The following is a 544,445-nucleotide window of genomic DNA, read 5'->3' on the forward strand; positions in this document are numbered from 1 at the left end:
GGCTGTTATCTACATGGAGTACCTCCTATCCGAGGACAGGCTGAGAAAGTTGGGGTTGTTCAGTCTGGAGAAGAGGAGGCTACGAAGAGACCTTATAGTGACTTTCCAGTACCTGAAGGGGCTACAAGAAAGGTGGGGAGGGACTGTTTACAAAGGCTTGTGATGACAGGACTGGGGGCAATGGGTATAAACCAGAGAGGGGCAGATTTAGCTGAAACATTGGGAAGAAATTCTTCACCATGAGAGTGCTGAGGCACTGGCACAGGTTGCCCAGGGAAGCTGTGGATGCCCCATCTCTGGAGGTATTCAAGGCCAGGTTGGATGGGGCCTTGGGCAGCCTGATCCAGTGGGAGGTGTCCCTGCCCATGGCAGGGGAGTTGGAACTGGATGATCTTTAAGGTCCCTTCCAACCCAAACTATTTTATGATTCTACGTGCTTCAGCATGGGTGCAGTGGGCTGGCCTTGATGCATTCTTGCCCTTTCTCCTCTTCCCTTACCTACTCAGCAAGGATGTCCTCTCAGCCCCTCCTGGGGTGTGTGAGGAAGGTTTGTCAGGCCCTGAGGCAGAGGAACTGAAGTGATTTTTCCTCTCAGTGGACTTTGTCCTCAGTGGCTGAAGATATTTTTCCCCAAACATCCCCAGTGAAACTGGAGGGGGTTTGTAAATTCATTACATCACTGAGGTATCTGTTTAATCAGCTGCCTTTCCCTGGAGGTGCTTTGCACTTAATGAGAGACATGATGGAAGGAATCAAAATTGGTTTACAAGAGTTTAGCCTCAAAGCCCCCAGCTGATGTATTACCGAGTGCGCCGTAATTTAGAGGATCAAACTGAGCAGCTCTCACCCTGTCTGCGCAGGTCTGTAAGAGAGGCAAGATGTGAAGCCTTGAGCTCTGTACTGCGTCATTCCTTTTCTAGGTGTTACCACAATGAGTGACAAGTCTCCATGTTACAAGGAGCCTGATCCATGCTCCTGGTGCAACTTGGCAAGCACTCTAATTCCCCAAAGCATTTTTCTAGTTACACAGTAAAGCACATCCTAATGTAGCTCATTTATATATGAATATACTAGTTCAAAAAGCAGACAAATGAGAAACCTTGCATGTATGTGAGAAGGAATTTTGTGAACTAGATAAATAGTAGGACCACAGAGCTACAATATGGAGTAGTTTCAACTTTAGGTTCAAGAAGTGTTAAAAAAAAAACTCTGCGTGTGAATTTAACACAGAAAGAAAGGGCACTCGGTGGTTTGCTTGCTCGCTTTCCCCAGTTGCCCATGCTAGTCCTGGTCCTTTCAATTAACTTGTACTCTGCCTTCTTAGCATGATGGGACAGACCAATGTTGCAGCAGCTTCCCACTACCGAGCTGTACAGGTGCAAGATCCTCAGGAAATCTCACTCTGAAGGGTTCTCTGGGGACCTGTGCACGATGTTGTGCCCTCAGAAACTTTAAGTATTTTATTACTGGCATGTTTTTACATAATGTTTTACAGTATCTCATTAGCCTTTTAGACTTCAATATTTTATTTTCTGAGTAAATAAAGACTAAATTATTTGGAACTGGGTTTTCCTGCAGTGTAATTGCTGTGCTAGCAACAGCCAAGCATATTCTACGGAGCAGGGGATCAGCATGCTCTGCCATGTGGGGAGGGTGTTCAGTCCTCTTGAGCTCGCTGCAGAGGCAGGCTCTTAGTGACACCACCCTGAGAGGGCACCAGCACGCATTGCCCATCAAGAGGCTTTCAAAGAGATAGCCAAAAGGGAAAACCTTTAAGCTGGCTGACTCCTTTTTTGACCCACTCTGGGACCCAGTGGCTTTAAAAGTGAGCTGTAGTATATCATGAAGATACTGTCACACCACGGTCATGTTTTCTCATAAAGATGAGGTGTAACGGATACTAAAGTAGATGTACATTCATCACATTTATTTTACTTTCAGCTGTTATAATTGATAGTCTATATAATGTACGAATGAGAGTTTTTAATATAAATACGGATTTGTGAGAGTGCCACTTACCATCAGTCTGCAACGCGTTATTTAGAGAATATTTATGGGCTGTTGGTATCTTTCCCACCTCTTTTTTTTTTTTTTTTTTTTTTTTTTTTTAGTTTGAAAGGTCTGAAGGGGAAAACATAATTTAGCATGGAATTGATTTTACATCAGCTGGTTTTACATGAAGTAATATTACAGTATTAAAGAACTGAATTATCTCTTGCTGTGAAGTTGCATTATGTTCTGTAGCCTTGGCTCACTTATTAATCCTTCAGTAGTGCGCACTTAATTGCTCATCAAATGACACAACATGTGTAGAAATAATATGTATGATGTGATTTATACCTCTTCTGGCAAAGACACTGAGAACTGGATCCATGTGCCTTTGCTTGTTACACTGCAACATAGAAACAGCCACAGGATCTGAAATCAGTGGTGAGCTGGGGCACACCAAGAATGCATAATCTGGAAACAAAAGGTGTGTCTGCTCTAGAGGTCAGGCTCAAGTTTGAATTGCTCTTAAAACTGAACTAGAAGTTGGCAAATGTTACGCCCATTTACAAGAAAGGTTGAAGGGAGGATCCAAGGAACCACAGACCTGTCAGTCTGACCTTGGTGCCAGGGAAGGTCACAGAGCAGGTCATCTTGAGTGCTATCACACAGCACGCACAAGACAAATGAGTGATCAAACCCAGTCAACATGGGTTTATGAAAGGCAGTCCTGCCAAATTAACGTGATCTCCTTCTCTGACAAGGCCACCCACTTAGTGGATGAGGGAAAGGCTGTGAATGTAGTGTACCTGGACGTAAGTAAAGCCTTTGACACCGATTCCCACAGTACTGCGCTTGAGAAGCTGGCTGCTGTTGTCCTGGACAGGTGCACCCTCTGCTGGGTTAAAAACTGGTTGGCTGGCTGGGCCCAAAGTGTAATGGTAAATGGAGTTAAATCCAGTTGGAGGCCCATCACAAGTGGTGTCCCCCAGGGATCTGTGCTGGGTCCAGCTCTGTTCAACTTTATCAGTGACCTGGATGAAGAGATTGAATGCACCCTTAGTAAATTCGCAGATGACACTAAACCTGGAGGAAGTGTCGATCTGCTGATGGGTAGGGAAGCTCTACAGAGGGATCTGAGCAGGCTGGATCAATGGGATGAGACCAATGGGATGAGGTTTAACAAGGCCGAGTGTAGAGTCCTACGCTAGGGACACAACAACCCCATGCAGCTCTACAGGCTTAGGGAAGAATGGCTGGAAAGCTGCCTGGCAGGGAAGGACCTGGGGGTGTTGGTTGACAGCTGACTGAACATGAGCCAGTAGTGTGCTCAGGTGGCCAAGAGGGACAATGACGTCTTGTCCTGTATCAGAAACAGTGTGGCCAGCTGGACCAGGGAGGTGATTGTGGCCTGTACTTGGCATTGGTGATGCCACAGCTCAAACACTGTGTTCGGTTTTGGGCCCCTCACTAAAAAAGGTCATTGAGGTGGTGCAGTGCTTCCAGAGAAGGGCAGCAAAGGCGGTGAAGGGCAGCTGAAGGAACTGTGGTTGTTTAGCCTAGAGAAGAAGAGGCTAAGGGGAGACCTTATCACTGTCTACAACTACCCAAAAGGAGGTTGTAGAGAGGTGGGTGTCGGTCTCTTCTCCCAAGTGATCGGACAAGAGGAAACATCCTCAAGTTGCACCATGGGAGGTTCAGGTCAGAGATTAGGAAAAATTTTTTCATTGAAAAGGGTTATCAGGCACTGGCAGAGGCTGCCGAGGGAGGTGGTTGTGTCACCATCCCTGGAGGTTTGAAGGATGGGTAGGTGAAGTGCTCAGAGATATGGTTTAGTGGTGGACAGGTACAGTTGGAACTGATGATCTCAAAGGTCTCCTCCAACCAAATGATTCTATGATTCTAAAGATATGTGATGTACTAACATACACATTCTGCCATGGAGAGGACCTTTGAGGCTCTGAGCTTGTGTATGCTGGGCAGGTCAAGCACAATGTGATCACCAGAGCCCAGCTTGGTTGCTCTACAATCGCTATAGGGAGTAGAGGTGTGCAGCCAAATAAATACAGTCTGGTTTCAGTGGGATAGAGATACTTTAGCAGGCCTTCCAGGGGAAGAGGGAGTGGGAGGGTAGGCAGAGAGAAATGATTTTTATAGCTAGTGAGGTTTCCCGCTATGAGTCTACCTGGAGCAGTGAATCCACCTGCCAACACAAGCATTGGCTCTCTTCTAGAAAGTTGCTAGAAGTGGTGGACAACAGAGTATACTAGAAGTAGTTTTTAACAGTTAGCAAAAAGATTGCATCCCATCCAATCCGAAGTTTGATATGTCAGACTTTGAGTCTCCCAAAATATCATATGTGTTAAAGATCAGCTGCTGCAAAGATCAAGTAAAAAAACAGACGTATATAGACAGTGTGGCTCATTATGATTATATCTCCTTGTGTCTTGCTCTCTACCTTGAAGAGCAAAGATCTTCTGTCGTGATCTGCTATGGAGGGTAGCAGTTCAGTCTGTTCTCCTTCAGCCTCTAGAAATAGCTGAAGAGCAGTAACGTGGTCTCCACCACGTTCTGTGGTGCATGGATCACTTTTTTAATTAGTTCAAAGTCACTGTATTTATTTTTCCTTCAACTCCACCACATCCATTTCTCTTGCCTTTTCCCATACTAATTAATTTTAAAACAAACATGTTTTTAGCAAAAATGAAGTTAGACGATAAATGTATTGAAAATAGAGCTGTTTTCTTTCCTCATAAGCAAAATAGGCTCCCATGTGTGCCCCTACACATTTCCCAGGATCAAAGTTTTAATGATGTTGCATATTAGCATTTTGCATTTGTGGTGCTTTGACTTGCCATATCTTTCATGTTTACTCAATTTTTTTTCTGTTCTGTGCAATTTTTTTTCCTATTTCTTTCTACTTCCGGTCTTTTTATTTTGTCAGGAAGAATATAAACACACTCTATAGGCCAAATTGAAATATCAGTTGGGTATATCATAGATTGCGTTAAGTGCTATGCCTGCAGGGTGAAAATTGTTAAGGAAATGGTAGCCTGGTTCAGCCAAGTTGCTAAGTGATAGGGTCCTCGTGCACAGTATACCTCAACTATCTGCAAGAGGGCTCTTAAATTCATTACCAAGTTCAAATCTTGTGTGCCACCTAAACAGCTTACGGAACCTACGCTGCATGGCCATAGGTTAGGTTCTGGAGACCTCCGAAGGGAAAACTCCAGGCATGCTCGCTTCCTTAATGTGTGTCCAAGGTCATCTGGGTGACCTGGGTGTGGGCAGACTGTATTTCAGCATGCTAGCGCGTGCGGCAAGGCTTGCACTTCATCTATACAGTGTGGATGGTCTGAAGTGCTCACAAGATAAACAGTGAAGTTAAAAGATGACAGTACAGAAGGAAGGTTGAAGGCACGGTTCGCAGAACTTACTATGCTCTCCATATCATGATGCTTTTGGGCATAGCATGGCTTTAAAACTTTTCCATGTTCCAGTTTGGGAGATTCTCCAAATCCTACTGAGAATCCTTTAGGCTGATGATTTTGTTGATTTATCTGCTCAGGTCCTAGAAGTTCTAAAATATCGAGCTGCATGTTTACGAAGAAGCAACATAGCAAGGGTCTCTTGCTTAATGGGACTCGGGTACACGACTGCATTGTACTTGCATTTCTGTGGGAAGCAAAAGTGGCAAAACCTTTGCTTACAAAATGGTGGAAAAACAGAACCTAAGAAGCATGAGGAAATGTCTGGGAACTGCTGGCAATACAGTTCAGGAGGGAAAGCACAGGGCGTTATGCAACTCCTGTGCATGGTCATCTGTTGTACAAACTATAAACCCTGTGGACCTTAAAGACATCTTTTTTTGAGTTCTAAAACCCTGTAACTAATCTGAGTCATTTGCACAGCTGAACAGGCTCAAGATCTCTTAAGTAAATTGGAAATACCTATAATTCTGCAGGAAATTAGGGAACAGTTAGGTAATCCCATAGCAGAGGAAGAAATAAAAAGAAGTCATAAAACCTCTGGTCTCTGGGAAAGCTCTGGGTGAAGATGACTTTCTAATAGAATTTTCTAAACTCTTTCAGTCTCGCTTGGCTCCTGTCATATGGAAAAAAATTTTTAAGTCCAAAGCAAAAGGGTTCCATTTCAGCATTAATTGCAGCATTGGGTTTTCTTAACTCTCTTTCTGAGGAAATAACTCACTGATGCACCATTTGCAATAATTAAATTACAAGCCAATTCTTTTGACTAATGTGGCTCAGAAGACACAGGTTAAAATAGCATCTAGAAAATGTCTGAGCAGCGTACCTTATGGACAAAAACTTGATGTATGTCTTGAGATTCACATTAATCAGAAAGCTGCTACAGAGTCTATAGGCCTGCTATTATAATTTGCTATTTTTAAGATTCTCTGAAGTAATCACAAAAATCAACCAGCTCAACATCCCTAAAGAGAGCTGTTTCCCACCCACCAGCAGTGGCTGACTTCACTATTGACATAAAAACCATGAAGATGTCAGTCTAGTGTTCTACTATGTAATTGTATCCTTAATTTTGGCCTTGTTGAAAGTCTGCTGGAAAACTGAGCTTGTGTGTCCTCATTAGAAGCAATTCATATGTAAATCATTTAAGTTTTTGTGGGCTTTTTGTTTATTATTTCGAGGGTTTTTTAACTTAAAGAAAGGAAGCGTCCCAGTGACTCAAATATTCTCCAGGCTTTTGCTCCTTTTGTGGCTCCCATGTGGCCGTGACTCCTGGCAAATCCGATGCAGAGTGAGAGGGTTGCTGGCTGCACTCTTGGCTTCTCTTGCTTTAACTGCTGGAGAAAGCACCTGTCACCATACTTTACCTTTTACCAACCTTGGTTTAGTGTTTGAAAGGATGAGAGATCAAACCATGCTATCTTCTACACTTGTGCCTGATGCATGCTTATAGGAGGTGCTTCCCTCCCTGCAATCAATAGTAACCATCTAGTTATCAATTTTTCTGCATATTGAAAAGCTTAGTTTTTGCTCGTTTATGTGCAAAAATAAGCTGAAGTGGCAGCTTAGCGGTAGTGGAGTGACATCCTAGTGTTAAAATAGAATGACATTGAAAAGACGTTAAATAAGCAACAGTCAGATGAGTTCTCTGGACCTCTATCAATAAAACTGATGAAGAAGCATGTGAGGTAACAGCCAAGTGCTTGTCTAAGAGGACAACTTTGATAAAGTTTGGGCACCTATTTCTTCTGAGTATTTCTAGAGTTGGAAATGGAAGCTACCAAAAGCATGTTATTGAAAGTGTTGACAGTGATCTGAAGGTGTAAAGGAATATCACGTCTTTACCACAGTTTCTGTGCTTTTGAGTTGGATGAGCAGAGTCCCTTCACACTCTTAACTGTTCCTGAAATACGTCTGAGGTATTTGTCTCTAAGAAAGCTGAGTCTTTGTTGCTCATGAATAAATCTTAAACTATCGTGGAAGGTGTTCGGAGCTTCCCTTTGGCACTTTCTTAGTATAGATACATAAAAATGTAGACAAGTGGGACTCAGTAGCAGATGATGAAAGGAAGCAGATGATGAAGTTGATTAAAAACTGTTTGTGAAAACCCTGTTTTTTCTTTTATAAGGAAATCTACATGGAAAGGTAACAGAGGGGAAAAAAAGAGACCAAGAAGTAGAGGTAGAGATCAAGATAATCGGGAGGCAGGTAATTGTTTACTGTTTACTGTTCATGAATTTTCCAGTGCATTGCAAAGAAAAAGGAAATATAGAATCACAGAATAGTTTCGCTTGGAAGGGACCTTAAAGATCATCCAGTTCCACCCTCCTTGCCATGGGCAGGGACACCTCCCACTAGATCAGGCTGCCCAAGTCCCCATCCAACCTGGCCTTGAACACCCCGAAGGATGGGGCATCCACAGCTTCCCTGGGCAACTTGTGCCAGTGCCTCACCACTCTCATAGTGAAGAATTCCTTTCTAATGTCTAATCTAAATCTTGCCTCTTCCAATCTAAAGCCATCCCCCATTGTCCTGTCACTTCATGCCCTTGTAAAAAGTCCCTCCCCAGCTTTCCTGCAGGCTCCCTTCAGGTACCGGAAGGTCGCTGTAAGGTGTCCCCGGAGCCTTCTCTTCTCCAGACCGAACAACCCCAACTCTCTCAGCCTGTCCTCATAGCAGAAGTGCTCCAGCCTTCTGATCACATTTATGGCCCTCCTCTGCACCCCTTCCAACAGCTTCATGTCCTTCTTATGTTGAGGATTCCAGAGCTGGACACAATACTCCAGGTGGGGTCTCAAGAGAGTGGGGTAGAGGGGGAGAATCGCCTCCCTCGACCTGCTGGCCATGCTTTGTTTGATGCAGCTCAGGATATGATTGGCCTTCTGAGCTGCGAGCACGCACAGGAAAAATATCCTATAGCTGCTAGAAACCTGTCCTTGTGCCCAGAAAATGTGTAAAAGCACAGCTGGCCCTGTCTAGGCTGGAAATCGGCTTTAAGAATAATGGCAAAGACTTCATTTCAAGAGAGTATTTAGCTCTGAAAAATGAATAGGGGCTGCGTGTTCCAAATGTCATCTGTCAGTTTAACAAATGGCAACTATATACACATCTTAACGCCAGATTGCTGTTTCATTAGGCACCTTGTGGGTTATTCCTTCTCGGTGGCTGGCATTATTCTAGCTAGAGCAGCAGGAGGGCAGAGGCTCCTTTCCACTGCTGTTTCTCACCTATGCTGCACAGTTCCTCACTGTGTTTGGGGGTCAGCAAGAGAGAAAAGAGGTTGCAAAATGAAAAATGCTGTTTGAGATCAGTAGGGAGGCATGTTCCTGGGTACAGGAGGGTTGAGCTCAGTAGAGCCGGGTTGACACCAAGATATTTTGGAGTTATGTTTAAAACTACAGACTTGGCTACATAGGCAAGTGCTGATGGCTGCTGAATAGTGCCGCCTGATGGTGGTCTGAGATCTGAGATGGACAGGCAAGTGGGTCCAAGGGGGAGCGCTCTGTACTTCTGCCACAGGGTATGAAGGAGGATTAAAGACTTGCCCTATCTTGACCAAGACCTGCAGGAACAAACTGAATAAACATTCAATAAAACACAGTGAAGTAAGTGGGCACAGCCACAGCACACGGTTAAGGTAAAGATAAGTAAGAGATGGGTCAGAGCTGCTTCACTTGGCCCAGCTCCAATCCATTGCAGTGCTATTCCCTCACTGCCCTCTGTGGCACTGCAGCACTGTCAGGACTCTGCACATCACAGGCTGAACCTCCTTGACCTGCAGCTGCCCACAGTGAAGTAGCCAGCTTTTCTCTGTGGTGGAAATGCTACTGAAGTGCCCTACATTGTAACTAATCAAGGTTTTGTTGTGTCCATGGCTGAGAGCCTTCAGCCCTCCCCACTGTCACTGGCGGCTCGAGCATCCTGATGGAGCTTCCTGATGGGATAAACACACTTACATATTAAAAAGTGCACTAAACAGGTACAGTTTTGAATGATTCATTCAGGCTGGCGCTGCCAATACAACTGCTGCACAGCATGACTGGAAAGAAGTTACAGAGGATAAGAAAATTAATTTCTTTTAAAAAAATCAAGTACTTGCTGTCTCCAGGGTCAGATTTAATAATAACAGGCAGTCCAACATACAAGCTGAGGCTTTCCTTGCTGGGGAGCTCTGAGTATTTGGGTGAGGCCAGAGCACAGCAGGGCAGCTAGGCAATTTTGTTCCCAGGCTAAACTGACTTCATTTGCTTGTACCATGGCACTGGGAGGAGTTCATGCTCTCATCTGTAAACCACAGGTAACGTGAACTAGTGTCCCAGCTACTTACTCCACAGAAGTCCCATTAGGAAGCTGATTCCTGGGAGTCTCCCTGCTTGAAGGCAAGGGGCTCAGTAAATGAGCGACCACATTCAGCACCTTGCCGGGAGGCTTTGGGGAAGGGAAAATTGTTTCGGGTCCTCACAAAGTGCTTGCACACACGCCGATGTCTGTGTGGAGGCAGCAAAGGGGGTCTTGCTGGGGAGTTAAGAGCAGAATTTATCACAAGTCCAGTCTCCTTCGACACCTTTTCCTGCTCAAATTTGTTAAGATTTTTTTTTTTTCCCCCAAGAGAAGCATGGTTTGTGGGGAGATGATATATACAACAGGTACTGACTTATTTTCATTTCACTTCCATTAGGTGTGTGGAAAAAGCTAGTAAGCTTTTGAGCATGGTGTCCCTACAGCTGGTTGCTGAAAAGCTTGCCTGCTTTTCCTGACTGTCATTTGGCTTAATAAAATATATTGGCTCTCCCTGCAAATCTTGTTTCTCTTATACAATATGGCTGCAGAGATAATGGCAGTTGTTTATATCCTCACAAATTAATGTGGCTGCAGTGGTTACCTCCCTCCCAGACTTCAAAAGAGAAAGTAGGAATGAAAGTCATGAGAAGTGTCAATTTTTATTACACTGCTCTCTTGCATGCAGAAAAAGCTCCAAAGGGTAGAGAAGTGCCACTATGAGCCTTCCCTTGTACGTTAATGTGAAAACCCGACACCATGAAAATTGGTGCCCAGGCAATTTCCCATCCAAGAGTTCTAGGATCTGAGTCACTTCCTAATTTCAGAAGTTCTCCTTGCTTTATCCAGCAACACGGGCAGCCCCCACGAGTGCCACAGTAACTGAGGTCAGTGCGTTGCTCTTCAGCCAGAAAGCAGCAACAAGCCCAAGGCACTGCCCCTCGGAAGGGCAGAGTTAATTTTACCACACTAAACATTCATGTCTACAGACCCCTTCATTTTTTTTCTTTTAAAATCACTTGTTTCTTTTAAAAAGACAAAAGGAAGTCACCATGTGAAAACATCACTATGGAAACATCACCGGGCTCACTTGTACTTGCCTGCCAAGTGACTACCTAACTGAAGTTTTACAACCTATTGGATCATTGTTGGCCATCTGCTTCAAACTTCTCCGAACTCCTCATTTCCCTGAAAAGTTCATTTTTAGAAAGGAAGGACGAGGACACAAGGGGAGAATCCAGCATTCTTGGCTAGCACAGAGCTATTGTCAAAAAGGAAGATAAACTCACTTTGGGGCAGCCCCTTAAAAAGACAAAGAGCCGCATTTGCAAAGCAATTTCATAGAAAATACCTCATTTCTAGATGCACTTTAACGATAGCATAATATTGGAAGCCACAAGGCAAAACAAATAAACAGCTGCCTCTAGTACTCTCGCCTTAATTGTCTTCCTCTCCCCTTCTCTCATTTAGTGTCAAATGTATTTTCTTCTAAAATGTAACAGTTACTGCCTACACTGGAGCTGTTGGCTGCAGGCTCCCCAGCCTTGCTCCAAATAAAACACAGAAATAGATTTCCTGCCAAGCACTGGGGAAGTTTGAAGACTTCAGTTTTGAAAAATATAATCTTTTTATCAGCGCCCTAAGCCTGCCAAAGGTAATTATGGGCCACGGCACATTTACATTAATGCATAGGACCTACAGACATTTCAAAAGCTTAATGGAGAAACTCCATAAATGTACACACTGAAAAATAAATTAATTAAATTAAACTGTCATGTAAAGATATCACTTAATTTCGCAGAGCGGAAGGCACTCTTAATGGGAATTGAATGGATCGGTGAGCATTTCAAAACCCAAAGCTATAATTTAAATTCTGGCTCTCCTCTAGTGTGCAAGTCACAAGACATATTTATTATAGCCTTAGATTGTCAATTGTAATCGGTTTAGCAGAGACAACGCTGTGTTGTTTTGCTTCCTTGCCCTCCTAGCTGGTTCAATATATTTTCATGTCAGACTATCGACAAGCAAACCAAAGGCTGAAATAAAATCATGCTTGCCTCTGATGAACTGGCAAAAACACAGTTCAAGGTAAACCTAATGCTAAACTCTATGTATTTATTTACCAAGCAGCAAGACAAAAATGGTGATGTGAAGCATTTAAACTTCTTCAAACAAACCAGTTGACTATATTTATGTTGCCCTTGAGGCCTGCTATGTGGCAACAGAGACACAAATAGCTAAAAATAAATAAAAGCACTGTGAAAAGGAATAGCATAATTTATAAGCCACTGTTCCGAGTTTTCTAGGCAGTAACAATTAAAGTTGTTGCTCTCAACACTCTTGTAGGGCTAGAGCCAAAGTTCTAGACCTAGGTCCCCAGCAAGCAGACATTAATGCTTCTTCCAGCCTGTGCAACCCATCAGCTCTTGATTCACAGGGTGCCTCTGGCATGGTTTGCTGCACGACTTTATTTGGGAGCAAGTTACAAACCAAGCCTATGCCTCCACAGTCATGTCAACTGTCTGCTCCTCGCTCAATAAGCATTCCCAGAACAGTTCAGTTCTTTTTCTCACATTCTTCTTTCTGTATTCTCCAATTCTCTTTCTTGCTAAATTTAATTTATGATCTGGAGCACTGAAATTGGTCGGCTCACTGGGATATAACTGTCCTGGCTGCCCTCCTGCCTTCTTCCAGCCCCTGTGTTGAGTTTAGCAATGGAGATGTTTCTCTGAGCCTGAACTTAAGAGTCCTCTGCCGAGGATCACCGTAATTTCTTGTGGAGCACTCAAGTTTGTGAATCCGACTCTAACCAGCGCTGATGAACTCAAAGTTAGGAACAGCTGCAGCACATCAGACAGGGACAACTGCCCCAGGCGCGCACAGCTCTGAGGGCTCCTGCCGCCAGAGCTGCTTCTACCATGGGGGGAGCCTGGCCATTTGCAGGGAGGGAGGACAGCACTGCCAGGGGGAGAGAAGAGGACATGGCTCCGTGTGTGCCTGCTGTCTAGATGCTGTGCCATGGTTCTGATGAGTGGCTTGTCTCCAAACACAAGTCAATTTCTTTCTTTTATAAAACTACCTGTGTATCCGCATTTGTTCTTACTCACACAAGTAATAGGATTTTAAGGAGAATAGGCTACATCTTCACTTCCAGTGTAATCTTTTAGCAGTTTGTTCCCCAAGCTAATTATTATAATTAAAAAATCCACACATCCACATGCGCCCCTTAATACTAGATGGGTTTTTTTTTGCTCACACATTACACGACATAGTAAACAGAAGCATCTCTTACAATCTTTCTATAACACAATAGTTTTTAGCTTCCTACACTATTCCTCTTTCATGCCCCTTTTCTAAGATGCAGACCATTACCCTTGATCACTCACAAGAGATTTTATTTGTTACCCTCTTCACTCTCCTTTGGCTTTCAGTGGGACTTAAACTGCTTTCTAAGTGGCAGGATACCACCTACTGCTGTTACAAAATATTTCTGTTCCACTTGTAAGGACTGCAGAATTGAACACAGCTTTTAAAAAGTGTTTTGTCCTACTACCAGCAACCTTTCTACTAATTTATGTGGCTCCTACTGTCACACTATCCAAACGCTAACCATGTTCTTTGAAAGAAGGCAGCGGAGAAAGAAAGCATTCCTAGCCACTCTGCAGAAGAAGTGCTGAGAGATTCACATCCTGATCTAAAACAGTGTGCAGGCTCCAAATCCTACTGTCACTGACATCAGGGATGAGCCAGAAGTCCAACATTTCCCTTTAATTTGGACTTCAATGACTTCTTCAAGGTATAAGAAAATTATGGTCCAGTTGAGAACTCAATGTATGTATCTGTATAGATAAATAGCTATCTTATATCACCAGCCAAATACCATAACCACAGGTGTGACTGTTTCTTTCCAATAAAGCCACTGCAGTCACTAAAAATGGTCTTTTCCTAAATAGCTTTTCCAGCTTAGCTGTTTGGTTCACGGACTCTCACAGCTGCAAAGCTGATGAAATCTACCAACACTGTCATAACTTCATTTGCTTATGAAAAAGACTCATAGAGTGCTGTAACAGTCAGGAGAATAGGACAGGTCACAGGCATCAGTTAAACAGCTTAAGTCAAAGAAACACTATTTCTAAACTCTAAAAATAGCTATTATGTTAAAAAAACCCTTATTTCTTATGTCACTTTGTAAACAAAAGGTAAATACTCAAAATACAAATTCTAAGCTATTATAAGTAATGATGACAAAACAATGCTTTTAATGCTCTTTTAAAAAACACTTTTGAAAGTATTTATTTGAAATATCTATAAAGGGTTTAATTGTATTGAGTTTTTATAGTCATAGAGTAGTGATATTAATCACTCTTTTACATTAAAAAAAAAGTTCAGGCATTTCTCAAATTCCTGAATATCAGCCAAATAAAGGACAAACAGTTTTATGCTTAAGGTAAGTATCCACTAAGAGGTATATAATCAAGATTGAATTGTACTTGTGTTCTTAATTCATTAGTGGAACTGTAAGGCCCTCTTCTGGATTATATATTACTGCACAGGCAAGCAAAGTGCAAGGAAATGACAAAGCCAACCCATGCTAAGAAAAGATAAACACCTCAAAGACATTTTCTTCATGCTATTACCAATTTCATTTCCTGGTTTTCACATGCATCTGCCCATCTCAGTTACTATAATTTAGTAGCTGAGAACAATTTCAATTTCTCAGTGGATTGTTAATGATAAAGCATTTCTTATGCTAATAATTCATAAGAGGAGTGGACAGTCAGAAGATCTTTGGGCAGTTTCTCCACAACTTTGTACAAAGATGCTGTGCAGCCAAGTGATGCTGGCTTATGCTTATTAGCAAGAGCACACACATTGGCATGTGATTCTGCACAGATACTTGTCTACACATGTGTGTGACCTTCAGAAGTTACGTCTGAAATTTCAGCTTGTGCTAGAGGGATTGTAAAAAAACAATGAAGAACTGCTACAATGGTCTTAAATCTTCAAAGACTGTACAATTCTTTATGTGCCTTTTGATTAAATATAAACACAAAGACTGTGAAGGCCTTACAAATGTAACCTTCCAAGAGTTTTACTTGGATTTACCTAAGCAACATTTACTATTAAGAAGTATGATTCTTCTCCACAAACAGAAGGAAAGAAAATATTCTAGAATATGCTGTACAGAATGGCATGATTTTAATGGCTGTAAATAAGTGGACTCGAACCATAAATTTTCCTCTTTCTAAAGATTAATTTTCTAAAAATTGATTTTCTAAAGATTACTCTTCTGCTTGGTCACATATGATAACAAGAAATCACATAGACAGAACTGCAGAAAGAGGTATCAAGTATCTTATTAGTAAAACAGAACATTAGACATAATTTAATTGGACTGTACATTTTAAAAAAGGACACTGAAAAAACCTTCACGTATCATTTTTTGGTAAGTTTCTGTCTCTCTTCACCGTGGGGCTAATTACGACGGTCCTTTTTCCGTACTTTTGATTTTGGTGCTGCCAAGAAGAAACAGAAAAGGAGAAAAAACCATCACAAGTGAATTACAGTAATGCCAGTGCCAGCATTCTTTTAAATCAGGTTGGGATCAAAATGGATCCATTAATGTGAAACCTACCATTAGGGTTTTCTTGTCTGTAGAAAGCTTTTAACATTTCCACTGCTTCTTTGGCACGATAGCCAGAAATGCACTGTTCAAATTAGAAAGATGTATATGAGCTCATCTGAGAATAATATATTCTATGCTTCACAATAATGCATTAAGTACAGAATAATTGTAAACAATCATACTGCCTATTCCACTAATTTAACATGTACCTTTAACTATTAAGGGGTGACAATACTTTTTCAGGGTGAATACCTCACGTGTTTGAAAAATACTACGTTGAGGCTTAGTAGAATAAATAATTACCCTAATAACTTAAACAGAACAAACTTTCTTAGTAACTTAAATTAATAAGAAAGAAATTGGAGATTGCACAAAAATTTGACTTGTTTCCATATTACTTCATATACTCTTCAAGCACTTGGAATTGTGAGACATACACCTAGGTATCTGCAGATAAGATGCCTATCAGGCAATGTATGTCCACACACCTCTTCTTCACTCCTACCAGTCACATCTCAGGCCTTTTTCGGTCCTTCCAAGATATTTTTCCAGGCCATGAATATTAATGACAAAGTGTTACATCACTAACAATAAATGAATCACCACCCACACTAGAAAATAATGAATTACACCTATACGTCCCACTGCAGTTGCCTACAGAAACAGAGGAAGGATTTGTAGTAGCAAGAATCTCCTCCTTTCTTTCTTCTGAACACAAAGAAATATCAAAACCCACATGCCAATGTTAGCAAATGAACGCTCTTCCAGTACCAATTATACAAATTATTTCAGATCCCAGTGTCGTAAACACCCTGACAGAAAGATGCTTAATATGTTTACACTGGACTTCCAAACAGTATCGTCTTGCTGACTAAAACTCTTCCTGAGCCTTCAGCTTTTAGTGCTTATTTACAATGCTGAAATATATTACTTATTTTTTACATTCATTAAATCATAAACGTTAAGGGTGGAAAAGGACTCCAAGAACCCTAATTTGTGTAAGGTAGGATCATCTACAACTGCATAAAATATAATAAATATAATGCTATAAACTCTCTCTATCTATTTATATGTACAGGTTTATAGGTATACTTGTATAATGCTGTAAAATGTCTAGATTTATGTATCCTACACTTCCATCGAATGCTTGTCCAGCCTTTCTTAAATGACAAAGATGCCTCGTTCTCCCCAGACATTCTGTTCCAATCCTTCAGTACCTTTCCAGTTCAGAAAGTTTGCGGATATCTAAAGGAAATCTCCTCTGCTACTTTTGCAGTCCATATTTATTTCGGGATTTGAACTATAGGAAGTAGATCTAAACTAATACATTTTACCTCATGTATGGATAGACTGTGAGCAAAAATGCAATCATTTCCAGTGGTTCAGCTAAAAACCAGTACCTTAGTAAGCTGCTGTTACTTGGTCTTTATTATGTGTTCGTAATTCCACAGTTTAAAATAAATTTTCCCTCACCTCTTCCTGCAGCACACACTTACTGTTCTATGTATTACACATCTTTTAGAGATATCTATCACAAATATTCTTTCCTTTCCTTTTTGATGCACCCTCCTAAATATTTGAGACTGTCATCAGGCTTTTCCTCCATTTTCTTTAGGTCTTTTTTTTTTTGTTACATTATTTTCTTGTAAAGTTGAGTTTACTTGACTTCTGACCACCTTTTATCCGAGTTCTGCTAAACTGATGCATAACACTGTCGAAGCATAGTAATGAAGCCAGGCATCATACCCTAGCTGAAAAACAAGGAAAACATTTTATAGCTTACTTCAAATGGTTCTCCTGAGTCTACCATATCATCGGATGAGATGCTCAAAACTGAGCCACAGCCTCCAAATCGTTCATTTCGACAGCCGTATACGACACGTGGAATTTATGAGAATGAGTTAAGGTACTAAGTTAAAGCGAAAAGCAAGAGAGAAGTAAAGTAGCCTGATTTAAGTAGTCATTAAATTGCTCTCAAATGTGCTTGTACTTTTCAAATTAAATTAGTCTGCACTACAATTCCTCCCTTATAAAATCAGAACTTACTTCTCAGTAATGTAAGATTGTTGCTGAAGATACACATCCAGCCTCCCTCAGAAAAGAAGAAGCATGAATGCCAAAGCAGAGGCACACAAAGCCACGGTTTACCCTTTGTTGCAACATTGAAAACTGAACTGAGATTAATTAATTTTACATAATAGCAGATACCTCTAAAATGTGTTTTTACATCACTAAGAGAAACCATTGTTTGTCATAACTGTAGCATTTCTCTTTCATTCTTGAGCTTCTCACTATTCACCATGCGGTAACAGGAGGTGGCTGCAGACTCTCAAAGATGGTGCCTCTATTGGCTTTGCCTGAGGGTGTCAAGACTTTCTCTGTGTGCTCAGTGCCAAAACAGTGACATTTTGACATACGGTTTCCCAGCATGTATAAGCATGAAAGGATACTCATCAAGCGCAAGGCAGCTGCACACATGATACAAGGCTCTACAGTTACATACAATACTGAGTGGGCAAACACTTCTGTATAATCTCTGTTGTGTTGCTTGCACCAGTCAAGGACCTGATCGATTGCCACCATTTCTGCATGTCGAGTAGCCTAGGAGATAAAAAGAAATGTTTTATTAAAGTTTGCATTGGTTCACAGCTTTAAGCTTCTTACTTGTATGGATACAATTGAAATAAAATGCAATGTCATAAAATCATTCTTTCAAGTCAAAGGCACAGTGGCCTGACATCTAATTTATTAATAACACAATTATTTTCACTTCTGTTAAAGTAATGTAATGATTTCTTGAGAAGTCTTTTTTCGGCACACCTCTTTGCTAGTTCAAGTTGCAGAAGAATCTTCATGCAGCTGAAACTGCAGAAGAAATACCCAATCCAAGAAAGAACACATTCAACCTCAATCTCATATGCAGCACCCACAAGATCCACAAGCGCAAGCCAGTTTTTATTTCTACCTGTTCCTAAGCAGAAGAACCTGCTCAGAAGTCCTCCTCTCTCTGCTATGCCAGCATAGTAAGACAAAATGTGAAAGCTCTACTTGGGACTTGAGGCACAAACAAAACCCAACAGAATAAGTGATGTAGCCCACTGTGCCTCCAAGAGCAAGAACGCAGGCCAGGTTAATTTCTCTGGAAATAGTAAGAAACTGCTCCTATCAGGTACCTTTTTGTCCCTCTGACTGTGCTGACATGGCATGAAAATGCTCTCAATATACAACGATTTCAGTGTCTTTCTGGAACTGCTTGGCCTCCTGTGCAGCCACAGTATTTTCAGTTTGAATCACGTTTAATGCTGCCTGGGAATGTGTACATGCACAATAAGTCTCTCAAGTAATAGGCAGGGACTGCAGCATATGTCTGATTACAAAAAGACAGAAAAATATTGATTTCTCTTTTTTTAATCTGAGATGACTGAAAGAGGAGTATATCATTGAGGTCACAGCAATATGTATGGCACAAAAATCTGAACCAATAAGTATTGAATTTAATTGCAAAGAGACAAAAACAATCAGTAATGTCCCAGTACTGCTCTGAATGTCTGCAGCAATATGTTTTGCTAACCAAATGTCACAGCAAAAATATTACAAAGTACTAGTTATAGAAGTACTCTCCACATACAAGCTTGATGTTTATTTGAATTAAGGCTGTTAGTATTTTCCTACTACCATACACGAATTTTCCTACCACAATGGACATGAACACCATATTGGCTTTTCGATTCCTGAGCACAAATCAGAAACGTATAAGCAATAAACCTTCACTACTGGAAGAAAACATGCCTCTAACCTATGACTCTGCTTTATACTGAGGACAGCGAGTCACTTTTAGACCTCTGCTGATCTTGGGACTACAAGTTAAAAAAAGCCATGCAGCTGCTGTAGGTCATACAAGACAGCTACGCAAAAGCACTTACATTAATACAGTATATTACTAGACTCCAGTGTATCCACATCTTAATTAATACATACGTGTTTGGTCATCTCACCTCATGAAGACATGGGAACACTAGGACAAATTTACCACAGGGCAAGAAAGGATTATCCAAGGTACAGAACAGTCTTTGTACAGAGACTAACTAGACTACAGCTTTTAATTCACCATATATAGTCATTATTTTTCCAAGTTAAGATGACTACAGTAGAGGTTTATAAAAAATCAAGAAAAATGTGGAAAAGCAAACAGTAAATTGTGATGTATTATTTCTCATAGAGAGCAGGCACCCAATGAAATTATCAGGCAGCAGATTTAAAACAAACAAAAGGAAGTACTCTTTCACAAAGCACATAATTAAATCGTGGAACTCATTGCCACAGGATGCCATGGAAGCCAAAACCATAAATGAGTTCAAAAAGGGTTTAGACAAATTCACGGAGGATATGTGCACAGACAGCAATCAGAAACAATGATCCAGATATGGTCTTGGGCTCTGGAAATCCCTAAGCTATGCACTTTCAGATGTGGAGAAGATATGCAAGGGGAAAGTTTACACTACTCTCTTGCTGTTTCTTGAGCTCCTTCCAGAAGAATCTGCTAAAGATCCCTCTTAAAGACAAGGTATGGCTGGAAAACCAACTTTCCAGGTCTGTCTTAAGATTTTATTTCATATTGAGCTGTGACTAAATAGTCTTTTATTGACTCAGTGTGTGTAAATTACAAAAAACGATTATTTTCATTTTGAGTCACTGACTCAATTCATAAGCCTCTATAAACCCCTATTATTTAAGTTCCCAAATCTTACACATATTTTAAAGTCAAGAAAACAAAAGCATGTAAGAGTAGCAAGGGAAAAAGAGAGTTGTTAGAGAGTGGCAAATAGTGTTCCAAGGAAAAATTATTTGAAGCTGACAGCAGTCAGCAAAAAAGCCTTGCCAAATTCTTAAAATAGTGCCCCAAACTGTGGCAAATGTTTTATAAACAAATAAAGATAACATCACTGTGTTGAAAAGCTCACCTTCTAAATCTCAGACCAGAATTAACAAGTGAGAGTAAAGGTGATCACAGCTCAATGTCCTACCTTACCTTGTGGCTTGCAAGATGATCTGGGCAAAAATACGTGCTACAATGACCCAACAAAGGAGATAACAAAGAGGAGAAGTCTGCATGTATTAACAAAGGATCTAAGACAGAGAGCATTTTAGCGGCAAGTGAATGATTGCACCACACATAGGAATAAGATGCCAAAATAAAGGTTTCTATTTGAGAAGGGTCACATATAATGAAGAAAATTTTCAGGCTGGTGTGAGGTAAGACTGTGAACAAGCAAGCATGGGAGCTGCCGGAGGGAATACAGTACTGGCACAAGCTTGTGAACGTACCACCAGGCTGTTGAAAACAAATGCCTGTTTTACACAAACATTGGTTGCACTATTGCTCAATGAATACAAGTAATGACATGTCTAGCTATTTTGAAATACTGATGCCACAACCATGTTCCTAAGACAAACCTCAAATAAAACAAATACAGCTGAATATAAGCCTCCTTCTTCCATAGCAACTTTTCCACAATAATGTGATGATGATCAATAATTTTGCATATAACTTCCGCAGAGTAAATGGTAGCATCTCTGATATTAATGTGTTCTCCTATGGGCACACAGGGCAGAAAAAAAGTATGCAGGGTGGCTGGAGACAGACTGCAAAAATGGGAAAGGTCTCAGCAAGTAAATTGATTTTCCAAAATTACATTTTAGGACCAGAATGAAAGAGAACATAAAGATGACACTACCTGCTCCTAACACCCATCAGTTAGATCAGAAGATGCAAGGACTTACTTAAGGAGAAGATGGAATTTATTTCACATAAAGCCTAGTGACAAGGGCAGAATTGTAGGGAAGGGCTGCATATCAAATTGGATAAATGATCATATTTTAAAAGCAAAAGGAAAGTTCTGAAGGAGTAGAAAAAGCCATTATATTATAAAGCTACACTTTGGAGGTCAGAAAGTGAAGGCTTTTTTCTAGCAAGCTTGCAAAACAAATTGTATAAACAGTAAAAATACCTTGAGACAAAACACATGAAAAAGGGGATAAAACTACTACAGCTACCTTGGACTGAGATGAGGCTGAAATATAATTACAGCACTATGCCAAACCAGAATTAACATTTTTCCTTGTCAATAAAGATGATGTGGAGAATGTAGCCAAAAGGCAGAATAAGAGTATGAAAGGCATAAATTATAGCATACGATATACAGAATTAGGACTTTCAAATTATGAAATTGCCTAGGGCATAGGAGAGGGGTGAGGGGCAAAACTTCTAAGTTTACAGATCATCTCCATCAGAAAAATACTAAAGAACTTCTGCATGAGGCTACCAATCTCACAGCAATGCTTTTAATACATCAAGGAGGAGTACCACACAACTGAAATTTGTCAGAGCAAACACAGTCACTGTAATGAAAAACAGGAAGGACATAACAATCCTGACGTCTACAGATCCAGGACAGTCCAGATCCAATAGCAAAACAGGCCACAAAATAAACTTTGAAGGTAATATTATAAGGACTAGTTTATACAAGGAAAAATAAGACAAAATACAATGTGTATTTACATAAGATAATTGACACTAAAATAACTTGGTAACTTTCTTTGACAAATGTTTTTTCTAGGCAAGAGAAACACCAGTCTCATCTCTCTGGACTTCTACAATGTATCTGGCACAGTCCAACATGTGAAATTATTGTCAGTCTATGGAAAACAGTATAGCACGAGAATGTAAGGTCAGCAAGCAAAGAAGAGAAGTTGCATTGAAAGGGGAAACATAACCACAGAACGGTTTGGGATGCAAGGAACATTGAAGATCATCCAGTTCCAACTACCCTGCCATGAGCAGGGACACCTCCCACCAGACCAGTCAGCTCAAGGCCCCATCCAGCCTAGTGTTGAACACTTCAGGGATGGGGCATCCACTACTTCCCTGGGCAACCCGTGCCAGTGCCTCACCACCCTCATCGTGAAGAATCTCTTCCTAAGATCTAATCTAAAGCTACTCTCTTTCAATTTAAAGTCATCACCCCTTTTCGTATCACCACGTCCTTGTAAAAAGTCCCTTTCCAAGTTTCTTGTAGGCCCCCTTCAGGTACCAGAAGGTCGCTATAAGGCGTCCCTGGGCCTTCTCTTCTCCAGGGTGAATAACCTCAGCTCTCTTAGCCTCTCCTCACAGGAGAAGTGCTCCAGCCCTCTAATCGTCTTCATTATTTGTCCAGAGGGAACAAAGGAAAAAAGATGCTCAAAGATGATTTTGCTTAAATGTTTTCAGTTGTGACATTGTCATTAACTGGAGAAACATCTACAGAAAACAGTTAAATATGTGATGACTTTCATCACGGGGAAGAAATCATCAGAAGAGACTAAGTCAGAGAGTCACTCAGAGGTGGATGGCCCTAGAGATCGGAGTAAAAAAAAATCAAAACAAGAAATGAAGAATAATAACACAGCATTAAAGACCAAAGAAGCTCCAGAAAACAGGTGGACTTACTTCCAGGGAGAATAAGCAGTATTATTATTATCAAACAAGGCACAAGAAAAAGCCCATCTCAAATAAAGTATACAGTTCTGGTTAAGTGAATTCAAGAAAGATGAATCCAAGCTGGAAAGAATATATACAACAATAATTAGAATGAAAACGGAAAGAAAGCCTGTCTTCTGACAGAAGACTAAACAGTTGGCTTGAGGAAAATGGGAAAAAACAAAAGCCAAAAGGGAATATGGCTTAAAATACATCCAAGCTATGTAAAATAATGGGCGATGCTGGTGTAAAAACAGAAAGATATAAACAGACCATAAAAAGTTTAAAGCTGGATATAAGATGTTTTCTAGCCGTCTGAGGAATGATGTTCTGGAGAAGTCCTCCAATATGAAGTGGGACAAGAAATTAATTTTAAAACAGATGTTGACAAATTTATGATGTCTGCTGGAACTGCCTCAATGGTTCAAGTGGTTTGTGTTTTTTTCTCCCCAAGATTGTCCCTAAATAATGCCAGAAATTGTTAGAAGAAAACTAAAAACAATTTCCTGCATTCACATTTTCCAGTAAGTGCCTCTTTCAGGCTCACATTTTCTTTTAGACTATACAGATCAATTAAACATCTGATACAAAATTTAGAAGCACTAAGTACCCAGCATTTCCAATTATTATAATATAAGCAATTACGAAAACTGAGTCACAAAACAACTGAAACTTGAGCTAAACAGAAAATGTAAAAATGCTTGGCTTTCAAAGATATTAACAGTTTACTGTTTGCAAAATGCAACAGAATTTTTAAAATCAGGCTGCTTGGATTAAAGTTCATACCTCCAGACAACCCTGATGTTAACACCAAAAGCAAAAGCTTCCAAAAAAACTGATTCTGATTTTGTTACATTCTGCCTGTTTGTTAATGTGTGAATTTTACACAGAAAGAATACCTCTAGCATAATTTTCCCTGTTTCCTTCGAAAGAGTGTTTACTTGGTTTAACTTGAGATGCCTAGCTTCTGTCATCTGGATTTCTTGAGTTGTATTAATTATCTTAATACACTATCAATTGTCCTGTACCACAAATTTGTATAATGATTCATCTTTTCTGTTACATTTTTGAGCTTAAAGAAATCATTTTCACTGTTTATAATATTCTTAGATTTGAGACATCTAATATAAGTTACAGCCAGATCCTGCAATCAGATCCATTTGTGCAAAACTTCCAGTTGCACAAAATCCTTTGTGGCTTTAACAGATCTCTCAGCAGGGGCAAGATCTAATTTGATGGATAAAATTGCAAGCATCAGGTCTAAAATTTACAGGCAATTGTTCAAAGGAACAATTTTTTAAACTAGATGTGAGATTTTGTTAACCTAGATATTCTCTAACTCAGTATGACTTCCCAGCTCCTTGCCTTCCCCCTGCCTCTTCCAAAATGAACTCACGTTTTTTGTCTCGTTGACCTCGTTCCTTCCCCTCCCAATGACTTCGCCGTGGTGAACCAGGAGGCAGCCGACAGGAACCTCCCCCTTCTCCAGGGCCTCTTTAGCCTGCGGGAGAAACGCAGACAAAACAGAAGGGACAGGGCGACATGAACACGAGCCAGTGGTGTGCCCTGGGGTGCATCCAGCATGGCATCACCCCCCGAGGCAGGAGGGGATTGCCCTGCTCTTATACCAAGATTTGAGACCCCTCTTGGAGTACTGTGTCCGGTTCTGGAATCCTCAACATAAGAAAGATGTGGAGCTGTTGGAACAGGTCCAGAGAACTACAAAGATGATCAGAGGGCTGGAGCACTTCCCATATGAGGACAGGCTGAGAGAGTTGGGGTTGTTCAGCCTGGAGAAAAGAAGGCTCTGAGGAGATCGTATAGCGACCTTCCAGTACCTGAAGGGGCTACAGGAAAGCTGGGGAGGGACTGTTCACAAAGTCTTGTAGCGATAGGACATGGGGCAATGGGTATAAACCAGAGAGGGGCAGATTTAGACTAGCCATAAGGAAGAACTTTTTACCATGAGAGTGGTGAGGCACTGGCACAGGTTGCCCAGGGAAGCTGTGGGTGCCCCATCCCTGGAGGTGTTCAAGGCCAGGTTGGATGGGGCCTTGGGCAGCCTGATCGAGTGGGAGGTGTCCCCGCCCATGGCAGGGGGGTTGGAATTGGATGATCTTTAGGGTACCTTCCAAGCCAAACTATTCTATGATTCTCTGCTTCACACTGGTGCAGCCCCACCGTGAGTGCTGGGTGCAGTTCTGGATGCCGCAGTGTAAAAAGGAAGTAAAGCTACTGGAGAGCGTCCAGAGGAGGGACACAGGTTGTTGAAGAGCCTAGAAGGGAAGTCCTATGAGGAGCGGCTGAAGTCACTCGGTCTGTCCGGCCTGGAGGAGGCTGAGCAGGGACCTCATAGCAGTCACTGCTTCCTCGCAAGGGGAGGAGAAGCAGGCGCTGATCCCTTCTGTCTGGTGACCAACGACAGGACCCGAGGGAATGGCAGGAAGATATGCCGGGGGGGTTAGGCTGGATGTGAGGAAAAGGTTCTTCCCTCCGAGGGTGGCACAACGCTGGAACAGCTGTCCAGGGAAGCAGCGATGATGCTAAGCCTGGCAATGTCCAAAGAGGCGTTTGGACACCGCCCCCAGACACACGGGGTGAACGCTGGGGCTGTCCCAGGCAGGGGCAGGAGCTGGACTCCATAATCCCAGTGGGTCTCTTCCAGCTCGGGTCGTTCTGTGCTTCTACATTTCTGTGAAAACGTCTCCTGCGGGAGGCCTGAGCCAGGCTTTGGCAACCTCCCCCTCCCCCACGGGCCATCCCGCACCACACCGGGCCGGGAGGGGCAGAGTAAGCCCCCTCCCGCCCGCACTGACCATGTCCATGGCCTGGTCCATCCACGCCAACACCTCCTCCTCCCCTGCCGCCTCCATGCCGGGCCCGGCGGCGCGCGGGCGATGTTTCCGGGGGGACGCGGGCACCGAGGGGCACGGTGTCTTGCGCGCAAAGGGTATTTCCGCGTTGGGGCGGGCACTGAGTAGCACCGCGTCCTGCGCGCGGGAGGGTGTTTCCGGGGGTGGGGCGGGGCGCGGGCAATGTTTCCGGTGGGGCGGGGCCGCTGCCACCGCCCCTTCCGGCGGCGCGGGGAGGAAGGGGCGGCTGGGCTGTTCGCGCAGGATGCTCCGGTCCCTCTGGAGCTTCCTCAAGCGGCACAAGAAGAAATGCCTCGCACTCGGAACCTTCCTGGGCGGTGAGTGCCCGGCAGCCGGGGCGGGAGGGGCCGAGGCCTCCCTGGTGCCGCTCAGGAGCTCCCGGGCTCTGCCGGGGGGGCAAGACCGGTGCCGGCCGCTGGCTTGACGAGTGCCGCGGGCCCTTCGTGGCCTGGCGCGGCCCCTCCGCCCGGCCGGTGGCACAGGACGCTCCCGCAGCCCGCGGCTGGGAGAGCTGAGGCGGCGCCGGGGCCAGGGGGGCTCCTAGGAAGGAAAATCTGCGCGTCGTCCTGTAAGTTGTGAAAGACGGTGGTTCAAGTTGACCGGGGCTCCTTGTGGCAGGATTGTGTGTTGGTTTGAAGAAACGTTTAATCGCGCAAAGCGCCGGCGATGTTTGTGCTATTATTTTTAGGACAGACCGTGAAAGGCTGCATTTTTCAAAGTGACTTGTGCGTTAAGGTGAATCGTCTGATGTAAACCAACACTAGACCCAGAACTTGACCGAAGAGGAGGATTTACATTAATTATTCGTAGACTCATAGAATAGCTAGGGTTGGAAAGGACCTTAGAAATCATCTAGTTCTATGCCCCCTGCAATGGGCAGGGACATCCCACTAGACCAGGCTGCTCGAGGCCCCATCCAACCTGGCCTTGAACACTTCCAGGGATGGGGCATCCACAGCTTCCCTGGGCAACCTGTGCCAATGTCACCACTCTCATGGTGAAGAAATTTCTCCTATGTCAAGCCTAAATCTGCCCCTCTCCAGTTTATAGCCATTGCTCCTCGTCCTATCACTACAATCCTGTGTAAACAGTCCTTCGCCAACTTTCTTGTAGGCCCCTTTCAGGTACTGAAAGTTTGCTTCAAGCCATTCCTTCTCCCTTAAGGTTCTTTTGTTTAACTTGTCGGGTGGTTGCAGTCTGGTAAACTTCTTTCTTTGCAATTATTACAGGGTTATCATTAGTTGGAATTGGACTTAAAAGAACGCCTTGGTTCTATCTCTCTGTTTAAGAATAAAGTGCATATCTGTGCAGCTGGAGATTAGATACCCCTGAAAAGGTACAGCCATGTCTTTGCATGCTTGGTCATCAGCTCTACTTGTATCTTATTCAGATGAGGGAACTAAATGTTACAAAGTTACTAAGGAAAGTTTGTGTTTGTATATACCCACTGTAACTTACCTGAGTGGTGAGGGCTACTGAGGTTTTGCTGTAGGTTTTGTCTTGTAGTCAGGTGAGGTCTTTTGAGAGAGTGAATTGTAAAAACTTATGACTTGTCTTGGTTGGTATGTCCTCTGCATCCTTTCAGCCTGAATTTCTTCTACAGTTTTCCAGACTTCCTGTTAGCGTATGACAATAGGTTAGATGGTGGTTACTGAAGTACTTGTCAGACCACTTTTCCAGTTCTTCCCCTCACCTGCAGGTTTTTTGACTCCGCAATTGCAGCAGAATGTTATGTTTACCGGTTTCTGAGCCACCACACTTAGAGCCCACCATCTTAAGTAAACAGATTTATTTTAATATACCAGTCTGTAACTTGCTGGCTGTTCCCTCTCTCATTCAGCTGTCTTTGTGAGAGTTGTGGGCAGACAAATGGGAAAAGTAATAAAAATGTCAATTGTCCCAGTTTCAGCTAGTAAACATGGATCTATGTCCAAGTGAGAAAGGAGATATTTGTGAGCTTGTGGCTCCTAGCAGTCCTCATAGCCCGAAATCCTGAATTCAACCAGTATGAAGAGCCCTCTGCCAGCCTGCAAATCCTCCAAATATCACTGAATTTGCAGCTTTTCCTTATGGTTGGTTGTTTATGTACAGTTCAATGTCACTTTCACTAAAATGCTACTGACTGGATGAAGTACACTAAAACAAAAAAAGTGACTAAAATGAAGTCACTTAAGGTATGCTCAATCTCAAAAAAAAAAACCCAAGAACACCCTGATCTAGTGGGAGGTGTCCCTGCGCATGGCAGGGGGTTGGAACTAGATTAGTTCCTTCCAGCCCAAACTATTCTATAATTCTATGCATCTCTTATAACAAGTATTTCAACTTCTGACTGAAAATACTGAACTACGCTGTTGTTGCCTGCAGGGTGGATGAAGTACCTGTGTTGTATTTGAGGATTCGCTAGCAAATTATCTGCAACCAGGAGAACATCATTAGCTGCCCCCAGCTGCAACTCGCACCATGGTACTTTAGGGCGTCCTGGAAGATGGAGGGATTTACTGTGGGTTGCTGAGCTACAGTTGTTCAGCAGCTGAATCATGAGTGTTTGAACCATCTACATATGAGTTACGGATCAGACCTTAATATAGCTCCAGCAGCTATGGTAGTGCAACCACCAATAGATTGGAACTCGGAGATCCCCTGCAAACTCCTCTAAAAAATACTGCCTGACAATGAAAAGTAGAATGCAACTTTAACATCGCTGCTTTTATTTGAAATCAGAATATTTGGAAGTGTCTGAATGACTTAAGGAAGGCATCAAAATCTGCTGATTTAATAGCAGAGACTGGAATCTGTATCTTGTGTGTGTGTGTTTGAAGAGCTATAGGTGTGTTTTCTGGGAAGGAGGATATAACAAGGAAAATGGGACATCATGGGGTTTAATGATTTCATCTCTGATCATGTGCCAGTTAATGTGACCATTTGATGGCTGGTTAGATGGTACAAAAGAATCTTTACGTTATTACCGATACAATATTTTATCAATGTTGTGTTTTGAAAGAATTATTGCATTGAAGTCTGAGTCAGTTTGTAGCCTTTCCTCTGTTTACTGAGATTGACAGAAATTAGATTACGCATGACAGTCAGTGATAACATACAAGGAATCAATCTCAACACTGCAACAGATTTTCCTGCATATGAAGATACAAAAGTCGTAAAATAAGAACTCAAATTGAGGGAAAAGCACCTGAAGAAGGTGTAATTTCCCCTCAAACATAAAGCAGGGTTAACATCATCTCAACTTAGCAAAGAACCTGTACAAACCCTTTCTTCATAAGTCTGGGTTTTTGTAGGAAAGTAAACTGCATACTGAAAAGACTTCTGTCTCTTCAAGCAAGCAAAATCTAGTGTTCTAGGGTTAAACCCACTTGAAATATTTAAGTAGAGCAAGAGCTGGCATGTTGTATCTGCAAGGATGTGTTGTTTGCATTTTCATATTGAATAGGTAGATTTACCCTAAAGTGCTTTCTGTCTCAACATTCACTGTTCGAGGCAGATTTCAATGGCTGTTGCAAAATGATTCACTGTTGAAATTATCTTGTTGTAGCAGAAGAGCAAGTTCAGAGTGTGTCTGCAATGTATGGTTCTGATTTCAGTGGTGAATGAGTTATTGCTCAGTTTCACCTGTTGCAACCTTTGGCTTGGAGAAAGAACATTTCAGTTCAGCAGTCTGTCTGCTTAGCAACACAAATTGTTTTGGTTTGTGAGTGAGTACAGAACTGTTAAGTAGGTTTTGGTGGAAATCGTGGTGCAAAGAGAAGTAAGCCTTTATTGTCTTCTTAGTTTGTGTTTATTTCAAAAAAAGTCAGTGGATGCATGACTTGCTTGTACATAAGGGCAAGTCACAACTTATGGAGCTGTCAATGTATCTTTGTCTCACCAGAATTTCTACATAATGACATTCTTAAAATTGAAAGTTTTCCTGTAGCTTTTTTTTTTATTATTATGAGGCAAGTATGTGAATGAGTGTAAAGGTTACATGGGGTTGTAAAGAGGTTTCCTGAAAACTTGATGCCTCCTAGTTGTCTGTCCCACCCTTCTGCTCATCTCTCCATTCCACCTGTGAAAAAAGCAAAGGTTTGAGGGAGAGGTAAGCCATCATTTATGTGATGTGAGAAATATCCTACCTGTTTGAAGCCACTGGCATGAATATGTAAAAGCCTGCAGGTTTTCTAAACTACGTACACTTAGATGGGAAGAGACTGTATAGTGCTACACGTGGAGAGGGCTACACAGACAAATTAGAGCAAATTCATCCCAATTCACTGCTAACAAATTAATCAAGGTGTTGCTTCCATAGGATATGGGTGTTGTAGACCCTTGGTGTTCCGCTGAGGTTGTTGTTTAACGCTGGCCAACAACTAAGCACCACACAGTGTTCAAAACTTATTTGCTAATACTAAAAAAAAGTTATTCTTTCAGTATGTTAGCTGCAAAAAAAACCCCAGCACCAATACTCCGACAGTTTTGTTCTAGATATATATTCTTGGTAGGAATTTAGAGAAAAAGAATCTAATTTTTATTTATGAAGTCTCATTTTGGTTAACTGTTTATAGTGGTAAAATTGCATTTCTGTGTATATTGAACCATAATATTAAAGTTTGCATCTAATGAGGTAACTCTTCCACATGGCAAATGATCGGTCTGCCTAAAGGCTGAAGCAAGAGAGGGTGACTTCCCTGTTTTTATTTCATGAGGCTCTTGGGAAATAAATGGATGTGACTATCGTTGTTCCAAACTGGTCTGGCTTGTAGTTGCTTATTAGGAAACATAATGCCAATATAAATAGCCAGATTTTTTTGCAATCATAGATAATTGAGGTAGAAAGTTGAAAGCTTTTTGAAATACTGGTGATAGTTTGGAGAATATATTGAAAGGTCTTAGTGACCTGAAAAACGTAGTCAAACTCAAAATCTTGGGGAGTTTTTTTGGGGGTGGGGGTGGATTTGGCTTGTAAACATAGCTTTAAAACTTCCAGCATTCAACAACTGTTAAATGCCTCATTCATTCAGACATTAGCTTTGAAATGTGAAAACTGAACTTCGAAGAAAAACTTTTATCTCTGCATTTACAACTTCTGAAAGTGCTGGGTGGAAAAAGAAAATAAAGTCTTGATACTTGGATTTCCTCTGTGTGCCATTATTGACTTGGCAGAGTTAGAATTGACACTCAGTAAAGGAGTTTCAGTACTTAAGGGATTGCTCACTGGTGGACAGAAGATGAGCAACTTGTACAATAGTGTTTTCTGCTTGGGTTTGTTCCCTTACTTCCCCCCCTCCCCCTGTCAGTTTTTGTGTGAGTGAACATGGGAAGAGGTTGAGCACCTAAATAGGTAACAGCTGGTGCCAGTTTTATTTTTAACTTCTACTAAGTTTAGAAAGGTGTCTTCTAAGAAAAATGAAAATTTCACCAATCTCCAGAACTGTGCCTTTTGGTTTTTTATCTGTTCTTTGGTTTCGTTGCTCTACAATTTTTCTCTTCCCTGTGTTTGTTTCAATCTCTCCAGCACTAGTTGTTTGCATTGCATTGGAACCAAAAATGCCTTCTTTGAAAGGCAAGATCTCTCTTCTCAAGAAGCTTTCTTATGCTGGTCCAAGTCATTACCCTTGACATTTTAATTAATTTCAAAAACTTTATTTCTGAGTATTACTTTGTCAATCAGTTTTAAGATACTTAAGACCCATGTATCCCCAAAATTTGGTTTAAAATCAAAGAAAGGGACTGAAGAGGCCATCCTCATTTTTAAAGCAGCTTGTAACATGAAAATCTCTCTGTAGGAGTCTATTTACTGGGAAAATACGGGCAGAAGAAAATCAGAGAAATCCAAGAACGAGAGGCAGCTGAATACATCGCCCAGGCACGGAGGCAGTATCATTTTGAAAGTAATCAGAGGACGTGCAATATGACAGGTAAGTTGAGGAAATAGCTACTGCTCTTGATAGGTGGAATTATTTGAGGATGGAAGAACAACAAGAAATATAGGTGAATTCCAAATCTTAATACTTGTGCATAAATGGAGTAATTTTGCTTAATAAAAACAGAATCTGAAGAACTGAGAATTGTAGAGATTTGTAGGGATCATCCAATCCCTTGGATTGACTATATCCATCTGTAATGCATACAAATGTACATGCAGGTTACAATTGTTTGCCACTTCAAGACCCTTTGTATACTGCCCTAAACTGCATGGAGTGTTGAGGTGTGAAACAGTGCCCAGATTCAAACAGTAGTGAATTTACAGCAGGATTTTATTTGCTATAGTATGTTGTTAGTAAGCTACACGGAGAGCTTGGTGGGTAATTTTTATTTACAAATAAGTAGTACATCAGCCTGTTAGTTCCCTACATTTTAGCAGTTGAAGGTACCCAACTGGCTGGGAAGCAAGAAGTGGCGGTGTTTGTGTTACAGCATTGGTCTTCGGACTTTTTGCAGAGGAGATGGTACGATAGAATTTAACAAAGTCCTTGTCATTCATGTAAATACGGGCCATTCAAAACTATTTCTATAAAACAAATTGGGCAGCATTTTCTTACCCTGTTAAAATTTGTAATGGCTTCTTGGGTGGCTGCAAATGCTTTCTGTGCACTGCAAATGCTTTCTGTGCACTGTGTTTACCCTGACATGAAATATTCTGTTATTTCATTTTCACCTTTTCCATTTTGTTGTGCTGGGATTGATTTTGCTGCAAGGACTGTTTTTCTTTGCCCTTCATTATACAAAGTAGCTTCTATCTGGCAGCATGCATTCTTGTCAAGGTTTTTCATGCTTTGTTCTTAGCGTTTCCTATGTTTTATGCATGCTTGTTTTCCATTTCCTGTTCCCATCATATAACAGCAGATTGGACACTGAATATTCCAAAAGTAAAGGATTTTTTCCTACCAGCCTTCTTTTGTTTAAAGCATGCCTTTCTCTTGTTTTCTTGTTGGCAAAAAGACAAACCTCAGATCTTTGCATTTCTCCAAATGAGAAAACAGTGTAGATTTTCACCAGATTTTCGTAGGGGAGTTAAAGGCACGTACATGCAGATATGAAGCAGATATGCAGGATGTGAGAACACATCTGCAGCTAGAGCCTACAAAGACATGTAGTCATGTAAGGGTGGCATTGTGCCCAGGCTTCTGAGGGGAAGCAGATGATGGCACTTCTGAGTACCCACAGGATTTTCTACTTTTTTTTGTCCTCCCAGCTTTGCCTGTTGAGCAACGGGCTTTGCATTGTATAACAGCTATTGAGTGAGAGCTTGGGATAGGTTTATGATGGTTTTTTTTCATATTGACAGACTTTTCTTTTCCTTTCAACAACAGTGTTGTCAATGCTTCCAACATTGAGAGATGCCTTAATGCATCAACTAAATTCTGAGAGCCTCACATCCCTTCTTAAAAATAGGTAAGACCGTTTTGCTAACTATGTTGAAGATCACTTGTTTTGATCACAAGATAAGTTGTGGCTCTTTTTCAAGTTATCTCTTCATAATATAGAGACCATAGAGAATTCTAATTCTGTGTCCCATTGAGTCACTATGTATTTTGAAATCACTATGTAAATATTTTGTGATATGTTAGATGTATTTTGATAGATGTGGCTGGCGTTTTCCAAACATTACATGAAATAGTATTCCTTTAAGATGCTGGACCGAGAGCTGGTTTTTGTTGAAGTGCTTGCAAGATAGATGATGTAATTACAGGATCTAGTACTTTCTTAAACAGGACAGGGTATCTTGACTGAGATGTTGATGTTGTGTTTGTAAAATTATTTGTCATCTTATCAAAGTCAGATGTGAATGGTAGTGGAAAATATCCCAGATGAGATTGCGAATGGATGTAAGCTGTGAGAAGTAATTTTTTTCCCCTTTTTTGAAGTAGAACAAATAGGGACATGTCATACATTAAGAGGGATGTTTCCTTGTCAGAAAACACCTTTGGTTGTCTTGTAACTGCAGGAAGAAGTAGCATATTTTTAAATACATAAAGTGCATAATAACATACCTTAAAGGAAAGTAAGCTGCTTGGCATCTGGCACAGAGTAAAATTGTTATGGAGACAGTTAACACAGATTTTCTGACTCACTCTAGAATGCCTTTCTAGTTTACCACCCACAAGCTTATTTATATGGCTATAATTTCAGCTGTCCAGCATTTAATAGATTACCTATCCAGTCACTGTCTTTTTTTCACGTAAAAATCCTCCCATCATAAGGCAACAGAATGTGCTACTTAAAGTGGGAGTTATACGCTGAATGATGTGTTTATAACAGATTATTTGAGAATTTGCAACAGTAATTGAATATTATGTACCCCAAGCAACAAGAAAGTAGGAGAAGTTACTTTTAGTGGAATATTCTATATACTTTGTCATAATAATATTTTTACTCAATGAAAAATTAATCTGAATGAATAAGTGATCTTGTGGATCACCAGATTTGTCTGCTGGACTCTACAGCAACGTAGCCTAAAAAGGCCTGTCATGCTTTGCTCAGTGGTGAAGTCACATAATGCCTTACTTCGTTCTCTGTAGCGTGTGTTCTTTTCTCAAAACGTGTCTGTTGTTTCTAACTTGTGTGACTAGCTGGAACAGTTTATGGGGACAGTGATGTGCCTCTGAATTCCAGTAATCCCAGTTAAAATAGAGACGAAAATTTTGATGTTATTGCTACACGTTTCTGAAAAAAAATATTTTCCTAAATGCTGGGTACATGCAATATCCTGTAAGCTTGGATGTCCCTCTACAGTGTAACTTACAGTGGAGTTTCTGTCTTAATGTTTTTGCCTTATGCTGAGAAAGTTTTAACTAGATGTGCTTGAACTTCTTGAATGGAAAAGGTACACAAGGGGTTGGGAAGACACAGATCATGAATTAGGTCATCAGAGCTCATTCCACTTTGAAGTGAGTCTTTTGGTGAAGCTCTGCGTTCTTGTACTGCACATGGAGGTATAGGTTTGTTTTCTTTCCACTTCGATTTGAGTAGGCAGCTTGACCTTTGAGTGCCATTGTTGTTGAATAAACAAAATAATAGATTTGGAGACTTACCTTTCCTAAGAACCCTGCAGATGTATTCTGTTCCTCGCATAGTCTATGTTTTGACTTAATGTGTTATGGATCTATGTTATCCTATCTTACAGGTGATGTTATGACTTTGGTACTCCTTTAAATTAAAATCTGTTTCCTTAAATTCAAAGCCTTTTTACATTGTCTTAGTACTTTGGGGAGGGGCAGTGGTAGATTGAAGACTTCAGCCAGCTTACACCCTCAGTGTTCCAGAGAAACTTTTAAGGAGGAAGCAGCACACAAGACTGTAGGTGTTCTTGCTGTGTCAGTCCTGCTCTTTTCAAAGCTGTGTGATTGAGATGAGGAGGAATACCTGCTGCTGTAGCCTTGCAGATGTTCCATATCTCCCACTAATTCAGCACTTAGCTTTATTCCAGACCTCTGGGTTTTTTTGTTTGCATTTCTTTTTGCTTCTGTAAGCAGGCAATGGTTTTCCAAATAAATAATAATGAAATAAAAGTTGAGTTTTGAGTAGCAGCTGAGTCTTAGTAAATTATAGCAGATTATGACTGAAAAATCCATTTCCACTGTTAGGCTTAATACTTGCAGACTTAAACTGTTACGTGGCTCTTGCCTTGAGTTGTCAGGAGAAACTTTTTGTAAATGGGAGCTCTATTGTATATGGTAGCTCAAAATGTTTTGACATAATAGGTACAAATGTAGTTGGCTGATGTTGATGTCTTGGCTTCTCTTTCTGTCTTCAGTTGGCATGGAGAACTTACCACTCATAAGTAACAAATATGGGTTTGAGTCCTATTGTGTGTTTTCTCTACGAAAGTATCATTGTGTCTTTTTAACACTTTCCTTTGGTTTACTTTAGAATAGCTTTTAAAAATGTTGATTTAGTTTGCAAAAAGAAATGCATAAACTGGTTTTGTATGTGCCATGGATCCTTTTATCTCTTGCAACTATCCTTTCTTTAATCTGTCTCTGTACCTTTTGGAGTTGTAGACTTAGTAGTTTATTATATCAGTTAATTCACATTATTTGATTGCAGTAGGCTTAAAATTTGACTGTTGTATCACTTACATAAGTAAAATCTAAGGCAAAGTGCATGTGTTGTGCCTATAAATAGAAATTATTTCAGGTAAAAAGTGTATTTTTTTTTTATAAACTAGATTATTGTAAAGGCTAGGCTAATCTGAGCTACCTGCCCGAGATATTTAACAGTTAATTCTGATCCTAATAAATTATCAAATGTTTCTCTTGAGTGACTTTCACGAATTTTTTCTTCCACAATAGATATACAGTAGCAGTGTACATCAGGTTGTTCAGGTGTATCTGGGCAATTTGCTCTTTTGACTTCAGAATATATAAAATTTTAGGAATTGGTCAGGTCAAAAAGGTAAATGGACTTCAACTAAAGAAGAAAGGTCAACTTGGATTTGTGTGGATGGTGCAAGACTTCTTTTCCACAGATGTTCTCTTCATTTCTGGGTGATTAAATCTGAACTTGAAAACCAGGTTAGCCAATGATAAATCTTGCCAGAAAGTAGGATAGAGAAGTTCTGATCCTGTGCTTATTGTGCACAGGTGGATACAGGGAGCCCTACTGAACAGAGGCCTACATTAAATATATGCAGGATCAGGGCCTCCAAAAGACCGCTCAGTGTCATCAGTGGGCTTTTTCTGACTGCTTAGCATAGTAACACAAAATTGATAATATATGTGTGTACTTGACATCACTAAATACTACATTTGTGCATTAAAGTTTAAATATCTTTTCTGTGCCTTCATAGCTTATCGCTTTTATACTGCTTTCCTGAATGAGGCAAATCAATGTAGACATGAATGTGCTTGAATAACTACAGTGCCTGTATGAGCTTGCCATAGAGCATAGCTGTTTCATTTAACATATTTATTAACTGCCAATGAAAATATAATTTTCAATGTTTATTTCCATTTGTTTTTTACAGGCCAGCAAACAAGTTAGAAATATGGGAGGATCTAAAGATAATAAGTAAGTGGAAAAGAAAGATTCCATCTGCATATTTAGCATCAATATAAAATGCCTTTCACACCCTTTAAAATGCACACTTTACACTGGGCTGTTTTTTCAGTAGCTAGGAGGATGGTGTAACACACAATGTGGTGAACCTCATCCCTGCCCAAAAGCTCCTTGTAAAAGAATGTTTTGTAACCCTGGGGGAAGTTAGAAGCTCAGAGACAAAGATGAAAAATTGTATTGTCCTTCATGTTATGCTGACTCAAGAAAACTCTATGAGAACTTTCTGTGCCATCACAGAAAAATTAAGACTAGTTTTTCAGAAAGTTCTATGCTGAACCTAAAAGGAAACATACATCAGAAATATAGGCCAGCCCTTCCATGGTCAGCAACTTCCTCTTTTCAGGCCTGATAGACCCACCACAGCAGTGGTTATGAACCCTTTTGTTCATCTTATTGTTTATTGGCTGATACTAGCAGTGGAAGGGTAGGAAGAACAGTGAAGTTGGGTGATGATGTAGTGAATACTACTGACTTTTTTTCTTTTTTACTGCTTTTGATTCCTTAGTACCATTTTTTTTCTCCTTTTCACAACACCTTTACAGATCCTCCTTCTGATCCAGCTGATCCTGTGTCTTTGCTACTCAGCATTCATCCATATTTATTTATGTTGCTATTTCTAAACATCCTCTGTTGCTGAGTGGCTGGTAGCCGACCCTTATTAAAGTTTATTTCTTTAGATATTAGCTGCTCCTGCCATTGCTAACTTTTTTACCCAAGCTGCTGTTATGTCCTCTGTGTCTTAATAGCATGACGAGGGCTAACATACTGTGTGTTTTTTATGGTCTAATGAAAAAAGATTATTTGATACTACATCCTTTTTCCTTCTGGAGCAACTTGTATAGTTTGGGTTTTTTTTCCCCAAATAACTAGTGTAATGTGCAAAATAATATTAATATAGAACTTGAAATGGGACACTTCAGATGTAGCTCCAGCACGCATTAGACTCATGACTGTTTTGTTTATGTATTGTGAAAATATGTCACGGCAACCAAGAAGAGAAATGTGACTGTACTTAAAAATCAAAACTTTTTGAGTCTTGGAGAGCACTCTTGCTCCTTGGCTCACACTTATTTCTTTGAGTTTGAAGTTATTTTGTTGCCTCTTTTCAAGGTTTCACAAGAAGCATTGTAGCTGTATATAGTACCTGTATGTTAGTGGTTCTTCTGCGAGTCCAGTTAAATATTATTGGCGGTTACATATACCTGGATAATGCTGCACTCGGCAAAAATGGCACAGTAAGTTTCTTGGTTTGCTTCAAAGGTAGAATTTCCACTTTCTTGGAAGCAATGGGATTATTTAGTGAGATATAAAAAGGGCATAGCTTAGGAGTATTAGAATGAAAGCAAGAGTTTGTAAACGAGTGGGAGATACGGAAGTGTTACTGGAAGTAGCGTATGTTGGTGTGTTTTAATAGCCTCTAAATTCAGATGATTTGGTGTTACTGTTGCTTAACAAAGTACTGCCATTATTGAAGGATACAGTTTGTCTGCATCTGTATTCCTTAAAGTCGCTTCATATTGAAACACCAATGTAAAGTAATTTCTTTTTTTTTTCTTTTTTTGTGGTGCAATAAACTGTGTGAATGATCCCAGATACATATGCAAATGTATATAAATTCTTAGGTTTTCCTAGCACATATATTAATTTCCCCAGTTAAATTTTCCTAGGATTAAAGAAAAATGCTGTCTTTGAAATCTAACTCCACAAGGCTATCTACCATAAATGTCTGTTGGTGGGGCCAAGCAAAGTAGAAGACTTGGGTTTTTTTCTTTTTGTCGTATATCTATCACCACTCAATAAAAGCAGATCAAAAGTAAGCAAGTACCCATTGTACGGAGTATGATCTGCAAATAGTTGGACAGCTGATCTAAAAATAATGGAGACAAACTTTGATTAGTTGTCAAATGCCCCTCTGTGATAGGTCCTGCTGAGAGTCAAGGAACAGCATGTCAAGGCAGGTCTGAGAAAAGCTTTCATTAGGGACGCCAGGGTTGACAGAGGTCACTCTTCATTTTGTAAAATATGAAAAAGCTTTTTTAAAAGGGCAAAATGAGTTTGGACTAGAGATGTTTCCTTTCTGTTATTTTTCCAATAGAGAATTGGGTTGACAGGGCCAAGTCTGTGGCACTCTGCTGGAGCAAACTGGGAGCATGTCTCAGTTCCTGAAAGCTTCTTTTCTGACAGATAGACTTTAGTTAGGGTTGAGCATAAGTATCCTAAGTTTACTTTTTCGGGTGATGGAGGGTCTCGTTTCATCCGCAGTGCAGTTTAAGAGACTTTCCTATGTATGAATAAAAAATAAAAGAATTTTTTTCTGTCCCACTGAAGATGGAAGTGAGATCTGTATTGTACTGAATGCCGGAGGACTTATTGAAAGGTCTATGGTTTGATGGCAGGAATGGAGCCAGAAGCTCCAGAGCTGCATGAGAATGAGGGAATCTCCCTGCAGCGGATGTTTATAAAGATGAAGGAAATTGGGTGCAACTGGTTTGAAATTATTTTGCATTGTGCTCTACTGTTGACATGTCATAGAACTCTTGTGTGTTTTCTTTTTTCCCGTAGACACCACTAGCTCCCCCTGAAGTTCAGCAGCAATATTTATCAAGTATTCAGCACCTTTTAGGAGATGGTATGGCGCTTATTATGAGCTACTAACTACACTTGTAACATTCTACTTTTTTTCTAGACTTAAGCAAATCCTTAGAATAATTTTGACAATTTCTTCCTCCTAGGACTGACAGAGTTAATAACTATTGTTAAACAAGCTGTACATAAAGTTTTTGGCAGGTAAGAGTCTTATGTTTCTCTGGTTTGCTTTTGAGTTTCATTGTGATGACTGTTCCCAAAACAATACATTTTATTAGAATTTAAAAAAGGAAAGTGTACCGACTTTTTCCAAACCAACTTTTTATTATAGCAGACTATGTCTAGATCATGTAACTTGTGAAAATGTTATCTGTAGGAGAGCAAAGCATCATTATTTTTTTTGGAATCAACACTATGGTGTTTTTCCTTTCCAGCATTTCCCTTAAGCACACCCTGTCTCTTCTGGAGTTGGAAGAGAAACTTAAAGATATCAGGAAAGTAGTGGAACATAAAGATTCAGATCAAATTGCATCTTGCTCTCCGTTATGTCATTATCTGATGCCAGATGAAGAAAACCCCTTAGCTGCCCAGGTACTTGTTCAAATTTTTCATCTACCCTTTTCATTCTGCATTTTTTGTTTGTTTATTTTGGGGAGGGAAGAGTGCTTAACAGTCCTCTAGTTGTACCATGGTATCTCTGTCTTTAATAAATGGCTATGCTTCTTCCTTCATAACTCAAGTGTCCTTATCTCTTTAATCTTGGCAAAGTGAAGTTGTACTTTTTTCAGATTTGAAAACAAGTGTCATCCTCAGAATGTTAGCTTTGAGCTCAGAAACACAGCCCAATTACTGCTTTTAGCCTGTTGATTTATGCTGTAACACAGTGCAGCTTAACTCAGTCTTAAGCTAAATTGTATTACTTTGCACTTGTGTACTAGCAAACAGCTGTAGCTGTTTGGTTTTTAGCATCTTGGCTGATGCACAAGAAAGTGATAGTGTGCTGGGGTCCTTTGTTGTTCTGGGCTGGAAGATGAACAGGAGTCAAGAGAAAGGGCTATCTAATCTCAGTTGTAATGTTAAATAATTTCCTAAATTTTCTAAAGGCGTTTGTCTCCATCCGCACCACAGGTTGGAGAAAATTCATTCTTGACTTGATATGACTGGTATAAAGAAGAAACTTAGGCTTCAGCATGTGATTATGCGCACTTATTCCTTTAACTTAAGCTGGTATGCAGGATTTATTGCAGTTTTGGAGGTCAGAAGTGAAAAAAAAACGCTTTTCTCAATTAGTCTGGTATTTCCTGCTAATACTGCTTTTAGAAAAAAAAGCAAACAAAAAACAAACTACAGTGAATATTTAAAAGGAAAAGTAGAAAACAAATTATAAAGAATCCAATTTACAGCAATAAATAAACAGATTTGACTTATACATCTTGACTTAATTCTATGCTACAAAATTCTTCTATTTCTACACTTATGATTGCCAATGGATTTCTTACTAAATAGTGTCTATCTTTGCCTTTTCTAGGCCTGTGGACTCACAGAAAGAGACATTGCTACAATTAAATTACTTAATGAAACTAGAGATATGCTAGAAAGGTATAGAGAAATATTCTGTATTCATGTTAAACTCCTGCTCACGTTTATCATTTATGCAAGACAATTACTTCCATATAAAGAGCTGTCAACTTTGATTTGCCAAATGTGACTGCTCTGCTGCATTGAATTTTTATATTCACTAATTGTAGGCTGGGATTTTTAAAACTGAGTGCTCTGAAACTCATTTATTAGAAATAGTTCTGCCTTAACAAGATGTCCAGGATGCCCTTCCCAGTCAGTCCCCTTTATCTCTTCCTCACCTTTTCTGTAGTTATGCAGGAACAGCGGAATACTTCTCTTCTGCTAAAGCAGGGTAAATTGAGAGTAACTTTATTAGATTTACAGGCTTTGATAAAAAGAACACCAGTTCTGACTTACTAGAGTTTATTTTTAATGCATGATTTTGAAAGCGGTTGTATTTGTCCTTCTACCAGAGAGCTACTGAAGTGAGGCTTCTATAATAAACTTTGAGTAGGAGAAAATTGAGCCAAATGCCAAACTCTTCTTATAATTTAGCTGCTAGAGATCTGGGGCATTCTGAGCATAAGTCCCTTCTGTATTATTACTTAGTAAGAAATGGAGAAGTGAGAAGTGCTTTAGCTTTATCTGGTTTCTGGTAAGCTTAGGGTAGAGTGTATGTTGTTGATTGGTTTGCTGTGGAGGTATTGGGGAGCTGGTCTTTCCCGAGGTGGCTATACTAATGGCCTTTTGTCTGCATCATACAGCATCTTTATGGGAGGGACAACAGTAGTATTGAATGCTTGCAGCATTTTCTAGTTGGAAAAAATAAATCCTAGGAATCAAACTCTTTTTTTTTTTTCTTTACCCCAGTCCAGACTTCAGTACAGTTTTGAGCACATGCTTAAATAGAGGATTCAGTCGACTGCTGGACAATATGGCAGAGTTTTTTAGACCTACTGAACAGGACCTCTCTCAGAATGGCTCTGTAAATAGGTAAATATTTTCTTTTGTTATCGCTCTCATGTGAATAATGCTTTGGGTTCATAGTGAATTCCAAAAAAGGCTACTGATTTCCCAGCTTACTTGAAGTTCTTATGCTGGAAAAGGCTGTTTCTTGCTTTTCAATAAACACTGACTTCACCCATCAAATTGCTAGAATTCACTTGAGGTATCTTTGCCACCATTACTTGCAGATCTAAAACCAGAAAGCAGAAGACCTATACTTTGCACTTTTTGCCAAGGCTGCCAAGCAGCCTTTCTAGCTAAGGAGGATTTACCCGACAGGTGGCGACTACTGGAAGATGTACTGTAGTACCTCCCCTGTGAGGAAGACAGTGTTCCCTACAATTAGCAGATAAGCTCTGTATGCCCCAGACTCTGACTTTCAGTTGCTGTAGTGCTCAAGGAAGGTGGGCATTACCATGACTCTCCAAACACATGTAGCCAGCGCACCCACAGAGCTTTAGGTTCTTTGCTGGTATGCTGAAAAAAAATACTTGCATTCAAAATCTTCTGCCTCTCAAAATATTAAAAAATATTCAAAGTATTCAGAAATAGTCTTCATTCTGAAATTTGCTTGGGTTTTGAAGAGTGCAGTGAAAGTGTTACAAATCCAAAAGCTGAGTTCAAATCCTTGAAATGCTATTTCTAAAATATTAAAATTAAAACCTTGAATAGTAACCGGTTTTGTGTGTGTTTATTTTAATAACTGATGGCTCTCAAAGAGTATGTATTTAAATAAAACCAAAATCACTTAAAATATCCCAAAGGCTGTAGTTTGGCTGTCTGTCCTAAGCATGGTTTAGAGATTGATATGGTGTGAGATCATAAACTGGCAATTCTGTTTACCTATACAGACATGTCAAGATTCTGGCTAAGCCATGTTTCTCTTGCATGAGAACCAAGTATGAAGCTGTGTGTAATAGGAATACCAAATGAAATTTGCTTTCTTAATCCTCTTAATTAAAGGCTTGATAGAAACAAACACTTCATCTGTACATTTTAGTTTACAATCTTTTGACTCTTATTTTTGAAACAGTAATTTAGAATTGTAATAATCACAGTTTGGCTTTATTAACGTCATGGCAGGTCTAGGCTAATATTTTTTGTTCTTCTCTAGTCTTTCCAGTGTCAGTCTTCCTTTAGCCAAGATAATTCCAATAATAAATGGACAGATCCATTCAGTCTGCAGTGAAACACCCAGTCACTTTGTTCAGGTAAGAATCTTGCTTATGTAAAATATCCCAAGTAAAATTTTGAAATTAACATCTTATGTTTGATTTTAGTAACACTTCATTCTGTTTAATTTGAGCGGCTTTAAAAAAAAGCAGAAACAATTGGTGTAAGTTAAGCTTTCATAAACTTGTATCTTCCAACAATATGCTGTTTTTCTAGAACCTCCTCCCTCTGCTAACTTGTGCAGAGGCACAAAAATCTCTCTCAATTTCATTCAATTTGCAGTTCTGCCCATAAATCTTCTTGAAGTAAAAAAAAAAATAGAGCTCTGTGGGAATGTCAGGTGCTTTTTCTCCTGATGCATTATGTACTGCAGCAAAACCAGAACATTACAGATGTTTGATTAAGCAAATTTATTCTTTAAATTTCTTCTAGGACCTGTTGATGATGGAACAAGTGAAAGATTTTGCTGCTAATGTTTATGAAGCTTTTAGTACTCCTCAGCAACTAGAGAAATGAACTCTACATTTATAGGAATAGATGGTGTATTTATAATGAATCCTTTGTGACTGCTGATGAGATCTGGGTTAATTTTATAACGGTGTAGGGAGTGGTAGACCAGCAGAAAGAACATTCTGAAAAATGTGGGAGTAAGCCCATATTTATTCTAATAGAATTCTGTTTCAACTACCTATTAAAGATATTCTTGGTGAAAGAATCATTGTATGTAAAGAGTTTTCTATTACAGAAGTGGTGAAGCTCCTTCCATAATTCATGTGATTTTTTTTTTTTTTTTTGCATCTGAAAGGCATGTAGTGGAAGTATTACAGCAAAGTACTAAACCCATTTGTTTGCCTGGGTTGTGCAAGTTCTGGAAAAAACTAATGATAGTGATGTAAATGTAGCACAAAGTAGGAGAATAAAGTAAGACAGCAGCTCCTTCCAAATTTTTCATTTTATAAAGGAAAATTTTTTTTTCCCCCCTTAACTTTACAAATATTTTTCCAAAGAGTCTCTCATTATTCAGAAAGCCTTTGCCAACTGATGCACGTTAAGCTGGGGTGTGCTCTCTGTTACTTAATATTAAAAGAATGTGGATTTTTAGAAGTTCTCTTGTTTATGCTGTTGAAACAGCCACACTGTACACATTAACTTGTAAATATTTTATCTTAATTTGTATTAATTTTGAGCCCAATTGTCTGTATTGTAATAAAATATTTTAATGTAAAATTTGTTCATGTATTAACCTTACTGGCAGGAAAGGCAATACCTTCATTTGGCCCAGCACTTAAAATCTTGACATAGTTGAAAGAATAAGTTTAACTTATATAGTAGCGATTTTGCACTTACTAATATTACTCAGGAAAAATAAACCTTTGATCTCTACACTGAAACAATTAATGGTTTTTGTTGTCCTATGCCTCCCCCACACTGCAGACTTCACAGTGCAGGTCTACCCCTACAGCTCCCATCACATGATGAGTTTGGGAGCTTTTCAAGCTGGATGCAGTCTCTCCTCTGCTTAAAATGTTGTCTCTCTGCCAAAGCTGAGGATCCCTAGCAACTCCCATTATTTCTTCTCCAAAAAAAGTTAAACAAAATATATACTTCAATGACTAACAGGCCACAGAAGGCCCTGGTAACTGTGTAAAAACAATGGCTGGAAAGAAGTCAACTTTAATCATGGAAAATTATTCAAAACAGCAAGAAAAACCCTCCCACTTTAGTTTTATCTCAATAATAGATAAAATTACTCAACAATGGGAACAGGTAAAATTAATGATTTTTATGATGAGAAATGAAGACTTAGTGCCTTCCCCCCACCCTAGTGCAGAGGTCAAGGTAGATGCTCAGTTTTTCACACAAGTTCAAATAAACAAATTATATGCAGAGATTCAACTACCTATTGCTATGTTTCATGTGAGGTTCATTCCATCCTTTAATAACAGCTCATCTTTCAGAAAAAAAAGTGAAATTATTGATGTTCCTCAAGCAATAAGAGTTGGAAATCAGTGTTCCCTGCTGCCCAAAGCTCCAGCAGTGTATGGCTCAGTTTATGCCAGTCAGTTGCAAAGTCCAGCCCCACTGACATGGCAATTGCTTAGGAGTTAATTGAGGTAGAGCTATTACAATTCCCTTTTCTCCCAATGCAACCCATTTCAGCAGTTCCTTGTAGCCAACCAGCTCCACCTGAGATAGAAACACAAACTACAATTAGAAAAGTATCTTTTCAAAGTGCAGATCATTATAAAATTGACAGAAGAAATGTTCCATAGCCACTTCATTATCCACTTATCCTTAAGTGCCACTTATCAACCAAATTATGGATAAATATTTTTTTCTAACTTTAAAGTGGATAACGAAGTAATGAAGCCTGTGATGTTGAGTCCTCGGAAGCAGTTAGGTCTGTAAAAGATACATAAACACTTTCCATAAGTGTTAGGGTCTAAGCAGGAATCCGGGTACCACAGTATGCAGCTTTGTATCACCTGTTTCCTAACATGGAACGTGTAGTCTTAAATGAGCATCAATGTTTCTTAGCAAGTACAGCCAGCTGGCTCAAACAAACCTGGTCTGAAGAACCCCCTCCACTAAAAGACTACGAATAAAAGGTTTTTATGGTGAGATTCTTTTATCAGCTGGTGAAATGCTGGAAAGAGTGGAGCACCTTATGACTGGTCTCTGCTACTGAGGAACATGACTCTTGCGCATGTATAGGCTGGATGCCTCTCCAAAGTTCAAGCTGCATTTACATTATTTTTGAAATTACTCTTTCTTCCTTATCACAGAGCAGCTGTCTCTGCCCTAATTAACTAGATTGCTTTCATATGGGATTAGCATAGAAGGGATAATCCAGAAAGGCACATAATACATTTCAGCTGTTAGTAGACATCCAGCAGTGCATGAGACCAGGGTGGAGCTAACCCAAAGTGAATCCCCACCCTAAATGCACAGTGTTGACATCAAGTCCTGACCATCTGCTGTTCTGCTCTATACCTCTGCTTCCATCCTGTTACACTATTTGCTAGTGCAGACATGGCATAACCATCCTCAACTTCTGAGCACCACTTGCTCTAATGCATATTTAGGGTCACACTAACTTTGATCCCTGGGCAAGGAAAACCTCTGTGCTTCCTTTCCCTTTGTGCAAGGTTTTGACTTGAAGCTACCGCACCATTACAGCAATTACAATACCACAGAAGTCACGAGGATGGATATTTATAGAGAAAGGTCATGCAGAGTTAGAGTTGACACAGGAAACAGGAAGGGCAGCACAGGTTTTTTCTTCCTGCTACTTGGCCTCGTTTTATGATCCTTAGTTTGGAAGCTAGAGCGTATCCCAGCAACAATTCAGTCTAACTTACTTTGTTGGAGACAAAACATCCCACTGGGAGGACTATGGCAAGGAGGTCCCAAAACGAATACAAACATTTTGCTGGGGTTCTTCCAATGTTCTCTGTCCTAAGAGTTATGCATTCCCAAAGAAGCCAGAAACTAAAATAAACACTGAAGGAACATGAAAAATTCTAGAGGTGTTTTTACTTCAGAGTATGTTCACTTTTTGCACTGTGCTAAAAGCCTCCCTGTTCTAAAGGAGGTGCGAGTGCGTGTGTCTTTTACCTGTGTTTCTCCAAGCTTAGCCTGTGGCTCACCAAGTTCCAGAGTCCCAGAAAGTGGCCAGTTAAGGAAGATAGCATTGACTTTGCCTTCTTTAGGGCTGAAAGTGTACCTGGTTGGAAACGCAGAACAGAAATGCATGTCAGTTTTTCCTTGTGGATGTTCTGAAGAGATTTATAGAGTGCTTTCAAGATTGGAAAAATGGATTTGAAAAGTCAGCATTAATTCAATTTTCACACACATAACTATCTTTTCTGACAATTTATACTCTTTAATAAAAAGTGCTGTTTCTTGAAAATACGTTCCAACAAACTAGAGGTAATAAAGACTATTAAAGAACTGAATTTTGAGGTAAACATCTATAGTAACTTTAGCAAGCATATAACTTACTGCTACCCGGTTATGTAGGAAGGAGATACTTGCAGGGCAGGGGAATCATCAACAGATAATTGTGGGCTATATACAGAAAAATATGGTAATTCACATCTATACACAAACATACACACATTCTACTAAAAAAAAAAAAGCAAGCATATGTGCAACAATAAAGCTTTCTCCTTGCATAGCAAGTTTTTAAAAAATTAAGTTCAGCAGACATTATCTACTTATGTCCTTGGAAGTCTCCTGGCATACATTTGAAACATTTTTTCCTCCTTGCTTCATTTAGTTACAATATTTTATTGCTCTTGGAAGTGGTGTCACTAAACAGTCAACAGTTCAGCAGTTCAAGGCTAAAGCCAGATACCAAATCTTCCTGGGAACAGGAGTAAAAAGGCTCACTGAGGCAGAGAAGAGAGTCAAGACCAAACCCCTGATTGACCACTAAGGTGTTACAGCAGCTCTGAAGCACAAAGGCAAGGAGAGTCCAGAGACTGGCAGAATTTAGTGACCAAACAATTGCTGTCACCTACCCACCTGTTTCAACCTTCAGAATATGCTAGGCTGATTTCTAGTTTCTCTCTCTTCCCGTCTTTCTCTCCAAACAGTGACATCAAGTATTGCTTTTTACAGATAAACACTTTGTAGCAGTTTTATATTTCTGGATTTTTAAAATTTTTGTTGTAGCTTCTGTTCCCAGCCACACTAAGAAGCACAACATCACTAAGGAAATGCCTGCAGCCTTCCCTTCAGCCTTGGCATCATCCTAAAACTGTGTTCTCTGACAGCCATTGTCTACTTACAGTTTTATACCCAACTTCACATGCAGTTACTTAAACTGATAAAGAGTTAATTTCTTCACAGCATACAAAGTAAGATGGTGATATCTGTAGCATCATAGAATCATAGAATGGTTTGAGTTGGAAGGGACCTTACATCTAGTTCCAACCCCACTGCCATGGGCAGGGACACCTCCCACCAGCTCAAGGCCCCATCCAACCTGGCCTCAAACACTTCCTGGGATGAGGCATCCACCACTTCCTTGGGCAACCTGTGCCAGTGCCTCACCACCCTCATTGTGAAGACTTCCTTCCTAATGTCTAATCTAAATACAATTTAAAGCCATTCCCCCTCATCCTATCATTACACGTCCTTGTAAAATCTCCCTCCTCAGCTTTCTTGTAGCCCCTTCAGGTACTGGAAGGTTGCTGCAAGGTCTCCCTGGAGCCTTACCTTCTCCAGGCTGAACAACCCCAACTCTCTCAGCCTATCCTCGTAACAGAGGTGTTCTATTCCTCCAATCATCTTTGTAGCCTTCCTCTGGACCTGTTCCAGCAGTTCCATATCCTTCTTACGTTGTTCTTATGTTATCAAGTCACTAAGGATTTCAGAATTTCACATACACTGCCACTGCTTTACACAGCCTACACTTTAATTAAGTAGCCTCACCACACTTCTGGTGTGACTGTGTCGTTCTGTGCTCTCCATGGTTTTGTTCCATAGATCGCTTCTCCGTTGACTTTCAGCCAGGCACCCATCTGCCTCAGGCGTTCCTCAAATATAACAGCGATGCGACCGTCATGAGTGGGCCCAATATTCATCAAGAGATTACCTCCACAAGACACTGTTTCTACAAGTTGCTGAAATGTTTTGAAACACACACAGAGAACATATGGTTACAGCTAATGAAATCATATATTTGAAGTTCCTTCTAAAGCCAGGCATGGTGCCTTCAGAACAATAAACTGAGCAAGTTACGTTACTGCTGCATGTTTAGACCTTGGGGGTCATCCCAACAGTCAATACAAAATTTAAACTTCCTTAAAACAAAGCTCTCCTGTCTATTTTTATGGCAGAAAACGGCCCAAAACACATCTTTGCAAAAATATATCTGACCATCAACATTAGAATCAGATCCTACAACTTTTTAGCATTTTGACTTCTGCAGGAATTTCATGAGGGTTTTACTGACAGAAAGGATATATGATTTCTCTATATGAGAAGAGAATAAGGCTAATAGATGCCACTTCGTTTTCACTGAAGCTGAGAGAAGCAACCTCCTCCTTCTTCCTCTATTTGATGCTCTTATTTTAAAGGGACATCTGTAAAACACTAAGAAGCCTTTTACAGAGTTCATAAACATTCGTGTTCACATCAACACTGCCCTCCAGAGATCACAGCTAAGATGCACAGTTCTGATGAACAAATAATAAGCTACTGAATTCAAATCTGCTGCCTCTGAAAAGAGGTTACTTACCTTAAACTGATCTTTTGCAAGGACAGTCCTAGGAATAGATTTGGATTAAGCAACAGTAACAATCTTCCCCTCACTAGCTGAATTTTGTAATTAAATGCATTTATCTGAAAGACTGACCATTTATCCTTTCATTCAGTTATCCTAAGCTACAAATCTTATTTTCATACCTTAGACTAGCAAAGGGACATTCAGTTATCCTAAGCTACAAATCTTATTTTCATACCTTAGACTAGCAAAGGGAATCAATGTTGTATTAATACTAGCTGTCTGCATCTGCTGCTGCTATCTGCATGTCTGTAGTAAGTGTGTCCAGGTCTCTTCTTTAAATGAAGTGGGAATGAAAGGGAAGTTTCTCACTACAAGGTAGAAAGCTTATTAAGAGTTATAAACTGTTTCTAGCTAGAAGGAGGAAAAGATGCAGCTTTCAATAAAGAGTTCCTAAAAAGGAACTGTGAAACTGCAACTGTTTGCTTCTCGGCAACTTAGGAGTTCAGTTCCTACAAAAACTTAATAGGAAAGGTAATTAGGAGACTCTGCAGATCAGGTTTTGACCAGTTACTCCCATGGGAAATAGCTTTTAAGAAACTGACTGAATTTTTACTAAGTAATTTTTCACTTAGTCGTTTCTATAAGATTAATAACAACTACATGGATATTCCCTCCTGCCAGAGTTAGGCAGCAAATGAACAAAATTATTTATTTATTTCATTGATTTGTATTAAATAAAATAATACATTTTCTAAAAATAGAGACATAATTGAAATGTAATATAGTGCAATAATCAGAAGGAAGAATAGGAAGTTGCAGGCAACTCCTTTGTTCCACTGTACCTTCACTAAGTCCTCAATTGTGAGGTAATCATCAAGCTGTGCGTTCCTCCTGTACCCCCATGACCTCTTGTCAATAGTCATGCAGTTCTCCCACTTGTGACGCAGGAGGTGGCCAGGGTTGTACCTGTCACTACAAGTGTAGAAGCCACCATGTGTACAGATGCTGCCGACTCCCCAGCGGTCATTGGTCACAACTGTGTCCCGGACTGGACTGGAAACAAAGAAATTTCGTTATGTTTATTCTAAAAAAAGCAGTCACCGCCACTAAATCCCTTCCTACACACAAACACACACCCCTCTCCCAGAAACTAACATTTAGGATGACTTCTCTACTATTAATTTATTACAATTAGAATAAGTGCAATTCCAGGAATCCTGTTCTCATTCTTTGCAAGTAAAAGGTCCTAGGGAAATATGCTGCAGATTTCCACAGGAGGTCTGACAGGAATCAGCCTGCACTTCACATCCCCTGCCAGATGTTCGGTCTGCAATGACAACAACATATCCATCCATAGTCTCGAATGATCCTGCTATCCTGTTTGTTTGTGCAGCAGACAATACTTAGGGAAGAACATGATTAGGTAGAATAGCCACTACCATCTTAATTGATTAATTTGCAAATGTGGTTCAAAAAAGAAGTATGAAATAGTCTTTTTCTAAAGTTCTAGCGAAGATCTGGATTCTATATTTCAGGAAAATCAATTTTTAGTTAAGTCCTCTTAAGTAGAGGTAACAGGTTACACCATAAATGAGACAAACTAGACACAGAGCAGAATTCCACATAAGGAGCTAAACCAGCACTATTATGTACCTGTCATTATACAGCCAAGCCAAGAAACCAGTGCTGTTCCAGTAAGTATCTGGTGCATTTCCATTCCCATCAGACCAAATTATTTCTGGTTGGTACTTGGTCACAATTTCATAGAGTTCTGGTAATGATTTACTGATTGGAAACTTCCTTGTCTTAAAGACATTGGTGGCATCCTCAAGGAACAGAGGATTAAACCATTCGAACAGGGAGTGATATAATCCAAAACGCAAGTCAGTCCTTTTTCTAACAGATGTTGCTAGTTCAGCCACAAGATCTCGTTTTGGTCCCACTTCAACAGCATTCCAGTTCCAAGAATATTTGGACCCCCACAAAGTAAAGCCTAAAAAGAGAAAAATCAAAGGATCAGAAAGGGAAGCAAAAGTGGGGCAGTTATAGTTCTTCCTTCTGGAAAGTATTTTGCATGTGGGTTGCAAAAAAACCCAGATATAAAATAATAAAAATCATATATGCAATAATGTTGTTATAATGGTATAAAGTATGCCTGTTTATGCACAATAATAGCAGTCATAACATCAGAACACCATGCCAAATAGATTTATGTATTTTTTTTACACATAAACATACCCATTTTTATTTTTATATGTACAAAAGTCAATTTTCCAGTTCCTTACTGCTTAGGATAATTATTCCTTCTCTTTAATTATTCAATCCATTCATATGTCCCAACAAAATTAACCAATTATACAGCAACTTTTGAGACATCCGCATTTTCACCAAATGTTTCAAATGCAAACTGTAAATGCACATGCAACAACTGAAAGATAAAATGCTTTCTCAGAAGCAGAATGCATAAGCTATCATTTACATTCAGACACTGTTCTCCCTTCTGTTTAGATTTTATGCAAATGTTCACTTTTCATTTGCCTTGACATTTATAACAGCTCAATCAGCTACTCGGAACATGTATGTAAGCAGAGAGCAAAAACTCCTGAAACAGCTTTTAAAATATCAGTGTTAAATTTCAGGAGGGATTTAATGTTTCAGACATCCAGCAATTCAGCACAAGCACTTACATGTTCTGCTACACTGCAGTCTTAGACCACTGGCAGAGGAGTTCCACTCTCGCCTTCAAATTGTTTTATGCTTGCTGCCTAATAAATCTGGCAATATTTTTGTGAACTGGATACAAGTAATTGTATGGACTAGACATTCAAGCTAAAAACTCATGCCCAAGGCTACAGGACAGAATAAATTAATCATGATTCTTTTGAAGTCACTGGGAACTGCACCACAGGCATCATCAGGATCAACATTTTATGTGTGTTAGAGCTGAGATTAAAACCAGAAGTTACTAGTCGCCAGTCTTGAACCCATATCTCCCCAAGCACCAACAACATTCACTAGATGTGCTGTCATATTGCATCTTAATGTTTCATACTTTCTTTGCTACCAGGTTTCCTTCCAACCACTTCCTTTTCCTTTACTTTGCTCTGCAGAGTATCTTACAATTACAGTGCCAAAAATCAATCATGCCTGTAAATTTAGAGACCCGGTTCAAGGTTTTGGCTTCTATGCACTGCATCAGAAAGAGCTATACCCTGTTTCTAACTCTGAAGTTGACTCCTAGAACATATTCCTAAATTCACTAGTGAAACTCAGGGACCTCGTTAACTGCCTGTGCACAGCAGCTCTCCATACATGACGCAGTACAGAATTCACTTTTGTGGTTTCTTGAGCAATAAACTTCACAATAAAAAAGAAACTATGGCTACTGCAGGAAGCTCAGTGGTCCCCACCACTTCAGGCTGTCTAACCTACAGCAAGAGAACAATGGCACAATCTAGCCCTTCTCCTATGCAAGCTTCATGACCACAGCATTTGTAAAAAAGTCAGAAAAATGCACCCACGTTTCTTGGGTGAATTGTTTTCTCTTTGGCTGTCTAGCTTTCTCTGACACTCTCAGCAGGCAGGACAGTCATGTGGATTTTTCTTCTATTGACAGAAATGCAAGAATTACTAACATTCCCAAACCTTCCACTTACCCTCATGATGTTTTGAAGTTAAGACAACATATTTTGCACCTGAAGCCTTCAGAACATCTGCCCACTGGTTGGGGTCAAAGAATTCTGCTGTAAACAGTGGCCCAAAATCTTCATAACTGAACCCAGGTGGGTAATTTGCTTCCATAAATTTCACATATGGCGCTCTCTTTTCCTTCTGCCAGTACCACCTAACAAAACATAACACAGAGCAAAAACATGTCTGCTGGTGTATTTTTAGAGAAAGAAAAGAGAGCTGAAATCCTCAACTCCTTTTTGCATTCAAACTGAGAAGAACATGGCACTGGCAATGGGATAAAACCATTTCAGAACATTACACTATTAATTATCAAAGATTTCCTTTTCTCTGTCCTTTTTCCCTACACTGCTTCTTTCAAGTTCTCCATTTTGGAAAGATCACAGGATTTCATCTGGAGCAATGTCACAAAGCAACTATACTTGGCAGTCTAATTTAGTACCCAAATCCTGAAACCATACTAGGGAACACAGGTACAGAGTCCACGTAAGCAGCTCAGGTGGCACAAAGAATGCACTCTCAAGTCTCACATATCAGCCATCAGGCATCTCAACTCTGCTCCTCACACTGCAACCCACAAACATGTGAGCCTGCAACTTTACCTTTCTGCTGGTCTAGAGTCCTTTATGTCAAATGCAGCTGAGTGACCTGATCTCTGATGTCATGAGAAAGGCCCATGGTCCCAGTGCAGAGAGCTGTGACTGCAGAGCACTGCAGCTGCTGCACACGAGGCTCTGAAGCAAAGGCACCCTGCTAGAAGGCATGTCCTCCAACAACAACCTGCCCCTGCAGGAACCCCACACACTTAAAAATGCACCTCCATTGCAGGCTCTAGCATGCAGGCACACATCTGCCTCAGTCCACTGGTCCAGATTTCGGAATGGGAAGGAAAAATAAGGCCACAACGTCTTTTTGCATCCCATCTAGCAAAGGCAGGAACTGTTTCTGCCCTGTATTTCCCGATCACATTGATTCCTGATCCAGTATTGTCAACTATTCCAACTGGTCTAGTCCACAGCAAGGCTTAAAGCTCCACTTCTGGTCTGAGGGTGGTCTCTCACTCTCGCTTTGGGCAGAGATCAAAGCCCACTACTACAGCACTATCTATTTTCAACCTGCTCCTTCCCTCCCCTACCTCGCAATGAAATAGAAACAGCAAGCAACCGTTCTTTAATGCATAAAAAACTTTATTGCTGGAGACATTTTAACAACAACATATGTTGTGACTGTTAATACTTAAAAGAGAAGGGTCTGAAAGCATTCACCTTTCTATGTATGAAGCCAAGCAGCAAAATTCTTGTTGGCAAATTTAGACATAAATGAAAAACAAATGAAGGAATAAACCAGGACAGAACCTGGATATTTGAAATGTGTTTCTCTCTCCTGACCTGAGCTGGACTCTGGTTCAGTTAAGACCACAGTAACCTATGGATACTGTAACCTTCCCAAACAGACTTCAGCATAAACAAATACAATCTCTAGCATCCAGTGGGAAAAACAAACACACACACCCAAAACCAGAAGAAAGGCTGAGACAGCCTCACTCTGAAAAAAAGAAACCTGAAAAAAGCGCCCTCTGACTTTAAAGTATGTAACTGCATAAAGAAACAAATAATATCCTTGCTTTTCTTCCTTTGTCACGTGGTTTGCTAACAATGTTAGCACTCGACCTCTGGCAGGCCAAGGTTCTAGAAACATTCTGACCAAGGTCATGCAGCTCTGAATGAAGGAGGACAGGCTGGCTGATACCAGAGTTCATGACTTCGCATTTGAAGCTGCTAACACAGGACTTCAGTCACCTGAATGCACACACTGCCAGAAGGCCCTGAAGAAGCTTCACACCCATGTGTATGTAAGGATAGGAGGCAAAAGGGATATAAAAAACAACTTCATCAACTACATTAGAGTGTTCTGGGGCCTTATTAGAACAACAACAAAGAAAGAACGATTGAGCCTGAATTCATGTACCACTATCAGAGCACAGCACTCAGAGTATAGCTTGAATCCAAAGCCAGCTTCCCTCCCATCCTGCCCCAAAAATCATTAATTAGTAAAAGGAGTCCACACTTTAAAAACTCCTGAAACCCTTGAAGATAATTCTGAAAAGAATAGACCAAATATTGCCTTCAGAAAAGAGTGGTTTGTGTATATTGACGTTGGTTTGTTTTAAGACTAAATTCATTTAAGTTTTACCATAGCTCTGCCACAGAACTGCTGTTATTGTCATATTGTAAAGGATAATGTGACTCACCTGAAGTCATAAAGGAAGTATTTGGTAGAGCATGGAAAGAAGATAGCAAAAAAAACGCTTACAGCCAAACAGCCTCAACCAGTGAACACTTACAAACCAAAGGTTTTATTCAGCCTTTGAATCAAAATTATTTGAAAGATCACAGCTTTAGGTTCCTTTAAGCATAAAGCACTCTTTAATGAAAATAATAATTAAAAAAAAAAGAAAAAAACACTAACAGTACAAAATGTCTATAAGAAAACTGGAGTTTGCCAAGCAAAGACACTGATGGAGGGAGGGACTCCCATGCTCCCCACAGACGGTGCCACAGCCCTCCAGCAGGGCTGGTCAAGGCTCTTTTGGGGAGAGTGGGAGGTACCCAAGGCCCAACCTCACAGAGTCTGGGGAGAAGCCCCTTCACCAGTGCCCTGGAAAGCTTTTCCTCTGCCACTTAACCACCTTTGTCATACTGCTGTGGAAACCACATCTCCTCCCAGCTCTGTGAGTGCTCTGCCTAACTTGGCTTACATCAGCCAACGCATGCAGGATTTATAGGGCTGAGCAGACAGAATCACAGAATCATAGAATGATTTGGGTTGGAAGGGACCTTAAAGATCATCTCATTCCAACTCCCCTGCCATGGGCAAAAATACTCAGTCGACGTGAGCTGGCAATGTGCATTCACAGCCCAGAAGGCCAACTGTATCCTGGGCTGCATCAAAAGCAGCATCGCCAGCAGGTCAAGGAGGTGATTCTGCCCCTCTACTCCTCTCCTGTGAGACCTTATCTGGAATATTGTGTCCAGTTCTGGAATCCTCAACGTAAGAAGAATATGGAGCTTTTGGAACGAGTCCAGAGGAGGGCTACAAAGATGACCAGAGCGCTGGTGCACCTTCCATGTGTGGACAGGCTGAGAGAGTTGGGGTTGTTCAGCCTGGAGAAGACTTGGAGGAGAACTTATAGCAACCTTCCAGTACATGAAGGGGCTTACAAGAAAGCTGGGGAGGGACTGTTTACAAAGGCTTGTAGCGATAGGACTGGGGGCAACGGGTATAAACTGGAGAGGGGCAGATTTAGACTAGACATAAGGAAGAATTTCTTCATTATGAGAGTGGTGAGGCCCTGGCACAGGCTGCCCAGGGAAGCTGTGGCTGCCTCATCCCTGGAGGTGTTCAAGGCCAGGTTGGATGGGGCCTTGGGCAGCCTGACGTAATGGGAGCTAGATTATCTTTAAGGTCCCTTCCAAACTATTCTATGATTCTATGCCAGAAGCACATCAAACCGCTTCCTTGTTTAAGAGCGCCACAGTGCCCATAGTCCAAGTGACCAGCCTCAGCTGGAAATAAATCTCTCCCCACACACCCCAGCTCCAGAGTCACTCTGCAGAGGGGCTTAAAACCCTGCCGCGGCTTCGTGGGAGAGACACCAAACCCAGTCCCAGCTGCCCAGGAGCCTCTTTCGAGCAGCCCCTGGGTTCGCTCCTCCCGCAGCAGCTGCCCCGGGGCGCTGCGGAGCTCACCAGAACCACTCGCTGCCGAAGCTGGGCACCGAGAACACGCCCCAGTGGATGAAGACGCCGAACTTCGCCTCGTCAAACCAGGCGGGCAGCGGCCGGGCATCCAGCGAGTCCCAGGTGGGCTCGTAGTGGGGCGGCTGCACGGCCAGGAGTGCGGGCAGCCCCAGCCCCAGCAGCAGCCCCTGCAGCAGCGTGGAGGGGGCGGGCGGCCCCAGCAGCGGCAGCCCCACCGGCGCGGCCATGGCGGCGGAGGGGAGGAGGCGGCGCGGGGCGGGAGTCGCAGCGCTGCGGGGCGGCGCCGGGGGGGGCGGAGGCGCTGGCCGGGTGCGGAGCGGGCTCGGGGATCTGCCCCTCTGTTCCTTCTCTTGTGAGACCTCATCTGGAGTATGGTGTCCAGTTCTGGGATCCTCAACGTAAGAAGGATACGGAGCTGTTGGAACGGGTCCAGAGGAGGGCGACAGAGATGATCAGAGGGCTGGAGCACCTCCCATACGAGGACAGACAGAGAGTTGGGCCTGTTCAGCCTGGAGAAGAGAAGGCTCTGAGGAGATCCTATAGCGACCTTCCAGTACCTGAAGGGGCTACAGGAAGCTGGGGAGGGGCTGTTTACAAAGGCTTGTAGTGATAGGACTGGGGGCAATGGGTATAAACTGGAGAGGGGCAGATTTAGACTAGACATTAGGAAGAATTTCTTCACCATGAGAGTGGTGAGACACTGTCACAGGTTGCCCAGGGAAGCTGTGGCTGCCCCATCCCTGGAGGTGTTCAAGGCCAGGTTGGATGGGGCCTTGGGCAGCCTGATCCAGTGGGAGGTGTCCCTGCCCATGGCAGGGGGGTTGGAATTAGATGGGCTTTAAGGTCCCTTCCAACCTTAACTATTATTTTATGAATTCCAGGAATCCTGTTCTCAACCTTTGCAAGTAAAAGGTCTTAGGGAAGTATGCTGCAGACTTCCACAGGAGGTCTGACAGGAATCAGCCTGCACTTCACATCCCCCACCAGATGTTCAGTCTGCAATGACAACAACGTACCCATATTCTCCAATGATCCTGCTATCCTGTTTGTCTATGCAGTAGACAATACTTAGGGAAGAATATGTTTAGGTAGAATAGCCAATACCATCTTAAATAATTAATTTGCAAACATGTAACCAGTCTGTAGCACCTGTGGGTGAGGGGCTCCGAGTCAGGCCCCCACCAGGCTCATCTCCACTGGGTCCATGTGAGCCGGCAGCACCATGTCCTTGCCCTTCTCAGCACAGAGAAGAAGCACACCAGCCTTTGGGGGGCTGATCCCTGTTAGCGCTGCTTTAGCAGCACAGTTTGCCTGTGCCGGTGTTTCTCCTGTCTTTCCTGATGCCCAATTTGCATATTTTTGCATCAGACCCTATCAGCCATAGGATGGCTTTTGTGAAATACTTTGGTTTAATCAGCACTATGAATGGAAATTTCTTTGGCAATCTTGCCAGAATAGCTAAAAATGAATGAGCAGGCATCTGAATTATTCTCTCTCCACCTGGGAAGGATATATGCTTTACTCTTATTCTATGGAAACAGAATTTCAGTTCCCAGAGCCATTAAGCACAGCTGTTACATTTCATCTAAAATATCTAAAAGACTAGGAAGTGTGTATTTTTTAGTATTTTCTTTTATGTACCTTAATGAGTGTCTTAAGTTACAGGCCAATAAAAAACATTGTAGCTTCCATGGTATCATTCTTTCTGACAGTTCACGTTACTCTGATTTCCAAAAGCATTTTGATATCACAATATCAAAATTGACCCGCTTCATATTTCTTTTACATTCAATGTTGACCTATTTTCCCTATTTTTTTTTTGCCTTCATTCCTTTAGGTGTCATTGTGTTTCTCAAAAGGAATCCTTAAATGTGTTTCACCTCTTCCTATGGTATCTTTCCTAGTTTATCTTTGGATTTCTTCTTGTTCTTTTCTTTTTGATCATCTCAAAGGACAGCAGACACTGAGCAGCTCCTTAATGTGGGAATTTTGAAGCAGACTCTGAAGCTTATTCTATACAGCATAGCAAAGTTACAACTGCTCTGTGGCTCAAAATGCTTTGAAGGAAAACTGGTTTTAAAAAAGCTCAGGATGACCCAAAGCCCACTGACATCAGTGACCTGCCAATGACTTTCGTGAGATTTGGAGCAGGAACAGTGTATTTCAATAATGAACTTGACCACATCCTTTAAATTAAAGAAAAAAAAAGGTAGAAAACAGTTCAGTAAATAGCAAACATGAATACACTTCTGATTAAGGCATAAACAGGTTCAGAAAATGTCACCAGCCTGCATAGGCACAGCTACTGAAATCTCTGGTGAGAGGAAAAGGTCTTCAATGCACAGTCACATCTGTAATGATGCAAGCTGCAAAGGGTAAATAATAAAAATAGTACATTGTAAGATTTTGTGAATAATGCAGAATTAGTGTCTGCAATTGCAGGAAGCTCTCCAAACCTGGGTGAAAGTGCCTGCTTGCATGATGCAGGGGCCACTGAGCCCTCATAGGGTCTGTAAGTGTGGAGCTCACTGTTGCAACCAGTGAGGAGGAGCCCTTGTCTCTCACTCTCACAACTCCGTCTGCCTGGGAAGGTTCTCTGCAGCTGGAGAAAGAGGCTGGTCTGTCAGCAAGGGGAAAGAGGAGTGAAAGAATAAAGGCAGTTCCCTGAGAGATGCTGAGCAGAAAAGATCTTTTGACCTGACTAATGGGTGACACATGAGACTCATGTACTGGATCAATTGCTTGGGCAAAGGCAAAGAGCTGAATGACTGCTGGGAAGACCACAAAACCACTACACCTGGTGAGCTGCACAGGGCTTGGCATTGAAGGGAGGGCACTTGGTTGATTGGTGGGAAGTAGAGGCTAGGAACTGGATTTCACATGGATATGATTTAGACTTCATAGGATTTGAGTCAGATGCAGGGAATGCAGCATGCCAGCAGTGTGCTCAGATGGCCAAGAAGACCGATGGCATCTTGGCTTGTATCAGAAACAGCGTGACCAGCAGGACCAGGGAAGTGATTCTGCCCTGTACTCAGCACTGGTGAGGTTGCACCTCGAATACTGTGTTCAGTTTTGGGTCCCTCACTACAAGAAAGACACTGAGGTGCTGGAGTGTGTCCAGAGAAGGGAAACAAAGCTGGTGGAGGGACTGAAAAACAAGTCTTATGAGGAGCGGCTGAAGGGACTGGTGTTGTTTAGCCTAGAGAAAAGGAGGCTGAGGGGAGACCTTATCACTGACTGCCACTACCTGAAAGGAGGTTGTAGAGAAGTGTGTGTTGGTCTCCTTGCCCAAGTGACAGGTGATAGGACAAGAGGGAATGGCCTCAAGCTGTGCCAAGGGAGGTTCAGGTTGGCCATTAGGAAAAATTTCTTCACCGTAAGGGTCATCAGGCACTGGCACAGGCTGCTCAGGGAGGTGGTTGAGTCTCCATCCATGGAGGTATTTAAAAGATGGGTAGATTAAGTGCTTTGGGATATAATTTAGTAGTGGACAGGTACGGTTGGTCTTGATGATCTCAAAGATCTTTTCCAACCTAGTGATTCTATGATTCTATAATGGTAGTTGCTATCATGTTTTCATACAGATTGAATGAGACTATCTTATTTGATAGCTAGATAATGTGGCACTGGATGTGTTAAAAATGCAGGGTGAAGCCCTGTCTATCTTTGCTATTGAGCCAGTGGCTTCAGGGCAGCAAGGATTTAATTCAAGGCAGAATATAAACCGACTTGCTTGTAAAAAGCAGTGAAGCCATTAAATATCCTTTTAAAGATGAAATGTGTCATAAAAGTGGATCTGTAAAACAAACACCAGAAAATAAAACAACGGGGCTTGATTTTGCTTTTAGCCAAAGTCAGTGTGACTCCCGCCTCTGATCCGAAAGGCATGAGGAGTACCTTCCTCCCCAAACGTTGACTCACACGGTCGTAAAACTGGTTGTGAAAAGCCTCTTGCCTGCAACCCAAACCTTAAGAAAGACGAAGACTCGGAGAGGGCAGGAGATTTGACTCATCGCCCTCCCAGCTCGGCTGCAGGGGTGCGATGCCTTGTGCAACCTTCTGAGTTTGTGGAGGACAGGGGAGGCAAGCGGGGCACCCTGTTGCACAAAACAGAAGTGGTGCTGTGGGTTGCTCGGCTATTTTTTAACCGAGGCTTAGGGGTTTTGTTTGTTTGTTTGTTTGTTTTCCCGGAGAGTTGGAAATGACGGGAGTAGTGAGAAAGGAGACACTCCCGGGGGGGCAGATGCACGGAGTGCACCCCTCCGTGTATCTCCTACACACACGCGCTCCCCTGGCTTTACCCCTGTGTAAACACAACAGTTGGGTTCCGATAGACCCAAAATCCCCGTCGCCGCCCCGGCGGGGCGGTCGGAGGCGAGGGGCGGCTCTTCCTCTGCAAACTTTGCCTTTCCCCTCCCTCGCCGCCTAGCTCTCTCCTCTCCTCCCGCCGGCGATGGCTGAGAGGTCGGGGCTCGCCGCGGGAGCGCAGCCGCCCGCCTGGTTCTTGCCCGGTCCTCGCGGCCGCTCCCAAAGCGACATCTCCTCCTTCTCATCCTCCCGGAGAACCTGCCTGCTCAGGTCCAACGTGGGCGGCTCAGGTAAGGGGAAGGGAGGGAAGGGTGCTCGTGTCCGAGCCTCCTGAGCCCAGCTGAACTGGGGAATTTGGGAAAAGACATTCTCCTTCACACTCTCCTAGACCTCTCTCGGTGGCCAAAGTGTAGGTCCCTGTTTTGCTGTGTGCTTTATCTACCCTGAGTATGATGTTCACCAGGTTCTTGTCTCTTCACACCTGCGTTTTCACGTTTAAATTAATCCCAGTAAAGTTGTGGTACCCACCCGTTTGCCAAAGCATCTCTGACTGCAGAGGCAGAAAAGCCCCAGGAAGGCTTCAGAGTGTATTGCTGGGTCATCAAAACTCCTTATCCTGCTGCTTCACACATTGTGGTTCAATTGCATGTTAGGATTTTGCTTCATGTGTTTATATTGCCTTTCAGTTTTTCATTAACAGTTCAGGCAAAAAACTGTGAGTCAGTATCCCACGGTGGAAGCTGGCCCTTTGGGACAGAGTAGGCTTCCTGCAGGATTTGGAGTAACTTTGCTGCATAAAATGAGAGAAGCTGAGGGTATGAGTTTACAGTGCAGATATTTGGAGGTGACCAAATCAAAATAAATACATATTAAGTTGGTCTGTTCTTTACTCAGGCTATTTCCTCTAGTCAGATATTAAGGAAAATGAAATTCTGGTCTCCACACTGCTGAGCTCATTTTGAAAATGCATGCTTGCCTAGTTGTAAATCAGCCCTGCTCTATGGACCAAAGCAAGACTGTAGGCACATTGATGATGTAGGTATTTTAGATGCAGTCATACACTCCACTGGACAGAGGTACCCATGAACTGCAACGCCATTAGGGAAGCTCCAGAGTGCACTGAGTGACCTTCTGTGCTGCAGCACAAGTAGAACAGTGCAACGAGTGATTTGGTCTGCAATGGATTAGCAGCATCCCCTTATGTTTACTCCTTAGGGAGTGTTGAGATCAAGCAGACTATTTGCTTGGGGAAGCTCAAATATAGAACTATGCCTGCCTGACAAGGAGAGAGGGAGTGAAATCTTTCTCAGTCACATAGGAACCAGTAGATTCAGCTTCTGGGGTCAGAAGCTGCAAGAAAACCAACTCTGCATAATATTCTTTGCATCATTTTCTGCTCTACCTTTTCCCATGTCTACTTGGAAGTTATGTTGGAGGACATTTGGGACAGGGAGGAGGTTCCAGTGGTTTGCCCAGATCAGAAGAGACTACTTTTAGGTACAAGGTGTATTTCAGCACTGTCTAGAAGAGTGCTGCATGAACAATGCCCTGTAACTTGACGTGTACTTAAGATACCTTAACCTCGACACAGAGGGATTGCCACAGAGGTTGTCAAGATTGAGACTATGTCAATGTTAGAGTATACTGGTTGTTACTTTAACTACAAAGACTATTAACTGTGTAGCTGGGTTCATTATGGACAAATCCAGTAGAGGTCAAATTATGGTGTTTTTGAAGTTCTGTTGGTATTTGTAGTTTCGTACACACAAAATCTAGGCCTCTCTGTTGCCCTACTTGAATTTTTTCTTTTAATTTTGAGAATGTGCTTCCTGCCAGCAAGTGAAAAGGTTGCTTTCTCTGGTGTTTGGTTTTTTGGTTTTTTTTTGGCTGCTTGTTGGGCACAACAAAATTACTTGCATGCTGCACACAACTGTTGATTCCCTCTTTGAAAAGCAAAGTATCCATTAAAGATGCAAAGCTGTTTAATTTTTAATGTGGTAGTTAGAGGATTGGTTTTATACTGAGATGCCCTTAAAACAGCCTGCTTTTTCATTCCTCTACTAACTTGGAGAACAATCATAACAGGGACAGAAAGGTAAAGCACTTAGAGACACAATATGAGCCTTATTATTATTTTTGCTTCTACCTATTTCTCCAGCTGTCTCATTTGATTAATTTCAAGTAGGTCAGTCACTTACATTGGATGTTACCTGTGCTTCAGCTGCTCCATCTTGAAAAGAACAATTTGCCTTTCAAATAACCTGCAAAATATTTCCTTACTGTTTGTTCTTGGAGTGATTCACGTGCAACTGCTGAAGTCACAAGTTGCAGTTTCTGTTGCATATTTGTCTTTGTTTTCTAGATCCTGATGCCAGTTGTGCTGAGAAGATGATATTTTCTCCTCACACTCCATCAGTCATGGACTGGTACCCCTACAGACAGTTTGCACTGTCATTTATTTTACAACCTCCTGATCCACCCTTCTCAATGCAGGATCTGTTAAGAGGCAGTGTTTGTAGAGACCTTTCAGGCTAAGGGAACTGTGATAGCCTTTCTAAAAGCAACTTTGGCAGTGGCTCGTAAACTACATCTGTTTGTTTTTCTAGATCAGTATTCTATGCTCCTTGATAGTACAGTGTGGCTGGTCGAGTGGTCCTCATGTTTATGCTGCTTGTGCTTTCTTACCCCCACTCCTTCCTCTGCTGTTATCATATGCGGAAAGTAACAACTTCCTGGTATCACTTTACAGCATCTCACTTCATCAGCTGAGGTCCAGTTTGTAAGAACATTATATTTTCATAATTTTTCTTCTTCTTAAAGCTGGCCTGTTCCTTTAGGGTTAGTTTAGGTAGACAATTACTTAATCTCTCTGGGCTGTCATCTCACCCATTGTTATGTCAGGCCTTTACTTTCCAACTCTTTCTTTAGTTCTGGTAACCCTGGGAGTAATAAAGTGATTCTCATGATGATTTAGGATGGCACAATCTAGACTTTTGATTTAGGCTGTGAAAAAGTGCAGTGTCAGTGCAGTTCAGAGCCTCTGTGGCAGGCAGAGCCTGTGCATCACTTCAGCATTGTGGTATGCCTCATCTGACAGCTGGCTAGTTTGTCAGAGTATATGTAGGAGGCTGGTGAAGAAAAAAAATATCCTCCTAAAATTTCATAGCAGCACCAGAGCCACTCCAAGAATGCTGTTTGAATTATGTACCTTTAAGCAACCTTCCACGTTTAGCCACTAGATTTCAACCCACCTTAAAGGTGAATCAAGTTAGCCAAGTTTCTTGATTTGCTCAGAACAGATGGGGACCAAACTGCATTCGAAACGAGGATTCTCTTCAAATGCTTTCCCAGAGCTTCTCCAAAATATAGATTTTGGGGCTGAGGGCAGCTCTCAGCATGAGCAGTGAGCCCTAGGGGTGCAGGATGGGAGGGAGCCTGCTGTTTCATATCAATTACCTTTGTGCTCTGGTTGCAAAGCCGTGCCGGCAATTCTGTTCATGACAGCTCTCAGACACGAACCTCAGCTAATGTGGTGCCCAATCTTTATCTGCACGTCCATGTAGACAGTTTTCAGTTTGCTCTCTTTTTAGTATTGTGGTTTTTGCTATGCAACCTTGCATTTTATTCTGAAGGTGGTGAGGTTTTGTGGCGAGGCACATCTTGGTGAAAAGGGAACTTTATTGCTCAGACCAGAAGTCAAAAAAACACCCATTTTTGCACTCTGGGATTGACACTGTCACATTGTTGCATTTCCTCTTAAAGTCTTGCTCTTTAGCAAGAAGTAGAAGTTTCAGATATTTTGTTCCACTGCTAAGACATGCACCTTTCAGGTAGAGAGGAGAGCTCCTCATACATGTTTCCATTCCTTTCATGCTTTTTTCTGTGACTTTCTGATAAAGGTGAAAAAAAACCCAAACCTACCTGAGAATTCAGACTGCAATTCATCAATAGCCCAGGCTGTACCCCAGGTGCTGGATTGCGGCAGAGAGTGAAAGGCCTAGTGCAAATGACAATCCTGTCTCAAAACTTGTACATCCTGGGATTATTTTGGGAATTTTGTCTAATAAATTAGTCCTTCACAGGTTACTTTGTTCTAAATGATAATGTCAATTCCATCTGCTGCTGATCCCAGAACAGGGTGGGTGAAAAGATGTCTTAAAATCACTCTCTGAAGTGAAAAGTCGGGGATCCATCAGAGTGGGTGATGTTGGATGGGAAGAAAATCGATGATTTTTGGACTTATTGGAGTTTTCATGATTAGAGGGCTTCATTTTTCAGAATTAACAAATGTCAGATTCTCTTCCTAAAGGACAAACTTTCTGTATGATGCAAAGGAAATAGTGTGTTTTTGGCAGCTGGAGATATTTCAGCACCTAGAAAGAGTTAAACCCCAAAAACTCTTACTCTAGAGATTGACTTGACTATCTTGGGGCTTGGAACTTAGGGGAAAAAAAAATAATTTGCCTAAGTAGGTAGGGACCTGTTAAGGTTTGCCTCTATCTCTTTCTGCACTTTACTTGTATTTGCCAAAATAGCTAGATTCCAGTTTCTTGGATGTGATTTCCATGTACACCAAGGAAGAGTCCTACTAAGGTCTATGGGAGTTGAGTTCAGTGTTTGTGAAGAAGACATAAGATGTGCTTTGGGAGGGAGGTTAGCAAGATGGTGTTTATCAATCATCGTATGGGGGAGCAGCATCTTTGGATGTGGAAGAACACTCATAACTAAAGCAACTGGTTTTGGTAAGTCATATGGATATACAGGAGTTACAGGGAAACATGGTTCTCCATTGTATCAAGCAGGACTTGTTTGCAATGTAAATCAAAGTGCAGAATTTTGCCAGAAGTCCAAGGCAGATAACTTGGTGTAGAAAACTATAAAAGTAAAGACGAATCATCATTGTCAGAGATTTAGAAACTAAACTCAATGTGACTGTCCCTAAGCCCATATTAATATATTTCCATCAGTTTGAAAATTTAAACAATCAGAGGCAGCAACCGCAAACATATAAAATTTGGCATATGCTTATAGAATTGAAGCATCTTGTACTTCATAATAACACGGAAACACACTTAGGCCATCATCCCGTAACATTAAATCTCATTTGAGTCATCTTTACATGTAACTTGTAGTTTGAGAAGTGTACTGCAGACAAATCCAGGAATTGTAGAACATTTTGTACTGCATACATTGAAAAAGTTTCAGTCTGTCTGAAAACTGATTTTGTTTATAAGAGTAGATGAGCATGCGGTGGAGTGTGAGCCAGAATATAGTCAGCCATTTCTAATATGAGTTTACATCATAATAATCACAAAATAAGAATCCGCCTGTTTTATACTGGACTAAAAATTATTATTCCACATCAATTCTTGCAGAATAACTGGGATGGATTCTCTGTATTAGCTCAGCCTTATTAAATGTGAAAGAGGGAACATTGCAAACACTGTGTTTTACAAATATAAACCATGTATACTATTTGTCATTTACACATGACCCAGTTTCTGGAACAACTTCACAATCGAATACTCTTGGGCTCAGGCTTTAAAAAACCCCAAACTCGTATTTTCTATATGTGGTAATAATCTTTGTGGTTGGCTAAGTTGAAATTGGGCTGCAAACAATTGCAGTGTAGGATTTAATACGTATTTTGCAGCAACTAATTGCAGCTGACTGTGGGATCTGTTCACCATTTTGCTACTGTTTGTGTTTTAGTTTCTCAAGGCCTTTTGGCATTTAGTGCTTCCTGCTGATGTGTGGCTTCTAGCAAGTAAACATGTAATACCAGACTGTGTGTCAAGTATGAAGCCTGAACAAGTGATCTAAAGAGTAGCTGAAAAAGACTTTTTACTCCTTCTCTTACTGAAGGGAAATGACTTGTTCCAAAAAAGCATTTGTTTTGGTTTTAAAACCTAAATGTTTAATCAGTCAAATCCATCCTTAGCATAAATAATTTATCTTTCTTCTCCCCCGACCCTACAGGTAAATCTTTGCTGTTATTTTCTGAAAAATTGGACACTATTTAAGGTCAAAAGGTTGGAGATGGTTGGCAGGGTTTTTAAAGATTGGTGAAGTATTTAGATTTTTATTTCTTTTTGCTTTTTGAAGTCAGAATCTTTTCCATGCCAGAAATCCCACAGGATTTCAGTTTTCAATCATAGCAGTATTAGTCTTGCTTCTGAATTTTTAGTGGTTCTCATTGAATATGCTTTAGCATAAGGCAAAGACATTTTCTGTGGTATTATTTTATTTTTTTTCCCTCTATTCCCTCCCCCAGCATTTCACCTAACATGTTGTTATTTTTAACAAATGCAGAAGTTAGCTTTTCTCAGGTACAGACCAAGTGGAACAAAAGGAAAAATATCTAGAAGAGAACAGAAACCCCTGCCTTTAGTGTTTCCAGTTCAATCGCATTTCACTTTATCTTTGAAACTGTCAATCTTAAAGCCCACCACAACAGAGACGCTCCTGCTTTTAATTCATGTGGAAAGCACTGTGATCTCTCTGAAACACAAGCAGAGTTTGTAGTCAGTCAGCACCTTGGTGGAGAGCTGAGAAAACTTGTTCCCCATCACACAGTTTTGATGCAGAACTGGACTTTGAATATGTTGTGTCATATAAATGCCACAAGTGTCTTTAGCATCGTTAGGATTTTTGAGTTTTGAAAGGCTGAAATAGTGAAGTATTAGTAAATTATACCAATATCAAGGAATTAGTATAAGGAGCTCAGAAATGTTGGCACTGCTTTAATATAGCCTGAAGTCTCAAAGCCACTATGCTTTCAAGCCTGCTGTGCTCTCAGTTAGAGGACTTCAAGAGATGCTAAAAAGGAGCTTAAACTTCTTTATGCTTTAGTAGTGAGATACTTTTCCACCTTCTCTCATCTCTCTCATGTTTCTTACTTATTTCTGGTGTATTCTTCATTGCCCTTCCCATTTTTCTTGTTAAAACTGCTTGGCTGTATTCAGCGAACCACAGGACCGAACAGTGGGGGGCTGGGAGGAAAGCGTGGAAGAGGAAGCGTTCTGAGGCAGATAGCAATGTGTTGACTCTTCACATGCTAAAATGCTGTGTGCAGATGGCTTCTCTTTGAAATAATGATGTTTTTCCCCAGAAAATGTAGCATTTAATGATTATTTTTCATTAAATATGTATTTTACAATTCAGCCTGCATTTTTTAACATTAGCACAATTTGCAGCATCCAGAAGAAACACTTATTTGGGGATAGTTGAATCCTATTAAAAGCAGTTACTTTTTCTTTCCATTCAGCTTCAGACATGTCTTCAGTCTTGCACACAGACTGTGTTAGCTGCCATTTGGGTAATTTGCTCAGTTGCACTGTACCACACACTATCTCTGTTAGTTGGATGCATCAGTCAGTAGCTCAGTTTTGATGCCTTTATTCAAGTTGTTCCTATCCAAAGTATACTGGAAATAAAAGGCACTCACATCCTTCTTCCTTTGACCTCCTCCCCACTCTTTCACTCCCCGCTCTCCTACTTAACCTCTTTGCTGCATTTTTCACAGCTTTGAATAAATCTCATTTATATCGTGTCAGTAGCCTACATACAACTTTGGATGATGGTCTGTCTAGGTCTGTCTGGTTATGTGTTAGGTTGTGTCCTGTCCGTTCAAGTCTGATGCACTGCGATGTGAATGGACTAGGAACCTGCAAATATTAAGTTTGTTTTCTGACTGTCACAAGGAAATAAAGGTCAGAGATTATACAGGCAGAGCAGAGATTAATTCAGTTTTAGGAATTTATTTGGAAGGGAAAAGAAGGTCTCCTACTAATCTGGAAAAAAACGGTTGCTGATTGTTATGAACAGAGGAGTGCTTCAGAACACTTTTAAGTTAAAGCTTGGCGTGGTGGCAAGGATCAGGAAAAGGCTGAAGTTTGGCACGATCCGTACAATACTTAAAGTTGTAGAGTAAGCTAAAATTTTTTTGAATACAAATGCATTGTGATGAAATAAGAGCTTTGTAAATATCTGCATTTTTTAGAAGCAATCCTGATTTCAGTCACATTTCTACATTTCCAGGAGAAATATCTGACAAAATTTAGAAGGGTAAATCGTCACTTCAAAAGCTTAGTCTAAGCTTTTTAGAATTATTTGTCATATGAAAGTTTGATATAGGAGTTGGGTTTTTTTCTTCTAGTTCAGGGAACAAGAATGAAGGCAGCAGGGAGGCATTGGAATTTCCCTGGCAGAGAAATGTGATTATTCTAAGGAATCCCATCCACCTATACAGGGCAAATGTAACCACCGCCACTTTACCTTTTTGTGGCTAAATAATTGCATATCCAATTCTTTAAAGGTTCAAATGCCTTCTTGAAGAATAAGGAAGTATAAGGACATTTTTTTATGGAACCAGGCCCTGAAGAGCATGTTTAGCTAATCTCCCCTTCCAGAGCATGTGTGTTTGATTTATCCATTTTTGGGGGAGAATCACAGCTTTTAAATTACATCTGTGACTAATATACACAGTACTCAAGAAAATTAAAGACACCGAGTAGAATTGGTATTGTATCATCTACAAGCACAATAAAGAAGGGGTTGTGGTGCCTTTCAAGTTGAATTTGTCCTAACTGCAGTGTTTCCTTGTGTTCAAGCACAGGCAGCTATATTTAAACTTTGTGAGGGAAAGGATAATTAGCAGTCATCTGCTTACCACTTCTTTATTTATTTCCTGCATTGCTCAGTGTTAAGACTGACAGTTAATGTAATGGTTTAAGCCTTTGAATAAACTGTGAACTTTTTATCTGAAAAAAGTCAGCATGGATAGACAGTTTTGGGGTTTTTTCCTAATTAAAAGCAGTTTTGGCGAACTCGGAAGGGTTGGATTTGAAATAAGTCATTTTACTTGCACAGCCAGAGCAAGTGTGATCCATCAGGAATCAGTGGGCATCCCAAGTCATGTTATGAACTGCTTCACCCCAAGGATGAAGTATGGCATGCTGCTTTCGTTACTTGGGCTATAGGCACCTCTATCTGTTTTTCTGAGTAGGCTCTTAAATCTGTATCCTTAGGAGTTAGGTGAGAGGGAGAGTTACACCTCCCCAGGACCACAGCATCTTTCTTCCAGCCACATGGCTTTTGAGCCCTGAACATTTGGAAAAAGTAACGGTGTCTACCTGTTATGCCTTGCTGCTAACAAAACTGAATGGCAATATTTCACACCGTATTTATTTTAGTGAAGAGCAAATAAAAAAAATATGCTGCCACTCGGCTGTTTAATTCTTCAGAGTCACGTATGCTATGAATTTTGTCGTATACTTTGGAAGTTGAGATAAACAATGGCATTTGATCTGCAAATAGCAAAAATCATTTGTGGAAAGTTTTCCAAAGGATTGATGCAGTAATTTTCAGAGATTGCTTTTATTTGAGATTTGTCTAATGAGATCTTCACATGGCAAACTGGTGAATACATACGCGTTTTCGTAGGTGATTTTGGCTCACAAGCCAACAGCACCCTGTTTACTCTTCAGTAGTGATGATTATCACTGGCCACTCAGTACATGTGTGATTCAGACTACAGCTTGTGCATTTAGTGGGCTATCAGAAGCAATATCTGAAAGCTACACCCTTGCAATGCAGAATCTGCCAGATCTGGAGGGAAACAGCAGAGTGAATGACTTTCTTTCAGCTACAGGAGTGAAAGACTTTGGGGTGTCTTGGGGCTTCAGCGATCATGCCTGTGTTTATCTGGCTCTGTGTCCATGACCTGTCCTAATCATCACCAGACTGTGGGAGAAAATTCCTCCTCTCGCAGATTCTATGGGGACAAATAAAACCTTTCATTCCATGCCTGCTGCTGAGGAGACAGGCAGCTCTGCAGATTTGCCCGTCCTTGAGTGAGGAAAGATAGCACAGTATCTTGAGCAAGGTAATTGCCTAACAGCAAGCATGGCGTTAATTTGAAATCGGTCTTGCCTCAAGATGGGTTAAGTAAAATGCAAACAAAAGCACTATTTTACAGTGTCTAAAATAAAGCAGCTGTCAGTTTTCTAAATAGGGAAAAGAAACATCACTGACAGAGCAAGTGCTGGCGAGATGTCTAGAACCAGTCTGCCAAATTCAGAGGGAGAAGGATCCACTGCACTTAGTCTTGGTGTCAGCAGTTTAAGTAAAGTTTTTTTACACTTTTCTTAAGAACTCTATGATGTTTGTAATTTTATTGTCTGTTTTGGGTGGGTTTACACTTTGGTGGAACTGTTGTAATTTATTAAAATTAGAAATTATCTATTGTAAACAACGCACAAGTTGGCATAACAAATTCCTGGTGAGTGAAAATAACTTGGTGGAGCACAGAGCTTTTGCAACTTTATTGCATTACTATGTAAACTCTGTGGGCAAAAAGATATTTGTTCCACTCATTCTCAGCCAAGATTGGAAAAGTGCTGCAAGCAGAAGTCTCATGAGGAACAGTTGAAGGGACTGGAGTTGTTTAGCTGGGAGGAGAGAAAGCTGAGGGCAGACCTTATCGCTCTCTATAATTACCTGAAAGGAGGTTATAGTGAGGTGGGTGTTGGTCTCTTCTCCCAAGTAACAAGTTATAGTACAAGAGGAAATGGCCTCAAGCTGTGCCAAGGGAGGTTTAGGGTAGATATTAGGAAAAATTACTTCACCGAAACAGTTGTCAAGCATTGAACCAGGCTGTCCAGGAGTCGCCATCCCTGGAGGTATTCAAAAGAGGTGTAGATGTGATGCTTAGTGACATGGTTTAGTGGTGGAGTTGGCAAAGCTAAGTCTGGTTGGACTCACTGATCGTAAGGGACTTTTCCAACCCAAATGACTCTATGGTTCTGATATATGTGAAAAAAAGCTATTTTGCAATGGCAGTGAGCAGGGTCTTTTGCAGCTGTGGGGGAATTTTTTTCAGTTGTTCTGTGTTTAGGCCAAGTCCAGGAATGAGAGTGAGGGACACAGGACTGAGCATACAAGCCACCCACCTGCCCCAGACACACTGGGCTAAGGAGATAAAGATAGACCTTGCTTTTTGGCTGGACAGAAGAGCCACATCTGTGTCTCCCTGTCTGTGGCTGGATGTGTTCTGCACCTCCTTTAAAAGCAGAGGGAAGTGAAAGAAATGGGAAGGTATTCTCCCAAGAAGCAAGAAAATCACTGACAATAAGTGAAATGAAAAGGCATAACCGAAGGGAATTCTCACTCAGAATTTTGAAGAGGAGTTGTATTACACTCTCTTTTAACCTAGGCTTAAGATAAATATATATTTAGATGAGTTTAGGTGAATTTAGTATATTTTCTAGATGAATTCTAGGCAACAGGGTCTTGACAGTGAGAAGTCCATCAAATAAACAATTTTATCTGTTTTCTAAGGCTGGGCAATTACCCAATGTGTTAATGCATCTCGCGTCTGCTTCAGACGTGAATTCAGACGTGACTTCAGAATATCCTGAATCAGGATATGCTTAAGAGGCTGTAAGTAGAAAAAATCCCAACAGTCTGGTCCCAAAGAGACTTCTGTTTTCCAAAGGACTGTGATATTGAACTTCAGGTTACTTTTATCTTTGTAAAGTATTGTGAAGAGGCCTTCCTGGGATAAAAGCTGTGGCAAGGTATTTCAGCCTGAGCCAAAGCCCTTTGAAGTCAATGGCACCATTGCGAGCCACGATTGTACAAAAATCATGAATCACACCTCCAGAAACATGAGGATGACATAGGAAGTGTGTTACAATGTCATTTAAAATAATTCTTGTTTAAAAAAGCAGTAAATGTCTCTGTCCCTTTCTTTCTTCTAATTTCTGAGTGCCTGGGCATGGCAGAATCGTGTTTTCAGAAGTTTTCAACACCGAAGAAGCGTGGCAGCCACTGGAAAAAAAGACCATGAGATCTGTGACAAGTATTATCCCTCAGTGGTCCATACTGGGACCACTACAGTTTAATATTTTCATTGATGATATAGACAGCGAGATCAAGTGTGACCTCAGGAAGTTTGCAGATGACATCAAGCTGAGTGGTGCAGTTGTCACTCTGGAAGGACAGGATGTCATCCAGAAGGACCTGGAGAGCTGGAGAAGTGGGCCTCTGAGAACTTAATGAGGTGCAACAAGACCAAGTGCAAGATCCTACACAGTTTCAATACAGGTTTTAGGGGATGATGTGACTGAGAAGGATTTAAGGGTGTTGGTTGATGAACCAGCCATGTGCGCTCGCAGCCCAGAAGGCCAATTGTATCCTGGGCTGCATCAAGAGAAGAGCGGCCAGCAGGTTGAGGGAGGTGATTCTGCCCCTCTCTTTCTCTCTTGTGAGACCCCACCTGGAAGTAATGTGTCCAGTTCTGGAATCACCAAAATAAGAAGGATATGAAACTGTTGGAATAGATCCAGATTAGGGCCACAAAGATGATCAGAGGAATAGAACACCTCTGCTATGAGGACAGGCTGAGAGAGTTGCGGTTGTTCAGCCTAGGGAAGAGAAGGCTCTAGGGAGATCTTATGGCCTTTTGTCTATCCCCCTTATGGGATGAGAGCTCTGCCTGTGGTCCTTGTTACTTAGGTAGGGACAGGAAGGTGGGAGGAGTGGGAGGGAGGGAGAGAGGAATGTGTTGGCTTTTCTTCTCTGATATGAGAGATATTATCTCCCTCCATGCAGGTAGTCCTTTTATTACGGTATCAAAAGGAGTAGGAAGGGCAAGGGGATATCCGGGAGGAAAAAAGTGCTGACGCAGATAGCAAATGAAGATAGAAAATGAAGAGGGTTTAAAATGCAAAAGATCTCTAACAGGAACAGATGCCATTACTTAATTTCAATTTTGATAGGTTTTTTTGTTAGTCCCACCATTATGTCCACAAACGGAGACCTGGTCTGCCTCTTCCACTCCAACAAAATACCTTTCAGCTGAGCTCCCTTGATTCCTGTTCAGTGGAAAATCTTGATTTTTTTTCTGTTTCTTTTGCACTGCAATGCCCGCCAAGTGTGGGAAAAATGGGGATGCTCTGCATCTCTAGCATCAGTTACTGCCTCTGGTGGCCAGTAGAGCTGACATGCTGGACCTTTACCAGCTCCAGTTCTGTCCTGCTGTGAAGATGAGGAGAATTGTCCATAGGCTGGGATTTTCCAAACAGGTCTATGAAGAAGCCCAAAACCACAGACTATACAAAAGAAAACCAAATGTCTAGGCTGGTGGCTTTAAACAATTTCTTTGCATTATAGTCATTTCTTGGAGAAAGTCTCACTCATGCACAATCTTCCCGACTTCCGACCTCATGTAAGAAATGTATAAGGTAGTGGAACTTAGTTTTGCCTTTGTTCATTATATTTCCTGTCCTTTAAGGCCCAACAGTTTCTGTAGCCTTCCTGCTGCAGAAAGAGAGAAATGGAAAAAAAATGGAAAAGTTAGGCTTTTTGACTTTTGTGGGAATGCTCAGGTTATTCAGCACACAGCTAAAATGGGACATTTTGCCTAGCCATAAAGTAGGATTCACGCCCTTGTAGCTGCTGTTTTTTGTTAGCTGTTACTGTAGTTATTTTTGGTAGCACTTCAGAGCTAAAAGCATCCTTACGATTCTGGCAGCATCTGGCCTTGTCGTCACTAAACCAGCTTCTCCTGAGACCCAGTAATATACCATACAACGTATGCTCCCAAGTGTCCTCACAGTTTTCTGACCCATTTGCTGCACCTCCTTTTGCCTATAATCTCCATGCATTTTTTAGGTGCCTTAACCTCACCAGCTGCCCAGCAGACTGCCAGGGGACTGCTGCCAGAAAAATGCAGTGGGTGAGAGATTTTATGTCTCAGAGAGATGCTGCTGTGTGAGGCTGGTACACTAGGTGGGGTGGTTGTGATGCCAGTCAGCAAAAAAGCATCTCTCCAGTGCTGGATTTCTGCCTGGATTACCTACCTACCTGCAGACAAGAGGATCTGCAATACAGGGTTGTTTGCATGAAGTGACCAGCGCTCCTGCAACAGAGCTGGTAGATTGTCCTGAGCCGGTTTCACCTGGGTTCTACTCCTTCCCAAATAAAGTCACAGCAGAGTCATCGTTAGTTTCAGTGCCTATAAAAGCAGACTTAGCTGTCTTTAAAAGTGCAAAGCTGGCGTGGTGTGGGATGGTGTGGTGGTGTTTTAAATTTCTTGAAGGCCCCCTCTCTATTTCTTAAAAAATCCATAAGAGGTATATTTAAACGATGCAAGATGTTATTAGCAACTATTGCTCTTCCCTCAGCCAAGGCAATGCTGCAAGCTTGACGTAATCGGTTGTACTGGTGAAATTGGATCTCCTTGTAGTATTGATTCTGCTGTACTTTGGTCAGGGCTTGAAGGGTTTGTATTGATTTATCAAAGAAACTGCTGAGGAGCAGGTGAGCAAGATCTGTTGTCTGTGTTGTTTGGGAACTAATAGAAGCTCTTAGTCTTTGCCAGCAGCCTATTGCACACCTGGACATCGATTCATGAGAGAAGTTAGCTTTAATTGGGGCCAGATTCTCCAGTATTTGTACAGAGTCCTTTGATGCTGGTCCACAGCGAGTTCGTAAAGACAGACAGTCAGGCTAAGTTGTTAATTTCTTTTGAAAAATAAACCGTTACTAGAATTGGACTAAAAATTTGGGATGTGCTGAGCTTGCAGTAGTCTTTTCTAAAACAAAACTCCGTGGGATCTATAAAATGCGTGCAGACGTAAACATCTAGATCTCCACTGGCATTGTGCATCGAAGTAGATATTGCTTACACTCATGTTTTCTTGGCCACTAGAGGTTTAGACTTGATGTATGCAGCTCTAAGGGCAGATGCAGAAAACTTTGACTGGTCTGAAAGAGTCTGAAAATGGGAATTCCTCCTCCCAGCCTGAAAAATCCAGCAATAGGAAGGCTTTCTCTAGAAGCCTAAGAAAGAGAGACATCACTCAATCTTTCCAATCTCAAAACAATTTTATGGCAGGAAAAAAACATTTGTTTTCCTTTTCTGTTTCTTTATTCTTAGAGGAGGAGGACTAGGCTGGATTTTTGCTTTTAGACTGCATTTCATTAAAAACACCCCAATAATGTTAGATGGTTCATATTCAATCGGTAAGTATCAAAGATAATATCAACATGTTCATGTATGCTAGTACATGTGCAACAGAGAATTTTTCTATGTGAAATAGTAAAAGTATAGATGCTAGATATACAACTAAAAGTAGGCTAAAGTAGTTTTCCCATGCCATGTCCTCCAAATGAAACAGGAAAAGAACACTCTTACTAAATTATCAAAACATTTCTCAAATGTTTATTCAATACTGCCTGAAATGATCATGAGAAGTAATACATGTCCCATGAAATTATAGTATTATAGTAGTACAAACAAAACCATAGGTCTAATAAATCACAGCTGGTAAGCTCTAGCCACCTCCCACATCGATGTGCAGATGAATATAAGGAGGAGAGGAGGAATGGGCCCTTCCAATAGCACTTACTAGCCTGATCCCAGTGGAGTACTAGCAGTCATACTCTTCCAGCTGCCCCTAAGCAGCCATTGCAGCATCTGGAAGACTAAGGACCCAAAGCTCCCTGAAGTCCACAGCATCCACAGGAAATGTGTGGTGCGTTTCAGCCCCGGTGCCTCAAGAATATCCAGGACTGCTGCAGGCTTACTGTAAGCTTTGGGGTAGGCAGTGTTGCTAGTGCAGCATAGTAGAAGATCTTCATGTCCTGGGCTCTGGGGGAGGCGGCAGCATGAGGAATTATAGTTCCATCCAGATCTCAAAATATGTAGTAGACAATATCCTTATGTCAGGATAAAAAGTGTAGGTGTCTTTTTTTTAACAATTTGAAATTTTACCAAATTGAAAATTACTAACCTATTTGGGAGTCAGATACGACATTGACCTAAAGATTCAGTAAATAAAGTGGCCTTCTTCACTGCTTGTTACAGCCTTAGGACAACATAGTATCTCAGAATCACCGGATCATTTAGGTTGGAAAAGACCTTTAAGATCATTGAGTCCAACCATAAACATAACACTGCCAAGTCCACCACTAAACCATGTCCTTAAGTACCACCTCTACATGTCTTTTAAATACCTCCAGCGATAGTGACTCCACCACTTCCTTGGGAAGCCTGTTCTAATGCTTGACAACCCTTACGGTAAAGTAATTTTTCCTAATATCCAGACTAAACCTTTCCTGGTGCAGCTTCAGGCCATTTCCTCTCATCCCATCAGTTGTTACTTGGGAGAAGAGAACAACATCCACCTCACTACAATCTCCTTTCGGGTAGTTGTAGAGAGTGATAAGGTCTCCCTTCAGCTTGCTTTTCTCCAGAGTAAACAATCCCAGTTCCCTCAACCACTCCTCGTAAGACTTGTGCTCCAGACCCTTCACCAGATTTGTTGTCCTTTGCATGCGCTCCAGCATCTCCCTGTCTTGTAGTGAGGGGCCCAAAACTGAACACAGTACTTGAGGTGTGGCCTCACCATCTGAATGCTTCCTTTTAGGTTAACTGTTGGCAACACTTCCAAAGTGATTTAATTCTTATTTGGACATAAAAGCCTGTGGGAGGTGTACAGGAGAGAATCTGTCTGTTCTACCTGAGCATCTTAGAAGACTTGCCTGTTGCTCTTGACTTTTTTTTCATAAAATAGGAATTTGATAATTAAATCTGTAGTAGGAGAGTCTCTTTGTGGACTGTTATAGTTTAAAAATTGATGTAGTTTGCTTAGTTTTCTTTAAATACTATCATTTTCCAAAAGAAGTTTGGCAAAATTAATACAAAATCACTAAACATCCTAAATTACTAAGATGTTATAGGACTTGAGCAGAGAACAACTGGGCTTCACAGCTGATTTCTCACATGGATGGGCATTGACAGGATTGTTTCTTTAATTTATATGGGCTCATTGAAATATGTGGGGGTAGCGCAATCTTCTTTTTAGATCAACTTCATCTCTGCCATGTCATCTTGTAAACTGCATGGCAGCAGCTTGAGAGTACGTACCTCCTTAGCTGATTTTCATTTGGGCTCATCATAACAACTTCACTTACGCTGTTCTCATGCCCTGTACTTGATGGGCCTTAGCGGATTCCTGTGCTTAGTTTGTATGGTTCCTCTGTCCTCAACAGCCCTCACTCAGCTGAGCAGCTGCCTTGGCCTGGAATGTTCATGCCACATGTGAAAGAAGATCCTTCCTTTTGACATAGGAACATAACCCTTTGTTTGGAGGTCTCTTTGCTGGGGTCACGTGGCAGGGGGTGAAGATGGATTGGCCAGAGGGGATGAGTGAGTGTACTGTGCCATCTCCTATGCCTTCATCCCCGAAAGCCAACCCAACAGGAAAATGAATTACCTGTATCTGCATTACTGTTTTCATGTAGCGCTTCTCAGAGCAATCCATGGTCGTGCTAACAGAGCTACAGCAGAACACCCTGCTGCACACCGGAGGAGTTGAGCTTGCTGCATGGGTCCAGGGCACTTACATTCCTGGATGAACCCTTTTTGGGAGTATGTTTTGCAAATCACTATTGCTTGACAATGTCCTGGTCTCAGGGCAGTGTTTTATAACAGAAGTGTTTTATAACAGTTAGACTAAAATTCATCCCAGGGAGGTTCCACAATGATTTATGTTGAATGACTGACAAGTGCTTAGAACACAACAAAGTCAATAATTCAATGAGAGCAAATGTGTGATAAGTCCATTTGATTTTCTGCTTTTGGAGGGCTAAGTTTCCTAGTGAAGGAAAAAATGAGATGTCTCTTGATTTGGTGTATCTTGATACTGAAAAGGTTTTAAGACTGTTCCACAGGACTGTTTTAGACATAAGCTAAGGAAACATAGTCAGTATATGATCTCCATGAAGTGATAAATTAGTCTCAAAAATATTTATCAGTAGCTTTCTCTCAGACTAAAATGTCACGTCAAGCAGGATCTTGTAGGGGGTAGTCCTTGGCCTAGTTCTACTCAATACTTTAGTTTCGATTTGAATTTAGGATCAAAGAATACCTTTACAAAATTTGCAATTACTAACATGCCAGGCAAGTTTTGTCTGGGAGTCAAAACGGTCTTCATAATTTCAAGCAAATAGGTAATGCAGCTTTCTGTCAACTGGCATGCTCCTATTTTGGTCTGATTTTCACGTAACTACCGCATGCAAAAGAAGAATTATTGAAATCCAGGTAAAATTCCAAAGCACTTGAGAGGTTAATTGCTGTCAAGTAATTTATGCCCAATGCTAAGCTTTTGTAAGGATTTAAAATACAGCTGTCTGAAAAAAAACGCCTTGGAGAAATGCTGAGGCTACCACATAGAAATATATAGTTTCAACTTTTCACCAAGTTGGGGGTTTGGAGTTTAGAGGTTGTAAAACTTGAAAATTGTGGTGTGAGAGGGCAGTAGAGACCAGAAGGCTTGGAAGGTTAAGAATGCATATACTCACGCTTCTAAACTGAGAAGCAAGTTAGAGGAAGAAAAGACAGCATGTCTGTGCTTGAAAATCAAGATGGAAAGTGAATATTGTTTCCTCTTTTATTCTCCATTTTTATGCTATTGTTCATGCTGACTGCAGTAACAAAAGAAAAAGATACTAGCAGTGAAATATTTAGCTATTTCAAATTAATTCCATTTTAATAATGCAAACACTATTAATAATGCAGGTAAAATAATACTTCAAATATATTTTTGTCAAGGTACTTCTATAATATTCTCTTCCTCATTTAAGCAAAGAAGCTTCTACTTCTCACCACCCTGCAATGTAAAGAGAAAGGCAACATAGCTCTAAAATACCTGACTGCCTTTTGTAAAGCTTTGATGAGCTTTTTCATACTGCTCTCAAGAGGGCAGCTTTCCCTGCATTTCTAAATGTGTTCTCTGGGTGAATTCAAGCAATATGTTCCTGATGAAATTTTGATATTTTTAGAAATAAACTAAGCAGGATACATCATTTCCCCTCCTACACCTTTGTTGATGCTTTAACATAAAGACCTATGTTCAGAAGTTAATTACAGCATCCTAGATTGCACACCAAATAGGCACTGCAACTGCAAGTGGGTGCTATTGTAAAGGAAAAGAAAAGGAACAATGCCGTAAAAATGTCCTTTTGGAGTTCTTTTTATGTCTGATTACCACCCCAGGAAAGCAGCGCTGACTTGTTTGCCACAAAAGGGATTAAACTGCTTTGCATGACACCCTGGGAATGATGCCCAGGTGAAAGCCATGTTACAATAAACAGAGTATTTTGGGAAATAACTAAGGAAAAAAAGAAATACTTGTGATAACTTGCCATGAATTTTTACTCAATCTTATATGCTGTTTTGCTTAGGAGGAGAAATTGATTATAGAAACAGGAATGTCTTTGATTTCTTTGTCTGTTTTTACATCAAGTTCTGTTTCCCTGAAGACAGAGGAAATCAAACAGGAAAGCATAATTTTGTTGCCTGCAGCTCAGTGTTTTTCAGCTGGTGTGTGATCCCTAGATTTTTCTTGGGATATTTTTCCAGTATTTGCCTGGCTTCATTGTTGCCTCCTCAGTCAAATTCTCTGGTCTTTTTGCCCTTCTTCCTCAGACATGTATGCTTCTGAGCAAAGCATCCAAGCAATTTGAACCAGATTTATAATGTTGTTGAGTTCATCATAATACACCTCAGCAATGGAAGGTTTTATGTTGCTTTAATAGTAGTTTACCTTTTGGCTCTGTGCTGGAGTGGAACACTGGTAGAGTTTTGACTCAGAATAAAAAGTTCAGGCTGCTGAATTATTAATATTATTATTTGAAATGGCTTTTGGGTTTCATTTTTCTTCTGCTATAACTGGCTGGCTGTGGTCTAATGAGAATACAACCTATAGTGATACATTTGCAACCTAAGCTGGAAAATATTTATCTTGACTCTTCATTCAGCAAAAGCAAACTCTCCCTAATACATATTTTCCCAACACCTGCATATAGCACATCTCCAGCTTGCCAATTTGTCTGATGTGGTTTGCTGATACCAGTTTGGCTCTGTGCTTGACACACACGTTTTGCAGTAAGTCCTGATAAACAAACTCATTATCAAACGAAAATAAAAATAACTAGTGCTGTTGGCTAACCTCTTTCAGGGCAAGTATATATTTTATAAGAATTAAAATATACCTGTCCTTTCAATGATGCGTTTGAACAACTGTTTGGTTGCTGGTTTTAGAAAATCACCAAGCTGTACAACTTAAGGTGATCATGTAAAAGGAACTTAAAGCAGTTAAGGACAAGAGTTTCGCAGAAGCCAAAAAGAACACAGACACTCATGTGACTGACAAATGTACTGAGAGTTAAATTACACATACATCAACAGACAATTCACCACACTTTAGGCACTTGAGAAGTGAAGTCGATCTGTTGACTGTTGGTCATTAAAAAGAAATATCCCTTGGTGCAAGTAGGAAGCACCTTGTACTGGCAGCATCTGGAGCTGTGATTCTGGTCTAGCTGGATCCCTTGAGCTGGCTGATCAAGCAGAGGAAGTTCTCATTCATACGTATCTCACTTTGAATCAGGAAACAGCAAGTGAAGTAGACATAGGGCAAAAAGTGAGTGTTTTGTTTAAGGGGTCTGTGTTGGCAGGACATAGATTGACCATTTAGGCGTTCTGGGCATGCTTCACTGTTACACAGCCCATTCAGCGTAAGCTCCTGCCCATGAAGGAGGAAAGTAATCTTTGCAATTCCATGGAAACTCGGGAGCTGAAATAATAGTAACCCTGAGCTTGAAGAGGTGAGACCTAATTCCATCAGACCTCATACAGATACCAGTTGTTCATATGGACGCCATAAAGTGGAATATACGTAGGTAAAGTGAATCCCTTTTATGATGAATAGAAGTTGCAATTAAGTGAGAATGTAGTCCCAGCACAGTAATACGGAGAGTAAATTCATATATACTTATAGGCAAAAAGATATTTTTAAACTCATTTGGGAGAACCAACTAGATTCTGCTGCCATTCTCCCTTCCAAATACTGCAGAACATCTGGCAGCACCTAACAGTGCTCCTTTATTTAATGGTAACGTTATTTAATGTGCAGTATGGAGTACAAAAACGACAGAGGTTAGCAGTGAGATCTATGAGATAACTAGCAGGACCTACAGGTAAGGGATTAGTAAAGTAACAAGCTGAAGTTATACGTCTTTGTAGTGGATCTTGTGAAGTGTCTCCTCTGGTTGTTTCTAATTTACGTCTGCTCAGATTTCTGTCTCATGATTCAAGTTACAAAACACTAACCACTAAAGTTAGTCAAGTTTGTTTGGCTAACGGAGGAGGAAAGGAACCATCCATCAAGATGGACCTTGACACGGTTTGGGAGGTGAGCCTGTGTGAATCTCATAAAGTTCAACGAGGCCAAGTGCAAGGTCCTGCATCTGGGTTGGGGCAATCTTAGGCACAATTACAGTCTGGGTGGAGAATGGATTGAGAGCAACCCTGAGGAGAAGGACTTGTGGATGTTGGTTGATAAGAAGCTCAATATGACTCAGCAATGTGCACTTGCAGCCCAGAAAGCAAATCATACCCTGAGCTACATCAAAAGAATCCCCCCTCTACTCTACTTATTGTGAGACTCCACTTGTAGTACTGTGTTCAGCTCTGGGATCCCCAACATAAGAAGGACATGGATCTGGTAGAATGAATCCAGCAGAGGGCCACGAAGATGATCAAAGGGCTGAAGCACTTCTCCTGTGAAGTCAGGCTGAGAGAGCTGGGATTGTTCAGCCTGGAGAGAAGGCTCTGGGGACACCTTATAGCAAACTTCTAGTATTTAAAGGGGGCCCACAAGAAAGCTGGAGAGGGACATTTTACAAGGGCATGCAGTGATAGAACAAGGGGTAATGGCTTTAGGCTGAAAGAGGGTAGATATAAGGAAGAAATTATTTATGATTAGGTTGGTGAGACACTGTCACAGGCTGCCTAGAGAAGCTGTGGATGCCCAGTCCCTGATATTGTTCAAGGCCAGGTTGGATGGGGTCTTGAGCAGCCTGGTTTAGTGGAAGGTGTCCCTGCCCATGGAACAAGATGATACTTTAAGTCCCTTCCAACCCAAACCATTCTGTGATTCTGTGATAATATACAGTGTATGACTTCACAGTAGCAGTTGTTCATTAGTCTTCAGGTTTTGAAAGATTTTTTCAGTATTTATATGATCATTTTCCTGTGGGTAGCATTGAACATTGAAGTGATAATTATCTAGTTCTCACTTGCCTAAATGTTACTTCTAACCTGTTGCTTAAATCTTTCTTCATGTATTTTCACTTGTATTACTGAAAAAAATCTGATGTGCCCAGTATTTCCTCTGTCCTTAACATAGGCCTGACCAAATGTTTTATGTCCAGAGATGAAATCCTGGCCCTGCTGAAGTGGAAGTTTTGCTGTTGGCTTCACTGTGAGTGGGATGTCATCTCAGATCCTCAGGCCAGGATGTATTTTCTTTTCTTGGTTTTCCTTCACTAAATTATCTGTTAGCAAATTTTAAGGCAAAACAGAAAATCTTTTGTACCTCTCAGTAAGGTTAAACTCCCTCTCTTTTTACTGAATATTAGATTACAAGAGAGAAATCTTCAGAACCCACAAGAGGAGAAATGGTGGGCAGAAGGTAAGAAAAAGATAGAGATAAGGAGCAGGGTAAAATGTTTTGTAAATCTATTATATGCAGTCATTAAGGCATGATAAAAGTGTGGTATTTCATCTCAACAAAGATAATGAAGACTGGCCTTTTTACGAAGATTCATAGCACTAATGCCAGAGGGTTATTAGGTCTGACTTGTGTGATACAAGCTCTTAATTTACTCTCATTTACCCTTTTGTTGAGCTCAGTAACTTATGTTTGATTGTTCTCATCCAGAAAGACATCCAGTCCTGATGTGATGACCTCCAGAGACAGAAAACCCACTGATAGCCTGGGTAGCTTAATCATACTTGCTGTTGCAATAGATACTTGTTCTTGTTTGAAACTTTCTGTTCTCAGTTTTCAACCAGTATTCCTCACTGTAACTTTCTCTGCTGGACTACAAAGCCTTTTGTTGTACTTGGTGCTTTGTCCCTTATGACTCAAAATGTGTTGCAATAGAAGGCTGAAGCATTTTTGCTCATATGTCAAACAAGTCCTCAAGTCGAACACTGGTGTTGCTGCGCTAGCAACAGTATGACCGAGACAGAGCCAGAGATCCATAACTGGCTGTCCTTGCATCAAGAGCTTCAGTTTTGCCTCTTTATAGAATTTTTTTTCCAAATACTGCATCTAGACAAATATCGTGATGGTTCCTCAACATTCAAAGATGTTTACAGATTTTGCAAGCCAGAACATTTTATAAACAGGCTTTGTCTAGCCCAGGTGTGGGAAACCTGCAGCCTGTAAAATGGGGTTAAAGTCTGGGACTTATTTTCACAATGTATATATGGATACAAATTTTCCATTCCTTCTTATTATCAGATAATGCTGAGGATTATACCAGCCTGCTACCTTACAATTACACTCAATAGTCTTATTTTGCCCTGATTTGCCCTGTTCCCTCTGCCTGATTTAGCCTAACACTCTGGATAGCAAAGGCCATGCTCTGAGGTAAGGTTTCAGTTAGAGCTCATCTCTGTTTCCATAGGAATAGTAACTCATTTCAATGCACTTGTTTGTGATATTTAAGAAGAAAAGGAGAGAGGTTATTTCAGTTTACTTGACAGAATTAACTTGTGTGAGCAATATGTTACGTTAATGCATGAATACTTGTGCCAGGGATTGTAAATGGCTGTGCAGGTCTGGTAGCCTTTCTCCCAGAAAAACACTTAAGTAATTTTCTATGACAGAGAGGGAAATATCTCTTCTGCAGTTTCCCAGATCATATCCTTAATCCCTTTAGTAGTCATTTGCTTTTTCAAGTAATTTCCTATTTTGGGAGACTGCAAAAAGCAAACAGAAGGGCACGTTTTGTTTCTGAGGACACATACATTGTGGTTCATTGGAAGATGTATGGCAGTTTTGGATCCATACCCCTTCTTGCTCTTTCAGCCCCACATGAGTCTGGTACATGACAGGAACTGAGAGTTTACCTTCAAATCAGAGAAGAAAAAGGAGGACTCACTGCAGCCCAGTTTATGTGTGCATGTGTGCCAGTGAGAGATGAGGGAAGAAGGAGCAGCAGTACAAACTGTCAAAGAAAGAGGAGAGCACAGATGAGTCTGAGACTTGTGACATTTTAAGCAGCATGTCAATTAGACCTGACTCTGAGTAGATTTAACTGGACTCTGAAGGCAGCCAATAATTCTGATGTGGTTTAAACAGTAGTAAAAATGCTTGAAGCCATTAGATGTCTTGTTTCTGAGGCTCCCATTGCCAGCTGTGCAGATGTGCTCGTGGTGGCACCAGCAGATATTTCATGTATATTTACTTTTGGTGATATCAGGGCACGGCATAAATCATTCAAGCATATCCAAGTCCAAGATTTCCAGGTCTATGTAGGCAATTAGGCTTGTGCAAAGCTGACTGGCTCCATAGTGGGAACAGTGGGAAAACTAAAGAAGAAAAACAAGTATTCGTTTTTCCAGATGTTTCAAGTGTCCTGTTCATTACAAATAGCTGTTCTCTATGGAAGATTGACATCAAACAAGTCTCATACCTCTGTCTAGATATGTGTTTACTGAAAGCAAGGATTCACAAACAAGTTAGAATTTACTTAGATAATAGAGCACTTAGAGGTGTTTCTTGTCCTTGCTTTTTTCTCCTGCCGAGCACCTTTCCTCATGGTATGCTGAAACCTCCTTCTTGACCTCTCTCCACATCCCTACTTCCCTTCATCCTGCTGCCTCCATGCCTCCTCCCACTCATCCCTGCCACTCTCTCCGCACAATACTCAGCATATGCCCAGCGCCTTCCTGCTCTTTCTGAAAACCCATCTGTGCTGTGAAACTCCCCACCTACAGCAACCACACATTACTGTCTGGATCCCACTCTCTTCTTGTTTTCTATCAGTTTAAATCAGTTGACTTTGGTGGTGTTGTCTTCCCTTGCAGCTTTTGGCAAGAGTCAGAACCTTTGCATCTGGCTGGGCTGTTCAAGGATAAAGTCTTCCCAGGGAACAAAAGGCTCCTGTTGTTTGCTCAGCAAAATAAAGCATCCTCCACTTATAGAGAGATATTAACTATATTTCTGTGTTGAACCATAGCTTCTTTCCAGGCAAAGAACATCCTTCTTACTGTCCTGCTCTCAAACTCTTCTACCTCTGTGAGGTAGGGAAAAGGAGTTTGACATAGCTTTGTTCTGGTGGTGTTAGGAATCGTTGCTGAGGCTTAAGGAAGGCTTCTGCTAGAAGTCAGTCCTGCCGTATGCCAGACTCTCAGCCCTAACCCAGGGAAACCTAATTCCATCCTTATGGTTCAGGACTTCCTCAAGAAGCTTTCCCTTCTGCCTAGTAGTTCTCAAGAATGTGCCAGAGGAGAGACGGTTTTCATACACCTGAAGTGTAAAGAATATGCATCTAAGAACTTTACATTTACGGAAATGTTACTAATCAAGTATTTTGGTGCATTCTATAAGGCATCTGTTTGCAGTAAGTGGCGATCTTCACTGACTGAAAAATTAGCATTTGTCTGTAGCATAGCTTAGATCTTTTGCTGCCATGCCAGTGCCTTCAAAGAATCCTTCCCTCCCTCCCTGTGAAGCAACCGCACCACTGCTGGAGGAATGTGTATTTCGTAGAAAGTAACATCTTTTGAGGGCCATAGATCCCTTGTACTCTGCACAGCCTTTGCCCTGGAACTTGGTGGATACTTAGAAGAATTGCATGAAGCTGTATATTTAGAGTATTTGCGTTGATTATACAAACCCACAGCATCTAAAAACAAGCACAGCTTATCCCAGAGACACCTGCGTGATGGTTTATGTGTGGGAAGAAACAGACACAGTGAAAGGAAAACGAAACATTTTGCCCAAAATGGCATCTTATGGAGTCAGATCTTTGCAGTGACAAATCTGCACTGAGCCAAGCCAGATTTCACATTTTCTAAATGTGTTCTTAGGCATGTCTGTCATGATTGGAAACACCATAGCTGAAGCTGTACATTGATCTGCAGGTTTGTCAACTCAAGCTGGTTTTGATGACTGGATGTTGAGGTCTCTGTTTACCCTGCTTTCTCTATTTGCTTCTTACCTGATCAGATTGCTGTGTCTCTGTGAATCCTCATCGATTTTCCTGGGAGTGAAATGTCATTACTGCAGCAGGCTGTGTACATCGGGTACATTGAAGAACGGGATCATTAGAGTTCTGTGTCATTAGCAGTGCTTCTAATGTACCCCATAATGCTTCCTCCTCTAGGATGTGGCAGTGATTGTCTGAGTTAGCTGCTTTATTGGCTTTTAACACTGTACCACAACCACTGTCCTGTCAGCGTGTTTATCCTGATACAGCTGAGGTGTGGGGAGTGAGCCTGGTACAAGCTGTTTCTGTAGGAGGTCAAATTTTGGAGGAACTTGCACAAAGCCGTTCAGGAAGCCTGTAGCTGAGCAGGGAATTGTATCCAGGTCTTAAGTGCCGATGACCAAAATGAACTGTGAGCCAAGACCACCTTACAGCTGAAGAAAACTGAGATACAGGTTGATGAAGTATAAGACTTTGTGAAAGGGAACGAACTCAGAGCTTTGGACCTGTGCAAACCTGATCTTCTCAATCCTTACTCAAAATTGCACTTATACAGACTGAGGTATTTTGGTGTCAGGCAGCTATGGATTATGATGGGGTCGCTCTGTCCTCACAAATTAAATGAGTTTATGCCTGGTATGTACATATATTTGACTTTTAAATAACAAATGCAGCCAACTGTTCAACTCCACTTAATATCTGTATCGTTCTTCTTGCCCACATGCAGTCATCGCTTTAATCCTGTAATAAAGGCACCTGATCATACGCGTATGTTGATTACCATGCAATAGTCTAATTACCTACAAGAAATAAGAAGTCATTTATTTTGTAAAGTTTTCTTTTTCTGGAAGGATGCTGATGAGATATTGTCTGTTCAAATGGAAGAGATTTAGGTCATTTATCATATTAATTTTCAATTTAGAGTTAACTTTCAAGAGTCATAAATGGCTACCTGTCACACAGCCTTGATGAAGCACCCACACTCAGTGCTTATCAGGCTGCTGTAATTTGTACTTTCCATACTCTAGTTAATGCCTTACAGTCCTGATTGTCACCTGACTGGAGGCTGTGACTGTGTTGGAATTGCATGTCAGAATGGGACCTGGAAACACGTTACCGTCTTCCAGAGCTTCTTTGAAAGGAAACTTGTGCATGCGGGCAGGATGTGTATTGTGGTATGCTCCCATAAGTCTTCTTATCTACTTGGTTGGAGGACCAGCCCCCTGAAGGAGACCGTGAAGCCCATCTGCTCCACAGATGGCGTTCAGCCACAGTATATACACTGAGACCTACCTGCCTCATAGAAATGGTCACCATCTGGAGCTCTTTGTTACCCTGAGGTCTAAGTAGGTGCAATTTCGCATCTTCTCTTGGGCTCTTTGGCATTGCCTGTTGCCCACCTGTAACCCTGCCACAAGGGTCTGTACTGTTTTCCTATAGCTGCACCATGCCCAGTGGTTGCCCACGTGAAACTTGAAGCAAGCAGACTGAAATCAAAACCAATCTCTCTTAGCTTTAATCAACACAAGAGATTTGCTTACTTGCTGGGATTTAATACATGCAAGTCTCCTTCTGCCCTGCAGTGGTTTTGTCACCATCCATCAGTGTTGTTTGGGCTCAGTCAGATGCCTGTAGGTTTGCAGCTTTGCAGAGCACCATCTCCAAAACAGGGAATCTCTGTCTTTTACACAGGCAGCCCTTGGTTGGCTCCATAGTGAAGCAATAGCATCTTGGCACAAAGGCACAATTCTCCACTCTTCTTCTTATCAGCTCTCTTCAGGGCCTGTGGGGCTTTGAAGAACCACCAAGAGTCATCCCTTTCTCTTCTTCAGGAACTCAACACTCTCCAGGCAGCTACCTCCCACAGCCGAGTCAGAGAACACTGCTGGCGTCTATCAGGTGGCCATCTCATGGCCTCCAGGATAGTGCTCCTATGCAACTAGATTTCCTCAGATGCACATTAACCAATTAGCTAAATTGACACATTAATCAACTGTCATTAACCGGTACAGAATATAGCAGATGAATAAGCTCCTTATTGAGCATTTTTAACCCTTAGAATTGGTGTAGTTGTAGCTATCTGTGACGTACTAATGCAACGTGCTTATGAAAACTTCTATTTTATGTAAGCTTTTTATAAGCCACTTATAAATAGAAGCTTAATATGAAGTGTGACAGATTTCTAATCTTTAGTCTCTTCTTAGCCCTCGAAGTGATTCCTTTCTGGAAATACAGAACATATCCAGTATGCCCTAGATACTCTCCATTCTTGCTGATGACTTTAGCTCTCAGCCATTGCTTCTCTCCACTTCTTAATCAGTCTAAATAGTCAGTGCTGCAACTGTATTTTTATTTAACATTTTGAAAGGACAAATAAGATCAAAGGGGCAGTGAAGGGATGATGAATGGAAAATGTATTTTGTTGCTCATGTGATGCTGTGAGGCTGAGGGGGTGTCACGTCAAAATAATACAGACTCAAAAATATGTATTTCTTTCCCATTGCAGTAAAGAGGATTGGAGTAGCTGGGGGAATTATTTTTTATAAAAGGGAAAAATATTGAGAAGATACTGTGTGGCATTTATGTAGTGTCAATTCTTTGTGACGTTCTTCTTCACCAAAAGCAACGTATATAACGGTCTTCCTTTTACCACTGGGCAAATGCTGTGGCACAAAATGCCATGTTTAGGGTTACACAGCAAATTAGTGCCAAAATGTGGGATGGAACCCAAATTTCCTGTTATCCTCCATGTACTGCTGCCTTTCACCTTCTGCAGCCAGGGGTCATATTCTTCTATTTGAAAATAAGATATTTTGTCATTTATAAGAAGGAATGTCTGTAAGTTTAGCGAAGAGAAACGTTCAGGAGTCTATAGTGGTTTTGTATGGTCGGTTACTTCTGGGGGGGGGGAACCTGCACATCAGAGACTCAGGTGGTACGAAAAATCTAGAAGTGATACCTGTTTGTCTCAGCATACACCATTCAGATTTTAAGTCTAATGCCTCCAGCAACCAGTGTCTTTTTACTTCACTTTAGGAGAAGTAAAGCCCTATAGTTACTTTTCACCCTTTCCTTATATTCAGTTATGAGCAGTATAATAATGAATGTCTCCAGGCAATTAATAAACTGACATACATTTGCAGATAAGCACATCTACTGCGTTTCTCACAAACCATAGGGAACATTAGCTGCAGAACTTGTAGGATTTAAAGCGCAGCCAAAGCTAATGGTTGCAGATTGTAGCCTAACCTAACACTTTCTCAGCCATAGATTCCTCCCCCTTTTTTTTCTCCTTAAAACTTTTGCTGTTGCGTCACTGATAAATCACAGCCCTTTGCTCTGTAATATATCCCTTTTTTATTTAAAGTTTTGCCTTCCTACTCATTAAATCTTTCCTCATTAGTGTTACTTTTACTTTCTAGAAACGTATATTCAGTATTGTAAGCTTGGAGTTCTTTTGTTTTCTCCCTGAAGAGGTAAAGCCCTGGGGGATTTAAGTATCTACTTGATAGGCTCGCACAATCTTAATCAGCCTATAATGGAGCTAATGGCTGTTTGTCATCCTTGGAGATATAAATTTCCTGGTGATGTCTACTGCAGTCAGTGCATGAAGTATGCTCTGACTGCCAGCAAGGTCTAATAACCAGGAGAAGGGCAGCCAGCTTCATTAGCGAGAGCGAGACTGAGACTGTACCGACTGCTTTTCTGGGGAGCTCTGCTTTTTTGAGTACCAAGGGGAAAATGGATAATGCTGGTAAGTGAAATAAAACAGATCTTCATTCTTAGTGGAGCTACGGGGTTTTTTTGTATCCTGTCTCACTTGCTGCTGGAGATGTTTCTTTAGCCCTTGTGGCTTCTTTCTTTTTAATGTCCTTTATTAAAGCAAATTTATATGTGTAAAATGTGACACACTTAAGTTGTTAACCCTTTAACTGTCTGTTTTTTTCTGGTTTAAGTCTATGTTTCCAGGAAATGTGAACCTAATCTGTAATGTAGGATCTGCCTTTTTAAGGTTTTTAGTGTTGTTTCGGAAGCTGTATGCAGGAAATGTAGCAGGAAGGGAAAATACATATACTTCAGTAGCAAAATATTTTGCCTAGATTGCAATAAGTGTGGAGAGGTAACAAATAAAGCTCACAAAAAGTAGATAAAACATGTTTCTCGTATGTCTCATTTTAAGCTGTTTCTATTTTCTCAGTATAGTGCCTTGCTCTTTTTTATATTCAGTACATAAAATACTGAATATATTTACACTTTTTATTGTTTTCTTTGATGTTCCAACTTTAGATCATGCATTTTCATACCAAATAATGCACTTCATGGTTTCTAAGGAGGCGCACACAATACCAATGTTGCATCTGTGATTAAATGCTATAATTGCATTTCCTTTTACATTACCTTGTAGCACTAAGCAGAGCAAAAATACAGCTCTTTGGGATCAATATTTTGCATGTTGATTTGGCTGCTGTAAAACTTGAACATGCCATTTTTCTCTCTGATTTATTGTTAGCAGTACATACATACTAGGACATAGAATCTGCAGTGGATCCGATGCCCTTTGAAACTTGCTCAAATCATCAGATTTGTCCAATGTTGACTTTAAAAGTGACCATCACCTCTACACTGTGTGCAAAATTATTCTACAGTGAATTTCAGAGGTGATACTATATTTCTGTGGGGTTTTGTAGGTGGCTGTTTTATTTTAGTAATAATAATAGCAAAAATCTTGCTTATATCTGCTAAACTGTCCGGGTCAATCTCATCTCAAGTGAAAAAATTCAAACGTTGGCACTACAGAAAATTACATTGCCAGTACATTTGAACTTAAAATTTGAACTTAAAAACTGGCATGGTCCTAGTAGAGCGGTCATCTTTGTGAGATAAATAAGATTGGGAATTCTCTTTGCACTTGGTGCTTTGGCCAGTTTTTAAGAAGCCTAAACATAGTAAATGATAATGACGTGTATTTAATATCCCATGACAAGGCAGAATTTTCTGGTTGGAGGCGAAGGATACTTGTTCTCCAGCACAGAATGCCTGTGGGCAAGAGATACTTTGGCAGGCAGAGCTGCTAATTCCTCCAGGTTTTTAAACATCCCAGCATCAACAACTAATACTATTGAAGTCTTGACAGAGCTATCACTTTAATCCAGCTATAAGGCTATGTTCTGGAATGAGTCACATTAATTTTAAAGGCCAGTTTTAGGGGGTGAAGAGGGAAGCTAGTATCCGAAAACCATAGAAACAGATTTTCCTTTGTGTGTGTGTATATATTTTTTTGCCTTGGGAAGTTTGGTTGCTATCTGCAAAATTTAGAAGTCAAAATAAGTAAGGCTTAGCTCTCTGCACAACTTACTAACTACTTTCAAAGCCTCTTATAACAGCAGTTTGCTGAATAACTCCAGATATTTTTTTTCCTGCAGAAACAGGGATTGTTAATCAGTTTAGGAAACAATATGCATGGAGTTGAAATTAGTTAAAATAATCCTTTTGGAAGGACAATTAAAAACTGGCTTTAAAAAGCAAAACCAAACCAATTTAACAAGAGATGGAATTAAGCCTTAGTGAAGATGTCACAGCAGAGGGTCAAGCCATGCTCCAGCTTCCACTGTGGTTACCAGTGAGCTTTTTGCTGCCTGAGGTCAGCCTGGATGAACCCCTAGTGAGCTTCAGTCCCACTTGTGGTATGAGTATGCTCCCTTCTCCAGGCAGCTTTTCCAAAAGTCCATCAATTTCCAAGCTTTGAGCAGTGTAGGGATTACATTCATTTTGAATAAGTCTCCAGGGAGCTGGGCGAACATGACTGGGTGTACAGAGGTATTTTTAGGGTTCTTGATCCATAATTGCAATCAAATGGAGTTGAGTGCCAATGTGGGCACTGTGCAGTTGAATACCTCTGTAGATCTGGCTCGTGCACTCTGGCTCTACAGTGATATGAGACCTTTGAAAATCCACAGAGTGTAATCTGGGCACTTACAAGGTAAAACAGAAAGGAGTAGAATATTTGCGACCATAAAACTAACTGCCTAATTAGTTTGTTCGATAGCAGTTTGCCCATTGAAATGTAAACATGCTAATCTATACAAACTGGATACCTGCCTGAATTCTTCCTAAAGAGATGCTATTTCTGGCAACCCAGAACTGGTGAATATTAGCACAGCTGCGAGTTTCAGTCACCGAGTGTTAGAAATAACAATTTGGTTATCAGTGTCAATGAATCAGGCCTTTGTTATTAAATTCATCATGCTGCCAAAGAGACTTTCAAAGCCAGACCATGGATAACTGTTGGGCAAAACTCCATCTTCTGCTCTGCATAACAGAAATATCTCTGTAATTCATCAGTCATCTTCTGTGCCATTATTAAAATAATTTTCTGGCCAAAACCGTTGTTTAAAAAGATCAGTGTCGCTAACCTGAATGCACCCTTTAGTTGCTTTGGTCCATGCTATTCCATCGTTTTAAGACATAATGTTTTCATTAAAAAAATCCTTTCTTTTAAATGCTAGACTGCTTGTATTTTTAATCTTTAAACTGAGACAGTTCCACATAATCATTGTCTCATGTGTTCTTTTAAAAGTCTTTCCTGGAATAACAATAAAATATTCATCCATCTGTGTATGGCACATCAGGACAATTCTAGCTGTATTTTTTTGCCTGTTTTGGCATCAGCTGTTTCTGATGGGATGGCTGTAGGTACTCAGCCACAAGGCTGCCTGCTGCTATGGGCAAGGGAGGGCAGCCAGCAGCCCCCTGCCTGCCTCCACTGGCAGGTCCTGGGCTCCAGCTTTGCTGCACGCGTCTGCTTTGGTCCAGACACATCAAGCCTGACAAGAGCAACGACGTAATAAAACTGGCTTTAAAAAAACAGGGAAGGGCTGGAAATAACTCATGGGAAAGAAAGTGAATAAAAAAGTAGCAAGAAACTTGTGGTAGCAGGAAGAGAGAAGCTGCGGAAACAGACGTGCTCTCAAGTGGTGTTTTTTGTGGGGGGATTTCCTGTACGGAGGAGTGAGATCAGCATCATTCCTTCCCCCAGTGGTTGTAGTCAGCCATGTGCTGCCCAGGTAGACGTCTCACCTCCAAGCGGAGAAGCCTTACACACTCATTCATACCCAAGAACTGTGCCGATGTTAGGTGCCAAAAGCTGGGGGGGTTCTTATCAGGGTGAGTGTGCTCACTGTATTAGTATCGAAAAAAAAAAAAAAAAGCCAAAACCTGGAAGGCTTTATTTCATGTTTCTTGGGGATTCATATGACTTTTTTGCACTTGAAATGTTATTTTAGCAGTAATGAGCTAGCTGCGGTTAATTGTTACCCTGAATTATGTAGGCTCTATGGCTGTGGCTGCAGGCTATGCCTTCCAGTAAATAATCTCTTTTAAAGGGACTGGAGGTCTTGTGTATTGAATTTTCTATCTCTGAGGGCTATCCAATTGCACATCAAACTCTGTATCTGGCCAGCAGTGAAACTTGGAGCTTTCCATTGGAACAAGAATTTTTAGTTTGAGGCCTGAAATGTTGTGGGACAGGGTGAATAGTAAGTGTCAAATTAACCTCCTTGTGCATGATATCATGTGTGACAGGAAGGTTAGGAGACACAGGAAGCTGTTGGCTGACTGTAATTCCCTTGCTTTTAAAGTAATCTATTAATTTTTCTCTTTCAGTAAGTCAACAGGACTTATTTAACGTCCTTTAAACATAAGAGTGCTGGGATTGTATGCTAGTTAAGGATTTTTTTCTTACAGATACTCTCTAGTCTCTTATCTGAACTTTAGACAAACAAGGTGCATCTTTTTAAAATGTAAGGGAGAAAAAAACGTTCATTTTTTTTGTCTTTAAAGAAAAAAGCTGGGAGGTGGGCTTCAGATTATGGTCCTGGTTTTCTTGTCAACTCACTATGTTCAAAAACCTTGAATGTGGCCCAGCTGACCTGTGTGCAGAATTAGGCTAGATAACAATCTTACAGTGTGGTGCAAGGTTCACTTGTTGCCCATAAAGGGCTCTAAAATTCTTTGGCCATCTAAGGCTTAAGCTTGGCTGAATTGTCCCTATCAATGTGGGAACCTGTCAAAACAAAACCACTTGTGATGGAGACAGTAGCAGGGTAACTGCAGGTTTTTCAGCGCTTGAGACGCAAAGACAACTCCAAACTCCAGTCTCCAAAGCAAAATCAGTAATGTCCTGCTGGCAGCTTCTCTTTTGATCTTTGGTGGTACTTTGCCCATGTTTCCCCAAAAGTGTGAAGATGCTTTTGGAAAGGACAACAGCATCTCCTTTCTCCCATCCCATTTTATGTATACCTCCACTCATTGTCCTTGCAAACTGTGGTTATCAATAATGCCATGCTGACTTTTGCTGGGTTCATATGATATATTTTATAGATTTATTATATATTATACATTGTGCATCTTTATTTGTCTCCTATTTGCACTCATAACCTCAGTTGAAGCAGATGCTATAGTGTGTCACAGGTCACTGTCTGCTAGAAAGTTTGATTTCTTCTTCTTGTAATTCTGGTATAATATTCATAGCTTATGCCCCTTTACCCAGAAGCTAGAACAGCATGTTTATAAAGCCATGATCTTGGAAAACATTTCTGCAAAAATTAAACTTCCTTGTGATGCTGCTGCTTCCAATATTATTTTTGAATCTGTAAACATGTACCCTGGAATAGCTCTACAGGAGCTTGCACTAGAAGTAAGCAAATACAATGTAGGATTAAAATGATGGTACATCTTCTAATGCAGTGACAGTTCACCCACCTTACTTCAAATGACTCTCTAGCTAGAAATGCTGTGGTTGCATTGTGCTGGCACACACTTATGATATTTTAAGCAGCTTTTCCAGTTGCTACAGTACTTCTTATAAAGAAGCACCATGAACTCTGCCTGGTTTGGAGAGGTGGTATAATACAGATTTTATTTTCTTAATTTCTGATTCTGTTTTCTGGTAAAGCCAGCAAGCATCAGACCATCAGTTGCTGAGTTTTTGCCCTGTATTTGTGATTTGTTGGTTGTGTCTTTTCTGGCAAACTGCCCTCAGACCCCTGTTCTGCACTCTGAATCATCCCTGTCTCCTGTGGTGAAGAAGCAAATGTTGTGTACAGAAGTTGAAATCCAAAATTGACAAGTATTGCTTCCCCATACACTTCTAGGAAGGGCCATACCATAGTTCCAGGAGGTAAGCATTTTGACAGCATGAGGGAGCAGTCCAGAAGAGGAAAAGTGGTGTTAAGAGAGGCACTGGTGCAAATTGCTCCAAGAAAAGCAGCCTGCACTCCAGGAGCTTCAAACACCCCGGACTGAGGGGGCTTGAAGTGATCTGCTGGGAGGAATGCAAGATTATATGACCAAAGAGCAGGTGGCTGATAATAAGGATTTAGTCTGCTGCTGTTTAATCATCGTTCATTGTCTCTAACTGTGAGCCTTTTAGGAAATTTGATGCTTAATTATGGGGTGACGTGCAGGGGTATTGCTTTGGGCTCTAAAAGTAGACTGGATGGAATTTTACCAAAAAGTCTTCTTTTTTTTTTTTCTTTCTCTGTTTCGCTATTAAACAAATTTTTTTTAATATATTTTCACATAAAACATTTATGAGACTTCTTCCTAAAGTATAACTGGAAAATATAAGTAGCTTAGGACTGTAAGAATACCTAGCGACCTTCTCCTGGCAGATTGAAGTAAATCCTGAGTAAAGCATCTAAGTTGCTCTCTAATCACTCCCTTTCACAAGTGGGACTCAGCAGCCACTGGATAGGTATGGGGGCATCCCAGGGCAAATGCAAGCAGCCCCCACTGAAGCCTTTTGGAGAGGCAGGTTGTTGAAGGAGATGGGTCACCTGGATTTGTTACCCCACACCCAAGGAGACATGTGTTTGGCTGTGGGGACAGCTTAGCACTAAAAAGGATGTTCCATTTGCTTTTGGAGATGCCAGAATAAATAATTTCCTATATTGATTTGAATAAAACTACCAATTTTTCTGCAGATACTAGGAGGCAGAAGCTATTCTGGTTTGTAGTGATACTGATACAAAAGCATCCTCTCCAACGATCCTGTGTGATCAGTGGTACAGGTGTTAGGACTTCTTGCAGGTAACAGAAGTAGGGATGAGGTTTATCTTTAGCTACTTCCCCCTCAGAGAAAAGTAATTTAATGTGGACTTGTCAGCAATGGGGTATCTGAGTTGCTGGGAACATATGGCTCAAACAACAGACCTGAGTGTAGAATTAGGTTCCCGATCACATCCAATTTTCAAATAAAGCAAAAGACCCGGGAGAAATTAAACTGGCCAGGGCCGAATATTTGCTTAATTGTAGTTTGCTCAGCATGACTGTTCCTGTAGCAAAACAATAAAAAATTACTGTGTTCTCATATTTCAGAACTTATTGTATGCTAAAATCCCTTTCAAGGTATTTCTGAATAGGAACAGCGTATTTAGCAATGACAAAAACAATCCTACATCTCTACAGAGAGGTGGACACAGTGGGAGACAATCCCAGAAACAAATCTTTTTTCATCCATGGCTTGACCATTGCTAGGAGAAGCCTTGCACAATGTGATTCAAACAGAAATGTGACAGCAGCTGTTATTTCCACAGGAAACAAAGTTGTGATTGATTCGTCCTAGCTCCAGCTTGTGCTGACTCACAAGTCCCTTCTGTCTTTCTCACTGGGACTCACGTTGGTCCAAAAAGCAAGGAATATTTCATTATGGAGGCTTGAGTGGAAACCATGTGGAAAGATGAACTGAAAATATGGTGATCTCAAACGAGTAGAAGATGCGTGTTGCTGGGAGCTGCTTATTGACATTTAGACCATAGGCTTTGCTATGGCCTCACTGCCAAGGGAAATGGTTTGTTAATGTTGAAGCCTATGGAGTTCATGTGTGTGGGATGTTCGCAAAAGCAGTCTATATGTTTTAGCTTCTTTGTTTGTAGCAGTTATTATATGTCTCCTTTTTCTTCTCTTTTCTGTTTCTGTTTTTGTTGTTTAATATTATTAAAATAACTAACATGACACATTATTCTGTTTTAATTTCAAGTGAAATTTGGCAGCTTCTGCTGGTGGCATAAGGTTTAATTGCTCTTGGCATTTTAAAAAGAAATGCAAATGACAAAGATAAAGATATTAAACTGACAAATTATGACAGCTCACATAACACTTTCTTTCAACGGATTTTTTCCATGCATTTTTAATACCCAGAATAGTTAGCCTTAATACTACCCTATTTACAGTAAATTGTTATTCTAATGGAGGCATTCTGCTTTGTCAGACAATACACAATCAGCAGTTTTCAATAACGAATATGAAAATTGTTTAACATTAATTCTGTGACACAAACTTAGAAATGCCAGAGAATTTGAAATTGGGGCCAATATGCTGCCCTTAAATTGGGATATTAAGAAATAATTAGAGCACAGTAAGGGCAGGTTGCCAAATGTAACTTTTAAATTCCCTAGTTTGTATCGCTTGGCACAGTGATTGCAATATATTATACGGCTTCTGTAAGGCATAAGCAGGCATTTCCCTTACAACAGCTTCAGGCTCTGAGTGGTGCCCGCAAGAGGTTGAAGTGGCTGTTTACTTTGGCATGTGTGGCTTCAGGAGACATAAAGCATCACAGAATTTAGAAGCAAGGATGTTCTTGCGTTAAAAATGGGAATGAGAAGCGATGGTAGAGTCCACCTTTCCCATTTTTTCCTACAAACCTCAGCAATGGGTTTGTTGTTTGTTTCCCTCTTTCAGCACCCCACGAAGGCCATACCTGCTCTTTGTGACCAGCCCCAAGCCAGATGTCCCTGAGCTAGCTCTGAGCATGTTTATGTAGTGCAGTGCTTTTTGCTTGGCAGGTGTTCATCTGAACAAGTAAATAGCATAGTCACATCAGTACTGGTGGGTGGCTGCACCCAGACTGGTTAGCCAGCTAGGGTTAGGTGTGATGCTGTGTTTTACATCTGCATGGCATCCAGCTCAGGACATGGCTTTTCTACTTCCAGCTGGAGGGTCTTTGACAATTGTGATGTTAATTGATGCAAATAGGCCTCAGACCCCAACCCTACCCATAGTTTTTGAGATGTCTTCCATGCTGATGAGTTACCTGTCTTATTTAAAAGCAGAAGGTTGTACAGTGCTGTGTGAGGGCGTCTTTGCAATTTCTGATGTTAAGATAGTCTAGACATTGGGGGAAAATATGTTCTTACCTATATGTGGGAAGTTCTGGTGCCAAATTAACTGTGATGAAGTCTTGAAAAAGATTTTGTGGTCTTTCAAGGTGAACTATTTTCTTTGTAGCGTCAGCAACATCTGAAGGTGATGATCATTTTATTACTTTATTTTATTGTCCTCCTATTCAAAAGAATGCGATGTCTACTAATGTTCATTGTTTTACCTCTGAATGGTGATTTTTGAATATGAATACTAGAGGTGGTGAAGTAGTTATACACGTAACTATTCATTTTCATACATGTCCCCTTTGTAAACTCTCAAATTCCGTAAGTGTCATGTATATTCTTTAATGCTGTAGTTCAGGAAATTTATCTGCCAGTTAGAGTGGGCAAGTATAAAATTGGCAAAGTAGGCATACTACTCAGCACCATCTAGAGTCTTATTTTGAAATGCTGAAAGAGGAAGAGCAGACAGTGTCATTTCTATCTTCCCACCCAAAAATATTCCCTTCTCCCAGGGAGCAATAAGAAGGACGGTGGTGGTGTCCCCTTCCTCTCGCAGCTGGTAGCCTGCCTGGCTCTTGAGGGAGGGGGCATTTTGTATTGCTACTGTTGGAGAGTACTTTTCTGAGAGCAGTGGGTTTCCCACGCATTAGTAATGCTGTGTGCAGTCATCAGTGAAGTCTTCTTCTCCCTGTGAGTCCTGTTGTCCATTGTGACAGAGAAATGCAGTTAAATATTGTCTACCAGTGACACGAAAAACTCTGCTGAGGTAAAGATTGCCCAGAGATACACTCCCGCATTGCTGCTTGCAATCACAGCTCGATCTCTTTGCATTTTTTTAATCTAAATTTGAAAACTTGAGGGCAAACTTGTTTTTTTTGGCATGTGGTAGAGCAGATGGCTCCCAAGCATTAAAGTTTGTGCACCTCTTCTGGATGCAGATAGGCTTTGCAGCCATTTCAGACTACCCTCGGAGTGAACAGGGTGAAGGCAGGAGCTAGCATCATTCCTATGATTAAGGTTTCGCCATAGTTTTGTGGCATTGCTACCTCTTGTCTGTGATCTCCTTTTCCTTTGCTTTGCCTTTAAGCAATTTCGCAGACCAATAAGTGCTACTTCAAACAGTAGATCAGACTGCTAACGGAGAAAATCACTGTCACCATTGTGATAAATTGCTGATATGTGCTTGACTGAACAAGCAACATGAATAGACTACTCAGCACAGTGCGGATGGGCCTATGTGCTCTCCTTTTCTCTCCTTCTGGCACACCACACTTGCCTCTTGCACCTTTTACAGCTTATTAGGAAGCACCTAAGCATCCCTAGGATGCAAAAGTGGTGTTTGCCACAGTAAAGCATCTGTTGCCTGCTATTATGTTGGATTGGTCATGATAGCTGCTGTGGTCCCCTCGACTTTGATGTTCCCACACTGATCTGCACGTTCAGCGTGAACCTGCACCACTGAGATGTTATTTCTTTCTTTCTTATTTTTTTTTTCATTTCTGCCACCTTTTCACAATCATAGTGTATAATGGGCAGGATGAAAAGGGAAACAAGTATTTTGACAATACTAGTAGCTTGGAAATTGTAAACCTTTCCTGTTTCTTTGCAGAGGAAGTTGAAGTACTTATTATCTGTACTTACCCTGGTTGTGCTATGCACAGGGCACCAGAGCTCCAGTTCTGCATCTGATACCACCGAAGTAGGTTGCTGTGCTCAAATATACTGTTTGCCTGAGTCTTCTGAGTTCAGTTATAGCATTGCTAAGACAGCATATGCATTGCTAGATTAGCCTACTTCCACCATGGGTCATTCTTTGGCTGCCTTATACTATTTGGAAGAGGGAGCGGGTGAAATCTTAACAGCAGTTTGGTTTCTACAAAAACAGAATAAACAAAACTGGTAAAACAATACTTACCTGTATAAAACTGGGCTTCTTCTCAGCTGAGAGAAAAAGTAAAGAAAGTTTTCATGCACTTTATTATTTCCTTCCTTGCCAACTCCCTGGTCACACTAGGTAGACCAGAGTGTTGGAAATTGGAGGTTCTTTACTACTGGTATAAAAGGACTTCCCATAGCTGAGAAGTGTTATTTCGGATGTTGCTGTGTCAAAGATGACTAGGCCAAGGTTTTTGCCATTCTTAAAAAGCACATCAACACTTCCACTTTGCTCCAATTTTTTTCCTCCCATTTCAGCAAACATTACATTAAATCAAATTCTGGTACATGTTCATTTATAGAACAAGCTGTCATCTCTTAAGGCTTGTGGATGGCTGCATCATGTTCTTTGTGCGGTTCAGGAGATATTGCAAACACATGTGAGCAAACACATTTCCCAAGCAAAATATTGCAATCTTCAGCACATGTGGGATTCACCTGTGTGGGTGATACTTAGCCAGAGCACAGAGCCTGTGGAAAGTCTGCCTTGCTTAGGGACCTGTTGGAGTGCTGGGCTGGGTGGACCTTTCCTACGCGTGTAGGAGACATACAAGTAGGGTAAGGAGGCAGAGGTCCTAGCCTGTTGCAAGATGTATTAGTGTATAGTAGTGGCTGGGAGAGTGCTACTAAAGAGCTACAGACAGTTAGCCACAGAAAGGCATCGAGCTGCCACTGTTTTTGTAGCCCAGAGACAGAGCTGGCAGAGCTTTCTGGCCTTCTGTTTGTGAGTTGGGAAGGCAATGAGTTACTTGGGCTCAGAGTCATTCCTCTTCTGATGGTAACCAGGTAGGGCACACAATGTACCCCCTTGATCTCGTTTGTGAGTGAGCTGCGTGCTTCAAAAGAAATTATTAATCTGTGTTGTAACAATTTTTAAAGTACGTGAGGTAGACAAGTAATCATAAAAATATGGAACAGATGACACAGGGACTGAGCCAGAAAGAATGGAGACATTGAATATAAATAATTCAGATTAACATGGGTTGGAGGAAAAACATGTTTGAGGAGGTTATTTCATACATCTATATTGCTCCATTAGAAGATGTTTGGCTTGGTTCTGCTGTGTGGAACCTAAAATGATACAAAATCAATACGTTGTGCATCAAATGGTTTACTCTGTGCCTAAATATCAGGCTTCAAAATACAAGTATATTTTGGGAAACATTGCCACTCATCAGGTGTGATTCTGGAGATATCCAGCAAGAACTGGTTCTTTGTTCCAGGCTGTATGGTGCTACTAGCACTGACTAGCAAGAAAATATAAAACCATTTTTAGATGAGAAACCAATGCGTTCAGTATGGACGATGAAAGACCATATAATCAGAGGGGGAATTAATTAGGTCATAGTTACAGATTGGGAAGCTCAGTGTTGAGAAGCAGTGATTTTGGATGATGCTAGTGTGATAATAGCATCATGTTAGAAGCACATGTTCAGCTGATGAGCTCTGTCCCAGAGAACTAATGCATTCTTTGTATGTGTTTGCAACATTGAAAGTTGTTATCTTACTCTGTTTTGAGCACTAGAGTGACTGCTTCTGGGATAGTAAGTAATCTTTGGCATCCTGTGTCTTCTTTGAAACATGAATATACAGAGAGGGTTCAGGAAAGACTTGTAACTAAGCAATCTGAGTCACTGAAAGACTGATGAAAGCAAATTTCTTAATATTCTGAATGTCCTTTGCACCTCACTCTAAAATCCTTTTGCAGCTTTCTAACTATAATAATCCTACAAAGAAAACTATCTCAATGCTTCTTTCTGGAAAATACTAGCTCAGATCTCTTTGTTCGCATTTATGACTAAATGATCTGTAGAGGTACATTTTTGGGGACTGTAATATATCTATAGGTACATACAGATAAATATATGTGTGTGTATATATATATTACATGAAAATACTGGTAAAGGGTGATTCTGAATATAATTCAGATTAGAAAAAGGAAGGTAACCATTGTCCACCACCAGAGAAAAACAATATTGTACAACTTAAAGCAGACAGACTGCTAAAAATGCTGGAAATCAGGGGTCCCAGGTGTTAGAAAGCCTCTGGCAGCATGCTTCCTAATCAACACCAGAATTCTTCCTTCCAGTTTTAATAAAGGCTGTGTTTCAACTGGAGCTAGCTGCATCTGCCTTAATTGCTGCCTGTTGGACATGAGGGTATGGCAACACTGACACACGCAAGCTTTGACTACCCGGCCTCCTCAGCTGGAGGAAAGTTTTTTGAAATAATGCCCATTATACTGTTTTTCAGCGAACATGTAGTTAAATGAAAGATGCTCAATTCCTTCTCATCATCTCAGAGTCAGGAACCATGGACGATGCATTAACTTGTGTTTCTTTTATGTGGAAAGAACTAGCTAGTGGGGCTGGTGGGGGTAAGCCAGAACTGATTAAGTCATTTATCTTCACTTGCACCAGTGGAAGGCAGATTTTGGTGTTATTACACCATCTCTGAAATCAGGCACTATCCTCATTCCTCAGTGTGGCTGTCAGCCTGAGTGTAGCTAGAATTCCTATGGCGTTGCAGTGAAGACCGTGGTTAAAAACTGCTTCTGTGGTTTGCCCAGTAGGAAGTGTTCGCTGGCTGAATCTGGCTGTTTAATAGGCAAATTACTGATGCTGCTCTTCATACTGCAAGGAAACACTTTTGAGTCTTATTACCATTGCTTTGTGCAGGTGGTGTGGGTTTCTCCCCTGTGCTCTGGTGAGAGGTAGTTTTCTTAAATTTTATTTTTCAAAAAAAAGCAAGAGGAACATTTAAGTCCTCTCCTTCTTCAAGTTTATGATGCCTTTCTCTGGGTGGCACCTGAGAAATGGGGTGCAACACAGGGCGCCCCCTGCCAGGAGAGGTGTCCTGGGACAAAAGAGCTGGATGCAGCAGAACAGGTCTTGGTGAGGATTAACACTGTCAGGGCATGCATTCAGGGTTTCCAAACTCCGTGGTGCCTAAAATAACAAGCAGTTCATTAGGCCTGAAATAGACTACGTGCAGCCTACTCATTAGGGCACTCACCTGTCCTACTCAGTAGCTACTCAAAATGCAGAAGCACTTTTGATTTTTCGGAAGGAGGACTAGAAGCAAGAGCTCAGCCCCATAGCACTGTGTTATAGAGAGGTGCCAACACTGCTGTATTCTCTATGCAAAAGCTCCAGTGTTTCCCCCTAATCCCAGCTGGCAAGACATAAGTCCTCAAATACTTGTACTATACCAGCAAACAGATCTCGGTTTGTCCTTTGGAAGGCAGGAGGAGTAGGAATTAATCCCTTCAGGGAGAAAAGAGGATTGAGTCAGGGCCCTCCAAACTGTTCTGCATCTTGCTGAAAACTGTATGGGCAGAGAAGCTCTCCTCTATCTAAATGTTGGTCTTGTGGGGGATTTGTTCTGGAAAGAGAGCTCTTGTAACACAAATGACGAGGTACCTTGTTGCCCAGTACTGTGTTGTCTAGGCTCATCTCTTGGGAATGGAGACCCTGAGGAGAGAAGATAAGGTGTTTTCCCCAAATATGCATTCTTTTGAAAGTCCAGTATCACCTGAAATTGCACAGGCTTCTCAAAAAGTGAGGTCTTCAGTCTTCTCTCCAGGACTTTTCAAAAGGGACTGGGCACCTTTTATCCAATAGTGTGAGTGCTAACAGGGCATTGCTATGGTGCAGACAGCTGTGGTGGTACACCTAAGCAGACATTTAGTTACTAACGATGAAAGCTTCCATGTACGGGTAATTCTGGTGCCTGTGTGGTTGGGTAGCAATGAAGGAGGGGGCTGAAGGCCGTGGAAATGGGTGCTTGTGAATCCAACCACATTTCTGTAACAGGGAATATTTCTCATGTGGTTATCCTGTTACCCCTAGATTATGCCGGTAGCAGATATGTTTGCTGGGTACTGTGCGGTACTCATATGTCACAACAATGACAAGTCTGACATTTGCTTTACACCATAGCTGATCACCTTCCATCAAGCACACTGTTCCAGCTACTCAGCGTTTTCAGGATAAATGTGCTTTTTCTGTACCTCGTTCTCTTCTTGGCTGCAACAAATGGCAGAAAAGACTTTGACCATAATGGAAATAGCTACCACACATAACGCGGACTTTCTTCATAGCAAAGGAAACAAGAGTCAAGAAGTCAGGCCTGGGTGCAGGCTGTTGTTGTAACCTTTTGCTTACATTCACAAACAATGCCCTATTGTGATGTTGTTTCCTGCAGATTATCCTAATAAGCAGTAAAGCATGAACATGTGTTCAGGTTTCTTAGATTGAATTCTAATGTGATAAAATGTGCCAGTTTTTTAATGCCTACCAAAAATACACAAGAAGGCAAACTGGATAAAACCAAACACACAGAATTTTTCTCTAACCCTCAGAAATTGGAAACTTCCTGGAAGAAAATGATTTTATACCTGAGGACACATGATGCTTGTTTTTTGTTTGTTTTTTTTCCCCAGCTACTTTATTATCTGGCAATTATATCCATAAATTCCTTCTCTAAAGGGGCATAGTCTGTGTTGGTAGTAAAGCTTCCATAAAGGTTTGATTGCAATTATAATGGGGATAGGATTTTTCATGTATGTGAAAAATACACAGCCTGAGGCCTCGAGTGTTGCGTGAGCCGATAGAAATGCTGATCAAGCACTTCACTAGGGAAAACAGGGAGACCTGGAGCTCCTACATGGCCACATCATTGCACATGTACTGAAGTATTGTGGTTATTTACTGCACCAGTGAGTTTGTAGTATGTTAGGTATAAAATGGATTGTCACTGAAATACATTTTAGTGGCTGCAGTGAAACAGCACCAAAGAGGAGGTGAATGACATCTCCTTTTGGTGGTTCAGTATCAGGCTATTAGCAGTAGACTAATGAGGTATGCATGTAAATATTCTGTGTGGAGAAGGTTGGACTCCTTATATCCTGGATTTCTTTTGTCCTTTAGACTGTCTCAGCTTTTAGCAAGCATCAACCCAGGAAGCAGATAATGTCATGTCTCTTAGAAGGGTTTGCAATCAGAAAGGCCTTTCCATTCAGAAAAATTATGTTCAATGTGAAAATTAACACACAGACAAACCTAAAATAACTTCAGAAAGAATATGGATTTTTCTTAATAAGGTGTTATGGTCCATTAGTTAACCAGTGTTACTAGACAACTTACAGAAACAAAAAGTGCCTTGCATGAAATGTGGATCCAGTTACCTTATATTAGCTGAGACAGTTGATGGGGAAAATTATTTATACAATCACTGAATGCTTATTAGATGATAAGGAAATGACAGATTTGTATCAACTGCCTGCACCATAATTTTTCACCTACTACTTTAATAGCAGAATGCCTTGAAATTCAGATATTTTATTTTCTTTATATTACACTGCTAAATAGATGTCTTTGATACATCTTCCTTTCTGTACATCTTCCAGTCCATCAATTTGAACTGCACAGGGTCTCTCTGCAGGAGGTCCTACTCAGACTTCGAAAAATTTTATGGGTTTAATAGGATGTTTTAACATAAGTATCTGAGAATGTTTTCAGTGGTGCTGGCCACAAAAGAAAATTTGTACGTTTTTCCTGGGTCAACATTCAACTAACTTGCCTCAGTTTAGCACATCTGTATATGGATAGGCATAAGTCTAAATACATTCACTTTATAGATGATTTTAGTTAAACTGATCCAGCCCTTGTCCATAGACATGGCCTGCCTCATGAAGTCAGGAATTAGTAAAGGGATATGCCTCTACACCTTTGAAAAAATTAGCTTTGATTAGCTTGTGCTGCAGGGGTCTGACCTGTGACAATGTAATGTGATTTTAACCACACTTTGTCTTGAACTGAATGGAAGTCTGCCTGGATCCAGATGTAATACCTCATGCTGAGACATTCGGCTTTTGCATTTGGCCATGCAAAATGAAGGTGGCCCTGTTTTGTCTCTTAACTGAAAGGAGACCTCTCTTAAGGGCTGCTTTAGAAAGAAATTAGTATTTTCTCTGTATACATTAGGAAAAAAAAAAAAAAAAGGCTGCTCTGTGTTTTCCTCAAATGCTAATTCTGCATACAGCACTCTGCGTTTTGTACAGCATGTCAGGATAATGGGGATAGAAAGCACAGGACATAATTTGCGGTCACATAAATACGTTGTAAAACATTCTGAAAGTTTGCAGCATGTCTCTAGCAACAGGTCATGAAGCAAGAGGAATAAACAAAGAAGGGACCATCAACCTGACCTTCGCATAATGTACTTCATGACTGCCAACTGCATCCATAAATTTACAGGTGCTGGGTTTTATCACCATGTGTGAATCAAGGTTGCCGTTCATATTCACTGTGCAGTTCATAGGAAAACATAGACTTTGACATCTTGTGTTGTATTTTAGTGGTTGAAGTGAGTAGGTTCTGTGCTTGAGAATGCTTAGGACTCCTTCCTGGTACATCATGTGTGTAGGTGAGACTTTATATAGACTTTTGCTTACTGTTTCGGCAGAAAACAACTATTTACTGTGGTACACAGCTAACGTGCAAAGAACTGTCTGAGCTTTTCTTGAAAGGATAACTGTTTAAAAAGAGAAATTGAGTGGGTGTGGTTGTCATATGTAGGGTAACTTTTTTTCTCTTCTTACCATTATTAAGATCTATCAAATAAGCAGGCCAGCATTTGCATACCCCAGTGCTAGAAAGTCCTACAGCAGACAGCACAGTTCTCTAAGTGACTTTACAGAAAATACTGAAGCGTAATGCCAAGCTGGATTTTTATGGATCGTACTACACAACCAAAACCATCTGCTTTGCAGCCAGTGAGCCCAGCAGATACTGTTTACAGAGCCCAGAGAGCCCTTGCTGCCTCCTCTGCAGGTCATGTTTTCAGAAATGTGTATTTTCTTCCTTTGGCAATAGGTCTTCTAGGGTTAATTTTTTTCTACACTTAAATACTTATAATAAGCACTGTAAAATTAAGTCCTTTTTCTCCCAGTAAGTAACGTATCAGTAAAAGTCTTAATACTGGCTCTCCCACATCAGCTTTGTGGCTTCTATACAGGAATGTAATTCAGCGAGCTGTAGAACGATGAAAATATCTGAAGTACTATTTCTTTTAAATGGATTTACAGACAAGTTATCTTCCTGGGCCTTTCTGTGAAAGCTTCTGTCAGCCCAATTTAATTGGATTGTAGCTGAAAACAATAATATATTTACATTAGCTTTAAAAATTTCTGCATTCTTTCCCCTGCAGCCCATCTGGCTTTAATGTTGCTGAATTTTAATCTAATGAAACTTGTTCATTTTAACTAACTGCATGTGCCGCATTAGTGATTTGCTTTATTAAGCAGGTAGTTAGAAAAAATGTAATATTCATCCTCAGTCTTGGTAAAAGCACTAGGTTAAAGCACACTGGTTCCCCTGGCCACCAGCAAACAAATGGATGGCGCAGGAGAATTTAAAAGGCAAAACAAGACTCACAGACTTATACTCGATATAAACTATCACCATGTAGAGACCTAATGCCATGCGTATGGGAGGAGCTTGAGGCAAAGCTTGCCAGGCTTTCTGTCTCATTCAAAGCAGCCTTCTCCAGGGAAAAGTCATCAGGTTACTAGATCAGAAGTCCCCTCCGTCATGCCAGCAAAGGTGCAAGACCTGACCTTTTATAACCCTTCACATCCACATCAGTGCAGTTGGTAAGATGAAAGTTAGACAGGGATTATATGTGTCCCAGTATCAAGAATGCTTTTAGAAAGGATGCAATGTAAAAGCAATTAGGAATAAAGCTACATCCATTTTGAAGCATGAAAGACCACAGCTGATTCTGAAGGCTCAAAACAAAACCTTCAAATGACTTGGGGTTGAAGCGGAGGGAGGAAAGAGGTTGGCATGTATATAAGCATGAAATTGGAGCTACTTGTGTCTTTGAATCAGTCATACCTTTTCAACAATACATCTAAAGGACAGGTCCCAGTCACCAAACCCATCTGTGTTCATGAGCTTTTGTGACCCTCAGGACTGGCTGCTCTTCCCTGGCAGAGCTTTGCATGCTTTGCAATGCTTTGCTTGCCTGCCTGTGGCTGCTGTTTGAGAGCCCTGCAGACCTTACCACCCAAATGACCCCTTGGCCCTTACAAGGAGACACAGCTTGGATGAACAGTGCAAAGTTGATCTGTGCCAGGCTGCCTTTGTGGTACATTTCTGGGAGGAAAAAGCTGGTGGGCCCAGTGCTCGGAGACCCAAGGGGTGACTTTCTCTTCTATCCCCAATTTCCCACTCCCTGGTGATTCAGGGAACAGCCATTATCTGTCCCCCAAGAGAGCTGGGGAGCAGTTGGTCATTCCTGGCTGAGCCTGAGTGCTTCTCAGGACCAGCAGGCTGGTGCAGCCACAAACAAATGCTTGGAGGTGCCAAGCAGAGGTTTTGGTCTGCCTTCCCAAGGGAAATGGTCTTGTACAGTAATGCTCTAGTACAGTGGCCTCTAATGACAACTCTTGAGCCCTCTGGGGAGCCGGGGCCAGACCTGGCAGGGGACAATAATCCTGAGTCGGTGCTCTCCAACCGCTCATGCGTATCTATGGCTATCGATGGCTACAGGTTGTTCAGAAGGGACAGACAGGGAAAGAGGGGTGGAGGCGTTGCCCTCTATCTCAGGAAAGGGATAGAATGTGAAAAGATGTTGTTGAAGGGTAGCCACAAACAGGCTGAAAGCTTGTGGGTCAAAATTAAAGATGGAAGAAACAATGAGAACGTTGTGGTTGGTGTATACTACAGGCCACCCAATCAAGGAAAGACAACTGACGAAGTCTTCTTTCTTGAGCTACAGGAGGCTTCATGCTCGCAAGCTCTCATCCTACTTGGGGACTTCAAATACTCTGACATATGCTGGAAAAGTAGCACAGCAAGCTGTAGGCAATCCAGGAGACTCCTGAAGTGCATTGAGGATAGTTTCTTAGTCCAGGTGATAGACTCCCACCCGAGAAGACGCAATACTGGACCTTATGGTCACCAATACAAGCAAACTCATCAGTGACATTAGGATCGGTGGCATCCTGGGCTGCAGTGATCATGCACTGATGGACTTCAAGGTACATAGGGATATGGAACAGGTGAGGCGTATAGTCAGGACACTAAATTTCAGGAAAGCAGACTTACAGCTCTTCAGGAAATTACTCGGTAGGACCCCCTGGGACATGGTCCTCCAAGACAAGGGAGTGGAACAGAGCTGGAAAATATTAAGGATGCTTTCCATAAAGTGCAAGAGCGCTCAGTCCCCATGTGTAGAAAATCAGGCAGGGAAGGGAAGAGACTGGCATGGCTGAGTCGAGACCTGCTGGTTAAACAAAAAAAGAAGAGGGAACTGCACAGGCAGTGTAAGCAGGGACAGGGAACCTGGGAAGTGTATAGAGATGCTGCCCAGTTGGGTAGGGATGAAGTCAGAAAGGCCAAGGCACAGCTGGAGCTAACTTGGCAAGGGAAGTAAAGACTAACAAGAAGAGCTTTTACAGGTACGTCAATCAAAAGAGGAAGATCAAAGAGAACGTACCCCCACTGATGATTGGAAATGGTGATCACATAGCAACAGATGAGGAGAAGGCTGAGGTATTTAACAACATTTTTGCCTCAGTCTTCACCGATAACTGCTCTCCTCAGTCTCTAACCCCCTCCCACAGTAGAGGAAGATCAGGTTTGTGACCACCTGAGGAACCTGAACATATATAAGTCTATGGGACCTGATGAGATGCATCCCAGATTCCTGAGGGAACTGGCAGATGTGGTTGCCAAGCCACTCTCCATAATATTTGAAAAGTCACGGCATTTAGGAGAAGTCCCTGGTGACTGGAAGAAGGCTAATGTGCCCATTTTTAAAAAGGGTGGAAAAGCTATGCTAAAGCACATGGAGGACATAGAGGTGATTAACGGCAGCCAGTATGGCTTCACCAGGGGCAAGTCCTGTATGACCAACTTAGTGGCTTTCTGTGATAGGGTAACCGCATCAGTGGACACAGGTAAACCAACAGATGTGATCTACCTACGACTTCTGTAAAGCCTTTGACATGGTCCCCCACAACATCCTTCTTTCTAAATTGGAGGGATATGGATTTGATGGGTGGACGGTAAGGTGGATAAGAAACTGGTTGGATGGTCGTATTCAAAGATTAGTGGTCAATGGCTCAAAGTCCAGATGGAGATCCGTGACAAGAGGTGTCCCTCAGGGGTCTGTACTGGGACCGGTGCTGTTTAGTATCTTTATCAATTATATTGACAGCGAGATTGAGTGCACCCTTAGCAAGTCTGCAGATGTCACCAAGCTGAGTGGTGTAGTTGCCACACCGGAAGGATGGGATGTCATCCAGAGGGACCTGGACAGATGGAGAAGTGGGCCTGTGAGAACCTCATGAGGTTCAACAAGGCCAAGTATAAGGTCCAACACCTGGGTCGGGGCAATCCCCATTTTCAGTACATGATGGGAGATGATGTGATTCACAGCTGCCCTGTAGAGAAGGACTTGGGGGTGCTGGTCAATGAGAAGCTTGACATGAGTCAGCAATGTGCGCTCGCAGCCCAGAAGGCCAACCATATCCTGGGCTGCATCAAAAGAAGCGTGGCCAGCAAGTTGAGGGAGGTGATTCTGCGCCTCTATTCCTCTCTTGTGAGAACTCATCTGGAATACTGTGTCCAGTATTGGAATCCTCAACATAAGAAGGATATGGAGCTGTTGGAACCTGTCCAGAGGAGGGCTAGAAAGATGATCGGAGGGTTGGAGCACCTCCCATATGAGGACAGGCTGAGCAAGTTGGGTTTGTTCAGCCTGGAGAAGAGAAGGCTCAGAGGAGATCTTATAGTGACTTCCCAGTACCTGACGGGGCTACAGGAAAGCTGGAGAGGGGCTATTCATAAGGGCTTGTGGTGATAGGACGAAGGGGAATGGGTATGAACTGAAGAGAGGCAGATTAGACTAGACATTAGGAAGAATGAGAGTGGTGAGGCACTGGAACAGGTTGCCCAGGGAAGTTGTGGATGCCCCATCCCTGGAGGTATTCAAGGCCGGGTTGGATGGGGCCTTGGGCAGCCTAATTTAGTGGGATGTCCCTGCCCATGGCAGGAGGGTTGGAACTAGATGATCTTTAAGGTCCCTTCCAACCGTAACTGTTCTATGATTCTATGATTCTATGATTCTATCTGCAGACAGACTAGGACCCTGACAGAGCCAGCAGGGAGAGGATGTTACTCACCTGTTAAACCTTTGAAGAATTCAAGTAGCAGAGGAGGATGCTCCACCAGTCCCACTCCTGGAGATACTTTCAGTCGGTGTTCACATTTTATTGCAGAAATAAAATGTGAGCCAAAGCCACAAAGCTGCAGAAAAGTTAGGCTGCACAAAAGCATAAAATTCATTTTATACTCTTGATTACGACACTTTTAGCTGGTTGTGGGCTTTTCTAATGAATCAGCAAAGATGCAGGCTAAGCACCATAGCTGTAATCTTGGTAGGTGCAAAAAGGGTTTTTTACATGATAGAAAACTGCCCAAGGCCAGGCCAACTGCCTTGGAGCAGTTGGAAGAAGCAGACCAAAGACAGCAGGAACAGTGTGCCAGCGAGGAGTGCAGCTGAACGGCATGGCCTCGTGCCTTTTGTAGTACCTCTGCCTTCCCTCATCACTCCATAAGAAATGTGGCAATCCTACTTGAGGGATAATAACATTTCCTCAGGAACATGAGGGGTGCTCACACACTGTAATAATAAATGCTGTTTAAGTGCTGCAGATGGAAAGTGGATATTGGCTCAATATTTGCAAAATGGGAATAATAAGCCTGGCCTTGCAGAAGACTGTTCAGGGAGTGTGTGGTACAGGAAAGAACCTAACCCAAGGAAAGGAAAGCACTTCTACCACCACCCTTTTATTCTGTTACTCTGCTGACATAGATGAATTAAATGTATACTGTCGTGCTATGCTGAGTAAGTGGAACAGACACGGGGAGATGTCTGACATATATTTTGAGGTGTATTTAATATTGTAGTGCTTCCTGATTCCACCAGCATGTTCAGAGTTTTGGCCTCAAACCAATGTTTGCACCAGTACCATGTGTCTCTGGAACAGCAGTGCTTACTTTTGAGCTGGCTATGAAAATAGTTTCCATTATAACCTCTTGTTTTCACATGCTTCTTATATTTAATTTTATTTTGAAAATCCTCTTTTGAGACAAAAATTTCCATTCTGTATCTTTGCCAAAAGGTGAAGTTTTTCCCTCCTCTTTTTCTTGAGCTTGGAGGAAGAATCTTTCAGATGTTTTTGAGTCATGGGAGAGTGGAAAAAATGCATTTTCCCGGTAGGGTTAAAAAAAGGTCTACATTTTCACAGCAGTAGAAATGTGGGGGTAAATGAAACCGAAGGCTGAAACTTGTACTTTGATTTAGAGATTTCTGAAGTAAGTCAGCATCGTAGGGAATGACTTTGATTGCCAAAGACAGAGTTTATTCTGATTTTTTGCATTTAATCAGGCAGAAGTCTAGGTTTCAAACTTTGCTGGTTTGCATTCAGGACATCATTTAAGATAGTGTCTTTACAGCCGCCCATTTTAAAGAGGAAAGAATGAGTCCCTTGTGCTTCTCTGTCCTGCAGAGCTAATTATAGTCCAACGATACATTTAAATTCATTCTAGAATCTGATTGAATGGAGAGGAACTAGAGGAACAGTTGCACCAAACACTTTCAAAACGTCTCCTCAATTCTCATATAAGTCAGCAAGAGCAAATGAAAGCATTGGAGTCATGGACATGATGAGACACTTTGAAGAGGCCAAAGTCCATGACAGGGCACGTACACATGGTTGGCACAAGCAACTGAGAAACTTCATACAGTATGCCTGCCAAATTTTTTGTTGATGTCTTTCCCACTTTACACAGGCTAGGAGGCATCAGTGTAAAAAACTGCTGTGCAACGTGTAGTTACCAAAACAGTTAGTAAACAGAAGAGGAAGGAAAGAGGTAGGCATCTAACGGTCATGCTGATAAGTGGTCCTGCACCCCGTGCTTCTTTCTATTACTGTTTTTTCCTGGTAAGAGCTGTAGCTGATACCCTAGTGCTATTCCCCTCCATGTGTTCTAGAAAATATGAAAAATATGAACAACTGTTGGGCTAACAGGGCTGTTGTGACCTTCACATTCACTTTTTATGGCTTTTTCTCAACTTTTAGCTATGCAGCCTGAAAATTTCATTAAACCTTTCGCTTTCTGTCATTCAAAACCTGCTCTAAGTGTACATACGCTTGGCAAAGGCATCCAAAATTATGTGTTTATTTTGCCTCAGTGCCAAAAAGCAGTGATTCATTAAGGAACTTGGAGCTGTAGAGGGAAAGCTGCAGCCAGCAACCACCATACATACCCTGAAGAGGAGAAAGCTGTGTTTTTGTAAGAAAAATGGTTAGTGCAGCTGGACTAGCATTGTGGCTGACATCTCTAAAGTGAGGAGGCACTGCTGGATGGGCTGAAGAGCGCAGAAGTTCTCCCAGATGATTGGGCTTTGCTGCAGCAGCAACAGCCAGGAGGCATCCAGAGCCTGCCATTAAACTCAGACAGGAGAGAGAAAAAATGCCTAAAGGGAGCCAGTCTAGCCAGTAAGAGCCTTTCCTTGAAATGATGAATTAGGGGGCTCCAGTATTGTGATTCTGGTGAATGCCACAAGAGGAGCAACATGCCTTGAGAGAAAAGGTGGAGGAGGGAAAATGGTGTCCCACAGTAAAGTCCAGCTGCTTTTAGCTGAACTACTTAATTTCTGTGCTGGGGACGTGCCAGCTTGTATGAGTAAAGGGGCCCATCCGCTCTGTTTATTGTAACTACTGATACAAACTTGCTTTGGCTAAAGCCTTTGAAAACCTGGCAGAATCCAGACTCTTGAGGAAGTCTACACTCTGGCATGTTGGTTTTATACCATCGTTTTCTTCTTCCCTGGTGGCTTGAACTAGGACAGGCTGAATGCTATTTATAATTTATAATGCAGTCCTTTTTGTCTTTCATCATAAATCTGGAACCCTGGACAAAATTGATATCTGGTGAGAAATACATGCTTGATTAGAAAATTTCTGATGGTTATTTTCTGCCAGGGAAGGAAATGCTGTTCTGTACTGTCACAGCGCTGCCACAGCATGGCAAAACGTAACAGGAGGTGTTAGGATCAAGGAGTCAGTACAAGATACAAAGGAAAAGATCACATATGAACAACATTAATATAAAGAGTTATTATTAACAGTAACAGAAATTTAGAAGGGCTTTTGAAAATTTAAACTTTAAAATTTATACTAGGACTGTAGCATTTGAATTGTTAAGAAGAATCATAGAATGGTTTGGATTGGAAGGGACCATGGCGGTCATGTAGTCCAAGTATTATGGAGCTTACAGACTTTGGATAATATGATATGTCATCTGCTGGGGGGTTCTTCAACTTTTCTCAGGCACATCTGAGCTAGGGTCAGGGACAAAATAGGATCTATTATGTTAGTTCCCCTTGTGCTTTGAACAAAGATAGAAGGTAGCGTTTTTCCAGTATTAACTACTTGGCTCTTTTTGAAAGAAGACAATATCTGTGCCTGGAAGAACACACATTTCTTATAGCATATTACTTTTCAGTAAGTTCAAATGAAAAAATCCCAACACTGTTTATGTCAGAAGGGTCAGGTTAATCAAGGTCCAGATCTTTCATCTGCTCACCTCTCATAATCTTGCACAGGAAATTCTCTGAAACCTGAGTGACATCACTTCTGCTACTAAGTCTTAAGGCAGCTGGTAACTTTTAAAACAGTAGATGTGAAAGTAATAATACCCCAAATAATTAGTGAAATAATGTGGGTCTGTGAGAAAAAGAAGGTTCCTGAATAGAACAGGCTTTCTGAAGCAAAGCGAGGCAACTGGCTCAAGATCTTTGCAAACAAAGTAAAAAACATTAGCAGCAAGCCTGGGATGGAGAAAAAGTCAAAGAACTCAGAGGGATATAAAGTTTTAGAATTTGCTTTTACAAAACATTAGGGAAGGAAAATACTTTTTCAAAGATATTGTCGAATAGAACTGCGATGGAGAAGCATGTAGAAATTGAAATGTTAGAAGAAAGCACCGTGAGGGAGCAGGGCAGTTCATAGAATCATAGAATGACACAAGGATCATGAAGTCCAGCTCCTGTTCCTGCACAGGACAGCCCCAAAATTCACACCATGTGTCTGAGGGTGCTATCATGCTTCTTGAATATTGTGAGGTTTGGTGCCATGACTGCTCTCCTGGGGATCCTGTTCCAATGCTCCACTACCCTCTGTGTGAAGAACCTTTTCCTAATATTCATCTTAAAGCTCCCCTGGCACATCTTCCAGCCATTCCCTCAGGTCCTATCACTGGTCACTAAAGAGAAGAGATCAGTGTCTGCTCCTCCTCCTTCCCCTGTGAGGAAGCAGTGAACTGTGATGAGGTCTTCCCTCTGTCTCCTCCAGGCTGAACAGACCAAGTGACTTCAGTTTCCAAAGCTGAGGAGCACACAGAGGAGATGAGTAGACCTGTTCTCTGTGACTCCAAAAATGTTTGGGACCGTTTTCTTTGTATTTCTGCCTTTTGACCACATACATTACCTTAGCTAGTACAGTACCACAAGAAACTACAAACTGTTATTAAAATGAAAATGGGAATTTTTCAACATCCTTGCAATGGTCAAATCTGTAGAAGTCTCTCCTAGAACAACTTACCAAGCAATTGCTTAAGATATGCAAGAGTAACATAAGTTAAAGTGTACAACAAAAGTCATAGATCAGATGATAAAACCCCATGAGTAGATCTGTAAGCATTCATCGCTAACCATTTAAAACCATATTGATGCAGCTATTGTGAAGGTTTCCACTAGGTGTACATAGCACCACCAAGTCAGAGAGCCCAAAAAGAGCCTCATGACTGTGGGTACATAGCACACAACTGGTGTGATAAATTATTGAACTGTGGTTGCCATGAATTGTTTACTTGCTTCCCAGTGTCCAGAACTGGCTTACAAATTGTTATGGTGAATAATTTACAGTAGCAAACAAGTTTGCAAGTGTATAACCTATTTGCAGATAATTTGTGAGCAGAAAGAACCTCTCTGTGCCAAATCACCATGAGTGAATTTGCCCAGCTGTGCTCTTCCCCCACCTGTGATGGCAGAGATCTGGTAAGGATAAATAAGAACAGACATTGAAGCAGGAGTTGAAATCACTTGAATACTAAACAACTCTGAGCTCCTTAGATCTTCCACAGGTAAGGGTCTCACTACCTGTCTTTTAGTGCAGTTTCAATCTGAACAAGCAAATCTCATCCAAGAAATGTCTGCTATTTATTTTAATCAGAATAGTCCTTATTACATATTAGCTCTTCTAGTCCAAGGCTTCGAATGCCTAACTTCCAAACAGAGAGCAAACTGCAGAAGCCCCTCTCAGACAGTTATTCTGTATAGATGCCTTCCATTCTACTTCCATTCATACAGAAAATATGTGCAGTGGGGTTTTTTTGAAGGGGGCAGGGAATACCAAAGACTTGTCATGATCACTCACAAAGACAACAGTCTCTTTTAAAAGATGATTCAAATTCCTTTTTTTCTTTCTATATTTGTGCATTGGAAATGGAAGGCGATACTGGCAAGAGCATAGCATTGTTAAGCAATTAGAAGTGAAAAAAGGGCACATAAAAATATTTTAAAATACTTCCAAATCAGAGAATAATCTATGGTTATTATAAAAGTCCCTGATTATTAAAGGGACATGGCCCAAACTCCCAATACAACACCAGTATAATTAATGAATATGGCCTGTAATTTTATTTTGACGGTGCCTGTTTAGGAACTGCATTCAGTTTCCCAGAAAACAGAATTAGCTTTTCACTCAACCACAGCTGATGTTCTGTTCTTAAGCAAACTAATTTTGGTGGTACCCTCCCCAAATTCTTGCCCTTTGTAATGGCAAGTTCTCGACAAGCAGGTGCAAATTAGCTTCTTGCTCATGTTTGCTGGTGTCATAATGTTTGCTTAGATCATTGCATTTGTAAATGTAAGTGTGTGTATTTTGTGTAGATGGCTGTATGAGAATGTCAATAGGATCCCTTCTGTGATGAGGCAATTACGTAAATATAGCTCTGCAGAGGAGAAATGTAATATATCTTTGCTTTCAACAGTCCAATTTCTCTCATAGGTCATATTGGAAGATGTCTTCTCATACAGCGTTGAGGATTCAGGGTTCATTCCTTCCCACTGATGAGTCACAAGCTGAATTCTTAAATTGAATGGCTTAAAAAGGCAGAAAAGTGCTATTTTTTTCTAATTTGATGATCATTAATGACTGTGAGCAGCATAAGATATGTATATTGCCCCTTTACATCTTTAGGCAGGACATAAAGCAGAAAGAGACAGAACAGTTGAATGACCCGGTCCTGTTTTATGTGTTCAACTAATATTCCGTTTCTGGAATCTAGAGAAAGTATTTATTTTTGCCCACTTTACAAAAGCTGAATAAAGAATGTATGGTGATAGTACTGGATGTTCCCAGTATCTTGTCCATCAAGAATAAAAATATCCTTAATAAGACTTTTAAACTTTCTAATTCAAATAAATTATTTATTGTTTACAAGTTGCCCTTTTGGGTAAACTTTTATAACTAGAAGCTTCATTTTCTTATTCTATGCCATTTTTTTTATTGTATGCTATATGATGCCTACAATCTGCTAGTACTGTAAATTAACATTTATCTTCCGTAAACTAAAATTGACATCCCTACTTTTTAATGTAGTAATATTTTTCTGCAATATATAGCTAAGCATTGCTGAGGTATGAAGACAGGACCCTTAAAAATTAGGTGGCTGCAAAGAAAACATATAAAAGACAATGGCCACCATCAGTTAATCTATGAAAAAAAACCCAACAACCCCCAAACAAAAACACAACAACAATCAAACCAAAAGAAATTGGCAACTAGTTCACCTGCACTGGAGGATGTGGTAACTGCCCATTTTATTGGCTTAGGAATTGATCTTGTGGAGTTTACTACCTTCACAGGAACTGCTGCAGACAGATGATACACACTTCTGCATTGTAAACTGGGCTTTTACATAGCAGGGGAGCACAAACTCCTTTGATAAAATTAATGAGATTCACCAGAGGCAGACTGGAACACTTTTGTGTTCCTGTTTGCGAATGATTCCAAAGAGGCAACTCAAGTTTCTCAAAACAAAAGCTTTTAAAATCATTTTTCCCGGTAAGAAAAAGAAATGTGGGAAATCATTGCAAAAAAAACTTGCCTGTGAAATAAGTGACAGGAGTTGGTTGTTCAACAAGCTGCCCCTCTGAAAGCCTTTCCTCGAGTGGACGAAGGGACAACCAGGCCACCTACCTTCCCCTTAGCTGCTGCTATGTAATTCAGCCTGGTGCCTCTGTACTTGCCTCACTCACCGGTCTTCAACTCTGTACTTTGTACAGGTCCGGGATTTAGAGGCATCAGGCAAAAAGCCTTGCCTTCAGTGTTTCAACATCCAGAAGTGCTGCAATGCTATTCTTTCCTTGCAAAGATGCTGTTATGTTAAAATGTCTTTCAGTGAGTCTTTCCTGAACACGTCTGCACCAGCCTTCTCCAAGCTGTTAGTCGGAGAGCACTTCATGAACTTTCCATCTTATCTTGTGGATCTCTTGAGCTCTCTCCCATCATTCAAAAATTTTTAAGGGGCAGAAAACAATGCTGGACGTGGGGCAGCACTCTCTGTCTGATAAAAAGCACAATGGCGTAACAGGAGTTCTGCCTACCCCTTTCCTATTTGCACACCCATATGCGAATATCAGCTTCCTTTTGTACCAGCACTAGCTCACTCGGAGCTTGTGTTGAATTTCTCCGAGCCCCTGCATGGAGCAGCTTTCTAACACACCTTCCTTGACCCTGTAGGATGCATTGCTCCATCCTGCAAGTCTGACTTTTTCTTCTTTTGGCCCTATTAAAACAAGTTTACTTGTTTGAAAGAGCTGAGCTTATTAAATAATCCAGATATCTCTGTGACTAGCTTGTCCTCATTTTCACCCTGGTAATATTTGCTCCATCTGAAATTGCTGCCAGTGGTTATTTATGTAGTCTTTTAAAGCTGTTTGAAATAATCAGTCTCTAGATTGCTGATGAAAATACTGAAGACCCTCCCTGCAGCTCCCCAACAGAAACACCATCATTAAATGTTAGGGCTCCTTGAACAATCAGTCTTTTTATTTAGTTCTTCATCTGTTTGTGTTTTATTAGTTTTGTGTTACCCTCACTTTTTTCTCTCTTACTAAATCAAGTGCCTAGCAGAAGTCTATTACATTCAAGCCCATACCTCTGGCAATTTAACACGTAATCATATAAAATGAGGAAATAAAAGACCTGTTTAACAAGACCTATTTTCTATAAAAAATGTGAAGACTAGTATTGGTTGTACTCCTCTCTGCTTGCTGTGAATTTACTGATGACCACATCTCTTCTGCTTATGAGTGATGTCAGGCTACCTACACAGTAGGTACTAGTACGTACTATCTACTAGACAGTAGCTACCTGTGGTACTCCATTTGCTTCCTGAATATGGGCCACACACAAACACTATTCTCCACCTCCTGAAACATCACCCCAGGTGACAACATACACAAAGATCAGCAGGTCAGAAACCTCTTCAGCCAACCCCTCTAGGACTTCAGACCACTTAAAAATGTAGTGATTTCACCGTATGTCTCACTGATAGATGTTCTTTAGCATGTTTTTCAGACAAGCTTTGAGTGTCCTCATGTGATGCATTTGTATCTCCCTGCTTGTTTATAGATACTGCATGGTGATAGCCGTTAGAAACCTGACCTTTTTTTTTTTTACCTGTTTGCTCTAGGATTAAGCTTGTATCACAGTTTAGATTGTGGTTATGCATTAAGAAAACAAATAAAACCTTTGTTTCTTTTGCCCTTGTGCTATGCACAATCTCTATTCCTCCCCATCTTCCCCATCGCTATATCCAATTGATTATGTCCCATCTTGGCACTCGTTAGGGCAAAGCGCTGTCTGGATGCTGCTGTTTTAGACTACCTACTTTCTTTGGAAATTGGAAGTGGGCCTGTCCTTGATTATGAACCGGAGAAGGGTTGGCCACTGTTTTAGACCCCTGTCACCGTGAAAGAAGGGCTCATAAAGACCCCACCAGCTGCCCTGCCCAGGCATTCCCACACCCTCAATACTGTGTTCAGTTCTGGGCCCCTCGCTACAAGAAGGATGTTGAGGCTCTGGAGCGTGTCCAGAGAAGAGCAACGAAGCTGGTGAGGGGGCTGGAGAACAAGTCTTACGAGGAGCGGCTGAGAGAGCTGGGGTTGCTTAGCCTGGAGAAGAGGAGGCTGAGGGGAGACCTTATTGCTCTCTACAACTACCTGAAAGGAGGTTGTGGAGAGGAGGGAGCTGGCCTCCTGTCTTCATAGTCTCCCAAGTGACAGGGGACAGGACAAGGGGGAATAGCCTTAAGCTGCACCAGGGGAGGTTCAGGCTGGACATCAGGAAAAAAATTTTCACCGAAAGGGTCATTGGGCACTGGCAGAGACTTCGCAGGGAGGTGGCTGAGTCACCGTCGCTGGAGGTGTTTAAAAGACGAGGTGCTCAGGGGCATGGTTTAGTGGTTGTTAGGAGTGGTTGGACTCAATGATCCTGGAGGTCTTTTCCAACCTAGTGATTCTGTGATTATTGGCAGATAAGAATGGTTGGACTCAATGATCCAAGAGGTCTTTCCCTACTTGGTGATTCTATGATTCTATGAAAGTGCTCCCAGAAGAGAGAGCAAGGTGATGGGATCTTTCTCTTGCAGCTATCACACCTTTTCTCCGCACCTTTGGAGGAGGGGTGGAAAAATGTTATGTGTGGACCAATGTTTTGGACTTGGGGGAAGAGAGCAGGGGTTCGGCTGGGGTTTGGGACGTTCGCAGTGTGAGACTCGCCAATTAACCGCCGTCTTTCCCAAGCTCCGTATAATTAAGGGTGTTTTTCCTTTCTTTCCTTTTTTTTTTCGAATCTATTAAAGACTTTTACGATGCCTCCCGTGGGCCTGCCCCGCCGCAGGGACGCGGGCAGGGAGCAGCCGGAGCGCTTCCCTCCGTTTCCCCGCGAGGGCGAGGCGGGGCCGGAGGGGGCCGGGGCGGCGCCGGGGCTGCGGGTCGGGGCCGCGATGACCGGCAGCCGCCCGCCCGCCGCCGCCGGAGTAGCCGTGTCCCGCCGCGGAGCGGGATGGCCCCTCGGAAACAGCCGGGGCGGCGGGCGGCGTGAGCGCCTCCCGGACGAGCCATGGGACAGACCTCGGTCTCCACGCTGACCCAGCCGGCAGGCGGTGAGTGCCGGGGGGCGCGGCGGGGGGGCAGCGAGGAGCGGGGATGGGGGCAGCGAGGGTAGGGGGCGTCTGGCTCCGGGTAGCGGAGCTGGGGGACAGCGGGGGGGGGGGAGCAGCGAGGAGTGGAGCTGGGGGGCAGCGGGGAGGGGGGGTAGCGAGGAGTGGGGCTGGGGGGCAGCGGGGGTGGGGGGTGGGGGGAGGAAGGCCGCCAGGGAGCGGAGGTGGGGGGCAGCGAGGACGGGAGGCGTCGAGGGCGGTGGGCGTCGAGGAGCTGGGCAGGAGCGCAGCGAAGATGGGGAGTGTCCGGCACCGGGGAGCAAGGCCGGGGTGCAGCGAGGGCGGGGGGCGTCGAGGAAGGGGTCTGGGATGCAGCGAGGACGAGGGATGAGCGGCGTCGGGGAGCGTGGTTGGGTGGCAGCGAGGATGGGGGACACTCGGCGGCGGGGACCAGGGAGGGTGGGGGGCGTCCAGTAACGGGACGGGAACCGGGGTGAAGCGAGGGCGAGGGGCGGCGAGGAGCGGGGAGCGAGGCTGGGGTGCAGCGAGGAGCGGGGCTGGGGCGCAGGGAAGACGAAGGGTGTCCGGCACCGGGGCTGGGGTGCAGCGAGGGCGGGGGGCGTCGAGGAGCGGGGCAGGAGCGCCGCGAGGACGAAGGGTGTCGGGGAGCGGGGCTGAGGGGCAGCGAGGACGGGGGCAGCCGGCGGCGAGGATCAGGGAGGGCAGGGAGCGTTCGGCAGCGGGACAGGGCCCGGGGTGCAGCGAGGACGGGGGTTGTCCGGCCACGGGGAGCGAGGCCGGGGGAGCGGAACAGCCCCTGGTCCCGGGGCGCTGCCGCCCGGCTGTTCCCTCCGAGCGCGACTGCCCTGTGTCGTCGTCCCCCCACCCCTGGGGGCTCGGGGCTCCTTCCCCCCCCTCCTTTAATGAATAAGTACGAAGCGGGAGGAAAAGGGGGAAGGAAAGGAGCTCTGGCGCCTCGCCCAGCAGCACGGCTAGTAACCCGCCCATGTGGTTTTTTTGGCTCTGGGACATTTTACGTGCAAGCGGACTGTTGAAAATAAATAAGTAACGTGTGAGTGAAACAATCCCCCCCCCCCCCCCCCCCCCCCCCCACCTGCCCTCTGTACAGCAGCCTTAGCTGTTTGCGAGTTTTTAAATATAATAATGCACTACTTGGGAATACTGTTTGGAGACAAGTTAGCATAACCCCGTGTGTTGTAGTTGCTGAAAAACAGAGCAGGTTTCTTCCCACAATAACGGGATGTAGAATCGAAATTAACTCCAGTGAGGTTGGAAGTTTCCTGCGAAAATGTCACTGCACGCATGTTTTTCCTCAGCGCCTGCTTCCTTTGCATCCATTTAAAAAGAAAAAAGAGCAAATCCTGTTGTAGACTTCAATTCTGGAGGCTGAACTGTATTCTTAATTTGCTTATAGTTGTTAATGCAGGAATGTTTTGTCAAATAGGAGACACTGAAACAAACTTTCTGCCCCCCCCTTTTTTTTTTCTTCACGGGTGTTTCAAAGAATAGTTTCAGTAATAACACGTTTCTAGAAAAGTTCCATTATGTTGCTGGTGGTACAGCTTTCCAGTCATACCATCCTAGTCAAATCTTGGGTGAGTTCTTCTCCTTTCATGCATTGCATGAAAGAGAAATTTGACCATTTCCAAAAAATTTCATCACCCTGTTGAAGGTTTCAGTCAGCAGATTAGAATTATATCAAGGTAGGCATTGGGAAACAGATGTAAGGAAACAGATGCACCTATTCAAAGCTTTTGTTCAACTTCCTGTACAAAAAAGTGTCCGAATTCTTATGTGCAAAAGTCTATTGTGAGGGTATTTTGCTTGGGATAGGTGCTGAGTCTTGACTAACTGATATCTGTGTTGCCTGTTTTCCCTCAGCAGAATCATGATGGATGATAATTGGACTGGATTTCCAGTTTTAGTTAAAGAAAAAAAATTACCCTTAAATTCTTTCCTAACTGAAACTAAGGACCATTAAGAGACAGTTCTCTGAAGATGTAAATTATGGGATTGCTACCTCAATACTGCCAAATAAATCCTAGTTATCACCATTTTAAGAGTTATCACCGTTGTGATGAGACACTGGTAGTAGTGCATCTGGTGGGTTTCACAGAAGAGCAGTCCCATGGCACTTTCAGTCTTGTTGAAAATGTATCCTCAACAAGAAACCATGGGGGCAGGTAGGTTTCTGGGTGGCGTGAGTTGATGGGGTTTGGTTATTTATTTTCTCTAGTCTGCTGCAGAGGTATGGTCTGGATGCTTAAAACATTGCAAAGTTTGAGAGACTCTGTCTCACTCTGATCAGGGCAGGAAAACGGCTTCCATTGGTTCCTCCAGTTCAGATGGGTTGCCCCTTAGGCAAGCAGCCCTAAAGTCTTCATTGATTTTGCGTGCCGGCCAATTACAAGTCATTTCGGTCTTTGACAGCTGCTAGAGATTAGAGTAGAAGGAGATCCCTGTCTTGCACACACAGGGGCTACAAATCTGTTTTAGTGCTATGGAATCAATAGTGCATTCAGATCCCCAGTGAGCCACACAAAAGCAGCTGTGAGAAGTCACTTGCCTCTTTGCTCCCTTTTTTTTCCCCAGCCATGCCAGCCTGCAAGGGCTCAGATCGTGCCCCCTGGTCCTCGCTTTGCCCATGCTGAGTGCAGGGGGGGGCATCACTAGTAAATTTCTGTGTGGCTTTCAGGTGGACTGAGAAGGTAAACATGATTTCATGTAGAAAACTGAAATAAAAGATTTTCCTGAAAGTCAGTGTTAGAAAAGATAAAATACATACACAATATGATACATAGTATGAACCCCAGCTAATGTCCTCTGTGTTTTTTTAAATTTTACTTTAAATGAAAGGCTTTACTCTTGGAAAGAGAGATATATACTGAAGTACTTAAACAGACCAGAGTCCTAGTGGTGATTTCCCATTAGGTTAAGTGCAAGACTGAAGTCTAGCCATAAAACTCAATAGTCCTTCTCGACTGGGCAAATATATGCTCATACCAGGAAGATTATAGTGCCTGTAAAGAGGAAGAATTAGATTTTCATGCATGATGGTAGTTTAGTAGCAATGCTCTCTATCTAGAGTTTGCCATCAGCTGTTGGTGAGCGGATGTTGAAGTATTGTGGACAGGAGGATCAGGGCTTTAGTCACTTCTCATAATTGTGAGTGGTAGATGGGGGGAGCAAAGCTGGTCTTTGCTGCCTTTGGACACCCAGCAGGCAATCCTTTGCTCTTTCTCTTCTGTTCCAGCTTTTTAGTGTTTTAGATTACTTTTCTAGAGCTTGCTTGTTACTTGTAATGTTTAGGAAATATGAACAAACAGTGATTGCAAGAGGGTCTTGGGAAAAAATTGTAGGCAATACTGATACATGGAAAAAGAGGAGTGTGTTCTGTCCTTGTTCATCTTCCTTCCTCTTCTGTGATTTTCCCATGCCTTGCAGGACTTGATTAGCGTGCTTTCTTCCCATTTTTTGGCTGGAGTTTAGTGCTTTTGGGGGTTATCAGCTGTCATATGCAGAGGTTATCACTTCTGCTTTCTGGTCTACAGCTTATCAAAAGGCAGCAGAGCTGTGCACTTTTTTCACTCTTTGGGTTTTTTTTGTTTGGTTGTTTGGTTGTTTGCGTTGGTTTTTTTTTAATCTGTTCTTTGGTAGTTTAGCACCAGTACTAGCCACAGTACTGGGAAACAGCCAAGTCCTCAAGTGCAAGCATGATCAGCATATAGGGAAGATAACTTGGTCTTCTTTTGAGTGCTAGGTGGCAGAAGATTTTTGTTGTTCCTCAAGTAGCGATACTTTGTCGAAAATTAAACTTGTGGTAAAAACAGACCCACCAGCGTTTTTAGGAACAGCTCAGGCTGCTTGGTGTGGAGTCTGTGGAACACAGCAGGGTATGTGTGGAAGGGAGGGACAAGCTGCACAGGGAAGGTCCCATGAACCTCTTGCCTGGGACACTCAGCAGGGCAGACTGGGGTCAGAGCACTGTGCTGACTGCAGCACCAAGTACATGATCCATGGGCCTGTTTACACTGTGATGGGCAGTAGTTCCTCTTGTCGTATACATTTTACAGAAACAGAGCACAGATTGTCAGACTTGTGTTTCATCCTGTTACAGACCCAAAGTTTTTTCAAGGACATGAAAATGTACTTTGACAACACAGGAAAAGCATTTCCCACCCAGCTCCCGCTATGAGATGAAAGCAGTCACTGGTAGGATCCTGTTGTTTGTTGAACTTGGCACTCAGTGAGATGATTATCATAGGTCAGAAGTAAGCATGTTTCTCAGACTGCTCTTTTTCATTTCTCTTGGCTTTAGGGGATTTCCTGTTCATTGACAAGAAAACGGCACCTTCACCTGTGTCTCTGTGGAGGAATTGTAATTGCCTTAAATGGGCCACCTTATCTTAATCCTGAAATTAAGTGAAAAGCTAATATTTGTTTCAGTAGCTGATAAACAAACTAATTGGTTATGAGCACAGTAATTTCAGGACTTGTCTAGGAAGGGAAGTTATTCCAGTAGGGCTCTTTGGTGGTAGCTACTTGTGACCCTTACTAGGGGTGCAGTTCTGGAGCGGGCAGTTCTGTTACTGAGGGAGCTGGACATGGAGATACTGAGCTACTAAATTCTCATCCTGACTCAGTCCGCTATGATTCTGAATGTGCAGACAAGCCCTTACAGTAACGATTCTTAATGAGAAAAAAAAAAATGAAGTTGGTTTTTCTCCTCCAGCTTCTCTTGCTTTCAAAAGTGGAAGAACTTTGACATCTCAGGAGGGCATCTTAATGCTTCTACAGGTGTGGTGAGCTACTCGCAACACACCTGTTAGCTGGTAATTTCAGTTATTTGTGCACTTGAAAGAGTGAAAAGATATTGAGCTGAAAGAGATATTGAGCTGAAATGTCAAGTCCCATTTGAAGTGAAGCGCTAAATTACTTGTCTACAGCTGTGAATGAAGTTCTGGGCAGAGAGCCTTATCTTCCTTATTTTTTCCTGAGGTTTAAATTGCTTGGGTGCTTTGAGGCTGAACCCTTGTTCCCTGCATTGGAAATCCCATTCCGTTTTTTCCCCTTCTTTATGCTTTTGTAAGTTATGGAAGAGTTATAAGAAGGGAACTCTGTTTTCAGTTGCTGCTAAATTTACATCCAAAACTTTTCAGTTTTTGTGGATCTTCAGCATATGAAACTTTTTCCTCATCCTACCAGTGTTGTCATATGGGGCTGCAATTGTGACAGCTCCAGAATTTGAATTAGTTAAGTAGACAGTTTGCCCTAGACTTTGAGCCGATTGAGTGGCTATTTTTGATACCTAGTCAAAAGCATAAAAATCAAATGTTTTCAGGCAGAATGGGTAGCCACAAATTTGTCTGCTGCTAATGGGAACTGTAAAAGCTCTTTTAAAAGAAGTTGGTTCTTGTGTGTCTTGAGCTGAAATATCAAAAGTAATAGCAGCTACTGAAAATGTAGGTTTCTGCACCCAAAACTGTGATTCTGATTTGTACTGTTGGTGAGAGTCCAAGTGTGAGCATGTGGAATAAATCAGTATTTACAGAGAAAAAATTGTACACACTTTAAAATATAACACATTTATCAAATATAAAAATGTATTTCTTTGTTCATGGGTGCTGTGTATACTCTATGATTTGCCAGAGCAGAACTGCACCCCAGATGCCTTACCAGTTGCTGCCATTTGGCCCAGACTGAGCTCCTCAGCTGCAGCAGTAACTCACTGCAGTGGGAGCTGCAATCTGAGCCTTCACTAAGGGCATGGCCAAGACCAGAGAGCTTGTAAGGACATGAAGGGCCTGCCACACCACAGGAAGACGTGTGTGTAAATGAAGGCCTCATTTACAAATACTCAACAGGTCCCAGGTCAGTGTCTCACAACTTCTCACTGTGAGAATGACCAGGAATTCTCCTTGTTTAGCTGCCAGGGTATGTGACCTTTCATTTCAGGTATGCTGGCTGAGATGCCTTCACACACTGATGTTTGGTAGCCACTAATCACCTGTTCCCAGCGTTAATCATCAGCTTCCTCATGTGCCATGAGGAGAACAGGAGCTGGCTTCGGGGAGGTCAGTGTGGGCTGAGTTTCTGTAGGATTGTCTTCTCAGATGACCACTGTGATACTTCCCTCAGATGAAAAGCTTATGGGAGATCTCATTTCCTCCTGAGCCCCCTGTGCTAAGCCCCAGTGACAACTGACTCCACTCTGCTGGATCTCAGCCACCCCTTGGATCAGTTGTCCTTTCCTAGATCCTCATCTTCAGCTTTCCTACTGCTCTTGGGTAATATCGCCTTGTCCTTAAGCAGACTGTTCTGTGACAGATTTCAAAACACTTTCCTTTTTATAATATTCCTTGATTTAAATGGGAAAACTGAGCACAAGGATATGGGACAGCACCTAAGACATAGGCAAGAGGAAACCAAAGAGCTCCCAAGTCCTCATTAGTGTTCGAGCCACATCACAGTCTCACCTACTAAAAGCAGACAGGACTTGGATATTTATATTTGTCTTTATATATTTTTGCCTACTTAAAGTTGTCCTTTATTCATTTTGGGTGCTGGTGCTTTTTGAGACTTAAAAAAGGAACAAACAGTGACATTGCTGAAAAAAGTATTTCTGAATCAGTGCTGGGTTGGGATTTATTTATAACTTCATTGTTTTGAAACATAATTTTGATGATTAAAAAATAGAGTGTACTTAATGCCTTGGCTCAATCACTGGTGGGTCTTTAAAAAATACTTTGACAAACAGCCTGCTTCCAGAACTTATTTCTGCCCATTGTACTTAGATTGTAACAGTGGTAAGAAAGATATTTCTGATCCACAGCATGCCCCAAACAGCTGCCATTCAGTCCCATACGGAGAAGTAATTTCTGATGTGTCCATTTGCTGCCCTCTCTAATTGACATAAGGGGGATTCATGATCCTGTGTTTTTCGTGATGGGGATCACGAGTGTGCAGCAGAGGGATTTTCATTCGAGTAGCTCTGGGCAGAGCCAGTATTAGGCACAGGAAAAAAGAGAGGGAGGCTGTTTACTGGTGACAATAAAATGGCTCTAGTAACAGACAGTGGTGGCTCTGGTCTGTTTTGCTCTGGCAGATCCTGGAGAGCTATGCTGGCTCCAGCTGGGACAGCAGCCAGAGCATAGATATGTATTGGGGAAGACGCAGTTCAGTTTTGTCTGTGACCCTGAGTCAACGGACTTCAGTTTTGTTAATGTTGCTGCATAGCCATCGGCCAGGTCTAGGTTCAAGGTGCATAAAGATATTGATGTGAAAAATATGTGCAAAACTGAAGAAGAAAATATGTGTACAAACCACCAAAAGGGAAGGTGGGCAGACCCTGAGGTTTGGTTTTTTTTATTTTATTTTACACCTCATAGACAAAATCAAAGGCAAAAAACCAAACCAAGTCATTTATATCCCCTCTTAGGTGAACTCTCCACCCCTAGACTGTCAAATGTTATTTTTGGGCAAATGCAAAATTGCAACGAGTCTCCAGAGTGTGTTATTTCCTACAATGTTGGATGATAGAAATAAGTCAGTAGGAACTAGGTAGGAAGGTCAGTGTGAACATCAAGGTGGTGTATGAACTGTTGTCTGAAGAGGGACTGTTTTCTATTGTCTCTGACCATAATCATTTGGTTAACAGTACTGAGAGGAAGTGTCAATCTGCTTGAGGGTAGGGTGGCTCTACAGATGGATCTGAACAGGCTGAATCAATGGGCTGAGACCAATGGGATGAGGTTCAGCAAGGCCAAGTGCAGAGTCCTGCACTTGGGACACCACAGCCCTGTGCAGTGCAACAGGCTTGGGGAATAGTGGAAAGCTGCCTGGCAGAGAAGGACCTGAGGGGGATTTGGTTGACAGCCAGCTGAACATGAGCCAGCAGTGTGCCCAGGTGGCCAAGAGGGCCAACAGCATCTCAGCCTGTATCAGAAACAGCATGGCCAGCAGGACCAGGGAGGTGATTCTGCCCCTGTCTCAGCACTGGTGAGGCTGCACCTCAAATTCTGTGCTCAGTTTTGGGTCCCTCACACCAAGAAAGACATTGAAGTACTGGAGTGTGTCCAGAGAAGGGCAGTGAGGCTGGTAAAAGGGCTGGAGAAGAAGTTTTATGAGGAGCAGCTGAGGGAACTGGGGTTGTTTAGCCTGGAGAAAAGGAGGCTGTCGGGAGACCTTGTCACTGACTGCAGCTACCTGAAAGGAGGTTGTAGAGAGGTGGGTGTTGGTCTGTTCTCCCAAATGACAGATGGCAGGACAAGAGGGAATGGCCTGGAGTTGTGCCAGGGGAGGTTCAGATTAGACATCTTGAAAAATTTCTTCACCACAGGGTTCTTAGGTACTAGCAGGGGCTGCCCAGGGAGGGGGTGGGGTCACCATCCCTCTCAGTGTTTAAGAGATGGGTAGATGAAATGCTCACAGATGTGGTTTAGTAGTCGACAGGTTGGACTTGATGATCTCAAAGGTCTTTTCCAACCAAACAATTCTATGATTCTGAGTGTCCTCTCTTTCAGGTTTGTTTTTTCTCCCCGTTTTGTTTTGGATTGTAATATGTGAACTTTGTCATGAAAAGTACAGACGATCTCTTAATGTTTATTGATGTAAGCTAAATAGGTATTGTGCACAATTAGGATGACTGATATGCTGTGAAACTTGATTTTTTTCACAGAGATTGTATAATTTACATTCCCAGCATAAGCCATTGCTGACAAGACTTGGAAGTTGCACAGGTTCTCTGTTTCAGGCTTAAGACTTTTTCTTTATTGCTTGAAGCTTCAGCTCAGGAAATTAACTCTTGACTGAGGATTTGTAGCCCCTGGTGGTATTTCTGTGGTTTGCAACCCAGAACTTTGTTGATGCACTCTAAAAATATTGTTGTTTTGCTTGACTGTTTCTGCTGAAGAACACAGTGCTCTTCTTGCTTTCTGCCTATGTGGCTGCAAACTGAAGGCAGGCAACAGAAAGTGATTCGGACTCCAACTTCTGTTTGGTAACCACCTGAGCTAAGTAAAATAGCACTTCTCATGGGTGAAACTTGGTCTGAATGCCCAGGGAACTTCATGGGAGGCCACCGTAGAGGATGGCACGTTAAAGGAACAGCAGTAAGAGCCAGGCTCTGCGCTCCAGCTCAGCCAGCTGCAGTTGGATTCATCAGGGATCTTCCTTCTCAAACCAGGAGCTGGAAAGCCAGAGCCATGTGCCAGTGTCTGCATCTGCACCCTCAGCAAACTGGCCTCTGCTGATGTGTCCCAGATACTAATATAAATCAGTGTGTGCTGCTGCCCGAATTCCAAAAGGCATAGCGGTTCATGGAAGAGTCCCAGTGTTGTAGCCCTAGGTTATACCCACCTGTGCCTCAAATGAGTTTTTGCAGATACTGTAGGGAGCCTGAGATGATTACTTCCAACCAGTGTTTGTCCACGAGGCCCTGGTAAGCCTCAGTTTGGCTTGTTGATCTCCCACCTCTACTAAGGGCTGCACAGAGATTTCTAGTGCTTGGGCACCAAACCAGTGATATTCACCAATCCAACAGCGCCCTGATTTACAAACATGATGTGACCATGAGTAGTGAGGGATGGTCCATTTTGTGACTTTTCTCCCAGTTGCTTTCCTTGCTTATAACCCCAGAGATCAACTCACCTGAAGCATTTATGTCATAAAAAACAGTATAAAGTTACCCAGGCTGATAGGTAATCTCCTGCAGGCGGTTTTTTTTTCCTTTTTTTCCCCTGGTCCTGCATGAATCAACAAAGAAATGACACTTCCATCGCATGCTTATGAAACAGATTGAATAGGATACAGTCAAGTAGTTGGACTCATGTTACCACCTAAAGTTGTAAGCCAGTGGGAAATGATTTTTAGATACTGGCTGTCTTTACAAGGAGAAAAAAAAAAACCGAGGTGTTCACTGCCAAGAAATTTGACATGTTTAAATTATACATATGTAATGTGTTATAGTTTATTTAATTGGTAATAGTTCAAAACTGGCTGTGCATTTCCTTTCCTGTAAATTCATTCAATGTGTCTGAAGATTACTGGTTTGTTTCTTGGAGTTTTATAGATTTATTGCATTTCTGAGGGGAAGGAAGTGTTGGTTTTGGCACAGATACTAAGAATATTCATGTTCTGAAAATGTGAAGCAGTGTTGTAGTGCACTTCTAATCTGGCCTCTTTTATGTTGAAACAGAGAAGGGTGTAGTGGTTTGCTTGTGCTATACATTATAGAACCATGCATGATTCTCCTCTTCTCATGATTGGTTCTCCTCTTCTGATGATTGGTTCTCCTCTTCAAGTGACTGGTAAAAAGAAGGGAAAAAATAGTATTAATAATTAGTATTAAAAATCCATTTAAAACAATCGTGCTAGTTGCAGAGTAGTTCCTGTGCTTAAATTCTTGAAATGAAGTTTTGGAAGACGGCAGATTTGATTTCTTGAGAGGGAGATGCTATTGTTATTTCTTACTTGAGTATCGCTGCTTTTGAGACATGGAAATAAGAGTATGAAAAAAATATCTAATGCCCAATGGTGAGATATGAAAGAGTGTCTGTGTGAGACAGTAAACAATGGAATGGTCAAATAAAGATTGTGGATAAAGCCAGTTTGTCAAGAGCTGGACAAGGACCAAGCGGAAATGAAAAATGGTCTACACTTTAGCTGGAGGACAAAGTCATAGAGAGTAGTGGTACATGAGCCAGCAGGAGAAAGAGAGAGATGTCAACTACAAAGCATTGCAGAAACTACGTGACCGTGATGCTTGGCTTTTAAAGCCTCCTTTTGTTGGCCAATACTATCGTGTTGCATAATAAAGAATAAAGGCCAAGCTTATCACCCTGGCATGATCTGGGAGGGTTTGTGTCTCCCAACTCCGAACTCCTCTGTGAACATTAATCAGTCCTGAGGATGGTCGTGTGTGATTAGTTACATATTGTGATGCCCTCACCTCGGGAATGACAATGATGGAGCATGCCAGACCTGAAAGCCATACACCAAATAACTAAGTGGGCACAAATGAATAAAGTCAGGCCTTGGATTTTCTGTTTTTATTTTTCAGCCAGCCTTAAGAGATTGGTTTGTAGAGAAAACATTTCTTTCTCACTTTTCCTCAACCACAGAAGACAAACATCCCTAGAAGGTGAAATGAACAAAAAAAAACCCAATCCCAAATTATGTCCTTTGTTGAGTTCACTGTGGTGGAGGCATACAGCTGGTGGGTTAACCCGGTGCTGTGGCTAACTACTCATTTTGTTTATTGAGGGGAACAGCCTCCTCGGACCCTGCTTGTCTGTGGTTTAGCAGATAGCATTGTTACAACCTGACAGTCCTGGGATGGGAATACTACCCTTTAGCATATTTGGCAACCTGGCTTTTCCCCAAGGGATTGTTTCAGGGGGATGTGTAACAGCAAAGCAGAACTGAGTGCCAGTATCTTTTCATCAGCACAGAAGTATCTGATAGCACAGATCGATTTTTTTAACCCCTTAAGAATTGATACACCGTCTGTATATATGAGGCCAGAGGTTTCTTTCTTCCAGTTTAACTTTTTTTACTTCTTTATGCAGTAAATTCTATGTGAGAGTGAGGGAAGGGTGGAGGAAGAACAGAAGCAGCAGAGCCAATTAAATTAGCTATTTCTTAAAAACAAATAAATACCAGGCAGTTCAATCTCATAAAAAAAAAAAAAAATACCAGCATGGAGACCATTCTTTGTTGTTTAAGGAATTACTTACATACCCAGATGTCAATGTGGGGAAACCTGGCAAACCTAGAGAGGTTTGTTTCATCTTACTCTGTGTATTTCTTTAAAATTCTGTCTTTGTGCCTGCCATTTTTGGCTTTTTTTTTTTTTTGCATATGGGGTTGTGGCAGAAGTTTGGAAACAAACACAAAAATAACATTTTTGAGGGATGAAAATAAAAGTGTGTTTGGGGTGAGAGAGAAGGGAGGCAAGTTCAAATAATGCTGTGGGTGGTACAAGAGGTGATCCTTCAAGGACACGGGTAGCAAAGTTAAGAGTCTTTATAAGGACTTGCAGCAGCCCTTTCTAGACAGCAGCTTGCTGTGATGTTATGTGAGAAGGCCAACTATCAGTATATCTCAATGCAGTTATTGTTGGGATCATATTGATTCTTTTTTCTGACATATTTACAGGAACATTATTTTCTAACCCAAGAATTATGACTGAAGTCCCACTGAGAGATACGCATATGTGTACAGTCACATATACTTGCAAAAATTTTTAGCATCACATCATTGTTTACATTGTATTTTGCTGTAAATTTCTGTAGTGCAATTTTCAAGAAAGCTGTGATGATTTCGCATCTCTTTTCTGTTAAAATAGAGAAGCCAGAGCTCTGGTAGCGGTAACCAGGCTTAGACATAGAGAACTGTTTGCAGTTCGAGGATGGATACATGAAGTCAGCGGACATGAGAGAAGCTGAAAGATGGAGCAATGCTCACCAGAGCTCCCCAGTTGTAGAATAAGTTAGGCTTTAGCATAAGAGTTAAGAGCCCCATCAGTAGCAGGGATTTGCTCTGGTCTCCCCAGTTCAGGGTAGGTGCCATAAGAAGTAAATGGAATGTTTCATGTTTGTGAATACAGTTTACTTTCCTCCTGTGTTGCTATAATATCATGAAAAGAAAGCCACCTATATTAAAGTGCATGTTAGTGAGATTATTGAGGAGAACTTTCCTTATGCAAAAATGGCTACTAATGTTTTTTAGTTATTGTTCTTCCAGCATTTTCTCTGATTACTCACCTGTTCCTACTGGCAAGTAGTTTTGTCCTTATGCCCAAAAAAGTACTTTGACTTCGTATAAAAATATAATTGTGTTCTTTTCAACAGCCTGACCAAAGCACACAAAAGACAGTATTCTGCCATTGTATATTTAGCTTATATTGTGCCACTATATGTTTAGCTCTGGATTTAAGCTCTATATTGTTTTAGTTGTGACAGGGGTAGGCTTGTCAAAATATTATGTGGAGGCAAAGATCCTTTCCGAAAGCCAGCGTGTAGAACTGCATGCTCCAGAGTAATTACGGTAACGAGGAGCTTTCATCTGCACAAATAGCAAGAGGCATGTTATATTTCGTATTTTGTTTTCCCGTGCTTGGCCATCTCCCCAGGGAGCAGCAGAGAGAAATGCACATCCCTATTAGCAGCGACTGGGTCTCACTCTGCAGCCCTATTGGTGGGCAGTCCTGGCTACCTGCGCCTGTGCTTCCTTCCTCCTGCCCTTGCTGCTGTGCTAGTCTACATAAAAGTGTGCAGTATTAGTGATAAACCACAGTATTCCTAACACTTGTGTAAATTAAGATGTAGTCTTTTGTCTGCCTCTGAGTGTGATGAAAATGCATGTGATATAGTAATGCTTTTTTTCTATGTATTATAATTGTAGTATAGCTATATATTATTTTTCCTCCTTAATTTTTCTCAAAGATAAACATCCCCCCGAAATGCAGTTATGCCTTAAAATTCTTTGTGTTGGGATGAAAGATAATTAAAAATCCACTCAAACCTTTGATTCCCAAGTGATTTAAAAGACAGGTGTTTAATGTTAGCATAGGGGCAGACTGGAGCAGGAAGGCAGCGTCGGTGGTGGCACTCAGTGGGAAGAAGGCTGTTTGGATTGGGAGCTTTGAGGTGACGCTTGACGGTTCTTCATCCTCTTCAGAGCTGGTGTTGCCTGCAATAGGATCCTGTTTTCCCTGGGACCCCGACACAATCCCTAAACCCCCTATCCTATAGTAGGCTGCTCCACTGTCACTGAGCTGCTCTGGCAGGGGCTAATTTATGGTGGATTATTGGCTGGGTGCTCAGCCAGGCTGCTCTTCCTCGTGCCAACACCTGTCCAAAGGCTACAGAGCAGCCTTTAAAATGCGGAGACAACACATGGCCCTGTGGATATGGGCCATATACATGTTCACAGACATGAAACTGAAGAGTTTTAGTTTAAGCAGAAATTCTTATAGAACTGGTTCCCTGTGACCGCTATTCATAAAAGCATCAAATGTCCTAAGGTTTGCCAAACAACCTTTGAGTTAGTTACATCATGCATACCTCTGCTATTCCTTAGTATATTATTCCTGATCTTACACAGGAGTTTGAGCCAGTTAACAACTGGTTTTAATTTAGTTTTATTCCTTCTAGGACAGTAAATTATTGAGTTAAAGTTAATGATGCTTTTCTAGCAATTTTTTCTAACCTGGGTAAGCTGTGCTGTTGTGCTTACCTACATCCCTTGTATTATATATCGGTATTGATATAGAGAAAATCTCCTATCACATGTGGAAATCTTCACTTTTACTTATAGTAAAGTACTTTACTTTACTATATGTTTTAATCATGGTTTCAGGCTTTTACCTGGAATACATTAGGTGATGTGAGCACCATGTATGAAAGGTTCGTTGTGAGTACCCAGCAACGTCCTTCTGTACTTTGTGCATGTGAGGGAGAAGGGAGGTCTGCTACATCGGGCTGCCGTTCGTTCATATGGGTAGTGCCTGCATGGGCAGGAGCTGTGCTGTGTGATGCCCTCCGTCTGTTTTAGGGTCCCAGCTAGGATGAAAATTGCAGTTCCTCCCAGGAGCTCAGCATCCAGCTAGGGTGAAAAGTGAGTGCAGGGTCTAGAAACGTTGGATATGTGTCCCGAGTACTTGAATGTTCACAAGAGTGGGAAGGGAGGTTTAGGGGAAATTATAAACCTTTTTCAAGTCAAGAAAAGTGACTAAATCCTTTATCGCTTCTTTTCACTTCCAAAATGTCACAGCCACTCCTCTAAGCTCAGGAAAGTTGCCTTCATTTGTTTGTAAGCTGCTTCAAAGTGCTCTTCAAAAGAATAATAATTAACCTCTTTCTATTTCAAAACCTGCTCTTATCCAAAGCATGTTTTGCTGGAGATGTAGTTATGTGGGAGCTTCGTTCAATAAGGCAAAGAACATTTTCTGGGAGGTTTTTTCTGAGGGAGGTAAATTGCTGGGGGCTGCAGGAAGGCCCTCTGCTCCTTTGGTTGAGGCTGGAGCTGAACGTGTTTCAAACCAAATAGTTGGAGCAGCACTCAGAGGATGACTGTGAAGACATCGTGCCTTGCAGAAGTGCTAGGTTTGACCCCTGGTTGCCTGCCTAGAGCTGCAGCCGACCAGCCCAGGGGCGAGTGCACCCATCATTAGGAAAAATTTCTTCACAGAAAGGGGTATGAAGCACTGGAACAGCTGCCCAGGGAAGTGGTTGAGTCGCCATCCCTGGAGGTGTTTAAAGGGTGGGTAGATGAGGTGCTTAGAGACATGATTTAGTAGTAGACAGGTACAGTTGGAGTTGATGATCTCAAAGGTCTTTTCCATCTGTGGGCTTTCTACTTTACTGCAGCAATGCCATTTGGGGGGCTGCTGAGCCAGGGACCTAAGCAAGCCCTGGCTGCCGGGATGAGCTGCTCACCTCTGGGCAGACCTTTGGAGAAAGACCCTCACGGAGAGACCACCAGTGGAAACTCAGCGTTTGCTCATTTCTCTGTGGGAGACTCTATCCACATATTGCTTCATTAATAAATGTGTGGATAAATAGCCCTTTCTCTCTCTTGTTGGGTGCATCAGCTATTGGGTGAGTTGTGGAAAGCCCAGGATGAGAGCACAAGAAACAGTCAGGACAGGCGAAAACGAGCAGCAGGAATTTCTGAAGTATTCCTGCAGGCTTCCCTAAGGGGGTGGCTTACTTTCCCAGGGACTGCTGGAAACAGGCGAGCCCTCTGTCACATAATGTTCCCTCTCTAGGAAAACATTTGGTAGTATTTTCAAAAAGAAAACTTTATAGAGCTTAAATAAAGCCCAAGATTAATTTGTTGAACCCTGATGCTGTACATACTTTACTTAGGAGGATTTTGAGTTTCTAGTGCTGCTTGGAGGAGTTAGTAGGTGCAAGGCTTGCCACTCATATTCGAGCTTTTTGCATCACTTTGTTTTTTCTAATCAAGTTCTTACTATGGCACTTTTAAGCACGTGGCTAACCACAGGCTTTGTGTTCAGTTCATCTCCATCAGCATGGTTGCACACTCACAAAGATACCGCAGAATCTGAGTAATTATAGAATTTTTTAAGCAAACCATTTTGGTGTTTTCATTTGTATTCTGGCTTGTAATTAGTCAGGGGTCATTTAGCCTGGTTGACTTCTGCAGTCATAAATAATAGATTTTTAAAATCTTTTCAAGGATAACTGTGGGGTTTTAGAGTTTAAAGAGAGTCGTAAGATAATATTAAGTACAGTGCGTCATTCCATACAGTGGGAGTGACCTTTGTCAGCATTAGTCTGGCTAAAGCAGGCTAAACTATTCTTGATGTCTGTGCAGCATTTTGTACAAAGTAAATAAATCAATATATTATCTGATTTGGGACAAGCTTGAATACATCTTAATGGTAACTGGAAGACTTCAAATTTCTCATTGGGCTACAATGACTGCTAACTTCTAACTGTGCCTAATTCAGTAGGAAAAGGAAAAGTGTTCCCAGTGATCCCCCCTGTTCGGCAAACAAGCATCACTGCTGGCACCATTTGAAGCTCTTACTAATGATGCACATGGAAGCTAAGTACTGAATGAATGTTGTTAGGCTCTGTGATATTATAAAGCTGAAATGCATTGGCAGGGGGAAGATGGGGTGTGGTATTTCTTTGGTGAGTAGTTGCTTTCAGACTCGAGGGATGCTCATCTAGCTAAAACCATTCCCTTTAATCTGGCACTTAGGAGTTCAAATTGGCATTTTATTTTAGCATACAGATGACAAAGATGTGTTTTATGATTGCTCAGTGCCAGTGGCTGAATGAGAGGTGTTAGAAAAGGATATGCTGCAAAGAAAAGGATATGCTGCAAAGAAAAGGATACGCTGCAAAGAAAACCATATGGACTTTTGGGTAGCTAAAAACTTTTGAAAATGCAACAGCTGAGCAGGTGGCAATGTAAAATAGGGAGTCTGTTGTTCAAGCTTTTCTGTTTTGTACTCAGAGCTGGAGCAAGAGTGGTCTTTATGGGTTTTGTTTGTACAGCTCTTGTCACAAAGAGGTCTTGATCTATGACTAGCCCTCTTAAGCACTGCGATAATAGTCATTCATTATTAACGGAGAACAGAGGAGAAGTGAGGACCTCAAATACAGCACAAGACAAGCAAATGGAAATGCAGGGATAAATTATGTATCTGCCACGTTGATGATGCTCTTACGGAGTAGTTGTTTTCCCTTAAGGGAGGAATCTGCTGGAAGAGCCAAGCATATTCTCAGTGCTTTCTCTGACAAGATGACGTCTCCCCATCTGAGACCTCGCCAAGCTCTTTTCTTTAGTCCTTTTCTCTCCCAGGACAACTTGATGTTTTGGTTAGTCCTGGGCTGGAGGCTGGGCCTAAAATGAGAGCACTGCTGGCTCTCCCATAGGGAAGTGGTATCCTGGTTTCCTCCCCCACCTCTGTGAGCTTCTGCACCCTGGGATTCACTGCAAACAGGGTATTCCCCCAGCATGGCATCCTGGTACACTGAGCTGAAGGGGAGCAGCTTGCCCTTTTATAATTTGTTCCAATGAAAGCTTTTTTTCAGTTAACCATGCCTTATCTTCATAAACACTAATTCCAAAAAAATTGAAGTCCAAAGTATGTTTGAATACAGCGTTCAAATATACACAAAGATAGTACTATAATTCCACTGGAGTTTGTTGTAGTGATTTACAGTGCCACCAGCATGCTTGATGGAATTACTATTTTTTAGTCCCTAGGAAAGGGAACACATGCACACAGAACTGTCCTTTTACATGAACATACTTCTGAGCATCCAGATTTAAAGTAGCAAAGGAAGAGCAACTGGGCTGACAGATATATCAGCTTGTGTCTGATTTTCCCCACCCTGGCCCTAATAAAGAAGAAGATACAGGGAATAAAACAGCTGTTTGCTCTGTGGCCAGGGATGGAGAGAGTAGTGAAACATGATGCGGAATAAAAGTCAGCTGCAGCTTGGCAACTCCCATTTCCTCATAGCAAAGAAGATGACTTAGCCCATATTCAGAACTGTGATATGATAGGTACAGAGTGATATGAATAGTCTTTACTGGCTGTGGTTTTAGAGTTGACAAACTGTCATTTTGACTGAGAGGAATTGTGTTTAATCATTAATAGTTTCTTCTGAGGGTGTTAGTGTTTTATTATTATTGTTTATGCAAGCTGCTATCTAGCAACAAGGACAAACATTTTAAAGGCAGCTAAAAGCCGAACCTAAAAAGAAACACAGTTTTCTCTAGAAAGACTGCAAAGCTAATAGCTTGTACAAACATTTGCAGTGACAGCAACACTCAGTAATTTGCTGGTTGGATATAAAAGTGTCCTTGACCACCCCAGTGGGATTCCGAGGCCAGCGGGGTCACAAAAAAACTGTTTTCTTCGTGTTTGACTTACATACATTTGGACAAGTGCAATGTGCTGTTTCCTATAGTAGAAAAAAGGTGTTGAAGTGGTGCCAGTATGAAAGAAAATGTCGCTTTTAAAAGGCAGCACTGCAAGCTCTGGACTGTCCCATGTTGGGGATTTAATTACGTGACTGATCAAGTTGCTCCTAAGGCTTTCTGTACATAAATGTTCTGTTATTTGTAGATCAAGAGCTCCTTGTTTTAGTACTTAAGTGCAAGGAAGCACTGGAATGAGAGCCCACAAAACCAAACCTGCTCTCAGATGTATAAACATGCTAATTATGAAAGATTTGGTTAAAGATAGTAGTAATAAAGGGAAACGTACACGTATAATGTTCATACAGAATTGTCTTTAGCAAGAGTGCTGGGTGATCTGGAATGAGTTGGAGTGGGATGGAATTGGATGGGGTGGACTGAGGTGGGATGGGAAGGAGAGATACGTAACTTGTTGCCAGGTTCCTTCATGCGGAGACCAAAAATAGCTAATGGTGTGAGCACTTCAGGTGGTCATTGCTTCAGCATTGGATGTGGTGAAGGGGTCAGAGCTGGCTGCTGTGAGGAGCAGCTCTCACACCTACTGGCAGTGAGCTCAGGTGCTGACTTGATGACAGAAGTCTTCCATCTCTTCCCAAACTTCTCCCCCTTCACCTTCTGTTCTGTCCCTGCCCCAGCTCCATGGCATGCCAGCCAGCTCTGGGTGATCAGGAAAACTATTTGCCTGACCTTCCTGTGTCAGTAGTAGCAACTGATTTGATTTTAAAAGCCTAGGCAAAAGATTATTTTTCTTCTTGCTCAGTGTTGTGCTGAAGTGCAGCCTGACCTGGATGGTCCCTGGCACGGTTGGTGGTTCAGCTGATGTTCCCACCATGGTGGTGTGAAAATAAAAGCTGAGATGACGAGGAACCCGCTTGTGCGGACAGCATCTCTGTCAAGCCAAACCTGCGTGCTGTGTCCACTGACAACAGCAATGGCTTGTAAGGACACATCCAGCGAGTTGTGAGGAAACGCCTCTGTCTTTCCAGGTGCACTGAGGGAATAGCTGAAAGGTGTTAGAGAGGCATCAGCAGCAGGGTCCTTTAGCTGGTGCTACAGGGTAGTAAGTTGTTAGTAGAGTAAAACCCTCCCTCAGGATGATATATGCTTCCAGAGGAACCAGCCAGCAGAGATTTGAAGCATCCCCAAGCTTGCATTTGCTTAGGTATGGAGAGGAGAGAAGCTAGAAAGGAGAGAAGCTAGAAACAGCCCAGAGTAACTCTGGTCATGCTTTGACCTTTTTGCTAGGTTTTTGACTCTTCGGATAGTGGGTAAGCAAGGACTATCTGGGAGTGTGCCAGTTCACTCTCAAAAGGCAAACAGGCTCCTAAGAGGGAGCCGTAGGTAAGCACCTAGACCTGCCTGGGAGTTAGCAGCCTGACAGAGCAGGGGCAGAGTTTGCACTGGGTGACAAGTTTTGCAGTTCCCTCTCCCCAAGTTCCTGTGGACTGTGTTTCTCATCTTGGCAAGTTCCTAGGAACACTGGGGGTGGGATGTTCCAGTGGGGCAGTGACATGGCATACCTTTCACCTTGGCTCTTTTCTTGGGATGAGCCAGCATCAGGAACCTTCCCCCACCTTCGCTTTCCTCCACAGGTGTTGCTGCTGCTTGGACAGGGTATCCAAGGGCTTTCTGTCCTGTTTGGGGCAGAGGAAGTGTAATTTTGCTGCTAGCTGAACAAGTGAGATTAGAGCCAAAGGCTTCCCTGTGATATGCTTGGCCGAGTTTTATCTCAGCAACAGTATTATATACCTATTAATTAGCTAAAAAATGTTTTCTTTTAATTCTTGACATTTCTAGCCGCTATCTGCTGGAAAGTTTTACTGCTTGCGTGTAGGTAAAAATATTTATTGTAAACTTATTAGGTTATTTTTCTCCCCTATATCAAGGCTATACCAAGAAAAGTCAGTGAGTAGGTATTTCCAGTTCTGCAGTTCTGGTTTTCAAATGTGACATTTTAAAAATATCATTACAGGATTTAAGAAGATGAGTATATGTAGCTTACTTCTAGGTAGAATTACAAGATTATCCAAACTGGGTTTTTAACCTATAGATAGAAATCTATACCATTGTACTCCAAGGAGATGTATCCCTTAATATTCTGACACAAGAAGCAGTAATTTTCAGTCCTCAGCTGTTCAGAGTAGTTTGGATGCTCATCTGTGTACACTGCCCTTAGTTGTTTGTTCTGTCCTCCCACATCTCTGTTACTGGGTCTGGTTTTTTTTCTCCCATCTTTTTGTGGAGAAGCTGCTTGGATTCAGAATTTGACCTTTGACCTGAGGTTTCATATAGCTAGAAAATGTAACTGTCTGGCAATTTTCCATTTGCTGCTTTGTGCTCAAGTATTGGGGTTGAAGAAAAAAATGAATAATCAGCCTGCATTATTCCTACAAGCCCTTTCGTTCTGGTCCGAGACATCTGTGTTTAGGTGAGAGAGGAGCTAGCAAGGTTTTTCGGCCAGATCACTTCCAAACCTGTACAACGGCATTGCTGAGCATTCATTTATTCCTTTCTTAGGAAGCCAAAGGGATAGAAGTTAAACATTTGGTTGAAGAGGAGGAAGTAGTGCAGGTGTTCTGGTAAGATTGCATGATGCCAAAATGTAAATATAAATTTGCAAACACACACTCATGGGCATATTGCAACCATAAGGTCAGGTCCTTATTTTTATTCAGACCTTAAGCAAACCCTAGTGTATTTTGACACAAGAAACAGGTGAGAAGTGGTGTGATCATAAAGGTATAATTGCGGTGTTTAGTGCGCTGTAGAGCTACCCTAGCTCCCGTGCCAGCACAGGTGTAGCAGACAAAGAGCTCTGCACAGGTTCCTGCACAAGAGGTGTAATTTAGTTGGAGAGGTCTAATTTAGTTGAGCTGGGTAGCCCTGACTAGCTGTATTGTATGTAGTATTTCCAGTGTCTCTACGGAGTACCCTACAACCATAACTTTGCTTTTTTTCTTTCTGTAGAATTAAGCCAATGGGAGTGAAAACTATGCTGTGAAGTAACTCTGAAGCTACACATTACAAGTGCATTATCTGCATTTGGGTTGCATTCACAAGAGACAACTTCCAGTAATTAATGTGATAATGTGATAGTCTGTAGTGTGACAGAACAACCAACAGCACTTAAATTGATGTGGTTATTGTGACCAGAAGAAAAAAGAGCAACACTTATGGTAACTCTAAAGCAAAGAGGTTCTTTGTGCTTTACCCCAGTGAAGCAGCAAGCATATCTGAAGTTTAGCAGTTTTTTTTACTGTTTCTTGTGTAAGGTAGTAGGAACCCAAGGTATAGTCCCCTCCATGCTTGCTAGGAACCACTGTCTTGTGGGATGAGGCCTGCCGTCCCAAGAGACAGATAGCTAAACAAGCTCTTGCAGGCTCTGAGCAAGTTAATACCAGGTGTACAGGTGAGGGAGTGAGGACTAGGTTAAATGCATGTGGGAGCACCACTACTGCTTGGGACTTCGCTGATGTTCCTCTTCTGAGCACTATAGAAGAGGACAGTGTGGCTGGGCATCCCTCTGACCCATGTTCTCTGAAATGTGGAGCCCTGGGCATGTGTGATATCACTTTCAAGGGAAACATAGGCTCCCCTTGTTCACTTGTAAGTAGCTGTGTAGCAGCCCCTGTAGTTTTTGCAGAGCTTAGGCAAGAACTGATCACAGGGATGGAACAGAGAGTGGCCTTTTGTTTCCAGATGTTAGAAAGTTGAATTTTCCACCCCTTGCAGTGTTTGGCTTTCTGCAGCGAGGTAAGGTTTGGCTTCTGGTGAGATGGGAGTTACAGAGTTCAGCCTCCTGAAGCCATTTCTGGACTTTGGCCCTGCTGGTCCATGTATGACTCCAACAACCGCAAAGGTGTTTACATATGCATTTTTGTAGAAACATAGAGGCATTCAGGCAGTGTATCCATTCCTGCTGTGGTTAACCTAAGAGCATCCCCTTTGGCTCTCAGCATCCCTCTGAAGTAGCCGCTACCTAGCCTGTTTAGCTCATTGCCAGCAGGAGGTCCAATTAACATTTTGCAACATTGGCAGTTCCATATGGAAACTACCATTCAGCCGCCTACATCTGAACTTCAGCTTTTTCCTTTCATTTAATTAAAACGCAATCAAGTCAATTAGCTCATGACAGAGTTTCCCCAAAGTTAAACTCCAGATGTATGGCAAGGCAAAAGCATTCAGATGCCAATTCATTGTGCTGCTTGGAGGCAGATTATAGCTCTCCCATTTGTCAGTTTATCCACCGGGGATTAGTTGCATTTTTTCTTTTCCAAGTAGAAAATAAAATAGGAGAAAGAAGAAAGACCCGTCTTTCCATCTGGTTCTGGTCAAGGAAAATCAATATAAGGTTACAGAATTTGAGAGATTTATTGAAAATTACATTGATTGTGTCAGAATGACTTCTGTGCTTTAATGACCATGTCAAACATTTTACCATGCTGTGTCTTGATTTTTTTCCACTAAGCTCCAAGAATAAGCAGCTTACCATACTCTATAGCAAGTCGATGAGTTATTGTTCTTGTCACTAAATGGTGATAATATGCAGCTGCATAAACATGTTGATTTTGCTGGCATAAAACCCATGACTTCCAACTCTGTGCCCTTTGCCAAGACTGTATGGAAAATCATAATGCTGTCAGAAGAAGTTTTGAGGTCTCAATAAGCTAAGATGACTTTTGCAGCACATCCATGCAGGGCAGATGGGGGCAATGAGAGGAGGAGAAAAAATAGCTGTACTAGCTAACCGGTAGTTAATAAGCATAGAATTCATCCAGACCCAATTTCACACACATAGTAGCTTTGAACTGAAGTAATTGCATCCTCTGTTGTGTTTCTTAGTTAATTTATGGTTAGATGTGGCAGTAACATGAGTCACTTGTATTACAACAAAAAGGTAATCCTTACACACTTTAAAGGTGATGTAGTGATACTGTGGTAATACTACAAGATACCCGGTGCTAGTGAAAATATTAGATGCCAGTACTACCTTAGTACCTTCGTATCATTTGAGCCTTTTCCCCCCTTGGTTGTGTTCCCCAGCAGTGGGGAGAAGGAGAGGCTAGTGGCAGACCATTCCTTCGTTTGGCCACTCTGTGCCTTGCTTTTCTTGACAAGGATCCAGAACAGAACTGCGATGCAGGTGGATGAGTCTTGGGAAGCAAGTGAGTAGAAGAGGTTGCAGTATGAAAGGTGCAGTGCCCAGAGGGATGGAGAAAGAAGAGAATTTTCCACTCTGCTGCTGCCATCTTGTACTTAACAGCACTGATGTGAGAAAGCATCTCTCTCCAGCAAGGTTGGATGAGTTGTGGAAAACGGTGCTGGTGGAGGGAGCAGAGAAATAGTGGAAAAGCAAAACACTTCTAACTGCTTTGCAATCCTGTAATACTTTGTTTTTTTTCCTTAGTATGAGAATGATTCAAGTGATATTGTACATTCTTATCTAAAGTACAGGCCCTGTTTCTCTTGGCTCATGCACATTGTGTCACCCATGATGTATATGAATTCCCATATCTTTGTAAATGAGTGAACTTAGCTAAGTGAGTATATCATCAAATTCCTCCTAAGATTCTCTCTTGTGCTTGTGGCTGCATGGCCCCAAAACTACTTTCTGCAGAGGACCATAAGTCTCACTCCTGGTTAGGGTGTTCTTTGGGAAAGAAAGAACAGTGGATTTCAATGCTATTTGTTTGGGAAGGGGGAGGAACCCAAGTCTTCTACCTCCACTATGAATGCTCTAGGCAAAACCATGCTTATTTCATGGACTTGACCCAGGTTCAGGCGTGTGATATGTGCCAGGCTGTGTAGCACTGTCAGGTTTGTGGCTGAAGTGTTTTGGTATCCTGGCTGCAACTGTGAAGCTGATTTATGCTGCCTGCTCGCCCAGTCACCAGCTCCTGCCCCATGCCACAGCCCACTCCTCACCCAGCCCTGACACTTCAAGTGTTTGTAGGATTGTGGTGAAGACTAAATCACTGACATGGCCCAGATTAAAAATAACATTTTAAAAAAGGAAAGAGGGCAGAAAGGGGGAGACTATTTTGATTGGGATCATTCAGAGATCTACTTGCAATGAAGCCAAATGAACCCGTTGTATTTTTACAACCAAAGGGATTTTTTAGGGTCAAGAATGAGCAGGTGAAAGTTTAGAGAAGAAACTTCCCAGGCTGATTTCAAAGCCACTCTGCTGTGGAACTTAAGTCTGGGATGCTGCTTTATGTACAGAGAAGCAGAGGTTTCACATAGTTTTAGTGTTGTGAATTATGGCATCTGTACCTTAGGGGTCAGGGAGTATCTGATCAGAGTTTCTCGGGCTCCCAATAGCGCAACTTTTGACATACACACCTAAATTCTGCCTTATTTCTTTTCTTGGATGTCACCCTAATTGCTTTTTACTCCAGGATCTCAAGAACCTTTGTGACAAGAATAAACGTATTAAACCTCACTTACTAGCATTGATTCCAGTGTACTTGTTATCAAATTGGAGTCTCTGTAAGATTAAATTTAAATGATTCATGGGTTTTGTATCGTGGTGTTGTTGGCTACACAACATAAAACACCATTCCAAACACCGATCATGTAGGAATTATTAACAGCAATTTTATAAGACATACCCTACTAAATTGCAACAAAGTCTGTGTAATAAACTTATTCTCGTTGGGACTAAATGTGTATGCGGACTAATGTGAGAATTTTAAACTATCCAGATTGAGTAAAGGAGTCTTCTACAGGAAAAACTTTTGAGTATACCCCTACTATAGTTAGCTACTTAATTACTCAGGTTTGACCTTTTTTAAATCACCAGTGACTCAAATTAGTGGCAAACTACAAGCAAGGAATTTTGATCTGTTAACCATTAAAATATGGTTCTACTAGGAAAAGAATAGCATAAGGACATCCTGGTGTGAGATTTTATTCCCATATATCTTGTATTACTCCTAGTATTCAGTCATGAGGTTAGGTTCTTCTACTGGTTTTCCACTTTCACTGCCAAGAGTGAAAATATACAGAAGTAAAAATACAGAACAAATTATGGCATAAATGTAGCGCTTTCTTTCTGATCATAAATTTTCTTTAAGTCAAAGCTTTTAAATGATCTTGCTGTGTTCCAGATTGAAAGGCCTGGAACGAGCAGAATCACATCTGTTTGCTTCAGAGGAATTTACATTAGATTTGCTTGAAATGATCTGATGGATAGTTTTCTATTGGATTTTGGTTTTGTAAAGTTAGTTCTCAGTTCGAAGGTGTTAGTGTGTGTCAGTGCTGACATGAACAGTGATGAAGTGGACCACGCCCCAGGAAAACTGATGAATTCACCCACCTGCTTCAGCTGCACAACATTTCTAGAGATAGGCACAGCAGAAATGTGCCTCCTAAGCAGTTACTTGCTTATTTGAAGTATCCTTCCAAGGATAAGACATATTCAGGCATTTCCAACTTTAGGTGTTCATAGGAAAGTTGGGGTCATCCATAAAGTAATCTAATCTTTGCAGACTGCGCACAAGCTTAGGGACAGGCTGTCCTTTTTGTATTCTTCATCTGATTCATGGCTCATACCAGCATGATGTGGCTTCGCAGTGTCTCAGTTAGCATTGTTGTTCTTTTAGAAGAAGATCTCATCTTTGTATGACATCAGCTTGCATAGTTCATTTACTTACTTATTATGCTTCTTATGTACACTTTATATCCTTCCAGTTTAAAGCCTACACTGAGGGTAAAGGACAGGAATGTAACTATACCAATAGTATAGTCAGAAGTCCTGATGTCACACTTATTACTGATGTTTATTGGAGGCAATGAAGTGACTCGCTGGCTTTTTGAAGATGGTAGGAAGAAGGCAGGACTTCAAGACACTGTACAAATAAAAGAATAACACAAGTTACCAGAATCTTCTAATCTTGGAAAGCCAAGATGTTTCCTTTCTTGTAGAATGTTTACAGTGATTAACAGAAGGTACATAAGCAGTCTGGGGTGAAAAATACACTGCTTTATTCTTTAAAAAGTGCATGACCTATAAAACAGACAGTGTAAATCTTAAACATCAATTTCCTGCTGAGTGTTTCAAAGATGAGGAATAGTACCTTTTGAAAAATGCTCTGGAATGTCATTGCTGGTTTTAGTTTGGTGTTTGTTTTGTTGGTTTTTTTTTTTCAAATGAAGGAACTAGTACGAGGTCAGTGGTTTAATAAATTCCCAATTATGGGCACTTGTTGTGAACTCATTTGATAAGTCAACTCATCTTTTATTGTCAGAAGGAGTTAGTGTTGAATCCTGTTTTCAAAAGTTGCAGTCTTCCCGAACAGAATTATTCACCAGTAAATGGATCCCGTTTTTCATGTATTAGCTCATTTCAAAGAGACAGATTTCTTTAGCTAGTAGTAATATCACTATTTCAGACAAATATTTTCAGCAGAGGGCAGAGCAGGGACTGATGCAAATCCATGTTTCTCTGTGGGGAGCTGTTGGAGCCATAATCTTACTCCATTCTTGCTGGTAGACACTGGAGGAAAAAATTTAGATGAGGCTTTCATGAAATTGTTTTCCTGCAGTAGGCTAGACTCCTATGACCCAGGAGAATTTGAAAAGATCTATGTTTATAAAGACTGTGCTGTCTGTCACCACGGTGCAGACTCTTCACATCAATAAACCAGCCTTTCTAAGCCAGTGGAGACAAGAACATGGGTTTTGTCCCCCTGCCTCCAAGGAGCAGTCAGCTTTTCCTTCTAATGAGCTGATGGACTGCCTCTGCCAATGAGATAATGCTTGGCTCGTGTCCCAGGACAAAACTGTTCAGCCACCAGATCCTGGTCTCTTTTCTTTAGCATTTCAGTTCTGATTCTTTGGATTTACTAGCACAGATTTCACAGAGCAACTGTGTCTTTCCACATGCATCAGCACCGTTGGAATCATGGCTGTAAGGAACCGTGGGAGTTCACTTTGTCCAGTCTGCCACTTGGAGTAGGACTATTACCAACAGTAGGCAAGGTCAGCCCTGGCTTGTCTGGCTGAGCCCCTAAAACCTCCCAAGACCTGCTCCAGTGCCTTGACACCCGCCTCCTGAAAGTGTTTTCCTTTCGTCTAAGCTGACTCCCCCCAGCCTCAAGCTGTGGCCCTTGCCACTTCTTCTATCAGCTTGACTTGCCAAGATCAATTCAGCCCTCTAGTCTTTATAATTACCCTCCAAATAAGCGTACTTCTCCTTAGATCCACAGTTTCCAGCAGAGGCTTCTGTATTCCATAGGGAATTGTACAACATAGGCAGTGACTGTAAGCCTAGACAGAAGTGCGATCCCTAATTCCAGGTGAGGCACCTCCACAGAGTTCCTTCTGCTGTCCCATGCCTCTCCCTTTCTTCAGAGCTGCTCACTGCCTTTGTTGTTCTCATCCTCATCTCTCACGCAGCTCCTCGAAGTCTTTAGGATGTCAACTGTTTGTTTCAAGAGAGTCTCAGCTTAAACATCCCTGTAGGTCATCCTGTTACGTGCTCGAGGATGCACAAGTGGGGTTCTGTACTTGTGCAAGGGGCAGACATATCTGGATCCTTATCAAAGTCTTGGCTTTTTATATTTAAAGCCCGTTTGCATGCCTTTCTTCCATCTTCTCTCTATGTTGTAGTTGGCAAAGTACCCAAGGAAAATCCTTAAAGAAAGATTTAAATTCCCATGCATCTGAATAACAGTGATTTATCTTGGAGAAGTTTTCCATATCTCCTTTCTGTCTCTCTTACAGTACAGAAGTTATTGCATTTTATGGCATAACACACTCAGATATATTGATTTTAATGCAATAGTTTTCATACAGATTTATCTCTGGTTTTAACTTCATAAACTTCAATGAAGTTATACAATGGATCTTTTTTCCCAGTACTTTAATTCAACACATTGAAAATTAAGATTTTTTTTTTTTTTTAGCATCTTGGATCTGTCTAAAGCCTAGGACAAATATAGGACTCATTATTTGCCATTTGTCTGAGAAACAGAATAATAAGATTGCACCATGATGTTATGTGACTAAATATATATCTTTTTAGCAGCTAGGACACAGGACCAGGATTCAGAAAGCCATTTGGCAAATATAAAATTAAGCGCTTAACAATTCTGTGCTTCATATTTTCCATCTGTAAAATGGGGACAGTGATGTTTCCTTCTTTCAATGGCACTTTCTGATTTAATGATCTATGATTATAATTATTACTGTTGACAGTGGCATCAACTCTGTTCCGAGTTGGTTATAGTTAGAATGTTTAGATGAATGAAACCATTACAGAGCCCTTATGCTGCAAACACTTAAGCCTGTGATTAATTTTATGTACGTAAGCGATCACAGTTACTTCAGTGAAGCTGCTCACGTGACTAAAGTTAAGCACATTTGAAGTGTTTGTGGGGCCACAAATGGAAGGCTCTAAGAAATCTCAGTTCTTAAATAGAAATAAATAATAGTATACTTCTCAGGGAAATTTCCAGGAAATTTATTTTAACTGTATGCTGTAGCATGTTGTGGAATGAGTCTTAATTTGGTTCACAAAACTTGATGTTACGGCCATGGATGATAAACATTGGCTTTCATATCACTCAATATGTTTTTGTAGAAAAGTAATCCTTCTTTATGTTTTGGCTACAGTCCAAAAGCTTATTGTTAAATACATTGTGTTAGTAAGAAGCCTGACTCATAGCAGGCTGTGCTGCGAATAACTGATTACCAGGGATATCAACTGGACCTATTTCCATTCCACTGCCAGAACAGTTATTTTTAGAGCTTGTTTAAGAAAAGATTTGTTTTACTCAAAAGAAGTGGTTTATGTTTTTACATTATGAGTGTTTTGTTTTCTATATGATGACAGCCAGTTATTCAGCCTTCGCAAAGATAGGGAAAAATATGTGTTGAAAGAAATTCTCCAGTAGCAATGAAAAAGCACAGAAATGTGCAGATATGCGTTGTGAGAAGCAAGTTCTGGCCTGATGCGGCTGAGGAGCATTGAACCCAGAGCTAACTGAGGTGGAGACTGGCTTGTGACCACAGGCTGTAGTCAAATGCTTTTTGGCTGCCTTCTGGAACAGAAAACATGTGGACCCCCATACAGCCTGTTGCCATCTGATAGTGGAGGAGTTTAGCTGTCGGGTACCATTTTGTTTTCCATCCTTCAGTTACCTTTATTTTTCTTCTTTATACAGTTGATAGTTTGGATAAGGCTTCAATCGCTAACTCGGACGGACCAGCTCCAGGATCCCAAACTCCTCCCTTCAAGAGGAAAGGCAAACTCTCCACTATCGGCAAAATCTTTAAACCTTGGAAATGGCGGAAGAAGAAGACTAGTGACAAATTCAGAGAAACATCCGCAGGTATGTCTGTGGCCCTTTGATGGCAAGTTCTAGAAAACACTGTGATGGCTTTGCAGAGTAATAGTTGAAAAGATACTGGAGCTTAGATGGTAGGGATTATTTAGGCAAAGTATTTGACGTACAGAAAACCAGTTTGATCCTTGGCAGGGAAAAAAATAAACTTGTTCAGCTTCTGTCCTGAACCTATCACCAAAAATATGGGGTTTATTTGTTTACTATACACTAGTATAGTATAGTACAGGAATAAATATGAATATGTTATATTATTTTGATGTTGACATTACTTTTTTTATCCAAGTAACACTAGGCTCTCTTATTACATATCTGCAAATATGTTGGAAATGTCTCTATGTCCTCCTGATACTCAATGACTTGGATTATGAAAAAAACCTTGCCTTCATGGGGACAGAAGTTTGGTCTGTCCAGAGTGGAGAAGCAGATGGGTCTGTGCCCAGCAGAAGAATGAGGATCAGCTCTGCGACCATTGCCTTCATACAGACTGCTCTGCACCTTCAATCTCCTGTTGGCAAGGCTTGAAGAATGGTTTGAAGTAAAATGCTGTGATTGAATTATATTCCTTCTGAAAAAGAGTAAGATTGAGGGCTGGGATTTAGTTAACTAAACACGATTGCTTGGTGCCACCTGAGATGCTCTCCCAGATAATTCTGAATCATATTTACCATCCCTGTGCAGATGTCTCCAAAACCCTGGGGCATCTCAAGTAGCTGGAGATGCCCACGCTTAGGAAGTTGAATGCTACCCTGCATATGTGTGTGCGCATCTCTGTCTGTCAGCTGTAGCTAGGCTTTCTGCAGAAAAATCCCGAATTTCTGGTTTGGGATTCAGACATTTGATGCTGTGGTTTTCTAAACTTGAGCCTAATCAGAGTTCATGGAGCTCTTCAGATTCATTACCACAATGCAAGCTCTCTGTCCACTGTCTTCCATGGCTCTAAGCAATGAAACCAATACTAACCTCCTAGAGAGTCCTCAGTGGGCTCTCCTTAACTCTTAGGAGTACACTGCTTGATGTTTTAAACCCATAGCAACCCTTGACAATTACAGCAAGGAGCAATATGGTTTTGCACTGTAACTGCTAAATTTTTATTTATTTTTTATAGGCTTTATTTACACAAAAGGCAAAAAAAAAAAAAAAAAAGGCTTTATTTACACAAAAGGCAAAAAAAAAAGCCACTTCTTTGGTGCCATGGTCACTGCAGATACCAACTGACATTTTGGACAGTCTTTCCATTTTCCTTTCTCTCCTTTTTTTTTTTTTTGCTTTATTACTTTTGCCGGGTACCCTGCAACAAACCCCCTTTCTTCCGCTACTGCAATAAAAAAAAAATCTTGTCAGTCTGATGTCTCCTTCATTGCTTCCAGTTCCTGTAAGCTTCCCCAGTACTTTTATCATATTGATAGAGCAAAGTTATTTCTGGGGAATGACTCCTGAGTGTTCTGCAGCTACTGTTGGACAAGTGTGTGATTTTTATATGCAGTGAATTCTCCAGAATAGTCACAAATCACACCTTGAATACTGTGTTCAGTTCTGGACCCCTCACCACAAGAATGATGTTGAGGCTCTGGAGGGTGTCCAGAGAAGAGCAACAAAGCTGGTGAGGGGGCTGGAGAACAAGTCTTACGAGGAGCGGCTGAGAGAGCTGGGGTTGTTTAGCCTGGAGAAGAGGAGGCTGAGGGGAGACCTTATTACTCTCTACAACTACCTGAAAGGAGGTTGTGGAGAGGAGGGAGCTGGCCTCTTCTCCCAAGTGACAGGGGACAGGACAAGAGGGAATGGCCTGAAGCTCCGTCAGGGGAGGTTCAGGTTGGATATCAGAAAAAAATGCTTCACAGTAAGAGTCATTAGGCACTGGAACAGGCTGCCCAGGGAGGTGGTCGAGTCGCCTTCCCTGGAGGTGTTTAAGGAACGGGTGGATGAAGTGCTTAGGGACATGGTTTAGGGAGTGTTAGGAATGGTTGGACTCGATGATCCAGTGGGTCCTTTCCAACCTTGTGATTCTGTGATTCTGTGATTCTGTAATTCATAAGCTGCATATGCAGAGATTCCCCAGACTGTCACAACATATTAGTATGTGTTAAACTATTATGCCATTAAATAATAATACGTATCATTTTGCAGTTATTTTTTTACAAATCGATGTCTGGAAAATGAATGTTAAGTACAGTATTTCTTATGTTGTACAATCTGTCCTTAAAGGGCCTCAATACAATCTTACAAGCATGACACATCGGTTCTTATAATACCAAGGCAAAGCATATGTTTCTATTTCTTTTACAAAAGGAGAAAATTGGGCACAAGTAAGTCAAGATCAACGTTTCCAAAACTGCCTCCTGAGTTACTTGCTTGTACTTAATTTGCCTGTCTTTGTCTCTATGATGGTCCCTCAAGTCCTTTCAGAGGTGTGGGGAAGCTACAGTTTCCATTGGCACTGATTTCAGATGGAGTTACTAAAGACAATTTATCTCGAGGTGAGCACCTGAAAAATGGAGATGCCTAGCCATAGGTTTAGTGGACAAAAAAATCTTAATTACAGAACTGTCATGATAATCAAGCTTTAAAATTATGCTGTAGATACAAATAGACAAACTTAGAGCCACAAAATATCTTTTTCAGGTGCCATGGAGATACAGTATTTTGTAATAAGCGTTGTTATTTCACTCCCTAAACATTGCTGCATTCATCTACCTAGACCGTCAGATCTAAGTCACTGGTAACATTACAGGAGAATATGTGTAATGTTTTACATTCCGAGACACTGATTTTGCCACTGTATGTTCTCTATGCATAGCTGCATTTTTTACTTTTAAGAACAAGATGTTTACTGGGAAGCAGTGCCTATCTTAGCTGCCTCAAAACTAATTTTCAAGTGATAGTTTGTCTTCCTAGTTCTCTCAGCTGTGTCTGTTTACTTCCACTGCTTCCTGTGTACTGGCACCAGTTCTGAGCAGATCAGAAACCTTGTCCAGTTAAAAACAAATCCAGAAAAATATAACAAGAAATAGTTTTTTATTCTTCTGCAAAGGTTACCACTTAGATTTGTGTCCTAGCATTGTGATTACTACAAATAAATCATGCTGAAGCAGAGAGTATAAATAAAGCCACTCTTTTGTATTACTTCTTAAAATGTAGACAACCTGATTGTTTTAATTTCACCTGTAGTTTTGTAGCACTAACTTTCAGGCATGGAAACTAGGGGAGTAACATAGACCTCCTTGTCTTTTTTCAAAGTTAAAACTTTATTTTGTGATCAGTCTTTTCTTGAAACTAGAGAGCACCAGTGTGCAAACAGAAATCCATTAAAGTTTGGAGAATTTGCACTACAAATTGGCAGAAGAACAGAGTTGATGGTGGAAGATAAGCGTAGTCCATAGATCATATAAGTGGGAGCTCTTTTGGTCAATTGAATACATGATTATATGTAATTATGTATTGAAAAGTGGAACTTAATTATCAGCACAATGAAGCATCTCTGTAAAGGGTGTAGCGGATGGGGAAAGTTCAGTGCGAGAGGAAGGTAACGCTTAGTTGACTAACTGAAGTACCCACTCTAAGTCCAGTTGCGAGGCTTTAATATTCAATAGTCCTTTGTGGCAAAAATGGAACTGAAGCAATTGATTCACTGAGTGCTTTATGTATCTTGTGTATCTAGAAGTATCATCTTCTCTATAGATGTCCTGATAAACCTTTCCTTTTTAACTTCATTCTTTAGCTGGCATCCTGTAAGATAACCATGCAGTACATACTCAAGGTTTTATACGTTGAAGACTGCTATTATATTGCATAACGTAGCGTGAAACAGCTAATGAAATGCAAAACAATTCTAATGCTCTGAATTATATGCACTGCAGTATTTCAGTGCCTGTATAGTTTATGAAGAGTAAACATACAAAATTCAATGCATGTCTTGGTGAACAGAACTTAAGGTGTTACAGGAGAGGTTTGGGAATTTTTTTATATTTTTCATTATTCAGTAGTTTGATTTTTTTTTCTCTAAGGAGTACATATGCTCTATTTTTAATAAAGTTCTGCTTATCCATACTGCTATACTATAAAATTAATTTTATTTGGTTGGAATTATACAAACATAGTGACACAGGGGAATTAATTTCTGGTTTTCAGATATTTTTTTAGTATTTTGTGCATTTGATATGTTGGCTTGTATTTGTATGTCCCAGTTTGCATGCATTTTGCCAGCCATTGCAATATTGAGGGCTTTTGTTCTTTCCTTAAAAGGAAACTCTGGGAATTCTGTAGTATCTAAAAATCTTGACTTTCACCTCAAAAGTAGCAAGACTGGCTCACTAAGATAGGGAGGAGGAAAGAAAGTAAACTTGGTTGGTATGAATTATAAGAGTTCTAAAAGTAAATAAAAGGGTCCGAAATTATTTTATCCCTAAATTTCATATGAGAGTTTTGCCCCTTGTGACTTTCAAAGATGTAACCTACCAGTTCAGGTGTTTGGCTATATGACAGTGGTACAAACAGTTCTCAGCACCATTACATCAAGAAAGAAGAATGTATCTAAGCACTGATTAGTTTCTACAGAGTGAAGATTTGGAGTACATCTTCAAGACGAATATAGTTCATAGTCTTGCTTAGGTGTTAATGCTGTGTGCTTCCTGTCCTATGCCAGCAGACAGTTGTGGGTTAGGTAGGTCTTTGATTCATGCTGGTTGCCCAGTAGCAGTACTAGTAATACTTGTAGGAGTGGGAACAGAATAAGTAATTGTGTTGACTTCACTGCCCTCCTGCAGTTTTTCCTCTGTCTTGGCCAGAAAAGCAAAACACCTCCCCATGTATTTCTACACAGGGAAAAATTGTACTGTACTGCAACACTAACTGTAAGGGGTTGTGTCTCCAGAAATCCCAGAAACAGGGTGATAGCCCCAGCTGCATCCTGACTAAGCTGTAGCTTTTCGGTGCAAATTGGGTTAGCTTGCAGTGAAAGGATATCTTTGCATGCTGGAGGACTATTTTGCTGTCAGGAAGCCTTAGAGCTATAGGGAGATATTAATTTGCTTTTAAGTTCTGTGTATGTAAGTTATGGAATCACTTCTGGATGAGTCTGGAATTTGAAATGAAACCTAGTTTGTGTTGAATTAGTCCTGCCTCAGGTGGCAGTCTCCAGAGGGAAATAATTTGTAAGTAGTTGTCCCTGTTTTTCTTGAGAAAACAGACCCCGGATCAACAGAGACTGAGAAGATGCATTTACTTGGCAAATTTCCCCTCGCTGCGTGCTAACTGACCCAGCAGAAGAAACTTGCTTATCTACCTTGTGAAAGAGATGGGGAAATGCAATACAAAATAAAAATCCTACAGGAAATCCTCTTCCTCAGATTACTCGATCAGAGATATATTTACATTACAGAACAGGGTATGTGTATGTACGTGTGTGTGCACGTGCATCTTACGTGCAGGAAGCCGGCTACTGGAAAGAGCTTTTATTGCTTTGTCTGGGTTTTCAATAGGCTTTTTGAAATAGGTTCTTGCTACAGACTTGCCAGGACATGTACCACCTAGTATCTCACATGACTCTTTTATGCTAGCAACTGAAAGAAGTTCATAAACAGCAGCTACCACAAACATCAGGTACCACAAACATCAAAAAAGGATGGAGGACTAAATGTGGAAGTATTTGGGCAGATGCAATCTTTTCCTTTAGCAACACATTTTCCAGGCTGTACCTCAGAAAATCTGTTCTCTGGGCACCAATTCTGTGCATTCTGCCTAGAGGCTTTCAAAATTAAGTAAATGCAAATAGAAAATGGCATAATCTCAAGGTTTTGTCCCCTCCATGATGTTTTTATGTGAAGGAAAGGTAGATAGAAGTTTGTGTTTTGCCATGAAGTAGATGATACTTCAAAGCTCCGCTGCAAGAGTATATACAGCCAGGGAGTAGAAGGCAATTTTAGCTCTTACTAGGTCAGAGAAAAATTAGAAATCAGAATTCCCTTGAGCTTCTCTTGTAAGAGCAAAACTGAAGACTGGAGAATATCCAGGATCTCACAGCACTCTTTGAGTCAGAGAATGGTTCTAAGACTGTCTGAGCTTTGTAGCTGCTGAATATCCCTAAGCAGTTTCTTTTGAGCAGGGAGGGGGGGATGGAAACTGTTCTCATAATTTTGTTCTCATAATTAGTGTTACTATTATTTGTAATTGGCTAAAAATATGAATGTTTGTGGGTTTCCTTGGACAAGTATGATTTACTCAAGTAAATGAGGGCTGCATACAGTGTGATAAATTCACACACTTGCTGACAGTTGCACCTGAAGTCAGGGCAAGCATTGCTTTTGACTGCAGTAGGGTAAGGGTTTTGATATGGGTTTTTTTGAGTCTGCTGGAGCATGATATCTGAGGGTGGAGCCCACCTCACCTCTGCCTTCCTCACCAGGCAAGGACTGATAGCCAGTTACACTAACAGTTGGGACTGACTTGTTTGCATAATCACTCTCAGTATGTAAATGCATACAGATGGAGAAATTGTTGTTTCCATTTTATTATTGCTTAATGTTATAGACAGTAAGTTGATGTTAATGTTGAAATGTTATATATATTCATATTTTTGTATATATATGCGTATATCTATATATATCACAGACATTAAGATAGGTATATTCGCAGGTTGTTATATATACATATGACAGAAAAAGATTTTTAGTGATGAGATTAGCTGGTCACTCAGCTTAAGGATGTCTGGGTGGTGGTGGTACAGCTAACAGTATTTGTCATATATTTGTTCCAGTATAGTACTAGTCATCTGTTCCTGAGTGAGGAGTAAGTAGTAGCTTGTGAGATCAGAGATTGCAAAAACCACGATCAGTAGGAATAGAGAGACAAAGGTGTGCTTATAGAAGCAAATGGGTAGGATATTGTGGCAGGTTCTGCTAGAAGAAGGAAGAGAAGAGAGAGAGGTAGTTCTGGAAACCAAAAATATGAAGTTTAAACTTCTTCAAGTGAAGGAGAGAGACCCAGGTGGTGAAGTCGTGACAGAGGTGATGAGAGGAGAGAGTATGCCCAGTGGGACAATGGCAGAAGCACAAAACTACAGTCTTTTCACTGTACTGAATTCAGGAGATTGAACTATTTCTAAGGTAACATATAGTCATGCCTGTCCCAGGTGGTTCAGGTAGATGATAACTGTCTCTACAGTTGTCCGTACCTTTAGCTTAGCAGCAGATGGCCAGTGCTCATAGGCTCACTTCTCTGTTGGCTAGGTATTTCGAACCATAAGTAGGCAATTCAACTAGAACTCCTGTGCTTTGTGTTGTTTGCTTGTTCGTTTGTTTTATTTATCACAGTTTAAATGGGGGAAATTGCAGTCGAAAGGTACCTCAAATAAAACACTTAAATGTCAGCGTATTTGATTTAATCTTTCTGTGCTATAAGCTGCCTATCTATACTGTCACAAATAACACCTTTGCCTATCTCATATGGGCCTCAAGTAGAAAACCACGTTGTCTTTGGTTCACTGAGTTGCTGGGGTGATGTTTGGGAAAACTAAGAGTTTTCTGTCCAAATGAAGGTTTAGGTTGTTCCTCAGATGAGGTCTGGTGTCCAGGTTGAAAGGTAAGGTTAAAAATTCAGGCAAAGAAACTGTTCATTGAACGCAGTGCAGTCTGTATCACACAGGAGGCAGGGATGGCAAAAGTAAAATTATGTAACAAGCAAATAAAAACTGTATCATCTGCACAGTCATCAACCTTCATTCAAACTTTTTGTGACTTTTGAGTGCTTGAGTAACTCTGTTGTAAGAGAGGTTACTGGAATGTAAGAATAGTCAAATGTGATTAGCTCAAATGGGTTATGTGAGACTCTTAAAGTACAACACAGTTGGGCTGTGATAATAAAAATACTTATCTGTGTAAATGTGAAATGCATTGTATAGCTCAAAGTCTGTAATAAACAAAAAATTGTAATGATGAGTTCTCCGTGGCTAAGTGGCACCCAATAGACAGTGTCACAAATAGACCGGTTACTCATTCCTCTTATACAGGGAGACATATTTTTGTTCACTTTGATTTAAATTGAAAGTCTGCCTTTTTTCTTTGTAGGTATTAAAATTATGATAGTCATGATGAATGCTAGCATAATTTGTAGTGTTCTTTCCGTGGGCCAAATAATATTTAAAATAAATTATCTTTTCAAGCTGAATTAACTGAGCTTAATCAGTTTAAATAAAAACACCACTCATGACTAGCATTTTAGATGATGAAGGATTGAGGCTTAAGCTTCTTATCTGTTCATAAATTTTCTGCTCTGTGAAATGGAGATAGTTATGTCTAAAGGATATTATGAAACCTATGTAATGTTAATAAAATGCTTTGAGTTCTTCCAGTAAAAGTGTAAGGAGCTAATGTATTTTGATACAAATTGACATTTTCCATGATAATTAGTTCAATAGAGTTGTTAATAGTGTCATAAAACTGAAAAAATAGATCATCCTGAAAACTAGAGGGAGACATTGATGGGGGAACTGATTCAATGTTCTTGAACTTAATGGAAAGACCATCATTGTTTTCAAGTGATATTGGATTAAGTCCCACAAATAAATGTATGAGAGATCATCTCATTTCTCTGTCCCCAAGGAAATAAATGTTAAAAAGAAACAGAGAGGAAGAATAGTAGAAAGTAAATTATACTTGTAAAGTTGAAATGAGAGGGTATGTATATTAACCTACATGAAAAACTGCAAGAATAGCGCATGCTCCTGTGCTTTGTTTGCCGTACCCATAAAGTGTGTGACACATTTCCAAGGCATGTGCCTTAAAAAGTAATGGGGAAAAACTGAAAGAGCTCCTACATAATTTAGGATCGGGACCCAGGGCAGTCTAACTTGGTCTGAGTTCAGGCTACCACGCTCTCCCCAAGGAGGCTGGCTTACATAGAGAGTCTGCAGCCACGCTCACAGCCTCCTTTATGTTGTCAAATGTGATTTGAAAACACAAAAGGTTTGGCCTTTAACAGACAGATCCCACAAAGTAGCTGAGTGTATAAACACAAACCTAATGCCAGCGTATGTGTTCCTGTGCCATTACTGTTTGTATGTTGATCTCACAGGCATGGCTAGCTTGAGCTGGACCAGTCAAAACAGTTACTGCCTCTGGTTCTTCTGTCAGGAGTTGGTGCTTTTTTGGCAGGGAGGTGCATCCCGTGTGGAGTATTTACTGAATCCCTGCACTTCGGAGTGTCACAAATAAACATAGTGCTGTAAATTTGAGAAGCACAGAATCTGCTTCAACTTCTATTTAACCATCCCTTTCCCTGGTGGAGGAGGGGTGTGGGGAGGCTGTGAGCAGTGATGTCTTCAGGTGTGTGAGTTCAGCCAACCTGGTTGCAAGTCAGCAGCCAGGGTTACCTGCTGTGAGTAGAGGTGTTTATGAGCTGCCACACGTGGAGGGTTAATTTCTCAGCAGCACCGAATTGTGTCTCTCCATATCATCATGGGGGCTGTCATCTCACCGTTGGCTGTTCACTCCAGGTGGACTGGCACAAGTGAGATTGACAGTTCTTCTTGCAATATTTAATCTGTGTACAGCAATTAGGCTGCCTTTAAAGAGTAATTGGATTACTGGAGTGTTTGAATTAGTTGATGAGATAAATAATGCTATCCCATAGCCTTAATAGGATGAAATCCAGCATGGCTGAAGCTTTGCTCAAGCCCTCAGCTTGAGCTTCAAACATCACTTTGGGTTTTGATGTCCATATGTAAAGAGTGAAGACAGGATTTTACAAGTGGTGCTTATATCTTATGCAACGTGCCCAATGGATCATTACAGTGGCCTCCCAGATCACTGACCAAAACAGTATTGGTTTGGCAGTGGGATGCAGTGGGGAGTTATTCTGTTTTGCCATCTCTAAATATTTTTTCCCTATAAAACTATTTAGCATTTTTCCCATGGGAAATAAACATAATAATTAAAGTGCTTCATGTCACAGTCTTTTTCTGTGTGTTGTATATGTCTTTTTTTTAACCTGAAAAACAGGATGTTGCGTTTTTTCCATGAAAGCCAGTCAGCGTGGATGAGGATGTTATTCCCTTTTAGAACAGAACTTTCTAGTTTCTGTTCAAGGTTATTTTTTTCTCCTTTAGAACAGTTTGTATGTTGTAAATGCTACCCTGTGAGTTGCTTGCTCTGAGCAGGATTTGTCTCCCAGCTGAAAACATCTACAAAGCAGATGGGAGATATGTCCAGCTGGGCTAATCACTCCAGTCAGTGGTAACAAGTTGCTTTTACATATTAAATGCCCGAACTAGGATGAGTTCAGTTTCACTCGGGAAGTACCTTTTTCCACTGACTGTAAAGGAAGCCTCACTCATCTGAAGGCATTGGGTCAGATGAGTTTGCCCTTCTGTGCCTGAAATTGTGGGAGGATATTTTCAGCTAGTGTCCATGAAAACCTAGACCACTTCTCCTACGGAATCAGAGGAAACAAGATTTCTCAGGGTTTCTCTAAAATAAAAATATTTTTCTACATTTTTCACAAGCATCAACAGTACGAGAATAAATCTATTCTTAACTGTGCTTTTTCTTTAGTGTTGGAAAGGAAGATTTCGACAAGACAAAGCAGAGAGGAGCTGATAAGAAGGGGAGTGCTGAAGGAAATGCCCGAGCAAGGTGATAACACGTTACCTAGAATTTAGCTCCAAAGTGCTAAACCTGGACAATAAATCTACTATTGTATTGTTTCCATGTAGTATAAATAGGCATGAGGGGACAAAGCCGAGGAGCACGAGAGGTAATTTGGGCCAGTTGACAAAAACCTAAGTTGGAGTTGAGAGATTTGTGTTCTGTTCCTGCCATGGGTACACCATCTGACTTCTGGTTGTATCCTTAAGTATTTTAATGCTCCCTGTAAATAATGTGACTCCTGTGGTTCCTACTTATTGTTTGCCAAAACTTTTTTGAAGTTAGTGCTTCACCTGTTTTTTGAGTCAGTGTCTGGTATCTAAAGCAACTGGAGTATAATATGACATTTTGGCCAAAAAAAATTAGAGGCTTTGGAACCCCCAGGCAAATCAGTAACATCCATTTCAGATGTCACAAAGTGTCAGGGATGGAATGATACAGATCTGTCACACAGACCACTTTCACAAATTGCACAAACATGAAACTGTGAGGAAGACACTACTTGTTTCAAAATGATGTAAGGTTTAGTAACTGGTATTAACCAGAATTTGTATTTTGAAAAGCATGAGTAAACCACACTTAATACCTCTGCTACATCTGATTATGTATTCTTTCTAATATTCTTGATCTTCTATAAATCTAGATCAAATAAAAATCAAGTGAGCAAAATAATTTTCTGTAGCTTAAAATTAAACCATTCATCATTTTATCAAGGAGTCTAAGAACTCCATGATTTCCAAAAGTATTTTCTCCTAGAAATCGTGTTCCTCTGCCTGAGCTGAAGAATCATGAAAGTATTGATGTGTATGGTTAGTATTGTACACATTGATATTTTGAAGTAAAGGGCTTGTTTGTTGATATGTGACATCACTTGTCCTTACAACGTTTTGCTAATTACCAGCTATGACATTCAGCATAGCTGGCTTCTGGACTTGTCTCTGCCATTGTCTTTAACTTAAAACAACAAATGCAAGCTCTCCGTGCCTCAATTTGTCCCTCTGTGAATTTGTTACATTTTTTTTTGCCACATGCTTTACTGGGGACCTGAGTGGCTTTGTCCATTTATGATTGTAAATTGCATTTAGACTGCTGTGACAGTTAATCAAATGTGTTAACATTTCAAGTTGGTTACAAACAGTCTGAACGCAAATATTATCATTTGTGCTGTAAGTGTGTATGCTTTGGTCACAGGTGTCCTTGACCCTCTGTTCTGCTTTTAAAAGGGAATGGGACTTAAGATCCCTTACAGAGACTGAGTGAAGTGAGAAAAGGATGTAAAGTTGAACAATTTTCTCCCCTTCCTCCCATCTTAAGAAGGCCATCAATCCACTCCATGTTGCCCTCATCACGTTGTGCTTCCTGCCTGATGAAAATTACAGTTTTTAAGGAGCAGTTTGAAAGAATACAGGATTGGTTTGAAGATGCTGCAAAATAGAGACACATATAAGACAGTGGCTGAGCAATGTGAGGATAATTAAAAGAAATGACTGTGGAGCTGAAAGCTATAATTGCATAGAGTCTTGAAATGTGAGAGGTAAGAACTGTGAAGAAGTGACTTTCACATGGGATGAAGAAGAAAGAAGTGGAAAGTGCCAAGTGCCACTTATAGGCAGGAGGTGTTTGCAGAACCGTGTCATAGGTAAGAAGTGGGAATGCCACAGGTAGAGGCAGAGAGGAGGTTGTGGTAAGGTAAGAAGAAGCCTTGTGCAAATATAAGCTGTAGTGAATGAGGCAATCTTAAGAAGGTAGAACTTAGTTTTTGCACATCAAGTCAAAGTTAGTGCGTGGGTGAGAATGAAACCATCAGCCTAGCATACGAAGCAGCCCAATGTGGTAATAGAGAGGCTGCGTAATTGTGTTGAAAACAGGGAACTGCCAAACATCCAGGTCGGATAGCACACAGTGAGGAAGGGGGGAGGAAGAGAGTGGAATTACCACAATTAGTGGAGAAACAACGGGAGGAACTAGAAGAAACCCAGGTATTTTTGCATAATTTTTGGATGGACAGCAAGAGAACACTGCAGAAGGAAAGCAATTATCTGCATGAGATGTCATACAGAAGACCTTACCTTGGTTCTTAAGACTGGAGACTTTGTGACCTATTTTACTTGTTAACTGGACACACATATTCTGAGTTCCTGGCTGATTTACCTGATGGGATGCACCACAGTAGTCCTGCTACTCTGCATCTCAGTTGTCCAAATTTGGCATCTGTTGGAACATGTTGCAACTCCATTGTGGTTCCTACAGACATTTCTTTGCTGTGTAAACCAAGATGCAGGGAGGAAGAGGACAGGATGCAAATGTGTACAGATATGAAGCTGGATCTGAAAACCCACAAACACTTCCAAGCCCACCACTGCAGAAGTGTCCACCGAAAGAACGTGGAAGCCTATAGAGTTTCTTTACAGTGTTAGCTTTTCAGAGCAGGTCAGCAGCCTGGTATTTCACATTTCAGTAAGTTTCTCTGCTTTTCTTCCATGGAAGCTTGAAAGCAGAAGGATGCCATGTGCTGTCAATAGGTGCTAAGGAAGCAGCTAAACTAGACAATAGCATTTTAATTTTCATTCCAGATGGTGATGTAACAGTAAATTTTGAAACTTCAAATGGACACACCATAGCCATCGGTGAAGAAACCATACAGGAAGAAAATGTGGTAAAGGCCAGTGGAGATGATGGTACTTTATCAGATAAAGCATCAGCATTGGAAGGAAAAAAAGAAGACCAACAAGGTAAATGAACACATTCTTCACAAATTGTGTTTTGCCTACTTAAAATATCAACATATTCTTAACTAATACATGCTATGAGTTCTGTTCTGCCACAAGGATTCCAGCAGAACCTGCTGAGAAAATAAGACCTGTGAAACATCAGTATTACATTACTGGTAGGTATGCCTTTTACTGTGGATATAATAAGGTCATAAAGAGAAGCATGACAATTTGTGCAGGGATGTTTGATTTCCAGATCCAGTCTCAGTCTTTCCTTGAAGCCATGGGCAAGTTTTAGTTTCAGGTTTTCCATTTGTGAAGGACAACACTAAGTGCATATGCATCACCACCTTGCAGTTCCGTTGTAGCTGTGGCTGATGCCTTGGAAGTTCAGAAGTGTTTAAGACATTTGAAAACCATGTATCATTTTGAAAGTAACTTCAGCAGCTCATTCCTATTGGTTTTCATTAAATGTTAAACTTCGGCAGACCAGCTCTTCAGAAATATCCAAGAGGCTATATCACGACCACAAACTGAACGTGGGTCATTTATGGAACATGTACTGTATGACTATAGGGGTTTCTGTAGGTGAATTGCAGTAAGTACTGCTAAATATTTAGCAGTGCCAAAGTCCATATTAATTTTCTTACCTTTACTCAGATCTACCTTGGTAACAAGAGTTTGTCTGAGTTAGAAAAAAGTAAAGATTAATGCAGAATTACAGGATTTGGAATAGTTTTATTTTCTCTCTCTAGCTTGTTAAATAATGTACTACTTCTTTTCCTTGTCAAAAAGTGTTCTTAAGTACTACTCAGTTTATTTTTTTTCTAGAGGAAAGAGCAAGGATACAAAAGGACAGGAGCTTCATGGCCGGCTGCTGGACTTACCAGCCTTTCCAATGCCTTCTAGTAACCTTTACCTAGTGATGAATGAGCCTCAGGAGGTTGAGAGGGTCAGTTCAGCTAATGCAAAAATGTGAATTTTTCTCTGAGCTATGTAAATGACTATGTAAAAAGTGGCTGGATGTGCAAGGAAAACTGTCTTTCTTATGAGATTTCTAGTATTTCCTGTCTCCCAACAAGACAGAAATACGAGATAAGCCTTTTTCATTACATTTAAATGCGTCTGTCTTTTGGTGCCAACTAGAACCAGATGTGTTTTGGGACGGGGAAAAGAGTTATAAAAATCATGGAACACTCCTTTAGAAAAGTTCAGGTTAACTTTTGGGTTATATCAGACCACTACTTACTTTATGCATCTCTAAATAGAGCCTTTTGGAACTGTCAGTCTTGGCTTTTTTTCCAAAGGTACAGGGTTTTGTTAGAAATACACATTTCTAATTGTGTTGAAATCCCCTCTGTCTGGCTCTGCAGAATGTAGAAATCCTGTGAAGCAGGAAAGGTTCGATATCTATTTCAAATACTTTATTACCCTCTGCACTCCCTATATATTGTGTTGACCTTACAGGGAGAAATTAAAAATTATTGCTGTACAGGAGTAGATTCGGTACAGAACAATACGTAGCTATCGCTATCACAAGAGGGGAAAAAAAGGAGCAAATTTGGTATTCTAGTCCTCACAGAATGTCAGTATGACCACATAGAAGATGTAAAACACTTCAAGTATACTTCCCTCTTACATCTAAATATGAACTTCCATATGTAAACCTCTTGAGTCTCCTGGGAAGAAACAGCTAGTTTTATTGTAGAGAAAAGTCTGCCCCAAAAAAGTCCTAAGAATCAATTCCATACATCAACAGTGGTGTTACACAGTGCAAATCTAATACAGCTCACTGGATACTAATTGTGAATATGCCTCAGTTATTTATTTGCACATTAAACAAGAAGGTGAGGCAGTGCGTTGAACTCAGTGAGAGAGTAAAGCCCACTGCATCTCACAGATGCAACTTACCTGGAAGGTTAATACTCTCTGATTTTTTTGTAGCAGATATAGTAGGTTTGTGTGATACCCACTGGCAGAACAAGGATTTAACAACCACAGAGTGGAGGTTTGCTCATGCTCACAGAGCATCAAAATCGGAGCTGAAGCAGGAATAATACCTAGCTCACTCTTTTCTGCTCAGACCATAAAACATGCTGGTGCATTGGATGTGTATTGGATCACAAACTTCTGTCCTGAGAACTGAGATAGGTGGAGTGAATACTAGCTGGACAATTGGGAATAATGGATTCAAGGAGTTCATCTTTAGTGAGGCTGATATTAGGCTTTTTAGAGTCATGAACTCTTATGTGTAAATCTTGAAGGAAGTTATATACACTTTCGATGTTTATAAGACCTGAAGTCAGGATTAATTCCTGCTGCTTAGTAGCATGATGTGCTGCAGTTCCAACTCCAGCTGAATCAAAATGTTCCAAAAAAAGCACCTCAGCCCCTGAAAGTTATGAGGCTATTTTAAATTGTTTTTATGAAATGCTGGTGGTCTTTACTTGCTTTCTTGTATAAGGGTCTTGAAAATGGCCTTCTCATATAAATATGGTGATAACTGCTGGAGCTGGAAGCTTAAAAAGAACAAATGATACAGGCAAGGCACATTTTGATAATATGGTGAGAATTGGCAGCAATGCATGGTAGAATGTGAAATATGTTAGGAGTTAAAAGAAGTTAAAGGAAAAATGTTGTTTCAGCATGAGCCACAGAAGTGAGTTATCAAGAGGACAAACAATAGGCTTAGCCATGCAATGTTAAAAGAGTTAAGCAGAAGCAAGTGAAGAAGGTGATCCCTGAAAGCTGTTCTCTGTGCTGCCAGGCAGTTCCATAAACCATGTTCCCATCTGCTGCCTGTAAGCTCACAGGTGCCTTTTGCATTTGGTGAAAAAAAAACCCTTGACAATTTAATAGTTTAACTGCTACTGTTTGTAGCAATGATGAGATGTCAATCATCCAAGCAGGGTGTTTAAAGGGAAATATCTCCTTTATGGCAAGATAATGAGAAGCTGGTGACAGTTTTACATAAAACAGGTACTTGATGGATAAAGCTTTGCAGATGAGAAATCAGAGAACTCTTTTTCCTAGATCATTTATTCACATTATGTTTGTACTGGGTTGAGTTCTGAATTCTTTAGTTTTGTTTTGTTTTGACTACGAACAATCACTAGCATCTTTTGAAGAAAATAAAGAGCTAAACCGTAGCCATTCTCTGTGAGCACCTTTGAAGGGATACAGAGCAGTCCGTAGGCAGGCAGCATGTTGAAGTACAACCTGGTTGTCTGGGCAGTAGACCCAGACCATACTATCATGCCAGGGCTGCTGGCCTGTGGCACTTGTCTGCAGTAGCCCCAGCAGACTCCAGCACTCCAGATTCCAGGTGGGACATGAGCATCACGAAGGGGATCTAAGGAGTCTCTACCTCCTACTCTCTACAGAAATATTGGAGAAAACCAAAAGCTACATGAGTAGAATAGGTGTCAAAATTATTGCTGTTTGCCTCCCTAGGTATAGGGACATAGCATGCTGACGCATCATGTGTATTGCACACTCTAAAACCTCCTGGTCAGAGTATACCGCATACTGTAAAACCTCCTCTGACCAGCAGTCAGAGCCGCTTTTCGCCTTTCTACTCTCCCAGGATGTCTCTGGCACATAGGTGTACCAGAGAACACTGAATTTGCATTTGAGTTCAGCTTGTAAACTTAGATCTTACTAATTTTTATCATCGCAAGCTAAATCTTTTCATGATTTTGATAGGTACTTCCACATTTTATTGTTAACTTAGGCTTGAAGAAGTGAAAGGCTCAGTAACCATTAGCAAGATACTGCCTGGAAAAAAGTAATATGAAGTTTCATTTTGCATACCATCACTTGACAGTGTGTTAGGTGCTGTTTAGATAAACAGTTGCCTTTCAGGAAGCCAGAGCTCCATGGGTGTTGTAGGTCATATGGAGCATAAGCTTCTGAAATGTTCCTTTGCCGCATCTAGCACTTTGATCCTCTCAGGTTTACTCATGTCCTTCAGCGAAGGAAGCAGTTTGTAGTCCTGTTTCCAAATGAATTCATAGGGTACGTGCGCATAATATTTTTTTCCCCAGAGGGTAACCATAATATGAGAGCTGGCAAAGGTTCCAGGTTTTAGTATGTTGGGTTCAGAGGTTCTTTCCTCTATACTTTGCCTGCTCTTCCTTAAATCTGCCATTAAATTTAATCTTTTCTTCTTGTGGGTAATAAAAAAAAGAATGTTGGAGGCTCAAGCTCTGGTCTTATGAGCATGCATCATTGCTGAGCAACACTTTAGTTTCTCTACCAAGGAATTTTCTTGAAAGTCAAATTTTCTACGTTCCTTTTCTCAGAGGTCTGTGCTTTATTTCCCCAAAGTAGAACAAACCCTGTTGAATTTAAAATAGTAACCCTCATCCGCCAGGCTCTCAGACAAGAGCCTGCTTTCTCTCAGAAGACTAATTCTGCAAACAACTCACTGTGAGAGACAGGGCTGATTTTCTTCCATCTTGTGTGCCTAGCTGCTAAGCTCTTGTCATCGATATGAGCACCATACAGAAAAAGGTTGGGTTTTTTTTTTTCTGCCTGACTCCCAGAGAATCTCTCACTCTAGCTGAGTTATTTGCTGGCTAAAACGAGTTCTTCTAAGAATAGTATATCTTCAATTCATCACCTGAACTATGTAAATGAGACTGAATCCAAATCTTCTTAAAAGGAAAGCTACTCTAATTAAAGCTGTATTTGGGCAGAGCCTGTCCACTAAGACAGCCAGGCTGGCTCATGCCACTAGGTTGACGCGAGAGGCATAGTCTTCACCCACAAAAGGTGAGTGGCAGAAGAAAGCTCCTGATTTGCAAAGCTGCTATTTTTTTTTTCTTTTATAAGAAATATATTCTACTCTGGCTCCATAAATAAGACGTGATTTTAGTGAACTAACCATTGAATTATTTGAGCATACGTATACAGTAAGTACAAAGGAATATAGAAGCCTGCATGCCTTTCACTTTCCAATTCCGCTATAGACCAAGAAATGGTAAAAGTATGCAGCTGACAGTGAAGATGTTTTAAATATTCTCTCTTGATTTAACTGCTTGCCTTTTACACAGAAGTTGGACAGTTGGCAATGTAAAATTACAGTCAGTGGTTTTTTCTTCCTTTTTTTGTCTTGAAACCATTGCAGGATATCTCAATGTGGTTGCTTTAGGTCAGGTGCTGAACCTTTCCCTTTCTCCCCTCTCCTGTTTTCTATGCTCTCTCTGTTGCAAGATCTCTTTCACGTAAGTGTTGAAACCAAGACTAAGTAAGATGTGGAAATCTGCAGGCATACAGCTCTGCTCAGCCATCTTCAAAAAAGATTAATTCAGAACTATAGGAAGAACTGTGAAGAACATTGTAAGGCACCTGTTCTTGTTCAGCCTAGCAAAACAGAGCTTGAGAGAGCCTCAGCGTGTTCAATGAATGCAACAAGTTGGTATGTAGCCAAGAGAGAGCATGGCTAAAGGACAATACTGGCACAAGTAGAAAGGGATAAACAGTGGCTTGAAATACATTTAGGCTGGATATTAAAGGAAGCTTTTTAACAATTAGAATGGATCTTTTCTTGAACAGCATTTCAGTAGCAAGAGCAGGAACAAAAAACTGAGCTGGTTAAATTTGGAGTTTATGAAAGGATTGGTATGAGTTGACTGCCTGCATCAGTACAGTCAGTGAGTCCAAAAAAGGAACAAAAGACAACTTTTCTTGCCCTGTGTCGCATGCTTATGAATGACAGCTTCCTGGGTTGTGATTAATCAAAACACAGCTCTCAGCATAGGCTGGAAAGGAAACCTGTGATTCTCAAAATTCATTGAGTTTCATTTTGCAGGGAGTCATCCCGTAAAAGACAACAAATCATGCGTTATTCCTAACTTCGATTTTACATAGTGTTTTTCCACTGAGTTGTCTCATTTTCCAGGAGAAGAGCACTTTGCATTTGGTGTAGATTATATGCTTGTGTTGCAGCACTACGGTTTTTCCGTGAGCTACCTTCCTGTCAGTGCTCTGGCTATAGAAACAAAAATACTGATACTGCATAACAGAATTCTGAGATATAAAAGCTTTGACCTTCAGTTCTCAGGAGGTCACAAAAGTAAAGAAAAAAATTCTTGTATGGTGCAACCCAGTTATATATGGCTTCTGAAATTCTGTCAAGGAATTTCATAGGTCATTTTGGTCCAGGGCTCGCAAAAGGTCCCACATTTAGCTTCCAAAATTAAGTCATCTGACTTTCCAGTTAATGTAGAACACTGATATCTCTCTGAAAATCTTTGAGGCTTGGTGAGTCCCTCCAAGAGCTGTTGTATACTGAGCAGTTTGTAACCCTCACCAACCAACCTGTGAGAACACAGCTTTCTGAGGAGTCTGGTCCTAGTCACAGTTTCTGTGAACAAGAAAATCTGGTCTCAAACTGAGCTTTCTTGAAAATCTGGCCTTCAGAAAATTTCTAAACATAAACATATTATTGATCCAAATGCTTAATGAGACATTAACATTTGCTTTGCTTTGCTATTAAAAGACTAATTTATAGGCGGATTGCTTTTACAGCAGATGTCTTGATCAAGACAGCAGTGAATAAAAGGTACTCCTATCTGATGGTCTTTTGGAGACCTTTGTTAAAATGTCAGTTTGTGATGAACAGATGTCTGCATAAGGAAAACAACAGCGATAGAAATGCGTTGTATCTGGTACCAATGTGCCTGGGGGGATTTGCTTGAACAAATACATGGGTCTGATCTGATTCAGGTGCCTCCTTCTTTTGGCAAAATATGCAAAAGAAGGAGCAGGCATGAAGACCAAGGGTCCATATTGAAGCAGAATCCTGTTAGATACAGTTGCAACATACTTGTACCTCAGGCTGTTTACAGACATCAAACTATCCCTGTCAGTGTTCAAGATCAAGCCACTGTTATTAGTTATTTGTATTACTACAGTACTTACACATATAGCTGGATTTTTTTGTACAATGCCTTACATAAATGCAGAAAACACAAAAATGTCCCAACGGACTTGAGTAAAAGAGGGGACTCTGTAGTTGGACACTGAAAAACAACAGGGGAACAGACCAGGATAACAAGCACAATGCCAGTAGCCAAGATATTGTCAGCCTTGGCTTCACAGCAGAGAGGAATCCAGAGGAGGACAGTCAGTGAATGTTCATAAAGCCTGAGGGGCAGCAAAGGAAATGCAATGAAAAGCATCTGCTTCAAAATTCAACTTATACCAGGTGGAAGCTGATACAATGGACTGGTCAGGTAGGAACTGGAAATCAGTGTCTCAAGCATAAATGAGAAATAACAGTTTGGGCAGGATCAGTCTGACATTGAGGGCAGTCAGGTTTATATCTGATAAAACTAACAAAATAAAACCTGACAAAGCTAATAAGATGCCGAGAGGGATTATATGGTCAAAGGCAATCATCTTTACCACAGCTTTTCTCATGGCTGTGAGCAAAAAGAAGATTCATTGGTCAAGGCCAAGAAAAGGCCATGTACATAATCAAGATGCAGCCAAGACTTAATGAAAGCTGTGACTATCTGAGCAGATACGATGTTGCTGTGCAGAAAAAGTCTGCCAAAATTTGGTATGATGTACGTAACAGTATGGAAAGAGCTGTCCTAAATAAAGATGATATCCCAGTCATGGCAAGGGATTTCAGTTAAAAATGAATGTTTTATAAATCTCCAGTTTTAATCACAACTGAGTCTTATAAGCAGGAGCTGTGATGTGAATGAATTTTGCTTTTAATTTACAGCTTTTGGTTATTTTTCTAAAGAAAATTTGAAAGTTATTAATTGGTTGTCACTAAGATGTTTTTATTTGCAACTAAGTAGAACTCTAGCCTTTCGTAGTTTTTTCTGAATCAGAAGATAAATTTTAAGAAAAGTTGAGTGTAGATTTACTGAGATTCTAAATAATTGCACTGTATTACTTTAGAATATGGTGAACGCTGTATTTCTTTTTCCTAGGTTATCTTCTCTTTTTAATGCTTTCTCTACTTATATGACTAGAGACAGAACACAGTAATAGTGTAAAGAAACAAGGTTCAGATTCTTTCGTATTAGTAAATAACATTTTAGGATGCTGGACCCAGAGGTGAAAGGTATGTCAAGAACTGCTTGCACTTAAAATTCTTTCTGATCGTCATGTCCTTCAGTATCTTCAAAATACAAAACCTTATCATGTCTTGCCACATTTGTTATTAGTGGAATTAAAATTTTAAAATGTCCTGCTTTTTCAGAATTAAATCAAGTTTTCAACTTTGAATGAAGGTAGGTAGAATTTCACAAGGAGGTACTTTTTGCTATGAAAGAACAGAGCAAAAGGTAATAAATATGTTTGGTTTTCTCTCCCTCCAAAGTCTTTCTGTGATCCAAAGTTCTTTCTCTGGAAAAAAACAGGTAGTACAAGAATTTGTGCTCAAAAGAATCTGTTTGAAAGCGGTAAAAGCTTGCTATGCAGTGGTTCTTGCACAACACTAGCAAAAGCATATTAGTCTATAATGGTCTGGAAGTAAAGGAGGAATACGCTGGACAGTTGTGCCAATTCCTTCAGTTCATGAAGAAATGTATGTGTGCATGTTGCTTTTAGTAACTGCAGGTGATGCATTAGATTCATGTTAACAAGGCTGAAAAAGCTTTGTTTCTGAGATGAAGAATGTCATTGTTGTCCAACACATTATTTGCTTTTCATCTACTAATCTTAAAATGAAAAGGTGCTGCTTGTCTCTTGGGAATCTTACCTGGAGAGGAAGAGAGTGAGGGAACAGTCAGGAGTTCCAGGAGTGGCTATTTAATGTGCATAACAGACTCTAATAGGAACACAGTGCAAGAACTGAATTACCTTCCTCTTCAGTGGTAGAAGAGACTGTTAGACGTACTTTTAGTATTTGCTTGTCTCCTTTCTCCCTCAGCCACTGTAGTTTTTAGTAACTTGCAAATAAATGTAAATAAACAATATTTTTATTGTATGCACTTGCTTTTATAAAATGCCTTTTCTGGAAGGTCTGAAAAGGCTACCATAAGACGAAATGGGCACAGAGTTTGTGTGATGGAATAGATAAAGATTCCCCATCTGGGAAAAGCTAGTCTTAGGCTCAGAGCAAATATGTTGCAAAAGTTTATGTTGTCTATAAATGGCTCACCTGCATTAGCGTTACTGTCGACATTAGGCTTGCTCTTTCCAGTGAATTTCCTGGTCATCCCCGCTTACCATCCTTTGGTTTGCAGACCAAACAAGCCAGGTTACTTATGGATGAAACCAAACCAAAAGATGCATTCAGGAACTTGTTCTCTCACCACGACTGGGCATGCAGTCTGCAGAACTAGCCTGCAGCTAGTCCAAAGTCGAGTCTCCTCAAATGCACAGTGTGGACAGTGGGACCTCAGTGCTACCTCTTTCACTTTACAGAGCCATTCCTGTTGCACTACCAGGTGTAGATACACTCCAAATTCCCACTGACTGAAGAACTGCTGATTCTTAAATCTGCAGTCTTGTAACAGTACCCAAAGTGCTTGCAGGAGAGAAGATCATTCCTGTGGCAGAAGACAACTTATTTGATTTAGCTTCTTCTCTTGCTGAAAAGTAGAAATACCTTGGGGAAGATACCCAGCTATGAGCAATCAGTCTGCAGCTTAGGGAGATTTGTTGCTTCAGGGGAAAATTTCAGCGACATAGCCATGTTTGAGCCTGTGGCTGGTAGAATGGCCCTGTTCACGTTCAGATTCACACAAATTTGAGTTTTATAGCCTGTTGATCTCAGAGGGCTGGGGAGAAGCCAAGGGAATTTGTTACAGAAGTAAATGGCATTTCCCTTGTTTAGTTTACAGACAGCGGTCTAGCTGTGGATACTGAGAGTTAAGGAAGGTCCTTGGAGGTCTAATATAGATGACACCAAGAGAAGTGTCAGGCAGAAGTTTTCCATGAGAAGGACTTTAAATGACATGAATGGTAATTTCCTTCTGAGATAATACTTAATGAAGATGAATTCATCTCTCCTGATTCCCAAGAGCTCAAGCAGCAAGAAGTAGTCATTGTTGTCAGGCTTGCTGTTGACTGTACGTGGTGTATGTCTGTGTCAGTTGGCTTCTGTTCACTTTCTTATCCATAGAGAGCACTACTGATCACTGCCCAGAAATACCGGCATCCCATGCTCCACCACTACCCAAGCCTAAACCTAAATCTAAAAAAGCTCCGCCGCCACCAAAAAATGCTATTGCTGCTTCCACCACCACCAGCCATAAGAGTAACGAAGCACCTCACGCTAAAAAAAAGGGAAAGGCTCCTGCTAAGCAGCCTCCTCTCCCACCACCCAAGCCAACAAGTCATGGTGCAAATCGAGAAGCTGGTGAGTACTGCACAGGCAGTGCCAGTTACGGTGGGTGCATGTGCGTGGGGTTGCTTGGCTTGGTCTTACAATAACTTCTGCTTTTGTACATAGCAGCGTTACTAAAGAGCATGACACGGATGTTTTTTAGCTTTCCCACTGAGCTCTGGTGCTGCTGTCTGCAAAGACCCTGACAGTAGACAAATCACCTTTCTGTTTAATGAACTTACGCACAACACCAAGCACATCAGAGATGATCTTGAGTTCCCAGTTAAAGTGTGAATGCTGGCAACAAAATGACCAAAAGAACTGCTGAAGAATCAACAGGGAAAAAGGTGACTTCTGCAATCAAACCTATTAGTTGCCTCAAAGTAAAACTGCTTTGGCAGTGATGTAACTTTCTGCTGGAAGTATCTACCATTCCAATTAATTTGACAAGATTACAAGATCTCAGAGAGGTAAAAAATATTACCATGAAGGCACTTTTAAAGACTGTTGAGTAGCAATTGTTTTAGCTGAAAAAGAAAGGAATTAGAACTCATTAGAAACGGCCAGGCTTCCCTGAGCTGGTTGGTGGCCTGCTGTGATTCTAAATACGCACTGGAAATTTATAATGTCCATCAGACAGGGTGCACAGCAGATATGGTTATCACTATTCATTTTAACTAATAGTCAGCAGTGATGCTAGATTAAAGATTATAGGTAACTGTTCTTAGGATACTGATCTTGAGTTTGAGTGATTGAAATTTAGATAATGACCAAAATGAAAGCATACAAATGTAATGTGAACACAAACAGTATTATGATGAATGGGCTCTGTATATGCATTGGCCAACTTATACAAACCTTGTGTTCTCAATCTCTGTCAGTCTTTCAAAGCCCTTCAGTCCCTCCAGTTTTCTCTCCCAAGTAGACCTCTTCATAAGACTGTACATTTTGGCACATTTTGTATTTGAAGCACACAGAAGAGGGCTATTTGAAGACATTGCAAGACTGATAGAGTTACAATAACAACTTCGCCATAAAGTACCCATTAAGTTGGGTTTATCTGTCTCTGCTGCATCATACATACGTTTTGGAAACCCAAAATTGGCTGCCTGTATTTCGTGTTCAGCTGGAAAAATCGGTTCTTACCAGGTGAAGGAACCTTATAACAGCAGACCTTGCAGAAATAAAACAACCCATCAAATAAAGACGTGTTTAGACCAATGGTTAGACTTGATGATCTTAGAGATCTTTTCCAAGTCCTTAATGATTCTATGATTCTATGTTGGTAACAAGCTCACAGGTATCGCAGTTTAAATTAAAATGCGTTCAGATTCCAGATTTGTCTTCTAATAGCTTTCATGAAATTTCATGCAGTGCTCGACACCAAACGGGTATCAAATATATTAATATATCCCTTATATAGAATAGTGCCAACATTAAGTACGTTGTATTCATTTGAAGTATGGCAATGCTTAGTAAGTAGAGCTGATCAGGAGCAGTGTTTAGTACAAGAGGTTAGCAGTTCCTCATGAAAATTAACACGTGGTGCAGTCAGTGATCCAGCCCTATGAAGGAGAGCAGGAATATGAGTAACAATGGAGCCGTGGCTCTCATGAGGGTGCCACAGCAGGTTTTCAAACTGAAATAGTGGAGTTGGGAGAAGATTTAAGCGTAAGCGTGGACATGTGCCAAAAGGCAAATAACAGCCATGAAATGTTTCATTTAACCAAAATCCGTATCTTGTGCAGAAAAAAAGGCATGACAGAAAATTGTCAGCCAGCCCAGTCAAAACCAACAATAGCAATAGCACTTTTGACGCACATGAAAGTGCAGGGGGGAATTTTCCCTGGGAGAAATCCTTTAAGTTTCTGTATCTGATTGCAGGTCTGGAAAGGTTCTGAGAATAATGGAAGGATTTTTTCAATGGAAACTTCTGACATTTTTCCAGCAACAATTATAGTGTGGCTGTATATTTGTATTATGCTGGAGTTCTTAAGTGTAAGCATATAACTGGTTCTGTTGATCTCCAGCCTGTGTTTTAAGTGCTTTGCTGGATCAGAACCAGAGCCCTTTCTCACTACCATCCACTTACTCAGTAAGGCTTCTGGTAAATAATATGGGTGTTGGAACCACCGTCTATTTCCACTGCAGTTAGAAACTGCTGCCTATACCTTTTTTTTTTTTTTTTGCTTCCTTTTGATTTGCTGGTAAGTTAAGTCAGTAAATTGTAGTTTATGTGATTGATTAGTGCTGTATCAATAGGTTCTGTACTCTGCCCTTTACACTTACTTGCAGGACAAAGAGAGATGGTCATTTGCCTGAAGTCATGAGTTTCTGCAGGTTTTTCCAGATGTGCTGAAAGCCTCACAGCATTCTATATGTTTGCAAACCATAGCATTCAGAGAGCACGCAGAAGAGAACGGTATAATGCGTCTTATGAATTGTTTTCCATCTTCTTTGAGACTGAGAACAGTCTCACTGTGAAAGCTAGTTTTATGTCATGAGTTTATTATGGCCAGTATCTATATTTTGGTTCTGTCCTCATCTGCTGGGGTTTTGCTTTTGTTTAAATGCTTATACGTAAAATACGCCTTTCAGCAGATTTCTATTACAGCTTTCTGTTTTACTTAGTAAGCTTAGCCTCAAGGCTGCTGTGTAGCTTTATAATGCTTTCATTTGCTCTCTGGAGGTTAATGCATTTTTACTACAGCAGAAGTGTTTGAGTTGGATGTGTTTTGATGAAAAGGACTGAATCGTAAGATGGTTGTCGTTTTTATTGCTTTTAAAATGAAAGAAGTTTGAAGCTCCCAGTCTAGATGTTGAGTGCATCAACTCATCAATCAGAAATGTGTCTGGAATGCACATGGGCATGCAGACTAGCTGAAATCTTTTGCTAACTTGGACATTATACATATATGCCTCAATATGGTAAGTGTCACAGGATTAAACAGCAGTATCACTGGACAGCTTGTACAGATAGTGTCAAAACATTGTTTCACTACATTTTCGAGATGACCTTTGTTGGTCACTGGTAAAATGAAGACCTCCAGTAAATACAGGAGGCCTTCCGTGCCTCCTCCCTGCTGGAGGGAAATCAGTGGTTTCTGACTCTTTTATGAACATGCCCACATAGGCTTGAAAGTACAGTTGGTTTGCTGTCCCTCTGCTGCTTGCCATTAACTAGGACCATACCACTTGCAATAACATTGTGAAAGGTAATTAACTGATATCTGTAAAGGCCCTGAGGTGTTAATTGAAAAGCATAAGGAAAAACATGGTGTTGTTCTAGACCTCAAAATTTGCGTAATGGAAAAGATGAGGCAGTTTCCTCTGTCTGGTAGCAGTTTTTTTAAATAGGGCGCTAAACATGTTTGGAATAAGTAGTGGACTTTTTAGATGATGTGCAAGCAAATTATAATGGGCCAATGCAGAATGCTAGAATCAAACTCACCTGTTTGTAACGTTAATCCCTTCCATTGTTCTTGGGCAAGTATTCATCATTTCAGTTTTTCCCACCTGAAATGTGAAATTTAACTGCTGCATTTGCTCATCTCAAGCATATGGATGAAGGATTGTAGAAGTATCAAGTGTGGGTTTTTTCACTTCTCAAATATCAGCACGCGTCAATCAATGCAAAATGCACAGTGCAAAAATCATATAGTTGCAAGACAGTAAAATGCTTTTTCTTTTCTTATTTTAGCTAGTTCCTCTCACGTGAAAAAAACACCAGTCTCCAAGTCCTCTTCATCACCATCTCCTTCGTCCACATCATCTCATCCCAAAGCCTCCAAGGAGACTTCCAGCAAATCAGGCACATCAGGGACTCCCAGGGGCAAGAAAAAAACTGGGAAGCAGTCAACCCCACGAACAGCGCTGGATGGGGCTGCTTCTTCCCCCTCAGGTGCCACAGCTAACAGGTTGGAATTGGAGATAGAAAAACCTGAGCCTGAGCAACCTTCCATAGTAATTTCCAAAACAGAAGACACAGATGAAAAAAAACTTGTTGTCCCCCCTCCTCCCACCGCTGCCCCTCCTCCACCTCCACTTCCACCTCCTTTTCCTGCTGCAGCTGATCAGCCCACTGTCTCCTCAAATGCCCAAGATGTGTCAGATGGCTGCGTGGCAGGGCCAGCTGTCCCCGAATCAGAACCTCTTCCCCAGACTGAGCATGGCACAGACGAGAGCCTGAGCAGTACAGTCATAGGCAGTGGTCCAGAAGCTACTGAAGAAGACGCAAAAAGGTAAGATGGTATGGGTGTTATGGGTAAGTAGTAGACCCAACAGCTGAGGAAGCCACATTTCGTCTCACAGGGGACACTGTAGGCACGTGGGGATCTCTTCTGTTTCTTCTGAGTGGTACTAGCTCGTGTTGCATCGCAGCACAGTTTGTTCCTTGCCAATGCCTTTGAGCCATTCACTTGCAGTACTCCATGTTTCTCCAAAAGGTCATTGTTCATAACCTGCCTTCTATGTCATTGAGTGGCTTAATGTGACCACTGCAGTCAGCAGTTGAACTAGTAGCTGATAACACTTCTATTTCTCTCTCAAAGGCAGACAAGAAATTATGCTGAATTACATGGAGGCTTTACTTTTTTGTTGTTGGTGTCATTAAATATCTTGTGGCTAAAGCTCTCAATTCAGTAGCTGAATTTACTTGCACACTTGAAAATGGCAGTTTCAGGCTTTGGTTAGTTGTTGCTTGTCTGAATTTCAGGTACTATAAAATTTACTCAAGAGAAAGGACGTAATTGCAATTTTTAAGCAAAATAGGTGGCTGCCAAAAAAAGGAAACTGCTTTATTAACTGTCTTTTCCCTGCCATGAGAACCGGCACCTTTCATGACAACCCAAGAGGGTTTAGTCTAGATGCCAGTGTCCTAGAGACTTTCCTTCAAATTCTTGCTGATATGTCTTTGCCCACATTATGTTCCTGTGCTTCTCCCCTTGCTCTACTCTTCCTCTACATAAAGATTTTCCCAAGGCAAAGGGCACTCTGCTGCTAATTTCTGTGTTCATCAGCGATGGGCATGAGCATCTGGGACCCAACAGCAGTAAAATTTTATTTATGATAAACAGAGTTAGGCTTCCAGGACAGGAAGCTTTGCACTCCCAACTGCTCACCATCTCACTCCTCTCATCTCCAACTGTATGAGCAGTTTTTATCTTCTCAGTAGGTTTTATGTACTGTTGATCCAATCCCACAAGAAATTAAAAAATAATTAGGATTTTTCTTTATACAGGCATAATTCCAAATTGTTTGCATCTTTTTTCCTAATGTATGTACAGATATTTAGACATATATGTGTACTTTATATATGTTTTATAGATGGAGGGTTTTTTTAGAAAGGGGGAAGCTATTTTGAATAAAAGAACTTTTATTTTCATACTTGCTTAGACAATCTGTCTCCCATTTGTGTTCTGTGCTGCTTGCATTAATGTGGCATCATGTCTGCTCCTGAATTAACAGCATGGCTACCAAAGAAGAAAAAGCAGCAGAGGCACCTGACCAGGCTCTTTCTGAACCAGCGGAGGAGGCTTCTGACACCGCTGGTCCTCCTGAGAGTGAAAGTAGCAGAGAGAGCCACAGCAGCGACTCAGACTCTGATGGGCCAATACTGTATACAGATGATGACGACGACGACGATGATGATGATAATGCAAGTGCTGAAAGTAAGCATCCCACCCATCTCATCTTGTGGGAGTAAAGGGTTGTGGTGGGTGACAGAGGAAGCCCATCAGTTAGCAGCTTCACTCTCTGCAAGTGATTGTTCCTCTTTGCTCAGGATGTTTTAAGCATTGGAGCACCTTGTCAGACAGAACAGTGTATTACGTACAAGTTTACAGCTTTGAAATTTCCTATGGGGTCATGACTATATCATCACCCTAATTAGCCAGAAGTCCTTGCTGCTGCTCAAGGGCGTTGTTCTGCTCACCTTCTGCCTAATCCCTGCTCCCAGCTGTTCATTCTTCCCTTAGACCAGTGCTCATGTTTATTTTTGCAGCTGATTTTCAATAGAATCGGTTCCCTAATCCATCTCACCTAATGACTGCACCTTTGCTGGGGTAAAGGAGAAGGAAGCAACAGGCTGTTGGGATCGAGAGAAGGGCAATGCTACCTCTGCCACCTGCAAAGTAGCCTTATGTCAGAATAAAATGACTGTCGAACCATGGCTTGAAAGCCTTGCCTGCAGGACGAGGTGCTTCACTGTGTATAGTGAAGAAGGCCTGAACATGAAAGTGCTGTGTACCAAAGAGGGGTGAGGGAAAATGAACATTTTTTTCCCCTTGGCCATTAGTGCAGCAGAAGGTGAAGTGCCAGCACTTCTGCATTTGGTTTGAATAAAATCCTGAGTGCTAGCAACCAAGAATTCATGTATTCAGACAGCAGCGTAGTGTCTTATGAGAAGAGAGCTGGGAGCCTGTGGTATTATCAGACTGCCTTATGTGCTGAAAACCTGCTAGCCTAGGAGTTATCTAGCCCCCTCACTGGGAATATCAAGAGACAAGGGAAGAATTAAAGACCATGAAAATTATTATTCTTTCCACAGCTGACTGAAGCTGATGCTGGCAAAATTGCATGGCCCTTGTCCTTGCTGTATCTGTTTTATGGGTAAACAGATTGCTTCAGTGCCTGGGGGTTCCTTCCTAGGTTACTTTACAAGTACTTGGAGCACTTTTCTTAATGGTATTTTTTTGTGTTAATGTACAAATTAGTTAAAGATGAAAAGCACTGCAGAAAAACTAAGTGATATTAGATTGAAAAAATTTGAAATAATGAGGGAAGAGGTGAGAAAACGGGACTAAACTATTTAGGGCTGAAGAAAAAGAGCAGCAGGTTGCTAGATATACTAAGTAGATAAATAAACTAACCTGTAAAGTATTAAACTTCAAAGACACTTAGATGTAGATTTGGCATTTTTGTCCTGTTACTTTACAGATGACAAGTGATGTTTGTAAAACCCCTCTATCAATTTGGCTGGTAGATTTTTCATCTAAGTTTTTCAGCTTTCTATTGTTGTGGACTGAACTAAAACTATTTTTCTCTTAATGTTAATTAGAATTCTACTCCTGGATATGGGAACAAGGCTGCTTTGGGGAGGTATTAAGGTTCTTACTGAGAGTTTGGGTCTCTAACCTAAGCATGAATGAACTAAATCTACCCTTCTCCTCCTTCCCTCAGGCTCTTTGGCAAGTAAGATTCGCCGTAGAGATACTCTTGCTATCAAACTTGGCAACAGACCATCTAAGAAAGAATTAGAAGACAAAAACATCTTGCAGCGTACATCTGAAGAGGAGAGGCAGGAAATCAGACATCAGATTGGAACGAAGCTAGTGAGGTATCCATCGCAGGGTAAATGTGGTTTCACTGGGCAGAGGTGGAGGAAGAGAATCAAGAACACAGTATTCATATTTTAAAAGCAGCCCAATATACGGTGCAGGATCTTCATGGTACAACTGTCTGGAAAACAGTGTTTTTATTTCTGACAAAACTTTTAAAATGTTAATAATGCACTTTTGTTCTGCAAGAAACAAATCTGAGGAACTTCTGGGGGTTTGGGTTGTTAAAAAAAAAATAAGAGGAGAAGAATAAGAGTGACTCCAGAATAATCAGTGCCATGGTTCAAGGTTTCTCTCAAGTTGGTTAGCAAGAACTTTTACTTGTATATCCCCATCTCGGATGGAGTACTGTTTTCTGACACACAAGACATTCCTGTGCATGTTCATCTGGCCTGGCCCTCCTCATCCTCCTCCTGCTCTCTATCTCCTTCATTCTCCATGTGCTGCTTCCAGCAAAAGAAATGGAGGTCAGCATTTAGTGTTTTACTGTGCCTAGCTCTGAGGCACATCGTTCTCATGCTGTTTAACCATTATGAGATCTATGTTACTTTCTCCTCTGGGACTTGAGAACATTGCATATAAAAAGGCTAAGTTTCACTTCCCAATTTTTACAAAAAAAATCCTCAGAAATGTTAATTTTTGGCTTTTGTGGCCTCTGAGAATAGACTACAGCATGTCTGGATTTTCCCAGACCCGTCGTTGTTTCTGTTGTGCTCATAAATATTAACCAGACAGATTTGGAGGAAATCTTGTCTTTGTCGGAGATTTCCAGATACCGGGTAGTCCAGCTGGTAGTGCTCCAGTACACGGTACAGCAGCCCTGCATCAGCATTTAGCACATGATCTGAGTTGCTCTGTGAACCGGGTGGCTGGCTAAGTCCTCGATTTCATCCCTTGACCATAGAAGTCAATACATCTATTGTGTAGAGCCCAATGGTTATTTTCCTTCTGCTAATAAAGCAGTGTGGTTGTTATCACTGCTTTCCTGACTGAATCCCAGCTTCGATGATCACATCCTGCTTGCCGATGCTCCCTAGGAGGCTTGAACAGCATAAGCCGCTCCAGTCCCTGTCCGAAGCTCCTTGTGTAGGGACAGTGCTGGTTCAGCCAGGAAGCTGACACGCTTCCTGCACAGCTCTGCTTTGGTGGCAAGAGGTGATGTCTGTGTGTGTCAGGTCTGTGCTCATGCCTGAAATCACAAGCAGATTTGGCACCAAAAATTCCTGGCATGGTGGTCAGCACCCGGCAGCATCAAGATCTGGTGGGAAACCTGTTGCCATAGTTTGGCGACGGTTGGATCAGGTCCCAGACTGGGACTTCCTACAGCAGGGGTTGATCACCTATTGTAAATCTGCTGGTCCTGCCTACCAAATGTGGAGGTCTGTGTGTGGTTTGAATGAGATGAGTTTCATGAGGCCAAAGATAATCCATAGTGAGCTGTGTGAGGTTTGCTGGGTAGAGAGGCATCTATCTGTTAACACATCTACAAAATAGATTTTACTGCTGAGATTATTCTTGCTCTTTTCTCAAGTGAACAAGTGAATTTGTTTAGTAAGCACAGAGATGATATCAACCATCTTCTCCTCTACAGAAACCAGAAAATTAATATCTTGGTAGTTGGGGTTTTTAATGCCGTTGTTATATATAGGTAACTAAATAAAATTAAGTTTCCATTAAAACTCCCAATTGTATTGTACATACAAATCAGTGAGGAATGTGCAGCTGATGCTGGTTTGTTTGGGTTTTTTTAAAAAAAAAAGAATAGGTTTTGCATTCAAAGTATCTGACAGTAGTCTTATGAGGATCAGCTGAGGGAACTGGGATTGTTTAGCCTGGAAAAGAGGTCTGAGGGGAGACGTTATTGCTCTCTGCAACTACCTGAAAGGAGGTTGTAGAGAGGTGAGTGTTGGTCTCTTCTGCCAAGTGACAGGGGACAGGACAAGAGGCGATGGCTTCAAACCGCCAAGTCAGGGGAGGTTTAGATTGGACATTAAGAAAAATTTCTTCACCAAACGGGTTATCAGGCACTGGCAAAGGCTGCCCAAGGAGGTGGTTGAGTCCCCATCCCTGGAGGTGTTTGAAAGGCAGGTAGATGAGGTGCGTGGGGACATGATTTAGTAGTGGACAGATTCAGTTGGAGTTGATGATCTCAAAGGTCTTTTCCAACCTAGTGGTTCTATGATTCTATGATTGCACAACTTATCATTATTATGGTGCCTGAGGACAAATAAGATTTATAAACTATTTAATGAAATTATACCTGTAATTGAGGAATTCAAATTTGCCAGTACAACTTCTATAATGTTATGCAAGTATCGGCTCTTTATGCGTTCAAGTAGCAATGGTACCTCTTGTAAAACAAATGGCCCCTGGGTACTATGGTTACTGTGTTACTGTCTAATTAGGTGTTGCTGAATACCTCTACTGGCAAGAGTAGCATGGCCCTATGAGAAACACCTTTTAGCAGTATTGCAAATTATAATGTATTATTTGGGTCTGGTTTTAAATCTGTCACTTAACTTTCTTCTCGCAGGAGACTTAGCCAGAGGCCTACAACTGAAGAGCTAGAGCAAAGAAATATCCTGAAGCGTAAGTATTTTATTCAGATTTCAGTTAGTATTTACTTAGAAAGCGAGCATATGTTGGGCTTCTGTGGAAGCCTATCATTGTTGCTCCAGTTTTGGATCCATAACTGGAGAGAAAAGATGTTCTAGAAAATAATTTTATAACACTAGATCTATGTACTAACCTGTAATGGTAGCTCTGAAAGCTGCATACATTCAAGATTCCAAATTTGGCTTGTCAAAGTCTGTATTCCTGAAGCTGGTCCCAAAGACAGGGAATGACTGTAGATCCCGCTTAGAAGTAGTCCTAGGCTGGTTAAACTTCTGCCTAATTTTTCTGAGGAGAAAAAGAAGGGAATATTAGTAGGTGTCAGAGGTGAGATAAAGAGCAGAGGTTGGAAGGTGGAGTGGAAAGAGGAAAGCTGAAGTGTTCAGGGGAAAGTGAATAGGTATGTACCGACTACTTCAGCATCCTGCCCTTCATAGTCACTTCTGACAGAAGTGTCTTCTGTACTGAAAACTTCATGAGACATTCTCACTTAATATCTTCCCATTGATTAAATACTTGCTCAGTATCCCTCTTGAAAAATTTAGGTCTATATTTCATGTAGTCTGGGGCAAAGGAATGAAGTACATTGTATGGCTTGCCCTTTATTCTTCTACTCCATTTACCTGTATTGGTTTTGTTCTTCGACTTGCAAGTGATTCAGAACATAACAGGCATTTTTTACTTCCTTTATAAAACGTTCCATAATATGAATGTTACCTAAATACATACTGTAACAGTTGTCATGCCCAGCTCCTTTAGCCCTGTGTTCCTTCTGCAAGGGTAGGTAATACTTGATTCTTAACTAGAGGGAATAAATGAAGAAAATGTAAGTGGAAGCCTTTCACACATTGCAGCCAATCAAAAAACTCTTCTATTCTTAAGGTATAAGAACTTTCCATACTTGATGTAACTGCAAGAGCAGGTGTAATGCTGTTATTTCCAAAAAAAAGTTCAGAAAAGTTGGAGTTCATCTGTGCAACCCTGTTACACAGTATGCTAATAAAAGAAAAGGAAATGGGCTGTTTACCTGAGAAGTCCATGGACTGATCAATCTGTCTCTTGTTCAGGCAGGCAGGTCAAGGAGACATAGCAATTATTGGCTTTCAGGCAGCTGTCCATGCTAATGAAATCCTACTGCTGTTGGCTAAGCTCTTAAAAGCCAAATAGTGCAGTGTCTTGTAGAAAAGGAAAGCTACAATTCATGCATTATGGTGCACAGGAGATAGTTCAAGGGACTCCTGTCCAATATATAATGTGAACAGGCTTTCTAAGAGTATAATTTCTGAACCTATAGATTGTATAGATAAACAAAGATAAAATTTGAAATATGGGGTTTTTTTACTATGACAAACCGCTCGTGCTGGACTATGTGAGAAAGGTAATTCCAGAACGTTTTTGGTGGGCCAGAATATGGCTACTGAGGTGGGAGCACCAGCTGGGCTTCCTTAATGCCCCCTCTGTTTTGCTAATCTCAAAATAACTAAGTTAGCAGTGAACCAGCGATGTATTTAATATCCCTTTCACCACTGTTTATTCCGTTCACTGATTTTACAATAAGTAGTTCAAGACTGGAAAGCAGTTAGTAGATTTCTTCTCCTGTTTCAGCTTGTTTACTTTAAGCTTTTGGCAGAGTACCAGGCTTTGCACTCAATACCTCTAGCTGTCCTCCCCTGCTACTGCCTGAGGACTGTCTTAAGGAAGCAAGAGAGAGCAAGAAATGAAAGCTGGGAAGCAGCATAATAAATCAGAAAAAAATCGTAGAGTCATTGATGACCACATGGAGAATCTGAGACTGCTTTTTGCTCATCACTGAGGTATAAAATAATTTGAGTCGATCTGTAAAAAGCAAACCAAACCAAAGGAAGCCAAGGTTTGTGGTGGCAATTTGACTCAGAGCCCTTTCAGGGTGCAAGTTCTCTCTTGGCTCTAAAGGACTCGTATTATTTATCAAGATTATTGCATTCCTTTCCTGTGGATCATTCAAAAATGTTTACATCTCCTACATGCCTTTGTTGTTGTAGACAGCTTTTGTGAATGAGTTGGTATTTCCTGCATAAAGCTTCCTTCCTCCTATTTTTAAGTAGTGGATGGGGAGGAGGGGTTATATTATTGCATGTATTTAAACTGCAGCTAAGTATTGTTCTGTGCAATATTTTAAGACTTTAAGACTTTAAAGTTGCATTAAGTGATAAAGATCTAAATGTTTATTTCAGGATTAAGTTCAGCCCAAATAATTTAAGAGGTTCAGAAAAAAGTCTGTATTTTTTTCTCTGTATTTCTAGCTAGTGAAGAAATGTATCTTGCAGGAAGCTTTGTTTCGATAATATTTCGAGATAAACCAGTTACTGAAAATCCTGCAGATTAGGATTGTGAGACATTGCAGGTGGATTTCTATAAAACCAATTTGGATAAAACTATCCAGACTTCTGAGTCTTCCCACACTAAAACAAAGTTACAGGAGTCCGCTTGAAGAAATAGATAAAGCCTTGTGGTTTTAATAAAGACAGCTTTCTTGTGTATGGGCTTTGAGCCAGTAGTATTTATAGTATTGCGTTATGGGACAGAAACTTTTTATTTTGGACTAAGATAACTCTACTTTTTCCTGTACTTGTAAGCTTCTAGTACTCTGCACTTGCATTCCTGCCAGTACTGGCTTTGTAGGAAACAAGGTTTTGGCTCTTTGATGCTGGTTAAGGTATATTAATGATTATCTTTGCTTGTAAAACCAGGAAAGAGAAACACTTTGTGCATTCCAGAGGACTGCAAGAGACAAGCGCTTTGTTTGTCTTGTCTTTCTCTTGCCCTAGCAAGCCCACAGAGAAGTCTAAACATAGCTAATCCCATAGGGAGACAATGGAAAGTTCCGTTTTATGCTCCAGGAGTACTTTCTGGTCAAGAACGGAGCAGTCCTCAGGCAGAACAATTTCTCTCTTCTCTTCTCCCCTTCTGCTACGAAACAAACGTCCTACTGCACAGGTGACCAGATTTAATATGGCAAAAGTTGCAGGAGCAGTAATAAATAGATGCCAGGAAAGCTCTTCTGCTTTGACTGCTGTTTTTTTTAACTTTTAACAACAAACAAAATTGTTTCAATTAGGAGCCAAATCCCAATTTGACTTCCTAGGAGCTGCAGGCAGAGAAGGAAGGAAACCATAGTTTTGCTGGTATCTAACTGGAGACTCCTGCAAGCAAGGGGCATTTGCTCAGCTGATCCTTTGCCAGTACAGCAGCAGCAGGACATCTGAGGAGGGAACTTGCAGCTGGGAATGCTGTGTTTATATTTTTTTTTCTTCACATCACACAGATTAGATCTGCTTTTAAGGTGGAAAGCAGTTAGAAGTGTGCTCCTATGCATTAATTTATTCCTTTTTGGGCAAGTTATTCAATTCATCCCTGCTGCCAAAACATGGCCCTCTGGCTGGACTTTTCCACAACACCTGAAGGAAGCAGGAGCTCCAGACACATTATTTTTAGTACTACACATCTTCTTTATTCACTATGGTAACTTTCAAAACTTTTACCTTAAAAGACCAAAAGAGTAGGTGTTACTATTAGTAGGAATTTGTATCAGGGCAGTGTTTCTGTAGCACCAGGCTTAAAGCAACACTCTTCCCAGCAGGCTGGAGGTGGGAAATAGGTGCTTTAGGTACAAGTCAGTGCTTTAGACAGTAAGCTGTTTGCCAAACAGCAGATTCAATATATTAGCAGCAGCTACTAGATTTCAGTCCCTTTGTTTTAGCTCTTTTATGCATGGAATAAAACTCAAGAGCTAAAGGAAAGGGACTGAAATTCCTTGAATAAAACTCGTCTTGAATGTGTAAACCATGTCTTGCCCCGACCTCTCATGCAGAAGCCTGTTTATCACCCATGACTTTGATCCCCTCGTGTACTGTGTTGGAGTGATGGAAGTTCCTGGTGCTTCCTGTTGGAGTTGTATTCCAAAAGATGGGGTTCCAGCTCTCCTTGACAGCCTACTCCAGCACCTGCCTGGACCCTCTGTCCAGCAGCTAAGATGATGGCCTTGCTCATCACTCATTTCTAGTTGGATTCCCACATCCAGCCACCCAGTCATCTGCACTCTGGGTCTGCAGTCCATAGGGAGGTGGCTTCACAGCTTGGGATAGGCAGCCAGCTTTCAACTTTCCTGAATGTCCAGATCAGCTTTTTCGAGTTAATTTATCCTCCTCCAAACTATAGAAAAGCAGTATTTCGGGTGTTGTTGGTAGTTCTTTCTTAAAGGTACAAATTAAGCAACATGAGCCGTCTTTTCTTAAATCAAGTGTCTTATAGTTCCTTTTTAGGAGATACAGTGGTTTATTTAGCAAAGAAATGTCAAGATATGAATAACGAAGAATGTATTTTACAAACTAAAGTAAGGAAAAGGTGATACAGTTATGTGTATATCCAGCTGCATTTTTCCTGCTGTGTCTGCTGCTGGAGAATTTCTGAGACTTAGCAACTGAGCTCATGAAGGGACAAAATTTTTTATGTCAGATGATTCCCAGGTGAATGGAACCCGAAATTAATAGTTTGTGTTTAATTACCTCAATTACTGTGTCTATTGATTGTAAAGTCAGTATGTTTAAACAAAATCCTACAGTTGATTCACCTGTCCTAAATCAGCTAGAGAGCTTTTGATTTTGTTAGGAGAAGTGAAGATGTTACGTAAAGGTTCTCATTTGAAGTTATAAGTCCTTAAAATCACCCAACATGTTTGTTCATAGGTATATTAATAAAAATATTAAAAATGTAGATCAATCTTTAAGCCTCCATTCTTCAATTTTAGTCAGTTTACAGTTCCCTTATGGGAACAAGCCATCTGTTTCTTACCCATTAAAGAGAAAAGCTATTAATAAACCATAAATTACATTCATGATTCAGTATCCTAGTGAAATCACCATCAACATGAGAAACAACCTAATCCTGGCAACAAGCCTGTGCGATTGCATCTTGCTGATGGCAACCTAGGTTTGGTGGTGGACTCCTGTCACAGGGCATGTCTTGGACTGACATCACCCTTTTTCCTACTGTAACTTTCTTCTTTTTGGTTGGTTTGGTTTTAGTTTTCTTTTTGAATCATTTGTTCCTCTTCCTTTTCCCTTGTATTCTTCTTACATGATAGCCTTTGAGTCAGCAAAGGAAACCTGAAAGTATCACAAGGTGCATTGCTGCTGTAGTGTTGACTCCAGTGTATCAGTTGTGATACAGAAACTCCTCTGCAGCCAGGTTGCCTGTACTGATGCACCAGGCTTGCCGTAGCGGACAGAGAAAATAGGACTATACCAGCATTTAAAACTGCCTTTTCATCTATACAGGTTGGCTGCATGCACAATAGACAATTTAATTCCTTTAAATTTATAGTTGGTCTTGAACTGCAATGTGGAGTCCATAACCCCCAACAGGATCAGAATTTTGCATCTCTGGGATATTTCAGCCACAACAAAGTTAACTTTGTACGTAACCAACAGAGGTGGACTGAAAGAGACAATAAGATTCTTCAAAATGTATATCAATTTAAAAAATGCTGAGTCCTTTTGAACATGCTTTTCTAAGTGTGTTTCTCACTGGCAGTCAGAAAATCAAGTTTGGTAAGCCCAAAAATTTATTAAAAGCGTGTTTCAGTCTTGTGCCCAAATACATTTTAAAAATGCATGTTATTTTCTGCTGCACTTGTTCGGTTGATCTAGCTAGTGGCCCTTAACCAAGGGGGCTTAAGTGCCGAATCATATGCCTGCATTATGAAACCAGAAAAAAACCCTAAAGTAACAAAAACAAGTTGCACTAGCAGATGACAGTGAAACAAATTGTCATCAATTCATTGTGTCCTGTAGCAGTAGAGGACACTAGGCTGATTCGGATACTCGGAGCAAACTTTTTTCTTGACTCTTATGAATAATTAGACTCTTACTCTAAAGACAATGGGTGGCATGTGGGAAGTAAAAGTAACAGTGTTTTTAATGTTAGGACAAGTAATTGAAATACGAGATAGCTCTTTCAAGGCACTCCTTGTTTCCTGTTACACAGAAAAGAAATGATAGACACCTTTGTTACTGATCCACAGTGGTGACTTGAGATGTCTACAGAATTGGGGTATATGAGGACAGGAATAAGAAGTGAGAGCACACAAAATCCAAAAGGAAGACAACATATGCAGGGTCACCCAGAAATATGAGGAAACATGAGCCAGGACTTGAAGTCCTGAAGCTTTCAACCAAAAGAAGTACAGTATTTGCAGTTATAACATTTAAATATTCACTGCTTTTTATCTCTTCTGAAAACAGAGAAGAATGAAGAAGAGGAACAGGAAGCCAAAAGAGAAATAAAACGTAGACTCAGTAGAAAGGTGATGATATGTCTTTTATATTGTGTATTTATGTGCTTAGGATTATTTTTTATAAGATTCTAAAAATCAGTGTGTATACGTTACAGCGAGTGTCCTTCAGTCATGCCCCCAGATTAGAAATCTGTTTAAAAAGCAGTACAAACCAAGTCTGCCTTGATACAAACTCCATCCTGCCCAGTTTCCCATATCTGGAAGAGCATATAGAATCTGTCCATGCTTAATATTTGTCTGTGTAAGCAAGGGAGAGAACTGAACACTTGTTTCCTCTGTGGTCATGACCACTGCTGCCATGTATGCTCAAGGGCAGCCACACCTGTACATTGGTTCTACTCTAGAGCACCGAAGCAGTGTGGGTCCCAAGAAATCCCTTCGCTGTTCTTCTCACCATGTTGGTAGTCTTGGCCACTGCAAGTGGGACTGCACTCATTGTCCCTGGCAATAAAGTAGCTATGGATCTGACTTTGGGAGCTCATTCTGGGAGAGGATGGAGTGAGTTTTCATACATATCTGCCCTTCTCTGCAAAAATACAGTTCCTTTAATATGATTGTCTCTGGTTAATTAAAATGAATATTGTTTAAGGTGGCTGAAACAAATTGTCATCTTAATGACCCCAATTCCATATTATAGTTGAACACAGCAGACTGTGTAATTGTTAATGCAAAGGGACCTACTGCCTAGTGGGGTAAAAGTTGTGACAGTTGCAAAATCACAATTAATATTGCAGGGATAACTGTCATGATTCTCTGTGACCTGCCCAACAAAGGCTATTTTTATAATTGAAGAAATGAGGTTGTTCTGCTTCTCCATTCCTATGCAGCGCTCCCAGGATGGTGCCTTTTTTTAGACACCTGAAAGTGACCCTATTTAGAAATACCATTAGGATTCTCTTGAGATAACATCATACCCTCAGCTTTTATTTTATTTTATTTCATCTTATTAAACATACTATTTTCTGCCTCTCACTTGCAGCTCAGCCTGAGGCCTACAGTTGCTGAACTTCAAGCGAGAAGAATCCTTCGATTTAATGAGTACGTGGAGGTCACAGATTCTCCAGATTACGACCGTCGTGCGGACAAGCCTTGGGCCAGGTTAACTCCCGCAGACAAGGCAAGAGACAGATGTAGATGATAAGAAAATGCTTTCATCTGTCACTTCTAGGGAGGGGCTTTCCTCTGGTTTACATTCTATTCACACTAACATCACAAATGACATCAGCTGGATGCAGCGAGATTGTCATGGTGCTGCTGTGCATTTACTGCTTGCCCCTAAGAAAACCCACTCAGGTGCCTATTAAGAGCATATTTGCCACCTCTGTTACAGCAGCTCAGTCCAAAATTTCTTGCATTTTTAGAGCCTTGCTAAGACAGGTGCACGCTGTTAGCAAAGCTGGCCATGACCCTTTGAAAATCAGGCAAGGCAGAAGCCTACATCACTGCTGCTGACAGTTACTTTTGCAGTTGAAGTCAAAAAAGGTAGAAGCTGCTTCATCCTCCTACAGGTTCTTGGCCATAACTGTAAGTGCAGGAGCTGACCGTATACGTGCAGCATACCTTCTTGGGAAGTTTGCCCTCAACATGCTGCAGCTAATAGTTCCTCTGCCTAACTACAAAGGATGATTAACAGAGATTCTGGGATTCTCTGTTAAGAAAAATAGCAGCCAAAAATTACCATACCATTTTCTTCCTATACCACTTCATAAAAGGAAAGCTGCAGGATTTATGTATCAAGAAGTGCTGTAACTTTTAGCACTGGGTCTGAACCAACTTTTACTGAAATCCTATGAGACGTTCTTGGCATGAAAACTGATATGTGCAAGAACCCACTACCTTTTAGATAAGTACTGTTAAGCACTGATTTTATTTCAGCATGTATTGTAATATTAATGCCAGCTCATCTGACAATAAAAGGAGAATCTCATATCAAGTCATGGTGGAGACTTTAAAACTATATCCGGAAGGGTTTGTAGATGTTGGTTCTGGGAGGTGCTGAGCACTCTCTAGTCCTCAGGTAGTCTGTGGTTAGAGCACCCAGCATGTCCACTTCCACCTAGCTCCAACCAGGGTAAACTGCACTCGAAAAAACAGTGGAGTTCCCTTCGTACTTTAGGGTAGCAGGTTTTAATCTCAATTCATTTTGTAATGAACGGGCGCCCAAGACTGGTTCTGTGATCCCCATGTTTGTTGGCCTCAGCAGAAAGGCAGACCCCAGGGTTGCCTGGGAACTCCCTTGCCGCTTTTTTCCTAGGGAATTAATTTCTCTAATTCCAGTGGGAGCAGAAAATTGAACTGTAACTATATTGTGGAGGTGGAGCTCTAGTTTCTTAGATGCTGATTTGGTGCTCAGCGATAGGTGTCTCTTTCCTAGGTATTAACAGTAGGCTTGTGTAAGCATGCTGTTGTGGCTAAACAGAAACATCCCTTGCTTAAGATGAAGTTTCTCGTTTATAAGACCACAGTCTGGTGATGCTATAATTTCATCATGTAGCTTGTCTGTTCTGCATTGAAAGACATGCGCACCAGATGAGATTTCCTTAGGGATTAATGAAATGATACTGCTTTTATTTAAAATGGTGGAAGAAAAGAGTAAGAATAAACTGTCATTTCATTTCACAGTGAAGACAGGAAAGCATGTGGCATCGAAACAAAAGCACTTGTAGTACGTATTAGAATCTTTCAGAAATTATATTTATGACTAGATGCAGTAAATTCCTTATCATTCTGTTAACATAAGCAACAAGGCATTTACAAAGTGCACTGAATTTCTGCTGTGCTTCAGTATCTGCCAACTGAAAATGCAAGCCTGACATGTCGAAATAGTTTGGTAATTTTATAGAAAACTAATCAAACCAAAGGACTTACACCTTTTAAAAAAATGCTACTACTCATCTTGCATTCCTGAAGTCCTATCTCCAATTGGGAGGTAGAAGGCCCTTGCCCCTGCTTTGTGTACAGTGCTTGTGCAGGCAGCGTGACTCACCAGCTCCTCAGGGGCTCTGCCAGGAGGTATAATCCTCTCACACCTACTTGGCAAGTGGTAGTTGAGGTAATCCAACTCCTTCTGCATTTTTGTCTGTGCCATATTTTGATGTGAAGTCAGTTCACCCATTGTAGTAGGTTTGGTCTTCCTTCGTTTATTGTTGGTGTTTGACGCTTTGAGTTTCTTTGTAGTGTATTAATGTAATTGGAAAAAAAGTAATTTGTGTTGATGATGAGAAATGCATGAAAGCTGTAGATCACAGTAAAGGAGACTGGAAAATAGGAACTGTAAGGGAACCTGCAAGAGTAGGACCAGGTTCCTTTCAGACTCTTTACTCTCCTTGAGAATCTTATTTCTTATGTTTGCATATATCATTATTGTTTATTAGGCAGCAATACGGAAAGAACTGAATGAATTTAAAAGCACAGAAATGGAAGTACATGAGGAAAGTCGGCAGTTTACCAGGTGGGTGAATCCCTCTTCTTGCATAAGTTTGAGAGATGAGTGTGACAGTAACCCTCTGCCTTTCTGCAAGTCCTCTGCAGCTGTGTCATGGCTTGCGTAAATTCCTATCATGAGCCCCCCTTGAATCCTACCTGAGTCCCACCACTGATTCTGTTGGGATTCCCAGTGTTGCTAGTGCCATCTGGGAAGCTGGTTGTTGATACAGCCATGAAGGTGACTGCAGTGGATCAGTTGCCACATGGAAAAAGATTGTTTGGGAAATTTAAAAAATAAACTTATGAAAGGACTCAGCATTTCTTGCAGATTAAGTTATCAGTCCTCAAGCACGAAAAAAAAAGGATGTTCTTCTCTGGCAGCACTCCCTTGCTCATAAAAGTATACATTTTTGTAGATGCATTTGGTAAGTGAAAACTAGATCATGTGTTGAACTTCAGAAAAGCTCAGCAGTGTTTTGGGGAACTTCGTAAGGGTTACCTAGGCCCCTGGCAGCAGTGTCTAGGGAACAAGACAGATTCTAATATGCCGTTTGCTACCTCTAGTGTGTTAATCTGGATTTTTGTTGTCTGCCTTGGGTAGTACCAAGATTTTGTCTGAGGCATTATTATTTAAAGAGCTCTGAAGTGTCCACAGTTTTTAGCAGGACATCAAATTCGGATGAGTTATTCCTAGAGGGAGGATGGCATTTTCTGCCATTCCCACAGCATCTGTTCTTTTTTTTGAATTTACAAGGGGTGAAAATTTCCACCAGCAAGCAAATCTTGCTGCTAGGATTGGCTGACATTGCATGCATAGTTTTATTGTCTTTACTTCCACACAGACGTAAGTCAAATTAAAAAAAATTGCCCAGACTGGGTCGCTTCCTTTTCCTGCTACTGTTTAACCAAACTCAGGATTGGAGCAAGTGCATGTAAAGGCTGTAATTAATGAGAGAGTCACGATGAAAATTCGCAGTGGGAGATGGGTGTTTGGTGATTTCTGCCATCGCCTAGTTCATTGCTTGATTTCACAGCTTCAGTGTTTCTTTGCTCATCAAAACATGGATTTCTTTTAAGGATACTGTAAACTCACCTAAGTGTAGATATCACAGAATCATAGAATCATTAAGTAGGAAAAGACCTTTGAGGGCATCATATAACATGAAAATTAATTTTCAGTAAACCAAACCAGTTTTACAGACAGCAAACTGAAGCCAGGAGATGAACCAGGAAGCAGGGTTTTAATCTAATGTCACAGTCTGACCACAAGTAAATGTCCTTTTCAAACACAGATTTGTGTATTTTAATTTGGCTTCTGATGTCTTTTTCTCTTCAGCTAGTAGGTAGTATATCTTCTTCAGAATATATTTTAAAAAAAAAAAAGCAGACATCCCAAGAGAGAGGAGGAAAATGAGCACAAATAGAAACCTGTCTCTGTGCTGAGAGAGATGAAGTACAAGTCTCTGCTTACATTGTTATGTTTTTTGAGTTGCATTGCAGTATAGAAGCATAAGTACAGGTAGGCATGAGTCATACAAAAAGAATTGGATTTTTTTTTTTTCACAAGAATTGAAAACAGTAGAGACTGATTACAATTGGATTCTTGAAAGCTGAACCAAAAATCTCAGGTATGTAGTGGAGTGACAAACCAGTTTAAAAGTGTACTTTTTTTGAGGGGGGCCTCGGAATATGGAGTAAAAAATAGGCACAGCCAAATTGTGATAAATGCAGGCACTGATTCTATAGGATTTCAACTTGAGGGAAATCAGGAACTGTCTGTTCTCTCTCCACGTTGTCTTTTTCCATTGGTCATGTTGTGGAGCCACAGCACAGAAGTCAGCAGAAAAACACTAAAAAAAGCTAATTATGAACAGAATTGGGTGCAGATGTTTTAACTCCATTGCAGTTTTAAAAAGAGATTCTTATTCTTCTGAGATCTCTCATTAAAAAGTATGTAGTTCAACACTACATTAGGATTGATACAACAGAAGTGATTTGTTTTAAGAAAACTGTAGACAAATGTATGAGTATGAATTACTCATCTTTTAATTTTTTTCAAGGAGATCACTGAGGTAATGCAAACCAAAAGGCACTTGCATTGGCAGCTGGTTAACAAAGGCTTATTTGTGGAGTTCTGTGATAGAATGGGACAACAAGGAAGCTACTTATTAAACAAAAATAGCGTACAGCATATGGCTTCTTACATCACATATTCAATATAAGATGCTTTAATATAATCAGCATTTGCAGTATATTTGAACTGATAAAATTTTGTATTAAACTTAGGAAAGAAAAGAACACTGGTTTTCATTGTTCCTTATTTACTGCAATGACTTTCAGTTAAACTGTTTTTCTACTCCTAGTAATTTATACTGATTCCTTCTGTTATTTTATAACAGAATCCAAGAAACAGAGTTTCTAAATATAGAGAAAGAAATAAAAGTTTGGGAAGAGGATATTAGTAGATGTTTATAAAGTGCTTCTAATGGAAATGCTGTATATAGTCCAATATATTGTTGCTCTGCACAAATAAAAAAGCCTTGTGTTTTTTTTGCAATGCACCGTACCTTCTCTTAGCAAATGAGCTGCATACTTGTGAATGTTAGCTTTTGTGTACACCTCCTTTATTTGAGTAATGCATCCCTGTATTGCACTGTGCCACATCACAGGGGTAAAGTGTGGCTTGTTTTCTTTTCTCTTCTCTGGAACTTTTAAGAGAAAATGCATCAAACAACAGCTTATGTAAATGTACTGTGTTAGGTGCATCATTACCTGTGCTTTTATAAAGTTACTGTATCTTTTACTACTTCATGGATAGATGTATTTTTAAAGCCATTTAAGCAGAGATTTAGAAGTCTGATGATGGATACATTGAACACCTCACATTGGTGCCCTTCTTACCTTCTTTCTTGGATTCATTTCTTGGTGGGAGCAACCTGCCTCTATATCCATCATAAAGGCAATGTGGAGTGATGTACATGCCTTGTGTATACAGTGAAATGTATTTGAGCCCTCCTGTGCCACAGTTGGCTGCTATTAGTAGGAAGAAAACATCTGCAGTGCTATAGTATTTGTTGCTTACTTAAAAACCTTTTCTGATTTACTGACCGTGTCTCCGAACAGTGCATGCAATTGTGGCTACATCTATATTGCCAAACAAAGCAGATGGGAGACTGTTTTCCAGCCCTGATGCCAGCAGGCTTGGCACAGCTTGAATTCATACAGTTAACCTCTTCCCCTGACCTCAAAAAAGGGTGACATCTCCCCATACCCTTTCTGCTTATTGGCCTGTGCTAATCACAGCCATGCGCAGGTAGTGTCTGGAAAAGTCCTGGTTGGCCGGAGCAAAACTGTGCCAGGGACCACAGTAACAGGTAAGTGGTATGGACAGACAGACGTACACCAGTCCTTGAGCCACAGGGTAGCCTTTTGTAGCAGGGAGAGATGGACAGTGGGAGATTACAGGACTGACTCTAATCCTACGCAGATCACGAAAATCAGGAACCATTCTGTTTGGGCAACAAAAGTAAACAGCTGTGAGAGCAGGATGAGGATCAGCATCATTGTTAACTGAAATAATATAATTCTAAGTTTTTTAATGATTTATCATTTCAGGTTTCATCGTCCGTAACTGTTTGGCCACATCCCATATTTCATGTAACAATTTTCTTTGGGGAAATCATTGCGTCCTGAAGACCTAAGATTGCACTGGAACTAAACTGAGTATGACTGTGTGCTACGGCTTACCCTGAGGTTAATGAAGGATGTGGCTCTCGCCTTTGTCAGTGGACAAATGATTCGTCTGGGATGAGAACCCACGTGAAGTGTTTGTCACTGTGAAGACAGACCACGGTTCTGTGGCTAGCGCACATGAACGAGTTGGTGGACTTCATTGGAGCTCCACAAGTCAGGAAATGCTGAAGACAATCGCTTGAGAGCCTGTTACCAGGAACTTCAGACTTCATGGGGTTGTGACGGAGGGTAACTGAGGGGGGTGTGGTGTGTGAAAAGGACTGAGAGCGTGGGGGAAGAGAGACTTCGCTTGTCGGTCCACAAAGTGGAACGTATGGGACTGCTTCATGATGCACTTGGCCAGTGGGAGGAATTACTTTAAAAAAAAAAAAAAAGTGCGTGAGAGCAACTGTGCATGCCTTTTTTTTTTAGTGGTCACAGCTTGTCTTAGAAAGACAGTAAGCCGCAAGTCCTCATGTCATCAGTACTTTAGTGAAGAACTGTGATTTTCTCTGGTGCCAGTAAGTACAGTTGCCAGAAATTAGTCCTAGTATAACTTGGCTGTCTTTTTTAAAATCCCAGTGAGCATGCTTCAAGAAAATACATTGAACATTCGTACAGAACAAATAATATATTTTTTTGGTTTTAATGTTGACATACTGTGGATCCTTAGAAATGCATAAAGAGGATTTGAAGGACAAATAACGTGACACTATGAATGCAATGAAATGCTTCATGTTTAGAAACACTCCTTGCTGTCACTTGCCATTCAAACCAGAGGGATCATTATCATTCCCACCTATGGCAGGAAGCTGTGATAACTTCAACATCACTCTAGTGTGAATCCAAAATCAGAACTGAAATTAGGCACAAAAGTCTTTACTGGTAGGCTTAAACAGTGATTACTAATGTGACTTTTTTATGTTTAAGGACTCTTGCACTGCTTTGAGGAAGAACTCCCAGATGAATCAGTATGTCTTCAGCCAGTGGTCCTGTAAAAGTGAATGGACAATCCTTAGAGTGTCTGCAGCCTGTGTTTGTTGAGTGTGAAGAATGTTTCTTAGATTCATAATTTTTTATACAATCTTGAAATTGTTCATGTGAATACAGTACTATTAAGATTAAGTGGTATGGAGTGTGAAAGACAATACATGGTTTTTCTAAGTTGGCCCAAAGGGCTATTAAAAAGCCTGTGGCATTGTTTACACTAAGAAATTCCCTGTATTATATTAGTACTTATTTATCCTTTGAATTAATCTACAGGCCACTTGGGAGGGGAAGTGTCTGGAATTCACATATGCATACATTTAATGCAGTATTACAATATATTTGCTATTTATCCTTTCTAATGTTTGTACATATTACAATTTCTTTTTGTCTTTTATGTGCCCTGTTTAGTTTTTAATTATGAAGTGTATTTCTTTTTCAGACAATAAAAGGTCTGTGTAGATGTGATTTTTACCTCAGAACCTGCAGTAGATTCTCATGGAATGTTTTTAGTTTAGAAAATTGAAGGTTGTTGTTTTAGATGTCAGCTGAAAGGCAGGAAGGCAGTTTGGTGGCTAAAATTAGATGTTCCTTTTTGCTAATATTTAAAACAAGACCAGGTTTGCATAAAAGGGGTGGATTATTTTAGTAAAGAGCACTTCTAGTAACAGGAGATTGCTTTCCAACAGCTGGAATTCTATTAAAGAGATTGACAAACCTAAAAAAGATAGATTTATAAGACTCTTAGGATCTCTTACATTTTAGTAAAAATCTAATAATGTACAAACCCCAAAATATCAATAACCAAATAAAATAAGTATCTACATGCTTGTAGCAAAAAGAAAGAGCACCTTCCTTTTTTAATGGAATCAATAGGAGCCATTAGGATTGCATTTGCAGAAAACAGTTCAGCTTCTGTGAGGCCCATCATTTTATAAATATAGAAACACCACTTTGACATCAAGGAAGCAGTGAAAATGTATTCTTTGGCACTACACCATGCAAGAATGATCAGAGCACTAGAGTTAAGGTTTGTCAGCAATTATGGTAGAATCCTAACTTTTATTTTTAGAATTTGAAGAGTAAACTTTAAACTTACACTAGCACTTAATAAATAGTTCTCCTACTTGTTGTTGTTGTTGCCAAATCTAGAAATGTGTGTCCAAATGTATAAAGGTCTACTGTGTTGATTTTGAAGCGTAAAACACAGTATTTCACTTCAAAGAAAACAAGTGGAGCAATTAAATAGACCTCACAGTTGCTTTAATCACTTTGAAACGTTTGAAAGCAGCCAGGATTCTCAAGGCAGAAGGGTAGCTGTTGCACAGGCAGAAGAACTTGGGCAAGTGTAAGGTCAGACTATGAACTTTATATATAAAGACAGTGGCTCCACTGACATGTCGGGGTATGTACAGGTTACACAAGCAAACTAAAACTTTTATAAACTCTTAGGATGAAGTGCATGAATTGACTTTTGCAAGAAGACTTTCTTCTATACTAGGCTTGGAGCATGAATGGAAAGACGTGCCACATTCTTGGTTTAGAAGAAAAACATCACAAAGATGTGGATAAAACAACTGGCTCAGACTTCCTCAAGCTGCATTTTGCCATAAGACATGAGGATATGTAGGTGAAGTATCGCTTAGGCTTTCCTTATCCTCTTTTGAAGTATTCACTATAAGCCATTGCTAGAGGCAAAAGACTAGCCGGGATAGAGATGCTGAGCTAATCTTCAATTCCTGTAATTTCTTATTATTTTGATGACAAATAATGAGATTCTTTGGCCCACAATTCACCAAACTACTTATGCAAATCTATGTAACTGGACAAAAAGAGTCGCCTTTATTGGAACTTAGGTAAAAATGTAGTGTACTTTCAGAATTAGAACTGTAGACTGACTATTGTGTACTGTACGCACCTACAGACTCAGAATTGTATATACTATTTTTATATCCTAAATATCAACTGCCAGAAAAATGACAGCTATAAGGTGTTACCCATGCAATAAAAAACAACAAGATTTTGATATATCACTATGTAGAGTGAAGCAAGTTTGCTTTACCTTATTTATTTGCCTGAAGTCAGTTTCTGCTGTATCTCCTCATTCTCTGCACTGATGATTTCAAATGTCTTCAAGTTGCTACGACAGCCCGTTGGAAATAATACATCATGTACCTGCCTATGGTGCTGCATGCCTGTTAGAAGGGAAAAATCAGGGTAAGTCCTGAAAAACTCCTGAGTGAATAATCCTTGAAGAAGGAAAAGCAAAAAGATATTAAAAAGGCAAAGAAAAAAATAACATTTTCCATGCAACACATAGTACAATCTAGCTGGCTAAAATGGGTCAATGTGTCAATTTATTAAGTTGGACAAATCATTTGAATGTCATCCACAATATGTGACAAACCTTACACACATACCTATGTTCCACAGGGTCAAATATGAACTCGGATGTCTTATGTCCACACAAAGAGAAAACTAGCTGCTTGAAGTAGTCATTACCTCACTTGTCACATTTATCTGTAGGATCAAGCATCACAGCATGTGGCAGTAGGCGCAGAAGAATGTTAGCTTAATCAAATCCTAAGTTCTTCACATGACAAATTGAACTGCTTCTGGAATGTCTCTCATTTCTCTTTTCTTTCTGGTAATATATATTTGTTCTTGTAAGTGAAATTATTAGTTTCAAATGAAAAATAGTCTATTTGAATTTCCTTGAATTGTGATACATGTGTTGATTCAAAAATTACCATAAAGAAAATATTTCAGCTGAATGCTAGCCATTAGTTAAGCTAAATACCATTCCAACTGATGACTTAAACAAGGCAGGACAACGAGGAGTGTATCTTTAAAATCACTGGAAGTATTTACAGATATTTATAGGTCTACAAGACTATTTATTTATTTGGTTTAGCATTTACCTACAGCTGTGAGTTTCCCTTGCAGTGGTGGACTTTACCAACCTCTGATGTGGTGTGGGGCTGGGCAGCCCCACCTTCTGCTTTGGCCACACTGAGCAGCTCTCAGAAAGGCACCACAGTCTCAGTGTTGGCATGTAAGAAAGATATCAGATGACCACTTTTTTTTCCTTGAGAACCAAATGAAAGCTGTGAAACAAAGGGATAAAAGTGTTCCTGGTGTTACAGAAATTAGATCCCTCGTTCCAGGTGAGATTAGTGCTTTGTTTCCAGCAAAGATGCTTCAAACCCAGATCCGTGAGTAGTAATACTACAGCTATGTTGGAGAATTTGTTTCAATATTTCTGTCACTTAACCTGAGTATAAATACAGTCTAAGCCACAATTTTGTGTCATCATAAAATGAGAGAGAGACCCAGCTTGCACAGACTTAAAACATCCATCTAGTCTGGCAGCCTGGGAATCAACTGAAACCCTTTCGTGGGCTGCAGCTGGCAGCGGGTTGGAGCCAGGGTAGGGAGAGCCACGCTGTCACCTTGGTACCTGGCAGACTGCACCAGTAGAACAGGGCTGGCTGAGCACTGCTGGGATCCTAAGTGGTGACCAGAATATGATCCCATGTCTTAATGTCTGTTAACACTTCAATGACAAAGTAAAGTAAGCTAAAATCCTACATTTACAGTAAATTGTCAGGTTTACCAGAACTGTGTCCTTTATCACTTTCACATCATCTATTTTTATTAGCATCTCAAGGAATTAAGACCCGTGCCACTGCTGTCAGCTAAAATAAAGACATACTCAGGGTGAAAACCAGAATAAACTTGCCTCCTGCCTTTAGGGGCTCCCACACTTAGCTCCATTATTGTTGCTATCAGTATTCCTATTACACAAAGACGAGCGAAATGTTCAGTGCTGGGACTTGGCCTTTGATGAACCAAAAAAAGCAATTCTGAAAGTTACTATTAGGTTGATGTTAAAATATTTTGAGGATCAAATTAAAAGAAAAGTAAATTGCCCAGAATAGCTTAAAGCTCCTATTTAACATCTGAAAACAAAAATTACATATTGATATAGAGAAAGGGAGAAATGGAGGAAAAATAACATATTTCATTATAAAGTTTTGGCAGATTTCTATTTATTAACTTTAATAAAATCCCATTTCACTTTGTCAGCGTTCCCATCCTATTTCAGGATTTTAATGGAAGTAGAGCTCATATGAATTCGATACTGCATTTCACCAATATTTCATTATTTTCTAGAAGATAAATATTGCATTGGATAAGAACGAAGAAAGTAATGGCATTCTCTGTATCTCCCTGTTCAGTCATTAATTCTTTATATTAAGGAAGTCTTGGAATACTATGTCAAATTGAACCATATTTGAACATTATTATAATACAGTAAAATGTTGTTGAACATATCTTCTCTTCCTTTCACTACTTCGTGTGGTGGTATATTGATTTGTAAACTTGTATAAGTTTTGGAATTAAAGAAATACTGTTTTGGATGATTATTTTAGCTGGTGTGATTTGAAACAAAATGATATCAATGGCTTGTTTGAAGGGGCATCTACCTCTATGAATGGGAAAGGTGTGGAGATAGCACATACTAACTGCCTGCAACCGTTTAAATAGAATCATAGAATCATAGAATAGTTAGAGTTGGAAGGGACCTTAAAGATCATCTAGTTCCAACCCCCAAATAGCTCTTCTAGGACAGATGTAAGAATGCTGCAGACTACATTGCTGTACACTCAGGAACTAACAAGTTTGCATCCCTTCCCAGCATTTTATGGAACAATTGCTCAAACAGTAAATCATGGCAGTGTTAGGATGCTGTGCTTTGTAGACCCAACTGTACCTTAAACATTGGGCCTTCAAGAACATGTGTTTCTCTGCCAGAGCTGCAATACACTGGGGCAAGATACTACTCAGTAGCAGGAATCCTTGTGCACATTCCTCTTCCAATTAAGTCTGCAAGGAAACATCTGAGAGATTACTCCAGTAAGGAGAACTTGATAACCCGTCCACACCAGTGCAGGTGGTTAAGCTCTAGTAGGGTCTTAATGAGGGTTCAGTAAAGCCAAGAGGTTCTCACATGCTGAGTATAGTAGGAGCAGGCCAAAATAATCTGTAATGGAATTTTCACATTAATTCGTTGGAATTAAAATTTTGCAGCATGTAATGGAGAGTGTCACCTATTAATAGGCAGTGGGCCAGTTCTTAGACTTAATTGCTTTTATTAATTTGATTAAAACTAGAAACAAAGTATACTCAAAGTAACTTCCTTTAATTTCACTAAATATTCCTATTGACAAGTAAAATAAGGCAAACAATATTCAAGACTTAGTTCCCCACTATCCATCATGCTGAATAGTTATTGCTAACTATAAAAGGTGTATCTGAAACATTACCAACTTAGAATTGCTGGCATTTTAAAAGGTACTTTCCACATATTTAATGACTCTGAAAAGACATGAGACTGTGGAGAATCAGTACCCAAAACATTTCAGCTTATGCAGTGTGTATTTTACATAACAATTATAAAATCAAAGCATTTACTTATATTTTAGCAGTTTGCTTTAGTGTGACTGAGTATGGTAACTACAAAGAAGTGGCTGGTTTGATACTGCATTTTACACAGGTATATTGATACCTGTGACTGTAAATAACTGGAATTATTACAAATTAATTATATCTGCTTCTTGGGATTTTATGTGTACTGTAGTATATACGTATATATATACACACGCAAAAATATATTCCAATACTGAAAAAATGGAATATGCATAACCTTTTTTTTTATACCGTGCATACACTATGCTTGGTTTATGATCTTTTTATTTAATAAGCAGAACAAATGTATGCTGCCTAGTTGTACAGTACTGTAGGATACTCTGCTGTGCACAGTTCCAAGTGCCTTAGACAACAGTTTAGCTCTTTGAATTATTGATATATATAAAATAAATATATATAAAATATATATTAGTATATGAAATATTAAATGAACAAAATTTCCTCAATAAAATTGTTCAGAAAATCTTTATGGAAAATACTTTGTTCTTGGATCTCTAGCAAGTACGTGGGCATGTATAATAGAGTTAACTTCAGAGTACTAGTATGTGTTGGAAAGCAGCCTGTGGAGTCCGAATTAAAAGTCCCTCTGCATAGAAATGAGATGAAGGAGGGCTCCTGAAAACTTCCTTTGAATTTTGGAAGTCCTTCAAACACACCTGGTAGCTCTCTTCTAGGTGGTGCATGCATGCAGAGGTCTTTTCAAAGAGGTGATAGTTATTTTAAAAATACAAAGTTAGTGTTTTAGCTCAGTGGTTCAGAAACCTAATTTATGCTCCCAGTTTCCCATTTTTTTTTTTTTTTTAACAATAAGAAATGGTTTTCAGCAGTTTCAGTTTCATTGACAGCAGACTTGTGCCAGAATTACACCTACTGCACATGGACAAAACTGGGCTGCACAATTGAGGGTTCAATCTAGTCTGCAGTGTTTCTGCCAGTCTTTTAATGTTATGAAGTGACTGACAGAAACTTTTGCTTTATACATGCTTTGTAAAAACCAAGCAAAACGGTATTAGCCTAAATTTCCTTATATAGAAGGCAAGTTGTTGATTATGTCAAAGAAATGTGTCTCCAGCACCGTATTTTTCAAGAGGCAGACTCAGTAGTAGAACCATTCCAATATTGACCATTCTTCCATAAGCCTCAGAGAAGTGGTTAGTGACCTCAGCACTTTTCCCCTCACTCTCTGTACATGTTCTTTGCCGAGTTTAAACTGCAAAGTGTCTCAGCAGAGAATACAACTAGAGAGTACAGCGGGATAGATGGCCTTGTAAGGCTTAGATGAAATTAGAAGCTGAAGCAGAGTTTCCATCTGAGAGACTCATACACATTTCACATACATGTGATATTAGATTTTGAATTTTGATAGATCAGACATTGATTGGAAGTATCCACATGTGCTAGTACTCACACATAAGTACTAACAAAGGAGGCCATACGACGTTTATTATTGCTAATCTCCCACACTTAAGACTAACCTCCAGATGGATTACTCATTATCAATCTTCTCTGATAAGGGAGCCTGTTGTTTTAATCACAGAGCGAACATATAATATAGGTCCTTCCCCTAAACACTTTGAATTTAATCAAGAAATACAGTGGGGGGATGTGAGTTAATGCAAAACAGAAAAATCTGAGATATAAAATACTGAAGAGGTGAATTGAACTTACACATATGAAACAGGTGATTCACAATAGAGCTGAGAGCTACTTTTTCCCACTTCCAGACTGACATGATACTTCTAGACCAGATTTGGGGGATGCAGAAGGACAGTACTGCTGCTACGAGATAGGGGGTTCACCAAGCATATGGCTCATCAGGTGTAATCCAGTTTAAGAAGTCTAAACGCAAGCACTTTGCACCATGCCATCTTCTAGGGATTAGATGAGTAACCTAATCTAGTTAGGCCACAGAGAAATGTTAAGCAGTTGGGTGGTTCTGCTCTTAGCTTTGAAGCTACCTTGTGAAAAGCTAGCTTTGCTATTCCACCTGTCCCTGGCTTTGCAGTATAGATACACTATAGGAGAGGAGTTGCTCCCATTAGGTGCAGTCCTTAAAATCCCATTTACAGTAGGCAATCAAAGCATTGTTAAACTTCCTGGCTCCTGTGCACTACAACCTTCAGATGGCTGATGGCAACAAGATACCCACCGTGTACTTTTAGGAAGCAAAAGGAAAGGGAGGTCTAGCCTTTTTGTAGATATATGCAGGGATAATTTGAATCCTCTGATTACAGGAGTCATCTCAGCTGATGGAGCAGATCAGATTAATTTGTGCACTTCCATGAGAGTGATGGGATGAAACTTGATGGTGAAAATGCAAGACTTCAGAAAACAATAGCCCGAAGACTGAAAATCTGGACTCTTTTGGAGCTTCAGTGACACCTACTGAAAAACAATGAAATCTACTCAAATCTGATTAAAGCTAATATTTCAATATATACATACGTATATTTAGCTGTGTGCATATACACACATATAATATGTGGATATTTTTTCTTAATTTTCAGTAACAACCTTTCCATGGTTGTTATTGTTTTCATTGTCTACATGCACATGGAAGAAACTGCTCCCTTCTATGCTTTACACTCTCTTTTTTAAATATAACAAAACGGTTTTACAGCATTTTTCTAAAATACCAAGCATACTTTTTTCTTAGCAAGGAGGGTGTACATATCTGTCCATGCATTTGTGCACCAGCACAGTATGTGACAGAGGCATTGTTTATACAGCCAGAGCGTCATATCACAAGGAATAAGAACTCATATATTGCCAAACACTGTTAATATGAATTATTTACACTCGAGTCCGAAAATTCAGCCTGGATATTAGCTTGTGCAGCCACAGACTACAAAGGCTGTGGGTCAGACCCCCTGCAGCACAGCTGGTTGAAGAGGCCCTTTCTGCCAGGCCTGCAGGAGGGTACTTCTGTGCCTCCTGTCTCACATGGGTTCCTTACTAAAGTTCCCTGTATTCTATTGTAGTGCCTGAGAACTCAGTGCGGGTAGTGACACAACCAATGTCTGCCACACAACCTCCTCTCATCTCCACCACGTGGACCAGAGAGACACGCAGCAGCCAGCCCCGCTGCCATGGGGCACTCTGGCGACACTCAGCCTGTGAGGAGCCAGAGGAAGGGTTCTGTGTTGCTGTCAGGAGTGACAGACAAAATCAAATCGGGTGGAAGCGTCAATCTGCTTGAGGGCAAGAAGGCTCTGCAGAGGGATCTGGACATGCTGAATTGACAGGCCAAGGCCAATTCTATGAGATTCAACAAGGCCAGGATCCAGGTCCTGCACTTAGGCCACAACAACCCCATGTGGTGCTTGGAGAAGAGTGGCTGGTGGAAAAAGACCTGGGGGTGCTGGCTGACAGACGGCTGAACATGAGCCAGCAGTGTGCCCGGGCACCCAAGAAGGCCAAGAGTGTTCTGGCTTGTATCAAAAATGGTGTGACCAGCAGGAGCAGGGAAGTGATTGTGCTCCTGTTGCTATTGGTGAGGACACATCTTGAGTACTATGTTCACTTTTGGGTCACTGAGTACAGGGAAGACATTGAATTGCTGGAGCATGACCAAAGAAGGGCAACAAAGCTGGTGAGAGGTTTGGAGAACAAATCTTATGAGGAGCAGCTGAGGCAACTGGGATTGTTTAGCCTAGAGAAGGCTACAACTACCTGGAAAGAGGTTGTAGCTAGTTGGTGCTGGTCTCTTCTCCCACGTAACAAGTGATGGGATGAGAGGGAATGGCCTCAAGTTGCACCAGGGGAGGTTTAGCCTGGATATTAGGAAAAACTTCTTTACTTAAAGAGCGGTGAAGCACTGGAACAGGCTGCCCAGGGAAGCGGTGGAGTCACCATCCCTGGAGGTGTTCAAGAAACGTGTACATCTGGCACTGTGTGACATGATTTAATAGGCACAGTGATGCTGGGCTGGCAGTCAGACTGGATGATCTTAGAGGTTTTTTTCAACCTTAAAAACTCTATGATTCCTCAAACACTGTGTTCAGTTCTGGGCCCCTCACTACAACTAGGATATTGAGGGAGTTGAGTTACCATCCCAGGAGGTATTTAAAAAACGGGATAGACAAGGTAGACGAGGTGCTCATGGTTTAGGGGCAGATAGGAATAGTCGGTCTCGATGATCCAAGAGGTCTTTTCCAATCTGGTGATTCTATGATTCTACAACGGACACGGGGCTCCGCGCTGCCCACCCACGGCTCAAGGCAGCCCCGCCAAGGGCGGCGAGCGGCAGGGTGGCAGACACGGGCAGTCAGAGGTCGAGAAGCGCAGAGACAACCAGCGGATGGCTCCTCATTTTCGGACACCCCCTTTTCCCCACAGTGTCCCGCCCGCCCCACAGCACCACGCGGCTGCCGGCGCGCCACGGCCCTGCCCGCCCAATGAGCAGAGCCCACCAAGCCCCGCCTCCTTCCCAACGAGCCCGCCCCTCCGCCCGCCCACTGCGCACGCGTCTCGCCCTTTGGCCCTGGCATTGCCACCCGCTGGAGGGCGGAACCATTCTCTGCTAGTTTTGGGGGTGGGAGAGGAAGAAGTAGGAAAGTATGCCTGTGAAGGATGAGAGCGATTACCCTGCTTGCGTTTCCGGAGATTCTGTTTTATTAAAATACTATTTCAGTCACCGAAAAAAATCACGTTGTTTTTGTTACTGGGGCAAACAAAAAAGAATCCCTGCGGAGTGGCCTGTCCCTACCCCCCTCCCATATCCCCCCCTCCGCCGCTGGTCATTGGTTTAATCCCAAGATGGAGGTCGTAGCTCGGCGGTGCTGAGGAATCGCGTGAGCGCGAGGGGAAGGGCCCGCCATGGTGAGGGGGAGGAAGATGGGGGGGAGGAGGAGGACGACGACGACGACGACGACGACGAGGACGAGGACGAGGACGAGGACGAGGCTGAGGGGGAGGAGGAGGAGGAGGAGGAGGGGGGCGAGGGGCGAGGGGCGAGGGGGCCGAGGGCTGTCGTGTGCGTGCGTTCTCCGGGAGCTTCACTACCCGGGCATTGGCCTGGCCCGGCCTGTGCCTCCCATCACCAGCAAGTCGCCCAGCTTCCAAAAAAGTAGTCCTTGTGTTGCGTTTTTATGGTTCCTCTAAGGGGTACAGGTTTTAAACTAAAAGAAGAGAAGTTTAGACTAGGTATCGGAAAGAAACTTTTCACGCTGAAGGTGGAGAAACACTGGAACAGGTTGCCCAGAGAGGTGGTAGATGCCTCATCCTTGGAGACGCTTGGGGTCAGGTTGGATGGGGCTCTGAGCAACCTGATCTAGTCAACGGTGTCGGTGCTCACTGCAGAGGGGTTGGACTAGAGGACCACATAGTCCCTTCCAACCCAAACTGTTCTATAATTCTGTGATTTTATATTGCAGTTTGGGAATTTTAACTCAAAACGTGATGGTGGTTGTTGTGCTTTGAACTTTGGTATACTCTAGTGTGTCGTGTTGTGCACTTAAAGTTACTGTGTAAAGCAGATAATGTAAGAGCTGTAGAGTAGCTTCCAAGATTCCAACACTCTTGCTGTGGACAGAGACACCTTCCATTAGATCACGTTGCACAAAAACTCATCAAGCCTGGCCTTGAGCACTTCCAGGAATGGGGCATCCACAGCTTCCCTGGACAGCCTGTTCCAGTGTCTCACCACCCTCATGGTAAAAAATTTCTTCCTAATATCTAATATAAATCTCCTCGCTTTCAGCTTAAAAAACATTACTCTTCACTCTGTCACTACGTCCTGGATAAAGAGGCTCTCCCCAGCTTTCCTGTAGCCCCTTCAGGTACTGAAAGGTCGCTATAAGGTCTCCCTGGAGCTGTCTCTTCTCCAGGCCAAACAACCCCAACTCTCTCAGCCTGTCCTCAGAGCTGAGGTGCTCCAGCCCTCTGATCATCTGTATAGCTCTCCTCTGGACTTACTCTAACAAACCCATGTCCTCTCTGAGTGAAAGTAAAGCTGAAAATTTTGATAAAAGTATTTTCTCAAGTCAGATATGGTAACTCATAGAAAAGGCTTTCTTCCAGAATGTAGGTACATTTTTTATGTGAGAGCTATGTCTGTGTAATGGTGCAGTTGATAGATTTTAAGGATGTTCTTGAATTACTGGTGTAGGAACAGCTGTCTAAACAATTTTCAAGAAGCTAGGTGTGTCTAGATTAATTTCCTTGTGTCAATTTCCTGCGTTTCATGGATGAAATTTGTGTCAGATTTGGTACAGTTTTTGGAAAGTAGTTACTTAAAAATTCCTTTCTAGGGTTGTAAGTTAACGTCTATCTTTTATAATCAAATATTTATTGTACTGTTGTATTGCCGTTTTGCAGCTGAATACATCAACATATACTATTAGAACACATTAAATGGCTGTTGTGCTTGGGGTGAGAAGAGTTAAGCTACCATTAATCTCTTTTTGCTTTGTCTCTAAGTATATGTTTATAAGACATTGTCCTAAAAGGAGTACAGTAACGTTCACCAGGCAAAGGATTTTTTTTAGGTGCATTTAATATTTCATTTTTTATTAATGATTAACCGAATGTTCTTTTTCAGCCTCACAAGAAAAAGAAACCCTTCATAGAGAAGAAAAAGGCAGTAACATTTCATTTGGTGCACAGAAGTCAGAGGGATCCACTTGCCGCTGATGATACTGCACCTCAGAGAGTTCTGCTGCCTACACAGAAAGTAAATACTCGTTTTCAATATGGAGTTCATTCAGATAAGTAACACTGCAGGAGAGAAAAGTGGGTATGCAGTTGTACAGTTCAAAAAAATAGACTGAGACGAAGTGGTTTATAGTCCAGCTTATTATAACGAAGGAAATTTGATAATTGTGAGCTACTACCTGATCTGTTGAAAGATGACTAACTAGCCATCAGGAGATACACGTATTTAAAAAATAGCATAGATTGCCTGGCCCACCTTGGAAAAGACATGCTTTGTTAGGCTGTTTATGGAAAAAGTTGTTTAAGGTCTTTCTTAGGCAGCACCCCAATACTGAACTGATGTTTACAGTGTTCTACTTTGCTGTACATTAGAGTAATGAACGGTGACAGGACTAGAAGGACTTAGAATTCAGCCATTCTCAATAGATGAGTTACTTTTCTTCTCACTAATAAGTTTTAAATCAACTTAAGTAACTAAATATATTTCTGTTTACATTTCCAAGGGCCATGAGGAGCGAAGGAGGGAAGAGCAGCGGAAGTATGGAGTCTTCTTTGATGATGACTATGACTATTTGCAGCATCTAAAAGAAGCCTCTGGTCCCTCTGAGCTTGTCCCTTCTGTGCGTGGACAGCAAAGCAAAATTGTTGTCACAAATGAGGGGCACATAGAGGATGAAATTGAGCGAATTCCAGTAAGTAGTATTTCTGCTAATAATAGTCTAATGCTGTGCTTTGGAATTTAGAGTCCTTTAGACACATTAACCATATTCAACAAGTGCTGTTGTGGCTGTGACACATTATGAGCATGTATGTGTGTCTATATCTATATATACATATATATACGTATATATAGGATCTGCTCAACACCCAGTCAGGCTTTCTTACAAATAAAAAGAGAAACTGACAAGACAAGCTTTTCTTGACATAGATGGCTTACAAAGCTGTTTGTTTGAACAAGTCATGCTCTCCTGGAGTTAGCATTTGGTTTTAAGATTTTTAGAATTTTTGAGTGCTGTATGAGTTGTGCCATGTTGTATTACCAGTGCAGCATGTTTTTAAAGTGAAATATAACGGAACTCAGGGGAAATAAAACCAAACTTTCCAGTTTCTGGCTTAACTTGTGGAATTCAATGATGCTATTGTGTTGGAATGGAAAATCAATAAGTAATTTCAGGCAATGAAGTTGCCAGTCAGTCCATTTTAATCAATGGAGTCTGGTTTGCCCGAATATTGTAATTTTAGTCACCACCGATTTTCTTAGTTATAAATAGCTTTCAGGTGCAGCTTGGTGATACTGCCTAAGATTTAAAGTTATTATAGATGTGCACGTTAGTAAGCTTTTAATAAGGTGTTCAGTAAGGGGGTAATTTCAAATGTGTGTTAGTGATGTCAAAACCAAAAAGTGTTACAAATTCCGTTGTGCTGCTTTACAACCATTCCCTAAAAGCTACAGAAATTAAAAAAATACTTTCTCTTTGCCTGGAGAATGTTATCAGAATTAATGCTGCCAACAGTTTACCTAGCTTTCATTCGTGAGTTTGAAAGTTTGCCGCCGATAAAGTAGCACTTGTCTTAACATTTGAGTGGCTCACCCAGACTTTTCTTTTGTTCATGTGATTATCTGCACATTTTTGTTAATGTGACCTCAGATGAGAAACTGAGAACAAATGTATTATGATATTGTTTTTCTGTTTCTTTTTCTAAGGCTCCATCTATTAAGTTGCCTTCCTCGGTATTTGCCACAGAGTTTGAAGAGGATGTGGGCTTGTTAAATAAAGCTGCTCCTGTTTCAGGTATCTTTGAGTTTTTTACTTTTCTGTAACATGAGCTGCCGTCTAGGAAGTAGATGGTAATTGTGGCTTTGATTACAGTGTTATGTTAGTTTTGTTTTAGAACAGGCTCAGTAGTAGACATAAAGAATGATCTATGAGACCTATGTTTCAATTTGAGACCTATTTCCATGATTCACTAATAATAGCTTTTTAGCTTTGCTGGAGGGGAACAATCCAAGAGCTCTTACTATTGTGTAGCAAATACAAATTAATTACAGGGAAAACCTGTAGATAATACTATTGATCTGTTACTCCATTTGTTTGAATTCAAATCCAGAACTGATTTTTCAGTCTCAAAATTTCTGTTCTTTTCCAGTGCAGAGTGGTGTTTACTTTCCTTGGTTAGTATTATTTCAGTGCTACAGGCTGCACTTTTGTTGTGTATCTGGTTTTTGCACTGAACATTTTCCTTGAAGCTGTCTTAGTATTTTGTAACAGTAATGGTGGTAGTTCTCTCTGTCCTGGCACAAGGATGCTAAATACACTTCTGTTAATTGCAGTGGAGAAACACTTTCTGACCTTTTGTAATGTAGGGAATTTTAGGGTGTGGGAGCTAGGTTTGATTGATATCTAACTTGATATCTTTTCTTCTACAATGTTCTAAGTAAAGTATGTTAAAATACTTTTTTGGAAGCTTAAGACCTCTGGGGAAGTTCTCTCCTGGATGAGGAAATTTGACAAGAGGCTGATGACTTGCTCTGGCTTGTATCAAATCTACAAATATTATTGAGGAATTCTGTGATTTGTAGGCTTAATCTTGCCTTAGCACAAATTAACAGTCTGGTTGGAGTAGTTTTTATCTAGGAAAGTAGCTTCATAATGTCAGAGAAACTTATGTTGGTTTTCTTGTTTAACTTTCTAGGACCACGGCTAGATTTTGACCCTGATATTGTTGCAGCTCTTGATGACGATTTTGACTTTGACAATCCAGAAAACATTCTGGAAGATGATTTTGTTCTACAAGCAAATGAACTACAGAAGGGGTACATAGAGCTTTGTAGTGCATGGCAAATGTGTGCACATTTGTCAAGTGTAACTAAGAATTATGCTATTTGTGATTTCACGTGGTGGTGGTGGTGGTGTAGGAAACAAGAGTGGTTTAAGATTTCAAGTGGAATACTTATATGTCTGTTAAAGGAAAAAAATAATACATTGTGTTATGTGGATGGTAACTTTCAAAATCAAATTTTTGTGTGTTATCCAGGAGATGGGTTTCGTTTATTACTTTGAGGTCGTGGATTATATGTGTTTGTTTACATATGCAGTCTATGGAATAATAAGATTCTTAAACTTTTTAAAACATTACCACCTATCGCATTTAAAATACATCACTAATAATATTGATGAACGCTAACAGGTGCTTCTAGTACCTTTACAAATGCTTTACGTGATATCCCACTGCATATTATTTCTTTAGGTTTTGGTATCATTCTCATCGTTTTATGAACAATGAGAAATTTTGCTAGCTTTAACATTCAAGAATGCAGCTAATGTTTTTTCTTTTTCTGCTTTGATATGTATAGCTGAATGTGAATGTAACCTCACTGTCAGTGCACAGATCTGTGATCCAGAAGTTATAAGAAATACTTCCAGCTTTCAGACAAAAGTAATATTATGCTGACTTTGGCAACACTTTTGCTGCTAAATTTGTATTTCTTTTACTGGCTTGAAAATGGTTTTACTTTTTATCTTTGTCTCTCAAGCTTTAAATCTATTTGCCACATTGTTTCAAATAAACCAACCCTAGTCAAAGCTGTGGAGGGGTTCATGAATTATTCTGAACCTGTTCTGTACTTCTGTTCAGGGGATCAGGTGCTGAGGATGAAGATGAATGGGAAGATGTGGAGGATGATAGTGATGAGAAGGATAGTTGCAGTAATGATGAAGACTATGATTCAGAAGGTCCTTTGTCAGATGATGGGGTTAATGGACACACAAAAGAATTTCTTTTTATGCAAGAAGAAACCAGGAGTCGTTTCACAGAATATTCTATGACGTCTTCGGTGATGAGGAGGAATGAGCAGTTAACACTGTTGGATGACAGATTTGAGAAGGTGAGGCAGCTCAAGAATATGGCTGTTAAACATAAGGGTGTAACGTGGCTTTGTCTTTTGATTGATCTCATAAGGTGGTGTCCTGTAGACCTGTGCAAATTCTTACTGCCTTCAGTAGTCAGGGTGTCAAACATCTGTTCCTTGCACATATTCCTCATTTAATATTGTGTGCATTAATAGGCTCGTGTTAAATAGTTATAGTGTTAATTACTATTAAAAGGCCTAAGACTGATACAGTTAAACAAATTATTCCAGTCACTAAAATGAACATTTGTAGCTGGTGTCCATACCTCTGTCCGAGAAGCTTAGATCAACCCAGCAAATCATGTACAAGTGCTTGTTAAAGACTTGCATCTTTCACCATTTCTCCCCATTGTGCCAGGGGTATGTTCATGAAATTATATCATAGCAATGGAAATATGGTGTAACTTTTGTCCTGAGCAGTGACGGGCTTTTTAATGTTCAAATTGAAATACTGCATCTGAATAAGAAACATTTACCAGAAGCTGATTTATGTATTAGTAAAAGATATCTTTTTGATTCCCATGCTGAAACAACACTGAGATGAAATCCTACTGCAGATGTTTTTAGCAGTTGTTCAGCAAATGGGAGGGGAGAGGAAAAAGGGGCAAACGGAGAGAAATTCATACGTCTTTTAAGCTATCGTAAAGTTATGCAACAAATGCTATCTACGTTATTTATTTTAGTTTTATGAACAATTTGATGAAGATGAAATTGGAGCCTTGGATAATGTGGAGCTAGAAGGCTATATTAACACGGACAATGCTAGGTTGCAGGAAGTCCTGAATGATTACTACAAAGAGAAAGCAAAGAAGTATGTATTCCCAGAAGTTCTACCTCACATAAGTAGTTATATAATCCTGTGTTTATGTTGAAAGTTGGGCATGTTGTTTCCAGTTCATGTACTCAAAGATGACATCCTACAATAAAACTGTCTATATATGAGTATTATGCGGTTTTTTTAAATGTCAGTGAATGTCAGTCTTAACCTATGAGATGATGAAATTAAGTGGAGGCATTTCTTTTTTTGTTTATGTGAGATTATGTGCCTTTTGTATAATTGTATTGAGTTTAGGTTTAAGTAATATCTCGAGGCATTCTTCCTTTCTCATTTTAGTGTAACTTACCTTTCTTCTTATACCTTTACTTTTGTTTGTAGCAAACTCTGTAGCCAAGTATGTTCTGTCCTGCTGGTATGCTGCTGATTCCACTGTATACCTCACTACGTGCTAATAAACTCTCAGTCAAATGTTGCATAGGTACCACTGTTTGGAGCACTGCAAAAGATCAGTGCATATAAAGCAACTGTGTCAATGTAAGACTGCGTTTCTGCAGTATATTCATGTTGTCTTAAAGCAGGTGATATTACCCCAAAGTTAAAGGGCTAAATGTTCTTGGGTTAGTCTTGCATATCCTAATTGAAAGATACAGTATGTGTCCCTTGTAATGAAAGATGACGGGTTAGTAGAAGAGTACATAATAACCTCTAGAGCTGCCTTGCTTCTGGACTAAAAAGTGTATCCTCTTCCTGCCCTCCAGTCACAAATTTTGTATACCGTGTACTTTTGAAACGCAGACATATTTCTCTTATTCAACTATGTCTCTTGTCCTAATGTTGTAGTTTATTTTAGGGATGTTTATTTAAGGAAACTTATTTTTTTGCTGCATGTTTCATTGGGAATATTTTTCTTTGGTTTGGGGTTCTACTGAGCAGAGACTGAGTTTACGTAATTACTCATTTTCAAGAAAAGATAAACCTTATTTTTTTTTCTCTTGTCTGGATTTCAAAGTTGTGTAAAATTGGATGCTCTTGAGCCCTGTGAAGATTTAGATTCTCCTGTGAATGAAGAAAGTGAGGAAGAAAAGGAAGAAATAGTAGCTGTAGTTATTGAGGAACCAAAAGAAAAGTGGGATTGCGAATCCATTTTGAGTAAGTATTTTGGAGTTGGCTTCTTTGTTCCTTGGATTTCAAAGTAAATGATAGGTGATCTCAGAACTTTTCTAACAGTGCTTTAGGTAAAATGGTTTGTGTTTCTTGAGCACAACAACAGGAATTCTTGCTAGGTAAAACTACTGCTTTTGTGTGAATAACTTATTTCTTGCAACTTTGTATGTTCAAAGACTTAGTAGTACGCTTTGTAATAAATTTACCTAATTTCTATTTGCAAGTCTTTCTTCACTGCTTTTTCTCTTTTTTTCTTTGTGACCTAGGTACTTACTCAAACTTATATAATCACCCAACACTTATTAAGGAGCCATCAAAGGTAAAATCATAAAACTTATTCTGCCTAGCCTGGAAAACTTAAGACAAAAGTGATTGCTTTCTCAATGAGTATGGTTTTAGAAGAATGAGGAAGCAGAAAAAAGGTTTAGGGAGGGTGTTAGGTTCTGGTAGTAATTCTTCACTGAAGAAAGGGTTTGACATATTATTTTCTAGTAGAAGGAAGACTGAGTGAATTCATAATCTATGTAATAGCTAGGCAGAAACATAGAGAGCTAAGAATTTAGTTTCTTATCCTATTTCCCTTCTACAGTTTGAAACAGTTGATTCCAGTTCTTTGGCCTTCCCGGCTTTCTCCATCATTAGAGCACAGCTTAATGTTCCAGATGTGTGAGCTTTTGAAAGGAAACCTTTTTCTTGAATGCTTATAAAGGAACATTAAGGCTTGTTTTTCAGCAATATTTAAATAAAAGGAAGAAAGATTTTCTTGATCTGGGAGGCCAGATTCTGCTCACAGGTGTGTTTGATTTCTTACGTAGGGATTAATGTGCATTTTTCTGAGGGAAGAAAGTAGTATAAGGAAACTTAGGTGTTTATTACTGTTAAATCTGAATGTAATTTTTTTTATACTGATTAAGCAGTGCAATGTGCACTCTTTGGAGAGGAAGCTAGGGACCATTAATACATACGTATTCTCTGCTTTAGCCCAAACCAATAAAAATTTCCCAGAAGACTGGAATTCCCCTGCATATCTTGCCTCAGAAAGGTCTTACTGCTAAACAGATTGAACGCATGCAAATGATTAATAGTAGTGACCTGCCAAGAGTATCAACACAGCCCCGTTCCAAAGATGAAAGCAAAGAGGATCGCAAAGCTAGAAAACAGGCAATAAAAGAGGAGCGAAAGGTACGCTTTATTTAAAATAAACCCTTGCAAAACCATGTTATATTATCTGAATTCTGTCTTAAAAACTTTATTTAAAGCTCATTTATTCTTGTGTCTGGAAATTAGTGGGGAAAAACTTGCTGATCTCCAAGGACTAATTATTGCTTCCTTAAAAAAAAATTCTACTGGAAAGAAAGTTAGCCGTATCATTTTGTCATTCTGATTCCCTGTATGAAAATTATGGTCTGTTATTTTGGCCACTGTAACTTATATAACTTGGGAGAGAGCCTTCCTAATTCGTTAGTATCTAGGGGAGCAAAGAAAATTATGGTGTTTCAGATCACACAAAGTAAAAAGTCTCTGAAAGAAACGTGGAAAATCTAATTGGCCACAATGACATACTGGTTGTTTTATTTAGGAACAGAAATTGTTAGAAGCTTCAGCATGTTAGAAGCTTTGGCTAATTAAAGATGATAATCCTGATGGTACACATATCAATTTAAATACTAATAATTAGTGCCATAAATAATAATATTATTCAGATTGTTGCTGTTTTCATGATCCAGAATTGTTAATTAGAATAGTTTCCTTTTACATGTTATGCCTATTTTGTATATTTGTTGTTATTTGTATGCACAGGAACGCAGAATGGAGAAGAAAGCCAATAAGCTAGCCTTCAAGCTGGAGAAAACAAGGCAAGAAAAGGAGTTACTCAATCTGAAACAAAACATTCAAGGACTGAAGCTGTCTTGATGCAGCTGAGGAACTTACTGTGGAAGCATCCTCAAGTTTTCATTTCTATTGAGAAGGACACTGCTAACTCATAGCTTCGCCACTTGTGCACAAAGGAGCTTATTCAGATATTATGGTAACAAGAACCAGTTCTTGTTCTTTCTGAAATGAGGTTATATAGAAGACAATGTGTTAGTGATATGTGTTCTGTCACGAACGTGGCAACTGTTTGTAAGTTTCATTACAGTAGAAATTAAAAATTATTAAAAAAATTCTTTTCTTACAGGCTATTGCTGGGAAAAGTTATATATATATATTTGTTGAATGTATTCAACAAATCAGCAGAATGCTACAGATTTGATCTAATTAGGTTCTTCTATTAAATTATTTCAGCTTATAAAGCAATATTTCCATTTACGTGTCCTCTCCCTTATACTGATGATGAAATATAGTGCCTTGATATAGCATAGTTTTGTAAGTCAAGGGGGTTTCAACCACTACTTATTTTTTTTCTGGGTTGGTTATTTATTGTTCAGATACTATTATGAAAGATGTAAAATAACCTTTTGTAAACAGTGTCTGAGAAGTTGTTGTGTAGGTAGACATCCCTGTTATGTAACATGAGTTTTACATTTCTTAGCAAACAAAATCTGTCACAAGTGTTGCAGTTGCAGTAGTTGGTGACCCTTGCTGTGGCCATTCCGATCAGCTTTGCTGAAAGTACTCAGTCTGAGTAGTATGGCAAGCAAAACAAGCAGATACTTACAAAAATACAGTGTGTTGCAGATAGTATTTCAGGAATATCAAGACAATGGCTGTTCTTCAGGTCTTGCATTCAATTTGGTTTCGTTAAAGAACAAACTTGCAACCCACCACAGTTGTTGCAGAGACTTTCTGAAGACGGATGGGAGCCAATATCTTTAGGCTTGGTGCGATCTTAAATTTCGGTACCATGCATGTAAATTATTCTGATAGTGACCAGTCCATACATGTAAATGAAATGAGTAGGCTTTGTAGTCAATCCTTGTGAATCCTTCTGTATTCATCAGAAACCCTCAGCTTTGCCTGAGCAATCTTCTGCCTTTGGGTGAAAAGTTAACCATTTTACTGGTAAAGAACACAGTAACCAACACATCAGTAGAGTGGCCTGACTGCTACTAAATTCAAAGCATCCTAAATAGTCCTTAAATAGTTCTGTGAATACTAGATAGAGACAAGCTAACAGAAGGATTGATGAGGCTTTTTAAGGTACAGAAACAATTCAAAGTACTTGTTTTTATTGGAAGGAGGCTTTTGTAATGTATTTTAATTGATAAAGTAACAGGGTTTTGGAGAAGGGAATAAACAGACATTTAAGTCTACAAGTCTCTTGATCACTGTTCAGAGAACTGCAATGTCACTACAGTATCATATCTAGATTAAGCATTCCCTTTTCTAAAATTGTTAAATTTTCTAAAATTGTGTTAACCAATTAAGTAGAAATAGTCTATAAGCTTGAAACAAATTTCAGAGCTTTCACTTAGCTGGTATCGTGTGTTTCACCTGCTTAAGCAGGGACTGCCTGTGTCATAATGGTTGCGTAGTTGCTGATGCTTGGTAACTTCAGTTGTGAGCTATTGAGTAGTGCAGACTGATCACTGCAGTGGTAAGGATTCCTGACAGCACCACAGAAGAGAAAACCTGAGAAACCATTTAATGAGTCAGATACCAGGAAGTGGAACAAGTGAGTAACTTGCTGTTCAGTGGTTTTGGTGGAACGTGATTTTGTGATTAACTGGAAAAAAAAAAATCTTTTACTAAAGACGGTGCACGTGTTAGAACTAATCTGCTGTTGTACATGTGTGAAGTAACTAATCTGTGGCAAATTGTTTTCCTGACTTCTCATTGCTGATTCAGTGATACCATTCTTGTTCCTAAATTCCTTTTCCTAAAAAAAAAAAAATAAGCTGTTTCAGCCAATACCTTGAGGCCATGAGAAGAGCATAAAAGAGATGGGGATGGTCAGAGGGAGATGCTTGAAAAGAAGAGTATAGTCCAGACTAAGCACGGACACACACAAAGTTGTTGCATGGGAACAAGAGTGGGAAGGCACTTAGACAGCAGCAAAAGAATAAGAGTAAAAGGGGTTGTAGAACTGCTTTGTTCCTCTACACTTGTAGTCAACAAAGCACTGTAGTAACCTTAACTTTGTGCCTTGGAGTATGGTAAAATCTGAAGGAAAAGCTAAGAAACAAAAGCAGTTACACATCTGCTTCTGCTGAGCAAGAACAGGTAAGGAACACAAATGAGAAGTCTTTCCTCGAGGAGGACTCTTTGTTATTATTAATGATTTGCTAAGAGCTGGTTTTGTTTAATACAAGCAGTATCCCTGCTCTGAAATGACACTGCTCTGAAATGACAATACGTGACTGCCATTGGAATGAGAAAGGCTTTAAGTTACATGGAAAGTAATATTAAAACCTGTTTTTTTCCAAAAAATTATTGATTTAAAAACAAAAATATGTCCATGAATATGACATCTACAAAGGAGGATCATCTTGGAATGCTGTTTAAGCATGTAATGGAAATATTCTCTCTCAAGAGTGAAAGTTGTGTCACAGTGTGGCATCTGCCACTTTCTAGAATAGCAATGGTTTACCCTGAGCGGTTATTTGGCACCTCTGGCTCCTGATGACTTACAAGCAAAATGGAATAAATCTGGGTGCAGATCACCTGCTCCTGCTTTCCACCCCACCTCCCAGAATTTAGGCAGAATGATGTCATTGTGAAAGGACATACCTGCGCAGATATGTGGAAAACAAAAGCTGACCATCATAGTAAAGGAGAGCTTGTGCTTCATAGAAACCAGATAAATGAGGTAGTTATGCAAAAGGGGGCCCTGGCATGTGGCTGCGGGCATCCCCTTCTGACAACGGAATACTGTTTTAGCAAAAGCTTGGTTCAAACGCTGACTCTGCTGTAGTTAAGCCACCCTGTACTGTGTAACTGAGACTCTTGCATGGTTTGAATTTTACACAGCTGCTCAACGTCAAGATCTGGTTCGTTGTACAACTTGTGGAAGAAGTTTTGCACAAGATGTTCTGGTAAAAACAAATTTTTTTTTTTTTAGCTTTAATAGGGTGGTTGATGCATTTAGTTGAAAGGGATAGTGAGCACTGGGGAGGGAGAAGGTGGGTGCTTGTAAAGAAATGGGTTGAACATATGTTCAAAAGAACAAATGATCCAATAACTGCTTTCATTAGTGAACTTGGTTAGAGAATAAATGAACATACATGGAAATATTGTGACCTTATCTACAGTCCTGTGCTAGCTTAATTTACCTGCCTGTCCAAACCCAGATGTTTATTACGTATTTTGTTTGAAGTAACATATTATCTCTTGGTGAGACATAAATTGCTAATCTGAAGCTTCCTTTGTGTTCCAGATTTCTAGGCAGAATTTCTTATTCCAGGCTTCTGGGGAAAAATAGACTAATAAACCTGATAAGTAGTTCCTTTGACAGCATAATGTGGGCACCAGGCTCTGTTCCAAAGCCTGCTGAAGAGAATGAAAAGATTCCCCCTGACCTCCCTAATCCCTGGATTACAAACTAAATGGGTGGCTGCATAGTTTGCCTGACACAACCCAGCTGCAGGGGGTTTCTGCAAGGGAGGGCTCTGCACACACCCATCCCCTCCTCAGTTTGCGTTACTGACTCTGTGACTCTGAGGTAGATCTGACCAGCCCTGTGAGAGAACCAAAAATGGATCCAGCAAAAACAAAAATAATATAGACAAGGAAAATAAGCTGGAAGCTGAGTTACTGTGAGCACTGAGACAAAGGTGTAACTGCTTCATGTTAGTAGTTCCATATTTGGTACCTCAGGTCAGATACATGATCATGTAGGACATGATTATGCAGAATGGGAAAACCAATGGATATGATCTATCTGGACTTCTGTAAAGCCTTTGACATGGTCTACCACAACATCCTTCTCTCTAAATTGGAGAGATATGGATTCAGTGGGTGGACTGTTTGGTGGATAAGGAATTGGTTGGATGGTCACATTCAGAGAATAGTGATCAATGACTCGATGTCCAGATGGATATCTATGACAAGTGGTGTCCCTTAGGAGTCCATACTGGGACCAGTGCCGTTTAGTAGTTTCACCAATGATATAGATGGAGAGATCAAGTGCATCGTCTACGCGTTTGCAGATGACACCAAGCTGAGTGGTGCAGTTGTCACACTGGAGGGATGGGGTATCATCCAGAGGAATCTGGACAAGCTGGAGAAGTGGGCCTGTGTGAACCTTGTAAGGGTCATCAAGGCCAAGTGCAAGGTCCTACATTTGGGTCAGGGAAGTCCATGGTTTCAGTACAGGCTGGGGGATGACATGATTGAGAACTGCCCTGCAGAGAAGAACTTTCGGATGCTCATTGATGAGAAGCTCGACATGAGCTGGCAATGCGCCCTCACAACCCAGAAGGCAAATTGTATCCTGGGCTTCGTCAAAAGTATAGCCAGCAGGTCGAGAAGGGTGATTCTCAATCTCTACTCCATTCTTGTGAGATCCCACCTGGAATTCTGTGTTCAGTTCCAGAATAGCTAACATAAGACCTGCTCGAATGGGTCCAGAGGAGAACCATATGAGGGCAGGCTGAGAGGGTTTGAGAGAGTTGGGTTGTTCAGCCTGGAGAAGGCTCCAGGCAAACCTTATAGCAGCCTTCCATACCTGAAGGGGAGCTACAAGAAAGATGGGAAGAGTGGCTTTGAATTGGAAGGAAGAAGATTTAGAGTAGACATTAGGAAGAAATCATTCATGATGAGGGTGGTGAGACACTGGAAGAGGTTGCCCAGGGAAGTTTTGGATCCCCCCTCTCTGGAAGTGTTCAAGGCCAGGTTGGATGGAACAGCCTGGTCTAATGGCAGAGGGGTTGGAACTGTATGATCTTTAAGGTACCTTCCAACCCAAAACATTCTATGTTTCTGTGATGTTTTAATCTAGTGAAATCATTTGAAAAGACAGCTGTCTGTCATTTTGGGAAGGCAGGAAGTTTCTTGTCAGTGTAACTAGTGAGATATAGGTTCTGTAATGCCTGTTTGTGCCCTGACCGTTCAGGACCAGTGTGAGCTTGGGTAAGCAAGACAGGTGTCTGCTGCCCTCTCAGTCCTGCAGAGGAATCCCCCTCTGAAGTTTGCTGTCAAAAATGTCAGCAAAGGTCAAGATAAAGACCTAAAGCAAATGAGTAGAAAGGTTCGCAGGGAAGCAAAAGTGCAGAAATGTGTGTTGTGGTAGAAGGAGGTGCTTTGGGTCCCAGATGAGCTGTAAGCAAAATGCCTTACTCAGGCAGCTGCTTAACTCTTATGGGAAGAGAGTGGATGGCACAGAGAAATTAATGAGAAGATCAAGAAAAATAACTGAGAGCAGGAAAAGGATAGTAGGCAAAGGAAAATAGGGATGGGCTCTTTAATTAACTAGCTGCAAATGGGCTCAGATAAGTATGATCCACTGCACAAGAGAAAGGAAGTAGCATGGCCCTTGCTTCGACTGTGTTCCTCACAAACGGGACTGGCCACCCTGTTGCAGAAGAGTAAGATTGATGCTAAAATCTGAGATGCTTCTGAATCACGAAGTCTCCTTTGCCACAAGGCATGTGTCTTCCTCAAATACGGCACTGGGTATCTACCCACCTAAAATTTCCCTGTGCTTTCAGTTGCAGGTGGTATCTCTACTTTTTCTTCTGAGTTATCAGGTTATGTGGGCTGGGAAGCAGCTGCTCCCTTTCAGCCTGGGGCTGTTGCTATTTCAGTGGTGTTGATGGGACGAAATGTGCTGCTGTTTGTAAGGGGAGCCCCTTGTCTGGTATACTTATCTAGACTCAAAGAGCTAGTAATGTTAATATTGGCCCCCTAAACCAAGAAAGAAAGAAAACTGGGATGGGAGGTGGGGGAAGGAAGAAGTCCAACAGGACTGTTCCTGTTCACAAATCCAATCTGTTCTTCTCTGCAAGCTGTTATTTGTGCTGACCTCCAGCATGTCACTGAGAAGAACAAAGTAGAAATGGCTTCTCTGTCTTATTTATGTCAAAGTGTAGCTAGACTTGGACAACTTTTTAAGGTTTTGCAGAATTCCTTCAGGAATTAAATCAAACCTGAAATAAATACTGCTTCAGCTCTCTGCTCCTGAGCAGAAATAATTTTAAAGCCTGGGTAAGGAAGCATCATTAACAAAGCCTGACTTCGACCCATAAATTACTATTTTTCTCTGTATCCCAGCTGAGACATGATCCGATATGCAGGAAAATCTTCAACAAGAAGCGCAAGCCCTTCAACTCTTTGAAACAGAGACTGCAGGGAACAGAAATCATGACTGTGAAGAAGCAGCCCCCGCAAAAGGTGTAGTTAAAATTGAAGCGTGTGTGTTATCTTTCATTCAGTAATGCTATTGTTTCCTCTGGGGACAAAGCCTGGATGTTGTGGATGAGTCTCGCATAAATGCTTGACTTGGTGCCAGATTCTTTCCTCCTCCTCCCTGTGCTGCTAGTGTTTGAGAATATTTCTCTGTTCAGAAGCTAAACCTGTAGGTGTCATGACTACTGTGGGCATGTAACTGCCTCTGCTCTTCTAGGAGATATTTGTGTATGTATTTTAATGACTATGTGAATCTCTGACAGCTTTCTCTTCATATAAATCTGAAAGAGAGCCTGATCCAAGGCGACTGGTACATGAATAGCACAGGTGGAACCTGAGAGCTGTCAGTAGCCCCAAATCTTCCACAGGTGAAACTACAGAGATTCACTGTTAGTGAACTCAAGGATTTAAAAATTTATTTATACAGAACTTATTTACAGAGCTGGAGGGGAAGATGCTCAAGCTCTTACTGGAACAAGTTTTTTTCGTGCACTGTTGGGAGGAGTACACTTGGACATGCACGTGCACATTATTACCCAGAGATGCTAAGTCACTATTGATCTGGTATCCATGCAGACTGCCATTATAAAATGTCCTTTAAAATCAGTTGTGGAAAGAAACAGAAGAGCACAAAGTTTTAAAGCAAGAAGAATCTGACAGGTGGAGGAGAAGGGAAGGCATGGGTCATAGCGTCTTTTCTATTCCCCCTTAAACACCCTTTGGTCTGCCATGACTGAAGCGTTTTGTTGGAGGGTATTGTTCTTTTATCCATTTTCTGCTGCTGTCAATAGATGGCAAAGGGCTAAATCAGCATTCCTATGCCTTTCAAAAAAAGCAATTTTCTTTTGTTTGCAACATTCTTCCTTTCTGAGAAATTTGCTTTCTGAGGGAAAGGAAGAACGTTGCAGACAAAAGAAATTTGCTTTTTTCCCTTAGAAAGGAAGAACCGTCACTTTAAAATTTTTCTCTGTCCCTTGCAAGGGGGACATACGGTTTGTCTTCCTTTTTTTTCCATTGCAGAAACAGCCAGTGAAGAAATCTAACTGGAGGCAGCACCATGAGGATCTTATTCATGCTATTCGATCAGCCAGGCAGGTCACAAAAGCTCTGAAGGAGGGCCGCCCTCTTCCACCTCCTCCTCCACCAAGCATCAACCCAGGTTTTTGGTCTATTTTATATTATTAATATTCTTACACTGATCTTTGGTAAAGCCATGACCTCTTATTAGCCACAGCTGGGATTCAGTTTTGCAGCCCTTGGCACAACACAAGGTGGACATTAATTCCTTCCGTACTCTCTAATTTTCAGCTGTATTTCTTGGCTTAGTTTGAGTAGGAATACAATGCAGAGGTGGTGGGAAGGAAGAGAAAACTAACTTCTATAAGTTAGTTTTAAAAACCTTTTAAATTCAAAGGTGGCAAGGTTGGAGTCTGATACTAGGCAGCACTTTAGGAGGAAAGTCGTGATGCCTGTGTTGTAGCACAGGCTGTGTACCACAGTATAAAAAAGGGTGGAATACATCCTCTCACCATCCAAAACAACAGTAGTGTACACAGGCTTCCCGAGTAGTTTTTCCACTGCTCCCTTCTCCTGTGTAATTCGGGGGTCAAAAAAGGACTGTTCTGGTTTACTACTAATACCAGGTGTGATCTCTGCACAGAGCACACCGTGTTAGAAGTTACAGATCCAAAAAAATGCACATACAGCCAGTATTTCTCACAATATGTGATTTATGAAATGTTGGAGCAATCTTGGAAAGGGTCTCAGTGTAGTCCTGCCTGCATTAGGAAGGTGAAAGGAGGGGTAAGAGGGGCTTTCTGGGCTCACTTCCAGAGCAGGAATTCATGACTGATAACAAAACCAGCTGCTGTGATTCCAGCCTTTCTCCTCTTCTAGACGACAGCAATCTGGTATAAGCAGCAGCACGCATCTTCCTTCCCTGATTGGGGTCAAGCTCCTCTCTCAATTCCCACTGTTGAATTCTTTAATGACTCTGTTATTTCTTGTCTGACTTTACCAATTCCAAGAGCAGACCCCTCCTTTTCCTTCTCCCTCTTGGACAAAACATGTGCAAGAGCAGTTAGTTGTGGAGAAAGGAATTGGAGAATGGCCTTTTAGGAAAGACATATTCCTGAGGGGCCTAGTGAGGATGTATACCCTGTTCTACAGGACTGTATACCCTATACTATAGGATTGGAGAGAAAGCAGATGGATTGCAGGGAGGAGAGAGAGATATATATTCCCCCTCTCTTTTCATCCTCCAAATACAGCGCAAAGTTCCCTGTTCTCTCCTGAAGTGCCAGGTCCTCTGAAGCCAGCTGTCTGCTCAGTCTCATCCTCCTCTCCTGTCTTCAGAACCATTTTGGCCACACTGCAGGTCTGGGTCTGGCTTTGGTGGTTACCTGGGCCACATTATCTGGGCTCTTACTGGGAGAATTTATTTGCAGAGATGCTACATCTGTAATGTTATGATACAGATGCTTGGGCTGCTTTTGTAAAAGACACTGGGCAGGGGTGAGGAGAGCAAGGGTAATGCAAGGGCCAAATGTGACTTAGTTGACCCCAAACACCAACCATTCATTGAAAAAGTAAGACTGTGCCAGTGATAAATGTAGCTGAACAACTTTTAGCAGAATTAGGACTACAAGACTGTCAAAAATGACTCTAGGAAGAACTGCTTTGTGTTCTTCAGAATGCTGTTTCATACTCAGAAACCTGGCTTTTGAATGTGCCTCAGCTGGTGAAGCATAACTCCTTAAGCAGTATTTTGTCGATGTCTGAAGGAAATGGGTTTTCCAAAACCAACTAAATCTTAATGAGCAATCTTCAAAAGTATTCTTAAAATCATTGGTTTGAACTACTCAAGGAATTGTTAAATATTGTTTTTTATGCCGATATGTTAATTGTCAAGTTGGGGGTGGAAACAGGACAAAGATAATAAAATCTGCTTTTATTAATCTCCAGGGATTTATTTCTGAAAGCAGTTTCTGTTTGCTGGGTTAATGCCATAAGCATGTATTTTGGGATCCCAAGTGCTTTTCTACAGGAGGTTTTTATACTCCTAAGTTTGTACTTTGGGAGCTCATGGGAACTCACCGTAGGCACCTGCTGATGTTTTGAACTACATCTTGAGTGCTCCAGTGAAGCATGGAAGTTCTTCTCCTGTAGTGTATAAACTGTGACACAAGTTGTTCCTTTCTTATGATCAGACTATATTCAGTGTCCACATTGCTCAAGAAGGTTTAATGAGGCTGCAGCACAGAGACACATAAAGTTTTGTGAAGAACAAGCTGCCCGCCGTGCCTTTGCTGCAAAAGCCACTGGACAGGCTTCGGTAAGCACACACAGTCACGTTTGTCTTGTCCTGAAGGCAGATTGGCCAAACCGTAGTTTATGGTGACTGAAGACCTGTATTAATGTAAAACTGAAGACTCCAGGGAAGATAGTAAATTCTTAAGACAAGATGCATACTGAGCATCAGCTAGGAGTTCCCTGAAACTGGAGTCTTTTGTCTAATATAAAAGGGGACAGAATACAACAGTATGAAAGAGTTGGACAACAATGTCTTCAGACCCTTCTGCAATTGGATTACAGGGTAACAGCTGCAGGGAAGCAGAAATCTGGCAGTTTTTGCAATATATAGAGAAAGCACTTTCTGTTCATTAGAGCTTCCTGCTGTTTGCAGGTTTGGTCTTCCCTGCAAAGGTATGGCTGATTTGCTCCCTCTTCACTAGACACAAGGGCAAAGGGCTTAAGACCCTTTGGGGAATCAGAAAAGTGAAGCTAATTGGAAAAAAAAAAAGTAAACAGCCCTTTGGGAGAGTACTTTTACTCTTTCACCTATTTTGGGCAAGAAAAATGGCTTCCAGGTGGGAGGGGTGCGCTTTTTCTCTCTTCTTTCCTAGCACTGCTTCTACAGTGATGTGGAAAGTTGTCACCAGGCTCCATAAGTTCCTTGCTGGATCTGAGTGTGGATTGTGCTCCATCTTTTACTAGGGCAAGCAACCAGTGACTCAGAGAAAAACTCCAACACTGACGAGTGCTGTGTTCTCTCTTCAGAAGAGAATACAAGAAGGTACCAATACAGGCACACCTAGGCCAGGTAAAGGGTTCTTTTAGCCACATTTATGTTTTTCTTATAACAAACTTGGAGGTAGTGTGACTTTTTTGAAGCGGATCCTAGGCTTTGGAATCCAGTTTTCTGATAGAATAATAAAGTGTGGATATTTTTTGGTTTTGCAAGTCCAGGACTTGACTTGAAATCCTAAACTCATTTCTGTACAGCACTTGCTAGAAATCAGGAGAGTCAAAAATTTTCTGTTGAATGTTATCCTGATCCATATTGCCAAGTGTACACACAGATGTTTTCATGTGGGTTCTCAGCAGGGGCTTCTTAGCCTTTTCAATTATAGTTCTTCAAAGAGAAGTGTCTATATAGATCTAAAATAGGTTGTCTGGGTGTGAGGCTCCTTCTGTCTCATAAAGGACTCCTTAAACTTCAATCTTTGATGTTAGGATATATTCCATCTTCTTTATCTTAAGTCCATTTAGATGAAGCATCAAGCTTTGTATGTTTTTCATCCCATGACTTTCCCCCACCACATCCCTAAAACATTTCCCTCTAAGCAGAATAGTTTATAGTATGTTTGCTAGCGCCCCGTGCTACCAGTAATCATGACCCATACTCAGTCTATGCTTAGATGTTTTATGAAGCTATTTTAGTGGTTATTTGTAGTATAACCTGTGAATGATAAGTCATACTACTCCGTATATCAGATCCCTAAATTTCTGAGGTTTATGTTGAATTTATGTAGGTTATAATTTTTTATGACCGATATTTTTTTTACATAATGATCTGCAGAAAAGTCTGCAGGAGCAGTTCGGAAAACCAGAAAATCGTTGGGTGTACCTCCTGGGAAAAAGGAAGGGTCTGGGTAAGAATTGTTTTTGTTTTTTCATTTCAACAGAATAACAAGAAAGGACCTAATTTGCTTTTGTGTATATACGGTGTCCTGTTGCTGTGTTTGAAGTATGAACTTCTTTTTATTAATTAAAACAATCAAGTACACTAAAAGCTTTTACAGAACCTTTCACATTCTCAGTATAGGCTGCTGAGAAGTTTCATTTCAGTGTTAAATGTTCCTTGTTTTGGAGAAGCTCCATCTTGAGTAGGCAGTGACTGTGTTCTGCTTTAACAGCCCTCTTGAGAGGACTTGCTTCTTGTTAATGTAGACCTCTCTAGCAGGTCTTATGCTCTTCTGTTGTGTTTCTGCTGTGCAAGGAAGATGTCAGCATCTGTTTCAATGATCACTATATCAAGACAATAGTGCGGAGGTTCTTCCTTCCCCTCACTGTTCACTTCACCAGACCACAATGTTTGGTGCTTCTGCTCCTCAGACCATGCAATCAAAGCTGTTCCCACCTCAGGCAATGCAGAGCCATGTCAGAGCAGCGGGAAGGCCTTATGGCCTCTACTTAAAGTGTTTGTGGTGCTGTTGTTCAAGAAAATGGCTCAGATGATCAGCATCTTATACCCCAGGCAGATGTGTGCCACTGCAGAAAATGAGATCCTGGCAGGGAATGTAGCCAAAATGGACTCCCCGTAGCTGGCAAGATATTTTGAGCCTAGGAGATGAGCTTGTAAGAGAGCTTGTAGCATGGAATGACCAGTAATGTCCATAAAACAGTCTGTTGCAGAGACCAACTGCAATATTTTGCAGTCTTTGTAGGGTTCTTCTATGTGGAGTTCTGCTGTTCTTCATTGCTGCTGGTCTGTGGCTACCTATGTTGAATTGTGGGCAGGTCTGCACTGGGCAAGGTGGTATTCAGTCCACGATGCCATCATCAACTCTACCTACCTCCTTGATTTTGCCAGCTACAGGAAAACTGCCAGTGGCACCCAGTGATCTCATCTGGTGTCCTCCTTTCCCTGGATCACCTGTGACTATGTTAACAGTATAGTAACTCTTGTGGTTACTATGCAAGGTCTTGCAGAGCATCAACAGGGATTTATTGATACCATCATCATTCTCAAGATTTAGCCACTGAGTGCTATAACTTGGACCTTGACAGGCCTGAGGAAGAGACACCTCTTTCCCTAGGGACACTGGCAAGCCCAGGTACTGCTGGAGTTGTAATTGCAGCTAGTTTTTAGTGGCTTGGGACAGCCTGTGCCTCCAGCAGGTCCCTGAGGCAGACATCCACATTAATGTCCAGAAGAGAGTCCTGCATGTCCCTGGGAATTGTGGAAGTGACTGGCCTGGGTGTGCTTGTAGGTGCTGAGCTGTTGGCAACTGCTGCATTTTCTGTGAAACTTGAGCTTTACCAAGTGCTTCACGGAGCACTTTGGGCTTATGAGGGATCAGTTTCAGTGCTACCCAAGAGTGCTTTTTAGCTGACAAAGCAAACATGAGAAATTGTCTTCGAGTGATACAAATAAACGTTCTTACCCTTAAAGTGCCTGGAAATGGTTTCCAGGATGAGTTGCTCCATCATCTTCACGGGGATTGAGGTTTAATCTTCTTAGGTAAAATAGAGTAAAATAGAAAAGCTGTTTCCATGCAAATAACAAGTATATTGTTTGTTACTGCTTTCAGACCACAAATGCACAACAGAAGATAGAGTGGCTTGTCAGCCAAGATGTGTTAAGGTTTTCTCCTGAAGCATTAGAAGACCTTAAGCAACACAATTTTCCAGCGTCTCCCACTCCAAGTGCTACAGCTATCACATTCAATAAAATAAGCAAACAGAAGTTCACTGTAGGCTTTTTTTTTCCTCCCCTTTCCCTCCCTAGGCTATGAAGCTTACCATGCTATCCTTTTAAAAGTTGTGAGATTATTTGTCTATCAGTTGCCAAAATTTAATTACCTGATTACCTATGAGGAGGTGAATTTAATTTATGCAGTGGTTTCAAGAAAAGGTAGGGAGATCCAATATTGTGATTTTTTTTCCCCCCTAATGCTTTGCTTTGATATATTGAATGAGACAAATAAGCATTCTGGCATTTCATGTGTATATTTAATGGAATTGCCCACTAAACAATAAATGATAAATGTTAGTGATTGCTAAGTGATAAACGGCTGTCTATGTGCATCAGCTTCAAAGCAGTTCAAGTTCAGACTAACTGAGCCCAAATCTCATTCTCACATTAAAAACTTCAATTGCTTTGCTAGATAAGACAAATGTCGTGGAGACATATGCCTTCTTATTTTTTGGCCTTATTTTTTGGCCTATTACCAGCCTTAGATCATCTTTGCATAAACTTCCAATGTTGCAATATGTTGGGTTGTTTGGGTTTTTTTAAGCCAAACAGTTCCCATAAGGCTTTCAATTAAAATCCCTAAGGATTTTTTTTTTTGCATGTTCAATGTTTATAAAGTAAATAAAGGTGGACAATAGTTGGACACAGCAATAATAAATACCAGACTCTACAGAATTTAATTAAACTCTACTTAGACTCTAGCTAATGATGATTAGATACAGAAAGGATAACACTAAAGCAAGTGTAACTCCTTACAGCTAGACTGCCCAGGAGGAAAGGATGTGGGGAACTCCACACCAGATCTATATTGTGCAATGTTATCACACTTGTTCTCTTTTTACACCTGAATAAATGAGCCCTCAAAAGTTAAAGCAAGTTTTACCATGTTTAGGGTGTTCCCCCTCATCATGGGATGCATCCCTGCCCATGGCAAGGGGGTTGGAACTAGATGATCTTTAAGGTCTCTTCCAACCCAAACTGTTCTATGATGCTATGATTCTATGTTTGTATGATTCTATGATTGTTTCTATGTGTAGATCATTTCCCCATGCCTTACAGAAAAAAACTGGGAATTAAGAGTAACACATTGGTTAAGAAAACAGAATCCCAACAGTTGGTAAATAAAACTGAAGGAAAAAGACATTAACATGGTTTCTGATAGGGGATGGGAACTGAGCACTAGAAATACCTGGTGTTTTTTACATAGAGGATGCAGCCTTTTCTTCCATGTACTATAATTTTAGCTATTTAACATTATTTCAGGTTTACATGGCTTCCTTTTCTTTATGGGTAATTTTTTTTTTTTTATGAAAGCAAATATGTACTAAGTGTCTCAGTTTTTATGGTATCATTTGATTATAGTAATACTGCTCCTTAGTCCTTTAGTCAGCATGCGGAGCTCTGCTTCCACAGCTTTCCAAGCAGAGCTCACTTAAAAAGAGTACTTTTATCTCTACTATGATGTGAGGTAAACATCCTAAGATCTCCCAGAGGGCCAGGATTCAAAGTGGGTCAGGTCTCTATTTTTTCCACCTCTTAGCCGTTATGCCATGGCCTATCCTACCTTCCCCAGGCCACCTCTCTGCCCCTGCATTCTCCTCTCCCAGTGGAGGAAGAACAGGCTGTTGCAGAGAAGAGGAAGTGCTGGCTGCTGGTAGGGCTGCCTTCTTCCTCCACTGTTCTCCACAGTGTTTGTGGGGCTGCCTCTCCCCACACCAGTGCTGTCACTGCCCTTCGTGAGCAAAAGGCAGTGCCATCAGTGATGTCCTGCAGCTCTTGCTAACCATCTCCACTGCCACCGTCTGAAGTGATGCCTGTCAGCCCCATCCTCTTGGACACCACAGGTAAGCCCAGGGAGCTGGTGAGGATTTGCTGCCATATCCCCATACGCTCCCTTTAGCACTGCCTTGCCTGTGACCTGAACCCCGCTGAAACCAAACTACTTCTCTTTCAGAAAGGTGATATTCACGGCTACACCAAACAGGCCTACTGAGCCTGAAGAATTCGTTTAACCAGAATCAAAGCATTCATGAGCTTCAGCTACGGATGGCCTCTCAAAAATGCTCGCACAAGTTACCCTAACAAAAGCTATGATAAAGTCCAGCCCTACACTAAGCATTGGATTACTCGGGATATCTCTTGAATTGTATTTTAAAACAAAACAATTTTTCTGCAGACATGACCTTTGCAAATAGCTTGCCTTCCTTTGTGATGGCACGTCATCAGCTTCCTTTACAATTATGATGTCAAGAATGAGGAAAAAAAGTACTGAATGCACTGAAGGGCAAACCCTGCAGTATAAACATTTAATGTGTATTTTACTTGTAGATGCCATCACAGTGTGCCTTTTTAAGTGTTTTAATATCAAACGTGGTTCTTTTCTTTTTACTTGAATGAGACTCAGTCTTTAACCCATAGTTATGTATGAAAAGCATGCCTGGCCAATGCATTCTTCTGTGTTTCACAAGCAGCTGAGGTCAGGCAGCAGCACCCCTCTTGGCAGCTCAGAGCTCAGGCACCCTGCTACAGTCGAACAGTTCAAAGAACATGGGCGCTCATCTAGATCAGTGTTTGCATAACATTTTCTTCTTAACATCACGCTTTAATTAAAAGATAAGTATTGCAGTAATTAGTTACACCTTTTATAGAAGCATAAACCAAAATGACAAAATGCCTATTCACAGTGTATGATCAGGCAGTGATACAAAATTTGTGGTTTTGTGGTTTTTTTTTTTTTTTTTTACAAGTACATGAGCTTGGATGAAGCCAAGGGAATAAAATTTGCATGAACAAGGAAAACAATGCAGTAAGTGCACATACATACACACCCTTCCAAGGCTGGATGAAAATACGAGCCTGGCTGTGCACATAACATGGTTTGCAACCTCTTCCCTGTTCTGGAACTTGTAATTTAAATAACTGCTACCTGGCCATGACTGTGCAAGCACTTGCTCTTCCTACTGCTGTTGTCGTTACAAGACTGATCTTAAAATTTCTTCTGGTTTGCCTTTTGCCAACAATTTTCATAACAAAAAGATACCCCTCAATGGTGTATGTGAAAGTCTTCTCACATGAACTGCAATAATACAAGTGTTCCTTAACCCAAGTGCTGACAAACTTGTAAGAATGTTTAGATCACTGCAGTTGTACAATGTCACTGTAGTTCATAAACAGCAAAACAGCAATAGTTTAAAAAATATTTTTTATTTGAAGCTGCCCGGAAATATTCCTGTGATTAATGAGGGAGAAGATAACATGCTCACTCAGGGTTTGAGAATTTACTCAGATTCAGAGAGTCAGTGTCTGTTTTAGCTGCAACAGGAGCCATCAGTAATTGCATCATCCACTAAACCCAGGACTTTTTTATAAGCATGGGTTAGCAAAAAAGTAATTTTTGATGAATTCGGATGTTTGGTTTTTTTTTTAATAATGTCATCTACTGGGATCCTAGCAATTTCTGGTAGTTCACACATCCGGTGATAGGACTGTCACACCAACACACCATCAACTGGAAATGTACATGGCTAATTTACCTTAGGAAACAAACAAAAGTCCCTGTCATTCTGGTTTGGAAGAAACAAAGGCTGGAAGTCCAACTGCAGCTGTCCCAACACTACTGAGCAAACCTCTGCTATTAGAATGGTCTTAATCATACCCAGTAATTTCAGGTGACAATTGTGAAGCAGGTTCAGAACCTGGTTTTGAACAGGGTCAACGGTGAGCTCACCACCACAATCCTGCTATGCATGGACCTGCCCCCACAGAGCTCCCAGTGGTCACAGGCTGCCTGGACAAGGTTAGCTTTCCATGAAGGAATCCACATTTCAGATGGCTACAATTAATGGTTATTTCCCAGATTTAACAAAGGCCATTTTTATCAACAAAAGCTGAATAAAGGCCCCTTTAAGTAGGAAGTGTTATTTTTTATTGAGTGTTAAATCAATCAAGCTGTTGACCCAAAGGGATAAAATATGCTTAAATTTAAGCAAATGCTTAAGTGCTTTACTAGAGCGTCAGAGAAAGACCGGTGTCTGACACCTTGCCAGATCCAGCCCTAAGTAAAAATTAATGTTTTGCTCTAATTTTTAAGACAATTCACTTCCCATTCTGAAAACTGGACATATACAAGACATCAGTTCATATACAGTCATTCAGAAGTGGTAGTTATTTCCAGTCCTAGGAAAAAATGCAGGAGATGATGCACACAGCTGAAGTGCACTCCAGAAAACAGAATCTAGTTAAACATAATCAGAATAGTGATCATCTTAGTTTTTAAGCAAGGAGGTAAGATTTACTCGTGGAATGATTCGGATTTAAATTAAAGAGGCATAAAGTTCAGTAATTAAGTTCTTAACGTAAATCTATGTGATGTTGATAAATTGTTCATTACATTTGCCACATGAATAAATTTGCTGTGATTTGTGGCTCATTAAAATTATTTTTCTGTGATTTCCCCCTTCCTCCCATTCATCCTAACCCTATTTCTCCTACCGCAGCAGTCATACTTTTACTGTCCCTGTTATGATGCTTTGCTATCATTGAAGATATTTATTCAGTCGTTTGCGTGAAAGGAATAAAAATATAGAGGGTGTTAAGGGAAATATGTTAGTTCTACTATTGTCATATGCTAAAAATCTAATAGTAGTATGAAAAATAGAGCTTCTTGTTTATTAACATCCTGAATTTAACTACCATGTTCATAACGTGCTTTGAAAACATTTGGGGCAGTTTTTCATAAAAACCAAACCAAAGCAAAACCACCCCATCCTAAAAGATTTAAGTACGAAGCACAGTCTTAAAAAAAGAAGGAGAAAAATCAAAACACGGTGATAGTTATTTGAAGGCATGGTGAAAATGAGGCAACGTTACAGAATTTGTAGTGGATGGAAAGGAGCGAGGAAGATGATGCAGCTGGTTTATGGCCATCCCACCAGCTGCTAGCTGAAGACCTTGCTGCTGGCCGAGGCCGTTCAGCCTGTGTGATGGTTCCTCCGGACCAAATGCCATTGTGATGTCCCCAGTAGTGTTCTGGTTGTCACCTGGTGGGAGCTGCCAGAAACTCATCACATGAGTGAGATCCATGAAAGGCAGGCTCGTAGTTTCAGCTGCCACCTCTGCCTCCTTGTGCACTGGGTACTTGTTAGTATCCCCTACAGGCCCTGAGGAAGCTTCTTCCAGACTGATTTTGTGGAGAGATTGAGGTTCTGGTAATGGCAATTCCTCAAGAAGATGCACGTTGTAACCTTTAACATCCACTTTTATTGGTAGATTCTTAAGGGATCCTGCTGCAAATGAGGTAGAACTAAGGTCATATTTATTAGGTTGATGAAGGTTCAGGCTGGCAGGAACGGCTGTTGAGCATGGTGTGGGATGGACAACTGGGCTGTCTGCACAGCCCATCCTTTGCAAATGAGGAGAAGGTTCAAGAGGAAGAGCAGTTTGTAGACTTGCCTGGGAATGAAGATGTGAAGTGTTGTATTCCTCCGATTCTGAACTATTCAAAATTCCATTCTGCCCAGAGACCCTTTCAGGAAAGGGGGACAATATGCTGGCATCTTCCTTTAGTCTGAATGGCAAAAGCTGGTCAAGGACACCCGCTGAATCACCATTCTGCAACCTGCTCTTCAGCAGTTCTTGAGGATGAGTCTTTCTAGTATGCCGAGTCAAGTGGTCCTTCCGCCCAAACCTCTGGGCACAAAACTGGCAGAGAAAGTCTTTGCAGCCTGTGTGAACTACCATGTGACGCCGCACATCTTTACGGGTATAGAAGTGACGCTCGCAGTGGTCACACTTATGCTTCTTTTCCTTGGTACTGCCAGGTGGTTTCCCTGCATGGCTTTTGAGGTGTTCCAACAAAACTTCAGTACCGCCAAACTCCTGGGCACATACCCTGCAGGTAAGGTCCCCACTGGTGGCTGCATGAAGAGCCAGGTGTCTCTTATAGCCTAGCTTGGTGTTGTACTTCTTGCCACACTCCTCACACTTGAAGGCCATCTTGTTAGGGTCATGAGTCTGAAGGTGATTCTTTAGATGGTCTTTCCTGTGAAAAGTCTTTTCACAGTAGCCACACTGGTGAGATTTCTGTGGAGAATGAGTGGCTGAGTGCCTAAGACAAAAAAAAAAAGAAAAAGTCATTTGCATTTACATTCACTTTAGTACACACTGCAGCTTCAAGACTTGAAAACACCGGCATTCTTGCAGGAAGGCATTTTCAGGAGTTCTCAGATTATTAGTAAAAGCCTAATTTTTTGTGGGGGGAGAAAGTTGTTAATCATAAAGCATGGAGTAGGTTAAAACTGCTAAACATAATCTTTTTGAGTAGCCACTACAATTGAGGGAGAAGAGTTTTCCCCAATTCAACCAAAACAGGAACAGCAAAACCTGGAACTTAGGATTAATTGTCACTAGAACACTCAAGAAGAAAAAGATGTCCTTGTTTTTTCCCCGATGCACCCACCAGAAAAGGAGTGCCTTCATATCTGTACCTGAGCAGTTTATATTTGGAAATGAAGGCTTTTGTGCATCCGTGCTGTGAACACTTGTAGGGGCGATCCCCTTTGTGCGCATAAGTGTGGACTGTGAGCTTGTCAATGGAATCAAATATCTTCCCACAGAGTCGGCAAGGGTAACTGTCTGGCTGCTTCACTTCTCTTCCCTTCAACAGTGAAGACCGGCCATTTCTCCATTTAGGCATAAACCTCACAAGAGCATCACAAGTGCTTCCTGAGCTGGCACAGCTAAGCTTTGTAGCAGAGGAGCAGGAAATGGTCCCGTAGCATTGGGCAATGCTTTTGCCTAATGCTGCTCCTCTCAGTTTCCCTTTGAGTTTGCTTTTTCCTTTTACAGGTCCCAATTTATTTGGTGTTCTGAACCTGGTGGTAAGGACTCGGTCTTTATGGATGCACTGGTGAGATTCTAGAAGAGCAAAAGTTGCAAAAGCGTTTCTACAGCTTGAACATATCCAAGGGTCTACAGGCTCTTTCTGCAATGAGAACAGAAACAGAAATTAGCCATTCTCAGGAAAGGTCATATTTTTCTCACTGACCCTACCTCTTCTCCTGAGCTTTCCAAAAACCTGTCCTTGTCTTTAGCGATATTCACTTCAATGTACTGCCACACAGCTGTTCAGCTGGGAATGGATTCTCTCTAGGAGTCTACAAACTAGCACGAAAAATAATATGGTTGGCTAAATACTGATTTCCATAGTTTTGTTTAGCATTTACTGTAGCAGTCCTGAGTCATCCATCTTAGTTTATCTGTGCTTACTGAATTTCAAAGTCTCTACATCTGTTCCTTTTATGGAATTACTCATAAAAGTGGTTGCAATTGTATTTTATCCTTAGACTGACATAATTATCTGCTACTGCAACCATAGAAAAATTGAGTGTGTTTCTGCACAGAAATGTAGTTTAGCTCTGCAGGGTTTCCTTATGTTTTGCACTGACTCTGTGCTTTACCAGATGGTAATCATCAATGCCTCCAGGACAGACAGACTTCGTCACTTAGCCTGACATTTGGCATTAGACTTTCCTTAAACTCAGTAAGAAACTGAGGTTTGGGGATCTCGAGCCTATTCTGACTTAGAGGCATTATATATAAAAGTTTTTTAGCATGCAATACATTATTTGGAAGTATTATTTCTGTGGAAATAAGAGCTCTACTGGATTCAGTTGAATTAACTTTAAATATTGACACTTTTAAAATTCCAATGAAAACCTATAAAACCCCCCTCAAATGCTGATGAAGTGTACTTCCAATTAATAAAGGACCATGTACTTCCTTAACCAACTTTATATTTTACTTCAGCTTCTCCAAAACTGTCCTTACCTCCTCTTGCTCTTGAACTAGCTTGCTCTGGTGAGCCCTCTTCCACCTTATCCGTGTCTGATGCAGTGGCCCTCCAACCCCTTCTTTCTGGAGTATACTCCAAAGCCCTCACAGGCAAATGCAACAATGTGGTTACTTCTCTTCCTGGAGCACCTCTGAGTTCCGGATTCTATCCTATTCCCTGTTTAACATTTCCTTCTAGTGTAGGTATCAATCTTCCCAAACATGTTTTCAACATTTATGAACTGTTTTGTATCAGTTTCAGGATTCTTACTACCATACAGAGTGGAAGGTAATGGGGTTAGAAGAGAAGGGTTATTGCACAGGAAAGACCGAAATAATCAGTGAATATCCAACCAAGTGGTCAGAGCATAAAAAGGAGGAACTGGTGAAAGAAGTATGAGGCTAGACAGCTTGGTTATCTACAAATTAATACCAGTCTTAAGTCTTTCTAACACATCCCACTGGTGCCACTTACTTCTGGCTATATCTAACGGCTCCACTGGGTTACAATACAAACACAGGAGAAGAGCAGCCTTTCTCCGAGTAGCTGTTTGGTAAAAATTGCTCTTGGTTATGTGTTAACCTACCACTTTATGGTCTGCTCTAGCATCACCAGAGTTACATACACAGAGACAGCATGTAAACTGTGATTTACCATAACTGGTGATGGCTTGAATGTAGATCAGGGGTACATACCGCTACTGGAGGCAAAGAACAGATGTCAGACTCCTCTTTAATGAAGACTGCAGAAGCTTCCATAAATTTGGCATAATCGGCAGCGTACCATACTTTCAGTTCTGTGTGGGGCTCAATTGGCTGTGGATGGAAGAAAATAGCACATGTTTACTTGTGCCAATTTTCCTATACCAAATAATACGGAAGATTGGAATGGGGCGGGGGTGTGCTATTGGTGTTCCTACTCAAGTTGCATTCCATAAATCTGTTTAAATTATTGGTAACTTAGAATCAAGATTCAAGCACTCTTGAGAATTACTGTCCAGAAATGCATTTGTACAAAGATTTTTGGTGGACAGTAGCGGGAGGGATGCCTCAGCCCTTATGACCTTTGCTCAATGAGATCTATTTGCTGTGCACTGAATGCACCACTTCACTTAACTATAGGGTACAGGCAAATGAAAAATGCACCATGAATGCACAAAAGCCTGGATGCCTCCTAGATCTGTTGCACTAACAGAACGTGGGTGCAGAGTTGATCAATACTTGGACTGCAAGTCAAACTTGCATGCTTCTGTGTGCTGGCTCTAATGTGTCAGGCTTACTCTGCACATGTTTAATTTTACCTGTACCCTCCTTTCACTGAAGCCTTCCCCCACAGATCTGAGAAAGCCCATAATCCACAGTCTCCCATCCAGTCATGCCTGCCCAAATCTTCCCTTGGACTGGACTATGACCTCCTCTGACAAATACTTTCAGTCAACAATACATCAAATAGAAAGAGAGGAGTGATTGCACTCACCGGCTAACAATCCATTAGTTATTTAAAAGCAAAGGAGAAAACTAACTTTGAGGTCCTAATTTATATGATTCCCTGGCCCCGTACACAATTTTCTTAATCTATAATAAAAAACAACATTGCTGCAACAGTGGTAGAGACAATCTCCACTCTACTTAACTGAACACGGTAGGTGAAAGACAACTTAGATTGCGAATGCTGACAGGTGACAGGCATTTGTGTGTATAATGTCGAAAACTGAACTTTTGAACTCCTAGGCATAAGCCTGCTTGCTAACTAGGACCAGTAAGGGTTGGTTGTACATTTCGGTAACAACTGGTCTAAAGGTGTATAGTATGTGCTGAATTCTCCACTCAGTAAAGGACACAAGGAAGAGCCACAAACCAGGAGACCAATCAGGCATTGCACTCTTGCATACACTCTATTCAGATGGAGAAAAACAAGCCTAGGGGAGCCCCACAGAGACAAATGCCCGGGGATGCCCTGGGACCTTGGCCAGTGACACCTGAGACCGGTACCCACAAACAGCTGCACAGCATGATACTGTCATGACTTTCTGCCCAAAATTCCTTGACTAGTGGTGATCTCCTCTGTGGGAAGCTGAAAGCTAGTCAATGGGACTTTGGAGGGAGAGCAAAGTACAATGAAGTGTGAAATGGTCAAGTAAGGTAAAACTTCTAAGCTCAGTAAAACTGAGATTAAACACCTGTATCTAAATGCTCTACAAGTAGTCATTTACTCCGTCTCATCTGTGACAACAAGAGAAAGCTATGGCAGCCCTCATGTGAAACTCTTCTGTGATCAGACAGACAGCTATCATGGATGATTTTTACTTCCTCAAAATTCTGTACATTTTTAAAGCATTTATTTCTAGGGACTGCAGTTATTAGGTCAGCAAGTATGTTAATGGTGCTGTTAGCATGACACTTAAACACATGCTCTTGTAGCTGCGGTTTCATGTCACCAAAACCCCATCTTTTTGTAAAAACAGTGGGGAGATGAGTCAATCCTTTTACTCACAATTTAACAGACTTTATTCAAAATACACTGAGAACATATCTTCATAACCAGCTCTATGGCAGCCCCACACTGTGACCAGCAGGGTGTGCCTCAGTGCAGCAAAAGGCTATCACTTTCGCTGACCAGGACAAAATGTGCACGATGCCAAACTACTGTAAATAATTCTGGGACTTAAGAGAAATAATATGAAAGTAATTTCCTATGATACACAGCACAGTAACGGTTCTAAGACACATTCCTCATCCTAAGATACTCTTCATGTCAGTACGTAGGATGCAACTCTTCATTAATGCCAATGGGCAGAGCTGCTGAAGTCAGCAGAGAGCTGCTTCAATAGTACTTAAATTATACTGGAACTTTTAAGTTACCAGTGCATAACTACAGCTTCTTAGAAAAGCATTTGTTCATGCTTCCCAAATATGGTATTATTAATCCTGTCAGTTCTACAAGCATGGCATGCATTTAAAATCAAATTGAAATCTCAAATTGGATAGACTGCATCAGAATCTCCAACACAGCCTAACATTGTCTCACAGTGGCATGTATTGTTTTACATTGATTTTCCTTTTTAAGAATAATAATTTGACTATCAATCCAAAAGCAACCATACTTCATACTATTATAAAAGACTCTGAAGGTGCAAAATGTTATCACTATTAACTTAGGCTCACATCATCACTGGGTGGTAAATATTTTTCTCACTGCGCAGGTGAAGAAAAAAAAATGAAGAATAAAAGTAAACACTACTATCCCACAGAAATGCGCACCAGTCTTGGAAAAGAAACTGAAATGCTGGATTTTAGTCCCGCAGCAACTTATTTTAACTAATATTCCTTTTCTAATACATATTTTAATGTTGCTCAAAATAATATGCAAGCATTAATTTAAGATTTTATTCTTAAGGAAAGCAACAAACGTTCAACATATAGACTTCAGTTTCCCGTAAGCTCTGATTAAAACAAAATTTGCATCAGGGAGTGGCCAAAACAACAAAATCCAAGATTGTATGTTCCAGCATCATCTATAAATACAGAGTATTTATTTTGTTCTCTCTATTCAGGTGAAGACACAGCCCAGAATCTCCAACATAACACTGATCATTTCAGGGCCACATTGCAGTATTCTAAGTTCGGCAGTTAAGTCTTCAGATTCAGTGGAAGTGGAAAACAGTACATAAAGATTATACTTAGCACTCTGTTCCTGAGCAACTGATAATGTGCTCAGAATACAATGTACATCCAGAAGTGTAATAAAGGAAAGTGTTTGTTCCTTTCAGGATGATCTACTGTTCAATGTTAACAATGCCAGATAATCTCACCATGTACCTATCTGGAACTGACGAACTTTGCAACATTCACATTTAAACAGCACCATCATGAATGACATTAACAAAAATGCTCAATTCTCTCTGCTCAATTTCTTCACAGCATCAAATACACACTGCCTTTCTCTGGAAAACCCCATAGACTGCTTGCTTTACTACAGATCGAGCAATATGGAAGGTGTTGTGTAATAAAAATCCAGTTGCCCGAACGCAATCAATCTTTCTTCTGTAAAAGGGTTAGCCTTTCATAACCTTTGCCTATAAATTTCCATTTGGATGACGGGTGAAGAAATGTAGGTTTAACTACCTTAACAGTTGTGAAGTAGACTTCTCCACAGTGCTGATAAGCCACAAGGGTCTGTTCTTCTTGGTTCCGGGCTAGCCGGACAAACATCATCCAGTTTCCACAGTCTTCATTGGGAGTGTCCAGAAAATACTTCCCTCCATCTTTCAATACCTGAAATAAAGGAGGAGGACAGAAGAAGGAACATGATAAAACCAAGTCCTGTGCAGAGGTACATAGTTTTCTTTAACTTGAAATCATGGCTATCAGTTATTTACTCTGTCTTGGTCATGCCTCCTTTGAAATTACGGTTGTTTTGAAATAGGTCACTCTAAAAGAGAGTGAAGAAGGAATAACTGCTGAGGCACCCAGCTCCTAAAATAACTATAGGTCTTTGTATGTATTTCCAGTTTATATTTCATCATTTTTAAGTGATATAAAGATAGTATTATAAGAACTAAGTGCAGGCAGGTAGAAAGATAAGCTTTATGCCTTAATGTACTTCCTGAGTACTTGATAATCTCAAACTTTAGTGCTCTGTTAAAGCTGCATTTTGCATGGCATAACTTGCGTAACAAGTCCAGAGACCTAACATACAATATAATGGCATTTCTTTTTCCCCTTAACAATGCAAAAGTAAATACAAATGGGCAAATGTGCCAGAAAGATCTCTTTCTTTTTGCTTTACATCATTCTTCCAGATCCCTTTCCAAGAGAATGCCTCTACAAGGCACATACTCCAGACTTTGTACAAGACAATTGCTTTTCTTCAATATAGTCTCAAATATGGACAGCTGAAGCTGCACAACAGATGTCAGCATAGCACGTATATGGTCTACTAACCATGTAAGCGAGCAATTAATGGAAAAAAACCGTTGCATTTCCATTCCTTCTGGTAACTATTTTGTCTAACTTCATCATGTTTCTGATGAAAACATCTGCCTGTTGGACAGGTTTGGTCACATACTCAGAATGCTGCCAGGGAGAAGTCAGGGCAGCTATTGCTGTCACGTAGGAAACCTGGGACTCCAGTCTCCTCTTCCGAAAAAACCAGTCCATTCATCATCTAGAGCTCTGCTTATCACCGTACACTTTTAAGCAAACGGGGCTGACTGATAGAGGACAGGGTGTGGCTTACAGTGGCTTGGTGAAGAGGAAGGAACTGAATGCTTAGCTCATCCATGCTCGCAAGCTTGCTAGAGAAGTACATTTTCGGCACTTTTAAGAATTAAAATGTCTCATAAAAAGACAGAAGACATTTAGCTATGGAGAAGAATAAATCCTCTCTGGTGTTAACACGCCATGAAAATCCCACAGAAGGGTAGTGTTACTTTCAAGGCATGACTTCTATGAGCAAATGGAGTTTACAGTGATCACTAGAAGCTATTACTTTTGCTTTCAAGCAGAACTACACAAGTATCAGTATCTATGCCTTCCTCCACAACACACAGTGCTTTCCAGTCCCAAGCTCCTAGAGAAAGCTCAAGTGAAGACAAAAAACATGTCACAGGACAGCTACCACTGGTCCCTCTCTCCTGGGGGTATTAGAGGGCCTGACGTGAAATGCAGGCTCTGGAAGAACTCTGACTTGTCTGAAATCATAGAATCATAGAATTGTTTGAGTTGGAAGGGACCTTAAAGATCATTTAATTCCAACCCCCTGCCATGGGCAGGGACACCTCCCACTAGATCAGGCTGTCCAAGGCCCCATCTAGCCTAGCCTTGCACACCTCCAGGGATGGGGCAGCCACAGCTTCCCTGGGCAATCTGTGCCAGTGCCTTACCACCCTCGTGGTGAAGAATTTTCTCCTTATGTCTAGTCTAAATCTGCCCCTCTTCAGTTTATAGTGATTCCCTCTAGTCCTATCACTACTCGCCTTTTGAAAAAGTCCCTTCTCCAGCTTTCCTGTAGCCCCTTCAGGTACTGGATGGTCGCTATAAGTTCTCCTTGGAGCCTTCTCTTCTCCAGGCTGAACACCACCAAGTCTCTCAGCCTGTTCTTGTATGGCAGGTGCTCTAGCTCTCTGATCATCATCATAGCCCTCCTCTGGACCTGTTCCAACAGCTCCATATCCTTCTTATGTTGAGGATTCCAGAACTGGACACAATACTCCAGATGAGGTCTCACAGAAGAGGAATAGGGGGGAAGAATCACCTCCCTCAACCTGCTGACCACGCTTCTTTTGATGAAGCCCAAGATACGGTTGGCCTTCTGGGCTGCAAGCGCACATTGCTGGCTCATGTCAAGCTTCTTATCAGTCAACATCAAAGTCCCAATGGAGGCTGTGGCTTGACCACAGACTTGCTCTATGATGGACAGTTGAGATTCCATGCAGCAAAATGCAAAGAGTGGGGTGTAAAGGATTATGACCAGCTATCACGTCCATGGAATTCCAGTGGGAAAGGATGTACGCATAGATATATCTAAGCTAGGCTAGTCCCAAGAGGCCACCATTTGTGGTGGGTAAAGTAAAACAATAGTGTCACAGTCCAGATGAGATGATCAGCACATGCAGCAAGGGATGGTACCAGCCCTAAACAACAATCTAACTAAATAACTGAGTTAGTGCAACGTGCATCAAAGTTTATGTATAAACACACCATTAAGAAGTGTTTCCCCATTGCTGCACTGTTCTTGCCTACTAAGCAGCTGCCTTAGCACATATTTCTGTCACTATCACTAATGCAGTGCACAAACTTAACCCTCCCAGTGGAATGTTGTTAAGCACAAATCCTTGTTTCATCTTCGATACTTTCAGTAACCAAAAGCTGTTAGATTGACAGGTAAATCACCCAGAAATGGTGATTTTCTACAAGCAAACTTGTAGAAAACATAATATACAGTTACATTTCAAGTTATGCTGTGCTGTCTAATAGTGTGATCTACATTCATATACACAGATCAGAAGTACAATTAACTAGATGAGATGGCAAATTGACTGGTTAAAACACATGATTACATGCAAACCGTTAAAGACACACATATACTTCATTGTAGGTCACTGGGGTTTTACCTGCAGAACTAGCCTGCTTTCATCATAGCAGGTCAGTTTTGTAGACAGTTGACCAACATAAGGTCCAAACTGTGTTCTCTTCTGTATTACTTTCTTTGCAAATACTCCAAGGACTGTGAATAGAAAAAGACCGGTCTAAGATTAATATAGACATCACAAACGATTTCTTGTGTATCTACAGCTGTGAAAATGGAGATAAATACAATTGCTACAGAACATATGAATTATTCTTCCAGACAAATAACCCAGGTAAATAATTCTAATGGGAAGAATCTAAAAAAGATGTAAATATGTTCAGAGATTTTTTAAAAATAGGTATTACAGAGTACAGAAGCGCCTGAGATCTATGAAAGGATCTTAAACTGAGTTTGCAGAACAAAGGTGTTGATACTCTTCAATCTACAAGCTGATGTTATCATAGCACTTGCTGGTTTGCATCATTTACGAGGTTCTTCTCTCCCAATATGAGTAGAGAGAATCTATAAAGACACAACTTTAGCCATCTTAGTCATTTTATTTATTCACCTGCCTAATACCAACGGTGCAAAAACCAGGCATCTAGTCATTCTCTTTCTGAAATATAACCTAGGAAGGACTAATTCTATGGAGGTAACTGGAAAATTTGCACATTAAAGATATCATTTCTTTGTTCAAGTTTGGGCATTCAAATTGCCCTGCCTCAGAAGGAAACAACAGGCTTTCTGTAATATGAACTGAAGATGCTGCAAAAGGTAAATCAACACCCCGTGTCCTCTCAAGTGTGCAGGGAGTAGATGATGGATGCTATTTACCATTTTATTTCTGACCTCTTATTGAATACCCTTTCCTGTTTCAAATGCTTGGGGAAAAGAAAAAAAAAAGTCATAGTGCATAGCTGTTACTATTAGATACAAATTAAGCATTCATTAAACACATATTGACTGAACAGAGCTAACTGACTGCACACAACTAAATGTCACACCAGCTCTGGCTAATGTCCCGCTGTCAGTCTATGCATCGAAGTTACTAGAATTCAGTCATAAAAAACAATAGCTGAATGCGAACTTCAGCTATGCTCACCTGAAAATAAAGCGGTCTTCAAACTGTTAATAGCCAATGATTACGCCTTGAATTATTCATAAAAACAAGCCAGTGTTAGTACTTTTGCCTCCTCAAACGTGGGAAAAAGAGCTAAAATACTTACTTTGCTGGTTTCCAGCTCGCAGCTCCAACACTCGCAAAGTGAGGTAATGAGGTAGGGTGAGACGGGCTCGGCTAGGAATAACTCTATCTTTAGCCCTGATGAGTGGTCCATGGAGTTTGCATTCTCCTATAAGGCTTTTACCACAATCCTCACACCCTACAAATCCAGAAAAGGGAACCTGTTACTAAAAATTACATACTGCTCTCCAAGTTAGTCTCTTCTAATTTTGTCACCTTCAAAACACATCTTGAATTACCAATGCTTTTCTTTACACCACTACATTATGTAGTGAAAAGATTATCTGCAAGACAAATCTGAACTACAAAGGTTTGAAATAAGATCTCCAGTTTGTGCATTCTCTCCCGTGCAAATTGGTGGGTTCTGATCTCTAAAGATTTATAAATCTCTTCATCTGGAGGTGTCGCAAACCACGCCTTCAAAGACTAGTATGGCAGCATGAGCACCTATAAATCAAAGTGCCTACATTTATAAAGAAATTAGAAGGGCCAAGTTGCTAGTATAACAGAGGTACTTTGTAGAGATAAAAGGAGTACAATAAATATCACTGTGATGTTGTAAGCCTGCATAGACCATTCTCAGTAGAAGACAAGACCCTTGGTGTACCACAAAAAATTAGTATCACAGGTCTTTCACACAAGGTCAGGCTTCTCATTGACCATGCTGCCGGTGAAGTAAGCAAAAGAGGTATGCCCCATCTCCCAGTCATCGGTTCATCATAGCGACATCTGTAGGCTGAACAAATAAACCATCCAGAGAAGTCATTAACGAGAAACACATGTCTGCAAAGTGAGGTATTTTTGGTTCAGCATAGCTCAAACTGGTTGCCAGGGAAACTCACATGGAGCAGTGACAGAACTGAGCACTGCGGCTCTCCAGCAGAAGGTCATCCTGGCACTGGTGTCACGCAGGGCGATGGGAAAAAGAGGACTTCTTGCACAAAACCTTTTTATAGACAGTAGAAACCAAACTAGCGAGCCAACAATGCTTCACAACTGAGTTAAAAGGAAAAGCTGATATTGCTCATCTATGACTAGCTCGTATTGTTTTACTTCTGAAAACTCTGCTGAGTAAGTCTATTCAGTAAGCGACAATAAGGAGCAGAGAAGAGGAGAGAGAAAAGCCACAAGAGCCCAAGGGAGCAATGGGATGCTGTAGCAGAGGTTGGTGCAGGAGAGGTGAGTTTGCACCACAGACAGGGTGTCATAGCCAAAGAGAGGTCAAGAGAAGCATAGGGGCTCTGGAGACAGCACGTGGAGAGACATCAGACATGTTCTTTGAGAAAGGACAGTAGCACCATAAATGCCATATTCAGGGTATCTCAAAAAGATTTTAGTTTGTAAACACAGGTAGGCACTTGACTAAATACACACCTCAAAACCTAGTCCAAAATCTCCCCAAATAAGCCTGACATGTTCCTGCTGAGTTCTCTTGGCTCTCCATCAGACAGAGGTCAGAGGTAGACTTGCATGTTGGTGAGGCTGCAGGCACTGCAGCAGACCATATTTTCCAAAGATTTTGGAATCATGTAATAGTTTTGTTTTGCCATGGCTTCCAGACTGCACATCTGCACTATGAACAGCTGAAATACATGATGTTTTTTTGCTAGTGTTACAAATAAAGAATACCACTCTACAGACATCACTTAAAATGCACCAAAAAAAAAAAAAAAATACAGCTGCAAGGCAGATTTTTCTTGTTACACCCTGTTTTATGCACCTGAAAGTCCTTTACAGCTAGACTGCAAGAAAAAAAATATTTTCTTGTGATTTAACTTAATTGGCTCTTAAATAAATTACCATGAATCTGTTTCTTCTGAGGGCACCAAAACTATGAGGACTTCCTGAGCTTACCTAGAATAATAGTGACTTTGTCTCAAGTCAAACAGCTCCTGCTTGGAGACTCATATGGAAACTGCCGAAAAACATAACCAAAACCAAAACGGAGACAAAGAACTGCTGTTAGAGAGAGGATGTATCTAATCGTAAAGTACACGACCTTATCAATCCATGCCATGCCTCTGTGATTCATCACTACCAAGCTCCTGAGCAAACCTACCAGCCACCCCAGGGGAGTGCCTGCCACGGAGGCCTTGGGGTGAGCAGCTCATGGAAAGCCTGGAAAAAGAAAGCAGGGAAAAAGCGCTTTCTTGGACTGCCCTCCAAATTTGGCACTAGTGCCCCATCAGCTAACCCCTCTCAGTCCTCCAGATCCAAGGCATAAGGTCTGAAATAATACATGTGGTTTGGGTGCTGGGAAGGGACTCCTCCAAAATCAGGGACCACTTTGCATTCAAACAGGTGCCAAACATAGCACCAAGCTTAGCAGCCCTAGGGCAGCTCCCCAGGTGGCACACCTAACTGGTATAACAAAGACATCAGCTAGCACTGAATTAAATTAGCTGCAGGGCTGGAAGCATTTTTTAAACACCTTGGTAGTATGGCTTGGGAATCTGAACTGGCACGGCTGCACAGCACCTTGAAATATCTGGAGCTGCCCAAGGCTTATTCTAGTATTTTCTATTTCAATAACTAGATGACTTAGTCAATTAACAGGCAGTCTGGAATTACATTTGCTACACGGTATTTCTGACCCCACACCAGCATACTAGCACCCTAACTCTGAATTTACTGCACACTAAAAGCTGCCAGGTGTACCAGAAGCACAGGACTGGACCACTGTACATACTTTATGGATTACTCTAGGGATGGGAGATCTGTAATTTCTTCCCCCCAAACTAACAGCGCAAAACCGCCAAGTTCATGTGATTACTCAGAGGTAATTACAGACCAAGGCACGACCCTTTGTATTTCGATGCTAAATTACAGATGCCGCTGGCGAAGGGATGTATGCATTATCACAGCTGCAGCATGGCACCGGTTTGCAAAGCTCACACAGATTTTATGCTGCCTTTTAATTTGACTGCCCAAGTAAAGCAAAACGTAATTTTTTCAGCAACAGCCCCAGAACACTCTAACCTTTTCTAAGGTATCAGGCATCCAGCTACAGAAAACAATACACAATTTGTCATAGTAGTACTAGGAATTAAACACACTTGGTTAGAAAAATCACTTCCTTTGAAGAAGATTCTTCCTGCTTTTTGTTAGGTACTTTAGCTCCTCACTTGATGCTTTTAGTTTCCCTGGTTCCTTAAACTGTATTTACATAAACAAAATTAATGGATTCTGTCGTGTTTTCAGGAATACTTGATAAGGTGCAAGCATGCAAGAAAAACTGCCTCTGTTCCTCTGCTTTGCTGTGATTTAGATGAGTAGGCAACAAAAAGAAATAAACAAGATTCACAGTAGTTAGAAGCTGTTAAAAAACAGATCCTGTCATTCACTGTATCTTTATAGCAACAGTGCTGCATTGTCCCCGAGAGGGTATTTCTTTGCTCTATGTCTTCACAATGAATCTGAAAAAGTTGCAAATAATGCCTTTTTTATCTATCTGTAAATAAAACTACACAAGCTAAAAGTCTTACCACCTACAAGAGCTATTATTTTGCTGAACTCCACTGCAGCAGTGGGGATGCATGCATATGGAAGAGCCCAGCACGGGCGCGGGTACAGATTCCAACCACCTTGCAGGTGTGCAACTACCCAGATGAGGGGCTCATGCCCTGTGAACCGCTGCTGGACAGGCTAAGAGAAGGGTACATCTCCCATACACCCCCAGCCTGGTACCTCCGCGCCTGAAAGCATCTGCTCCCACTTTTGCCCAGCCACAGGGAGGCATGGTCAGCAGCCATAGCTTTGCCTTGCTCTTTGGGTCACTGGAAAGATGACACCGGCTGTCTGCAGGATGCACTCCCACCGCATGGGCTGACCGAAACGCTGGCAGCTGTGTTCCCAGGTAGGAGAATGGGCTGAGCGTGGCTCACCTGCACCGTCCTCACCATGCTGGCGCTTGCCCCCAGTCCAGGTCTAGTTGACAGCTCTCCTTTGACGCTGACTACAGCCTGGCAGCCAGCTTGCCTCGTCCTCCAGACAGCTCTGGGGCCAGCCACGCTGCACAGGGACAAGCTCCCGTGGCCAGCAGTAGCCAAGCTGGCACGGTGGCTCAGGGCAAGCTGGACTCGAGCACAGTTAGCAAACTCAAGTTTCCAAAACAGCAGCACCTTCCAAGTACTGTGCCACCCCCACAGGCACAAGCCCAGCCTTGGGGAGAGCTCATTAGCGTGGGCAAGGAGCCACAGGCTGCGGTTACACAAAGTCCGGCTGCAGAGATAACAGGAGCTATACATAGCCATACTAGGAACTGCAATTACTGTCATGACAGCTCAAACATACCACCAGCTCCTTAACCAATCAGCAGCAGAACACCACATTTTAACCAATTTGCGAAAAACTATATGCCTATCAGGCAGTCCTTCCTGCCTTCTCCAATCTCTACTTTCAAGTAAGACTTCACAGTATATGTAAACTTCGGTGGCCCACAAGATGCCTGCAAAATTATCTATGTGCCATGTGAAGGCAGAGGTAAATAACCCCTTTTAAAATGTCCACTTTGAGCAATAAATTATTGTCCGGCTGAGCAGTGCTCAACACTTACTGTGCTGTTTTGCAGCATTAGAATTAGCTCATGTGCACAGAGGGAACAAAGATCAGTGTACACAGTGGTCCAAATCCTAGCCTAATTACAATCATAAGATTTGCATAGCAAACAACAGTAATTTATCCCAGAGTAAAACTGTACTGCTCCATTAGCCTTGTTCAGCTTTCATGTAGAGGAACGCTACACACATACCTTGTGGACTTAACACTAAGATATACTGCACCTGCAGTATGCCAGCCCTGGCTCCTCCTACACAAAGGTACCCTGTGGTTTGTTCTGCAGCAGTTCTTGCTGGAAAGGCTTGTTCCACAACATAATTTATTTGGCAAAAAGTCAAAGTACTCAATTAACAAACAGTTAATCCCAAGTTATTTTCCCATTATTGTGGGCCACTCCCACACATTTTCTCTGTGAAAGATGTTTATGAAAGAAGTCTTTACATGTCCAAAAATCGATGTGCAAAGTGCATTTACAAAGGAGTTGAAACCCTTAGCTAATTAATAATTCATCCTATTTATAGTATAGTAAAATAGAACTACCAGAATTCAGAAGATTTTTATTCACATCCTAGCACCTTCTGATATTTTGTCATATCAATTTTGCTAAATTTTCTACTAATTTTCTCCTTTTAACTGTAATAACTGTTTCCCTAGTCCAACATGAAAATATGTGAACATTTCTTCAATGTCCCCTTTTCCTACCTCTTCTATCTTGTACAGCAAAACCTTGTAGTAGCAGAGAGTTACAACTGCTCAGCTCTGCATAGAAAAATAAGTAAATAAATAAATCAGTCAGGAAACCTCACTCCTGGCTGATTTTGCAACCGTGATTGCTCACCAGAGCAAAGACTGCAAACTTGCACATTCATGCACCATACAGCATATTATTTGGGAAGCAAGTACTGTCTTTTCCATAACCCTGCACCCAAAATAATAGCTGCCAAAAAAAAGAAAGGGGAAAAAACCCAGAAAGGTGATTTGCTCTTATGTGCCCGAGAGGAAAACTTTCCATAGTTTTCAGGCAGTGAGTTCCCAAGTCTTTGATGCATGGAGACCGTGAAGCCTCACAGTCTCTACTTGGTGGCACCAGCACAGACACTATGGGACATGGTGCTGGGGCAGCATCGTCTTCTCCAGTGAGGCTTTGCCCTGCTGACTGCCATCCTGCAGTTTGTCTGCCAGTGGATGAAAGCCGCTATGATGCTGGTGGAGGGGGAGGAGGAGTCCTGGTCCTGCGTAGGGGTGATCGGCACACTGTGGGTAAATGCTTATGCCTCTGTTGGGGCCCCTCTCCCCAGGAAGGAGAACGGTAGGTGGTTTGCAAACATACCAGCAATCATTACTAACATTAAACATATTCATAGGAATATGACCTCCTCTACTAAAATGCAAAAGTTATTAAAAATTAGCTACTATATCTGGAGACAGAAACAGAGAAATAAAACAACAAACAGGCCTTACTGCTACCTCATACGCTCAGTCAGAACAGCAGGCTGAGCTAAACTAATCTGGGACCCAGCACTGCAGGTGAGCCCAGCCTGTAGGCACCCTGACCCAGACAATGATCTGCAGAGATACTTCTCCTCGCCTCCATCCTCCATGCGCCCCTTCCTTTGTCCCCAGGAGGAAATAAGATCTATAGAGAAGGTACATCCTTGGGTCTCCAGCAGTGGGAGATCATCTATCAAGGCAGCCAGTCCTGCCTGACAGTGGTATGATCCTGTCCAGCACGGCTGTTGTTATAGAAGGATACCTCAGAAGGGAGGCTCAGCACTTATCTGACTGTAAAAAAAATCTTCTAATGCAAAGCACACATGTATTTTCCTGGCAGACATGAGTTTAAGTATGCAAACTCTTTAGAACTCCAAAACTATTTGTTATACAAATGTATATATGATAATAACAACTATGATTCATTATTAGTTCTTAATAGGGAGTAACCATGATGACAGTAGAGCACATCTGGGAACACTAAGTTTTTCATCTGGCGACCGTGAAATACTATGATCACCAGAACCAGAGGGAATTTAACCAGCCTCCCATAAAAAGTCATCCTCCCATCAGCCCCGATGAGGCTTTCTACTGTGCTACTTCTGTCTAGAAATCTTAGAAGCAAAACAGTTACAGAAGCCTCAAGGAGGCCAGCCAGGCTGTGAAATTCAGCACAGTGACTGCACGCAGGAGCTTTTGCAGGATCCCATGAAGCCTGTGCTCTGTATCTTAGAAACTTCATGTCTACAAGGGGAAAAAAAAGAAGTTACCCTCTCTGTTTGATGCCTCAATGGGCAGTAGCTTATAGGACTTCCCTATAAACCTAAAGGAAAAAAAAAAAACCCAACAAAACCACACAGTGGGGAAAGTATGTAGGTGTGTTTATCAAGTTTAACTTCATTCTGCAGTCTGTGCAACCGGTTTATCAAAGTTCTTGGTAGGTTCATTCATCTAAAAATTATTTGAGATCAAAGAATTGATTGAGTGAAATCTAATGTGAAAAAAATAATCTTTTTCTGATTATTCTTGGGACTGAAATGTGCGCATCACATTTCTGGTACACCACACAGGGTTTGGTTGTAATAAGAACCCATATACATAACCAGCACAGTTCAAGTGAAGTCACTTCCCGTAGTTTATATGTAATAGCTTTTAATCAGCGTGAACAAAAAGACTTCTCTCATTGCTGAAAGCTGAATAAATTTCAAACAATCAAATCGAAAAATGCAGCTGGAGTTTGGAGGTTTTTTCCCCTTTCTCTCTCCCCCTCCTCCACTGGCTTGGCATGAAGTAATAAAAAATTAGACCCAGAAACAAGGAAGGAGGTTAACGGCAAATTCACAGTAACAACTGCCATTTTTTACGAGAAACAGCCTCAGTCAGTGTAGCCTGGTCCCAATGCCCAGCAAAAGCTTCCTGAGAGCCAAACTTTCCCACTGCACTCTGCTCATTTCCCCATAGCAGTCAGCAGCAGCTGGCCCTGGCGCAAGGCTGCAGCTCCTGGCTGTGGCACTTTCTTGCTTTAAGTCTTTGCTAGCACTGTCTGAGCTGCACTGCTTCCGTGCTGCAGACAGCAAAACTCAAATCCACCTGTCCACAGAAATACAGACAGCCATCAAGGGAGTCATATTGAAAACCATTTTGGCCCCCCCTATTTAATACCTCCCACAGCAAAAGTTGTACCTCCCATAGCAGAAGTAGCTTTAATTGGTCTTGAGCATTTTTCTTTTGTGGAGATTTTTGGTAGGCTGCTTGATTCATTTCAGTGTCAGACCTTCTAGTGATTAACATCAATGCTACTGTTGTAATTTAACAGAGACACCAGAATCTTCTATCTTCATTCTAGCAAAAAAATCCCCAAGTACATAAGTCTTCCTACATGTACGTATGTATATACCTACATATGCACGTAGCGACACACACCATATCGAGTGCATTAATACAGCCAAACAATTTTATCCATGACAGGTCAAACACCACAGTTTCAATTCTGATAAATGACGTGCAATGATTCTAATGACTAATGCTTAGGATTAATTAGTGGAAATATTTCCAACCCTTCCAACATTCCCTTAAAAGGGAACCTCACATTCTGTGTCTCTCCTTCAGCCAAGTCCAGATGTCTTCTGGTGGAGGGCTCAGTGACAAAAGCCACCTCTCCTTAGGAAACCAGCCCAAAACGATTCTTGCTTTTCCACTTGTGACACAGCTTTCAACATGGACTTGTAGGAACTCTCCCAGCAAAGATGCTAGCAGTTGGGATATATTTCCATCTGCTTTCTGGTAGGAAGAAACAGGCAGGTAGACATGCTTTGGGGAAGGAAATATGAGTCTACCATAGGACACAGTGGGGAACCCTACCACGACAAAGCAAAGAGATGCTGTACCCATCCTGAAGCTGGAGAACTAAACGTCTTTAGAGGCAGTTGTAACTAAATGAAGCAAGATACAGCTACTGGGAATAAAAGTGCAGTGCAAAACCCACGGGACTCACTTCTGCAGGTAGAAGTCCATATACTCGGCTCTACTGGTGTGCAGTAGCCTTATTATGAAAGAAGAAGAGAAGTGAATACACAGACACTTAGGACTGACAGGGGCTGAGACCTTGGAGGACTGATCCTGAAAGAACACTCCAACCCATATCACATTCAGTGGAAACCAAGTCTGATAAAACTGGAAAATCAGTTAACTTTCTCTGTGAACCATCCAAACCTCCTACTGGTATTCCAATTCACCCAAGAGAACAAAAAAAAGTTTTGGGTTTTTTTTTCCCTAATGAATCCTAAAGCATATATTTAAAATACTGAAATGAAGAAGTCTTCTTTTAAAAGCACTGGGGTTTGTAAATGAAGGGTCATTAACAGCTCAGCAGAACAGCTTTAGCTCTTACTGTGCATCACCTTCATAACAAATGACACAGACAACTTCTGTTATTACTTGCCTAATTTCCAACATGAAAAGGATGCTTGATTCCCAGCTTCTTGGGGAACAAAATGAGGAGGAGACTCTCATCCTTGGCCTTTATGTTCCTCTTAAAATATTCTCCTCTTTTAAGGCATGAAGTGATTTCTTTAAAAAAAAAAAAGACAAACGTAGACATTGGAAAGCTCTGTTGCAGAACAGAAACAAAATGTACTTCTGTGAAAAAATACTCATGCGTGAAATTGTTGTATCTGTGTTTCCATCTACTTGTTCTCTTTTCCCTGAGATGTAACATATACACACTTTTCCTACGCTAAAAACTTTCAGTGGGAACCACAAGTTAATTATCTAATGTCTTGACTGATACTGTAGTAAAGAAATTACATCCAACTGAGCTTCTTTTAATGGATTGATAAGGAAAAGATAATTAAATTGGCAGCAACAGATTAGGCAGCAGTATAGTCCACTTCCCTTACAACAACTCTTCTCCTCAGGCATAAGGACAGCCTTGAGCCTAGTTCTCTATTCTCTAAAACAAAAAATTATGAAGTGGAGTATTATTGGAGAATTACATATGAGAGTTGCAAAAATTTGTGCATTTAGCAAAAAATGAAGATTTTTTTCTACTAATATAGCATTCTAAACTCAGATTATAATGTATCCCTATAAAGCCCTATTTATTCTCTCATTGACAGTCATGTCAGTTTGTGATTAAATAAAATCCAAACATTTTTTCTACATTAGTTTATGATTATTCTGTAGTTTCTTTAACCTATTTCCAAAATTCATAAAAATAACAGTAGTCTCTAATACTAGAATCTAAGAAGCAATCTTGCAAAGCAAAATTGCAAAAAAAATTCGTTCCCATTTTCATACTTCCCTTGCTTGAAGAACAAGATCAACAGATGGTAAAGGCATCATTTTGGGGGAAATGCACCATTCCTCAGACATGTATTTTTATCACCCCGGCCATTTAACATGCATATTTACTTAGAGCTGTGTATGACTGCATATCCCATTTTGTGTATCTTACTATATTGGTTGGAAATAAATTATTTTATACTCCTTCCACCTCAACACTGCCAATTGTTCACAATGATATTCATGTTTTACAAAGATCCTCGACCTTACAAAAGGCAAAGGGATAACTCTCTTGCCAAAAGACGCCCATGGACTTCCCTACACACGTCCACCTAAACACAGTACAGTAGGTTAAACAACACACTGCCTTGCCTTATTGCCCAAGTAAAAGAGAACTTTCCATGTCAAAGATGAATCATTTACTTTCCTTTCCATTATATTAACTAAGAAAGCTCTGATCAACTGAGCTTTCCACGACTGTAATTTTTTTCTATATAAAACCATTACAATTATCCAGAAATCCTTAGCAGTCAGCATTTTCATGACACATCTAGACTACAGCATTGGAATGATCTACAAATACACCTCCAAACTAAAATGTTAACTTTAAATTAGCTTTAGCTTTAAATTTTAGTGGCTTCCAATGCCTATCATGTATAAACACACTTAACTGAAGTCAAAACCCACTCTTTGACACTTTTGGATAACAATAATGACAACAGAGCTCACATATCAGTATCAGCCTGATTTAGCTCAACATTTTTACCTCTGTCAAAAGCATAAATTAATTTGCTTTTTTTTTTTGTGCTTCCCTCTGAAAATCTTTGAAATTTAAAGGCAGGTGCCACAAGGAACAACGCTGACACTCTGCACTTAAGCAATGTATTTTCATTTTCAGGATCGCTAAGTATTCTACAAAAGGTATGTTTGCATCTGGAACCCCAATGCTTCCAAGAAAAACAGATAAGCTGTCTGCTGCAGAGAAGAGAAAATGAGACAAAACTAGTAAGACTGCTAGCTCAAAGTCACTCAAAACAAAAATGCCAGACTGAGGAACACAAAGTACTCTGATAAAACGTGAAACTTTCCAAGTGCTTCCCTCAAAATAAGGGGATTACTCAAGAGTTTTCAAACAACTGCACACATGCACAGACACTTTGAAGCAAGTTCACAACACAAACCCAGCAACTGCTTACAGGCACAACAGCTATTATTCTGTTTGGAGCTTTGTGAACTTACGCTTAAGCTGACAAAGGAAGAAATGACATTACTTAACTTTTTTTTTATTGCAGTCATAAGTTGGCCACACCTGAAAGCTGTAGCTACTTGAGCTCAGAAAACTTTTCCTTCAGTCACCACAGAAACTAATACAGAAGCTCTGGCGATTTGTTCTCCTGTTTTCAGTAGAAAATTTACATATGAATTAAACACCGAATTCCTTTGGTCTGATAAACTGTTCTGGACTGCATGAAGAAAATACTGCTTTTTCATTATCATCCTCCTCTCGCTATTCTTTGCTGTCTTTACAGAAAAAACTGCACATATAAAACCAGCAAGTGTAGTGGTAAGTCCATCTCTTGCCTTGAGTTTATACATAGAAACATAGATTTAGAAATACAACCTTACATTTCAAGGACTTCTGGATTCCCAGATTTTCTGCCAGACAGGCCTGCTTGTTAATCACTGCCTTGTGTGTAAGTGTTAAGACAGTGATTTGTCAAGAAATCTCGCATGATGCAATTCAGCTGAGTCTCAAAGACATAATGAACTGCATATAATAGCCTCCATAAATGACTGAGGTTCAGGACCTGACTGCAACACCCGAATACCAGTTATTTCCTACTACATTTCACATTCATTAATCACCGTTAGATAAAGACCAAATGAACATACACAGAGGCTAGAAACAGCACAAGAGTCACTTAGCTGTTTCCCATGACAGAATAGAATTCAAACATTGGTTTTGCACTCAAGAACACAAACATAAAAATTCCGTAACTGCACTACGTATGGGAAATCAAAACAAACCTTACCTTAATTAAAGCAGCATTTTTAGTAAAAAGTCAGGCTACGCTAGTACAACGTGACAGGAACCGTGCCATCCTCCTTCAGCAGACTTTTCCAAATGCCCCTGTGTTCAACTAAGTCTAACTCCGCTCTGTTTTGTTTCCCCAAGAGGACCCATTCAGCACCATGTGCTCCTTTTCAGCTGTCAATAAACAGAAGCGGTGAATTCCCCAGCGCTTCACAAAGCTGGTTAGGCATAGCCATTCATTTCTTCAGGAAAACAGGGCATTGATTTCAGCAAATTCCCAGGGAGCAGCTACAACAAAGAGATCAAAGACCCACCTCCTTTCCTGCGTGGCCAAGGCTGAGAGGAGCAGCAACAGGTTTCCCCCAAGAGCGGGCTCAAACCCCACCGACCACCGCGTGTTCCATTCACACCAGTTGCCTTCCTACGTTCCTGGGACAGCCCCCGGTGCTAACCGTGACAAACCCTTACATTCAGGCAGCATAATATACTGCATGCTAGTTCATCCAAGGATAAAAAGAAAAACAAGCTCCAAGGGATGTCCCTTGCTTCCCCGACTGGTTGAGCCTCAGCAGCCAACAGGCATTTTATAAATTTCTCTCTATTTTTAACATTAGCTTCTCCATCTAAAACAGAGAAACACTTGCTACCTCAAATCCATCGTGCTGAGACTTCACTGGGATGTTAGCTTTTTCAGTTATTTCCATAAGCCTGAAGACTTAGCGGGTGAAGTTTGAGGTCCAGTGCCGCTGTCCTTGCATTGTGCAGCCATGACATTTTCTTTGTGCAATTTACCGCAGACTGCAGCATTTTTTTCCTAGAAATCTAAGGGGGTTTGTTCTGTTGGGTTTTTTTTTCCTTTTTAATTATACATCTAGTTTTCATTAATGTGACCCAGAACGAGATTGTTAATCCTATAATCTGACCTTGTATTGAACCAAGCATTAGTGAAGGATGATGCTGTGGCCAAGATTAGGGACGGGATGGTTAGGCTATATGTCCACTACTAAACAGTTAAGAGCCAGAGACTGTTCCCTGGTGCTGAGACTACCTGGCATCAACTCCATGTGTCCAAATGTGCCTCACCTCCTTCCCTTTTCCTCAAGAAACAGTTGGTTACATCCAAATTCCTTGCCTGGAACAGAGGCTGGTGGATGTTACCTCCAAAACACATCTCAGTGTTGCTTGTTAGCATGACCACTACTAAACTCATGGCCTGGCTCTTTACTATTTATATAAAAACAGACATAGAGTCACTTCACATCTGTACAGATTCACCATTTTATTCTTTAGCATTCTCCTGTACACTGATATTTCTCTAAGGCACTATCTGGCTGTCACAAACCGCACAGGCATGTGTACTCCCACCAGCTGGAAACTGGAAAATCCCCTCAGCTCTGGTACTGCCTCGAGGCTGTTCATTTATCTCCAAGTGAGAAGACAAACTTCTGTCCCTCTGGCATGACGAAGTATCACAGGTCCTGCCACAGCACGAGCGGTACAATACTGAGAAGACCAGGGACAGGTGACAGGGATCAGCTGCACAGAAGACAGCTGAGGACACAAGGAAATACAAAACTGCAGAATTACCTAAGTTGCAAGAGCCCTGTGGAGACCAACCAGCTCAGACTTGTTGAAAGCAGAAAGCGGACCCTTAGATTAGCCGTTATCCAGGCCTCTGTCAAGCCATATCTCCAATACTTCCAGTGTGGGAAATTCCACCACTTCCCTGGGCAGCCTATTCCAATGACTACTCAATCCTACGGTGAAGATGTCCCTTACATCCAGGACCAACTCCCCTGAAGCATCTTGTGGCTATCACCTCTTGTCCCGTCAACAGCACATGCTTGGGGAAAGAGTGTTTCCACCTTCTTCTCCATAGCCACCATTTTTCTACTGGAAGACCATGTCTAGATCCCTTTGAACCTTCTCCAGGCTGAACACACACAACTCCTTCAGCCTCTACTCAGGTAAAAACTTCTCTAACCCACTGATCATAAGAGCATGAGAGGCACTGACATCGAGCTGTAGAGAGAAAAATGAAACTGCTGGGGCATAAATTAGCTAGAATAGTCAAAGCAGCTTAAACACCTGAATACAGCTGAGGAGTCCAGAGTGATTTTGACCAGGACCACTGTACAGCCACCCTGCCCTCTCTCAGCATTTCATTCATGAAAGCGGTTTTGCCTGTTATATACGATCAGTCAGGCATATTGCATTCCTCATTTTAAAGTTTTCCCTGTATCCAAATGCCACTCAAGCACACCTCCAAATTGCCAGTTAGCAGATAAAGCTCAAAAAATGCACTTTCACAAAGAACTTGAAGTACAGCTATTACCTCCATGGATAACTGTTATCTCCCAGTAAATCACTGCTATTTTGATATGTATTAACTGATTATTATTGACCAAAAGAAAATTTTTTTCTTTGTTCTTCTGAGGAAGTATTGGAAACTGATAAAATAGGTTTCTGAAATTCCCCTCCCTTACACTGCACAGTGTATAGTTGGGCAGCCCTCAGAGGTAATGATAATGAATGGCAGCTGAGGCACTGGAGAGACTCCAGAAGAAGGCATGTAGATCAGATCAATAAATACGGAAAATGTGCTTAATGCTGCAGAAAGCTTAGGTTGGAGCTAGAGCATGTGAGCATCAGGAGATCTGAGCAGTAGTTTTTAGCAGTAGTTACAACAGCAAAGTATAGGAATATGCTGCTTGTATCTTCTTTGCTGTTGAAAAAGAAGGTTGGATAATCATGATGAGGAGTGAGATTTGGATGTGACTTGGATAATGATGTCTTGGAAACACAGGAGTTAAACTCACAAAATGATTAAAATACCACAAGCGCATCACTCAGTAGTCATCTGGGATGGTATTTGTTCCAAAGATAGATAAAACATTTTAGATAGAATTGTAATTTTTTAAGTCTCAATGAACCAGTCTGTTCTTATATATGGGCCAGATTTTTACAATTTCACTCATATTAAGTCATGCCTTACTCCAAGAATAATCCCGTTGATTATAATGGTAATATTGTTCCACAGACCTCTCAGAAGAAACGCAAATATAAAAGCAGACTTTATACTTTAAAAAAGACATTAATCACGAGCACATCTGGGAATCTGATAAAAACATATGGTACAAAAAATCACTGTGGCATGATAGAAATGTACTTACATAGCAGGTCTGTGGACATGTTTACAGATGAGGCAAAGGAAACCTATATAAAATAAATGAAAAAAGAAAAATCAGTTCTCTGAACTAGCACTATTCATGTTTAAACCTCATGCTACTTATCACATGCATAGTTTTTTAGTTCTTTAGGAAATTAGGAGACCACATCTAGAGAAATCTATCAAGGAAGAATTACAATTACAAAAAGCACAGCAGAAAAGCGCTATTGCACAGGTTGGCTCTTCCTTCCCACTCCTTTTGCCCATACTGACAGAGCTGCCTTCTCCTGGAGTCTGGAAGAAATTGGCCCACGACACTGCCATCTACCTGCTGACCCTCAAGGCATTAAAGGTGCTTAGCAGTACAGGCAGGTCACTTTGCACTCCCAACAGTCTTCCTAGGACATGGTCAAAGGACTGTGCTGCAGAAGATTTGCCCCAGAGAAGAAGGCACTATGAAGAGGATATCCATATATCACCAAAGTGTTTTTCTCCATAGGCCGCCAAATCCTGAGAAATTTTCTCTTTTTTCTCCCTGTACAGTCCTCTGATGAGGCAGCATTAGCAGCAGCAACCCATCGTCCAGTCCCTGGGTAGTACAGAGAGTCTACAGACCAAGAAGGAACATCTCCATGAGGGCATTCCAGTCACTGCAACACAAGCCGCTTGCAGAACTACGGAGCAGCAGGTGCATCAACACAAGGAACTGCTCCTCTTCTAGCAGTCAGTCTCTCAGGACATAATCTCTGACAGGGTGAAGACAAGTACAGCAAGGTGCATTTGCAGAGGCAAGGGAGCTGAAGCAGAACTACAAGTTCCTTCAGAAGCTGTCCCAGCTCTTCCCATTACCCTCAACACGGACTCAGAACTGCCTGTCCTCCTAGCTGCATGAAACCAACACTGTAAATCGCTCTCCTGTTTCAAGGTCAGCCCTGTGGTGCATGAGGGCACCTCTTGCGCAGCGTACCGCCCCACAACCAAGACAGCTCCAACACCCGCAGAGTCATGCTAGTCACTTATATTGTGCCAACCAGGCACAGCACCTGGTGGTTTCTGGCCACATCAATGGCTTCTCAGCCTAAACTTAGGTGGTTGGCCAGAGGCCACGCTGGCCTCAGCTGAACAATCCCATTGGCCAAACTTCTGTGGTTTTACTCCTTGTAAACCATACCGATGTACCACACTGACTTTTATATGAAGTGTTACAGGTATATCAGCCAAATTTCCTGTGCTGCCCACAGCCAAGAGAAGCTGTTCGTGGCTACTCTTAAATACTGTCCTTATTCACTCATAAATGGGCAGTAGAGGAGGAGGAGCACAGTGGGGGAAGCTTCCCATACATGAAAATTGCAGCCCTGAAAATTTGAGGCAAAGCCTTACAAGGTTCATTCAGGCTTTCAGGTAGGAGGAAATTAGCTTATGTGTTTAGGTTGAATGGGACTCGATGGGTTAACAGTCTATGGATAGCAAAACTGTGATTACAATCACATTGGATAACTAAAAGTTCAATGCTTTGTGGTGGTGAAAACTGGTTATGCACCGGTTAAAGGAAGCAAGGATGGGTTCTGCACTGCCTATCAGAAAGCGCATGTTGCAGAGTACATTTGAGTAGAAGCCAGGATTTTAGGTTTTATTTTCCTTAGTTGTTCCACCATTGCCACAAATTTACAGACTATGCATTTTGTGTTTCAGAAGTGACCACAGTGGGCACACTGTGGGCACGTGTGACTTGGAATCGTACACATGATGGCGGTGGGATTGCCCAAGGACGTCCACGGTCCACAGCAGGAAAAGACAATGTCTATTACCCTTTCTGTTCTGATGCAGAGGACATGGAACTAATGAAATCAGACAGCCAGGTTTCAGGTATAGTCCATCAGGAAGACGTATGTGAGGATCAGGGTTGCTGCTGCACCACAGGAAAGGTGACTCCCACAAGGAAATGCACAACAAGGGAAACCAGCCTGTATAGGATTTGGACTGTTCATGATGCACTTGAGACACCAGTGAAGGCTGCCTTGTTTACCAGGGACTCACACTGAGAGGCACAAAGGCTCCACTTTCTGCTCCTCCTGTACCCGGAAAAAAACTATCATGACACCTGGCTAAAATTTCTGAATTAAGTTCTCATCTGAAGTTCTGTATCCACTGCAGGTCAGATTTCTAGGAAGACAGAAACATAGGATCATAGAATGGCTTGAGTTGAAAGGGATCTTGAAGATCATTTAATTCTAACCCCCCTGCCATGGACAGGGACACCTCCCACTAGATCAAGCTGCTCAAGGCACCATCCAACTACTAGGGATGGGGCATCCACAACGACCCTGGGCAACCCGTGCCAGTGCCTCACCACTCTCATGGTGAAGAAATTCTTCCTTATGTCTAATCTAAATCTGCCCTTCTTCAGGTTATACCCATTGCCCCTAGTCCTGTCACTACAAGCCTTCGTAAACCGTCCCTCCCCAGCTTTCTTGTACTGGAAGACTGCTAAAAGGTCTCCTCGGAGCCTTCACTTCTCCAGTCTGAACAACACCAACTCTCTCAGCCTGTCCTTGTATGGGAAGTGCTCCAGTCCTCTGATCATCCTTGTAGCCCTACGCTGGACCTGTTCCAACAGTCCCACATACTTCTTCTGTTAAGGATCCCAGAACTGGACACAATACTCTAGATGAGGTCTCACAAGAGTGGAATAGAGGGGGAGAATTGCCTCCCTCGACCTGCTGGCCACGCTTCTTTTGATGATGCAGCCTAGAATATGGTTGGCCTTCTGGGCTATGAGCATGCCTTGCTGGCTTGTGTTGAGCTTTTCATCAATCCGCACCTCCAAGTCCTTCTCTGCAGGGCTGCTTTCAATCACATCATCCCCCATCCTGTACTGAAACCGCGGATTGCCCCTGACCCAGGTGTTGGACCTTGCACTTAGCCTTGTTGAACCTCATGAAGTTCACACAGGCTCTCATGAAGTTCAACACGACAGTTTTACTAACCAGCGCTTGCTACACTGGTCCTGAAGCTCACCTTCACCAGAGACAACAAACTCCATGGCAAGGGAATATAGGAACTACTCCATGAGGGACCTTTGCAACATCTGCAATGTAAGACTGACAGCAGCTAGTTTTAACTAGCTGTTCAAGACAGCTGTCCTGCATGTGATGCCATAGCACTGTCATATGGGTTCATGTGACAGAGCTTTTCTGCTGACTCTCTTCCAGAAGAGGTACATGTACCTTCCCTGGCATCATGCCCCAGAAAGCCAGTGGAAAAGCAGGCAGTGAAGGGGAAGAGACAGAAATGGCAGCAACAGGAAAAGATTTCACACTGCCACACTGACGCTGTGGGTAATACCCTTATGGTGCATCGTGACGCCATCTGTGGATGACAAGAGAACATACTGTCTGCTAAAGAGACCTATGCCATGCAGAGACAAAGACTTGGATAACAGCTTTTAAATTATGAATCCATTATGAGTGGAAACACATCTGTTCTGCACCAGTTAGCATCTACCCCCCCTCAGGCCCTCAGGTTATTACAGGATTCCTTACACTGCTTTCCTCACAAAAACAACATCAAATCCCAATGACAATTGTTAGCACAGGCATAGTCTTTCTAAGGATCTTATATTATATGGCTCAAAAATGCACCCCAGCTCCATGCTGCCTGCCAAAAAGATGCATTAGTTAACCACGCACCAGAAGACACTTCCCCTGATGCTGTGAAGTCATCTGACCACCTTACTTGTGTTTCTGAAAAGGGGATGCTGCTATACTTCATATACTGAAAGACCATCCAAGACAATTCATCTAAAGCTTCACAACAGCCTCATGTAGATGACATTATCATCTAAGTATCTTTTACCATATTTTAACTAAGTAAATGTAAAATGCAAGTAAAAGCATTTTTTTCAAGACATCTATGGTAAGTAATATGGTTGCAGATGTCTTTAAAACACACAAGCAAAGATGTGACAGGAAAACCACATTTAACCTACTTACACTGAGATTAAATCAGGAAGGACTCTTCCTCCATTACAGAAATCCGTTGCTGGCGTTTAACTTTCAGCATACCTCATGCCTCAGGTTGCATCCGTCAGAAGACAGGAGACAATGCATATATTACACTACATTAGCATTCCACTGGTGTCTCCGCTTGTTCACTTTTGGCTACTGCTAGTGCTCGCGCTGGGCTAACTGCATTTCTGCTGGCATAGTTTATCTCCTCCCAAATTCATGAACGGGAAGGAAAATTATAATGATACAGAAATGATATAAGTGTTAGTGGAATACTAACAGGGAAAAACTAATAAGCAAGACCAAAATTTCCATGCAGAGAAATCTATGTAGATTTTCTGAAGTTTTTGTTAGCCCTACATGCACATCCACAATCAGGACTTGGTACAGGCTAAGTACAACTCATCAAACACCTCCAGCAGTGAAATTCTGTGCATTTTGTACCTACCACATGTAGACTCCCTCACTGGAGGAAACATGAAATTATAAACCACTTTACAACCTATTTAAAACAGCATCCACTCCTACTTTTACAAAATTATACTTTTTTTTCAAATAACAGAATTATTTTATAATTATAAAACAGAATAATTCTTTTGACATCATAACATTTTTCTTCATGTACTGGATTCCACAACTTCCCCTTGATTAAGAAAAGAACTTGAGTAGTACAACACAAACACTTGTGTTCCTGATCCAGAAGTCGGGCTCGCTGATATTGCATAAGTTCTTCAAATGTAAGACTTATTTGCTAATGTAAAATACAATGAAAACCCAAAGTTACATATGGAATATGTCTCTCTTCTACAAGAGACTATGCAGATGTAAAACAAAGGTGCACAAAATTATCAGGCAGACTGTGAGTGGATGAAAGTCATCCACCCAAGGATATCTTTTCTCTAATGTGTTTACTAAGAATATTTTGTATGCCTTCATGAAAATTGTTTTGAAGTATGTATATACACACAATTGCTATTCAAATACATACACTAGTCCGGCTGCTGAAGGAAATTTTATAAATATATACACATCTCTACAGAATAAATGCCTTGGTATGTGCACAATCAAGAGCCCTGTCATTTTCTAGTGACTTCATGAGGTCAGGCAATAAGATATCTATTGACTTTGATACTTTTTCGATCAGTTGGCTATTATTTTTGTGTTAATTGAGTGTTAAATTTGAATATATAAAAAAGTCCTGGCTCTCCACTTCCTGTACCAAGCAGTCAATGTTCTAACCTGCTCACAATAACCTTAACATGTAGCATTATCAAATATAGTCCACACATACAACAAATCTATTTAAGTTTATTTTCAGTTTAAAGCAAAACCCACCAATTTGCATTAAAAGGAAATCCATTTTATATCCTGTATTCTGATATCAGAAGCACAAAGATCAACAAACCCCACTCCTCGTTTCTAAGTCTTTCCTGTTCTGAAATATGGCATTTCTCTCATCATAATTTTCCTAGTCTTGTATCACTTCATGTTGGTCTATTTTGGTTTGCAAAAGACCTTTGTCCATCTCCAGTGCCCTGATAACAGAAGAAATGCTATTAAATAGTATTTTTGAAAAGTAATAGTAACAAAAGGGAGACAAATCCCTAGGGAATGATACCAAACGGCATCCCATGCCAGCCTGCCTTACTGAGTGCTGCTGTTGTTTGGCTTTGCAAAGTACTCAGCATTTTGACTGCAATCCAGCAAAGCATTTCTGTGTTATGTCTTTCCATCACTGACTTGCAGGGAACTATTTGAACATGTGAAGACAAACCTATACTTCATATTTTGCTGGGTCAGGGTCAAGGCACCAGTCATCCTTCTGGATTCTTGTTTTGCTACAAGAATTGGTTAAAATAAGCTTTAAAAAAAAAAAATCTTAAAAGCCTCCGTTTTAAAAAGCCTCAAGACCCAGGAACATTCCTAAAATAATTTGCATTCCACAGCAAAACCATTTCCATTTCAATGAGCCTGTGGAGAGGACTCTGGTCTACTCACTGAAACTCAGGAACTGAAATGGCAAAAAAAAAACACCGAACCCACTTGTACGAGGTCACATGAAAAAGCGCTTTTTCCTGTTCTCCCTCAATACCTTGGCTAAACTCTTTTCATCACTTCAGGCCTGCATCCCAACATTTATTTTAGGAAGGGCACTGCCACTTCTCTCCTCTGGATGGGCTTGTGCCAGGGAGATTTCCTTTTCCTTCCCTGCATCCTTCTCAGGCAGCCTACTCCAAAGAGTCAACAAGTCTCCTGTGGCTGCAAATAAGTTTTTATGAAAACCTTGGCTTTAACACTCTCTCCTTTCATAAGCTCACTACAAATAAAACTCATTACCAGCCATCAGCTTTCCAAATGCCGTGAGCTAAATCCACAGTGGAGACACAGGTACTGTTGCATGGAGCAACAGCTGCTCCAGTGACCAGAGAGAGGGATACACATTTATTTAGCCACTACTTCAGTAACAACACTAAATTTCAGGAAATCATAAAAATGGATTTGTCATCCAGAAGCCAATGCCTTACCTCACACCTCTTGGGAACGACTATGATAATTTAAAAGGCAGAGATTATGGTAAAAAAATCTTACATTATGATAATCTAAAACCTCCCAGCCTCAGTTGCTCACACATTTTGCACACACCTACAACATCATCAAGATGCATCATTGCAATAACGTAATGCAGCGTGTAATGTTGCTACTATATTATTTAAATATTGATATTAAAATCATTTGGTCAAATTTCACTTTCAGATTATTGCTCTCAGTTTTTAGCAGCTTTAAATTTCAACACTGTGAAATGACTGATTCAGGAACTAGTAAAACTGAGGAAGTTTTACCTGCTAAAGGACTTCAGGTGGAGAATATTGGTATTTTTAGAGGTACTTTAGATTCAAGATATGAACTTAACAGTGACTGTACCAGGTTTAACAGCTTTGTCTCTTTAGTTGCTTCATAGAAGCTGGGTGTCTCTATACATACATTATGTATCAAAGCATAATTAATGCTCTTCCATAATATGTTCCACTGTTTGTTAACAGCATCTTGGGTACTACAAATGTTTTCTTTCCTCTGTCCACTCCTAAAGGCCTCAGACAGGAATTGCTTGAGCTGTATGAAGGAAGCAATAGTAACACTAATACATCCTTAAAACTCAAACTGAAGCATAAGGAAAGAGTTTTCACCAAGAACTTAATACTCACAAGCCTTGTACTGGATAACAGCTGCCTGACACATCTTTCAGATTTTCTGGCAACAGCAACCAGATTTGCCAGTACCAAACTAAGCAGCAAAATCACTGATATCTTTTCACTTCTGTTTGCACACGTGGACTGGCTGGAGTAGGATACTGCATGAAAAATGCCATCTACCACTTCATTTGGTACAGATGCAAGGGACAATTATTCAAACTAATTTACTGAAACTGAGCCATTACATTATCGGGGAATAATTCTGTTGGAACTAAACTGCAACTTGAGGAATGATTTCTTATTGCCTTTTCTTAAGGGGTATATTAGTTTTAGGGGTTATGTTTTCATAGTAGTGCTTAGAATGGCTACAGTACAGAACTGATATCCAAGTCCTCCAAATGCAACAAATATACTTGATTAAGGAAAGCAACAGGCATTCCCAAATATTACTCTGCTATTTCCTTGATTTTTCCTTTCATTATGAAGCCATATGACAACTCCAAAACGCAACAATTGTGTCTCACAGGTTAATGTTGAATAAATGTAGCTATAGATGCAGATTCAACACAATGAATCACCACTCACATTCAGAAGAATAACCTGTTTCTCTAATAAAGGAGAGTGAAAAAAGTTGCTCCCCACTGCCGACTAAACATCAGTTGAATCTCTTGTTCTCCCACACTGACAGCTTGTAACAGAGAGTTATAACCACATTCCTGCCTTTTTGAGGTCTGGACTGGAAGCCTTCTGGGTAATCGTGTGGTATAGAAACCTCTTGGGATCCTGTACCAGTTCTTGCATGTTACTCAAACAGTAAGCCAAAAAATATGGCATTACATGCACAGTGTTGGTGCTTGTTTAAAATTTCATCCTGCAAAGTAACGTAGTTCTACCCTTTTCTCCAGCAAAACTGAAACTTGGATAGATTACAGGAGACTGGCTGTTGTCTACACAAGCTGCTTTTTTTCACTGTAGCAGAATGCAAAAGGAATTATGACAACAGAATAACAAGGCCAATACTGAAGAGCCCTGTAGAGACTAGTAAAGGAATAGTTCAGTGACTACCTCAACAGAATGAAAAAAACCCACTTAGGAACAAGTGACCACTAATTCCTATATCAAGACTACATTAGGAACTTGAAATTTGGCACACCATAGATTGATGAATGCAAAGTGCAGGCAAATATTAAATATACCTTGTACTTCAGCAGTTCAACATTTTTGTTACAGTCATTTATCCGTATGCCATTTTATCAGAAATAGTCTTGGAATCCATTTAACTTCTCCTAAGGCTCTAGCCACAGAGGCAAAGAACACCATGTCTTCATTTAGGGGTTATCCTGATATAGAAAAGCTTGTTACAATAATGTAGAAAAAACCCTGTGACCTCTAACCTTTCACTAAAAGTTCACCAAGAGGTCATTTGTCCTTATTTCTTCACCCAGTTGTATGACCTCTTCAACTTTGACATTTGAAACATCCATTCAGTATGGTTCAGTGAGTTAATGAAAAATAACCCCAAACAACTCAGACATTTGACATTTGCACCCCAAGTTACCAGAAGGTCATTTTAAGTAATTTATAAAACCTACATGAACATACTCTATCAGATGTTCATATGGGATGTGAGGTCTGCAAGTGGAAGAACTTAGGGTTACCTCAAAGTGTTCACTATTCAATACTTCCATGATTTCAGTTAACAAACTAGTGAAGTGTATTTTTCTTATTGCACCATGACATTATAGTCTCCAATTACAAAGTTAATAACCTATTACAAAGTTAATAACAAAATCCAAAAGATCTCTAATAAATGGTTGCTCATAACTTGTTAACCAGATCTGCATTGGGAGAATCAGTGTGATTCAAGAGTCAGTTCTCTGTTGGGACAAACCAAAGGCACAGGTCGCGCTTTCCACAAAAATGCTGTTTTAAGTTGTCCTATAAACTCCACTGATTGAATTTCTGAAGAACATCCTTGTCAAAATAAATGAAATTAAAGTTATAATTTAAGGCAAATTAAGACTTTGGGACACAAATATATTATTAGAAGTACAACAGCAATGTTAGCATCTAAGTAGATGCGCGCATCTAAGTAGATTTTTGCTGTCAGGGTGGAATCTAATTTTTAAAATCATAGCCTGACTCTGAGTTTTTCAAAACTAGATGATAAATCAGGTCATCAGTGGAAATCACTGACCACAAAGTCAATTCAGAGACTTACATAGTCAAAAAATGAGTGAACTTGACTAGAAATAACTTTAAAAGTAATATATCTATATGTAACTATTTTGTAAACTGTTTTACTGATTTGGGAATAAAATATTTAAAATAACCTTATTTTCACAATTGGTTTGCCATTAGTTTAAGAAGTCTGCACTATTTTTTTGTAATGTTCTATTTCAAAATGATTTTAAAACATTTATATTTTTACTGCTGATAAAGGCAGTATGAAAAACTTCGCAAACATCTAACAGTTTTTCTTTTTAAAAGGACAGAGACTCACAACTGCTTCTCAACTGAGTGACTTTGATGACCTCTTAAGACCCTCTTACACTCTCTGCAACTCAGTATTTCATCTTCAGTACAGATCCAGAGATTTGTAAATATTTGCCTGTATGGGTGCTAAGGCCTGCAAAGACTGAAGTGTTATGAGATTCAGGCTTCAACACTGACAAATCACTGAAACTCTAAGAACAACTTACAGAAAAAAAATCACAGCCTGCTCTTTTCTTTTAGAGTAAGATATAGAGTGAAAACCAACTTATTCACTGATTTATCCTTGGGTTTTTTCTTCCTTGTTGATCTCTCTGTTTTGGTCAGGGTAGTCTCTCTTCACTTTATTCAATTAAATTCTTGAAAACCAGGGTACATTTTATTAATTAAAATCCTCCACATACCTTAGCAGACTCAGTGAAAAATCTGTACAGCAAATTCACGCATTCAAAAGGGAGATGATTTCATCTATCACTCCCACTAAGAATATTTTAGAGAGAAGAACAGCATGCAAATGTGCACAGGTCAAGTAAAGATATTTCCAAGCGTGAAAATTATTCCTGTCACTGGCAGCTGTTATGCGAGAAGTAATAACATCCAGAAGCCTTGTCAGGCACTAACAGTGATAAGAATATCATTAGACTCCATCTGCAACCTCCAAGAGACCCAAAATGCCTTTGCAATCTTTTGTTCTAAGCAAAAGTGAAAATCCAAAGGGATGGATTCCCAAACCTGGACGCTATGAGTGTTACCACAGTGGTAAGAAACTTTTCACAAACACCCCTCCACAACAGGCTCACAGAAGGGAGAACAGAGAATACTTTTCAGAATTGCAGAATTTCAAGATCACAGACTTTATAGTAAACGGATGCTTGCTTTGCCAGCTTACTTATTTGTTTTGTGGAGAAATCAGAGTTAGGTTTGTAAAATCAAGTGAGCCATGAATACGTCAAAATATTTCCATTAAACCTTATTTTTGTCTGAATACATGGAGTAACTGAAACCAAAACATTTGACAGAAATGTATCAGTTTCACTGGCTTCGGGATGAACCAGTGCTACAGGCTGTGTTATGTATTTCACCAAAACTGTTGGTTTCATTTTCCTTCACTTGACTACATAACAGTCTCGCCCCCCAACTGTGGAAATACTCATCTGACACAATTTTTCTTTTGTTGGCACCTACCACCAAGGACCAACCACTGAGTGATCTCTTCCCAACATCCTGCACCTTCAGAATGAGGAAGGGCTATATGACTGCCAGATTTACAAGAAGTAGATGATGCATCCACTTGGGATACCTCATGTGCTAGTTTTCAAAGTTCTCTTTGTCCAAAAGAGGGAGTTATCCTAGTGCATTTGGATTCACTCTGGCTAGCAGCCCCAGTTTTTTCTTGGATAAGCTCTGAGAATACAAAAAGGTAATTCAGCTGACTTCAGCAAGCAACTCACCTGCTTCTGTTTCACTGTGAGAGGTATTAAGTCACTTATTTAATTAATTTGGGTGATTGATGAGGTATCTAAGTGCAATTGAAGCAGAAAAGTTACGTTACTTCTACATAGCTTAATTTCTTAAAACAGGTTTAATGACTTTAACTTAACGATGCAGGTAAGCCAAGATACAAGAAAAAATCAGAAGCCAGAAAGCATCCTAGACCACGTATGTAGAATCTTTTTGCCTTCTAGAACTTTACAAAGGTTGCCTCACTGCACAGCATGTTGATCTAGCTGCTAAGACTAAATGAAAGCGGAATTAAAATAGAACTTCTTATACTGAAAAAGAAGATCACTGGGGTTTTTGCACTATTCTTCCATCTAGAATTTCTCCTTTGCTTTTTCAATCTAAATTCAGTTATGTTTTTACTAAATTCTTTCCTTTAGCTAATACTTTCCAATATTTCATTATATTTTCCTTTGCCTTTTGCTTACCGCCTCTTTCCAGATCTTTGTTCAGCATCACTGCTTTCCTTTCTCTCATACTCTCCCTGGTTCTCTGCATGCCACATCTGTGGCGATGACTCTAGAGATAATTCCACCTGACAAATAAGGAATATCCACCTCCCTGGAGCCAAAATAAACTTTGAACTAGCTTAGTTATGTCTTTAACATGTGGTTCACTGGCCCTTTCACTGTTTATTACTGCAGGACAATATAATGATTAGATACTTGGCATCTTCTTTTGGTACCAACGTCTCAAGGCACTGGCAAAAAATTTGAATGCTTTATGAATCACTTGTTTATTGCAGCCTTGCAGCATTTTTACATTGTAATCTTTAAAAAAGCCATATTGATTCTAATGTTACTTATTTCTGTAGGACAGGACAAACCAACGCTGTTGATGACATCACACAGCTATGAGAACTGAAATAACATTCTAGCTGAAGTAAACCAATAAAATTGCAGTGACAGTCTATGGCCAAAACCACACATGGGACTTTTGCTGTTGCAGTTCTCTCTGAAAGACATACGTGACACTCTCGCAGAAGATATTCATGCTTATCCCCAAAGAGTCCCTCAACACCATTCATAGCAACAGGAACCTGGAAACAAGAGACCAAGTCGGGAGCAAAGTATAATATTGCTCACTGCACATAGTTGCTTGCAATTGTATATGCCAGCACAGGCTAGATAGTGCCACTTTAGTATTTTCCTAAGTGCAATCCTATTACAGGCCCTGAAGAAAAGCAAAGCACATCTACACTGGCTTTGTTAACTGTGCCATTGTACAAGACTTGGAGCAAATGCTGTGGCCTGTCTTTGTCTGTGTAGGTATCAGATGAACTGCATGGGAGCATAGTGGCTATCTCTGCACGCTCTATATGTCCGCACTGCAAGACTCTTCAGCTTACCTACACCATGCCCATGACTTGTATGCCCAATGCACACAGTTGACCACACTGGTGGCACCACTTTATGCACTCTACCAGCTGCTATTCTGTATTTGCTGCAAAGACATTTCTTGCTACAGTTCTTCAGAGGATTGTTTGAGAGGTGATGCCATCAGAAGGTTGACAGGGGGACAGTGCCTCCCAACAAGATGACCCTAGCAAAGTTATTAATCTGTGGATGAATCTTGCCATTCTGGAACAATTATTACTCCCGAACTGACACTACACAACCTTCCCCAATCTGCTGTGGAGACAAAGTGTGGTGCCATCTGCACAATGAACATGGTGAGCCAGACCATGCAGAGTGTCTGGGTCACACAGGTCATCTGCAACATCCCTCAGCACAATTTAGCATTGAAATAGCTCTATGTGCAACATGCAGGTTTAGGCAGCCACCATCTCAACTACCTTAACCATCAGCACAAGTTTCCCTGTCAGGAGATCCACCACCACTACATAAGGCAAAAAAAATACTATCACTCTAGACACCCATGAGATGACCATTCTCCTATCGTACCTCAACAGACAAAACAGGCAAGTCCCCTGCTCCTCCCCAAGATACACATAAAATAGGAAATAAAGAAGCACCCTCCTGGGACAGACCCATTCCCACCTCTCTGAAAGAAGAGGAGAGAATGGAGGAGAAAACAATTGACACAGGGAATACATCCACGTTACACTGAGGAGTAGCTCCCAGCAGTTGGGCTGGGATGAAAATTGGCATTTACTCTCTGACCCCTGTGGGTCAGACAGAGCTGGGAGGTCTTCTTCCCCATTACTTAATTGTTGGAGAGTCAGGACTAGGTGCCACTCACTGTAGACCATTGTAATATTTCTGAGATACTCCCTATGTCATCTTTTGTACTCCAGTAGCAGCACCTAAATTAAGAATAACAAGATGAAATGCACCCAGTTCTTCTGCATAGCTACTTTTTCAGGCTCTTCACCGATACAGATAAGAACTAGAGTATTCATTTCTATTTGTTTAATATTAATCTTCAAAGATTTATTAGTAAATTAAAGAGCTAAATTTTTCTGAAGTTCTGAAAACTTAAATTTTGCTATATCAAGCTGTCTGTGAAACAGCTTCTCCTAAAACAGTGCTCTAGGTGCAGGAAGTCAAAAGTTAAAAGCAGATCTACTCTGTCCTTCAAGACAGAATTAGTTTATGAAGTCATCCTTGATCCTGATTTAGCACCGCATCTCATGCCGTTTTACAAAAGATCAATCAGTACGGGCAGAGAAAGCAAGAAAAAAGACGAAATATGAGAAGCGTACAAAGACTACTGTAAAGACCTGCCACTTCTCAATCGTCATGTCAGAGACATCTGGAGCACTAAACACTCTTTCATAGCAAATTTCAAATAGCCCATATTCAGGAGAATGCATGGAAGAAAGAGGCAGGTCAGAAAAAAAGCAAAGCTCAAAGCAAAATATCTATTTGATTATTCTCAGGATATGGGTGGAATTACATTTTATGATCAACTTTAAGAACTTCCCATAGAGAATTCAAGTGGACCTACTTCTTTCTGTCCTAACTCTTGTTATTTCCTGCTAGTTATCATAAAATAGCAGCATCCTTAGCATCATTTGAAGACATTTCCCACTTCTTTCCATGCACGCATGAAAAGAACAAACATTTTCTTCTGGGTTTAGTGACAATTAAATGATGTGGCTGATTGTATGGTGGCATATGCTTAAGTAGAAGTGTGTGACTGCTGTTCTCTTGGTATTTGGAGCACTGTCATTTGCTTCATGCTTATCTTTGAAAGCAGGAACATCTTAAAATAAAAACTCAATGGAGCCAATAGGGAACTAGTTGGCAACGTGTACTTTAAATATGCTTTGGTTCTGCAAACATCTTGTGAGCCAGACTGCTCTTACAGAAGAGGACTATTTAGGTTTGTAAAGTTAAGTGTAATGTCAAGTGCTCAAACGCATTGAAAATTCGCATCAAACACTAGCACAGACTGTCTTAAATACAGTGTGTGTATTCACTTATGGGCAGGGTGAGGGTTGATGTTTTTGGTTTTCAGTCATCAGCCAAGAAATCACGAGTCTGAGGAAAAGGGACAGCAGTTCGGTTCCCAGCCCCTGCAACACACTGTGGAATAAATGTGTCTCAATCCTGGAAGGGGAGAATTATCTTAGGCTGTTTCCTTTCCAGTGAGTCCTGGCAGAAGAACAGGCAGGGAGAGAAGAAATGCGTGTGCTCACAGAGCTTCACAACAAGGAGATTCTCACTGCTGAGCAGATTACAGAATTGAAAGGAAATAGAAGTTATTGTCTTTAGCTAGAGACCATGAATCTGTGACCCGCTGGCTTATGTGTCCGCAAAATGAATGCAAAACAAGTGCCCATGTTAAAAGGAAGTCTATCTACAAGCAATGCACTCAAAACTGTTTAACTCTTCATTTTTATCTTAAAAGCTGAGGAATTTTAAACAAACTTGAAGATGCCAGTTTAAGGCTTCAACTTGGTTAAACGTGGCAAACTAAATGCATAATTTAATAGCCCCTTCTGCCTTTAGGAAATTATTTATTTTGTTGTGTTTATGTACTTTCTTGTATCAAACTCTGCAGACCTCCCACTACTGTTGTCACTCTGTTGTAGAGGTCCACAGAAACAGGTACAGTTCTTCTGATCTTATTTCTAGCTTTTATTCCACTCATCCCATCTTCTACTTCTTAAACAAATAATCCTGCTACCCATTTGCAGCATCTGCATGATCAGATCCTGTTTAAATGTCAGACATAAACCTTGAGAGCACTCAATAACTCAAAACACAGTGGTGATCAGCCTTTCATGCAGTTATACTATTCCAGGATCTATACCAGCTTGCATTAGGCTTGCAAATGAGATTTTGACTGCTTTGACTTACAATGCAGTGCAAGTCAGTGCACACTAATGATGGAAAATAGACTGCACATACAGTGGCACCACCGCAGCAAACACAGACAATATCAAATAATAGTCACACAATCTGTCACTGATCCTGTCGTTCTACCTGTATTTCTGTTTAGCAAAACTACTCCTGTTCCACCCAGAGCCACCTGCCTAGCACAACCCCATTTAATGTTGTACAGTACAACTTTTCCCTCCGCACAAAGGTGGAATGGTGCCCTGTGCGATCCTTCTCCAAATCAATAAAAGGGACAGGTGATGGGAAATTCCCAATGACTATATCTTTATTTCTCCCTAGCAAAGGGTCAGAGCACAACAGAGAAGGCGCACATGCAGGGCCAGTGGAGTACTGAAGACCTTTCAAGAAAAAGAGACACTCTCATCTTCCAGAAGAAGCTGCCGAGTCACGACAGGATCGCTTGACACTTTGTGCTGCTGCACATGATTAGATATCTCAGACTTAAACTGCCAGGTTTTCTGCTAAGCACTGGGACAACCAAGAATCAGGTCACTCGTGCTGATGTTAACTTTACAACTGCAATACTGAGATATGTGAGTGCTCAGATTGGGAACCTCTTCCTTCCTCTTTGTGTCAGAGTAGGATTTGTTAAAGTTCTAGCGATAATGCCAAGCACATCCTCTCCACTTCTTGGACAAAGAATGTATGTAGCATTCGATCAGAAAGACTCCTGTCATCAAGGTGATACGAATAACCCTATATGCTGGATGAAGTAGCCACACAAGTATATGTATGTAGATACACATAGATATAAAATCAGATGATCCTTGAGGTCCCCTCCAACCCAAGCTATTCTATGATTCTATGATTCTATGATTCTATATATCATATGCCAAAAAAATAGCTTTGATTTTGTCTGATACAGTCCTTTATAAATTAGAACTATCAGCTGAGAAGATTATATTCAAACTCAGATTTTAAAGGCAGATACTACTTTGTGCTCTTCACTGATTACTTTAAATGTCATACAAAAGCATCAGCTCTCCTTTGTAAGGAAGAACATACTTGCTATGCTCAAGTCACACAGGGAAAGCAACAGCTCTCGGAGAAGGGTTTGGCTGTCCTGAGTTCATCTTTCTCAAAAAACAAACTGTCATTTGGCTATGGGACACAGACTTTTAACGGGAAATACAAACCAACCGAAAGTTAAATTTTAACAAAGTTACGTACTTTAAGAAAAAAAGCATATCATATAATGTCTTAAGGCCCTCTTCCCAATAGAAAACCCTCCTCGTGTCCCACAGGAGTCAGTGGGAGCGGAAGACCTGAGCAGAGCAAGCTGTCACCCAGCCGAGGGGGATGGAGAGAGGGATGGGAGAGCGGGGCAGAGATGTGCGTGTGTCCCCGCCCCCCTTCACTCCCGGCCCCGAGGCCTTGCTGTTCCCGGAGGAGAAGAGATGTGTCCCTCCCTTAACTCCCGGCTCCGAGGACTTTGTGTCCCCGGGGGGCTGGAGCGGCGTTATCCCATCCCGGCGCTCCGCGACGGGCAAACGGGAGAGAGAGAGAGCCCTCGGCTTGGGAAAGGTCCAGGGGGAGGTGGGAGGAAGGGAAACATAAATAAACAGATTTGTAAAAAGTCTCCTCCTGCAGGCGGACACGTGTGGCGCAATTCGCTCCCGGCCCCGGCGCCCCCCGGCCCCGCACGCCGCCCCCCGCTCACCTCATGGCCCGGCTCCCCGCCAGCCGCCCGCTCCCCCAGCGCCCGGCCGGGGAGCGCAGCGGCCGCGGCTCCTCCCGCCCCCGCGGAGACGCCCGGCGGCGGGCGGGGCGGGGCTGGGACGGGACGGGGGGCGGGAAGCGTCCCCTGCCCGCCCCGGCAATCCGGACACCCGAGCGGAGGGGGAGCGGGGCTTGGAGAAAGGATGGGATGCTCTGCCGCGGGTACCCGAGGGCTTGGGAAGGGATGGGATGCGGGAGAAGCTGCGCCGTGAGTGCCGAGGGGTTAGGGAAGGGCTGGGATGCGGGAGAAGCTCCGCCGCGGGTACCCGAGGGGTTGGGAAAGGGATGGGATGCGGGAGAAGCTCCGCCGTGAGCGACCGACGACTTGGGCAAGGGCTGGAATGCGGGAGCAGCGCCGCCGCGGGTCCTCGAGGGGTTGGGGAAGGGGTGGGATGGAGAAGCAGCTCCGCTGTGTGTGCCCGAGGGCTTAGGAAAGGGCTGGGATGAGGGAGGAGCTCCGCCGCGGGTGTCCGAGGGGTTGGGAAAAGGATGGGATGAGGGAGCAGCTCCGCCGCGGGTACACGGGGGCTTGGGGAAGAGCTGGGATGCGGGAGCAGCTCCGCCGAGGGTGCTCGAGGGGTTGGAGAAGGAATAGGATGCGGGAGCAGCTCTGCCGCGGGTACACGAGGCGTTGGGGAAGGGACGGGATGCGGGAGCAGCTCCACCGGGGGTACGCGAGGGATTGGGGAAGAGGTGGGATGCGGGAGCAGCTCCACCGAGGGTGCTCGAGGGGTTGGAAAAGGTCTGGGATGCGGGAGCAGCTCTGCCGCGGGTGCCCGAGGAGCTGGGGTAGGGCTGGGTAACTTGAGGGGGCCAAATGTCCGTGGTAGAGCTGAGGGGGATGAATGGGGTGACCTAAGGCATTTTATGACCACAACGGTTCTGCAATAAAGCAGCATCGCAGGAGACCATGGGAATGCACTCCAGGCCACGTTGAGCTTCTGGTACATGCAACCCATGGCAGTGAAAAATCACACTGAAATTGTTTCACTATTTCACTGTGATAGATACTGTCCTGCTGTTCTAAAGGTGTATCCTGCAGGAGAGCAGGACGGGAATCTTCAGGGCTTCGTGAACACCACAGGGCTGTTGCTGTGTAGTTAAAGTAATACAGCTTCTGTGGGCTCCCAAGGTTGTACCCATTAAAGATGGATAAGGTGAGGTTCATGTTTAACACATGCATATAAGCAAGCAAAGACACACTTTTACAGGTATATTCTTTTTATCTGTTATCTCCCATGCTCTTTGAAACCTGTGATTTCTGCTAGGACACCTGCCATGAGTTTTATTCTCAGCAGAATGCTCCTCGTCTGTCAGTAAGCAATGAAGAAATGTGACAGTCCAGTTTGGTCCATCAGTGTCAAGAGGATTCCCAGATTGGATCCGGGCCAGTCAGTAAGCCTCAATGTCTTTCCCACTTCTCAGGTGGGTGCTGAAGTAAACATGGGCAGCCTGATCCAGTGGGATGTGTCCCTGCCCGTGGCTGGGGGGTGGAATTAGGTGATCTTTGAGGTTCCTTCTGACTTAAACCATTCTATGATTCTATGATTGTAAGAAGCTAAACTGTCGAGCCAGTTGTTGAAATAATGCTTTGGCTCTTTGCAGAGACGTCAGTAGATGGAAACCAGGTATATACAGTCACATTGTAACCAGCTGCTTTTGACAGAACACACAAATATCGGAAGCTCTGCACACACATGCTGCTGTCCGAGAGTTTTACTGACAGGTACCCAGCCTCGGTGTAACTTTGAGAGGTATCAGCTCAACTCCTTCTACTAATGGTCTACAGTGCAATGCCAAAATGAACTTTGTATCCAGTTTCCAATGGTTCTGGGAGAAAGCGCTCAGAAATCTGCATCCTGGATCCAGCGCGCTTATTTCTTAAGAATTGCTTATCAAGTTGCTTATCATCTGAAAAAATGGTTGAATATATGTAGGGAAATGTATTTTTTCCTCCAGTTTAATTTGAAAACAGGCTGAAACAGCTCTGCTAAACTTTTTGAAAGTCCTGAAACCCAGGTTGCCCACAAAAGCTATGGATACCTCATCACTGGAAGAGTTCAAAGCCACGTTGGATGGGGCTTTGAGAAGCCTGGCCTAGTGGAAGATCTCCCTGCCCATGGCAGGTGGGGTGGAACTGGATGATCTTTAAGGTGCCTTCCAATCCAAATCATTCCATGATTCTGTGATCTTACTGTGGACTGTGTTGGGTGACCGTAAGTACTGGCTCCTCATGTTATGAGCGTGAATAGATTATGCAAAAGGTCTATGCCTTTGGGGCTTGGCATGAAAGGGAAGTCCAGCCGTTAGTGCATTGGTGCAGGATGTGCAATAGGTGACATGAGTGTCTCCACGGCAGGATTGCTGTGGCCTGTCCTGCCCTCTAGTGCCTGCAGTGCTATCTCCCTCTGCTCCCACCTGCACACTCGAGGGATGCTGCTGTGATTCTGAGCAGGGACAGGGAGCTGCCGACTTCCAGGCCTCCTCCGCGCCACTGTGCAGAGCTGGCCACCCTGTGGCCTTACCCACTCGCTGGGGACAGCTGCTGCTGGGGACATAGACCAGAGAAGGGCATTTTGAGGGAAAGGGCATCAGGAGGGCTGCCTGTGGGAATGTAGTGTAAGGGATGTGGTGCTCGCACTCAGGCTTAGATAGGGTGGCTTTCCCAGCCCCTGTGTGCCAGCCCCTGAGCCACCCTGCCAGCGGCCACGCCTGTGCCACACAACCTATGTGTCTGCCAGCATCACTCCGGACAGGTGACAGCTACGCTACTACCTCATATTCCTTTTCTCCTACTTACTGTTGCTCATGGTTTCCTGCTTCTTTAGTGACAACAGGATGCAAGGGGTCCCCCTCTCTGCCCCCCGCCCATGTCTGGGGCTGAACTGAGCGACAAGGCTATTAATGGAAAACTGCCAGTGCAATATAAAGCTTCATGGCTGCATGCATGCATAAAAACATAACCCGTTACAGCAATCTCTACCACAATACAATCGCTTGACTTGTATCTATACATACTAATGAAGTTAAAAAGAAGGGCTTACAAGTAGCTATTTTTTTGTAATAATTTAAGTACACATAATAATGCCACAACCTATTTAAACAGAATAATTAAATGCTTCAAGTAATTTTTCTAGTAGTCAAACACAAAGCAGAAGTGACAAAATATTCCAGGTCATCACGTTTCTCTTGTAACATTTCAAACCCAAATATCCAAGTTAGCATTTGTTTGAATCTTTTCAGGAATTACCCATGGCAGTCCTCTAGGTTATGCTAAGTCCCCTGTAAATACATGACAAAACAATCATTCAGTAAAGAGGAATCCTTAAAACTAACAGTGTTCCAAAAATGAGCTGAAACATTTACAATTCTCATGAATCGTGTCATAAAGTCTTTTTATTTCTTTAGCTAAAATTAGCCTGAAGTTCTTTACCTGAAGTCATGGCAAGAGTCCCTATCATCATGGGAAAAGAAACAATGCAAAATCTTGGTCCTACTGAAATGGAGATAAACCTCCCACTGACTTCAAAGCCTAAACAAGAGTTTCTTTTCAAGCCTTCAATTCCAGTCATATGCATAAAAAGAAATGATTCTTCAAAACTTACAGACAGATGTGGTGAGCACCAACTACCATAATTTCACACATGTAACACATTTTGCTGGATCTTTTGAGTACTCAGTCGTAAAAGATAAAACAAGCACATTTTGTTGAAATACTGTCAACTTAGCAAGCAGAGGAGTTTCCAGCTTTGAAAAGCATCCATGGGTGTGTCTATCTACAGTCTGCACTATGTGACTCCTTTCAGGTTTAGCACGTTCATATTACATCAAACCACTGAGTGGATTTGTTAGTGGTTACACCTCATTACTTATGACTTTCAAATACCCGACACCTTCCAAGGGAGATTTTCTATGTTAGCAGTAGCTGGCCTGATTGTCACTGGATGTCCTGGTTCAGGATGGAGGGAAGGCGGGATCTGCCTATGAAGGCACATGTATGAGTGGGCTGGTGAAAAGTCTGGATGTCCCTTCTGAGGGCCTGGGATATTGAGCAGGTACTTGTCTCTTCAGGTGTCATTCCTGACATCCGATTCTCAGACTGGAGTCTGGCCTGCTGGGTTATCACACATCTGGGTTAGCAGAGAGGAGGTAGCACAAAGCAGTCTGCACAATGCAGGAATTTTTCCACAAGTGCAGCTAGCAAGGAAACAGTGCTGCTGTAGTGAATAGCAAATGTACTTTTATGAGGGGGAATGCCCCACTTGTGGAGTTGGCTGGAAAACAGACAGATACATGCAGCTGTACAGGCTGATTTTGTCAATCATAGAATCATAGAATAGCTTGGCTGGAAAAGACCTTTGAGATCATCGAGTCCAACCATACTTGTCCACTACTAAACCATATCCCTGAGCATTTCATCTACCGGTCTTTTAAATATGCAGGGATGGTGACTCAACCACCTCCCTGGGCAGCCCAATAACCCTTTCGGTGAAGAAATTTTTCCTGATATCTAATCTGAACCTCCCTTGGCACAACTTGAGACCATTCCCTCTCGTCCTATTGCCTGTCACCTGGGAGAAGAGAGACCAACACCCACCTCACTACAACCTCCTTTCAGGTAGTTGTAGAGAGCAATAAGGTCTCCCCTCAGCCTCCTCTTCTCCAGGCTGAACAATGGCAGTTCCTTCAGCCGCTCCTTCTGGGACTTGTTCTTCCTCCCCTTCACCACCTTTGTTGCCGTTCTCCGGATGCACTCCAGCACCTCAATGTCTTTCTTGTAGTGCGGGACCCAAAACTGAACACAGTATTTGAGGTGTGGTATCACCAGTGCTGAGTTCAGGGCAGAATCACTTCCCTGGTCCTGCTGGCCACGCTGTTTCTGATACAAGCCAAGATGACACTGGCCTTCTTGGCCACCTGGGCACACTGCTGGCTCATGTTAAACAGGCAGCTCCCTGTCAACTGACACCCCCAGGTCTTTCTCTGCCAGGCAGCTTTCCAGCCACTCTTCCACTAGTCTGTAGCACTGCACGGGGTTGTTGTGTCCTGAGTGCAGGACTCAGCACTTGGCCATGTTGAACCTCATACCACTGGTCTCAGCCCATCGGTCCAGCCTGTTCAGCCTGTCCCTTTGCAGAGCCTCCCTACCCTCCAACAGATCAACACTTCCTCCTAGCTTAGTGTCATCCACGTACTTAGTAAGGGTGCACTTAATCCCTTCATCCAGGTCATTGATAAAGATGTTGAACAGAACTGAACCCAACACTAAGCTTACAACTTGTGATTGGCCTCCAGCTGGATTTAACTCCATTTACCATTACTCTTTGGGCCTGGCCAGCCAACCAGGTTTTTTACCCAGCAGATGGTGCGCCTGTCAAGGCCAGTGGAAGCCAGTTTCTCAAATAGAATATTGTGAGAAATGGTGTCAAAGGCTTCACTACCGTCTAGGTATACTATATCCACAGCCTTTCCCTCATCCATTAAGTGGGTAACCTTGTCATAGAAGGAGATCAGGTTAATTTGACAGGACCTGCCTTTCATAAACCCATGCTGACTGGGCCTGATCACCGGGCTGTCTTGTGTGTGTTGTACTAGCACTCAAGTTGACCTGTTCCATGATCTTCCCCAACCCTGGTGTCAGACTGACAGGATCCTTACCTGGATCCTCCCTCCGACCCTTCTTGTATATGGGCATAACATTTGCCAAACTCCAGTTAAGTGGAACTTCCCCAGTCAGCCAGGACTGCTAGTAGATGATGGAAAAGGGTTTGGTGAACACCTCTGCCAGCTCCCTAAATACCCATCTGGGCCCATGGACTTGTGAATGTCTAATTGGCTGAGCAGATCTTCAGCCATTTCCTCTTGGATCATTGGAGCTTTGTTCTGCTCCTTCTCCCTGTCTTCTGGTTCAGGAGGCTGAGTAGCCAGAGAACACCTTATCTTACTATTAAAGACTGAAGCAAAGAAATCATTAAGTATCTCAGTCTTACCCTCATCCTGTCACTATTGTTTGGAGATTCTCCTTGACTCTCCTTTTGTTGTTAATATATTTGTAGAAACATTTTCTATTATCTTTCACAGAATTGGCCAATATAAGTTCTAGCTGGGCTTTAGACCTTCTGATTTTCTCTCTGCATGATCTCACTTCATCCTTGTAGACTTCCTGAGATGCCTGCCCCTTCTTCCAAAGCTCATATAACTTCCTCTTTTTTTTCCGAGATCCACCCAAAGCTCTCTGCTCAGCCAAGCTGGTTTTCTTCCCTGCCAGCTCATTTTTTGGCACACGGGGATGACTTGTTCTTGCGTCACCAGGATTTCCTTCTTGAAAAGTGGCCAGCCCTCTAGGACTTTAGGACTGCCTCACAAGGAACTTTATCAACCAACCTTCTAAATAGTCCAAAGCCTGCCCTCTGGAAGTCCAAGGTGGCCGTTCTGCTGACCCCCCTCCTTACTAGAGGTTTACTAGTCAGTTCTTCTCCTAGAACTGAGAATTCTATTATCTCATGATCATTGTGCCCCAGGTGTCTTCCAACCATCACAGCTCCCATAAGGCTTTCTCTGTTCACAAGCAACAGGTCCAGAGGAGCACCTTGCCTAGTTGGTTCATTCACCAGTTGTGTCAGGAAATTGTCTTCCACACAGTCCAGGAACCTCCCAGATTGTTTCTTTCTACTGCATTATACTTGCAGCAGACATCTGGCAAGTTGAAGTCTTCAACAAGAACAAGGACAAGCAATCGTGAGACTTCTCCCAGCTGCTTGCGAAATATCCCATCAGTCTCTTCTTCCTGGCTAGGTGGTCTATAGCAGACTCCCACCACAATACCTGTTTTATTGGGCATCCCATTGATTTTTACCCATAGACATTAACCCTATCACCACCACCGTTGAGCTTAAGGCAATCAAAACACTCTCTAACATAGAGGGCTACCCCACTGCCCCTCCTTCCCTGCCTATCCTGCCTGAAGAGTTTATAGCCAACCAGCAGCTTTCCAGTTATATGAGCTGTGCCACGAGGTTTCTGTGATGGCAATTATGTCATAGTTTTCTTGCTGTACAATGACTTCTAGTTAGCCCTGTTGGTTGCTCATGCTGTGTCAATTGGTGTACATGCACTTCAGTTGGGCTACTGATCCCGCCACACTCCTGAGGGGAATAGTCTTAATTCCTAAGTGACTACTAGCTGTCATTTCTAACCAATCAGTAACCTTTGCATCTTTCCTCCCACTTGGAGTGCTATCCCCGACATCCTCTCAGGGCACAGACCAAAGGGCCTTGCTAGCACACCATCTCTCAGACACTGCAGTGCCATTCCTAGGCTTTTTTCTATCAAGCCTGGTTTTGTCCCTCTCCCCCTTCACATCTAGTTTAAAGCTCTATTGCTTAGCCCTGCTAACTTCTTGGTAAGCATCCTTTTGCCCCTTGGCGAGAGGTGTACCCCATCCTTTGTCAGCAGGCCTAGAGTTGTGTAGGCCAGATCCAGGAGTCAGGAGGCAGAGGAGGATTTTACGCTGGCAGAAATTCCCAGTGGCAAATAACTCTTTGAACCTGGAGAGCTTCAGAGACAACAGGCTTTGTTCTATTACCTGCTTAGATGCCCATCCCAATTTGTCAGGAAAGGAGAGACTTAATGTGAGTGAAAGAAATTTATCTAAGTGCAGCTACCTTTCAAAACAGGGAAAGCGAGGAGATTCTGTCCTGAGAAACTAATCAAAGCACTTGCAAAGGTCATTAGGATTCTCTCAATGTCCTTCTCATGACCTTCTAGGATGGGGTGTGGGACAGCTTTATTTTTCAACTGCAAACGTCCCAGGTTTTTGATGGATTGGATTGTGTAGAAGGGGATAGAATTTCACTGCCGTTCATTGCACTAGTAACCTTTCTCTTGATTCTTTCAACCTGAAATCAGTAATGTCAGCATATGGAAAACACACTTTAATGCTTTACTGTTGCTTAGGTTCATCCTTCAGCATGGCTAAGGTTCAATAATTGTATATACACAGGAATTTCTTTCTTCTTTCAGCTAAGCCATTAATCTCCATTTACTTGATGACTTGACTCAGTTTCCAAATCCTCTGTTCCTGCTTGATCTAATTCTTCTAACTGTAAAGAGATGTGACTTGAAGACTGTTCCTCAGCAACAGGTTGGTCAGCTTCTTCTTTCTCTGTGACCGGTTGGTCAGCAGAATCTGTTTCACCAGCTTCCTTGGGTGCTGCATGCATTGGCCTTGGCTCCTCAGCAGGTGCCTCTGTCTGACCAGACAGGGGTTTACGGCTAAATGCACCTAAGCGTTTTTCAACCACTGTACAAATCAAGGCTGAAACAGAGAAAAACACCATTAACAAACATGGAGGAAATAAATATAATTTGATATTATTTTATATATTACTGACCTATAACTTCTTAAACAGGGAAAAGAAACACTACTAAAAATACCTGAATGACAAAACCCATCCCTGCTGCTGTAGCCTTGTTCCAGCAAAATGAGCGGTTTACTCTGAATGCAGTGATTTGAAAGAGTTCACCTGGATTGTTTTGTTGATTTCCTCACAATTCTTCACTTCCAGAACAGATCACCCCACCAGGAACAAGAGTAGCCAGGTTACTTACAGCATGATGGTTTTGGTGGTGGGAAATACTGGACTATGGGAGATATCAAAAGATTTTCTCATTCTGAGAAGCAGCTGTAAAGCACATATTCTTAACTATTTTTTGCTGCTCAAACTTCATGTTTCCAAACATTATACACCTTCAAAATCAAAGAGCACAAAAAAAAAATCAAAACTCACTTTGATTTACACCATTTAAATATGAAAAATAGAGGCCAACAATGAAGGGAGGTTGAACACAGAAAACAGGGCAATGTATAGGTACTAAAAAAAAACCTCGTTAATTCATGGGTTGACTTTAGCAAGTAAAAGAAGGATTGGTCATCTCTGAGAGGACAAACAGCTCTGTTATTGGACAGTGACAAAATAAACTCTTAAAGTACCATCTTCATTCAAACAGGTTAAAAATGTATCCTTAGAGATTTTTGCTATGTCTTTGCATAAGTCGGGGGGAAGAAGGAACAAACTATCTCAGCCGAGGCTGCATCTGCATCTACAAAACTTGGAGAATCTGATTTGCATTTCCTTTTGCAGAGATGATGTTTATTCATCAGTAGGGAATTTGGTGTGAGTTGGGAAATAGAGTAAATAGCAAAACAGGGGCTGCTGGCTGCTGGTATTACTTATTGGCTTGCTCCAGCTGCTCTGTGTGACTTGGAACTGGTGCAAGACTACAGTATCTGGTTAAAAAATTACACAGAAAGATGTAACAGGAATATAATAGACATTCTTATCAATAGTGTATCCTACAATAACATTCTCTTTGGGATGTTTATTCAGTAGTCACATCCAATACCTGTTTCTTAAAAGGTGAGAAAATTCCCTCTCTTCTGAAGAGCTACATGAGGAAGCGATCCTTGAGTGTACACATCGGTACACATATCGTAGGAGAAATACCTAGCTGTAATTATCCAAAATATACCTTAACAAAGGATCTTGGTTAAACTTAAAATAAATCCAAAAGGAAACAAACACAATTGTAATTCAAACCCAAAATCACAGAGGAAAACCACAGGAATGGAAGATATAATGCAAATATAAAAAGTGTTTTGACCTAGGACAACCACGGTGGACACGCATTCATCATAATTTGGTGTTTCTACACAAGACAAAGTTTAGATTGATCAGGTGTTTCAACTGCAGCCTCAGAAGAGTGACTAATACAAGAACTTGAATATTTAGCTTTTTGCATGTCCCAGCATCAACACATTTCAAACAGCATAAAGTCATCAGAGAGAGAGTACTGCAGCACGACTGACATTTCTATTATTTCAGCTGAAAATCATTACCTTGATTTGTGTAGTAATAATTTTCCAACATAAAACATACATTAATATAGTAAAAAAACCCAAAACCACAAAAAGCCATGGGTACTTGGAGCTCTTGCTAAAATGACACCTGCTGCCTTAAACCACAGTGACCCTGCAATTGTGATACTTGTTATGACTGGGGTAAAAACAATAAAAAACATCAAGCAGCCCAGATTACATTCTGGGATTTGGTAACTTACAGTCAAGCACTGCCCTCGCCAGAACCTTCCTCTCTAGTGTTTCTTCCACTTCTGTCATCAGCCATGGAAGGAATTCTGTCTCAATATCTGTAAGCATTTAGCAGGAAGAAAGAAAGAAAGTCTTTTCATTAAGGGTGAGGGACAGGATCTTGGGGTTGTTTTTCATTTGCTATGATCATTAAGGGATGAACATCCTTGCCAAATGACACTTGCTTTTCAAGAGCCAGATGAAATCTCTCAGGTGTTGTTTCGTTTCTTATCTCCTGCCTCTGTTACTGAGATTCTTCATTGTTATGGATCCAGATCAAAGTCCTCTCAACTGCAGTGATTTTCAAAGGGGTCTGGCACCCTTGAAGGGCCAGCACAGCTGAGCTACACAGTAATGTTCTAGTGAGATGAAAATAACTATCCTGAACAAGTCAGGAGAATAACATTTCCTGCCTTGCTTTCCAAAGACGTCTGGCTTCTGGTCTGCTGAAAGCATTTGTTCCCTCTGACTAATGAGCTCTTGCTCTTGTATTTCTCAAATCATGCTCTTTGTACGCCATGGTCCCAAAGCCTGCCTTGTTTGCAAAATACACTGTTTCTGCATTTGTCCCATGACTCATTCTGGAGAGAGTATATCCATTCCCAAGCTGTCGTCTCTCTCTCTTTCTCTCTGTTCTACCAATCCTAACCGCTCATTTATCTCTCTCCAATTCAAAAGCAGCTTTTCTCATTGTAACACTGTCAGCTCTTGCTTATTCTTCACTACTTGTACAAATGACCAATAACATTTGTTTAAGAAGTTTGAGTTTGGAAACTCTCTCTTCAGCCACAAATGTAAATGAATAAAGTCTTGTGACAGTATTCTAAGTCATTGGATAGTAAGTTATGTTTTATGGTTGTTCTGACTTTTATATTACTCAGTTCACATATTAAAAAAAAAATACAAACCTCTTTCAATAGGATCATAAAAAAAGCCACTCTCACGAAGATTGTTGAAGACTGAAGGAATGAGATCAGCCAGGTAATGCTGAGTGAATGCTCGAGCTGCAATTTTCTCTGTCGTCTCTTTCTGTTTCTGCAGCATTTGCATGTGCTGGCGTATGCGACGTTCCTGTCAAGACAATTTTTGTTGTGGTTTTAACTCCAGCTGGCAACTAGGACTATGCAAGCACTCTTTCATCTCCCACCCTACACCCTTCCATGGGATAGGGAGGAGAAGCAAGTAAAAAGGAAAATTCCTAGGTTGAGATAAAGACAGCTTAATAGGACAACAAAGGAAGAGAGTATAAGGATAATAATAATAATAACAACAGCAAATACAAAACAAGTGATACACAGTGAATTGCTCACTGCCTGACAACTGATACACAGTCCATCCCTTAGCAGTGATCCCTGAGCAGTGAACCCTGGCCCCTGGCCAACTTCCTGTTTATACACTGAACATGACGTTATATGGTATGGAATATCTCTTTGGCCAGTCCTTCATTTCTTAGCAACAACTAAAAACATCAGTGTATTATCAACATTCTTCTCATACTAACTCAAACGTACAGTAGCTGCTGGGAAGAAAACGTACTCTATCTCAGCCGAGCATAATCACTACCTGGCAACAACTAAAACAATAGCTGTTATCAACATTATTCACACACTAAATCCAAAACTGAGCAGCTACTGGTAAGAAAATTAACTCTATCCCAGCTGAAACCAGGACAAAAATATCATAGGTAAAACTTTCAGGCCTCTACCTGTTACTCTTTTGATTTAGACTTTGAAGAATTATAACAGTGTGAGAGTCATAAATAAGAAAGATAATCGAGAGTACTGATACTTATGGCCTCTAACTTTCACAAAAACTTCTCATGTGAATAAGCACTTGAAAGCAAGCTGGTACTCAATGTATGGAGTACTAAAATCCATGAGGACTAGAGGGAAACATATTCCTCTGATATACCTTTTCTCGTTTTGGCAAGTCTGTAAAATAAGGGCCTTATAGAGGACCAAATGAAACCCTTCTCTGATACCTTAATATTCATTGATATCATGACTCTGCTTTATTAAATAAAGCTGATTGTTGGCCTTGGAAAGAGATGAAGTTGGGTCAGGATTTCCTGAATGTTCTGTTTTTCCCATTTTATATCCTATTTGATGTAATTAAAGATAAAAACTCAAACTGGTCTGGGAAAACATGGGCAAAACCCCCAAATATATAAGGCTGATGAATAGCAAGTAATTAAGACTTGTCCTTTCTATTTACTAGATAGTACTAATATAACTTAATATTCAGAGATCTTGAGAGATAGGCGTACACATAGAGTAGGTGCATGCATTGAGTGAGAAAGACTAGGAGGTGCCTTTCTTACTTTCAAGCTCTGTGACTATTCGTTTAGCTATTATTATAATGAAAAGGCTGAGTACAGCGACACCAAGTACAAAGGACATGTAATCAGATATCCAAGTACACCAGGTCACTGGAGCATGACTGTTTAATAAATTAATGCAAAAACCTGGTGCTAGTGCATGAGAGCAAATTTCAGAGTGCAGCTGTATGGTACCAACATGCTTTGAGTAATACCAAACTTGACAATACCCTTTCGGGCATATCCAACTTATTTAAAGCTTGTCTTTCATTACTGGAAATAGTTTCTTTTCTGAGGAGCATTCAGACAGGCCTCTTCTGCTCTTAGGATGTCCTACCTTCTCCTCTCTGTATCGTCTGTCCTGCTCTTCCAGGCGCTGTACTTCAGCGAGCTCTGCATTACGCAGCTCTGCATACGCACGCTGACGTGCCCGCAGCTGGGCCAGCTCTTCTTCCTCCATCACTTCCAGCAAAGCTTGCTCAATCGTTTTCCCAATCAATACTTCCAGCATCGGCTTGACTTCAACGTCAAAGTCAAACAGCTGAGGATGGGAGTCAGTGAAACAGAGATAAACGTCCCTTGATCACAATCACTCTTAGCATCTTGACAAGGAGAAAAGGAGGATGAGCAAAGTCCATGTGCTGAAGACAGAGCTGAGAGGTGTAGGTGTGGGGAGGCAGTATCAGTTAAGGCAAGAAGCATGAATGTAGCTGGGGGCTAAGCAATGAATGGGCCAGAGTGAGACACCGCACACCCTGCCACAGCCACTGTGGGGGCTGCCAGGGAGAAGCAGAGCACCCACCTGGACCCTATTTCTGCTCATTTCTTGGTTCCTAACCCCTTCTTGGGCTGGACACTGTTTCTACAGGGGAGAGCAGTGTAGTTCTTAGCTGAAAGCAGCAGAACCAGTGCACGTGAAGAAGCACCTTCCTTAATTTTGGACTTAACCTTACAGCAGATGTTGAGGACTTCTTTTCCCCCCATGTTCTGTGAGGATAAGTTCCTTTCTGTTTCTATCTGAATTTTGTGTTAGAAATGTGTCTTGTACGGGAGACATGTTTTGATAGCACTTGCAGACCTGACTTCACTTCATACCTCTCCTTCTTCTATCTGTGTGGCCACATCTCTTCCCGTTTTGGCTGGTATGAAGAGTGGTGTGGGTGGTCTGTCCAAAAATGCATCTGTTTGACACTCTCTATCAACCTCTATTATCTGGTCACTAATCTCTTCCAAGTACAGTTCTAGAAATAAAAGCACAATTAATGCCATAATGAGATTATTTTTATTTTAACTCTCAAGTATTTTTGATGATGCTACAGGGTGAATTATATACAAAGCGTGCAATAAAATATCCTCTATAAAGTTAATAAAAGAGATGTCTCATCTTAAAATATAGATTAGTTTGCAGCATAGACCAACTGATGCCATTGTCTGTAATGTCTGGTACACTTCCTAAAAGCACATTTCACTTAGTAGGTTTCAAAAGTCAGTCTAGACCATTTCAGCCCACCTTGCAGAAAAAAAACAGTTCTTGGTAGAATCAATGGGATAGGGCATTTTCAAAATGATTACCTATCTACTAACAACTCATATTGAAAACATACATTTTTCTTCATTGTATGCGGCAAACCAGAACACTGGATCTGCTGCTTTTAAAGAATGATAGTCCACTTATGGCCCCACCAGCAGTGGCTTTGAGGTAACCACACATCTATAACAAACAAAATGTGCTTGATTTGCATGATAACTGTCTGTCTCCCCTTGAGATAAATAGCCTGGCTCAGATCATAAAGTCTGTGGAGTACTTAAACTTATCTGCATTAGCCAATGGGAAGGACACAAGACCAAGACTATCACACTAGATAGCCTCCTTCTTGTATCCAATGGTGAAAAGCTGCTGTGTGCATTGGAGGTGGTATAGGAAGTTCAACAGGGCTAGGACAGAGGGAATTCAGAGGCCAAAAACCATGTCTCACCAAAAACATGCAACATAGCTGCTTTCTCAGTTTATAAGTCAGATCAACCTGAAGTGATTTTCAGAGGGCACAGCAGTACTTATACTCTCATCATGATTACCCCACTGCCAGATTTTGGTTTTCCTACAGCTAAAATTGTTTTCCCATAAATAGGGCAGCTTCTATTCTAAACTAGTGTCTGTCCCCCAGTTTTCAACAGTAGTCTTATTCTTACAAGTAAAATTTTAAAATTTTTAAAACACCTCAATTTTAAGCACATGCCAAACTTCTCTGATGATACTGCAAAAGGAAATAATAAATGAAGAAGTCCTGACTAGGGTTCAAGAACATACACTGACAACTGAAAAACAGAGCCTCTAGGAAAATGTCACACATTTGCCAAATTCATAGAATCATAGAATCATAGAATAGTTTGGGTTGGAAGGGACCTTAAAAGATCATCTAGTTCCAACCTCCCTGCCCATGGCAGGGACACCTCCCACTGGATCAGGCTGCCCAAGGCCTCGTCCAGCCTGGCCTTGAACACCTCCAGGGATGGGGCATCCACAGCTTCCCTGGGCAACCTGTGCCAGTGCCCTACCACTCTCATCGTGAAGAATTTCTTTCTTATATCTAGTCTCAATCTGTCTCTCTCCAGTTCATAGCCATTGCCCCTAGTCCTATCACTACAAGCCTTTGTAAAAAGTCCAGCTCCCTTGTAGGGCCTTTTCAGGTATTGGAAGGTCACTCCTTCAGGTATTGGAAGTTCATTAAATACAACTAAATAGAAGCGGTTATAATGGAAAGGATTAGAGAACCTCTGATACTAGAATTCTGTGATTCAAACCTTAGTAAAATGTGATGCTACCAACTCCATCATCAATTTAGCAAGTGAATATAAAGCAGCAAGTTTTTGTTTTCAGATGAATTTTTTAAAAAATCAGCCTTTTACCTGTCTGCACGTGAACATGCTCCCTGCCTTTCACAGGCTCAGGTGTTCTTGAGCGTATGTGCTCTTCTGCACACTTCCTAGTCAGTAATCTTCTCCATGCTTCCGTCTGCCTTTGAATCTCAAAGGGTTTGGGTTGGGTACTCTGAGAGGGGAGGAAGAAGAAAAACCCCCACAGAACAGAACACACTTTGTACTTGGAAAGTATATTAATTTCTCTCTGCAGGAAATTGAAGGTTGCAGTTTGATTTTAATGCTGCACATCTAGCATTCTGGATTTACTTTTCTGAGTCTTGACCCTAAATTTTCAATTACCTTGAAGACTGTAGAGCATGAAACTCATAAGCTTTGTTAGCTGCCTACAACACATACTAATGACCTCTCACACTAAAAGCAATCAGTTGCTATTTGGAAGTAGATATCACATACAGAATTTTGCTTTGCAAGATAAAGTATATTAAAATAGCATGTTCTTGCTTTAAGAAGGTCAAATGGACTTAAATCCAATTATCATCAACAGAATTGTTAACGATAGGTTCTTTATTGCTGGTGAAGAAAAGAAACCCATAATAATTTTTATATTCAGTACTGTGTTTGTGGATTGAAATGAACATTGACTTTGAATTTAAACAGAATATATGTGAAATTAATTCTAAAAAAGCTACTGGACAACACAAAGTTATTTCCATGAAGTAGCTTTTAAAAATACAGACTGCTTTAAACTCTTACATGATGAGAGTATCTGTATAGAAATCTTATCTGAAAATAAAGTATCACTAAATAATTTATTACTGTATCAGGATAAATAAAATAATTTTGTCTCCATGCAAGCAGCTTTTGCATACAGCTGGACCACCTAGTTCTGTTTCTTCAATAGAGTAAGCTGAAGTGTATCCCAAGACTTAATTTCCCAAGAACTGCTGTTCTCACTGATAACACCTGTGGACGTATTATGGTAACAGATGGTACAGTGATGTCTTGTATTCAGTACCACTACACTAAAGAAATGGGAGAGGAAATAAAATACTTAATGGGAAAAAATAATCAGAACTACAGAAGTTCACGGGAAATGGTGCTTTTACAAAAGGCTGAAAACAGTCACACACTAGTTTAACAGGACAGCTTGTGACTGTGGAACATTTTACTACTTCAGTAGTAAATAACTACTGTAACTACTAAAATAACTAACTACTAAAATAAATACTAAATACTAAAATAAATTCTAAAAAATTGAAATAACTACTAAAATAAATAACTACTGTAACTACTAAAAAACTATTACTTCAGTAGTCATAGCTACTTCAATTACTACTTCAGTAGTCAAAATTATTGATAAGGAATAGTTTTCCTGCACTACGTATTACTTTATAAAGCTGTAGTACACTCTACATAAAAAACATACCGCAGGAAGGACATGAAGGGCATAAGTGTTGCCGCGCACCACTCTCCTGTTGTAGATGGTGCTGGTGTAATGAAGAAGCACAAGTGGTTGTGGTTACAGAGCTGCAACCCATATCATAATATCATAGAATCATAGAATCATTGAATCATTGAATCATAAAATGGTTTGGGTTAGAAGGGGCCTTTACTGATCCTTTAGTCCAACCCGTCTGCAGGAATCACAGAATCACTAGATTGGAAAAGACTCTAGAGATCATCAACTCCAACTGTACCCGTCCACTACTAAATCATGTCCCCAAGCACCTTATCTACCTGCCTTTCAAACACCTCGAGGGATGGTGACTCAACCACTGCCCTGCGCAGCCTGTGCCAGTGCTTGATAACCCTTTCGGTGAAGGAGCAGGGACATAGAATCATAGAATCAAAATTGTAGAATGGTTTGGGTTGGAAGGGACCTTAAAGATATCCAGTTCCAACACCCCTGCCATAAGCAGGGACACCTCCCACTGGATCAGGCTGCCCAAGGCCCCATCCAACCTGGCCTTGAACACCTCCAGGGATGGGGCAGCCACAACTTCCCTGGGCAACCTGTGCCAGTGTCTCACCAACCTCATTGTGAAGAAATTCTTCCTAATGTCTAGTCTAAATCTGCCCCTCTCCAGTTTATACCCATTGCCCCCAGTCCTATCACTACAAGCCTTTGTGAACAGCCCCTCTCCAGCTTCCTGTAGCCCCTTCAGGTACTGGAAGGTCGCTATAAGGTTTCCTCGGAGCATTCACTTCTCCAGGCTGGTCAATCCAAACTTTCTCATCTAGTCTTCAGATAGATCGTGTTGCTCAGAGCCCCGTCCAACCTGACTCTGGATGTTCCCAGGGATGGAGCACCTGCCCCCTCCCCGGGCAGGCGGTGGAGCCCTAACACCACAAGCCCTAAGGGCTCCGAAAGCCCCGAGCGCGCCGGTTCCCCGCGGCCACGGGCAGGCAGGGGCCTCGGAGCCGGGGCGGCACTCACGGAGCGGTGTCGTGCGGCGTCGCTCGGTACTTAGGGCGGGCGGGCGGCGGCTGCGGGCGGCTGCAGTAGCTGTAGGTGCGCTGCATGGCGGGGTCGGCGGCTGCAGGGCCCGCAGTAACTGCCCGCACCGCGGCAACCGCGTCCCCGGCAACGCGCTGGGGCGGAGCTGCGCTGGGGACAGCCCCGTGCGGAGATGGGGGAGGAGAGGCTGGGGAGCTACTGCGGGAGAGGGACCAGGGGGATGACAGCGGCTGAACGGGAGCCAGGCGGCCAAGAATCTTAGAATTATAGAATCATGGAATTGTAAAATCATCGAATCATAGAATCATATAGAATCATAGAATCACCGGGTTGGAAAAGACCTCTTGGATCATTGAGTCCAACCATTCCTATCAACCACTAAACCATGCCCCTGAGCACCTCATCTACCTGTCTTTTAAACACCTCCAGGGATAGTGACTCAACCACCTCCCTGGGCAGTCTCTGCCAGTGCCCGATGTCCCTTGCTGTGAAAATTTTTTTCCTGATGTCCAGCCTGAACTTCCCCTGGCGCAGCTTGAGGCGATTCCCCCTTGTCCTGTCCCCTGTCACTTGGGAGAAGAGGCCAGCTCCCTCCTCTCCACAACCTCCTTTCAGGTAGTTGTAGAGAGCAATAAGGTCTCCCCTCAGCCTCCTCTTCTCCGGGCTAAACAACCCCAGCTCTCTCAGCCACTCCTCATAAGACTTGTTCTCCAGCCCCGTCACCAGCTTCATTGCTCTTCTCTGGACACGCTCCAGAGCCTCAACATCCTTCTTGTGGTGAGGGGCCCAGAATTGAGCACAGTATTCGAGTTGCGGTCTCACCAGTGCCGAGTACAGAGGGAGAATAACCTCCCTGGATCTGCTGGTCACATCGTTTCTGATACAAGCCAAGATGCCATTGGCCTTCTTGGCCACCTGGGCACACTGCTGGCTTATGTTCAGTCGGCTGTCAACCAACACCGCCAGGTCCTTCTCCTCTAGGCAGCTTTCTAGCCAGACTTCTCCTAGTCTGCAGCACTGCACAGGGTTGTTGTGTCCCAAGTGCAGGAGCCGGCATTTGGCCTTGTTAAACCTCATGCCATTGGCCTCAGCCCATATAATCATAGAATCACAGAATCACAGAATTGTAGAATCGTAGAATTGTAGAAAAATAGAATCATAGAATTGTAGAATCATAGAATGGTTTGGCTTGGAAGAGACCTTAAACATCAGCTAGTTCCCACCCCCCTGCCAATAGCATCCTGGCCTCTATCAGAAACAGCATCGTCAGCAGGATCAGGGAAGGGATTGTGCCTCTCTATTCAGCATTGGTGACACCACACTTCGAATACTGTGTTCAGTTTTGGGCCACTCACCACAACTACCTGAAAGAAGGTTGTAGAAAGGTGGGTGTTGGTCTCTTTGCCCAAGTGACAGGCAATAGGACAAGAGGGAATGGCTCAAGTTGGGCCAGGGGAGGTTCAGATTAGACATTAAGAAAATTTCTTCACCGCAAGGGTTCTCAGGCACCGGCACAGGCTGTCCAGGGAAGGGTTTGAGTCACCATTCCTGTAGGTATTTAAAAGATAGATTAAATGCTCAGGGATATGATTTAGCAGTGGACAGGAACGGTCAGACTCGATGATCTCAAAAGTCCTTTCCAACCAAACGATTCTATGGTTCTCTCCTGGAGGTGTTCCCGACAGGAAAGGGCTAAAGCCAGAGGGAGTTTTAAGGAGGGCATGCCTGCTCTCTAGGCACCGCGGTGTCAGCGGGGAACAGTCGCTGGAACTGTGCAAGGGTTTGCGCTCGGCAGCGCTGAGTACTGAGGAGGTTCGGCCGCAAGGTGTCACCGTCCCTCTGCCGCGCCTGTGCCCGCGGCTCGGGACTGGGAGGCTCCCGGTTAGAGTGGCAGTGCCTTCACCCGGGCTGCGCTGCCATGGGAGAGGCAGGAATCGGCTGAGGGAGTCGCAAAAGCCTGGCGGATGGTGTGCTGGTGGCTGAAGTATCATAGACACATAGAACGGTTTGGGGTGGAAGGGACCTTAAAGATCTTCCAGTTCCAGCCCCTCTGACGTGGGCAGGGAGACCTTCCACCAGATCAGGTTACTCAAAGCCCCATCCAACCTTGCCTTGAACACCTCCAGGGATGGGGCAGCCACAGCTTCCCTGGACAGTACTGGTGTCCTGAAAAGCAGCGCAAGCAGCTGCAGTTCTCATTTTGGGATTGGGAGTCGTGGGCAGGGTATTTTTGTTTGTTTCTTTTGGCTTGGTTTGGTTCTTTTACATCAGAAGTGGGGGATTTGAATACCATAAAGGCATTGTATGATGGGAAATAGGAGAGTGAGGTAGGTCCTCAGTACACACCATCCCATGTCCATAGTGAGCTGCCTTCAGAGGCACCCAGTTCTAGCTGTAATAAATCAATAAATCAACTCTTGACAGAACCTAGGGTCCAAAGTTTTCTTTAACACATGTGTGGTAAGGAATTGTTTGAGTCTGTTTGTTAAACAACCCTAGAAATCTATCTGGAATGGACTGGGCAGGGAGGCTGTGAAAGGAGAGCCTGAAGCCACCTGAGCGAGGATTCCTGAGGAGCTGCCTGTTACACACCCATTGCCCACAAATCTTGTGAAGCTGAAAGCATTGCTTTGCAGGTTAACTTTGTGAAGCTAGTCCCAGCCTGCTGTCTCACCTATTGGGTGAATTTCCATTCACCTAATATGTGCACTGATTGAATGGTAGAGATGCTTCTACTTACCTATGTGAAATACTGTGAACTCCTTAGTTACCGGTTTAGTGCAAAAGCATTACAAGTCTTCTGAGTCAGAGGTGAAGGTCCTGCTTTGCGGGCTAGTAGGCCTTTGTAAGTGACAAAGCCATGTCCAGGAAAAACATCTGTTCTTCTCTCTTGCCCCTTTTTCTGTTGTTTTTTTTTTTTTTTGGTTTGTTTTGTTTTGTTGGTTTTTTTTTCCCCCTAAAAGTACCCCATGAGTTCTGGAACATTTCATGTCATCAACAGACTGGCTGCAGCAGGAGCCAAACCCACATTGATTATAATCAGATGGCAAGGCTACCATTAGTACCCATACAGACACTCCAGATCTTACAGTCACAGTGGCTGTTACACATATTCTTTGGAGGATTGTCTGGGACATGCACTGATTTCACCACAGGAAGTACAACCTGGGGAGTGGGCCTGTCTGGTGAAGAATGAATCAGCTCCCATATGGCAGCTAAGAGAGGTCTTTTGAGGCACCTCCAGCTGACTTGAAAGCTGTGGATCAAGAGCTTTGTCTCCTTCCAGGTTTGCTGTGGGTGTGTTAAAATGCTTTGGAGCCACAAATGGACTGTTTTTTTTTTTTTTTATTTTAATGAGAACTTCCTGGCATTGTACCATGCCTTGTGGAATGCTCCTTGTCAGTGGGCTTTCTGGACGTGAAATGAGTTTATTCACAGCAAAGCAAGTGTGAAGGTGTCAGCATCTAGTAACAAAAGATGTATATCCACCATTTCATTCAGCACCTGAGATGCATTCTGTAACTACTGAATGACATCTTGAAACAAAATGCAGTGGGTCTACAGTGCTGAGACTAGGTTTTCCTGGGGCCCTAGCTTGAATGTTGCTAGCTGGGGAGACTCTGTGCATATGATGCTGAACAGACTAGTGTGTTTCCTCTATCTTAACTTTCTGCAGCATTGCAGTATTAAGAAAGGAAGGAGGTTGATGGAGCCATTTTGGATATAGACAATGCTTAATTATCAAGGAAGGACATGAAGGGCCATATTGCCTTCCCAGAGCATTGCCTTCCATCTGGAGAGGACCATGGCTGCTTTTAAAATTACAGGAATGCTTCCCTAATATAGTACTGTGTAATTACCTGAAATTTGGGTTAGATTTGGTTCTTCATAGTCCTGAGATGGAATTCTAAGCTGTGGTTCTTACCCCTCTGGGCCTGCAGATAAAGGGGTGGAGCTCCTAGTCTTGCAAGTAACTCTACTTGAGGCCAAAATGCTGTTGTCTTCAAGTACACATCACAAAATCACAGCAATCTAGGTTGAAGCAATCTGTGGAGGTCAAAGCAGGGACGAAGTCAAAGAAAAATCAGATGTGTCAGCGCCTTCTACTGCCAGGTTTTTAAAATCTCCAGTGATGGAGAGGCTTTGGGTAGCCCTGAAAATCCCAGAAAGCCTCATGCTGCTGCTAATCAATGCCCTGAGATGTCTGACAGACAGTGCAAACACTGAGAGCCATCAATGCGATTGCATAGATGAAAGAATCGCAGAGCCCAAATGAGGTGCTTGTGTACTATTTGCCCAAATGCTGTTGGAGAACAATTAATACAAATGCTACTTTTAATTTAATTAATTTTAATTTAAATTAATACAAAAACCTACTTTTAATTTGCTGCAGTGATGTGATCAAAGAGAATGAGCAATACTACACCAGTATTGTATCACTTGTGTCTGCCTGCCCACAGTTGGTGTCTTTGCTGCTCTTCATAGGCACTAGGTTCAATGCATTCATGATATACAGACACTGCCTACATACAGGTCTGGTCCTAATAGTGAGAAACTTAGTTTTGAAAAATATGTACCAGACTGAGAGTTTTGACAGATGAGAGATACAGAAGGTAAAACCAAAGACCCAAGCTAAACTTGCGTCACTGCGGTGACATCAATATTTTTTTAAGTAAGTTTGTTAATCTTGATAAGTAACTGAGAGTAGAAGAAAATCCAGATTGTGTCCCTCATGTCTTCAAACCAAAATAATCAAACTTCCTTTTCCCTGTAGCAGCATAGCTTCCTCTTGACCCTTTTGAGCTTGTAGGGTTGGGCAGGACTGGGAAATTCCGCTTTTGAAAGCTTTCATTTCTCCAACAGTAGTCGAAAACCCAGATTTTATTATTAATGATTTCCAGCCAAAATTAGCAATCTTGCTTCTCCCTACTTCTTCATGTCTGACTCTCAGCACCATTTTTCCCTAGGTTCCCTTCCTTCTGTGTCCCCCCCCTCCAGCTTTGTTTTTTCAGCATGACAAATTTGCTCTCGGGGCTTGCATTCTTGCCCTACACCACTCTGGGACTTCAGATTCAGAGACCAGAAAGAATTATGGAGGGGTGAGACAACACCTTAGAGGGTGGAGCTGTGTACGCTTGATTTTAAGCTACCATTCATTAAACTGCTTATTCAAAAATAAATTCTTGGTGATTTTCCTATTTAAGCTCAGGTAGACTGTGTGCTGCTAACCCCTCCCCATCCCTTTCTTATCTTCTCCTTCCTTGAAGGGTTCTCTTGGTTGACTTCCTTTTGGCCCAGGAAGCTCTGCCTTGTTTTCCATCTCCTTGTATTGCGAGGAGTTACTCAACTGCACTAAACTTGCAAAGTAGGAAACAAGACTGATATGCTTCTGTTGGCTCTTCACTGTAGCCTTGGTGTTTATCCACCTTGAAATAAATTGCCCTTCGTCACATCTCTGGGAGCCGGAGCAGTACCATCTGCACTTTAGTGGGGTTAAACTGCACAGTCCAAGAACTGCACTGGGCAAGAGGCATGTCAAAATAGCAGGCCGTGATGATAAATAACCTAACTACAAGTCCACAGTCTTTATTGCAAGACCATCCTCCCTGATCATCGGTGGAAAAGTGGTGACTGCTCTGCTCTTTCACACACCCAAAGACTTCTCAAATGCCATGTCTTCTGGTGTCTGTTGCTCATAAAATGGATGTGCATCTGCATATTGCATCATGTAATGCTATGTACTCCTTGGGGTGCAGCTGCCTGCAAAGTTCTTGAATGATACTGTGGTTACATTCTTACCTCGTGACCAGTTGTGCTAAAGAGAAGTGGTTGGTGAATCATAGTCAAAGCTGTCCAGCTGCACTTGCTGCGTGAAGTCACAGCTTTATGATGGGGAGGCAAAATTCACACCTAGAGGAGTGGGGGGAAAGGTGAGTGCAAAACCTCTTGCTTGGTGCACAGAGGAAGTATGCAGGGTTATGCCCATTATGTGATGAGGTTGAATTGCATGGACCAAGACTGTGCAGCAAGCACAAATCTCTAATCTTTATCGTAACAACATCTTCTCTGATCATCTCTCTTGGAATCTACTTGGATTTTATCTTAAAAACATTTTAGAAATGCAGTTTTATAATTTTTAGCTCAGCCTATGTGATACCGAAGGTGCAAGGTTTGAATGTGGACTGAAGCATCTGCCAAGAAAGTTGGCGGGAGGTTTATGTGTTGTAGGAAGGAAGCGTTTCAAGCAGCCGTTGGATCAGTTCTGCAAATAGCTGGTTGGCTAAAAAGCATGTTTTGTTTTGAAACAGTGAAACCCTCCACAGAAACCTTTATTGCCCAGTACAGGAAGCAGAGCTCAACAGGGTTAAACACTGTTTGGGATTTGCGAACCATTTGTTCAGACCTACATGCTGGCACCTCAGGTTAGAAACAGAAAATAATCTGTGGTTATTGCAGTAATAACCTACCCTTGCAGAAGAACATGAAGAATTTGGAATTGGCTTCATTCCATTCCATTCTTCAAAGTGAGATTTAAATTGGTATATTTATTGCAGCAAATGCAAACGACTGATTAAAAACAATAAAGGTGATGTATTAATTAGAAGAAAAAGGACTAGATAATTAGCATTTCTGAGTAACAGAGAGACATAAAAACCCAATTGTTCAGCCAGAATCCGTGGAAACTTGCACTTGGCTATGTATATGAGAGCTGTCCATATGAGGATTATATCACCTTTCCAGTAGTGCCTGCGCTTTTCCCATGGATTTTTCTCTATATTATTGCCAGACTTTTTTATTTTAAAAGCTGCTTCTTCTGATATTTAGCCTTCAGAAGTTTCTCTACAGTTTTCAATCTGTTCTGATGACACATGTGATAAGGACTGGCTGGTAACAAAATTCAGAGAAAAATGTAACCAGAGTGCCTAACCAAGCTGGGTTTCCTTTTCCTGTACTCAGAAACTGTCCTCGTGGAGACACGATAGCCCCAGCAACTGTTGTCTGGCTAATGCTAGTAGAGTAGCAACATGTTTTAATCACCTAAATTTTGTAGCTGCACGTGATCAGTTATGGATGTGAAATGCTTGTTGGGTTGGACAGTCAACTGAGCCAGCTGCAAAGAACTTGTTTAACTTCGTGTCTGAGTTTCCAGGTTAAAATGATGAATGAGTTTCTATGCTGCTTTCCATCTGAGACAAGCATATTCTGCCATGCAGAGAAAACAGATTTTCCCACCTGCTCCGTAGAGCTCTCAGCGTCCCATGAGTCTGCAGAGTGGTGGAGAAGCAGGCTTGCTGTCTTAAACAAGTCTTACTGGGCAAGTGAAATGACTTGTGCACCTGGTATCGAAGACGTGGTGTACATTGATCAGAAATGGAGAATTGCATGAATGACACTTGAAAACATCCTCTTTTCCCGAGAGAGGGAGTAAATTAACAGACTTAGAGGAAGAAAGATGTTATCGTCATGGATTTTTTTGGCAATGAGCCACTGGGTTTTTTTTCTCAGCCTTTTTTATTAAAGAGTTTCCTTTGTAGGAATCATGTGGGAAGAAGAGTTTCTGGACACATTCAGGTGGCAGAAAGATAAAATTCCTCACAAGCATATTCGCATCTTCCTGTAGGGAACCCTTGAGCTTGGAGGTCCTGGAAAGGAGGCACTGGAAATCATTAGTTCCTTGAGAACTCTTTTATCTACTGCAGGCTGTCATTCAGGATCCTGGACTGCCTACCTGTATTTGTTAAAAGCTCACCCCTGTGATAGCCCAGCGCAGTAATCTCTTGGCCTCACTATGGCAAAAATGTTGTTGCCTGGGCTGAGAGACTTACTTGGGTGCAACGGGAAGCTGAAATTTTCACTTGCATTGTATGGATGAGGAATGAGTCAGCTCAGGAATAAGCAACACTGGTGTGGTGCTCCAGCAAACCATCTGTTCCTCTCTGATGGATCAGCACCAAAACTAGAACAGGCAGTAGAAAAATAAGAACTACCATTGCTAGATTAAAAAGAATACAGATTTGTCTGCTGTGACACTTCTTCCTGTTGAAGTTGTACACATTTGATAGCAGCATTACAAGAGGGAACATTATGGTAAAAATTATCTGTGTGGAACTCCCTGCAATATGTAGCTAAGCTATGAGGCAGTCATTTTATCATTAAGTTTTAACATTACTATTAGCTTCTTAACATTAAATTATACATAGTCCAAGAAGGAATCCCAAATCCATCCATTTTAGCATTAGTGATACAGGAAAATACAGAGATCTATTTCTAACCAAAAGCCTGAAGAGATACCATCCCATTACAAAAGAAAATCCCAAGTTATTGGCTTTACTTTAGGTGTCAGAATTGTGGACCACAGTCACGTCCTACAGAGTAGTATTTCTATCCCTACAGAAACAGAGTTCTGGGTGACAAACAGGATGCTCTACCTTCCCTACTACTAGCTGTTGAACTCCAAGTGATGCTTGTCAGTGCAGGGCATGCAGTCTTGTCCTGCATTTACGTAGTGTCCAAAGAAGATTGCAAATCCTGTTTTATTGAACTAGATACTCTGTAAGAAATTCTGAAGACCCAAGTGCACCAAGAAAGGTAAATGTTTGTGTTGTAACAAAGTAAATGCCAAATACAAAGTGTGGGCAGTAACAGTCTAAGCTGCTAGTTAGTATAAAGTTGATAGAATTCCTTCCATTAATATTTTGCCATGGGTTTGTTCCAGCAAGCTCAGTGTTGCATCTTGTGCCTGGGGTATGCAGGTAGCAATTGTGGGAGGAAAATACAGAAGAAAGATCATGCAGATGAGTGGTTCTAGTCTGTTCTGTGACTATGTCCAGTGAAGAGCTTTCTTCTGCTAAGTTGTGGCAGATATTATAGAAGGTGTCTGTGCTAGTAACAATTCACCAGTGCATCATTGTTAAATGGACAACAATTGTTCTTGCTGAAGTGGAAGAGGTGGAAGAGAGCCCTACAGAGAAGGACTAGAGAGTCCTGGTGGATGAAAAGCTAGACATGAGCCAACAATGTGCACTCACAGCCCAGAAGGCCAGCTGTCTCTTGGGTTGCATCAAAAGGAAAGTGGCTGGCAGGTTGAGGAAGATGATTCTGTCCCTCTACTCTCTGATGACACCCCACCTGGCGTACTGCATTCAGTTCTGGAGCCCATAGCACAAGAAATACATGGACTTGTTGGACTGTGTCAAAAGGAGAGCCACAAAAATGATCAGAGGGATGGAACACCTCTCCTATGAGGAAAGGCTGAGAGAATTGGGGTTTTTCAACCTGGAGAAGAGAAAGCTCTGGGGAGATCTTACTGCACCCTTTCAATACTTAAAGGGGGCTTTTAAGAAAGATGGGGAGAGACATTTTAGTAGGACTTGTTGTGGTATGACAAGGAGTAATGGTTTTAAACTACAAGAGGGTAGTTTTAGACTAGAAATAAGGAAGACATTTTTTACAGTGAGGGTGGTAAAACACTGGAACAAGTTGCCTGGAGAGGTGGTAGATGCCTCATGCTTGGAAACATTCAAGGTCAGGTTGGACAGGACTCTGAGCAACCTGATCTAGCTGAAGTTTTCTTTGCTCACTGCAGAGGGTTTAGACTAGATGACCCTTCCAACCCAAACTATTCTGTGATTCTACAGGTGTGAAGGATGTGTCATCTCTATAGTGTTTGAGGTTCCCAGGAAGAGATGTCCTTCAGATAACAGCTTTGAGAGGAGGTCAGACAGGTGAGAAAGCTTCTTCCCCAAAACGCTGCATGTAGAGGCAGCAAAAATCAATGTACTGATTATGCCTTTTCTCAGAGAATGTAAGCAAATTACAAAAATATCCCTAACATCATAGATTGTGAATTGCATTGGTGAGACATGGGGAAACATGACTTGTTATTTTTGACTTGTTATTTTATCATAATTTAGATCCAAATCTCCTTCCAAAGTGAAATCTCATGAAGTCAAAGACTTCTGTCCTTGGAAGTTTCATCCTAGAGGCTTTCCATATTTACAGCTGTGAATTGAGGCCACCACTGAACTTCTTGAATTGTATATTTTCTCCTGTAGTTTGCAGAGATGTTTCCTTCTCTTATTCTCCGTAAGGCAGAGACTAAAACAAGGGGGGCATATGTATGTGACTGAGACTAGATGAATATTGGCAGGCCTTACGTCAATAACAACCAGTGCAGACACATTGGAAAAACGCAGAAGCATTGGAAGAGGAAAACCGAACTTGGCTATCTGAAAGAAGCAGATCTGGGAATGGAGAGTACAGAAGTGAAATTGGGACTTTGACAGTGAGTCCACAGGAATAGATTTGGTTTGGTTCAATTTAGAGTTAAATATCAAGATGAGGTGAGAAATGCAGGCTGTGAATGGGGAAGCAATGAAAATGAGGCAGAGATGGAAAGTCAGGAGTGGGGATGAAGAAGATCTGAGTCAGAGTTGTCTGTGGTGGAATGGAGCAGAAGGACCCAGTCTCAGGGGGTGGCAAGCAGGAGGCTTCCTTTGAAGGCTTAGATGGAGCCTAAAATCCCAAGTTTTACTGTTTCTCTGCTGTCAGTAAAAGTATGTGTTAGCTCCAGATTACCTACATTCAAGGTATCTGAATGTGGCATCTATGTGTGAGGTGGGAGTCTAAGCTCCCATCACAATCAGCGAAGATTTTGGGGAGGGATTCAGATGCCTAAATATCTACACCTGCATCCACTTTTGATGCCTTAGAAAATTCCTCAAGGTGCCCCAAGATACCCAAATGACTGTAAACACCTGCTTTCAGGCAGCTATATTCCACCTGCACTCAGCTCAGTCCCAGGAGTTCAGAGGGAGAGTCTAATGCCAATTGTGCAAAAGATGAGACAGGCTTACATAAATGTTTACATACAGATAACTAAATGTGGCTATGCAATCTGCACTTGAGTGCGAGTCCATATGTTTGTGAAACCTGCAGGTATGGTATTTCTCTCAGCCTTCACTAATGTTCAGCCATAGAGTTGATGAAAACATGCTTTTGCTGTAAGTTGCTCTCCTAATTCAAGTGGCAGAGAACAAGAGTTTGCAACTACCCAGTGCACAACTTGGAGAACAAAGGAAAGGAGCATGTTGCTCTACGAGGAACTCCTTTGTTCTTAGTTTGGCTCTTTCAAGTCCTAGAAATGCAGACATAGCCATATGTCCAAAGCCTGGGTGCCCTACTGGGCGACCCATGCCTAGAAACACCAGAATCAAAACATTCTTCTTTGATGCCCAACCTTGGTTCCTCCCCAGAACAGCATCCTGTGGGGAAGAACAGAGTGATTGAAAACAACAGCAGGATGCAAACACAAGGAACTGAATTCTGGCTGCAACTACAGCCTTAATTCCAGAGTTGCCTTACAAGGCAATGGCTTGGATCTTCTGCTTTAATATTGCCTTTTTTCCTTTTTTTCAGTCTTGCATAGCATGTGCTTTTAGAGTGTTTTCATGAAATTTGATTAGAAAATTGGATGTGTGAGCCAAGTGATGCGACACTGATGATGGAAACCAGGAGGCTTGATGTCATCATTCAGCTCTTGTGCCAAAACCCAGATCCAGCTGACCCGGCTGTAAGTGGATATTTCATCTTTCTGGCTAAGGAGCCCAATACGGCTTTGACAAAAGGACTTAGGTAATTCATTTCATGGATATAGCAGTTAGAGGGCCTTACTCTTTGGGGTCAGGTTAGTTGGGCTGGATACTTGAATGTGGTACGGTAGGATGGTAGCATGATGAAGCTGTTTTGAGAGCTGAACTGCTAAAGCAAAGCTGTCTGCTTTCTGTGTCATTCTAATCTTTTGGGGCCTCCTAAGTGCTTGTATAGAAGAGAAATCCCTTAGGTGAAGGGGCATGACATGAAAATAACACTGACTGAGCAGGTGAGTCTTAGGTGGTGGAGGAAGACTGAAGTTATTTGTCAATGAAGGAGTAAATCTCTTTGGGGATCTGTTCACACTCAGGTTTTGTTTAATCATGGTGTTTCCTGGACTTCTCTTAATTTTTCTCCATCTATTGAAGCACCTTACAAGAGATTCCAAATGGGCTTTCTTATCCAGTAACTGGAAGATTTAGGCTCATCTATATTGACTATTTAGAACCCAGGCAAGCTTTCCGAGTATGTGTCAGATCTGCCTTAGACCTTGGACCTAAAGAAGCTCTCCTCATCTTTGGTGAAGTGACCATGCTTATTCTCTGTCAGTTTTCTGGTGTGGTTATAGGACAGGAAATGAGTAGTTCCTCTTCTTGGGACCCTTAGCCTTGTCACAGTCCAAACGAATGAGACACTTACCAAAGACATTGTTTGAGTACATTTTGAAGATCATGTGTTCTGTCCTGTGGCTGCTGAGCCTTTCCACTGCATGTTGATCATTTCTTCACACATTCTGCCATGAGGGCAAGACACTTGTGTTTTTTACAAAAGAAAGCCATCATTCTTGTGACAGGAAAGAGGCAATGAGCACAAAGGAAAACACATGGAATTCCGTCTGAATGCAAGGAGACACTTTTTCACTGTGAGAGTGATCAAACATGGATACAGGTTGCCCAGAGATGTTCCAGAATCTCCATCTGTAGAGATAATTGAAAGCCGTCAAGACGTGGTCTTGGGCAACCTGCCCTAGCTGACCCTGCTTAAGCAGGGGGTGGACAGGAGGCTCTCAAGCTTCACCTATTTTGTGATTCTGTGACTCAGAAGCTACAGATTACAGAAAATGGCAAATGCCTTTTGCAGCTTGCAGCAGAGCCCTCTCATTCAGATTACTTGGAAGCAGAGTGCCACGCAATGCCTGAGGTGGCATTTTCTGTAGTTACAGCCTAACAATATCATCCTCACATAATTTCTCTTGTCAGGCCATGTACCCTCCTTCCCCTTTCTCCATGTCCTGCGTACACCTACACCTGGAAGACTACATACCTGAGATGTTGGTAAGCTATTTTCTACTCTGCTGCACTTCTGGAGCAGCATCACGCCTTTGCAGTTCTCTCTTCACCTCACTGATAAATTCTTGGCAGTTACTTGGCAGTGTAACTTGTTTTCCTGACAGAGAGGCATTTGTTCCCAAAATCTATCCTGCAGCCTCTTACAAAAATAGTAGTGATAGTACTGGTCAGTTACTTTCCTTTCTACTACTTAGATATGCCACATCATTCAAGCACCCCTGCAGTACTTGTAGAATAGTATAAAAGTAGGCAAAGTACGTGTAGGGCCTGGATAGATTAAAGACAGACAATGCACAGTTTAGCATTCATGCAGAAAAATGTTTTATTGTAGTGAAGTTACACAGGAAAAAACCAAAAGCCTCCCTGCTCTTGGTTCAAGGCTATGCTGAGCCATAAAAGAGGAGGTAAGTGCTAACCAAAACAAGTTCCTACATGTAAAAACACATTGCACTTCCAGTCATTTTTACAAAGTTATAAGGACACTGTCTGTGATTTTCTGGTTTGTATTTTTTTTTTAATTTATCTATTTATTTAAAATTAACTGCAGCTTTTACTATTTAAAGCTGGAATCCATAATGTTTCCTTACAGGATTTTTTTGTTGTTTGTTTGGGTTTTTTCCCCCTCATAAAAGCAGGCCTGAAGATACTCCTTCCTTCTGCTTAGCCTGTCCAGTTTATTTACACTAGAAGCACCTCAGGCCACAAGCTTTACTTGATGCATTCCCTTAATGACCTTGTAGGGGTTCAGTGGCTCTAAATCCAGGCTCAGTATACAACACTAATACTGCTTAGTAGTCAGATCAGTCTTATCATCAGCAAGCAGGAAAAGGGAATGGCAGCAGGTACAGGAGGCTTATGGAAAAGTGCTGAAGTGGCCTTGATGACAGAACAGCTCTTCCTCCCTTGGATGGAGTAACTGCCAGCCCACTTCTTAATGCAGAAGATCAGCAAAGTGTTGCCTCAGCCTTGCACACACACGTAACAAATGACATGGATTCTGTGACCATACAGAAAAGAAGAGGAAGGTGGGATTGGTTTTGGACCTGCCAACCTTTTCATTGTCCTTTCAGGGATACAAATACAACACTGTTTATGAATTACTAACTAATTTTCCCACACAACAGGTTATGTACAGCATATTCACTTGCATTTTTACATAATACTACACAGGTCTTCACCACCACCTCTTGTGGTGGAAGAATGTGATATGTCAAGTTGACAGACACTTCAGGAGAGCCTCAAGTTAAAAAATAGTTCATGCAGAGCTAGCTTATTCTTGGTGTCTTGAAAGTAAAATGTCTATTTCCACAATATTTACTTTGTACAGTGTGAGAAGGAGGGGTAGGCCTTTTAAACATAAGATTCCTTAGCATACTGAATCTGGTCTGCCTCAAAAACTGGCTGGCTGCACCTTCGAGCCACATACTCAAGTTTGTTCTTTTGACAGGATTCAGACATGGTTCTCAATCGGTAGACTCCTGGGGTCACGGGCAAACTCACACGGGAATTTATTCCAATGGTGATGCTGAGATTTTCAGTTTCCACATCAGAATCCTTCACTGCAGAAACTCTGCCACTAGGTAGATCCCTTAAAGCGACATATGCTGCATCCTGTGCACAGCTGCTGCATGGATGAGGTGGCAAAGTGTCCTGGTTTGACACCTTTGATCTCATACTTTGAACTGTGAGATTGTAGGAGGGAACTTGAGTGGCCAGGCAACTTTTAGTAGCCTCTTCATAAGAGGGTGGTCTTCCAGGATTCCTTTGGTCTACCTCTCTGAACACTTCATCAGCTGACCTGAAACGGGGCCTTTGCTGACACACCACAGGCAATGGTTTGTCATCATCAGGGCTGTTCTGGACAACTCTGCAGGAGAACAGATCTTCTTTCTTTGTGAAATTGTCTCTCTGAAAAAATGTGTTTTTACCAGGCCCCCAGCTCTGAGTTTTTATTAGTGTTTTCCTGTGGCTTGCAAAAGAGAATGACATGGAATGCTTTTTGATCTCTCTGCTAGGCATAATGCAGTCTTCAGTGGCCTTGGTGGAAAAGGACTGGGGCCTATTTAAAAAGGTTTTTTTGGGACTAGAGGGTGAAACTACTGGCGAGCTGGTGAAGACCGAGCCATCAGAGCTCTCCAGGGAGCAACTGGAGGATGTTTTGGGTAGAGAGTCAGTTGATAATCGTGAATGTAAGATTGCAAGACGTTTCTCCAATGCCTCCATCCCTAGCTGTTTCTGCTGAACTGGAAAGTTGTCCTCACTTTTGTTTAGCTTCTGTTTCCTTATCCTGCCTTCAAGGTGGTTCTGGAAGGACAGGTCTGGCTCTGAGTACCTCCTGTCCATTGTGCTGATGTCATTTCTGGAATTAGTCAGTGAAGGGGCAGATATGCCTTTTGCATATCTCTTGCTCACACTAGTGCTCCTCCCTTTGAGCTGCTCCATCTGGGATGTACAGGGGCTGGCTTCAGCTTCAGGATCTGGGCTGTCATAGGCAGAGTCATTCTGATGAGCAGCACATAGGTGTTCTGTGGGGAGAAAGCATCTGTTAGTTTTCACTGACCATCTGAGGATGAGAAGGAACTATATGGAAAGACTTCCAGTAGAAGAGCACTATAATGGTGTTTTGAACCCTCTGGAACTCTGTGTTTTGACAGATTTATTCCCATATCAAATTAAAGAATCTGGCCCAGCAGCCCCAGTCTTTGACATCCCCAGTCCATTCTCATACCTGTGGAGCTGTCTGTGTGCTCTAGTGACTCCTCAGTCAAGGCACAGACAGGCAAAGCGATGTCCTCCCCAAATATTTCTGAGCAGTTGTTTATGAGGAACTCCACCAATGCTGTCACCTGCACATAGAAAGCAGTTTATGTCAGTAAAAAGGGCTGAAAACATATTGACCGGTCTTTCCTTCCTGCTGTCTTTGTAAGAAGGGCAGCACAGCATGGTGGCTTCTGCCAAAATCGTATCTTAAGGTGAGAGAGTGAGTCCACTCTGAAAGATGAGGTCTGATTCTGCAAATTAACTGATGTGCCCGATACGGAAAAAAACACCATCAGCCACAGCTTCAGCTTTGCTGTCTAGAGGACCCACAGGTGGCAGTGCCCGCACAGTGCCCTTGCTCTCTATATGCAAAGGATTCAGGAGCTGTGATACGACGTATGGGGCTGCAGGGCAACTGCCACTTTTTCTCTCAGGAGATAAGATGAGGGGAAGCCTTGCCCATCACATTGCAGCCACCTGAGATGAGGGGCACACCCCTAATATTCAGGGCTACTGTTTTGTTAAGCTTTTGCAATTGCAATGAGATCCCTACGGACAGCTCTGAGCTGCCCCAATGAGGGTGACTGTTTGGCAAGTTCAACACACCTTGTCATTCATCTCCTTCTGCACTTCCAGTGGGAGCATGTTGTCCATCTCTGGGCTCAGCATATTTGGACCAACGCAGATGGCTAGATTGCTGGAGTCCATCCTGTTGGACTCAGCGTTTTGGCTGATGTGATGAAGCAGAGACAGCAAGTTCTTGAGCAAGATGAGATTCGGTCTAGGCAGTTTATCAGCCACCCTGCATGAACACAAACAAAATATGACATTATTTCAGGGTACAGCAGCCACTGCTTCTTTATTTCAGCAAGTCTCAATTAAACCCAGACAGATGACACAGTTTCTCCAGAGAGAGGCATGCGTGTGCTGTTTTTCACTGCTTAGCAGAAGTATCATTCAGAAATCCACAGCTGAGCATGTGGTTAACTGTAAGATCTTGAATTACAAGGTCTTGACTAAATGGCAAGCGCTACAGCAATCCATGTCCTTAAGTAGATGAGATGACATCAGGAGATGTCACTGGAGGCTTCCCGAAAGCGGATGAAAGCCTGTGGCTGTGCTGTGCAGCTTTCAAAGCACTCCCAGTCAGCCTCCGCATCTGCTCTTTCTGTAGAGAAAAACAAGGTGGTGTTCTCCACATGCCTGACTTCACCACCAGCAGATGTGAAACTCCCTCTTGGTGCCTGTCCCACAGCACAATGACTACATTAGTCGAGATACTGCATCCTCTGTCCCCTTCCTACGCTGGTCATTTTGTAGAGCAATCTCAGATACCTGTGCTGCTGTGACAGCCCCATAGACCAAACCCCACAGAGCAACAGCAAGCTGATATAAATGCCAGGTTTTTAAATGAGACTCTGCATTTCAAGAGGCATCACTGGCCTTTACCAGCCACTCCATCACACTAGGACTGGTTGCAAAACTTCCTCATTGCAAAACTTACTCTTTCAATTCTTCAATTTTTTCCTGCTTGCTTGGCTTCTCCAGAGCTTGTATCCACTTCTCATAGAGATCGGCTGAGAGGAGTTTTGAAGGAATATTTCGGAGGAAGTCCTGCAAGGGCAAGAGATTTCAGTGAGGCTTTGGACACTATCCCTGGAGCACAGAGGGAGCATCACCACGACATGGGCTCACTAGGAGGGAGGTTGGCTTGAGCTACCTGCTCTCAAATGTGATCATCAGCACTGGCAGAGCTGTGCAGTGCTCAAGAACATGCCAAGCACTCTTGCATTGGGGCAATAATAGGATCCAGCTCCTTACTGGTTTTCATCCATCCATTAATATCACTATTCCTACTTGGGTGGATGAAGTGATTTTTGCGTAGGCATGTAGGAAAAGAGCAGCACCATAAGAGCGACTGAAAATTGAGCGGAAAGGGAAAATGTCAAACTTTCCTAAGCCTGAAACACTTAGTCTAGCTTCGTGGTGGCTTTGTCTTGGAGTCCTATCTAGGTCAGCTCTAAGCATTGAAGTGGGCCTGTGCAGATGATTAATGCCCTCGTACTCATACAGGTCAGAGGAGCTCACCTTCAAGACCACTGCCAGCAGGTGCACAGATTTGCTTTTCAAATCAACATTCCCGCCTTTGTTAAGGTCCTCCTTCAACTCCTTTCGTGCTTTCTCATTGGCAGCTTTTCTGAATATCCCTTCAGTGGCAGGTCCTTTCACATACAATATAGCTAGGAGATCCTGTGGAGCAAAGAACCAGACAGAAGTGGGAGAACAATTACTAGGGTGAAGGAAGGTCCTTTAGCAAGTGAACATTTCTTTAGAAGCAGAAGAAAAATTGTCCTGAGGTACACTGCACTCTAATTAGGTCAGTATCTAGCTCTTGCTCCAAGTAGATCACATGGGCAATAACCTGATTTTCCCTCAGTCCACTCTCTTTCTGGACTGGTGAATTCTACTAACTTCAGCAGAGTCATCCCTGCTTCCTTCCAGAAGGGAAAAAGGGATAGCTGAAGCCTTGGTTCAAATCCCCTCCCTCCCAAGCCAAGCAAATATTGCTTAGAAGATACAAAAGCCTGTCTATTGGAAATGCCAGCTCGGTGGAAGAGCTGCCGCAAGACTGCATTTATCCAGAAGACAGTGGTTAGGTGTTTGTGAGTGGCAGTACATAGCTAAGCACTTCTTTTCAGGGAAATACAGAAATCCTTGGAAGTTTATGCTGCTGAAAGATTAATTTAAATTACTGTAATAGAATCTCAGATGTTTATACTATGGAGCAGATCTTCCTCTATTCCTGCTCTCAGGTTTCTCCACTGAAAGTTATTTCCAGTGAAAGTTGAGTGGGCTGGACAAAATCTGCAGACCTGACCCTTTCTACATCTGGGATGGGCCCTGAGCTTATCAGAAGCGTATGCAGAGGGAAACACCAAAATCACTCATCTCCTGGGTGCTGCAGCACAAGTACTGAGGATCCTGCATTGCACTGGAAGTCAGAGGTGTGATAACTGTATCCCCAGGCTTGCTTACCTGGACCGGTTGGGGCAGTGTGTCATCTTCCCCACAGATAATTGCCAGAGGCTGGCCAAACAGAGCAATTTTGGCACCCGATTCTAGTTGTCCTAGGGAATTCCTGTTAGTAGATCTTCGTCTCAGAGTAAACGACTGTGATAACATCTTTTTTTTCTTTGTTTCATCTGCTGCAAGCAAAGGAAAGTGAAAAAATCAATTATATTTTTAAACAGGGCACACTGTGCAGCCATTCATCTGTGTGCAGTGCAGAGATGTATGTTGAAACAACTCAAAATAAACAGGGAGAAACTGAAAGGCAACTAAGTGGTTACTAAGGAAACAGCCACCTAAACTGTAAAACTGTGACCATCCCTCTAAGGACACCACCTTTCCTGTTTTGAGGGTTGTTTTTTTTTACATTCTAGTCACCGTTTCTTCTTAGAGAGTGGGAACACACAAGTCACAGAAATAACAGCATTTATCAAGATCTTTGATATTGCAGTGGTTTCTCTGAGAACTACGAAAAACAGATATGTCACTTGGGCAGCTAGAAACAACAACAATCTTCACTATATGGTCTGACCATGCTGCAACCTGAAGGCAAGAGTGGAATTAGGGGCTCCTGCTTTTCAGCCTCTTTCAGCCTCTTCTTCTTTTAGAGGCTGAAAAGAAAACACATGGCTCTGGCTCTGCCAGCTTCAGAGACAGCTTTAGTGTCAGTGGTCCTGTTAGACCTAAAGCATGCACCATGCCCTTGCCAGCCAAGCAGAGGGAGGTAATACTTGTGCTAGAGGATGAGAGAATCATGGTAGTGCCTCATTGGCTTCAGGGTCAGAAATTGTTTAGCATAGATGTTTTCATCTGCATCTTAAAGGTGAAGGGATGCTAGGAATTTGGAGATGGTAGTTGTATTGGTATGAGGTGTGCCTTTTTTTTCCTTTCAGAAACAGTGAGAAAAAGATCCTTTTGCTAGAAAGTTTTCTAAAGGAGTTGCCTTCTGCACATTTCCTATAGAGGACTTGTCTTCTGCTCTAAAATCAGGTTGTTTTATGCAGGTTGAAGGTTCTGAGGACCTGTAGTTGTGCTTTAGTACAAGTCTTTGATAGGAAGGGATTAAAAGCTGTGAGAAAGTCACCTAACATTACAGTGTCATAGGAAATGTTTGCTTCTGACACTCCTGAAAAGTGGTCTGAGATGATGGTCTGCTCCAAAGCTGACCCTGCCCTCCTAGTGGTCTCCTCTGGGTTGTTTACAAGTGCTAAGGATTACATGGTGAGAAAAAAAACAAGTGCAGTTGCTGCTCCCAAGAGAATTTATTCGCTGTGGTGTGCAACCGCTATTAGCTGTACTTATTTGCAGTGCCACACCCCACTGGTGATGCTTAAGTGAGAAAGGAGCACATTTACTTCCCATCACTGCCAGGGGACACCGTGAAGTGTGGCTCAAAATTGCAGAGAACGGGGATACAAAACCTCTGGCACTCAGCACTGTCACCTCTTTAAAGGAGCGAGGTCATTTTTTAAGTAAGTGGCACTCCAGGGATTAAACCGTCTCCTGGACATGGCTAACGGCTGTGGATTGCTCTCAGGGAGGTGAAGTGGGAAGTTTCGTGTGGTTTTGCAGAAGCGCCAACTTGCAAGCATTACATAAGAAGGCAGTTCCTTAGTTTGTTTCTAAAACTCACCAGTTGAGTGACAAAGTCCGTCTTCAGTATCTGCTGGGAACAGTGGGGGGCATTTCTTGACATCAGCCTGCAAGAAATGTATTGGAGTTACAGAGCTGCCTCCAGCAGTGATGGCCACCAGTGATTTGCTGCAGCTCCTCAGAAATCTCTGGGAGTCTCCAGCGACAAAGCAAACCTAACACTTGCTAAAAAGGCACCTTGGTCCAGGAGCGATGCTGCCTCACTGCCCAATAGAGGGGTTTGTGGTAAACCCTGCAGCCAGCTGCCCCAGACCTGCCTGGCAAGCCACAACCCTGTGCTCTTTCAGGCTGCTCTTTTGACCCAGAGAAGCTACAGCTGGACACAGCCTGCCCTACTGTGTTCTCCCCTGGCACAGGAGATTTCCTCCCAAACTTCTCCAGGGAGTCTTGATGCCTTTGAAGTTTGTCAGATTCCTGAGCAAAGTTCCCCAGGAGCCCAGGGAATGCGCTGGCTGCTCACAGTGATTCCCAGCTCCTTCTGCACGGTGCTGGACCAAGTTGCCTTCAAAGGGCTTTGCCCACTCATAGCAGTAGTAGACAGTGGGCAGCTCCCATACTTTGCTGAGATACCTCACATCGGTACCACAAGGATCGGGGGAAATGTAGTGTCTGCTTACCTCTGACTGGCACTCAATCAGACTCTCCATGTTCCCAGCACTTAGTGTCTTTGACTGGGCAAGAAAACAAAGACACTTTGTGAGTAATTGAATGCTCTGGTTTAGAAATCAAAGCTTTTCAAAATCACTCTGTTGACAGAGCTGAAACAATAAAGATACTCACAGTATTACAGCTGCTTAACACTTTCATTAGGAGTTTGATTGGGGGAGCTCTGGACACTCTGCTTTCCTTCGGTCCTTTTGTTTGCCTGTTTATTGAACAGGGAATGGACAAAGAAAGAGCTTTGAAAAACTGCACCCTTCTTGTATTTCTCCCTTGCAAGCCAGTCTAGCATCTAACTATGATCTTGAACGAGTAAGATACCCCACACAAGCCAATTACAAAGCCCTTCTCTGGAAGGCACTCAGCTCCACGCAGATCTCTCTGCCTCCTGATTAAAACAACAACAAGAAAAAACCAAACTTTTCATTTTCAATCCTCGCACAAAATGAGCAAGTGGTAGCAGCTATGTGAGGTTGTTGTTAATCTGCAAACACAAGGCTAAAGCAACTCAGTCAGCTCTGCCCACAAGCTGCACTTAGCAGTGGGCACACCTCTACTATCTATATCTCTGTACAGCTGTGTCTGGAGCACTGCACAGACTTCAACCGTGACGCTACAAATTTAATCCTAGGGCATACTTACCCAAGGATTGAGTCCAGCCAGAGCTCCTTCACCTCCCGCAAACTGCAGAAGAGAGGAGAAACAGCATCACTTCCCACTGCTACTAATCCCTTGGACAGAGGCAGGTGACTAAACAGTTCTACCCCACATGTGCTGCCTTATATACAGAGAAGGGGCAGGTGGAAATTCACAGGAAGGAAGAAGCATCATGGGGCAGGGCTGAGACGCAATGAAGTTTCTGCCTTCCCCTTTCCTTTTAGAGGAGCTACTTTTTTTTTTTTTTCCTTATAGAAAAAAAAAAAAAAAAGAAGCCCTTGTAGCTGCTATCGGTGGAAAAGATGAGACACTTACCAGGTAAAGGTTCCATTTAGCATCACCAGTGTGAGGTGGGGTGTGCAGAGGGGACTGCAGTGTGGGCAGCTTATCCTTACTGTTAAAGGGCAGTGGGTACAGTTTGTTGTTTGACTGCTCAGAGACCTTAGATTTTGCAGTTTAAAGATGCAGATCAAGTTACACTAAGAACAGTTAAAAAATTGGGGGAGTGGAATACCCAAAATTCAGAGGAATGTTTTTGCCTATTTTTTTAAAAAGCTAGTGGCAACCGTTTACTGTCTGCAAGTAGATGTAGACACATGCTTGGCCAGTGCCAACTACTTCTTGAGAATCTAAGCATTTGACTGCTATAAAAGAAGTGATTTTATGAAATAATTTAGTAATATGTGACAAAAAGTCTTGCTTAAAATATGTCTTAGTAAGAATTATGTGTCCAAGTAATAAACTATAATTCAACAGAAGAGATCAAGAAATCCAGGAAAAATCTACCTATGCTCTCCCTGTACTTTTTCAGGCTCTGTTGCTGGCTTCCCCCCCCGCCTCCATCCTGGGTGCATCAGGAATGCAAGGACAACAGTACTCGCTCTACCAGGCCATTATGAAAATTCATCAGTTTGATGTTAAATGCATTATAATAGTTCTATTGATTCATTGAAAGAGGCAAATTACAACCCAATATTCTGAATACCAGTCTTTCAATCTAGTAAAAAAAAGGAGCTAAGGCAGAAAGTCAAAGGGTTTGGAATATTTCAATAGTGGATTTAGGTGGAAAATACACTTGTAAAACTGTTGTCTCTCTGCTGCTTCTTCTAGTGGATACTCTGCTTCACATGTGCGAGGGATGAGGCTGTGTCATAGCACAGCCCTTAACAGATGTATATTATGGCCCAAGGTGTAAATTCACTTTTGGTTACACAGGAGTGTCCAGAAGGGCAAAAGGAGAGCTGCCCTGCTTTTGTGAGGGAAGATGCTGTAGACGACCTTTCAAGTCCTCCTGAGGCCCATCATTTCTCATGGCACACATTTTTCCTACACCTGAGTTGGGGCAATCCCTGATTTCAATACAGGATGGGGGATGATGTGATTGAGAGCTGCCCTGCAGAGAAGGACTTGGGGGTGCTGGTTGGTGAAAAGCTTGACAAGAGCCAGCAATGTGAGCTCACAGCGCAGAGGGCCAAACGTGTCCTGGGTTGCATCAAAAGAAGCATGGCCAGCAGGGCAAGGGAGGTGATTCTGCCCCTCTATTCCTGTCTTGCAAGACCTCATCTGGAGTATTGTGTCCAGTTCTGGAATCCTCAGCGTAAGAAGGATATGGAACTGTTGGAACGGGTCTAGAGGAGGGCTACAAAGATGATCAGAGGGCTGGAACACCTCCCATATGAGGACAGGCTGAAAGAGTTGGAGAAAGTTCAGCCTGGAGAAGAGAAGGCTCTGACGAGATCTTACAGCAACCTTCCAGAACCTGAAGGGGCTACAAGGAAGCTGGAGAGGGACTGTTTACAAAGGCTTGTAGTGATAGGACTGGGGGCAATGGGTATAAACTGAAGAGGGGCAGATTTAGACTAGACATAAGGAAGAATTTCTTCACTGTGAGAGTGGTGAGACACTGGCACAGGTTGCCCAGGGAAGTTGTGGATGCCCCATCCCTGGAGGTCCGGCCGGGTTGGATGGGGCCTTGGGCAGCCTGATCTGGTGGGAGGTGTCCCTGCCCATGGCAGGGAGTTCAGACTAGATGATCTTTAAAGTCTCTTCCAACCCAAACTATTCTATGATTCTATGATTTCCGTGCTCTTGTAGAAACACCAGTTTGTAGATTTGTTTAGGGCTGAAATTTACAGGAATCTCAACCCATTACTCTGCAGCCCTATGTGTTTACCACAGGTCTTTTACTTACTGCTGAAACTGATTTTTTTGTTAATTAGCAGTCCCATGACATCTGTCATTTCTCTACTAAATTCCATTTGCCTATGTATTTTCTTACAGAAATATTGTTATCTTGCATCGTATTCTCCTGAGAATTTCTTCTGAGGCACCCTAACAGCTGTGGCACCCCTGCTGACAGTTCCAGCAGTATTCCTGGGACAAAGGGCATCTATTTTTCAGTACAACTGTTAAAAGTGTATCTAAACATATCTGTCTGTTAAGAATCTCAGAGGCTTAGAGGACCTATGCAATTCATTTCTGCCTCGTCCTCACGTCCAGCACTATATGCCAATATATTTCTGAGCTCAGCCTATTGCATAATTAAGACACAGGGTTTGAGCTGAAGAATGTGCGACTGGTGAATAAAATCGGAATTTAATAGGTGATGATTAGCTTGGCCAGAGACTTAGATTACAAACAGGGCACAGCTCTACATAGGGCATGATTTCAATTTCCCAGTAGGAAAAGATACAGTAATGGGTGGTGTATTGACCGCACATCTCCAGACTGTCTGTTGGCCCACACTGCTGTATCTCTGTCTAATTAGATCCCATCTATTAACAGTTGTAGGGCTATAATGGCCATTGTAGGTAGAAGGTATGTGTATGGGCCTGCCTGTCCATATGGAAAACAATTTGATTTTTTTTGATGTTGGATTTTGATTTTGTTGTGGAGAGGAGGGAGCTGGCCTCTTCTCCCTAGTGACAGGGGACAGGACAAGAGGGAATGGCCTGAAGCTCCGTCAGGGGAGGTTCAGGTTGGATATCAGAAAAAAATTCTTCACAGTAAGAGTCATTGGGTACTGGAACAGGCTGCCCAGGGAGGTGGTCGAGTCGCCTTCCCTGGAGGTGTTTAAGGAACGGGTGGATGAAGTGCTTAGGGACATGGTTTAGGGAGTGTTAGGAATGGTTGGACTCGATGATCCAATGGGTCCTTTCCAACCTTGTGATTCTGTGATTCCTGATATAATTCATTTTTTTTTAGTTCCTTTATGGTGTTTATCACAAATACTTAATTTTTGCCAAAGTGATATAAAGCAGCTTATTTCATTAAAAACAAACTTGTCTCATCTAAATAGCAGGCATCCTAAAAGCTATGGCTATGTGGAGTAATTGTATGGCCACACAGAATGGCAATGTATTTGTGAAAAGCAGTAAGCAAGCACGTGCTGGCTTCTTCCAAGCACCACAGAGCTGTGTGCAGGGTCCCAAGGTCAGAAGAGCTGCTGCACCTCGTGGGTGAAGACAGGAGAACCAGCAGACCATGAGCCGCCCTCATACCTACCAGCCACAGCAGCGTTATAGCTTCCACCACCAGTTTGTAATGGGTAACATAGATGTAGCTCCCAAAGCCTGTCTCCATAATGAATATTAACAGAAAAGGGCTTTCATGAGGTACTTACAAATGAAAGTCCCTTACATGAACAGCTTCACTTCCTGAAGAGACTGATTCCCTCTCTACCACCCAGCCCTGCTTTGCAGATTCAGAGTCCTTGCTATGGTCTGCCCCTCAGTTCAGTACAGATCTTGTAGCACGATGCATTGGAGCAATGTGTTTGTTGATCCCCAGGGGTTGCCCTAGTTGGAGCAGAATAGATGGCAGATGGCTTGGGCACACCTGGAGTTTGCAGGTGATGTGTTTCTCCTGAGCCGTCCCTAAGTGAATGAATGCACTCTCCTTCAAAGTCACAGGGACATTTACACAAAGATCAGGGTGAAAGAGGCAGGGTGGACTTGCAAGAGATTTGTAGGATTAGCCTGTATGAGATTTTCCCCTCCTGGCACTAGATTGCTTCCCTCCATTCTGCTGAAGTGTTTTGCATTCACTGGAGCAAAAGCAGGAGCAGAGAGGTCCCACAGAGCAGCTGACCCTAGATAGATCAAGGTCTCTTGACTGGATTTGCTCCTCAAGATGTGAAGCGTTTTTCTTACAGAAGCCAGGACATCAGATTGATGCTTCTGCTTTCTCTTGAACCCAGGCAGCCCGTCTCCCCTCCCAGGCCATGGCTGCTTCTATGGTCCACTTCCAAGTGCTTCACCCAGCCAGTTTTTGGAGAGAGGGCTTATATACCGCTTGCTGCCAGCACAGACCAAATAGTGATTTTCTCCTTTCTGTGAGCTACAGTCAAGCTAGGCATTTTCTCCTCTTTTCTTCTCGTCCCCCTTAGACTGTGGTTAAGTGAAAGACTCCAGACCATAGCAATGAAGGGGCAGTATCAGTTAGAAGGAGAAAGGAATTATTTGGAGCTGATTGTAAACAAAAGAACAAACCTACCGTGGCTGGAAAGCGTCTATTTTTCTTCTCTCCTCATCAAACCACAAATGGGAAAATCCCAGCCACAGCTCACTTTTGTTTATTTCTACTATCTTCGCAGATGTTTGACATGATGGTTCTTAGAAATGAGGGAGTGTGTGAATGAATCCTGAAACCCACGTTCACCCTGTTGTTCTACGAGCAAGGACACAGCAGGAGCATAGCTGTGAGAAGGACACAGCAGGACATGCCTGGAGCAGTGACTCTTTCAAGCCCATATAGAGCAGAAAGAGCCTTCATCAGTGCCTCTCTGTATAGAAAAGGGGTTGTAGTACAGTTTTGTATTCACTGTCACCACTGTGATCTCCGAGGGGACAATAGGACTGTTTACCAAAATAAGGAAAGCAGTTATGCCAAAGTCAGAGAGTTGTTGGGTGAGGTGGTTTTTTTTGGAAAGGAAAGCTCTGCAGGATCTGTCCATGGACTTAAAGAACAGGGTGACATGTGGGTTGCTTGGGAACAGGTGTATTTAGGTCATTTTTCCAAAGGGTTTGTGCTAGTGTTCAGCTGTGTCTGAATTCAGCTTGATATTGTATCTTGAGGTGCTTGGGAATCACTGATTCCTTGGGCTTCTTGAGGTAGCTAGCACAAAGGCATTGGGGAATGGAAGCTGCCCATCATTTTTGCCCAAGCAGGTGCAGATGTGAATCTTTGCTTGATTACAATAAACAACAAGGTAATAGAGAAAGACTGTAATTAAATTGGAATTGTATTGTTTTCAAGATTTCTGGTTGAAGGTACTCAAAAAGTATTGAAAATTGTGGTGCTACTCTCTTTCTTTGTTACTTCAGCAGGTTTCACACTTATTTTGCTTCTTTATGTTGTCCATTCACAAATCAGAAACTGAGATGGTACTGTTCTGCCAACTTGTTTGCTCTGAGGGACAGATTATATTTCTTACTAATCCAGGTATCAATCTTGATTTTCCTTTTCAAGATCAACACAAATGTTTTCTTTTTGATTTTGGTTGATGTAGGCTTGTATTTCTTCTGCTTCTGCACCTGGTGGGGTTTTTTTTTAATTTCAGCATCAAAATGATCTCAGATCTCAAAATGGCAATCAGTGAAAACTGGAGATAACCTGGATTTTACATTGAATTCTAACTTGCATGTGATTTTCAGACATAAGTCATCCCACTTTCACACAAAAGATGATCTGCAGACTGTAAATGGCCTAGGAGCCAGTCCGGAATAAGACCAAGAAAACTTGGCCTGAATGTAATTTTGGGTTTCATGGTGTATGTGTCCCGTCAATACAAAAAGTAGAAGAGAAAGCCAGGGTCAAGAATGTCAAGACCTAACAACTCCTCTGATAGAATGGGAGCTGCTCTAGGCATTGGAAACACCCGTGGCTGTGAACTATAGCTGTCACCAAAGGTGCCCGGAGCAACAACCAGAGGCACCTGGAGTTTCCCTGTCATTCAACTCCATTTTGCCTCCCCTGAGCCCAGGTGGTATGATGGGAATATCCAAACTCTTCATCATAGTGATGTACTTGCAAGTTTGCTGCTCCTGTGTTGTACCTGCTTCCTAAGTAGTAACTAGAACCGCCAGTCACCAGATACTCATCACCACTAAATCAACCACAAATGGGAACATTTATGACCACAAACCTGGACTCCATCCTCCAGGCAAAAGCAATGTCAGGCAAGGAAAACCTTTCCAAACACAAATCTACTGGCTGCAGTTAAACTCCTCTGAGCACATTTGACTCTGTACTTTGGGAGCGTTATTTGCTGTCTTGCCCTCTGTCCTTGTGCATGCACATCCACACACAGCAAAATAAAATGTTCTTCTGTGAATTTTTGGCTACTCTTCAAAATCAAGATGATGAATTTGAAACAAACATCTCCATATTAGCTGGTGATTGCCATATTGTTGCTCCTAGCAACAGCTGCCGTGCTAGTGTTTTATATAAACACTTCACTTTGGTATTGCTCTCCTGTTTTAAAGTGGGACTACCTTATGAGGATTTCAGAAAGCAAATGCTTCTTATGGCATGGGCTCTGCCTCCTACTGCAGGGCACCACAAGGTCTCTGGGCAAATGGGACTGTCACTTCATCCACAGAGGGGACATGTGGAGGGGGAAGATGCACTGTGCTGAAGCCACTGTGGGGCAAGGCAAGTCAGCCCCAGGCACCAGCATTGACTGGCACCCCTGGGGGACACCAAGGGCTGCCCCGGCTGGAATCAGGGCAGCCAGGCCCTCACCTCCTCATTTGCAAAAGCACAGTGACTCTTTCAGGCCAGGAATAAGAGAGGAATTACTACTATCCAGAGCAAGCAGGACCTGAGATTGCCTGCTATTGAGAGGTGGGGTGGGCAGGGACAAGGAAAAAAAATGCTTTTGATATTGAGTTTAGCTATATCAGCTCATTGCTGGTGAGGGCTTGGCTTGGAGGCCAGGTTGTTCTGCTCAGGCTTGCATTCCTGCAAAGCTGGCCATTAATTACTGCTGCTGCCATGCGGACTAGGTGCTGTAGTGGCTGCATTTGCTTATTCCACTTGTGTGTCCCTGCTCTGAGCTTTGCCTTTGCTTTCAGATCTGCAGTCACTGCACAGAGATGACAAGATGACAGTAAAAAGAATATAAAGAAGGTACCTACATGCCACCATATCCATTTCCCTGTTCAGTGTTGTCTGAGGCTTGAATAGAAGATTTCTTTCTCCCTTTCCACTTTCTTTTAAAGGCTGATTTGTGCTTTGTTTGAACTTTACTTTTTCTCCCATCAGTATGTTTCTTCGGGATTTTTCTCTGTGAAAACAGTCTCTGTGTGTGGTCTTGCAGTCATGGACTGCCTTATTTAGCATTAGCAAGAAAGTTTGGAAGAGGAAGATATATCTTTAAACAGCCCAACTGATATAGGTGCAAACCTTTTCCTCAGGTCTGAAAAGAAATGCCTGTTGAGAAAAAATGCTCTGAATTTTACAAGATACGTTAATCAGTTATGTGATTAGTTATTGAGATAAGATAGATACCCCAGAAGATATTGAGATATTGAGAAGTTATTGAGATAAGATAGATACCCCAGAAGAACCTCAAGAAGGGTTTTTACAAAAAGAGATTGGATCCTCTTACCTTTAGACACCATAAGATATAAAAATGGTAAGCCAAAGATGTGCAGTCTAGCAACTGCTGTAACATATGTGTAAACCAAAGACCATATCACTACAGGGAGTCTTAGTTGCTTGTGCCTGAACTGACCCCGTCCTTGTGTAAACTTAATTGAACATCGTATTCAGAGCATAAAAATGAACACTCATTACCCTGTAAGTTATGCCAAACCTAGGATGCTGGTACTTTTGTGAGGAGTTCCTACTTCCATTTGGTAGGTAAAAAGGCAAAGTGCCTATTTTTACTACATTGTCCCCAGAATGTATCTTTCAAACATAACCCCTTGGAATTATTATAGCTCTAAAGTTAGTCACCTCCAATGCTGTGTTCAGTGAAAATATTTGCTAAACTCAAGCACTGAAATACAACATATTACTGTAATTGACTCCTGTTTGTGCTATTTTAGGAGAGCCAGATGTACTAGAAGAAGGTTTGAGGGGCCTGTGTTATGCCCCAGTGGCTGTCCCTCCTCCCTGCAACATTTCTGTTTGCTTCCAGAACCAGGCATTCCCACAGTTTTCTTTGGACATAAATGTGTCGTAACTGTGAGACTGACACGAATAAACAATGCAGATAATATTTCTGTACTGACCTTAAGGGAAAAATCCTAATGAGTGTAAAAGCATGGGAAAAAGTCATAACTTTAACAATTTAACAGGCTTACTCACCAAACCTGCAACGCTCAGTAATCCCCGTTAGGGAATTTTCAGGCTAACCAAAACCTGACATTGCATTTTGTTGGGTGGGGTTTGTGGGTTAACTCCAGGAGATGCTTTGTTTTGCCCTTTGATTTTCCACATATCATCTGACAGGTAGCTTTCTTGCTTTCTGCCTCAGTTTCTCATGAATAATTTGCCAAGAATAAAAGGTCACTGCACTGCATAAGGTGCTTTGATGTCATTTGATGAAAAGTGGCACATACAGGAGAACCCAGTAAAGAGTTCAGCAGCTGTTGCTTCTTCTGTCTCCAATGTGTCATGTAGCAAAGAGAAGACATTAATTTTAGCCTTAGTGGCAAACCTTTGACAACTGAAGGCATTTTGAATGCAATGTATGTGAGGACAATATGTTATTTTCTGGGCATTAGTTGTGTCCCTCGAGGTCTTTGTAGTTCTACTTACCATATTCAAATGCAACAGTCTCCTTCTGGCCAGATGAAATACTCACTTATTTTAAGTATGCAGCATATTGCCAGGTGAAAATATGGCAACGTCACAGTGAAATAACCATTCAATATGGTAACCATTTTAATTAGATTCTGTAATAAAAATGTTTCTGAGTTTGAACTCCCCTTCCTTGGTCTGACTTCTGGGAAGGAACTTGACGTGGGGACTCCAGGGCAGTCACAGCAGAGGCTGTGCTTTATACACCAGGCACATAGTGGGATATGGTGCCACACAATGTCTACATGCTCTTTGAGGAGCTCCTTTCTTCAAAGTGAGTTGGGAAGGGCCAAGTAGCACTGAAATCATTGCAGTCACTGTGTAACTTCAAGCTCCAAAGGAGGCTCTTAGCCTCCTAAGCAAGAAAGTTTGCAAGAACCCTTAGGAAAAAGGGTCTAATTCTGTGTCAGGTTGAGGGGCCTCGGTGGCTCCTCAGAAACTCCGAGCCCACAGCCAACCCCTCTAAGACACTGGTATCTAATTTCTGGCATACAATACTCTTTGTCGTCTAATTTTTACTTTCCTACACCAAATTCTTTATCTTTAGCCATGCAGAAGTTTTACCAGATTTAACTGGATTTAGTCCTTTGATGCTTTTAATCTTGGGCTCCTGCATTCAGATTTTGAGCTACAAAGACAAGGAAACATGGGTGGAAGGTGGTTAGATGGGACACCCCATTCTATCTATCAACAAAACCTGTGCCAAAATGTGCCTCTGTCATCAAATACATGTCTGGAGATCTGTCAGAATAGTCAAGAACTTCTTGTATATTCAACATAAAGAAAGTGCTGAAGGTAAGAGGTAGCTGCCAATATTTGTAAATTTCATATTTAGTCTTCTAAAAACCCACCGGGATAGTGACTGCAGGCGTGTGTGTATGGAAGTAGACTTCTCTATATATATCCTAATGACAAGCCGGAGAATATCCCTTTCACCAGTGTGACACCATTTATGTGAACATTGAGATGTTCTGAGTCTGTCAAAGCACTTGATTCAGTTCAGCACTTTTCAGCAAAAAGCATAGATGAGTGCTTACTTGAACACCCTGAGCTGGAGTGTAAACTGAATACATATGGTCCAAGGGCAGAAATCAGTGCTTTCTCCTTGTATCTAATAGATTTGTCCCTTTCCTCTACTGTCATCACAAATGATTAAAAATCAATGTCATTTGAGCTCCTGTATCACTTCAGAGCTTGAAGTGGGCACCTGGGTTGGAGCAATCCCAAAACCAAATACAGGCTGTGTGGAGAGTGGATTGAGAGTAGCTCTGAAGAAAAATGCTTGGATGTGTTGGTGGACAAGAAGTTCAACATGAGCCAGCAGTGTGCGCTTGCTGGGTTGCATCAGAAGAGGTGTGATGAGCAGGCCAAGGGAAGTGATTCTGACCCTCTACTCTTGTGAGACCTCACCTTGAGTACTGTATTCAGTTCTGGAGTCCTCAGCACAGGAAGGACATGGATCTGTTAGAGTGAGCCCAGAGAGGGGCCGTGAAGACGATCAGAGGGCTGGAGCACCTCCCATACGAGGACAGGCTGAGAGAGTTGGGCTTGTTTAGCCTAGAGAAGGGGAGGCTTGGGGAGACCATCTAGCAGCCTTCCAGTACTTAGAGGGGGCTACAGAAAAGGTGAGAAGGGACTCCTTTATCAGTGAGTGCAGTGACAGGACAAGGGGTAATGGTTTTAAGCTGAAAGAGGGGAGATTTAGATTAGACATAAGAAGACTTTTTTTATAGTGAAGGTGGTGAAGCACTGCCACAGGTTGCCCAGAGAAGTTGTGGATGCCCTATCCCTGGAGTTGTTCAAGGACAAGTTAGATGAGGCTTTGAGCAACCTAGTCTAGTGGGAGGTGTCCCTGCCCATGGCAGGGGGGGTTGGAACTGGGTGATCTTTAAGGTCCTTTCCAACACAAACCATTCTACGATTCTATGAAATTCCCCTCTTTCATTTTCAGTACATTGGGGTACCTGGCCAAGAGGCAAAGGCACATTTTGTACCCTGAAGGTTACTTATTTTTAACAGTGAGGGAAGAATCCAATAACAAATGGGAACAATGTCCTTTCTTTAGTCAACAAGTCCTTTTTGCTTAGCTTGCCTTAGATAATTTTGGCTGGTGTTCGGCCAGTATTCTACGTAGATAAAATGATTACAATGAAAATAAGGGAATAAGATGCTAGCAGGTTCCATTTTAGTTTCTACATGCTGAATTAAGTTGTACTGATTGAAAAAAGAAGCTTTAATCAACTTGAAAGTATCTGCTTAATTTCTTACACAGAGGTAATCCTCTAAAAGGAAATTACGGTCAGACACTGTGGTTGTTCTCTTCCTTCTCTTTTTTCCTTCTTTATTATTGCTTAGCAGATCCTAGTTGTAGTTCCTCAAAATGCAATTTTTTGTTGGTTCTCTTTTTCTCAATGCATAAGATACCACTGGTTACCTACATCTGGAAGTTTTGCAGAATGAATTTTCCCACCAAAAAATGCCTTTTCCTCTCAGTGGTTTGGGCAGCTGTTTCTGTACCCATGTTGGTATAACTGAAAAGGGCCCAGTTCCTGCAGCCTGGCTCTCTGTTGCAGCTCAGGTATCAAATGGCATGATTCTGATTTAGATTGTGTTCAAAATTAACTTTAAACAGAATAATTGACAAGAATGGGAAAAAAATCCCAGCCTTTTGGTGTCTTTATGAGATAATATGTATAAAAGAGTACTGTCATGAAATATTCTATCACTTTTACTAAATATTCTGTCCTCAAAACAGGGAATTTCCATTAAAACCACAGACTCTTTCACACTGATACACATGTATGAAGGCTCTATTTTATACAGCCAGGGTACCACCCTAGTCTCTGTTCCTCAGGAGAGAAGAGGGAATGGTAACAGCATTTGTCTTCTTGTGGAATTTTATTTCCTTTGCCATGATTTCAGTGCCATCTTGGCTTGAGGAGGCTGGAGCTGGCTTTGGTTGCTGTGGGCAACGTTGTGCTGGAGAGTTACTACTGAAGGCTCTGAGTGAGGAAGTGGAGTCAAGGACCACATCCTCAAAGATGCTTACGGACCGATTGCCTTTTTAATCACCTTCCCACCTTGATTGTAGGAGTTGGGTACTTAACTGTCTTGGCAAATTTTAGAGATCAGTGTCAAGGAGAGGGCAGGCAGGTTGTGGCAGTGTGAGCTGTAATTCCTTTCTTCGTGCCTGCCGTGTGCTGAGAATGGCTGAGATAAATTTAACTTGTGCTTAAACGGTGCTTTTCGTTGTGATCTCTTTTGTTTTCGGTACCAGTGAAAGGAGGTACAGAAAGTACGCAAGGCAGGTACACAATGCATTCCCCAAATCATTTCTACAGAAAACAGATGGTAAAAGGATGACCTAGATCACATCTGATAATTAGAGAAGATGAATTTAATATGCGGTTTCTTAGCTGGAATGCCAGGTCTGGGGACACAGAGAGAAAAGGGATAGGGATCAGCATCTAGGTTTTGATGTGAGTTGTCACAGAAATATTGCACAGGAAGGCTGCTAAGATCTTGCAGGAATTCAAGAGGTGTTTGGATCTGCCCATAAAATATGTAACAATAACGAAAGTGTAGAGAAAAACAAAAATGCCATTCTATTGTATGAGCTGATTATGGATAACAGCACTTGCTCATGTCATATTTAATTTGTACTACCGAGTTCCCAGTCATCACTGGGCCTCATCACATTAATGCTGGGGTTAACTTGATTCCTATTAACCAGCTGTCCTACAGAAAAGTGCATGTACACTCATACTTCTCTTAACACCTCAGAATGGTTACACTTCAACCTAAGAGCAGCTAGTAACAAATCTTCGATGTATCTGCCGACAGTAGCTCTTCTTAGAAGGGGTAAAGATTTTTTTAAGGGGGGAATTGATTATTATCTTTGTTTTTGCTATATGTGAATCTTACGATCTTTCGTCTGAGGGACCCCTAAATCTTCTCAGTGTCTTTGCTCTTCAGCATATGGAAAGTTAGAGTGATAAAAATGCCTTTGCACTATTTTCTTAAAGAACACCCCACTTTTGGAGAGGTAGAAAGTACCAAATATTGTCAAAGACCTTCCCAAACTTGGTTGCCTTGGAAACACTCTGTTGGCCTATCCAAATAACAACTAAATGCTGGAACACTCAAGGCCAAGTTCCCATCAGTACCAACCCAGAAACAGCAGCAGCTGCCGTGCTGAGAACATCTGACAGCTGTCAAAACAGCTGCAACAGAGCAGAGAGATGAGAGTCAGTTGGACACCTTCCACCCATACTGTGGTGGGCCTGGGCTCATGAGAAGGGGAGGCAGCAGCTGGCAGAGATGCTGAGTGAGGAGCCGGCTGACTCCTCAGATGCAAATACGCATCCTTATCTTTGAGGTAGAAGCACTCGCTTGGTGCAAACCACCATGACTTGTTTTTTAACTCAAACTTCATCATGGAAAAGGTTTCAAATCCCTCAGCTGGTATGTAGTGGAAGGGCTCATGGCAGGGGCATTTGGATATCATCTTCAGGGAGACAAACATACCAAGTAATTACTAGCAGAGAGAAAATTCTTTAACACTTACTCAGATATGGTATTCTTCTTTTTCCTCTCTCATTTTCCCTTTCCATATCATGGTGAGATGGAGTAAGAAGTGCAGATACTAGTGAAAGTTACATATAATGATATGCAGAAGTTGGGTAAGTGACAGAGAGTTCTCAGTGAGGAGAAAGCAGCTCTGGTCACCCCCGTGTTACCTAACTAGTGCACTGTCCATAGCTGAGGACAGTGGAAGCACAGGGGTTAGAGATCTGTGGAACAGGCAAGAAAAATAACAAGAAGCAAGACTGGTTATGTTTGTTTTTCCATTTGCTCTTTCTTTGGAAGACAAATCCAGTGCCACAGTAGAGACTGTCATGAGGGAAGACACGTTGGAAAGGTTATGCAAGGTTTCTGTAGAGCCACCTAAAGTTAGTAAGAAAAAGCTACGCATCATGCTTGCTCTGAACAAGGACAGGAAGCAAAACAGTTTCCTGAACTGTAGCTATAGACTGTCTTTACTAATTCTTACATTTCTTTTTTTGTCCTGTTTGTGGACACTTTTATCCCAAATAGAAGGGTAATGAGAATATATAACTCTGGTGGGAATGCTGTGTTGCTTTTCTTCCATCCAGATTTACAAACATAGCTAATACTCCTTTCCAGGGGCTTAGGAGCCTTGACTATCAAATTCAGGCTCACAAACGATGAAACCTGAAGTAAAAGGATGCATGTGCCTGGCACAACAAAGCAATAAAGGTGACTCTGGTTTCTCCCTAAGACAAACCTGGAAAATTACATTGATGAAAGATAGTGATTTTGATCACTGAGTCGAACTCAGAAGTGACTGTAAAGTGTCCACTTCATAGCTGTATGGGCAAACCAATGTCAGTTGCCTTGTCTCCGTGGGCTCTCATAATGTCTCTTGCCACTTGACTATATACATATCTTTTTTATAAGATCGCCATCTCTAGATTTGAAATGAATGCATAAGGAGTGGGCTTTAGATACACATAAATAATATTCTTGTTTTTCTTAGTTCAAAATTTTGTATTACATCTCATTGCAAACAATATGATGTTTTCTAGTACATCTCTATTTCTTCATTGAGATATGCAGCTACCACACGGTTTTCTGTGATTATGTTTCCCTTCCACACTATTAATTTCTCTTTTTTATGGCCCATCCATCCTGAAGTGTTTTTCCTGGAAATGGATTCCTCACTAGACATATTATTTCCCTCATGATTTCCTGGAATGTGTTTTGCAAGAGGGGAAGAAGGGCAGTTACTTCTGCAGTTTATGGAGATGGTTTTCTTAGAGGCTCAACATATCCATAAACAGACATCACGGAGAACTATGTTGCAACCAAAACCACCCACTGAATTTAACTTTCATTTTACTAGTTTGCAGCAAAAGACAGGAAAGTGGCCCAATATTGGTAGGTCTATGACTGACATTAAGCATCTGTCTAGCCTGACATTCCCACTGCTGTTTATTTCAGAGCAGCACTTTAATCTTCCCTCTAAGTTGCTTGGGAAATACATCAAGACACTGGCCTTTTGTGCAATCTGAATAGAATTTTTTTGCGAAAATTTTTAAGACTTGGAACCTTTTCATGGGATGGGTAAAATATTTCTCACCTAGCTCTTCATCCCATGCCTGAATAGGTCAGGAATCCATCACAGAAGAAGGACCATGGAGGCCAAGAAGGTTTGGGTTTGGATCTCAGTCATCCAGTCTAAATCCCTTCCAGCTCTGAGCACAGACTGTAGGTTTCTCCTGGAGCACCATTGGTGCTGCATTTGCGTGTACCAGCCCAGTCCAATCTCAGGATGAGCGAGCACTGCTCCTACATGGGAAATTCACATGACCAGCCTTTCCCCTTCCATTTTCCCATTCTTCTGCTGAATGTAAAACTGCTCTTTGTCTGGAGTCTCTCCACACCAATATAATGCCTGCCTGGGCTGCAGTGTCCATATTTTTCCTTAGACCGTTCAAGGCAATGTCTGAAGGACGTGACCAGGGTTTATCCAAAGCAGCACACTCTTCTCTCAACTCTGGCAAAGGCAGTGCAAGGCCGGTAACAGGTCCTGACATGGCAGCCCCAGCCTGTACCTGTACAGTGGGGACTCTCTGTCAGTGAAAACAGCTTTGCCATCAAGCCACAACTAATTCTTTATCTCAGTCCTGCTCTGACAGCCACAGATAGTTTCAGAGTCTCAGCTTCCTGCTGGCTAAAGGGTAAGTGAAGGTCTGAGGTACCTCTTAACAGTGATCTCCTGGTGCTTCAGAGGAGGGAGATACCTCATTTGGTTTACTTATACTGAAGCAAACAGGGAGCAGAGACAGTGGAGGTTCATCTCCCTGATAATACACAAAGGGAGGTTGGAGACCAGGACCAAGGCCATGTCTCAATGATACCAATGGGACTTGTCCAAAAAAAGCAGCTTTTCATTGCTTTTGGGTCTTTCGAACAAAAGGCTGCCGTTGCGCCCAGGAATTCACAGGGTGTGATGGGTAAAGGAGATGTTGTGGCAGAAAGGCAGTATTCCTGTCCTCCTTTGGCATATTAAGAGCATAGAAATATAAAATGGCTAAAGGCTTGTCTGACACAAAGGTGTGTGAAGCCAGAGGATGTCTTTAAGGTAGCCCCTTTCAGTCCTGGATTTCTACATCTTATATAGCAACTACTTACTGGTGAGCTCTGTAATGAAATAAAAAGAACTCAGTGGTTCTCTAGATTTTCTACAGGCCAATCACTTCTTCCAGAGCTGTCACAGCCTGCAGTTCAGGATTGCTAAGAGGAACGGTGCTGACCAGTGTTTAACTGGTTTTAGATAACCCTTGGGTGAAGGTAAATCTAAGGTCTCCTGTGACCAAGAGCGACCACTTTCCATTTGGTGGGAGTACACAAAAGATGCACCCTTGCACATCTGCCCTTCTTGTTCCAGCTGGCTACACACGCACACCTCTGAACACACCCTTTGCAAATGTGGTCTTGCTGTTGTGGTGCTGCATGCTTACTGAATGCCCTGTTTACCAAGGGGAGAAGATCAATTCAAAATAGTGTGATCACAGCCTAAATACAAAGCGGTGCTTCTACTTTCACTTCCCACGTTCTGACACAAGCCTGAGGTAGCCCAGGGAGGGTGGCAGATGAATGCTATCCCATACAACTCAGCACATCTGTGTGAAATGTCACTAAAATTCACCAGAATATGGCAACAGGGAAGCAGATGAGCCAGACAAAGATGAAAGAACTACTGCATCAGAAACTTCTGCTCTTCTTCACATATGAACACTGCTTTCTTACTGCACACAACCCACAGCTCACCAAGACCCAGCCTGTGCTTCAGGAAGAAGCTTGTGCCACGGCTGCAGAGAGGAGCAGCAAGAACTCACTTCTTGGTTGCTTTCTTAGGGCAACCATGGGAAACATCGCTGGGAGAGTTATTTTGACTGAAGCAGAGCCTTGGGAATGAAGGCCCAAAGACTCAGATGGCAGAGAGACAACACTCATTGCCATGAAGACATGCTGACTGGCACTGCAATAGTTTCTGAACTATGACATATGTCTATTTTCCCCTCCATCCTGCCATTTACACTAGCATTGGTATCCCAATGCTTAAATCGCAGAAGCATGAGACAAACATACTTTCATTTTTGGGGACTATGCTTATAATCGGTTTTATATGCGGCAATGCTAAGTGTTTGCAGAAGAAGCACAGACCGAACCTTTATTGTTTTAAAGTGCTGTTCAAACACAGCACAAAATAACAGCTTTTACCCAAAGAGGATGTAAGCCAAAGACTGAGTGGACACAGCCAATCCCATGGAGCATCACGAGGAACTGATGAGACATTTATGTCAGTGCAAAAGGTAGCAGACATAATACCCATTGCCTATTTTCTCTGTCTAAACTGACATATCTAGATCCAAATTAGTCTCTACAGTCTCTTCATAGTCCAGAGAGAGAGCAAGGCATGTCTACCTGGGGAGGAATCCTGTCATCCAGTAGGAACCTTAGACAGCTCAGAGGGTTTCTGCAGCTGGAACTGCCTCCTTCTCCCTCAAAGGGCTTAAACCACAGACTCTGACATTCAGTAATTCCCACAACACTGTATGCGTGTGGTAAACACATGCTATGTTCAGAGTAGCATACACAACATGAATCGTAGCATGCTTCCTTCAGCCTAAGAGGAAAACTGGATGGAGCCTGCTTTCCAGATGAAGAAATAAACTGAGATGGAATGAAAACTTCTTGCTCTTCTCTATAGAAGTCTTCTTTCTGTTCCTGATAAAAACAGACATTCTTCTTGTGCAACTCTTATGTAATAATACCACCATTTTCCTTCCACTTATACTGCTCACATAATAAGAATAGCACCTTACTTTCAAATTGTTCTCCCCTCTCTCTGCTCTATCATGCACTGAGATGCACCTCATTTATTTGCCCAGGTTTCCCTCAGCAGCATGAATCTGTACCACTCTCATGTCTTTCTTACAACAAAAGAAGCCTGGGATTCTCACATTTTATTTTTTCGGACAATTTTCTAATAGCTGATTTAGGCTCCCATCATGTCACCAGGGATGCTCTAAGCTGGCTTCTTCTCTGCTTTGCCCAGGGCACGGTGAGTGCAAAATGCTCCCATACCCAGACAGCAATTGGGTTTATATGCTTCCAGCTTGACAAAGCAGAAGGCAGAAGGACAAAAAGGGTATGATAGCAGAGGCTGAGCTGCAGTTGTGATCCCACATGTCAGCAAGGGGCTCCTGCGAAGTCTGCGTAATAGCCGTACCAGTGAGAGAATATTATGAGAATTCAGAAAGCAATTGCTGGTGACATTCCTTCACACCCTCCTACTCCTCAGAGAGTAACTACCAGGCTCTAAGGTGTTACACTTTTTGTCTGCATGAAAGAGGCTGATGAACTAGAAACAGGGTCTACTTCCTTGTGTAGAATCAGGGAAAAAACAGTCCCTTTAATCTCACCAGGTATAATTATTTTTTGTTTTGCTGCAATCTACATTGGGGTATAGAAAGGTAACAATTTGCCCACTTTCACCTCACAGAGACTAGGGGCCTTTGTCCACCTCTCTCTTTAACCCTGCTAGGCACTCTTGAGGACACGGGTTTAAGAATATGTAATGCTACAAAATCGGGAAGATAGATAACCTTCCTTAAGGGATACAGCAGCTAATCTGCTGAGCAACTGTCCAAAAGGCACATCAGAGGCAAAACCAGTTAATGTGACCAATGGCATCATATGATCCACGGCAGCTGGTTGGTGTCTTGCTTCAGTGCCTAGTGGCTTGTTGTGCAAGCATGAAAGGTTTCTACAACTTGGATATGCCTGGTTTCTTTTAAATGAACTCTTCATTTTCTTGCCAGTCAAATGACTTTTCTTGGCTAATGTTATTCTTTTGAAAGCAACTACATGCCTTTTGCTGTTTGAGAAATTTGCTGAGCTGCCCATTCCCATGACCAGAATTCTCCATTTGCTGGCACATGTTGGTCATAATTTCCCCACTGGGTCTTCCTCCAATGCTGAGACAATCATTGTTTGTTTTATCCTCACAGCAGGTGACTGGCTACTTAGTGATTACAAACCACAGTATATATGAAAAAGCAAGAGGTGTGGTTTCAGATTGCCTGATAACACAGAGAGAAGTCAACAATTTTCAGCTTCATGCTTCATCAACTAGCATTCAGCCAGACCAAACTGAAGCCAAATCTCTTCTCTTGGATCCCTGAGAAACTGTTGTTTGTCAGAACTACCTTTGAGTGACTTCAAGCTATTTTTTGACATTTTTCACTTCGGAGTTTTAACCTTCACAGGTGACTGCAAGCCTTTGCAGACCTTCAAAAACAAGCAGGTTGCATTTAAAATAGGCTGAATACCATTTGCACTTATGCAAATATGCATAAAGTCCTCTATCAAGTTCAAGTTCAAGTCCTCTGTCTTGCCATGTTCCTGAGATACCTCAATGTCCCCTCAGATGGAAGCCTCAGTTGCACAGTTAGCAGAGCAACATCTCTGTCATTCTCACCACCTTCATGACAAAAGACAGATGAAGAAGACAGGCTTTGCAGGGTGGGAGAAACACGTGCCTGAGCTGGCCTCATTCTTCTCCAGGTCTCCTCAAATCATGGCTGGTCCCTGGGACTACTGCCAGCCTGCTCACAGACCATTCTGTGCTTCTTGTCTCTGCTGTATGAGGGATCTTGGCGTGGGATCTCAAGAGAGAGACAGTCTTGGAGGCAGAGCAGAGGTTATCAGAGAAACAAATCTTTCCAGAGCATGAAACTTAACAGGACTAAGAGTCTTTTGCATGTATTTTCTCACTGGAAGCTGTTGCACCCAGACCCCAAACCCCAGGGGCAGGAGGAAGGTCAGGGAACTCTACTAGTCCTCCTGACACCACCTGCCCACAGCCTGTGCACTATGTTCTGTGAAGGAGCTGAAATCAGTGCAGATGGTCCCCCCAAGCCTTGAGAAGGTCTTCCAGGGCTTTCTGATGATGCTGGGTACACAGCCACTGTAACAGACAACCTCCCAGCCACTGCTCTGACCTGATGGTGGTAAAGCAGGATTCTGCTTCTGGAGTGATATTTCACAAAATGAGATACTTTTATTCCACCTAGTCATTCCAAATTGTACTACAAAACTTGAAGTCTGTGGAGTCTGGCCTATAACAAAGCTACCTGAATACTATAACCTTTGTTTCTTTACAAGAATGCATTATGTAAAGAAAAGACAACGGGCTTTCTCCTATTAAATGCATTGTTACATATACAGACATCCATGTGTGCAGATAGGCAGCATTTCTAAGTCTACATAATTCTGTCATTTTTACTTGGAAGAAAAATACAGACATCTGGGTTAGATTTACAGACTGCTTTTATAATTCACATCCATAATAGGTCTGAGCCATACAGTGCCAATTTAAAGGGACTACTCTAAACTTTCTCCATGCTGATTGTGTTGAAGTGTCTACAGAACAAATCCCCACGCAACACATCCAAATAGCCTGAAGGTTTCTACAATGTGGGCTGATCCTGAGGGTTTGTGGTTCTCTGAACAGCCAAGCCTTGTCTCCTTATGTTCTATTTAAAACACACTTAAGGATGGAGAAGCCCAGAAATCTGTGTGGCAGAAGCACTCAACAAGAACACATACCTTGTGAATGAGGACAGCATTCATACTGGTTCTGGTGATCTTACCAGCTTTCTTCTACTTCCCAATTTTAGAAACAATTGGGAGAATATCCTTTCTTGTACTATTCTGTAACTTCTGCTCACAGTTTCAGTTGATGCCAAGATCAGTGAAGATGTGTGGTGGTGGGAAGCCCCTACAGGTGTCCACAACTAACCTCTGTATCTAAATACTTGTCAGCTCATGGAAGCCTTGAACACAGCTGAATTTTCAGCTTGAGCCAACTCATTGGGCAAGAAAGTGTACATAAAACATAGCAAAGTAGGAATTAGCAAGTTGGAACAAGCTGGCAATCCACCTAATCCAAGTTTCTATCTCTAATGGAAAATTATGCTATTTGCTTGTAGTTGCAATTCTCATGCCTTTGTAAGAATCTTTTCCATTCAAGCCCCAAGTTTATTAATTTTATTTATTCTTGACCAAAGCGTATAGAAGAGGGCTGACTTAGGTTCTTATTTCATTAGAAAAATCTGCTTAAAAGAAGTAGGAGTGATAACGGTTTAACAAGGCCAAGTGCCGAGTCCTGCACTTGGGACACAACAACCCAGTGCAGCGCTACAGGCTTGGGGAGGAGTGGCTGGAGAACTGCCTGGCAGAGAAGGACCTGGGGGTGTTTGTAGACAGCAGGCTGAATATGAGCCAGCAGAGTGGCCAAGAAGGCCAATAGCATCTTGGCCTGTATCAGAAACAGTGTGGTCAGCAGGACCAGGGAAGTGATTCCACCCCTGTACTCAGCATTGGTGACACCACACCTCAAATACTGTGTTCACTTTTGGGCTTCTCACTACAAAAAAAGACACTAAGGTGCTAGACTGTGTCCAGAGAAGGGCAATGAAGGTGGTGAAGGGGCTGGAGCACAAGTCTTATGAGGACCGGCTGAGGGAACTGGGGTTATTTTGCCTGGAGAAAAGGAGGCTGAGGGGAGACTTTATCACTGTTTACAACTACCTGAAAAGAGGTTGTTGGAAGGTGAGTGTTGGTATCTTCTCCCAGTTGACAGAATGAGGGGGAATGGCCTCAAGTTGCACCAGGGGAGGTTCAGACATTAGGAAAAATTCTTTCACCAAAAGGATTATTGGGCACTGGAACAGACTGCCCAGGGAGGTGGTTAAGTCAACATCCCTGGAGGTATTTAAAAGCCGAGTAGATTAAGTGCTTAGGCATATGGTTTAGTAGTGGACAAGTATGGTTGGACTCGATGGGCTTATAGTAAAAATATGGGCTTATAATAAAAATTCTGGTTTCGATTACTCTTTTTTTTTTTCTCGAAGGCTCATTAAAATTATGGATTTTTTTTCAATGCTGCCAGCTGCAAGAAGGTAGATATAAATACATCCATTAAAGACAGTCTTTTTTTCTCCCTTAAGTATTAGCTGAGTTCCCATTCATTTTCCTCTGTCATCCAAGAAGAGGCCAAGAAAAACAAAGACAGGATTTACAACAGCCAATAACTCTACTAGGAAAAAAAATACCCCAAACCTACAGAACCACCCCAAAGAACCAGAAAAGATTGTTGCTCTTCCCTGTGCTTCTCAGCAGAGAAAAAATGTCCAAACATGTATCACAGTATTGCAAAAGTGACATTGTAAATTAATTTTAAGAATTCTACTTGTAGGTATCATTTAGGGGAATTTCTGATGGGAAGTGTATTTAATACAATAACTGAAACTTTTAATTACCCCAAACAATGGAAATGAAAAACTACATCTAAACTGACCATAAGGAGAAATTAGATAGGAATATACTTAGATCTTTCTGCTCTTTTTCAGTCAGCTCTCTCTGGTAAGTCACTTGTCAGCAGTAATGAATAACATTGATGGGAAACACAAAATGCATTTTGTCCATTATTGAGGCAAATATTGCAACTGAGGCTGAACCAAGAGGCATAGCCTCTGTTATTTCCCAGACCTTCAGAGTAATATGTTTCCCCCTGAGTAATTTATGAAGTGTGGGCTTTATGAAGAAGCACCAACTTGTTTGAATGTAAGACGAAAGCGAAAAGTCAACAGTGTGGTAGACCAGCTGACCTGTGGGCAGGCTGAATATTTTGCCTGTGTGAAAAGCTGTCCAGGCTGTTTGTGGTTTAAGACTATGGCATAGACTTTCAGAAAAGCAAGTAGTTTCTACCCCAGGATTTAAAGCTTAAGCCCATAATTTTACCTGAGGAGAGCGTCTTTCTAAGAAAAAAAGCAAATCCTTTGGGCTCTGAAGCACAGAGATCCTTCCTCCAGTGCTGCCAGGAAAAGGAAAATTAGCCTGATTTGTGGTGCATTTACAAATACATGGCACAATATCCTGGATGGGACACAGAAGGAGGTTGTGATCATTTTTACTAGATGTATGAACAACACAGAGTTTAGCTGCACGCATACAAAGCAGCTTCAGGGAAAACAAATAACAAACCCAAAACCTGAACAAAAACCAAACACCAGGCATCATCATACTTACTAATTCATTCTGTATCTGCTAGGATTCAGAACCCGTTTCCTTCTATTGCTACAAAAAAGCCGTCCTGGTCCACTGGGCACATACTTTGCTAAAAGGCACTAGCCAGCTCTGTTCACATACTGGATTGCAACACGTGCAGCTGGCAGCTGTTTAAAGTGACAGCATTTTCTGAATAATGGCCTCAACAGTCTCCTCAATTCCTGATGCATTTTTGTGAGTTTAAAGGAATTAAGAAGCTTCCCTCTCCTCAGAGTACCTAGCCTCCTTCATTTTCCTCTAACTACAAAGCTTGCAGAAAAACATAGAGCTGAGACCCTGAAATGAGCTCTTTACCCAGCAAGGAGTCCAGAGGAACATTTATGATCTTTGAAGCAGATGAAATCTATTTAAAGGTTGGACCTAACTTTCTCTGTCCCATGGAGTTCCCTGTAGCTGTGCTGGCAGCATCCCTCAGATCTAGCCTGTCCAGGGAAATTCCCTTTCTCCCTTTAGCATTCTCCTGAATGATTATGTTTCAAAATTTCTTTAAAATAAGCAGAGTTGATGACTGGCTCTCTCACCTCCACTTGTTTTAAAGGATCTGCTCATTAGATAACATCTGTACCAGAGACTGCACTACCAGGATCTAAATGGAGAAGTCTACCTAGAAAAGCGGAGGTGGAACAGGAGGAGGGCTGCTAGTGCCTGAACTCTGGTGTTCAAGAGTGGTGGGTATTGATGACCTCCTTAAGGTGAGCACAGGCTTTGTGCAAGTCACTCTTCTGCAGTGAAAGCTTGTGCTTTTCATGCATAAACAGGGAAACATCAGATGGCTGATTTGCAAACCAGCGATGACTGCGTAAATGCCAGATAAACAGTCAATCAACTGTTTTGATAAGGAAAGGTTACTGGGTCAGTATGTTATACAAAGAGAGGCTGGGTTTGGTATCTGAGGGTGGGCATGCTTGATTGACTGTGATATTGTTGATCTAACCATTAGCATGATTATTATTAACTATGCTCGTTATAGTGTAGTACCTGGGCCTCAGCCAAATCAAGGCACCATGGGTGAAAGAGGGACCAGGTTTCTGCCTGAGCAGGTTATAGCTTGGACACAGCAGGTATCTGGGGTCTATGCAAGAAGAACAATACCGGTTTGAAGGGATCTAGTAATCCTTTTCAAACAAAGAACCTGCTGCCACTTTCCTGGGTAATATTTTATAACTTAAACATAATAGCCTGGAGAGGTATGCCATGAGTAGGCTCTCCAAAGTTAGTTAGGTGAATTTCCCTAGGGTGAGGATGGAGGCAGTGACATGCCTGTTTGCAGTCTAGATTAGTGAGCAGGGTACTGATGTGGCAGCTGCGGCCACTTGACAGTGCTGCTCCCCTGCTATGAACCAAATAAGGGAAATCAGGAGGTCATAGCATCCCCACTAGCTCCATGGTGAGCCTCCATCAGGGTCAGAGCGGTAAAAATGCTGAGGAAAAATAGGTTAAATTTGTCTCTGAAACTGTCTTGGAAATTACTTCTTCATCATGAAAAGTTTAACTGGATATAAAAAGCTTTCATTGAAAAAGATTAAGGCTTCCTCAGCTGAAAACCAGCTATTCAAAATGTGATTCAACTTCTTACACTTCTTCCACTTTCAGCAAAGAAAAGCCCCAGGAGCCTGACAAAAATGAGATTTTGAGCAGCTATTCTTAAGAAATCAAGCTCCTTTCAATTTTTTTTCTTTAAGCCAGCACCAAAAATACCTGTTTGTTTTGATTGGCATAGGTCAGTAAAAGTGGAGTCGCAGATTTAGCCGGCTCACCTGTGGTCAGCTCAGCAGAGCACGATTTTTGCTTTCGGTTTGGCTCTTAGCTCACTTCTGCAGAAGTTGAACTTTAAGAAATCCCCAAAGACAAAGCCCAGCTGCAGTACTACGATTAGTCAAGTGCAGGATTTTCCCATCATCTGTTTATAACTGACTGGAGAGTTTCTTGGGTTTTTTTTGTTATTTTTCAGAAAACACTTAAGGAAGGGGGGTTTCAGGGATTATTTTTAGAGATATTATGAGAAAAATAAAGTATAAGAAGTAAGAAAGTTCATTTTAATTGATATTTGTGAGACATAGTCAGTGTACACGCTTGTGCAGAAGTAGGGTTACGACTGCTAGCCAAGGGAAGATGGATGCTCATCACTGGGTTTCTGCAAGGCTGCAGTCCAGGGCCACAACAGGGCCAACCTTATGGATAAGAGCAAAGTGTGGCTGGCTGTAGTTAAATATTGCTGCTTGCCCAAGAAAGCGAGGTATTGTCTCTTCAGATGCCTCTGGATGTGTTTGGTCACTTTTAGAAGCTTATTCTTTTCCCATCTTGCCGTCAGGCACTTATTTTGCATTAGAGCAGTGAAAGTGGCACATCAGAGTCATGGTTTGAACCATGAGTTCAAACTCATGCGAGTCAAGAGTGACATCTGTCCTTAGCCTCACAGGATTATGTGAACAGCACTTTGATGAAGCTCATGGAAACTGTGTTCAGGTGAGGACTGCAAGATGAGAAAATATCAAGTAGAGGGAGATGTTTTACTTTTTTCCTTAGGAAAACATGAATATGAATGCGCAAAATCATCTACCACGTCACGCCAGGAAAGAGCTCACAAAATCATCTAGTCCGGCTGCACGTCCACACTGGAATTTCAGCTGCTTAGTCTTGGAGCAAGGCCAGGCATCAATATGTGTCTGACTAAAACACTTCTGCTCTTACACACACCAGAAGTGTCTTGCTTTCAGTCTGGAGATCTCAACAGAGAGACCACCATTCACCTTGATACTTTTTTTCCCCATGGTTCAAACTTTCATGATTGCTTATTAACTGTGTGCTTATATCCACATTTTATTTTTCCCAGCTTGTAGAGCTACCACTTCTCCTAATTCCTATTTCTGCTACTTTCAAGAGCCTCTTGTGGCAGCCATTTCCCCTACAAGAATGAATCCACACATACAACATGAGTCATCTCCTTATTGTCCTTGTAGTAATCCGTCTGTGCTATCATCCTTCAGACTCACACTGCAGAGCTTTCTCAAACCCTGCAGCAGTTTTTACATGATCTTCCTGCAGATTTGTTGTTTCCAAATCCTTTAAACAAAATACAGACACCAGTGTGTCGACAGACCTTCAGTTTAAGTGTTTCAAACACTTTTCTAAGATAAGATTAATCTCTGTACTACTGCTAATTATTTTTATATATACTCAAAGGTCATACCAAACTTTGGGTATATAAAAGCTTCCTTGTGAGTGCTTGTCTTGCTAACAGAGAGCTGAAAGAGGCCATAAAACACATCACCTGTCTTGGCTTCCATCATCTGGCCGAATTAATGCAAGATGCGATCCACTGACATATGGAAGGTAAAAGCACTGTGCCATCCACCATCAAAGCTGGGGCTGCATGCCAGAGGCTACTGATAGACAGGTCTGTCCATAGATGTTGGGGACCTTTGTGCAGCCGACACCTTTGGCTGCAGGAGAGCTGGGAACAGCTGTCCTTTGGGTCTGGAGACACCAGGTCCCACAGCAGCTTCATGCCTGTAGTCTTAAGAAAATCCAAACTCATACCCAGGCAGAACTGAGCTGTTGACAAATTTCCTGTAAGCAGTGTACAGTTACAGCCTACACTAATAACACAGTGTAGAGACTGACTCCCAGAGAAGAAGAGGCATTTTGATCAATAGAGTTTCTAAGAAGTAAAGGGCTTGCATACAATTGATACACAGTGAGAACAGAGATAAGGTATCCTCTGGGATGAGTTTTGTGGGGTCAATCTGGGTACAAGAGGCTTAGAAAAACAATGGTTGACAGTATTTATATTATTTATCTGGATTATATCGTTCAGTAAGAAATAGATGCAATGAATTAGGCTAAAATTTCTCCTCCCACCCAAATATAAGCAGCTCAGTGGGACTTCATTTTGACATGAAACGAAATGGCACTTTGCTTTTATGGATATAGCTGATTCAAAATGAAATAACACATCCACCGATTTGGTAGATGGTGTTGCACAGAAAGCACCAAGGAGATACTTTATCCTCCACTGGCAGGTCCTTATGTCCCTTGCTTTTCACTGGGTACTTGAAATCTCAGCAACTGTCATTTCTTCCATATGCAAACCCAGCAGTATTGCCTCAGACTGCAGCTTGTGGGGCTGGTTTCCACACCCAGGCCTCTTCTCATTAATCCACCTATCCATGTGGGACAGGGAAGTCACCATGACTGTGCCTTGACCCCGGTTCCTTCAATGCCCAAGTTTTAAATGCTGTAGTTGGAGACTAGGAGCCTGTGGCTTTGCTTCCACTTAGTAGTGGACAGTGGATGTAGTTGCTGCCTGGAACAAAAGAGGAGGCTGGTGTTTGAGGATGTGACAGGTCCAGCAGCTGGTTTGCGTTTCCATATAAAAGCCAAACACCAGGTTCTCCATAGGCTTGGGTGACTTATAGACACTTGCACTTGCCCTAGAAGGGCAATAAGGACATTTGCTTCTGGCAAACTGCAGGTCCATCTGTGGCTGCAGATCCTCCAGTGAACTGGCTGAGACTGAGTCAGGAACCTGTACCTTCCAGTCTGCCCTCTCTAATGGAGTGTTAAGAAGCACTACTAGATTTTCTACCTTAATTACAGCTCGTTCCTGTGACAGGTAACACTCAAATCTTCAGAGACCTCGAAGAGAGAAAAGTCAGAGCGATAAGGTGTGAAACAACACCTTCAGGACCTATGAAGCATCTGCAACTTCATCTGGTGTTCCCTGTCTTTCTCACAAGTCACCCACATGCCTTCCCCTCTGCAGAGCAGGTGACAGGGTCACCTGTCGTGACAGGTCATGTGTGGAATGAGAAACACAAGCCATGCTCCAGGAATGACCTTCACTTGTGAAACCAGAGGAGCACACCCACATACATGGTACACACTGCTCCCTCCCAAGTCCTTGCTTGCTGTGCCAGCTGCACACTGCTAGGGAGCTCTGGCCTGGTGCAGAATTGCAAAGGTTTTGCTGCTTCGGCTGACATTTAACTATTAAACAGTTTTATGCAGACTGAGGTAAAAGGTGCTGCTTATAAGAGGTCATGTGTGAATGGAAGAAAGAGTAGGAGTAGCAAGTGTCATGCAGTAAGTGCTGTTTGATTGTGTTTACCCTTTTTGGCCTTGATTTTCTTAAGGACAGAGCTCTTCTGGATGCCTTGCAGCTATGCGAGGCTGCAGGCACTCGCATTTGGCCAAGAACTCCTAGGCCTGGCTAGCAGGAAATTGCCTGGTAGTGGAGACACTGCATGACTGGGCTTAAAAGCCTGCCGAATGTGAGAGCACAGGCAGGGAATGAGTAGAAACCCTCTGGCTTCATTCATGCTGGTGGCTGAAACAGCCTGTACAGGCTGACACCATGGCACAGTCCGAAGCTAACTTCCAGACAAACCCGGAGCCATCTCACCCAGACGTGATGAGATTTGCCTGGCTCTCCTAACTTCAGTGAGCACCAAAGACTCTCTGTCAGGGAATGCGCACTGCTTCAGGCACATCTGAGAAAGGGGAGGATGAGTTGCTTGGCTCAGCTCAGCCCTGGGGCTTATCATAGCATTGGAATGGTCTCACAGCCCTCTATGGCTCATCTTTCCTGCTCTCAAGAGTGTTCATCTCCACTGGCGCAAGTGGACTGCACAAGTACATGCCAAGTATCCTTTCACTGGGGTAACAACAGGACCCAGCTCTCAGTTGCTTTTCATTCACCCATAAATCTCAGTAGTTCTCCTTGGGAGGATGCTGAGGAGGAGAAGGATGAAGTGAGTTTCCTATGAGCATGCAGGAAATTGATAACACAAAAAGTGGGACTGAAGATCAGGTGGAAACAGAAAATGCCAAAACCTTGCTAAGCCTCGAACATTTAGACTGGCTTCACTCTGGCTTTATCTTGGAGTCCCACCTAGGTCAGCTGTGGGCATTGAAGTGGTCCCGTGCAGATTAGCAATGCCCTCCCACCACTGCAGATCAGAGGAGCTCACCTTCAAGCCCACTGCCAGCAGGGCACAGATTCTTTTCCAATCTGCCCTGGGACTCACCTGGAGCTATGGAGAGCCCTGCAGCCCAGGTACTGGCAGGGTCTGCCCCAGACACAACAGAGTGTGAGGGGCAAGGTTGGGAAAAGAGGGTCCCTGGGAAAGTTATGAAGGGCTCAGAGACGTGTGGCTAAAGCAGGGCTGTGCAGCCAGCACTAAATGAACCCAGGAAACAGGAATATGGAGAGGGGTGAGGACATACTCTGTAAAAAGCCTATGGACTGCCACCGAGGCACAGAAATGAAGGCACGTGGTTGTATTTGGGTCTGGGCCTCTGGAGGAGCTGCTGCTCCCCCAGGCAACAGGGGCTGGCATGTGGCTGCCATCTGCACATGGGTCTGCACAGCCAGGGTGTGGGGTACAGGCATCACCAAACTACTACAGAAGACTTATCAACCTTCTCATCTTTGTTTTAGATTCTCCCACCTGGAAGATGCATTTCTCTGCCTGAACCAAGGGGCTTCCTAGGAAACTCCTATGGGAGCACCAGGATGGAGACTGCGTCTTGCCAGGGTTTTTTTGCAGGTGCAGTTTGTAGCTTTGAAATGATCCTCCCTGGGCTGGGCAGGCAGTTTCTCTGCTGGTGTTAGCAGTCCGCGTGTTCTTCCAGTCATAGTGACAACCCATCACAAATGCAGGGCTGGAAACGGGAGATGTTTTCTTTCTTGCTTGCTCTCCTTCTGCCTGCTTTCTTTCCCACAGCTCTTCTTCTACCCAACATCCAGTGCTTTCCCCTGATCTTTTCTCTATGGACTGGCCAAGGTGACTGGGAGCTGCCAGTGGGAAAGCTGGCAGGTCAGAGCACCAGGCTGCCAAGGAAAGTGGTGTCTGCCGGTGCTTTACACACAGAGGAAACATGCAAATGTCTTGTGATGTGTTTTCCAAGACGAAACAGCTCTGCCTTCATACCTGGTGAGAAACCTTCCACCTCTACAGAGGAAAGCACAGCAGGTGGACAAGGTGAAAGTCTTCAGCATCCGTGGGGAAGGTGGGGTTGTCCTGCATGCCCTCAAAGCAGCCGTGTGCCAGGGCTGCCTGAGATGCATCGAGTGAAACCTGCTCGAGTGCTGAGGTGATGCACAGGGCAGCCCAGTTAGAGGAGGCTGATGGTGGTGTTGCCCTGGACGTCACATCCCAAATGCTCTCATAGCATCAGGGAATCTCACACACAGGACTGATCCATGCTTGCTGGCTGGGGAAAGGAACTCATGAGACTGGGACTGCACCACTGGCATAGTCAGGTCCTGCCTGTGCCCTGAGCTCAGGGCAGAGGATAGTCCTTCATAGTGCCCTCACACGGTGACTGGGGAGACATCAAATACAGGCCATGGTAACCCAGGCAGGTTGCATGGGCCTGGCTCTGGGGCAGCCTGGCACAGGGCAGTCCACATCTTTGCTGTTCAAGGCCATTGCCAAGTGAGGAGACTTTGTCCAAGTCACCTGCCAGGGATGATCATCTTGTGCCACTTTCTGGATGGTGCCAAAGAGCTGCTAGCAAGGGCTGGCTGGCTCAGGCAAAGCCATACTGGGTACACCTGAACACTTTCAGAGAGGGTCAATCCTGTACCAGTGATGGGGAAAGTCCCCAAGAGCACCCTGTTTGCCAGCAGAGGTGGTGCCCCAGTGAGCCCAGGGATGATGCTCTCCTGACAGGTGACATCCATGGGCTGCCTTGGGCTGCCTCATATGGAGAAGTCCTGTCAAGAGACCCTGGAGGCACCAGCAGCAACGGCCATGGTTACCAGCACTCCTGGCAGGCTTGGGAACACCGGGCCTCCCATGCCATAATGGGCTGCACTTGCCTTTCCAAGCTTACAGAATGCAGCACCAAACTGCTGAGGCAGAAGGGATGGCAGTTAACCAGAGTGAGGCATCAGACCCTCCATACGAGTCAGCCTGCCACCCCCATCAGAGCAATACTCTCCCTCCAGCGCCCCATCCCAGTAAGCTGTCTGCCTGCCGCCTGTCCTGGGCCCAGATTGCCAGTGGTCTGCAAGCCAGCACACTGCCGGCTGTGATACAGGGGAAATGCCAGCATGAATGTCAGCCTTGGGACGCCTACAGCATGTTTCCTTTCCACGAGCAGACAGGATGTAAACTGTCATGGGTGTTAATTAGCCTACGTTGAAACCTGCAATGCAATGCTCCTGATCTTCGTCAGCACATCTCTCCATTTGAGACCATCTCTTCTCAGACCAGTCTTTTGATAGGGCCACAGCACAGAAGCCCCCATCCCTTTAAGGCCTTTTACAAGCAGTCTTTTTTAGGAACATCACTTTTCAATAAACAGAGAATTCTGTTTTCTAAAAGCATTCCATGAGCACTGTGGAGTGCTAGCTGTTTCTCAATAGAGACCCGTTTGTCCAGATGTCGGCAGAACTGCTGGACTCAGATGAGTCCTAGATGTGTCCAGTAGCAACACCACACTTGCCCCTGCACATTTCTTGTGTCATGGAAAATAGCTGTGTGTATGCAGAAAGCTCAGTAAAATCTTTTTTGCTTGCCTGAGAGTTTCATTTAGAAATTAAATTAATCTCTTTAGAGATAAGCTGGTTATGACTGAAGCTTGGACACAACAAAAGTTTTGCCACTTTAAACAAAGCATGTTGCTGGAAGAACAGACTCTGCCCCATCTGGAATAACTGTATGGTTCAGCATCTGGAAGGGTGGCAACAACAGCCCAGCAGCTGGATGCTGCTTGTCACTGCCCACCTGACGAGAATCCTGCTCCTATCGGTCTGCAAGTAAAACAGGGCAAGTGAGCACTCCCAGGTTTTCTCCAGGGGAAAATAATCCAGCTTGGCTCAAACTCCATCACCCAGCACAGAAGTAGCTGACCTGGTACTAGAGCTGTGAACTCCCACCCACCAGGCTTTGCTTCTGGCTATAACTTCCAGACAGGGAATGGTGATAAGTAAGAACAGGGCAATAACAGTTAAAGTCCCTCCAGTCATTTTAAGCTGCATGGCGTTTGCATTTGGGGATAACCTGGACACCTCTTGTCATGCCAGCACTGTGGGCTCTGTAATCTATCCTGCTGTGGGCTGACTCCTGTGTAAGAGATGTCTCAGCTTCAAAATTCATAGGCCCCAATGACTGGTCTTGGAGCCAAACGTCTGTGTATGGTGATATCCGTTAGTGGTAGTTTGATACTGCTTAAAAACTTGTTTAGCTTTGCTGATGTGAAAACCATGGTTTTGGTGTTCATTGAATAAATTTGGGTTGCCATGTTCATGATACTGTAATTTATCAAAAGCACAAAGGGGAATCATGCAAGCCAAGTTTCTACAGCTCACATGAAAGTTAGAAAACACATGGGATGAAAGTTTTAAGGTCTCTACCATCAACAATGACTTTTTTTCTAATTGAGAAGCTTTTCAGTTTGGGTGATATTTTTAGTGGGTTTTTTTTCAACAAAATGTACCTTTTCCAAAAAAAGCAGACACTCTCTATAATGTCAGCCAACCTTCGAGTTTCTCACCAGACAGTTTCTACGAACTGCTTTGAACCAAACCGCATGAGAAGCTGATTATGTTACTTCTGTGTTTATAAATAGGCCTGTTTTCACAAAACTGTTTCTCAGTTAAAGTGCTCTTAATTTATATGTAGTACCTCTATTTAGTACTTGTATTATAAAAAAATAGAGGGATCCCTGCATGGATTGAAATCTTGTTACACTGAGTTAATAAACAGACAAGTCCTATCCTGAAAATACCTCATCTTTTGGGTTTCCTCCAGCTCTCCGCAGTTCCCGTCTTATGCCTGCCTCTGAAAGAATCAGCCCCATCACTGTGTTGAGCGCCTCCAGATGTTAACTACTCTTTTCCTCATCATATCCCTATGAGGAAAGGCAGCATTATTAACTTCATGTTACAGATGGGGGCTTGTGGTGCAGGGAGGTGAAATGTCACACTGAAGATGACGCAGGTCACCTGGAACCAGAGCAGGGGGTGGACACCCACTCTTCCCCTGAAAGGCAGCACCCTACCCACTATGCTTCCATACAGCTGGTGCTATGATAGTATTGTTTTCTTACTCGTTATTTTCCCATCAATCAGCCTGTGAAAGAAAACTCACAGTACTCTCATCAGCTGATTAAACAAGGGAGTCAAAGCACTGAGCTAGTACAAGCACACAAAGAATGAAAAATGGAGGGAGAGAGTAAAAGTGAATGAAGAGAAAAAGTGAAGGTCAGGAGCAGCATGGTTATCAAGAAGTAGTAGGAGGGTATACAAAGGAACCCATAAAACTCCCTAGTGTTACCTGCAACCCCTCTGATTTCACCCTCAGAGATCTTGTTTTACAGTAACCTTCATTTGACTCATCTACACCTGCCCACTTCAGTCCTGTGGCCAGCAAGAAACCCTCCCACCTCCTTCAACCACAGCCTTCCAGTCGAGGGTCTCTGCTAACAGCCCCCAGATTCTACATGACTCACCCTGTCTGCATCTCTGCAGATATTTCCCTGAGCTTTCTCAGCTTAGGAAGGCAAGTCTGTCACATCATTTAATAAATAAATAAAGGCAATTAATTGTGGCTGCATGATGACAGGAATTAGATCTTCAGTGTTGGGATGGGATCCAGCATCTCTCTAAGAGTTCAGTACATGCTGTGCCTCCCTGTGTGGACCTGGCTTCCCGGAGAGGAGAAGGAGCCAAGGCAACACAGAAAAGATCACACAGACCCCAAGCTCCCTCACTCCTTGTTCAATCAGCGTGAAGACCCCCAGAGATAGATATTTTCCTCTGCAAGGAAATGCAGCGCTACCTTCACTGTTAGGCTGGAAATCAAGACAATGGTTTATTAAATTACTTTCCCAATGTCACAAATAAAGATGCAAATCATACCTTCCTCACTCTCCTGGAAGCCCAGCTGAGTGCCATCTTCAGTGAATTGCTCTTCTCAACTTCTGCAATTTCATCTGCAGTCATGGCAAGAGTCAGGCTGGGTGCACTGACCCCTCCAGCACTATCTCAGGGGAAAATCCAGTAGAAAACCCTTGGGGCATGGATCCTGTACCCATAAATGTTTGAAGAGGATACACCTTGCTTAATGCTTCCCCCTACCAGGATTGGGTAATGAAGTTAGCACCTAACAAGCAATATGCAAACTTGGCCTCAGAGGTACAGAAGATACCTGGTACAAAAATAAACATCAACTGTCAGGAAATGTCCTCTCGACAACGTTCCAAGGTATACATTCCTTCATAATCTCAGTTTGCTACGGAGGATGTGTGCTTTAAAACAGAAGGATTGCCCTGCTTCTTGAAGTTAGTAATAGGTAGTTTTCCAATACAAATCCAAAGGATTTCTGACTGGCATGTTGGTTAATAACTAGAAAGTGTGGGAGTATGCGTATCTTACCTCTTCCTAATGACACAGATAATTGTTCTGGAGGTCCAGAAAGCAGACACTGCAGTGACTTTCTCTCATGAGCTAGCTTCTAAGCCAGTGTCTGGATCTGCACTAAATTGATTAGGGTTAGGGTTAGGGTCAGGGTTAGGGTTAGAGGTTAGGGTTAGGGTAACCAAGAATTACCTTGAAAGCTGGAGGAACCTAGTCTGTAGGCAGCTGAATCTGCAAGATTAATAACCTCATAAATTTTCTGGAAAAGATTTATGGTTCTGTTAGTGCAACCACCTGCATTAACCCAGTTCAGGTAGTTTGTGAACCTCTGTAGGGAAAATCACCATTTAGACTGACAACACTCGGGACTGGATGGTTCGTGAGTCTGGTAACCAGATTACAAAAGCTGTGACCTTTTCATCCTTGCTGTGTAGTAGCTATAAAGGATAATGCTCCGTTAAGTGCTCCATGGCTGTTTGGATAGCTTACTACCTGCGCTGAAAAATTCAGGGGCTATCCCATCCTATTGGCTCTGATTGCTCTGAATCCTGAAAGGTAATGGGTTGTTCTTCAGCTTGTGACAATTTGCTTGCTACAAGGAGATTTTCTGCTTCTGTAGATGCAGAGGCTCTAGAGCATGTCTGCAGGCAGCATGTCTGCAATGTTGCCCACGATCACAACATTTCAGTCCTGATGCAGCATTATGGCATGGAGATAACCTTTTTTGGAATACAAAAGACATTTTTTTATTTAAAGGCTGGTTAGTTTGTGCTGATCCCAGACAAACAAAAAGCTTGTTCCACAGGGCTTCTCTGTTGCTTTGTGTCACAGTGAAGCCACCAGTCGCTTGGCCATGGAGCTGGGAGGTCTCGGGGAGGGACTGTGCAGCACAAAGGAAGGTGGATTTAATCTGACTTTCGCACGAGCCTCTTCTGCGCTTCAGAGCTTTTGTGTATTCATTGACCCAAATGTATTCAGTAGAAATTATACATGCTTTTGTGAAATGAACTGATTCAAGACCTTAGTGGCCATTAGTGCTGTGAGGCAGGCACTGGGGAAGCAGCTGTGGCTGTGCCCAGGCTGTGCAGCAGGATTAGCACCAGCTCAAGGGACAGGCAAAGCAGGCAGTAGCCAAGGGGAGCAAGCTGCCTAGAATGTGAAAACCATCACAGCTCTCCTGCCCAGACTGCCTGGAGGACGATGCTCCTGGGGCAGCCAGGCTGGCTGTGGAGGTAAGGCTCAGGCCAAAGGGAGGTGGCAGCTACTTCTGAACTGCTGCTCAAGTTGCTGCAGCCCCAGCTCACCACCTGAAGTGCAAACAGACAAACCACATCCCAAGAGCTTTTCCTCCCAGTCCTGCTGCTTGCCCTCTCTCTCCCTTTTCCTGTCATAGAGGCAGCACAGCACTGGAACCTGAGATTTGCCTGTCCTGCTGACATACCTTAAACTGGCCTTGTCTGGAGAGGTAGTAAAATGGGGGAGACTGCCAGATCACATCTCCCTCCCCCATACACCCAGGCTACAGGCGAATAGCTGTTGGCACCAGCTGAAAATCAGCTTATGGCACCAGCAACAATGTGAATTACACCATCAGGAGTGCCCTGTGCTCTTGGTAGATGCTGCCTCCTGCAGAAATTAGAGAGAGGATCACTATCGTGCATGAAAAGTGGATGAGGCACTGGGACCGCTATCCTGCCCAGCTGGGTCTGTTCTGGTGGACAGAGGTCTGAAAGCCAAAGCCAGAGGCTGGAGGAGGTAGGGACTCAGGAACAGAGCAGGAGAACAACTGCCCCTTCAGCCAGTCTCCAGCTGACACAGGGATGCTGGTGTGTCCTTCTTATAGAGACATCCACAGCCCCTTTTTCCTGCAGGCTTAGGCTCCTGGAGTTGGTAGGGCTTAGGGGGGTGAGGGTAGTATTTTTCACATGTTACACCTAGTTAATTATGGCATGAAAGACAACAAAAAAGTGAGTCCCGGGCACTCATTCAGTATTTGAGTTTCACCTGTCTCCCCAGGCTGAAGGATGATTCTGGGCTCTGAGATGGAGCCATATGACAAGCCAGGAGGTGTCACACGAAGATGCTGTACAGACTTCCATCAGGAATGTTTCCAGTAAAAGGAAAATGTGTTCAGCTCAGCTTTTCTCACAGTCCAACAGCTCCCGACGCTCATGTCAAGAAATGAATGCAAAAAATGTGCTCACTCTGGAGAGGCACAACTGAAGAATATATAACTATAAGTGCTTACACAGCATGACTTGCCCAAGCAAGGCATGCTTAAGGACTCAGACTTTCACTGCTTGAAAGCCTCAGATATTGCTGCTGTTCCTGCCTTTCCACTGTAAGCTTTTGGTTTTAACACCTAACAAGCCTACTCGCAACACCACCATGCCCAATTAGCAGTGCAGTTTGACTAACTGGACTGGGTTTGTTAAAGGATAGAAGGCAAGTCAGTGTGTTGCAGTGGAGTAGCTGCAGTTCAAATGATAGCCTCCCTCTGCTTATTGGAAAGTAGTTTAATAAAGGAAAGGGGCACTGCTAATAACGTCAGCAGAAATTTCCTCTTGGTTTTTCCTAGGCAAGCCACGATCTGTAGCAAAATTAGGGCAGTAACAGCTATCACAGCCAGCCCTTCTGCCTGTTTTAAAGGCTTTACTACCCCAAAGAAATCAAGACAATTGGAAAGCAAAGAGACTTATCACCCTGCAGGGGAAACTGGCAAAACAGAATAGACAAAGTGGCAAAATGGAATAGGCAAAAACTAATGTGAACAGAGCACCAGGACTGGCAGCCCTTGCCATGGGGTGGGAGAGATGGGGAAGAAGAAGCTAAGCTCCTGCCACACTCAAACAGGCCTGGGGGAAGGGTGAGAAGATCAGCTGAGGGCAATGCTGGGAGGTGCAGTTCCCACTGCCTTTCCCCTTTACAACAGCTGCCCCTGCTCTGCACCCACCATTCTGCCAGCTCAGCTGCCCCAGGCACCACATGTATGGTCCCTTGTCTGAGACTTGCCTGGGGTCCTCTACTGCAAGACACTGAGAGTGGCACCACGTGACATATGCATGGACAAACCAAGGTATATTGCCTTTCTCCTGGGCATTAAATGTCTGTGCAGGCACTGTGTATATGGCATATAATGTACGTACCTGGCCGCAGGCAACCACGGCTTGCTTAAACCTTTGCTGAATAAGAGCGATGGTGCTGAACACCGTCGGGGAGTAACAGTCTTCAGGGACTGAAAATAAGAATGAGTTTGTTATCAGTTTCCATTATCCAGTGAAGCTCCCACAAAGGTGATGGATTTGAGCACTTAAAGGGGCCATTGCTTTATAGTGTGTTTGGGAAGAGGATAAAGTCTGTTTGTGTGCTTAACTCCTAGATGCTGCCAAATTTCCCCTCGAATGCCAAGGCTCCAAGCCCCATGGTAGTCAGCACAATAGCCACTGCCCCATGAAGCCAGGCAGTCACAGCAGCACTGGCCAGGGCAGATGTACAGCTGCAGTACTGCACGCAAAGCCTTAGGGCCACCAGCCAAGGCACCCCATTGTGTATCTGCCCAAATCAGGGCAACCTCAGCACCAGTGGCTGCATGGGGGCTGCTCAGCCCGAGCTCCTTTTACAGCCAGTGGGGACACATAAGCACTTGTAGGGCACTGTTCCTCCTTCCTCAGTTCTGCAGGTGGCTTTGGGAGAAAAAGAGCTGTATCCTTTCCCAGAAATGCCCACTTCTCCTCACTGACTATAGGAGGCCTCTGGAGCATCTGGGTGGGTACAGACCTCTATGCTTTAATTCTGTAATGTAGGGTGAGAGGAGGACACTATTGGTGAGCCCAGCTGGGCTCCCAGAAGTAAGCTGGGTGCCATGCAGGGGCAACCAAGCTGGCTTCAGTTAGAGGTGAGTAAGCAAATCCATAAGGAGCTGCTTGCATCCTAAAGAGCTCAAATCCATCAAATCCATGCTTTGGGACAGTGGTTATGTGTGGCCGCCTGCCATTTGAACATGAGCACAAGCACCAGAGAACAAGTCTATTTTGAGAAAAAGTGACATAGCAGAGGAGCATCAGAGGCAAGAAATGGCTCCTGGTTGCCAAGTGTTGACACGAGGCCGATAAAGGGCAGGTTACTGCCCTTTGGGGGATGCCTGTCTTATTAAATTTTTATTTTTTGAGATACTTGACAAGCAGAGTGATGTATTTACAGACAACTTTCTGAATATTTGGCCCCATTTACTAAGTGGAAAAAGAGTGATTAAAAATGCCATCTGCTTTTTATCGAAACTTTGTCCCAAATTCATCAGAATTTCAGCAGCTTTCACCTCTAAATCTTAATTTTTACTCCTGAAGGTCATTAACAGCATACCGCTCCATGCAGTTTACAAATCGCAAGCAATATCTATCTGTGTCTGCAGATCTTCTCTCGTGGAAGAAGTGGAAAAGTGACCTCAGTCTTATGCTGTGGAGTCATGGAGAAAAAGGTGAGAATGTGTACGTGCGTGTGTATGCATCAGGTGCTGCTGCCAAAGCTGGAGGTGAGACAAGGAACTGACTAATTCCCTAGAGGGCAGAAACCAAGATCTTATAGAGTCAGTGCAAACCAGCCCAGAACAAAGGGCAAGTGCTTCTGCAACACGGAGCAAAGCTGGAGGCATGGTCCCTCTGGGTGTGGGACCTCAAGCCCTGTGAAGGGTGGAGGAGAGTTTAGCTGGCTGAGACCACCCCCATGGTGCTGCAGCCCATGTAAGACAAAGCACATGCTGTCTCCCAGAGGAGACGAGTGATGCTCCCAGTTGTTATCAGTAGAGAAAAGTAAAGAAGTAGCTGAAGTCTCCTTGCTCTAGTTGAAGGGAAAGGTGCTTCCACATGTAGCCATGAAGGTGCAGCAACACTGTGGTGAGATAGTGGAAAACATCTGTTTTCTGAAGAGTGAAAGACAGGAGTGGGCACGCTGTGGTACCTTCAGCTGTAGAGGAGAACTCAAATGCCAGGGATGACACTGGTATGTTTACTCCTGGTTTAAACACGGTTTAGACCAGTTTGACAGTGATATATTTACTCCTATGGCCTCTCTGTATGTGGAAGCTTACAGGAGTAAGTGACACTGCTTCATACGTGCCGAGAAGCTGGCTTCTTAATTTGAATGCAAGGGTTGTTCCCATGCTTACACTATCGCGGCCCTTTCTGCCACCTGCCTTTGACAAACACCTTAAAACACACAAGTCAAAGAAATTACCTTTGAAATTGCTTATTATGTACATGTTGGTTATCTGATCAGCAGGTCTTTTCTTTGATAAACATGTACTCATTGTTACCAAAGCTTTTCTGAAGTCAGCTGCTCAACAAAAGGTCAGTACATGACCAAGCCCATGTTGTTCTCACATCAGTCACTGCAGAGCACGTGGAGTTAAGCATGTTTTGGGGAAAGGTTATTCTCTTAAGATGCCATAGGGTGTTGTCCTCATGGTTGAGCCCACCAGGGCTCCACCTCGTGGGAGTCCTCCAGCTCCAGTTTAAAATATGGTACATTTCGGGGCACAGCCTGTCCATTGCTGAGCTTGCGGTATCAGCATAAATCCCCACTTTTGTGATGGAAATAATGTCTGCACACAGTGGGGAGAGTGAGGGAGAATCCTGACCCAGACAGAGGTCTTTTTTCTCCCCAGCTTACTCCCTTCTATCATTAGCTCTGATCGTATCAGCTTATAAAACTGTCACTATTGTTTGTCAACCCACCTCCGCCTAAACCCACGAGGACTGTTCAGTGCAGGCTCCCAAACAAGCAGCATGGGGAAGGGCAAACACCACTTTCTTAATTTGGTGCGACATCTACCAGCAAGCAGCAGCGAGATGTCAGCCAGGAACCTTTCCTGAACCCACCTAGTGCCAGCAAGAGGCATGCTCTTTGCAGAGCAGATGGGGGATGCTCAGGGAAATGCAATCTTCCTGACTGTCTCCTGGGGTAGGGATGGAGGTTACAGCTGATGGCAGTGTGATGCTCAGGGTGCCTGGGATGAGGTGTCACCAGGAAGGCAAAGAAAAAACGCTGCACTATGGGGACGAACAGGTTTGTTCCTCTCCCTGAACCTGTATAAAGCAAATTATTCCTGTTACTATTGTTTCTGTTCTTTGAGAGTTACCACAATTTCATCTACCAGATGCAAATAGTGAAGATTAAATGAGAAATATGTTTCAAGTGATACATATGCACGATCACATTTTGACACCAGTGAAAATACCAAACCTGATGTTCCTCTTCTCACTCTAAATACGAGGGAGAGTGAGACCTGGCTCTGGGCTATGATGCTGGAGGGTCTGTGAGAAGCTAAAGTATAAACCCAACTCTCACTCCTGCAGGCTGGGGAGCCACAGCAGATCCTGCAGAAACCACTGCCCTTTGCAGCCGGGTTATGTGCTTTATCAGACTCAGCTCTGGGCGAGGGACTGAGTTTGTGGTAGTTCACTACCTCCTTGCAAAGGTGGGGAAGCAGGGCCTTGGACCCAACAGTGGGGACGGGGTGCAGATCTTTCTCCATTCACCAGCTCTGATGCCTATCACCTGCAGGAGAGCACTGACTGATGGGTGAGTTCTTCCTAATTATTCCCTCACTTAGGTCTCTATGTGATGGCCTCTCCTCTCAGTGAACTGAAAATAAATCTTATTTGGACAGGGTGAGAGGTTTCCTATCATAATTTAGCATCAAATGACTACATCTAGGAAGTGGGAGGTACTAAGACGTGGAGAATCAATCCAGCATGTGCAACATGTTTCAGGTAAAAGTAGTAAATTACTTCATCAGGGTGCAGGAGCTCGGAACTATTTCCACATAGAAAGAATATTCAGGATTTATGGTTTTAAAAAATTATATTATGCCTTTTTAGAAGAATTTGCATTAAAGTTCCCGCTTTGGGTGTATATTTTTTTCCTTCTGGCCCTGGGTCCTCATCAAGAAGAGCTCTGTGAGAAGTCCGCCTGAAACTGCTGAGCTATCTACCAGCCTTCATGCTTCTTCACGGCTAAGGAGCATCTTTACCAGGGATGCCATCCCCTTCCCATCCTCTCATGTGATCCTCAGTAAAACTTCCATGCTCTCTTTGGAAATCTCTTAGAAAGCCAATACAGGTGGGCAATGCCAGTATCAGTTTGGTGGTGCAAAAACTGAACATGGACAGATTTATATCTGTCAGATTTTGTGTTTGGTCTTTAATTTGCATGGAGAGGATGGTCATTTTCATTTGATTTATTGAACCAAATAATGTTACGTCATGAAGGAAAACTTTATTCCCAAGCATTGCTACTATTTTGGTAGGAGAAAGCTACATGGTATTTTTACTGAAAGACTGCAGCAAGCACAGAGCAGCCAAATTAACTTTACCCTGTGTTCCAGAATGTTGGGTGCACTCACTGGGAGTCATTTGCTTAATGAAATCACCTACATGCACTGCGCAAGGGCTCCATCCCAGGCATCTACACAGAGAACTACCTGAAGAGTCATCATAACCAGGAAAACAGGAAGGAAAGCCATCATGTTGCTCTCCACACTGCAGTGGGATATAAGGTACTGAGAGTAGTGAAAAATCCTCAGGGTTTTGAAACTAGCAGAGAAGTCAAAACTCCTTTATTAGCTCAAAGCACTTCACCAAAAAAATTAAAATCCAGATTTTAGTCATTCTTCCTTGGATGGGCTAAGCACGTGCTGCTGTTTTATAGGTACAAAAACATCACTTGTTTTTACTCATTAGAAAGCCTTTCAAAGTGTTACCTCCTTCAGAGCTCTACAGGGACATGATTTTGCCATCTGGAGAGACTTAGGCTGTCAGATTCTTCAGCAGGTGAGAGCCAGCCCTAGCTGAAAAATAAACCCGGTTCTAAAACCTTGGACTTCTGTTTCTTCAGGACTTTAAGAAATGCACCCATATCTACATGCGGACTTCTACAGTCTTGAAGGATGAACTAAAAGCGTCTTTGCCTCCTCCATCTATGATGCTAGGTGAGACTCCTTGAGAAAAGGGCAAACCCACGTCCTTTCTTCTCCTCCTGAAAGAACCCACCACTGGTAGGAACACAGAAATTTCACATGGCTCACATTAAGTGGTCACTTCACTCTGAGACATCAGAAGCAAAAGCAGGGAAGGGAACCCAGTAAGCTTCCAGGAGGTGTGCTGGCAGGTAAAGCTGCCTTTCCTTGACCAGGTTTTCCCAGGGGATGCACCAAAATTCCCAGGGACTTTCCTTTCCCTGGCCATGTCGTGTGTGTGCACATGTGGAGGAAAACAGAAAAGAAGCAACTAACTACCCCAGCACATCAGACCACCAAAAAGGGGAGGAAAAGGGGCTCCTGGGGAACGTGTGTCCTTTAAAGCAGCTTTTGCCTGGACCTCTCCCCTGGTTTGTCTCCTGCCCAAGGCCAGCAGCAAGGAGCAGGCAAGAGCCATGGTGCAGACCTGCTCCACCGTGAAAGCAGAACCCACTCTCCCCCTGGTACAGCCAGGCCTTGACTTCCCCAGGGGTCACCACATATGGGGTGTCCTCACTTGTAGCTCCTCACCCGGCTGTGAAGGGAAGGGTCTGGCTCCCTCCCACAGGGAGGTAAGTGGGTGCAGTTGGCACCATGCAAGTACTGTTGTGCAGGAGGCCTTGCCTGGGCGGACACGGTGGGAACAAATGAGGCAGGCGTATAAAAGGAGTGACTGAGGTGATGGGAGCAATGGACTTAATCTTGTTATCACCATATATCTGATGTTGTTCAGGAAAGCTAGGAGAATCATGGAGTAGTGTGGGTTGGAAGAGACCTTAAAGATCATCCAGTTCCAACCCCACCTGCCATGGGCAGGGATACCTTTTACTGGATAAGGTTGCTCAGAGCCCCATCTAACCTGGCCTTGAACACCTCCAGAGATGGAGCATCCAAGACTTCTCAAGGCAACCTGTTCCAGTGCCTCAGCACCCCTAAACTAAAAAATTTCTTCCTAATATCTAAGCTAAATCTCCCCTCTTTCAGCTTAAAACAATTACCCCTTATCCTATCACTACACTCCCCGGCAAAGAACACACACCCCCAGCTTTCCTGTAGGCCCCCTGGAAGCTATTGGAGGAAATGTAAGAAGAGAAGAAAGAAAGGTGATAAGCCAGGTGGGTACGGCTGAGAAAAGCTTCCACAGCTGTGGGGGAGCAGGAAGGGCTTGGAGCAGGTGACACAGAGCAGGAGCTTCTAGATGTTCTCCAAGTTAGAGCTGCGCTGCCAAACCAAACCAAACCAAACCAAACCAAACCCACCACACCACCTGCAGGTGTTACTGGTGCTGTGGCTCAGGGTGTGCCTGTGGTAGCCAGCTCTGCCCACTCCAAGGCAAAGCCCTGCTCCTGGACTGACCGAGATAGCCCAGGGATGCTGCTGCCCAAAAGTAGGCAGGCGTTGAGCAGGTCAGTGTTAGTTGGAGTGGGCCAAACAGGTGCCAAGTCTGGATCTGTAAGTTTATGCATTATGTTACAATTTATACTGATTATAGATGACTGAGCTGCAATGCCAGAGAGGGCTCTAAAGTGCTGCTTTATCTACTAGCGTAGATATAGCCTGAATGTAGACAGGGCCATGTCCTGGCCATTTCTGCAGCCAGTCCCACTAGCTGACATTTCAGATGAGTATGCCTTGGAGAGTATTTCTCACCGGCACATAGATGGGTGATACAGATTGGCTACTATGTCCCCCATGCACAAAGGTGGCTCTGTACCCCCTGGGACCTGTCCTGTGCTCTGCTGCCTCAGCAACCCCAGCAGTACCCACAAGAGCTGCTCTGCAGGTACTCCCTTAGGGTTAGGGGAGTTGGTTTGACTCAGTTGTGTGAGCTGGGAAGGAACTTAGAAATTTATGCAACAGGAGGATTTCTGGTCTTTCTTGTATCAGTGTGGACAAAAAGTGGTTCCTCTGAAATAAGTGGTAGCACTCTCAATTTAAGCTGGCTGTCCCAGGGTCACTGGCGTGGCTCTAGGATTACACAAAATAAATCAGACTGGAATTTGCCTTGAGCTGGTCTACATTAAAACTCTCTTCCAAAGCTACTTTATTCTACTAACATCACGGGAGTCAGCACAGGTACTCTGAACTTGTAACAACACCGTAATGAAAAGGTTTTTTATCTAAAGAGGGTTAAAACAACAACAGCCTGGTTATAGAGACTGATGAGATTTTCTTTATAGCCTGTGCAATCACTGTGATTTAGAGCCCCTGCAGGGGCCTTGCTGCAGGCTCTCTAAGAGCCAGCTGTGATAAATTGCCCCCACAAGCCCGGCTGGGCACTGCTCCTGTCCCCAGCAGCAGTGGCACTGGAAACTTCATCATCATCTTTCCACCCTCCTGGTCTTGCCTTTCCGGTGTCCCGCCTTCCCGTGGGGCCAGTTATTTGTCTGGCATCATATCCCAGCTTTCCAAGGTAATAAATTGCTGCGGGATCCAGCTTTGTGCTGGACTTCATTAACCACAAGCACTGTTGTCCTTTTTTCCTGCCACAGCATGCAAGCCAGACATCCATGACTATCGCCAGTAGATACATATTTCTCAAGCTCTCAGGAGGACCCAGTGGTGTGTGGCAGATGGTGCACTGGATGAGTGGATGCACGGATCTGGGGAGGCAATTCACCCTTCTCGTCTCTTGGGATCATATCCCAGTTCAGCCTGGCATTCCTGTGACACTCCATTCCCATGCCATTGCCAAGGGTTTATGTACATTGTTAATGTCAGAAAAAACAGGATGCAGGTTGAGGGGCCTTATTAAATACAGTCTTGCTCCATTTTCAGAAACATAGGTACACTGGGAAAGTACCAGGCTTAAATAAAATAATGGGTGGCCAGATCCACAAAATCAGAAGTGAAGACAAGACTGAATATTAAAGTGCAGTAAGATGGATCTAGCTTTGCCATGCGGGTGTGAGTGCCAGGGCTGGTTTATGTCTAGAAAAAATGGCATTTTTTCCATGTATACTGAAGGATTACTTTTGAAAAAGTTAAACAAGAAAAAGATTTAGCTTGAGGCAGTCAGCATCCCAGCTTTCTCTGCTAAATAATCACCCACTTTTTTCTTTTTGTTCCTTTCCTACTTTCTTATCAGAAATAGAAAAATAAAGAGAGATTAAAAAGAGAGAAATGGGAAGAAGAGTGAGAAAATTATGCTTATCTGAAATTTTGGGGTTTTACCATGTCTCTGCTGACAACTTTGAACAAAATATATTCTTTTCTTTCTTTTTTCCTCTTAACTCTTCATTTCAGTAAGCTCTTTCTTACTGGAAAATAGTCCATTTCTGCTTACAGTCCCACTTATGAAAAGCAGGAGGAACAATAGAAAGCCAGATCAATTGGCATGCAAAATACACTTCCAATCATTATATTCGGAAGCTCTGAACTTCCATTTATGATCCATGCATCTCTGTGTGTTTCATGCAGACAGCCCCTGCCACTAATCTCATTCTTTTTTTTTTTTTTGGGAAGAGTTTCTTTGTCAAAGCTGACAAAGTCATGAGGAAATGCTGTGTTTCAGTGCAGAGATTCAGTCCCCAGCAATTTTCTTTTTGTTTCCAAGCCAGCACCTCGCTCCTGTCTGAGATCAGACTAAATGATGTAAGGGTCCCTTCTGGCCTCCCAATCGATGCACTGGTGGCCAGGGCTCCTCTCCCTGCTGACGGGAGCGATCTCTGCAGCTGAGACCCCCCTGGGGACTGGGCTTTGGTCCTGGGCTCACAGCAGAGTACCAGGTGCTGCGGGATGGAGTTCACAGCGTGCACTAATGTGAAACACAATGATGTTAAACCTCTCCATAACAAGAACAGCAATTGCAACAACAAAACCCCCTTTTAACTCTTTTCCTCACACAAATAGAGCCAAGAAACCTTGTAGTTTTATTTTAACCAATATCCATTTACTCATGTCTAAGGGGTTTGTTCTCTTTTTCCAGGACTCGGATGCCCTAAAGCGTCATCAGAGCAGCTTGACCATCAAGTGATAGCAGTCCCGTCAAGTTTTGTGCCTGGCGAGAGCTGGATGACCGCACATTTGCCCGATCTCTGATAATCTGACCCTGCTGCTGCCCGATTCCCGCAGCCCTCTTTCTTAGGATAACAAGTCTTAGGCGGGCTGAGAACTTGAACCCACTGAGCCCCACAGCACAGACTCTGTCCGATGCCCTTGGAAACGCATTTCTAGATTTCAGCAAAAAAAGCCTCCGGGTTTACTTTTTACAAAATTCCAGACGAGGCTGAAAGATCCCAGGCAGCTCCTTAGAAGTCTCCATCCTCAAATACCGCTCAGCAACTACCCATCCCTTTCCACCCGCGGGAGCTGGGGATGCTGCCCCTCTCCCCAGCCCTGCACTCACCCCCTCGGCTGCGGGGACTCCTCCGCAGCCCCTCTCCTCTCCCCCCCCAGCCCTGCACTCACCGCTTGGGGTGCAGGGACCCCTCCGCAGCTGCCCCGCCGCCCCAGCATCGCGCTGCTCCGCCTCGAGTGACAGGAGACCCCTCTGTCTCTTCCCACCGCATCCCTCCCCACCGAGGGAGGAGTCGATCCTTCCCCGGGCAGCAAAACCCCGAGGGGACCACCAGCTTGCCGGGTTAGGGGCTGGCACGCCGTCTTCTCGCCGGCAAAGGGAAAGAAAAATCAATAGGAGTAAGGAGAAATTGAATTAAAAGTCATTTACAAAGAGAAAAACCTTCGTAGCTGATTATTTATTGATGGCACAGCCGAGTTGTTCTTGCCGGGATTATTACTGAGACAGCGTGGTTGGTATGAGTAGGATGTCAGAAAGAACGTGTATTTGGGAACTTGCAGCCCGAATTTGAGTCCATGAGGCATGCAGGAATGAGGGATGTGGCCAAGGGACATTAGGGATAAGGGTCTGTGTTACCACTGGCCTGAAGGCAAAGGACAGCGGAGGTAAACGTCCTTACTTGCATCTGGTTCAGTCTGTAAAATGCATCCTCAGCAGCCTCCTGGGGGCAGGATTGGGGAATCACTCTTATAACCAGGGCACAGGTCTTTTAAACAACTGGGATTGACCTTCTACTACCCAACACACTCCATCTTCTTACTGAAATTTAAGTCACCCAAGCACAAGGGAGCTTTATCGGTTTCAAGCGGGTCCAGAGGAGGGCTACAAGTATGATCAGAGGGCTGGAGCACCTCCCATACGAGGACAGGCTGAGAAAGTTGGGCTCGTTCAGCCTGGAGAAGAAAAGGCTCAGGGGAGACCTCATAGTAACCTTCCAGTACCTAAAGTGGCTACAGAAATCTGGGGAGAGAATTTTTACAAGGGCATGTAGTGATAGGACAAGGGACAATGACCATATATTGGAGAGGGGCAGATTTAGACTAGACATAAGGAAGAATTGCTTTACCATGAGAGTGGTGAGGCACTGGCACAGGTTGCCCAGGGAAGCTGTGGATGCCCCACCCCTGGAGGTGTTCAAGGCCAGGTTGGATGGGGCCTTGGGCAGCCTGATCTGGTGGGAGGTGTCCCTGCCCACGGCAGGGGAGTTGGAACTACATGATCTTTAAGGTCCCTTCCAACCCAAACTATTCTATGATTCTATTTTTTCCACCGTCTTGCCTGTATTTAACCATCATTTTTCACTCGTGACCTGCTCTCACTGAGCTGTGCTACGTGGCAGCTAGAGATAAAGTTAAAGAATTTGTTTCAAGTAATGGTGAATTGTCTCCAGATGGGGCACTACCTCTTGCAGTCGAGATTATGGTAGGAAAAAGCACAGGAACTGCCCTTCCCCATGAGAAGGACAGGTGTCCTGTCAAATATGAACTGGTTATTAAGCGATTTTGTCCTTGCAGAAGGGGAGAGATGAAATCTCATGTTCCTGCCTGCCCACGGTGCACTCCTTTAACAAAAACCCAGCAAAACATACTTTTCAAAACCACTCAGGTGCCTTGAAAGGACAGGTAGATACAGAGACTCCTGCAAAAGTGACATTTAACCACAAAGTCTCTGCCCTTGCTTGCCTACAGCCAGCCACTGCAAATCAGCTGCCTGGCTCTGTCAGATTCACCCTCCCTTTCCTGGCTCTGTGTGATCCAGAATGTTCCGGGGGCTTTTTAGTTTGTTTTGGGGTTTTTTTCCCCTTGTGGTTTTTTTTTTTTTTTTTTTCAGCTTTATTGCAGAGTGCGTCTCTTGTATAAAATATTAACAAAACTTCTTTCCAAGGTTTCTGGGTTCCCTCCATGACATCCTGTGGCAGCCTGCAAAAATCAAGGGGGAAGTTACACGACGTTTGGCATCATCAGTGCAACTATTGTGAAGGCTCGGTTAAACACTCCAGGACATGAACGCAAGCCAGCTTTTGTGGAAGCAGCAATATGTTCCCAGACAACATGATCAGGAGTGACTGATTTCTGCTTTTCCGCTATTTTTTGTTTATCATTTGATGTTAGCTCAAGTTGGACAGATAAAATCATGCCTTGAGGCCTTCAGAGAAGCAAGACAAACCATTGCTTTCTGCCTACTGTTTAGATCAAAAATGTTTTCCAGATCACTTCAATGAAATTTTTTCTAAGCTCACACAATGTCTTGGCCAGGACCTATCTGCAAGTCAAATACTGGAGACTTTGGAAAGGTGGCAACTGAACACTACAGTGAAAGGAAGAAAATTAACATCAGAATTGGAGACATCGTCATCTTATTTCTTACAATCCATATTTCGTTTGATGCTTAAAAAAAAGCCATGTTTTTCTCTGCTAAAAGCCTCATACGTGACAGCAGTGTAAGGTTAACTGTGATGACTAATTAAAACAGGCAGTCACCAATTAAGATAATAAAAAATTGCTATTTGAAATTCATAAGAGACTGAGGAGTTAAAGAGACACTTATCTTATCCAAGAGCTTAGCAGGCTTTCATTTGCAGATACTTAAGGGGGGAAAAAAAAAAAGTTGAAAACGGGCTCTGGAACAAAGCCCAGCAAAATCAGATAAAAACTGTGAGCTCCTGTGATGCTTCATTACTGAAGTGCCTGCTGCCAGGCATCCTGGTTGCTTTTGCACTCCATCTGCCACGTCTTGTACATACTGAGATCCGGGCTCTGCTGCCATCACTTAATGTTGACACTTAGCCCTCAGGTGTCCCCAATGGCACTGCTCGAATCACCTGAATGGTGCAGGACCTGTGCTGGCACCTGGGTTTTCCTTGAGGCAGGTGAAGCATTTCACTGACATTGAGTCAGTATTGCTTGCTCTTTCCCCCCCCCAGGAGCACTATGCACTATAGTAATAAAAATAATTAGTCCAAGGAGTTGGTAGCATTTCTCCAACTTGAAGTTTATTTCAAATTTATTTTCACCATCTGAAAAACTGGCTCAGTCTTCTTTGCCTGCTGTTTCTAAAGTGAATTAGCTCAGAGGAGAACATATGTATGTTCAGGTATGTAAGCATTTGTACAAAGCCTGTGAGTATATATGTTCATGTGATTGTGGTGCACTGATCTTGGGCAGCTGCCAGATCCCCACTCAGACTCAGACTCACTCTCACTCCCCCTCCTCAGTAGGACAAGGGGAGGAAATAAGATGAAAAATACCCTTGTGGGCCTAGACAAAGACAGTTTAATAAGAAAAATAAAAGTTGCATGTGCAAGTAAAGCAAAAAGAGGAATTAATTCACTATTTCCTATCGGCAGGCAGATGTCCAGCTGTTCCCTAGGAAGCAGGGCCTCAGTATATGTAATGGTAGCATGGGAAGACAAATGCCATAACCATGAATGTCCCCAACCCCCCTCCTCCTTCTTTCCCTGAGCTTTTATCGCTGAGCACGATGTCATGTGGTAGGAAATATCCTCCCAGTTAGTTGAGGTCTGCTGTCCCAGCTGTGTCCCCTCCCGACCTCTTGCCCATTCCCATCCTACTTGGTTTTGGGGGTGTGGGGAAGAGAGAGAGAGAGGGAAAAAGAGAGAAAGAGGGGAAAATCCTCGATACCACGCAAGCACTGTTCAGCAGTGTTGTGTTATCAACACTGTTCTAACTCGAAATGCAAAGCACAGCACCACACAAGCTGCCAAGGGGAAAAGTTAATTTTGTAGCTTTATCCTACCCAGACTCAGCACAATCTCCATCCCTAATTCCACACCATTTGTGTCATGCTCAGGTCTCAAGTTATCTAATACGTCTTGGTATCCTCTGACCATCTCATTTCATCTCCTTCTCATTCCTGAAATCCCCCTACCAACACTTACTACTTATATTACATACTTAAACTGTATTTATATCCAACAGTCAGGTTAATACATCCTCATTAACCACTATATCTGTTTCTTGACATAGAAAGGTATTATTCTCCCATTCCATGGGCCTTCCCTAAAAACAACCATAAGACATTGGTCAATGACTCAGCCCCCATCTGTCAAGGTCATTGCTCAGGACAGGAGAAGTAACATATGGGATTGTTTGGTGCCAAGATCAATTTGGTCTGGGTCATCACTGCACTCACCTGGTTCCTGGTAAAACTCATTCTCCATCAGTCCAGGCTGTTCCTGCTGCATTACTTCCCACAGATAAAATTCAAGTCATGGTTTATTCCACCCCCACCCCCCAAAGATTAAATCCCCTTGAGATACACACTGGATCTCCCCATTCTTTTGCATTACCCATCAAGCGCACCCAGATCCTTGAGTGAAGACAACCCCTTAAGTGCATTTGCCTTTTTCTCAAAGAAAAAGGGAGGAGCAACCTGCACTGACCTTCCCAGTCACTGCCTTATGTACACTACTGCAAGGATTTTATCTCCTCCCACAGTATATAGGGACATTGTTTGGGAAGGACAAGAACAGTTAGCTTATCCTCTGCTGAATTTGCATCCCAGTGTTTTCGTGCCCTAGCACTGAACACTTTCAGCAGTCTTTAACCGTTCATTGTATCATTCAGCCTTTGGCTTATGGGTGACAGAAAATATGCTACACTCCATCAATGCCGTGTTTCTTGACCCAGGAGTCTCTAATGCTATTCTGGAAACAAGTCACGTTATCTGACTCAATTCTTTCTGAGGTACTATGTCACCAGAGAGCTTGTCTTTCAAAGCCCAGATGCAGTTTCAGACAGTTATAGGGTATCTTTCCAACCATCCACTAGTGGCTTCCACTATGGTGAGCACACTGCAGCATTTGCTTTGGCAGACGGTCCTGTATAGCCAAATCTGCCAGGCCTCACCATATCAATAACCCAACTACTGCCCTCTATTCCAGGGAGACTTTACCCATGTGGCTGATGTGATTATGGTATGTGTTTCACATTCATGAATCATGTGTGTGCTGGCTTCTATGATCAGATCTACCCCTTGATCACCTATTTCTATGTTATATCTCTCCCTAGATGTTCTCGTACTCATGGGTCTACCAAGTTACAAATAACTCATTCTTTCAGCCTTGGTTCAGGTCCACATAAACCACTTCAGTTTTGGTGGCCTGCTACCTGCTCATTGTTTTGTTTTTCTTTGGTGGTGAGGTTTTTGAGCTTGTGATTATCTACATGACGTACTGTCACAATAGTTTTTTTAATGCAGGCAGTGATGTCTTGCCACAGTGCAGCAGCACACATTGGTTTACCTCTTCTGTTGCTATAACCAGCCCGACAAGACATTTCCCACCACCCATGTGTCAGTACAGAAATAGAGTACTAGCCACTTTTCTCTTTTAGTAGTCTCAAGGGCCGGCTGGATGGCTTTCATTTCCACAAACTGACTTGACTCGCCTTCTCTTTCAACAGCTTCAACAACTTGTCATGTGGGACTCCACAAAGCATTTTTCCTCTTCTAATAGTTTCTTACAACACGATGGCATCCATTTGTAAACAGAGCCCATTGACTTTCACTTTCTGGTAACTCATATAGTGCTGGTTCTTGGGCAGCAGCCTCCTCCTTGGGCACTGTTCTGAAATTTCTACCTTCTCACCAGTCCATCACCTCTTTCAGAGCTCTCAAGTGGTGGGAGTTCCTCATTCAAGCCTATTGCATGACTGATGCTACACATTTACTGCACATGGTGTCGGCTGCTCAGTGTGTGGAGTGGAAACTTCCTTTGAACATTCAGTGCAGCACGTGTAATTGTGGTGCCCAGGGTACCTGTGCTTCTGTGCCAGCAACTTCTGAAGCAGATCCCTCATATGCTGCTAGTTATCTCTCTTGCATTTGGGCTGTAGTAGGCTTCAGATCTTCGGTACCCCCTGGTTTCAAAACCCCAGAGGTCAACCTCCAATTTCTTGTGGTGTTTTCTGCCAGAGGTGCCAGGTGAGGTCATGCTCCCTGACTGCAGTGTAAGCACATTTTATACAGCTGGTCCCATACGGTTGAGCCCAAGGGCTCCTATGCGAACTATTGCCTGGTTGATTTGCTCAAGAGCCTGCTGTAGCTCAAGGACCCACTCAGTAAGAACTGTTGTTGTTATTTCAGGTCACTCAATAAAGAGAGATCACATGCTGACTGTAACCTGGAATATGCATTATTCCGAAACCCAGAACACCTACAAAAGCTTGTGTTTCTCATGCGGGTCCTTTGACTTTACTTTTTTTTTTTTTTAATCATGGAACCAGTTTTCAGAAGGATCTGGACCATCCTTTTCCTTTCTCAAACACTTCCTCCACACAATGATGTTGTTGATATTCTGAAGATGTTTAGGGACTTCACCCTGTTCCAGTACAGTCTGGATCAGTCCATGAAAAATGGTAGGACTGTTCTTCCACCCCTGGTATGGTCAAATACCTTGGACAGCCCTCTACATGAAAGCAAACTATGTTTGGGTGGTTGAATCTTGCTGATCACTCCTTGGTTCTCCAATCAAAGAATCAGATCATTGATGGGGACCAGGGAGTCTTGGTTGGTGTGATGTTGCCAACGGTGCACTGTCATGGTAGCAATTGTGCAAAATGTGCGAGGATATCAGGACTCCATGCAACACAGGCAGCCACATCAGTCCTAGAGTCAAAGAAGGAGGTACAATGCCTCACTGCCAGCGCTGGAGTGGTACATGCACCGGTGCCAAGTGCGTGGTCACTGCTTTTATCAGAATGTTCCCAGGCACAGCTAAACCCAGAGAAAATAGTTCAGCAAAGAGCAGAAGCTAAAAGCAGCTGCTGACGAGCCCTAGGCTCTGTTACAGGGTAAATTAAGCAAGCTCCGTGACCCGTGCAGAAGCCTGTCAATTAACAGCTACTGCAGCTATAGTACGCCCAGATCAAAACTGTCGTTATCTTCTGCCCCACATTGAGCGGCAATAAAAAGGACTGGTGGATTAATCATAGTCAGCTGCCAGATCCCCTCCTCTATGCTTTCTCACTCCCCCTCCTGAGCAGGACAGGGGGAGAAAATAAGATGAAAATATCCTCATGGGATGAGATAAAGATAGTTTAGTAAGAAAAGCAAAAGCAACATGCACAAGTAAAGCACAAAGAGGAATTCATTCACTCCTTCCCATCGGCAGGCAGATGTTCAGCCACTGCCTGGGAAGCAGGGCCTCAGCACGCATAACGGTGGTTTGGGAAGACAAATGCCATAATCCCTCTTTCCCTGAGCTTTTATCAGAAATTATGTGCAGCCTCTTGTTTGCTGTGTGAAGCTCTGTGGAATGGATCAGAGGGCTGGGAAGTGAGATCAGATGAGGCACCCCACGGTGAGTGACTGTCTTACTTATAGAGCGGGGTGCTGGAGGGTGGAGAGGTGCCTGTGCAGCCCTGGAAAAAGATTTAGCACCAAAGAGCACCTGACTCTTGTGTTGGGCCCTGTGAACGCTTTGTGTTTGGGAGAAATGCTGCCTGCAGTGCTGATGGCCGGCAGAGTGCAGTGTGGGTGAGGCAACCTGTGCCTGGCTTGGCTTGTTCAGTCATCCAGTTGTTCTTGAGAGACTCTGCTGGGGTTTATTTCCCATCCCAGGGTTCATATCATCCCCAGATATATGCTTCTGTTCACGTCAGCTGAAAAGGTAGGGATATGTCACGGATCGTACCTTGACCTGCTGAGTGTAGGTCAGGCACCGCAAACTCTGTGGATCTGCATATGTCAGGATGTTTCACAACAACTGCTCAGGGACTGGATCTTGAAGAGTTTGTACGCTTTGGGAAAGAGGCATATCTGCATCTTGTTCCCTGACCCCAGCTCTGACTGGCAAGAGCTGCTTGCAAAAGAATCCAGGCTGATGGTCTAGAGGGAAACAGGCATCAGGTGATGCGCGATTGGGCAGTATGTGACCCTTCAGGCCAAAGAGCACCAGAGAGACTGGTAGATCCTGATCAGCAAGACAGCAGGAATGCCTTCCTTCTGGAAACATTGCTACGTAGCATAATGATACATAGCACCTGAGCGCTCCCTCCAGGTCTCCGTGAGCAGAAAATGTTAGTGCTCTACGTAGGCAGCTACTTAGCAGGGACTGAGGTAGGACTGGTGTTGGGGTCTGTCCCTGGAGCTCTGCTCTTGGGAAAGCAGCCAGAGGTGCTGGAGGAGATGAATCACCAGCTGTGCCTCTGGGACTGCAGATTAAATGCATTTAATGCGGTGTGCAAACAGAACAAGGCTGCTTCCTACATAAGGCTTGGTAATTAGCCCACAATAATCTGTGTATTTCGAGGCACAGCATGCATTTGTCAGGTGGCTGTTGAGCATTTAATTTGGTTTTATACAGCCTACTCTACATGCAGTTAGGGTTTGTGTCTGTGTATTTGATTTCAGATTTGAAGCACTAGCAAGAAGGGGGTATCCTGTCATTTCCAGTGACCTGTGGGACTGGTTTTCCAGGTGGATGATGTCCTTGGACGTGTTCTCAAAGCATCCAGGAGCATATCTTCTGATTATCTCCCCAGTTTTTTTTGAGCCCATGTGGAATAAAACCATTTTGGAAGATCTGCTCCAGAGAATAACTTCTGGGTTTCAGCGGCTTGATTCTGCCACATCCTTTTTCCTCCTGAGAACTGCAGGAAGATTTCCATGAGAATCACAAAACACAAAACAGAACTCCAGCGTCCTACCTCTTTATGTGCTAAAGCCTCTGCTTCACTTGCACATTGGAGCTGTGCTGCAATTTCTCCCACCTTCCAGCTGAAACGCCTCATGATGGTCACGCAAAGCTAAACCATCAAATTTTGGTAAGGAGGTGATAAGGGTTACTTACTGGGACGTCTGAAAAGATGGTTGAATATAGACAGGAAAATGTATTTTTCCTCCAATTTCATTCAAAGGACAGGCTGAAATGAACTTTTCGAAAGGTTTCAAGACCAGGGCTGAGACGTGGCAGGGAAACAATCAACAGTTGTAGTCAGAAAGCCCTGAAACCCAGGATCTTAACATGGACTGAACAGGGGACATGTAGACATGTTGGGGCACTGGACTACATGGTGTTAAAGGTCCCTTCCAAGCTAAACCATTCCATGACTCTGTGATCCTAGCGCAGACTGTGTTGGGTGCGGAGACTAAGTGTTGGCTCCTTATGTTATGGATAGATTTTGCAAAAGATCGATGCCTTTGGGGTTTAGCAGAGGAGGGAAGTCCAGAAGGGTGTCACTGGTGCAGGATGTCCAATAGGTGACATAAGTGTCCTTCTATGTGTCTCCACAGTGGGATTGCTGTGGTCTGTCTTGCCTTCTATTGCCTGCAGCGCCATCTCTCTCTATTCACTCTCCTATTCCCTTGTGCGTACACACACACACTCGAGGGATGCTGCTGAGGCTCTCTGCAGGAGCTGGAAAGCCTCAGGGCCTCCCGTTTGCAGGTGCAGAGCCAAATTGGAGGGTGGAGCATCAAGAGAAAATATGCACTGAGGTGGAAACCTGATCAAACACAAAGCCAAAAGTTATACCTTCCAGGACTGCATTTTTTCCTCAGTGCTTAAAAAAAATTAAACAAAATAAAGCCAGTTGATGGTTTCTGCAGCTGCCTGCCATCCTGCAGCAGCCCCTCTGGAGGCCCAGACCAAACCTAACCACCTGCCTTCATTTCTGAGTCTCCTCAGCTCTGGGGCCTCCGGGTCAAATAATCAAAACCACAGAAGTGTCTTTTTCAAAATCATCTTGAGAGCCTGAATCACTTTTGACTTAGTATTTAGTGGTGGCAGCCCATAGGCTTTTTGGAGAGTGTGTCCTCATCCCTCTCCATATTACCATTTCCTGGGTTCATCTAGCACTGACCCACACAGCCCTGCTTTAGCTACATGTCTCCAAGTCATTAGTAATCCTCCCAGGGACTCTCTTTTTCCACCCTTTCTCCTCACATTCCATTGTGTCTAGGGCAGATCTTAATGGTGCCTGGGTTGCAGAGACCTCCCCAGCCCCAGGTGAGTCCCAGGGCAAATTGGAAAAGCAAATCTTTGCCCTGGTGGCAGTGGGCTTGACATTGAGCTCCTCTGATCTGCAGTAGTGGGAGGGCATTGCTAATCTGCACGGGACTACTTCAGTGCCCACAGCTGACCCAAGTGGGACTCAAAGCTAAAGCCAGAGCAAAGGCAGATTAAACGTTTGAGGCTCAGGAAAGCTTGGCATTTTCCTTCTCCACTTGCTTTTCAGTATCACTTGTTGTGCTGCTGTTTTCCCACATGCCTACAGGAAACTCACTTCATCCTCCTCAGCATCCTCCCGAGGAGGAATACTGAGATTCATGGACAAAAAGCAGCTAAAAGCTGAGCCTTCTTACTAAACCAATGCAAGAGTACCTGGCATGTTCTTGTAGACCTGACTGATCTGCCAGAGCTGATGCTCAGATAGCCCAAGGCAATCTCTGTCCTAGTGAGCCCACATCACGGTGATGCTCTGTTTGTGCGCAGGGGTAGTATCCAAAGCCTCCACCTAAATTTCTTGCCCTTGCAGGACTTCCTCCAAAATATTACCTCCATCCAACCTCTATGAGAAGTGGATGCAAGCTCTGGAGAAGCCAAGCAAGCAGGGGAAAAAATGAAGAATTGAAAAAGTAAGTTCTGCAACAAGGAAGTTTTGCAACCAGCCTCAGTGTGATGGAGGCCAGTGGTGCCTCTTGAAATGCAGAGTCTCATTTAAAAACCTGGCATTTATATCAGCTTGCTATTGCTCTGTGGGGTTTGGTCTATGGGGCTGTCACAGCAGCACAGGTATCTGAGATTGCTCTACAAAATGACCAGCGTAGGAAGGGGACAGAGGGTGCAGTATCTTGACTAATGTAGTCACTGTGCTGTGAGACAGGCACCAAGAGGGAGTCTTCACCTCTGCTGGTGATGAAGTTGGGCATGTGGAGATCACTGCTATGTTTTGCTCTTCAGAAAGAGCAGATGCGGAGGCTGACTGGGAGTGCTTTGAAAGCTGCACAGCACAGCTGCATCAATATCATATCACAGCTCCTGAATCCCTTGCATATAGAGAGCAAGGGCACTGTGTGGGCACTGCCACTTGTGGGCCCTCTGGACAGCAAGGCTGAAGCTGTGGCTGATAGTGTCTTCTCTGTATAGGGGCAGATCAATTCCTCTGCAGGATCTGTGTGCAGGTGATTGTGTTAGTGAAGTTCATCATATGCAACTGCTTAGAAATGTTTGAGGAGGACATCGCCTTGCTGTTTATGCCTTGACTGAGTAGACACAGACACACAGACAGTTTTACAGATAACAGAATGGACTGGGGATGTCAGAGACTGGGACTGCTGGGCCAAATTCTTTAATCAGGTAAGGGAATACATCTGTGGAAATACACAGAGTTGCAAATGGTTTAATATATTATTGCAGAATTTTTCTACAGGAATGTCTTCCAGAAGTTCAAAATGACTACACTACCAAAACAACATTGATTCCAGATAAATATCTGCCTGAAGCACACTGTTACAGTTGTGCAGGCACTTCAAGGATCTTCCTGGTATGGCTTAAAACAGAGCATTATTCTCCAAATATAACAGATCCAGAGGTCTCTTTTTTGCCACTGCTTCTCAGGAAGCACAGGCTATGAAAAGAAAGACACTTTCAGCATAGCTGATATGCTATCAGTGTCCTTTTTTGCACTTGCCTTATCAAAGTTAACTCCTCCAAGAGCTGTTCATTCTTCAAGGTGAGCCAAAACTTGAAGGTCTAGACTCTGGCGTCTGAAGTCTGTGGAGTGAAATGTCCCTTCAGGGATTGCTTTCAAGAAAAGCAGATATTAGAGAGAAAGTGGCATCAGAGCATACACAGATAACTGATTTTTGTTTTGAGCTTTGTTAATGGCTTCACAAAAGTAATTACATTATTCACTTCTTGGATAATGTTTGCCTTATTGAATTGTCAGGTTTAAAAATCACAACAAAGTCCTGCAGCTCTTGCTTTCTAGAATTGCATTCAGAAAAGCAGCAAGAGAGGTGCACACAGAGGGTCAGAAAGGTTTTTTTCTGGACAGACAACCCTCTCCATTCTTCACCCAAGAAGAAAAAGGCAGGGACATGGCCATACAGGTAGGGAAAGGAGAGGTGTAATGTAAAGGCAGATCCATCAGCACTGTCAAAACACGTTTCCTGTATGAAACAACTTTCTGATGCAAAATTCAGGCAGAAATAGAAAGGAAGTTACCCTCACAGAAAGTATTTAAACAAAACTGTCTGCTGTGTCTGCTGTAAGATTAAGTGCAAAATTAAGGAAGGTGCTTCTCCACATGCACTGGTTCTGCTGCTTTCAGCTAAGAACTACACTGCTCTCCCCTGTAGAAACAGGGTCCACCCCAAGAAGGGGTGGGGAATCCAAAGATGAGCAGAAATAGGGTCCAGGTGAGTGCTCTGCTTCTCCCTGGCAGCCCCCACAGTGGCTGTGGCAGGGTGTGCAGCGTCTCACTCTGACCCATTCATTGCTTAGCCCCCAGCTGCATTCATGCTTCTTGCCTTAACTGATACTGCCTCCCCACACCTACACCTCTCAGCTCTGTCTTCAGCACACGGACTTTGCTCATCCTCCTTTTCTCCTTGTCAAGATGCTAAGAGTGATTGTGATCAAGGGACGTTTATCTCTGTTTCACTGACTCCCACCCTCAGCTGTTTGACTTTGATGCTGAAGTCAAGCCGATGCTGGAAGTGTTGATTGGGAAAACGATTGAGCAAGCTTTGCTGGAAGTGATGGAGGAAGAAGAGCTGGCCCAGCTGCGGGCACGTCAGCATGTGTATGCAGAGCTGCGTAATGCAGAGTTCACTTAAGTACAGCGCCTGGAAGAGTGGGACAGATGATACCGAGAGAAGGTAGGGCTTCCTAAGAGCAGAAGAGGCTTGTCTGAATGCTCCTCAGAAGAGAAAACCATTTAAAAACATTTAAACTGAATTTACTTTCTATTACCACCAGATGTCACTGATAACACTAAAGCAAAACATTTACCTGCGGTTAAAGTCTTCCCTCAAAGGCAGGCTTTCACACCCAGCTGTTGTCCACAGTTTGCACCATGGCCACAGGTAGTTCACATTGCAGGCATTAATTTTACATTAGTCATACAGAAGTTATTCAGTGTTAGCCCTTCCTAGTATTGTTCCTGCTTATCATGCATTTTGAGTTGTGTAATATTTTTGCTGGAATGTCCTAGTATGGATGGAGACAGGCTTAAGGACCAGACTCCCCTAAACATACAGCCATGGGAATGACTGGTAGACCAGTGTCAGGCTTACCGATATAACCCAGTGTGGTACCCAAACCCATGCTTTCCACAGATTCAGGTCAAAATCATAAACCTGAAAACTGAAACGGTAACAAAATTCTACCTTCTGACTTGTACAAAAATGGTTGTAGCAAAAACCAAAGGATTAGGCTAATGCTATAGAGATCATCCTGGGTCTTCATGTGGCTAATACAGAGGAGATGCCAGCAGCCACCCTCATCCCCTTGCCCAAAGTAGGCAGAGCAGATGGACCTGGCCAGTACGGGCCCGGGGACTGGGAGGGTGCTAAGAAGTGCCTAGAAGGAAAACTGTCATCACATTTGTCTTCTGTTCTAACAGACTTGCACGGGCACCTCAGCAAGCAACAGAATGAAGGCTGCTGTTCCTGAAGCTCTTTGGGTTATCTGCCATGTGTTCTAACCCAGCTGGCCAGATCCCAGTCTGAGAGTGGGATTTTCAGAATGATACCTGAAGAGACAAGTACCTGCTTCACATCTTATACTCTCAAAATGGACATCCAGATATTTCACTGGCCCACTTGTACATGTGCCTTCACAGGCAGACCCTGCCTTCCCTCCATCCTGAGCCAGGACATCCAGTGACAATCAGGGTGTCATCTCGCCTTGTATCAGAAACATCGTGGCCAGGAGGTCCAGGGAGATTATTCTGCCCCTGTACTCTGCACTGGTGAGGCCACACCTCGAATGCTGTGTTCAGTTCTGGGCCCCTCACCACAAGAAGGATGTTGAGTACGTCCAGAGAAGAGCAACAAAGCTGGTGAAGGTGCTGGAAAACAAGTCTTACGAGGAGCGGCTGAGGGAACTGGGGTTGTTTAGCCTGGAGAAGAGGAGGCCGTCTACAACTACCTGAAAGGAGGTTGTAGAGAGGTGGGTGTTGCTTTCTTCTCCCAAGTAGCAGGTGATAGGTCAAGGGGGTATGGCCTCAAGCTGCACCAGGGGAGGTTCAGATTGGACATTAGAAAAAAAATTTTCACTGAAAGGGTCATCAGGCACTGGCAGAGGCTGCCCAGGGAGGTGGTTGAGTCACCATTCCTGGAGGTATTTGAAAGACAGGTAGGTGAGGTACTTAAGGATATGGTTTACTGGCAGACAGGAATGGTTTGACTCGATGATCTCAGAGGTCTTTTCCAACCTGGTGATTCTATGGTTCTATTCTATACTTGCACGAAAATTCTCCTTTGAAATGTGTCAGGTGTTTACATCTCTCTGTGGGTAACCGAAAGTCAGAAGTAATGAGGTGTAACCAACAACAAATCCACTCAGTGGTTTGAGGATCAGCAGCTTTCAATGTGTTGAAATTAGGCTAACAGACCATGGATGCTTTGTAAAGATGGAAGATTCCTGTGTAAACTCCTCTGTTTTTCAGCTGCAGTAATTCAACACGTTTATCATTCATTCCTAAAAAGTATCGAAATATATATATGTCATCCATCTGAAATGAAAACAATCCATGCTCACTACCCCTGCCTGTTAGTATTTGAGAACAACTGATCAGTTTCTTTCAAAGACACACAAGACTGGAGCCGAAGGCTGGCAGTGAAAATTTGAGTTCAATATTGAAGTCAATGGGACCGAGATTTCACATTGGTTTTGTTTCCATGAAAATATAGACTCTAGTAATGATTTCATACATACCAGCCTTATTATGGCTAACTTTGTCTGGATTAAAATAAGTAAAAAGGACAATAAGGTGTGGCCCGTGAGAACTGTAAATGTTTTAGCTTCTTTAATGGAACATGATATGTCGGTTTTAGGGATTACTGGATGTCTTGTCATATCTTTACAAGAGATTTAGCATCAGTAAGAGGATTGCTGGAGATATTTGTGAAAAGATTCAAGCAACCAAATGCTGACTTGAATATTTGTTCTGGAAATTGTCCAAGAGGGAAGTGGTCAGCTGGAAGATTTCAATTTCTGCCACTTCTGCTTTGTGCTTTATTAGCTGGAAAATTTAGTTACAGTGTTTTGAATTGTAGAATTCAAATTATCTGTGACATTGTTTTTGTTCTTAAATTGCTATACAAAAAATTAATAAATTGGATCCATTGCAATAATTTAGGAATATTGGCTTATGAAAGGTCAAGGCCATGTTTAAGAGAAATTTGAATGCTCGTACGTCATATCTGATTTTCACATAACATTAAAAGTGCTGTTCAGAAAGTCCTCCGTGTCCTCACTTGCCTAAAGTGACGTGTACTGCACACAACTATAGAAATGAAAGCATGTTTAGTACTTAATACTCTTGATTTCATAACAACATTTCTTTAAAAGTAGCATGTGAAGAGTTCGATTGATTGTTTATGGTGTACTATCATCAAGGGACTCTAAGGTCAGCCTAAGGTGTTATAGCTAATGCTGCTTGGGATTTCACCCTTCACTTGCTATAATGCCGGTAGAGGGTACTTACAGAACGTTTTGTGAGAAGTTAGGTTTAGATATTTTTTTCTGCAGCATCATACATATCAGAAAGTACCACTTTTACTTCATTGGAGTTTACAAATACAATCAAAACCTGTAAATCATATCTATACTTTAAAGTCTGTGCTTCAGAAAACAAATGCACCACGAAGATAATACTACACTGTAAAAATTATCTTACAGTAAATTTTTGGAATGTATTAAAATAGGGGAACCAATTCTTTTAGCCCTAAAGTATGGTGCAATCTGTATGTGATAGAAAAATCATAAGCCTGTTTCTATCCTCCCTAAATACAGTATTTATTTAATAATAACAGATTCACGGGCACCAGGAATGCTTACTTGATGAAAAATATTTCTTCACATGGATAAGGTTTACTCAAGCTTATAAGAAAAAGATTATAATAGCCATCTCTGACCCACCCTTTGGAAGTGATTCTTTGCTGATGGAAGAACTTTACTGTGTTCTGCAGTCAGTCATGTTCCTCTGGCTGAATGTGAACTATTTAAGTTCACCGTAGATTAAAGATAGCAGCAGAATTTACCTAGGAGCCTGTCTTGCTCCTATGCCCATAAAAACTGCACTGCACTGACCCAGAAAGTGCATCTTGCCAGTAGACAGATCAGTGGTTGGGCAGGTTCTGCAGCATTTCCTTCCTTTTGCACTAAAATATTTGCACAAAGTAGTGCTATAAACTTGCAGCAAGGACAATCTGACATATGGCGAATGTCTTGAGGCTGGAGGAAAAGTGACATTACTCCAGGATGACCAACTTTTGTGATCCTGTAAGCTACCTGCCAATATCCTCATGTGACCAATGATTAGGGGAGAGGAGAGGGCTCCAGCACGGGTTTACCTGGTCCACATGGGCCCATGTTCTCTTGGGCAGGTCAGCTTCTTATGCCCATACATTTCTTCACAAAGCTGGTGCCCGAGATGCCTGGCAGTGTCTGTGCCTGCACAACTCACCGCTTGTCATGTGAGACCACTCCAGCCTGGAAACCATACTTGCCCTGCTCAAGGGTCTACTGCTGGCCACCCTGGTCTGTAATCCTCAATAATTTGATCCTTCCTGATGCTTCTGAAGGGTGTTTTACTGATGTGGCAAAGCCAAACCCACAAGCATTAGGGTTTGCCAGCACAGCCTTCAAGGCCCTTGCACCGGATACGTGATATGTGCATATACAGAGCCTCACAGACCCCTGCTCCAGGCACTGCCAAGGATGCATTTGCCATGGGAGCCACCTAGGACTGCAGCACTATAGGGGCTTGCTGGAGACAGTGGCAGGTTTATGGCAGAGGATTGCAGGCAGAGACAGACCAGGACAGCAGTGACACTATTTCTGGGCTTCCTCAAAGCTTCTCTCTTCCACTGAGGTTATATACGATGCTGATAATGCAGCACTATACAAGCACACAGCAAAACAACCTTCCATCTACTGGTCAAAGCAACAGGCAAGAAAAAAGAGAGATGTATGGAGCATAACGAAATAGCATTCAGGCATCACAAAAGTTTATTGCAAGAATTGCTGCTTATGATTGAACAAAAATTGTGAGAAAAAACATGCTAAATGGTTTTAAGGACAGTTAAACATAGAGAAGACTGTGCTGGGTCAGAACAGCAGCATTTCTAGTCCAGTCCTGGACTCTATCTCCTAAAACAGCCAACAGGAATCACCTAATGACAGAGCCAGGGCAGGGGAGGCTGTGCCCCAAAACACTTCCGCAGGATGCAGATTTGCACCTCAAAGAGTTCCTCAATCAGAGGTGTTTGTGTTGAACATCCCTGCATGGATTTTTCTTCCATGATCGTGTCTAATTGCTTTTTGAACCTCTGACATCCCTGACATCCGGTAGCAATGAGTTCCAAAATTTAATTGGTTTGTGTGAAGAGGTACCATCTTTTGAACCTGTCACCTCATAATTTCATTTGATGATCTCTCTTCCCCTTCCAGCTGCTATGTTAAGCATTTCAGTAAATATTCCTCCTTGAATCCAGTGGCAACTCTGTATAAACAAAGAATAAACTTCCTATTTAGAGAATTCAGATGGATGAAAGTGGATGGATGGATGGATGGAGGGATGGATAGATAGATAGATAATTATATAAAATACACTGCATGATATCTTCCCAAAGAGCAAACCCATATTTTTATTATCTTACCAAGGTTTCACAATTTAAAAAAACAAACCACCACCCCCCAAAAAAAGAAAGCCTAAACCTTACTGAACCTACAGCAGATATCTTATGAGAGCAGCAATGCAGTATGTGCAATCAGTAAGGTGAGAACACGTGTAACACAATTGCACAATGTAGACCAAAAGCAGGTGTGCTATGGGTATTTCCACAAAACCAGCATAGTTTAATCAAGTAGGAACACATCTTCCAAGTGACCCACTGCACTTCCAGCCCTTGCAATCTTGACCATATTCAGGAACTCAGCATTCCTGATCACATCTTGAAAAATAGAGCAGAAAACTTCCAAGTTGAAGGCTATTTGCTTTCATTATAAGTCATGTTTGTTTTAATACAGTTCTCCTCTGGTCATTTCCATATGATGCATCCCCATTTTTCCCAGAGGAAAAAGGGATAAGAAGAAGAACTCACGTTATGTTTCTCCATTGGTGGATACTTAGTTTATGTATTCATTGTGCCTGCCTGTATAGGACAGAGAGGCCTTAGCAGGAAGACCCAAGCAAGGCAAGTCTACATCTTTCCAAGCAAGTCCTTACCCACAAAGGGCCTGGTCTTATAATATCTCTGAAATAATTTTCTGTTGCAGCATGGTTCAGACTAGTGGAGGAGAGGTGGAAGAATACAGGCCAGCACGATAAGCTTTATCACTCCACTTCCTTCACTGCAACAGCCAGTCTCAGATCTTACGCAGGTGCCGTTTAGAAGACATCACTGCCAAAAGTGTTTCCTTCATGAAGGCGAGCCAAATACCAGGTTTCGCACTTTGGTCACAACAACCCCAAGCAACACCACAGGCTTGGAGAAGAGTCACTGGAAAGCTGCTCAGCTGAAAAAGACATGGGGGTGCTGGTCAACAGCCAGTTGAACATGAGCCAGCAGTGTGCCCAGGTGGCCAAGAAGACTGATGGCATTCTGGCCTGTATCAGAAATGGCGTGGCCAACAGGACCACGGAAGTGTTCATGCCCCTGTGTTCAGCACTGTATTCAATGTTGGGCCCCTCACTACAAGAAGGACATTGAGGTCCTGAAGCATCTCCAGAGAAGAGCAATGAAACGAGTTAAGGGGCTAGAGAGTAAGTGTTATGAGGAGCAGCTGAGGGTACTGGGGTTATTTAGCCTTGAGGAGGCTAAGAGCAGATCTCACCACTGTCTATAATTGCCTGGAAGGATGTTGTAGAGAGGTGGGTGTTGCTCTCTTCTACCAAGTGACAAGATGAGAGAACACGGCCTCAAATTCTGCCAGGGGAGGTTTAGCTTAGCTATTAGGAAAAATGTCTTTACCCAAAGAGTGGTAAAGCATGGGAACAGGCTGCCCAGGGAAGTGGTGGAGTCACCATCCCTGGACGCCTTCAGAAAACACGTAGACAAGGGACACGGTTTAGCAGGCGTGGTGGTGGCGTGTTGATGGTTGAGCTTGATGACCTTCGAGATCTTTCCCCTCAGTCCATTTAGAGAAGAGAGCACGCTCTAGAGGAAGAGATGAGCTCAAGCCAGCAGCAGGAGTCATCGACTCCTTGAGGGACAACGAAGTGCCGGCGCCTGGCACGGAGGGCGCTGCTACGGGGCCGCTCCCCAGGGCTGCGGGCGGGCGGGACGCGGGAGGAGCGCGGCTGCCGCCAACCGGCCCGCGCCGCGCCGGCTGCTGTTTATAGCGCTCTATTTTAATCGCGCTCGCGCATTGGCCGCCGCTCGCGTGACGACAGCGGCTCCCCCGGGCAAAGTCCCGCGCTCCCCGCCCGCCCCTGGGGCGTGTCCCCCGGGTGCTCGGTGTCCCGGGGGGCTTGGAGCCACCCTGAGGAGCTTGGTGTCATGCCTGGTGCTTGGTGTCACCTCAAGTGCTTGGTGTCACCCGGGGAGCTTGGTATCACCCCAGGTGCTTGGTGTCACCCCGAGGAGCTTGATGCTACCTTGAATGCTTGGTGCCACCCTAGGTGCTTGGTGTACCAGGGAGGTTGGAGCCACCCTGGGTGTGTGGTGTCACCTCAAGTGCTTGGTGCCACCCAGGGAGCTTGGTGTCACTCCAAGGAGCTTGATGCTACCCCAAGGATCTTGGTGCCACCTCAAGTGCTTGGTGCTACGCTGAGGAACTTGATGCCACCCCAGGGAGCTTGGAGTCACCCCAAAGTGCTTGGTACCTCCCCGAGGAGCTTCATGCCACCACAAGGTGATTGGTGCCACAATGGAAGACTGGTGTCACCCATGGAGATTCATTCCACCCCAGGGTGCTCGGTGCCATCCAGGTGCTTGGTGCCCCAGGGAGCTTGGTGTCACCCAGAGAGCTTGCTGTCATGCCGAGGAGCTTGGTGCCACCTCGAGTGTTTGATATCACCCGTGTGCTTGGTGCCACACTGAGGAGCTTGGTGCCACCTCGAGTGTTTGATATCACCCGTGTGCTTGGTGCCACCCCAAGGAACTTCGTGCCACCCCAGGTTGCTTGATGCCACAATAGGTGACTGGTATCAGCCAGGGAACTTTGTGTCACCCCAAGGAGCTTTGTGCCACCCTGGGTGCTTGATGCCACCCCAGGTGCTTGGTGTCAACCAGAGGAGCTTGGTGCCACTCTAAGTGCTTGGTGTCAACCAGAGGAGCTTGGTGCCACTCTAAGTGCTTAGTGTCAGCCCAGCACAGCCACCTCTGGAGCAGCACTGGGTTCTGAGGAAGCCACAGTTATAGAGTATCTATATTATGGAAATAATCCCATGTGACGTCTTAAAAGCATATCCAGGCTTGTACCACCTTCACCAGCCATTGCAGGGCCCTCTGAGCCCCCAGCACTCCAGGGCTAATCACAAGCAAGGCAGGAAAAGCCAGAGTCTAGGCATGCTTTCCATCAGACCTCTGCCCTCTTGGTCCCTCAAGCATTACAGAAAGGCAAGGCATTTGATGTGTCATAGATTAATATCACTAATAAATCCAACAGTGTGTAATGGGGGAGACACAGATCATCCCTGCCTCAAAACCCTCTGCCACCTCCTGCTCAGAATGATGGCAGGGGCTGCCGCAGAGATGGGCTGGGTGCTGCAGCCTGCTGCTGCCAGTGGTGGGGCTCCCAGGGCGGGCAGGAAAAGGGAGCAATGTCCAAGGATGGAGGTGCCAAGGATTTGCGGGCAAGGGATTCAGAGGCATATTTCAGGGGTTTCATCCTTAGCCTTCCAGTACCTGAAGGAGGCCTACAGGAAAGCTCGGGAGGGACTTTTTACAAGAGCATGTAGTAATAGGACAAGGGGGAATGGCTTTAAATTTGAAGGGGAAAGATTTAGATTAGGCATTAGGAAGAAATTCTTCACGATGAGAATGGTGAGGCACTGGAACAGGTTGCCCAGGGAAGTTGTGGATGCCTCCTCACTGGAAGTGTTCAAGGCCAAGGTGGATGGGACTTTGAGCAACCTGATCCAGTGGGAGGTGTCCCTGCCTATGGCAGGTGGTGTTGGAACTGGGTGATTTTTAAGGTCCCTTCCAACTCAAACCATTCCATGATTCCTTGCAGAGGGGATAAACATCCCATGATGCTTCCGTTGTTTGTTTGTCCATGTCCTTACAGCAGCAAAGGGATGAAAGGCTAGTAGGGGTAGCTGGGCTTCAGCATAAACCTGAAGTGAAGTGGGGTGGATGGATTAGCTGTGGCAGCCACAGATGCTTTGGGCGTTGGTCTAACTGTGAAAGCGTGCTATGGTACCTCTCCATATCCCCAACAGTGGTGAAATGAACCTGCAGGAAACAGCCAAGTTGTGTCCATCTCTAGGTGTACAAACAACCTTAATTCAGCTTTGCTGATTTGGGGCTGCAGATAAGAGCATCTTCACATCCATGACAAGATGGTACAGAGCCCAGTAGGTTGGGTCACTGCAGATATGTTTTTGGCACGTAGCATAAGTGCTTTCTGAACATTTAATGAACGGCTAAATATGTTACCAGGATTCAGTTCCACTCTAAAAATAGCCTCCAGAACACCTGGCCCATAATAGCCATGTGTGACTTTCATGCTCTGTTTATAGAAACACTTTGTGATTATGGTTAGAATGTACACCTACAGCAGCTGCAGTCCCTCATGTCTCCAGTAGGTCTGCTGGTACATCAGTATGCAACTGAGATTAAGGTCAGAAAACTGCTGTAGAGATGAAAGGCCACATTGCCACTCCATGTAGTCAAAGGTCAACAAGAAGTACTGTCAAGATCCCATTGCCCAGCATTCTTACATAGGTGTGGAATTTTCTCCAGTTCACCAAACTCTGTTCAACTAAGACAGCATTTTGAGGAAGATGTAAATATTAACTTGGCAAAAATATCATGAGGCTGAATAAGCAGCACTAAGTCTTGCAGGAATCATTGTCCCTGGAGTTCGCAGGAATCATCGTCCCTGGAGTTTGCAGGAAGATGCAGAAGTCAAGCCATGTGGAAATGGGTGTTGTGGGAAATCCCCAGTTTTCTACAGCTAATGCATCTTCCGGCAGTCAGACGGGTGGGGAATGCAGCAACATGTTGGTGTGGCCCTGAAATACTCATTTGTGTAAGCCCTTCATTTCCCATAGGAATTTGTCTGTGCAGGCAGGATCTGTGTTAATCTGGAGCCTGTGCAAAAAGACTCCCGGACAGCTTCTGCCAGGTGATAGGCCTATCACATGTTAATCACACAGACAGGGAACAATGACATTTTACAGTCTTGTCTGCTAACGGGTATAGTAAAATATTAATTACTTGGACTTTGACTGGTTTAGTTCGCACCATTTCCTGATTTAGACCACTTTTTTGGCAAGTGGCATGCAATGCATAAACTTTGCAGAAGCTGTTTGTCCAAATTTGTTGTCAGATTTCAGAACCTATTTATGTTATGGCTTAAGAATTATTTTCAAAAGTATTGAATTGTTTAAACTAAAGATTATGCTACTGGTCACCTGATAGTGCTTTGGATTTCTAAAGAGCAATCCTGGCTATACATCTTTTATACATATATTTAGAGGTGTATCATGTTTTACGTGTGTTTACATATGAAGCACTGTTGAAACAAAGACAGAGAAACACATTCCTCCCAGCATCTGCTGCCCATTAATTCATTAAATCTTCTTCTAGAAGGTGGTTCACTTGGCGGTTACCATATTCTGTACTGTAGAGGTTTCCAGGCTGTCACATCTGTACCACTAACTAGCCATGTGGAACAGCACACTAGAAAATCACTGTTGATCATATCTAGAAAATTAAGTTGGGGAATCTCTTGCCTTTCACATTCAGAGCCTGGAACAAGTCCATTAATGTCTATGAGAGTCTTTTCAAGAACTTCAGTATATTCAAGGACGTGCCCTCAGCACATAAAGATTCATGGTATTTTTTATAAAGCCCACTGCTAAATTGTCTTCACTGGGGAAAAAGTTTAGGAGGGAGCAGAAAGTAAGGTTTGCAGTTCTGTTACAGATCTGCTTCATATCTCATTAGCTCTGCACATGTCACGTCTTGAATTGCTTTATCCAAACAAGAAAAAAAACCCCTAGAATCTAGTTTTATAATAGTCTTAATTTAAAAACAGTACACAATGATTGAAGAGTCAAAGTTCACTGACATTAAAGTTCCTGAGTAGACAACATAATTTCAGTATGGTTCCTCAAGACAAAAAGATCCACACTTCCCAAATGCTTTAATTAACTAAAAAGAAATTCAAGATTGCATTATCAATTTATAAATCCATTTGTCAACTAAGATGTCACAAAAGCTTATATTTGGATGCAAAGATTTTATTGCCTTTGAGCTAACAGAATCAACCACCCGATAAGCAGAGCACTTCTGCTAATATTTGGAGAATAAACCTTGACTGTTGGGCTTACCCCCCATCACTGAAGCAAACTGAAAGATTCTCTAGACTCTCATTGACTTAACTGGGAATTAAATCAGAACCTGTGCCAAAGGTAAAATGCAACCAAGCGAAACAGCATTGTTAGTGGAAGTGTTCATTTGTGTGGGTTTTATCACTTAAATGTCATAAAAAAATTGTAGGTTACTGGGACAAGTATTTTTGCCATCACCACAAATCAAAGGCATCATCAAAGAATGTCAGTGAAGTTTTGCACTCACTGAATCTCATCTACACTGGGGGGAAGATCTGTGAGATCTTAAGAATTACATAGAACCAGTTTCTGCCTTGCCAGAGCCTTCTCACCACTGTAGTGAACTGCTCAGGGATTTCTAAGACTCCAGAATAACAATGAACTGTAAGTGTTAAGGAACATGTAATTGAGGGAAGTTTGGAAATGATGTTGTAGTCATGAAAGGTGCTAATTTTAGGTTACGGTTGTTAACACATTTTCGTGATCGGTTGCATAAATTCAGATTCTACCTGACTCAGTAATGAACAATTTGTAATGCATGAGGAAGGGTAGACTGAGCAGCAATGTCTGCCTTTGCATTCAGAAGGCTCTTTTAAAAGATGAATGTAAAGGGGTGCTTAAATAAAATGAATTTGCCACATGCAAAAGATTTCTTAACAAATTCTTGTCAGCCTAATGAGAGGCTGAAAATCTCTTTGCAAAGCCAGTCTTGTTGCAAATGTTGCTGCACAAGAAAATAATTGCACCTTTTATCATAAAAATGTGAGTTCCAGAGTTCAGGGAAACAGTGCACAATTTTGCAGAAGGGAACACAGAGGTCATTTTGTGTGCATGCTCATTAAGGAAAGGAATTGCACCGGAATGTGGGAGGGTAGAGAGTAAAAATGCAAAGCTCCTATGTCTGTAAGAAAACAGGGCAATATGTGTGCCACAGTGACTTATGATGTGCAGATACCATACTGAAATGACTCGAATAATATTAAGGATGAAAATTAGTTTTACTGAAGGTCACAGTCACTAGAAGTTGTCCGTCAGCTCTCCTTGGCTTAGTCAACTATTATCCTTGAGCATGTACAGGAATGCTTGCTGGACCCATGCTTTGTTCAGGCTCCACTTCAGCAAGGCTCTTAAGTATATGCACAGGGTTAAACAAGTGCTGTAATTTCACTGAATTCTGGAGGATGCTGGTTTCAAGGATGAAGTGAAGGCAGTAGCCACGCAATGAGATGCATACGGGGGTTGTAGAATTATGTGTTTATAAATACTACTAATTTTTTGGAGAGTATTTTAAGGCATTTATAAAAAATCACTCTGATGCTGGGAAGTAATGATGATCCCTTGGGATTACTTTCTAAACCATTTGGTTTCAGATGCCCAGCCTGGGCCTGATCCTGACAGACTGAAGTCCATGAGAGTTTTGGAGTGAGGCCAGGGCTTCTCTAATGCTGTACTCAAGCTGCATGAAGCAGAAGTCCCGTGGAAATAGTAGAATCATTGAATTTTAAAGACTGTGTAGGATCATTTTCAGTTCCCTGTTTTTTTCATTAATGACATTGATTTATTTTTGCACTGCCACGGGCTGGTAACAGTGTGGGCTGAGGCTGGACCGCAAGTGCTTGGTTTTCTCCAAAGTGTTGTGTTTGCTCACCTGAATGTGCCACGACTCCCACAGAAATGCAGTACTTAATGCAATTTAAGTGATTACACTACACTATTGTAAAGCAGGCAGTAAATTATTTCCCTTATGGATAGACCTGTGGGTACATTCTGCTCACTGCTGTATTAACTGAATATTAATAATTAATGAAAAAAATACATGAAGAAGAGTAAAATTGACTTGTGCTGTTAGGATAATATAATGTTTACTGGCTGCTGTAGCAGGTTCTTTCCATCCTGCACATACTGCTCCAGTGAAGGTCCTTGTGCATCCCAGATCACTTGGAGGCAGCTCACCCTGTTTATGGGCAGCTTTTTTATTAACCTTTTTACACAGAAAAAAATCTCTTACTCCCACGAGGTCCAGCTTTTGTTGTAAGGACTAGACAGGCAATTCCAAGTAACCCTCACCTGATAAACCTTCCTGGTTGCTGTCTGTCCTTTATGAGAGTCTGTCAGGCGAATTCAGGATGAAACACACCTTATTTCCTTACTGTGAGCAACAGGAATTGCTCACTCCTTGCTCCACGGTGCTCTCCTCTCCCTCCTTGCCTGGGGGAGAATCGGGGCCTTTGGTGCAGCTGCCTCCTCAGGTCCCAACTTGGCTGAGGAGTGAAGGCTCAAAGAGGAGCAAGGAGAGTCGAGAGGACCTGAACCATAGGGTGGCTTGAAGGGCTCCCTTGACAGCCTGTGAAACAAAACAGAGCAGGCACTGGGTAAAAAAATATTGAAAAAGCAGCTTTGGAGTGGAAGATGCAACAGGAATTGCTGAGCAGAGCAGACAGGCTTTTGAGGCTCTAGAAAGCAGCAAACAGGTGCTGAGAGGAATCGATCCAACTTAGAAATCTTGTGTAGCTAATCCTAGAAGGAGCAGTAAAGGAGATATACTTCAATAGTTCAAGGAGTAGGTTCATATTTACCCTCTCTCACCTTGTGTGATGTCAGTCATATCTGGCTGACCTCTCTCACTTGAGCAGTGCCACCAAACACCTTCCCACTAGTGTTCTCAAAGGAGCAAGAGGAGTCTTTGCTTATCAAAGCCAGACATAATTAATGTGTATGTAGAACAGATATATATATCTCTATAAAATGTGTATAATGCTATAGAAATCATTGCCAAAAAAAACCCACAACAGAACCCTTAGAATCATTACAGTAAAGATCAGATTTAAAGGAATCCATTATTGTAAAGAATTTCTCCTATCTCTTTCCAGGAAAAACAATATGCGTAGGCATTTAGCTTGAGTTGAAAGCTAACATGGCAACTGTTTTGACCAGGATCATTTCAACTTTCCCCAATTAACTTAGATTTCTATAATTTTTGAACTACTAATTTGTTCCATTCATGTCATCTCAAGTTGTCTGAAGGACACAGAATTCACCTCTTCCACTCATGTTTAAATAAGATTGCACAAGAAATCAGGTAATAGCACCTGGCTAGAAGTATTAGAATCAGGCTGTAAGCTCTGTTTCCAAATGGCATGCAAAAACTCTCAGTTTAATGTTTGATGAGGCCCATAAACAGCTGGATTACTGTGATACAGTGTGATTCTGACCTCGGACAAGTGCAAAAGAATTTCTGACTTTGTCCCTGTACGTTGCATGCAGGTCTTTGGATAATACTTAAACCATGAACACAGTTCAAGGTTATCATTTCACATTAACAAGGGTTGACTGAGAGAGTAATCTAAAGTAACCAATTAAGAATTACAATGGGAGCCTGTTGTAGTGAAGTCATGGAATTTTCTCCACTAAACCTCTTGGTTACAGGCTTGGTCCCACCATCTTGACTCTGAAAGGCTTTGACATTGGGGCAGGACTGCAAGCTTGAGTGTTGTGGGAAGGGGCTTGCTCACATGCATCACTAGTTTGCATTGAAACAGCTTGCAGCTTTCATTCTCTTCTCTACAAGCAGGGTTTCACTGCAGCTGAGTTTCTCTTAAACGGGTTCCACAGAATTAATTACTGGGTATTAATATGATTCAATTACTGTTTTTCTAATGTTCTGAGATTGCTTATAGGGTGGGAGTTTGAATCCATATCGGTACTGGATATGTAGCATTGCATTTCTTCAGAAGGGCGGAATAACCATGTCACCAGAAGAACAAGGAAATAAACTAAATTCACATTTCAGTCCTGAAATGTACTTGTCAGTGCAAGTTTTACTTGATTTCTTTTTCTGTGAGGATATGCATTACAGAAATAAATCGTTTAATCACATGTAGTTGCTGCAACTGTTTATCCCATGCATTAAAAATTTAAACAAAAATGTTATATGTGAAGTTAAAAAAACTCGATTTCAGAATTTTACAATCACGGTAAAAATCAGTGGCTAGAGATTTTAAAGCCAGGAGAGATAATTATCTGCCTTGTCTAACATGAAACTCAGGCCGCCAGTCGGGAATTCAAGTAACTTCTGTTTAGGGCTTTGTTTGAGTTAGATTGTCCTGCTGAAATTTAACACCTGCAAAAGCAAACAAACCTTTTTCTTACTTCTTATTTAAGCCTTTATTTACTCACCGTTGCTGTGTGGTGGCATTTGAAACACAATACTTAATTGCTGCTTGAAGCACAGAAAAAGAGATCATTTCAAATACTACACATCAGCAACTGTGGGGAAAATGGTGCTATAATCTTACTTGAAACACCACCACTATTTCAAAACTCCTTAGCACTGCACTAATGATACTGCATACTGCATTTTAAGGTAATTCCTGTAAAGAGGGGGGTTTTGTTACATTCCTTTTTTTATTTTTTAAATAAGGGTGCAGACTGAACTCTGAGACAAGAAAGAACTTTGTGCAAGAGCCTGTGCTGTTATCTAAAGAATATTGTTTCTTATCTCTGGACTCATACAGCATGGTTAAACCCACTACAGTGATGAGTGAGCAGTTATTTCAGGCGACAGGGGTGGAGAGTATTGAGTGCAATGCATGGAAAGAGCACATTTACAGATCAGGAAAGATAATACAGTGGAAAATTATTCCTTGCTGTGACATTGCTTGCTTATGGGACAGCCTCCTAATGGGATTAGGAGGGTTCCCATAAACTTGAACACAACTGAAAAGAATCCTATGTTGCTAGAGATGGTTGCGCTCAGAGAGAAACAGCATGGGTGAAGATCTTTTATTAATCCTGTCCACAGTGCTTGCTGAGAGCACCTTAGGTGCAGCTCTCCAGGATGCCCCTGAACCCTCTTGGGCACATCTGTATTGTGGAGTGTCCCTGCCTGTGAGACTGGTGGCTTTTTTTGGAAGCACATCCAGCTGTTACTCCACCCCATGAATCAGCTGCACATGCACACCCTGTTTTGTTGTCATCTCTGACGCCCTTTTGGCATTTTCATGCCTCACAGTATCAGGCAGGTGAAGGGAAGCTAGGCCAGCAGCTAGTTTTCCTGCTCTATGCTGTTGTCCTGCCTGAAAGAGCAGCTATGGAAGGCTGGGCAGGGAAACTGCCCCACGGGCTTGTCCTGCTGTGTCTGCATGAAGTGGGCTGAGCCCTTTTCACAGGCTTTCGCAAACAGGCCTCAAAGGACAGTTTCCCCACAGAGGGTAGGCAAGAAGTCACTCATCCAGAGCACTCGGACACTCTGAACTGAGGCCATGACTGCAGCAACTACACTTCAACACACTGTGTGAAAACCAGTCCCTGTTACCCAGTACGACCTACTGTGAAGCCCTTGCTGTAACAACATCCCAAATACTCAAAGCATTTGGATTTAAAACTAAACTCTGCAAAAGAAGGCCATAGCTGATGTATTTTCACCTCACTCTCCACCTGCCCTGGCAGGCAGACCACAGTCAGGGAGAACAGCACAGGACAACTCACTTTCTCATAGGAAAATGCCACACATAAGAGCATGGCATGCCTTAAGGACAATGTGGTTCACCCATGTCTACAAGGTGTTTCCAGCTGTTGTGTTCCTGATCTCCCTTAGATCCAGGATCAAGCTGGTGCTGGCTTTGGAGTTAATCCAAGGCAAGTCTAGGAAGGTCTCTGATGGATATATGTTTGTGCTAAAACACTCAGTGCAAAGTCCATAAGGCCAAATGATGTAGTTGGGAAAACCAGACAAAATTCTTTGATACAGAAGCTATACTTCATGTCTGATTGCTGCAATGATGATGTTTTTACTACTTCAAGATAATTAAACATACTGAGCAATTATCTCATGAAACACTAGCTCCAGAGTCACCAGTCCCTCACCCTCAACTGATACCAGGCAGAGGGATACAACAACCTGATTCTGGAGTCCAACAGCACCTCACCCATCTCCTCCCACACTGTAAGCACTTGAAGGTCAAAACAGAACAGTGGACCAACCAATGTGGCTCCAAAGGTCTTGCTAGCAATTGCTGAGGGGTCATGCCAATGAAACCAGGGCACAGAAAGTGATCATAAGTTTACATGCTATAGATTTTGACCTCCTCATCTTACCTTTATCATTTATTAAAAGAGACTGTCATACCACCTTTAAAAGATAATCAGCTTAAGTAAGTGAAACACTGAGCTGAGCTGTCTTCTGCCTAGGAGCAAAGCAAGTCTGCATGAAATCCTTGTAAAGTCTGAGGCAGCACTTCAGCTCTGTTTTGAAGGCTGCAATGGTACTCAATTAGTACCTAGTTCCCGAGTTACCTGCTGCAAGCAGGTGAAATTCACCTGCTATTTTAAAGGTAGCATAATGATATTATTTTCCAAAGTGTTTTGAGGAGTTGCTAGCCAACATGCTACAAGACTCAGTGTTTACCTTTTGTGTCATGCGTCAGAGGTAATTACTTCACAAACTAGGTGTGTCATTGGGAAGCACTGAAAACTCCCTTTGTTTCAGGTTGCCTGCATGCCTCAGTGTGGCAGGTGAGCAGTAATCAACCCGATCCCCTTCTCCTCCAGTGAGGCCTCATAGAAGTCATTTGGTTTGGTAGCCTCTTTGTTTCTCAGTTAACTGGCTTTAAGGCAGCTGGGGCTGATTAGATAAGGTGACTGTGTATCTGCAGCCTTGACAGAAAATGGATTTAGTTTGCCTTCAGTGTTTAACAGGGTTGTTGAAAACTAATTTAGGATATATGTAGCCATTTGTAAATTGTGTATGAGCTGTTCACTATGAAACAAATAGCTTTTTTCCATGAATGAATATTTAATTGAGGTACAGTTACAGGTAAGCCCTTGCAAAATATCACAGCTAAAATTAAGGTCTAGTGAAAGTAGGTAGTGTTCTGGTTTTGTTTAGCAATGTCACCCTGCTTATACCTGCCTTGTACTGGGTCTTACATCTTTATCAGTGCCCGCCTGCTTTCAGCATTATTGTATTATCACAGAACAAACAGAGGATTTCCCAAGAGTTACGTGGATTCTTGTACTTCAGACTTAGCATCTTACTCATTATATAGTAAGGTCCACATTATCCTCCTTTATCTGCAAAAGAAGTATCCATTGTATGTTCTCACCTAATTCGGCCCTGGGATTTCCCTATGCAGCCTGCACTGCCATTGAGCCGCTGCAGCCTGAGTGGAACAGGAATAACTTCAGCTCCTAATAGCGCTTGGAAATGTTCTTGTCTACAGCAGAAGCAAGTGGTACAGAGCAGAAGAGCTAATGTGCAGACCAGTAATAAACAGCAGCCTTTATATTACATATTTTCTGTTTCTTTTGCTATTGGATGCAGCTTTTAAGGCTAACCAGTCCTACACTACAAAATAAACATGATCTCTAGTGTTCAAAGTGGAGGAGGCCTTGTTGCATACAGCACTTATATGAGGCTAGGCAAAATATGTGAGGATAATCTGAAAGAGACAGTCCTGAGTGGAAAAATTAGGCTAGAGTGATATTCAGGACCTTCTGAACTTCACCTAGTAGCCTCTGCAGCAAGCAATTCTTTAACTTTCAATTAGGGAAAAATATGAGAAAGTGATCTTTTGATAGCTGGCACCAAACTGCACAGTAACGCACTTCTTATATTGCTGACTTAGCTAGGGCAAGAGCCATACTAAATGTTTTATCTTGCTGAGTATTTAACTGAAAATTGCATTATAGATCGTGCATCTTCCAAAATTGAATGAGAAATATAAGTATCGTTCAACGCAAACAACATTCACAACTTATACTGAAAGAGCACTTGGCCATGGAGAGAACTAGACAGGAGGTAGAATCACTGTCATTCAGTCTGGAAGCTGAGATTTAAGGCCTTTCTAATGTTACAGGCTTGATTTGAGAATCACCAGGCGAAACTCAACAGCTTAGTTTATGCTGAAAGTCAAACAACATGGTCCTTCTGATCTTAAAAGGTGTGAGTCAGCATCATATCACAGGAAAGAAAATGTACTCTGTCCATTAATTGTACCTTGAACTCTGCATTCTTATTTTAGCCCTGAAGTTTTGAATTTTTGCACTCTTAGTTAAGTTGAAATAGTTCATTATTTGTATTTTTTTAACTCTTTCAGCCTCATTCCCACAGTGAAAGCAATACAACTGCCAGCAGTATATATAATTAAAAAACAACTTGGAGTAAAGAACACATGCTCATAGAGTGATTAATTATTTTTCCCTCTGTCAACCAGTGGGCATTTATTTTGCCTCCACCTTCCTTACAACTCACACCTGTTGTAAGCACACATCTATACTCCATTTGTGAAGCTCACGGTTAGTTAACGTTATTTGACCTGCTATTTTTGTCAACACTGTCTTTATATATCTCTAGTTTGATTTAAAAAACAAAAACAAAACAAAAAAAAAAACCCCAAACCAAACCAAAACTAAAAAAGCCAGTCCCACAGAAGTTCAGATGTGCAGGAGGTATTTGCAGTATATGGCACTCAGCCCTGCTTTTAATCAGATTCCAAATAAAAAAGCACAAAGGAAGATATCAAGGTGGAATAGAGATTACTTAACCAGGGGAACTCCCTTCCTCTTTCCTTTCTTATCATACACATTAAGATCATTATTTTATTTTGAGATGTAAAAACTGCATTGCCCTTAGTTTCCATTTGCTTTGAGTCTTGGACAAACATGGCTGGATTTACACATGTGGCATAATCTCCACAAATTCACTATCTCATTAACTTCATTCATCATTTTACACATTTTTAAACAATGTTTTGTGACATGATTGTTCTCATTCAATAGATTCAGAAAAGTTTGTGCTTTTTCTAGTTGTTTATTTTTGTTGATAAAATCAATAATTCCTTGTGGATTTCAGAGATTACCATAGATTTTCCTTCCCTGATCACATGCATGTTTAAGCTTGCCTTTACTTTGAGTAATATTTTATCTATATTATACCTATCACTGTCTTCCCTGCCCCATCCATTGTAAAGAGTTTCTCAGTCTCAGTGTACTAAAAATGTAAATGCCAAATTACATTTTGTTTCAGTCCAAAAAGATTTTATTGCACACTTTGCATCACTCATGTGAACGTTCCCTGTGGAAGAAGAGTGAAGAATGTGTTGCTACTGTTGGTGCTAAGACAGCTCTAATGGAAACTGAAAGCAAACTGGCCTTGGGACTTCCTTTTTGCTGAGGAAAAAGAAACCTATTCATAATCATTCCTTAATCTTTTCTCTCTCTTTATCATGGGTAAGAACAAACCAGATAAAAGCCTGAAGCCCTGTCTGCTTCTTTTTCCTCCTTGACGGATTTTAAAATAATCCTTCATAAAATTCATTTCTTCATAACCTAGCAAGTCCCCATAGGGTTCCATGATGATTAATCATCAGAGTGTTGGGTAATCCCAAAGAATCCTTGGGGGTGTAGCTGGAAGATATACCGAATGCAAAGATAAGGGTCTTCCAGCACGTAACCGCTGGATCATTTAATGAGGTTCATTTCCAGCAATGAACTCATCTAACTATTTGTTAGTACAAAAAAAATCTAGTGGGAACCCACGATTACAGGGAAGAACACTTTAAGTGGGCTTGGCAACAACTCCATCTTTAGGAACAACTGAAAATGAGGCACAAGCTTTGCACTCTTTTACCTCATATATGCCCTTCAAAAGAAACTCAGAGAATGTCAACAGTGATCTGAATTTGTCAGGTTTCGAATAAGTACGGAATGGGGAAGTAGCTCTCAGTGCAGACAGAACTAGAACTCTCCAGGTCCTTGGCAACTGTTCCTGGAGTCTGGAATTATAATGCCAAAATTTCAGAAAATGCAATGGGGATTAAGTTGCCTCGTAAGTCATGCACAATGAAGAAAAACTATTGTCAATAATAGCGTATGATTTTTTACCTCCTATAGCTCTTCCAATTGACAAAGAAAATAATAGAATCATAGAATCATAGAATGATAGAATAGTTTGGGCTGGAAGGAACCTTAAAGATCACGTAGTTCCAACCCCCCTGCCATGGGCAAGGACACCTCCCATCAGATCAGGCTGCCCACGGCCCCATCCAACCTGGCCTTGAAGACTTCCAGGGATGGGGCATCCACAGCTTCCCTGGGCAACCTGTGCCAGGGCCTCACCACTCTCATCATAAAGAAATTCCTCCTTATGTTTAGTCTAAATCTGCCCCTCTCCAGTTTATACCCATTGCCCCCAGTCCTATCACTACAAGCCTTTGTAAACAGTCTCTCCCCAGCTTTCCTGTAGCCCCTTCATGTACTGGAAGGTCGCTATAAGATCTCCTCAGAGCCTTCTCTTCTCCAGGCTGAACAAGCCCAACTCTCTCAGCCTGTCCTCATATGGGAGGTGCTCCAGCCTTCTGATAACCTTTGTAGCCCTCCTCTAGACCCGTTCCAACAGCTCCATATCCTTCTTATGTTGAGGACTCCAGAACTGGACACAATACTCTAAATGAGGTCTCAATACTCCAGATGAGGTCTCATCCTCTTGACTGTCCTAGATGAGAGCAAATCTCATTAAATGTATACAACACAGCTCAGAACATGGCGTCTTTTCCTTTAATGGCCATACTGAATGCCCTTTCTTTTAACTGCTGTATTAAATGCACATTCTGTGAGTTGTCAAGAGGACAAGAGATAGCTACTACGGATTTCCAGTTAGCAAAAAAGCCCTGGAGTAAAACTCCAAACAAACCAGCATAGGTGCTGCAAAGCTCTTCCAGCTATGCTTTGCAAAATCTGGAAGAAAATTTCTGTATGGAGAAACAGGGAGTTCAGGTATGCCTCTCGTGGACTTGTTTTTGTGTGAGCGACTAAGAATGGTGTTTTTAGGGCACAAGATTCCATGTTTCCTTGTTCTGGGATGATCAAGCTTAAGAAGTTTTACGTTGACTAAAAATTGGCTGGCACCAAGCTTAAGGAAAAGCCATTTTATACTTATAGGACTTGCTTGAGCAAATTCTGTCAGATACTTGCAATTCATAAATGTTTTACATCAAGTTGGAATGTTAGTGCAGATTAAAGTAGAATAGGAAAATTAAATAGGTCTTCTCTTTAAAACAGGGAAGGCAGGCTTGATGAGGATGGCACAGTTTGGTTAGGGGTCAGTAAGGTACAGGAACTGTTACGAAGAACAAAACAGAAACTGGGTTCTGCTACTGACCTGTGGAGCAATCAAGATCTTTTCATCACCTCCTCTGCATTAGTAATTCCTGTAAATTGTTAGTAATGCTATCCTCTTAATAACACTGGTTCAGGTTAAGAATAAGTGCTGGATCAGAGCAGATCTTAATCCTGTAACTTAAAGACTTCATTCTGTTTTGGATCTTATGCTTAACTGTGAGGTCTGACTGAAGATGCTGTAGTTGGAGAGGCTACAAAATCTCTCTCTTGCTTAGCTAATGCCTAAATCTAGAAGTAACTGAGTTCCTTAGATTTTTTTCATGCGAAAATTTCCCCAGATTCTACATTTGTATCTTTTTTGTCTTTGTATTTTCAGGCTGTCTTGATGGGGATCGGTTCCTTTGCAACCTTTTCATGCCTGCTCAAATATTCTCTCACCCAGACTCCAAATAGGATTCAGTCTGTAAGCATTCTTAGATGATGCTTACCAGTATTACACATGGTGCCCACTCTCCAAAAAAATTAGTGTGCTGAATGTCTGGGCACTCTCAGGAAAATCTGAGAACTGAAGGCTTTCATCCCACCTCTGGAGGAGAGGGGAGCTATATTGGTTTGCAACTGCAAAGGATGAGTAGGCTTCCGTATAAAAGGGATGAAGAGACTGGCATTCCTTCTGAGGGGGGATGTAGGGAGAGAAATATAAAGGAAGGAGCTCAGGGATCCAGCTATAGAAGACAGTTTCGTACTGTCACAAAGATACTTTTCTACCCCATCTAACTCTCTGCAGGCAAGAGTTTGAAAACGCACTTAGCAGAATGCAAAAGCTTAAGAAGGATGTGTAGGGTCTCCAACATATACTCCAAGTTGACAGTTGTTCTGGTTCTTTCCACAAAAGACAATTCTTCCTGTCTAAGCTCAATGTGTTCATGGCGGCTGGTTTTGGGTGGAGCAGTGTTGAGTAAGCTGGTAGTTATGGATACCATTGAGGCATCTACCTTTCCCATATATTGCAGGTGATTGTGGGAGAACGGCATAAGGTTATGCGCTGTGGCAAACAGGAACCTAAAGATTGTATGTTGCCATACTTAATTATTAGTTATCTAAATTCCTTTTGCCTCTAGGTCTGTGTGGTTAGGAAGCACAGTAAGTAAAAAATATCAGGGGTTTAAGCTTGGATATACAGGTAACATATGGAAACAAAATACTTACCTGACTGATTCAAGACAGTGAAGAGATTATGTTGTATTAAATGAGGCATCACTTTGACATGGAGTTACTGTGACATGGAGCCCCAGGGTGATGGTCTCTGAGCTAGTGTTCAGCTACACACAGGAAAGGATTTGGGGAATGGAAATCTCCCAGAATGGAAATGGGCTTCCCATTAGATCTGTGCAATACCTTGTGTCTAAGCAGACACACACACTTGTTTTGGCTCTTCTATTTTCTAGTCACAGGCAAAATCTGGATTTTAAGACTAACAAATTAAAATATCTCATCTATATCCTTTTTCTGCCACCAAAAATTCCATGTGCATGACTTAAGGTTCTGAGCAACAGCTGCAAATATGGGTTCTTACAGCTCTCCGTACCTGGAACAGTCATTGCTTATGCCTGGCAGTCTACCCAAAACACTACAATACTCTGGTCTGGTCAATCTCCAGCACCATCTCAGTGAATAAGGCATGAATCCCAACATAAACTTATCGTTTAACAGAAAAGTGTGGAAAGCCTCCTCACAGATCATTAAGTTAAGGTAATTAAATGAATCTGTCCCAAGAAAATCTCAGTGGAATTGTTCCATCTGAAAATGAAGGCTGTATTTGTTTCCCAAAGGTGTTTGATCCTGGCCCTTTTCTTAGAAGCTGTTCAGCTTAGGCTATTTCTTCTCACCTGCTTTTACAAGCTGCCACCCCCACGGCTCCATTTTGATGGTAAAGCCTCCTCTAATCCCTGAGGATCACGCAACAGGAAAGGAATATAACCACGAACTGTCTCAGCCTCCGACTCGGCTCCCCTCCCCTTTTTCTCACAGACCCACCGCAATAATGATTCTTTTATTTTAATGTGGCACTACCAATTTCTGCCTAGTGGACTCTGTGAGGGAACACACCGTTTGGATCTCCTCTAATACAGAACCTGCATTTTTAGGGCTTTCCTTTTTGTCACAATCCCTTGGTATTTCCCAGGGTCTATATGCTTTTCTTTTTTAGTGGGTTGTTATTTGCCTTGTTTTATGCCTCCCTGTTCCTGCCCTAGAATTTTTCTGACCAAACAGACAGATGCTGCTGGAAGTAGGGCTGTTGCAGACAGCCTCTTGGGTACAGGCTACGCGATTTCCTCAGCCTCAGAGCTCAGCTACAGGCCATTGCCAGCACAGCGGAAGAGCCATGTCCTACAGTCCGTTGCCCATGACTATGTAAATACAATGTGCTCTTGTGACCAGCCAAGCGAAGAGATGCTGTGGGAGGCCCACAGCTCCTGCAGAGCTGGCAGACACTTCATCTGCAGGAGTGCCTTCATGGATAAGGAGGGAGAAGGAATGAGGGGCAGACACACAGACTTTGTCATCTTTGTATACCTATAAATTGTTGGCTACTTGTGTGATCTTTATTGGTCCTGGTTAAAGGTCAGGGCCAACTAAAATATACTCTTTAGTTTCTAGTTTCTGAGCTTAGATAGATTTTCATAGAATCATAGAACAGTGTGGATTGGAAGGAACCTTAACAATTAGGTAGTTCCAATGCCCCTGCCATGACTGGGTCGCTCAAAGCCTCATCCAACCTGGCCCTGAACACCTCCAGGAATGGGGCATGCGTGACTACTCTGGGCAATGTGTTCCAGTGCCTCACCGCCTTCAAAGTAAAAAATTTTTTCTAGTATCTAATCTAAATCTCCTCTCTTTTGCCTTGAAGCCATTACCCCTCATCCTATCACTGCCCTCCCTGATAAAAGAGCCCCTCCCCAGCTTTCCTGTAGCCCCCTTTAAGTATTGGAAGGTTGCTATAACCTTCTGATCCTTCTCTTCTCCAGGATGAACAACCCCAACTTTCCTAGCCTGTCCTCATATGGGACGTGCTCCAGCCCTCGGATTATGACTCTCTCCAATACATCCATGTCCTTCCTGTGCTGAGGACTCCTGAACTGAATACAGTACAGTTTCAAAACTGTACATTTCTAAGCTTTTCCCTCTTGCTGCCACTGCCGAGAATGTGCTTTAATACCCAAAGAAATCCAGTGTTTCGTTAAGCAATCTTTATCTTCCAACTTCGGACTCCAAGGAACGCAGCGCCCGTTTCAGACCAGCGAGGAAGCGCCAGTGCCCATCATTACAGGGAGCGCGAGGGGAGGGAGAGAGCAGCGGGCTCGGTGAGCCCATCCACGGCAGCTTTCCCTCCGTCTCCTTCCCCTCCTTCCCCGTGCCCGCCGCGCTGTGCCGCCCCGGGCGGGGCCGTGCCTGCCGGGACCCGGCGCGGCCGGGAGTCACCCGCGGGGGGGCTGGGAGGGGCGCAGGGAGGGGAAGGGGTGCAAGGAGAGGAAGGGGGGAGGCAGGGAGGTGGAGAAGGGTGCAAAGAGATGGAGGGGGGACACAGGGAGAGGGAAGGGGGTGCGAAGAGAGGAAGGGGGCACAGGGTGATGGAGGGGGGACGCATAGGGGAAAGGGGTGCAGGGAAACGGAGGGGGATGCAGGGAGATGGGGGCGAGGAGAGGAAGGGGCCGCAGGGAGGTGGAGGGGGGACGGAGGGAGACTAAAGGGAGGTGCAAGGAGATGGAGGGGGAACGCAGGGAGAGGAAGGGGGTGAAAGAAGACGAGGAGGACGCAGGGAGGGGAAAGGGGGTGCAAAGAGCGGAAGGGGACACAGGGAGACGGAGGGGGGATGCAGGGAGAGGAGAGAGGTGCAAGGAGAGGAGGGGGTGCAAAAAGGAAGAGATGCAAAGAGACTAAAGGAGGGATGGAGGGAGACGGAGGGACACACACGAAGGGTATTCAAGGAGACAAGGGGGATTCAGGGAGACAGAGGGGCTGGGAAGGGGCCTCGGACACGGCGGGTCCGCGCCCGGCGGGTCCCAGTGCGGCGCCGGCACCTGTTGCCCGCGGCTCCCCAGCCGCCCCTGGCCCCGCGGGGGATGCCCGGGGGGAGCGAGAGGCTCGGTGCTCGGGTCCCCTCCCCGCCGAGGGTGCCGGGGCGCGGCCGGCGGGGGGGCGGCGGGCGGCGATGGCAGCGGCTGAGTCACGGCCGCGGCCCCACCTGCGTACTTAAAGCGCCGCCGGCGCCCTGCGCCGCACTCGGGCTGCGCTGCCGCCGGACGCCCTGCCGCTCCTCCTCCCCGTCACAGGGTTCTCGGCCGAGACGCAGCGGCCGCTGCATGAACGTTTGCCTCGGGAGTAAGAGAAGCGCCAGCAGCCCTCAAAATGCCGAAGCCGGTGAGCGGGGCGCGGGGGGGCGGCGGGGAGCCCCCGGGACGGGGCTGCGCGGCGGCTCCGGGAGCGGAGAAAGCGGCTGCTTTAAAACCAGGAGGAATCGCCCTGGCTGAGGGAGCCTTCCCAGTGCTGCGGGGACGGCGGCTCCGGGGCCAGCGAGCGGGGTTTGTCCCAGCCAGAAGCACCCGGGGCTCCTCGAAGAAGAGGTTGGGTGGCGCTGCCACTTGCCAGAGATGGCAGAGCAGCCCTGCCTGCCATTGTCGGCGTGGCTGCTGTGCTTCTCCGCAGGAAACTTGCGTCTGGGTGTCTGCGGACACGGAGAAACTTGCTTTTCTCTCCCTTGCTTTGTTATCTTAAAGACTTAAACGCCAGGAACTCAGCGCAGTTCTTTACGGTCGCCTTTATCCGTCCTTATCAAAAACCTGTTGTTTCCTTTTGTATCTCATTTTTAACGGAGCAAACTTGGCTGTCTCTTTCATCCCTTCTTTTTCTTCACACACTCGCTCTTCTTCTAGTTTCTTCTTTTGTTTTAAAGTCTGCTGCTGTTCTGCCGGTTAAAAACGATTCCCGTGCGGAACCAACTGCCTGATGCGAAGCTTTGAGCAGCCACTGGAGCAGCCGCACTCCTGAACTCTGAAGAGCATAATCAGGACGGATTGTTGCCGCTATCTGTTTTCGATAGAGGCAATATTTCTTAAAATGCAGCTCAGTGAAGGACTTGTGTATTGGCTACAGGCCGTGAAATGGGAGTAAACAAGCTTATCTTTATGGTAATAAGCGATTGGTGTTTTACCACCCTGACATTAAAGTCAATTTAGCTTATTTTTTTTTCCCCCCACTCCCCACAATGGAGTGCTTAGGTTAGGTTTACAGAAACTCCAATGCAAGTTATCAAAAAAAACAATTTAGATGCTCAGTCCTTTTAAGAACTCCTAAATCTTTGGTCTCTCTGGGTGTATTTCATCAGTAGGAGGTGTTATGTTACTGCGTATGAGAAATGCATACTGAAAAGACCCTTCTGCAAGCTGGGGAGAAAATATATGGTTTACAAAGCGTGGAAATAAAAGATTGTATGTGAATAATCTCTCTCTCTCTGCCTTATTAGCCATTTGCTAATTACAGAATGCTTTCTTGAAATATCCTGGTCAGAATAATCTGAAATCCTGGTTTAGGACTAAGTCGTATTGGAAGCCATGGATAGGTGTGGAAAAACTCTTTAATCTCTTTTAAAAAAAAATTGTAACTGTGTTCATCCTTTTTCTTGGTAGGGCTATGTTCGTAGTCCCTCGTAGATGGTGAATTTTGTTTGTTTCTTGGCTGACCAGCCAGTGAGTAAGAAAGGCCGATGGTGTAAACCATCTTGCACTGGGGAAAGAGTTCTGCTCTAGTGATTTCTAAAACACGATCTACTGCCTGAGATTTATGGGCAAGACTCTCTGTCACTAGTTTGTACAATATAAGCACTTTTTGCTTAATCCCGTGTGCAGTAGGGCCAACTGCCATAATTGTAAACAGAAAAGAGGAATTTTGCAGAGGTTATTTTACTAGAACACGCTGTTTGGTCTGAATGCTTCAGACTGAGACTGGATTTGGATCCTTCCCAACGTAGCTCATTTGGTCTTAATGCAGCTAAATAGGATTTCTGTCAGTTTGCAGGGAGCGGGGGGGGAAGGATATAAAGCTGTCACTCCGGAGGCAGAAGTGTGCTCAGGATAAACCCCACAGCAGCCTTTGGCATGCATAAAGAATGTTAGTATAAACTCTTGGGACATACAGGGAGGCAATTTTAGTTTCTGATGGGCATTTGACATGGGTGCTAAATATTATTACCTATGCTTGTCTGCATGTGTCATGTCTGCTTGGCCAAAGTACGCGTGATGTTGCTTGGCAGACTTCATGGTGTTGTGGGTAAAGTTTGACGTACTGGTCATCAGCTGTTGTCTTTATTTATAAAGAAAATGGCAAAATTTTGGCAGTGTCCTCTGGAAAAAACCCACAAATTTAAACCTTTATATGAAGCTTTTGTTTTAACAAAAATATGCAAATGCACACAAAGCTTATAGATTGTGTTTGGAATTTATTCTTTCACAGTAAACAAATAGTAAGTCGGTTAACACTAGAATGTTAGTGATTTTGTATTTTAATTTGCCAAAGTGAAGGGCTGGAAAGCCAACTGTATTCCATATTCTGTGGTAACATTTGCGCTAAATCAGTTGGGTCTGATGTGTGTCTACAATGGTTAATAAATTTTAGCAGCAGTCCAGAAAATAATTCCAAAGTAAATGTATTTGTCAATATAGGCAAGTGTTAAATTATAAGTTAACACAGATATTCTGCCATGGATAACTGTTAAAATAACCAAATCTCTCTGAGGTGAGCTATAAATATCCAACTTCTTGTACACAGCGAATAGGGGTTTATGGCTAGGAGTTCATCAACAGTTCAGATACGTAACTTCCATCTAGTCTGTGCAGAGGTTCAGTAGGTTTCACAGGTAGTGAATAATTATGTAAGGAAATGCAAGAGATGGCATCTTGTTCAAATCTTGCTGTGTTACCTGAAAAGAAGTGAAATGCTAAATAAACTTATTTCTCAGCCTTGCATCTGTTCATTACTGGAGCATCTGTCTGCTCTTTGCATTTTTTCCTAGATCCACTACCTTCCTTCTGTTTGGCTCATTGAATGGATGGTGTTTTAGCTGGATTACATCCTTTTGCAAAACAAACCAATCTAATAAATTGTGGCTAGAACAGCATGGCTGTGGGCTAATGAACATTACTTACAGGAGGTGAAGGAAACATGATCTCTGGTGTATAGACCTATTAATTTGATCTGACCTAGCAGCATTCCCTGTTACTTTATTGAAAGTGGGATTTTTTTTTATTTTTTTTTCTTGAGGAAAAAACTTAAAGCTTCGCAAGAAACAAAGTCACCTTTGCAGTAGGGTATTTGGTGTAGTGTCACACAAGAACTTTTAATACTTTTGCGCATGTATATAAAACTGTTTTAAAGAGAGGACAGGAGTAAAACCAGTGTAACAGCTTCTGGTGCTGAAGAGAAAATACAAGTGAATAATATCCAGAAACACAATTTTTTAATACTTTACTAATGTCCTGTGGGCAGAAGGCTGAGCATACTAATGAAATCTTCTGCCATGGTGCTGAGAGGGAGGGACACTATATAAGGGGATTGAAGGAGTGGGGTATTAAGGTCCTGTTGCAATAGTTAAACTTGGAGGGGTGGGGTAAGAAGGTCCCTCGCTATATAGGATAGAAGCATATGGATTAATTGGTGGTAGTGTGACTGCCTTGATGTTCGTGTCATCTGCAATGCATATGGTTTCTCTAATGGAAAGCATTAACAGAAGGTGCTGGTGAGATTTTTCCTTGAATGTAGGTTGCATTTATCTGTGTCCAGGAGAGACAAATTCAAAGCAGAACCTGGAGGAGGGCTTTAGGATGACTGGAGGCAGAAAGCTACCTCACGATAAGAGAGTGCATGGCTAGTTTAGCCTGGTAAAATTAAGCAACTTGTCTCTTCCTTTGCCTGTAGAAAATGTAAGGGGTTTAAATGCCAAAAGTAAGGAAGAACTGCTTTGAGCAGGCTTTCTTGTTTAAGAGACTTTTAAACATTAGAGCAGTTAAGTGTGAGTGGTAGGTTGGGTTTGTTTGTTTGTTTTCTTTTTTTGAGGGGGGTGGAGTAAGGTGTCAGTTTGCGCTTGTTGGTCTTGCTAGGAGACCATTCCAAGACATAATATCCCTTAGGATAAAGTTTGACAAGGACACAATTTTATGTTGCTGCCTGTAGGTGTGATTAACTGGAGCTGATGACTCAAAAGGTTTTTCCCAGTCTTGTGTTGTTAATAATGTGCTAGTGTGTGCTAGGCATTAAGTGGTTAGACGAGTCCTCCATACCTGTTTAATGCTGAATATTCATGACTTCTGAAAAAAAGGACTTGAAGACAGCATGCTAGTCTTCTGCCAAACCTTTTGGTGTCTGTCAGTAGATCATGGCAACAAGTTTATGATAAGCCAGTGCAAAGAGATGTAACTATAGTGACAGGAATTCATTCTAAATACTACTACTAGTAATAATAATAATAATAAGAATAATAGTTCCCAGATCTTCCCAATTTAATCTTGACTGTGTATCTTCTAACTGCATGTAGCAGTTTTAGCTCTGGGTTCTTCACAGGAGATTGCTGTAACTGGACTGCAATATTTTTCTTTTCATATTCTTCAGTATTCATAATTAATTAAAATACTCTTAGTTTATGGGTAGCTATAGATTTAGTCAGGAATAAAATCTTATCCTTTCCTTGTAAGCAGCAATTGCAGTACATCAGATGATGTGGTGTACTTGATACCAGGATGTGTCTACAGGTGCAAAATGGAAATATAAGGAAGCTTCCATTTGCCAAATGTGAGAACCTCCACTCAGAGCTGCAAAAGGAAGGTGAAGATTCTATTAATAATAAATTTAGGGAGTAGTTCACAGGCAACTAAAGTTATAAGAGAATGAGCTCACAGTTGTGCCAAAACCTGAATTACTGCATGAGCTGAGTAAGCGTTTCTGAGGGTAGTTTTGGTAGGGTAGCTGCTGTAGAGAAATCAGGCGTGTTAACTGTTATGTTAGTCACTGCTTAAAGAATTTCTTAGCCTTCTTAAAGGGCAGTAGGGGAGGGGGGGGCATAGATAAGCCTTCCTGTTCTTCTCCCTCCCTCCGCCCACATGAATGTCTTCCTCTGTCCATGGAAAAAACTGTGGTATGTCAGGACTTTTTGAGAATAAGGCTTCTTGATGGCTAGTGAAGATTTCCCCCATCGTTGTCATTCTTCTTTGGCACTCTGTGTCCAAATAGCTTTATGCTCACTGTAAATCCCATAATCACTCGATTGACCTTGAAGGAAGGCAATGATGCCTAAGATCACTGAACCACACTGCACACTGTAATGTATTTTAGCTACATTGTGTGCTTGTTTTGAAGCCTGGTTTCAGCAATAGATAACGTTTAGCCTGTGAGCTGGGAAGTGAAGCTCTTTGCGGAAGCAGTTGAAGTCTCTGCCTTTTACCTAACAATGTACAGCATCCTTTCCCTTAGGAAAGGGAGAAAATTGTTGCTATGTGAGGCTGGAAACAAGGCGTAGGTCAGTGTAACAGCTAACCATATTGCCTCCATATTGCTCATCTGTTCAGATCCAGAATCTGGGTTTTAAATCCTACTTCATATGGCGGAAAAATCACTTGCCTTCTCTTCCTCTGAGAGATTGTGAGTAGCAGCCATGTGCTTAGCTGTGACTGAGCACCACCTGGTACTAACAGCTGTCAATTAAAATAAAAATCCTGCATCTAAGAACTGATATTCAAGACTCCCATCTTCTAATTGACTAAGCAGGAGAAACTGTTGCTTGATGACCAAGACTTGTATTTGGCTACCTACTATGTAGGCTTAATGGAAGTGGTGCTGGTATCCCTACATGAGGTCTGTAGCCTTCTGCTGGGTTTGAGAAGGGAGTATGGAATTGCTGTGCTTTAAGAAAGGATTATTGTGCACTTGCTTTTCCCTCCCACTTTCGTGAGCAAGTGCTCTAGCTATTGAGTAAAACTCTGAGGCATCACTACACTATCTCTTTCCCTCTTGATTTTGAATTAAAATGTCCGTGTTTGCTGTGGTGGTTCTAACCTCAGTGTGGAATGTGTGAGAATCTTCTCTGGGCATATAAGTGGGTGGACATCTGGCTGATGGATCTTGAGCACGCTCATGAAATGGGTCTAGGGTGGCTCAGTTTTGAAAAGAGACCACCATTCTGCAGATGCATAAAGTGGATCTGAGCTGCCAAGCTACCTCAAGAAGCAAGGATTAAAGAGTCGCCTGTTTGCTTGGGTTTGCCTGAATTTAGCCTGTGTAGCCCAGTAGAGGACTTCAAACTCTATAGAATAGTATATGGGCACAGTTCTTTGTGGGAGCTGAAGTTATTCTTTAACGTCTAGCTGAATAAACTTCAATTGTGAAAGCTTAGCTTCCTTACTGTTTTGTCTTTGTAGAGATGAGTGATCATGGGAAGTTCCTGGTGTGCGAAGTGTTTGGTTTGAGTTGGTTGGTGGATTTGCATAATTGATAATCTGTGATCTCAGTATGGGAGAGAATAGCTTTCTGCTTTAAAAACTGATACAGTCATGCAGGCAAACTTTTGAAAGTTAGCTTTTCTGTCTCCGCTGTGCCCTGGCTATACTTTGCATATTTGTTTGCAATCACACTTCTGTATTGAAGGGCCTGTGAAATGTTTCATCTCAGAAGCCCTCAAACTGTTTTAAGGGTCAGGAAGGGGTATTTTGCCAGTCCTTCCAATCACTTTTCCTGTACATCTCTAACTCTTCAAGAGCAATTTCTTTGTGCTTGGGTGACATTCCAGGACTTGCAATGACCTACCTTTATCTGGGAGCAAATAGTACCTGTTGCATATTGTTTGAAGTAGTGTGTTGGGAAGTGTAAGCATTGTATCGGATACAGATCAGGTTATCAAGCTATCAGAGGTGATCGCATCACATAATCCCACTCATAAATTTCACGAATGCCATATGGAATGTTACACCAAAGTCTGTGTTGTAAAATGAAAGAGGCTGGCTATGGCACAGGTAAAACAGAAGGGTGGGATGTCGAATCAATAAATCTCTTTGACAAATGGATTCGTATCTAGAATGCGGGTGGAACATGCATCATTACCGGGTCTCGTGTGACTTGTTAAGCTGCTATTCCTCCTTAAGTAAATGGAGTTCATGTTCCTTCTGCACTTTGGCTTCTATAAGAACATGGCTGTCCTTGCTCAAGGCAGGCAAAAAGCCCCTATTGCCTAATAGTATCAATAATGTTGGCCAACAGCTGATGTCTGAGGAAGAATATTTCAAAGGTATGCACCATTGCTTTTCTCCAAGTTGCTGAGGTATTGGAGGCTGAAAGTTCCTGTATAATGAGTTACTAAATGGATTTCTGTGAAATTGTCCAACCTCCCTTGAAACCATGTGAACTTCAGCATCCACAGTGTGCTTTAACAAAGGCTGTCCTAGATAACCTTCACGTTGTTTGTGAAGTTATTTACAAAACTCCGTGCTACTGCACTATTAAAAAAACTTTTCTTCTGTATTTTTGATGCTTTGTAGTTATTCTATTGGTAGAGCAATGAGCATGTCCTTGTCAGCCATGTTCGTGTAACTCGTGAATTTATATGCTCTTACATCCTAGCCTCAAATAATTTTCTTTCAAACTAGAAAGTCCTAACTAGCGTAGGTTCACATCTGATGAAAATACTACTTCATATCCTGTAATGTCGCCATCTGGGAAGGGTACAGTTGTTGAGAACTTCTCCAACAGTTGGTTCTTGGTCCAATTAAACTCTTAGCTTATGATCCTGTGAAGAGAGTAAATTGTAGATTCTCCTTGTGTCACAGAGACCACCTTGCTCTTGCAACGTGCCATGCTTCCACTTCAGAATAACAGTCATTGTTCATTGTGCTGGTGCTGTTCGTACAGAGACAATTGAAAGTGTTGAGACCTGTGTGCTGGCAGGCTCATTGTTGCCTGATCTCCAGATGAATATCTTGGACTTCTGACCTCTTTGGAATGCCTCTGGGTTTTCCATGCACGTTGCTCTCTAGAACTTATGCCTCTGCATAAGCACTGGGATGGAATGCACCAATATTAGTACTCAGGCTCCAGGGAAGCTCTGAGGCTATTATAACTTGTGTTTAGATTATTCATGCTTTTGGACCCTGCCCCTGTGTGTTGTGACTTGGTACTGTAGAGTTCAAGTTTTGTGTGAATTGTTGTGTGCTTGTCATTTACAAATGAAAAAGACAAGCAAGGATATGAAATGGTGTATATGTTCTAAGGTACTGAGTTATTTTTTTATTTTCCATTGATGAGATTGCAGAAGGATCATATTACTTTATGTAGCTGACTTATTAAATGTTGGAGATGTTAAATCGTTTAAGACTGAAATTATAATAAAATTTGAAATCTTATACCTCTGTATTATCTGCACTTGGCCTCATGCTGATGTTTCTGATGGAAGACCACAAAAGGTGATTGGATTCGTTCTGCACTCTTGAGTGGCTTCATGAGATAAAGCTTATTTGAGGATTGGTTGTGGGACTTGCTTTAAAATTCATGTTTAGTCTCACAACTTCATTATGTTTAATTAGATGCAACAGCTGTCATGATAAAATAGTCTGTGTATGAAGGAGTTTCATCCAGTGGCCTGTAGCTTCCCTCTGTTTTTATCCTTCATGTACAAAGGACATATTGTTGTTGCAGTCTATGTTTCTAAATCCATCCTAACATCCGTTGAGGGCAAATGGCTCATCCAAGCAGCCGAGCTGAGCCTGCTGTCACTGGCTGTGTGATCTCTCTTCAAAGAACAGATTGCTGTTCGTACAGAGATAATTCTGGCAATGCTAATAGAGCATTGTACAGCATCAAAGAGTCTTTAAAGTGAATGCTAATGTATTTCAACAGAACACCCACCGTAAACCCTGCTGCTCCTTCCTAAAGTGTCTGTGTTCAGAGGGAACTGTTCCTACATCTCACAGAAAGTAAGAGCAAGTGTTTTGCATGAAAACGCAGGGTTTTGTTTAAGGGCAGTACCCTAGGGCCTTTCAGGCTTAAGCTGCATTGCTTTATGTGTTGCCAGAATATGGGGCTGTCCCTCAGTGACTTTACAGTTGAAAATATTAATTTTAAAATTTGAAAAAGGCCTCCAACTCTTTCAGTTTTTCAGCTTCTTTCTAACTTGAGACAGAATGATGCAGTCTCCTTGTTAGGAAAGAGTGTACAGCTCATACAGTTATTGCTCCTTAAATACTGAGGATTACTACCGAAAAAGATAATGATTGTAGAAGCTGCTGCATTGAAGTTGGCTAGTAGTTAAAGCTAACATCCATGCTGGACAGTTTTGAAGTAATTGCTAGCTTCTAGATTATTATATACAGCTGTATTAACCCTAAGTGGCATTTTCCCCCTCTTCTGGGAATATGAGTAAGGTTTTCAGGAACAAAGACCAGCCTACTGAACTCTACTGTTACCTGTTGTGAAGGCAGCAGTACCTAACTCTGCTTCATAGAGAAATTCCAGTGGAACGGGACTTAATGTTCCCATTTATTTGCAATGAGGAAGCAGTGTTTAACACAATGAGATTTGAAATGGAATGAGTCCTTTGGTTTGCAGTAGAGTTTGATTTAACACGGTATGCTGAGAAACTGGGTCAGTTGAATGGGTGCAGTGAGCTTGCCTTGTCAGTCGAATGGATGCCAATGAGGCCACCACCTATTCATGTTTCCTGAACTGATTTCTCAGTGCAGTGATTTCTCAGGCTGTTTAGTCTCTTGTCAGCAAACTGTATACTCCACAGTGTGGAAGGGAACATTCAGCACTATTTTGCTGTGCTGCCACTGCCCTCTCTGAAGTGGTAGGTGTTGGGCAGATAGCGCAGAAAGGATTCTGGCATGGGAGCAGATGAGTGAGGAGCGTGAGGTCCTTGCTGAAAGGCATTCTTCAGTGTTGTGCTGTACATGTCTCTCCTACTCTCATAGGAATTGGTTTTTCCTTCCCACAGAAGAAAAATTGCAGGGGTTTAATTTGCTTGCTCATTTTAGCTTCTTCACTATCCTTTAAATTATAAAAATGTAGCACTGAGGAGGACTTAAACCTGTATTTTCTGAAGGCTGAATGACAGTGCTTATATATTATCCCAGTATCTTACCCCTACAGCGATTGTTTCTTTTCCCATTACCGGGGGTTGCAAAATAAGAAGGGGATTTGGTGGTTGCTTTTTTTTTTATCTCATGGGTTTAAAAGTTGTTGTTATTTTCTATAAACATACTGTGTTTCAGAGGACTTCCATTTGGAATTGATCAGTGCCATGCTAACAAATCAACACCAGTTGAAACAACAAAAAAAAAAACTGAAATAAAATCACCTCGACCAACCTCAAGACACCTGACGTACAGATTAGAGCAGACTTTCCTTCATTAACTTGCTCCCTTCCGAAAGAAGTATTCAAATTTCTGTGGCAGCATTCCAAATGGCAAGTCATCAGGCAAGCAGAACAGAATAGTCACCTTCTAAAATGTTTCCGGTGACAAATACACTCAAGAATGTAATTTTTCCCCCCCTCTATGCAATAGCATTGCACCAGGAAATGTGGTGTTTCTCTAGGGATTATAATAGACCACATCCTTGTCTACACTCCTGCTGTAGCCTATTGTTTGCAAGCCTGTCATTTGTTCATCTCTTCATCTGCCTCTTGTCTGTTGTCACCCCTTCAAACGTAACACCTGTAACTATTTCTCAGACCTACCAAGTTCTTTGAATTCCAGCCATGTTCTTCTAAAGAATTTTTTTGCTCTTGACTAGGTGCTGTTTGTGAACTTGAAAGTGCCCTCTGTCTTTCAGAGACCATGAGAATACTTAACTGTATTTTCTTACTCCGTTCACCCTACAACATTCACATTGCCCTTTCAATACCTTGGCCTGCCGTGAAAAGGTCAGAGTGTGTCCCCCCAGTAGCTGCAGCAAGATGAAGGTGCTGAGCCCAGCTGGGAGGGAAGTTGTGCTTTGGCAGTCCTGCAGCAGTGAAGAGAATTGATCATTTGCTTGGTATTGTCTCCTGCTTTGACAGAAGCTATGGAGAATTAAGGTGCACAACTTGTCATTCAGTTGTAATTTCATGTGGCTCAGATTTGTATGCCTGGTGTGTGTTGTATGGGACGCATGAAGTATGTTACTCATGAGGTTTAATTCCTTAGGCAGGTTATTTTGTCAGCAAAGAAACAGAACCGGCTTTAAGTGCCGTGTTCTTGACATGGTGTTCATAAATACTGAAGTATATTATAATAAATTGAACTAATATCTCTCCAGTTGCTTGGATTATTTTCCTTGGACCCTCCCAGAGCTGTGCTCTCATGTCCACAGTCTCTGAACAACAAATTGTTGACTTAAGTAATTTGTGGAAGATGGAGAAATGCAAACACTGAAGTGTTGTTAGCAGGTCAGCTCTGAGCTCTCAAGCTTCTAGAATTTTTTTCCTTAATCAAAGTTGAAAATTTTTCCAGCATAGTTTCCAGGAGCTGCAATTACAATTACTCCACCGGTTAGCACAATATCTTTCCTTATTGTTGGACCTCGAACCAATGAACACTAATGCATAGAATGTGGAGAAATGGAGAGCAGTTTCGGTGCCCTTCTGATGCTGGTATGTGAAATTGCTTTTCCTTGTACCAGATACCTCATCACCACATGCATCTGTGAACTGATCTGGTGGCTAAGAGTGAAATGAGATTGCTTTGCCTGCACAGATGCATTGCAGCTGGGGGCAAAAAGCTTCTCTGTTACTTGTTACAAGTCCAATAGTAGTTATTTCTTGTGTGGTGGAAGAGTGCAATACTACTGCTTTCTTAGCAGTATTCTTAATACCACTGCTTTCTCTCATTTGTTGTTAAGACACATTCCTTCGTATTCCTTCAGCACAAGCACATCTATGTACTATACAGTCAATTTGAGTACGTGCAGGAAACTCTTAACAGGTCTGCATGCTGTTTTTCATAGTATGTTCTGTGCAGGTGCAGCACTTCAAAACCCCTTATCCCCTCTGTGCTATGCGGTTGAACTGCCTACGTGCAGTACCTACTTGCCTGGGATTTCCAGACATCAGTGACTGAAGAGAGAAGGTATGCCTATCTTGGTTTCACCACTGTGATACTGTTAATTGTCACCACTTGGAAAGACACTTCACTAACATTTGCACTTGTAAACCTGCTATTTAAGAGACTTTGGTCTTTATCCCTCCTTGGAAAGAGGAAGAAAACATTCCTGAGCATGGTCTGAGGCATTTAGAGCTGCATAATGGTAATGATAGGCAACACGGTTAAGTACTGGTTTGTCAGGTGTATATGGGTAAAAGTTGGTATTTACTGCCCTTTATCTTATGTATTGACTGGAAATAAATTGTATGGTATTTTAAGCGACTTGCACAAGTTCATGGTTTCACTGAACTATTTTATTATGCAGGTGAACATAAGGATTATTAGATTTCATGCATCAGAATGCAAAATATCCTTGTTGGCTTACTGTATGTGAGGGCTGTGGATTTCTTTTTTTTTTCTGCTCTCCTGGCCTTTTCCCCTTCAGTGTAGGATGTTTTGCAGGGGAGCTGCAAATACCTGTGCATGCATGGTGTCCAACACACCTGGAGATGGGGGCATTTGTGAGAGGAAGCATTTGAAAAAGCAGTGTTATCTTGGGTTCCTGTTTAGGTCTTGGATCTTACAGGAGGTGTTGCACTCAGCTGGTTGGAAATGCATTCTCTCCATAAGACACAATGTTTTTTGAATGATTTTCAAATTGCACTTCAATTTTCCAAGTTAGATACTGTATGGTGCACAGTCTTTGAAAGGCTGCTGTGTCCCATACATTGATCTACTGATGTAGCATTAGATGAGATGTTGTCTTGACAAAAAAAAAAAACCCACCAAAAATGTAAGAACAAACGCATGACTTGAGGACATTGCTAAAGCAAGGAAGATCCCATTATAACTACTGTAACTTCTAGTAAAAGAGCTTTCTATGGTATTACAATTATTTAAACAATATATGAGTTTCTCTCCAGTTCAGTCTTTCATCTTACTTCCACTCTTTTGTCCCAGTTGGAAATGTGGGTGACGTTACAGTCCACCTTGGACAGTACTAAGTCTTGGTTCAGTCATTCAGTGTAGTGAGTGAGTCAGTTTCTGTTGTCTCTTATGATTAATGGAGGTTTTTTTTTTTTTCCTTTTTGTGCAAATGGTATTGCGTTTTCAAGAGCATGTTTTTCCCCCTCTGGATCAAATTTGTTAGCAATTTTATGCATCCAAAGACAAGGGAAGAGGAAAACCTTGTTCTGTAATATTTGTGTACACACAAGCAAACCACCTAAGGCCCTATTTGTCATTCATTTTAAGTATATTAGTCTTAAACATAAGTATAATCTTTATTAGTTATGGCATCGGCCTATTGAAAAGTGAAGTTACATTTTACTGACTGGGATTTTTAGCATGCTGTGTGCGTTTAAAACACCTTATTTGACGTCTAACAGCCATGTGCTTTTCTCCCTCTTCCATGCACCTGTGTTCTGGAACAATTAAAAAGTGCTTTATTTTTGGTTATGGCTTTGGTTTTGTCCTGGGGTACTTCTAGGATTTCGTAGCGACCTTACAAATGACCTGCCTTGCCTACACAAGCAGCTTGTGTAGGTTAACAGGGCTTCACTTGGGGAAGTTATCTTAACTGTCTTGCTGGTTTTGTTGCTGATAGAAATTAGTTTGAGTTATTCCCCGTTTTCCTTCCTAACTATATCTTGAATTGGTTAGCTCCTTGGGTTTTGATTTAATCATCTGGGCACCATGGAGAGTTTCATGTGCGGTGATCTGAATGCCAAACTGATTGTCTCACAGCCTGACAGAAATGAAGGTTTCCCCAGACAGTCTAAACCAGGGTTTCGAGTGGGTTAAGATCTGTTTGCCTGTTTCACTAGCAGCTTCTCTTGGTTAAAAGCTTGTGTGGAGTGGTTGTTGGACATCCGTTTAGAACCAGTGTTAAAACCATTATGCTGTTCTTGAAATCGAAGCCAAGGTTTGGAGCTGAGAAACATAAGCAAGAGGACTTAATATGGCGGGAAGGAGTCATTGAAGTGACAACTGTTTGGGGCCCTCTCTTTTCTTGCTCTGCCTGTCCTGTGGCTAGCAGCTTGTCTGAGGGCATACCAGGGGATTTCTCTGTATCCTGCTGGTTGTTCAGCCCTTTAAGAACACAAACTAACCTTTATCACACACCTGAAATGTCCTCGAAGGCTTTTTGGATAACCAAATAAATGTGTTCCTGCGTGGCTCATGTTCTTGCTTATGCCTTTAAATGACTGAAGTGGAAAGCAGACGACTTCAATTTTTGGCCTTAATAGTTAACTAAAATAATTCTTGAAAGATGTAGCAGGTAGATGGCTTTAGCACAAAATAGCTTGTTATGTAGCTGATGCTTTAGAAATGGGGCTGTATCCAGAAAGATCTTTTAGGGTTGGAGTAATACAAGGTATTCATCTAGATTAGGGAGTTTACAGTGTTTTTTAGTAGCAGATAACCATTTAGAAAATAAAGTACAAGATGAAGGTACTTGTACTAGCTGGAATTTTGTGGTCAGCCATACTGCAGGTTTGCTGGTTCAAGTTCTTTAGCTTGTAAAGTGATTTTTTTTTTTCACGTCTGCTGTGGTGTTTCAACCAGAAGCACAAATAACTTGCACAATACAAAACTGTGGATTAAAAGCATATGTTTTCTTGCAAGGGGGTAGAAGGGGATTAGAATATGATTAGGGATTTATTGTTGAGAGGGATTAAGCACCAGGAGCTTTTTAAGGTCACATCTTTGAACTGCAGTCCTCCTGTTCCTGAGAGCTTGGTATCTGAATTTCCCTTCCTTGCTACACTGGAAACACTATTTGGGAAATCTTTGGTTCTTGAGGCACAAGCGGAAAGCCATAAGCATAAGTACATGCTTCATTATGAACCCCAAATGCTGCAGCTGGGAAAGGAGCTTTTTGAAAACTTTTCTTGCTTGCTCTTTCTTGTTGCTTCTGTAGGGACAACTGCTTTAGAATTAGAAATACAGCTTGGAAGTGACAGGGCACATCAGTAGTCATCTTCTCTGGTTTAGTTCTGGGGTTCCATGACTTGGAAACTGCCTTCAGTCATCTTTCTGTAGGAGGGTCCTCTTGTCACCTTGGAGAGAGCAGGAGAAAGAAACAACTTTCTAAAGGCTAAAAGGCAGAATGCCTTCATGTCTTACTAAAAAAAGAACACAAACATTTCTTATGTATTTGACTACAACTAGCTGAGGCAACTTGTTTTATTCACAGTTCTGTGCTAACTGTAACATTGTTTTACCTGACATTTATCCTAGAGTTTAAGTATACATAATTATGTGGCTAGAAAATGCTGCAGTTTCAAGGGTTTGTAGTAAGTGATTCTATTCTTCTTCTGCCCCTCTTCATTTCTTCAAATGTGTGTTTCTGTGCTGGGCACCAGTGCCGCAGCTGTAGGAGGCTCGCCTGGTCTGTCAGCTCTGGCTTTCTGTGACATGACATTTATAAAATGTCAGGGAAATGTAATGAAATTTTCTCTGCATGGCATACCTGTTGTATGGCCTTGGATCTGCATGTCCACTTTTTCTTCCCTTTTGTTTAAAATGCCAAGCTAAAAGTCTGAAGTGTTTGTAGAACTATATTACGGGATCATCCCAGTTTGTTTGGTTTTTTGAATTTGTTTTGGGATGTTGTGGTTTTTTTTTTTTTTTTTTTTTGAGACACAGTGTAACATTGCAAGTAGTCAGAACAGTTGAGAGATAATCCTTTCCTGATCTGCCGTTTTGCTGGTCCCTATGCTGTTCCCTGCAAGCTTAGTGGCTGCTTTTGTCTCCAGATTAACTGCTAATACACTTTTTCTAGTCATTTAACACTCTTGCCTTATGCATGCAAGACTAACCTCTGTGTTGCAGTCTATTCCTGCCATTGCCGTAAATCTGGTTATGTTATTTCTTCACTAACAGCAATAGCTTGGTGAACTCTCGCCCTATAGCGTCATTCAGTATGTGTAACTGCTGGCTTTATGTGCTAAGTAGGTTTTTATGAAAAGAATGAAGCTTTATCAGGTTAATGCTGATTGCACTTCATAAGAATAATCTGCAGCCTTTTGCCTTTAAAACCTCAGATTAATTCCAGCTCTAATATAAATGGAAGTTAAATTATAAGTCTTAAATTTAATTTAGTCATTAGAGCCTTATGTAATCCAAGGGATGGCCCGCAGGCAGCTATGCTGTGCACTCACAGGAGCTCTCATTCCAAGGGGGTTTAGGCTTGGAAACAGTCAACTCTAAAATGCCCTCTCATTTAACCAGGCTCAGTCCAATCCTGTGTTGAGTAGGAAAACCTACAGAGATCTAGATAAGACAGCAAAGTCAGTCCTCAATTACGTTGGCTGGTGCGATAACACAAATCTCATTGGGGCTTAAGTGTGTATATTATGGAGGTTACGGTAGTGCATCAAAGTGTGGAGATGGTATTGTACACAAAGTACTGTGTTAACACCAAGAAACAGCTTTCAGTACGTCTTAAACAATGCTTTTTGTTTTTCTCCTTAGATCAATGTTCGAGTTGTTACTATGGATGCAGAGCTGGAGTTTGCCATCCAGCCAAACACTACAGGCAAGCAGCTGTTTGACCAGGTCAGTGAAGGATTGGTATGGGCTCTTGTTGTTTAAGCTTGGAGTGCATTTCAGACTACAGTGTTTTCTTAAGACTGGATTCCAATCCTACCTTTCTTCTCTCCACCTTCTAATCTCAGGGCCCTGGTTTGAACTATGACCCCTAAATCCCATCACAGTAAAAGAAAAAAGCAAAAAATCCTTGCAGGTACATGATGTTCCAGGGAAACATGTCTTCCTAGCAGTGTCATAAAGGATCTGAAATGTTTCAGCAGCATAGGTAGCATTTAAAAATGCACCTCTTGCTTACAGCTTAGCTATTGTTTATTTAAATTCTAAAGTTGAAATTGTGTCCCTGTGGATAAAACCCTTCAGAATCAGGTCTTCAAATGGCCAGCGAAGGTATAGGCATAGCTGCGTTCATTCAGAAGCTGAGTTGTAGGTAGCCACTTGCCAGAGGTGTTCAAGTTTGCTAAAGTACCGGAAAACCAGAGAAGTTTGATTTCCATGCAGCAACTATAGCAATATGCCTTGAAAGGAGCCTCTGCACAGCAGGGTGGAGCAGACACTTGTCCAGCCTCCCCTGGGGGTTCCCAGTGGAGTGGAGAGCATGAGTAGCCAAGACTCTTCCCCCTTACTGTTGTTAATGCAGTAGCAGGAAAAATAATGTACAGGTCTGTTTGGAGATGGACCTACAAAGGTCAGATAAAGACAACTGAAATAAACCATAAAGCACTTTGTAAAACTTTATTATCCTTTTCTGAAGGAGCTTTCTTTTATAAAACTGAAATAAGGCCTGGACTTCAGCAGAAAAAAAAAAATCAATTTACTGTTCTGTAGTGTAGAAAATAAAAAAGCTTTTTCCTGCTGGAATGCTGAAAACTAAGAATTTACTTATGTAGACATCAGTTACACATGTTAAGCTGTTTACAAAGTGCTATAGCAATTCTTTTGTACTTCTCCCCTTGTCCCTTGCTAGCCTGATAGCAAAGGGTGGTTGAGCTTTAACTCAAGTAACAGAACCAGCTAAACAATGCCCATTCCTTCTAAGTTTTTGTTAGTACGTTTCTTGTTTCGGTGAGATAGCTAAACCCACAGAAACCAAACACTTAACAAAAAACTTCTATTTGATTCTTGGAGGGAGTGAAAGGAGGAAACCAAATTATTAATTCCTTCTGATTATTACTGATGTGGAACAAACATGTTGACTGGAAATTTAATGAAGTGCATATGAAACCTGCATTTTTATGGAACCACCGTTTGATGTTTGACCTTCCATTCACTGCTGATCACCCTTGTATGAGGGTAACCTCCTCTCACAACCTCTTCCATGTTAACTCAAAATAGAGAACTGAGGCTTCATTTCTTGGGGTACAAAAATCCAAATTACAAAAAAATAGGTTTTAAAAGCAGTGCCTTAGATCAGGTAGTGTAAGTATGTCTTGTGTTCCGTATGACAAGGATTCAGTAAGGACTTTTTTCCCCCCCTCATATATTCACTATTGTTTACATCAGTTAGAGTCATCTCTGACAGTAGAGAAACTATTATACTGTCTTGACCTCCAGAAGCACAAAATCCTGAGAACGCAGGAAAAGATGCATAGCTTCAAATCCAGGGTAGTTTTATCTTGCTGTCTAGGTAGTTCTGGATTTCTGAAGACTGCCTGTTTCAGCCCTTACTGCACAATTGGGATACACTATGACCTCATGAAGATTTGCTCCTTACATCCTATGGTTTGGGTTTAAAACCCATGACTGCAAATTCTTATCCATAGTCCATACCTTGTGGAGGTGCATTTCTGCATATCAAGAGATAGGTAGAAGTCTGCAGCACAAAACTGGGGAGGGCGAAGACTGTATGTTTAGCTGCAACTGTTCCAAAAACCTCTCTTCCCTTCTGCTGTGCAAGCCTTTTACTGGGCACTTATTTGAGCTGGAGTTTACACTCAGATAAAGCCTACGGAAGCAGCAGGTTTTCACAGGTATGAGGAGTGGCCCAGCTTGAACTGCAGAACCTCTGTGGGGGAACAGGACATTGAAGAAGCCACCTAGTTTTAAAAGACAGCTATCAAAACTGCTCTGGAATTCCCCTTGTGCTTTAGGCTTTGTTAGCATAAGTATATCCTGCATGTAAAGTGGGGTATAGCTCCCTTTCTGTAAAAGGGGGGAAAATGGTGGAAACATGTGAATGTTGAGCTCGGCTTCACTTAACCTAGACCTGTGTTTTATGTTGCAATGGTCCAAGGTGTCCCAAGAACCAACACAGTGGCCTCTGCAGCTGGCTGGAGTACCTCCCAGGCAGTTGCGTGCCGTCAGATGGAGGAGAGTGTGCCACTGGCAGTTTCTGGGAGTGAGTGGGTTTCTGGGGTGAATGGGCAGACTTAATATTTGCTGCTTCATGCATTTTAGGGGCAGGGGAGGTGTCTCCCATCTTGAATATAATGCCTTGGTTCTTGGTTCTTCCTTGTTTTGTTACAGAGGAAGTTTACAAACCACTTCCCAGAATGCAGGCTAAAATATTCATGTCTTTGTTCTTTGTACTGGAACTCAAATGGTCAAATTGTGAAGTTTTGCTTATTTTCTCCCTCCTCAACTTTAGGTTTTGCTAACAGCTCGAGGGGTAACTTCTGCAAGCTTTCTAGCTTGATTTATAGAAAAAGCATACTTTTTTCTGTTGTAAGAGACATTCAGAAATAATCACCTGATAACCGCTTCATTTATGCAACTCTCTATTTTTACAAAGTTGCAACACTTTTTTGTGCAATAGGAAGTCCCTCGCTCAACATACCCCTGCTTTTCTGCTAGATGGAGTAAACCCCAGTTCTGACCCTTCTAAAAACATATTTAACTGTCAAATCTTGTCTGTTCTGTGGTGAAACGAGCCACTTAAGGGGAGAAGGGAAAAGGAATTTTAGTCAGGTAAAGGCTGAAGTATTTTCAGATCCCAGCTTGTCTTTAAAAGTTAGGGTGGTTGGGTTTTTTTCATTTGTTTGGCTGGGGTCTTTTTTCACATAAATTCTAGTTAGGTACAACTAGTTACTTATGGCCCTGCTGAAATAGAGTATAAAAACCAAAGCCTGCTGACTACAGGCAATAGTGTCTAGCTATGAAGGTGTCTGATTTCCTTAATGCACTGACCTGCTTATAATTAAAAATTTTATTTCCTTAGTGACATTTTTCATGCTACCATGCAATTGTCTTGGTCTGCCTGTATTACTAAACTTTATAGATTCCTTGTTATTCAACATCAGACTAACAGTAATCCTCGAAGTGCTGAAGAGAAAGGGGAAAATGCACCAATCTCCCTTACCAACGCCAGGAAGCTTTGGCTTCCAGATACAGACTGCTGGCTTCTAGCTCACCATTAAGAGAATTTGAGGAAAACTACAGCACAAACTGATTATCCTAAAATCATTGTCTGTCTCAAGTCTGCTCTCCAGCCAGAGTGTCTCCCGCACTACTGTAAATGGGAAGGGCGGAACAGATCCTTGATTGAGCTCTTAGACTTATTGAAGCAGCTGTTAATACCCTCTCAAGTCTGTCACACTTTCCTAACTTGCAAAGTAGTTTTAAAAAGCTCTTGCCTTCCGTACAGTTTAGCTTCCTATGGTGATATCTATGTCACTTTTGGAGGGGCTACTCTGCAAGTAACATCAAGGAGGTTGTCCAGATATGCACGTAGTGGATCATTCGAGATCTTGACTCTGTCTAGAGCAGAGTCTTGCATACAGATGAGCTGACAGCAAACTCCCGTCTGCAAGAACAGGTGATCAAGGGTAGGAGGACGTCAAGAACTTGTTAGGCTATGTCCTTCACTGAGGAAAAGAAACAGAACTATTTTCACTAGCAAGTGTGCCGTTCAGTCCACAGATGGTGTTTGTGGATCTTTCTTCTGCTTAGTATTTACAATATATGAAATGAAATTTGTTGTACTGTTGGGTCATCAATATATTCTGTCCTTCAGCCGTTTTGCAAATTTAAAAACCAGATTTCCCTTGACTGAGAATACTCACAGCTTGTTTTAAGTGTCAAAACTGCACAGGGATCTTGCTGCATCAGCTGTGTGAAGCATCCTTCAGTTGCTTCCTCCAGCCGAATAATCTTTGGTGACGGGCAGACAAGATCACTTGAGCCATTAGTACTGCGAACTAGCTGTAGGTAGTACTGACACCATTACAGACCATCTGACTGCCATAAGCTTTGGTGACAGAGGTAACTCATCTGCTTCACCAAGTACAGTTTTAAGAAGGGCCAGTAGATAAAAGCAAGCAGAAGCCCCACCTGCTGCCACTGTACCAGTCTAGCAGTTGGTGACCTGTCACTTGCCCTATTTGTCTCTCCTGGTTTCCCCAGAATCGTCTTTTCCTAGGAACTGGGTGGGACAAGTAGCTTAGCATGTGCCGTGCTATCATGTACTGTGGCAGCTGTATATCTTTGTCTACAAGATGAAATTAAGAGATGCCACATAAATGGGTTTAGGCTGCCTGCAGGTGATGTAGGACTTGAGAGGATAGGATAGCTGAACTCCAAGTGAACTGTTACCTAAATAATTTTTTTCTTTTGACAATTCTGTTGCAGGTGGTTAAAACCATAGGTTTGCGAGAAGTGTGGTACTTTGGTCTTCAGTATGTGGACAACAAAGGATTCCAGACTTGGCTGAAGCTTGACAAAAAGGTAACAGATTCCTGGCTAATTGCTGAACAAAGGTTAAAGCTTACACGATTCCTGATGTGTTACTGGTTGCAACTTTATTAACCTTGTACCTGTTGTTGATTGTTCCTCAGTGCTCATAACTCCAGGATTATTTATAGAGAACTTTGTGACCTCCATGGGAATGAAATGATGAGGTGTGGCGTGGTGGTGTTTGCCCTTTCTTTCTCTGTGAATTGTAGAAAGATTTGTAGTGTTTGTTGGATGTATAGCATCGGCTTGATATTGTACTTTGTTGGGTAGAAACAGCTATTCCTGCTGTGACTGGAGGAAGTTCTTAGTTTGCGGTGGTCTCGGTCTCTGCTTGTACAGGGTCAATTATTGCACTAGTAAGAAAGATAGGTCACTTTGAGGCTGGGCAGTTGTAACAGAGCACTGATGCCTCTGATGTGCTCTTGTTTGTGTACTTAGAGTTCTTGTGAGGGTATGAACTGGTTTTTTTGATGGGGCAGTGACGTGCCTGTTTAATGTCGGGGGATGTCAAAACCATACAACACTGGGATAGGTTTACCATCTGATCCAGCATGGTAAATCATTCTCCAGTTTGCTGTGCAAACAGAATTTTAGTGGCTTAGTTGGAAAACATAATGCTTCTCCCCTGTTTGTCTTACCAGTAAGCAGCCAGAATTAACAATTCCAATAATGAGTTGCCAGTCACTTGTTTCTTAAGGCAAATGCCTGAAATCTATTTTTCTGTGTCAACACAGTTTATTTTATTGTTCACAACCTCCCTCTGTCCTCAGGTTTCCGCTCAAGAAATCAGAAAAGAGAATCCCCTCCAGTTCAAATTCCGTGCCAAGTTCTTCCCTGAGGATGTGTCTGAAGAGCTGATCCAGGACATCACGCAGAAGCTCTTCTTCCTGCAGGTGAAGGAAGGGATTCTCAGCGATGAGATCTACTGTCCTCCTGAAACAGCAGTACTTCTCGGCTCCTATGCTGTGCAGGCCAAATTTGGAGATTACAACAAAGATGTACACAAGCCTGGATACCTTAATTCAGAGCGTATGATCCCCCAAAGGTGAAGGACTTGGTTGATGCAGTCTCCCATTCTTCTGTTCTGTTTGTTTGTTTTGCTTTGTTTATAAAGTTGAGAATTTGCATTCTAGTTAAATGCAAGGAATTTAATTCAAAGCATGTTGTTTTTTAAATTGAACAATACACACTTAATTTTTTTTTTTTTCCTGCTTTTGTTTCTATCTGTCATATTAGAGTTATGTTTCTGTGCTCTCTCCTTGGGTTGGTTAGGGACAGGAAGCATGCTTTTGAATCAAGCTTTTCTCTCCAAAACATTACTGCCATGCTGGTAATTGGCAGTATGAATGTCTCCCCTGACATGGAGAATGAACGAAGGAGCAAAATTCAGTCAATGAACAAAGGAGCAAAATTCAGTCAAGAATGTGTCATCCCTGAAGAAGGTCCTTAATCCTAATGTACAATCCTAAAAATCTTGTATCTGGAAAACATGTCATGAGTCTACATAGTCCATCCCCACAAGGGCTGAGTGCATGCTATCAGATAAATGACTTCTGTTTACACTTCCTGATGACACTGCACAGTGACTAATTCCAGGAATGGCACCAACTTTTGTTTTGCCTCTGGTGTGTGCAGTGTGTATGTGGTTCTTCTGCAGTGTTCTGCTTATGCCTCTTGTGTCTCCTAGCAGTGACCAGAAAGGCTTTGCAGAGGGTTTTTTTGTTTGTTCTGTATTGCTCTGCTTCGCAGAGTACCTCTTTGGGCTGAGTAGAATCTTCCTTCTGGTTTCAGTAAAGTTTCACGGGTGGGACAGATTTTTCAGTAAGGAAAATCATAACAAAGATTGGCATCAATGAATATTGTGGAAGATAAAGTCTAATCTTACAACTATCTCTTTCCTTGTGTAGGGTGATGGACCAGCACAAACTTTCCAGAGAGCAGTGGGAAGAACGGATCCAGGTGTGGCACGCTGAACACAGTGGCATGCTCAAGTAAGTGTTTTGTATTGATGCTTAGGCTGGTCACTTTGTTGCTGGTTCATTACCTTAAGCTTGCAGTTCTACTATATGCTTTCGAAATAGACTCCAAGGGTCACCTGTGTGGGAGAACTCTTGATGCTTATTTTCCAGTACAGCATCAAATCATATGGTAGAACGCAGCAGGATATTTGTACTAGTGCCGAGAACAGTGTCCTGGGTAGCTTTCTGAAGATCCCAGACCTAGGAGCAGTGTATCAGTGATGACTCTAAAAAAAATAAAGGTGTTGTGTCTAATCTTACGTTTACTGGAGCATTTGCATTGGCAGATGGAGAAGTTTGACACTATACCTTTCCTACCAACTGTACCTTGAGACAATAAATGGGAAGTTTGACACCTTTCCTACCAACTGTACCTTGAGACAATAAATGGGAGTACTCTGTGTATATTCATAGGTGTAATATCTTAACTCCTGAAGTGAATCCTAAATGATGAATGTTCAGTTTTAACTGCTGTGTTTGGTCTGGGAAAAGTTACTTCTTTCTTCTGAGGGCTTTGTGCTTTCTGAGATAGTCAGATCTGAAAAGCTGACGTCTGCTCTCCTTCCTATCTCAACCAGAGAGAATGCCATGCTGGAATACCTGAAGATTGCTCAAGACCTGGAGATGTATGGAATCAACTACTTTGAGATCAAGAATAAGAAAGGAACTGACCTTTGGCTGGGAGTTGACGCCTTGGGGCTCAACATCTATGAAAAGGATGATAAGTAAGGCTTTTGTTTTCAACTCTGATCTCCCAAAGCGAGGGCCGAGGGCCAGTGTGGGTTCCAAGGGACATTTCTCATTTACAGGATCAGGGCAAGGTTCAAAACTTGCTCGTGTTCCAATTTTGGATCAAGCTGGGCTTCATTTATGCTTTCTTGACTTTTCTGACCTTCCTACCTACCGTGTAAAAAGAGATGTCAGTTGTACAATGCCATCTGATAAACCATGCGTGATTGTAAAGCTGAACCCTAACTAAGGAGTTTACCAAGCTTTTCCTTGAGTCAGGTTACCCAGTATTCCAGCAATGGATACAATACAAGAACCTAGATAAGGTATCATGTCCACAGAGCGTTGGGACATCTAAGGCCAGTCCTGTACTGAAGTTAATGATAGATGTGTGTACAAGTACCTGGTTTTGAAAAAGATGGATTATGGGGTGGACACGAAACCAAAGCTGGATAACACCCAGAGCCCAGGGCGGAGTTAACCTATATAATTACCATGAACGAGGAATTAAATGAGATCTTGCCAAGGTGTGCATAGTTTTAACCAGCCCTTCTGGTAAAGGCAGAGCCATTATTAATTGGATTGCAGGTGGGAAATGATAGACTACATCTATAAATAAACATAAAAGGAAGGTGAGAACAGCTGTGTCTAAGCCTGCTGGTCTTTTCTAGTGCTCCACAACTGAAGGATTGAAGGGGAGTTGAAATAGACATTTTTTTTTTTTTATATGAAGGTTGCTGTCTAGACTGCTGCTTTTTTCCACCCCCTCCTCCCCTACATTCCAAGTCTTGGTTTCATGTCACTAACTTGTAACAAACTATCATTGTAACGTAGAAGGGATTTCATCTTTGCATTCAAAAGGCTTTAAAAGCAACCCAAATATTAATTGGGTTGCAATCTCTGGAACTTCTGTTAAAATGGCAAAGAGAAACTCAAGTCTTTTCTGCAATGCTAATATGTGCTGTCACCCAGAAAACAAGGAGTGTCAGTTGAAAGAAAAGTAGTTTCACTCATGTAATACTTCAGTCTTGAATGACAAGTCTTGCTATGTAACCATGGCCACGCAAAACAGGTTTTTCGAGCTGCAGGAGCAGACAGAATATAGCCATTGACTGTAAAGAGCTATCGGGAGCCTTTGCAAAACAAATACAATGCTGGAATGAACTGCTTGTTTCTGCTGTAGCACTGCCAACTATGTAATTAAGTCTTCTAGGCACATATGAGGACTAGAAAAATAGTAAGGTGTACCTCGCCTCTGATTTGTATGCCCAAAATCTGGGGACTGGGGCAAAGGTGTAAAAGCAAAGATTTCCTTGTTGAAGTTCAACTTGAGGGAAAGGAGACTGCACTATAGGTGGGTGATCCTCTTTTCTGCAATAGTGTCAGTGTCCCACTTCAAGGTATTTTCAAGCTTTTTTTGACCTGTGTTAAAGAGTAGAATCTGCAGTAGAACTCAAGTGAATTATTTTAGTTGTCCATCACACTGTATTATCCAGGGTTGAAACACTTAAGCTAATACGACGGAGGCGGGAGTAATCAGTCTAATCAAATAATTTTCTTTACAGTACTTAATGTTACACACTCTGTTGCATAATCTTGCAGTTGAGCTAAAGGTTAGGGAATGCAAAGTTCTGGAGAGGGTGTATTTTATTCTTTGATGTCTGATTTTAAGCAAAGCAAGAGGTTGTTTTTCGTGCTTGGGCCCAGTGAAATTGTGCAGTGTAGTAGATTTCCATCTCTGGCAATGAGTCAAATTCTTCCAAAATTGCCATTTTTTTTTTCCTTAAGCAGTGAGACCCATAGAAGGGATTCTTAGAGAGTTTGAGTGGTTCACCATGATGACAGACATTTCTCTAACTGCTAAACATTCGTTACTTGTGTCTTCAAAACATTTGCTAGAAATAATTGTCAGTGCTTCAGTGTGTGTCAGAGGCACACGTATTGGAAGGGTTAGATAACGACAGAAAGATTACTTGTTGGTATTCTGTTATGTAAGACACAATTCTTTATCACAAACTGCTATCTCTAGGGAATGCACCCTCCCTTGATAAGTGAAGAATAAAGAATAATGATATATTTAAACAGAAAAATTGAAATATTTGGTTTGAGGGGATCAAAGGAATTACTTGCCATCAAATACACAAGTCCTCATAATATTAGAACTTGGTGCGGAGCTGGGCAGTTAACGTGGGGGTAATGTATTGGAATGGCTTAGAAACGTTTGATCTCTTGAATAACTTGGTGCTTTTTATATGCAAGAGTCTGGAAAAAGTAAAGCAGAGGAAAAATTCAAATGATTAGTGAAACTTAAGTAATTTTAAACAAACGGACAGACCTGATCTAAGCAGTGAGCTGGGAATCTTGCTCTTTGGTTCATAGGGATGCTTTCCAACAGGAGACAGTCACATGGTGCAGCAAATTGCACAATCAGTGTGAAAGTTTCTGCTTGCTGACTTGTGGGATGGGCTGAAAGAGCAGTTTGCATGGAAGGAAAGAACAGGGCTCCTTGTTACTAGCCTAGAGGGCATGTAGGGGAGGAAACAAAAGACAAGAAATCTTCTCCCAATTATGTTTGTGTGTACCCAGCACTTCAGAAGTGAAGGTAGCATGGAGGTAACTAGGCCAGCTGTAACACAGCAGGGCAGGCTTCTCTGTGGGTGCTAGAAAGTGTGGGGAGCAGTGGAGTTACTTAGGCTTATGCCTCCCATGATGTACAAGAAGCACAGCACATATATCTGAAGTCTGCACGCTGCAGATTTTAGGCTCTGCTTTCGAAGAGATGAACTTCTTAAAGTAGGTGTTTTGTAAAGCCGAGTGTGGACCTTCAGTAGACTGTTCTACTGCATAGCTAAAGGTCTGTAGAGCAGCTGACCAAAACGAGAAGAGGCTTCGTAAAGAAATTGACTGGGCTTCTTTTCCTGCTCTCTGTGGGTTTTTGTTTCAACTGCTGTCTTTGCTGTATTTAAAAAGCTGTGTGAAGTGTTGCACCGCACTGAGCCTGTGTGTTAGAAGCAAAGTCAGGGGAAAAAAAAACCATTGCAGCATCTTCTAAAAATTTCTTTTCTTTCCAGACTGACTCCAAAGATTGGGTTCCCGTGGAGTGAAATCAGAAACATCTCTTTCAATGACAAGAAGTTTGTTATAAAGCCTATTGACAAGAAGGCACCAGTAAGTATACCGAGAATGAATTCCTGGATACTGCATATGAACAGCTACTACTGTTTCATCTCAGTTGAGGAGTTTTTGGAGAGAACAAAGCTGCAGATATTCTAGATGCAGAATGAGCCTTAGTATTTAGGGTGTGTTTAGAGCTGTCTGGCTTTCTGTGCAGCATAAATAAAGGGCTTATGGTGTTATCTAACATGGAGAAAGACAAGGATTTTACAAGTGCAGTCTGTTTTTCGTAGCAAGCTAGGTAGCCTTATGCTAAAATCTGAGATTATTTGCTAGTTCTGAGTCTTCTGTGTAGCCAGATTATACCCGGACTACTCTTCTTCCCATTTCTTTCAGTATGTAGAAGCATGTGGGTAATTTTTTTGTTTGTTCATTAAAAAACAAACACAATACAAAAATCTCGAATGCTACTGCAAAACCACATTGATACATATGGCTTCTCACTGCTCACTTCCACACTACTGTAAGAACAAAAGCCAGTTAAAGACCATGGTGTTCATTAACTTCTTGAATCCTAGAATAAATGGCAGGGATATGATTTTTCTGGAGAACTGAAATGCAGCCACTCGTGAATGTTGCTTTTGAACTTAGAAACATGTTTTGGGAGTTATTTTAGTGTAGTAGCGGCAACTTACGATGACTTCTTGAGAAAGTGGGATAACTGGTATAGGTGGATCTCACTCTGTCAAGTCTTGTGAAACTATTGGAATAGTTGGGAAAGGCCACCTCTTCAGTTCCCCCACTGCAGTACCTGGCCTTGGTGGGTAGGTACAGCCCTGAGAATTAATAAGCAGTTTGGCTTTGGCAAAGGGTTATGGCTTATAAATCTCTTTAATAGAAGAAGATCCTCCCAGTACTTTAATGAATGCTAATGCACAGTGTGCTGCGGGACTCCTCTAAATTAATAACCCGGGGGGTTCAGCCGAGAAGAGCCTCTTTCAGTGATGCTGTTAGTGAAAGACAACTAAAGGCCGCAGAGGTGCAAAGCTAGTCTGTCAGGCATGCTTTTCTCAATAGAAGAGCCACTTGGGCATGTTGTACACATTATGAAATATTAATCTCCTAGTTATGGATCACAGCTTTCCATCCGCTCCCTAACATTAAAACTAAAAGAGTTGAAAATCAGGGACTTGCAAGAGGCTGATACAGAAAGATGTGAACATTGAAAACCTCTCTAATGTTTCCTCCCTCTGTCAATTGTCCTTTTCCCTCTGGGTAGTGTTATGTTTAAAGAAAACGAAAAAAGGAAAGAAAGAAGAATTTGTCTGGACACTCATTCTGAGCATTCAGGAAGTTGCCTGGTTCTTTTCTTACTTTTCTTTTTCTTCTCTCCTTTTAAAAAGGCAAATATCGTAACTACAGCAAAATACTCTGTCCATCCAAGATGTGGATTGGAATCCTCTTTAATTTGGAGGATTCTACATGCCAGTGGAATGGGCAGAATCCTGTGGCACCTCGCCCAGAATAAGCTTTTCAGTTTTTAGGGCTGTCTGCCCACATATTCCATCTTCAGAACACTATCTTCAGAATATCAAGCTGTGATGCTACTGGTTGTGTGAGACTCAGGGAAGCTGGGGATGAGGAAAGGAGGAGAGAGTCTTTCATGCTGTTATGTGAATGTTTTGTCTTTTGGTTGTGGCCTTACATGACAAATGCAACCACCATCCATGCCCTCAGTATTTACTTCCATGTAAGTGGACCTTGCCTCGGGATAGGAACTGTTGATGACATGTACACAAACTGGTTTTAAAATGACTTGTCAGGAGTGGGATGTTGGATGAACTGCTCACTGGTGCAGTTGGCAGGGTCAGAGCTGTACAGCTTGGAATTGTTCTGGCAGGATTAAGTGGGGGAGCACAACACACCCCGCTGACTGCCTCTTCTGCAGTCAGGATGTGAATTAGAAAAATGCATTGAAGAAAATGAATCTTTATTAGCATCTTCATCTTAATAGTGCCTGGAGAACTTTTCTTTGTTTCTAGTGTGACTTGTAGTTTTCCCAGAGATAGCTGCGGCTTAGGCGATGAAAAACATGAGCTCTGTTGCCATGCGAGGGTGTAGAGCTTCTGTGTGCCCCTTCTCAGTTCCACCACTTGTGAACAGTGAGGCGATCCACAGGAGAGTGACTCTTAAGGAATGAGAGCTGGTTGATGGTGGTAGCGTGGCAGTTCGCCCACTGCCTGTGTCACTGTCTACATAGTACACTAAAAAAGTCAAAGATGTAGAATTTGTTCACTGCGTAAGTCCAGGCTGCATTGTAAACATGCATGGTTGTGGACTCAAGAAGAATCATCATACAGGCCCTCTGTGTCCCTTCCTTAGCAGATTTACTTCTAGAAGATCCAGGCTGGTGTACAGCTCCTGTAAAAGCCTAATTATGACAGAGATAGTAAGAATAAGTAAGTAAGATAGTTCTTCTTACTATTTTACTTAATGAGGATGGTCAGGCACTGTCACAGGTTGCCCAGGGAAGCTGTGGCTGCCCCATCGCTGGAGGTGTTCAAGGCCAGGTTGGATGGGGCCTTGGGCAGCCTGATCTAGTTGGAGGTGTCCCTGCCCATGGCAGTGGGGTTGGAACCGGATGATCTTTAAGGTCCCTTCCAACGCAAACTGTTCTACAATTCTATGATTCTTTTTGCAGAACCAGAGATTTTAGAAAATATCTTGTGTTTTGTTACCACCTGCAACCCAATATTCAAATTAATCCTTATGTTTGGTGATTCAAAAAAACAGCTTTCATTTGACATTCATGTAGCAGCCTAGGGCAACTTAACTAGGAAACGGCATGGAGAGGAAAGAATGATATTCTCTTTCTCTGAAAAAAAACACAGATGGTGCCTTGAATATTGTTTCAAACAGATCATGAAACTCTACAAAGTTACTTTAATAGTCTGCAATTAATTTTTAGTTTCATGCTTCGTCTTTCAGTTACGAAACCATGCAAACTTAAAACTAATTACTCCATATGAGTTGCCCAGATGATCACCTGCCAACCCCGAACTTCTGCAACATTTCCAAAGTCTCCTCTAAATGGAGGTTGATAATTTTCTCCAAAAGATATTTTTTCTACAAGAGTAACTTGTCAATTCTGTGTTGACTTTAAGTGGATAACGTAAATAACAATTGAGTTGGCTTCAGATTATATTGGCAGTCCCTGCTGCTATATTTAAATGGCCTGTATATGTGTCTTGACTACAGTAGAACTAGTGGTGAGATGATTGGTCTGCAGTCAATGGAGAGAAGAGAAAACATGCTTGGAAAACAGTCTGTGTGGTGTCTCTCTTCTAGGACTTTGTGTTTTATGCTCCTCGCCTGAGAATTAACAAGAGGATCCTGCAGCTCTGCATGGGCAACCATGAGCTGTACATGCGGCGCAGGAAGCCCGACACCATTGAGGTGCAACAGATGAAAGCCCAGGCCCGGGAGGAGAAGCACCAGAAACAACTGGAAAGGTGAGCTTGAATAAGGAGAGCGAGGGTGGGGTGGCAGAGGGAAATGACACCCAACTGGGCAGCAGTTGGTAACGTGGGTTTTGCTTAGGCAAGGCTGTGAGCTGTGCCACGTTCCTGTGTGGCCCTAGAGCTCTGGCTCACAGAGGTGGACTTGGGACTTCCTGCAGTGGGACTGTAAGCATTACTCTTCTGGCTCAGACCTGCGGCTGTTTGCAGTCTTGAGAGTAGCAAGGAAACGTGCAAGTGAAGGCACAGTGGGCTTTGGTCTGATGTGCACACCTAGAGAATGGTTCTCCCGACTTATGTGTTAGGACCCGATTTGTGTTGGACCATGGGTTGGTTGGGAGTAGGGATAAACCTTTCCAGAGAGCGTGTGTGCACACTGTGGAGAGAGAAGTGGGGACTGGGAGATCTTCTACAGGCAAGGAAAAGGAATGAGTGATGCCATTGTACTTCTGCAAACGGCTGCAGGTTTTTTATAATTCAAGAAATCACATTGCTATTCTCCTGTATTTGTGGCTTCATTACCTCAGTGCTCTTGTTTTTACATCTCCTCAGTGCTCTTGTTTTTACATCTCCTGGACTTGCCTGGACAGAAAAGCTAAACTCCTCTGCTGTGCTGTACATAGTCCTGGTTTTCTTTCTCTGCCTCTAAGAAGATATTTGGTGTTATAAATTTCTGTGGTGGGCAACAAAAATACAAATGTTTTTATGAAATGGGGTATCCAAAAGTGAGCAAAAATGTTGAAGTAATGAACAGGCTGTATGTGTTTGTCTTCTGGCTCGTGTTTTGTGGTGGTCACTCCCCACTGAACTGCCTGGTGAGACTCCCAGCCAGCTTTCTTGCCTGGCTGTAGCTTAGGCCTGAAAGTGAGCTTCAAGCTTCATGAAATCTGTTTCTAACAGGCAACAACTAGAAAATGAAAAGAAGAAGAGGGAGACGATTGAGAGAGAGAAAGAGCAAATGTTGAGGGAGAAGGAGGAGCTGCTGGTGAGGCTACAAGAGTATGAGGTGAAGACTCAGAAAGCAGAGAAAGGTAAGGTACTTGTTCTGGCTGACCAGACCGTGTGTATTGTGCTCCATAGAGGGTTTTATGGGTCACTGCCTGCACCAAGTCTCAATCTGAAGACAGTGGGATCTCGTGGCAAGGCTTGCTGATAGCTGCCTATACAGATAAATACACACATGTGCACACACTGTTGAGATCATCCAAAGCATGAAAGCAGCATAAAATGTGCCGATCGTATTTGGGAATTGAAAGGCACAAACTCTTTGTTTTCCCCTGTTGCCAAGAGGGTTTTATTAGCACAGCCTCTTCCAGCAGTGAGTGACGGGAGTTCAGCTCTCAAGTACTTTTTACTCAACTCCTAACAGAAAAAGTACTTTGGGAACAAGTCTTTCCAGTGAGATGAACTTCTGTTTCAATGCACAGATGAGCAGATTTGAGACGGCAACATCTGGTCCTTGCGGTAAACTGTCAATTAAAGGCAGCAGAATCCTGTCAGTGTTATAGACTTCAGTGCAAATACTGTGCAGAAGACTTAAATACCATGTGCAGCTGACTACTTGAAGTATTATGCAAATAATTACTTGGAGGTGCACAGTGAAGGGATGTTGCAAACTGGAGTCGAGTGTTTCAGTTACCTAAAAGTTGTCTATAGTCCTTTTGCTTTGACCAGGCTTGTGGACTAACCACATTGATCCATCTCTTTCCAGAGCTCTCAGATCAGATCCAAAGAGCCATTCAGCTGGAGGAGGAGAGGAGACGAGCCCAGGAGGAAGCAGAACGCTTGGAAGCTGATCGTTTGGCTGCTCTGAAGGCCAAGGAAGAGCTGGAGAGACAAACTATGGACCAGATAAAGAGCCAGGAACAGCTGGTAAGACCAGTAATTTTGAGGATAAGGTGTATGGGCATGTTACTCTGCCCTTTGAGTGAAGCAAAGCCTTGTTCTCTGGGGAAAAACATGGTGCAGTAAAGTACTAGGCCAAGTGACAGCATTTTTGTGTCAGTGGTTTCTATCATGAGCAACCTATTTTTTGTTCTTAACTACTTGTTCAGTCTTTATTGCAGTGGAGTGTAACACTTTGGGTCTTTTCTCAGTCAATGGTTTTTGTTGCCGTGTTTGGTTTTCTATTTGTTTCTCTGTTTTTTCTGAGAGTCCTTATAATGCCAGTTTCATTTTTCAACAGGCTACAGAGCTTGCAGAGTATACAGCCAAGATTGCACTTCTTGAAGAGGCAAGGAGGCGTAAAGAGAGTGAGGTTGAGGAGTGGCAAATCAGAGTGAGTATCTCTGCTTTACAACATTGCTTGGAAGGTCTCCACTTGAGCAGAGCACACCGTGGCGCTTAGGGTGGAGTGACTTCTCTAAATGTATGGACAAACATCTGTACACCAGCAGAGAAGGGCAGACTTGGAATGAACAGACACTATACCTACAAAACGCCTTTCTTCCAACAAGCTTTCAGTCAAAATTAAAAACGGAAGCCCGTATAAAATCTAAAAATGTGATCATCATCTTGAGCCATCAGGGAGAGGGGCACATATATAAACGAGGCATTTAATCCATGATGTAATGTCTGAACACATTACATCAGTTGGGAGAAGTCACTGCAAATGCAAGTGCACTGTAGGTACCAGTCCTGGGGACTGTGTGCTGTTGTCAGTGGCTTCCTGGTACCTGGGTTGGGAGAGTTGAATAACTGGATGCACTGAACCCAAAAATAAACCATGTAAGGCTCCGAGTGCTGGCTGCTCGCAGTGTGCTGCACAGGGGAGGGCAGACCCACTGAAGCAAGCCAACTCAAGAATCGCAGAATCGTTTAGATTGGAAAAGACCTTTAACATCATTGAGTCCAGCTAAGTTCTTGCTCTGTGGAACTCATTTACAGCCTACAGCTCTTCACATGGAGAATAGGATGAAGATAATTGTAGCTTCCCACAGAACTATTTTTCCCAGACTGTTTAGTTGGAAGATTCTTTGGTCAGATCCTGTGCATGTTACACAGTGGGTGATGATAGCATCACTAGAGAAAAAAAAAACAGATGCTTTTCATAAGACTGTAACAGAGTACTGTCAGCTGCAGAGGTTTAATTCCTTCTTTCTTGCTTTTCATATTAGATTAACAAAACCAGGAAGATAAGCACTAGGCGTTCATTGTGTTGGTTTAAAACAAGAAATGCATTAAAATATTTTTCTCCCTTTTCCAAAAGGCTAAGGAAGCCCAGGAGGATCTGGTGAAGACAAAGGAGGAGCTACACCTAGTAATGACTGCTCCGCCTCCACCCCCACCGCCTGTCTATGAGCCAGTGAACTACCATGTCCACGATAACCTGCAAGATGAAGGATCTGAGTACTCTGCCTACAGCGCAGAGTTCTCCAGCGAGGGGATCAAGAACGACCGCAACGAGGAGAAACGTGTTACCGAAGCAGAGAAGAACGAGCGTGTACAGAGGCAGCTGAGGGTAAGAATGTTTGGAGGAGGTGGAGTTAATTGAAAAATCATGCCTGGAAAATAGATCATTTAACCACTTGGGTAAGGACACAAAGTACAATAGTTTTTGTGTTTACAGTTCCTATAGGAAGTTTTAATTAAAAGACAAGTTATATAAAGCTTATGCTCATTGCTCAGGCTTTGGGATGACTTAATTATCCACAGTGTTTATGGAGAGTTGTATACACTGGTGATTTGGCCACTCACCTAACAACTGCGAGCCCTCACCGAGGAACACTACAGCCACGAGCTGAAGGCTTCTCATGTGTAATCTGTATTTAATGCTCTTTATGTTGCAGGCACTGACAGATGAGCTGGCCCAAGCTAGAGATGAAAATAAGAGGACCCAAAATGATATTATCCACTCAGAGAACATGCGACAGGGACGTGACAAGTACAAAACACTGCGGCAGATCCGGCAAGGCAACACCAAGCAGAGAATTGATGAGTTTGAGGCGATGTAATAATGCTTATAACACAAAGGCCGAACTGTGGGAAAGGCAGATCTTAATGCTATGTTCTTGGTTTGGGTTTTTTTGTTGTGGGTTTTTTTTTCCCCCTGAGGAGGGGGTCACTGTATGACACTTGACAAATGTTCTATAGACTCAGAGGTGTTTGACTATCCCTTTTATTCCATACCTTCTATTAAATTTGGTATAGTTAAAAACTCATTGTACCACTGATCCTGGAAACTTGCTCATGCCTTTGCTTAGTGCCAAAAGGCCTTATGTCACATCTCTCTTTAAGCAAGACAGATTTTAATAGGCTGTGCTTCTAGTTGAAGACACGTATCCTGGGCAAGTGCTGGATTCAGCTTGGTCTAAAAATAAGCAAGTGTGGATGACTTTTGTGCCATACGTCTTTGTATTATTAGTTACAGCGTGAAGCCTAACAGTTGAGAAGACAGGCTGTAGAACTCAGGATCTGCAAGCACCTGTACGTCTGTCTGTACGTGCTTGCACATGTATTTGTACACCCTGTTTTTTCCCTTGGGCTTGATGCCTATGTTCTGCCCCCACCCCTCGCCCACAGAAGAACTGACAACACCTCAGAACTACTTTGTAGAAATCAGGCTTTTTCTGGTTGCTGTTCTCAACTGGAGAAATTCTTCAGTGTTGGCTCAGAAGTGTGGCACAGGGACACTGATACCCTCCTCGCATAACTCTGTTGGAATCTAATACACTACTGTGTGTGCATTCCAGCTTCATTGCTGATCAGTTATAGTGTAGTATTTATATATATATATAAACCATGCAATATGTGGATTGCAGTACCAGTTTAAAGGGAAATAGTTTTGCTCTGTATATTTTGTTACTTTTCAGATTTAACATGACTTGCATCTGTAAAAATGCCTAAACAACACTGTAGTCTGATACAGTGCAGCTGATTGTTTGCTATAAAGCATTATTTGTAAAGATAATTTTTTTACTTAATGAAAATTGTTCTATGTACACATGATCCGACAGATACAATACTACTGCACCTATTTTTCTAACAAATTTTCTAATGTTTTTTTTTTAATGTTTGATTTAAAGTTTCAGACTCCAAAGATGAAGGGACTGCTTGTTCTATCACAGTTGTATTCTCTCTAGTAGAGAGCATTTCTGTGACCTTTCCTTCCCCACTGATCTCCCCCCTTTCCTTGAAAATGTGTTAGAAAGTGAGATACAGTATGTTGTCAGCTCTTCTTTTACATTTACAACATCTCTGCTGCTTTATTCTCCAGTTGAATCTTGTGTAGTTTTTTATTTGCAGCAGCAAATATCTAAATAAAAGATCTGCAAAGTAACAAAGGACGGAATCAAGTGTTTGTGTGGGGTGTATTTTGTGTAAGGTGTGCTACTGCTCTCTTAGTTCCTGAGCCTAGAATCAGAGTAGTTTGAGTTGGAAAGGACCTTAAAAATCATCCAGTTCCAACCCCCCTGCCATGGGCAGGGACACCTCCCACTGGATCAGGCTGCCCAAGGCCCCATCCAACCTGGCCTTGAACACCTCTGGGAATGTGGCATCCACAGCTTCCCTGGGCAACCTGTGCCAGTGCCTCACCACTCCACAGTAAAGAATTTCCTCCTTATGTCAAGTCTAAATCTGCCCCTCTCCAATTTAAAGCAATTTGCCCCTTTATAGAGGGGAATGCCTTTAGAAAAGTCCCTCCCCAGCTTTCTTTTAGGCCCTTCAGGTACTGAAGGTGCTTAAGCCCTAGCCTGCAAATCCTTGTGGGTATAACTCTTAAGTCCTTAAAAGCAACACAGATCTGGAAAGGGAGAAAGGACAATACTTGCTGCAATTACCAGTGTGATCATCTTCACACTGTCCCAGGGAAGAGGAATTGGGACCATTTATAGTTGTGTACATGAGGTTTCTGACACCACATCAGAGGCAAAGTGAACTAACACAGTAGCTGGGCCTCAAGCTTGCATTTCCACCAGTTCACATAAATAAATGACAAGTTTAGCTAAACTCTTTGTCCTGTCTCATCCCTGTGGTACACAGCACTTGTTAACACTGCTTTGCAGCAGCAGCTGATAAGAACAAGGAACTTCCTCCAAGGACATCTATTCTCTTAGCCGGTGCCCCCACGCTCCTGCTGAGGGAGAATTTATACATTTAATCAGCTTTAAGCACTGTGCTACAGCACACATCTGAAAGGCTTACAGCCACTTTTTAGGGTCATGTGAAGCAATACTGGCACTGTAGCCAATTCTGAAGCAGAGAGGTGTTAGCAGCTACAAATAAGCTAGTCTTCAGTTTTCTCTGAACAAGTATAAGACATCAACATCACAGTGAAATCATAAAACTTTCTTAAGGTAACAGTTATTTTCTCTACGAAGTACAAGTACTCCTAGCTGTGAGATCACATTAAGTAACTATAGCTCTGCTGTGCCCAGAAATTGAAAACTGTATATCATGCTGCTGCTGTTGCCTTGTCAGCATACTGCATTCCCAATTGAGTTTGTCACTCCTGAAGCAATACAAGTCTTCTAGTCCAGCTAGAGACACAGCCTTAACTTCGGGAGAAGTAAAATCTTCAGACTGTCACACACTTTCAAATACATAATGCTATTCCCCAAAAGCCAGAGTAGGAACTGTTGCAGGCCCCCTTCCTCATGTCCCGCTTGAATTTAAAACAACACACATGGAGAAGGAAAAGTTGTTGCACAGTGATCTCTCATGATTTAAAGTCTTCCTTATTTGAATGCAGTACAAGCGTGAAGTCCACCCACACATTTGGGCTGCGGAGCACTTCCTGCCATTGGGGCACTGACTGAGAAATGAGGTCTGTAGAGCCAAATGCATCCTCTGCAAGAAAGCAAAACGAAAGGTCAGAGTTGCTTTTCCCTTGGCCTTGTTCAACATCTGGCTCAAGAGAGCAGCTAACACAACCTGCTTCTCCCACTTCTATACCAATTCCAGCTGTTCTGTAGCTCTGAAGGCATTGAGTGCAATAAGCTGTAGTTTTACTTCTGAAGCATTCTTTACTTTCTGTTGAACTACGATCACTCGCTGAAGAACTCAGCCTGCAGCAAAGAAACTTTTGGGCTGTATAACTAAAAGCAGAGGAGCAAGTGTGCATCCTTGAAGTGGCAGAATGGCACTAGGTCTCCTGCTTCAGTTCATCTCCAGTGACTTTAATGCATTACTAGGCTTAGGGCTCGGATAGTCGTCTTCGCTTGGAAGCAGGCAGTTCCTGCTCTAGCAGGTAGGACAATCAAAAGCAGCTCATGAGGAAGCTTGCATGGTACTGAGTTATTACTAGTGATAGTACTTCTCTAAAGTGTATGTTGATAGTGTAACAAAGTGACTGAGTCTCAATGGCTTTGAGCCTTTCATATCAAATACTGAAACCAAAGCATGCACTTACTGGGCAGACAGGAGTGAGAGACTCCATTGGGCAGTCTGCAAGTAACAATGCTTCCCTGCTCAACTACCAGGGTCTATTGCGTGAGTAGAGGGTTTCTCAGTCATTTTGCAGCCTTGAGAAAGAGAGCTTGCTCTTATGTTACAACAGAGGCCAAAATTCACATGCAATCACCCCCTTTCAGAAAGTTTCACTTTCTGTCTCTCCCATTGACAGGATTGGTTTGTGGATGTACAATAAGCACAGATATAATAAGCAAGGTTGGAGTCGACTAGATCATTAGTTTTTGTGCTTCCTTTTGATGAGATAGTATTTAAAATTAGCCAATTCATGGAAAACAGCTCAAGCAACGTATCTTAAAAATATACAGACACACACACACAGAGCTCTAGATGACTTCACTCCACTCAGCATTTCTGTGCCCATCTTCTACATGGCCAGGCTCTGACCCTAAAAATTACCACACTAACAAATGGCTTTACTAAAAATCCCCAGTGACAACTATAGGCTTCTGCACAGACCTGAACTAAACACATGCATCTCAGTTCTTGCAGGGTCAAAGCCCAAGACCACAAGCTGCTTAGGACAGGAGCTGGGGCTGTATGTGTAAGCAGATACCAGCAGGTAATAAATAGCACAGTGTAAGTCTTATTATTTAGAATGTAAACTAAATATTTTTTTTTTCCAAATTACCTTCCATTTTTAGTGATAAAGAACTTACTTGCACCAAGCTTGGCTCCTCCTAGGAATTGATCACTTAAGCTGAAAGCTGACTGAGCCCAGACAGTCAAGTGTAGACACGACTGCTGTAGCTGAGCGGGTGTGACACCGCCAAAGACGAACAAGTGTTTCCACTGCGGACAGGCTTCTTTCTTCACGGCAGGAGACACTTGCTTTAGCACTGCGTGATCTGGAAGGATAAGAAAACTTCCCCAAAACAATGAGAGTTCAGCAAGGTTACAGATTTCTCAACAGAACATTTGCAATAATCAACTAGGCCCTTTGGTTTGCCTTACATAGCAAAAAAGTTCAACGTAAGTGTAAGGTAGAACATGGTGCTAGGGTGTTTATTTTAGGACTTGCTCCTTTTAATGTCTGCCTTCAGTGTGGGTGAAGCAGACTTTTCTAGACAGCTTTTTCCTTTGCTGAAGGAGTCTTAACTCCCTGTTCTGTAATCCAATACTGCCTCAATCCTGACCTTCAGTAGATGGCTCACCCATTTCACTGAAGATTGGTGTCACAGTAGGTGAAATGGCTTTATGAGATGTTGTAAGTGCACCCCAGTATCATTTGCCGAAAGACATCCGATGCCCAACAGAGAGTAAAACTATCCCATATATGAGCTACTCAGCATATTAAAAGAAAAATTCAGCCCCTCCTCTTTTAAAATGTCTAGAATGAAAAGGATAAAACCTTCCCGTTCAATGTAGCTGGAGGTATACTAGCTGAAAATAGGAATGAAAATGTCCTCTTGACTTGCACTTCTTTTTTTTTCTCCCCTCTCCTAATATCTAAAAGCAAATATTTAAAACAGTGAACTCTAAATTTTAATCACATCAGTAAAGTCTGAAGTTTCATTCAGGACCCAAAGAGCTGGTGGGACTTGTCACCGCTCTGCAAAATGCTGCTGTTGTGCAGACACCCAATTGCCACCATTACAAGAAAGTGACTAAGACTGTGGGCAATGCCCCTTCCACATGCCAGTCTCCTGAGAAAAGCACATCAACACATACCTTTGTACAGAATTGTGTGTGACTTTTTCCATGTGAAGTGTTAGGTCTCATACTTACCCTTTAACGAACAAGTTCAGCATCCCAGCAGATCTCAGCATGGGCAAGTTCTTTGCCCCAGATATGATAACCTGAAGCTGGCAGTTGGGAACTCCTTGGTCTTTTTTTCCTGGAACGGGAGTATTTCATATTAAATAGGCTATCAGCTGAACTGACTGGCTAAGATGTTGTTATAACTGAGGAGGAAAATGACTAAGCAGTATGACGACGATAAGGATCCAACGTGCCGTCTTACAAGCATTTGAAAGATTTTAACCTTCTTGTACAGTGTCTGATACCCACAAAAAAAACCAAGCAATGAGTAGCAGATTGCTTTGCGATTCCTGTTCAAAACACACAGCTTTCTGTGTGTCCAGAGAAGAGCAACGAAGCTGGTGACGGGGCTGGAGAACAAGTCTTAGGAGGAGCGGCTGAGAGAGCTGGGGTTGTTTAGCCTGGAGAAGAGGAGGCTGAGGGGAGACCTTATTGCTCTTTACAACTACCTGAAATGAGGTTGTGGAGAGGAGGGAGCTGGCCTTTTCTCCCAGGTGACAGGGGACAGGACAAGGGGGAATGGCCTCAAGCTCTGCCAGGGGAGGTTCAGGCTTGACATCAGGAAAAAATTTTTCACAGAAAGGGTCATTGGGCACTGGCAGAGGCTGCCCAGGGAGGTGGTTGAGTCACCTTCCCTGGAGGTGTTTAAGGGACGGGTGGATGAGGTGCTGAGAGGTATGGTTTAGGGAGTGTTAGGAATGGTTTGACTTGATGACCCAGGAGGTCCCTTCCAACCTAGTGATTCTATGATTTGTGAAAAGCAAACACAGGGCAATACCCACAGGAGTGTTTCTCTCAAACAAAGCCAGAAGCAGGAGTAACAGCCAAACCCACAGCTTGACACTGCTCCCATTAGAGCTCCAGCTGTACAGCAGAAACCAAATACATAAGCACATACAGGGAGGAAAAATGGAACCAAGCAAGCTAGTTGATAACTTTGGGGTCATTTGGAAAAGGGAACAAAACTAATCCTAACAAATAATTAGATCTTTTTGTTGGTCTCTACCTGTTGTTATGGTCCTGAACATGGAGAGCATTGCAAGAGCTCTGAACCTCTATATACCTTGCTATGATCTAGGGAGGTAAGAAAAATGAGGTGGTCCTATTCCTACCCCACAGCGTGTTTATTTTACCTCACCAGCAAGTGCTTGCTCTGACACATTACAGCAATACTTAATGTACCTTACAAGTCTTCCTAATTTACCATACACTGAATGCTGTATATTTGAACCTAATATCTTCCAAGTGAAACAATCTCTCTAGAATGAGGCCACTGGAGGAAGCCAAGGGTGCTGGTTTGGTACTCTTGCAGCCATTTCTCATCCACCTTTTCCCTAATCTGGCAGCCTCTGCCTTGGGCAGTAAAAGAGCTGCATCACCTCCAGAATAAGATCTACTGGCAACACCATGAGAGGCACAAGCTGTCCAGACAAACAGCTGGATTTGTCATGCTGCTGCCATTATAATCTGCAGCTTTTGTTGACATTAAAAAGAAGAAATAGATGAAGTTGGCCTGTATCTGGATTTTGATGAACTTAAAGTATAATACATCACAAACCACAATTTCCAGTAGCTGTTACCATCACCATACAAAGAATACTACATGAATACATTATCAGTTCTTTATTGATCTCACTTCTTCTCTAGCCAAGGGATTCACATATGCTGAAATGTTTTATACCTTCAATCTGGAAATTTTTAGACTGGGCTGGCACTGTCAGTCTTGCAGACACGAGGAGTTCGCCACTGTATTGGAAGAGATCATCTTCAGGCTTTTCAGGCTGAAGAAAGGGACATACAGAAACCTGCATTACTGCAATCATCCTATTCCACATCTTTCTCACAGCTTACTTATGTTTGCAATATGTCTTCCCAATGGTCTGGATCGACAGCATTCTTCCCTCCATGACTTCAGAAGGTGATCTTTTTCACAACTTTCACTGCATCCAGCTCTTAAGATACAACTAAGCACAAAAACTAAGAATCACCTTGGCTTTCAGCTGGTACCAGTTGAACAACTGCATGGAGTTATCTTCAAAATCCCACGCTGCCAGTGGAATCACTACTTCCCCCAAGAACACCCTGTATTTGAGTGCTCCTGCGTGCCACACAGAGATCTGAAGCTGCCGACTTCCCAGCTGGGAGTATTCAATCTTGTACTGGAAAGATAAACAGCATTTAAAAACCAAGACAGAATGAATGCAGGCCCACTCTCACAAGCTGCTCAAAGGAAGCCCAGACACAGCATGGCTGAAGGCATCCGGATGTAGAACCAAGTCTTCTGACTGTGCTTTGCAATTTGCAAATTAACCCACTACTTAAATGCTAAATAATGCTCATGCAAATACCAAAAAACATTCCAGAAATACCTTGGCCTGCCTTGCTAAAGATTTTCATTATTAATTCAGAACTTTAAATAATTCTTGACCCTTTTTGCTGATTTTTTTTTTAATGTATATATTTTTGTTTTACACTCCCAGCAACATTTGGCTGCTCTGGATGCCAGTTCAAAACTGAAACACTTAACAAAGGTGCTAAAACTCCCCTTCTGGTCATTGGAGACTGGTAAACGTGATACACAGCCTACAGGTGACCTGCACCTACCTGGACTGAAAGCTGGAGGCAATGGCATGGGTGAGGACATTGCTACCTACATTTAGGCTGTGAATCACAAGCTGGGTGTAGGCTCTGGGACAAATCACCCTGGGCCCCAGTGATTCTCAAAAGCACTTCCATACCTCTCACATATGTGACTACCTGAAAGCAGGGGCCTTAATTTGCAGCTCAGTCTCACTGAGTTGGGCCGTAGTGTCGTGATGTAGTTCATTTGCACTAGCACTATGCTTTTTTGACCATTTTCTGCTAGTCTGGATGAACTAATAATTAAATTAATTTAAAAGATTTCTAACTAAAGTATTACACATTTAATGTTCATGCAGCCAGCTCCAACATGGTTCTTGCTCTATCAGTTCTGCACGACTCTGGCATTGAAAGGACTATAAGATTAGGACTAATTATTCCAACTTCAAACTTTTTTTTCCTCCCTACTTAAACCCTATAAACAGACTTCAGGATACACAAGACTTAAACACAGTACATAAACCTTTTTTTTGTTATCAAAGTTTAACAATGGTCTTTTCGAACGTTTTCCTTGTTTCACTCACTACAAATTCTTGATGTTTACACACACACCAAGAGATGTGGGTAAAACAAACTTTCACATAGTTCAAGGAGCAACAATACAAGTTTGTCCCTCTATGAACTTCTTTTCACATCTCTTCCAAGACAACAGGTTACTGAAGAACTCATCATCTTAGGTGTTATTGCAGCTCAATGATGCACATGAAAAATGGGTTTGTAGTGATTTGAGAAAAAAAAATGGAGCTGGGAACAACCAAATGAATCCCCACTCTCCTAGCTGGTGTTACGCAGCTTCGTTTCACATTTCATTAAGTGTCTGTAAAATGAGAATAACGGCTCCTATTTTCTACACACATTTCTTAAAAGGATGCAAGTAGTAATGCATTAAGGAATTAAAATCATAACTACTGTTCTGTGCTGGGATTATTAATGTTTGAAATCAGATACTACAAAGAGACAGCCTTGGCATCAGTCAAAAGGAAGCAGACAACCTTTCAGAGGTGGTAGAATCCAGTTAGCATTCAGTTATCTGCAGAGAGACTCTCCCAGTGGCACTAACAGAATGAGTATGAGTTGAAAGGGATACTTGTGCGAAATACTCACTGCTCTGCAACGTACCCAGTTCCTGAACATACAAAAGAAGTGTCTGAGTTTTTGCCACATCTCAGGACAACATTGGAATTCATTAAGAGTGTTTTGATAGACAAAGGTAGGCTCTTCTGTTGGTTTGCAATTTACCATCGTAATTCCAAAAGCATTTTCTCTTATTTGGACTGAAGAACCTAATTTTTTAAATTATTGCTGTCAGTGACTCCTTCATTTGCCCCATCAGGATGATTCCGGACTTGCATGACTGTACATTACTAGAAGAGACGTTACCATGGAAAAGCACGCTTAGTGGCACAAAATTGCAAATGGTACCTTCAAAGTCTCATCAAATTCTGGATCCACCGTGCTTTTTTGGACAGCCGTCTTCCGCTTACTCCGAGAAGATTTATCAGGAAGTAAATAAACCTTAACATAACTTGTAGATGGAGAGAAGGATACATCGAAAGTGACCAGAAGGCAAAAAAAAAAAAAAAAAAAAAAAAATCAAACTGAGAAGGAAAACTAATTAGATGAGAGGAGTTTTTTCTTAATTCTTAAACAATTTTATTGACTTTGTAATTTTCCAAGCAATAAAATGGCAATTTGTGGTTTGTATCCTTTCCCAATAAAAGCAGACAGACTATAAGGGTCCCTGTAGATAATTCAGCTGATGTGTTTCAATCCTGTTCTAATTATGGAATGGATCAGGATCTGAATAGGAATCTTTTGTTTTCATACGCTTGGCCTCTAATACAATAGCCACCAAGGAAGCCACTTTGTCAATCGTAGTGGCAGCTTTATGATGAAAACACACAGTACATTATGTGCCCCAAAAAACCCAAACCAAAACAACTTGATCAACTTTAGGACCAATGCTGCTCATTCATGAGGAAAATATCTCATTGCAAAGAACCACGTAGCAAAAAAAAAGTATAATCCTACAAATAATACATAATTCTTCATAACTCTTACAAATGTCAATTGTTCTAACAGCCACTAGAATGCAAGCAAAAGATTCTCTAAAGTGCTCAAAATGGCCCTAACATTGATTCAATGAAAACCAGTCAAGAAATTTCTGGAAGCGGAGTTGGACCAATATCAAGCACCAATGATTTCTATGCAATGCCTCTCATGTGTAGGTCACATGAGCATTAATACCTAAATACTCCCCTTCGTATAAGTTCAGTGGGCTGTGTGTGTGTTATGGCTTCAAAACTAAAGTAAGCAATAGAGAATGCTTGCTCACAGCTTGGCACAGAAAGGAGCAATTGTTCACACAATATTACATAATTTTGAACTGTACCTGTACGTATATTCAGCTATTATGATTAAACTAATTTTAAAACAGCCTCTTGATTAACTTACTGGGTAAATAAAATCAGCTGCATCATCAGTGCCGAATTTGCACATCTTCCCTATTCCTTCCAAAGTCAGGCATAAGTAAAACTATTTTTGAAAATACTTGGGTGCAAGAAGTTTTAGCCCTTGCTCTATTGCCCCAGATCAATTTAATTAAAAAGTAGCCAGTCAGAGCTCAAACCAGCCAACAAGTTAAATAGTTAAACAGGTTTTAAACATCGGTTGAAAGTCTGCTTTTCGGCAAGTGCATTAAGTGAGCACACTGACTGTACTTTTTTTGTTGGCTTCGAAACCAACAGAAATATATAAATGTAGTCCAACAGAGAACATAACATTCCCTACACGGCACTTTCCGCAACTGTTTGCCTGGCTTAATTACCAGGGGACTTCAAAAACCCTGACCCACTTCTGAAGTGTTCCCAAACTGCCCTGTTTCACAAGCTGCTGTTCCACCAAGGCTCCTTTCATCACCAAGCTCATCTTTACAAATGTCCTCCATGAGGTGTGAAATAGCCATATTCCTTCTGGGTGAAAGGCAATTTCAACTCCACAATTCCAATGTGGTCACTCAAGTGGCTATACACTGGAGAGGGGCAAATTTAGACTAGACATAAGGAAGAATTTCTTCACCATGAGAGTGCTGAGGCACTGGCACAGGTTGCCCAGGGAAGCTGTGGATGCTCCATTGCTGGAGGTGTTCAAGGCCAGGCTGGATGGGGCCTTGGGCAGCCTGATCCAGTGGGAGGTGTCCCTGCCCATCACTAGATGATCTTTAAGGTCCCTTCCAATCCAAACGATTCTAAGATTCTAAGTGCTTGCATGTGGTGTGACAGCAGGGGCAAGAACAGGTAGCTAGGTATTGTACCTGGTGATCTTCTCTGAACGAGTGCTACATGGTCAGAGAGGATCATTTATTAACAGACAAATCACCAAGGCTGAAATACTCAACCAAAAATTTCTATGGCATATCTTATCCACAGAAGTAGCTCTTTCTTCCTTTTACGATAATACATAATAATCAAACACCTCTAGATCTTAAAACATATTGCAGTATCTGAAACTTCTACTCTTATTACATAAGATGGAAGAAGTAGTACAGCAATCATCTGGGAACCCTGGATGCAAATCAGCAGATGAATTAGGAACACAACATTTTGTGTTTTAGCCACTTATGTGTTATTAGGAACACAACATTTTGTGTTTTAGCCAATTTTGTGCATTCAACTTAAGAGCTAAAATCTGAACAGCTGCTCTCAAGATCCAAAGGTGCTTGTTAGCCACACAGATATCCAGCTGCCTGATCAAAGGCAGGGAAAGAGACAATTACTAGCAGAAAACGGTCAGATTGGAATGAGCGCTGGTATGAAACCCGGATGTTTTGCAGTGTTCATATCTAAAAAGGGTCAGTATATACACTGAATGTTCTGAAAGCACCAAAGTGGCATACCATAATATAGCTATCAATTTCAATCACAACATACATAACTATCTTAAACTCAGAATATTTTCCTTATTCTTTTTCTCCTTCTCTACAAAATACTTACGGGTTACACTTTTTCTTCTTCTCTTCTCCATAAGCTAAGTTCTTGCATCCCTTGATGCGAATTTCTAAGATGGAAGCTTTGAAGATGTATCTTATGGCAAACTCTATTTCTCCTGTGATGTTAGTCTTGCCAAAATTGCCAGATTCAGTGCAAGTGCTGTTAAGACTACACAAACTCCCCTAAGAAAAGACAAACATTTGTGAAAAGTAGTTTCAGATCAAACAGGAAAAACATTTATTTCCCTCAAAGGTCAGACATGACTACAGACCTCATGTAAATCACAAAGATTTAAGGTAACCTCTATAAAACATTCTGTTGCTTACATAACACACCTGGAAATTATGACAGTAATCACAATTTATCTGCTTTGCCTTTTTCTCTTCAGTAAGCTCTCTACGTTAAGGAAATGCTTTCTTAGGTAGCTTCTAGATCTAGAAATCATCTCCAAATTAAACTGCTATGTGGCTTCCCATGAGAAAACGGGATGTGTCTGAAAGGATGAGAGTGAAAAAACCTCCAAAATCTAAGAACATACAAGACATCGAGCTCACAGCGGGGAACACTGCCAAGATGTCAGGTTCGATCATGTATTAGAGGAAACGAAAGTGGCCTTGCACATCCAGCAAATATTCTACAAGATCCTCCAATTCCATGTACCAATGACATACTCCATACTGCAGCAGACTGTTCAGGAAAGGTCAAAATATGAAGATAGCCAGATGTCGTAAGTTGGTGCATAAAGAAGCTGTTTCCTAGCTCACCTCAGCCACTTTGTTTTCCTTTCATCTACTTTTGCCTATGGCAATGCCATCCATCCACATATATAAATAACATGTGTGCCTAGCATTTACAGAGGCCATGAAAGAAGAGACTATAATCCTTTCTGTGGCCCAGCACATACACGTAACTTTATGGTGCTATCTAACCTTCACTGTAACATATTATTAACTAAATCAAAACATTATACTTCAGTCTTCATTCATCTAGAACTATATTCTTTAACGTGAGCCCTGGAAACTTTTTAATCACACCATATGTCACGAAGACGCCACTGCTGTGATTAATCCCACAGCAGCATTGCCTTAGATTGCTAAGGTATCTGTTAGATCACTCCTCCCTCTGAAAATAAACACGAACCCACACAGGACTTGTTAACCAATGAGTTCTGCATTGCACAACCCAGCAGCTAAGAGTGCAGAGTTGTATTTATAAGATCTTATCTCTCTTACATGTAAATGCTATTCTTCGTTTGTGCAGCTTGCCAAATACTCATTTTAAAATCCACACCAAGGGCTTAACTAGATTAAGGAAGCTATCTACTCCATCTTGTAAGTTCTAACATACAAACTTGACAAAAGTAGGGTCAGGTGCTTACTGAGGAAGTCACAAGAAGTGTTTTGGCCCAGCGCTTGTTGCATGTAATCTTGCTCCATCCTAGAAAAGCGTATCAGTGTAATCAACCTCTCTTGAGCTTTGTTCAGTTCTGCTCTTTCACTCACTGACATGTTTTTATTCACCCGACCAGAAAATGCTTATTTTCCACTAAAATCCTTCATGACAAAGGAATGCAAATAGATTTTTGTCTTAGCTTACATGTCCTAAAAAAGAGTTCTGCAGAAGTCCCTAAAATTTATTCCACAAGATCTCTTATTTATTGAGAGAGGTTGGATAGATGTTCTGATTAATGACGTTTGAACTGAATTTCACTACGTATGTCTGCCACCAGACAAAGAGACACATACATTCCATGTAGAGATCACTTATCCTTTTCTGTTCAATGAACGGGGATTTAGCAACAACTTAATGTATTGAACTCTTGCTGGCATGACTGGAAGCACTGCCATCTGATATTATGGAAGATACATTTTCATGGAACAGTAATCAACATCTAACACTTGCCCACAAAGGGAAGTTTAAGATGGCAGAAAATATTAATTATTAACCCTGGGCTGTCTACAGCCCTGTTCAAATCAGATTCACAAATATAATCCAAAATTATTATCATTTTGTTAGTAAATGTCAGTTCAATATCTCAGACTTAGTGCAGTAAATTACAAGAGAGCACCAAGTGTGTGTGTTTTTACTTCTCTGTCAAGTGAGCAGGATGCTTTAATTTTGATTCCCTAAAGGTCATTTTAGTTCTGTTGTTTACAATACTGGAATTACATGGATTTTTTTGGACACTTCACCCTGCTTAGCCTCATCACTAATACAGAGAAATTAGCTTCCACAGTTAATCACAGAAACTTTAAAGCATGTTTTAAATTAACTTATAACTGGCTTCCTTCTCTCTCCTTTGCAGTATTCAAAAAGCCATCTATCAGTGACGATTCAATGCCATCTTCTGAACCTATGAGCTGCTCCCCTGGCTTCTGTCACTGTCAGCTGACTCTTCATTCACTGACATTCTGACATTTGAGTTTCCACTAACATTTCCATTACCATATTCCTTGCAGAATAACAAAATCCTTCAGTTAAATGAAGTTTTAACAAAATAAGCTAGCTACTAGGTTAGAAAGAACCATGTCCATGACAGCAACCGTAATACAAAACAGGAAGAACATCGGTTGCATTTGCAAACTTCAGATGAACTTGATCTATCAATTATCCATTATTAATTGGTATATCCAGCTATCAATTATCCACTATTAATTTTGATTTGCCTTATGCTGCAAAAAGTTCACAGTGCTGCTATAAACACCGTGCCAAAGTCAGTCAGTCTTCCATCAGATAAAAATTCAAGTAGAAGTCTTACTTCCTTCTTGCAATATAATCCAAAATACGCCAGCATTTTGCACAAGGTCTAGGCTTTTATATCTGTTCCCAGTAGGCACCTGTTGCGTTGTGCTTCACCCTTCAACTTACATATTTTCTGCCTTCACAGAAAACTGCATCACTTGTGGGACTCGTTGTTATGTCTTCTTTCTCCGTGCAAATCCTTTTGGTCAGGACTTCACTGTCATTTTGGGCACCAGTGATGAGCTGTTGAAGACTGGGTGTACTTTTCATCTGTAAGAAATTCAGCAAGTGATTTTTTTTTAACTTAAGAAAAATGCCCTGATTCCTTTGGGAATGCTATCAGAAGAGAATTCAGTATATAGCTACAACTCACTCTGAGTATATAGCTACAGCTCAACGATGTCATGCAGGGTACATGTTTTCAAAGACAATGTAGTAACTTCATTTAAATGTTGACTTGCAACTCGTCTATCCCAGCTAGCAGTACATTCATTATATTCATAATTTTCCAAGATCCACATACCATCACCTAATCTAAGGACCACTACTACAGCAATTACTAACAACTAATAACAATGTACCAATAAAAGGCCTTATTACCCTTTAACAGAACAGTAGTTTCGCAAGAAAAAAAAATCTTGCTTCTAGGAAATTAAAAAAAAAAAAAGAAAATAGCATTTTGCAATACACACGCCCATGTCGACCTATGCAAGAATGAACATCAGTTAAAAGAGACTTGAAAATAGAAACAGACCCACAAGTTCTTATTTAGCTTTGATTATACCAAAAAAAAGTTTAAACTTCTGAGGGGTTCTTGACTTCGCTTTAAATAAGTCCATTTGCCTTTCCAATTTTTACTCTCTAACCAATCAGAGCAGTTAATAGAATGAAGTGCCAAAAGACTAATACATGTGGCTAGAAATATGCTGAAAATCTATTTGTAGCTCATTCTGGCATGCCACTACTCCAGGATAATACAATCTATGAAAAGTATGTTCACAGTTCCGTGGGCAGAAAAAAAGAGTGAGGTAAGACATTTTACAGGGTTAGGATCTAAGAAAACAGTATCTTAAAAATATACATATACCGTAGAACAGGGATTACCTGAAAGTCTAGAAACAATGCAGTGTGAGCAAATCAACAAAAGGATTGGGACTTATTTGCATAGAAGAAACAGATAATAGATATTTAATAGACCTCAGAAACCCTCCTGCACCATCAGAAAGCATTAAAGAATAAGGACAACAGAGGAGATAATCAATAGAGATTACTTCTGAAAAAAACAGGATGTGCAAAATCCAAACCAGTATGCTGTTGTTATAACACACAGAAATTGTTGTGTGTAATAACTGCCCTACCTTAAGAACAAAGGTAAGAATTCACTAAGCTCCCTTGTGAGAAGGAAACAGACAGAAAATGCATACTTAAAAAAACTCAAACAAAACCAAACCATCCTATTTCTCAGCAGAGAAATTGTCTTCTGCTATAGAAAAAGCTGAAACATCACTAGCTTTACTTGCTAACCAAAACACCCAATTTCAGCTACTACTTGGATCAGAAAGACTTCTCTACAGTGTTAAATAGTATATAAGTGACTGACAAGGCAACATAACTACCAGTTAACTCCATAACTACCACAAAATCTGGCATCACGTCACTTAAGCAAGACTCCTACCTAGCCAAGCTCTAACGTCCGCAGCAGCACACGTGCTGTCACGGAGCGGGAGGGTAACCCACAGCTACCAATGCACCACAAACAGCTTTCAGTGCTTGCAGGTCTCTGCTTGTTCCCACAGTGAGGCAGATATAATTGTAGTTTCTTTAATGAACTTTGTGGTTCTGATGGTGAGAGGCCCTGGGAAACATTCAATTAACTTCCTAAATCCAGATTTTACATGGCAAACATTTCTTGACATTGGATTGTTTTTCACTGTTACTTAAGTTAAATATATATATATATGTAAATGTCTTTCAACTTTAATGCAAAGGAATCTAGCACCAAACATATCACAAATTTGGGAAACTTACTTAAGAAATAGACAATACTTTCTGAAGTGGTGCCCCAGTCTTGTACCCTGCACATTCAAAACGGCAGAGTTACAGCTTTTACTTCCCAGTCTCTCCTACAAGAAAAATTCAGACTTTCTAGGGGAAAAAATACTCTTTTGATTGATTCTCTGAATCTGAAAGTTCTTTTTGGAGTGGAAATTACAACAGATTTTGTTATAAATTTGAGTAAATTATAAATTTATAAATAAATTAGTACTTTTGCCACTGAAATTTAAAATAGATTTTGTCCCTAAACTTACATCATAAATCTAACAAGGATGAAAAAAAACTACCCTTATTAAAGGCAAACAAAGAAAGACGGAAAAGAAAACAGTAAATGGAAGAATAATGTAGCAGTGACATTGACAGAGATTAAAAATTATTTTTAAAATCACAGTAAAGATATAAAAAGCCATCCCATAAATCCAGAGACAGATAAGTAAAATTTCCTTCAATATTAAAAAAAACCTAAATGGCAAAGATGACATTCACAAAAAAAAAAACCAAACCCAACAACGGCAATTCTAGCAAAAATAAAACTGCAGCTTAAATATAATCTAGCTGTTTCAAATGAAACCGAAGCTCCTTGACTCAGAGAAACAGAACCCTGACACAAACAACATTGAAATCTACCTTTCAAAATCCTTATTACAAAGGAGGACATAAATTAAGTTCTAAATCCTTAAATAGGCACTTAAAAATCCACACAAATTATTTGAAATCTCCTACTAATACATTTCTAAAGCCAAAGAATCCATATCCATCTCTTAAACATGACAGGCTGTGTGTGATAAGCATGCAATGAAGCATAGTTTAAGTTCATATCATCTCCAACTTTGATATCTTTCAATGCATTAAAAGAGCACCACTCTGCCAGTGGAATAAAGTAACACTGAAGTGTGGTTTGCCACTATGAAAGCAACAGTCTGGAAGTTAATAATCATTGTCAATTTTGTTTATAATATAATTGCATACAAAAATGTCAGAACTAACTTCACAGAGCCACAGATCTTACTTGGCCAATCCAAACCACTAGAGTCCATGTGGTCTGACTTCCTGTCTCTAACATTTATCAACATCTAAAACTCCAGAGGAAAGTGAAAAGCGTGCACTAAGGGAGCTGTGAGTAATATTTCCAATGAGGTCTGGCCCAAAGCAAAAGCTTTTCTTAACATTTAATTCATGCACTTAGCAGACCACATTTACCTCAGTCAGATGAGCGAGGCGATTCAGTAAGCCCCCACTATGTGGAAAATTGAGTATGGACAAAGTTCAGTCATCTGAGAGGTGAAGGTGTACAAAATGGAATCGCCAGAGTAACTTTAAAGCAGATACGTGACATCACCTCCAGCACAATTTGTGGAAAAACAGATGAATGGATTTTTCTCAAACTCCTCAAGAAAACACTGAAATGTAGAGACTGTAACCAAAGCAAAAGGAAAAGGGAAGTTGCCCAACAACTAACAGCAGACTACATTTCCTCCTTGCCAAGTTAAAAAGTGCTTAGAAATTGTCAGGATGGGTTTTGAATGGTCATAGCTTGGTCCTGTTCAGCAGCAAGAGGGGGAGGAGAAGGAGGACAGGAGACGGAGCACCTCCCTGCAGTCCAACAAGCACACGGAGCAGACATCAATCAGCCTCAAGAGAGTCCATGAGTGCCCAAGAGCAAAATGCCACATCCTCTCCCTCCCAGTGTCAGGGTGTTGGTAAAACCTCAGTCTAACATTTCAGCTCTGGCCTGAGATCAAGTGTGCAGACTCAGTCAAAAAAATCTAGTGAAGAATCAATGTTCTGGCCACAGTCAGTGACCACCAGCTGAGCCCTGCTCGTATAATAACAGCAAAATTCCACTGTGTAAGTCATTATCTTACAAATATTTTCCATTCCAGGAACAGCCTTTACAGCTTGAGACTGTGTACAATAATACGAATACCCTGCTTGAAATGTTGATGGCAGTGTCAGACTGGCTCCTTCTTTGCATCCTTCTTTCCATGTTCTGCCCATACTCTGTGGTTAGGAGTTGTCTGTCAGCCATATCATTCTGGGACTTAGAGATTTCTGAAGTGAAAATGAAGAGAGAAGTCACTATAATAAACATCACAAGCAATCCTGTAGATTTATAGGCTAATTCTGTAGCTTCCAAACTTTCATCCTGCAATTTTAGTATTCATGTCCCAAGACGAAGAAACAGATGGGAAGGCAGGTGCTTGCCACATTTTGTATAGCTATATTTTGCCTACCTAAATCTTTCCTGCTGTTTCAACTGGAAATGATACTCCTGGCTTCCTATCATTATAGCCACTGAAAGAAATTGTTATATGCTATCACATACAGTTCCCTTGCAGAAGTAGCTACTATAGTCCCTATATATAGTTTGATTTGGTTCAGGATAAAAGCAAGATCGTTATAGTAAGATCAAGCAACACAACATCAGAAAGTAGAAAGCAGAGCATATTGAAAAATATTTAGAAATTCATCCAAAATATGGACGAAAGGAGAGACATTACACACTCTGGTCTTAAAAAACACATATTTTTAAGAACTGAGTAGCATTCATCAACTTCAGTAACATTAGTCTTATAGGTAAGCCTATGCCCATACTTAAATGCCTGATTAAATGAGCACTTCAGTAACATCTAGTTTACTGTCAAATAAATCTGTAGGACTACAGGTCATTCAGCACACCACTTTCTGCTTCTTATTCCTCAGGGTACAGTCAGAATTTCACTTTAAAGTGAAGGGCAGCACTCATCCATGATTTCTGAAGTTAAAAGCTGGCAGGCTTAGCAGCACACACTTTGTTGTAAATCCCAGACAGTGTCTCATGATGAATTAATAACTTATAAGCGGTACATCAAATAGCTATCATATGTTTAATTCATACAGAAGAAATAAATCTCACAACATGAGCCTCTGTGAGGACCCTCAGAGAGCAGACAATGTGTCATTATGGTATTCAAAAACAATGGTGCTCTTAAGTGTGATTTTTAAAGCCACTTTGTGTTAGGGTTCTTTTTCAGCAGCAATCAGTTCTCAGATGTTTACTGTACTCTGTGTACACCATTAAGGAATCATGTGATAGATTCATAGGCAGGCTCAATTAAGTCATCTCTAACTGTAAACAAACCAAGTCTTTAAAATACACAGTGAAATCAGAGATCATAAAAGACTCGGATAAGAGGTCTAATGGGGTAGATAGATACAATTGGAGTAGTTTGACTAGCAGTAGCAGCAGAAACGTAAGCCTGCTTCACACTGTCTTAAAATGAAGATGTGACAGAACAGATTACTGTAAGAAAAAAAAAAATGATTATTCCTTTTTAACATCTATTACTCCTTTGGCTTGTCTCCCCAAATGGTCAGTAAGATGAACAGTATTCTCTAGTGTCAAGGGTGATTTTGCATTGCAAATAAAAATATAACCAGCAACTCATCTTACATTCACCAAAATGACAGCTGCTGGACTATAAACTCCTGTTGCTGCCAAACCACATTGGAACAGGAGGTAACAGCATAAAGACCAGAATGTACAGTGCTGGCACTGTGTTGCACGTGCTAGTCCTTTATCCCTGCTGCTCTCAGACATGCACACACACTGGTTCCAGTGATACCATCGGAGGCACAATGAGGTTCTCCAGGTTTATTTACTGCAATACACAAGAGCTGGGTGTATTAAATACTTCTGCAAACTAGGACATTTTTATCTAGATAAGATACAGAGTGCTAACTTTAGATACTCGTGACAGAAAGCATTTATCAGCACAGTGTCAGATTTCATTATCAGGCCAATGTGGTCTGAAAGAGCTAAATTTCTTAAGTCAGGAAGTCCAAGTCTGTAAGACTTCCTATACTTTTTAATTATTGACTTCAGTGATTGCAACAGCCTGTTATTTGCTCACAAATTAAAAGGTTCTTTCCTAAGTAAAGATGATAGCACCTGAGTGGGGTTTCACATACATCTGAATTAAGCCAACAACTTGCTGCCATCCCTCTCTGCAACCACTGCTCTGCCCTCCTCAATCCCTGGCTCCTGGACACATGGCCCAGCACCCTCTGTTGTACAAGCTCCAACATATATACCCTACCTATTTAACACACTGAACCAGTAAAAAAGTACCTATGTGTTTTGTCACAGTTTATGTTGTGCCCTTTTAATTAGCTAAATCAGTTTCCAGAGGGGTCAAGAAACACTGGTGTTAATTCAAGTCAAATAATGGCAGGGTAAGGCCAGAAACAGAGAGAAGAAAGATGTGGAGGGAGTGGGACCTTCCTTTGGGTAGCAGTGGACTATTAAATTAGCTTGCTGCAGTCCTGACAGTCTTTACCAGTAGCTGTGGGATATGACCAGACATAAAACCAACAGAAAGAAAAATAAATTATTTTGCATCCAATGCTGCGTTGCCTCAGCTGTCTGCTTCCAGGAACAAAGTATCCTATGCCACCCTGCACTAAGCTTCTGTTCAAGAGATACAACCATTGTGTCTCTGCTTCACATTAATATGCGTTCACATAGACACAACATTTAACTTGTATAGTTAAAGGAGAACAGGTCTTTACAGGATGCGTGGAAGAAGTTAAAGGAGAGACCAAACACGAGCTAAGACAAGAGTTAGGTGGAAAGGCACTAAAGCCAAACTTATTCAGGTCTAATTTGGAGTTAGATGTAAGATGAAGCTAGTAAGAAAACACTACGGTTTGTTCAAATGCATGCAAATCTGCAAGTCCCTGTAATCTTCAGAAGGCTCAGAAGTTGTTTTCCTCTGGTCACTGATGCCTTTAATTTGTTTGTCACAAAGTCTGGCTGCCCTCAGTGCAGTTAGCCTTAGAGGTGCAGACTGCCTGGAGAACATCAGGCAGCACCAGTGAATGGAAGAGACCAGAAGTACCAGAATGAAAAAACGGTGGTTAGGGCTGGCTGGCTCTTAGAAGTATATACTGAAAAAAACCACACAGCTAGAAAGACTGAGAAGGAGGAAGGAAGTCCTCTTGAAAACTGCCAGTGAATTAAAATATTAAACTCTATTTCCATCATGAGATAGATTCTTTAGCAGTACCATTTGGGGTCAAACTGTTAGATAACACCAAGATCACTGCAGTAGAAAGTGACTATTGTGCTGTACTAACATGAGTTAAACATACTGCATCTGAACACCCAGTAAGCTTAAAAGTATCATTATACAATCTTTCCACACCTATACAAGAAAGACATTCTGGATTGGTATCACCAGCTTATTGAATAACTAGCAGAATACTGAAGGAGTATTAGATGTACTTTCAGGTTGGCTCAGTCTTGGCATTAGTCACTTCAGCTATTACTCAATACTCTTTGTTTAGAACTATTTTTTTGGTCCACACTTGGGCAAAAAAAAAAAAATGAAACATTTGACTGTGTTACTGTATGTAATGACAAAGCAGTGAAAGCTACTTACTTTTTATATGTGTTGTGAGAGACAAAAACAAGTTCTCCACAGATTTATTGAAACTTTTAGACTGTCCAAGTTCCTGCAAATAGGAGATGCCAAGAGTAAGAAAGCACACAATATTTGCTCTTTTTTAGTTTCCATGATCATATATCCACAGACCACAAAACAACTGGGAGGAAAACTGGTTGGATGGCTGGGCCTGAAGAGCTGTGATAAATGGAGTTAACTCCAGCTGGAGGCCAGTTACAAGTGGTGTCCCTCAGGGCTCAGTGCTGGGTCCAGCTGCTCAATGTCTTTATCAATGACCTGGATGAGGGGACCAAATGTACCCTAAGTAAGTTTGCAGATGACACTAAGCTGGGTGGAAGTGTCAATCTGCTGGAGGATAGGGAGGCTCTGCAAAGGGATCTGAACAGGCTGGACTGCTGAGCTGAGACCAATGGCATGAGGTTTAACAAGGCCAAAAGCCGGGTCCTGCACTTGGGGCACAACAACCCTGTGCAGTGCTACAGACTAGGGGAAGAGCGGCTGGAGAGCTGCCTAGAGGAGAAGGACCTGGGGGTGTTGGTCGACAGGTGACCGAACATGAGCCAGCAGTGTGCCCAGGGGGCCAAGAAGGCCAATGGCATCTTGGCTTGTATCAGAAACGGTTTGACCAGCAGGTCCAGGGAGGTTATTCTGCCCCTGTACTCGGCACTGGTGAGACCACACCTCGAATACTGTGTTCAGTTCTGGGCCTCTCACCACAAGAAGGATGTTGAGGCTCTGGAGCATGTCCAGAGAAGAGCAACGAAGCTGGTGAAGGGGTAGGAGAACAAGTCTTATGAGGAGCGGCTGAGGGAACTCGGGTTGTTTAGTCTTGAGAAGAGGAGGCTGATGGGAGACCTTATTGCTCTCTACAACTACCTTAAAGGAGTTTATAGAGAGGAGGGTGATGGCCTCTTCTCCCAAGTGGCAGGGGACAGGACAAGGGGGAATGGCCTCAAGCTGCACCAGGGGACGTTCAGGCTGGACCTTTTTCAGGGAAGGAGTCATCGGGCACTGGCAGAGGCTGCCCAGGAAGGTGGTTGAGTCACCATCCCTGGAGGTGTTTAAAAGACGGGTAGATGAGGTGCTCAGGGACATGGTTTAGTGGTTGACAGGAATGGTTGGACTCGATGATCCAAGAGGTCTTTTCCAACCTAGTGATTCTATGATTCTAATCACATGGTAAGGCTGCAGCTCTTTGCTGACTTCTGTAGACAAATATAATACATCTGAAGACATATGTTGACATGGTTGAATTCTGTCATACAAATGTACGAAGATGCAAAGCGTTCAAAGAGTTTTCATCAAACTCCAGGTAAGCACACATTAGAATGTTTATTGAATTGCAATGGGCCTCAGGATCCAGTCCAAGATGAACTGAAATAGTGATGTAGCATGATTTCAATGAGTTCTGAGCTATGTCCTACTATTCTGTCCACTAGAAACTGTAACACAAATGCAACCATCAAATTTACTGCTTTTCACTCAGTAATGAAAGCAACACTTGGAATGATTGCTTTATAAATGACTACAGAATATCACAGGATCCTTCGATCTGGAGCAGAGCTCAGGAGATCTCAGTCCAGCCTCACTGTACTGAGGCACCAAAAACTGGATGCAGTATTCTCATGCCAAGTAGAGAGGGTTAATCACTTCCCTCAAAAACTGAAAACTAATTGAAAACATCGCTCATGACAGACTCTGACCTTTCTGTCCTACTACTAATACAGTATAAAAAAAATGACATGGGAACGTAAGGCAGCGTTTATATTGCAATATGATACTACAGCACTAGAAACAGAAATTTATTGCATTTCTGTGTCTGGCCCTTCCATATGAATGACACCCTGTGAGGTGTGTGTATGTCCATATTTAGCAAATAGGTACCTTTACCGTCACATTGCTTCCTGTCGTGGACTCGGTGAAAGGAGGCGGAGTTGGAGGTACCACAGAAATTTTACTAAAAAATCAAAAGACAATAAGCAGTGCAACAATCAATATATTAATAGACGGATGAATAATAGACCACACTCATGCACAGTATATTTATTATCTGTCTTTCCTGCAATCGAAAGATCTGAGTTGAGATCCTGTGGCTTCAAGAGTTGCAGCACAGGCTTTATTGCCTGTTTGTAAGAGTCAGAACTACCATTCTGTCTTCTCAATCTTGGGCTGCTCTAGGCAGAATTCTTAATTTAAAAAAACAGGAAGACCTAATTTAGGACAGGCTTCCTAAGCTTCTATATGGTTGGCAGTACTATGTGTGTCCTGAATGTTAAAACACGATTCCTGTGTAACACACCCCATTCGCCTCTCAGAGATGTTTTCAGAAAACAGCCATCTCTATTTACAGTACTAAAAGGATCCTTAAAACAGCCCAGAGCCGTTAGAGCCCCTTTACTGCATTCCAGTAATTTCATCTGTTATAAACAGCCCAGGTCTGTGAAAAAAAAAACCCTAACTGTTATCTGACTGAACATTATCACAGCACAATCATGGACTGGAAAGGCAGCCAGTGAATTTCCTTTTTGTGTCTCTTTTACTTTTACTACATCTAGGGGAAAGCAAGACCTCATGCAGCCCTAGTTAGGATCATATCCAGCTGACTCTAAGTTTATGTCTTCTGCAGCTATGCCTCCATAGATAATTATCATAAAATTGCAGCCAGCTCTTTGTATCTTATTTTACTTTTTTTTTTTCTCCAGAGGAGGAAAGCATCTTTTATATATTATAGTTTAAGTAGACTGTTATTTTATTATCTGCCACTGGTAATAACTTAAGTACGGTCATGCTTAGGCCTCAAGTCAAAGTATTTATTCAGTGTTAACTGAATTTTTTACTTGTTTTAAGTTTTATTAAAGTGGATGTGCCTTAACAGAATAACTTGTCTACTATTTGGCCTAAGGCTATCAAATCAGCAATATCTCCCATCGAGCAAATCATAATGCTATTGCTACTATACCAAGTAAATAATTTTGATCCCTGATAATTCAAAACTAGAGTGTACATTTTTACAGATAATGGTGCAAACATACATGCAAAAAATATAAGCAGACATAACAAAAATACTGCATGTTTTTTAATTTCAAGTAAATAAGAAACTATTACTTTAAACATAGCATTCTCTTTTGTACTTGAGACCCTTTCTCTGGATTGCTGAGAAATAAAAATGGTAATTTTTATATGCTTTTTATCATTTGTACTCCAAAAGTATTAAAATTCATTTTTCATAATAAAAATCCCACAAAGTGCTGGCTGGTTTATAACATACAACATATCACCTATACAAATTCTCGGTGTTTTTCAGACCATTTGTTCTTTTGTGAGTCTTACCTCAACTTCTGATGAGATTTCAAGATCTTTGCACCAACTGTTTCATGTCTGCCTGTGAAGGAGTGGAAAAAAAAAACCACCCAAAGGTCATTTAGCAACAACAGCAGCTACTAATGCCTATAGAAGACTTTTTAAAATTAGTGCCTTTTCAGGAACTGCCCTGTATTTACAGAAGCTCAAGTACATACAAATCAGGAGTGAAATCAACCACCACCTGACACATCAGTATATACGCCAAGCAACACATAAGTCTCTCTTGAATCACAAACTCTAACATGATTTCACCTTCCCTCTCACAGGTGACATACTCAGACCAGCTCTTCACAAGTGCTGAGGACAATCATAAATGGATGCCAACAGTCCCATTCCTGTGGGTTGCTAAGCGTCCTCAGCCTCCCGAGGTCCAGGAGGCATGTAGTGCACACACCCATTGCCTTGAAGCACACTTCAACCATAGAACTCAAACACTATGGAAAGCTTGAAAATGCATACAAGGGTAGGCATGTGGTAATCTCTCGCATCTTACAAAAAATTCTTGCCATTTTTCCTACTAGAGACCTCAACGATCATGAAAACACATGACTAGCTCAGAAACATGAGCAAGACCCTTCGCTAAGGCCACTCCTGTGGGGAAATAGCAACGATGTCATGTTTCTCACGTGAGCAGCCATATAACGTAAAGCACACCAAGGAGCAAGCACTCCAGCAGGCACAAAATGCACTTTGCTCCTGAGTGATTGCAAAAAGAAAAAAAGAGCTAAATGCAAGTAACAAATGGCCAACTGAAAATACCTGGAGTGGCTTTCATCCCTGATCATTTTTAATATAGAAAGCAGAATTCAAGCCATGCCTTGCTAAAGATGTCATTAATTATAATGTATTTCTTACATATGACCAGCAGAACTTGGTGGTAGTAGAAACAATACTCAATTTATTGATGTTACAAACTCCAAATTTAATGCCCCTTTATTAGTAAGTAATATTTGGTATCTTGATTTATTGCAGCATTAAATGATTTCTTAGATTTTTAATTTTTTTTGTCAGTAAAGGCAATCTTCCATTTTTGTGAAAATAAAATTTTTACTCTTTAGGTAGAAGCTACACAAAACTAATAAAAAGCATACCAGATTAACTTTATTTTTCCTACTCTGCAGCATCAGAATACTTCACTGTAACATGTATTTTTTCAGTTAAACTTGTTTTAGAGGGAATACTTCATCTGTGTTGTATTTTTGAATCAAAAGAGGGCACTGTCACTCCAGGCTTGAAGCCTACATAACCACAAAGGCTGCTGGGTTCCAAAGTTTGCCATTTTTAACCCCTTTAATTTTATCAGTTGGTCTAATCAAAAGGAGTTAAACAAAACACATTTCTCCCTGCAGGCTTATCTTCTGTATATCCTTAGATCTTTGTGACTTCAACAGTATTACTAATACAATAACTAAGCAAAGGCTTTAGGCACCCACAAAGCTTTGATAACACAAGGAGAGAACTCATTTATTTTACTGGAAAGAGGGACAGTCAGTACCTTGCAATATTAGATTACATGTTTGAGAACAACACAGCATTTTCCAATAACTGTGAGAGAGATTGTCAAAAATACCAGCCTTATACTGACTGAAAAGAATATGAGGGAAAATTATAAAAAATGGTTATGGAATAAAATTGTGTTTTAAAAGCCAACTAATACTTCAAAATCAGAAACTGTGTTAGCTAGAAAGGAATTCGGTAAAATATTTGAAATTCAAAATTAATCATTCTAGTGGGAAATGTAGCTCAGTTTCTTAATATGTTACCTGCTGTCTTTCATGAATACCTACTGCCCAGAATCTGCCTGATTAAGTACTTTCGTTTATAAACTTCTTCCTATTCAAGTTTCCCAAGAGAAATTTAAGGTCTAGTGCTTTACTTTTTACCAGCTATTCTTAAATCTAGATACATGCAGATACTAGAAGTGAAACTGTAATATGTAGCTACAGCCAGGCAAAGTGCAATAGTTGCCTACACGAAGCAGGGCTTCAAGGAAAAGAGGAAGGAAATCCTCTCCACCTCATTAGTTGCTGTAGGTCCAAACAAAAACTAACAGCCCCTTGGTTGGTGAAACACAAGCCCATAGGGCAATATATCCATATCCTCTATAACTTCTTTTAGGGCTTTTGCATTTTTAATTGCACTGAAAACACTGAACACAAGGCAATGGCACAGCTGACTGAAAGTGGAAAAAAAAGCATTTAGCTCTCTGCCGATTTACACCTATACATGGAGGGGATTCCATTCTGTCATTTCTTTAAGCTTAGAACTTTTTCAGGGAAAACAACTGAAGTTTTAAACTTTGGCAAACAAAGGATGCAAGATAATTTTCTTCCTACACATATATTTGAACATCTCTATATTTATTTCACGTCATTGGATTTCTCAGAAGTCTTAAACACTTATTAATTCAAATTGATATGGCCAGCAATTTTCTTATTCTTACTATTCATACAAAATAAATCACTCTTTTAAATGCATTCTGCTAGTTTACGTTCATGTTTTACTTGAGTATAGACAGATGCACTGAATGATAATTTCTGACGTATCTCTCACCAAGTGGAAGAAACATTACATGCAGCGGCAGGCTACATTCTTGGTTCCACTTAGATGAGGACTACTACACATTACAGAGCAGTTCACGGTCTGTTCCAGTGATTACCTTCTCCTGGATATTTCTTTGCACGTTCCTCAAAGAACCATTCACCAGCCTTTACTTTCACATCTCTGAAAAACAAGTAAAAGACACTTGAATCAACATTTTCCAAAGTGCATTTCTTCAAGTGTTTGATAACCGTTTAACAATCCAACAATCCTTCTTAATACTACCATAAAACTAGGATTTTGTGACTGCTCACTCCACTGACCGATTTTGCCGTGGATCCGCAAGCAAAGGATTCCTTCGCTCCATTATTTACTATTTTCTCTTTCTGGCTGTGTAGGGCTGCCCATGAAAAGCAATATCTACTGCTCTAGGCACTGCTCTGAAGACAAGAGCCCTGGGTCCACTCCAGCCTATAAAATCAACTTGCAAAACAGCCCCAGTCACTTGTGCTGACACCACTGCTTAGTCTGAGAAGCAGGAAAAGTCAGCGATAGAGGACACACGCCCAAGAACTGGGGATGGTTACCACAGAGCACCGAGTTCCACAACCCCGAGGGTGTGACAGATTCATGGTCCAACTCTCTCCATTTTGTGGAGGCTAACATCAATGACGTCCATGCCACACACAGGCATCAGGATCGCAGGATGAGAAAAGTAATTATTAACAAGTATTATATTAGACTAAATATAAATAGCTCTGTCAAGGGCAGATTTTCAGCAGATGTGACTCATGAGATTTGTTGTCTCCAACTGAATTAGACAAAGTCTGCAATCTGAACTCATCCATTACTAAAAAGGCAAAAAATCCTTCAGCTGAGGAGAGGACTCTCTGAAGTGTTCAGGTTCCAAATTATCAGCTAAATGTCTTACTAATTTTTAGGGCATATATAACAACTCTGTTCCTTGTGGATTTTCTGTTGCTTATTATAGGATGAAGTCCCACTGCAAAAATTTCCTCAGGGCAGGTACTGTTTATTTTCCTTCTACGAAATTAATCTCTGCATTAACATTCCCTCTGCTTCACTTGCTCAAAATCTGCAACAACATACAGAGAGTAAATTCCTGTAGGTCTGGTCTCCTCAACAAAACAATAATCTGTAAATAAGAGAGCTATACTGATGTCCACCAAAGGCCAGGCAACAAAACCTTTGAGTCTGTCATTTAACACACACTAAATTGAGATGTGAAAATAGATAAAGCCACTGTAGGTGGGTTTCTGTTTGTTCCTTCTGAGGCTTGATTTTAAGGCATTTTATGCATTTAAAATAGACCTGTTTGAGTAGTAAAGCAGAATATTAAAAAAAAAAATCACCATTGTGTAGCTTGTACTATTTATCGTGTTCATGAGCCTCACCATAGATCCTTGTACATAACTGAACATTAACAAGTTTGAAAATTAGGTTGAAATAAGCCTAAGATAGAACACTTATTTACTTTGGATGGAGATCTAGTAACCAATAAATATCTGAAGTTTCTGATTGCACTAGATCTTCAAGGGCTCTGCACTGGTAGTGCCTTGATTCTTATCTCCAGCCTTTCTTTTATGTTCTTCTCACTAGCCACTGTTATCTTCCTAGAGTTTAATCTCCAGTTCTGCACAAGCTCATGTGATGATTACACCACTCACAAAACCCCTCTTTTATTGTTTTAAAAGGCTGAAGAGTGTATTAAGCCAAGCTTTGGCCAAAAGTGGTACAATGAAGCTGACAAAGAATTATCCTTATCAGTTTAATTAGACTAATCTCTTTCAAAGTAAATGTCTTTCCAGGCTCCTAAAAGACAAGATTCCTTTAAAAAATACATTATACCAACTCCATTCACATAAGACATGCCTCTTCCAGGTGAAAGCTACAAATCTGTGTTAGTACTCATGGCTTTTATAAATTTCTTATCCTGTAAACAAAAAACATTCACATATCCCTGCATGCTCTTCCACAGAAGTGTTTAAGCATCTTTGTTACACACAAAACCCTGGTGTCCAAGAGAGAATCTCAGTAGTGCTGTTGCCGACAAGTTTTTTTTTTCAGGAAAATAATACTCCAGCGGTAACCAAGACTCAAAATTACAGTTGCTCAGGACTTGAAAATCAGCTCTTACATTTCTCAGTCACCCTATTTTTCCCTTACTGGGGTAAACAAAAGGCGCCGAGAAGCATTTACGACAGTGCTGCACTCCTTACTCTTCTGGAGTTTCACAGTCTTGATGTAAAGCTCACTGAAAGCAATGGAAGAAGTCTGACCAATTTTAATGCACTTTGCATTGTGACTAAAAAGATCAAATGTGCAATCTCTTTGCTATAAAGAGAATGTCGATGACAGCTGAAAATTTCCTCTACATTATCAGAACAAAAAAAAAGGTAATTTCCTCAAGAAAAAGTAAAAATGTAATTTAAATAACACTTTTCCAGTTTTACTACTAAATATCTGAAGAAGAATATGAAATAATTAAGGGTGCACAGCACTATGCAAAGCAGTTTAACAACTAGCTACTCTCTACAGGGGATTTCCACTGTAGCTACCAAATTAACGGAAACCAATTTCAAAGACGACAACAGAGGGAGGTATCTGCAGGAGGATACGGAAAGTTAACCTTTTAACCCTCCCTTTTAGTGCTTCTAGCATGAAGCACTAGCTAAATATATGCATCAAAATCTAGTAACTGCTTTGTATCAAATCTAGATGGAGCGAATCTGCCTATTTTATGTATAACTTGCAAAATAAACTGAGGATTGGGAGAATGTATTTTTAGCGATAGTTTACAAGCTATAGAAAATACAGTTTACAAGCTTCCACACTATAGAAAATTACTTCAAACTAGTAGTAGAAATTAATTTAGCTTAAAACTAATACCTTACATTTCTCGGGCATCATTTACATCTCATTTTGACATCTTAAGAAGTAGTGAAGCGGTCCATTAATCTTGTGTTAACATAAAGTTAATTGCATCCAAATCTTCAGCCTTTGTACAGGGATACATAGCATCCAGCACAGCTGTTGATTAATTTTCAAAACTATCTTTTTTTGTCTACATAATATTGTTTTTCATCAAAGGTGGAAATACAGCTAAACCATTTGGTGCAGAAAGTTTCTGATGACTGGGAGGGACTATGATAGAACACTTTGATATGAAAACTGTAACAGTACAGTAAAAGAAAGACTGTTTCCTGGAAAACAAAAAGCAAGGTGACATAATTAAAAAAAAAACCTAATTCAAAGTAAATAAACGTGAATTTCTGACCACATTTAAATGAGTCTTAATAATGTTATTAACGATTTTTGCAGCTTGTAATGATGCACTGGTTCAGTATTGAGTCAGGGTACAGAGTTCTATCTACAGTTCAGAAACTAATGACTGTTCTGTGCTTTGTCGTTAACATCTTTGTCAAACTACTTCCGGCCTAGCTTAAGAATCTGTTTTGCTAAATACAGGAAGGGAAATCCTAACTACATGAAGTATAACAAAATTCTCATCATTTTCATTGCTCCTGGGACTTCTCCCAACATTTCCATTCCACCAGAGGCTTTGTTTCATTAATTGATTGAAGCAACCAGTGTGTATCTACTGGATAACTAGCGTAAACTGGCACTTATCCAAGCCAGGAAACTTTCTTACCCATGTGCATAACAAACGGTGCATTTCCAAAGGTAGGGATTCAGGCAGATGCGACATTCAGAGCATACTCGATGACTGCACCCATTGCATACTGCACCTCTGTTCATCAATAACCCAAGCGATTTCTGACAGCGAGCACAAGATCTCTCCTGGTATTCGTGGCTTACATTTCTTGCCCCTTTCCACCGAAGCTGCTGCAGCTGCAGTTTCAGTTTCCTATGTCCCAGGTTAAAAAAAAAAAAAAAAAGAAATTAAATAGACCAAAACCCCTGTGTAAGTCACAAGCTGATACCCTGATTGTGCAATATTATTACGGGTGGGAGATATGCCCTCAAGTCTGACCTCAACTGAGGACAGTCTGGTGGCACCTACACATGGCATTTTTGCTCTGTGACTGTATGTTCTACCACATCTGTGCATACAAGCGGAGTAACAGTCCAGTATAAATAGGGTTCTGTTTGTGTCAGTTGTGCACGCTCAGGGTAGGGCATCAAAACAGTGTATGCAAAAAACCATGTATGCAAGCAATTACATATTCACATACAAAAACCAAGACTAAACTGTGCTCCCTTTCTTTAGATGTTCTTTTATCATATTTATCCAAGAATCAAATCTTCTATCAAGCAATAGTAATCATAACAAACACATCACTCAAAAGTTCAGTAAAAACTACATCAGACTGAAATAATGAAACCTCTCCCTTTCATTAACTTTGCTTCCATTACACATACCAATAATAGAGATCTGTGCTTTCAATTGTTAGCTACCTCATCAACAACTGTCCAGGATCCTCTAACCAATTCAAACTTTCTTTATAATCCTTTACTTACTTTTCACAATCATTAAATATGTTCAGTAATATTTCTATAAACATTTACAGTAAACAACCTTCAGGTGTCTACATTTAAGAGTTTAATAATTTCTAATTCTGCTACACAAATACCCTGTTTTGCATAGGGATGCAACATGACAAAGCAAAGTACAAGCTGCAAGGAAGTCCTTGCCCTAACCCTGACATAAAGCAAATAAAATGCTAGAGGATTATCCCTTATCCCTCATGACTGAGATACTTACACAGTGTGAAATAATTAGAATTCTTTTCCTAACCAATGACACCTATTGACACTGATAACAGCCCCCGAGACAGTGTGGTATGCTTGCCACCTGCTGCATGTGAGAAGGGACAGCTACGGATTCAGCACAATAAGCAGGTATCCAGTGATTCTTACTCCAGGCTTGACACAGTGTAAGTTAAATAAGCCAGCCAAAGATCTGAACATGTTCCGTGGTACCAAGACTAAATCAGCACATGATGAGAATGCTATAAGGCCTTCATAAAAACAAAATACAGGCAGCAACTGAGCTTCCTATGAAGGCTAGACATAAAATTCATCACATAAATTACTCACTGAACAACAGAGTAGTCAACAGTACAATAAATCTAAGAGGCTTTGTATAACCCTTAGACTTCCCAAAGAGTAAAACAGCATTAGCTAACAATGAAAAAAAGGAATACGTTCGGAAGGGCAGCAAAGAGGAAGAAGAGTACTTCTGAGAAAAAGGAACAGAAATACAGGAGAACGGCAGATACCTTATTCTTTCCTCTTCTGTTTTTCTCAACATCTGGTCACGGTACAAGACTTCTAGAATAGCCTCTCGTTCCATCTCCTTAAGGAAGTTCAGATTAAATTCACAGGCCATTTTCCCCAAACTTCACTTATTTTGTAGACTCCTGTCCTATGCTTCCACGATATCCAGAATGATGAATACTACTTCATAGATTGTAATGACATCTCTTACTAAGGGCCTGTGCTCTCACTTCATTGGTGACACGTTTCACTTTGTCATACCTTTGACGAGAAAAATAACTGTGTCTGTCTTCACACACATCATCATTCAATTCTCTCTGCTACTAGGGAATATAAAGAGTCAGCAGGGTCAGAGCAGTCTTGTCTTTTTCATATGAAAGAAATTCTTGTTCTTTTCTTTTGTCTTTTTTCTTTTTTGCTGGGAGTGGTTCTAAAAGAGATGAGAGCTTGCAGAAAGGTCCTAGACAAGGCTTTAACTGTCACCAGATGGAGGACAATTCCCGAGGAGACGGTATAAAGGAGTACTGGGATTTTTTTATTTTTCCTTTATTTGGTCTTGTAGGTTTGGGATTTCCAGGCCTAGGGAAAAAAGAATACATGTTATCATCTCATCTTCGCACCTCTTCAAGACCTTTCATATAGTGTGCAAAGATCACATTTGCTATACTCAGGCCTTTCATGTACTAATTCAGATACCAAAGAGGTTTTAAGACATTCCTGCTCTTCAGACAGCCTCACCATATTGTCCATTAACAGTCAGTCAGGTACCTTCACATTTTTTGTACAGTCAACATAAAACAACCAATAAAGAAGTTTAACTTAGTTTTGAACACAGGCCTACAGGCCCCATGACCACAAAAGTCATACTCATTGAGACAAAACTGCCCCTTTCTAATCTCATCTTAATGAAAAGACTAAACATCACAAGCCTAAGAGGAAAGAGGAAAAGACACCCGCTAAAAGCCACTCATATCAACTATTTATGTCTGTTTAGTTTAATACCCAATAATGCTATTACCTTTGTTAAGACATACAAACACTGAAAAGTTAAGATACGTATTATTACCCAGCTCAGTGCACTAACAGTTTTGGCCCCAAACTGATGATGTTAACATACAAATATATGAGAAGTACAAGACTAAAATTGAGTCACAACTGACTTTGGATAGAATATTCTGTGACCTTAATTTTTTTAAAACTCCCAGTAAAATAGGAAATAATTTTCACATACTTTACGGCAAAGTAGAGAAAGAAAATGATTATTGAATCTAATTCAGCTTACACATCATATTCAGATTTAATACCACTGCCCAGTGTCTAGCATGAATTACAAGAAGTTTAAGAGTTCCACTTATGGTACATCAAACATTAAAGATGTGTATACAAAAACTGATTAAGAGTTTCAAACTTAATCTAAACTAAATACATACAGTCAGGCACTAGGCAGAAGGTCTGGACACTAGGACAGAAGGGTAAAGCCTTCCCAAAGCAGTTACTGATGCTTCATTGATGGACCTCAGCTGACGATCTGACCATCTGTCTGCCTTGCTGGCTCATTACTTTAAAATACTGAGAGTTTTAAGTTTAAAAAAAAAACCCAAACAAACAACCCAAAATTTCAGCTATACAGTGCCAATGTATTTTTGTCAGTGCAGGGAATCACTTTACAGTTAAGTTACTTAATTTCACGCAAAAAAAAAAAGGCAGGAGGTGACAATTTGTATTTATAGACAGTATGCGTCCCATGCTTTTGTATTTTTTCATTAAACCCTTCAACAGACACCAAAAGGACAAAGCATTTCACAGAAGCAGTGTTAACAAAGAAAAAAAAAATGGTTTCCTGTGGAAACAAAAGAGACAGAGATAGGCATAATCATATTTTATTTCCTTAACAACTCTAGTTTCACAGGAAATTACTCAGTTTAAACCTAAAAACCCTGAGCATTTTTTAACACAGTATATATCATTTCCAAAAGCCCCTACATCCTTCACCTGCTTTCACATTTTACCTTAAGAATACCTCCCAGAACTGAAAAGCATGTTTAGAGCCTTCAGCTCCATTTAAGAAGATACAATGTAAAGAGCAGGCAGTACAAACCTGGGGACCTCTGTACTTCACAGGATACCAAAACATTCATTACAGCGTAAGTTATGCTTTCCATAAACTCCTATAACTCTTATTTCCAAAGGCTAGCACACCTACATCACCAGAAAATCATGCTGAAGCATCAGTAAAAGCTAGCAAATTTACGATAGTCACTATTAGGTGAATCCTAATGCACTCTAGTGATCTGAAAGAAAATATATCAATGTCTTACAGAGCTATTAAGAATGTGCAACTGTAAAACAGTTCCTAAGAGTAACATCTGCAGCTAAGCAAGCACTGAAATAGTTGCTATTTGAAGTCTTTTTCAAATTCTTTTTAAAAAAAAAAAAAAAAAGCGAACAAAAAAAAAACCAACTACCTTCCTTCCTCACAGAAAAGCACAAAGTTTTCCAGATTTCAACCCCATTCTGGGTAATGGGTTTCAGATGACATCCTAGTGTATGAAAAATATCGAGGGCACAAAGAGTCTTATTTAGAAATGCATTCAAATTGTTAAAAAAAAAAAAGTCATTTCAGCTATTCAAGCTCGCACAAATAAATTTAAATGGCGTGAGGGAAATGGTGATAAATCATAAGCACTAAATCCAATGCCAGCAGTAGATTGCCACAAGGGGTAGGATGGAAAGACCAGCATCATCTTCTGGCACCAAATAACAAAAACTTACTACAAAGCGAAGAGCCGTGGGCCCTCCATCCTACAGTATCTGGACTATAAGGAGAGGGGAAAAAGCCAACACAGTGCTTGCGCTGCTGGACAAGATCATTACACACTGCAGACAACAAAGCTTAAAATATAAATAATAAATATACATATATAAATAAATAATATAAAAATGTAGCCAGCAGCTCTATCAACATTGCACCTGGACATTCCTACAGTTGCTTTTTTTTTAATCTTCATGAAGATTTAAGCTCAGACAATCACTGGATTCTGTTAGTTGTTCTTGCACATTCAAAGATAATTAAAATCTAGCTTAATGATTAAGTAGCTTTAAGAATAAATGAAACACTATACACCTCAAAATCCTTGTGCTCCACACAGACTTGAGCTCATAATCATTTCACGAAGGTGTTCAAACTAGACTGAAACTACTTTGCTAACAGAAAGAAGAATTTTTTATAACAACGAATCTGTCTGCATCACTTTAGGTTTTTTGACAGTAAAAAAGAAGTGGTGTTTTCAGTAATGACACTCCTTAACAGGAAAATATAATCTTAAAAATCTGTTCAGATGTCCCTCCTTTCATGTTTACCCATTGAACCCAGCTGTTTTACACTCAGCTAACCTGAAAGCCAAGCATCTTCTATGTAAAACCAAAAGCAGCGACTGCTTTAGTAAATACCATGACACGTCTCTCTTTTCAGCACAAAGCTCACAAAATATTTTGATCAAGTGTTATTTTAAATTAAGTATTTTAAATAATCCGATGTCAAGCACCTTGTAGACAGATCAGTAGGTTTCTGAAACCATCATGTGAAGTCTCAGAGCCATTGTAAAGGACATGAGGCAATGTGGTCACATCTTAAGAGAGGGAGGCATGCATGCACAAACTGCAGTCTCAGAAGATCATGCCATTCTCTTTTCTATCGGGATAAACAGTATGTAGCGATGTAACTGAAGGGCAATCAAAATGCTTACCTAGGACAAGATTAAGTTTGCCAAAGGTATCTTGTTTTTTTAAGTTTTTGAACTTAGAAATGCCTGACTTAGCAAGCTACTTCCTCTCAAATCAATTTTGCACGTAATGTATTATTGATCTCCTTTCAGACCCTGAAGCATTAGCAAAGTAATGACAATTTAAATATAAATAAACTGATCTTCTAAAGTCACAATCTTCATTGACTTGAGATAATTGGATTACTTCATCCATTAACTCAGAAGATGGATCAGTAGCTAGCACACAGATTAAGAAGGGTCAGAGTAAAAATGATCACAAATGCTCCTGGAATGTATGGCTATTTTCTATTCTGTAGAGGCCAATCACATACATTTATTCTTAATTAAGACAATTACAAGTTTCATTTTATACTACACAGCTGCAAGTTTTATTTCCACATCCTTGTATAGACACATGCAAATTATTTATAACTTCTTTGACCACGTTTTACCAAAGTTATACCTTGTGATTTTAATAACACCCCATCCCTTAAAGTTAAAAGTGACCAAACTCAGAGAGAAACACATACACTTTTTTAAATTCCAGTTGCTGTCTCTCCACAAAATCTTTGCAGCCTAAAAAGATCCATCCCATTAAATAAAAATGCATCATTCTGTGCATGTCATACAGAACAGGTTAAAAAGATGTCCTTACCTTCTCAGCAGCCATCAAAGAACGATATGCAGAAGTAAACTGCTTTTAAGAGATGAGTAACGCTCTTATTGTTAATTTATCTTTCCTTGAAGAAAACTGGTGCTGTTCTCCACCCCCTTTCCTTCCTTTGGGCACCAAAATTAGACTGGTGTATCTACAGGGATCCTCAAAACAGCTAAAAGCAAGCGCACTCAAATAAGAGCTCTAATATCACAACATATTTGCCACACCTCTGGTTTTGTTATCAGCAGCAGCAACTAACAACCGAAGAGAAGCTATTCATTTTTCTACCATTCTGAGAGACTCAGCACAAGGTACTATAAAAGCTTACTGATATCATCAAAATACACTCGTTCTTCAAGACATACACAGGAAGAGAAGTGGGTTTGAGTTCTATGTAATTTCTTTTTTTGACTCTATACATGTGAAAAAAAACCACTAAACTCAATGTCCCCAAGATTCATGCAGAAAGCTCCGCTTGTATCATAAAGTTATTTGCTGGAAACAAAATAGTTCCATAATCAGGTCTGAGTAACAAAACAATTAGCATAGATAAAAGTTCAAAGGAATTAATTTGTTATGCATTCACAAAAAGAAGAAATTTATCTTACTCCACGACTAGAAATCTGATCTCAGATAACAATTAAAAGTCAAAATATTATTTGGATTGGATATTCCAATTCAGTATTACAGAACCAAGTGTGAGTAACAAAGTTCAAAATTACATCTAAATTATTTTGAAGTCTGAAAAAGAAGAACCTGTTATTGAAGTTCAATCTTTCTTGTTCCTAGCTCTACCAGGTAAACTGTCTGTACAATACAGATGGTATTAGTTAAAATTAAGTAAAGCACTGCAATTCTATTCACACTGCGAAGTTAATCAGCCTGTGATTTCATCACTTCATTAAGTTCAATAGGTTCAAACATTTCCACCTGTGTATGTCAAGTTTAATCACCTTCTTCGACTGCATCACTGGAGTTGAAAGCCACTGTTAGTGGGACACAGAGCAAAGCCCAACAAAGAATATCCGGATGAATCATTTCACGCAAAACTTTAACTAAATAAAGATCGAGAAACAACCTGAGACTTGTAACTAGCCACAATGACAGATCTGTATTATCACAAACCCAGGCTGAGGAGCGTTAGCCTTATTGCCAGCTTTCCCCCATTACTTAGCCAAAACCTTAATTGTCACACTTTTATCTCATTTGATCTTTCTCTCTCTCACCCTGGCCATGGAAAAAGGCTACGGTATCTTAAACATGCTAAGAATATAACCAATTTACAGCCTTTTATTATTTTGTAAAAAAAGAGCACTATTTCTTCAGCCTTCCCACAGCACTCATTTTCTTTTGTCTCTGCTTTCTGCCTGGACGAGGGAGCTCTTCCGAGGTGAGGGGACAAGGGCGAGCGTAGCAGCCAGTTGGTCTCATGGTATCTCAGCAGGATGGGCAGAGCAGGTGTTGCCCACAGCCAGTCCTAAACCGAAGTGACCAGACAGGGTTGTCTTCTTCAGGAGAAACAAGAGGCAAGGCTAGACTCAGGGCTGGCAACAAGGCCAAATCATACGACCAAGGTCCATCCTAGAGACAGTCCCGGAGCATAGGGCACAGCTGAGGCTGACCAGGGCAGCTGAGGTCTGTGAGCAGTGCATTCAGGGCCAGAGGCTGCTGCTCCCTCATGCTCTTCTTGAACCACAACTTGTAAAGGTGTTCACAGTATTCCCTGTGGGACCTTATTGCACAGAGTACAACAGGCATCCTGCTTCCCACATCCCACAAGCTATACATCCATTTACATGTCCCAGTATAGCATCTTCTTTTTTAACAGCACCCTTGTGTGACACAGGTAAATCATACCCAGAACACCCCCAGTCTTCTCATCTACAGATCAGCTACCCGGTGAGCTGGTCCTGCCCTGCTGGCATTTGTTACAGAGCTAATTGTTCCTAATTTGGGAAAGGTCTTTGTGATTGCCCCTAGTTATTTTCTCCTTCATTCAGACTATTTCTCCAGCTCATACCTGTCACTCTGAACCTGGACAGCATCTTCTACTGTCTAGGAAGCTATAGAGGTTGGCATTATCAGTAATTTGAGCAATCTGTAAACACCACACACACACAAATCCAGTAACAGTATAAAGCTTGCCCTTTAATTTCATTACCCAGATTCTGGTTCTGGCTGCTTAAAGTGATGGGATCTGCTCAGAACTGTAAGAATGGAGGTATTGCTTCATGCCTTTCATGTTTTGTTTTCAGTTCCTGGGCGTATATGACATAGTCAAGCCTTCTTGTCAAGCTGTTTTCAGAAACAGGATGGTCCTTCCCAAGGACAGACCCCTGGGATTCACCACTTCGCATGCCCGCCCACTGAACACACATAGCAAGCTGTCTGCACAAAAAAAACCCACAACAAGCAGCCTTCTCTCCCTCAGCCCCGAGCTTTGGGGCGTCTGACAATGTGACAGTGGAGCTGCCACCCTGCCAAGTGCCACCGCCCTGCCCGGTCCAGGAGCCTCTGCACTGTCACATAATCATAGCATGGTTTGGGTCAGAAGAGGACCTTAAAGATCACACAGTTCCAGCCCTCCTGCCATGGGCAGGGATACCTCCCACTGGACCAGGTTGCTCAAAGCCCCATCCAACCTGGCCTTGAACATTTCCAGGGATAGGGCATCCAGGATTTCCTTGGGCAACCTGTGCCAGTGCCACACCACCCTCATCATGAAGAATTTTTTCCTAATGTCTAATCTGAATCTTCCCCCTTCCAACTTAAAGCCATTTTTTTTTTCCAATTTAAAGCCATGAAAACATTTCTTCCTAATATCTAATCTAACTCTTCTCTCATCCTATCACTGCCCTCCCTGATCAAGAGCTGCTCCTCGGCTTTCCTGTAGCCCCTTCAGATACTGGAAGGTTCCTGTAAGATCTCCTCGGAGCCTTCTCTTCTCCAGGCTGAACAAGCCCAACTCTCTCAGCCTGTCCTCGTATGGGAGGTGCTCCACCCCTCTGAACATCTTTATAGCCCTCCTCTGGACCCACTCTAACAGCCCCACGGCCTCCCTGTCGCCATGGAAACCGCGCACCGCGCGGACCCTTTAGCAGCGACGGGTGCTCAGGGCGCGGCGGAGGGAGGCGCGAGCTAGCAGTGGGAGGCACGAGCAGGCGGGGGGGGCGGGGGCGCGCGGCGGAGCAGCGCGAGCCGCACCCGGCGCGTGGGTGGAGGCGGGCGGGGTAAGGGCGGTGTGAGGAGATGGGGAACCCGCGGGCGGGGAGGGCGCAGGCGCAGTGCGAGGGCCGGCCGGAGTCGCAGGAGGGAGCGGGGGGCGGAGGCAGCGCGTGGAGAGGGGGCGGGAGGGGCGGGGTGGAGGTGCAGCGCGTGAGAGGGGGCGGGGCGGAGGCGCAGCGCGAGCAGCGGCGGGCGCGCGGAGAGGGTGCGCGCGCGCCGAGGCGCAGGCGGAGTGCGAGAGGCGTGGGGCGGTGCAGGAGGGCAGGGCAGGGCAGGGCAGGGCAGGGCGGAGGAGTAGCGGGGGAGTAGCGGGGGGATAAGGAGCGCTCGCCTTAGCGCAGGCGCAGTAGGAGTAGCGTGGGGCACGCGGAGGGGGGCCGCGTGCCTTGGCGCAGGCGCAGCGCGAGCGGCGCGGGGCCTGTGGAGGTGCTGGTGCCGGTTGCGGCGTGAGGCGGCTCCGCCGGAAACATGGACGACTTCCAGTCAGGGGAAGAGGTAACATTTTGGGGTGGGCTGCTCCTGTCAGTGCTCAGGCTGTGCCTGTCTGACACCGACCCCCCGGCCCCGGACAGCAGCTCCCGGCCTTTGTTCCCGCGGGGCCGGGCTCCCCGGCGCTCCCCCGCAGATGCTTCGCTCCCTGAAGCCGGTGCTGCAGGGGAGACACTCGAGGGGCGCCCCGGGCAGAGTGAGGCTGAGGCAGGAGGTTTGCTGGTAGCGTTGAGATCGGTGGGAGGCTCGAAGGAGCTGTGTTTGTGCGGGCAGAGGAGCTGAAGCAAGAGGCTTGCGTGTCACAGGCACCCTCAGTGATCCTGTGAGACCTCACTTGGAGTCCTGTGTCCAGTTCTGGGATCCCAAACATAAGAAGGACGTGGTGCTGGTGGCGCGGGTCCAGAGGAGGGCTACAAAGATGATCAGAGGGCTGGAGCACCTCCCATACGAGGACAGGCTGAGAGTTCAGAAGAGAAAGCTCCGAGGAGACCTTGTAACGACCTTCTAGTACCTGAAAGGGCTGCAGAAAAGCTAGGGAGAGGCTTTTACAAGGGCGCGTAGTAATAGGACAAGGGGGAATGGCTTTTAATTATAAGGGGAAAGATTTAGGTTAGACATTAGGAAGAAATTCTTCATAATGAGGGTGGTGAGACACTGGAACAGATTGCCCAGGGAAGCTGTGGGTGCCCCCTTCCTTGAAGCCCAATCCAGCCTGGCCTTGAGCAGCCAGGTCTGGTAGGACGTGTCCCCGCCCACGGCAGCGGGGTTTGAACTGTGTGATCTTTAAGGTCCTTTCCAACCCAAACCATTATATGATTCTAATGAGACGGCTGTCGTATTGTACCCCACTAACGCAGGTACAGAGCCGATAAATGAAGAGGTCATGTTAGACTACTACCTAGCAAGTGTTCCCCTTGCAGAGGGACAGCTTTTTCGAGCTGTGACAATTTGCTGCATTGTCCTTACACAGCTGCATTGTGACTTGGTTAGACAATAGCATAGCGGTGTTAGGGGTGGAGGTGCTTGTGCTGTTCTAAAAGCCTCGTTTAGGCCTGGCCTGTGTTATATACAGTTACAGATATTAAAAAGCCTGATAATTAACATACTTGAACATCATTCTTATAACTGTTTTCAAAAATATCTTCAGAATTACTCAAAGTGCTGCTTTGCAGTTTACATTCGTTGCCTGGGAACACCCCTTTAAACAAGGTATTGGAAACATCGAGTCTGCTCGCCTTGTGCCAGAGAGGTGGAGCAGGGAAATCACAAAGCTTCTGGATGTTTTCTCTTTATTTTTTAATATAAAAAGCGTTTATCTTATCTTATAAAACAGTGGCACAGTGTTGTATTATTTGACAACTCAGTTACAGCGCACAAATCACAAAGCTGTATTGGGTCTTTACGTTCTCTTTTGTCACGTATTGAAACCCATATGCACTCTCATCCCAAAACAGGGAAAGGGCTGAGAAGTAGTAACAGCAGCTCTAGAAACAAATTCACACATCTGTCTATGGCTTGTTCCTACTTGTTTCAGTACAAATTAGATATCTTAGTACCTTTGAGAATGAGTTGAATTGAATTCAGCTTCCTTTAGTGAACCATCTTTGTGCTCACTCAAAGGCGTTTCTGTACAGAGCTTTAGACTTTGTGAATAAAAATCTATAAGTGGTTTATCATCTTGCCTGAGAGCGTGCCTCGTGTGAGCCAACACGTCTGGCACATGAATTCTTAACTTACACTCCCTGGGAAAGGACGTTTTGGTAATTGTAGCTCTTGTTTGGTTAAATACACTGGTGTACCTTAAATGTAAGTGCCCATAAAATTCAGCACCATAAACGTAAATGAAGCATATTAAAATTAAATCAAAGTCAAGAAGCTGACGATAAAAGCCAGCTTGCCATAGCACATAAAAGCTTTTAAAAATGTTGAAGTGTGCAAGCAAGTTGATGCCTCTGAACTGTTAGAGAAAAGGTGTTGCCTGCATGTCTCCCGGGGCATGCTCCTTCTTTTCCTAAGGAGAATACTCAGCTGCTAGCATCTTTCTGAATGTGGCCTGTCCTTGAAGCTGGCTATACTCTTCACCTTTTTCTGACCAAAGATTTGTGAATGTAATGCTGAAATTCTCCTAATTTGGTCCTGCCTGCGGACCTGAATTATGCTGCTATTGATGTTTGCCAGCTGCAGAAGCTGACAGACCTCCCAGTGAAAACTCAGTCAGCATATGCTTGATTAGGTTAATCTTGAAATCCTTATTCAGTCTTCTGCTATCAATTAGTTTACTGTTAGGTGCATTTCTTTTGTGTGATTGATTCCTTTCTTCTCGTGTGTGGGGTGAGGCTATGAGGCCCTTGTAGTACCAATGCCAGCTGGCGTGTGGCTTGCGATGTCATGCAGGATCCCACCTGCTGTGGCTCCCCAGCTCTTTGGTTGGCAGCCTGGTGGCAGAGTGGCTTAACCAGCTTACCTGGGAAGCAGCAATAGCTGAGGGACTGAAACGGGAAAGTGTACTGACCGTACAAGAAAACAGGTAGTAGTTTTACGATTAGTAAAAAGTTGGGGCCTTCTCTGTCCCCATTCCACATGCTCTATCTCTGCTCCCTGGAGCCCGAGAGAAGGCTGAAGGTGGTGGGAAGTCCAACAAGCTAGATTTCCCCTTTGGCTTCCAAAGGACAGTTTTCTTCTTATCTGCAGCTGAGATTGTCATGACAGCTTTTTGTTGAGCTGTGAATTGATGTTTTGTCCACATCAGTGCCCTGGAGATGTTGGTTTCATTTAACTGTGTGCTGTGTCTGCCACTGAGGTTATCTGTGCAACCTCGCTGTGAACTCTGGAAATTAACACTTAACTGTAAAATGAGAAAAATATATATATACAGAAGTGTTATGCATACTATTTTAAAATACTTTCGAATTAAAATTTGAAAACTTTGACTCAAAAGGCCAGCTGATATTAGTTTGTCTGTTAATTTTCATTCCTCTGAGAATGTTAACTTGACTGGGTTCAGGGAGCCGTAAGAGCAAATAAAGGAAGACTTGATATCTTCTGACTTGCAAGAAATCTGTTGAGCATAAATTAAGCTTCTTGTGCATGTTCTTAACAGACCTTGAACTCTGTAAACATAAGAATGTGTCCACTGATTATTTAAATTCTGCTTTTTTTTCTAGACTTCCTTTGTTGTTGATGAAGTCAGTGGCATCATTAAAGAGGTAAACTAACACTTTCATTTTGTTGCTGTATGCATTTATATGCTGTGTGCTAAAAGGCATTCAGGAAAATCTGATAACAGATACGTAATAGATTTTTACATAGGTTGCTATCAAAGTAGAGATAATTGTTGATTTAACCAGCATAAGTACTTCAAGTGGGAATTACACCTAGCTTTAGTTGTGATATGTATTACAAATCCAAAAGATAATGAAAATAATTTCATATGCCCCTCTCTGGTTGCGGTGCATCCCTATCAATTTCTAGGGGAATGTTTTTATGTTTCAGTAGCATATGGAGATTTTTTTATGGGCTGTGTGCGTATGCATGTTACTGTTCTTTCGAGATGCTTTTCCTTCAAAATGAGTTCTTGTTTGCTTGAAATGATTGAACTATTCATGTTGCTAAGAAACATGAATTTCCTGTCTAGAAAATTTCCAGAGGGATTTGGGTTTTGTGCCCAGAATTCTTCTTGTAAGCTAGTGCAATCTTTTTCTTCTTGCAAAACAACTGTTTTGGTTAGGTTCTGTAAATTGAATACACATGCTTTATTAAATACGTGCTTCTGTTTCTTCTGAATCTGAAGTAATTTCATGGCTATTTTTTAAACAATTTCTGTGAGAAAAATTTTATCAGTGAAAACCACGGCACTTTCGTGTACTTTTAGTTGTATCTTAGAGGAGGAACTCTCCTCCTGAGTAAAATGGATAATTTGGCTGAAGGCTTCTGCTGTATTAGTAGCCAGCAACTACTTGGGCCTTTTGTTTTGATTTGGGGTTCTTTCCCAAAAATGATTCTTCCGAAAAATCTTAAGTTCATTCTGATAGAAGAATATGTGTGAATGAGCCGTTGTTGTGTGCATTTTTTCGGTCCCTTCAGGACTGTTTAAAGGTAATACCCTTTTCAAAACTCTAGCTTCAGAACATTGGGATAGTAATTAAAAAAGCACAAAATGAAGAGAGGATTTGTGATGATTTCTGCTGTGCCTGGCTCAAACTCTGACCCACAAGTTTTTTAATAATTGAAAAATGCTTCCAACACTCAGTTTGGAAAAGCAGTATTTGAGAATTTTTTATGGGTTTGTGGTCTCATCTTTAGTGCTGTATGTTGAAATGGGTTAACGGATGCCTTGTAGACTGACAACAGAACAGCTTCTTCTATGTTCTTTTTGCCAATAGGCCATAGAAAGCGCCATAGGTGGCAATGCCTACCAGCACAGCAAAGTGAACCAGTGGACGACAAGTGTGGTGGAGCAAACTCTGAGCCAGCTCACAAAGCTGGGGAAGCCTTTCAAGTACATTGGTGAGCTCAGCGTTCCCATTTCTGTTAAAGTTGGTACAGTCAAGTGCACTGACAGGTGGGGGTAGATCTCAGCAAGAGCCATGTCCGTAAAGTGCTTATAAGTTTGTGTGTGTTTATGTATGTATGATGCTAAGCAAAAATGTAGCTAAATGTTAATTAGTATTAGTGATAAATTAATAAAAGCTTCTCTGCTGACTAACAGTGACCTGTGTGATTATGCAAAAGAATGGTGCTGGGCTACATACAGCAAGCTCTTGCTTCTGGGACAACTCCAGTGATGGTAAGGAACAGAACTGTTGGAATTTTCAGCTTGCAGCTTTAATGCTTGTTCTCTTAAGACTGGGCAGCATACTACTTTATTTCCAAGTGCTATAGTTTTGGAGTAAGACCATCACAGCCAAATGGGAAAAATAACAAAATAACTCATATATATGAAATGCTTAGCTGTTGTGAAAGCTTAATTCTTAAGATTCTTAATGTAAACGGTTACAAGCATGCATATAAGGGTATGCATTTAATCACTGTAATGTTCTTCTGTCTCTGAAACCCTCTTTTGTATTTGTAGGAACCTGCACTGTGAGATGGGAGAATAAGACTATGTACTGTATCGTCAGTGCCTTTGGACTTGCAATATAATTGCCTTCATCCCTTTCTTTTCTACTCTAGCACTTGATTCCATCTCTTTTCAAACTGTGAATACACTGAACAAGTTCTGGTTTTAATGTACTTTTTAAGTAACTTTTTTCAAAGGTAGAAATGTGAAAACATGCTGTTACATGGTTTATGTTTGTACTTTGTATGTTTGTAGCAGTGTTGCTGTTCTGTCTTAACACTTCAAGAACTTCTCTTCAAGGTGCTAATACTGAAATCTGCTGCAGTGTAAACACTTTCTCTAGACTTCTTTTTTAAGACCAATATAAATGAGACACTGACTTTCACACTTTGTACTTTTGGTTAGCATTAAATTATTGAAATTCATAACCATTGGTGTGACTCATTTACACCTAATTCTTTTGTTATTTAGAAAAAAAAGTTCTAATTATTTTAATTTTCTTTAGGGTAGCTGAGATGGATACCAGAAGACAAAGCACTTCCGTAGTTTTGCCAGTCACTACACAATTGCAAGAAAATGAGACAAATGTATATCAGAAAGTAACGTTTTTGGGGCCTGGTTAATCTGATTGTAGGGCATTTAAGGCATGGAATGATAACAGAAATTACTGTCTTCATTGGACAAAGATGGATAAGTTTTCTACGTTCTAGAAGTGCTCAACAGGATCTGTGGGGATAATCACTCCCTGCTGCAGCCACTGAAATATATTAAGTAGGCCTTGAACTTACCTGCTACTTCCATTGATTTTGCTGATTGTGAGTGTGATGAGTTCTGATAGTTGGTGAAACATTATCCTTTCTGAAAGGGGGCAAAAACTGCCTCAAGGCAACATGATTAAATAACAGGGAAGTCTCCTGCCTTCTAGAGTAAAATTGCAGCGGAATAACAAGTAGAACAAGTTTTCAGTTTGGACTTGGATATGGTTTTCTTTCTCAGCTAATTAACGAAATGGGAGCATGCTATGAACCCAAACTGACACTGTCAACTGCTGTGCTGCTTCTTTAAGGAGCAGTTCCCTGCTAGTGAGGTTGAAAGAATTACTTACAAAGCAGGTATGGGAGAGTATTCCTGAGCTGGAGTCAGTTGTGTGACCTGCATTTTCTTAGATTTAGGAAGCCCTGTCACCTGTTTCAGAATCTGGCTCTCAATGAAAGCTGTTTAGAATGAGGTGACTGCTGCTACAATAGTACATTTCCATGATTTGGAAAGATGTAATACTGAAAAATCAAATGGCAGTAAAGGGTTTGTTTTTCATAGTGCCGGGTGGACAGGAGTGCTCACTGTTACAATTCTACGCAGTGTATCCAAACAGACTCTAGAAAACCCTGTGCTAGGCAAGGCTCCAACTCTATTCCTTTCCTAGTCAGACAAAAAAGTTGTCTTTATCAACAGGTTTGAGATTGGTACATTTGAGACTTTTCATATAGTGTCCAATGTCTGACACAAATAAACCCAAGACCGACCCTGCAGCTTGGGAACCAAGAGTGGGAGGGGAGAGACAAAGAAATGGTTACAGAACATTATCTAACCTGCCACAAAGAGACAAAGCTCAGCTCTGTTGCTTCACTCTGTATGAATGGACATGTGTTCAAATATAGACGTTTTCTTACCCTCTGTTGGATAATACTCGTGTGCAGGAGTTCAGAACAAGACAACACACCAGACCTCGTATTTCTGCTAGCATACTAGTTAACATCTCTGTAAGCACATCTCTGTGGTCAGACACTACTTTATTCTATTATACATCCTAGTGTACATACCTTAGACTGAGGACTATAAACCTTACATTTCTGTAGCAGGGAGAGTTTTAGCATGAGTTTGACTAGGAACATGGCACTGAGTATTCAGTGTTGGAAATGATAAAACATCTGTAAAAAGAAAATATTCAACCAAGATCGATTGAATAAAGTGCCTGAAATAGTCATCAGGTTGAGAGAAACTTGTCATCAAGAGACTAAATCTTTGATCTCTGAAAATGCTAAGGAAATTTTTAATCTGGATGGTTGGATACTTTATCTCCTTTCCATCAGCATGCCAGTATAATGCTGGCAGTGTAATGCCTACTCAGCTATTTATTTATGGCTAAAGGAAATAGTTTTTTGGTGTCAGTACTTACTTCTAGAAACACTGGGCTCCTTGATCCAGCCATTCAAACGTTTCTTGTCCTTTGTTCATGTTTTGTTGGTTCATACACGTGCTGGACTGAAGAAAAAAAGTGAGACATTCATCAGTTTAAAAGCTTTATGAAAGGGGGAAAAAACAACCCTGTTGCATTAAAACAGAAGTTGTGCTATGGCAAGGTAGATACAGTTTTATAGATTGTTTTACATGTGAGCAATAATAAAAGCTTCTAATGTAACGGTTTTAGGACTACAGAAAGAGATTTAGGGTTGGATGGGGTTTGGGAGTTAAGATAGAGCTTTTCCGTAAAATACTATAGATGTTGCCTATTACAGACTCGATGTTATGCAGTTCACAGTTTTCAGATTTATCTTCAAACATCTTAGTTTTAAGAACTTTTTCAAAGACTGCTGGCCAGCTCATCTCAATGCCAAAGTAACGCATTATGGCGCTGAGCTTGCAGAGTCCTTGCTCTAGGTTAAAAAAAGGCTGGGCCGTGAAAAAAAAAAATAGCACAGACTGTGGGCTGGAGTGGTCAGAAGGGAATTACAAAGCCAGTCTCTGTTTCCTGTCTCTAGGTTACTGCCATGGCTCTTCATGACTACAGCCACAGGAATCAGGGTGTGTCAGCCCTGATCTGGAGGGGCTGCCACAAACTAGCGTGACCCATCTTCATTAATGAGTTTAAGTAAATGAAACCTGAAGGAAATGGCTGCAGACTTAACTGCTGCTGGTAAATAGCACTGCCATTGCTGCTATTACAGCACACTATCCGTTTGTGCAGATAAGTTTACAGCTGGTTTATTCAGCACACAGTGAGATTGCACCCCAAGTAGTGGGTGACATGCCAATCACTTTTGATGTCTACCAGCTATGAGCAGACTCTTGACAGTACAGAGCTGTAAGAAGATGAATGACATCAGCATCTCCACCATCTCTAAACCTTCCAATTACAATCCAGCCGTTTGAAAGCAGGGGGGACCCTTCCTGGGCCTGGTGAGAGGGGGCGTGACCACAGGGTGAAGAGAACTTCCAGTCATGCTGGCAGAGGCAACGTGAGGCATCCAGGTTTGGCAGAAAGGAAGCTGAAGGAAGCTGGCACTGGCATTCACCTGGGGAAACTTTACTGCCAACATGACCCCAGCAGGCTTTGCCAAGCCACTGTGGAGCCATTGGAGAACGCCATTTCCTCTTTGTATATCAGCTAGTGTTTCTTAGGAAAATTAGCAACCTGTCCTTCCACCTTCTCACTGTGGCAAGATAATCAACCCCAAACCTAATTCCCTGGTTAATCTGCTGGCAGAGCCTCCTGGATGCCATCCTTATGCAATTAACCTAGTTCAAATACGCATAAAAACATACAAGTAAATAGAAAATATGTGAAAGGTACAAAAATGGTAGAGTTAGATACTCCCTAGAAGGAAAATAAAACCAAGATGCAATATAAAGATATAAAACTTTATTATGAACATATTTAACGATTATGCACATGAAATCTTCCAAGAATCTCAATACCCAGCTTTTGCTTGAAGTAGAATATTATTTTTTCCTTCATATTCCCTATTAGCATGAAGTTTCCAACATAGATGGATAATTTGCTGTCATTAACACAATTTCTAGATACATAAGAGTATTTAGCACATCCTCATGCATGCCTCCTCAAAGCAGCATTTAATTACAGCTTCTCATTAAACAGAGCATTTATCTTACACATTTTTATACCATTTTGGTACACAATTTTCCCATATTTTCATTTTACATATTTACAGACTTCTAAAAAAAAGTTTCACAGTAATGCAAAGGATATTACTGCCATAAGCAAAAGGAAAGGAGGGAGAAATGAAGTGACTATGGATACAAAGTTGGTTTTTGGGTCCTAGCTGGAACCATTCTCCCCAGTATTAATGCCAGAGATCTGTTGCACTAACTCTTCCTTGCTTGTCTCAAGCCTTATGCTTCCTATTATTTGCCAGTGCTAGGAAAGTTTCCAACCAGTTCCAACACCAGCTGTATTTTTAAAACAAGTACTACAGAAAATGGCTTACACTCAGCAATTACTGATTTCTTCAAAGTCCCTCTTGGTCATTCTGTACACGGAAGTCTTGCAGTTAGAGCAGGAACACTGCAGGGGCATTTTCCTACAATTTTCTCATTTTATACAGTTCCACTAGTGATGGGAATACTTAATTACTTTAGCAGTAACGAAAGGAAAGCCAGGGTAGTTTCTTACCCAGGTATCTTCTGTTTCACCCTTAGGTTACACTACTTCACTTGCACCGCCTGCTCCCAAGTCATTTACAATGCATACTGTAATATTCCACTGCCTTCCACTTGTGGAAATAAGAGGAGTGAAACAGATTTCTTGCTAACAAATCTATTTCCTTTTTTGTTTCACTGCAGTTGCCTTCTTACTATATATTGAATTTGATGTGACAGTTCTTCAGCTGAGCTTACCATTACACTCTAGCACTTCCAAAATACAAAGCTAATTTGCATGGCAAACATTGCTTAAATATAATCTTTAAAAATTAACAAGGAAACTATTTTCATAGCGAGATGCTTGGTTTAAGTACATATTTCCTATTCAGCTTTCCTATTTCCACTTTGAATGTAGTGATGTAGAACATTTAATGCAAATAAAATGACAAGTGCAATGAAAAGAGAACAGCTTAGGAAACAATCATAATTTCAAAGTTAGATTGAAAATATTTTCTGAAGTTAAGGAAATCCCAAAGGAAAACGCTGTATTTCATTGGTAACTGTAACAACCAGTTTAGACTGTGGTAAGAAACATGAGTATACTTTGCACATTGGTCAAATCAAACATTTGATCATCTTTTCAGAACAATTTACAACAGAATTAAACAGTATCAGAGAAAAAAAGATCTGAATATATAAGGACTATGTAAATAATTTTTGAAGGCCTAATTCCTTTACTACTGTTTCTCCAATGAAAGTCAAAAGGATTTGGGGCATGCAAAGGATGCCTAGTTGGCTCCCGAATTTGACTCTGCAAATTTAAACAGCTGTAAGCCTCAGGAGTCATCTGGGAACAGTGAAAATGAGAATGGGCTCACCTCTTTCAAGATAAGATAAGATTGCCTCCCATACTTGTTAAGAAAAAGGTATAAAAGGAAATGCTGATGGTACAGCTTACTACAGTTCACTGGGAAAAACCCACCCCACCACTAACTTAAAATACTTCTTTAATGTTTCCCTATACGTTCTAAACTGACATCAATTAATTAAGAAATTAAAGTAAAAAAGCCTTCCTCTCCTCCCCAGGAACTTCCTTACTTTAGCCACACACCAGTGCTTTGGTTTCTAACAAATAAATGATCTCTGGTGCAGAAAGTTTTAAATTTCAAATACCCTCAAGAAATTTCACAGCTCTACATAATTATAGAAAGTACAGACAGTATCTCACCACTCTTGTCTTTAGCAGAGCACGGATTTAATCTGAACTGTTCTGTGATAGCGAAGGTGCAACCACAATGAAGCAGTTCCTTTGGTCTTCTCTAAGCAAACTGCTGTCCCATGAAGTCTCCTCTTCGTGATCTCAAACAGCTACCAGAGGTTACTGCAATGGGAATGGTCTAGAACAGTTGTTGCATCAAAGCAAAACAAATCTACCTTTTCCTCAATACAGTTCAACAAGTCTAGTAGAACTTCATTGCACTCTTCTGCTCAAGCTACTGCAATGATGAGCACAATTCCCTACTGTAAGCCAGTACTGTTTGCTATCCAATAGATTAACGGTGCTTTTGAGAGACTTTTCCAACAGCAGCAGGGCAGAGAAATTTTACAATAGCAAATCACAGTTACGAATCCATGAAAAAAAAAAAAAGATACTTTTAGACAGGTCAAGTACCTGAAAACAAAAGTAGTTAGAAACAAACAGCATACACTTAAATAAAGAACTGAAAAACATTGTAGGAGAAAACCAACTTTTAAATAGAGAAGCAGCAGCATTGTACAAGGAATAATTAATTCCCTTGTAACTCCATTCCAGCACAGACTGGAATACAGACAATCACAAAATGTGTTTTCCAGTAAAAGTTCCCATCAGTATAGGTGGTGACTGGTAGGATTGAGTTGAACTATGCATAGAACATGCATAAATGCTAACTCTCATGTTCAATACATGAGGAACCAGGATTGTTCCTAGGATGTAGGTTAAATATCTATTAATACCACTTGAGGAATAATTCTCATGTACAAAAAGCCTTTAAAATGAAATGTTTAGAAAATTGAAATTGTAATTCTCTATGAAATTTTCATGCTGTATTCTCTGTAAGTGTAACAATCTCCTCCAGCATACCAAAAAAAAAAACCAGAAATAAGAGCACTAGTTTCCTTCTGAGATTTGTTGCCTAAATATTTCCATTTGAAAAATATTTAGGCTGTTTAAAAAAAAAAAATCTAAACAAAAAAAAACCAAACCAAACCCTTCTGTTGTGGTAGTAAAGCATGTTACGAAACACACATTATACAAATAAATTCACACCACTGAGGCTAGTTTGGCTTATCAGAACTTGATTATCATTTGCACATATCTCGCATGTTCAAATCTGGTAAACTCATTGAAATGAATTTTAAAAATGGCCTTAAGTCTATATCACTTCTTCAAAGGAAGAATAAAAAGCTTGTGTTTTCTTGCCTTAAAAAAATGATAAAACCCTAGAACACATCATTCCCTGTCTCCAGCTCAAAAGACTAAGATAGAAAATTCAAAGGGAAATGAGGCACTTCGTACAGCAGGGGACAATATTCAGAGGAGCCAACACAAATGCAACAGATGAATGACAGCACGCTGTACGGAATCCAAACCTCAAGAAAAAAAAAAAAACAAAGAAGGAGCAAGGAGGAAATTTTAAAATCAGCGCATAATCAGTGACAATCCTAAATGGAAACAGACCAGAAGATGTGAGTCCACAGACATCCTGCTATCAGGTATAAGACGTGTAAAAATGTTGGTTTCTTACATTTTCCCCACACCCTTTTCAAGCATTCTTTTCTCTCAGTTTTAATTTTGTAAACAGAAGCAGAAGCAGGATATCCTTCCTGGGAGTTGGTGTTCAGGCGACAGCAGACTGTAAGGAAGCCAAGGAAGTTGTCCATCTAGGAAAACTTCAAAATTGGCTTAATTCCAGCTGAACAAGTCTGTGTACATCAAAATCAATCAATCACTGTCCGATTCCTCTTTATACTTGGCTCTAATAGCTTGGCCATTCTGAAGTGGCATTTCTTCATAGTCACTCCTGTGAAACAGATACTTGTTAAAAGTTGTGCACATGGTGTCTAGATAGGAAGCCCAAATTAAATAGGGATGTTCTAAACTACACTGAGGCATCAAATCGTTATTTGGGTAAGAAGGTGGTATCTGTTTTTCTTCCTTTTTGAAGATATGAAAAATATAGGGGACTTCTTTCCAGAGGATGATGCATAATAAAAGTTACTCCAGTAACTATAAGCCGTTTTTCACAAGGATTCATACAGAAGCAAGCTGGTACTACCACTACTAATCTAACTAAACAGAGGCAAGCCATTTAAGACAACGCATATAGCTAGTCTAGCACAGACTTCTTGAAGTTACTACAGTATTAATCCCGCTCTCACTGTTCCAGCAGTTTCAGTGTCTTTGGCAAGAGATGAAAACATCAAGGGCAGATAAATGAGTTGTTCATTGTCCACTGCAGAGACACCTGACTAGGACGGGGTTTAAGTACTACTAGAATTCTCATATTACATAAACTCACACAAGTCCAGGAAGTTTTGCTACATTTGATTATTCTTATTTCAGTAAGTAACAGATACTTAAGAAGAGTCATTCTTCTTCTCTGAAGCACCTATATAAGACAGCCTCTTTGCTAACTCCACCTGACTTCTGCAATGCTTCCCAGTTTTAAAGGAAGTCCTTTCCCTTTCACAGCTCTTGTTCCCTTCACTCCACGACCTACTAGCATCCTCATACTTTCTTACCTGTTTGTATAAGTGCCATGGCAATCCCTTTTAGAAACCATAAAAACAAAATAACATGCATTCTCATTGCATTTCTGTTTCAGAATAAGGCTATCTTTCTGTTCTTTAGGCAGAACACTTTCACTAACAGGCTATGAAGACTTCACTTATTTAATGAATATGGAGAAGAACATTACAAAAATAACACACCAAAAGTAACCTTCCATAGGTATTCTATAATCTTACCCATAAATCACATCGTCATCTGAATCATTCAGCATAGAAAAGGCAGGATTGTCTTTCAACTGTGATTCTGGAAAATACAAATAAGGACTTATTTAGTGCATTTAATATTGAAATGTGGCTGTATTTCTACTCCAACCCTGAAGCAACAGACCTAACAACTTCCAAGATAGTTGCAATTGCAATTCAACTCAAGTATATCCAAACAGGAATCCTGTTTTAAATTCTTCACCCTTCAGCCACATCATCATGGTACTCTTTAACAGACAAGGAGATAACATAATCTTTTTATCTTATTTGTAGACAGATAGATATTCTCCACATTGCATAAGTGGATTTCTCCCCCTGTGCAGTCTCCTATGTCATATTATTATTTCAGCCTGCACATAAGAGCAATTAAGTAGTATTTCATTAGTCTTAATCATTATTCAAAAGTTGATACATATTTTAAAAGTGCAGACTTCATTAACTTCTTGGTTATTTCTAAGCTACAAATATAGGAGACCAAAGTTGTATGAAAATCAACGATTAGACAGTTATTTCACATTCTTGTAAGAGATGAGGAAGTAGTTGTACCTTTATGGTGAGGTGAAAGGAAGCACATACCTTCCACTGGCTATTTATGACAATGGAACTTCATTTCTTGCATAGCCTGTGCTGCTTAGCTGCAGTTCATAATTATATGCAAGTAAAAGTCTATCCAGCAATTTGCCATAAACATTTTTCTCCTGACAGCTTTTTACTTCCTCCCTCTATAAACTAATACTTTTTGCAACACAACAGCAAGTTTTTAACTTCATCCTCACCCAGCCATGTGTCTTGTCCTAATGGAAAAAAAAAGCATTTTTCTGTAATAGTTCCATCCATCTCATCTCTAAAAAGTTTAGAGAAAGGGCCAGCTCCATTTAGTGCCTTCTTCCTGCACACCTCTCAGCATGCGAGATGTGATTGGACAGGGTGCCAGATCTAGGCTACCTTTCCATTAAAGGTTGGACCAGACGATCTTCCTAGGTCCCTTCCAACCTGGGCTATTCTGTGGTTCTATATTTTAAACTCAATGCTTAAAGCAAGTACTGCACTCAGTATAAATATTTATTTTACAGCATCTTTATCTGTTAGAGAGGGATAATGCTTTATAATCATGATGTGAGTCCGACTGCATCCTCTAGAAATGTAAAACCACAAGTGCCACGGATTCAGCCCTTTACCTCCCCCCTTCCACAGGCTCAGTGCAGCCCTCTCCCAATAGTAACTTCCCCACTATTTCCCACGTTAGAGATCAGCTTCACTCCTGTGTTTCCAACAGCATGTTACCTATTTCAGAGTTTAGTTTGCCAGCATGCTAATATATTAACCTTATTGTTAGAAGAAAGTGCAAATGAACTATTGTTGCTGCTTAAGAATTGTCCGTGAGTCAGTGCAAAAGTGACTGTATTATATGCAAACATCATATTGACGATAAGCCTGATATACTAAAGAATTGAGTCTAGCTAATCAGTTGTATACATTTTATGTGTTCCTTTCTATTTCCAGTACCAATTTGCTCAGGAGCAGTGCAGCTTTTGCTTTTACCAAGGCAAAGCAAATTTAAACAGTAATAAGACAACCCAAACACTAAATTGTTTTACAGTTTCTACTAATACCCCAGCTCTTGCCACCTATGTTTGCCAGATAAATGCTTACACTTACCATACAGCGCATTCTTTGAGGGGGAATACACGAAGGCTAATGTGTAGAGATAAAAGTTCAATAAACCATAAAATGATAAGAATTCTGCTGGTAGTAAGTGTCAAGGATTTTGCTCAATACAGCTCCAGATATATTAACTTTGGAAACACAAATCAAACCATATATATGCTCTTTCAATGGAAAGAATTATCTTAATGTAAGTTTGAGAGCATGAATGGTTACACATAACTGCATGTTTTAAATTCAATTACTACTAATGTACTCAGCTATTTTGAGGTAAAGCTCACACTGAAGACAAAGCTTTAATACAAACAACACTTGCTGAGGTCAGGTCTACTTACAAGCGTTGGAGTGCATAGTGAATTGAATAGTCTGCCTTCAATACTGAAAGAAAGCTGAGTAAGATGGGGTTTAATTTGTTTTGTTTATTTTTAAAAACGTTCTTCCTTGGCACAGCAACTGAGAAGGAAAGAGAAAGAACTATTTGTAGATATAAATCTGAAGATGGCTTCATGCCATCATTTTGGGAAAATACTACAGGCTTCACATATTGTTTTCTAGTAGCACCCAACATATATGTAAGCTTATCAGTAACCGGAGCAACTGCAGTCACACAGACACTTTCAGAAAGTAGAATGAACTAGGAGCTCATAGTTCAGGTCCAAAAATACAGTTTGTAATGTATAAGTCTCTCTTAAGTCACTTGAATTCTCTCTGTGACCTCTTCCACAGGTGGACTTAGACCAATACACAAAAGCATTTTCGGTGACTTCTAAGCTATTAATTTCTCAGGCATTTTGAAATGCCCCATGCCAACCGAGAGGTGTTTATCAAACTGAATTCATGCAGTAAATACAGCCAGATTTGTCAGAATAACTTGTTCAAATTACTTAAATGTTAAAATGCATGCATATCTAGGCCTTCATTCCTGTTGAGGAGTAGCAAATGCAGTTGTGATTTATATAATGTAAACAAATTAGACTGAAACTGTCTCAGCTTATAATCTTTACAAACAGCCACTGCAAAATGCTGACATGGAACTGACCAAAGTGAACTTCAAAAGCCCACCTAGAAGTCAAAGGCCTCAATCCTTAGGTACATCATTTTAAAGTGCCTTCTGCACGAAAACAAATTAACATTCCTACTTGAGCAGTACCACAACGCAAGGATATAGTTCTGATAATGAGTTGACAGCTCAGCAACAAAGTTGTCCTGTAGAACTTGTGCTCCAAAGCGTAGGTAGAGTATAACAATGCTGTGGAAAGAAAGTTAAAAGCATATGGGTTGCACTAAGTCTTTAAACTATAAAACTGAAATGGTAGCTTGATAGCATTGACGAGACAATAATTATATTAACGTGCTGACCATTTATTTTAAGACACATTTGCTTTCAAAGTTCCAAATTAAAAATTATTCCTTTGTGATTAAAAGTCAGCAGTCAACTGAGTAAAGCAGAAAAAAAAACTCAAAAAACCCTCCATGATCTAATTCCCTCAGATTTCACCCACTACAGACAATATAAGAGCCAACAGTAATTTGAAATAACTGACTGCACTGAGAGAGACAGATAGTAACAAACATCTAAGAAAATCAAAGCAGAAGTGAAGCTTACAAAGCTCCAAAAGAGTTGAATGGCATACCGCAGACCACAGAAAACATCTGTCAAGTGAACCTCTAAATCCTGCTCTGCATTGATGTAGTAATGGAAATAATATAGTTAGCTCTAGGAACCTCAAGAAGAGTTAAAAAAAATCAAAAATGCTTGCCATAAAAAATCACATCAAAAGACATTTCTCAGTTTCGCTGACAATTTTATTATGAATAAAATGTATTCAAAGCCCTGAAAAAAAGGTTACAGTACTGAGAAATGTACTTTCAAGAGCCTTACCTAATTACAAGCACCACAAAGGTTAATGCGGTCAAGAATTTTAACCTGAGATCTGAAAACAATTGAGAAAAGTTGTTATTAGCAAATTTACAGCTACATCTAGGAGAAGCAAGCCTGCTTGGGAAAGAATCAAAAGAAATATTCCTTACCAACATAAGGCATGTTACGAAGTTCTGAGCATGCCCTCACTATCAGGAACAAAAGGTAAAGAACATATGTAGTTGCCACCACAAGGAAGAAGATTTTCATTCCCTATAAGGAAGAATGTTAGGTTTTATTATTTAACGAGATTTGGTTGATTCCTTCTTCCCTCATTATTTCCCAAAGCACAACATATAACGGTCCATTTATTCAGGAAAAGTAGGCTCATGAAAGGAAGTACAAAATGAGGATGGCTACACATCATGGTAAATTTTTGGGGAATGTAAAGAAACAATGTTTAGTAGAAGTCATCATTCTGTTCACTGAGTTCACAGTGAGCTCAATCTCAATGATTTTCTAAAAACACAGCTCCCGAGAACAGTGCAAGGACCCATGTAAATCATATCTTCCTTTACAACAAGAAAGTCTGAAATTTACTAGGACAGAGGGTCCTGCCAGGAGTAAAGATGGACAAAATTGACTTAAGAGGCTTAAACGTTTTTTCTTTCAATCCCAACTGCCATGAGTCCATGACTACACTCATGGTACTGAATCTGCAGATTTGCAAGACAATTTACTCGTCTCATTGGCATGGAGCTCAACATGGCCTATGCGTGATCTAAAGCAAAATTAAAAGTGCCCTAGTCAGAATAAGACCATTTGACCAGCATTTGCTATTTTCTAAACTGCATTACAGATTTTAATAGAAGAACAGCCCCCACCTCCTTGTATTGCCTAACTCCATTTGACAAATTAATAGCAAAGAAAACATTTCTGACTTACCTGGAAATTACCTGTGTCAACCCTGTATTGATATGTAGGATCATGTACTTCATTAACACTAGAAAAGATTCAAAGTCAAAAAGTGGTACTTACACCATGACAAGTGACAAGGTCAAAAAGCTGTACTGACCAAAAAAACAACTAACAAATTAAAGGTTTGAAGTTACAATACAGAGTTTATAATTAAAGGTTTTGGCTGTATAAATTGGTGCAATGCCACTGATTCCAATGGAGCCATGACAATTTACACTATGTTACATCCTCCTTCTTCCCAAACTCAATTTTCAAGGAACATGGGGCATTTCAGTTGTGAGCATGTCTAATCGCCCCACTTCTTTTTTAGAAAATGTATAATCTTGTAAATTCGAACAAGCCTCAGGATTTGGTGTTCACGTTTTGTCCTTGGTGATAAGATTTATACTTAAGAAATGACTGTGGTATAAGCCCTTCTCTCACAGCAATTCTGCTGATATGGCATTAGCCCAAGCATTTCCTGAAACAGCACTGCTTTCAAGAATCTGCTATGGCACAGAGATGGTTAGAAGGCATCATTCTTCCAAGACATAAAATAAGAGGCAAACACTTGAAACTAAAACAGTTACAAAACTAAAAATGTACCAAAAGTGAGAAAGTTTTCTGGGTGGTGAATAGTGACAACTTCACGTTAACACAATGAATTGGAAAAAAGAGAGAAACACTAAACCAAGCAAAAGAACTGGGTTTTGAGGAGAGATAGCACAGCTTGACTAAGCAGCATCAACACCAATTGTGTAGGTTTAATGGTTGAGAAACTTTGGTTGAACCGTCTAGTAGTTAACTACAGAGATATAGTTGCTTCAAATACTAAAAGCTGATTGGGACAGTGCTAGAGGGAGTATTGTAGGGAGCCATAACAGACTGACTAAGTAGTGATTTCTATATCTCACCCTGATTTATAAAATTATGTACTAATAGATCATTCATGGGGAATTCTGTTTTTAAATCAGTCACAATTTGCAAAACAGAAGGATGTTAAGAACTTGAATTCCATTCCTGCATCAGAATCAGAGCATAACAAACAGATACCACCAATCTTCTCATGTTTTTAAATTCTCAGGTTGTTACTTTTGCACTTAATTTTAAATTACTTACGTTTGCCATATTCCCAATGTAACAGAGGCCAGCCACAACAGTCCAACAATAAAGAATTTGGGCAGATAGAAAGTTAAGCACTTTCTTTCCCCCTGTTGAGAAAACAATAGTGTGGTGAAGGAGTGAAATCACATTTGAGACTTCATCATTGTTTTGTTCACCATGATCTAGATTAAGAGACTTGCCTTTAAACTACATAGGTGATTACAGAAGACATTCAATTGTATCATCATTTGTGTTAATAAGATGCAGTAGACTGGGAGCATCCTATTTATAAGGTCTCATATATACTGATACTGCAACTACAGGAATATGCTCCAGAATTCATATTTATATTCTGCAGTATTTTGAAGTAGTTTAAAAAACAATCAACCCCCATATACAACACCAAAACCCTTCAAGCAAGAACAAAGCATTATGGCATCATAATTCTGAAGACTGCCTTGCAACAGAGTGGACTGTCCTACCTACCTCAGAGGCATGACAATCTCAAGACAATCTACTTTACCACAAATCATTTTAATCTCTTTTTTAAAAAAATTGGTACAATTTTTGTCACTTTTTGAGAGAACTGAGGAAAACCCGCAGTACTGCCTTCTCAGTAAGTAATAGATAATGTTGCACCCTTACCTGTACTCTTATACCATGGTAGACGCAAAGCCAGAACAACAACAGTGCACACAGAAACAGTGACTGGAATAGATCATCCAGCATTCCAGGAAACCAGCTGTTCACCAGAAAAGAAAGGGGGAAAAATGGATCTGCAACAAAACACACAAGAAAAAAGCCATTATGAAAATTAAAGCAGAATGGATCTTCAGAGAAAAAAAAAAATCACTAGATTTTTCAAATGACACCAGTAAATGGAATCAAAGTTTACTGTATCTTAATTTACAATGAAAATGGTGCCTCCAGCAACAGTCCTTTGTGCTGTAGAAATAATCTGAAATGGTTGCCAACATTTCTAGAAGATTTCAGGTTTTATTAGACTTTCTACTAAAGCATTGTTTTTCATGATGACCTAAAAAATTATCATAGAGTGACTGAAAGGCAAATATTCTTTTAGTACTGCTAGAGAATAGAATTTGATGTGGTTTACCACAGGACTAGAAATAGCCTCCATTTTATCTAACGTGCATGTATCTGAAAAATTAAGAAGTAGGACTTAGCAGAAAAAGACAGAAGTTGCATTTACATGGCACTATATGAAAGCTTCAGTCTAATTGTAGCCACCTATTCCAATCAGAGCTTTTAACAACACATTTGACATTCGACTGAAAAGAATGAAATCCACCTACTCATTACGCCCCTGAACCTAATACACTTGAGAAGGGTTTGTTGGTTTGGTTTTTTTTTAAATTTAGTTTTCTGAAGCCTTATAAACAGCTCCTTTTAAGTTCAAGGCCAAATTCCATTTTGCTTTGTCTCTTGCGTGCACACGTTTTTTTGCGCTTTTTTTCCCTTGTTTTCCATTTTTTATTTAAAATGGAACTTTTCTAAAAAATCCAGGACACAAGTACCATTGTAAAGTAGCAGGAGGGGAAGGAGGATGGACATCCATTTCTGTTCAATACCCCAGTCTCTCATGGAGAATTTCCGCAGTGAATGTGCAAACAGGCACTATAAAACAACAACAAAAAATGTAAGAGAGGAGCATAGCCACAATGGTGTTACCAGAGTAAAGTCAATGCAGCACAATGCAAAAGCTACTTCACAAGGCCTTTGCCACTGTGAACATTGTAAACCGGGAGCCAGCCACATCTCCTAGTTTCTAGTTCTGCCTAAAGTTTGCTGGCTTACCCCAATGCAAGTTACTCAATCTCTCAAGCAAACTGAGAAGGAAACCAGCCAGTACTGCTCAAATCGACAATGTACGAAAAAATATTACCTAATTACCAGTCACAGACAACCAACAACTCCCAATTACTTCAAAATAAAAAACAGATTCCATACCATATTCATCTCCTGAGTGACATAATTTATGTGAGCAAAACACTATGCGAGTGTTCACTGCTTTAGTGTCCTTACTCTGAAAATTCTTCATTTTAGATTTTATTGTTTATTTCGTTGTTTATTTTTCCAAACACTTCTTTTCCAGGGGCCAAAACAGGTTGGAGGGGAGAGAGAATCTAAATTGTAGCATAATTTAGGCTGTAAGGGACTCTGGAGGTCATATGGCCCATCCTCACACTCAAGGCAGTGACAAATTTAAAGTCAGATCAAAGTCATATTCAACTGAGTTTTGCTCATTTTCAGAGATGGTGAGCCACACTCTGAGCATCCTATTCCAATGTCTCAGCTTACCTGCACTGCAAAAAATATTTTTTTCTAGCATTTAACTACAATTTCCTTTGTTTAAGCAAAATTCTTTCTTTTCAATTCAAAATCAGAGTTCAGAAAAAACAAGTTTTCCCATTTATCCTATACTCTTAATGGCCATTCAATACCATTTGTAACAACATAAAAGTAGCAATTACATAACTATTTTAGACACTTTTTTTTACACCTATTCAATGATATTCAGCTGCTGCCTGGGGTTAAGTCACTAAACACAACCCTAGAGAATAGTGTTATCAGCCACCTACATGAATAATGTACTCCAGAAAAATTGAAACAAAATCTTACCGTGACCATAAAAGTAAGAACTACAAAGACAAATCGGAACCATATTTCCACTTGTGAAAAAGTTGGATTGTAAGTCTTCCACTACAAGAAAACAGAAGAAAAAGAGCCCAATGAACAATGTTTTGATTGAGGGTACATAAGACATAAATAATTACCACTTTCTGCAGATACTGAAAAGTTCTCTGGCTTTTCAAAATTTAAAGATATAACTGAATTCTACCATGCCACCATGGAGAGATGAAGATAAATTCATACCTACAGAACTATCTGATGAAAAGATAACCAAAGCAGCCTAATAGCCTCGCTTCTATTTTACTCTGCCACTTTGTAAAACACTCAGTGTGCTGTCATATGTTAAAGCACTTCTCAGGACAAAATAAGGGTGTTCTTCATTGATTTTGACTGCACTTTCATTCAAAGTTTTAATGCCAAATTGAGTAAATCCAGTATGTTCTTCTTTATTACCAAGGTCAGATGGATACATTGATTATGAAGAGGTTTATAAGGTACAGTCATGCTTCCTGTAACGGGTTTGTTTTCTTAAAACTTATTCTCTTGTTTCAGAAACAGAAAAAAAGAAAATCAAATAAGAGAAGAACAAATGAGCTGACCAGAAATAAAGAACATTATTTTCATAGCTTAAGGAAGAAAAGCTCCTTCTTCTCCTCTAATTATTAAATTGGCACAAATATGAATTATAACATGTCAGCTTCCATAAATCCTACTCTGCCAACCATTTCTCAAATCTGGCATGCCTCACTTTTGAAGCCAGTTTTTAAATGTAAACTCCCTGGTACAATGTATGCTTTGCCATCTGAACAAGAAGCTTACCTTTCAATGGATTAAATCTGTCAAATTCTGTCTTCCCTTTTAAAAGTGTAAATGTACAAAGAAACTTAGATGCCGAGAATCCCATTATACTAAAAGCAATCTATAATTTCAACCAAGATCACCATAGCCCATTGTAATAATAGAATAAACTGACAATAATAGTTGCTGTGGGAAAGCAGGGCCTTGGGTTTGGGGTTTTTTTCGGTTTTGCACAAAAGTCTGCCTTAAAGGCAGCCTGCAAAGCAAGACGATAAACTGTACAACTACGGATGTTTGTCCTGTATGAAATCTGGAGCTAAGCAAAAGGTTTCAGAGTTTGGTTTTAGTTTGGTTTTTTTTCCCCTTACAGGTTATTTTTACCGATGTCTTTATGCACGAGAATATTACAAATGTTAATTTACAAATGTTAATATTCAGGAAGTTCATTTAGTATATTAAAAAACCTTCTGCTTTACAGTAAGATTTTCGCTTCCTACCTGGCCTGACATACTGAATGTTGCACACAGATACAATACACCACAGTAAACTGTATTAGAAATTCGGTTTAGTTCCATTTTCTCCCAATGCAAATGTTTCTCGATTTCTTTTTGGAGCCAGTCAGCACATGCTGATGATGTAACTGTTTCATAAGTAATCTTTAGCACTGTGAACTGAGCTAGTTACTTCACTAGGGATTATTTTAGCAAACTGTTTTAACAGCCTGCTTATTTTTCTCTTCCTCATCAGCATAGTAAAAAAAAAAGCTTCATTTTTCTTTGAGACTGTAAAATCTTTCTAGTCCACACTCCTGTAAAGTCTGGAAAAATCTTGCTAACTCAAATACACCTACTGGAAAGGCTGAAAAAGATATCATGCTTTAGAGAGGCAACACGTTTATAAGCAAATACAGAAAACTGGTGTTCTAGTCTAGCTTGCCTACTGTTAAAAATATCTCCCAGGTAGTAGACTAAAATTATTTGTTTGCAAAAACAGAATTAGCAGTTCTGAAAGAAAAATCTTTCCTTATAGATTTAAAAAAAAATGGTCTAGACCCTTATTAACAGCAAATACTATAGCAGATCTAACATTAGTAGTGACAGAAAAATTAATTATGACACATTTGTATCTTCAAAAATGAGATAACTCTTTAATTACAGCCACACAGGATTAGAAATTAAAGAGATTTCTTTTACTAGTATAAAACTTTATGCTTACCGTGAAAGAAATATTCTGGATAGCGTATGTTAACTTATTCAGATCTTCAAAGCTAACAAATATGTTGTATTGAGTGTAGTTCAGGTAGCCAAGGTGAGCAACAATGATTTCGCTGCATTTCTGTGAACGCACATAGTGAAGAATAGTAAGTAAGAAACTTCAATTTATTCCAGAAAACGCACTGTTAGTACAGGTCAGAGAATTCGTTTCCAAATGGTCAGATATCGATGGTATTTATTACATGCTTTACCAATCTGATCACAGAAAGATAAACAAGATCAGCAAAAAATTCCTTGAAAGATACCAAACAAAGCAGAAGAAACTGATAAAGTCATTCAGCAGGATCAAAGGTGGAATTGGTAAACAATGCTAGCTTTTCACTTAAGCTGATGAAAGAAACTGCTTGCACCACCAGGACAGATCTGAATAACTCTGCCAGTCGAGCTCTAGGTCATGGGATTGTGAGACAGGGCTATCTTGTGCTAATTCATTTCTAAAAGTTAACAGGAGGAAAGAGAATACCCAAGCGTATTGCTCTCTTGGCTGTGTATGCAACTAAATTTAATGGGACACTGTTCATTAACTTCTGTACAGATCTCAAATACATGTGTCTTTATATAAAAAGAAAACATTTGATTTACCTGATTTGCTTATCACAAAGAATTAGCTATGCCCTTCCTAAAGGACTTGCATCCAGAAAAGCTGTTCTGGATGTCTTCAAGTTCAAAAATTTCAGTGAAAATTACACTATAACCTCAAAATCTTAAATATTTATTTACAGGTGGCAAGAAATTTGGCTTTTTCAGAACACAGATGCCAGATAATTTCAACTAGACCTTCTGCTATGTGTTGGGGGAGAACTGTTCTCTCCTCTGGAGCGCTATATACAATCTTCTACTACGATATTCGTTTCTTCGGTGCTGCTAAAACTGTTTAGGCAGCACACTCTTTTGTTGACAGAGACAGCTACTCTAATAAGAAGTGGTCTTTAAGGTGTAATAGACACAAGTCATAGGAGGAAATACAAAAAGACAGATAGGAAGGTACCTTGCTTATCATTACTAGCCAGATTGCAATTATAACTAAAACTACACTCCAGAGTCTTTCCCGAGACGTACTTAACAGATACATTCTTCTCTTTTGCAGTGTAGTGTAACACACACACAAACATATTTAAAGAAAGTGTACTGCATCCGTTCTATTTAAGTAGGCACATACTTGTGCACAACTGAGTAATCTTGTCCGATTGTGAACTTGGTTATTAACGTATGGTGTGCTTCCATCCTTCACCACTCCAAGAACTTTGACAGTCATAGTAATATTCTTTTTGAGGGATACTGCAATTAAAAACAGAGACCATTACGCTACTGCTACATGCAGAAATGAAATCTCAAATAGAGTTCCAAATATAGTTTAAAACACATATCCAAAGATTAAACTAAGTTATTCAATTATACTTTACTGGAGTAGAAGTCCAGTATATTAATGAAAGAAACAAAAAACTTTTCATTTATGTATTTAGGCAGTAAGTCACAAATGCCCTGTACTAAATCTTGACAGAGTAACAATTACTAATACAGTATTTCTCACATATTTACAAGGAAGTTTTATTGAAAAAATATGACTAAATTCTACACATCTTATTCTCCCCAAAATGATGGAAGAAAGACATAGAGTCTCTAGAATCAGTTTTACTACTGCTTTCACAGAAATAACAAACAACTTATCCCATACACCTATTGCTTCCAGTTCTCAAGGTCAGTGCCATCCATGTCTTTATAGAAAGCAAGGTGTGATGGGAGACAAATTATGTCAGAGGAAAAACCCACCAACCATAGCCAGAAAGCAACAGGCTCATGTTTGCGACAGATTAAATTAAAGATACAATATACAGGTTGCCATAGCAATTTCCTGAGAATTAGGTAAGAGTCTCACCATCATGCTGATCCAACTCAACCACGCAGGTCAGCCACAGCTGCTGGTTGTAAGTAGACAATGGTGGTGAACTTAAATTAAATGGCTTCAGCTGTAAAAAAAACCCACAAGGTTAGCACCAGGCATTATTGTGTTACATGAAATATCTGTTGTTACAATGATAATAGGCATGTTAATTACTCTTTTGACAGTATTTTTGAGAATAGATTTAATATGTGCCAGTATGTGAACAGTATGATAAGCAGCTCAAATATAAGTCTTCTAGAGAAGTAGTTTAAACGGAACACTTATTTTGCACAGCATTGAAGTAAGGAAAGGTATGACCACTTAAGGCACATAAAAGTAGCAGGAATAAAATCAAAAAATTCAGATACAAAAAAACCCCTAAACCCTTGAGAACTAGCCTGAAAATAAACAATCATTTCTAGCACTTTACATCAAAAGTCAGGTTTATGACCCCTTATCTGTTACAAAATTTTAGACCTGCTCAACTATAACTATGAAAACAACAACTATATTTCCACTAGGTTTCCTAAAAATCCCATGTTCATTTCAAAAGCATGGAAGAATTTGATATAAAAACATGCTTTAGAAAAAAATATCCATTCATAACACAGTATCAATCCAAATATATATAGGCAACTAATCGATCAAAAGAAGAAATGTTGCAGTCCATTAAAGAAAATTTACTTTAAAAAAATGAAAACAAAGCAACGAAACCTTTTTAGCACTTTCACAAAAATTACTTTAGGTATTAGGCTGACAGCAAAGAGCTAGACAGAAATAAAAATGCAACAAGTGAGAATTATGAAAGCCTTTAAGAAAATCAATGGGAATGTTCACATTAGGAAGCGAGATGCCATGTCTTGGTCACGTGACAGTGGACAGTTAACACGGAAAAGAAATACTCCTTCGCAGCTGATAGAAAGGAAGGACATAAGAGAGTAATAATTAGTTGTCACTGAGAGCACTGTTTTTCAGTTTATGTTCGCAGTTTCTGGACCACGTACAAGAATATCCAACGTGAACTCACCAGGAAATCCCATCAACATTCAAGTCTTAACTTTATCAGAAATCACTGTGCAGAAACATGATAGGATTCTTTACCTGATCTGCTCACAAAAGTAAGAGACTAGAAACTGCTACTGGGACACTTATGACCAACAAACTGCTAGTACTATACTGCATGTTCAATTTCAAACCATGTGGCCAAGAAGTTTTCCAGTGAAAATCTAAATACTAAAAATAAATTTGAGGGAAGGAGAGGATTGTTTAACTTTACTGACATCAAATAAAGCCATTCACATAATCCAACAATATTTATTAACTCTTACCTTTACACTATTATTTAAGTAGGTTCGTGCTACAGAAGTTTCAATTACATTAGGACCTACACAATGTATAAGAAGGAAGAAAGAAAACAATATTGAAGTATGCGTATTACTGATAAGTAATGTCATAAATATAGCATTTCAAAAGACTGTACAAAATACCTCCCTGAAAAGCAGGTACTCACTTTTCAGATGCTTAAGCTGAAGCCTAAATCACTTACAGATTTCAGTATCATTCATAAACTTAGCCTGAATATTCCTTTAAGCCTCTCTGTCATAGTATTTCAAGGCACCATTAAATTGGAAGTAAATTTTAAGTCAAGAACTCCATGTCAGAAGCCGTGCACTTATATTCCAAATTACTAAAACAAATAATATGGTATATTTTTTCCAAGCTAAGCCGTATGCTCATAGTTACGAAAGTACTCGGCTACAGAAAAAGTAGTAACTACAGAAAAAACAGTAACTTGGTACCAGGAGGATTATTGTTACAGCAACTTGAATCTTAACAAGGGATGCAAAACCCACCTGAAAAAACGGCATATTTAATGGCCCTATAAAGTTTCTATAGACAAATTGCTACCATTACCTCACTTACAGAGAGCATAGTGTCCATAATGCATCACACTCAAGGCTCAAGTACCAGGGCAAACACACCTTATTATATTTGACTGCATGACGCTAATGCCTTTTTACATACATGTAGTGTGCTTGCTTGTACAATCACAATAACAGTACTTTCTGGCTAGTGCGGGATTTCCATCACAGTGGTCTGTTCAAGCCATGGTACCTGCATGATTGTTTAGGAACAGTTCTCTGTTCTACCCAGACTGGGCCCTTCCTTTTCTGTAGAAATCTGGGACTATAATTCATTATATTCAACATCACATATATAGACATAACTGCATAGAAGTTCTATAAACAATTTCTCCTAAAACAGACAGTCCATTTAATCAATGGGAGTTTCATGTCCAGTTGCAGTGGGAGATGTTTGGCTCACTACCTGACTTTTCATGCAACCATTCCTCCATCATTCTAGATCCAGACACACACACTTAACACGTACTGCTCAAATGCACTCATCCACTCATACCCTCTACATCTGTATGCAGCAAATAAGAAGCATTAAAATCATAATTTATGTTAGAAGAGACCTCCAGAGACCATCTAGTCCACTCTCTTGTTTAATTAGATCAGGTTGCTCAGGGCCACGTCCATTCAAGTCTTGAATACCTCCCAGGACAGAGACTCCCACAATCTCTCTGGGCAACCTGTTACAGTATTTAACCACCCTCATGGTAAGAAAAAATCTCCTAATATCTAAATGGAATTTCTTGTGTTCCAGCTTGTGTCTGTTGCCTCTCACCCTATCACTATGCACCTCTGAGAAAAGTCTAGGCCCATCTTCTGTGTATCCTCTAATAAGGTAGTTGCAGTCAGCGGTAAGGTTTCCCTTTAGCATTCTTAGGTGTGCAAGAACATGTGGCACTGCAGAGAAGAGGAACGCAAACGTGTATCTACATACACAGAACTATGTAGTCACGCATGCATATGTATATACATAAAAGGATTAAACCAGAAAAATGAAAGGGAAGAGTAGGAAAAGGTCTGTATCTACCCACTGGCAAGTGAACAAACACAGAGGAGATGTATAGTGTGTGGGGACATAGGGCATATATGTGTTTATTTGGGTCACTCTAATGGCTTCCTAGTCACAGTAAGATCCCCCTGCCCAAATGGACTGTCCAAATGGTCTCTTCCCTCATATATTCAGTCTGGGATTTAATGTAATTTATTAATCTCAATACATGCTGTTTCAGACACAAACAGTATTAAAACAAATATGCAAGAAAACTAGTTTTTCACAAAGACTATGGACTTCAAAGATACTACACCGAAACAATGGAAAAGGAAGTTTATAAATGAGTGACATGGGATCATTCTGTGCAAGTATTTTAGCTTAGCTGTCGTGACAGTTGTAAACATACAGCATTGGCTGAGTTTCTATAACCATTCTAATTACAATATTGACCATCTTACAGACTTTAAATGGAAAAATTTCACCCATCGCACTCAAAGCTTCTTATTGGAATTACAGTTTAACTTCACTAAGACACCCACAATAAAGTCAATTCTGCATCTTTGAGCTTTTCAGTTCTCAAGTACGTAACACACAGGGCACATTTTTGAAAGGCATAATTCATTTTGAGAAGCACAACTCAATTTCAGTATGTGCTCACAGCTGATAAGCCATAAAAAAATTCAGTAATTAAGTCTTAACAAAAACAGTAAATTGAGTCTTTTGAAAAAGTTTGCTTTTAGCCAAAGATAGGAACCAATATCGGGAGAGAGAGATAATAGTTCCAGTTTTTAAGAACAGAAACTAAAAATAATAATGAGGCTCTACTGTTATACCCACTACTCACCTCTATCCAGCAATACATTAGGCTTTTTAAAGCAACTGACGAAAATGATGCTGTGGTCATATTATTAAAAAATGGTGATTAAATTACATTGTTATTGGTTTTCTTTTAGTCTGTAACAGTATCCTGTCTGAAAGCAAAGAACCACCCTGAGGTGGTGAACAGGAAAATTGCACAGGTACAGAAAGTGAGAGTGCTGCAACTTGCATTTTCCTTGCACTTGACTCAGTCTAAAGACAACATAGATTTACTGGGAAAAGGGGAAGTAAGTAAGTATAATGTGGGGGAAAAAAAAACAAGTATGCAAGTTATGAGAACTGAAAAGCCACAGCCACCTCAGATTAAACTGCCTTGTTTTCTCAGATGAAAAGCAAGACTTCTGTTCAGTATGAGCAATAGCACATCCAAACAGCACAGAAAATATGGATGTATCTCCCACTTTTTCATTTACTTAGTAGGTTTGGTGAGTTTTGCGCAGACTGCACCCTTGTGGCCTCAAACTGCACTAGGGAGGTTCAGATTGGACATTTGAAAAGACTTCTTCACTGAAAGGGTTATCGGGCACTGGAACAGGCTGCCCAGGGAAGTGGTTGAGTCACCATCCCTGGAGGTGTTTACAAGATGGGTAGACAAAGTGCTTAGGGATATGATTTAGTAACAGACAGGTACCGCTGGGCTTGATGATCTCAAAGGTCTTTTCCAACTTAATGGTCCTATGACTCTCTAATGAGGGAGCACTCTATTGTTAGCCCGTTCCTGGAAGCAAGGAGCTGTCAACAAAAACCATGAAAAACATCACAATAAGTGTTCAGTGGGTCTCCTCCCAAGGTAAACAACATTCTTTTAAAAAATAATGAAGTGACAATAATGAACTGCATTCAGGGTTTGTCAACATAACTATCCAGCAAACCAGTCTTACAAAGATAAGAATCCCACAGCCATGCCAGTTCCTGAAGGGTATCACAGGTGAACCCTGGGATCCCAGCAGAGTACAGATGACCAAGCGTTGCTTACAGCAGCCAAGTCCCCAGGACCAAAGGCAACCACATCATCACGTCACTCTGCACGCAGATGCAATGCAACACACCAACACAGCTCACTCAGATTCTGCTACTAATTAAGAATAAAATGCTAACTTTTCTCTTTCAGAAGCACTGCTTTTTGCATAGTCTTATGGTAACCACTTTCTGGCATTTCTTGCAACTGGGCAGTATAAACATACAACTACAAATACGGTTCACTTTTTAAGCCAAATTAAGTAATTTTAAGCTTTTTAAGCTAAATTAAGTAATTACAAGTTTTTTCTCCTTTATCAGTCATATAAAATCCATTTCTGTATATGTACTTATATGGTATTTTAGTGGCCCTTCAACATCCTTAGGCAAGTCACAGGAATATCAGTAGTTAACCTTTATTAACTTGAAGTCTGTTTGGACCTTAGGCTTCTAAAATAAATCAAACAGCAGGAAAGAAGGTGAAAGAAGGTTTCATTTCACAGACAAATTTTATTATTTAATGCCTTTATGAAGAATGCACTGCCTACAAGGCACAGACGGGCACAAAAAGCCCAAACAACTGCCTCTAATTAACCCCCTGCTCCTTTCCAAAGCAGGCAGGAGTGGATGAGTCTCAGGCCCTGGCAGCCCCATCTCATTCTAAAGGAAGAGAAGGCCAGGGCAGAAAAAATCCTACAGATGGGTCAAGAGGTGTCAAGGAGTGGCACAGAAGAACATGCTGGGTGATGTGGAAATAAGCAGTAAAGTGGGAGGAGGTGGTAATGACCTTAAATAATTCTTACATAGACGGCTTAATGAGTACAAATCTGTCCCTGCCCCTCTCCTCACTTAACTTCTGTGTTGACAAAGGTTGATAAAGCTATCCCAACAGGGGACTATTTGCTTATTAACACTGCAGTCATAGCACACTAACTTCTTTTTCAAGTATGTTTTAGACATGGAAAAGCTTTCCAGCACGAAAGACAGAGGGCTCCCACGCTTTCAGTCTGCCTAATGACAATGCATCTCAGTGGACCACATTTCCACAAATCTCTCTGATCTCCAGGATAAGTATCCACATACTAAGAGCTTAGCTTCCCAGATCACATCATGACTCCCACAAAGGCCTCTGAAGCCAGAAACCTAAGTTTACATATGTTCAACAACAGAAGGTCATGTTTTTACGTTACTAAAATATTTTATATTTCTGTGGCATTTCTCACCCAGATATTTAGATGGCTTTACAAACACTTATCAACTTCCTCACAGGAAATTAAGTATTAGCACACCCATTTCATAGATGGAAATACAAAGAAGAAAATTAATGCACCTGTCTGCTGAAAAAAACTAGTTATAATGAAGCTGGTTTTGTTTTACTTTACTGACTCTCCCCTCCAAAGCAGTTGCAAATACCAAATCTGCATAAGTAGTATGCCTATGAAAAAATGAGATGGAAGAACCACTTCCTCCCTGTCAAAAGGCTTCCTCAGATACCTCAGGGACATTAAGCTCATTAGCATTTAAATACATCTGTAAGTACCAACAGGTTTAGACAAAACATGCAAGAACCATAATCTTTTAAAAAGACAGCATCCTTACCTGCTATTCCTATGAAGACTGTCAAACCAAAACAAACAAAGAATACTACAAAGACCAGAACAAAATGTCGTTTTGACAGAGTATATAATCGCATCGGTGCCAGCCTATAGGAAGCAAAAGAAAGCACAGAATTAGCTGTCGTCCTTCTAAAGGGGAAGGAGGGGGCAGGTATAGACTCCATTCACTTCTCCACAAATAAAATTAAACTAAACTCTGAGCTAACATGTAACACTACCAAAAAAAAAAAAGTTAATAGTACTTTATAGAGCAAGGGTAAGTACTAGGAATTATTAGAGATACGTACATGCACGCACACCCACGCCCGAAAATGTATGAATTTTGCCTATTCTCTTTATGTTAGGGTGCTAGGGTTTTCTGTTGTCCCAAGACACGAGGAAGAGAAAACACTTCTTAGAAGAAGAAAAAGTTACCTTTCTTTTCAGTCCACACATGAATAATTTAAACATCAAAGATACAACATCTCCTGCAACAACGGCTTAACCTAAAGGGACTGATGGCAATAACAACTCAGTTACCTGCACAGGACCTTGATGAGTTTTCTACACCCTATATTTATATACTTCATCCCTGCTGGATCACCCCCAACAAGGATTAAGGCAGAACTCCAAATCTACTAGGTGTGCATGCTCACGCTCTGCATTCTTGTCTGAACTCCACCAAAGCTCAAGAAATTGAAACTTGAACTTAAGGAACTTAACTTGAACTACTAGAACTTAACATTAGGCACTAAAATACAGGTACACGTAAGAACAATGAGATCTTTTTCACAACTGGTTGGTGGTTTTCATCAGGTTAATGACAAAATAGAAGGGAAAAAAGTACTGAAAGGACCAATTGCATTCTCTTGGAAACAGGTCAATTCCAGCTTCATTAGCTTAAGGGAAGTATGATCAAAGAATTAATCCTACATAATGTAACCTTCATAATCTTCCTTTTTGTTAAATGCACAGTTCAAGAAAGGACAAATCCACCTTTGTTTCAAATGTTTCAAAATTCAGCCAACATTTTGCTTTGAGTTATGCCATAACTGAGCCACCTTATAGTTGATTTTCTACTGCTACACCAGTAGGTATGATCATAGAAAGCTGTACCGTGTACATGGGAAAGCTGTAGGATCGGGGCAGTGCAGGGTGGTGGGGCTGTTTTCCAATAAAGTTATAAGAGAACCATCATGGAAATAAACGAAAGCATAAGAACTTAATAACAGTGTTCCCTTTCAGCTTGGAACAATACTTCTTCTCACCAGCTGAATGGTGCTCTTAGTGGTTAACCACATCAATGGAGAAATGCAGAAAAGGTGGTGGAAACCTTTCCATAAGTCCAGGCTGAATTCTGCAACCAGGTACCCCAGGCCTGCATGCCTAGCAGCCCTTAAAAGCAAAGCAAACAATTCACTTCATACCAGTAAAAGTATTTAATAATAAACTCTATTTTCTTTAAGATCACTGAATTATCTCAAATGAGACAATATAAAAATAATTACATTATTCCTTTACTGTAAAGTTTGAAAGACTCAAATCTGAATTTTACTCACAAAGGAGGTGGGAAGTGAGAAAAAACCCACAGAAGTAATGGGAACTGCAAGTGAACAACTGTAAATGCTACAAGTTTGCACAAACTTGCTACAAGTTTGCACAAACTGGCTGTGCAGGACCAGGGGCACAGCACCTGCAAACACAATGTAACTTGCCTTGCCACAGGCCCTTATCCTAGGCACAAATCCTGCATCAGTTTTAAGAAGTCAGAATGCCCGAATGCACAGAAAAAAAGTAAATCGTACATGAAACAATCACAATCAAAACAGGAATAGATCTCTCTCACAGAGATCATCACACAGAAGTCTCACAGACAAATATGATTTTAAGTTGACTTAAAAAAATGCCAATTAATAGAGGCATTTCACACCAGAACTTGTCTGCACACTTTAGCAGGGATATAACTACAGTATTTTCCTTAAATCAATATCTTAACACCTCAGCCTACATGTACTTAAATCACTTTAAAGCTATTACATCTGTACTAGTACTAAAATAACTAACTAACCAAATAAGGTGCATTTTCCCGTCTGTTCCAAGGGTGCTTTCAGTTTCACAGATGACCTGATATTCCTTGACTGCCTACAAACATCATGTACGGGATACTGTCTTGAGATACCAAAATACCAATCTTAACAAGAAAATTCATGATATATAGAAAGGTACATGAAATGTTGATGTGCCTAAATTAACTACAAGGGTTCCAGTTGATACCACACGCTTCATAGGAGAGCACCCCCTGAGGAACATTCAATGCCCAGAAACCAGGGCTGGATCAGAAAGCCCATGGGTCAAGAATGGCTGAAGACTGGAAAAACATACATTTGTACTGTTCTTAACAGCTTACACGTGGGCATCCACTGAACAGCTGTAGCCTGATGCAGGATCCTTCTGATTTGTTATGCATATTCTTGGTTCTTTTGGTAAGCTTCCAATTTTCCAAGTTTTTGTAGACATTGCAAAGTACCTAATATGAACATGAAATGCAGCTTCATCTCCACAATCCTTACAGGAAAGCCACTAGAGTTCACCCAGCCCATGCTCCCAGCTTTACAGCTATCAGCAGTTATCACCTTGGTTTCCTTGTATGCCACAGCACTTGCAAGCTTTCAAAGAAACCTGTGCTAGACATAGACTCACTCTTTATTCTAGCTCCTCTCCAAGTGGTGTGACCCCTAGTAGCCAAAATGGGTTAGGTATACACTTACCTAAGAACAGTTATGCTGGCACTTAACAAAGAGAGAAGACTGGAGAGAGAAGGGACACTCTGCTTTCCCTTCTTCTTTCATACTGGTACTCCTGAAATCTCTCAAGCCGCTGACTGCATGTGGTACTTTACAGGTCACACAGGCAACATAGACAGTTTTTGTAAGAGCAAATATAAGAACTCAGCCAAACCTTAACTACATTTATGATGGTAGCAAATGACAATTTCTAGTACTCCAATCATGACGTATTCTTCACTGCTGCTCACTGCAATAACAGAATTTCCTGTGTGGTTTGAAGGTCCCATTCCAACCTATCACCAGCTGTCATAAAAGGCATTCCTGCCCATTCATTGTTTAACATCAGCCTTTTGGAAAGAGATTATATAAAATTTATGAGTATGTGTTAACTGCAAGTTGATGATATACCACTAAGAGCTTCTTTCTTACATCTGAATGGCTTTATAAATAATGAAATGTTTGAAAGGCATTCATGGGAAAAGTAAAAAACGTTCTTCACTCTGGAAGCACCCTGTTTACCAATGGAAGAGGCTTTTATCAGCCCAGCCAAAGCAGCCTGAAGCTTAAGGCTAGCCATCCCAAGTGTCTGCAGACTTCTCAAGCAGCTTTCAACACCTGTACTACATTTTATCCTTAGTCAGACAGAAGTAAGTATTTTATCATTAAATTGGATATGTCTGAAACTAACTGCAAGGGAGCAGAAAGCACTGAGCTACAAACAGAAATATTATACTTCGACATCTCAAATAGCAGTCAGTAAAAACAAAACTGCACTAATGCAATCTATAACAGAGCAGACTACGGAAACGTGCAGCTGTAACAACTGCAATCTTTCAGCAGTCAGTCATATGTGAGATGCAAAGGTAGGTTAAATCTTGCACTGTGAGTAATTTTTGGCTCAAACGGTTAAGCAAAATGTTTCTCAGGTTATTCCTCATCTTCAAATCACCTCTCATGCGAGCACAACACAATCTTTACTAAACTAAAGACCATCACAAAAAACCAGATCCTTCTATACAACAGTTTTCAGTTAAGACTCTCACTTTACAGAGTAGGAGGCTGTGACAAAAGTGGGATCAAGCACAGAGTTGATATGGAAATCAGAAATAACTCACTTTTATGCACAGTAGTCTTTCTGACATACTAGCCTCAACATCTCTGCCTCCAATTACTGATTTCTACTTTAGGCTCTCTCTCAAATAAAACCATCAAACCTACTCCAATTTAAATGATTATATATGCTACCCTACATTCATAGTATTGGATTTATCTGTCCATACTGCACTTTCTCACAGTTTAAAGACATTGCTTGCTTTGGTCTCCCTCAGAAGACCTTGAATTTCTTCTTGCAGATGTATTCCACTGTGGTTAATAACTAATGAGGCAGCATGTGACTGCATAAAAAGAGGCACACAATTAATGTTAATAGTACTACCTACACTAGTAACACAGTTGTACCTAGTACAGTTACAGCCAACTGTGACTATACTACACAGCTCACGGATTGGGTTTGGAGTTCTTTTAAGTGTGTCATTTGTTGTATTTACTGAAGTCTGAATCATCATTCATTACTATGGCTCTGCCCATGCAGGAAAATATCCAGGAAAACAAGTTTTCTTTTTCCTTAACAGATCTTATCTGAGATTAAGGGGGGGGAGGGAGGGGAATGTCACCACCTAAGGCGGAAAAACAGAGTTCCTCTAAAGAAGTGGGCAGTTACTGTCAGCTTTCTGACTGGTGAACTGCAGCCTCAGAAACATTCATTTAACCCTCGGGTGAATGAGAATTAATGCACATAAAACTGAATGACAAGATTCAGGTCTTATGGGCAAAAAGCTTAAATTATCGCACCCGGCCAGAGGAAGGCGTTTCTTGGCCCCAGGCCCAGGCAAACAAGCTCCGTCCCAGGCTGAGCAGCTCCAGGTCAGTGCTGATACTGAAAACACTGGCAAATGAACTCTCTTGAGACTCATTTTGGAGCTTTAGAAAACCAGCATCCTTTAATCAGGCTCGGGCAACGTGAGGCAGCGATCTCCATCAATCGTGTGCAGTGAGACAAGAGCTGGGGGCAGAACAGATTTCCCACTTACATGCATATGGATAAACTTTCCCAGAAATCTTATGCATATTCTATTACTTTCCAGGGACTCACTTTAATGTTATTATGAACTTCATGACAATCAAATCTATTGCTAATTTGGAGCTTTGGAGCCAGCTCTCTGCCTGACCTTTCATTTGAGATGAGGAAAGGCTGCAAACAGAAGGGATTGCAGAAGACACATCACCGAATCACAGAATCACTGAATCATGGAATAGTTTGGGTTGGAAGGGACCTTAAAGATCATCTAGTACCAACCCCACTGACATGGGCAGGGACACCTCTCACTAGATCAGGCTGCCCAAGGCCCCAACCAGCCTGGCCTCAAACCCCTCCAGGGATGGGGCAGCCACAGCTTCCCTGGGCAACCTGTGCCAGTGTCTCACCACTCTCATGGAGAAGAAATTCTTCCTTATGTTTAGTCTAAATCTGCCCCTCTCCAGTTTATACCCATTGCCCCTAGTCCTATCACTACAAGCCTTTGTAAACAGTCCCTCCCCAGGTTTCCTCTAGCCCCTTAAGGTACTGGAAGGTTGCTGTAAGATCTCTTCAGAGCCTTCTCAAGGCTGAACAAGCCCAACTTTCAGCCTGTCCTCGTATGGGAGGTGCTCCAGTGCCAGTCTAATGTCTAGTCAAAATCTTCCCCTCTGCAACATAAAGCTGTTACTCCTCCTCCTATCACTCCATGCCCTTGTAAAAAGTTCCTCATCTTTTGTGTAGCCCCTTCATGTACTGGAAGCTGCTCTAAGGTCTCTTTGGAGCCTTCTCTTCTGCAGTCTGAACTGCAGTCCCAACTCGCTCAGCCTGTCCTCGTATAGGAGGTGCTCCAGCGCTCTGATCATCCTTGTAGCTCTCCTCTGGACACCTCGGTTCAACACAGCTCAGACTGAACACTTACCATCATCAAAGAGCGAACAGGGTGTCTGGAGAAAAAAAACCTGCTTGAAAGAGGGACACCCTGTCCAATTTCCAAAGAACACAATAACCTGGATGAACCCTAACTCGACTTTAGCTTAAATGGAAAATATTCCACTTTCTGTAACAGCAATCACTTCTTGTATCAGTGCTCTCCCCCCCTCCTCTTTCCCCCAAGGACCCAGAACGGCGGCAGCACGAAGAGTCCCCGCCGCCCCCGCTCTTCGTCCCCCGCCCACCATCCATGCCCACCATCCACCCCCGCCGCCGCCACTCACGGCTCCATCCCGGCACCTTCTGAGGCACCGCCCCCTCCCGCCACTCATTTCCCGCCCTCGTCCGACGCGGCGCGAGCCGCTTCCGCGTGCGTCAGCCGGGCGCCACGCGGCGCGAGTGACGTCACGGCACCCCCCCCGCCCCCGCGCGCCGCGCCTCTGCCAGAGCCTTGGGTCCGCTACGGCGAGCCCGAAGGGACACGGTTCGCGGGAGGCGATGCGAGACGCGGTTGCTATTGCAAAAAAGAAAAGGGGGAATATTTTTGATGTAAGCTAAAGTAAAGTTAAGTTTCATTGAAGTAATTGTGTTCTTTGGAAGCTGGGCAGAATGTCCCTCTGACAGCGTGGTTTCTTTCAAGCAGTGTATTCATAGAATCATAGAATCATAGAATCACCAGGTTGGAAAAGACCTCCAGGATCATTGAGTCCAACCATTCCTATCTGCCACTAAACCATGTCCCTGAGCATTCGTCTACCCATCTTTTAAATACCTCCAGGGATGGTGACTCAACCACCTCCCTGGGCAGCCTCTGCCAGTGCCTGATGACTCTGTGAAAAGGGTCCAACCTGAACCTCCCCTGGTGCAGGTTGAGGGCATTCCCCCTTGTCGTGTCCCCTGTCACTTCGGAGAAGAGGGCATCACCCTCCTCTCTACAACCTCCTTTCAGGTAGTTGTAGAGAGCAATAAGGTCTCCCATTAGCCTCCTCAAGGCTAAACAACCCCAGTTCCACTTCCCTGGGCAGCCTCTGCCAGTGCCAAATGACTTGTTCTCCAGCCCCCTCACCAGCTTCGTTGCTCTTCTCTGGACACACTCCAGAGCCTCAACATCCTTCTTGTGGTGAGAGGCCCAGAACTGAACACGGTATTCAAGATGCGGTCTGACCAGTGCTGAGTACAGAGGGAACATCACCTCCCTGGACCTGCTGGTCACGCTGTTTCTGATACAAGCCAAAATGCCATTGGCCTTCTTGGCCACCTGGGCACACTGCTGGCTCATGTTCAGTCAGCTGTCAATCAACACTGCTGCATCAAAAGCAGGTCGAGAGACGTGATTCTCCCCTCTATTCCTCTCTTGTGAGACCTCATCAGGAGTACTGTGTCCAGTTCTGAAATCCTCAACATAAGAAGGATATGGAGCTGTTGGAACGGGTCCAGAGGAGGGCTACAAAGATGATCAGAGGGCTGCAGCACCTCCCATAAGAGGACAGTCTGGGAGAGTTGGGGTTGTTCAGCCTGGAGAAGAGAAGGCTCTGAGGAGATCTAATAGCGACCTTCCAGCACCTGAAGGGGCTACAGGAAAGCTGGAGAGAGACTATTCATAAAGGCTTGTGGTGATAGGATGAGAGAGAACAGGTATAAACTGGAGAGGAGCAGATTTAAGCTTGATATAAGTAAGACTTTCTTCACTATGAGAGTGGTGAGACACTGGCACAGGTTGCCCAGGGAAGCTGTGGCTGCCCCATCCTTGAAGGTGTTCAAGGCCAGGTTGGATGGGGCCTTGGGCAGCCTGATCTAGTGAGAGGTGTCCCTGCCCATGGCAGTGGGGTTGCAACTGGATGATCTTTAAAGTCCCTTCCTACCCAAACTATTCTATGATTCTACGAATCCAATTTAAAGCTGTCCAGCTTAGGCATAAAGACTGAGGCAGCTTATCCAGGCTGTACATGCATGTTTAGTACCTATTAGAGACAGCCTCCTGGTTTGCAAATGATTTTATTTCCAACCTGATCAAATGGTGATGGCTTTTTTAGTACAATGAAAATGCCATCCCTGCAGCCACCTCAATGCAGCTTCCCAGTATTCAGGAGATGTGATTAATGGATCATGTTCACAGAAAACTCAGTCAGCTCACAAGTGCTGGAAATAATCCTAGGAGTAAGCTACTACTTTAAACACACTGCCTGATAAAAACCTCCAGATCGCACCTAACACTATTTTATTCTTGCATAAATGTCAAGGTAAAGTGCGGGTTTGTTCTGCTTTCCTGATAAATGTCCTGAGACTAGGCAACAAAGATTGTCAACCAATCCATTGGCTAGCGATTATGAAAGCTAGGCAGTTTTAGGGATTTTGCCAAGGTATATTTTGTATTCATTATTGATAGCTGTAATATTTGCTTATAGAAGGCCAGCACTCTTAGTTACTTAAACATGTGAGAGAAATCCGTGGTATCTAGTCTAGGGTAGAATTCAGAGTAACTTCCTGGCTTTAGTGTTTGTCATATACATAAGGTAAAGCCGTCTCAGGATGACCTGAGAAATGTTTAGACAGATCAGGCAACATATAATTTAAAAATTATCTCTTAAACAATCAAATACTTCCATTAAAAGCTTACTTAGATGGTAAGATGGCTTTATTGCAATTACTTTTTAAAGGTACTTATCAGTAATAATGTTATTCTTTTCATTCAGTTGCCCTGTGGGTGACTCGTGTGGTTATTGGTGACCTGTGAGAACCAGCATGGCTCTTGTGTAACACCACTAAACCCCAAAGAAACTTGCTGAGAATTAATTCAGTCATTGATACTAGTATTTATCCCATCAGTCAGAGCTGTGATTTACACCAGTGATGATCATTTAGTAGTCTAATAAAGAGGCTGTCTTGAGAAATGTGTAATACCAAGTGACGAAGGAATCATATCTATAAATTTTAAATACAAAAGAATTGCTACTCTATGGCAGAAAATAAAGCTTTGAGTTATCAGGACAACCCAGCAAACTGTATCTGCTCAGATCAGAAGAGTTCTGCCAAGCCATAGTTGGATGTCATTATGTCACAGGTGACTATGACATGCAGGTTGTAGCTTTCAGCACATTTCAGGCTTCTCCAACAAGTTCTCCGTGGCCAGAAAATGACAAAGTGGTGCTTGCAGTCTCTGTGACTGTGTCTCTGTGTCTCTGTGTCATATTCTGTCAAAACGAAAATATATTCTCCTCACTGATCAGGTATAAAACTGAAGCACGGAGAGACTGAGACTTGCCAAAAATCACTTGGAGGCCAGTGTTGGTGGCAGAGCTTTAAATCCAGCTCATTTGGTTAGCTGTGGGACCATATTTCTCTTTGCTATCTACCAGCTTTAAAGAGTTGTGAATTCATTTCAGACCATATGTTGCACCCTGTAAGTTTTGTGAAAATAATGCTATTGAGTTTATAAACTAAACACTCAGAGGAAAGGCACCGTGAAACCCCACTCCTTCCACAACAACAGTCAGTCAGTCTCACTCCCCTCCTTACAAGAAGGTTCCTCAGTCAGTGCCCTGTCTGACCTGCTCTGGGGTGAGATAGGGCAGGAAAACTACTGTCTGCCTCGTCTATTGTAGAAACTGGACTGTATGTGGTAAATGAGGCTTAGGCTTGCAAAAAGAGGCAGGCTGATCTATGAATAAGTAGGCTGAATACTAGGTCAGATGGGATTCTACTTACGCTAACCACCTTAACCCTTACACTGTAATTTCATGACCAGTTTATATTCATACCTATAGTATTACTAACAAAGAAGAAGTCCATCCTCTCTGTAGCTCTTTGACATTTGCCAGCACAAACATTGGTGCAATTGAGTGGTGAACCAGATCACAGGAATGGTCTGAGTTAAAAGTCAGAAAAAAAGTGTTCAGCTGGAACAGTTGCTCAGCCACTGTGCAGCTACAGGAATATTTGTTGGCAGGCAAGGAAGAGAACAATATAAAGTGTGACTAGGGAAAGGAGAGCTAGGATGGCTTCTTCCAGCCACAGCGCCAGCTTATGGCAGTTTAAAGCAATCACAAAGCTACAGTGTTAGTCTCCTCCTCCTGCTGCTGTTTCCAGCTACTTAGCCCTCTCTGTGTACTACACATTGGGGTCATTTGAGTTCTTCCCCCACTTGCCAGGACCTGGAAGACTAAGAGAGAGGTACCAGCAGTGGCTTGCAGAAGACACTGAAGGTTCTGCTTGGGTCTAGGCTGGAAAGCAGCCTGAATCTTCAGGGAATTTAACTGCTATTCTCCAGCAAGGTCCTGCTGACCCCTTGGCTTCTTGCACTTTGAGCACTTGGGAAAGATTTTAAGAAGGTGGGAAGAAATGTATCCTTACCATGACAGCACTCACTAGCAACTTGCAAGTTCCTTCTCTAAAGTATGCAGGCACTCAGGTTTCCTTAGAAAAATGAACAGCATCTCTTCATTGCTAAGTCAAATGCTCTGTTCTCTGGTCTTTGCCAAAGAAACAGAACCACTATGAATTAACTTTTCCACATGTTTTGAAGATTAGCTATGTTTTAATGAGCTATAAACACTAATAGGAGATGTTGAGTATCAGTACTATCAGTATCATACATAATTACCTCTTCTGTTACCCATATAAGCAACATCAAGCATTAATTAAAGCTGTTAGTTAAATAATATATTTCAATATATCCTATGTATAGCATTTTCTTTTTGATGTAAGAAATGTCATACTATTGCATGCTAGTTTAAAATGTATCCCTTATTTGAAGCAGGATAGATTGTAGCTAATTTATCTTAATATCTGCCTATTACTACTAAATTCAGTGGCAACACTGTGCTTTCCTGTATAAGCTGACTGGCAAGTGGGATATGTTCATTAACCGAGAAATTTATTTTTTCAGGAACACCAAGTTGTTACTTACAATTATGCAACTCTGATGTCAGACCACAATCTGGCAGCCCTCCTGCTCTCGTCTCTCTGTCAGGTAGGCACTTTAATTGCTTGCTTGCCTATCAAAACTTTTTCAGCATGCTGAACCCTTCAACGTTAGCTAGGGGACAGTTATGACATTCCCACTGAAATAACTGTCAGCTGATTGTGAGGCCTGGTGTCTTCTGATAAGCTTTGCATATCTTACTGATGACATGTCAAAGAGATTAAAATGTAGATGTTTTAGTAATGTTGGTTATATAGTATATTGGTTATATAACATAGCTCTTTTCATACTAATAGCTTACTTTAAATTGCCTAGTGCAGTGGAGGGAGCCGTCAGCTGCTAGCCCTCCATCAGCTCTCCTTGCCCTGCCATCCTGGCCAGCAGGCATGCTAGGGGAGGAAGGAACATATTGGAGTGGGAGGGAGAGACAAGAGAACAAACTGTTCATTCAAGTGGCTTGTTTGAAGCAATTTTTCGGGGGTATAAATTAGAACAATCTTGAAGCTGCTGTAATAAATCAAGGGCTGATATGCTTTGTGGCAGTCCCCAAGACTGATTTGAGAGCATAATATTTTTCCCTTCTTCTACCTTCCCTGAACTCATCTGCCACACCAAGCATCTCCTGGTGTGCCACAGGCTAATCTTAGGTGTACTGTGTTCAAACCAACCTTTGGGTATTGGGGTTAACAATGAGGCTGTTTACCATCATGCCCATTAGCCTGTAGATATATAGTCTCTTTTGCTAGCATACCACAAAGCACCATGTCTGTCTAAGGGAACTATTAACTTAGACAGATGGCACTAATCAGTGTGCAGAGCTATGGCTAACACTGCTCTCTCCATCTCTCCCAGATGGCTGGGTAAACTAGCACTTACTGGTGGGGAAATATACCAGGAGGCACAATTTAGAGACTATTCTGGTCTATTGGGCAGAACAAACTCAGTAATATTGACATCCCTTCATCTGTGCAATGTGGATGAGCACCCCAGGGCTCTGCGGAGTGAGGATGGCATAGCTTGAGATGGCTGAGGAGCCTGCCACCTTTAGTTGTCATCCTTACCCAAAGAATAGGCTGCTCACAGGCAGATGCCGCACCACACATGAATCATTCTTTAAAGGAAACCATCACCAAAAGATGTCACTAAACTGGGAGAGCCTCAGAGCTGAATCAGAAATGACACAGCCATCTGTGTGGTGAGAGCACAGTTGCTTGGGATAACAGCTTCAGCAGCTGTCTCTGAGCTAGGTCATCCCCTCACACTGAATGCTGTCACTGAGAACGAGCACATAGCACTACAGCATAAAATTAGTGCTCCTGAGTCAAGAAAAGTTATTTCCTTTCCAGTCATGAAGGAGATTGCTTAATGTTTCTCCATTTCTGTATCAGCTCTTCCCCAAAGCTTTCCAGCTTTGAGTTTTCCTGTTGGCACTCTGAGAAGAATGTCCTTATAGAAATCAGGAATGAGATTGTAGCAGCTATTTTTTTCCTAACAAATATTAACTACTTGCAAGCTCACGTCCACTACCTCCTTCCCCCACCTTCCCTATCACTTTAATGGACTAGGCCATTCCATTCCTAAAGAGCCAATGAGGCAATGGAAACCACTAGCTGATGGCCAAATGTCTTTTGTCAACTAGTAGGAGGGGAGAGTTAAGGCTGGCAGTGGTTAACAGCTGCATATTTGTGAACACAATATGTGAGAGGGGAAAACCATGCTTTTATGTGGTCTTAGCAACTCTTCATTGTGTTAGTTTGGTATAAGATATTATTTGGTCTTACTAAGGTGATTATTTCAAAGAACCTCCTTGGCTTGAAGTAAAGACAACCTACTCTGCATTTCCTTGTTCAAATTACCAAAATTCCTTCTGCTGTCATAGCAGTAAGGCTTTCCATCATGTGCCTGACTGTGCTCACTTATAACCTGACCAAGCGTGCTGAATAAAATAGAGTGAAGGGGATGAAATATCTAATTTGCCTTCCCATAATTGCGAGTTGGCTGTAAGTAGAATGCACAGTAGCACCAAGAAACTCTCCTCCTTACCAGGAATCTAAAAAGCAGGTGCCATTGCTACATCCACCCATAGCGCTAAAGGGAAACACTCACCAGAACAACAGGTATGCAGTGACAGTAACAGTAAACTTACTGTATGATAGGTCACTTAGGTTAAGATCTTGAGAATGCAGAGAAGGACAAGCATGATTTCTAAGTCATGAAATGTTATTTCCTTGCCAAGGGTCTAATATTACTCCATTTCATTCTAGATAATCTGTGGCTGATATCTTTTGGGGATACTCTCACTGGAGAAAGGGCCATCAACCACTGACTTTACAAGCTCATTAGATTTCATGGAGTAGCATCTTCTCTTCTCAATACAGAAAGTCCCTCCATACACACTTCTATTCATAAAAAGGATTTGATGACAATATACCTTGGAAAGCTTGGGTTTCTTCTGGAAACAAAGCTGAATATATGCCTCTCCCAGGACCTCTTATTTGTTAATCTGAAGCTTATTTCTCTCCTCTTTCTCCGTTCTAGTGCCAGTATTCGTTACCGCACTGCCAGATGCACACAGGAACATTTCCATCACCCCTTATCACCTCCCATAGCCTCTCACACTGTGCTTAGATAGGAGGAGCCACTGCTTTGACAGACAGGATGGTGGTTATGTGAAACTCTGCCAAGCTGTTGGGCAGCTTTTCTGAACTCTGTGTCTCTGTAGGTTTTGCTAATCTGAACAAGGAGACAAATTCATTCTAATGGACCACCTGCCCCTTGTACGGCAAAAAAAGATATAGTGTACTGAAGTCAAATGATCCAGGCAAGAGAACTGGGGCACTGTGCACAAATGGGCAGAAGTACTTATGCTCAGATTCATAGTAAAACAGAGCTGGAAGAGATCTCATAAAGTGCCTAATTTCACCTTCTGTCTCAGGAGAGTATCTTCCAGATCTATGTCTATGGCATTTGTCAAGAGTTTTTAAAGACCTCCAATGATGGAGGTGCTACAGCCTCCCTGAATATTCCTTTCTATAGTATTTTACCATCCTTCACACTCCAAAGTTTTTCTTAATGTCCAGTACCAACGTTTCTTGCTACAACTTAAATTTTCTGTAGCATTTTGTTCAAATAAGCATGAAGTTTCTCCATACAGAAACTCCTATTCTCCCAACTTGAATGTTTCTTCTTTTGGGTGAAAAACCCTAAATTTTCCCCACAGTAATGTTTTCTAGGCCTTTGATTGTCCATATCTCCATCCCTAGGCTTTCTTGGCAGCCTGATCTAGTGGGACATGTCCCTGCCCATGGCAGAGGAGTTGGAACTGGATGGGTTTTAAGGTCCCTTCCAACCCAACCTATTCTATGATTCTGTGATTTTGTGATTCTTCTACAGGCAGGCCCTTGAGGTGTGGTGCCCAGAACTGGAGACAGCTCCAGCTAACGTCTAGCAGGGTGCCTATGGTAGGTGGTTTAATCCTTACATCTTATGAACTGTGCTCCTGTTGTACACCTCAAATTACTTTTACATTTTTCACATGTATACGACAATGTCTTTGCTGAAAGAGTTTGTTTTTAATAAAGCATTATAAATCCCATACTCATTTTGACAGGCTGAGAGAGTTGGGCTTGTTAACGCTGGAGAAGAGAAGGCTTTGAGGAGACCTTATAGCGACCTTCCAGTACCTGAAGGGGCTACAGGAAGCTAGGGAGGGGCTGTTCACAAAGGCTTGTAGTGATAGGACTGGGGGCAATGGGTATAAACTGGAGAGGGGCAGATTTAGACTAAACATAAGGAAGAATTTCTTCACCATGAGAGTGGTGAGGCCCTGGCACAGGTCGCCCAGGGAAGCTGTGGATGCCCCACCCCTGGAGGTGTTCAAGGCCAGGTTGAATGGGGCCTTGGGCAGCCTGGTCTAGTGGGAGGTGTCCCTGCCCATGGCAGGGGAGTTGGAACTGGATGATCTTTAAGGTCCCTTCCAACCCAAACTATTCTATCATTCTATGATTTTTACAAAGATGTTATGTAATTGTTATTCCCCAACCTGTGCCTATATGGCTGAATAGCAATCATTCTCTGCCTCGTTCCTGGAATTTGTTTGCCCTGATTTCCATTCCATTTCTTCAAACCCTTTCTCCAATCAAAAAAAAAACCCTTTAAATTTATAACCTGATCCTCCAAAACCTTTGCAATCCTTCTTAGCTTTGTGTAATCTCAAAACACCAATACCCTCCAGCCACCAGTGATGGATACAGAAGGCAGGTCCAGGCAGAGGAGAGAGATGGGTGTAGCCTGCTCAGTGTCTGTCCTTTTTGACCTCAACCTTTGCCAGCCACCCTGATTTCGCAGCCTAGCCTGTGCTATTCCAGGACTGCCGCTTTATCCCACCTTCCCCTGCTATGACGGTGGAGAAGACGCAGTACCGGGGAACGCGATCAGGAATTGCTTTTCTCGCCTGCAGAAGCAAAGGGGTCGGCGAGGACAGAAACCGGGGCGCTGGACCCCGAGCCCGGAGGCTCTGCGGGACCGAGCGGAGAGGATCCCCCTGGCCGCTCCCATCCTGCATCTCCCCGCTCCCGTCACCGCATCCCCCCGCCCGGCGCTCTCCCGGGACATCGAGAGCCGCGCCCGTACCGGTAGTATCGGTCATCCTTGTAGGGGGTGAGGTCCTCCTGGATCTCGCGGTAGGTGTCCCGCAGCCGCCGGCAGAAGCGCTTGACCTCCCCGCACAGCGGGCTGCCGAGCGCCGACAGATCCGCGTCCATCCCGCCCCGCGCCGGCACCGAGCCCGCCCCGCACCCACCGCAGCGCGGCGGGGGCAGGGACAGCAGCGGCGGCAGGGGCGGGAGCGCCGAGGAAGCAGGGGAGGTGGCAGGAGCGGCAGGGGTACAGCGGTGGGGGCAGAGCCACAGGGGCGGTGGCAGAGGGGGCAGGGGCACAGGGGTGGGGGCAGGGGTACAGGGGCGGTGACAGGAGGGGCAGGGGCTCAGGAGCGGTGGCAGGAGTGGCAGGAGTTCAGGAGCGGTGGTAGGGGCTCAAGGCCGGTGGCAGGGACAGCAGTGATGGCAGGGGCACAGGGCGGTGGCAGAAGTGGCAGGGGCGGTGGCAAGGGTGGCAGAGGCACAGGGCTGGTGGCAGGGCTGGTGGCAGAGGCACAGGGCTGGTGGCAGGGCTGGTGGCAGGGGCACAGCGGCGCCCCGCCCGCGCCCGCGGAGGCGCAAGAGACGTTTCAGCACCACGGAGAGGGGCGGCGGGAGCCGCGGGGCCCGGGTCCGCGGGCCGTGACCGAGCCTCTCCCGGCCCGGTCCTCCGCTCTGTCTCCCCTCCGGCCCGCAGCTCCCAGGGAAGCAAAGGCTAAGGCCTCGCATCCCCTCTGCTGAAAATGTCTGGGGTTTAAAAATAGAATTATAGAATGGTTTGAGTTGGAAAAGACCTTAAAGATCGTCTAATTCCACCCCCCTGCTGGTTGATGAGAAACTCAACGTGAGCCGGCAACGTGCGCTCACAGCCCAGAAGGCCAACGATATCCTGGGCTGCATTGTGTGGCCAGCAGGGCGAGGGAGGTGATTCTGTCCTTCTGTTCCTCTGTCGTGAGACCTCATCTGGAATACTGTGTCCAGTTCTGGAATCCTCAGTTTAAGAAGGATATGGAGCTCCAGAGGAGGGCTACAAAGATGATCAGAGGGCTGGAGCACCTCCCATATGAGGACAGGCTGAGAGAGTTAGGATTGTTCAGCCTGGAGAAGAGAAGGCTCTGAGGAGACCTTATAGCGACCTTCCAGTACCTGAAGGGGCTACAAGAAAGCTAGGGAGGGGCTGTTTACAAAGGCTTGTAGTGATAGGACTGGGGGCAATGGGTATAAACTGGAGAGGGGCAGATTTAGACCAGACATAAGGAAGAATTTCTTCACCATGAGAGTGGTGAGGCCCTGGCACAGGTCACCCAGGGAAGTTGTGGCTGCCCCACCCCTGGAGGTGTTCAAGGCCAGGTTGGATGGGGCCTTGGGCAGCCTGATCCAGTGGGAGGTGTCCCTGCCCATGGCAGTGGGGTTGGAACTGGATGATCTTTAGGGTCCTTCCAACCCAAACTACTCTCTGATTCTATGGTAGGAACACTTCCCAATGGATCAGGCTGCTCAATTGTTTTGCTTTTAAAATTGTTCTTAAATTATTCTTGTTTTGTTCTTAAAATTGTTTTGTTCTTAAAAACATACCAGGTCAATTTAAAATGGGTCTCCTGATTCTTATTGTTGCTTCTACCCAACCTAGCAGAGGCCAGTTTACCCCACCAATGAAGGCCTAACATGTACGTAGAAGCAATCCTGTGCTTAATCCACTGTTCATGGTCATCAAGCCACAAATTTTCCAGCCTTAAGAATGAAGCTGGTTAGATTTTCAGAGTGGCTTCTGCTGAGCTCCGGACAATTTGAAGAATGCCATGTTGGCTTCATTTGTATTAAACTTTTATTCATAAATAAATTTGCTTTTAATCTCCATTTCAAATTATCCTATCAGTTCAAACCTAAATAGTTTCCATTTATTAATGGCAATGATGGTATTCATATTAAATATGAAAATACTATTGGTATGTCATTATTATTTCTAGAGAGCATAAAAATAGAAGTCTGCTATACTGAAGTGACAGGGCCTGATCAACAGGCCTAAGACAAAATAGGTGACCCATGGATGATTCGTATTGCATTGCCATGTGTACTGTTCGGTCTATAACTTCTCACACTGCTATTATCAGTAGAATTGGGCTGTGCTGTTTTTAGTAGTGTGAGAAAATGCATTCTAGTTACATTATCAGTAGAATTGGGCTCTGCCACTTTAGTTGTAGCTTCTCCAGCACACACAGGAGGTGAAAAAGAGCAACAATTCCTGGCTGACCAATCAACCGTGAACATGATCCGCTGTGTGAAAGGAGAAGAACTATGCCGGAATGCTGCACCTCAACAGCTCCCTTAGTTCAGAGATAAGAGATATCCAGCTGCCTCCTTATCTCCTTATCTTCGCCAAAGTCCCAAGAGGAGGGGGGAACAGGCAGCTGAACCCAGAGATTCCATTGTTTTAAATGATGTAAGTTGTTTATTTAACCATGTAAAAGCTGGACCCTCTTGCAGCAGCTTTGGAGAGCTCACCTGTGAGTGGACATGCTGCACAGGACCTCCCCGTTGTCCATTAAGGCTCTCCAAATCTTTGCTGCAAAAGGAGCTCCCAGGCAACTGCGGAAATGAATGATGATAATAGGGTAATTGGTGATTATCTTTCTTGATTACTGTACTTATTCTCTTGTAGTAATGATTAGACGCATTGCCTTTAAAGCTGTTAATGTTAACTGTTGTTAATCACTACTAATCATTTGTTACCTTTCTTGTTTTAATAAGTTAAGGAAAACTTGATTTCAGGTAGTATTCGAGAGTTTGGGCTTTTTATGCTGATTGCATTTAATGGTTAGGACTTAGTGGTATAACATATACTGTGACGTTTGTGTGAAGACACAAGCTAATTGCTCATTCCCACTGTGGTCTGTATTAAACACTCATAGACTGTGAGAAGGTCAAGAACTCATTTTGAGTTTCCAAAACCCTTCAACAAATTGACAAAACAAGCAATACACGGAGTTTTGTGCATGCACCAGTGTGCAAATCAAACGCTTTCAGTGCCTGGCATCCTCAACCTGGGAAATTACCAGGCATTGAAAGCATGCAGAGCTGCACCAGCTGTGCCTTGAGCAGCCAAGAAAACAGCCAAGGGCTAAAGACATCAGGCAGTCTATGAAGATCAGCCACCTGGGAGTGACACTGAGAAAATGATACTGTAGTTACAAGTATGGCCTGATGCTTTTTAAAACAGTGCTGCCCTGCTACACTGCAGCAGTTCTTGGGTGACATTTTTTAGGGGAAGAAATTAGTTGCCATCCAAACGTTTTCTCCAAAAAAATGTCAAGCTTTCTTTTTTTATTAAATGAGAAAAATACCAGAACACACTTTCATATTAAATGGGCTCTTCTATTAAAACTACCAACCTGTTTTCTTTTGTCAAGCCCCAATTAATGGAACATTTCAACTAGCCCTAGCCTTGCAGATGCTAACAATGCTTCTACTTTTGTCAGTTGTCCTTCTTTCCTGTCCAGCGTAGTCATGGAAGGATGTCCAATGTAGTGCAGGAAGCACCATTTCAGTAAAAGCAAAAGGAGGTCAAGGTTTCATGGACAACTTTGCAAACAAAATGCCAGAGTAACTAACAAATTACCTGCACTGGGATGCTGCACCCAGGCATGACTTGCCCCGTTCATTTTGAGGCACTCTAACTCGACTGTCCAAGCAAAGCACCTTCTCTGACAACTTTGTTTTTGCTGCTTTTCACAGCACATAATAAAAGCGAGGCAGAATCAAACTGCATCTAAGAACAAATGTAAGTAAATTAATACTGAGATTCCTACAAATCTCAGTTAGAATTTAAGCATCTGGAACTCGAATCATCCCCCAAGTGCTTCTGGACATCATGAGGGAGAGAAAAGCCTCAAGATAGGTCTATGAGCTTTGGAGGAAAGGGCAGGCGTTTTGGGTGGACTACAGGGACAAAGTGAGATCGTGTAGGGAAAAAATCAGGAGGGCTAAGGCCCAACTAGAAATCAAACTGGCTAAGTCTGTGAAAGATAATAAAAAATCTTTCTACAAATACATCAACAAGAAAAAGAGGACTAGGGAGAATATTCAGTCCCTATTGGATGCAGAAGGAACAACAGTGACAGCGGATGAGGACAAGGCTGAGGTACTTAATGCCTTTTTTGCCTCAGTCTTTAATAGCAAGGAAAGTTGTTCCCTCTGTGTACAAACCCAGGAGTTAGAGGAGCAGAATGAGGTTCCCATGATCCAAGAGGAGGAGGTTAGAGACTTGCTTATCCACCTAGACACCCACAAGTCTATGGGCCAGATGATATCCACCCAAGAGTATTGAAGGAGCTGGCAGATGTCCTTTCCAAACCCCTTTCCGTCATTGTCCAGCGGTCCTGGCTGACTGGGGAAGTTCCACTGGACTGGAGGCTGGCTAATGTGGCCATCTACAAGAAGGGTTGCAGGGAGGATCTGGGGAACTACAGGCCTGTCAGTCTGACCTCAGTGGCAGGGAAAGTCATGGAACACGTAATCTTGAGTGCTATCATGAAGCACATGCAAGAGAACTGGGTGATCAGGCCCAGTCAACATGGGTTTACAAAAGGCAGATCTTGCCAAACTAACCTGATCGCCTTCTATGACAAAATGACTCGACTACTGGATGAGGGAAAGGCTGTGGATGTAGTCTTCTTGGACTTCGGTAAAGCCTTTAACAGTTTCTCACAGCATTCTGCTTCAGAAACTGTCAGCCTCTGGCCTGGATGGGCACACACTCTCCTGGGTTGAAAACTGGTTGGATGGCCGGGTCCAGAAAGTGGTGGTAAATGGAGTAAACTCCAGCTGGAGGCCAGTTACAAGTGGGGTTCCCCAGGGCTCAGTACTGGGTCCAGCCTTGTTCAATGTCTTTATCAATGACCTGGATGAAGGCATTGAGTGAACCCTCAGCAAGTTTGCAGATGACACTAAGCTGGGTGGAAGTGTGGATCTGCTGGAGGGTAGAGGGGCTCTGCAAAGGGATCTGAACAGGCTGGACCGCTGGGCTGAGGCCAATGGCATGAGGTTAACAAGGCCAAATGCCGGGTCCTGCACTTGGGGCTCAACAACCCTATGCAGTGCTACAGACTGGGGGAAGAGCGGCTGGAGAGCTGCCTAGAGGAGAAGGACCTGGGGGTGTTGGTCGACAGGTGACCGAACATGAGCCAGCAGTGTGCCCAGGTGGCCAAGAAGGCCAATGGCATCTTGGCTTGTATCAGAAAAGGTGTTACCAGCAGGTCCAGGGGGGTTATTCTACCTCTGTACTCGGCACTGGTGAGACCACACCTTGAGTACTGCGTTCAGTTCTGGGCCCCTCACCACAAGAAGTATGTTGAGGCTCTGGAGCGTGTCCAGAGAAGAGCAATGAAGCTGGTGAGGGGGCTGGAGAGCAAGTCTTACGAGGAGCATCTGGGAGAGCTGGGGTTGTTTAGTCTGGAGATGAGGAGGCTGACGGGAGACCTTATTGCTCTTTACAATTACCTCAAAGGAGGTTGTGGAGATGAAGGAGCTGGCCTCTTCTCCCAAGTGACTGAGGACAGGACAAGGGGGAATAGATGTCAGAAAAAGATTTTTCATGGAAAGAGTCATCAGGCACTGGAACAGGCTGCCCAGGGAGGTGGTCGAGTCACCTTCCCTGGAGGTGTTTAAGGAACGGGTTGATGAAGTGCTTAGGGACATGGTTTAAGGGAGTGTTAGGAATGGTTGGACTCGATGATCCAGTGGGTCCTTTCCAACCTGGTGATTCTATTCTATGATTTAAGAAACTAAAACTACAATGTGATTGAACTGAACATCTTTCGAATGCACTCATCGTATTATGTCACATGAGCAGGGTTTATTTTGAGGGTGGAGCTCAGCAGAAGTCCCCTACATAATTTTTCTTCCTGATTCTCCCCCGTTGTACAGTTAGCCTCTTACAGCATCAGCCATGTGTATTGAATTGTGATAGTAGCTAAAAGCATGTAAAAGCACCAGGATTATTTGGGCACTTATAGAAGCAATAGCAGCTGGTGCTGAGAAGTTAAGGGAATAAATGCTGCCAATTCGAGTGCCTCTTTTTTTTCTTTTCCAGCAAAGGAACAAACCCCACAAACAAGCAGAAGTTCAGCTGCTTAGCAGATACTTTCTCCTTCAAAATTGTTTTGAGCTGGAGAAAGGCAGTAGTGGCAACTGCTGGCTAAAAAGAGCAACTGCCTTTTTCTTCGAAGTGAAGCTAAGGATTGGCACATCAGATGGCACAGAAAGAAGCACACATCCATACTGACTCTCCCAATATAAGAGAGTCTGTCCTGCTGTTATACTGATGTAAATATGCCTATAAGTCATGCTGCATACAGGGGTTGTCAATGAGCATTCACAAAATTGCCTGAGTAGAAACGTTGCTGCATCCTACAGAAACCTCAGGACTTTCGGTCCACCCTGCCCTCTTTTTCACTGCTGCCTTGATTCTGGAAAAGAATAACCCCTGTCTCGCCCCAGGCCATCATAGCTTGACTGTCTTCTCCCAACAGAGCACTACTTCATCACAGGTAACCAGTTATGTGACGACAAATGTTGCTTGTGGTATGCAAAGAATCCCAGCAGCATCCTGGGAATGGAAAGGTTGGGGGAGCTGGGCAGGAGTTTCACTGTGAAGCATGGCTTCTCATTTATTTGAAGAGTTGGCACAGGCACATCTGCTGGGACAGCCCCTGACAGATCATCCATAACAAATCATCTCTGAGCTGACAGGGGCTTCGGAGCCGCAGCTGCTCTTGTCATCCCTGGGAGGAACAAAGCTCTACACAGCTGGCTGCAGCTGGCAGTCCTGACCCTCACAGCAGCAGCAAGAAAGAATCATCACTCTCTGTCTTGGGAAATGAACCTTCGCTGAATCTATCCTGCTTTGAAGAGATGCAAAGACAACCAAATAAAATGAGATTTATCATCTCTTTTGATCCAAATTTAAGAAGATTCTCTTGCAATGTGGTTTCAAGGATGATAAGGAGGAAACCCGAATCACACCCGATTCACACTCTCATGTCTTAGCATGGCTGGTCTGCTCTTGACTCAACTGTCGTGTAGAAAGCAATGGGAAGACTGAAATGGCCTGACTGGGATCATGAATACGGTGCCAGTCCTCTCTATAAATTAAGTTTTTAATATGGTGTTCCAGTGTGATTACTGGCTTTGAGATGACAACTAGGGGGAAAATAAAATAACATGAGCAAAAAGACTCTTGGGTAGAGATAAAGACAGGAAGATCACTTGCCAATTACCACTGAGGGGTAAATTAGACTTTACTTGGGGAATTTAACTTAGTTTATTGTCAATTGAGATAAATATTTGAGTACTGATTTAGTACTAGGAAACAAAACCAAAACCCCAAACCAAACATTTATGTACTTAAGGAAACCATCTTTTCTCCACCTTTCCCAGGCTCACCTTCACCCAAACACCTATCTTCCCCAATTCCCTGCCTTATTACTACAAGTTACACTTAGTTCCTTCAGTGAGGCACCAGGTGGTGGTGCAATCAGGACACAGATGTTTCTTCCTGCTGCTCATTCTTTCTCACTCTTTTCCTACACTCTGTTTTGCATCCTTCATAGGCTGCTGTATCTTTCGGGGTGCACCTGTGGACTTATCCATAGGCTGCAGTACCTCCATGGTTTTGCATGTGCTCCAGGATGTGTGTGCATGTGTCTGGGCATCTTCCATAGGCTGCACAGTCCCTTGGTGGTGGGGTGCCAGCCCTACCATGGAGAACCTTCTCCTCCTCTGACCCTGGTGTTCTGCTGTTTTTCACTCTTGTTGTTCCATCATCCTGTCTCTGCCTTTTCTTAAATATATTTCCACAGAGTCTTCAGCAGCTTTGCTAATGGACTCAGATTTGTCATGTGTTGATCCATTTCGTAGCTTGCTGAAACCATCTGTGTCCAACATGGGGCAGCCCCAGCCTCTTCCCACAAAAGCCTCTCCTGCAGTCACCCAGCTGCCAGCACCTGGGCACCTGCACTCCATACAACGGATCACTACTCAGGTAGAAGACATAATAATACTTTTCCATTATTTGTAATATTTCTGGTTCTGAACTATTTTCTGTACTTCTCAAGGGAAGCAATTAAAACTAACATGGAAGTATTGAAAAGCTGGAAAACTTCTCTCCTTTTAGAAGCAGCTTATTGCATGGTCACACATAAATTAATGATAAGAACCTTTAGGTACCATTAGATCTAACTAGAAACGTACAGTATTACCAGGGTCTTATTCTGTCCTTGGGAATCTTCTTTACTCATCCAGTCATTTCTGGTCTGTGCCAGAAAGCTGAACGCCCACTTATAAATAGAACATTTTTTTTTCAAAGTAATAGAAAAACATAGATAATATGGGGTTTGCAGCACGTGTTTGCAGTCTGCTAGAGTAAATTAGCTCTTGCTTGCACAAACCAACAAAAGTGTCTCCTACTCAGCCATTTAGGACTGCAGCTAATTTGCAGGACTTGTGCATATTTCTAAGTTCCTGGGCCTGAGCACGTGTGGCTAAATTATGAGCCCCCAAAAGACAGAGACTCCTCATCCTCAGGCCCTCACTTCTCCTCCCATTGTAGGAAAGGAAGAAACTAGGGTGTGCTTTCCCAGGCTCATCTTCATCCAAGCATCTCTCCTCCCCAGCCCCGTGACCTGATTATCACTGCAAGCTACACCCAGGCCCTTCAGTGAGGCACTGGGTGGTGGTGGGGTTGCAATCAGGACACAGATGTGGAAGGCGAAGGAGCAGGAGTGTTCTCCAGTCAGGTGACCATCTGGCTGATGGGTGGCACCAAGACTTTGGCGATCACTGACCTCTGCCTCTGGAGCCAATTCACATTCGATCATTGCGTGTTCCACGCATTTACCTCCGTATCTATCCAAATGCATTTAACTAAAGCAGTCTTGATTGGAACGCTTCACAGGATGGAGAAACAGTGACTTCTTTGAGTTCATTCCAGTGTTAATAATTTTCATCATTAAATACGCCTTGCTTCTTTCTGTACTTGCCTTCAGCCTCCAGCCATTAGGGCTTGTTGTGCCTTTCCCTGCTAAATTAAAGTGCCTTTTGATACCAGTGTTTTTGTTCAGTTAAGCTTTTTAAGACAGGGAGAATTATTTAATTATGCTCTTCTCTGAAATAAGCCGAATAGACAAATCTCTTGCTGTGAGGCATTTTCTTCAGTTTTTGAACTTCATAGTTTTTTCAGTGCTTTCCCTTCTTTCAAGGTAGTTCAAAATCCTGGACAGCGGAAACAAACCCAGTATTTTCTCAGGTGAAATCACTTCCCTCCCTCAGTTGCCCTACTTACGGATCTGAGGATTGTACTCTCTCTTTTTGCAAGAACACCTCTTGGGGTTGCTAACAGCACACTAAGATGTTTGTCTGCTCTGACCGGTATTTCTTTATCAGACCTGCAGCTTTTGAAGCTAAATTACTGATTCTGAAGATATGTCTGCATTCCTTGCTTCTAAATGCCTGACTTCACGTTTGCCTATATTAAAAAATGCATTTTGTCTGTAATGGTTCATCCCTCATCCTTAGTGCTATTTGCCAAACTGGCAGTTCAGTGCCACATCCAGATTTGATCAACCAAAGTCCTGTCTTTGCTTTTGAGTCCTGCTTACTGTCAGATCTCTGCAAGATCCTCTTAGAAACACTCCACTCAGTGATGATACCATATCACAGGCTACTTTATGACATCTCTAGGTTCGCTCATAATCCATTTAAAACACACCTCATACACATGAGTTATTGCTAATTTCTTTATTGGAACCCCAGGCAGTATTTCATCAAATGAAATGAATGAAATTTTATCTACAAATTGAGGTAATAACCTCAAAAAATGGTATCAAAGGACACAGCAGGATAAGATCTCTTTTTTTTCTCCATAATAACATATCACCTAAAATTACTTTCTCATGGTTTACATCCTTATATTGCAGTTTTTAGCTGACTCCTTTTTATTATTTTGCCTGCTGCTGGGTTCAGCATGGCTGGCCTGCTACCTACCGCTTTTTTTTCCAAATACTGTTTGCTAAGCACTTTCTCAGGCTTCTGAAATGTCTCAGACTGCCTAAAATTCATTAAAAATGCACACCAGTTGGCTGGAATCCTCTTCAGCCTGCTCTATGCCACTCTTGAGGACAAACCAGCCAAGTCTCAACCTTTTGAAAAAAGAGTAAAACAGGATGAACTGGCGCAGGTCAACTGTTGTTATTGCTGCAAGTCATCTACTATACAGTCTGAGGAACGAGTTTGGCAGGATGCTTAGGTTTGTACTTTTGTACTTAAGTTACCCATCTATTTTAGCAGAAAAAAAGAAGGATGGTGGTAAGCCTGCTCAAGTCTCGCAATATGTTCTTACCAGTAAGTAGTACGTGATGCCATCTTGCATTGCTCAGGGTGACAAAGCATAGCTAGTAGACTCCCACATTTTTTCTTAAAGTTAGGTCATGTCGTTTGGAAAGAGATATTTTTCTTTAGAGCTAATGTTGCAGAAGTGGCTCTGGAGCCTGAAATCACTTGACACACTGCCTAATGCCTCCATGTTTTTGCCTCCTTGTGTGAGAAAGGATTTTTTTTTAGAAGTATTTTATTTTGGGGCTGTACAGTAAGTTTCAAGCTATGGTAGGGTTCCATCCAGTTATTGCTGTCCACAAGAGAGAGCTGAGAATTATTAAAATTACACACACATTTTAAACTAAATCCGACTCCTAGGTACTGCTCACTGCATCTGTATTACGAGCAATTGGATGCACAGCTTGTTTCTTCACACCTCTGCTCTCAAGACTCAAATTCTTTCATGATTCAAGCTGCCTCTCCTGGCTGCCTGTGGGTGTACTGTCTGGTCCCTTAGGGAATTACAATGAATATTCCTCCTGTTAGTTTGCTCAAATCCACTGCTTTGCAGTCCCCAGTAATTTCTGTTGCAGCAAGGATCCGTGTTTCAGATTTACTTTATTTTTGTGACATACCAGAAGACAGTGCTGCAGTCTGCAGTTCCCTGACCTCCTCTGGCGCTCCAAAGATTGTTTGGTTTCTACAGCTGCAGTCTGTACGTTCATTCATCGCCTGCTCCATAGAAAACTCCCCCTCTCAGTGAATTTACACAGGCATGATGAAACAAACAGGGTGAGCTGTCCTGTCTTACTATTCCTACAGAAGGAATACCTCAGGAATTGTTGTTTGCTTTGTGGATGTTCCCTCTTCACTCTTGTCACACCGTTATGAAAAGCCCCTGCCTACTCCCTGGTTACCACTGCTGATAGATCAAGTTCCTTTGAGACTTGCTGGTGTGTTCTGTCTCACGCCCTGGAAGCTCATGTTGTGTTGAAATTGGTTTTATTTTGCTTTTTTTTTTTTTTTCCCTTTGTAATTGGCTTGACAAACACAGCAAGGGAAATAAAGAACAGGGCAATAAAAGGGAAGCTATTCTGATGCAGCACTGAGGAGCTGAAACGATGGCTTATTTAATCACTCTGAGTCAGGCACAGATAACTGTTGTTATAGGGCTTCTCTGTGTCACCGCACTAGAAAAATCACTGTCGGGAACCACCTGGGAGGAAAATCAAGTTAATTTGGTGAGCTTGCTGGGTATAAAGCTCCTGGGAGCAGCATTCAGCTCACAGAGCCAATGAACCAAGGTCAGAAAATTCAGCTACTGGTGTCAGTTGAAGCAGCAAAGTTTAATAATGCTTTGTGAAGACATTAGTGTTGTTGTACTTTGTTCAGATCCTACAGCCTTCGGTAGCTTCAAAGTGATGATGTTGGTGACATATTTTTGCACTGTAACATTTAAGCTTTACATATTTATCGGTCAAAACCTGATGATTAATACAATAAGAATTATATAAATTCATTGTTTAGAAGAACCATAAACAGACAACATAATATATTCCCTTAACATGTTAATATATTGTAAAACACTTGGAAGATTTTATTTAAAGAAAATGATTCACGTCCAAGCCTTACAAATCTTCGGTGAAACAATCTGACTTGGTATGTCTCTTCAATATTCTGGCAGGTAGACTGTTGCAGTTTGCACTTCTTTGTTCCAGCCAAAGGCATTACTGATTTGGACACATGCATTGACAGAGGAGGGCACACACAATAACAAATATCAAAGGTAGCTGCAGTAGCGATGCTCCAAGCATCCACTCTGTGTCCAGATTTTTCTGGGTACCAGTAGTTTAGCCACACTTGTTAACCTTGCAGGACTGAGCAAAAGAGGTTTGCACTGCAGCAACTGCCTCCAAGTTCCAACAGGATCGTACGCAGTCCAAACCGACACAGCACACACCCAAAGACAGCTGGAACCTACTTCATTCATGTCAGAAGGCAGGCTAACAAAATAAACTTGACACCAGTTATTTCCCATCACAAGATTTCACATCATCTGTGCTTGAAAGACATCTGATGAAATCGCCCAACTTCCCATAACTTAGAAAATGCCCTATCAGTGTCACAACCCATGAAGACACATAGGATTGTTTCTGTTCCACAAATATCACCCTCAGGGAAGCATTTGACTTCATGGATGCCTGTGAACCTTGTCCATGCTTGTGTTCCCGTCATCTGATATTCTGGGCAAGATATAAAATTTCTGCATCCGAGGCCTGCCTGAAGAATAGTTATGTCTTCAGGGGTAAATGTGGCTGATTTGTACCGTGACTCAAGGCACAGACTGCATGCAAAAAAAGTCCATCAGCTTTTCATAAGGGAATTTATTAAGTCTGAGGTTTTTCTAAGTCACTGATTAGCTCAGGAACTCCTTTATGGCATGAGGAATCTATCACATAAACTCACTCTCTTCTGCCATTAATTTGATGAGCCTGAGTTGCTGATGGGATTAAAAGCCTTTCTCAATCCCTACACAGTTCTGTTCTTGAAATGGATACTTGCTTTGGATCTTACGGTGCGTTTCTCTGCATCCTTTTTTGTCATGTTTTGGAAATATCAATCATTAGACAAATTTTGCAGTGCTAATGACCTGGTGAAGTCAATGCCTAGTTAACATTGTCCGTTCTTTGGATTAAATTCATTCTGTAGTAACAGAGTCAATGATGATCTCAGTAGAAGTCAAACTTGTAAACTATCCAACGTCACCAGTGCCCAGAGAAATACAGAGATTATTTTGGCTCTCTGTGTTGCACAACAGCTAATATTTGTCCTAACAGATTCCTCCAACATACTTTCCTGAGCACTTTCCAACTCCATCCTTTCTGTTGGTACTTGAAAACATCTTATATTTCTAGTCAGAGACCTAGTCACGATGTTTCTATGAAGGTGAATCACTTCTAAAACAATCCCTCCCGATATCATTATGTGCTTTTTCCCTAACTTTACACACCTTAATAGGTTATTGACAACATGATAGAGGAAATCAGCCAGTTAACACACTGACAGTTATCTGCCTTATCAGCACAGACTGCATTTATCTGGCACTCTTAAATGTTTCAAACAAAGCTTCGACACCAACCTGATACTTTTAAAATCCTATGCACTTATAGGTCTACAAGTTACCTTGATATTAATCAGTTAAACCGTGGCTGTCAGTTGTTTTTTGTGATTACTAACTCATTCATGTAATTACCACCTGACAACTATTTTGAGAGTAAATTTTGTTGTACACCCTGTTCTTTGAATTTCTTCAAGCCAATTACTTCTCAGTTACTCGCTACACTAAGATTCTTCCAAAAGAACACAGAGATCCAATTTAAAGACATTTGACATCATCAGTTGTCTGTAGGTCTCTACACAAAATCATTTTAAACATCAGTTTATTAATTTTTTTTTCAGTTCTATCTCTTACACTTAGATTACTTAATCTAAACACAGTAGATTAATTTAACAACTTTGGGAACATGATAAAC

The 544,445-nt window shown here is 41.9% G+C and overlaps 13 protein-coding genes across 29 annotated transcripts; 6 read left to right on the forward strand and 7 right to left on the reverse strand.

Annotated features, from left to right (window-relative positions):
* Positions 1–10,390: 10,390 nt before the first annotated feature.
* ADAT2 (adenosine deaminase tRNA specific 2) lies at positions 10,391–25,902 on the reverse strand. The gene is made up of 6 exons (XM_054063399.1): positions 25,711–25,902; positions 24,291–24,395; positions 17,829–17,979; positions 17,162–17,268; positions 15,388–15,460; positions 10,391–15,268 (listed from the first exon to the last, which is right to left on the reverse strand). The coding sequence occupies exons 1-6, from the start codon at positions 25,765–25,767 to the stop codon at positions 15,228–15,230; spliced, it is 534 nt and encodes a 177-aa protein (XP_053919374.1). The 5' UTR covers positions 25,768–25,902; the 3' UTR covers positions 10,391–15,227.
* A 48-nt stretch (positions 25,903–25,950) lies between these two features.
* PEX3 (peroxisomal biogenesis factor 3) lies at positions 25,951–44,370 on the forward strand. 3 transcript variants are annotated; one of them, XM_054061669.1, is made up of 13 exons: positions 25,959–26,084; positions 28,132–28,446; positions 31,545–31,676; positions 33,072–33,153; positions 36,728–36,771; positions 37,930–38,054; positions 39,382–39,448; positions 39,552–39,606; positions 39,840–39,996; positions 40,934–41,004; positions 41,836–41,958; positions 43,085–43,181; positions 43,576–44,370. In XM_054061669.1, exons 2-13 carry the CDS (start codon positions 28,440–28,442, stop codon positions 43,657–43,659), a joined length of 1,044 nt encoding a protein of 347 aa, XP_053917644.1. In that variant the 5' UTR covers positions 25,959–26,084; positions 28,132–28,439; the 3' UTR covers positions 43,660–44,370. The 3 variants fall into 3 exon arrangements, with proteins under 3 accessions (XP_053917643.1, XP_053917644.1, XP_053917645.1); XM_054061670.1 differs by lacking the exon at positions 25,959–26,084 and adding an exon at positions 26,997–27,103; XM_054061668.1 differs by lacking the exon at positions 28,132–28,446 and having other exon boundaries at positions 25,951–26,084.
* A 541-nt stretch (positions 44,371–44,911) lies between these two features.
* On the reverse strand, positions 44,912–57,094 carry FUCA2 (alpha-L-fucosidase 2). The gene is made up of 7 exons (XM_009571101.2): positions 56,821–57,094; positions 53,038–53,225; positions 51,035–51,374; positions 50,224–50,434; positions 48,586–48,776; positions 46,762–46,870; positions 44,912–45,330 (listed from the first exon to the last, which is right to left on the reverse strand). The coding sequence occupies exons 1-7, from the start codon at positions 57,057–57,059 to the stop codon at positions 45,190–45,192; spliced, it is 1,419 nt and encodes a 472-aa protein (XP_009569396.2). The 5' UTR covers positions 57,060–57,094; the 3' UTR covers positions 44,912–45,189.
* Positions 57,095–61,266: 4,172 nt separating this feature from the next.
* Positions 61,267–203,679, forward strand: PHACTR2 (phosphatase and actin regulator 2). Of its 6 annotated transcripts, none has more exons than XM_054061820.1 (13): positions 61,267–61,433; positions 152,302–152,469; positions 163,026–163,106; positions 165,692–165,850; positions 175,926–176,162; positions 179,830–180,370; positions 181,596–181,798; positions 183,309–183,465; positions 186,000–186,055; positions 192,361–192,422; positions 193,393–193,530; positions 195,788–195,864; positions 199,455–203,679. In XM_054061820.1, exons 1-13 carry the CDS (start codon positions 61,289–61,291, stop codon positions 199,468–199,470), a joined length of 2,040 nt encoding a protein of 679 aa, XP_053917795.1. In that variant the 5' UTR covers positions 61,267–61,288; the 3' UTR covers positions 199,471–203,679. The 6 variants fall into 6 exon arrangements, 5 of the variants coding, with proteins under 5 accessions (XP_053917795.1, XP_053917799.1, XP_053917796.1 ...); XM_054061823.1 differs by lacking the exon at positions 61,267–61,433 and adding an exon at positions 90,596–90,976; XM_054061822.1 differs by lacking the exon at positions 61,267–61,433 and adding an exon at positions 122,449–122,641.
* Positions 203,680–210,788: 7,109 nt separating this feature from the next.
* LTV1 (LTV1 ribosome biogenesis factor) lies at positions 210,789–222,115 on the forward strand. Its single transcript, XM_054061811.1, has 11 exons — positions 210,789–210,872; positions 212,593–212,724; positions 213,209–213,397; positions 214,411–214,498; positions 215,400–215,520; positions 216,342–216,591; positions 217,299–217,426; positions 218,403–218,542; positions 218,824–218,876; positions 219,539–219,739; positions 220,358–222,115. Exons 1-11 carry the CDS (start codon positions 210,870–210,872, stop codon positions 220,469–220,471), a joined length of 1,419 nt encoding a protein of 472 aa, XP_053917786.1. The 5' UTR covers positions 210,789–210,869; the 3' UTR covers positions 220,472–222,115.
* Positions 222,034–236,165, forward strand: ZC2HC1B (zinc finger C2HC-type containing 1B). Its single transcript, XM_054061812.1, has 9 exons — positions 222,034–222,173; positions 223,469–223,533; positions 226,709–226,828; positions 227,864–228,002; positions 230,053–230,177; positions 230,840–230,945; positions 231,705–231,777; positions 233,440–235,447; positions 235,558–236,165. Exons 1-8 carry the CDS (start codon positions 222,146–222,148, stop codon positions 233,462–233,464), a joined length of 681 nt encoding a protein of 226 aa, XP_053917787.1. The 5' UTR covers positions 222,034–222,145; the 3' UTR covers positions 233,465–235,447; positions 235,558–236,165.
* A 185-nt stretch (positions 236,166–236,350) lies between these two features.
* Positions 236,351–282,050, reverse strand: PLAGL1 (PLAG1 like zinc finger 1). Its single transcript, XM_054061810.1, has 8 exons — positions 281,945–282,050; positions 264,788–264,830; positions 249,732–249,887; positions 248,549–248,661; positions 245,559–245,708; positions 242,130–242,249; positions 240,089–240,585; positions 236,351–239,709 (listed from the first exon to the last, which is right to left on the reverse strand). The coding sequence occupies exons 2-8, from the start codon at positions 264,804–264,806 to the stop codon at positions 238,437–238,439; spliced, it is 2,328 nt and encodes a 775-aa protein (XP_053917785.1). The 5' UTR covers positions 264,807–264,830; positions 281,945–282,050; the 3' UTR covers positions 236,351–238,436.
* Positions 282,051–284,956: 2,906 nt separating this feature from the next.
* Positions 284,957–299,921, reverse strand: RSPH3 (radial spoke head 3). The gene is made up of 8 exons (XM_054063338.1): positions 299,785–299,921; positions 298,774–298,834; positions 297,375–297,516; positions 295,563–295,708; positions 294,805–295,008; positions 293,059–293,221; positions 292,123–292,209; positions 284,957–290,320 (listed from the first exon to the last, which is right to left on the reverse strand). The coding sequence occupies exons 1-8, from the start codon at positions 299,868–299,870 to the stop codon at positions 290,034–290,036; spliced, it is 1,176 nt and encodes a 391-aa protein (XP_053919313.1). The 5' UTR covers positions 299,871–299,921; the 3' UTR covers positions 284,957–290,033.
* A 13,144-nt stretch (positions 299,922–313,065) lies between these two features.
* TAGAP (T cell activation RhoGTPase activating protein) lies at positions 313,066–321,685 on the reverse strand. Of its 3 annotated transcripts, none has more exons than XM_054063337.1 (10): positions 321,531–321,685; positions 321,009–321,093; positions 320,846–320,899; positions 320,209–320,275; positions 318,543–318,709; positions 317,595–317,756; positions 317,011–317,120; positions 316,113–316,308; positions 315,475–315,592; positions 313,066–315,271 (listed from the first exon to the last, which is right to left on the reverse strand). In XM_054063337.1, exons 2-10 carry the CDS (start codon positions 321,033–321,035, stop codon positions 314,097–314,099), a joined length of 2,076 nt encoding a protein of 691 aa, XP_053919312.1. In that variant the 5' UTR covers positions 321,036–321,093; positions 321,531–321,685; the 3' UTR covers positions 313,066–314,096. The 3 variants fall into 3 exon arrangements, with proteins under 3 accessions (XP_053919312.1, XP_053919311.1, XP_009561702.1); XM_054063336.1 differs by having other exon boundaries at positions 318,543–318,712; XM_009563407.2 differs by lacking the exons at positions 313,066–315,271; positions 315,475–315,592 and having other exon boundaries at positions 316,104–316,308.
* Positions 321,686–407,102: 85,417 nt separating this feature from the next.
* EZR (ezrin) lies at positions 407,103–443,075 on the forward strand. 2 transcript variants are annotated; one of them, XM_054062249.1, is made up of 13 exons: positions 407,103–407,506; positions 423,718–423,801; positions 428,359–428,454; positions 429,234–429,508; positions 430,371–430,454; positions 431,060–431,206; positions 434,282–434,378; positions 437,673–437,836; positions 438,743–438,873; positions 439,554–439,714; positions 440,028–440,120; positions 441,051–441,302; positions 441,631–443,075. In XM_054062249.1, exons 1-13 carry the CDS (start codon positions 407,495–407,497, stop codon positions 441,793–441,795), a joined length of 1,761 nt encoding a protein of 586 aa, XP_053918224.1. In that variant the 5' UTR covers positions 407,103–407,494; the 3' UTR covers positions 441,796–443,075. The 2 variants fall into 2 exon arrangements, with proteins under 2 accessions (XP_053918224.1, XP_009561704.2); XM_009563409.2 differs by lacking the exons at positions 407,103–407,506; positions 428,359–428,454; positions 429,234–429,508 and having other exon boundaries at positions 423,743–423,801; positions 441,631–443,073.
* Positions 443,076–443,351: 276 nt separating this feature from the next.
* On the reverse strand, positions 443,352–479,813 carry SYTL3 (synaptotagmin like 3). 2 transcript variants are annotated; one of them, XM_054062248.1, is made up of 16 exons: positions 479,472–479,813; positions 475,055–475,631; positions 473,464–473,679; positions 469,909–469,973; positions 467,217–467,268; positions 465,777–465,843; positions 463,863–463,935; positions 460,367–460,491; positions 456,511–456,654; positions 453,646–453,824; positions 451,076–451,178; positions 449,002–449,172; positions 448,695–448,794; positions 446,981–447,089; positions 445,912–446,117; positions 443,352–444,631 (listed from the first exon to the last, which is right to left on the reverse strand). In XM_054062248.1, the coding sequence occupies exons 2-16, from the start codon at positions 475,162–475,164 to the stop codon at positions 444,501–444,503; spliced, it is 1,851 nt and encodes a 616-aa protein (XP_053918223.1). In that variant the 5' UTR covers positions 475,165–475,631; positions 479,472–479,813; the 3' UTR covers positions 443,352–444,500. The 2 variants fall into 2 exon arrangements, with proteins under 2 accessions (XP_053918223.1, XP_009561706.2); XM_009563411.2 differs by having other exon boundaries at positions 465,771–465,843.
* Positions 479,814–483,034: 3,221 nt separating this feature from the next.
* DYNLT1 (dynein light chain Tctex-type 1) lies at positions 483,035–488,675 on the forward strand. Its single transcript, XM_054062212.1, has 5 exons — positions 483,035–483,194; positions 486,353–486,394; positions 487,571–487,694; positions 487,897–487,974; positions 488,260–488,675. Exons 1-5 carry the CDS (start codon positions 483,168–483,170, stop codon positions 488,328–488,330), a joined length of 342 nt encoding a protein of 113 aa, XP_053918187.1. The 5' UTR covers positions 483,035–483,167; the 3' UTR covers positions 488,331–488,675.
* Positions 484,405–530,791, reverse strand: TMEM181 (transmembrane protein 181). 6 transcript variants are annotated; one of them, XR_008449086.1, is made up of 19 exons: positions 530,540–530,791; positions 515,198–515,301; positions 510,184–510,239; positions 508,850–508,940; positions 508,133–508,251; positions 506,915–507,034; positions 504,890–504,970; positions 503,785–503,884; positions 502,895–503,025; positions 502,265–502,356; positions 501,134–501,191; positions 500,359–500,461; positions 500,210–500,261; positions 499,494–499,576; positions 498,322–498,411; positions 496,636–496,702; positions 493,856–495,689; positions 490,424–490,509; positions 484,405–486,033 (listed from the first exon to the last, which is right to left on the reverse strand). XR_008449086.1 is itself a non-coding variant. In XM_009563423.2 (17 exons), exons 1-17 carry the CDS (start codon positions 530,668–530,670, stop codon positions 495,611–495,613), a joined length of 1,557 nt encoding a protein of 518 aa, XP_009561718.2. In that variant the 5' UTR covers positions 530,671–530,791; the 3' UTR covers positions 491,882–495,610. The 6 variants fall into 6 exon arrangements, 4 of the variants coding, with proteins under 4 accessions (XP_009561718.2, XP_053918185.1, XP_053918186.1 ...); XR_008449085.1 differs by lacking the exon at positions 484,405–486,033 and having other exon boundaries at positions 488,819–490,509; XM_009563423.2 differs by lacking the exons at positions 484,405–486,033; positions 490,424–490,509 and having other exon boundaries at positions 491,882–495,689.
* Between the last annotated feature and the right edge of the window lie 13,654 nt (positions 530,792–544,445).

The sequence above is a fragment of the Cuculus canorus genome, chromosome 3 (assembly GCF_017976375.1).
Source record: "Cuculus canorus isolate bCucCan1 chromosome 3, bCucCan1.pri, whole genome shotgun sequence".
NCBI lineage: Eukaryota > Metazoa > Chordata > Aves > Cuculiformes > Cuculidae > Cuculus > Cuculus canorus.

Excerpts from the sequence above, each read along its gene's own strand:
- ADAT2 (XM_054063399.1), bottom strand. The coding sequence starts at position 25,767 with ATGGAGGCGGCAGGGGAGGAGGAGGTGTTGGCGTGGATGGACCAGGCC. Across the intron at positions 24,396-25,710 it reads TGGACCAGGCCATGGACATG|GCTAAAGAGGCCCTGGAGAA; the intron begins GTCAGTGCGGGC and ends TTTCTCCCGCAG. Across the intron at positions 15,269-15,387 it reads CAGACAAGAAAACCCTAATG|CACCAAAATCAAAAGTACGG; the intron begins GTAGGTTTCACA and ends TCTTCTTGGCAG.
- PEX3 (XM_054061668.1), top strand. The coding sequence starts at position 26,012 with ATGCTCCGGTCCCTCTGGAGCTTCCTCAAGCGGCACAAGAAGAAATGC. Across the intron at positions 26,085-31,544 it reads ACTCGGAACCTTCCTGGGCG|GAGTCTATTTACTGGGAAAA; the intron begins GTGAGTGCCCGG and ends ATCTCTCTGTAG. Across the intron at positions 39,449-39,551 it reads TCAGCACCTTTTAGGAGATG|GACTGACAGAGTTAATAACT; the intron begins GTATGGCGCTTA and ends TCTTCCTCCTAG.
- FUCA2 (XM_009571101.2), bottom strand. The coding sequence starts at position 57,059 with ATGGCCGCGCCGGTGGGGCTGCCGCTGCTGGGGCCGCCCGCCCCCTCC. Across the intron at positions 53,226-56,820 it reads TTCGGCAGCGAGTGGTTCTG|GTGGTACTGGCAGAAGGAAA; the intron begins GTGAGCTCCGCA and ends ATGTTTTGTTAG. Across the intron at positions 45,331-46,761 it reads CTAAGCTTGGAGAAACACAG|GTGGAGCTGGTTGGCTACAA; the intron begins GTAAAAGACACA and ends TTTCTATCTCAG.
- PHACTR2 (XM_054061820.1), top strand. The coding sequence starts at position 61,289 with ATGGCTGAGAGGTCGGGGCTCGCCGCGGGAGCGCAGCCGCCCGCCTGG. Across the intron at positions 180,371-181,595 it reads ACTGAAGAAGACGCAAAAAG|CATGGCTACCAAAGAAGAAA; the intron begins GTAAGATGGTAT and ends CTGAATTAACAG. Across the intron at positions 193,531-195,787 it reads GGTTAACTCCCGCAGACAAG|GCAGCAATACGGAAAGAACT; the intron begins GCAAGAGACAGA and ends ATTGTTTATTAG.
- LTV1 (XM_054061811.1), top strand. Across the intron at positions 212,725-213,208 it reads TTCTGCTGCCTACACAGAAA|GGCCATGAGGAGCGAAGGAG; the intron begins GTAAATACTCGT and ends TACATTTCCAAG. Across the intron at positions 213,398-214,410 it reads ATGAAATTGAGCGAATTCCA|GCTCCATCTATTAAGTTGCC; the intron begins GTAAGTAGTATT and ends TCTTTTTCTAAG.
- ZC2HC1B (XM_054061812.1), top strand. The coding sequence starts at position 222,146 with ATGAGTCAGATACCAGGAAGTGGAACAA. Across the intron at positions 228,003-230,052 it reads TCCACCAAGCATCAACCCAG|ACTATATTCAGTGTCCACAT; the intron begins GTTTTTGGTCTA and ends TCTTATGATCAG. Across the intron at positions 230,946-231,704 it reads TACAGGCACACCTAGGCCAG|AAAAGTCTGCAGGAGCAGTT; the intron begins GTAAAGGGTTCT and ends AATGATCTGCAG.
- PLAGL1 (XM_054061810.1), bottom strand. Across the intron at positions 245,709-248,548 it reads AAAGCAGGCTAGTTCTGCAG|GTATTGAAAGATGGAGGGAA; the intron begins GTAAAACCCCAG and ends CCTTTATTTCAG. Across the intron at positions 242,250-245,558 it reads TCTACTTCACAACTGTTAAG|CCAATTGAGCCCCACACAGA; the intron begins GTAGTTAAACCT and ends TTCCATCCACAG.
- RSPH3 (XM_054063338.1), bottom strand. The coding sequence starts at position 299,870 with ATGCAGCGCACCTACAGCTACTGCAGCCGCCCGCAGCCGCCGCCCGCC. Across the intron at positions 297,517-298,773 it reads CCCTTCATGTCCTTCCTGCG|AGTACCCAACCCAAACCCTT; the intron begins GTATGTTTTTTA and ends CTCCCCTCTCAG. Across the intron at positions 295,009-295,562 it reads CACAGATAGAAGAAGGAGAG|CTGTTTGACTTTGACGTTGA; the intron begins GTATGAAGTGAA and ends TCCCATCCTCAG.
- TAGAP (XM_054063336.1), bottom strand. The coding sequence starts at position 321,035 with ATGAAAGTGTTAAGCAGCTGTAATACT. Across the intron at positions 320,900-321,008 it reads TGTTAAGCAGCTGTAATACT|TCAAAGACACTAAGTGCTGG; the intron begins GTGAGTATCTTT and ends TTTCTTGCCCAG. Across the intron at positions 316,309-317,010 it reads AAAATTGAAGAATTGAAAGA|GGTGGCTGATAAACTGCCTA; the intron begins GTAAGTTTTGCA and ends GTGTTCATGCAG.
- EZR (XM_054062249.1), top strand. Across the intron at positions 423,802-428,358 it reads GCAAGCAGCTGTTTGACCAG|GTGGTTAAAACCATAGGTTT; the intron begins GTCAGTGAAGGA and ends ATTCTGTTGCAG. Across the intron at positions 434,379-437,672 it reads CTATTGACAAGAAGGCACCA|GACTTTGTGTTTTATGCTCC; the intron begins GTAAGTATACCG and ends TCTCTCTTCTAG.
- SYTL3 (XM_009563411.2), bottom strand. The coding sequence starts at position 475,164 with ATGGCCTGTGAATTTAATCTGAACTTCCTTAAGGAGATGGAACGAGAG. Across the intron at positions 467,269-469,908 it reads AAAGAAATATCCAGGAGAAG|GCAGACATGAAACAGTTGGT; the intron begins GTAATCACTGGA and ends ACTCCTTCACAG. Across the intron at positions 456,655-460,366 it reads CCATCAACATTTCAAGCAGG|ATGAAAAGTACACCCAGTCT; the intron begins GTATTCGTATTA and ends AATTTCTTACAG.
- DYNLT1 (XM_054062212.1), top strand. The coding sequence starts at position 483,168 with ATGGACGACTTCCAGTCAGGGGAAGAG. Across the intron at positions 483,195-486,352 it reads ACTTCCAGTCAGGGGAAGAG|ACTTCCTTTGTTGTTGATGA; the intron begins GTAACATTTTGG and ends TTTTTTTTCTAG. Across the intron at positions 487,695-487,896 it reads GAAGCCTTTCAAGTACATTG|TGACCTGTGTGATTATGCAA; the intron begins GTGAGCTCAGCG and ends GCTGACTAACAG.
- TMEM181 (XM_009563423.2), bottom strand. The coding sequence starts at position 530,670 with ATGGACGCGGATCTGTCGGCGCTCGGCAGCCCGCTGTGCGGGGAGGTC. Across the intron at positions 507,035-508,132 it reads GATTACTCAGTTGTGCACAA|AAATGCAGCGAAATCATTGT; the intron begins GTATGTGCCTAC and ends GTGCGTTCACAG. Across the intron at positions 501,192-502,264 it reads ACATTGGGAATATGGCAAAC|TGTTAATGAAGTACATGATC; the intron begins GTAAGTAATTTA and ends AATCTTTTCTAG.